The sequence below is a fragment of the Cyprinodon tularosa genome, unplaced genomic scaffold (genome assembly GCF_016077235.1).
Source record: "Cyprinodon tularosa strain WSP-4 unplaced genomic scaffold, ASM1607723v1 ctg272, whole genome shotgun sequence".
Lineage (NCBI taxonomy): Eukaryota > Metazoa > Chordata > Actinopteri > Cyprinodontiformes > Cyprinodontidae > Cyprinodon > Cyprinodon tularosa.
Genome location: NW_024038977.1, coordinates 859,603 through 1,436,318, shown reverse-complemented (window position 1 = coordinate 1,436,318; position 576,716 = coordinate 859,603). Strand labels below are relative to the sequence as shown.

Here is a 576,716-nt window from a genome sequence, read left to right as displayed (position 1 = left end):
GTGGCTGTCTCTCCTCCTGCCTTGGTGGGGTCTGATTTCCGGGGCTGGCCCCGCCTTGGTGCCTTCGCTTCTGGGGTCCCCTTGGGCGCCTGGGGCTTTGGGTCTCCCGGCGCTGGACTCAGTGCTCTGGGGGGTGTGCCTCTCCGGCTCTCCACAACCACTATTGAGCATTTTTTTCTATGGTTAAAACTTTACATGCACAAGTTCACCCTCACAAACAACTACAGGTGCTAGGCTTCAGGTACTTAGAGATTCACTTCCAAACAGAAACCCCACATTCATATCTTCAGGTAACACAGAGTACATGTCAGACTTAATAATATTACTTTAGTGATAGTTTCAAGGTGTTTGCTTTATTGTATATCTCGTACCATGTTTTTTGGTTGTGCTGTTCTTTTTTCTTTTTTTTTTTTTTTTTTCTCCATCTCATTACAGGTGTTGAAGCAGACTGAAAATGTTTTGTCATTGTCTCCTTCCTATCTCCTCTTTCTTTCATCTTTTGTCCTGTTTTTTTCTTTTTCTTTTTCCTTCTTCTTCTTCTGTTTTTCTGCTCTACTTACATTGCAGTGTCCATATGAACTGTAAAACTCCCTGCATAATTATAATAAAGCAATTTATATACATGAAACAAGTGGAGCGGTATGGCAATTGCGATACCGCTACACTTGTGATATATATATATATATATATATATATATATATATATATATATATATATATATATATATATATATATATATATTTTGTGTTCAGTCAAAGGCTTTTACCTCGCAATGTTAAAAGTGATAACTTTACTGGAAATGATACTGTTCAGACTGTGTTGTTCTCTGTAAAAACATCTCAATGTTAGGTTTGCCTCTTGAAGGCAAAAAGGAACTAAAAAATGTGTATACCTTTGTGGGGGAAAAAAGCACAAAAGCACCTTGCAAAATGCCCTATATAGTCTACTAAAATTACCACGGATGCATGAAGCCTTTTCCACTCCACCAACCATCTTAGCAGTGTGGCAGGAGCAGAAATACCTTAGGGGATGAGGCTTTGACAGGAGAGACGCTCATTTAAAGCACCTTAAGGTGAGGTTGAATGTGAGGGCAGCCAGAGAGAAATGGCTGTGAGGTGCTGCAGTTGTACATGTGTAACAACTTTATACCCCAACTGGCTGCATTGGCAACATGTGGTGGTAAGAACTAGGATAGTCAATGCTTAAATGTGAATGACAGACTAAAGGAATTAGCAGTAGGATAGCTGGGGGAGGAAAACAGCCACTTACTAAACCCAAATTTAGTAAGTTATTGTTCTACGTCATTAACCTTCTATGTTCTGCATCTTGTTTTTTCTTATTTTAAATGTAAATTGTCTTGTTCCATTGGCAAAGTGTCTCATTTACCTCCTCAATTTAAGAAAAATATACTTATTTAGATTTCCATTTTTGCAGTGTAATTAACGTGTACCCTCTAGTATTCCTTGCAAAGTTATTCACAACTATGAACCTCTTAGACATTACATTTTACAGTTACAAATTTCAAAGAGTTTTACTTAAATACACATATAAAATTGTGCCAGCATATGTTTCCAGTCCACTTCAGTCCAACATCCCTAAATTCAGATCAGGTAATTGTCTTCTGAAATCATATAAATTCATTAGTAAATAGGGCTCAACCTGTATATATACCTGTATATAAAATGCATTATAAAAGTTGTATACTTTTGTGAGAGAATATAATAAACCGCATCCTGATAACCAAGGGAGTTGTGGAGAAATTTAAATCAGGGTTAGGTTATAAAACAATATTTGGTACCCTCTCATTTAGGAAATTACAGTCATTGTATGAAAATGAAACCGCCACCACTGACAGGTCAAAGGCAGCTTTATTCAGAGTTACGTTGGAAGAGCTACCATTAGCTAAAGCTGAAGTAGGGAATCTGAAAACACAACTATTAGTTGAGGACTTCACAAATATGCATGTGATGGAAGAGCAGAAAAAAAAACAGTTGAAAGAAGAAGAAATTCAAGTTGTAGTTTTGCATATAGATACTGTGGTGGAAAAAACTGCATATCAACATTCTGACATTTAAACATGGTGGCTGTAATATTAACCTGTCTGAGTGCTTTTCTTGATGAGACAGAGGCTATTCAAAATGGATGGGAATATGGATGAAGCTAAACACAAGGCAATTCTGAAACAAACAGGTTATTTCTGGTTGAAATAGGCTTCAGATACGGTTCAACGTTTACCTTCCAGAACTTTAATATCCATTTTGACAGTAAGAGCTGCACCTGGATGCTTTCTAAGTATATCAATGTAGTACAATAGCTCAGCCACAATTCAAACCAAGACTCACTTCCTACTGTAATATGCGACCGAACGTTGAAATTACTCCTCATAAACGTGTTACATAAAAAATGACTGAACTTTAGCTGAAGTCTCAGAGTTAACACTTAAAAACCTGAAAGTGAAATACCACAGAGACTTTAACACTACAAAAACTTTCTATCTAAGTAAGTCAATTTTTCTTCAACTAAGTGATTTTTTCTTGAATTGAGCAGGTAAGTGAGACACTTTGCCAATGAAACAAAATAATTTATATTTGAAATAAGAAAAAACAATTGCAGCCTCTTATTTCAAGTGCCTGTTATATAATTATCTTATTGTAGGCATAAAAATACTCATTCCATTGGCAAATCATCTCATTTACTTACTCAAATTAAGGGTAAAAGGTTATTTTAAGAAGTCTTTGCTTATTTCTAGATAATTTTTGGAGTGAAGCTAGGGGTCACCATGTCCAAAAAGTGGACACTTTGCCCAGCCTCGAGACAGGCCTTCAGACAGGCTTCTCAGAGGTTAACAAACATGCTTTATTATACCTAAATTGTACATAAATAACTTCTGTAGTGAAACAAAATCTGTAACAAATAAGAGATGTTTATTATTCCAGTTGAAGTATAAATCCTGCTGTTAAAAAACACTTTTGTAGAAGTTAGAGTATAAACTTAAGCTTTTTACGCAAGTAAAAGTGTAAAAGTTTAATTAAATTAGCTTAAATAACCCTATTAAACCCTATGAAATTAACATTTTTCTACACTTCTGGATAACTTTCTTATGCTTAATTTTCTTAGTTCTGTAACTAATGGTAAAGTGTCAAATTTAAGTTTTTCATCATCTTATAAAAACTGTTTATTTTGGTATGTGGTAAAAAAAAAAAACAAGTTGGTGCAACAGAGTCCAACCAGAAAGAAATTAATTGTCTGGATAAAACAAGTTATTTAGATGTTTTTTACTTTTTTAAATAGGCCATAACGAAAATGAGCTAAAATTAAACAAACTAACGGGTATATTTTTAAAATGTAGGGAGTAGAAAGTAGAGATAATTGCAAAAACATTTAAGGAGTAGATGTTAAAAGTGATATAAAAATAATCACACCAGTAAAGTAGAGATTAGAGAAAGTTCTACTTAGGTAAGGTAACAAAGTATTTCTACTTTGTTTCTTGACACCTCTGAAAATGTATCTTTTAAAATACATAAACAATAACAAATAATGTTCTAAATATGACCTCTTCTGTATTAAAAAATACAGCTTCAACAAATTACAGCATCCTGTGTTTTCCTGGGGGGGATTTGCCCCAAGGCCTAGGGCCCCATAAAACTCTGTCTACACGTATGATTAATATAACTATTCCTTACTTTTTCACATTCATTATGTTTTTGATAAAAATCCTTTCGCTAAAATGCCATCAAAAGGCTTGTAATATTAAGTGTGTCTCAGACAACTTTTTTTCAGTGTCCATGTGAGCTTTGAGATCTCCAGAACCTTTATTAGACACTGAAACATATGTGCCAGCTTTGCACACGGTGCACTCAGCCTCCCACTTGTCATGACCAGGAAGGAATGTGCATACTTTTTTGAGGTTCATCTGTGAAGCTGCACTTTCGTTTTGGTATTTTGTATCCAATGCTGGTTGATCTACTCCCTGTGTGTGTGAATATCTCGCTAGACCCTCTCACAAGGCAACCCCTCGAGATTATGTAGAGCAACAAAGTACCATAGTATTCTGTGCAAAGCGCCAGTCGGTTTAAGCATATGATTAGGTCCCATGAAAACAGTGAAACATGGACATTTTCATTCATTTATAATCCCCCTCCGGAGGCCACGGACAGAATGTAAAAAGTGGACATGAAAAAGAGGACGTTTGGTCACCCTACTTTAAGCTGCATTTGCAGCCGAAAAGGCTTCTACACCTAGGGTACTGAATACAATTGCAGGCCATACCTTTCAGATTGTAATTCAGAAATATGTCTCTGACATCCAAACATCTATATATGTATTCAACTTCACATGTGTTTAGTTTTTAATTAAACAAATGTGAAAATGATCTATTACATGACATCCAAACAGAAAATAAACCGATTTTGCATTTGCACAATGGCAAAAGGTTAAATAAAAAAAAAAAGCCATTGGGCATGAGTGGTTTTTCAAAGAACTGTATGTATATAATTATGGTTCAGTTAATTATTTTAAACCACACACACATTAAACCATTTTGCAAAAAGTCTTTACATTTTATAGCTCCAAGATTTTTACAGCATTTTGTTTTTTTTTTTCATTCTTTTTAAAACCAGCTCTTGATAAGACATAGTGTTTTGCTCTTTTAAGCTCTTTTTACCGAAGGGTTAACCTCTGTGAAAACATGTGTGCCCCATTGTTAAAAATCCCACAGGGGGAAACACAGATGAGATATTTTACTCACACCGAAGGAAAATGTTCCCATGTCAATTCTGCATGATCCCAAGAGAAAGTTTGATTAAATCACATGCTTGTCTGAATGTAAAAAGAGTTGAGAAGAGATGGATGACTGACTTTGGATAGGCCAGTGGAGGCATGCATTAGAAACACAGCCTACTCTACATAGCTATTATATAAAGATGTCAACAGTGAAGGATGAAGGAGGTAATAGAATATTTAAGAGAACAGTGCCATGCTGGTGCTCCTACACACACTGACACTGACTCTGGTAAAAGCTGTAATACCACAAGCTGCTCTGCTCAGTTATGATACACATTCTAGTGCTCCACATTGATTATGACAGGGAAGAAAAATGACTTACCCACTTCTCCACGTTTACTGACCTTTCTACCCTCCCTATCCAGTCACAGTGAAGAGAGAGTCAACTTCAATCTGGTTAGACCCAAAAATACCATTAAAAGATAAGACAACCACAATTAGTTTGCACATCCTTGTTTGCTTCCCCCACAAGAGCTTTGGATGTGTGTATAGCTGCCCTGTTTTGAGCCTCTTTCCCATCCATTTTCCAACACTATCTCTCCATCAGGGGTATAATAGTCTGCATGATTTGTAAAGAAGTGTTCAGATTTGTGACTGAAAAAGCTGTAAGACCCCAGAAGCATTGCTAGCAGGGGACAAAAAAAGATTTAACATTTCAATAAGGCAGGCAGTGGATGACCACATAATGAATCCCGCCTTCAGTGTCCGGGCTGCCGGCGAGAGAATCAGCACCTCATCCAGTTCACTGAAGAAGAGGGCCCAACCCTCCGAGGCCCATGCCGGTGGGAAGAACTGCATTATATTTCTCTCTTTCCATTTCATTTGATTTTATATGTTCCATGCAGCTATTTACTCTTTCTCTGAGTCTGTGTCACTTCCATATTTATTTTTAAACCTCTGAAGCCCTGTTGCAGACTCTGGCTGACCTTTATTTAAATGTCTCCTCCACTATGAACAGAACTCATTACACCAGAGCTGGTGGCTTTGTGGTATCTATCTCATTTCAAAACTTTTTTTCCTTTTGCACTTGCGGGGACACTCAGCCATTCTGCGATGCTAATTACTGGACCCGAATAATGATGTTCCTCCCTGTCACAGATATGTGTCCCACCATTTGCGATCCTGCTATATGCATTAAGCAAAGCTCCCTCTGGATTCTCAAAGTTCGTTGAGCGGTTAACATCTCATCATCACTTTCAGCTCCATCTTGCTTTAGAGTCATTCTTCCTCCTACACCAACGCTGCAACATTTGTATGCATTGTTGGCAAGTTATTGGAGAAGTTTAAGGTATGTTTCATTTAACCCATGGCCGGAGAACATCATAGGTTAAAACAGGTGATTTACAGTGTAACTCAACAGTCCAAAAAAAAAAATTGTCTGCTTTTGTTCTAACTTATTTGCTACAAACATAAATGTTTGCAGGGTTTTTTGTCTCAAAAAACAAAACAAAAATGTAACTTATTAGCATATGTGAAATACAAATTGTTCATGAAACTCCAGTTTACACCAAACGTATGTGAACTCCTAAATCTTCAGAGTGCAAGTCTTGAGTCTCTTCCCCACTGCTTACAATCGACATTTGGCTTCCTTACCACCAGCAAGAAAAGCTGGCTCTAAGCCCTCGCTGGCAATCTGCGTAGCCTCTGTCCCCCGGGGCATCACGCTGGGTTAGCGCCGATTCTGTCACCAGTGTGACAGAAATCAGAAACGTAAACAATGGAGAGGAACATGTGAGGCAAGGGTGTAATACGTGTGCTTTATTGTTTCACTCTATTATCTGTCCAAATTCCTCTTACCCGATCTGCTGCGTGTAGATTTCCATACGTTACGTTCAATGGAATCACGTAATTTAGCTGGTTAAACCGGGTCTAATGTTTTCACTGCATGCCAATCAGAACCGACGAGATTTTAACGCGGGTCGCTTCCAGAATCGTTTGACCTGGTTAGACACGTATCAGTGAGCTGTTCCAGCTGCTACTAAAAGCCGATTGTTCCAGGCTTTAAACTGGGTTTTGTGCGATATATTATACATATATGAATATATATATAAATATTCATTATATTGTTTACACAAAAAGTGATGTGTCATAAGTAAGGTGGGAACAATAAGACAAAAAACCATCAAATTATGAGAAAATAGTTATTTTGGTTTTATTGCAAAATGTACAAGTTATAAAACTCACCCAGCTACATTTACATATTGAGAAAGGGCTAAAACCCACCACTAATTTCTAGAGCGTCATACATTGGCTCAGTGCAGGCTTTTGAAATGCATGATGGCTATTAAGCTGCTTATTGTAAGGACATGCCTACTAATAAATGGGATTGGATGAGATGCGATTCTTTCGGTGCATTTGCACTCACATGCTGTGCCATAGTGACACCAAAAGCAAACATGAAGGAGCAGCATATAGTTCCTATGGTTCACTTATCTGGAAAAAACTTCCAGAAGACTGTAGAAGTGCTGAAAGCCAGAGATCTTTTCAGTCAACCAACCAATCCAACTGATTTATTTGTTTATTTCTGTGTAACACACTTATTATACTTCAATAATCATAAATTATTAAAGCTACAGTGTGTAATTTTCAGCGACATCTAACTTCCAGACCGCAGCAACATGAACATCTCCCCCCCACCGCTTCTCCCCCCCAACAGTACGGCGAGCATTACGGGACAAAATGTCTTCCACGACGTCCGCATCACCTACCTTCTCAAGTGATGAGGTTTGTTTACATAGATAATTTTACAGATAGTATTTCATTAGTCTGTGTAGGGTATAGATTTCATGTAGACTTAAGATAATAAATATACCCGTTATTTTTTCTACATCGTTGTGACGTTTTGGTGAGCTGCTTTGCATGGTGATATAAACAGACGAAGTAATTGTAGTCATTAGTTTAACAGCGAGATTGTGTTCGCTGGAAGAATATATGTTCCCCATTTACAGAGTCCAAGTCTTGTTTGTGGCACAGGGGTTACAAGGCGAGGAAGAGGGCAGAGAGGCCGGGGTGGGCGTGCAGCCAGGGCCAGGCGAGGGAGAGGTGCCAGCGGGGTGACTAGAGCAGAGGAGGAAAGGCTTGAAGATCTCCAAAGGAGCTGGAGAGAAGTAACCGAGGTATATATCTAGAAAATTATTTTACAGAAAATTACTGAATCATTACCTGTGAAACGTCAGGGACGTTGCTGAATAAGTATACTGGAGAGTAACACACATCATCACGCAGCATGTTATTGTAATGGGCGATCTCGCAATCGCTAGATGGTTGGCTCTGCGCTGCCGTAGCGCAAAGATGTCTGCCTCCATGGCTGCGAGACTCGCTCCTATGTAATTATAAATAACGAATTCTAAGGCAACGCAAATATTAAGGTTAAGAGGCTGAGCTCGTAGATGATGATAAATAACATAGTTATGTATAATATATTACCTTTCTGACTGTATATCCCTGTAATTATTACACACTGTAGCTTTAAATAAACAATACTGTGTTCTACTATGTTGGAAGTGCGATGTCAACAGTTGTTTTTTTCTCTTTTTTTGCTGCCTTTCCACATGTTATCTTGATCACTGCCCCTCTGTGGTTTTCACAAGTACTGCACCTTCATCCGCGCCAACTATAAAAGTGTAGTATGGGCTTGCACATGGCACACACAGATTGGGTGGACAACGCAATGTGATTATATTTCAGCCTTAACTGTATTTTACATATTAAGGGGGGGATTTGATGAAGACATCTTATTTTAAGAGGAATTAAAATGAGGAAACAAATAACAAACAGGACTCCTCCTTTAAGTGCTATTGCAATAAAGATGTTAAAATAAAGCTCTTTTAACTCAAAATGACCCCAGAAAGACTTTTCATGAATTTGCCACGGTCTGTCACAAATCATTCACAGATAATGAGGTTTCACTTCCAAAGTTATGCCTATCTTGATTTCCTTTCACTGCAAAACATTACATCTAGGTTAGTCATTTTTGTCTGAAAAAAATTTGAATTTTTTACTTTTAAAATGATTTAAAAAAAAAATGGTAGATCATCTTATTTTCCTGCTAAAGGGTATTCCTGCTATTAAGGGTATATACACTTATTTTTAGAATTTTTTACTTATTTTTAGAACTTTTTTGCAGTATTCCAAATTGTCTGTTTCAGCGTTCAGGGCTTTTTCATTTCTGTATCAAAAAACAGCTGGATATTTTAGCATTTAGACTTTCTAAAAACAAAAGAGACTGCAACGGAAGAACATCATTATATATATACATTATATCATGATAGGTCTCCTTTAAATCATAGCAACTCCTAAGTAGTTGTTTTCCGGGTACCTTTTCAGACTGAATACCTCCTTCCAACGGTGTATTCCACAATAAATAGCAAAAATAGAAAGACTTAAAGCATAACTTCTTTTTCCCTGTTACCTTCTCTCCTGGCCTCCTCACAGCTTTCCTTGATCTTCCTGCGGCAGACAGCAGCCAATGCAATGAGTAGACCCAGCAGACACACAGCCAGGCCTACAGTAACCCAGAGAGCCACTGGAGGGAATGAAATGTTCTGACCTAAACCAAAGAAGACAGAGGGGGAGAAATAGGTAAAAAAGTTAGAACCTATTAGCTCCTGCAGAGCTAAAATAAGAGCAGAACTACCACAACATCTATCACCATTAGTTTGCTATTTGGCAGGGAGTTTTTTGTAGAGGCAGTCAAGGCTTTTATAAATATTCCATGGTGCAAAAATAGCTAAACACAACATGATATAAATAATGGCTTTGGGTCAAGATTGCCATTTCCATGCCAATGTAGACCAAAAGGTTGTCTCATGTTCCCTTCAAAAACAATGTAGAAGCAAAAAACAAAAAAACACAAATAGGTTGATACCTTTTATTAATGTGGACAGAGAAAGAGCTACTAATTAGGACTTTTGAATCCTGAAACTGTGACCAGATGGTAGATAGTTTACCAATGGCACAAGGCTGTGTTGTCATTTCACTCAGAAAGCACTGGCAAGGCATTTTACATGATGTTGGCACTACCATACCCCCTGCCTTCTGCTACACACTGCTCACATGTCACAGTTTTGATGTTGCTGCTTTAATATGCTCTCGTTTTTTAATACTTTATCCCCAAGATAGTTCTGTAAAGTAATACCTGGGTATTTTCTACAAAGAGTATTTAGAATATTTTGTGATGCTTGTAAAGGTTGTCAAGTTGCTTTATATGTAGTTAATGTCTTCAGGGAGAAACCTAAAAACTTAATCTAGCCATGAAAAACTGTCTTCACACACGTGTTTTCAAACATACCACATTGTGATAACTGTCAGCAATACAGAGTTATGGAAAATAATCTGTTTTGCAGACAATTAGCTGTCCAAGTTAGTAGGAATACCATGGCAAATTGCAAACTGGTAAGGAAAAATAAAAGCTGGTCAGCAAGACTAAAAAGATTTCCGACAAAGCCAAATTTCCCAGGGGTATAAACTGAAAAGAGAAGGAAGAAGGGAAGAAAACAGCACAGCCACTTACTAGCTGTGAGCTTGAATGTAATGCATACAGTCCTTTCTGCTATGTTACTTTACAGTTACTTTCTGCTATGAGCAGAAGAATAAAAAATCTAAAAAACTGAGTAGCGTTGGAGAGACATAATGATAAGGCATTTGTCAGATCTTGCTCATCATCTGTGATTGTGGACAGAATGCTCTGCCACATAAATAAGAAAAAGATCCCCACAGTCCATTTTTGTTATGCTGCGAAGGCACCTGATATAGCATAAAAGGACAAATGCAAATACTTTTGAGGGAGGCAACATCATTTGTTCAGCCCTTTGGTCCTCTTTTCAGAAACTATTAGATGGACTGCCCTGACATTTCTGATTCCCTGCAATGAATCCTAATGACTTTGGGGAGTCTGTGGATTGCCCCAGACGTTTCTCAGAACCCATTAAATAAAAGCTATGAAATTCACTGTGTTAATTCTTTAACTTCCTGAAATGTTCTATTTGTGCAACTGTGGTAGGTGGGCATGCACTTGCAAAAACTACAATTACTCCAACTCTTAGGGTGGGGTTATATTTATTTGTACGTTCCATGTGGAGATGAGACAAAACGAACACAGAAGTTGCAGTATTTATACTCCGTGCAGCATTTCCCCCATACATAATATTGTGGCCCACTCTAGAGGGGCGTGTAACACACAGACAGCAAGAACAAATAGAAACCACAGTTATTTCAAACATTTTAAAATCCTCTTTGTGTTATCCAAAAGAGGTTGTAATTTCATTCTAAGAGTTATTCAGAATCTTTTGAACATAGCTGTATTTATAGGCCAAATCATAATATCCCTGTTTCAGAAAGTGGGATTAACATAATTTGAGTAGAGCAGTTATCAGGAGTCAGTTTATTTGGCTCTGTGATATTCAGGACTTTTGGTTTCAGAACATGTGACATATATCCGCAAACTCGACTGAGTTAAGCAAGCCCAGAGTTCGGGTTAAAGGTATAGAGGACGATCTTTTATTTCTGGGTGGATCATCTAAAAAAGTGGTCCTCCTAATTGTCAATCATTCTGGTGATATGTTTAAGGTAAGGTTGTCTTACGTGCTTTTTGAGCATGCGTGCCTATATCTGTGGTGAGCTACGGTTTCAGACAGTCATTAAAGCTCACTTTTCTCACCGCTGCTCTTTGAAAATGGCCGAGGTTCGTAAGTGAAAATGTGTCTACGAAGTGTATGAGAAGAAAAGAAAGGCCTCAGAAGAGGCAGATATATCCCAGAATGCTTTGCGCAGAGCTCTCCTCGCAAGGCATTATGGGATTTGCTGTCACAGCAGCCCGCTGTCACCATAGGCTGCCGCTAACCGACAGCAGTGACTAATACCAAAGATGGCGCAGGCATTGTGCAGTGGACCAACAGGGAAGGTTTCATCTGTCTTAACGGTAAGTTAACTGAGTTCACTATAAAGTCCCCACTCTGCAGCGATTGAGGGATTTAGGGGTTAGGGCGGACCTTCAGGCACAGTAAGCTTGTTTGAGCTATGAGAACAGCAACTATTAAACAGAGCGTGCACAAGGAGAAATGGTCATATGCATGCTCTTGGACATGAAAAAAATCAAGAAAATCCTCCACAATAGCTTTAAGCACAATGATAATATGAAGCCCTCACAAATGGAACACAGAAAACACCAATCAACTACGGCAACAGGAAGAAATAAGCTTCAAAGTGCAAATTTCTTACCAATAGAATTTGAAACACAGTATTAGTAATGCCTAAAGGAGCAAAGATCAAAACTTTCCTGCTGTAAAATATTATTTAACAAAGCAGATGCCAGTCAATGCATGAGTGGGATATGATAGAGATTTAAAATTGCATTCTCAACACTACATTTATTTCACAAAGTATTTTATTCATTCATGATTATTTGTTCCACTGGTTAGTTATACCTAAATAACTAATCAGTTAACCAGAACGAAGGGGTGCAAAAACAAACAGCTTTGTTAGCTAAGAACAGAAAACAGGGGAAAGATCAGAAATAGCTACCTGATCCAAAGATTCTTAATTCCACCTGCAAGATTCAAATGGAAGTGTCCAAATATGGCATAAAAATGAAAGCATGACTCCATCTGTCTTTTTATCAACCTGGCATGCAGGTGGTTATTTTAAGGGGAGTATTTTCAACAGATATATCTAAATATATACTGTACATGAATGCATGACGCTTTAAAGCAATCTTTGTTGTTAGTGTTACAAAGCAGAATAAACAACCAAATGTCAAAGAGAGAAGAGAAAATCTGGAAAGTCAATCCTGTCATTTTGATGAAACTGTGCAAGCTTCCCCCGGCGAGCCATGACTGATGAGGCTCTCGTCCAGTGAGTGCTTCACAATGCTATATTTAAAGAATGACCATCTAAGAGCCCACAAGCGGCAAAGCCACAAAACATGTATGGAAGAGGAATAATCATGCTCGTGCTTTCATGTTCCATGAAGAAAGTGAAGTAACAGATGGGTCTGCAATTTTGTGATGAGTAAAGAAGGTGCAGAGCTTTTTCTTTCCACAGTCTTTCTCCTTTTCTCTTCTCTTACACCTTCCCACCACCCTCCCCCTCCCTCAAGGCAGACTGATAAAGACAAATGCCATAGTCCGCTATCATTGCAATGCCTAGGCCCGAAGGGCTGCAGGGTCATATTTTTCTTTTTCTCTTGTTTGATGATGTGATTTTGTTTTCTTCAGAAATAGATTTGTCTCTAATGGCTCTGTTTACCTATCCTTTTTCTACCCTTTTTCCTATTCCCTCTGTGCCAGGAGAAGAATGGAGTCCTTTGGGCTCTAACGTGACTTTATCCAGAGACTGCAGACAAGAGAGCTGCTCCAGAGAAAACTAACTTAACTTTTTTTTCCCATTTATTGATAAATATGCAGCATTGTTTCAAAGCACCTATAAAAAGAATTCCACCTTAATGAAAGTACAATAATTTTAACACCACTAATGTGGTAAAAGGCAACAATTTACTCGTTTTGCACACATTTTGTTGTTATGCTCAAACATGCACTTAGCATGTTTGAGCATAACTAATAAAACAGATGCTCCTACTAAATTAATAAAATATAGTCACTAGTGGCTGAAGTACAAGATGGGTAGACACAAAGAGTAGGTAAATCTTGTGTATATATATATATATATATATATATATATATATATATATATATATATATATATACACCATATATATACACCGTATATATATATATATATATATATACCGTATATATATATACCGGGATGGAACGATTTATGAAAACCGTCCGAACCGTTCGGTTCGACTGTCTCTGTTCGATTCGCGTGTGTTGTGTTCGGTTCATGCGCTGCTCCTTTTTCTCATAGGCGAAGCTTTTCCACTCCAGAGCAGAAGGTGGCGGTGCTGTGACCAAGGCCAACCACCAGTAGTAAACAAGAAGAAGAAGAAGCGAAGCAGTGTAGCCGGGTGTAGCAGAAAAAAATCAGTTGTTATGGAGAATTGTGTGTGTATGGCGAGTGGGAAAGAATAGGAGTTGGAAGATGCGCCAGCAGCACTTTATAGGTCTGCTGTATGGGACCACTTTGCATTTAGAGTGACCTACGATGACGACGGAAAGAAAGTTGTGGATAAAAGTGCAACAGTGTGTAATCATTGTGCAACACCCCTTTTGAACTAAATGATGTCATTTTTTATATGGACCATCTTCCCCAGCCTGTTTCTTATACTATTAATGTCCTCCTGCTGTTTGGTAAATATCATATCCACTGTGCTAAATGGAGAAATTCTAAACCTTCCTTTCATTGGTTTGTGAATGACTTTAAAATCTTTTTTTCTTCACTTAAGAAGATAAAAAATGACAAATATGCCAAAAAATTGAGACTTGATTTCTCCAAACATCTGCTATTTTAAGTGCATTCACCTTTTTGTTTTTATTATTTCTATGGCTCTGTCTATGTTTGTTTTAAATGTTTGCTGAGATAAATCCTGTTAGTTGTTTTACTTCTTTGTTTTTCTTTTATTGTAATTGATCTTTATCTGTTCATGTTAACCTTCGCTATCCTCTCTGAGAGTATTTTTTCATGTAAATATTTGTTGACTTAATAAAAAAAAAAGCATTGTGCAACACGTGTTATACTATACAAGACATAATAGATTTTCCTAGCAATCAACTTATACCGAACCAAACCGAAAACTGTGACCACGAAACCGTGAACCGAACCGAACCGAACCGTGGATTTTGTGAACCGTTCCACCCCTAATACACTATATTGCCAAAAGTATTTGCTCACCCATCCAAATTATTGGAATCAGGTGTTCCAATCACTTCCATGGCCACAGGTGTATAAATTCAAGCACCTAGGCATGCAGACTGTTTTTACAAACATTTGTGAAAGAATGGGTCGCTCTCAGGAGCTCAGTGAATTCCAGCGTGGAACTGTGATAGGATGCCACCTGTGCAACAAATCCAGTCGTGAAATTTCCTCGCTCCTAAATATTCCACAGTCAACTGTCAGCTGTATTATAAGAAAATGGAAGTGTTTGGGAACGACAGCAACTCAGCCACGAAGTGGTAGGCCACGTAAACTGACGGAGCGGGGTCAGCGGATGCTGACGCGCATAGTGCGAAGAGGTCGCCAACTTTCTGCAGAGTCAATCACTACAGACCTCCAAACTTCATGTGGCCTTCAGATTAGCTCAAGAACAGTGCGCAGAGAGCTTCATGGAATGGGTTTCCATGGGCGAGCAGCTGCATCCAAGCCATACATCACCAAGTGCAATGCAAAGCGTCGGATGCGGTGGTGTAAAGCACGCCGCCACTGGACTCTAGAGCAGTGGAGACGCGTTCTCTGGAGTGACGAATCGCGCTTCTCCATCTGGCAATCTGATGGACGGGTCTGGGTTTGGCGGTTGCCAGGAGAACGGTACTTGTCTGACTGCATTGTGCCAAGTGTAAAGTTTGGTGGAGGGGGGATTATGGTGTGGGGTTGTTTTTCAGGAGCTGGGCTTGGCCCCTTAGTTCCAGTGAAAGGAACTCTGAATGCTTCAGCATACCAAGACATTTTGGACAATTCCATGCTCCCAACTTTGTGGGAACAGTTTGGAGCTGGCCCCTTCCTCTTCCAACATGACTGTGCACCAGTGCACAAAGCAAGGTCCATAAAGACATGGATGACAGAGTCTGGTGTGGATGAACTTGACTGGCCTGCACAGAGTCCTGACCTCAACCCGATAGAACACCTTTGGGATGAATTAGAGCGGAGACTGAGAGCCAGGCCTTCTCGTCCAACATCAGTGTGCGACCTCACAAATGCGCTTCTGGAAGAATGGTCAAAAATTCCCATAAACACACTCCTAAACCTTGTGGACAGCCTTCCCAGAAGAGTTGAAGCTGTTCTAGCTGCAAAGGGTGGACCGACGTCATATTGAACCCTATGGATTAGGAACGGGATGTCACTTAAGCTCATATGTGAGTCAAGGCAGGTGAGCAAATACTTTTGGCAATATAGTGTATATATATATATATATATATATATATATATATATATATATATATATATATATATATATATATATATATATATATATATATATATATTAGTGTTGCGCCGATGCCATTTTTTGGCCCCGATACCGATACCCGATACCTGGCTTTGCAGTATCGGCCAATACCGATACCATAATAATGTGAAAAGCTGCTGCCTACCTTTGTGAAGCAGGAAAAAATCTAATACAAAGTGAATCCAGTAGAATTTTTTATTGCCTACCAGGAGTGGGTGACAATAGTTGAATAAACTTATGGCTCTCAAAATGGTATCGGTGCCCTATTTGTTGGTACTCACCGATACCACCATTTTAGGGCAATATCGGGGCCCCGTCCGATACTGGTATCCGTATCGGTGCAACACTAATATATATATATATATATATATATATATATATATATATATATATATATATATATATATATATATATATATATATATATATACTCACCGGCCACTTTATTAGGTACACCTGTCCAACTGCTCGTTAACACTTAATTTCTAAGCAGCCAATCACATGGCGGCAACTCAGTGCATTTAGGCATGTAGGCATGGTCAAGACAATCTCCTGCAGTTCAAACCGAGCATCACTATGGGGAATCAAGGGTATTTGAGTGACTTTGAACGTGGCATGATTGTTGGAGCCAGAAGGGCTGGTCTGAGTATTTCAGAAACTGCTGATCTACTGGGATTTTCACACACAACCATCTCTAGGGTTTACAGAGAATGGTCCGTAAAAGAAAAAACATCCAGTGAGCGGCAGTTCTGTGGGCGGAAATGCCTTGTTGATGCCAGAGGTTAGAGGAGAATGGCCAGACTGGTTCGAGCTGATAGAAGGGCAACAGTGACTCAAATAACCACCCATTATGACCAAGGTGGGCAGAAAAGCATCTCTGAACGCACAGTACGTCGCACTTTGAGGCAGATGGGCTACAGCAGCAGAAGACCACACCGGGTGCCACTCCTTTCAGCTAAGAACAAGAAACTGAGGCTACAATTTGCACAAGCTCATCGAAATTGGACAATAGAAGATTAGAAAAACGTTGCCTGGTCTGATGAGTCTCGATTTCTGCTGCGACATTCGGATGGTAGGGTCAGAATTTGGCATCTACAACATGAAAGCATGGATCCATCCTGCCTTGTATCAACGGTTCAGGCTGGTGGTGGTGGTGTCATGGTGTGGGGAATATTTTCTTGGCCCTCTTTGGGCCCCTTGGTACCAATTGAGCATCGTTGCAACGCCACAGCCTACCTGAATATTGTTGCTGGCCATATCCATCCCTTTATGACCACAATGTACCCAACTTCTGATGGCTACTCTTAGCAGGATAATGCGCCATGTCATAAAGCTGGAATCATCTCAGACTGGTTTCTTGAACATGAAAATGAGTTCACTGTACTCAAATGGCCTCCATAGTCACCAGATCTCAATCCAATAGAGCATCTTTGGGATGTGGTTGAACGGGAGATTCGCATCATGGATGTGCAGCCGACAAATCTGCGGCAACTGTGTGATGCCATCATGTCAATATGGACCAAACTCCCTGAGGAATGCTTCCAGCACCTTGTTGAATCTATGCCACGAAGAATTGAGGCAGTTCTGAAGGCAAAAGGGGGTCCAACCCGTTACTAGCATGGGGTACCTAATAAAGTGGCTGGTGAGTGTATATATATAAAATGTATTAGTTAATTTTTGTTTAAATAATCTAACAGGTAAAATAACGACAGCAGAAGCGTGCCTGATTGGAACTTAGATGAGTTACTGTAGATGAGTTTTATAGATAGCATAACAACAGATGAGAAGGAAAGCTCTTAAGCCCGGCGTACACTGTGCGATTTTCAGGGCAATTTTCCAGTCGTGCGAGAATCTTTCGATCGGGCCGACTTTCAGTCGGATTATGAGTCGTGTAGTGTATAGGGGGTTACGAGGTGGGATAAACACAGCAGCGTGGCAGGGATGCGGTGAGGGAAATGCAGTTCTGTCTGTAAAATTGACAGACCGTAGTAGCCACGTTTGCTCAGCCATGTCTTTTTTCGTGCAACGACTGAAAAAAATCGCACAGTGTACGCCCGGCTTAATAATGAAAGATATTAACCACATTAAATACTAAATTCATTTGAAATAATTAGTCATGTCATAGAAATGTAGCCATAAAATGGTTGGATTTAATAGCATTTGTATGCATGTAAAGACTATCTGACCCTAAGTTTCAGATTTGCGATGACTGCCTATTTTTTAAGATGTCAGTACAAAATACATAAAGATGAGAAAAAGTTAAACCCGCAGAAGTTGTTTCAATGTGAATTACATTATGTGCCAAATTAGGCATGATAATATGACTGACATTCTAAGAGAACAACATTCGTTAACTTATCATTATTTCATCTATTAGTGTGCCCGATATTTTGATTAGCAAATGAATACTTGGTCCTCTAACTTAAAATGTGAATTCCGGAGCAAACCTCTCCACAGTTTTCCTTTGCTAAACATACTTTTGTTAAACCTTGCTCAAACTGAAAGGTGGTTAATATTTGTTTTGATTAAAAGGTGTCTGTATAGTGCCTACAGCTGCATAAACACAGACCTTCATTTAGGAGGATATTATGCCATTCCACAAAGAAAAAAATGGTTTAACCATAGGCTCAGAAGCGAGACTTTTGAGGTTTTGACTCCTTCTTTTAAATTTCTAGATCTCAAACTAAAGCTCATTGCAGACAATTCTTAAATTTTAAAATCTTAACCCGTTTTTAAGACTTTAAGATTGACCGTAATGTTCCAACATAAAATGGCGTTGTGATATGATGCACAGTGAAGGCAGGAGCAGCAGGAATCCTTCTGATCCTAGGAAAATGCTTCACAGCAAAAATGAGGCAGATAAATGTTGAGGATGAGGCACAAGTATGTTTGTACAGAATGTACTGAAATGGCAATGAAGATAAAATTAGCACTGTGTTGATTTCCCACACATCTCATGTATTACCAAACAGGGACTAAATCATTACTATGCAGCTGGACATATTGTTGCACCCAATTAGTGAATGATGTTCATTTATTTAATATAATATCTGTAATATTCATAAGGACATAGGTTTTTTACACTATTGTTGCTTTAATTAAGACATAAAAAATAAACATTTCTAAAGATAAAGTTAACTTACCCTGGGGATTTGCTAAAGGAAAAAAAAAGCCCTGGATTGCTATAGAAAATCTATTTGAACAAGCCAGATTTCTTGGATTTCAAAGGCTGTGAATTTTACAATGCACTTTGGTTTTACAAGAACTGTGTCTGTGAAGGAGGCAGGAAACTGCACTTTCTGAAAATACATAATTGGTGTGGCTCTGTTATTTTATTCTTCTGATGGACATAAAATATGTGTACCCATTCCTTGGAGCTTTTTATCGAGGACTGTCAATTTATTTCAAAGAACAACAAAAAGATTGAATGGTTATTACAAGTCAGTATCTTGAGCCCTTTTTATGTGTTGTATGAACCACCTGGAGCATGTCCTTGATGATTACGTCAGGGCAGTTTTTTTTTGTTCTATAGGAGGCCACAAAAGAACAGGATGGTAAAAATAGACATTTAACAGGGGCAAGCAAGAGAATGATAAAACAAAACCTCCGGATGCAGTCTCTAACGCGGCGCAAAGCCAAAAATGAAGCTTCTTTAGTCCCTGGAAGACACTATAGGGACACAAAAGAGCCCAGTTTTGATATTGTTCGGGCTTCAGCAAATGTAAGAGCCCAGATTTGCAGGCATTTTTACAAGCCTGAGTGTTTTCTCTTGAGCACCTTTGGTGGAATAAAGTGTTTCTAAGGCTCCTTTTCCTGTCATCTTGGTTGTGCGATGTGAAGATGGGAGAGATCAAAGCTGTTTTCTCTCTGTCACCTCAGTTTTACCTGTCTACAAGAAACTCTGCCTCTTAAGCCTGGACCAAAGGAGAATAATGTCCCCTGACAGAAGGATGGCTCCAGGCTAAGAAAGGCCTAAGGGCTCATTGCAGACAGGCTCAAAAGATGAAGAAGAAGGAAAGAAGAGTCAATTAGGTTTTTCTTTCACTGCCGGGGTGAACAACTAGGCTTTATCCTTCCTTGTGTTACAACTGAAGAAAAGAGAAGGTGAACCCAAAATAGAAACAAGTTGATCACAGAAAAGGAAGCCATGCTGTGAGCTGGTCCAGAAGCTGACAAGAACAAGGACCCCATCAACGGTTTGTGCTTCTGAAGCATAGAGCAATTGGAAGATCAGTGCCATCGGTGTCGCCAGACCCCATTTACTGGGGCACATGCTCCAGTATAAATTAGCTGTGCCCCAGTATAAATCTCATGAATATTTGCAACAGTGATACATTTTTTTAATGTATCAATTTAGATAATTCCAACGGGAGGAGACGTATATTTCTACTGAAATGCATAGCAAGTGTGTTGTTAACTCCAAATTGAGGATGTATTAGCGCCCCCACGTCAGCGCATGTCACTGCATGAACTGCAGGTAAATTAACGCGCTGCTCTCAACTGAGTTGGATGGGACACTGTGCGGCTGCAACGCATTTTTTTTCTTAAATTGACAGGTAAGAAATGTTGTTCTGGTAACGTTTCTTACCTGTCAATTTTATTATTTTCCCAGTGAAACCACATGATTTATAGGCTACTAACTGAAAATTACTGCATTGGTTTGTAGATGGATATCAGGAAATTCCTCACACGAAGCAGAGACAGGGAAGCAGTAAAACAAGATGAGAGAGAGGGATGTAAGGTCCCGTAATGAATTAGTGATTTAAGCAAACTAGTTACATTAGGAACGTTACAAGCAATATGATATTTACATAATTATAAATTTAGGTTTTTTTAATGTTTGCTGTAGAGAATGAGAATGAAGGTGCTGGAGTAGGAAAGGGAGGAGGAGGCGAGACTGACAGGCAAGAGACAGGAGAGACAGGACATGAAGGTTATGAGGATGCAACAATCAGCTTCCACAAACAAGAAGGGGACATTAGTGACTTAGGGGGAAAGCATGGTGGTCCTAAACAAGTGAAGTTGTCCCACTATCCCCAGGACAAATTTGGAGTTAAAAAAAACTTTTATTTAATTCAAAATGGTTTGAAAGCTTTTTATGATTGAAAAAGAAAGCCTTGTCATCAAGGATATGCAGTGTGTTTTCAACTTGCTTGATAATACCATTTTCCCAACATTAACGCAGGTCATCCAGAGCTCCCTCACTATCACAATCAACAGCTGGAGTTGTGAAAGGTCATTCAGTGTGTTGAGAAGGCTCCACACTTGGCCGAGGTGCACAATGGGACAAGACAGGCTCCATCATCTTGCTATTTTATCAGTTGAAAAGGAAGAACTTTCTAAGCTGAGTCACAGTCTAGTGATTGACCGCTTTGCAAAAATGAAAAATAGGAGGTACACTTTAATGCTCAAAAAATAAAAGAAAAACTTAGTTCGGGTTGAGTTAAAATTTCCCCTGAACTAAAACTCTGAAACCAAGGAATTAATGATTACTTCAGAATGTGTATAAGGAAACTTTTTATTTTTAAAGTTGGTAATGTCTTATTTTTTATAGCTGCAATGTTGAAAATGTTCATGTTTGTTAAAACAAATATGCTCTTACACTCATTAATATCTCAACTGGTAATTTTGGTTGGAATTTATCAGGGTGGGGCAGTGTGCTTTTCTGTATTTGTGTATGGAAGGAGGGGCATATGCGGTAGGGGGGCCAGTGCCCCAGTAAAGCTTTGTGCCTAGCAACGCCCCTGATCAGTGCTGTTAATCTGTAAACTGAACATTTGTCTTCAGTTACATGGTAGATAAAGGCTTTTTCTTAGACATATTTATAAAAGAGGAAAAAAATATAAAAATTAGACAAACAAAATACATAAAACGTGGCTTTTAATTTTTATAAACATTCCTAAATTATGTAGATAATGGGCTTAGTTTCAGAGAAGATGGAATTGCTAAATTAAAGTCATAACCTTATTATTACACTTAAAAAGTAAATGAGTGTGAATTTCTTTTGCCTTCAGTTCCATTCATGTGTTTTATTGTAAACCTCAGAGCTGTCCATCAAATCCCAGGAATCCTCCCCATTCAGATGCAGTGTGAAAACCTTGTGACCATGCACACCAGCTGTTACGTAATGTCTGGAACACCTCTCCTTGCGCAAAGAGGACATGGAAGTGACTTGTAGAGGGGAAAACTTGGCAAACTAAGATTGATGACGACAGGTTTCCGCCCCGTCAGCATCTTTGCTTCAAGCCTTCACTCTTTTTTGCATTTCAGTAAATAGCTTTTCAGCGAAATGCTACCTCAGTGTCTTATTGACATGCAGAGAGGTAATGCGCTCATCTCTAGGACAACCCACCCCCCTTTTGCTTACACAATTTGTTTGACATTATTGCCCTTCCCTTGAAGCTTTGGGCTTGAGGCAAACACAAGTGTGTGATGTGCAGACTTGCACATTAAAACAGAGTAATGGCTCTGCATTTATAGGAATAAAGTTCTTAACAGCCTTCTTTTTTCTCAGCAGGAGAACTATAAAAGCCATCTGCTGGTGGTGGGGCAAGTGATGGAGGGTACACAAGGGAGTAAGGAGGATGAGTTAGTGATTCCATGAAGGTTGAAGGGACGGGATAAGGGGGTGATAAGGGGGTGAATGACCGAATGACCCCAGTGAATGGAAAACAGAAGTAGAACTGTGTTTGTGCAAGAAAATTGGTAGGAAAATTACTGAATGCTGACATGTGACTCATTAAAAAAGATATTACTCTGCAGTTGACAGCTGGATCACAGTCCAAACGTAGTTTGATTTTAGTGAGAGATAAAAATGTAGAATGATGAGTTGCTGTAGGAAGGCTGCCGGAGCCATAAAGAGAGACAATAGTTAATCTGGCTGGTCAACAGGTGAAGGACGGTGCGGCATTGAGAGATGTCTAAATGGAGATGTGGAGATCGAATTAACTTGACTTAGACTTCCAATCGGCAAGTCAACCCAGACATTAAGAAGAAGGTGACTGCAGGGTGTGCATACAAAACAAGACAATGTGGCTGCAAGAAAATTAAGAGGTGGTGAGGTGAGCACTGTCATTTTATTTCAAGATGGACTCTGGTTTAAATGTAACCTTTTATAGGTTTGTGGAGAGTTTGAACGTTTCTCCCAAAACAAGGGTTGGTTAGTTTTCCTCCCACAGTTAAAAAACACTGAATAAGAGTGGTTTCTTTAAACAGATTTAAGAAGCTGGACTGCACACAAACATGAAATGAAAAGTTTAATGCAATATCTAAAAATTTCTGTTGCAGTGCTTTGAATGGCTTAAACAGAAAATACTGCAAGTTTGATGCAAAGATCATATATGATTCATATTTATTTCTTAGATTTGTGGCATATAGCATTTTGCACAGAATCTTGTAGTTGAAATTTGATCACGTTAAACCAAAACACCTTTTTCCAGAAGTTTACTTTTCTTTCTTTTCTTTTTCTTTTTTTTTTTTTTTACAATGCTTGTGTCAAACTTTAATAGACTTTCCAGTGGCTTTGCTTGAAAGTCTCTTGCTACTCTTCAGCAGAGGACATATTTGTAATGGCTAGTAGTCTCATCAACAGTTTCTGACCTAAGCTGTGGATCTTTACAGATTGTCAATAGTTACTATGGGACTCTCAGCTACTTCCCTAAATAATGCTCTCATTGCCTGGCCTTTCAGTTTTGGTTTTAGACTGTTCATCTATGTTTATAGTTGATGCATACTCCTTTTAGTTAAAAATATTTTATTTAACAGCACTCTGTGAGAACTTTCATGCATGTAATTCTGTTTTGTAACATAATTGCTATAAACTTCTCCACAACTTCCTCCCTAAACTATCTGTGCATTACTTGGCTTTCATTATGTTTTTATTCTCCACAATGTTTTTTTCAATATAATTCCTGAGACCTGCAAGACATGCAGCATTGACACCTAATATATGGACTCCTGGAATGTGTTCAAATTAAAAGTCCGGTCACATTCAGACTACAAACTTCTGAAAGTACTTTAAGTATGAAATGATTGCATACTTTACAATAAATGGTAAGTCTTTTAATTAAGAGTAACTAAATTTTAATGTGCTTTACTGGAGGCATCCATGTTTGTCAAAGAACACTACTGCCACCTACAGGTTTGTGACGTCACGGTGCGGTATCGGCTGTTGATCAAGTGCTGTATCTGGTGTGTGTCATTATCCATGATCACAATGACCAGTGCACTATGCGAAGCAGAGAGTAACGGATTAATGACATGTTTTTTCTCTAGCCAGAGGTTCGATGGCAAATCCACCCTCGTTAATTTGGCAATCAAATGCCAAACCCATCTGTGGAGGATCATGAATCTGAAAGGTGAAATAAATATTGTTTTCACTTTTACCCGATGTATTCCAACATCCAACTGCCATGCACGTGGGCATTGTCAGTTTAACTATAGCTCTGGTGAATTTCAATGGTGAAGTCCTCTGGAAATCTTCAATAATTGTTGTTGATTGCAGATGTGTCTAGTAGTTCTTGTTGATTTTGCTTGTAAAGTGGGGAGAATGGCGCTAGGCTTACCGCACCATGACGTCACTGCCGGAAGACGTCAGAAGTGAGGTGTTACTATTTTTGGGCAACAATGGCTGCTCCTAGACTCAGAGATTGCGACGGGAAAAAAAACTTTTTTTTTTTTTACTGATTAAGTCTAAATTCATTAAATCACTGTGAACGTATTAGTTTTAGGTATAAATAATGAACCATTGGTTATTCCTTGCTGACCGGACTTTTCCTTTAAGGAAGAGAAAAAACATGTCATGGGACAAGTACTTTGTAGTCATGCCTAAATGTTTAAGATCATCAAAAAAAAAGTAATATCAATGGTCATCAACCTTTTTTTTTTTATTATCAATACAAAGTCACACATTGTTATTGACACACTTTGATCTATTCTTTGCACAATAGTCTTAATTTAGCAAATTCCAGAGGTTTTTGATTATTAATTGCTGGTTTAAGGTGATGTATTACAACTGATCCTTTTTTAAGACAGCCTAAAACCCTAAAGTTTGTCACAACCAATTCAGAGATTAACTTTCTGTTGTAGGACACATTCTTGTAGCATTCTGTAACACATTCTTAACTCTCTATAGGTCATGTAGAACATATTTTTTGTGGCAGCAGACAGACAGTGGAGTGACATGAGAATCATCTGACATCTTAAAGCTTACAGGCCTAAAGTAGAATGAAGGAAAACACAAACGGAGATCTTATAGTATAAGAGTGTGATGGAAAACTTTCTGTTTCCTACACTGTGAGTTTGAAAACTTTTTAAAACCTATTATGATGCATCACATTGGAAACAAATTTGTGAAAGCAAAATGCAGCACCGACCTGAATCCATGTCATCCATGTCATGTCATTCATTCAATGGTGTATTTAAATTGAATCCGACAATGACGAAAGTGGGAAACAACTTTTTCGTAATTAGTTTAATCAAATAAAGTAGAAAAATGGAGAGCAGTTCATTTTATCTATTATTTTTTACACTAAATTAGATATGAACAAAATGGATAACGAGAAAACAAATTAATTTTTTCAAATAAAGAACTGGCCGTCTCTTTTGTTTGTTGTGTTTTTTAATAATTTGCTCTAATGCTGTTACTCTAGCACATAATGGCAGAAGCGATCATAGTCTTCATGACAGACTTACAGAAGACACTGAAGGACTTAATCTTCCTTAAACCCTTAAGCCCAGAGAGAAGAAATTTCCACCTGAAATGACATATCTGATTAACTCAAGTGTACCTCCCAAGTCATTAACTGGAAATGTAAAAACAAAAATTTGTTAGACACAGCCATTAAATAATATTTTTTCAATTTGAAGCACTATTGTAAATCTCATTATTTCTGATTCATAGGTGGACAAACAGGGGGGAAAAAAGCAGAATTTTAAATCCTCGCTTAATTTTTCTTGAAACTAAACCCTGCAAAACACCATGAAAACCTCTTTGAAACTTTGGATGAAACCACATACTACATGCTACTTCTGCATATAACAAAGTGTTTTTCTTTTCAAAATATTTACCTGTGTTTCATTAAAATGTAACATTGCACAAAGCAAAACAATAAACTGACTAGAAAATTGGATGTATTGTATATTTTTTTTCTGATTACAAGTAACTATATCAAACTATCCATCCATTCGTTTTCCGAAACGGTTATGAAACTACTACAACGAAAAATATCTACATTTTTAAACGAGTTGATAACAAGATATGGATTTAAAGAATCACAATTAAACACATTTTAACTGAATCTACAAAATAAAACACATTTTCAATTCATGAAAATATTTTTCATATTTATTGTTTAACTGTGGTATTATTTTACCTTTTGGTACTCACGTATTTAAAATAATCTTATGTTTGTCTTTCCCTAATCATTTCATTTTAAGTATGTTTTAACTCTAAATCCACATACAGTAGGGCTATTTAATCAGCCATTAGCATTTTTGTGAATGACAATTTCTTCTATTACTTGAGTAAAGCTATGATAAATTAGAGCTACTCAATACATCTTGACATGTATTGCAGACACTCTAACGCTTATTTTTTTTAAAAGCACCTAGCACCAAATCTAGCTACTTTTTTCTGCAAGTGGGGACTTTGGCAACAACATCTAAAAGCAGAGAACTCTGCTCTCCAGAGCAAGTAGATTGGTAACCCCGCCTCCTGCTCTCCTCTCTCTTGTCTGCTGTCATGATTCATGCAGCTATTATTTCATCCAAATGAAAAATGGAGAACAAATAAGAAGATCATGACTTGTCTACAGTAAAAAGAAGGACTGGGTTATTTACTTTTGCCGTCGCCTTTTTTAGAAACACAGGAAGGAGCAATCACCTAAGTGAGCTTAGTGCTTGGAAAAAATCTTTAATTCATTTTGAGACAGCATGAAAAGTCAGCTGAGTACAAAGAATAGAGAGGAAAACAACAAGAGAAGGGACAAGAAGTGAGGGACAAAATGTTGAACAAATAATGGATGTCTATTCTATTAAAATTTCTGTATCTGTATAATGGGTCTGTTTTATGAGTTGTCTTTTCAATTCAGAGGGCCTCCTGCCTGTCTTTGTCTAAGGCCCCAAATTTCCTAAATCCGCCCCTGACCCAGTCAGTCTGTTGTCAAAGTGAACACTGTGGTATTCATAGCCCTCTACCACCTCCACATTTTCTCCCATCACAGTAAAATCATTAAAACTGTTCCTTTTTCTTCTGAAATGTATAACCATCTCCCTTGTTTTACTCACATTCAGGTTCAGATGACTGTGTCCCCACTCTGCCACAAAGCAGCTCCCTGTACACGGCTTTTGGTCCATCTCTGATATACCAGTCAATTGCAGTTATTCAAGTATTGCTGCAAATAACAGGAATCTGTCTTTTACTGGAAGTCGGAGGAGTACAGAGTATAAAGGAATGGTGGGAGTAGCGTCCCCTCTGTTGGTTCTGTGCTGCTGACTACTTGATTAGATAGCTGACCCTTCAGTATCAAAAACTGTGCACTGTTTGTCAGGTAGTCTTTAAGCCAAGCGATTGTTGAGACTCCCACCTGAGTCTAGGGTTGTCCTGATCAGATATTGATATTGGAAACTGATGCTGGCTAACGATTGAAAATGTCTAAAAGAAAAAGCAGGCTGATAAAAACACTCTGCTTCTTTTTAAAAGTAATGTAACACATTGGTTTATGATAAATTGTTTTCATATTGACTGTTGCTGACTATTGGTCTCTGTTTGAGTAATATCCCTTAATCCAGCCTTTTCTAACATTTCACCCTACAAAATGAGTAATAAAAGTCTGTATGATTGCCTGCCAGTGAAATACATTGAAATTGACAAAAAGTAATAACAAATAAAAATCATAAAAGATGTCCATATCTAAATATATATATAAACAAGCCTGATGACACTCCTGACGTAAAATTATGTTGAGCAGCACTTGGTGTTTTATTCTCCATCTGTTGACATGCATGTAGGGTACTTTCATTTGTCTGTGTCAGGGTTGTTGTTTTTTTTCATAAAAGTAAAAAAAAATCAATTGTTTTATTTAATTAAATTATCATTAAGAATTTTTCTTTTATATTATTACTTTTTTAGTTATCCGAGTGTCTTATCTAAATTACTAGTGTGAATCTACCATTTTCTTTAATGGGAGGGTATGTAAACTATCAAGGACAACTTTAAACAAAAATGAAAACAGTTGTATTGGGACACCCCTGCCGGAGCCCTCTGGAGTTTCTGAAAAAGGAAATCAGACTGAACCATGATTAATCCTAATATTATCCAAGCCCTAGGTTATTGTTAGGGCTTGGAGTTCTTCTAAATAGTTTCTTAAAGATCTCATATCTCCCATAATGAACTATAGAAGAGACAGGTTGAACTTTCTCCTCCTCTGTCTTCCGCTTTAGCTTTGTATCATGGGCATCTCCTTCTCAACTGGGACTTAAGCCGGGCGTACACTGTACGATTTTTTCAATTGTTGCACACAGCTACAGCTCACACTGTACGACAAAACTGCAGGATTTAAAAGTTCTCAGCTCACGATTTATGTTCTCGCACTGTGCGACCCGACACTCCGATGCGATCTACCTGCTCACACTGTATGAAACTGTACTAAAAACCAAGTCAAACTCAGTGCCACAGTGAGATGGAGTAGAAGAGGAATATGAAGATCACTAGTGAGAAACACGCTGCCTTGACAATTTGCGCAATTTTGTGTACTGAAAGCCCTCAAAAGAAAAGGCAATGACGTATTTGGACAAAGACATGGCTTAACAAATGTGGCTACTACAAGCCTGTCAATTTTACAGAAAGAACCCCCGCCATGCTTCTGTGTTTTTGTCTGAGAGGAAGAAGAAGAATCCTTGTTTGTGCATGCACACTAAGCGACTTACCAAGGACCACCTTACGTTGGCCGACTGAATTTCAAACATATTTTTCTGTATACTACACAACGCACAATCAGGCTTAAAGGCGGCCCGACTGAAAAATTCTTGCATGACTGGAGGATTGGCCCAAAAAGGGTAAAAAATCGTACAGTGTATGCCAGGCTTTATAGAAGTATTATTTGAGTTTTTGATATGTTAATGAGCTGATACAGGAGCAAAAATACAACTTACTATGCTTGATACAGTTATACATTATAAAACTAGTGCTGTCAATCGATTAAATTTTTGTAATCGCGATTAATCGCATCAATGCCCAAGTTAACTCGTGATTAATCGCATTTTAATCGCACATTTTTTTCCTGATTGAAAATTATTTAAATACTCTCGATGACATACAAAAAAATACATACAGGCTAGGTTTGTGCCAATGTTCTTTTTTTTAAATGAGAACAGGTCACAGATACTGATTTATGCCATAGAAACATATGGCAAGAAGATGGGGAGGCATGTAGCAAAAAATAACAAATATGTAGGCAAAAAAAAAGGCCCTGAAAACAGGCTGATGTAAAAGACAGTCTTTACAGTTAATACAGTCTTTTGAACAAAGACAAGCATTTTACCCTACTGCTATAAAATGCAGTAGAGTTAACATTAGATGTTAATTAACCAAGATAATAATGAACAATTTTCAATCAATACATCAAAATCAATAGACCGACATCACTAGATGGAGGTAGTCTATGCTCTAGAAAGTTACTTTTCAGACTCTTAACAAAAATGAGAACACACACACAAGCACCCACCCACCCACACACACACACACACACACACACACACCCAGTGTATGAGCGTCTTTTTCCCTTGAGGAGCTCCGCTCTCGAAGCCTATGAGAAATGCATACACTGGGGGAAAATAGCCCCGCCTTCTCGCAGGCTGCAGCGGGATGTACTTGGAAAATTGTACCATAAAACCACATAGCGTTAATCTCACGTTAAAAAAATTATCGCCGTTAAAATGGCCTCGCGTTAACGCGTTAATAATGCGATAATTTTGACAGCACTATAAAAAACATTTGCAACAATAAAAAGACATTATCAAAAATCCTTTATCTACCACTAGCTCTGCATCGATGCCGATACCAATATCGGGAGGGGCCCCAATCCAGCACTAAAATGGTGGTATTGGTGTCGGTGAGTTCCAACAAATAGGGCACCGATACCATTTTGAGAGCCAAAGGTTTATTCAACTATTGTCACCCATTCCAGGTAGTCAATAAAAAGTTCTACTGGATTCACTTTGTATTAGTCTTTTTCTTGCTTTACAAAGGTAGGCAGCAGCTTGACAAAGCCATGATGGCAATTATTTTACATCCCAGTAGTATGTAGTTTTTCATATATACACACACATCAATTTCAAACAGATGGTATCTGTATGGCATCGGAATAGGCCCATACTGCACAGCCAGGTATCGGTATCGGGGCCAAAAAATGGCATCGGCGCAACACTATCCACCACCAGAGGTAAAAGGAACAGTTCTTTAAAAAAGAATATCAACATTAAACAAACAATGCCATCATGCAGCCACTTTGAGCAGCATAATTCAGTTAACAAAAGTTAACTAATTATTAAACAAGAAAGGATACAAATTATTCTCAGATTTATTACTCTTATTAAATAAAATATTTTTCTACAATGGTTATCTTTATCTCATATTACAACCTATTCTCATTATGAGTGCGTATGAAATCGTACGAAAAGTTATGCACCGTAATTTCGTACGTTTTGGACGTTTTTTTCGTCGTATGCGCATGCGCATCTGACGCACCATTCACGAATCTAGAAGATAAATTACAATTAGCCCTAACCCTGACCCTAACCCTAACATATAAAACAGCAAGCAACATAGTTAGAGACATGCATAAGTGATTATTGCACTGTTTTTCCCAGTTTTCCGTCCGTCCGCGGATCTGCTTTTTTTTTTCTGTCTGCCAGCGCATGCGCACTGATGTGGTTTTTTGAGGAAAAAAGTCCAAAACGTACGAAATAGTGTGCATAACTTTTCGTACGATTTCATACGCACTGATAATGAGAATATGTTGCATATTAATAGTAACCTTAATGTTTGACTGAAATTGAGGCTAATGGACAAGTACAACTAATTTGAAAGTAGGACTGATATATCAGTTATCTAAATATATATGTATACATTTTCTAAACTTTGAAGGTAAAAGTTAGCATATAAAAACTGGACTTTCTAAATATCTGAACATAACACTGAAAGCCAACTTGTGTTAGCAGGGAAGAGAGTACATTATAGGGACAGGGCTGTGAAAATGTGTAATGGCTCTACTATGGTATATATACAAACATCAGCCTGGGGTGAAAGTAGGCAGTATAACCAAAATAAACTTAACACTGTTTGAGAAAAAGGCTCTGATCTGAATATGAAAGCACTATTTGTTCTGATACACAATGGATTTTAAATGTCACGTAAAAGTGCACCGTGAGCTTCAACTCACTGGATGTTATCCAATAAGCATACTCCCGAGTTCCTCTCTAAAACAAACATGCATTTATTTATTTGCTTAAAAAAAGGGGAACTAAAGAAATAGAGTCAGACAGCTCAATTGAGAAAAACAAACCACGAGGAAACCTGTCAGCAAGTGAGAGGAATATTTGAAAATCTGCTCCACCTCTGCCACAAGCAATAATGGCATAAAATGTAAAGGAGAAAGTGTGTATTGCTATCAGAGTCTCTGTCCAAATGATAGAGAAACTCACCTTTGAAAGGACATTGCAAAAATAAATTAAGAAAATATATATATTTTATGATACATGAAATAGACTTTTATTAATGGTGAGTAAAACAGCAAAAGACACACATGTATTCACACATATAATGTGTCAGCTTTTGATGAGCTCTTAATTTTTGGCATCGAAACTCTCTGCTTCATTTGCTGTACATAGCAATAGGAGATCATAAGTGATAATAACTAAGAAATTATACAATTAGTTTTGCAGCAGAGCTTGTTTTCCCCTCAACACACTCAAGCATTTGCTTGAGCGTACATGTGAGAAAAATCCACGTTGACATATGCAATTACCATCAGTTTTGAAAATTAATTTCTGTGTAAATTTAGCACTGAACTGTCTATGGATGACTTTATTCTTTCACAAACACCCTACCCAACCTCATTTAACACCAGCCAAGCTAACTGTCTCTCAACATCTCTCTCGTCACATTCTGCCCCGCTGGGGCCTCAATTAAAAACTCTTCTGATGTCAAGTAACTGACAGAGAGTCCATCACTTTTGCACATCCTTCTCCACTGAGAGTGGCATTAAGATGTTGGAGGCAGAGTGGACTATCGATCTTTTTTTTTCTATTTTGGGTTGCTCAATTTCTTTTTACTGAGCCAGCTTTGCAAGACAGGTCGAACATTGGTGTAATAATCTCTTCTCAATATAGTGATGAAAAAAATTTTCATTAGCTTAAAAATAAGAAATGCTTTTAAGGGAGGTATGGACAAAGTGTAGGAGATAATTAGTGATAGCTTTTTGTGCCAAAGCAGAGAGTGTGAATGGTTTATGCTGTCAATTAGGATCCGACGCTAAAGTGGCAAAGACAAAAAGGTACATAAGGATTAAAGTAACACCCCAGACTTGTTAAAGAAGCATCATTCTTTACTTCATTCATGTTTGACGATTGAAACAAATGGTAAACTGTGATTGAAAATAATCTTGTAGTGGTTTTGTCCAAACTGTTTATTGTTGGACTCAACCAGATTTGCATATTTTGGAACATGTGAAAACTATCTATCTATTTTTCACAACATCACAGAGACTACATTGGTTAATTTTTTTTTTGTTTTTGACATATGTTTTGTCTTTCTTTGTTCAACTGGAAATTTTACTTGATAACAATTATTTATTACATAAACAGACTGGAAAGGTTATTTTGAATCTCATACTGTCCTACTGTATATAGAATTAGGTCTTAATTGACAGACTTGATAGTTTCTGTCACTTCAGTTATATTTAAGTTTTGTTTTTGATTTTTTTTTTTTGTCCAATTATTGACGAGTTGATTGTTGCTTTCACCCATGGTCTTTAAAGGTATAATGGAGGATTTTTGCAAAGTTGTACCCGCCCCATAGATAGAACGCCTATTAAAGGCGTGCAAGAGCGTGCACAAGCCCATATCTCCGCCTCCACGCTTTGTTTAAAAGTTGCTGTTTGCATCTCACATACAAGCTTACTTTCCAAAAGAAGATTTGCAATATTTCTACTATGTCAGACTCACCATAGTTAGGTGAAAATGGAGATGAGCACGTAGGACGACCTTACGTAAACATATCACCAGAATGATTGACACTTTGGAGGACCACTTATTTTGATGATCCACCGGGAAATGAAACATCCTCCACTATAACTTATTAGTATTAGTGATGCACAATACCAGAATTTTGGCTGATATCCAATGTACTAATATTTTGCAACTTAACTGCTCAAAATATTACCATCCTGGATGTGCATACCAACGCTTTTCAATAAAATTTGAGGATTTTTTCTTTATCTTGATATCATGTATTGGTCCTCATTATGTATATTTGATTTATTTATCCAAACATAATCCTTAAATTGTACTTCAAAATTTCAGATGTATTTCCCATCTTTCCAAAAAAAAGTTAAAAACAAACCACCGGACTGTTTTCCAAGTTTAAAGACATTTCGCTTCCCATCCAGGAAGCTCTTTCAATTCAAAATGTCTGGAGTAGCGTTGAGTTCCAGGCTTTATAGGGTAGCCCAACAAAGCCTTTTTATGGTTTAGAAAACATACAAATTACTCCTTCCCCATCTTGAAATTACTTGAAATTTCCTCTTTTCCTTTTAGTTTCTTTCAACAAATCTTCATGTGTGAAATACTGCCTGCCTTGCCTACAGCTAATTTTTAATGCATAAAGATTATCTTTTAAAGCTTATTATAATACATTTGTCTTTTTCAAATATCATTAAGATATTAACAACTGGAAAGGCACTCTAACACTTCGGATGGGCCATAACTTCATCAAGCGTATTAAAATGGCCTTTTCGAAGCAGGACGTAACACACTGTGGCTTAGAATTCTCTGCAGGCACTGTCTAATGTGCACACAGTTTGGCTGAAATAACCTTTAAGTTGCATCAGTGTTAAAAACTTGTAAAACCTAACTCTGAATCTAAACTTCCAAAAAATACTGATCAAAACATGCATTTAATTCCAGGCTGGGAAGTTAACTAAAATTTGCATTAGGGTTGTCTTTACATTGCTATGAAGCTGTAAATATCCAACAACATTAGAACAGTAGGATGATTTTATAACATCCTCTATCCCAAATTTATCCAACTTTATGTATAAATTCTTTAAGTTTTTTTTAACTTTAAAATATTTTGATGCATTGGAACATTGATTGTTATTTATGACAAAACAGAAATGTAGCTAAAAGGAATAGTGCCTACATGATATCTCTGAATATAATATAACAAGGATGTAAGCTAAACCCTGTATTAAAGACAGAAGTGTGAGGTATACCCATAACATTAAAGAAATGCATGATCCTCTTTAAGGATCCCAAGTTTTTAGTATGCTTCCCTCACTGCAGTATTACTGGGAGAATATATAATGACAGAATTTTTAAAAAGACGTGCTGCCTAGGGCTCTCATTATAAAACAGCATTTCTCATTTTCCTCAGCTGCAGTCTTTGGTGGATATGGGAGAGACAGATGAATATCCTCAAAGCACTCAAGTTAGGCCATGCTCAGTTTGTGGTGCAGGTCAGATCAGTCTTGTTAGCCGTGCATCTTTGAAACACAACCAAAGCTTCTCACTGTTTGGTGTGTTACTTAGATGGTAGTACAGCCACTCAGATCCATTTAGATTAACAATTCTGATCCTGTACAGAGCTGAAGTTCATGAGATATGAAGAATGATTATGAACTTATTTGCAATAATTTTAAAATCAACCTGATTACACAGTTCACCCTCTATTTTAAAAAAATGCCTGTAGACAGTTTTTGTTTTTGTTGTACTTAGATATTTCTCTGTAAAATGTGTTTGAGTTGAGAGCTATAGACAAGATCCCTGACTAAATATGCTGATAACAACTGTGGTTTTTAAAAGAAAAAAAAAAAAAAAAAAACCAGGGAAAACTGGAATGGTTATACAATGTTTTAAAGCACCAACTCTATGGCCAGTCTTCATCTGCAGAACTATTGCATCATCTACATAAACTATAAGACTTGTAAGATTAACCAACGGCAGTATACATATATATATATATATATATATATATATATATATATATATATATATATATATATATATATATATATATATATATATATATATACATATATATATATATATATATATATATATATATATATATATATATACATATATATATATATATATATATATATATATATATATATATATATATATATATATATATATATATATTAGGGCTGCAACTAACGATTATTTTAAAAATCGATTAATCGGCCGATTATTTTTTCGATTAATCAATGAATCGGACAAAAAATATTTTTTATATTAACCTCTTTATTCCAAAATAAACATTTTAGACAGAACAAACAAGCACACAAGTACAGGTTGCTCATTAACTGTACTGGTGCAATATGAAAAATAAATGTTTGTGTTAAAACTACGCAAACTTACATGAGAAATGTAGCTGTACATCCACAAAATATAGGGTACTTTGTTTCATAAAGTGCAAAAAAAGACATTTTTGTTTTTAAAAGCCCCTAAGGGGTTCAAACAATAGGTCCCCCTATTTCAACAAATGAGGTTTTTTTAGACTAGAAGAGTTCTGCCTTTTAAGACAGGAAAGTATAGCAGTTAAAGTTGCTACTTGAGAAAATACTTAACCATAGAGATAAAAATAGCCCTGTGATTCAAATTATAAATTGTATTTGGAATAAAAATGAGAGAACTAGGGGTGCTAAAAAACACATCCTCCAAAGACAGATATTTACATGGGAATGTGGCATATAATTAATTGACATATTACTGATCTTGCTTGATTTTATTCTGCTTTACTTCCATAAATTGCAGGATCTTCTTTACTTTATCTTTGCCAGAAGATTTAAACTTTAAAAGCCTTGCCCTCATAATTTGCAAGTTAATTTATTTATAAAGAAAATATAAATGCTGCTTAAGCTAATTAAAATAGAATTAAAAGTAAAATAAGTAGCCAACCTTATCACTGTCTGTAACCTACTAACAAGGCAAGGAAAGCATCAGATGAGCTACCTGAGAAACTAACGTTACGTTTCCCCGCTTTAAAACCAAACAAACATGGTGGTTCCGTGCCATGTTCATTTGTTCTGACAAAAGTTGCATGTTACGACTTTTTTCACTTTACAAAGCGCAGGCTATTTTAATTATTGTGATCAATTTGCGCCGTCAATCCCGGCGCATGTGCGCTTCATTTGCAGTCTGGACGCTGAGGGTAAACATCCTGCGGCTCTGACTGCAGCGCTGAGAGGGACTCCTGCGTGAGCGGGACAACGAGGTTGGGATGGGGGAGGCGCCCCACGGCAGAGTAGGAACGATGCATGCTTTGATGTAAGAGTCTCCAAAAGCCGCCACTGACACCGTAAAAAGTCGCCAGATTTGTCGCTAGTCGCTTTTTTGAAAAACAGTCGCTGGAGGGCTCTGAAAAGTCGCTAAATATAGCGACAAAGTCGCTGAGTTGGCAACACTGCACCTGCGGCGCTGCTGTATTTTTTTTTTCTTCCCCCGTTTCAGTCAAGTGGATGTGATGACAATGGCGGCGGATGACGCATTAATCGCGCGACACAACTAATCGATGATGAAATTAGTTGCCAACGCTTTTAAAAGTCGATTTTAATCGATTTTATCGATTCGTTGTTGCAGCTCTAATATATATATATATATATACATACATATCATGACAGACAACTGATTAACATTAATATAAAATACGGCCAATAAAATTGCAAATAATACTGTTGAACCATAACCTGGCGGTAGCCAGATTAATATATGTAGAACAGATGAGTTCTATGTTATCAATCCGGGATGGCTTCCATTCAGTCTGTCTGAAAAGGAGGGATGTTTAGTACAATACTTTGAGCTGATTGGGTGACGTGCCAGGTAGTACTCGCCTTCCATAATACACTTTCAGCCAATCGTAGCAGCGAATCGTGACATTTTAGCCGAGTAAGCTGATAATCAAAACTTTTCCTGTCGGAAGAAGAGCACAGACATCTTTACCATCTACCAACGCACAGAGTTCTTCTCTTTGCTCCTTTTTAAAATGAGAAATTATAACTATTTCAGCTTAAAACGAGTCAATTGCAGTATCGACAGGTGATTTCTCCAGCGTAGCCATGTTTGTTATGCCCCAGCAAGGCCCTTCTGACTGTCATCATTCCTACATGTCCCGCTCCAAAAAACACTGCTGTTAAAACAACAGACAAATTGTTTAAATATTTCAATCAGTTGATCTTTCACTTAAGAGTTAAACAGCTTTTCTTAATGTGAAATATTTATCAACACCGTCTAAGATTACCTGACAAACAGACTTAAACTTAGACAACTTTTATTGTCATTTTGTATACAAAAGGAAATTTGGTTTGGTACAGCTTTCAGACAGTAAATGAGCAGCAGCTTAACAGCGAAATGAACATTTCCATTTCATATCGTGCAGCAGTGATCAAATGTAAACAGTGTGGGAGAAAAAACATTGTGCAAAACGCAATAATATTGGAAGTTCAGAGCATTGCAATGACAAATATATATGGTGCAAAAATGCAGTAGAAAAAAAAACAATATTTTTGTTGTTGTTGTTGACTGAAGAGGCTTCTTTTGATCCAGTGCAAGACAAACCGCAACTGAAGCTTTCCAGGCTCCTAACAACTTGTTGAAAAACTGCCCATGAGTTACTGCACATTTCATTTCCATTTGAGATTGATAAAGTATTTTTAAAGAAAAATAAATAAAAGGAAAAAATCCTATATGAGATCTGTTAGAGCAATGGAGACTGTTTTTTGCTGAAGGAAAGCTTGTTTTGTATACAGGATGTTAATATTCAGAGCTGTACCTTAATGTACATATTCATATATAATTACATACATAGACTAATCTGATGTGTCTAGACTCATTTAAGACTTTTAAGACATACTGCCTCCCTGAGGACAAATACAAGCTTGTTTAGTTACCTGGCTACTACATGATGTGAGTACTGATTTAAATCCAATAGAATCCAATGTTTGCCGTCTCTCATTTTCCTCTTTAACTGATCTCTAGCATGAGAATGACAAAAAACAGAAATGATTTAACTCCAACTGATATATCTCATTTTTATTCCGCTAGAGATATAGTTTCAGTAAAAAATTACTGAGTAAAAATACATAATACAACAACATTTGTTGAGTTATTATATTGGAAAGCATGCCTTCAAACAGACAGTGACACTGCGGACTCACAACTGTCGAAATCTCTGGAGATTTCCATGAATCTCTTGGTACTTTGTGTCAATAGCCGATTCATGTAACATGCATGTTAACACAGGTAGCCTCTCTGAGTCACTCGGTGCACAACCTGGACAGACTTGCTCTGCTAACAGCTAAATATCTGCAGTGCAGAGCTGCCCATCACAGTAACATGTCTATTGTTAACCTAGTTGTTAACAAGTACGCCTACTTTTCTACTGCTGCCCTGTCTGCAGGAGCTGTCTGCCTGTTTGGTGTGAAAACCAGGAGGAGTAAAGCTGGAGCCTGGAGTCTGTTCTTAAAAACATATGTTCCCATATTTCCTTTTTAATCATTGTCAGCAATCCAATCTTTTTTTTAAACAGCAAAGAATGTCACATTTTTTTTGATTCCAGAGACTGGAAAAGGCTCAAGTTTTCTTTACATTATTGTCCATTCAGAACCTTTCTTTAATGTTATGACATAGACTGTAACCTGACAGTTTCTGAGCATTTCTTGAGTTAAACTTAGCAAGCTGCCTCTACAGTTAACATTAAGGAGCTATTTATAAAGAAAAAAATCTGATATATACTTATCAGACACTGACAGACTGTTAAATAAAACAACATTTACATATTTATTACAAGCAATACCTTATTTTTTTACTGTCAGACATTAAATTGCATTAAACTCTTCCTCTCCGGTCAGTAAGAATAAAAAAATAAATATATATTTCTATTCCCTACAACTCACTTGGTCAGTGAAACTGATTCTGATTAAAGGAACTTTTGCTGAAAATAAAATTCACTAAGTCTAAATCATGAAAGAGGTTTTTCATCTCTCTTTTACTAGTTTGGTAAATGATTCTAATAAACTATTACTTAAATTTTTGTAGTAAACTGTGTAACCAAAGGTCCTTAGTCGCTTCAGTGAGAATATCACCATTTATCTAAGTAATTATGGTAAAATACCGAATTTATGGAAGATATATATTCTTGGAATTGCTTGACAAAAGCAAAAAGGTACTTGATGCCATCATTTGACAGCCCCTCTAAGAATCTAACAATCCCTCAAAGCTGTTCTGAAACTCTGCTGCTCATGGTTTATTGCTTAAATATATTTGGTCTCCTTCCAGCACTTAAAATATGATGTCTTGGACGGACTGAAAATGGCTCTGTAAATCTCCCTTAGTGGAACATAGCTAATCGCAGACTTACAACTTGTGTGTAGCTAAGTTATTTAGCTTGAGAAAATGCTCAGCCTTGGGCTGGAGAAGGGATCAAGGATAACATGTTCCCGCCAATGCCCCACATGGATTGCAACTTGTCAACAAAAAAAAGAGAGATGACTTCACGTATTGGTATATGCAGAGGTTAGGACAGTGGCATGAACTGTACATTAGGAAATCTAGAAATGCAAGCGGATGGAACAAGTCCTCCATTTCTTTCATGGTTTAATTTCTGTTCTGTCAATATCTTGTTTATTTTCCAATTTTGAAAAGAAACAAAACAGAAGAAAGAAACTAATGGAAAGGAGAAATGAAAGAAAAACAAGATTTTTTATGATAAAACAAAGGGCTGATTGAGTCATTATGTAGTTTGGCTGCCTTGAGCGAGGCAATGAGCCTGACGTTTGTTGAGAAACAGCAGTAAGACTATTTTTGCGCCTTAGGGTGGAAATACGTCATCCATCCGACGAAAAATGAAGCGAAGCTTAACTCTTTATTAAAGATTAAATATTTATCTTGCACATCTAAAAAATATATATCAATATATTTGGAAATATTTTACAAATTAAATTAAAATTAAATAACTTTTTTTTTTTTTTTTTTTTATGTCATAATCAGGGTCATTGGGTGGGTGGGGCGCCGCCCTAGCGTCCTCTATTGGCCAGCCACCAATGAAAGGGGGTTCACAGGAGAAAACCGTCAGTTCTCCTAAAGACTTCATCCCCATTATAGGGTGAGCAAGAAGGTTAGGAGTGAAGGATCCTCTCTCCATTCACTACCAAAGGTTTGCGACTGCGAACGTTCTCTCTTTTTTTTCTTCTTTTTCTTTTTTTTCTTTTTTGGTGGGCGATAAACAGCAGCCAAGTTAATACTGCAAAAAAATAAATCTTTTTATGCAGACCAGACGCTTCAGAGCGTATCGCTGCAAGGTGTTACAGGGCCTTTATCAACTTTATTTGTAGAGCACTTTAAAAACTCAATATAAGAATAAAAAACAGCAATGAAAAATATTTTTAAAAAGGCTATAATAAGACTTTGTTTAAGCAAAATAAAAAAGGTCGCAAAAACTGCCAGTGTAAAAAGCCAGCAAACAAAAGTATGTTTTGACCAATGCTTTCTCCCAGTGTTTACATTTGATCACAACTGCACCTTATGGAATGGAAAAGTTCATTTACTGTCTGGAAAGCTGTACTAAACGCAACTTTGTTTTGTATACACTCTGTATATAAAAAATGACAATAAAAGTTGTGTAAGTCTAAAAATTGGCAGTGAGGAGTTTAAGGAATGTTATTAACCAATGAAGTAAGCCAAGGCTCAATTTCACTTTTTAAATACTTTTTGATCTATTCTACATAAAGTCAAAAAAAAACATTGCAGATCATTGAAGATCTTTTTTAATCCAAAATGTCAGGAACAGCGTTGAGTTCCAGGCTTTATATAGAGCCCAACAAAGCCTTGTTTTTGTTTATAAAACAGGCAATTTTTTGATGTATGCTGCAACCACTGTTGAGAAACATAATCAGGAGACATGGTATTTATTTTCATAACTATGTTAATGATTTTGGCATACCTACTGGTGATCTTTTTACTTCCATCCTTGAACTTCAATTCAGATTTATTTTTTTTGCTATCGTTCATTCTACTGATTAAATACGACTGCTAAAGATTTCAACGCGAGGGAAACTAAAGCAATCCCGCAAGAGCAAAAGGAGAATGTAGACATTCACACAACAGCAAACTATTCATGGAAGTAATAATGAATTTATCTGTCACTACAAGTGCTCAACAAAGTGTTCTTCTTTGTTGAAGAAAAACATATTAATGGATGCCAGTGTCTCTACTCCATCAGTAAACTGTTAAGGAATGGGAGCAGACAGTATCATGAACACATTATAGAAAGATGAAGGATGGTAAGAAAAACAGAGCACAGCTATCAACAACGGCCTTGAGCGGAGCAGTCAGCGACTACTGCTGCTGCTGCTGCTCTATAGTCGTCTGTATAGATGTGCAGTAGGAGCAAGGACAATGATGTGCAGTCAGATAAAATGCAACAAGACTGAATTGCAGATACTCTGATACTTATCCGATATAGCACCACACATGGAAGCGGCTCAAACCAGATTTTTGTTTAGGTGAAAACGTTTCCTAGGGAGAGAGGGAATTAATGAGGAGCATACAGAAGCAACTTAAAGCAACCAGAATTTCCCCATTGTGGGACAATTAAGGGGTTTTCTATTCTATTCTATTCTAAAGGCAAGTTAGGATAAAACAAGGAGGGATACAAGAAGAAGCGGATGCAGAAAACCAGCTCTTTATCATGAACTCCTCTAGAACCTATTGGGATGATTTTGCAAGAAAGAATCAGTCATAAAATGAAGAGCATTATGGAGAACAGTGAGGATCCGCTTTAGAACACTGTTAAACACCAATAGAGTGCCTTCAGTTAAAGGCTGCTCCAGGTCCGCTGCAAGACAGACCGCAAGCAAAGATCCCTTCTGTCTACAGCTATCCACATCTACAACACTGAAGAATGAGTTTCTTCAATATTTAATTTCCCTTTGGGATTAATAAAAGCATTTTAAACTGAAGTGAATTTAATTGAAAAGATTGGAATCCAACCATTCAGACAGCAACGAAAGTCCAATATGAGTCGCACAGGGGAAAATAGATTGGATTTGGGTTGCATTGACCTGCTGCATGAACATAGGTTTAGTCATTAGAGGAAGAGAATTTTATTCATCTCAGTCAGAGCAGGAATATTGCCAGAGTTTGTTCCTTTCTGACTCAGGCCAGTGCAGAGACATAAGACATTGATAATCATAGTGATTGCAATTCAGATGATGCCAACTGTGAGTTTGCTCCGTCTACACGGAAATGCAAGCCAGTGAAAACAAAGCTCTTAAAAAATTTAAGATGGTTTTTAAAAAAAAAACAGAGAGAAGCACAAAATTATCTGAGTCATTTAAGTGGGCATTTTTCACCTGATGGAAAAACATCTAGGCAAAACCAACATGCTTTTTTTCCCCCATATGAAGTACAGTCAGCAACAGACAAATAGTGAAAGCCTTTCCACAGAAAGTGGAGGAATAATAATGGACATGGTCATTTTAGCTGTGAGTGAAGTTGTGTCTGATGCTTTTTCAGTTATAAAAGAGGCTAAGTTAAAGGAAAAGTCCGCTCATATTCAGAATTCAAACTTCTGAAAGTACTTTAAATATGAAATTATTACATACTGTTCAATAAATTATAAGTGTTTTTAATTAAGAGTAATTTTAGTTTGAATGTGCTTTACTGGAGGCATCCATGTTTGTTAAAGAACACTACTGCCACCGACCGGTTTGTGATGTCACGGTGCGGTATCGGCTGTTGATCAAGTCCCAGTGCTGTATCTGGTGTTTGTCACAACGCACCATAAACCAAGTCATCTTGAAAACATTCTTCTTCCAAATGTTGGCTACATATTAGGTGTTTTTCCTCTGGCCAGACGTTCAATGGCAAATCCTCCCTCTTCAAGTTGGCAATCCAACGACGAACCCGTCCGTGGAGGATCATGAATCAGAAAGGTGAAATAACTTTTTTTTTTTTTTTTACTTTTACCTTTTCTATCATAACATCCAGCTGCCATGCACGTGGACATTATCAGTTTAACTATAGCTCTGGTGAATTTCAATGGTGAAGTCCTCTGGAAATAAAAAAAAAAAGTCAAAAAGTCAAAAAGCCTTTATTGTCATTATATTCTGCAACGGATACAATGAGATTTTGGGACTTCCATATCAGCTACCGTAAAATAAATAAAAATAAAAAATGAAAAATAAAATATATAAATATATTAAAAGGAAAAGGAAATGTAAACAGTACTGGCACAGATTGTGGGGGGGTTGGGAATAGTGCAAAACAGGTGTAAAGTGACCGACAGTGCAGGTCGCAGTTGAGGGGGGCAATGGCTTGGGGAATAATGCAAACCAGGTGAAAAGTGTCCGTCAGTGCAGGTCGGAGTTGGCAATGGCTTGGGGGGAGAAACTGTTCTTGAGTCTGTTTGTCCTGATCCTCATTTGCCTGTAGCGCCTTCCAGAAGGCAACAGGTCAAACAGGGTGGGGCCAGGGTGGGAGCTGTCCTTGGAGATGGCCCTGGCTCTGCTGAGGCACCGGGTGGAGTAAATGTCTGTCAGGGAGGGGAGAGGGCGACCGACAATCCTCTGCGCTGCCTTTATCACCCTCTGCAGCCTCTCCCTGTCGGCAGCAGTGGAGCTGCCGAACCATACTATGATGCAGTAGGTCAGCAAGCTCTCGACGGAGGAGCGGTAGAAGGCCAGCAGCAGATCGGAGTTGAGGTTATACCTTCTGAGGATTCTCAGGAAGTGTAACCTTCTTCAATAATTGTTGTTGATTGCAGATGTGTCTAGTAGTTCCCATTGATTTTGCTTGTAAAGCGGGGAGAATGGCGCTAGGCTTACCGCACCGTGACGTCACTGCTGGAAGATGGCAGGAGTGAGGCGTTACTATATTTAGGCAAAAATGGTCGCTCCCAAGCTCAGTGATTGCAACAAAAAGTATTGTTTCTATTTTTTACTGTTTAACGCTAAATTCATTGAATCACTGTGAACATATTAGTTTTAGGTATAAATGATGATCCATTGGCTAGTCCTTGCTGACTGAACTTTTTCTTTAATACGGTACAGAAAGAAGAGGATGGTGAAAATGAAGCATGTTTTTATCACATGTATGATCATGACGTATATTAATATTTAAAGCCCACGCCGCTCTGGATTCAATTTATTACAACAGATGTTTATGATTGAGTCACACAAGCTTTTTCCAAGCTTAACATGAGCAAACAATCTAATTTTGTCATAAAAAGAAGAATTGTTTGTTCTGTTCGTACAGACAAAGAATCACTAGCTACAATTTAAAACTTTGGTATTAAGCTACTCATGCTGTTGGCAGCCGGCTTTTGTCCATCTTTTACATACAAGTGTTTTTCCCCATATTAATTGGGTTTATTTGAATTGCATGTTACCCATGGACAACATTTAATACATGTTTTTTTAGGAACACTTCCCAGGTCGACTTTGTCATCCTGAAACAAAATCCTGGCAATGTTGTCGGAGTGCCCTCCTGCAAGGAAGGGTCATTTACACACGAGCCTCCAGGACTGATGGACAGCTTGCATCTAATCAGATTTTATTGTAGTCTTAGATTAAATTCAAACTACCGAACGTCACAGTCCACAGTCATAGTACCAAGTCCTTTGGAAAGAGTCCATTGTACATACACTGGATGGATGGATGGATGGATGGATGGATGGATGGATGGATGGATGGATGGATGGATGGATGGATGGATGGATGGATGGATGGATGGATGGATGGATGGATGGATGGATGGATGGATGGATGGATGTTTACACCTTTATTTGCCTGATGGTGACAAACAAAAATGTAATCTTTTCCATTTATTTATATTTTTTTGCTTCGTTGTTTATGGTTTATATTCTAGAACTTTTGTCTCTTCATAATAGTTATATGTTTCTTATTGATTTTCTTAAGAAGTAAATATGTTATTGAGTTTATCATCTTATGCAGCTGTTTAATTTATATGTCAAATAATTCAATATATATTTATTTAATTTCTATTTTTTAAACATGATTGACTGATAAACTGATTTCCCCATGGAATCTCATCATAAAGCAAATGGAAAATAAAACATTTACTCTACAGACCATTAGAGTGATGTAAAAAGTAAAGTGGCTCTTTCCTGTTTTATGGAACCAATTAAGAAATAAAAAATCCTTCGTTTGAGACTTCCTGTGGGCCTTTGAAGAGGAGCCGATGACTCAAATCAAAGATGTTGTCATCAGTCTTTTAGAAATGACAGACAACAGGTGGATAGAAAAACAGCTTACACGTTTTTTAGCAGACGCTTTTGTACACAAAACATTTAATTATGTTTAACTGAATGTCCAAATGTTTTGGATTTGGGTGTTTATAATTTTACATTTAGAAAAGAGACTGTTTTGCAATACCATGTTTGCAGAACTTAACCTTTCAACCACAAGAACCGGAAAACAACCCCACATTTCTAAGCACCGCTGCTCCTCATCTGGTGGAGTAAGTGGGTAGAAGCACTAAGACAGATGCATTATGGATATGACACACTCTTGTGGTGTGGGTCACTGAGCTGTCTGCCACTGAAAGGGAATTGCTCTTACAGCTGCAACACTTATTCATGGGGCTTGTGATGAAATTAAACACACATAACTGTATTATTAAAGTTAAGTAGAGCGGTTTGTCTGTAACGAGTGCTACGTTGTCAGACTCTAGGGGGACGGACGTAGCAATGAAGTTCAAAACAGCCGTAAGATATTAATCCCCCCTGAAGATAAAATAGGCTGCTATATATTCAAACTGGCACCACAAAGCGCACAACCACAGCTTTGCTTACCTACAGTAGTTACCGTATTTAACATCAGAGTTTGAAACTAAGGGTTGTTATGTTGGGATAGTTCCTAGCATCATATATTTGCAGGGAATTGTATGTATTAAGCTGTCAGGCCAGGAGAAGGAGAGCTAGTTAATCAATGAACCTACTGTGCCCTGGAAGATGGCAATAATCCCCCCAACCAAACGTTGTTTTTCACTTCATAATGAATAACCAGTTTCTATAGCTATTACATAAAGAGTCACCTATGATGTAAAAAAGGTAAATCTCCCAAGCCCTCCTAATTAAAACCACATTAAAGCAATGAGCAATGGTCTCTTTGTAGAACCAACCTCTAATTTGATGCACAGAACAAAGCAATTTACCGAGTGTGCAAACAACCTTTGCAAAACAATAATTCATAGTGCTATCTGGGGTAGTTTAAACATCAAATGAATGAGCTGAATAATTAAATAACTGAACTTTGAAGGTGTGCCTAGAGGTTTGTTTGAGGCTATTCTCTTCTTAACTCTAGGAAGCTGCAGCTAATATGATTTCATATTGTGAAGCCAAGACTGATGCCAGACCTCCTGAAACCAATCCTTCTTACAGGATTTAGAGGTAGCTGTGTGAAATGTATGCTGGAGGACCCTGCTGGTCCTGATGATAGTCATTGCTGGGAGTCCAAATCAAAATGAGCCTGATCAGTGACAAAAAGAGGCTTTTGTGTGTTTACTGGCATCATAAATACAGTTTCCTGAAAAGGCAAGCCAGAGAGGACAAAGAGAGGCAGTTTTCCATTAGTCTGGGAACAGACATAAAGATGTCACAAGGCTGTTAGAAGAACTGCAGAGGGTAAGACCTAACTGCGCACAGATTATCCCACAAATGGATACTTCTTTAGTTCCTATTCGCAGGAAATGATGGCACAGAGTAAGAAGCCATGAAGACACTCCAGGAGGAAGAAGAATAGATGAACAATTTTTGCAAATGTTTGCTTCTGCTGTTTGTTTAAGTTTTATGAAGGAGAATGTACTAAAGACATGCTAACATAAATAGGCATCTAAGATCTAGTTTAGGAGAGCAATTTTCACCGCTTTTAGCATAAGGTTGCCTTTCCTCAGTCACAAACACAGCCCATAAAAAAGCAATCAGAGAGACAGAGGAACATGTTTTCTAGGTTTCATCTTAAGAAAGAACTCCGAGTACCTACTTGCAAAGCATTTTTAATCTCTGGAGGAAGTACTACTTTACACAACAAAAACTCATCCTGCAGATTGTAAATATTGTGTAGCCGTGTAACTGACTGACACAGTTAAAGGGATACAAAAAATGCATGTACTGCATGCATATTGTCTCTTGTAAATGTTGGCAAACTGCATGAGCACAAAAAGAGGTCAATAGCATCAGCAGTAGGAACAGATATTCATTTGCATCTAGCTTTGTGAATATGTTCCTTATTGTAAAAAAAAAGAAAAAAGGTCTTTATCCAAACATACCTTTAAAAAGTGGCAAAGAAACACTTTGACATATAGTTATAGCTAAAAGGCTTCCAGACTTGATGTTGAGATGAAAAAAATGGCTGCGGAATAATCAGAGTGTAAATCCCAACCTAAAAGAGAGCTCTTTATCTTTCTGACTGTACGGCTCTGAAACCACAAAATGAATACATTTGAATCAAACCCTGAAGTCCCTCAGAGCTACAAGCAAAAAAACAAACAACTGGGAACATGATAAATAATGTCGCTGTGGCTGTAATATGAGGACAAAACTGTAATGTACGTCCAAAAAAAAAGACGCCCAAACGTTTTGATGTGTTTGAAACCTACAAGTACCCTCACTTCATCCTGATAGGGATTAATGTGCTTACAAAGCAGCCATTGCTGCCGACTTGGATTTGTTTTAGATGGTCCACACCACTTCATCTGCCTATTTGGTTGTTTTCCTAGCTGGCCTCCTGATAAGACAGATCCTGCATTCAGCAGGAGAAAGAAGACCTATTTGTTCACTGGGCACTAATTAATACAGTGCTTAGTTGAGAAAGTTGCCTGCTCGCTGCTCTACTGACAACAGATCCATTTATATTGCTGTTTTCTGTTTCTCTGAAGGCTCCCTTAATTGCATTTAAATTAGTCTCTGTTCAGGGAGAACACGGACCAGTGCAGAAACAAGGAGAAACAACTTTGTATCTAAGACTTTGCAACTGAATAGCCTGTAAGTTGAAGAAAGGCAAAAATATGCTTGTAAAACATTTAATGTTTAAATCTCTGTTCACAAAGAGAATAGTGGAGAGCTCTGCCAAACCATGTCTTGTTCTGTTTGGCCCTTTGGCAAGATTAAACTGGTACCGCACTGTTTGCAAGCCCTATTAATGTTTTAAACTCTACTAGAATATCTGCAGGTTTGAAGGAAGGAGAAACATAATGCATATATGCGTATAGGAATACTCTTAAAACTGGCAGAAACAACATTGGTCAAAGAGTTACATATCAGCCAAAGTAAGAGAGACATGTAGGGATTTAAAAGACAAAGTAATGCAACAACTGACCTCTGACAACACTAAGATTTTTTTAGAAACAAAAATAAAAAGAACGCTGTAAATCTCTATAGTAGAAAAAAAAGAATTTGCTTATAGAGCATTAAACTATCTGCAAGGCAAAGGTCAATGTTCTGAAACCAATTAAGGGTGTTTTTTTTTTTTTTTTTACTTTGATTCATCTAGTGAAGGTTTTTATTTAAATGTAGGTGTTTTATGGAAATATCTACTAATAAATAGGCTCTATATATAAAAAAAAAAAAGAAAACAAACTAATCGAGATATGACTAACCTAAAATATGGTATTTACATTCTGGGATGTTGGTAATAAATCAAAGGGTGTTATTGAAACTGGTTTGAGTGCTATACCAGTAACACTATTTGCTAGGCACCAGTTTTTTTTTTTTTTTTTTTTTTTTTAGCTTGGCCCAATGAAAGAGGAGCTTTCATCAGCACTGGATGGAAGTGTTGTAACATTTTTATTTAAAGCTCAATTGTGAGTCATAATTTGTCTTAATTTAAGGAGGAAACATTTTCACATACCTTACCTTTTTTCATTGTAAATATCAAAAAGGATTTTTTTAGCTGGGGGGGGGCTATAAATTCAAAATCGATGTAAAGCAAACATCAATTAAACACTTACTAAGTTAACACACCAGTATATTTATATGAATGCCAACAACAAAAAAAACATTATAAAAACATTTTATTAAAACAAAACATAATTTCATGTATGGGTTTACTTTGTCTACATAAATCTCGCCCTTCTAAGGCTGGTTTGCATGGTCCAATATTGTGTCACAAACATAAAAAAATAATGTGCCAGTTTAATAATGGAGAAGCTATTAGTCAGCTTTATATTTTTTAATATATAAAAACTATTAATTTTCTGAGAATGTGTTTATTTAAGAGCAACTATGCAAATTATCAAGCATCTGAAAAAAGTCAGTTTTATTATTTTCATGTGAATCCCAGATTGTTCATGCTTCCTTGCCTTTTCTAAAAAGTGCTTTAAATCAGTCCTACCTGTCTTTATGCATGCTGGGTCAGATAATGATGTTTGAAAAGGAGGAAGGCAGTCAAAGCAGCAGAACAAAGCATTAGCCACACTGCATGCAGTCAGCCAAGCCAATTTTGATGTTCGGCTGATCAGGTCCAAATGGTTTCACCTCCAGCTTCTCTTGTTTGCTTCCGTATCGGCCTGTCAATTAACCCCTACTCAACTGTGACGACAGTTCCTGTCACCTCAGGACGTAACTCTCCTATACCTTTGTATTGCAGAGGAGGTACTGCGCATGTGCAACGAGAGTCAATGAGCAAACATTTTTGCGCCCCAGGGTGGAAATACGTCACTCATCTAATGAAAAAACGAAACAGCTTTACTCATCATTAAATATTTATCTTACACATCTAAAAACTATATATCAATATATATAGAAAATTTCAATTTTATAATTTAATTCCAATTTGTTTGGTTTTTTTATGTCTTAAATAAGGTCATTATACGGGTGGGGTTGCACCCTAGCGTCCTCTATTGGCCAACAGCCACTGTCTGTAAAGGCAATTTATATGTATTCTACTCCACATATGCACTACAAGTACAAGCAAAATACAGACTACTACTTTATCACTAATACTTCTGATAATAGCGCGCTGCTTGAACACAAACTGGGGCCTGATCAACCCCGGTTGGGTCGCCCAGACGAGGGTGTCTGAAGATCAAAGACCCGAAACACCCTATGACCCTGGGTCCTTCATTGACGATGTGTTCAAGCTGCACCGGCTAGGTGTTTCAAAATCTTCTCTACTTGTGTTACATCTATATGTAAAAAACACTTAACAAATGACTACAATGGATATTAAAATATTTTTTCCTCAAATCTATATAAATATAAATACCTATAAATAAATGTTGCAGATATTTGGTATGAAAGCCTATACTGTAGTTACTTTAATTAAAAGTAATAGTAATATTTAGAGCTGCCTTTGACTGTTGTAGTTAAACTGTTAACTGAGGTATCATTAGTTTAAAGTTTTGATCCAACTTTGTTTGTTTTACTACCTGCTTTTATCTTCATACGTTTTTATTCTGCTTTCATCTATTTTATTGTTTAATTCATGTAAAGCACTTTGAATTGTCCTTGTTCTGGATTATCCTATACGAATTAACTTGCCCTGCAGAAATGAATGTTACCATGCCTATAATCAGTGTTTTATCACTTTAGTGGCAGAAGAAAAATAGCTTTCTTAAAATAAAGTAATTTTTAAATTTTTGTGTAAATATGTGGTATTTCTACTAAAGGTCATCACAATTAAAGAACTGAATACTGGCACTTCCATTGTTACATCCAGCCACATCCCCGAGGATCTCCTGATATCCTGTAAATGATATTGTAACCCTGCATTACTAACTTAGAATAAATCTTATATGTAACATCTGCTGTGCTGCATAGTAACTGCCTAATGTGACCAAGTTGTAACATGATTTAAGCAGCCACAGTGTGAGATTCAGTAAAAATTCTCCCAGAGAGGGTGGGGTGGTCTTGCTGCTCTTCACTAAATCTATCTGAAGCCAATCAGGACATAATATCACAGCTCTGAGCTCAGCAAATGTCATTGTCTCCATCTTGCTTTCCGGCATCCACTTCTCCTCCTCCTAAACCCCACTCTGTAACCCTCTCTCTCTATCACTCTGGCTCATCTCTGTATCTACTTCCTTTCCTCACTCTATCTCCATCCACACACTTTTCCAGTAAATGCTGTGCCAGCAGAGTGATGCTGGGGAAATGGCGCCATCCTCATTGAGAGAAGAAGCAGACAGAGTGGAGGGGGTTGATGCGAGAGGTGTTCAGTGACAGCCCCTGAAACCCAGCCGTCAGACAGCTCACTGCAGCACTGGCACTGAAGCTGCACATGGAACGCGTAAAGAGTCGCATATAGAAAACAGCCAAAAATGTATAGAATACAGACCTGGGATCTTTAAAGACTTCCAAGGAATTTATGATTTCCAAGCAGAGGAACGTGCTCAGAGCTGGGCTGAAGCCTAAGACGGTGCATGGCAACAAGAGAGGAGTGTGTAGGGAAGGGAGGGGGATCAGCACTCAGACACATTGTCCATGCATGCAGACAGGCCACGGTTCATTTGAAGACTGAAGCAAATCCTTTCCATCATTCGACTGTTCATTAATACAAGCTGTTCCTGTGGGTTTCCCCACATCCAAGCCTCACTTCCCTCTGCAAATCTATCAATATCCCAAACACACAAACACTCCCCATTCCAGACCACTGCTAAAAACCCAACCAGCACTCTGCAGTGTGTTAACAAATGTCTCAGTCTTACAGGTGGCTAAAACTACATGTGGATGTGTTCTGATTCTTCTGTGGACCAGTTTTAATTTGTGCTCCCTCTAAAATAGGGTGACATTAACTTGGGTGACTTGCAGTTGACTCAACTTGCAGACCACACGGTGCCCTGCTCGCTATGGTTAAAGGGTTCATTTTACTCTAAATTAACCTTGTCAAACTCCTGTTCTGCCCAAGGGAGATTGGTATTAGAATTGTAATTTTTCAATCAGAGATTGGAAAGAGTGTGAAATTTTTAACATCCTTGCTCCCTCTCTACATGCCCTTGCCTCTCTCTCTCTCTCTCTTTCTTTTTACAACTCTCCAGTTTCTCACAGTTTCTCTCCTTCTTTCATAGACCTTTCAGAATGCTAAGCAGATTTCATCAACACATATTTGGATTCACTCCTGCCTGGGAAGGGAAAAAGTGTTTGTGTGTTCACTTTATGGTATAAAAGGCAGACAAATTTGCTTTACCAACCAGGCTATTCCAGCAGAAGAGTTTTGCTAGGTCAAAATTCATTACAGAAACTGTTAAGCACACACCAGCTGTTGTAAACAAACCCAAACGTGGGTTCATTTCAAACAGGCCCCCCCTTGTATCTTGCCACGCACGATACCATAAATCTTCTGTGTATTTACAAACAGCTTGGGCCATCATCAAGCTGTGCTGTTGCACTCCAGCTGAGAAATTACTCTTATTCATGTGCACCCAGTTGCAGAAAACCACAGTCACCGACGCTTTAATTACAGGTTTTCCCTAGGTTTATTTGTGGATTTGCTTCCTTTCGATGTTCTTTTTAGAGCTGTGCTACACAATGCTTTAACAGTTTCAGTTCTCATTAGACTTAAACTTTTCTTTCTTTTAGTTGAGTCTTTCAATTAATTAATTTTTTTTGTTAGTTTCATTTTAATGGGGAAAGAAGGCTCTACCAGGCCAAAAGGAAAAAAAAAGGCTAAGCATAAATGGTATGAATCAATTTGCACCTCATTGAGTGAAACTAGAATTTGAAACCCTACCAACAAGAAAGACTCTGGCCATGAAGCATAAAGATCAATAATTCGATCAATTAAAGATACGCCCGATCTCAACTCATTATGTGCATAAAGTACACCTCTCCACATAATCAATTTCTTCCACTCCAGCCTCCCCGACACAATGGGGCAAGGATGTCAGGGACAAGATAGTAGATCTGCAAAAGGCTGGAAAAGGGCTACAACACATTTGCTGTGAGGCTTGGTGATAGGGTGACCGCTGCTAGTTAGTAAAATCACTAAACCCATGCACAGTGTTATCTTAAGGGGTGAGGATGATGATGAGAAGTGTGATGATCAACTAATAACTACACAGAAACGGTTACCAAGAACCCTAAGAGATTAGTGTAAACCAGAGTTGTAGCCAGAACATGTTAATATGGCTAGCCAGGTAATAATCAATATACTCTGAGGTAGGGGCCGAAAGCGGATAGACATCAGAAGCTCAGGGTCCCTCTACACTGCTCTAAAAGAAAATGAACAATCACAACATCTATAATTTCTAAATAAAGACAAATTATACCCTCCGAGAGCCTTTGTTAACAAACAGACGCACATATTTAAACATCCATGCTGTCTAAATAAAAGGTGTAGAGGACAAAATTCTTTCAGGTTTGAGTTCTGGGGCAAACATCTTATTCATTGTCATTATTTATATACTTTATCAATAATCGTTCTGCCTAAAATTTATATTTACATGTACTAATTTCTACATTAAATTATTATCAAAGTATTATTTATCTCTGATTTTACTGACTTGCAGAGACGTAGTTTTCTCTTTACCCCAAAAGACAAAATCTATTTCTGAAAAAAGCATGAATTCTGTATTCATCATCTTTGATGTTATTATATTGATGTGCATGTTGAACCACAGTGTTTTTGTTGTCAAGTAACTGTTAACATATGAAAAATTAAATTGTTAAATAAGTTAGTAAATTTCACTTTAAAGTATTACTGCCGCCACCGTCTGTATTAGAGGGAAACAATAGTAGGAGTGGCCACAGGGGTGGCCAATGATCGGCTAATGGTGGCCATGGCCACCCCAGGCCCAGGCTGTGGTAAACTACTGCAACCTTGCCTACTCTGGTTTAGATGGTACATATATGTCCATCTTTGGTTTCAACGAGAACATATAAATGATTGAACCATTTTTTGAGGAAACGTGTTTGAAACACACCAGAAATTCAGCTCAACCTAACCACCCATGTGTAGAATGAGAGTTTAACTAGAATAACACTATTTGCTCATCCAGATACACAGTTGAAAACAAGGGGTGTAAAACGAATATAACATTCTTCATCATTACCGTGGGTGTTTGTTTTATTTATTCAACATAAGAACCTCCAGTTATCATAACAATGGTATTTACAAATCCCAAAAACTAAAAGTAGTCAACTATATTATTTTGTTCTACTGCAGGTTCCATAAGAGCAGACATAAATATATCATTAGCAATTATCTAAATACAATCTGCCTCCGCTGTTTATTTATTAAACACCGTTTTTCGGAAGGGTGTGATGTCTTAAAGTGGAATATTCAGACATTTAGTAGTTTTTTTTTTGTTGTTTTTCTTTTTTTTAAGGAGCACTATTTGTTTTATGCGATTGCAGTGAATTGCATTCTCATGCTTAGAAAATCTAAATATGGGTCATAAGTTGGTTTCCTCCAGTCAACAATAACATTAAAAAGGATGAAAAGAGTGGCTTAAAAAAAAACACAATAGGTTCAGTGGATTCATGTCAATTAGCAGCAAACATATAAATGATTTGAAAAAGTTAGTCATGGAAAACTTGCCCCCAATTTGATTTAATAAATAATATAAATATAATGTTCTTGGCATTTTTTTTTTTACATCTACTGCACAACTGTTGCGTTCCTGTTTCTGTGTCTAAATTTAGCTGTCTGTTGCATCTAATTTTGAATCAGTATTGGTGCTGGCTCTACCATTATTGTTTCGCTAACCAAGACAGACTGACGGAAGTAGCTCTGCAGCTGTGGGATACCAAACAGGCATAAAATTCTCCATAGTCAGTTGGAGCAAGTCTAGATGTTTTGTAGGTTTTACAGTTTACTAAGGTCTACATATAACCTATTATTTACCCAAACCAGTGGTGGATAACTCAGGTCCAGGAAGTAAAAAGTTTTTTTTTTTATTCTGGAGCTGGATTATCCACCTCTGATACATCCTTTCCGGTCAGGATTTGTCAAAATCATTCTATGGTCACATCGGTCTAGAGGAATTTCTAGAGCCAAAGGCTCAAACAGGTGAAGCTCTTCCATAGACAACCTTTTTTTTCTTTTGTCCAGAACTCGAAGCATTCCCAGTTGCCCTCAATAAGGCACAATTTTTAGATGTGGTGGAGTAAAGATATGGAATAGGGTTGGGGAGTCCTTATAAGCATCTACCTTTAAAAAAAGGTATATCTGCCCCGCTTTAAGCCTTGATTTGCTTGGGGACAAAATAATTATTTCAGTCATTCATCCATCCATTCATTTTCTTCTGCTTATCCATCGGGCTCCCTGTAGGGCTGGTGCTCATCTGCAGCAGTCTATGGCCGAAAGGCAGGGTGCACCCTGGACACGCCACCAGTCACAGGGCTTATTTCATTCAATCATATGAAAATTATTATTTTTACTTTGACCAGTGATGCTTTTTCTGGATTGTTGCTTGATACTCTGTGTCTGTACATTGGAATCAAACTCATAAAAACAGGGTTGCTGTTTTGCTTGTCAATCAGAAGGATTATTTCCGCCAGTATATGTATAGGCCTTTTTATCAAATGTGTTGATATAACAATTCACCAAACAAAACAAAACTCTGCATAAACAAGTTTATCATTGCAACTATGCAGAGTTTGTTATTGCTGTTACAACAGCATAAACATGTTAAGCACAAACAGCTAAAGATGCACCAATCAACCCACCAGAAATTCTAACAGTTTTACTGTGATTAGCTTTGTGTGATTGGCAGATCAAGTACAGAGGATTTTGTATGTATTAAAATGCATCAAAATATCCAACACTTTTGTAGACAGGTTCCAGTGAAAAAATATCTAAAAGCAAATACTTTACTGCACTGTTTTTGGACGGACGGACGGACGGATGGATGGATGGATGGATGGATGGACACAATGCCTTTTCAACCTACTGTATTTTTTATTTTACACATTATTTGATGGCCTTTGTGGCAGATCCATATTTTATGTCACACACAGAGTATACATCTAGATAGATAGATAGATAGATAGATAGATAGATAGATAGATAGATAGATAGATAGATAGATAGATAGATAGATAGATAGATAGATAGATAGATAGATAGATAGATAGATAGATAGATAGATAGATAGATAGATAGATAGATAGATAGATAGATAGATAGATAGATAGATAGATAGATAGATAGATAGATAGATAGATAGATAGATAGATAGATAGATAGATAGATAGATAGATAGATAGATAGATACTACTATTGCTACAAAAAAAAAACTTCCTGCTGACACTTATTGCTTTAGAAGTAAAAGAAAAACAAAGGCCAACAATTCTTAGGATATGATTTGTGATATCTAATTTTTTCACTGACATTTTGAGAACATATCCGCCCAATGAATAAGAAGGCCATGACACTCAGGCGTTAGGTAATGACATTAATTTTCTATATGAGCAGCAGCAGTAATATATTTGATTGAGCATCTGTGTCCTATGATGACACTTCAGTGTCCCATGGCAGTCATACCAAAAAACGAGCAATTTAATTTCAAACCTTTTCTCTCATGCTAATTCTAATGTATAAAGACCTCAAAGCATATCTCTGGGTGCAAATGAATTCCTCTATGTCCATTTCAAAGAACCAAAGGTTTAGTCTCTCTTCTGGGTGCTACTGGATGATTGATTTACCTAATCAACCATTCAAATTTACAATTCAGTTTTTTAATAAAAAACTGCCGATTGAACAAGGGAAATAAATGCCAGTAAAATGCAAAGCACAATAATTATGCAAAGAAGTAGCTTTCAACCACTGTCAAAGTAGAGCATCAATCTAACAGAATAGAGACAGTAAAAGCAGCAACGCTCCACCAAAATGGTTTCTTCAGTTATATTTGTATTGTCATTGTGTGTTCAATAATTCCCCACCTCCCCAATGGTCCCTCTGACTGGTTAACTGTTCTGTTCTGGGGGTAAGCAAACTGTTGGAAAGGCCAACTTCACTCAGCCATCCAGTCCTGCCAGTTGGCCATCCTGTTTCCAGACAGCCCAGTTATTTCCCAGCCCAGTGGAGCAGCACTCAGTGACCTCTGCCTCGACCTCCGTCTCAAAAGGCCGAGCACCAGCACCAGCTACAGCCCAGAGAGCCAGCTCTGGCCATCTCTACTTATTTATGAGCCATTTCACACAGTGCTGCTCCCATTAGAGACCAACCCTTAGCCCACCCTTACATGGCATTCTCGTCACATTTAACACACAGGATATACCATCAGGTCCAGGCAGACACAGCTGGGCAGAGCCTTAAGGTGAGGTTATAAAGACCGTCCTAACACTGATGCTAACAGAAGCATAGTCTAAAGATGTATCAAATGATTTAAGAAAATGAAACACACAACAACAATGCCCAGGTGGCAGGGTACTTGCTGCAGAGAATATCTGGTCATTTTCCTTTTGTGCATTTGTTCATTTTACTGCTTTAATCTTTTGAAATATTTGATAAAAGGCAGGTTGACTGTGCTTAGAGGAAATATCCCCCACTGATCTTACTTAACCATGCAAAAAAAACTAAAAGGTTCTAGCTAGTGAAGTGTATGTGTGCAGTTCTTTAATTCCCAGTGGTTTAACTGCACCTTTGAAAGACACAAACTAGTTAAACTCCACAGAGAGAAACTTGCCAGACACAGCGGTAGACAAAAGGATACATTTTAATGAGAACCTCTGCATGCTTGATGGGAAAACATGCATATTCTGTGATGGTAAAATTCAAATACACCAACAAAACAGTAAAGAGTAGCTAATAAAGAAAAAAAGATCTTTTACCAACCTGTGACTGTGACAAAAATGGAGCGTTCCTCACTAAGCAGTGGGTTGATCAGTCTGCAGTTGAAAGAGCTGTTGGGCTCCAGCACGACGTTGAGCACACTGGTCATGGTGAACAGCCCTTGTTCATTGGCCACCATCGAAGTTGTGATATTTTCTGTCAGGTTGTGTCCGCTACCATCCTGCCAGACCACATCAGCCTTAGGATACCCGCCATATGCCACACAGGTCAGGGCCACCTCATCCCCAGGCCGTAAGTTAGATTCAGGCTCCAAAGTGACCTCAGGCTTGGTGTAGGGAGCTGGGGTAAAGAAGCAGAGAATAGGTATAGGTAAGTCAGCTTGAAGGTGTGATGCATTATTGACATGTGATGGGTAAGACCAGCTGACAGGTTGGCTTAAGGCAAAAAAACACACTTGGACAATAGATAACTAAGTGCACCAAGACAGGACAGGTGGCTGGACTTCAGTTATAGGTAGCTGCAGCTGGATTGTGATTCGGAAGGCTCCTGTCCATCATCCTCCTTTTAGTACAGTGGTACTGGATGGGTGTCCAGTTCAGCCACCATTATAAACTGTCAGAGTATCTCACTTTCCTATTTCCAAGTTCTGCCTTTTTTATTTTTCAAATTAGGTTACAAATTAAAAATAACACTACAGTTTGGAAATTTGTAGATAGACTTAATGTCTGAGCCAAGATATATATATATGTCTCCAACCCCTACATGATTTTTTTTCATGGTGGGGGAGTGGTCGCCTAGTTGTTAGGGCATTGCGCTTGGGTGCCAGAGGTTAGGAAAAGTCTGGTCATAATCAAAATACAAACTTCCGAAAGTACTTTAAATATAAAATTTTACATACTGTTCAATAAATGATAAGTGTTTTTCGTTAAGAGTAATTTTCATTTGAATGTGCTTTAATGGAGGCATCCGTGTTTATCAAAGAACACTACTGCCACCTACTGGTTTGTGACGTCACGGTGCGGTATCTGCTGTTGATCAAGTCCCAGTGCTGTATCTGGTATTTGTCGCAAAGTGCTATTATCCATGATGGTGACGATCAGTGCACTGTTAATGATATAGCTACTGATAATTGAAAACATTCTTCTTCCAAATGTTGGCCACATATAACGTGTTTTTTTCTCTGGCCAGAAGTTCGATGGCAAATCCTCCCTTTTCAAGTTGAACGATGTACCCATCCGTGGAGGATCAGGAATCAGAAAGGTGGAATAACTAATGTTTTTTTTTCACATTTACCAGATGTATTACAACATCCAACTGCCATGCACATGGTATTGTCAGGTTAATTATAGCTCTAGTGAATTTCAATGATGAAGTCCTCTGGAAACCTTGTCAGTAGTCAAGTGTTACTATATTTGGGCCAAGATGTCCGTTCCCGGATTTAGTGATCCTGACGAAAAATAAATTTTGTACTGATTAACACTAAATTCATTAAATGGTTAAATTCCTTGCTGACAGGACTTTTCCTTTAACCCCAGACTGCTCCCCAGGCGACGCACAATGGCAGCCCACTGCTCCCTAAGGGGATGGGTTAAATGCAGAACGTGAATTTTGTGTTTTTATACTTGTGTCAATGTAATGACGATAAAGTTGAATTCTATTCTATTCTATATAAAATATCAATATTTTTGCTTTGCTGAGTTTCACTTTACATCCATATTGGTTTTGGTTCAATTATGAAAGTTTGTTTTTTTTGGATAAGACTGGTAAGATTGATAATATGCCAAAGGCAGCTTGGAGAGAGGATCCTCCTTCCAGCTTCTTTGACTGAACAGTTGCCTAAACGGTTACATTATTGAGACAAAAAGATGGCAGCAAACACTGGGAATTTTCTATTTTTGTGCTTCTGTGCAGTAAGTTTAACCCACCAAAATTGCCTGATATGATTCCAGTAAATGTCCTAATTTTATTCAAGAAGCTTAGTTTATTACATAAGTTGATATCCTGTAGACTGAGATATCCTCTGCTATACTCCCCTACACTCTAAAGATGCTTCCTCTGAGCAAACTCCCACAGAGGGGTTTGGATCTCTAGAGGTGGTGCCATATAACAGCAACAAAGAAGTGAGCAGACAACCCCTGGGAAAACACCAAACAGACAGCTAATCTGGAATCTGAGACTACAGAGCCCATGGCACAAAGAAGGTAGAAGGAGGGAGGTGAAGGATCCGTTGTCAGACTCGTATAGTAACACCTTTTCACAAACCCGCAAGCTAAAACACAAGTAAAAAGGTGGCAGGAGAAGACAATCATTGCACAGAAAACCAAGGGGTAAAAGCTGAACTTGAGTTTAAATAAGTTTGTCATTGCTGCTTTTTATAAAGCAGTATCTCGACACGCAGAAAGAATGGGCACCGACTCCAGCTGTTCATTTGACTTACAGATTCCCACCAGGTCTGCTTTTATTTTCTTCCAGCACAGCATGAAAGTTTGCAGCAGTAAGCACAAACACAGCCTAAAAATAGAGCATCTAATAATGTGCTCCATAAAAATCAAACCAATTTGTCACTGCAGGACACAATGACAGATCAAAAAATGTTAGCTGTCAACACCTCCCAATACACATCCTCTCTGGGAGAATCCGAAGCAATCTCACAACAAATATAGAAACGTGAGAATGAAGGGAAGAAACACAATATCATTATAAATAAATAAAAGACTCTCAGCTGTGAAAGGGGGCAGTGTGATCTCACAGCACAGAAGATGTTAGTGAAGGTTGATTGACTGTGACAACAGCTAATAATCAAAGTCAGCACATATTGACCATGACAAGGACCACAATCAGCGCGTATTGATGAAAAAAAATCCTCTGCAGCCTAGAGGAAGCTGTTTATTACCTGTTTACATCGTATGTGAGATAATTATCCTAAATCAACTATACTATCAGTGTGTATGTGTCTATTTGTGAGAGGGCAGTGGAGGCACAATAAAGAATGACCTTTAAAAATGTATTATTTGTTGTTGTCTAGTGAACACCTTAAAGAAATATCCCCTGTGCTGTAAAGGCTGGGTTTAAGGTGTTTCCAATATTGTATGAAAATGTAATAATATGATTGATTTAAATGTTTATTGTAATGGGAAAATCAAAAAAATTTTCTTTTTTGTTTGGAAATACAACTTATTATTGTTTTTATCATTATTTAAAAAAAACTCATCAGTTCATTAAAGTTCTTGTACTCCAATTAGATATTTTACACACAGAACACAGATTCATTACACTTGTTGTGAATATCTAACAATTACACTGGAGATCAAAATCACAATTTGCTCAATATACAGTTCCACAATGTGGAACTACTAAGAAATATCTAAAACGGAGTATAGTATTACTATATTTATGTAGTATTTTTATGTATATTTGTTGAGTAGCATGCATTGTCAAACATTACACAAATAGCCAAACCCTTAAAAAAACCAAAACACATGGATATTTTGGTAAATATCAGTGGCCATTTCTATCTGTCTCCTACTACAGAATCTCATTATCTCATGTAGATCCCCATTTTTGTAACAATTGATGTGCAACTCCAATCTCCCTTTCCAGTAAGCTAAAAATTGGCGAATGCTGGTGAAGATTCTCAGTCATCCAGATCATAATCATTCCAAAAAAGTAAAAAAAAAAAAAAAAAAAACAATCCACTGGACTATTTTTCCAAATTTGAAGGCGTTTTGTATTTCATGCAGGAAGCTTTTTCAACTCAAAATGTCAGAAATAGCATTGAGTTGGAGGTTTTATACAGTAGCCCAGCAAAGCCTTTGTTTTTGTTTAAAAAACATGCAAATTGAAACAGACGAACGGGTCCGCCCTTTGGAATGGGGGTCATTTGGCTTCTTTTGATAGCCTGCAAAGCCCCATACCTGTCTATGACTCTGAAAGGGGGGTTGTTCAAGGGAATTGTTTGCCTGGCTGAACAGGCAAGGTCTTTTGTTCTTCTGTGAAGGGGTTGGGGTTGCGATGATAGCGGTAAGGGATCAACTCAATTGCAACATTGTAGATTACTGAAAGCTGAAATCTGAGTCCACTCCATCTGTTTAAGGTTGGTTTAACCTTAAGGTTGGTTTAACCTTAAACAGAGGGTCCAAAGGAGTGGACCCATTCATCCATTTCTATTTTTATGTTTTCTAAACAAAAACAAGTCTTTGATGGGCTACTGCATAAAGCCTCGAACTCAACGCTATTTCTAACATTTTGAACTGAAAAAGCTAAACGAAGCTAAACGTCTTCAAACTCAGAAACAAAGTCCAGTGGATTGTTTTTGAACTTTTCTGGAGTAAAAATCTGGAAGCCTGTTAGTATACAAGACCCAATGCATAGCCAAATATAAAAACAGATAATAAATATTGCTGAGAAGCATGTTTTGTAGACAGAGTGGTGTTTTGTATTATACTTTGGTGATGGTTTAATGTTTGGTGGGGTCTCATGGAAGGCATTCTGTTTGCTGTTCCCATGTAAAAAGACTGATCCCCAAAGATAATCAGTAAAGAAGGAGATGATGGATCAGTGCAGCCGGAGTTGAGCCTCGTCCCTTTCTATTGCCAAATCATTGAAAATGTTTATCAGGACTTTCATCCAAAACACAGAATTCCCTCCCTGTGTTCCAAATAAGAGTTCCTTGAAATAGAAAGGAGTAAAAGAATAAAAATGGCAACCCTTGACTAGTGATGTCCTGCATTGCTGCACGCCTTTTGTTACCAGCTAAGTGTAACTGTTCAGAATGCTACAGCCAAAGCTGCATCTGATTTTGGTCAGATACCCACACAGACTAATATCATAGCCTGCGTCTCGATTTTTTTTAATAAATATTTTCTTTAATTTAGATCTCCAGGTTATGTGGAATCAAACTGCCTCTAAAAGAACATGTTTTGTTTTATTTTTCACACCATCTGTGAGTGATCAAACAGGCTGACTTACCGGCCACCTGCAGGAACAAAGCGGCACTGTCGTAATCTTGCACTCTTACAAAACAGGTGTAGCTGCCTTCATCAGCAACCACCACCTTTCGTAGTAGGAGCGAAGCATTGCCCATGGTCATCTGGGCAGGGAACAGGACCGTACGGTTGGCGTAGTTCTCCGCTTGTTCCTTCAGCTGGTCTTGCCCCATCCAGAATGCATGGACGCTGCGTTTGGTGTCTGTCAGCTGCCAGAATATGCTCACATCAGATAAGTTGAAGGGACTTGTGTGGCTGAAGGAGCAGTTAAGGGTAACATCCTCGCCATGCAATGCCACGACTGGTTGGTCTGGCACTTGCAGCTCCAGCTTAGCTGAAAAACAAGATGTGGGACATACAGAGATTTAAACAATTAATGAGCAAATTAAACAGATGGTAAAAAGATGCATGGAAAAAAACAAGTATGAAATCTTACTTCATAAGTTTATTTACACTTCTACCTGAGTTTTTCCTTATGACTTCAAAATAAACACACACAAAAAAAGAAATGTATATTCCCAAATGCTACCATGCCCAGGCATAGTATAAACATACAGTATTCTTTGAATCAAAGCTTTAATCTGGTGTGTAGTTTTCACATTTAACTGCCTGACGCCTACACATATCTGGAAGGCTTTGAAAATAAAATCAGAGTGCCATTTGGAAATATATGCTTTGGCTGCTTTAGAAACGCAGCATTTGTTTGTGCAGCGCAGTAGCATGAACAGGGTAAGCGGAAATGAGTGCGAGCCGCAAGAAGTGAGGGGATCTAAAAGTAAGCATCGGGACTTTTCTTGTGTTCCTGAAAGCTTTGCCTCCTGGTGATGGCTCAGCGCCGTAAAACTCAGTAACAGAGGCAACATCTGTTTGGCTTTACTTTAATCTTTGGTTAAATCTAGCAAAAAAGATGAAAAAAAAGAGACTGGAGCGGTAGAAGAGGAAGAGAAACACAGCAAAAGCATTTTACGTGTTTTATTTCTCTATTCAATTCAGTTTATTAATATAGCAAAAATTTATAACACATGTAATTTTAAGGCACTCTACATAGGCATTATTTTGTGTGCATTTTTTTTTTTTTTGCTTTCTGGCTGATTTTTTCCTCTCATCCATCCATGTGCATGAGCATCCTGTTGTGTGCTGTTCGTCTAGACTGGGCCAAGAGCGCAGTCTACGCTGCATAATCATTGTAGATTAGTAGCCATCTCAAACAGGCTAGAGTACATTCATAGTATTCTCAAGAGTCAGCATTCTCCATTGATCCCTGTCTGCTGTTATACAACTCTGAGACACTCATCAGCATCACAGGGGAGAAAAATTCCACTCAGGCACCCCGGAGCAATGTGGTCTACTTCATCCTCAGCCTCTCTAATTGTTATAATCACGCTGGCATTTTAGCCTCCTCACCCCATTTTGAGCTCTGTCCATCACAGAACCAATGTCAGCGTTGAACTACTTTACTGTGAAGGAGATCCGGCTGCAGCAGAGGTGCAAGAATTACTTCCCCTATTAACAACAAACAGCTCTTTCATCTGAGAGGGTTCATACAGATGGGTATTGCCAAGTCAAGGCAAACCCCTATTTTCAATCACATTCAGCCAATTCCTACATGAGGCTTCTCTCCTCTGATTCACACCCCCACCGGCACCGACCCGTTAGCCTGTGAGAACAGTGCCCCCTCATGTCTCACCTCGCAAGTGCAGAGAGGTGAAATAGAAAAGCACAGATGTCAGTACGATGAAGTATGAGAAGCTCACAGCATGGGTGATACGCTTTCATGGAAAGCAAGAAAACATCTTGTTATCGAAATGTAAAAACAGAGGGGTTACAAAAGAAAAGGCGGATGGAAATAAAACAGTGTGCCACTAGCTTGAAGGTTCAAATGGATGGGTTTTTAACTTCAGTCACAGTTTCTATAGGATCCACGTACAAACTCACAAATCAGTTCACTGACTTCTACAGTAAAAAGAACAGAAGGCTTTCCCTGCCTTTAAACTCCAATTACAAAAGCTCCTCTGCTGCTGAGGGGGTAATCTCCCCATATTGTGCTCACACTCACTCAGCAGGGCTGCACAATATGGAAAGGTTATCGCAGCAAAGCAAAGCAGAAGCAGCATTGTTTCTTCGCTGCAGGGCACATTAAACAAATTTCTCAAGAGCATATTTTCACACTTTCAGGGTGGCCCAACATTTGCTGCGCTAGGGTTTTTGTATGAGCAGAGGGGTCAGTGACAGCCCACTTCGAAGATTGCATGAAAGGAGGAGGGGAGAGAGCAATTAAATCACTCCCCAAGCAGCCCGGGATGACTCACACCACTGACTTCATACACAAAAGGGAGAATGGAAGAGGGAAATGGAAAAAGGGAAGACTGGAGCTGGGCTCACACTTAAAGATAATATCTGGAAACAAGCCAACAAAGGGTGTGATGGAACCTCACACCATAATCCCTCAACCAGGACCAGAGAGCAATAGAAACTTGTCTTTTTGTTCAAAAATATTGCATCTTCCCTCAGCGCTTCCTCCCAGCTTTGCTAACCGTTGACCTTGCTCTCACTCTGTTGCCCTAAGAGGTTGCTCCTCTAAGTAAGGGGCCTTAGCAGACAAACTGACCTGCACTGCAAAAGCAGTGCTAAGTTCATCGGCTAAACAACTCAATTTTTCTTCTTATCAAAACTAGAAAAAATACTCATGTAGTATGACAATGCATGTTTACAGATTACACAATTGTATCTATCTTATCTTATCTCTTAGCTTGACTGCATTTGTTCATCACACAACTATCTGGGTAGTGTTAATGTGTTGTAGCAGTAGTACAAACCTGGTTTAACTAATAGATTTGGTTCAAAGTAAATTATTTCTACATGAATGTTAAAAGTTTTATAATTTTTATTTTGCACACTTTTTCATCTTGCATCTGACACCTTTTGCATAATTTAGTGGTAAAAACCTAAAATCCTATTGTACACAATCAGATATACCTGATAACAGCCAGTATTAGACTACACAAAAAATAATCTTGACTTATCGCATAGTAATAAATTATTAAAATCAAAAAGTTATTTGTGTTTTTCCTTTTTACATATTTTGTTAAAAGGCCAAATAAGGAATTCAAACCAAAAAAAAGTTATTTTCTGTTTTGTTTTATTCTTGGATCAGGCTTTAAAGGGTTAAGCACAATTCCTGGACACATGCAGCAGCCAGTTACATGTCACACTCGGTCCACGGTTGCCTACGTGCTGCTACTTCTATTTTTCCTTGTCTGTCTAAAGCTGAGCACAGAGACACCACACAATAGCTTTAGTGGAAAAGCAAATGCGTGATGGGACCTAAGCTAAATATTCGGTTGTTGTCTATAGTGGTGTCCAGTGCCACTTTGGAGTGGAGTAACAAGCCCCACAACGATGGCGACGGAGAAGCCTTTTGACCGCGCTGGGATTGAGCTGTGACATCACTCTCTTACAGAGCATATGCAAATCGGTCAGGTCTTTTGGGGTATGGTCAAGATCCATGGAGAAGAATACGTTTGATGGCGAACCAACCCAACTGAGTCATAGAACCAGAGGCTATATACACCATAACAAATAGCAGATGGACTATCTGCTGTGGTAGGATTTTACCAAGCAATCTGCATTGATACTTGTTTGAACTCGGAAACATAATTAAGGAGTGCCCTCCATTAGACAGACTTGATCACCAAAAAAAAAGGGAACAAAGCCCTACTGATAAGCAAAGACATTGGGAATTTAAAGGCGCTTTTCTGTTTATTTTTTTATTGTTTTGTACACCACTGTCTGTTGTTATACTTCTACGTCGATAAGCTTCTGACAAAAGTGAAATTCTTATTTGCAACCCTTTTTTGTTTGTTCATTCATTGTGGCAGTTCCAGTTAATTTAATTGAGCTCTGTTTTGACCTAGTTAAATAAATACATGTGATAACTCAGAGGTGGGTTACACATGGTATCAAAACTTAAGTCTGCTGTTTACAAAACTACATTAACAAAACTATCTTGTAGGGCAGGATATTTATTCAGCTACAATGCTTTAAACCCAAAATATAGATTGTCTATGTAGAAAATTAAACATTGAACATTGAAGCAAAACAACTTTGAGTTCATCAAGGCCATTCCCTCATAGGTTAATATATCTTTTACTGTCCAGATGGATTTCCTCAAAAGAACAGTCCTCCCCTTCATGCCATGACCTTATCTCTCATGACCTTCGTTTGGAGCCTGAGAGGCTAAGAACAGACATATCTCAACATGTTTTACTCCACGCTATAATGATATAATAAGGCTCCATGGCATAAAACATACGTAGGACAAACAGCCTTCTCATATTTTGTGTTTCTGATCCCGAGAGCAAAACTCTAACCTGAGACATTGCCACAAAATTTTGCCAGTATTCTCATTTTTGTAATAATACTGTAATTGTAAGGTACTATGATTTATCATTTTTATTTGTAAGACCCAAAGTATTTTATACCTTGTCTGCTTAGTATTTGAACTTGCGTTATATACTATGTGTAACCTCATTCCAACTAGGAAGAGGTATAGCAAATTAGCTTAAGTTATATATTTATGCTTGACAAAAGCCTTTGCACAAATTACATGAATTGACTAGAGAGGTGGCCAAAGTTTAAAAAAATGTTCCAAAAATATGATTTATGGTCCAATTCATCCATCCATTTTCCGTCACGCTTATCCCAAGCGGGGTCGGGAGGTGTGCTGGTGCATATCTTTAGGCGAGAGGCGAGGTACACCCTGGTGAAATCCAAGCATACTTTAGTAGTATGGTAAGACACGCTTGAAAACGAGCCAATGATCACAATCCCTGTGATTCTACATTTCCATGTCTTGGAACAATGTTAGAAGAATCTAACAGAAAATAACAATATGTGACATTTGATGAACAATGGGAGACATGTTACAAATAAGGTGGTGCTATAAGAACTAAGGATAGTACTATACATTCTACTGACATCACTATTTAAAATATCTGTTTTTTCTTCGTCAAAAAAGCAAATCTATATAAATAAACCCAATAACAACCAAACTGACTCTGCATATAGCAAAGTATAAATTTGCTTCACTGCTGCTCCATCTCAATTTGAATAACCCACCAGAGTACAAAGAAATGATTTTTCATTTAAAAGTAAGAGACACTTAAAAGCAAACACTGACTTGAGCATTTCATGCCCCTCAGGCCACATCTGGTCCTTTTGATTTCCTCTAACAGCCTGCATAAGAACTCTGAATCAAACATATATAGGGTAGTGTAAATATTAATCATGTGTGCTAATTCAAATATGCTGCTAAAAGACAGTTGCAGTATTAGTTATAGCTTCAAGGGAAGAAGGAATATTGTTGCCAAAAGGAGATAAGAGTAAAATCATTTTACAACATCTTTACATTACAATCTAAGAGTAACAGTCTTAGCTACTTGTGAGTAGAGATAGACAGATATAGCATTTCTTTTTTGTATCAGTATGGGTCAAAATATGCATGCGTACAACAATTATGTTTACACTGAACGTGGTGCAGGAGCCACACGGAACTTAAATCATTAAAAACTATTTGTACAATGAAATCAGCAAGGGTGCAGTGCAGGTGAGGTTAGTAAAGGTTGGCCTATCAACAAAGGCAAGAAGGAAGTTTGGCTAAATGCTGCAGCGGTCTCCGCAGAAAGTTCCAGGAAATGTCAGGTGTTAGACAGAGAGAATTCACCATTAATTCCAAAATGAAATGAATACACCAACATACTCTAACTGAGTAATATAAATATAACAGCAAAACAGAAACATGAGGAAACAGAGAAGCTACTGGAGGACGGATAACGAGTTTTGTGTTTTTTGTCCAACAACTCCTGGAAAGTGCATGAACCTGTTTGAATTTCTTTTCTCTAATGCTTTATTCACACTGCATGTAGCAGAAGCAGCAAAAATGCTTATGCTGCTTCATTTTTGATGGTTGTACAAGTGTAGTTCTGACGTGCGGCTGCAGCATCTTTGCTGCTCTACTGGCGCGGTCAAAAAGTGAGTCTGATGCGCGTTGGGAGGAGCTACCCTATCCTTTCTTTGCCTGTAACTGGCAGCTAAATGTACTGTTATAAGTGGATAAAAAGTTGTTTTAATATGATTTTTAGTGAGAAAGTCCACCTGAAAACTTCATCTTTGCAGTCAGCTCATCAAGATTACGATACTGCCTTCAAATATTATTTCTCTGTCGGAAACGCTCAGACCCCCCTACACCGGCAGTGCTTTGTCCCTGGGATTACCGTTCAGTTGCAGCCTCTGGCCCGTTCAACTCTTCACGGTTTTCCGCTACTGTTTTGAATGCATGTAATCCAAACTGCAGGCAACAGAATAATAAAATCAAACATATTTTGCCGGCAGGTTTCACATTTTAAGTCAATTTAAGCATTAATAAACTGTTTCAGAGGAGTGATCATAGCGCTCTGCATCAGCAGTGCTGTGTCTGTCTCCCTGCCTGCTCCCAGATCAGCTTCTCTGATTGATAGATGTTGCGCCTCGAGCAGCAAAAGTTAAATTTTTCCAACTCCAAGAGCTGCTGCTTGCGTCAGATGCTCAGAAGCTCATGACGTTCTGCAGAACCTTTTGCTGCGCCTTGATGTGTGTCAACCAATGACTTTCCATGTGAACAAGCTGCTTCTGCTGCCTCTGCAGCATGCGGTCTTAACGTAGCATAAATCTCAATTTCTGCAGCGAGAGCCAAAGCTCTGATCGCAGCATCAGTTATCTTTTGTAGCTGCATGATGATCAGTGTGAGTGTAGTTTCAATGCATACACCAGCCATGCCTTGGGATCATGAGAAATTAATACAATGCCACCCCCTCCTGTTGCTATGACTTCTTTTCTTTAATTTGTCAATAATGTTACTTTTTAGTTAAAATTGAGTCTTGTGTAATATTTGCTATCATGTCATTTTTATAATGTTAATGGAGGAAGATAAAGCAATATCAGTCTCAAAAATCGTCCCCAAGAAATCTGCACCATACACAGTTAGACTGACATCAAAACAATCAGTCAGTGTCTGCCTTAAAAAACATGTATCAGTCGATCTCTACTTGTGAGGCCCTAATTAAAAAAATGAGACCAGCCAGGAAGGTTTTTTCCTTTTAAAAGGGAGTTTTCCTCTCTACTGTCACTCCACGAATGCTCAGTCTGAGGGATAGCTCCAGTGTCTATGTCACAATGAATGTGGCCTTTCACTGCTGTTTTCTTAGAAAGAAAAAGATAACCAATCAGTCTGTATGATTTGATTTGATTGAATTAACACTATTGACGCTACACTGAAAAAAATAATGCAACCGTTTTTGGCATTTACTCAATCATATTTAGTTACTTTAACACAACTGTTTCATGTTAGCAGGGTAGGACATTATACAATTGTGTTAAAGTATCTAAATATGATTAATTATATGCCAAAAGAGGTTGCATTATTTATTTCAGTGTATATAAATGAGGTTTTCTTTAGTCGACTTTGAGTTGAATAAAACTAAAACGGCTGCAGCTTAATAAACTGTATCTAAACCTAAGTCACTGTTTAAACATAAATCTTATTCCTTAACATAAACAACAGGTCAAAACCAACAGTCTTGTAAAGAGAACAAACTGGGGTTATTTGCACAGCATGGAGGATGAAGAGAATGGACAGTAAAGATGCACAAGCCAAGACTACAGACGTCATGGAAAATGCACTTGACGGAGGTGAAACAGCATCCAAAGCAAATCACAGTGTGCTGTTTTTGATCTGCCAATGTTTACAACAAGCACGTTGTGTACAGAAGCTGAGCGATCAGCTCCCCTCAGGTAGCCTAAAAAAACATGCTTTCTCCAAGGAAACAAGCACGAGCTGGAGAGATTAAAGATTACAACACAGGTGGTCTTTAGTGAGAGGCTGTACTGCACCTTGTAGGGAGGCCTATGGAGTCTAGTCAGGGGGCAAGTGAGGATCTTACATCTCTTTTCCTCACCCCAATAAAGAGATGCTCAGAAGTTATAGAGGGCAGGCTGGAAGACGTCAAGGCAGTGGGGATTTACACGCTGCACTTTGTGTTTATGGGCCTCAACTATGTCTGAGTGCCTGTGAGACGGAGACGAGCACTTTCACAGCCGACATGAAATAAACTCATTACAGCCTGTGCAAGAGTTGGCAATGGGCCACACTCACCAGCCAGACATGGGACTGGCTGGAGTAAGGCTGTAAGTGATCTTCACACTGCACTCCACTTGTTCTTTCATAACTACCCACCACCTTGTCAACATCAGCTCCTCCTTCCACCCTGTAAGTGATATGCAAGAAATGGCTGCAGCCAGAGTTGCCCCTACACAGGATTTGTCATTCCCTCTCTTTCCATGAAATGATTATGAAGGCTGAGTGGAACAGAGACAGAGGGGTTCAAGCAAGCCATCACTTATGTGCATCTGAGTTATTAAAGAAAGAGTCTTGCAAGATAATGGACAAGGTTGTTTGTATAGTAAATCCTCTCACATTAACCTTGGAGACAGGTATGTTAGAGCACACGTGTTCTCCCTTGTGCATTTATGTTTACTGTATGTGTACACATCAGATTACTGGAAAGGGATTACAATTGGTTTAACCAACTCAGCAACTATCTTAGTACAGATTTGTAAGCTCTGTTAAAAATCTGTTCAACCAGGTTCATTTCTGAAGTCATATCGTTTAAATTAACCAAGTATAACTACAGTTTCCAGCAATTATATAACTTTTTTTACATTTTGGTCAAATCCAAATACAATATTGTTTTTAAATGTATTCAATATTTATTTTTTTCCATACAATGAGCATTCTAAGAAGTCTGGCTCTTAAGCTTGTTCTGTCCCTCAGGGACAGTACTTTAGAAAAACTTTGCTGTGATTGCACAAGGCTGTCTTTAGGGGATTTTTTTTCCACCAGCTTTGAACATCTGTAGACTTCAATTTTCCTTGTTCTTCTTTGCTAAAATAGTTCCAGCTCAGTCAGACAAGACAGACAGGATCTGGGGAAATTTTTTTTAACATCTTATCAAAATTGAACTGTTTTGGACTTCTGGCCCTTAATTACACAAATGTACTTCAGTGAAACCATTTTATTGTTGCTCTGGCTGTATGTTAAGTCCTTCTGGAAGGTGAACTCCCCCCATCGTAAGTCTTTTTTCAGTCTCTAACGGGTTTTCATTTAGGATTGCCATGCATTAATCTTCATTCATCTTCCTTTCAACTCTGACTAGCTTTCTTGGCCCTGAAAGCTTCCTCACTAGATAATGCTGCCGCCCATCACATGTCACCAGAGGGATGTATGTTCAGATTAATGTCCACACATTACTTGCATTACATTGCGATACTTTTCTAATACAGTGTAGATGCACACAGTAAATGCTCACAGTACATCCTCTTTAAAAGAGTTCAATTCAGGGAAACAGCATAGCTGGGTAACATACTGGGAAATTGGAATATTAATGAAACCAATCATATTTAATAACAATTTACAAAAGACCATTTATTCAGAGGGATTTAATTATACTTACATACTATCTTAGCCACAGGATGAAATCCCTAAAAGGTGCTATCAGTTGGCTAAAGAGAATCATCAGAGTTAACATGGCAGAAACCAATTCGTGATGAATGTTTTTGTTTAATCATATTTTACAGTTATATGCTACTTTTAGTATAACAACTGATAGATGAAGATATATATACCATTTATACAACAAATGTCATTTGCATGCACATAAAATCTAACTCACCCCATGTGAAAACAGACAAACATTGAAAAGTGAAAGTGAAAAGAGAAGCTGAGGGGTTCAGGATAGAAGAAAATGGTAGCTAGCCTCGCCTAGCCTTATAGAAGAATGGATAGTGAGCAGATGGACACTGCTAGTTACATCATTTGAGGAACTTCTGTGATGAAGGATTTTTTTTCAACCCCCGATAACAGAGGTTGAAATTAGGGCTGCAACAACGAATCGATAAAATCGATAAAAATCGACTTTTAAAAGCGTTGGCAAAGAAATTTAATCATCGATTAGTTGTGTCGCGCGATTAATGCGTCATCCGCCGCCGCCGTCATCCCGGGGAAGAAAAAAAAAATATGGCGGAGCGAGTCAGCGCCGCAGTTGCAGTGTTGCCAACTCAGCGACTTTTCAGACCCCTCCAGCGACTATTTTTTTTAAAAGCGACTAGCGACAAATCTGGCGACTTTTTACGGTGTCACTGGCGGCTTTTGGAGACTCTTACGTGAAAGCATGTATCGTTCCTACTCTTGTCCTCCAGCGGCAGCTGCTGCCGTGGGGCGCCTCCCCCATCCCAACCCCGTTCTCCCTCTCCCACAGGAATCCCTCTCAGCGCGGCAGTCAGAGCCGCAGGATTTTAGTGAGGAGTTTACCCTCAGCGTCCAGACTGCAAATGAAGCGCGCATGCCCCGGGATTGACGGCGCAAATTGATCACAATAATTAAAATAGCCTGCGCTTTGTAAAGTGAAAAAAGTCGTAACATGCAACTTTTGTAAAAACAAATGAACATGGCACGGAAGCACCACTGTTATGACGCAGCACCTGAAAAGAAAACACGTTGGAGCCTTCAATGGCAGTGAAGATAGCTGATCAGCAGGATGAGTAACCATGTTTGTTTCATTTTAAAGTGGGGAAACGTAAGTTAGTTTCTCAGGTAGCTCATCTGATGCTTTCCTTAGCTTGTTAGTAGGTTACAGACAGTGATAAGGTTGGCTTCTTATTTTACTTTAAATTTCATTTGAATTAGCTTAAGCAGCGTTTATATTTTCTTTATAAATAAATTAATTTGCAAATTATGAGGGCAAGGCTTTTAAAGTTTAAATCTTCTGGCAAAGATAAAGTAAAGAAGATCCTGCAATTTATGGAATTAAAGCAGAATAAAATCCAGCAAGATCAGTAATATGTCAATTAATTATATGCCACATTCCCATGTAAATATCTGTCTTTGGAGGATGTGTTTTTTTAGCACCCCTAGTTCTCTCATTTTTATTCCAAATACAATTTATAATTTGAATCACAGGGATATTTTTATCTCTATGGTTAAGTATTTTCTCAAGTAGCAACTTTAACTGCTATACTTTCCTGTCTTAAAAGGCAGAACTCTTCTAGTCTAAAAAAACCTCATTTGTTGAAATGGGGGGACCTATTGTTTGAACCCCTTAGGGGCTTTAAAAAACAAAAATGCCTGTCTCTTTTTGCGCTTTATGAAACAAAGTACCCTATATTTTGTGGATGTACAGCTACATTTCTCATGTAAGTTTGCGTAGTTTTAACACAAACATTTATTTTTCATATTGCACCAGTACAGTTAATGAGAAACCTGTACTTGTGTGCTTGTTTGTTCTGTCTAAAATGTTTATTTTGGAATAAAGAGGTTAATATAAAAAAAATATTTTGTGTCCGATTCATCGATTAATCGAAAAAATAATCGGCCGATTCATCGATTTTCAAAATAATCGTTAGTTGCAGCCCTAGTTGAAATTAAGCTTTTTGGAACAGCCGGCAAAAGCCTTAAGGTGCATTTACATCAAATGCATCCAGGGCACCCAAAACGCTTAAAAATGCAAAAACTTGGACGCTGGGCCAAACACTGTTCAAGATTCCTTGACGCTTTAAAGCTCTGGATGCTGGATGCTCCAGTTGTTGAGCTCTGCACAATCTAGATAGCATCTTTATTTGACTTGATGAGTTGAAAAGAAATAGCTTTATTAAGTTTTCGTGCGAGAAAGTCTACCTAAAGTCATCGTATTTGTTCTAATAATGCTCCTGCTTAAATATTCTGTTCTTGTTTGGGTTGGCAGACCCCCAGCATACTGGGAGGCAAGGATTCTCCAATGCTCAAGATGCTCGGATGCACCGCTCCCAACGCTCTGACTCACCAACACATCCTCTCAACACTTCTTGATACCTGCCACCTTTGACTTTGCATGTAAATCAGCTGCTTTAATGCCCAGACCTGTTTGTTTTGAATGCACCATTATGAGTTCTGCTTCAAGGAGCTGACTTAACAATGCAAGGTATGTGTCTGAAAGAGCTGTGCTATGATAATTAAAGCTTGTACCAGTAGTCAAAGCCTGTAACAGCATCTATATTTGAACCAATAGAAAACTCCAATACCTGCATTCAGCCCTAACCCAATAATATGATTTTAAAACAAATATTCTTAAACTAAACAAGCTAACACACACAAAAATAATCCTTCAAGTAAAGTTAAAATAGCACCCTAAAGGCCCAGATCATACAGTTTATCTGCAACTAAAGTTGATTTTGTGGTCAACTGTACTCTAGGGATCATTTATTAGAAAGTAAAATTGTGGGGGGGTTTTGCCATTGTTATAATTTTAAAAGTGAAAGTATATGATGATTTCTTTTTATTTTCTTCACTCTGCCTGGTCTATGTTGCAACATACACCAATAAAGTCATATATTTCTGGTTTTCCTTGACATTTTGCGCTAAGAGCCATGAAAAAACATGAACAATGAAGAATACATGAGGGGTCCAAATTTTTTTTTTTGAGGTAATTGATTGGGAAACAAATTAAAACCTGTGGAGAAGAAACTGATTGTTTTTCCTTAATGCTTTTTTCAGATTAAAACCAGATATGGCAACATAAGAACAAGCCCATACAAAAAGCAGCCATGAAATTTTGAAAAATTATGTGAAACTAGCTGTGAGATTACTTCAAAAGCTTAGGAAGGATCATAAGTACCTTTTTAATTATATTCAGCTGAAAAATTGTACCTGTGTTATTATTGTCATGTTCATTAACTCATGAACCTTGTAGTCACCATCACTTAAAAAAGCTGCCTGTATCTGCATCAGAATATCCAATTGATCCGTTTAGATTTTTTATATTGTTTTATGTCTTCATTAAGTTCCCAACCTATAAACAACTTAATAATCATTCACGTAAATTCTAATTAATTTTGAGATTATTTCTTAACAAAAAACTTTATGTCAATAATAATCCCAAAAATCACCCTGTGTTGAAGTCCAAAGGATTAACCTCTGCATACAGATTCTAAAATAAGATCCTTGTTAGGTTGAAGAATATGGTGGGTCTGGCAAGTCAAATATGATCTAAAACATAGGAAACAAAGAAAATTTGTCCTGTTGGATAACTGACATCAATAAGCTGGCATGACAGACCTGATCTGATTCAAGCACAATAATTCAGGAGAGCGATGGCAGTTCGAGCAAGGAAAACAACAATCACTGCTCCGGGTCTGTTTGCTCTTGTCTTATTTCATACTTGTAGAAAAATCCTTTTAAACTATACTGACTGACTTTCTTTTTTAGTATATATATATGTATAATATAAAATAGTCATAAAAATGCTAAAAATTCAAGTAATAAAATAAATCTATATTCTATTCTTATCGCTATAGTGTCATTTCTTCCCATTCTGACCCACTTATTGCTATTTTTCCCAAATCACTTTTTTTTTTTTTACATATCTAACTTATTATTTCATATAAGTCTTTTCTTTGGGAGCTATAGAAATAAATATTACTCAAAATAGGGTATGTAAAACTCATACACCTAGAGGAAGAAAAATTTATACTTAGTAATAGAAGCATAACTAAAGAATATTTTAACTATTAAATGTTGTAGACTTTTGTAAATGGTTGGTTACATGAGTTGATATAAAAATTTATGCAGACAGAAGGGAACCTAATAATGTTTTAAAAGCTTCAGGTACAAAACATTCACCAGGCAGGTGATGTCGATGAATTTGGTACAAAACTGCAAAAAGTACAAAAGTGAATGGGTGAGATTACCAGCAACCTCGCAAGCAGTGGCAAACAAAACAAAAGAAAGGAAAACCAGTAATAAAAAAAAAAAAAAAGGAAAATGAATATATGAAAGAGTAAAGATTTTTGTCAAAATAATTTTATTTTATTCACAAACACCACAAAAAAACATGTAATGAGCAGTTCCTGGATACCATAAAATATTACTTTACTTTGGCACTTTGGTAATAAAAAAGAAAACAGATTCACATTAAAGTATTCGTATTCATAAAGCGTAAATTGCAGTGGTATCAAGGAAGTGCAAACAAAATTCCGCTTTGGACACAGTCGCACATACTCACAGACACCCAATTTCATGCAGAAACAGACACCCAAAGGCCAGGGAGCACATTGATATTCCACACTAGTATTACTGCTGACAGCTCCACAGCATCACACTGTCTGAGGAATTGGACACGAGGTATCCTGACACTACAATGGAGATGCTGTTACAAAGCTGCTCTGGAGCAGGGAGCTTCCATAATCACAATGAGCAACACCTACATACACACACACACACGTGCATGAGTATACACAGGTGCAGGGGCCCTTGCACTGTCCTTGACACACTAAAACATACACATCACAGGAAACCTCTTTACGCTGTTTAAGTTAGCACTGCGTCTAACCATATTTCCACTGATTACTTTGACAGGGCTTTGATTTATTAAGCAGGTATGTTCCATTTATGTAAGCAATGCATACATTCACCTTTTAGTTGGCAATTTAATACGCATTGACCAAGTCTAAATGCAAACCCTGCTTCTGTCTCAACATCAGCTCAGTAACATTGGATTAAAAAAAAGGACATAAGCGTGGAAGTCTTCATAAATAAAATAATTGGAATAGTTTAATTGCTGAGTGGATCCATTTGCACAGTTAGTGAAGCAATTTGTCTATTATAGAGACTACACACTTAAAGGGAGTATTCTTGATCACAACAGAAATAGCATCTTATGCATTAAGAAAATCCAACATTTGCATTGGAGGGTAAATCAGTGTCAATATCAACAAAGCAAATTAAACGCACATATAATGTGGAAAAACTGAGACTGCAGTGAATGTTTGTTTGAAGGCATGGGAAGAACAAGAGCAAAAAATGCTTTTACAATACTGCCCCCATCTGCCGAGCGATGGAACTGCGGGGCAACACATTGTCATTCTGGGCATTTTACACCGGCTCCACTTCAAAGGAGTGTTCTCAAAAGAACTGTGAGCTCTTTTGTGCCGATAATTCTTATGATATAACCAATGGCTGTATAAATGTAAAGGTAAAGCTGTTTTTTGATTTCATGTTGTCCAGAGTGGCTGTCTATAATGCCAATATTGGAGAGGGAGAGAAAGAGACAGCATCCAGAGCTTATTAAGAGTGAGTGAGCTTAGTTAGAATGAACTGGATCAAAATGATAAATGTGATATTTTTTAGTATCTTCAGCAGGAATGTGTCCTCGGTAATGAGGCACAGTAAGGGTGGGATAACCTTACATTCTAAAGTGTTAAAAATAAATTGGACATGGAGAATACAAAATAATCTTCTCCATTTTGCTGCAAAATTTCATTCTAAAAAATACAGGTAAAGGCTCATAAAACATAAAAGAACAAGCTACTTTTCTATTTTCTGGATTTACTTTTTTATCTCTTTTTCCTTTTTGTTCTCACCCCTAACTGCTGCTTTCCCTGTCTTCCATTCTTCATGGATATAAGCCATCTCGTATCCCGTCAATAACCTGTTAATGGACTCTAGCATTCAGGTACAAGTGTCTGCTGAAGAAAAGTAGGCAGATAAAGGCAAGCCTCTGGCATACAAGCCTGAGGGACAGGGAGCCTTTGATGAGCAGCCGGCAGAGGACGGAATAGAAGAGTGGCCAACATTGGAGCACGCAAATATACCAGCAGAGTCACAGTCAGTCAAAGCCGCGGGCAGCTAATGTTTTACAATGACAAGCCATACATCATTTAAATCAACAGTGGTGTGTGCAAAGTCTGTTTTAACAAACTAAAATATGTAAATGAATTCATTTTCTTCAAACTCAAAGTAGCAGTTGAGATTTGCACTTGATTAACCTGGAAAGACAGATTGATCATTTGAGGGCTCTTGGTTTGGTCCTACACATTATCAGTCTGGGCATCCTCCGGTGGAAAGGAGAGACAATCAGCAGAACTTTCTCAGCAGAATGGGTGAAGCGACACCTAATACTCCTCTATCAAGGTTTGGTTTTAGCCAATCACTGTAACAAATGAAAATGTCTTAAAGGAAAAGTCTGGTCATATTCAGAATTCAAACTTCTAATATTAATTTTAAATATGAAATTAATACATAGTGTTCAATTAATGATAAGTGTTTTTAATCAAGAGTATTTTTCATTTGAATGTGCTTTACTGGAGGCATCCATGTTTGTCAAAGAACACTACTGCCACCTACTGGTTTGTGACGTCATGGAGCGGTATCGGCTGTTGATCAAGTCCCAGTGCTGTATCTGGTGTTTGTCACAACGCGCAATTATCCAAGTCATCTTGAAAACATTCTTCTTCAAAATGTTGGCAACATATTAGGTGTTTTTTCTCTGGCCAGACGTTTAATGGTAAATCCTCCCTCTTCAAGTTGGCAATCCAACGATGAACCCGTCTGTGGAGGATCATGAATCAGAAAGGTGGAATAACAATTTTGTTTTTTACTTCTACCCGGTGTATTACAGCATCCAACTGCCATGCACATGGGCATTGTCAGTTTAACTATAGCTCTGGTGAATTTCAAAGGTTGATTTCAGATGTGTCTAGCAACTCCCATTGATTTTGCTTGTAATGGGGGGAGAATGGCGCTTACTGCACCATGACGTCACTGCCGTAAGATATCAGGAGTGAGGTTTTACTATATTTGGTCAAAAATGGCCGCTCCCAGACTCAGAGATCACGACGAAAATTATTGTTTTTAATTTATAAACGCTAAAGTACCCGGAGAGCACCCATGCACGCTTAAGCCTGGTTTATGCTCAGAAACCAGGTTGTCTGCTTGTGTTAACACAGTTAACACAGATATGCCTCCCCACCTTCCACAGACACCCTGGTGCACCTCCCTAAAAACCACAGACAGTTCCACAGATAGCGTTGCAGGAGGACAGAAAGGAGGCCTCAGACACCATACAGGAAGCTAGTTTGTAGCTCTGAGCAATGGTCTGTTGGTTTGCAGCCAAAGCCAATACACAAAGCGCCACGGCCAGTCTTTCAGGAACACTGTGTGTTGTTAAGCGTTTGATGAGGGTTTGTAGACAGCGAACGAGGTTGTCAAACCGACACACGGACACCCACAATCCTAGCTATTTGCTGATTGCCCCTCTTACATTGTTGGTTGGAATAACAGCGCAGACCAATCTTGAAAATTGATCATCAAAAATATATGCGTCATACTGCTGCAGCAGTAAAACATGCCCTTCAGAGAGAACATGCAAACTCCATGCAGGAAGACCATGGACTGGAACCGAACCCACAACCTTCTTGCTGCAAGACAGCAGTGCTACCCACTGCTCCACTGAGCAGCAGCTAAAAAGAAAACAGGGAAACAAAAAATAAGTGTGTTGCTAATTAAGATATATGTCCTACTATTCCTCTGCTTTGATGTAATTTACTTGAAATGCTAATGGAAACTTTTTCTGGCGTCATGCAGAGGTGCACAGGCCTTCCTCTCTCTGTCACTGCACTCTTCACATGGCTGAATAAAAAGACCATAACATTTTGCTTTCGTTTAAAAAGAATATCCCAAAAATATCCCAAATCCCAAATGTCCTCTCCACCACACCTGAACCCTCTCAGGATGAAGGTTTTCCAGAGTCCTGTGATCATCTAATTTTTTGATTCAGGTGTCTTTAGGAATGGAGATGTTCATCCCTGCACTAGAGGAACACCCCCCATCCCTCTTAGTAGTGTTGTTTACGTCAGGTAACCTTTCTATAGGGAGCAAGCAATGAGTGGTGTATCTGTAAGCAGCCTCAGGTTCTACCTGAACACAAAACTGGGCATACACTGTACGATTTTAATGCACTTTTTGGGGCAAATTTTCCAATCGTGCAAGAATTTTTCGATCGTGCCGACTTTAAGCCTGATCATGCATCGTGTAGTGTACAGGGGGTAACAAGGGGCAATCAGCCTCTCATGAACATCTCCCGATCAGGAATCGTGAGGTCGGGAGAAAATCAAATGTGTGAAATTCGGTTGGCCATAATTGGAAAATCGTTCAGTGTGCACGCGCAAACAAGGATTCTTCTTCTTCTTCTTCCTCTCAGACACAGAAGCATGGCGGGGTGCGAGTGAAATGGAGTTCTTTCTGTAAAATTGACAGACCGTAGTAGCCACGATGGCTCAGCCATGTCTTCTTTGTCTAAATGCGTTGTCGCCTTTTCTTTTTAGGGCTTTCAGCAAACAAAATTGCACAAATTGCCAAGGCAGCGCGTTTCACTCTAGTGAGCTTCATATTCCTCTTCTACTCATTTGGCTTCCAGATAGACGAGTCCGAGTAACGCCGTCTCACTGCGGAGCTGAGTCCGATGTGGTTTTTATTCGTATGTTGTGAGCAGATAGATTGCATCAGAGCGTCGGTCCGCACAGTGTGAGAACATGAATCGTTAGCTGTGAACTTTTAAACGCTGTGGTTTTGTCATACAGTGTGAGCTGTTGCTGCGTGCAATGATTGAAAAAATCATACAGTGTATGCCTGGCTTTACTGATTTACCAGCAAATATCAGCACTTTAAATGGCAGAGCAGAAAAAGGGAATAGTCTTTACAACAAAACAAAATTTGGTGTTGTTATTTTCCTATCCTTTGGCTCAAGTACCTTAATCAAAACCAAAAAAAATTTAAATATAACATATATTGTAATGGTCAATATTTTATACTGCTGTAGCAAGGGTACAATGATTTTTGATCTGCTTTAAATCACGAAGGTTTTAATTATACTAAAACATTTTTGATTTGATATTTTTGTGCAGATACTGTGAGACAGTAGAGCTTTTCTTCCATGGTACAGTTCTGGGTCAAATAACCCTACTTAAGGCTATATACAGCTTGTGTGTAAAGCAATGTGTTTTATACCTGCCTCCTTAAACTGTTTCCATGTAAATATTTGTTACCAAACATTTCCTGAACCTTCAAATCCAAAATAACCAAGATGGAAGTGTTGTCAATCGGGGCTGAACAAACAATTTAATTCTGAATAATCGATTATTGAAATAATGGTAAACTAATTTAATTATCCTCTGACATGGGAGCTGGCTCGGAGCTCGTCTGCCTGGCTGTGTGTTTCCTGGATGGAGCTGCCTTTTACAGTTGCCTTTTATATCTTTGCTTCTGTCTCCTTGAACCCCAGACGGCCTCAGCAGATGGCCGCTCTCACTGAGCCTGATTCTGCTGGAGGTTTCTTCCTGTTAAAAGGGAGTTTTTCCTCCCCATTGTCGCTAAAAGCATGTTTAGTGTGAGGGATCGCCTTCCAGTCAATGAGTATATGCAATCAACTGGTTTTCCTTAGATAGAAAACTTTGAATCAATTTGACTGTATGAACTGGTGGACTGTAAAGTGCCTTGAGATAATGTGTTGTGAATTGGCGCCATATAAATAAACTGAATTGAATTGTATTGTATTCAAATTTAGTCATCGATTATTCGCTAATTGGAGTACAGATACTGTTAAATATGCCTGTAACTGACAGACTTAGAGACTTAGAGCAGTAATTAATACCAAGATTATACCAAGATTGAAAAAAAATATATAAACATTTTACTCTAAGCAGAACTCCACAAGTGGTAAAATTTGAGTTTCACCAGATTACATTTCGAAAAAAGTCTTCTTTAAGGAATCTTGCCTTCCAATTATTAATCGATGAATCTAAAAAATAATCGACAGATTAATCGATTTGCAAATAGGCGTTAGTTACAGCCCTATCGTCAGTGCTTTTTCTCAATCACAGAACTGTAATAAAAGTACCACCAGCAAATGACTATTACATTACTCAGCAAGTAGGAATCTACCTGTGGATGCGGCGCGTCTGCTCTAAAGCACAGAGCAGCATTCATTCAACACATTTTATCACAGCCCACTACACACAAAGAGATCAACATATGGCTGTAGGCCCCCTCTTCACTTCTAGAACAACAATCACAGCATATCGTCTGTATCAATATTTTAACGATCCCACAAGGCAGCCTTTTTAGGACCTGTTGAAATAATCATGAGGTGCTTGTTTGGTAATGCACTTTGCTTCAATGAGTAAGTGAGGAAAAAAAACAAAAGCTGGAAACCAGCTAGACAGAGGCAAGCCAACAGACAGCTCATTATGTATGCACAACAGCGAAGCCAATCTTTGTTGAGCCTGTCCTCGATTGTTTTTAAAGGATACTTTACTGAACGCAATCAAATTAGCAAGAACATCAATGATACAGGGTAATAACCCTAAATTGAATTTTTGCACAGGCAAAAGTGTCCTCTCTCTGCAGAATCAATTGCTGTGAAGAGAAAAGGAGGGCAGTGAGAGGGTATTCATAGTTAGCAGACCTTTAAAAAGCACACCAGAGATGAAGGGATGAGAGGGCTATTTTCACGCACCAGGGCCCTACAATAATGTCTGCCTGCTGACTACTACACCAGATGTAATCTCTTCAATAATGCTAGATCATTTGAATTATCTCCCAGCTCCCCCCGTTTTGTCTAACGCTTCCAATCCAACATTTGCCTGAATACGACTGTCTTTTATTGTTTTTGGTACAATGGGCCGCATACAGCTCGCTTTGGCAGTCTTGTTTCTGTGCTAAGTGAACACACACTATGACAACAACAAGCAATTAGCCAGACAGCCTCCTGTTAGCTGTGCTGCTGGCTGACACCGCTGCATGTTATGCTTGCTGGCTTGAGCCAAGGATATCACTTTACTCAGCAACTGTCGTGGCTCAGTTGTTACTGTGACAAAATGACACCTTGTCGATTTTGGTGACATAATTACTGAGATGTTTGACAAAAACTCACTTAAGGATTTTAACGTCAAAAGGGCCAAAAGGTAAATAACTAAATTGAGTGTGTCCCTATTTTTTAAATTAGTTTAAAATAAAAACAACAAGCCATCACTGGGACGCCTCTGTGTGATGTAAGTACTCGAGTGGTTTTTGGCTGTGAGAAATTAATTGCGGTTTCCAAACTCAGTCTGTAAATTTGTATTTTGAACACAACATGCTTGATTCCAAGCATGTTGAAAATATAAAGTAGGGCTGAAACAATTAATAGGATTAATCGTGATTATTTGATTATTGAAATAATCCTCAACTAATTTAGTAATCAATTAATCGTTACATGGAGTATAGAGACTGAAAAGTGTCGTTAGCTGAAAGAGAAACCCACTTAGAGCAGTAATTATACATAAAATGTTAAAAAATATATATAAACATTTTGTCTTTAGGATAAAACACATTTTCATCTGTCATTATGTTCTATCCAGAACTCCTCAAGTGGAAAATGTTTAGTTCCTCCTGGTTTGATTTAATAAACAATCTTCTTTAAGGAACCTTTTGCTATCCGATTATTAATCGATTAAAAAAAAAAAAACATTTTCAAAAGATTAATAGATTTGCAAAATATTTGTTAGTTGCAGCCCTAATATAAAGGTTAATCATGATGTCATTACTTTGTACCAGGATATCATACCGAATTATTTTGATAAGATGTCTTACAAGTTTAATAGGGCTTCATGTTAAACAGAAGGACATTCCCAATGCTTACTGGTATCATCCTAAACCTCTATGTATGCATTTGGCTCAAGAGTTTAAATAGACAGAGACTTGGCCCATTAGAATTTGAATTGCTAAGACTTAATCAATTAATTATTGTAATTTAAAATTAAATTTATTGGTTAGAAAACAAATGTATCAAATGAATGGACCAAAAATAAATTAATATTCTTTAAAAATGTATTATGCTGTGTTTAAAATTCAGTTTTTATATTCTGAAAGTGAAATTTACTTTATGACATTCATCGCCTAATTTGCATAGTTACCTCTAACAAGGAGATAAGAGTTTTTATGATAGTTTTTAATGTTTGTTTGTCTGTCTGTGTACAGGATAACTTAAAGGAATAGTACACCCAAAACATGATTAGCCTTCATTTTCTACTCACCCCCATGCTGAACAACACTCTGGAGTACTTTTTTGATATCTCAAATGCATCTGGAGATCTGGGAGGCTTCTTGCTGTCTGCTGACATTCAAATAATGGAGGTCTATAGTGACCGAGGCAGAAAGGTCCATAAAAGTCCACAAAAAACGTGTCAATATTCCTCCATACTGCTCGTCCAATGTATTCCAAGTGTCCTGAGTGGGTAGCATCCAGAATTTACTCGAAACGAAGTCATTTAGAATGTTTTTAGAGCATAAACAGTAGTGTATAGGATTTCCTAAAAGCGCGTTCACGAGTCTACGGAAACCGCGGCAGACCAAACCAGATGAAAGTGCGCATTCAGCGTCTGCTCTGCCGATAATGCAAGCGTAGAAGAAGAAGTGTGCTGTTTACCTGTGCAAAGAAAGAAACAACGAAAGAAAAATGTCTGAGGACTTCAGTGTTGAGGAAGAGCATGAGTTCTTTGCCGAGCTGAATGCGCACTTTCATCTGGTTTGGTCTGCCGCGGTTTCCGTAGCCTCGTGAACGCGCTTTTAGGAAATCCTATACACTACTGTTTATTCTCTAAAAACATTCTAAATGACTTCGTTTCGAGTAAATTATGGACGCTACCCACTCAGGACACTTGGAATACATACGAGCAGTATGGAGGAATATTGACACGTTTTTTGTGGACTTTTATGGACCTTTCTGCCTCGGGCACCATAGACCTCCATTATTTGAATGTCAGCAGACAGCAAGAAGCCTCCCAGATCTCCAGATGCATTTGAGATATCAAAAAAGTACTCCAGAGTGTTGTTCAGCATGGGAGTGAGTAGAAAATGAAGGCTAATCATGTTTTGGGTGTACTATTCCTTTAAAAAGCTATGGATGGATTTTAAAGAAATGTTTATCAGAGCAGTCCCTCGTGCCAAGGAACAATCAATTAAATGTTTGGTGATGACACTTATCAAATTCTGGATATAGGATTTTCTTTGAAACATTGTCAGCGTTGGTGGAACAAGCAGTTCCAAACTAAACCAGAAGGTGGCAGCAGTGACCATTGACAGCCGTAGGATCAGACTCAAAAATCCAAAGGTATGTTACTGAAGACAAAAACACAAGAAAATTGAACTTTGTTGGTTTGTTAGGAGGATCAATTGAAAACTTATGAACAAATATTAAGGATTTTTTGACCGAGGTGTCCCTCATGCCAAGGAAGAATGCACTTAAATTAGGTAACAATTCAGGTCATGTGTGAGTTTTAGCTATAGGTGTAAGTCAGAATTTGGGTCTGTGCTCTCTGAGTACTTTAGTAGTTAGTAATACTTTGATCTAGCCTCTAGGAGAGGGGGAAAGATCTATTTTGTTATTCTAATAAATGAAAACTAAAGGCAGACAGCAGAGGGGCACACACTGGATGAGGTGAATATGTGACTAAAGCTGTGTATTAAACAAATGCAGTAAGGGATCTCTTCTAGTGCAGTATTTGCATAAACCCTTAACATTAAAGTTAATTCAATAAATAATAATATGAAAGATACAGAAAAATGTCTCTAATTTGGCAACAGTGTGGAAACGGTTTTCACGAGAACAGAAGTTCTTGTGGTTTCAGGCTCTCTCCAGGAGTTCTAGAGCAAAAATGAAAATCAGGAGTTCAAGACAAATCACCTAACGTCTGCTGTACTTCTAAAAACATTCCTAATTTTTCTTGTGTTTTAGCTATTTGTGGCAGTGTGCATTTTACTGTTGAAAGATGCTACTATGATCAAGATATTTGGGTTCCATGAAAATTATGTGAATTTGATATCCAATAGATCAAGATTTGCAGCAGAACATCGCCCAAACCTTTACCTTTACCAGGTTTGGGTTAATATTACTAATATTACTATTACTAAAAGGTCTACAATCAGAACCTTTATCTCACAATCAGCCTTAATATATTTGGCCACTTAAACTCCATTTACTGATCTGTTTAATCCAATCAGACTAGAAATCATTGATCCCCATCTGCAAACCTCCTCTCCTCAGTATCTCACAAACATCCCTACTGACAATGATATAGACCTCAAGTCCATTTCACTGACTGATCTTGCACAAGCTACACTTTATGTAAACAATACATACTACATTTCCATATATGTATTTTTCTTTCAATGATGCTTTACATCCATAATAAGTATTCTAACTCTGCTTCTAACAAATTATTCTTCTAATTTCTCAAAGGATGTTTAATATTTTATGCTTTTCTGCTTAAAGTGTTTCATATTGCATAAGGGCGTCCTCTAAGGATGCTTATTTTTTCTATTAATGCTTGTTATTTCTGTCTGCATTTTATGTAGGCATTCTAATCTGTGCTTCTCAACAAAATTTCATAATGGTTTTAAGACAAAGGTTGAAAAATGGGCCTTGGTTGCCCATGAAACAACTGGTTTGCTGCTTTCTTAGGTTACTTTGATGGAGAATTCAAGACTGCAGACTGGGAGAAACTCTCACAAGCTGTGGTCTTGAGGACGGGACACATTGCTTGCATCCGGCTCTACAAGCTGCAATTAGATTTTTGTTGCTATGCCGTACTGGCTGCAAAAAAGTTTTTTACTCTGCAGGGGTTGACAAAATATCCTGATTTGTGCAGGGCTGTGCCACATTTTTTACTTCTGTCCCAGTGTCCCAAAAACTGAGTCAGATTAGGAAAAGTAAAAAAACAGGTGCTTTTCTTAAATGTAGAGAGAGCAGAGCAGTTATTACCACAGAGCAGTGCAGCTGTTTATCAGATGTAATGAACACTGTCCCTGATAACCATCTTTTTTGTCCCCTATTTTTCTACTATAAGAAGATCCCTATTTAAATGTATGTTTTCTATACTCCTGAGGTCCTATCATGGGCAAAATACTCTATTTATTGAAATATTTTATCCATTTATATACCTAGTGTTTCCAGATGAACCTATATGGGGACTAACTTTCCGGTTTACCTTTAGATTCAAGGATTTTACTTTGTATTTTTCGCAATTTTCTCCATTTTTAATTTTTCACCATTTCTCTCTCACTCTGACTCATGACATTCCCATCTAACTACTGCAAAAATCCAACCAAACTAGACCAGGGATCTACCTTGGTCAGGCACAACTGCAAAGAATGACGTGTGGTCTGACCAGTCCCATGTATTTCAGTAAGAGCCAGTTGCTAAAACTTCATACGATCTGATTTTCCATCTGTTTCAGTGTTTTCAGGCCTTTAAAGATGCTTTGAAAGAGATAATCTAGTCAAAACAATTCTGCTCTTTTCAAACTTTGCTTAGATAATACATCCCACCCACAAAAACGGTTTCATATTATAACAATTATCAGTGTTATCCACCATTTATTCACCTGTCAATCGTCATATTAGTCATTATTGTTGTAACAGAGGATTTAAATGTTAGCTATCAAAACAAAGGAAGGTCTTTGTGTTGTTTTGCCATGTGTGGTAGAGTATCTTGTCAGCTTCTAATAAGAAGAACAAGGTTCACTATACTTGTACCTTTTGTCTGATTGAACAATGTTACAGGAGAAGACTATAGTATCAAATCTGACTTCACCTAATTCACTTAGTGCTCCAGTTAGCAGCGAGAAAGTGAATCATTGTGTGAGCTACAATAGCCCATTACCTGAGAGTTAAAGAGCTCCATCAGTCCACGACACCTCCTCCCCATCATCCCCCCCGGTGAGGAGAATGGGATTTAGGAACTGAATGCCAGGCAGCAAGTAATGAGCAAGCTGCAAGCCCATTTGCGCTGGGAGAGAATAGGTCCCTAATGAACCACTGAAGACACTTAGGTCCACTGATTCAGGACTGAAATGTGCAGCTGATGGCCAAAAGGAGTTTGTGCCAATCCAACCAGAGAAAAAATAAGAAAAAAAAAAACACATGAATTTAGAAGATAAAACTTTGCCAATGGACTTTGTATGTTTTCATGATGTGTGTGAGCCACAGACCAGCAGGGAAAAATCCTCCTTATCCCAGTGGTGCCATGCTCAATCCCCTTCTTATATTTACTGTGTCGAGAGATGCTATCAAACCAATCCAGGCTATTTATTTTCCCTTTTAATGGAGAGACAAGTTCCTATCCTGAAATAAAATCTTTGGATGTGTAAGAATGAATTCTCAGTTGCAACATAAGCTGCCACCACACCACTTCTATTGCGTTTGAAATATGAGAACTTCCTCACAGCCCTTCCTGAGTCATAACAGAAAAACTGCACTTCTAGCATTTTTCATCTGGGACATCAAGCTCTTCCCACTGCAGCTCGCTGAAAAGGTCAAAGCTTTTGTATTTTAAGAGCTAAATTAAAAATAAAAACAGAAAAAAAAAACATTTATAGCAAATGTTTAAAACACAATTCAAGGAAATGTAACCGCTTTTACAGTCAGAACATCTGTATAAAAAGAAAGATATTCTCTTTAGGCTTGACTGGGTAGAGGGAAAGATTTCAAACCAGGGTTTTTATGGCCTTCAGACAATGGGCATTTTATATTTGGGAGTGCCCTCTTTTAGTTAATGAGGACTTTGTTGGAAAAAGAAAAGAAAAAAAAAGCAAGCTAACAGCTTGGAGACAGAGAGCAGTAATTTCTGCAGCGGTAATGAAAGGAGAAGAGCAGTAGGAATACCCACCCATAGCGTGGACGGCTAGTATCGCAGGCAGCAGGAGGGCAAGCATGATTTCCAGCAAGGATTCAAACAGCAGGTCTCCGTCTTCAGGCACAGCACTGCAGGAGGAAAAAAGAGATTTGATATAAAGAAATCCTAAAATAATATAAAGAAATTAAAAACACAGCATTATGGGGAGAAGCATGTTTCAGAGGGTGATCTGGTGCAAGATTTTCCAATGTTAAAATGTCACTGTTATATATGTGTCATCAAAATAAAGGAGGAAAACCATCCAAATACTGAGTTATTATTGAGATGCTTTACTGTGAAGTCCATTTATTTTTTTCCCGCTTTATCCGGAAGACAGCAGTCTAAGCAGAGATGCCCAGACTTTTTGATCCACCCACACCTCGAAGGGTGCGCCCAGCCACCCTGCAAAGGAAACTCATTATGGCATCATGTATTCGCGATACTGTCCTTTCGGTCATTACTCGGACCTCATGACCATAAGTCTCACTTTACTGTGAAGTGAGATTTCTTGAAGCTTAAGAATGTATTTATGTTTAAAATGCTTATTCTAAAGCAGAGGTCTTCAACGTATTCCAGGCCAAGGACCCCCAAACTTATGGAGAGATGATGCGCGGACCCGATAATTTTATATATTGTTTGAAATTGTGTTATATCAAACTGGTTCTATAGTAGCTCTATTAAAGATGAAGTCATGTAACGAAAGTGATTTCGCCCTGGGATTATTCAAGTATTTCTGATTCTGATTCCTGGTTGATGGGACAGGTGTTGTGAATGAAACTGTGCCCCGATTGAAAGAGCTCCTGTGTGTCGCTGAATGTTTGCATTGATGACGAAAAGACATCTTCTGCCTACATTTATCTGTTTACTACAGTGTGTTGAATTCATGTTAACGTGGATTTAAAAACATTTCAATTAGTGGAAAAAAATTGAAGGGGGAATATAAAAAAAAGTAATCAATCAAACTTTCGCGACCCACATGCAGTACCTCCGTGGAGCCCCTAGGCATCGTGGACCCCCTGTTGAAGATCTCCGTTCTAAAGGATAAAGGAAGTTGATCTTAAGTTGTTTTCCTTATTGTGTTGGCAGAGTTGGCTAATACATAGTTAAAAATATAGTTATACATCAGAAACCAAAAAAAAATTAACACTTTAAAGTTTTTAATCTTCCTGTATTTTGGGCACCTTCTAAAAGAATATCTTGGTAACGATTAGCTGATTACATCTATGATGTGTGCTTTATCGCTTCCTAAAGGTGCTGGATTGAGATGTCTGCAGAGACTTTGACGATATACTGATGGTGCAAAATCTAAAATGCTTAGATTACTAAAAGTCTCTGTCTATGAACTCTGTCTATGAACATTTTAAATAGTATTGAATTATATATAAAAAATTGGGTTATATTGTTTTGTTTTTCAAATGAAACTAAATCCCCATTTAACAATAATGAGTAATAATAAATGGGATAACTCTGTTTGTCCTTATTTCACAGCATGTTACAATATGCTGGTGCAGCTAATAAAAGAAGAAGAATGTAAAAACTCTAAATTTATGTCCCCTTTAGAAACTAATACAGGGAACAAAATTTAAATCAAAAGCTGTTTGTTGGTCACATTTATCATGAGCTGAAGCCAAAGATCTAAGACTTTTTTAATACACCAAAGGCTTGTTTCTCTCAAATCTTGTTCTATTTGCAGAGATAATTCATCCACCTCTCATTTGTAACACATCGAGATGTGAACGAGGTGGTCCCTACCCCTCATTCACATAGACTACATTCAATGTCTTCTCCACAAGCGGATCCTACACACATCTAATACACAGTTGATGCAACAGATCTGCATCCCTTTTCCTGTGTCGTACTTCCTGTCTGGCTACACTACTTTTTGGAAATGTAGTAGGTTTTGCTTCCTCCTCCATCAAAAATGGACTCGATCTGTATTTCTGACGGACAATTGAGGAGGGCTTTCCCTTATGCTGCAGTAGACTAGAATAGCTTTTTAGAGAATAAAAACACGTTTGACGCAGAGATTGTGAATGAGGTTTCAGGCTGACCACGATAAAAGGCCTCTAAAATGTTCAGTTTACCTTTATTCTGGCGATCAGCGGGATAATTACCTTATGCGACACACCTTCTTTGCATAGATTTGATCGGGTTATATGCCTGTATAGATAATGGAACTGAAACTCAACGCAGTATAAACAGTAGTTGACATGTTCAGTGGCCATGCCTGTCATGAAGAACTAGAAATCATGTATAGATCCTTTTGAAATGAAGCATGGATGAACGGCACAACAACGGAACTCAGGATCTAGTCGCAATATCGTTTTTTTTTTTAATACCTATATTAAAATGCACCTGTGGTCCTTACACATGACATGAGGCTATCGATGCTAGAACTTTACTTTAGTCTGAAACCCCCACCCTGAGAAACAGTCCAGCCTCTTTTTTATTTCCCCCTGTAAGATGCTAGTAGCCCATCTGTGAGAATAGTCAGTGCAGTATGCCTCTTCATGTACTCACTACTGCCTGAATCTACTCCTTGTAAAAAAAAACTAAATTCTCTGAAATATTTTCTTTGACAACCCTGTCATGGTTGCGGTTATTCTGCTTGCCACAATTTCTTCTTCGACTCAACTTTGTATAAATATTGTATAAAAAATGTCTTTTTTGTCAATGATCTATCGTGGCTTTTCCTCCTTGTGGAGGAAGTTAGTGGCGATCTTTGGGACATCTGTCAAGTAAGCTGTTTTCTTCAACATTATGTAGACCTGGACTGACCTCCACATTGAGGTGCTCAGAAAGTTAATTAGCTGATTAGGGCGTAAGCAGCCCTTTTAAATTCTCAGCTATTTTACTATGTTTTTATTTGTGATTTTTTTTCTAGGAGTAAAAATCTATATAATACATTGGTTTAAATGTACATACTGAATAGTAGAATATTGAACTATTCTATTTTTATTTTTTATTTTTGCCAAAAAAGCCTTTTTTCATCCTTAGTATCTCAGTAAAAACGAAAGAAAATAAGTCCCCTTCAGAAATAAAGATAAAATTGTCATGATGGGTGTCACAGAGAGTAAGCCCAAGATGCAGAACACACACACGGAGGCACTGGTAAAAGTCCAAAGAGTTTATTTAAGGCACAAGCACAATGAAATGAACAGGTACAGTTCAGTCCGGGGGGGGCTGGTTCACTGGGGTCCGAGCAGGGAAATGGAGATGGTTGGTTTCAGAGTTCATGAGGGGCTAAGCCTCTAGCTGTTAGCTTAGCAAAGCTAACTAAGATCTGAGCTTCCAGCTCAACTCAGAGAACAACAGGGAAGACACGGGAAATCCACATGGGAACCTCTAGGGAAACTCCACATAGGTGTCGTCAGGTTTCAACCACGTAGGAATCTTTGGGAGGATCTGAGCTTCCAGCTCAACTCAGAGAACAACAGGGAAGACACGGGAAATCCACATGGGAACCTCTAGGGAAACTCCACATAGGGGTCGTCAGGTTTCAACCATGTGGGAATCTTCGGGTTGGCTCACCAGGGCAGCTTAGCAGGTTAGGTTTTCCAAGAGCTTCAGGCTTGAGACTGGTTTCCTGTGATGCAGCTCTCCCAGAGCTGCAGACCGGAGACAGGTTGCCAGGGAGACAGCTCTACCAGAGCTTCACGAAGGGACAGGAGGTTAAGCTCTTCCAGAGCTTCACGAGGAGACAGGAGGTTAAGCTCATCCAGAGCTTTCACGAAGAGGCAGGAGGTTAAGCTCATCCAGAGCTTTCACGAAGAGACAGGATCCCTGTGAGGCAGAGATAAGAGATGTTAGAATCTGGTCTCGACCTAGGAACAACCAAGACTCAGTCAATAGCAGAAGGTTCAGGAAGCTAACCAACTAAGATCAACACTGCGGCGTGGAATCAAGGTCTGAAGTCAGCTTATATACTGTGGTCCTCCTAATTAGTAGATCAGCCACAGGTGTGTGGGAGGTTCAGCTCAGGAGGACCCACGGCGCACTCTGCTGGAGGCAGAGGGTAATCTCCAGAACCTTGGGACTCCAGCCCTAAGGGAAAGACAAAGAAAGCAGAAGAGGATCCTCGGCGCCCTCTGGTGGGCAAGCCTGAGGATCCCAACAGAGCCCCCCCCTCAAGGGCGGATTCCAGACGCCCCCTGAAAAAAAAAAAAAAAAGTCCAACAAACAAACAAAAACAACCCACCCAGGGCGGGCGGAGGGGGCACTAGGGCGAGGAGGGCCAGAACCAACAGAAAAAAAGGTCCAACAAACAAAAAACAACCCACCCAGGGTGGGCGAAGGGGGAAACAGGCCAGGAGGGCAGAAAACAAAAACAGAGTCCAGAACAAAAAACGATCCACTTATGGTGGACGAAAACAAAAGAAAACCCAACAACTTTCTTGGGCAAAGTCTCTGGTGGCCGGCCGAGGGACCGGCTGCAGGACACAGTCTCGGGTGGCCGGCCGAGGGGCCGGCTGCAGGACACAGTCTCGGGTGGCCGGCCGTGGGGCCGGCTGCAGGACACAGTCTCGGGTGGCCTGCCGTAGGGCTGGCTGCAGGACACAGTCTCAGGTGGCCTGCCGTGGGACCGGCTGCAGGACACAGTCTCAGGTGGCCTGCCGTGGGGTCGGCAGCGGAGGCGTAGAAGCTGCTCAGGAGGCCGACCACGGGAATGGGAACGAAGCAGCGTCTTAGGAGGACCACCGCCGGGCCGGAGGCATGGCAGAGGTTCAGGAGGCCGGCCTATGATCCGGCAACGGAGCAGAGTCTTAGGTGGCCGGCAGCGGGGTCGAAGGCGACGCTGACACTCTGGGGGTCTGCCACAGGGTCGGCGATGAAGATGTTGTCCCGGGGTCTGCCGCGGGACCGGAGGCGAACCTGACGCTCTGGGGGTCCGCCACGGGGCCGGAGGTGAAGCTGACGCTCTGGAGGTCTGCCGCGAGGCCGGAGGTGAAGCTGACGCTCTGGAGGTCTGCCGCGAGGCCGAAGGCGAAGAACCTTTTCAGGAGGAAGATGCCCAAACTTCAGCAGGTACCCCCACGGGGTACCCCGTCCCCTCCTCGGCAGCTCAGGCTCTGTAGCGACCGCCGACTGCGGCTCAGGAGGAGGCTCTGAAGAGACCGTCGAGTGTGGCTCTGGAGGTGGCTCTGAAGAGACCGTCGAGTGTGGCTCTGGAGGTGGCTCTGAAGAGGCCGCCGACTGCGGCTCCGGAGGAGGCTCTGAAGAGGCCGACGACTGTGGCCCCGGGTCAGGAACTGGAGAGCCCGCCGATTGCGGCTCTGGAGCAGGGGAGCCCGCCGATTGCGGCTCCCGATCAGGAACAGGGGAGCCCGTCAATTGCGGCTCCCGATCAGGAACAGGGGAGCCCGCCGATTTCGGCTCCCAATCAGGAACAGGGGAGCCCGCCGATTGCGGCTCCCGATCAGGAACAGGGGAGCCCGCCGATTGCGGCTCCCGATCAGGAACAGGGGAGACCACCGACAGTGGCTCCAACACAGGAACATGCGAACCCACCGACTGTGGATCCGCCTCAGGAGCAGGGGAGGCCACCGACTGTGGCTCTGTCTCGGGAACAAGGGAAACCACCCATGGAGGCTCATGTTCAGTCTCTGAAGTGGGTTGAAAAGTCTGTAGAGGACTCTTGGCGATTTGTGGTCCCTGTAGAGAGGCTCTTGGAGGCCTATCTCCCTCAACTCCGAATTCTGAAGTCCTTCTAAGCTTTAGCTCAGGGGTCTCTAGACGGCACAGGGCAGGCTCAGGGGTCTCTGGACGGCACAGAACAGGCTCAGGAGTCTCTGGATGACACAGAGCTGACTCAGGGGTCTCTAGACGGCACAGAGCTGACCCAGGGGTCTCTAGACGGCACAGAGCTGACCCAGGGGTCTCTAGACGGCACAGAGCTGACCCAGGGGTCTCTAGACGGCACAGAGCTGGCTTAAGGCGACGCCTTTTCTTACGCCGAGAAGTCTTTGGAGCTAGGCTAACTGGTTTATTGATAGGATCAGACGCTAAATTAACCGGTTGAGAAATAATAATTCCAGAATGGATTACAGGGTCTGGGGCTAACAAATCAGGCATGGGGTCAGGTTCAAAACAAACTGGGTTATTTTCAGGTCTTGGAGCTGGATTTGGCTGGCGAGTAACAGAAAGCGGTGGCTCGAAAGGGCAGATATCATCTCTATCACCATAGAAAAAGTTCCATAAATCAGCTTCATGGATGTGGGGAGCTCGATTAACAGGCGAGGGAACTGGTTTAGAAAACACGGTGACGGGTTCAGGTGTCTGGTCAGGCTGTACTGCTCTGGGTCTAGTTTGCAGTTCAATATCTAACCCGACTGCTAGCTCTATGAGATCCTCAAGGGTATCTGGCTCAACGTAAAAGCTTAGCTCGTTTCTGACCGGTTCATTTAGAGCTTGGAGAAAAGCGGTCATAAGCGCAGACTCGTTCCACCCAGAAACGGCTGCTTTACCCAGGAACTCAGAAGAAAACTCAGCAACGGACCTATTACCCTGTTTAATTTTAAGAAGGTTGCCGGAAACGGAGCACTTAGAGAACTGACTAAAAGTTCTTTCTAACTCTCGGATGAACGTTTCATAATAACAGTTAAATCTAGACTTAGACGGGAATCTGGTCTCTGCCCATTCAAGGGCTTCACCGGACAGAAAAGACACAACAAAAGCTATCCTATCCCTATCATACAGGAAATCAGACTCAAAAATTGAAAAAATAACCGACACTGAAATAGAAAAGACTTGAGCTTACTTGGGTTGCCAGAAAACCTCTCAGGAAGAGAAGGACCGGGTGACGAAAACGACGGGATGAGTTCTGACCAGAAAGGAGGGTTATTATCTTGACTGGAAAGTGACGGACGGACTTCCGGAAGTGACGAAACCGGAACCGGAAGTTGAACTGGCGCCATCTTGTGATTCCCACGAAGCCTGTGGGATCTTGAAACGTGTGTTTTCTTAAAGTCAAAATGGGATTTTAACTCACGGAGGGACTGTGTGTGATCAGGTGTCAGAGCGTCCTGTTTCTCAGATCTACGACGGAGGTGATCTGCTGGGCTTTGTGTTTGGCCGCAGTGTTCTGTCATGATGGGTGTCACAGAGAGTAAGCCCAAGATGCAGAACACACACACGGAGGCACTGGTAAAAGTCCAAAGAGTTTATTTAAGGCACAAGCACAATGAAATGAACAGGTACAGTTCAGTCCGGGGGGGGCTGGTTCACTGGGGTCCGAGCAGGGAAATGGAGATGGTTGGTTTCAGAGTTCATGAGGGGCTAAGCCTCTAGCTGTTAGCTTAGCAAAGCTAACTAAGATCTGAGCTTCCAGCTCAACTCAGAGAACAACAGGGAAGACACGGGAAATCCACATGGGAACCTCTAGGGAAACTCCACATAGGGGTCGTCAGGTTTCAACCACGTAGGAATCTTTGGGAGGATCTGAGCTTCCAGCTCAACTCAGAGAACAACAGGGAAGACACGGGAAATCCACATGGGAACCTCTAGGGAAACTCCACATAGGGGTCGTCAGGTTTCAACCATGTGGGAATCTTCGGGTTGGCTCACCAGGGCAGCTTAGCAGGTTAGGTTTTCCAAGAGCTTCAGGCTTGAGACTGGTTTCCTGTGATGCAGCTCTCCCAGAGCTGCAGACCGGAGACAGGTTGCCAGGGAGACAGCTCTACCAGAGCTTCACGAAGGGACAGGAGGTTAAGCTCTTCCAGAGCTTCACGAGGAGACAGGAGGTTAAGCTCATCCAGAGCTTTCACGAAGAGGCAGGAGGTTAAGCTCATCCAGAGCTTTCACGAAGAGACAGGATCCCTGTGAGGCAGAGATAAGAGATGTTAGAATCTGGTCTCGACCTAGGAACAACCAAGACTCAGTCAATAGCAGAAGGTTCGGGAAGCTAACCAACTAAGATCAACACTGCGGCGTGGAATCAAGGTCTGAAGTCAGCTTATATACTGTGGTCCTCCTAATTAGTAGATCAGCCACAGGTGTGTGGGAGGTTCAGCTCAGGAGGACCCACGGCGCACTCTGCTGGAGGCAGAGGGTAATCTCCAGAACCTTGGGACTCCAGCCCTAAGGGAAAGACAAAGAAAGCAGAAGAGGATCCTCGGCGCCCTCTGGTGGGCAAGCCTGAGGATCCCAACAAAAATCATCTTTGGTATTTACGTCTTTGGACTTTTAATAAAAAAAAACATTTTCATTCAGCCTCGACCACCTGTTTGGCATCATTTGTATAACTGCTGAACTGCAGTCAGAGGCTGCAAAACGACAGCAGCCAGTAACCCCAAGGCCACATTTTAGACAGCCCTAAGAAATAATAAACAATGGAACTATATGCAAATGATTCAGCTTTACTATCAGAGGCAAAATAGACTGAATATAAAAAGAATAATAATTTAAAATCTTTCATCTCAACCAGTTTGGAATGCTGAAAAATAAGGTGGAAGGAGTTAATTGAATTAATCATTATTAGTCAATTATTTAAATATCCGGAATCTAATTTAGTAATCAATTAATAACTGACTGGAGTATAGAGAAAGCAACTTACTCAGAGTGGTAATAATGCCAAAATTGTTTAAAAAAAAATTGTCAAAATGCTTTATCCGGAACTAGTTTTGGCATCACCAGCTTTAAATTTTGCATAAAATCTTTAAGGAAACATTTTCTATCTAATTGATTACTTAATCGACAGATTAATCGATTACCAAATTCATAGTTTGCTGCAGCCCTAGTTAAAACAACTAACATTCCACCTCTTTTACCCTAAAACTTGTCTGTGTCTGGAAAATCCACCAAATAATGGAGCTAAAGTGTAAATGGTGCACAAGTGGGCACTGCTTACACATTCTCAGCGCACAAGAAAATGTATGTAGCACAGAAAATGAAATCCAAAAAGAACTTTAAATCAATTAGACCAATAAAAAAAAAATACTGAATCATTTTGAATTTTGAACAGGAAGAAGAATATGTCCAGAAGGACAAGTCAATATCTCGTTGAGAATTTGTGCCACATTTCAAACATCCAGTGCTGGTAGTGAAAAGATTTATTTAAAAAAAAATCATATCAAAACAGCCTCAAGAAAGCGTCTTGAGGCTGTGATAAATTTGGAAAACCATTAGAGAAGGACAGAACTGGAAAAATAGATAAAATATGAGTCCGATTTGTTGAAATTCTTGTGACATTTATTAAGATTTCTTATTACGGAATACTTTTAATAGTATATAATTAGAGTTAAAAAGTGTAATTAAATAAGGGCTGAAACAATAAATGCAGAGACTAGTGATGAATGATGAGCCTTTAGCTGACAGAGCAACGTATTTAGAGCAGCAATTATACAAAAATTCTAAAAAAAAAAAGGACAATTTTTTTAATTAAGATTTAAAAAAATAAAATAAATTTCGTCTGTCAATATGCTCAACCAGAAGTCCTAAAGTGGAAAAGTTTTTGTTTCATCTGGTTTAATTTCGTAAAAAGTCTTCCTTAAGGAACCTTTGGCTATCCCATTATTAATCAATTAATCGAAAAATTAATTAATTTGCAAAATAATTGTAAGTTGCAGCCCAAATTAAATAATTTACATAGTTTTGGGAATTTATACTTTTATCACAAGCTTCAGGACACATTTAATTGTGCAAAATGTGCATTTTTTTAATGCGAACAAAAACTTAAGTCTGCAAGGTATAACATCTAATTTCTTCCAGAACAGGACCCTCACATACTACACATCTCATGAACAAAACTTTTCTGTTGTTTTTTTTTTCATTACAGGTTTGCAAAATCACTTAAATTAAAAGTAAACTAATTCAAACTGCTGCTTTAATTTCTTTTTCTTTTCATAAACCTTGTAACTTGCTATGATCCTGGGTTAATAACAAGTGTTGTGGTTTAAGCATGCACATCTGATGTTGCTCACAGTTAATCTCAGTGTACTCAGCAGGCTTGTATCTATGCTTAGAAACTCTAATTGACCATTTTCTATTAAAAGCATGGTCAAATGTTTAACGCAATCATAGCAGGAGATGTTTGCTGCCAACAAAAGGCATTTCAATCTGAAAAACTCATACAGAGAGAAAAGATAATTAGAAGAATTTATTGATAAGAAAGTATAGTCTTTGGCGCTCAGACCTCGGCAGGAACATTCATGCTGAATTATGCTTTAACATGCATGAGTAGATGAATGTGAATAGGGATGTTCCCCCCCGGCCTGAAACTGGTGGTGGTTTAATCCGAGCTGGTTGACAAGAAGATCTGCTGGGCAGAATTGTGGGACTAGAAGACTGAGGGAGCTGACGCCGGGGCTTCACTCAGACTCGGGATATAGAGGTCCTGCTTGGGGATGCAGGTACCGTGAACTGTCCATGATGAGCAAGCATGAAGCGACAGTGGAGAGGAAAAACTCCCCTTTGGGAAGAAACCTCTGGCAGAACCAGGCTCAACATGGTGGTCTTCTGCCGGACCAATGCGATGAGACGAGGGATGGTGACAACTGGGATTAATACTCTCTGATGAGGTTGAGGTGGAGTCGTGTCATGAAGGACGATTCAGCTGCGATGGCGTAGAAGGGGATGGAGGTGGGTGAATTGTCGTCTGAATCGAAATCCGACATTGCGATTGCAGGATAGCGGCTGGGGTGAGATTTGAGGGAGTTTATAAAGTGGAAGCAGGACGCGGATTGGACTTCGTGGTGGAGTAGTTCGAAGCTGATTGGCTCGCTTCAGAGACGGATCGGCTTCTGATTGATGGAGGTAAGTCAGTTTCTTCAATTGAACTTCCGCTAGAGCTTCATTTGACTTCATCTGCTACTGATTAAATATTAGTTTGTGCATGTTTGGATATTTTTAAATATGAATGTTGGATTTATAAATAGAATTTATAAATAGAATCGGTTATTTATGTAAAACAAAGTCAGTTAATAATCACTATTAAAGCTGAAGTCTGTAAGTTTTTAAAAATCACTTTTTTGTCATATTGGCTAAAACTGTCCCTATGCCCAGACAGCAGTACATGTGATATGTAACCTGTGAAAAAAACTGCTTCAATTGGTCCCGCATACTGCCTGTATTTCAATCTGGAAAGAATAATTCGGGACGAGTCAAAACAACCAATCACAGCCAGAGGAGCGTCTGATGGAGTGTCAATCACAGCTCACACACGCTGAATCCCGCCCCCCCCCCCCCCCCCCCCCCCCGCCCCCCCCTTCTGGTCGCATGCGGTAGCCGCGCAGATGCTGTGAGAGGGGTGGAGCTTGGAGGTGGGGCATGAGTGAAGCAGAGAGGGTGGGGGAGTGGCGTGAAACCTGTTTTTCTTCAAATTTTCAGTCGAAGTCTGCTCTCTCCTCAATGTTACAGACTGCAGCTTTAAGGTAAAAACAAGTGTCATTAAATGAGGAGCTTCTTAAATTGTTAAACAGGTAAGCTGCCATCTTTGCTTCACTGATTAAAAGATGCATAAGTCGGGCCTTTTTGCTTATTTTTCCTATTTTGGCAAACTCCTCCAATAAGTTTAAATGTTTAAATGTAGGGATATATAAAAATTCCACGCCCAGTCAAAACGTAGGCAACCAGTTGTTGTTTAGAGCCATTAACAAAGTTATTGGTTTTGTAATCATGCCACCCCATAAAACCCTTTTTATTGAGATTTTTTACAATTAGAAAGATATTGTTTTTAACATTAATACTGGTGGGAAAAACAGCATAACCTCTCACTGAATTTCAAAACTTTTGAATTAAAAAAGATAAAATACAAGAATCTCTTGCAATTGAAAAATAAAGGGTAGGGGTTTCTCTTGTGATTAGATAAAAACTAAAAGCAGTCATGCATCTTGACTTACAGCTCAGCTCCATTACTTGTTTTTGCACATAAATAAATACACGTCAGCAATGTGTTAAGCCAATTTTCTTAAAAGATGAGAGCCGCCCAACAGCTGCTATAACTGTTTGGGTGGGATGGTGCCCAGTGGAAATTCAGCTTATCAGCTGTTATGGCTTTTTGGTATGAATCATTTCAGCTCTGTAGCTCCACCCCATGGTTTACCCAAAGGATTTTCCATGCATCTCCTTTTATAGCTTCTGCTGAAAGGATGTGGACTGAAATTGTGGCTCGGTGTTGTTTTCATCACATCTTTGCTCACAGTTCACCCAGAAGGACAAATCAAAATGTTTGTTACATTATGTAAAATTCTCTGAATATTCCACCACAAAGAGAGGGGAAAATATTATTCAGGGAATGAGCTGGGATTCAAAAAGGGGGAAAGAAAATTGAATGACAAAAAAGAGCAGACGAATACCACAGCTATCCTGTTCCAGGATGAGAAGAAATCTGCCATTAGCATAGGCCACAGACTCTGACTCAGGCTGTCCAGACAGCAGGAAGCCATCAAAGGGGTTTTTACTGAATGACTCAAACACTTTACCACCAACTTGCTAGCCTGCGTACTCTTTTCTCCTTTTTATTTTGTGATTCGACTCACAGGAGGTGAATAAAACAAGCTGACCCAACTCAAGTAAAAAAAAAAACTTGTGAAAATCCGGTTAGGATTTAGGAATAAAGAAAATAGAAGCTATAGCTGCAGTAAACTGATGCATCAAAACCTTGACCAGCTCTCAGGGATGTTACAGGCATTAACTTATAATGGTGCCATTTAAAGCCCATTATGTCTGAGAGAGAAAAGTCGCTGAAAGACTGCGTGGCAGCCTGAATGTGTGGCTTCCTTTTAGAGACTAGCTGTCAGCACATGAGTCATAATCACCCATGTATTTCATTTTGTCACAATGTCAGGGACTATTAAACTTCATTTTGAGGTCAAAGAAAAGATAAATGATTTTTTGGGGGGGAGTTTGTACAGATCATTAAGATTTAGTAATGCTGTGGTGCCATCATAGTCTTTAGGGAAATTTCAGTGAGGGTGAGGGTTCTCCAACAGTTTGGCATCTGTACTTATCTTTAGTCCGGTCCTTATTTTCAATACAAACCTAATGAATATGGCTACCCCTCTGGGAAGTGCCATATGGGTAGCTTCAGAAACCATTGACCCTTTGAAGACAGACATTTCTAACCGCAAAACGAGCTCTTCAAACTGGCACAAAAATTTAACGAGCGCTCAAAATGACTGGCCTCCCTTTACTCAGGTCAGTTAATATACTGTATGACTTAGTCAAATTATGCTTAAGATCATCAAACTGAGGAAGAGCTCCATAAACTTCAAAGTAGTATTAAATCTGAGAAGCTGCATAAAAAAGTAAAGGTACCTTTGTTAAATAATGTTGGATGTTAATGATTTATTAACAAATGGATTATTTTTAATTGTGTCTTTCATAGTGATAGCTCTTACTCCAGTTGGGTGGTCAGAAACTAAAGTATTAGATTATTTGGATTTATAGAAATTGCGTTTTCCTTCATTTTTGCCTTCCACAAATCTAGTTGGAGAATCACCGCTGCAAGGCCGATTTATGCTTCTGACGCATAGCCTCTGCATCCGTCAAATTTGTCTCTGTGTGCGACCACGCCCCCCTGCGCAGAGGTTCTGCAACCGTCGTTGTGCACCTTTAAAAAAATCCCGACTATGCGTCGGACGATCGCAAACCAGCGCAGACACAAAGCAGCTGTTATTGGTCCTTGGTATGCCTTTCCGACTGTCTGTGTGGTCGTCCTTCTCGATTCGACGACGAAAGGTTAAAGTGGAACGCCGTTTTTTTTTACATTGGGCCCTTGATTTTACCTTATTACATCATGTTCTACTCACTCATATGAGTTTTGTGTCATTTGGAGCTGTTCTGAAGATATTCCGTTAGGTTATATCCAAGTAACGTCTTCCTATGGGCAACGACTTGAAGGCACAAACTAAACTGTTCATAATGTATTCTTTATGGACCGCCAGCATTCATACCATGTGGGCGAATCACTGTCCCCAAGACATCCTCTGTTATATTTTTAATATTTATATTTTTTTTAAACAAAGCGGAGTGTGTATGACATCATCCGCGCTTATCATTTATTGAACAGTATGTAATAATTTTATATTTAAAATACTTTCAGAAGTTTGTACTCTGAATGTGACCAGACCTTTCCTATAATAATAGAAGGAATTGATCAACTGTAAAACTAAAAAGCTGGACATCTACCATCACTAATCAGCTTAAACAATAAAAACACTGTTTTTAAAGGGAGTAATAAAGGTGTTATAATTAATCTATATGGAACTGAAAGTAAAGAGTAAAGCCTGTTGTGTATTCCACGTTGGACTGAATGTGTAGAGCCATTTTTACAGGGTGATACAGATTAATGTCCCCAGACCTTTTAGAGTAATGAGAACAGCAGGTTGACAAACCCTCCTGGGTTCCTTTTACCAGGGTTAAACAAATGCTTGGGCTTTAAATCATTGGGCTTTCAGTGGAAAAAGGACTATGGTTTAAATTTCTTTCCAGATTAACTAAACTCAAAAGTATGGCCACTATTCATCCTTTCTAATCTAATAACTCTTAATGAAAGCCAACTGCCTCCAGACGTCACAAAAAGGTAAAGAGCCTATTAATAACAAACTTTTTAACAAACCATTGAAGATAGAAACCGAACAAAATAAATCAAACCTCTGAAATGTGTGAGTAGTGGGAGGGCGGGGCTTAATTTCGGTTTTGTTTTGACTACCTTCAAAGGGACAGCGTGTAACAGATTTGGCTTTTTATGAGCAAAAATCCAGTATTGCTAAATAAATACATGTTCTGCGAAAGTCAAATAACATTAAATTAAAAATGAATTTTATTCATTTTAATATTATTCTATATAAAACATAAACCAACAGGTAAGTGTATCGTTCTTTCAGATCAAATCTTTTATTTAGGCTGATTTGACAAGAGTGATGGAGGTTAATGTGTCCACTCCATTTAGAAAAAAAATTTTACTTTAGGGCTTCTGTAGTAGGTCTCACAGGCTTGACAGGAAGGCACTAGTATGTCAATTGTAATTTATTTATTGCACCAATGCCCCTTTAAAATCAATAAGTCAGTCTAACAAAAGCATGTTATTGAAAAAGCCAGCAAAGTTAGCAAAGGTGGGATGGTCCTTTGTTACATACTTGGAGGAAGAGGCTCAAACTTCAACTTAAATCCCAATGGTTTTTCATATTTATGTGATATATTACTACAAGTTATAATTTGCATCCGGGTCAATCAGTCCATGTAATGAACTGGTCTTTTCCTTAGATAGAAAAATTTGAATCAATTTGACTGGATGATCTGGTGTAAAGTGCTTTGAGATGACATGTGTTGTGAATTGGCGCTATATAAATAAATAAATAAAACTACATTCATTATAATAAATGTTTTTTATGATAGTCAAAAACTACAATGTTTCTTGCAAATTTATTTTTGCATGGGCAACCAGACTAGTTCACACTATGTGGGCGGCATATCAGTCTGGAAAGGAGTGAATAGAGCCCAGTTTCAAATGTACGACGGAGTATTAGGGCCATACATGAAGAGAAAAAATATTTTTGCCATGACGAGATTAAACTCGACATGTCAACTTTAAAGTCGACATGTCGACATTAAACTCAACATTTTGAGAATAAAGTTAAAATGTCATGTTGAGTTTAATCTCGCCCTGTCGACTTTAAACTCGCCATTTCGAGAATAAAGTTGAAATGTCATGTTCAGTTTAATCTCGACGTGTCGACAATAAAGTTTAAATTAGTTCAAGAGAGCCAACCGCTGCACAGGATACATGCACAGAATCCTATACAGTTGCAGCACGTCAAAGACTACCTTCACTCTTAAAACGCAGACTGCAGCTGTGGAGCGCGGTTGCTCTTTTCTCCAAACTTTGGAATGTCGAGATTAAAGTCGCCACGATATATCAACTTTATTCTCGAAATGGCGAGTTTAAAGTCGACACGTCGAGATTAAACTCAACATGACATTTCAACTTTATTCTCAAAATGTTGAGTTTAATGTCGACATGTCGACTTTAAAGTCGACATGTCGAGTTTAATCTCGTCATGGCAAAAATATTTTTTCTCTTCATGTGTGGCCCTAATACTCCGTCGTACAAATGCATGACAGCAAGAGTCAGCAGAAAAAGTTTAAAACTTATCAGATAGCTACGGATGTGACGCAAAAAATAAAATAAAAAAATAAATAAAAGCTCTTGAAGCAGCTTGTCATTGAAATTTCAACATTTTAAACAGTTCTTATGTACATAATAAAGGACATTAATAAAACATCACCCCACCGCGGATGCATTTTTGACTGTTGTGGTTACAGAAAAGCACAGATGCATTATGGGCCTGCTCACCCCGCTTGTTTTAGAACAGCATTTTTTTTTTTTTTTCCAATTTTCTGATTCTCCCCTTGTGCCCTGCCACCCCACTTTGAAAACCACTTGACTAGAAGATAAGAAACATTCACTTAAACTGACAGGCTGCACAGGAAGAGCATTATTCCAAGAAGCAGGCAGTAGGACAATGGAAATGCAAGAGGAGCTGAAGGAGCTGCAGCAGCCCCATGCTCAGGTGGGAGAATCTGATAACAGATCTCTTAGTTGTGCAATCTGGAAGAGAAGAAAACTATTGTTCAAAGGAAGCTATATAGAGTCATGTTTACTTCAAGCCATGCAGAGGACACAATAAAATGTGAAGGAAGGTTAGATTCAACTTATGGGCTGATCTACAAACCATTATGTGTTAAGGATGCATCTCTTCAAAAGATACAGGGAAGTTGGTCATAGCAAAGGGGAAGATGGATGAAGATATAGGCGAAATTTATTACGCTCTTTTTCTTTCCTCCTTTCTTTTCTTTCTTTCTTTGTTTCTTCCTTCCTTCTTCTTTTGTTCTTTTCACCAACTTCCATTACTGGTTTGTTGCTTTAAAAACCCCATTACAGTATTAGAGCTCCAAGATAAATTAGTATTTAGTGCACTGGTAGTTGTTATGAAAAGTATGATAACCACAGAGCTGGATGAAGAAATGTTTAAGTATATGATCTGTATATACATATTAACCTGGTGTTAAGTCAAAAGTTCTCTTTCCTAATTCAAAGAGAATCATAAAGTGAAAAATAAATAGTCTTTTCGCTTTTAAAAGTTGAGTTAAAAAGTGACAGTTCAATAACCTTCTCTCCAATAGATACTCTTATATAAAGAAAATAATTAGTTATTACTGAACCCGTGGATTAGTTTATTTTCACGTATTAATTTGACCTTTTTTATCAATCAATATTCCATATTGAAAACCTATCTGCAAGATGTGCAGCATAACACCAACTAATCAATGTTCTGTGATAATGAAGTAAGTTCCTGATTCAAACCGATTGTTTTATGTCCTGACTGCAAAAAAGTAATGCACATCAAATTACATGAAGTGAAGGCCAAAGCAGAATAGGGAATATAAAATAAATTCATGAATTTGCTTAAAGCAGTTGTAAATACTGAGACTAAATTCCTACTTCCAAAGGTGACCCCTGTTACCATCCCTACCCACCCCCACCAACCCCGTGCTTTGGTCGCTAATTTATTCTGTGGTGGAAATGGAAATCCCACAGAGAAATGGAAAAGTGCGTTAAAAAGGCAATGCATCATCATTTTTCTCTGATTACGTGCATCTAACATAACAAGTCTGTGTTTCCCATGTAAACACTCTTCACTCCAACACAAGGTGGTATTTTTATACTTCTCATGTTTTCGGGGGGTTCTAAATATGATCAAATACAAATAAACAACAGCAATCGGCCCTGGATCCAAGAAGACAGTCTTGAAGTGTTTTAAATAAGTAGAAACATGTTTTTTTTGTGCAAGATTGATAACTGCTAACACAGCACATTGGCTTTAGGGATAAATCACATGAGTTTAAGTAATACATGTTACAGCTAATAGAGGAAATGTTGCATTTTTTGGTAGATTATTTTTGGCCACTTGCTGCATCAGATGTAAAGGGATTGTATGACAGAGGAATGACATTATTAGTGATAGTCTGCAAAAAGTGTGGTTCAACCTGAAGAATAGAATAGAATAGAATAGAATAGAATAGAATAGAATAGAATAGAATAGAATAGAATAGAATAGAAAACCCATTATTGTCTATGTTAAAAGAAAGCTCTGTGTTTATTCCTTGAATCTTTCGCTCTCCGGTTCTTTTTCCTGAAAAGAGATCACTCGGAACGAACTCTTTAAATAACACCTACTAACGTATATGTATTAAATAACTATGAGACATGACAAGAGATTTTGATAGAAATTGTGATCTTACTCAGATCAGAGAAGTTGCTTAGAGTTACAGAAAGCAGCTTATCGTGAAGTGGCCCCAATTACCAGTTAAAGAAGCATTTTATACATTTATGTCTGCCACATCATCACATTTTACATCACACGTTTGCAGATGAGGAGACATCCATGGCTCCAGCCTTATCAAGATATTACATTACGGTATGTTCTTAGCTGAAAGACACCGCTCTCATTCCATTCTCAAATCATTGCTACGTACAGAATGAAGATTATAACTGGACCAGACCTAGGAACTGGCCTAATTAGATAAACTACTGGGGAAAACATCAGTTCTGACACACAGCAGGCAGCTAATATTAAGGTGTAATAAACTCACACATCTTAGAATGGGGAAATTCTGGTGTTTACAGTAGTACAAAGATAACAGAAAAAATGGTCACACAAATGTGGACCTTAGAAAAATTTATAAGAATAATTTAATAGTGAAGAGATAAAAGATAAACAATAAAATACTGTAGTGTAAAGTTGTTTATTAATATAAATACTGTGCACCTGAAGAATAAATAAACAATATACAGCTATGGACATTTTTACAATAATGGATATTTGAAAACATCTGAGATGTGCAAAATGACAGCAGCATGTAACTGACTCAAGCCGGACATACACTGTGCGATATTTTCAATCCCTGCAAGCAGCTACAGCTCAAACTGTACGACGAAAGTGCAGAGTTTACAAGTTCACAGCTCACAATGCGTGTCCTCCCACTGTTCGGCCTGTCAAACATGTTTGATTTTCTCCCAACCTTATCATTCCTGATTGGGAGGTGGTCGCCCCTCGTTACCCCTTGTAAACTACACAACGCATTACACATGATCAGGCTGAAAGTCAGCCCGATCCAAACACTGCTAAAAATCGGCCCTGAAAAGGACAAAAAAATCATACAGTGTATACCCGGTCAGACCAGCACACCCAAAGTCAATACCGGTTTATCCCTTTAGTTTATCCCTGTTTATCCTTTTATTGTATCCCTTTAGTTCATCTCTTTAGTTTTGTACGAAAAATAAACTTTAAACTACCTCAACAGGCATGTATCCCTTTAGTCATGTACAAAAAAACAATTTAATGACTTACTTTTTGGTGTTTTTTGAAGCGTATGGCGATGTCACCTTAAATAATTTGACTATGCGTATATTGCTGGTCTGACTCGGTATGCTCATATGACAGAACACTGGCTTAAGGTAGAAACTGAGCAAAATCAGCATGAATGTAACAACTTATTGAGGTTGTTGGGAACAGTGATGGTTATTGAGTCTTCCAGCTGCTGGGAGGAAGGATCTGTGATAACGCTCCCTGGTGCATTTAGGGTGCAGCAGTCTGTCACTGAAGGAGATCTGCAAAAGCTTCATGCATGGGGTGGGAAACATTCTCCAACAGAGATGTTCATTTAATTAAGATCCTTTTTTGTTTTCCATTGATTAAATTTCTGTTTTTTTTTTTCATCTTCTGCACTCCCTAAAGAAAGGAAGGGGTAGCAGCAATTATTTGTCTTTCTGCTCTAGTGTTTACTGGATGTCTAATTTCTTTTTCTTTTTTTAAATAGATCTCTGAGGTATTAGATATCTTTAGCATATGGCTAATAGTGTTTTTTCACATATGAAACATTACTTACATAAATTTTACTACTTACTTTTACTTCTTAATATCATCCCACTCCATCTTTGTTTTAAATAAGCAGATTCGGTGCTGTTGTTTTCTACTTTCTGACTCTTTTTTTTTTTTTTTTTTTTTTAAGAAAATCTTGTTTTAAAAGATAAATTGTTTTGTTTTCCAATGCATTGTGAAGTTTTTGGGGTGGCTGCCTGCTTGTTTTATCCTTACAGCTAATAAGCTGCATCTATTCAGCAGTAAAGTGTGGTTTAAGTGAGAAAGCCAACCAGGCTTTGGAGGAGCGCTACTGAGCTGCTTTTATAGCAAGCTCTACCTTTCTGGAAGTTTACACAGAAGCAGCTGTTGCTGCTGTTTAACTTCCCAAATACCCAACATTGGTGACTTTCTAATGTCAGAGAACAGTAGATGAACTCCTTGGTTCTTCCATTTGAGTGCTTTCTATGTTGGAAAGTTAAAACTCACTGACCGTCCAGCCTTGGTGACTCTCCTCTCTGTCCAGACGGTCTTATTTTCCAGGGCAGGTCATTCCTCTCACAACAAAAACCCGGTTGAAACGCAGCCGCTGCGCTTTAATTAGTCAGTGGAAAATAAACGGGGACTTTCTCCTGCACTGTTAAGGTTGTTTCATTGATTTGGGGGCTTCTCTGGGAAGAAACCACTCCTTGCTGCTTTGTCCTGCGGTGATGTCATGCGTAGAATCCGCTGTACCGACCCTCCTCTGAGCAGTTTAACTGTTTACAGCCTGGCTGATCTGCAGATACACTTCATGCTGGATTTGAGTTATATACAGGTGCTGGTCATAAAATTAGAATATCATGAAAAAGTAGATTGATTTCAGTAATTCCATTTAAAAAGTGAAACTTGTATATTATATTCATACATTACATACAAACTCATATATTTCAGATGTTTATTTTGTTTAATTTTGATGATTACAAATGACAACAAATGAAAATCTCAAATTCATCATATCAGAAAATTAGAATATTGTGAAAAGGTTCAAAATTGATGGCCCCTGGTGCCACACTCTAATCAGCTAATTAACTCAAACCACCTGCAAAAGCCTTTAAATGGTCTTTCAGTCTAGTTCTATAGGCTACACAATCATGGGGAAGACTGCTGACTTGACAGTTGTCCAAAAGACGACCATCGACACCTTGCACAAGGAGGGCAAGACACAAAAGGTCATCGCTAAAGAGGCTGGCTGTTCACAGAGCTCAGTGTCCAAGCACATTAATAGAGAGGCGAAGGGAAGGAAAAGATGTGGTCGAAAAAAGTGTACAAGCAAGAGAGATAACCGCACCCTGGAGAGGATTGTGAAACAAAACCCATTCAAAAATGTGGGGGAGATTCACAAAGAGTGGACTGCAGCTGGAGTGAGTGCTTCAAGAACCACCACACACAGACGTATGAAAGACATGGGTTTCTGCTGTCGCATTCCTTGTGTCAAGCCACTCTTGAACCACAGACAGCGTCAGAAGCGTCTTGCCTGGGCTAAAGAGAAACAGGACTGGACTGCTGGTGAGTGGTCCAAAGTCATGTTCTCTGATGAAAGTAAATTTTGCATTTCCTTTGGAAATCAAGGTCCCAGAGTCTGGAGGAAAAGAAGAGAGGCACTTCATCCACGTTGCTTGAAGTCCAGTGTAAAGTTTCCACAGTCAGTGATGGTTTGGGGTGCCATGTCATCTGCTGGTGTTGGTCCATTGTGTTTTCTGAGGTCCAGGGTCAACGCAGCCACATACCAGGAAGTTTTAGAGCATTTCATGCTTCCTGCAGCTGACCAACTTTTTGGAGATGCAGATTTCATTTTCCAACAGGACTTGGCACCTGCACACAGTGCCAAAGCTACCAGTACCTGGTTGAAGGACCATGGTATCCCTGTTCTTAATTGGCCAGCAAACTCTCCTGACCTTAACCCCATAGAAAATCTATGGGGTATTGTGAAGAAGAAGATGCAATACACCAGACCCAACAATTCAGAAGAGCTAAAAGCCACTATTAGAGCAACCTGGGCTATCATAACACCTGAGCAGTGCCACAGACTGATCGACTCCATGCCACGCCGCATTGCTGCAGTAATACAGGCCAAAGGAGGCCCAACTAATTACTGAGTGCTGTACATGCTCATACTTTTCATGTTCATACTTTTCAGTTGGCCAACATTTCTATAAATCCTTTGTTTTTATTGGTCTTCAGTAATATTCTAATTTTCTAATATGATGAATTTGAGATTTTCATTTGTTGTCATTTGTAATCATCAAAATTAAACAAAATAAACATCTGAAATATATGAGTTTGTATGTAATGTATGAATATAATATACAAGTTTCACTTTTTAAATGGAATTACTGAAATCAATCTATTTTTTCATGATATTCTAATTTTATGACCAGCACCTATATATATATATATATATATATATATATATATATATTGCTATTTCTAAATGAAAAGCCATGCAACACCGGAAATAGAGATACAATTCATGTTGAATTTTATTTATATTTTGGATTTTAAATATATTTTAAAAATTTATTGTATAAATATATATATGTGTATGTATACATACGCTAAGACTTGGAGAGATTTATTTTGTCATTTTGTTTACAAAAGCGTAAACAAAAAGAAATGTATATATATACGTATATACTTTTTTTTTTTTTTTTTGCAAAAGGAAAGCCATGCTACACCAGAAAACAGCCCCCAATTCAAGAATAGTTATTACACTGATCACCACTGTTTTATGTTGTTTAAGAATTTTAGCGTTTTTTCTTTTTTTGTTGTTGTTTTTTTCTTTTTTTGGGGGGGCGGGGGGTTTATTTAGTTTCTTTTATATGACGCCATTTCACAACACATGTCATCTCAAGGCACTCGAATGCAATCCCTCTCACTAAGCATGCTTGTAGCAACAGTGGAGAGGAAAAACTCCCTTTTAAAAGTAAAAAAACCTCCAGCAGAACCAGGCCAGTGTGAGCGGCCATCTGCCGAGGCCGACTGGGGTTCAAGGAGACAGAAGCAGAGATACAAAAGGTAACTGTAAAAGGCGGCCCCGTCCAGGAAACACACAGTCAGGCAGACAAACTCTGAGCCAGCTCCCATGTCAGAGTATGAAGAGAGCACATCCAGCCAGTCACAGTCAGAGAAACAGGACTACACTGGAAAACTAGGCCGATCTCCAAAATCTATAAACCCGTTCCTACTCGTTCTCCCATCATACATTCAACCATTTCCCAGTTTAAATCTTTCACTTCAAGGTATTTTTCTGCAGCTTTAACTATTAATTTTAGATTTTTTTTTTTTTTCAGTTTTCTTTGTCGTCTCATCACTACAATTGATTATCTCCCCCATAAAAAGTAGAAAATCCTTCTTTTTTGGGGAATTCCTCCAGAGGTTTTGAACTTTTTATTTGGGCCACTGTTGGTTTGGGTCGTTCTGACTGGGGTGGGATTCTTCTTGCAGCTTCAGCATAATTTATTCCAAGCTCTAATTTCACTTTTCTAATCTCTTCAGATCTTTTGCTCACTTCCCTACCGCAATAGGCAGCAGTATGTTCTCCGACACAGTTACACTTCTTCTTTCCCACACTTTCCATATTCATGTTTTCCATCACACATTCCACATAGTTGTTTTCCCTTACATACTGCTGCTATATGTCCAAATTTTATCCAATCAGAGACTTCTCGTTCTTCTTCTTCTTTTTCACAACTGTGGGGTTTTAATACTGTTTTGTACACGAGTTCTGATTTGGGAGAGCTAAAATATAACAAGCTGCTAATGTAATAATGTAATGTTGACCTGAGTTTTTAACTGTTTTTTTTGTTAAATTATTGTTCAATAAATATTTTGTTAAAAATCTAAAAATCTTCTTCTTCAGAACAGGGAGGATTATATTCAGTTGTGGGGTTTTAACACATTTTAACAACATTACATGTACTGTGTTAGATGGTAGAGAACTACAATTTAACAAGCTCCTCATTTAATGATTTTATCTGACACTTGTTTTACCTTAATAGTGATTTTTAACTGACACTTGTTTTTCGTCAATTGTTATAAGCTAGAATTGTGTAAATAAAAGAGTTTTTAAAAGACTTCTTCTTCCTCTTGTTCTTCTTCTTCTTGTGAGGTTTTATGGCGGTTGGCAAACTAGTTAAAAGTGCATTACTGCCACCAACTGGTAAGGAGTTAAACAAGGAAACAGGAATCAAGACTCACCCCCAGAAAAAATGTAATTAAATTTAAAAAAAATTTAAAAAACATAATATTTTTCCGAACTGTTTAACTTACCCCAACATAATAAATACTTAATCACATTCGCCCTCATAATTTCGAATTTATCCAATCAGAGTCTCGTTCACGTAGAGGAAGTTGCGTCAATCACGTGACAGGAACCAGGAAGTAAGAGTCTGTCAACAATAAAACGGTGAGTATGCATTGTTTCGCTGTAGTTCACTGTAAACGACTGTGTATGCGCTTTGTATTTTGCTATTTCAACACAGCTGTAAACAAAACATCACCAAGTGAAACCTTTAGTATTTAATTTGCTAGATTGTTTCTTTTAATAGCTGCTTAGCAGCAGCTAACAGTGGCTCAGCTGTTCTGCGAGCCAAACCTTCCCGTTATAAATCAAATTAGTAAATTAATCAAAAAGTCATGCAGAATGGCAACGTTTTACTTAAATCAAACGGACACCGACAGTAAAACATATATAATAGCCCGTATCTTTCTGTCTGCTAAACTGCGCAGTGTTTATGTGTTGTGTTATAGCTGCAAGGGATGACTTCTTCAGAATGGCACCTTTCGTTAAAGCTGGTGGATCAGCCCAAATCCACCTTCCACTTCCCAGAGATGATGCCTGGGGACGTCCCACCAGGAGGATACAGAGTGGCCACGTTAAAGCAGCTTGTTGCAGCTCAGCTTCCAGAACAAATCCCAGATCCTGAGCTAATAGGTCAGTCTGCTTTTTAAAATATACAGAGCTGTCAATTAACAAAGTACAAATACTTTATTACTGTACTTAAGTACTTTTTTTTTTAGGTATCTATACTTTACTCCGTTACTTATTTTTCTTCCCACTTCTGACTTCTATTTATTACATTTTAACACAAGTATCTGTACTTTCTATTCCTTAAAATTTTAAAACAAAAGTTACTCGTTACTCTTGGCTTCAGTTTAATGTTTATAAATATTTATTTCACGTCATGTGCTCCATCCAATGCAGATCATTGGCGCCATCCACATCTAGTGAAAACTAGTGTGATTAGATGAGTCATATAACGCAAACACTCATAGGTTAGCTAAAGGAAATCATCAGAAGCAAGAAGGTGTTCTTCAAACTGAAAACTTGAATTTTCTATGCCATGCTACAATGTTGGATTCAGAAAAAGATGCTGAAAGGTCGTACACAGGCAAGAGCGTGTCGGGAGATGGAGACCAACATTATCTCCCTCGTCCTTGGCCCTTTCTCACAGAATTTTTCAAAATAGTCAAAAAAATTGAGCTTTTAATTCATATAGTGGCATCTGGCTGTTTTTGTAAAGGTTACTTTATACTTTTATACTTTAAGTAGTTTTTGGAGCACATAGTTTTTCACTTTTACTTGAGTAAAGAGGTCAGGTTGATACTTCAACTTTTACCAGAGTGTTTTTAAACTGCAGTATCTATACTTCTGTTTAAGTAACAAATGTCTGTGCTTTTGACACCAATGAAAATAAATATGTTTTTAGGTTTCTATGCTGCTTAAGTATTTAAGATTTACTACGCAATTGCACGTGTAAATAATCCCAAAATGTTCTCCATGTGTTCAGAGCTTGTTCACTGTGGGCGTAGGCTGAAAGATGACCTTACACTGGATGCCTGTGGAGTTCAGCCAGGTTCCACTTTACATATTCTCAAGAAGACATGGCCTGAACCAGAGGGTAATCCAGGTGTGTGTATGCCACTTCAATAATGCATGCTGCTTAGACTGCATTGTAAATAACACAGGAGGTCTAATAATGAGTGTGTCTGTCCTCTCTTGCGTAGAGCCTGTGAACAGAGCCACAGCAGCCAGAGAGTTCAGGGTGTTTCATGCGGCTCTTCATTCACTCAACTCAGCGTATAGAGACTCAGTGAGTAGATTTAAACAAATGCATTACTTCTTTAGATAATGACATATTATTTCTATGCTTTTCACAATTCTTAGATTGATTTTCTTTTATAAAGTTAAAGAAAAATAATTAAAGTTTCTGAAAAGTTTTAATAATAATGGAGCTCTAAGATAAAGTTGTTTAGAAGTAAATAAGAGGTTTGTGTTGAGATTTTTTATTGACATTTGGAAGTTTAAACATTAAGAGAAAAAACGAAAAAGTAAAAAAAAAAAACTCTTGAATTACAGACATATGCAGACAAACAAACAAAAAATGTTTTTAGTTTGAAGTCTGACAAAGTCCAATCAATTTCAAAGTCCTCAGTTTTTCCCTTTACGATATAGGTTCGTCTATTTTTCTCTACGTTAGAGCAATGATTCTTTCACCTGCTAAAGTCTAAAGTCAATTAATTCAGAGGAAGTTAAGCTCTTCAGGTAGATACTAAACAGAAACCTCTATTCCCTACAGTGCTGGAAATGGTGCTTAATAACCATAATCAATATCTTTTAATTTTTGGACTGTTCCATAAACATTAAAATAATAAACGTCTACAATCAGAAAATTAAAAACAAATATCTTGAATACCAGGAGAACATTTATTCAGTTTCCCATGTGAAATATAAGTAAAAGTCTCGTTTAGCTCATTGTTGACTGAGAGAAGTGATCATCTGTCCGAACGGTAGGTCAACTGAGTTCCCTATAAAGTACAATATATAGTACCTGTTCTATATAGTGATTAAGGACATGTTCAGGCACAGTAAAGGGCAGATTATACTTCTGCAACCGCACACATCAAATGTTGCTTGGATTTGGTCGCGAACCAGTTTTGCTGGTATGCTTCTGCACTGACAGTCTGGAATTTCTATGGACACACAGCAGTTTTCCGCCAAAGAGCATGGGGGAGCCTATTCAAGCATTCAATAGGGTAAAGGTGTAGAGGAGAATCCTCCTTTACACCTTTAAGTTTACAATTACCATTTGTCATGTGGTCAGATGAGACCAAAACAGAACATTTCGGCCCTGATTCCTCTGATTGTGTTTGGAGGAGGAAGAATGATGAGTACCATCCTAAAAACACCATCCCTACTGCAAAGCATGGGCATGGTAGCATCATGCTTTAGGGGTATTTTTCTGCACATGGGACAGGGTGACTGCACTGTATTAAGGAGAGGATGACCGGGGCCATGTATTGGGGAACAACCTCCTTCCATCAGTTAGAGCACTGAAGATTGGTCGAGGCTTGGTGTTCCAACATGACAATAACCTGAAGCAAACAGTCAGGATAACTAAGGAGTGGCTCTCTAAGAGTCCATATCACGGTTCTGGCATGCCATAGCCAGTCAGCAGACCAGAAGAGAATCTTTGGAGGGAGCTCAAACGCTGTTTCTCAGCAACATCCCAGAAACCTGACTGATCTAGAGAAGATCTGTGTTGAGGAGTGGGCCCAAATCCCTCCTGCAGTGTGTGCAAACCTGGTGAAAAACTACAGGAAAGGTTTTACCTCTGGAATTGCAAACAAAAGCTACTGTGCCAAATATTAACATTAATTTTCTCAGGCATTCAAATACTTATTTGCAGCTGTATCATACAAATAAAAAGTTAAAATAAATCATACATTGTGATTTCTGCATTTTTTTTAGATTATGTCTCTCACAGTGGACATTCAATAAAAATTCTAGACCCCATTGACTTGCAAATAGCAGGGTGTACAAATACCTATTTTCCTCACTATCAACACAAGAAGGTTTGCTGAGGAGTGAAAATGTGCTGCTATGAATTGGGCCGACCAGTAACACCAAACCGGATTTGGGGTTTTAAGTTAAAAAACAAAATAAGAAAATTCCTGTTAATATTCCATCAAGGCAACGCCAGACGCAACCCTTCACCTAAACTGACGGAGCATTTCTCTAAGAAGCAGCTCAGAGGCCCATAGGGGCAGCACTCTGAGAAAGCTGCAGAAATCCACAACACATTTGGGTGAACCTGTTGACACAACAAGTCCTGCTATATGCCTTTATGCTAAAGTAACAGAAAAAAAAAAAAGGTTTTGTATGCAGTGCATCAAATTGATGAAATAAGATGTTTTGGTGTGGAAGCATATTGCCTTCATCAAAGAAAACAAATCAGACAGCTTATCTCATAATTACGAGATCAGAATCTCATAGCTATGAGATACTGATCTCGTAATTATGAGAAGAGATCTATTTTTAGATCTATATATTTGGTCATGATTACTTAAGCCAGTAATGTAGAATCTCTCAGAAAACTTGTCTTAATGATTGCTTCTTAAGAATTTCTGCATCTGTTCAACTTAACAGTTCTCTGTACCGAGGAGCTGATACACATACGAGCTCTGCTCCTGTTTTTCACTTCATCAATAAAGTACGCAGCTATAACCCTGGGATTAATACTTGTGGCTTAAGCAGCCATATGACCATACACGGAAATCCAACAGCTCCATTAATACAGATTCTGTATTGTTTTAGTTTTACATATGAATTGAAATGCTGCATGAAGTATGGACCTGGTCGTTTTAAACGATTCTGAAGCCTCGGCTGTTCTCCCTAAGGATCTAGGGTTTTTGAGCAGTTACTGGACAGTTCTTTGGGACACTACCAAGCCAGCTGGAATGCAATTCAGACGCATAGATTTATTTCCACAAAGTCTTCCGTGCTGGTCTAAATGCTGCTGCAGGAATAGTGCGACTTCCAGCAAGTCCAATTAGAGAGGGATTTTTCTCCTAAACAATTCAAAGGACTTAACCTACCTGCGCAGTAGAGGTGGGCGATACCGGGAATTTTTAATCGATACGATACCAAGTAAATACAGGCTCAGTATCGCCGATATCCATATGATAACGATACTTTTTAACATTTAAGCTTGATGCATCATGGGACTGCTGACCTTTAAGTGTTTCTGTGATTTTTATTTTATTATTACAATTGAATAATAATAGAATTAATATTGTTCTGTTCATAGTGTAGTTCATATATCTTTCAATCCTTATGTAATTTTTTTTTTATTGTGTGCATTTCTCTGTTGCTTTAATTCTATAAATTTCCACATTGTGGGATAAATAAAGATTTAGCCCTTTTAGATAACATATTTTAATGGGATAAATGTTCTGGAATCTTTTAATTACACTTTCTGAGTAGGCTTCAATAATATATGACATATATTATCTACTTTGAAAGTTCATATGAAGCTGTTATTCTCTAGAGGTCTGAAACGCCTCTGTCAGTGACATCTTTCTGAGGCTCCAGGGTCTATTGGGGCAATGAGCGAAGTTTTGTCTCCTCTCTCTGTTTCTATAGCTCGACGTTTTCTTGCTCATGTTGGTTTTTCATGTGCTTATATAAACTTGTTGTGTTTCCACTTCATTTCATCGGCTTTTTACAAACCATACAGATTATCTTTTGTTTCATTTACGGTATTAAAATATAGTCAAACGGCGCTTCTTTCTCTCTTCTCCATGTTTTTCTGCTCCTCTGCAGAGCAGCAACTCAGTTGTATGTTTGATGAGGGGAGAGTGAGCTGAGCGGGCGGCCAAACTGAGCCTGCGTGCTGAGCCGGTGACGAGAGGGTCACCAGGAATGCGCTGTAACAGGCAGGCTGACTGGTGAATCTGCTGCAGTTAGTGCTTGCGGGAAAGAATAAAACGTATCAGTCTTGTTAAACAAATATTGTTCAATATCAATACCAAAGTTGGTATCGATAGTATTGATCCTACGATCTATCCGCCCATCTCTACTGCGCAATGCTAAAAAACTAAAATTAATTCCATCCACATTGAGGAAACTCAGTATTTCCCAGGTGTTGCACGCATAAAAGGAAATAAAAGCAGATTAAATCTGACAAACCACTCATTGTTCACATTTCATGTAGCGTAGCTGAGCAATGAATGTCCTTCCTGATCTCCTAAATATGACAATATGTCATCTGAGATCACATGATATTGAGATCAGGATAATTATGAGATACTGATCTCGTAATTATGAGATAAGCTGATTTATTTTCTTTGGTGAATGCAATACGCTTCCGTACTTTCCTCATTTGAGAGCAAATTATATATGTTTAATTAGTTTTTTTCCCTGTTTTTTCTAAGAGGGCTAGTATACATTCATAAAAAACATGCCTGTTTGCTGCATGTTGTCCATGTTTCAGGTTTTAGCTTAATGGGTTTTACACCTTTGATCTGTCTTATAAATTCTCAATTAAAAACTTTAAAGTTTCAGTTTCTAACATGAGAAAATGATGACAAGTTAAAGGGTAATCAATATATTTGTATGCATCTGCATGATGTATCCTATAAAAAGTAGTAAATACTACCTGGTTTAAATTCAGGAGATGAATGTTGAACTAAAGGTTGAAGGCACTTTATCCGTCAGAAACATTTCCTCTTGACAGCGATTTCCCTTTGAGACAGCAGAGCTGATATTCAGGCTGTTCTGGCTGTTTAAAACAGGCAGCCTACTTCCTGAAACCTGTCACCAGAGGATCTCTATTTCTTGCACAAGTGTGTTTTGTACAATGTGACCACATGAGACATAGTGCAGCAGCTGGTTATTGTTGGCACTGAGTGGTCGATTTAGCTCCAAGATCCAGGTGAGGTTAGATAAGCTGAAAGGCAAGATGTGAATCAATCTGCTGCTTTGTCATCAGGCTAGACTTGATAAGGGAGAAAAATGACATCAATTAAATAGTCATTTTACTTAAGCAAGTTGTCTTCTAATACCTACGAAAAAATGTAAAGTACTAAACTGACATCCTAAATAATAACGTTTTTTCTTAACCAAACAAGAGACTATGTTTGGATGCACAGAAATATCCTGCTGACTTAAACTTCTTACTTTAGAGACAACGTTTGATTTATATTACTGATCTGATTAACTTTTTTTTAAGTCACCAATCATTGCTTTATCTGTTACTGTTGCCTCTCATATGGAAATTTTTAGGGATGCACGATATAATCGGCCCCCTATCGGTATCGGACTGTATCGGCCATCCCACCGATATTTAACCCGATATTTGATCAGCTTCTGAGTTTCTAAAGTCTAAAAAAAATAAAATAAAATACTACTTCTTCTTCTTCCTCAAAAACTTCTTTTTTACAGACTTAAAAACTTCTAAAGACGAGGGGAAAAATATTAATACATTAAAATATCACAATATCTTCATATGCTGATATATTGCCATTTAAAAACACCATATCAATCTCTTTTACTAATGAAATATTGCTATATGTCATCGTTATGCTACGAAATCCCCCAAAAATCCACGAAATTTTGCCATATTTTTATATGTTGATATATTGACGTGGTATCGATCTATTTTACTGACAAAATCTCACAAGAATTTGCAAAATATCACGAGAGTTTGTAACAGAACGATGACATTTCACAAGATTTTGAAAGTAAAATAGACTGATACCGCGTTTTTAAAAATCAATTTGATATCAGCATATGAAAATATATTTGAGTATATTATTTTTCAAAGTGTCAGAAATGGATAACAAAACTGCTATTTTCAATGACTACTTATTTTTGTCCGGCTTTAACATCGGTATCGATATCGGTTATCGGCTACATGAGTTTTAAAATATCGGCATATCGGATATCGGCCAAAATCCCAATATCGTGCATCCCTAGAAATTTTAATCACACATTTAAACCTTTGGGTTTTTAATGTTGACTGAAAAGTGTTCAGCTATTTTCAATATCTGATATCTGTGCAGATGTTAGCTTTCCTTTTCCTGATCCTAGACTTGTACAATTCCTAAAGCAAAGCTCAGCCATAATTTGACACCACTTGCAAACAAAGCGATTGGATTCTTTGCAAAGCTACCAGATTCAGGTTTGTGATAATGAAGGAACCCATCACTGATAACTAAAGTCTGTTCTTTCCTTCTGCTTTCAGGTTTATAAAATGCTGACAAACAAAGAATCCCTGGATCAGATTATTGTAGCGACTCCTGGGCTCAAATCGGATCCGGTGGCTCTTGGTAAAATCCTGCAGAACTCTACTAACACCTCAGCAACACCATCTTATCTTGAGTTGTAACATTTCTCCTTTTAAACCTTCAGGAGTGCTTCAAGATAAAGATCTCTTTGTGCAGTTCACAGACCCCAACATGCTGGATGTGTGAGTACGGCTCTTAGCTTTTTTCTAGGTGAAATGTGACAAATAATGTGACACTTTCACTGTTGTGTTTTGTTGTTTTGTTTTGCAACAGATTAATCAGTTCACATCCGGCTCTTGTCAACGCCATCATCCTAGTCCTGCACTCAGTGGCAGGCAGCATGCCCGCCCAGTCCAGCGCCAGCTCCTCCCGTAACGTTTCCGCCAGTTCTTACAGTGATATGCCAGGTAAGCAGTGTGGAGTAAACATTTTTCATCTGTTTGAAGTATTCTAAGATTAGTCTTATCCTGTTTCGTGTCAGGAGGCTTCATGTTTGAAGGCATGTCTGATGATGAGGATGATTTCCAGTCTGTAAGTCTTTCCTCACCCGCAGACATCAGAGAAAAGCAGATCATCTGTAAAGGATTGTAATTATCTGAATATTTGTGAACAGGGGAGTCCAGCTGGTCCCTCCAGTCGAGGAGGGCTCCCGGCAGGAATGCGACCCGTCTCTCTGGGCCACAGCGGAGCGACGGGACCTCGGCCTATAACGCAAAGCGAGCTGGCAACTGCTCTGGCCTTGGCCAGCACACCAGACAGTAGCGCTGTTACTCCAACAACTGCAAGTCAGGTTAGGCAGCAAAAACGCAGCTGATTTTCTTATAACCTATTTATCAAGAGAACAATGCTGCTCAGGGCCCCTGGCTGCAGAACCTGGAAACATAACAGTTCTCTTTTATTTTTTTCTTTGATTAAGATGGACCCCTCCAGTGGCGGAGCCCCAATGCCAGCTGGCACACCAGTCAGTAATGATCTCTTCAGCCAAGCTCTACAACAAGCCCTGCAAGCCACCAATATGTCCTCTCTGCAGGTGAACTAACCGACTAAAGCCTCAACAGTGGGCTCATTTCATCTGAGGGGATAATGAGATACAAAATGTAAACCAGGTGGTGTTTGAATAAAAGGTTATTCTTTCTGAACACCTTTTTTTTGTGTTGCCAGGGGCGTTGGCAGTCCCAGCTGCAGCAGCTCAGGGACATGGGGATCCAGGATGAGGAGTTGATGCTGAGGGCGCTGCAGGCCACAGATGGGGACATCCAGGCTGCCCTGGAGCTCATATTTGCTGGAGGCCCTGGACTCTAAGCCTGCTCTCCCATGGACAAACCCCCCTCTGTGGAGGAGAGAGTGGGAAAACATCTGGCTCACCTGACTGCCAACAAATGATGAGGACATTTATGACCTACACTGTCTGGTTGTTGTTGCTGCTGCACCATTCAGTTTTAATTAACGGCTGGAACTGTTGAAATTTACCTCCGGGGGGGGGGGCTAATCTTATGTTGCTCTTGATTTGTTTCATTATTGCTATAAATACGGACAAGTCAGAATAAACCTGTTTTAAAGAAACATGTAGTCTTTGTTAATCACGTCATTTTATAAGATAAGACCCATTCAAAAATACTTTATTGTTTATCACAAAGGGAAATTAAATCTGCAATTAATATATTAATCAGTTGATAAAATGAATCTGCTGTTAAATAAAAATGACAACTCTTGTCACAATTGGTTTAATTCAACTAAGAAGTTTTAATAAGTGGAAAAGAGGGGCCTCTCCCAAAAGAAAAAAGGTTGAAAAATTATCAACAAAAATTGACTTTTATTTTGAAATCATGTTGAAGTTGATTTATACTTTTCTCATTTAACCAATTAGAATCCTTTATTGGCCTTGCAGGAGTCAAACTTTTCTTTTAACTGATCATTGCTGAAAGATTTTTGGATGTCCTCATTGCTATTTACAATTCTTCATCTTCTCTCATAAACTGGACTGGTCAACACACACAGCAGCCACCTGCACAGGAAGACACACTGCAAAAAACATAAATCAAAATAAGTAATTTTTTTCTGAAAATTAGTGCATTTTTTCTTGAATTGAGGAGGTAATTTAGACACTTTGACAATAAAATGAGACCATTTACATTTAAATAAGGAAAAACAAATGTCTTATTTCAAGTACACATTATCTAATTATCTTATTCCAAGAGTAAAAATACTCATTCCATTGGCAAACGATCTTAATTACCTTCTCATATTAAGAGTAAATTCACTTAATTTAAGACATTTTCACTTATTTCTAGATCGTTTCTGTAGTGCAGAGCAGGATGTACTTCCTGAGGAGACTTAGGTGGTTCAACATCTGCAATAAGCTGTTGGAGATGTTCTACCAGTCTGTGGTTGCCAGTGTCCTCTTCTACACCATGATGTGCTGGAGGAGCAGCACATCCAAGGACACCTCCAGACCGGTGAGGCGAGCCAGCTTTTGTGCTTGGCAAGAGGCTGGACCCTCTGGGGAGGGTCGTAGAGACAAGAACACTTAACAAACTGGTGGACATTATGGACAAATTGGAAATAAAATTGATTATGGTTGTATGACGGAAAGGCATTAAGGAGTATTTCTCAGGTTGAACCACTATTCTAAATGTCACCATGTCTGATTTATAGGTGATTAAACAAAAAGTATTTAGCCTTGCAAATTTTTTTTGTTTTTTTCAAAGTAAACACAGCAAAACACCATGAAACCATTTGAAAATCTGGATGAACCCTCAGACTTTATAGATCCACATCTTGACTATAACTTAAGCAAATCTGGACTAAATAACAGAGGTTTCAGTGGGCAGTGTAAGGGGAATCTGTTCAGACAAATATGCTGATTTACATAATTGGAGACCTTCTGCATAATACAAAGCCTTTGCACCTAAGATTTAGCTGTTGTTTCATTGAAATTTACCATTAATATCATCAAACTGAATAGAAAATAAGAATAACAGAGCAAGTTTATGTAACGCACACCGGTTACATCACATGAAATGGTCGCAATATTACCTCTGACCCCTCCTTGGAAAGGTCTGAGCCTCTAGTTTCCAATGATGCCAGTCATTATTAGGTGTGGCTGAAAAGTAATACCTGCTGTTGCATTACTCCCACAGTCACACATGTCAGGTGGAATTCAAAATCTCATTTTATTTGTTTACAGAGCTATAAAACAAAAAGTACTTGTGAAAAAATTATTTTTGAAACATGTTTTAGAAATTTTAAAGCCCCATTTGAAAGGCATGTGGATCAAACACCATGTGACTGTGTTTTTTGTTTATTTCTATAAGTAGATAAACATCAGCAGGTGTCTTATTAAATTCCTTTGTGATTTTACAAAAGGCTGAAGGTTGGAGAGTTTATCTTAGATTGCATTTTCCATAATCAGTAACGTTTTGTTTTTTTCTTTCTGATTAAAAAGAATTTTTTTGTAAATGTTCTGGACTTTTCACCAGGATCTCAACTTCTCTTTTAGAAGAGTCATCTCTGCAATTCTGCAATCTGTCCACTAGATGCCAGTACTGCACTTTATTTAAACAGGTTGATGTTCTCAATGCATCATATTCTTCAGCTCTTTACTTTTGGAAATGTGTGCTTCATATTCCAAAAGGCCAGTTTGCAGGTATATGCTGTAGGATTAAAGCTGCTTCTTCTAACAATGTATCCCAGCCAAGATTCCGGTTTGCTTCCTTGTTCTACACAGACACAAATAATTTGACTTTAATAAATTAAGATTTGAACTTTCAATCCTGTGGGTGGTGTTTTCTTTTTCAAGGCTTAAGGTTATTGTTGCACATTGTATTTAATAATAAGTGTGATGGTCATTCCACTTTATGTTATCAGCGAGAAAAATCCCTGATTAAACATGCATGGCATCTTTTCATTACTTTTTTGCATCTAATGATGATGCAGTAAGCATTTATTGTCATTACACTGTCACAAGTACAGATCAACCAAATTCACTCTTTGCATTTAACCCATCCCCTTAGGGAGCAGTGGGCTGCCATGGTGGGGCGCCCAGGGAGCAATGTGGGGTTGAGAGTCTTGCTTAGGGAGCCAGAGTGGCAGTCTGTGGGAGTGGAGCTCGAACCCAGAACCTCAGGATCCAAGCTCTATGCCCTAACCACTAGGCTGCCACTGTCATCTGTTGAATTAATTTATCTGCATTTTGCCCAAGGTCCAAATACAAAGAGTTGGCAGATCACTGAGAGATGACTGCAAAAATTTTCAGAATTATGATAGCTTTAAAAATATCCCTAGTTAGAAATGAGCCAGTTTAAATGCAAGCTTCCTGATTTCACCTTTTTTTTCTGTCCTGTTCATTGTGTTTGTCTGCCAATGAATAACCCCCCATTAGAGGTGAAAAAAGTAAGCATGTTTTTTTTTTTTTTTTGTTAGGCTCTCAATTCTGGCTTCATAATGACACTATTCCTATATAAGGAACCTAAGCCCACTTCTCAATTTCTTACTTCTTGGAGCATAGGTTATATATCAGTTTGATTCCTGAAGCAAAACAATGGCGCTATTTTTTTATTTAAATTCTACTGCTTTTATGTATTTATTTATTTTATTTTATTTATTTATTTATTTGTTTGTTTATTTGTTTATGTGTGTGTTAATCACATTACAAGCCTTGACCATTAAAAAACATAATGTCAAGTCTGTTGGTGGGATTTTTTTTATTATTATTGAATTTCCCATTTTATTATTAATTATTCATTTATTTACTTTTTTTTGACGAGAACACTGTAGTTTAGGAGTGGAGCTCCAGTTGGTAATGATGTAAAGCCGGATAATTGATCGGTCATCCCGCAGACAGGGGGCGCTAATGAGCAGCGACCTGAGCGCTGCAGGACACCGGCGTCACGGTGAGGAAACAGCAAACTGAAAGTGCTTGTTCTCTGAGCACAAGTACGCCAACTTAGAGGCTTTAACTGAAGGTAAAATCAAGAACATTCCCAGCTTTGTGACTCGATTTGATCATTCTATAAAACACTAATGTCCTTTCTTTATTTATATAACGTTTGAGCTTTTGGCTTTTATGCATTTTAACGCGGTAAGCTAGCTAGCTAGCACATTAGCATGCTGTATAAATGCAGATTCATTCTGCTGCTTAAGTTAGCTACATGGCTATCTGTCAGTAAATATTAGGGGACTTTTTAAGACTATATTAACTAATATACACCAGATTACATAAATGCACATTTAGTGTTTTACTATTTAAAAATGATGGAGTACTACATGTTTGCTATTTCTACATCCGTGGTGTTGAATCATGTTGATGGATTTTTGTTCGTTCTTAAATGTTTTTTGTAGCCGATATCTGCTGCTTAAAGCTTCTCCTCTCCTTTTTCAGAAAACCAACAGTGACCAGGGAAAATGGTTTGTAATTGTCTTGCTTTTACTTTCAGTATTTTGTGTATAAAATATAATTAACCAGCTTTCACTTGTTTGTGTCAATAGTCACGCAGATATGACTCTCGGACAACCATCTTTTCACCTGAGGGTAAGTTCTGTTTCCTTTGAAAGCTTTTATAATGCCTTTAATAAAAGGCTGAGATTGTAACTGTGCTGGATGATATTTTTATAGGTTTTGTTCTAAATCAGCTTAACCAATCAGAACAAATTAAGAAAAGAAAAACTTTCAAATCCAATGGTCATTAATTACCTCTATGTAATGACTGCAACGGTTTATTTTAGGCCCTATTTCTATTTACTCGTATATTTCCATACTAAATAAACTGTAAAATATAGTTATTTTTGCATTTTTTTGTAAGATTTAATAAATATGTCTTAATACTAGGGCTGGGTATTTTCGCCAGTCCTGAATCGATTCGATTTTAATTCATAAAGTTCTAAATCGATTAATTTCGAATCAAACTGTTTTACAATAATGAAAGTGGTTCAACTGTGTTTCAAAAGACTCATGTATTTTGTTTTTTTTTCCTGTCACATTAAACACAAAGTGCAAACTTGTAAATCAGACAGTTTAAGCTTGAGATGTGAACAAAACTGTATCATAAGGGCACAGCAGACATGCATGAGCTGCATTAACTTCAATACACAAACCATATTTGCAGCGTTGTCTGTAACAACTACGGGGTGTTTGCTGGTCAGCCTCCAATTATTTATGTCTTCATTCAACCTATTGGCTATATTTGCAGCTGTCTGGTTTAAAGTAATCTTGAGTGCATCTTTCCAGCTCATTTGAATGTGAACGTCACGCACGTCACTATAAAACTAATCGATCGCATTCACTAGACATCGATTCTGCAAAAATGTAATGGAATCGATTCAAAATCGATTAAATCTATTTTTTTTTTTTTTTTTTTTACTCAGCCCTACTTAATACTAATTTACCCAATCTGATCCAGAAAGCCTTAAAATTACTTTGAGTATTTTTACGATTAAAAAAAATATTTTCTTCAGGGCGTCTGTACCAGGTGGAATATGCAATGGAAGCAATCGGTCACGCTGGAACCTGCCTCGGGATTCTTGCGAACGATGGAGTGCTGTTAGCAGCAGAGAGACGCAATATCCATAAACTTCTAGATGAGGTTTTCTTCTCTGAGAAGATCTACAAGCTCAATGAGTAGGAAAAATACTCTGGTTGCCTTAAAGAAACTTACATAAATCCAAAATTCTGTTCTTTCCATTAGTTGGAAGATTGCTAATTATCTGTTCATTATTTCAGGGATATGGCTTGCAGTGTTGCTGGGATCACTTCAGATGCAAATGTTCTCACAAATGAGCTTCGACTTATTGCACAGAGGTTAGTGTCCACCTAAAAATATACTTTTAAACTGCCAGGGTTTTCAGCAAATCTCCAACAGGGTGATGAGCTGAACTACCACTTTATAACTACTAAGGTTTGCCTAACCTAAATGAATGTTTGAATTATCTTCAGGTATTTATTGCAGTACCAGGAGCCCATTCCATGCGAGCAGCTGGTCACAGCTCTGTGTGACATAAAACAAGCCTACACGCAGTTTGGAGGTAAGATGTGCGCAGCAGCCTGCCTCAGGTTGCTGAAGGAGATATGTTGATCAGAGCTTAGTAATGTTTTTTTATGCAACTGGCAGGATCTCATTTAGGTACTTTAGGGCTGGATGATGAAGTCAAAACTGATAAAAAGTTTTGGTTGATCAAACACAATTTCGATATCAATATAAACTATATAAAAGTGTCTGAAAGGCTGTCAATAAAGCCTCCAATAGAAGCCTGTACACACTTATAAAGATAATTTCTCAATGCCTATGAAACTCTTCCAATAAAACATTTTCAAAATAATGATAAAAACAAGCTGAACGGATGAAATGCATAATTAAGCAGATAATTATCTGTTTCCAACTTATTCTGCAATAAAAAAACAACTCATAGCTACCTCTGAAAAAACTAATTAAACGTCTTAATATCTAACTTTTGATCAACCGTATTGACACTAGTTCACAGCTCCCCCCTCTAGTCTAAGTTATGATAGAATAGAATTCAACTTTATTGTCATTACAGTGTCACAAGTACAAAGCAACGAAATGTAGTTTGCATCTATACTGATGTTCTAGTTATTCAGTTATCTGCACATCACTTGGTGACAAAAGCTGAAACCATACATGTCAGAAGTGAGTGTAGAAGTCATATCACAGTTATTTTTTATAAGGTTATGTAGCTGTACATATTGGTATGGAATATTTGTCCAGCCCTCGTTAGATGTGCTAGACTGAATCTTTTTGCCTCAACAGGTAAGAGGCCATTTGGAGTGTCTCTGCTGTACATGGGCTGGGACAAACACTACGGCTTCCAGTTATACCAGAGCGACCCCAGCGGTAACTATGGAGGCTGGAAGGCAACCTGTATTGGCAACAACAGTGCTGTAAGTCTGAAATGTCTGCAGTGACGTGTCTAGCCTTAATTAGACAGCGCTAATTATCAACGTTAGAGCAGTAGCTGTACATTTTAGAAGTCTGCTGTTTTCTGTTATAGTGTGAAGGTTACAGCAAATACTGCAGCTTTAAATCTTTACAGCTGATCTGTTACCCCAGGTGTTATTTCAATATGTTGATATCTTGGCTTCAGGCTGCTGTGTCCATGCTGAAGCAGGATTACAAAGAAGGAGAAATGACTCTGTCCTCTGCTCTGGCTTTGGCCGTCAAAGTCCTCAACAAAACAATGGATGTCAGCAAGCTTTCAGCAGAGAAAGGTGAGCTACAGAGGACATTTTCTCATAGTCTGTAATGGTTTTATTTTAAAACAAAATGTTGGATGTTTCTGTTTTGTTTGTTTTTTTGTCAGACTTTTCAACAGTAACAAAATTTATTAATTCTAAACCTGAAACTGTTAAATGTAGTGATGTTTTGCCAAGTATGACGTGGTTCTTTGTTGCCCTGACTTTTGCAGTTGAGATTGCCACCCTGACACGAGAAGATGGAAAAACAAAAATCAAGGTTCTGAAACAGAAAGAAGTCGAGGAACTTATCAAAAAACACGAGGCTGAAGAGGCCAAAGCTGAAAAAGACAAAAAGGAGAAGGAGCAGAAGGAGAAAGATAAATAAGAAAGCAAAGAATTTCCCTCGGTCGTTTCATCAAATCCTGTATTTTCTGTCTTTTACAATAAATGCTTGGAAATCAATAGACGTGTTCATCTTTGAGCTGTTTCCACCAGTGCATATGGACCCCCGGCTCACAGTTCAAGTGAACTATTGTGAAAATGTTTTTTGTTTTTATATCAGGATATTGCTTATTCATTAAAAGATTACATAAAAAGTCCAACCGCATTGCCTGAGGTCTTGTAATAAACTGATTTAACATTTTGGCAATTTAACATTTTATATGGTGATTGTCCATCAGTTTTGATTCAAGTTTGATTTCACTGAAGTTAATTTTTAAATGAAATTATATTGGGCTTACATTCTCCCATATTTTTTTTTCAGCAGTGATCTTGTATAAAACAAATTTTGTCCACTTGTTTACCAATTGTAACGGTAGGTGTGAAAGATTTAACGTTCTAACCTGGACATTTACACCCGGTCAGAACAATTAAACAAATATTATCCTTAGGAAAACAACTAGGAAGATCTAGTGAGCATATAACCTTCAAAGTTTTTTTTTAGGACGCGTTGAGAGGAAGATAACAGTGAAACAACAGTTTGGAAGTTTTTGTTTACATCAAGGCTTTCACTAAAGTTCATGCTCAGACTTCCTCTCCTCTAATGCTTTTTGTTGTTTGTGTTTAACACCACTTGGTGGCGATAGTGTTCACATTATACTGCATTTGTGAATTCAAACAAAGACATTGCTTTAGATAACAGGTAAATAACAAATTCCAATATAATCTTGAACAAAAAGCAATATTTCCATAATTTTATCCATAAAACAACATATGTAGGCTGACTAAAAAATCCAAAGAAATGGCATTATTATACCACAGATCAAGAACTTTGAGTTGAGTCCAGAACAGGTGGTAAATGTGACAGCAACTGTCTGTTTTACTGCTAAGTGGCCTCAGCATACAGTTATATACTCCGTAGGTGGTCATGGTTGGACTGAAACCAGCTGCTGAAATGGCTGCACCTCCACACAGCTTTTGTGAAACTGAAATATTAGTTATTTAACCTTCTTTTGTTATTTCACATGTTTAAAGTCACCTAAGCAAATTTTTTATTTGAAAGAAAGCCTTTAGTGCACCTTAGGGGCCCTAACCCAGTCATCCTGGTTTAAACATCCATGATAATAAATTGAATGTGACAAATATGAAAGCTCAAATTTGCTCTTTATATAAATAGAAGTTTTTCTCTATTATTGAATTTTGTATTGAGCAAAAAACATTTTAAAGGTACTGTAAAACAACAGCCTACAGAAGGGTTGGACTTGAACTCTATTCTTGGCATGAGATCCATCCACCATAGGAGCTGTTTCTCATATCAGCTGCTAGAAATCGACTCATAAGCGGAGAAATTATGCTCAACCCTCTTTTTGTTATCTCCCCCTACAAGCAACGCAACAGTAAATATAGATTATTAAGTCAACATGTTCTAATCACAATAAAACTAAAGTTGTTTTGCAACAGAAATAATTTGTGGACAATTCAACACAAATGATTGTAATTATAAGCCAATGAAAAACACGAATGTTTCTCCTAAATTGTTGTAAAATGAGAAGAACTTTAACTGGAAACTTGATAAGTGAAGGAGAACGAAGAAATGTCTTCTTCTTTGCTCCGCTAGAAATCTTTAGCAAACTACTGCCTAAACAATAATGCTAAATCCTAGGCTAGTGACATCCAGCAGTTGCTGATTTTGTTTTTTATATGGGGGGGTTTCTAATGCAATGTACAGTTCACTTTAGACAATACCTGTTAAACTTGCATGGTGATCAAAATCCTTAAAAAAAAAAAAAAAGATATCAAGTATTTAATGATCTTGTAGAAAGGGTAAAGCAAAAAAAAAAAGCAACAACAAATTAACAGTAAATTATGAAATGAGACCAGACTGTAGATTTGAACTTAAATGTTTTAAATTGTTAAATTATTACGGACATTATTATAATTCTATAGTCCCAACCATCTTTTCTGTACCACTAATCCATCCTATTGGTGACAGCATTGCATTTAGATGGTGAGGTTAGGAATAAAAACAAACTAAGTGCTAATAGAAGTAGGTAGATTTGGGAAATTGGTGGTTTTGAGAGAAAGAAAACATACAAACATTCAGGAGGAAAACAATTGGTTCAAGATATAAAGCAAAAGAAGTTCATGGTGGGAAAAAAAAACTAAATTATAACCATTTGTAGTATGTAATAAGAGAATAGAGGACCCTATCTGTACTGTTGGGAATATAGAATTATAATAATGTCGGTAATTTGAAAATTTTAAATATTTAAGGTCAAATCTACAGTCTGGTCTCATTTCATAATTTACTGTTAATTTGTTGTTGATTTTTTTTTTTTTTTTGCTTTACCCTTTCTACAAGATCATTGAATACCATATATCTTCTTTTTTTTTTTTAAAGGATTATTATCACCATGCACGTTTAACAGGTATTGTCTAAAGGGACCTGTACATTGCATTAGAAACTCCCCCATATAAGAAACAAAATCAGCAACTACTGGATGTCACCAGCTGAGGATTTAGCATTTTTGTTTAGGCAGTAGTTTGCTAAAGATTTCTAGCAGAGGCTTTAGTTCCTGACATGAAGCTGCAGTAGATATGTAACAATGTCCAAATACTTTCCTATTTTTAGGTTGGTTTTATATAACAGAGTTTCTTCATGTCATAGTTTTAAGAACTGTTTACATTTTAGGTAAAATGCTTATTGAATAAAACTAAAACCTGTTAACCTGGCGACGTGGATCCTCAGTTTATTTTGACTTGCATCATTTATGTTATTGATTAACAGCGTTGCATTTAGCTATAACTCATATTTATGGAACAACTGCTGGAGAATTAATGGTATTCTAATTAGTGTTGGACTGATGCCATTTTTGGGCCCAGATAACGATACCTGGCTGTGCAGTATTGGCCAATACTGATATCATACCCATACCATCTGTTTGAAATTGATGTGTGTGTATATATATGTAAAAAAGAACTGCATACTGCCTAAATGTAAAATAATTGCCATCATGGCTTCGTCAAGCAGCTGCCTTCCTTTGGGAAGCAGGAAAAAGACTAATAAAAAGTGAATCCAGTAGAACTTTTTATTGGCTACCTAGAATGGGTGACAATAGGTGAATAAACATTTGGCTCTCAAAATGGTATTGGTGCCCTATTTGTTGGTACTCGCCGATACCGATACAACCATTTTAGTGCTGGATCGGGGCCCCGTCCAATACTGGTATCAGTATCGGTGCAACACTAATTGGAACAAATGTAAAACCGGAATAAAGAATTATTCTATGTCAGAAGCGAGGATACCAACTGTTAATTTGTTATGCTCATTTCTGTGCAGGTTCTAACACTAAATATGTAAAAACTTTGGATGCTTTACTGTTTAAATGCAATCAGGTGTTTGTGTGAGAAATGGTGTGGCCTATAAAAGTTAGCATCGCTTTAACTGCAGCTTCTCTTCCTCAGACAAGCTCAACCAAATAAGAGGTTCTACTACCTCACAAAAAAAATCAAAAATATTTCAAAAAGAAGAAGAGCTTTTTTTTATTTAATCATCACAGCCAAGATTACCAATCGTGATCTGCAGGTATTCACTAGGATCAATAGAAACACATAGAGAAACAAAAATGTAGATTAATTTCCAAAGATTAGAGAAGAATCAACACAAAGCTACCAGGAAGCCATTCTCTTTTTCTGTGCTGTCATATTTTAAAACTTCAGCCTATCTGGAGAACCCAGGAGTACAAGTTGTTCAGAGATATGGTCGGGGTGAGGAGGATGGAGACCTGATCACAACTAAACAAGAACACCCATCTAGTTGTAAAAAAAAATATCCTTTGGCATGGTTTTCAAAGATTTTCTTTAAATTGATAAAGGAAAGTGATCTTTTAGTATGAGGAGTAAAATGCCAAACAGCTTCCTAAAGTCATTTTCTGAATATTAAGATGAACATATCCAACTTCCCCTGATATTTATATATAATCATCAAAAATTAAACATCACTGCTCTCTTTTCTTTTTTCATTTTTATTGCTTCTCTGTTATATTCATGTAACAGGAATTAAACCAATCACATTCCCCTCCTCCAGCATTTAACTTTTTACTATAATTGGATAGTTTGTGTTTGCAGATATTTTATTTTACTGCACTGGTAAGATCAGTCTGGATTTTATCAGAATTGTTGAATATCATTCATTATACAAAATCAAGATGAATCCACTGTAATGTGATGAGTGGCTTGCGTCTGCTTTTAAGTTAATTCTTGGTACGAAACATTTAATTGTCTTTCTGTGTAGGTGTAGCTTTAATTGGTTAAAAAAAAAGTGTGCTTCTTCTATTTCATCTTCTATTATTTCTTGCAAAAAATTCAGCAAAATAAATTGTTAATATTAAGCAACTATTCCTGGTAAGTTTTTTTTTTTTTACTTACAGGTTCTAAGATCAACATAAGATGTTTGAGCCATGCTTTAGACTCTTTAAATGTAAAACCTTTTGTCTTCTGATGCCAGCCTCTTGCTGTTTTTGGATTTAAAAGTAAATTATTAGAGTTGGCTCATTAAGGGGCAAACTAAGTGAGGTCACAGTGTTCACATGAGCTCTCACAGCTTTCAGTGGGAGGATTTTGGCATCTGAATGACTGGAGCTGCTCTTGGACCTCCCTTTCTCAAGTAGGAGCCTAAAAACAGTCAAATGGAATTTTTTTACTACTAAACTACGTTGATTTAAATATAATATTTTTAAGGATTCTTTTTTTTTTTTACCCCTTTATAAGAAGCACTTCCTAAACATCCTGTTCACAAATCTTTCTGAACAGAAAGGACATCTTAGGATGAGTCCGTCTGCTGTGATGAAGCGGATAGGAAGAGCAGGGCAATCTGTTGCAGTGTAAACACAGCACCAGAAAAGGCACTGGAATGTCTCTGCAGTGGGAGCTGGAGAACGAGGTCAGCCGGAGGCCAAGGCAGGTGGTATACATCAGAATCCAGGCTGACATCTAAGCATTAACTTATCCAAACAAGAAGCAGTCAGTATGTTACCCTGCGAATGGCGGAGGAGGAGAAAGGAGGAGGAAGGAGGACTTAATATAAAATAAGAGAGTAGATTCTAAGTGGTGAAACTGACAGGAGCAAGGGAGAACATCACTACAGCCCAGTTAACTCTACCCCAGGGGAAACGCTTCAGTATACAGAGAAGGCCCTCATCTTCATCCCAGTCTGATCCTCAAACTTTAGCTGCAAATCTCTGGGAGTCAGTCAGAGCTTATCTGTGTTGAGTTAGAACATCAGTAGCTAATACTTCTACTTTGCAATGAGCTGCAGCTACAGCTTTGAATATTACGTATTAACCATGAATCTTGTAAAGTCCCAATCACTCCTCTTCTTTATTCTGTCATCCCTTTTTAATATGGGCTTTATAAGTCTAAAACATTATTTCCTCTAAATCATTTCAGTTTAGTTGTTTGTCCCTTTTCTCTACTTTTTAACAGTAGTGGACAAACAAGTCAACATTAGTGTTGAATAAAAAAATGTATACTCTTTGATAAATCTTACTCAACCACAAGTAAATAATACTTAGTCAAACATCTAGTTAAGTTAAAGTATTGAAGTACTAACTTTTGAAGATACTTAAGTATTCAAAAATACATCCATTTAAAAGTAATTGAGTATTCAAACATACAAATTAAATTGTATAATATCATTACATTTCTATATTTTTTAAATAATCTTGTAACTTTTCAGAAACCACTAATGTACTGACACATACAACTGTTAGGGTCCTGTTTGTGTTTTTTTGTTTTGTTTTTCTTTTATTTTCTCCTTCCTCCACTAGATGGTCCCCCTTCCCCATTCTGGCCTGGTTTTTTTTTTTCCGGTTTTCCTCCCACACCTGCAGCTTGTTGGGTCATCATCATAGGAGTATTTGAGCAGCGGACTGTCACCACCATTGTGCCTTTGTCTCTCTGAGTCTAAGTTAGCCTTTTTCTCCACTGTGTTCTCCGGTTGGATAACCCTTCTGATCTGCTGGATAAGCCTGGTCCTTCTACCTCCTTGGAAGGAAATATTTGTGGTAAACCTTCACCTGATCTGTTTAAGCCCACCTCTGGAAAATCCTGTGACAGTCCCTCCGTTGCTCCTCTAGACCCATCACTAGTCTGCCTGTCCGCCCTCCAACAAGTACTATCTTCTCTGGACAAAACCCCCACAAACTGGACCCAAGGATCTTCCAAGAACCCCTCAAATGTGAGTCTTTACTGAACCATTAAGCAGCCTCGATCATTTTCCCTACGGCCGTTGAACTCATCCTTGTTTCCTCGTTCCTTGATTTCCCCCCTAGAGTTTACGGTTCCGGTTCACCAGATCGCTGGATCTGAGAAAACCTTTTCAATCCATCTCTCTCTCTGAGCTTGTAACCAGTTATAGATTCTACAGCACCCAGGAAAAGCATAAAAATGCCCCAAAAATAAGGACATCTATTTTGATTTTTTATTTTTTTTTGTATAAAAAAGAAAACAGGAGAGTCTTGATTCTCCTCACACTTTCACTATGGAATATAGGTTTAGATTACCACAAAGAAACCGCAGCACTGATTTGAGAACTCATCCTACTGAAAATCTTGTCACCATGGCAACAGCTAACACTAAAATACAAATAATATCTGTCCTGAGCTTCTCCAAATTTGTGGAACACAATGCAAATCTCTATAACAATGGTGTCCAAATTCAGTACTAAGGACTGGTATCATGCATGTTGAAATTGCATTGCATTGCTGAGCCAAAAGGAACAAGTAGCTAGCAGCTTCCTAAAATATTTGACTTTGAAATGGAGTGGAGTGAAAGTTATAGGTAACTCCCCAAAATCTGACTTTAGTAACCTGTTGCTTTCCACCACTGCTTTTTAAATATCAATTAATTCTAGAATTGGTTATATTTATAATTAGGAAGACTAGACGCACGAAAAGGGAAACATCTGCACCCCAACCATTAAACAAATGTCTCATCTTCACTGTACTTTGCTAAGAGATTATAGTTTATAACATATAAAAACACAATGTTGTTAATAGTTGTTAACATGACTAAAAGATATTTTTGCTTAGCATAAAATTTTGAATAGTGTGTATTCTTTTGTTCTTCTGTTCATTTTGAGTTGCATCTACCTCCAGACCTTGAATAGGCACTTCTAAAACACTAAAATTTTTTATACTGGTGAAGATTTTTAGTCATCCAGGTTATAGTCATTCCAAAAAAATTTTTAAAAAAACAATCCACTGGACTTTGTCTCCAAGTTTCGCTTCCCATCCAGGAAGCTTTATCAGCTTATTGCCTTTTTCAGAGAGATAGACAGGTATCGGGTATTGCAGGCTAACAAAGAAGCTGCCCATTCCTTATGAGAGGACGTGTTCCTCCAGTTTAATTTGCATGTTTTCAAGGCCAGAAGAAGGCTTTGTTTTTGGTCCACTCTATAAAGCCTCAAACTCAACACTATTTCTGACATTTTTAATTAAAAAAGCTTCCTTTTTGGGAAACGAAGCATCTTCAAACTTGGAAACAAAGTCCAGTGGATTGTTTTTTTTAAAAACTTTTTTGGGTTAACATGTTTTATTCTAAACCTACTCATTGCAGTTTTGGCTATCCATCTCTGGTTAATTTTTACATTAGTCTCAACCCTTTTGGACCCTTAAATAAGTTCCCTTTCTTTGTCACCCTGTAGTTTACCTCCATCCAACTGCCCAAGATGAAAAGTTAATTCAATTCAGTTTATTTATATAGCACCAATTCACAACACAAGGCGCTTTACAGTTCACCAGACCATCCAGTTAAATTGATTCAAAGTTTTCTATCTAAGGAAAACCAGTTGATTGTATAGACAGGAAGAACAGGAAGAAACCTCCAGCAGAAGCAGGCTCAGTGTGAGCGGCCATCTGCCGAGGCCGACTGGGGTTCATGGAGACAGAAGCAGAGATACAGTAAGCAAACTGTAAAAGGTGGCCCCATTCAGGAAACACACAGCCAGGCAGATGAGCTCTGAGCCAGCTCCCATGTCGGGGGATTAAGACAGCACATCCAGCCAGTTACAGTCATAGAAACAGAACTACGCTGTCAGAGTCACTTTCCGTGCAGCGCAGCTCCTCAGAAATAATGCCGGCTTTTGCAAAAGCTTGAAGAACAGAGCCAGCAGACACGTTAGTCCAAGCATCTACAATCCATCCGCAAACGGTGGCGTAACTTGCTGCCTTCCACTTATCCTGAAACTGTGGTCTCTGCCGGTCATCCATCGCTCCCACGCCGCTCGCAGCCTTACTTTGAAGGGCCACTTCACACCGATGTCGAGCGGTTGAAGTTCCTTTGTCAGACCTCCCGGGATAACGGCGTGCACAGCGTTCATTTGATTCACCTTTTTTTCACATTGGCTGTGAGATGGGCACGCAGCGATGGTGATGCGTGGAAAAACCTGCCTCAGCCACGCATCCACCCAGCCTTTTTCATTTAATATCATATGTCATCAGAGCGCTGTGTCTGTCTCGCTGTCAGCTCCCAGATCTGCTTCTCTGATTGGTTGATGCGGCGCGTCCAGCAGCAAAACAATTTTTCCATCTCGAGCAGCAACAGCGCGGTGGCGGCGCTTCAGATGCTTAAACGCTCCCGACGTGCTGCACCAAAACGCGCTGCGGGACCTTTTGCTGCACCTATACGCGCGTCAACCATTGACTTTGCATGTAAACTCGCTGCTTCTGCTGCACCTGCTGGGTCCGGTTCACACCGATGTCGAACAGCGAGCACAGCATTCATTTGTTTCCCCATGTTTTTCACATCAGCTGTGAGATGGGCACGCATGGAGTCACATATTAACAGCGATTGTGAGGGGTGGAAAAAAAAACACCTGGTCTCCTTACATTCAGCCACTCTTTCATCATCTCCTCAATGAGGTGGCCTCAAAAGTCGCAGTTAAAACACACATAGGGCGCACCGCACCATAGGGCGCACCGCACATTTTGAGGAAAAAAAAAGACGTTTAAGTGCGCCTTATAGTCATGAAAATACGGTACACTGAAAAACAGGCTTAGCTCCAACATCTATAAACAAAGGTGCTGATGGCAGCAGAACAGCTGATATTTCTCTCCAGGATGGAGTCCCAGCCAAACAGGAACAGACAAGGCGAAGCTACTATGAGGAAAAAGCAGAGAGAGCAGAAGGTTAGAGATTGAACTAACAGATTCTGCAGAATGGGAGAATAGAGATAGAGTGAAGTACAATGATGAAATAGGGGTCCCTATGTCCTCCAGCAGTCTAATCCTATAGCAGCATAACTATATAGATAGCTCAGGATAACCTGAGCCACTATCAGATTTGTCAAAAAGGAAAGTTTTAATATAAGGAACAATCATATCTCTGATATAAGATGGAGCTTGGCCATTTAAGGCTTGATATGTGAGAAGGAGGATTTTAAATTCTATTCTGGATTTAGCATGAAGCCAATGAGGAGAAGCTAGGATAGGAGAGATATGATCTCTCTTTTAAATTTTCATCAGAACTCTGGCTGCAGCATTTTGCATCAGCTGAAGGCTTTTAACCACAGTTTGTGGACTTCCTGATAGTAAAGAATCACAATAGTCCAGCCTTTAAGTAACAAATGCATGGACTAGTTTCTCAGCGTCACCCCTGGACTGGATATTTCTAATTACTGCAGTATTCCACTGATGAAAAAAGGAAATTCTAGAAACATCTTTGATATGGGATTTAAATGACAGGTCCTGATCAAAAATAACACCAAGGACCAGGAACCTGGTTCGCATTGCATTGTTGATAATAAGTCAGACCTATACCCGGTGCATGGTGGACTGCACCAGGGCTGCCCTCTCTCACCTGTTCCTGGTCCTGTTCTTAACCTTTATAGACACAATTTCTAGGAACAGCTAAGAACCGGAGGGGGTCTGTATCGGGGACCAGCACCATCACCCTCCTGCTGTTTGCCGATGATGTGGTTCTACTGGCTCCTTCCTGCCAAGATCTATGCACTGGGGTGGTTTGCAGACCAGTGTGAAGCAGCCAGGATGAGAATCGGCTTCTCCAAGTCCAAGGCCATGGTTCTCCACTGGAAAAGGGTGGCTAGTCGCCTTCAGATCTGGGAGAATGGAGTGGGAGAATGGTAGACGGATCGGTGCGGCGGCTGCAATCATGCGGGTGGTCTATGTTCCTACCCTCACCTATGGTCATGAAATCTGGATCATGGCCGAAAGAAGATGATGAAGTGGCTGAAATTTGCTTTCTTTGCAAGGTGGCTGGGATAGGGTGAGGAGGGAGTCAGAGCAGAGACACTTCTCCTCCACATAGAAAGGAGTCAGCTGAGGTGGCCCAGACATCTTTTACTGATGCCCCTGGACGCCTCCCACTGGAGATGTTCCAAGCAGGTGTTCTTACAGAATAAAGGAAGCAGAAACTGGATTAAGTTTTTACAAAGAAATCTTTGTTCTCAGCCTTTAAAGGACACAAGGACGTTTGCCAGTTATGTTTAGCTCTGAAATCAGCTTTTTGGGATAACTTGTAGTTAATCTGTATTACTATTACCTGGAATTATATATTTACATGGTACAAAAGGAAATGCATAGATCTGAAGTTAACAATAGATTACAGAAACGCTAAATAAGTAAAGAAATGTAAATAATTTCATAGTCTCCAAAGAAACCAGTGTTTACCTTTTATGACATACTCCTTGTCCATCTCCCCATCCTCTAATCTAAAGCCAAGGCCACTCACTGCAATATAAAATCCTGGCCTCACTGAGAATTATATATTAAATGAACTTCTCATCCATGACACTAATTTTGTGAGCAGTCTGAAATCCCGGAGATTGCAGACTCTGTACTCTCCATCAGATCCAGATAGTTCACCATAAATGGAGCCGAGTTGCAGTAAACAGTAATTACAAACCCTGCTGCTGATATGACCTATTATGGAGAGGAGAAAAAGAAGCTTTTGTTGCTGATGGCACGTGATAGTGGGTTTGGTGGAGCTGGGATGGCACTGTCACATCCATGGAGGACTTGATTTGGACAGGTCTACAAACAAAAGTATACAGTTCTTTAAAGTAATCCCATAGTTGCAAAGACTTTTACTCTTTGGAAAAAAGCCAAAATGTGTCATGTTAAATTAAAAGACACAAAAACATATTTTCCCTGTTTTGTTTTTTTTATATATATACTTGTTTGTATATAGAATATGAGTTCTGTTAATTTTTCCATTCAGTTCAGTTCATAAATGTTGTGCCATAAATGTGAAATGTGATCTGGATACACTTTAAAATCAAACACATACTCTGAAACAAAACAGCAGGTAGAAATTCTGTCTGCACAACTGGAAAAACACAGTACCTTAGTAATTATATTCCTCTTTGATCCAATTTTTCAATGTAATATAATCAAATTCATTTTAAAAGTTATTTTTCTATTCAAACCCAGACAGCTGCATAAAGTAATTGGGCTTGCAGAAAGCTCTTAACTTTTGTTAGCATGTAGTGACAGGGCAAAGGAATAATTGTCTTTAACAGGAAAACTGTAAATGAAGCGGACTTCTTTAGGATGGATATACTTTATGCAATTTGAAGTGATATGACAAGAGCAGAGGGGCTTGATTCTTTGGTATTTGCTGAAAACGTTTTAGATGATGGATTTGCTGCTATGAAATAGTTTCGTTCTTCAAAATCTGCCTTAAAAACCTTGTACTACAGCCTTATGTGGTTGAACAGTCGTTATCTGAGTTGACTTTTTCTATTGGCTCATTATAGCCCAATGTCCAGTTATAAATATAACATCATACACATACCTCCATAGTGAGATATTCTGTCTCAGGGCTGCTGGAAGTAATTTTAATCAGCGGGTACTGTGAAAATTATATTTGTTTTTTTGTTTTGGAAAAAATGCCTATGAGCCTATATGTCTATTTAAAATAAAATGAAATAAATAGATTGACATTAACTACTTTATTGTCATATTCACTTCAGTGCATGCAACCAGGGTCTGTATCAGTGAATATATGCGCTATTAATTAAACTTCACTGTAAAAAAGTTTTCAGTGCCTTAAGGCTAATTTGAAAAGCCACCATTGATGAAGGGGTCGCCTTTTTTAAATTTTTCTCTAGGTATGACTTTTTCTGACTGCTTTCTGACAAACGAAACATAAAATATGATCAGTCTCTTCCACATAATGCAGCCACTCCCATCTAGCAAACCAAGCCGGTGCCACAGAAAGTGAGAACGTTTCATTACCACAACACCGTGCGATGTGGTAATGAAACATGCAGTACTAGTACTAGTCTTCTTCTTCACCATGAGTGAAGAAGAAGACTAGTACTGCAACCATGACGTTGCACTACTAGTGTTCTTCTTCACTTGTTGTGGTTTTAATAAAAAAACAGAAATTATTTTCTGTGCTATATTTCCTGTTCAATATCAATTTACTAGTCTGCTGCTTTGAGTGGGATTCCTATACTCAGCAACCACTAGCTTACTAGTTGCCATGGCAACTTAACTTCGGTGAACTTGTGTTGATCGGGCCTCAAAATAATTAATTCAAAATCCAAATACAAATAATAGTAAAATGAAAAAGGCAAAATCATTACCCATGAAATTTATAAATTGTGCAAAGTATTTTTGATGCATTTTTTTTTTAAAATCTCCCTCTCGCCACTAAGGGGAGCTGCTCCGGCCCACTAGACTCCCTCAAGTCCCATTGAAAAATTCTCCACTTCAAATTAACTATGAGTGTCGTAGTCCCGGCTCACCTTCTATGTTTCAACACCCCAACTTAACCTCTTCTCCTTATCCCCAGTCTTAGTTGTGCCCTTCAAGGTCTCATGGAATCTATTTTTCTGGTGGCATTTTTTTTTTTTTACTGGGGTTATTTTGGGGTGAGTTACACTTTAATCTTTTGCTTTCAGTGTGCAAATTCTTTGTCCTTAATAGCATAACCATACATTTTTAAGAGTTGTGCAGGAATCTAAATTATCATATAAATCTTACAGTAAATCAAAGTAATTTTGAAAATTATTATTTTTAAAATTATCTTAGTTCTTCTCCCTCCTGCTTTAGTTGTAGATCTAGACTACAACAAACAAAGGAATTCAAGCTGGATCTGTTTTCACTGATGTTCTTTAAAACAAAATGTGTTTCTTAGCTATCTTTGTGACACAAACATTTAACACGTCACTTCAGAGGACTATTTGGCATGCAAATCCCTTTAGGTCAGATTAACATAGACACAGCAACTAGCTATGGTTAGCAACTGTCCAAAAACATGTTATTTATGCTCTTGCACACCAATTATATTGTATGTTATAAACTGTAGTCTAACTTTGACAAGTGAAGGTGAAGAAAATTCTCAAAAAAATGTAAGCCGTCAAAAGCTTCTTTCAAGTGACAAATGAAATCGCAACTTTAGTCATATAATTTTGCTTATTTACTGTTGCTCCTAAGACAACAGTAAATAAGCAAATTGTTCTTAACCCGTTCTTAAAGGTCACTTAAAGGTTGTGGACATAAGGTATTTATCTAATTCACTAAAATCTAGCAGAAAAACATTTTAGCACTTAATGATGCATGTCACTGTCATGATCTTGGCACTGATGACTGGCTTAATAGTTAATTCCATTCACCCGTGTAGCTGCGCCCAGTTTCTCATCCCATTCATCTGTGGCACCTGCTCCAGTCTCAATTTAACCTGCCAGCTCCCAGTCATCAGTGCTAGATTATTTGAGACTTCGGTGAGAGTTCTCTAGCGTACCTGTTTGTGTTCTGATTACCTTATCATGACCCGTTTTGCCTTCGGACCTTTGAGCTGGCCTGTTCCTATTCTGATCTGTTTGCCTAACCTATCTTCGGACTCCTACTGGTTTTATGCCTGTGGATGGAACCTGGATCTGCCTCCTGACTTCGACCTGGGTTTCCCTTCAGTACCTCTTCAGATCTCTGACTCCTGTGAACCTCTTCAACACCGGCTTTGGCTTCGTCTTCCGGGAAAATACTGCCTTCTTTGTCTGTTTGGCTCTGCTCATCATCCAGATCAGCAGTCTTCTAGGCTTCAGCTCCTGGAACACACTGGGCGGCTGTTCGCCGTGTGATGTTGGCAGCCATTCGGCTGGATTCCACTTTTTCCTCTGGACAAAGACTGAACCCTTAGACCAAGTTAGTGACTCATGAGTTCATAATCGTCCTCCATCAGATTGACGTGGTCACAAACCTAAGTTTTCCCTCTGCAGAGATTCCGGCGTTAGGTGCTCTAAATGCTGAATTACAGATCCGTCATCTCTTAATAAATACTTTTTAAAAGTATGCCTGTCTGTTTGCTTTGCATTCTGGGTCCTCTGTTCTGAGCCTTGACAATTACTGAAAAAGCCTAAAATAAACCGACCCCATGTGATCTCCTATTACCACTCTTTAACACCTTTTTATGACTGTTTGATTTCCATCCATCATGATTCTGACAAAAAACTACCCTTGGCTGAAGTTGGTGAGTTAGTTCTGTTTCAGTGCACTTCAGTGTGAACTATCTATTGCATAATTTTGAGAATCGACCTGCCTTATGGTACGCCCATCCCCATTTGTTTTAAATGGGAACGGGCGTACTGCTGCTCTAAGAGACCGGTCAGGGTTTGTCCACTTTGCTGTCTTTGTAGCTGATCATAACAACTGATTATCAGTAGCATAAACTTACAAAAATGGACGCATTCAAGACATGTCAGCAGATGGAGAGCATCTGAAAGATAAATCTTTAACATCAACACCTGATAATCCAACAGACAATATATCATTTTCATTACTCCAATTCTTTTAACTAATGATTTTATAAATTAGAAGTTAAAATCGTGTTTTGTACAAATTCCTGCCTTTTCCAAAATATTCAACAAAAAATAAATAAAATCTGTATGATTGTTACTAGCCAGTGAAATAGGATAACATTAACAAAAGGGCCAACATAAAGGTATCTCTTAAGCAATTTGTTCCATATATAACTCTTTTTGAACTGGACATATTTTTATGTCTAAATTATTCATAGAATAGAGTTAAGAGGTTTGAGATTTTTCTTTTGGTTAAAGATGGTTTGGTACTCCACTAGATATTTGTAAAAGGGCACCCTTAGTAAAAACTAAATCTGGCTCACAAATATCATTATTATTAATAATTTCGATTTTTGAATAGAGCCAAGTATGTTTCATTAGCTTCATGTTACAGGCCAAAGCTTTTTAGCAAATTCTCAATATCCGTCCCTAGATGAGTCTTTACAATAATACAAAATATGCAATACAACACACAATAAAAGGTACAATATGCAAAATCATTCGGTAATCAGTGACCACATGTCTGACCTCTGAATAAAAAGTCTTGTTTATGTTTAATAAGGACCCAGTTGGTCTCTCCCTTCAGTTCAGTGAGATTAGATTTCCAGGTTTAAGCGCTCCGTATGAAGAAAGATGACTGGCCAAATGTTGTTTCCCGTCTCGGTATTTGACAGTTCCCGCTGCCTGAAAGCAAAATATAAACAGTGAATTCCTGATTTTCTCTTTTGCTGTAACACATGTCAGATAAGCATTGTGTTCATTGTGTTCTTTTTCTTTTTTTCTTCAGTAAAGAGATTTTAATGCAGGTTTTCTATGCCTCCCTGCTTCTTATTTCTTCAGTAAGACCTTGACATACACCGGTGCAGATGTCCAAACCTACCACATGAGACACCTACAATGGGCCCTTTTGTTTCCCACAAGCAGTACTCTGATTTATTAAAATTGTTTCCACCTCATACTTACTGAGATATATCCCTGAATCATTAAGATCACACAAGTACATTGTAAAAATGTTGCATATGTTTGGCCGAAAAGATTTAATGGCTATAGGGGTGGGAGATGAACCTCCTTCAATACCTTTGTGGAAGTCTCTGATGTTAGATTATATTTCTCTCGAAAGACTAAGATTTCATATTAACGGTCAGAATGATCTCTTTAAAGGTAACGTTCAAAAAAGTGTTGAACTACCTGGGAAAATAGAATGTGACTGCCTGAAATGGTAGACCTAACCTACATTCATTTTCAACCCTTTCTATGTATATACGTTTATATATTTCTTATTCTTTCCACGTTACACATCATTTTAGACATGTACAGATTTATAAGATCTATAGAGCAACAATTTAACTATACATTATTTGTTAAAAACTCTGCTTTCAACTTTATATAACTGACAATGAAGAGTTTAATGAAATTCAAAATGTAGAGACTATCTTTCTCTCTCTCACACACACACCCACATACTTGTTCTGCTATATGTAGTGAGGACCATGTGTGTACTCCCATTGACTTCCATTGATTTTTGATAATTTCTAACCCTGTTTATGCCTTAACCCTAAAAAAAAAAAACCCTAAACATAACCATTACCCATGCACACCTCACCCTAACCCTAACCGAATTGACACCTTAGCCCTAAACCTAACCATTATCAAAATACCTTGTGAGGACCAGCAAAATTTCCTCACTTCACAATAATTGGTCCTTATTGTGATGGTGAAATTGGAAAATGGTCCTCACTCTAATGGCTAGATAGGTACATCCACCTACACACACACACACACACACACACACACACACGCACACACCCACATACAGACAAGAAAAATTGCAATTAGATATATTGAGAGATATATTGATGAATCTGACAGTTCTTTGGCACTCTGACCCCGGCAAAAGTCATGGAAGCAGCAAATTGGTATGAGCTTAGCTGATCATTGGTATTATACATAGGATTATACATGTCTTCCCCAGGGATCCGGACACTGGTGGTGGGGTGGAGGCCAGAGGAGAAGGAAGCCAGAAGGAGCTCCAGAGCATGATAAGAGGAGTGAAGTGGAGGTGGGTCAAAGCTCAGCTGAAGACCAGGAGAGTCTATGACTGAAGAGCTTTAAGCAGAACCTTACAAGATGATTGGCTGAAGAGGAATGAGTACTCAATGGTGATTGGCTGGAGCAGAGGCCCATGATGAGGGCCTCTGAGGGCATGAAGGTGAGGCTTGGGAGAGTCTTCCAATTTGAATTTGCTTTTAAATTTCATCACTTTTTTAATGGTAGTCCAATAGATGAGCCAATAAAGGCATTATTTTCTATTATTAGTTCTCAAATATTTCCAAGATGTCACCATTCCACATTTTTATTTTAAAGAAGATGGTAAATTGGGAGAACAAGAGTGACATCATCAAGTTTCACTAAAGTTGTGTAGTAAGTTCGAAAAGTTTTGGCCCATCCCAACATCTATTGTCTCAACTGTAGCTCCTTCCATTGGCCCCTTTAGATAAAACTCCCCCAGAAACTCAGTCTGATACATTTTTGATAAGAGATGAGCTCTGAAAACAGCGGGCGGCATCTAAATTATGCAGCCGCTTGCATCCTCTTAGGGGAAAAAGTGGAGTTGGCTCGAGTTGTCAAATGGAACGAGCTGTGACAGGCCTGTGAGCTGAGGGTGATGACCATGCATTATGAATGGTGCTAAGTATGCCTCAGCTGGAGGAGTTGGAGGGAGGCGATCTAGGCTGATGGGGTGGCGCAAACGTTTTGGTCACTTGTGGTTAATGCACTCGATTTTGCCCCTTAAAACATCCTTTATGATTCGGTTATTCCATTTTAACCCCCCACCTTGCCACGTAGCACTTCAAAATCAACCAACTAGATGCATGCAGTCACTTTCAGCTGGAATAATGCAGACAATGGCTATAAAACACAAACTATTCTCTCTGGAACAGAGAATGATTTTTTAAAAATGAAACTTTTTTAGGTAACTTTCACACACTCAAAAGATCTCACCAAAGAGCTTAAAGGCATCAGATATTTATTCCTGGTCCTCAAGAAAAAGGACTAAGGTACTAAAGTCACCCATTAAAACATGGTTTAGAGCTATATCTTTGAAGCAAATCTTTTTTTCGTTAGTCAGAGGAATATCTTCCTCAGTATCTCAGATCGCTATGCATTAGTGAGATGTAAGAGGCTTTTATGAGCACTGTCCTTAACTAGGGAACATGAGGCTTCATGTGGGACTTCCTGGTTCAGGCGTTGATGCACTCCTGGAATTATTTTGGTTTGTTGGCCACTCTTGGGAAGGTAGATGTTCTTTATAACCCTTTTGAGGATGATAGATGATGAGACTTTGTTTATCATTTGCTCTTTTAGCAGCATGTGCCCTTTTTTTGACATATTTTAACTTTTATCATGTGGCAAATCTATTTAATTTACTTTTTGATGCAAAGTCTGGCTGTGGACATAGATATCAAACACAACATTAGAAAAAGAAAAAACTTATAATAATTGATTCATGATTTAACAAAGTTCAAATTTTACTTTCTGCTGGTTCTCATTTATTTTTCCCTTTACAAATAAATAGCATCTTGATTTTTTTTTTATCTATGCAGGTTATCTGTGCCTGATATTACATCTTTTATGATGGTACTGTTGTAAGTGTGACAAAAAGCACTTAAATTTTAAGCTGCATCTTCTTTCCTTAAAGAAGCAACTAATATGTCCCTATCTTTTCTGTGTTAATGAGATTTGCTAACTAGCATATCTAACATAATCGCAGTTACTAAACTAGTAAAAGCTGGACTCAAATTATTTGATTTATTGTAATTATTCAAAAAATATGTTGATTATACCTAAATTACATTTATATATATATATATATATATATATATATATATATATATATATATATATATATATATATATATATATATATATATATATATATATATAATTTTTATTTTTATTTTTTTTCTCCCTATATGAACATATATTGCTCCCTATATGAACATCTCAGTTTAACCTTAGAGTTTTAAAATGCAAAATGTTGCATTTAATATTTCCCAAAATATTTTCTTTACGGAAAGATTAGTACAAAGAGATAAATAATTCAGAAACAAGATACACTGTAATATGACTGTATTGGATCCATATGTTAATTAATAGATACAGTTCTAAAATGACCATCATGACTAAAAAAGTCTGCATCTTGTCAGCTCAGGAAAATTCTCCTGTAATCTTGTGCAACAGCGAGTCCCAGAACCAGGTTTAATATTTGATGAATTTAGTTCTGCTCGCTGCCTCTGAAATCTTCTGGTTTTTCAGAGCTTTAAACTGCAAACCTCTTTTGTTTTTCCTTTTCAGTAAATCTGTTCATTTATTAGGGACAATCTGAAGGTATGACTGAGGGAAATTCTGCTAAAAAAAACAATAGTTTTTTACAACATATTTCCTGCCAGATTATTTTAAAGTAAAACATGTTTAAAGGTGTAAAAAAAAAATCTACTTGACTTGATAATCTGAATGTATCTTACAAATACAATTTGTATAAAATTCGCTACTATATGCATGGTCAGAGACCAACTTACGGAATAGATCGAGAAAAACACAAATAGAGCATGAATTTGCAAAACTTAAAATAAATGACTGCCAAAGTTACAGCAATGACAATTTTCCAGTCGATCACAGGCCAATATAAGCAATAAACAGGACATATGCTGGTGAAGATTCTCAGTCAACCAGGTCATAGTTATTCCAAAAGAGTAAAAAAACAAGCAGTGGTTGGCTTTAGAAAATGTGCAAACTGAAACTGACCTATTCCAAGGGGTGGACCCTTTTGTCCGTAGTTAGAACACTAAAGGCTAATAGTGAATACAAATATTAAAGGACAGAATATTAATCTCTCTTTTCCCTTTCGCAGCAATAAATCAGATATGTTAGTCTCTAAATTCAGCTGTCAGGGTGAAAATTGTCGCTAAAACCTGATGTTTATTTGGTAGTGACTGATTTAGTGTCTCAGCAGGTCTGAAATAGGTCCTGCCTCTCTTTACTGCTGTGTTATTGTCCAGGTGATGAGAACCATGTCCAGGATCTGCAGAGCAGAGCAGGAACAGGAGAATGTGTGTTTAACATGTGTTTGGATTGGTGAGCAGTGATTTATGCTGCTTGAGATTCTTCTTGCAAGCTTAAAAAAGGACAGGGGAATGTCTCATAAAAATGAAAGTATTTAGTTTCATTTAAAATAAAAAATACTTCAGTTATTTCGAAAAGACCCCTTTGAAAATTAGGGTTGTCGGACTCAGTTTCTCTATAGCTATGAATGATTTAAACATCCAACCATTTATATCAATCATTATGTCAACTTACTTAAATTCTTAGGTTCAATTTCTTTACAAGTTTATGTGAAAATTCACAAAGCTAGATTTTAAAGAAAAAGTGGATGTTTGGAGATTGCATGCGTTTAAACCTGCGCTTCACAGATGAGTTTTTTCTTTTAAAAAAGTCACACACCAAGAACACGACTGATTTTTCTCAGTACGCGACAATCTAAACGTAACACAGGAAGCAGCGCCACGGTTACACATTTTAATGTGAGACCAGGCTGACGTTCAGGGAGCCTCTTTCACAAAAACAGCCCCATAACACCGCTGGCAGCTGAAAATCCCCAGACCCAAAGCCTGTATTGATCTTCTCATCTCACCCTTCAAAAGGAAAGCAAGCATGTTGAACTCCTTTTGTAAGTTTGTTTTTCTCCAGCAGAAATCCACTTATTTATCATTTCTACTTCCTTTTTTTTGGCAGAACAGATTTATTGATAATCCTAAAACTTTAAAGAAACTTTTTTTTCTGAACACAACTGTGAAACCAGAGGAGGGTATGTCAAGATAAGAACTGATACACAACTTTGTTGTGTTTTCTTATGTACGACAACCCATCTCCGGCATAATTATCTTTCATTTCTTTTCTCTTTAGCATAATTTTCTTGTTTTTCCTTCTTTTCCTGCTCTCTGCCTTTTCCCACCCACTCCTCATCCCCCAGAGGAGCTGGTAGATCCCATCAGCGTCTGTTTGCTGGGAATCAGCTGCCCTTTGGTTTAAATAGCAAAACCCTCCATGTTCTATATTGCGTACACAAACAGGAAGTTAGGGCCTCACTTCTCAGGGAGGATGTTACGAAACTGTTTATTCTCCATGAACCTACTGCATTTTGTGAATATTACACGGTGGCTCTAAATCTTGACCCTTCTCAAGTTTCTTTTACATATCTCTACCTCTGGATTTTGCTGTTTCAGACAGGGGGGGTTGCACATTCTTCCAATGTTAAAGAAAATCTCTCTGGACTGGGTTTGCCTACATGAGAAAATTGCTATTTAAACGGTCCCAGTGGGTCTCTTTCAGAGTTTCCTCTGGCAAGGAATGCTTGAACTTAGCCTTTTTCTGTGTCTTTGGAGTGAAGTTTATTCAACACAGATCTCTCGATGGTTCTCCATGTTCTGAAATACGGCTTCTGAGAAAAACAGTGAGTGCCTTCGAGGGAGGGGGGGTCTGACATAAAAACATGTCAGACCTACAAAGTACAACCAGCCTCTGTAGTTGGCAGACCCCTGGGAAAATTTTTTAGCCCATAGTTTTGATTTCTCCTTTGTGTGAAACAACAAATAAAACAGTCACAGCTGGCACAGATTCCTTTGTCATTGTTAAAATGCTAAATAGTTCAGAAATCCTGGTGAGATGGAGCCACGAACTGGGGTGTTTAAACAATTTTTTCTTTGCATATCATTAAAGTTAACCCATCATAGGTCTTTTTTTACTGCAATGAATGGAGAACTCTGACTAAATTTCTGTTAACAGATCTAAACTTCTGGACCAGAAGCAGCCATCAAGGGTTGTGAATCCAAAAGCTCAAATAGAAATTGGGCTTTACTTGAAATAAAAAAAAAGAAAAAACCAAAAATACCAAACATAAGGTTCTGTGTTCTGTTTGCAGCACTGTTGCCTTACAGCAAGAAGTTCCTAGGTTTAACTCCCAGCCCCGGGTCTTTTGCATGTTCCCCCTGTGCTTGCATGGGTTCTCACCCAGTGTTCCACCGACAGTCCAAAAACATGACTGTTAGATTAACTGGCTTCTCTAAATCCTCCTTATATGTCAGTGTTCATGGTTGTCTATGTGTTGCCCTGAAACAGAGTGGTGTAACATGCCTTTTGCCCATCGACTGCTGCCCCATCATGATCCTGTTGAATAATCAAGATAAATAGGTGGAGGGATTTTCTGTGTTCATGCCTGTCATTTTGCACTCTGTAGTCTCTTTTTTTCAGTTGTATATAAGCATTAATTTAAAAGATGTAAAAATGTTATTAAAAAGTGTCAAAGTAAAGTGTGCATACAAAAATATTCTGACAGTATAAAACATTAAATGTTTTCCAGTTTTCCAGTGTGGGGATTTCTGTCCATTTACGAAAAATGTTTTTAAGACAGTTTTCGTAAATGGTAAAGGGCCTGTACTTATATACTGCTTTGGTCAAGCCAGGACACTTGGCCAAAGTGCTGTACACTATATTCACCCATTCATACACTGATGGTGGCAAGTTACACTGTAGCTACAGCTGCCCTGGGGCCCCCTGACAGAAGTGAAGCTGCCGGTGTTCTGTCTGATGATATATCTATAGTCAATAAGCCTGTGCAAGACGTCAGAGTTGCATTTATCACTAGTTTTGTACTAAAAATAGACTTTAAAGTACCTCAACGGCCATGTATCCCTTTAGTCATGTTATTAAATTGTATTTTTTTGTACATGACTAAAGTGATACATGCCCATTGAGGTCGTTTTTGTACAAAATTAAAAAGGGATAAACTAAAGGAATAAACGGGGATTGACTATGGATATGCTGGTCTGATGGGGTATGCTCATCTGACAGAACACCATACAATGGCGCCACCGGGGCCTCTGACCACCACAAGTATGCAATGTGGGTGGAGTGTCTTGCCCAAGGACACTACGACACTGAAACACAGAGCCGGGGCTTCAATCGACAACCCTCTGGTTGCAGGGCAATTCCTACATCCCATATCACTGTTGCAATGAAAAAATGAGAGATTTTTAATTAATTTGGAATGCAATTGCAAATGAAGGAAGAAAAGTATAGATGCCGTTTTAATTCTTTTTTTTTTTATCTTTCTGTTCCGTAAATATTTGGAGCTGATCATATGGTCTCATAGTAGCTTCTTTTGTGACGGCTAATATTGACCCATGGTATATTAGCATTTTCCAAAACCAACAGTGAGAACATGCTAGAAATATTTCCATTAAAAAGGTTTTAGCAAAAGGTCCCTGAGCAAGCCCCTTAACCCCACACTGCTCCCCGGGTACCGCACAATGGCAGCCCACTGCTTCCCAAGGGGATGGGTTAAATTCAGAGTAAATTTCCCCATTCTGGGACAATAAAGGGATTTACATTATTTGCGTTCTCTGAGGGTTACTTCTACTTTTATGGTATATAATATTTTCTGGAAAACAACAAAAACAAAAATTAATAAAACCAGAATAAACAAAACTGCATGCAAAATGTATTTACTACTACAACTTGTCATTTTCTGCTCCTATTGCAGGTGGAATAGGTGCTGCACACGGACTGGTCCACTAATGAGTCTGTCAAAATTCGAAGGAGCAAACGGTAATACTTGTTACCAACTGAGAACAGAGAAAAAAGATGTATTCTTTTACACCAGTGTTCAGCAGGATCCAGTGATATAAAAAAATACTAAAATAATGGGCAATGGCCAATACTGCCTATAAACGCAGTAAATACAACAACAAAGCAGGTAAATTTAACTTTTGTCCTCTTCCATGCATACAATATCCTCTGTTGCCATGGTTAAAACCAAATAACAAAATTATGAACTTTCTTAGCCTTTTTCATAGGAAATTGTAATCTTCTACTTTGATTTTCCACAGCACCTAATTCTACAAGTAATTCAAACAGAGATTTAGCTTCTGATTAAATAATTTGACTTATTGCCTGTATTACATTTTAACGGCTGATAAACATTTTGTTATCATCATACAAAAAAGACAATGTGACATTTTATGCCTAAACCACAAGGCTTATCTTCATTTGAAATATATATTAAAATAATCTTTGTATACATAGAAAGTATCCTGTACATAACACCATAGCGTATGTTTCCTTGTAATCACATTAAAAAACAATTATCTCCTTGTGATGTAACTTAAGATCCCAACCTGTAAGAAAAATACATTTACACACCAAATGTTAATCTTATTGAATGCATTTTTGTTTGGTTTTAAATGCCAATTTATTTCAGCCTAGTGATAATAAAGTAGCAAAGATTTAGTTTTTATTGTATTTCTCTGACAAATATTTTGAAATATTAATAATGAAAAATATTAATAAAATTAATTATAGTATCAACAAATTAAAAAATATTTTATTCATACTTTTTACAATCATGTTCAATTCATTTTCCTGTATGTAAGGAAATTGATTTCAAGAAACTGCTTCTCTCCTTTCAGGCAAACACAGGTGTTCCAATGTCTGACACATGTTAGCAAAGAGGACAAACACAAAGCTTCAACTAAATGGCTAAATGGTGTTATCCCTGTCTAACAGAGAGCTGCAGACAATTATGGGGCTAAATCCTTTTTGAAAGATCCCTCGCTGTAACCAATCCAGCTTTCATGGATTCAGGCTAATGGTCGAGGATGTGTTTGTGGATTTTCATGAGCTTTAATGTATTCATGAAGATGGCTATTTATTGGACAAAGTATTCACAAAACGTCACGAAGACGCCCCGCACCTCCCTCGCTCAGTGAGGGTGAAAAAGCTTCAAAGTTTCCTAGGACCCCCAAATGGATGTTTGGCTGGACCACAGAGGACACGGAGAACACAAGCTAAGTGCTTTAGCAGCGGGTGACGTTAACGCAGGAGGACAGGCTCAGTGTGGCGTGAAGCAGAAGAGTGCTGTGTGAGGTGACTTATGGGACAATGGGGCCGCTTTCTGCAAATAAAACATGAGGCTTATCCAGAGCCTCTGAACTATACAGTCTCAGCTTCTGTCAGGTGTTTTATGGTGGGAAGAACGAGGGAGGGGGGTCAGATTTAGACGCCCTGAAAGAAAAAGAAATCAGTAAAATATCAGTGTTTGCTGTTGCAAACACAGCAAGAACTTACAAACATTTAACTTAAGCATTTAATGTATCCTTTATAATTTTTTATGCGATCCAAATGACTTTATGTAATATAAAACTCAGCATATATATTGTTCATAACCATCTCAGTTAGGCGTCTAAGAAAATATGTCCACAGATCCACAGATTTGAAGTCGCATGAACTGCTAATTTAGACTTGAAACAGAATTTAAAAATTTTGTGCATAAAATTAATGCTTTAATGTTTGTCTTTGGGTTTTTTTCAGAGGTGGGGTGGGCAGTTATTTCACCCACAAGGTTATAGTTTTAATAAACATATATTTGATTTATATCTGAACAAGAAAAAAACAAAATCCAAATTCAGTATTGATCATCTCTAAAATTACATTTATCTATCTCTCTTTTTTAGTTATAAAGGGTTCTGCTACGATAAGCATTGCAAAGAAGGTTACATTGCATGATTAAAAGCTACATTAAAGGTATGGAGGAGGATCTTTTATTTCCAGGTGGATCGTCTAAATAAGTGGTCCTCTTAATTGTCAATCATTCTGGTGATATGTTTACATAAGGCCGTCCTACATGCTTGAACCGTTAGCTATTTTTTTCTGTGCATGCATGCTTTCAGGCGTATATCTGTGATGAGCTACGGTTTCAGACAGTCATTGAAGCTTACCTTCTCACAGCGGTTTTTTGAAAATGGCCGAGGGTCGTAAGAGAAAAAGTGTCTATGAAGTTTATGAGAAGAAAAGAAAGGCCTCAGAAGAGGCAGATATATCCCAGAATGCTTTGCGGGAGAGCTATACTCGTAAAAGCATTATTGGACCTGCTGTCACAGCGGCCCGACTCATAACAAAGATGGCAGAAACCGTGCAGTGGAGGAGTTATGTGACCATCGGAGCAAAAAGCAGTGATCATCTGTTTAAACGGTCAGCAAACTGAGTTTGCTATAATGTCCTCTATAAAGTCCCCGCTCTATATAGTGATTGAGGGATTAGGGGGGATGTTTGAACACAGTAAGCTTGTATGAGCTATGAGAACAATAACTTTTAAACAGAGCGTGCACGAGGACTTGTTCACGCTCTCGCACGCACATTTCTTTTCAAGTGGAGAGGGCGGGACTTAAAAATTTGTGAAAATCCTCCAGAATACCTTTAAGTCTATTCAGAAGTTGGACCCAAAATTGAAATTAAACTTACAAGTGTTGATAGCAACACACCAAAAGTCTATATATAGAAAATAAATTGGCTAAGATTGGAATTAGGTAGCGAAATCTTTCCTCCTCTCCCATGAAATACATATTTTTCACAGTAGATCAACAGTCAGTTGACTCTCTACAAGTTCATCTTCAGGCCATATCTAAGGGTGTGATCACAAGTGATGGCTTCATATTTAACAGACTAATAACTTCTAAATATTATAAAATATGTCTGGATAAAAGATACAAAAAACAAGAGGTATCCAAGCTATCAATGCATTATTATAACATATTTAAGTTCCACATCCACATCAAGTAGTAGATGAACAATATTTATGAAAAACCCCAAATCAGTCATGGCAGGGGATTTTTTCTTCCTGTTTAATTTAGAGCTTTTCTCCCCATTATGAACAGGAGAAAGTTGGAACACCAGTTTGATTAGCAGCAACATACACTATATTGCCAAAAGTATTTGCTCACCCATCCAAATTATTGGAATCAGGTGTTCCAATCACTTCCATGGCCACAGGTGTATAAATTCAAGCACCTAGGCATGCAGACTGTTTTTACAAACATTTGTGAAAGAATGGGTCGCTCTCAGGAGCTCAGTGAATTCCAGCGTGGAACTTTGATAGGATGCCACCTGTGCAACAAATCCAGTCGTGAAATTTCCTCGCTCCTAAATATTCCACAGTCAACTGTCAGCTGTATTATAAGAAAATGGAAGTGTTTGGGAACGACAGCAACTCAGCCACGAAGTGGTAGGCCACGTAAACTGACGGAGCGGGGTCAGCGGATGCTGACGCGCATAGTGCGAAGAGGTCGCCAACTTTCTGCAGAGTCAATCACTACAGACCTCCAAACTTCATGTGGCCTTCAGATTAGCTCAAGAACAGTGCGCAGAGAGCTTCATGGAATGGGTTTCCATGGTCGAGCAGCTGCATCCAAGCCATACATCACCAAGTGCAATGCAAAGCGTCGGATGCGGTGGTGTAAAGCACGCCGCCACTGGACTCTAGAGCAGTGGAGACGCGTTCTCTGGAGTGACGAATCGCGCTTCTCCATCTGGCAATCTGATGGACGGGTCTGGGTTTGGCGGTTGCCAGGAGAACGGTACTTGTCTGACTGCATTGTGCCAAGTGTAAAGTTTGGTGGAGGGGGGATTATGGTGTGGAGTTGTTTTTCAGGAGCTGGGCTTGGCCCCTTAGTTCCAGTGAAAGGAACTCTGAATGCTTCAGCATACCAAGACATTTTGGACAATTCCATGCTCCCAACTTTGTGGGAACAGTTTGGAGCTGGCCCCTTCCTCTTCCAACATGACTGTGCACCAGTGCACAAAGCAAGGTCCATAAAGACATGGATGACAGAGTCTGGTGTGGATGAACTTGACTGGCCTGCACAGAGTCCTGACCTCAACCCGATAGAACACCTTTGGGATGAATTAGAGCGGAGACTGAGAGCCAGGCCTTCTCGTCCAACATCAGTGTGCGACCTCACAAATGCGCTTCTGGAAGAATGGTCAAAAATTCCCATAAACACACTCCTAAACCTTGTGGACAGCCTTCCCAGAAGAGTTGAAGCTGTTCTAGCTGCAAAGGGTGGACCGACGTCATATTGAACCCTATGGATTAGGAACGGGATGTCACTTAAGCTCATATGTGAGTCAAGGCAGGTGAGCAAATACTTTTGGCAATATAGTGTATACTGAGAGGGTGCAAGCAAAAAAAGACACCCCTATTTCATGTCTAACACCTTCAAGTCTTGTCAAAATTTGCAGCTGCCATCACAGACAAACCAACTGCCATCTAGAAAAAAGGTTTTATGGTCAGACAAGATCAGTGCTCCCTAAACTCAAACACAAACAGAATGTTTGGTGGAATCAAGGTGTGTGTTTCAACCCTAAGAGGAAAGTACTGCACCACTGTCAAGCATGGTGTTGGTAGTATCATGCTATGGGGCTGTTTTGTTGCCATTGGGGAAAATCTTCACCTTCACAACAGCTAAATTGAAACTTGCTAAAGATGAATGAACTAAAGAGGAAACAACTAATCTGATCAATCGTGATTAATCAATTATTGAAATAACCGTCAACTAATTTAATAATCGAATAATAGTTAGCTTCGAGTGCAGAGACTTTAAAACATGCCTTTAGCTGACAGAGTGACCCACTTAGAGCAGTAATTATACCAAAATTGTAAAAAAAAAAAATTAAAACAAATTTGCATTTAAGGTGAAAAATCTTTCTGGTGTGTCAATATGTTATATCCAGAAAAATTTTAAGTTTCACCTGGTTTAATTTTGTTAAAAAATATATTTTTTAAGGAGCCTTTGGCTATCTGAATATGAATCGATTAATCGAAAAAATAATCGACAGTTCAATCGATTTGCAAAATAATCGTTAGTTGCAGGCCTAGAATGAACCGAAAACAAAGGCATCTTGAAAGCCTTGAGTGAAACTAAACCAAAAATGGATTGACTGTGATTAAAACCATCCAAAATCGTAAAACCAACCAATTTTAATAACATCTGGATAATCTGAAACTTTCTAATGGAGTTTAAACTACATTCATTTGTATATATGTTTAAAACTGAATGTATAATTCTAACCCTGAGTGGATTAGAGAAAATCTCTTAAAGCTACAGTGTGTAACTTTTAGCAACATCTAGCTGTCACACTGCAGACTGCAACAACATGAACGTCTCCCCCCCACCGCTTCTCCCCCCCAACAGTACGGCGAGCGTTACGGGACAAAATGTCTTCCACGACGTCCGCATCACCTACCTTCTCAAGTGATGAGGTTTGTTTACATAGATAATTTTACAGATAGTATTTCATTAGTCTGTGTAGGGTATAGATTTCATGTAGGCTTAAGATAATAAATATACCCGTTATTTTTTCTACATCGTTGTGACGTTTTTGCGATCTCGCAATCGCTAGTTTGTTGGCTCTGCGCTGCCGTAGCGCAACGATGTCTGCCTCCATGGCTGCGAGACCCGCTCCTATGTAATTATAAATAACGAATTCTAAGGCAACTCAAATATTAAGGTTAAGAGGCCGAGCTCGTAGATGATGATAAATAACATAGTTATGTATAATATACTACATTTCTGACTGTATATCCCTGTAATTATTACACACTGTAGCTTTAAAAAGAAAAAATTGAACTTTTATATTCCTGTCCAAGATGTGTGTTATATCAGCGGTCCATGCTGAAGGTTTTAATTGTCAAAAGCCCAAAAAACACAAAGCTCTTAATGCAACTATAAGGCATTAGAATGATAGTAGAGCTTTAAAAAAAGAGAGATTTTGTCTGATTGGTTGGGAGTGGTGTTCTAGTGGTTAGGGCATTATGCTTGGAATCCAGAGGTTCTCAGACTGCCACTCTGGGTCCCTGAGCAAAAGTTAATTTCTCCAATGTGAGATCAATACATTTAAATTATTACTTAAAAAGAATTCTCAGAAATGTAACCAATATATACGAAGCAGATAAATATCAGAAGACACCTAAAGTCCCAGGAGGCAGCAAGCCTTTAACTTAAACATTACAGGATATATTTTTATCCAGCAGCATCCCAGTTCTTAGTTGTGTGAGAACTGATGGAGCTTCCTTGGTAGCACTCAGGAGAAAGAGGCCAGCAGGTTTATATGGAAACAACTTCTATAAAATTCAACCAAAGGGACGTATAAATAAAAAATACTTTATGGCTTACAGCTAAAAAGAGCTTTGAAAATGGCTTTGACATCCCTGAGCAAAAAAGTTTGGAGCTTTGGTGACTCATTTCTTTGCTCTTTTCTCTAAAAGCTGATTGCTTCCTGTTTTTAAACCAAACTTCTCTAGTAGCGATTTATCAGTATAGTTAGAAAATTCTCTAACAATATATGATTGATCTCACAGAGCATAAACTCTTTCTTTTTTTTTTTTTTTTTTTTAGGTAAGAATAACATAGAGTTAAACCCAAGATGCATCAAAAGTTTGACCACCTGGGGATAAAAACATTCAGCTAAATGATGAATAAATTAACGTTCACTCAACAGCACAGTCAATATTTCATAGCCAGAGAGTGTTGGCTGAAACAGTAAACAGAGCGTAAAATTATGTTGTTCTTCCACATCTTAAAAATAAAGCCCAGATCTGCTCTTTACCATTTAACGTTAAAACTCTTATTCTGTGTAAAGCACGCTGGACCAGTATTGTTGCTTAGTTCATCAGGATAATTCATCAAATGCTTTAACAAAAAAGAAAGGTCAGCTACTCTTTGAGGTGGTTTAGAATAAAAATAAAAAACTGTTGTTAAATAGCTATTATTAAATAAAGAATCTTGATAAATGATTGAGGTCATTTTATCCAAACAGCAGCTCATACTTTACATGTTTCACCTCTGCAGGCTAAAAAGGAAAAGAGGAGGGAAGATTTAAGGAAAGGCTTCTCCTTCTTTCAGAGATATGTCACAGAAAGTGGACCTGTTTTTCTCCATATATGTCTGTACATAGCTGAGTTTCTGAAACATGTGAAACACAGAAGGCTGTATCTATTTTTAGATCAGAATCGAAGAAGAAATACAGTGGGAACATGTCCGTCCACTAGACCTCCCCCTCCTCCTTGTCCCTCTTCGACCTCCTCCCCTTCGCCCAGCAGTTCTGATTGTGTTCCTATACAAAGTCAGGAAACCGTCTGGCCTCTGAGAGCTGCCTTGTTGTGAGGAAACCCGCTGCATGCTGGGCTCACATCCAGGGCCAGCCCTAACTCCCTGCCATTACTCCACCCACACAGCCACTTACATCAACATGGAGGAAGACAATCAAAACATTCACAATTTAAATTATTTTCAACATTATTATGACATTTTCTAGTTTATCTTCAAGCATTCGGTTATCTAAATACATTTATGTCTTTATAAACAAGGCCCCGTCTTTTGAATTACAGATACAATAAATAAATGACAAGTCTTTTTGTTCATTTTTGTTCATTTGTTTTATTTAATTAATTTTTGAATATTTAATGATAAACATTTAGTCAAACATAAAAATGTGCACCATTATCATTTCTTGTAGTGGTAATGAATGCTTTTTTTTTTTAATTAATAATCTTAGAATATTATGTTTACATCTTTAAGCTCATTTGGTAACTGATTAGGTTCAAATTTGTTTTCATTTCCTGCTTAATAACATTAGAAATACATTTTAAAAATGCATTCAAATCTAAACATTGAAACTATCTAAATTTTTATCAAGCAAATTAGTTAAAAAATAAGACAAATCAGACCAAAACTCATTAGAATCAACCTGAATATCATTCAGTAAAGATTTATAAGGGGACTGAATGATGGAATAAATATATCAACTTATTACTGGTCATTATTAAAATGTGATGGAGGAAGTGTCTGCGTTGGGAAACAAATTTCAGCTTGCATCCATCTTTAACTGGCTTAGCTTTAGCAGGTAGGGTGCCAGTAAACAGCACTTATTTGCTGTGCTCGTCGGGTAAAAAGGCTAGATCCTAGATTTTCAGGACAGATTTTAAGAGTTCATTTATATTTCTGTAACATTTTGTGTCTAATTACAAACCAGTTCCTTTTTATTGGAAGGAAAACAATGATTCTCCTTCCGAGGGGGGAGCATGCAGGAGTGCGTGTAGTGATGGAGGAGGATCCTCCGTATCAGAAAAATGTGTTTCTAAGAGACGCGTATTTATTGATCTGGTGTATTTGGAAGTAGTATTGAGGATGATTTCGGGGGCAGATTCTAGAGATATTTCCATTATATATGAAATGTTGTCTGTGTTTTGTGTTAGCTTGATAAATAAAATATAAATGAAGAAATATTGACTGTTGTGTCTGAGCTTTGTAGAAATAAAATATATTGGATGGACACTAATATTATTTTTTTGTGTTTAAATGCATCAGTTTGAGTAGAACAATTACAAAAAGAGATGGTAATAAGTTTTAAATTTCTTTTAGCTTTTACAGCTCACATATCTATACATATTAGAAAAACTAAATGAGGGGTTTCAGGACAAATATGAATAAGATGAAGCGAACAACAATGTTTTTAGAAGGTAAAACAGGGTATAATTAGGGTAGAATTATATTTTTAAAAAAACAAAGACTTATATAATTCGATCTAAAAGCTTAAAAATCTTGAATGCATATAAATATATATATAAGCAAGCATATAGATTAAATTCTGTTTATTTATATAGCACCGATTCACAGCACAAGTCAGCACATGTCACATTTTGATCCCTGATTAGAGAGTGATATAAATTCACAGGTTGGGAGTGATCTGTAAAGCCATATTTCTGTTTTTTAGAGAGCTGGCTTTAAGCCTAAGCATGCTTAGGGGCCCAATGCCAGCAGGGGACCACCAGGAGCCCTTGAGTTTCATGTAGAAAATAATTCAGTAGGTGTTTTCTAATTTTTATTTTATTTGTTATCAAGCTGATAAGAAAAAATACAGTTTTGAATAAGAGTAACTATATTTGACAAAGTGGAAACAAATAAATGGACACTTTACATAATGTCTAAATTATTTCAAGATTTGATTATTTATATATTATTATCATTTATATAACATTATTTTTTTCTGTTTTTGCCTCTGCTTGTTTGAGCTGGGATCATATTTTAATCAGACTGTAACTGCAAACAAATCACAACAAGAAACTATATAAAAGTAGGCCTACGGCAAACAGCATAGTCCATAGTCATAGTCGATGTCTGAAGCTGTATATGAAAGGTTTACACTGAACCTTACAGCAAGCACTGATAAATAACTGAATTCTACTATTTCATTTTCATATTGAGGTCATATTGCCTTCTCTATAGGCAGGCCACTTAGGACCCCATTTACCTTTGGCTCGGCCCTGCTGGACATGGCCACCCTTAGCAGTCATTTTTTTCACCCTCTAATACAGACGATGGCAGCAATAATACTATCAAGACGAATGTTTAAGCTTATTAAACATTTACATTTTTCATATATTAATACTTACTTGACAACTTAAACCCTGTGGTTAATTATGCACATCAAAAATACTAACATTAAGGTTGATATATACAGAATTCATGCACTTTTAAGAGCCTAATTTTGTATTTTAAGGGGTAAAGAGAAAATTATGTGTCTCTGCAAGTCAATAAGGAGTTTTTACTGAAATCATAGATAAATTATTACTTTAATAATAACTTAAAAATCCATTTAATGTAGATATCAGTAAATTTAATATTAATGTTATGCAGAACAATTTTTGATAAAAGTAGGTAAGTAATGACATTGGAAAAGTTGTTTGCCACAGACATTTTGTCCACTATACCCTTTATTTAGACAGCAAGGATGTTTAAATATATGGATCTATTTGTAATTGTTTATTTAGAAAATATGGATGTTGTGCTCGTTCCTGTTGCAACAGCGTAGATGGACCCTGAGGTTCCTCTTTTGGCCCCCTTCAGTTTACATTTAATTTTCTGGCTACGCCTCTGGTGGGGGCTGCTAACGCAACAGCTGAGGCAGATCTGCAGCTTGATTGCAGCACTCAGCAGACCCCAACATAATTGATGACCTAATTGAAAACCAGGAGGAGGAGGAGGACGCAGAGACGGGCTCCAATCAGAAAAGTTTACTTGTTCCTACCAGTCCCCCCCTCATACACACGCACACAGCTGAGGGCATTGATGTGAGCGCTTTCAGTTTTTTACGCGCACTTCTTCCCCCTCATCTCGCACCCTCACACACGGAGCACCTAATCCACCTTCGCACCTTTTGTTTTTACAGCGCGTCTCTTTTCTTTTTCCTTTTTTTCCCTCCCCTCCTGCAAACTTTTTCCTCCGTCTCTTAATGAATGATTCTGTGTAGCTGTAAAACTTCCAAAGCGAACCCGGATTGCTCTTCTACGCGACCTCACCTCCGCACATCTCCGCTCAAGTTCAAACCCCAGCAGGACTTCAGGCGCACTTGGAGTAAAACCCACCCGGCGAGGAAAAACCTGATCCTGTGCGCAGCCACGGCCGAAGCGAGCGTCACCATGAGTCTGAAAGCTGACTCTGAGCCCAACAACAACGTCTCCATCGAGGAGGAGGTGAGTTGACCCTGGATTATCTTTGTTTTTGTCAGTTTATTGGGTTTTTGCAGGACTTGGACCCGGTCATGTTGGAGCTTCCGGCCCCTCTGAAGAGCCTGGGCTCCTCACTGAATGAAAGGAAATTAATATTTGCTGGTTTTTATAGAGGTTAGGAAATATGCAGTTTGAATCGTATATAAACGGTGTAGTAGGCCTATTTATCATTTTATCTATTAATATTTTAAAATGGATTTTAAGTAATAATAAAAATACAATCTTGAATTACCTAGACATCTTTTACACTCTTAGCCTAAAGGGTTTATTTATAATTTTCTATTGTTTTGTTTTTTTTATTTTCCCTTTTTGTGCATTTTTGTTTTACATAAAAGTATGAATTTGTATTATATTTTCTCCCACTAGCCTTGAATACTGTTTCGTTGGGACCAACCACGTATCAATTGCTTTACTGTACATTTTAATCTTTTAAAAATGGCTGCATTTATTTTAACCTTCATTTTAACATTCTTTTACACCCATCTGTCATTTAAAAAAAATAAAGCTTCATTATATAGATGTCTTTCTTTAGTGTAATAAAATATTAGGCAATAATCCTATTTTTATTTTTTTTTACTGAGTGATTAAATGATCTCCCTTACGATAAACCGTTTTAAAAGATACCCGTATTCTCTCTGTGCGGCCAGCTTTATTTCCTCTTTAATGGCTCCTTGTGGAGAAGCTCTAAAGGAAGCAGTGAGTCTTCTGTTGGTCCTCCTTGGTTGCCATTGTCCTATAACAAAGCCTTTTTGGGCCACTTGACTTTTCTTTCTTTTTTTTTTTTCCTTGCTGCTAATTTGCTTTGCATGCATCCTTCCTCATTGTCTTTAGAAGATGAAATGTGTGGTTAAAATGGAGGAAGAGGAAAACATTTTGGAAAAATGCTTTAACATTTTTTTTCCCTGACCATATTAGAATTAAATTATAATTCTAAGTTTACATCATTAGGTTTGCACTTTTAAGGCAGTTAAATTCATAAACTGTAGAATAAATGGAAACATCTACTTCATTGTGTCCTTGTTAATCTGGTATTAATCTTCTGTATACACTGACATGTAAAAGGAGCTGAGAACCGCTGTCGTTTAGCACCTGAAAAATGTTGGACGGACAGGGCAGGGGCGACTGGTCGGAGGAAGGAAATTGTGTCACGCTGTGCACTGTTGTCCAACGCTGTTCCTCTTGCTGCTCCATTGTGCTGAAGGCCTCCCTGCCGACTGAGGACTAATGGGCCTTTATTCTGTCGGCCATGCTGGAATAAGGACGCTTGCTGTCCAGTCAAGGGGGGCCATGGGTCTTTCAAGGGGATCAAAGATTCCACTTTACATATAGGCAGCCTGAGCAAATTTTATCACTGGGGGGGAAAAGGGCAGAAACATTTTAACTCTATTAAATCAAGCTAATGTGTCCTGACAACGTGATTTCTAGTCCAATGCAGAGATGGGATTTGGGTATTAGGGTTTTCTGTTTAACAGGAAGGAGAATATTGAAACTTTTCTAATATCTGATCTTACTTTCTCTGCCTTTGGATGGAGTAAGAAATATTTAAACATTTCTCTGCATTAATGCATCCTTTTGCCATTTATAATTCCAGCTGATGCATGCTTTCCCTTTTGCTGTCCTTTTTTTGCTACTAGAAACAATGTCCTGCTACAATAGTTACATTAATTGGCTATAGTAAAATATTGAAGACCATATTTTTTTGGTATATATGAATTTTTTCTTTTGAGTCTGCTTATACAATTTTCCTGTTGGCCATTTTTTTTTTTTATCTGTCCCCATATCACACAGCGTTTGCCCCGCCTTTGGTTTGTTAACGAGTTAATTGCAAAGAGATGAAGAAAAACCATTGAACTATTATACAGTTCAGTATTTTTTCCTCAATTGTATTAATATCAAACTGAATCTGATATTTAACTGTGGAGGTGGACTATAAACTTGAAGCCTTTTATTTTTAAAACAAATATAAAGGAGATTTAAGGAATGTATAAATGTTGTTCCAAGGTCTTTTGTTTTATATTTCAAGTAAAATTGAGGTTTCACATTTATTCACAAAACTGCATGCATCTGTTTTTGAAACAAGGCTTTAAAATGACCAGTTTCATTATTTTTCCTTATTTGCAGGTTCGAACTCTGTTTGTCAGCGGTCTACCAGTTGACATCAAACCACGGGAACTTTATCTTCTTTTCAGACCTTTTAAGGCAAGTTGCAGCACATTTCTTAGGATAGTCCACTGGTTTTTACTGAAGCTTGCAGCGTTTAAATGGAACAAATTTGTCACCATTTTTCAACAAAAAAAAAAAGCTGCTGTTCACAAGCTTCTGGGGCAAATTCATGGAAAATAGTTATGAAGGGATTATGTGCAGAGGGGCATTCCTGTAATGTTTAGGAACTTTCATCTGAAGTGCAGGTACATTTATTTTTTTAGCCACTAATCATTTCAATCTAGTAAATGACTCGTCTAATGCTAGGCTCCAGAACGAAGGTCTCTCTGTTTAAAGTTTCTCTATTAAAGGAAGTTTACACATTTGCATATATGGAAATCAGGTCACATCATTGTTAAACTATTACGCTTTTTTTTTTTTTTTTTTTCCTTTCCTTTCTCGGCCCAAGTTCCATAAACACCCCACCTCCTCCCACCGTTGTCCTAACGAACCAAATTGGAAGTGTTGTCCCTCGCACATGGATGGTCCTGTGGAATGTGTAAATGAGTAGCTCTTGCGATTGGCCAAGCGATTTTTCTCTGACCCAGCTCACACACAAGCAGGGAAATTTGGACATGCACCTCAAACATTTGCACATTGTGAAACAATTTTTTTTTTTTTAACTACAACTTTTTTTTTTTTTTATTTTGCAATTGTTTAGCTTTTATTTCATCATGAGGCAAACACAGCTCCGTGTTTGGGAGCTGCTTCAAGCAGATCTTGCAGGGAAAAGAAATTGATTTTGAAGACAAGGGTGATTTCCTCCTGATTTATTGAAGCTGTTGCATATTTTTTTTTTTCTTTTTTTGCCATACACCACCATGGGTAAATTACATTTTCTATGCTTATGGGTCTTATTTGGAAGCAAACCACCTTCCTATGGTTATAGAAAAATGCTTTTATATTGAGTTTGTCCTATTATAACCATCCTTAATGCTGTTTTGAATGTTAAACCTATTGTTCTATGTTTTTTTTTCTATGCTCTATGAGCTGCCTTGGAGCTCGTCTGCCTGGCTGTGTGTTTCCTGGACGGGGCCGCCTTTTACAGCTGCTTTTTGTATCTCTGCTTCTGTCTCCTTGAACCCCAGTCGGCCTCTGCAGATGGCCGCTCACACTGAGCCTGGTTCTGCTGGAGGTTTCTTCCTGTTAAAAGGGAGTTTTTCCTCTCCACTGTCGCTACAAGCATGCTTAGTGTGGGGGATTGTATTTGAGTCAATGAGTCAATGCAATCAACTGGTTTTCCTTAGATAGAAAACTTTGTATCAATTTGACTGTATGATCTGGTTGAACTGTAAAGTGCCTTGAGATGACATGTGTTGTGAATTTGGCGCTATATAAATAAACTGAATTGAATTGAATTATGTAGATATTAAGGTTTTGAATACCAATATTTTTTTTCACCAGTTAATCGAATGATGATTTTTGTATTTTTGTTGCTCTTTTGTTACAAATGCAAAAGGAAGTTCTATGATTGATTGACTTGATGGTGCCTTAAGGCAGATTTGGCTTCATATAGTGAGATGTTTTATGCCTGACCTCCTCCATGTGACTTCAGGGTGGATAATTGGCTATCTTTTTCCCCACAGGGTTATGAAGGGTCACTGATTAAGTTAACATCAAAACAGGTGAGGTACTCTCCACCAGCTCTGAAGCTCTTCTGATACCCAGATGGATTTGTCATTTGCTACTTAACTTTTATTTTATTGAGAATTTAATTTATTAAAGTTTGAGGTGAGTTGGCATTTTACAACGCATTTCTTTTGTCTTGCAGCCTGTCGGGTTTGTAACTTTCGACAGTCGCTCTGGAGCTGAAGCTGCAAAAAATGCTCTAAATGTAAGCGGCAAGTTTGAATTCACCCGAGTCAATTTCTTGAAGAGTTTAGAAAATTTCTCCCCTATTTTTTATTTTTTTTTTTCCCATCTTCTAAATCTGTTGTGCTAACCTGTTTGTTTAAACCTCAAAATGATTGGAACTTCATTGTAAGAAACGTCATCTCTCCCTCTGAAATTTCTCAAAGCCGACCCGTTTTGTCTCTTACAACTCAATGGCAGGGCCATTTTTGGAAAGAGGCCAGAATCCTGTAGCCTTACGGTAGTTTACTTTGACCTTGATACACATTCTTCTTAGTCTAATAGCTCTCCTCAGTTTTGCATACCACTGCTTTACTGTAATACCTGTCCTATAGCCACATGTGTAGTTATTTGGACACATCATTAGTAGTGTAACCTCTTATTTTTGTCACCCCATAGCCCACGTTGGCAGTATCTAACACTTCTCTCTCATAGCTTAGCATTCCTTAGGAGCATCACCTCTTAGACACACTAGAAGTCACACACACACACACAAAACACATACACCAAAATACTACTCACCTGCATGTGGGCACAATGCTTAGGGCACAAAACACAAAAGCAGGGTTAAACCACCAAAAATAAATGACAATATCTCGCTGTTGGCCTCCTTTTCCCCTCATCTCCTTCTCCTTGTGGCTCACAAGGAAAACAAGATGGGAGCGTGTGGAAATATCAGAAGTGTATCCTTCAGATCTTTGAAAGATGCACCCTGACTATTGAAACACAGTTTTAGGGAAGGGGGGGCCAGGTGAGACTGCTAAACTTTAACCCTCCCCCCCCAATGAACTCAGCTCGCCTCCCTTACAACCATGTCCTCCTCCCCCTCCTCCGTCTCTCCTCCCAGGGTATCCGTTTTGATCCCGAAAGCCCCCAGACCCTGCGCTTAGAGTTTGCTAAAGCCAACACGAAGATGGCAAAGAGTAAGCTGATGGCCACACCGAACCCCACAAATATCCACCCTGCTCTAGGAGCACACTTCATTGCACGGGACCCATGTAAGTTCTACAGCTGCACTACTCTAGGCTCTCATCCACACTCACCTTGGCAGTGTCAGTGCTCAGTGGCCCTGGTTGCCCTCTTTAAGATCTGAAGATGTTTTGGGATTACTTGGTTTGGGAGGGGAATCAGCAGTTTCTAACAAATTAAAGGACTAACTCACCTTCACATGCATGTGTCATCGCTATTCTTTATTCAGTTGCTTTGCTTCTGTACAGCTGGGGAAATTCCACTTGCAGGTTTTGGTCTGCAGTGACATCTCTGCTCTGTTTGCCTAAACATCTGCTTGATTCATTAGGTTGAGACTGGTGGTGGTTGACAAGTGCTACAGTTAATGTCAGGGTTTCTTTCAGATAAATTTACTGTTGTGGGGTAAAACTAAAGCTGGCTTTAAAGCCGCAGGATTTTAAATTACAGTAAATCTTCTACATTTCCTTCATTTTCTTGATGCATTTTTAAAAAAAAGCCATTTGCTTCTGTTTTTATTTAAATGATGTGGAATGACTATCTTGAAATTATATTTTCAGCTATATAAATTGACAGTGGGATCCACCTGTGGTGGATCCGTAACAAAGTCATCAGACTTTCTGTCATATTTTTATCATGTTTGGTAATCGGCCTCTATTAGAAATATGCGAGTGTGCATCTATTTGAGCAGCTGTAGCAGTGCAGTCAGTTTTTCTATTGCCATTCTTTACATCCTCAGATGATCTGACAGGGGCGGCATTGATCCCAGCATCACCAGATGCCTGGACTCCGTACCCCCTGTACACCACAGAGCTGACCCCAGGCCTCCCCCACGCGGCCTTCACCTACCCGGCAGCTGCTGCTGCCGCTGCAGCCCTCCACGCCCAGGTGAGGGAGCAACCGGTGTGTTTCTCTTCCTAAAGCTTTAATACTCTGGACACTATGGAGTTTTGTATCTGATGTATAAATTAAAAGGGAAGCTGAAATCAAATTGATGATAAAATGTTGTTGTTGTTTTTTTTTTTTTTTTCCTTTACCCAGATATCTGCTGTGCTGGGGTTAAACCTAGTCAAAATATGAATGGAAGTTCAAAGACTAAATGATAGTAACTGGACATGCCTCTATTAATTCTTCATGGTTTAGACTTGATGGTTTTTTAACACTCTAAGGTTTTGGTCTATGTTGACATGACGGCAAACATTTTCTCTAGATTTGCGGCCAATATCGCATCCCAAAGGTGCTCAATAGATTGCAGTCTTAAATGTGGAGCCTGGTGTCTATTAATTTAACGTAATTTATCTTGCGCTACTGGAAGTCGCAGTCAGAAGATGGCTACACTGGACTAAAGGATATGGCCATCGACAGCAATGGTACAAACCATGTTCAGTCAGTGCTAATTTGGACCCTTCAATCTAAATATCACAGCTTATATTGACTGTCCAGTTTCCTGTTCTTGGCAAACATGGAGACCCAGTGTGGTTTTCTGCTGGTTCTCTTCTACTTTAAGGTGTTGTCTTATACCCCATTTACACTACCCTCTAAAAACCTATCCGTGCCGAGCTTGGATCAGTTAACCGTGCCCGGCTCTGTTCCTTACGACCATTTACACACCGTGCTAGCGCGGCTCCTCGCCTCCTAGTGACGATCTACGGTACTACTGCTCTCTAGAGGTAAACAAGCATATCAACTTGGTGGTGCCTGTAACATTCAGGAAGTTATGATGTTGTGATATTTCGTTGTTTGAGGAGAGTCGGGTGAAGAAGGCAGCCTTTGGATTTACTTTTGGGAAGTGGATACGACAAACGATAGTCTAATCAGGGCTTACAGATGCAGGAAACGACAGACGTTGAGGTTCATCACACTGCTTGGCAGAATAATCACTGGAAATCATGTGGCACCATAGGGACGCCAGTATTTTTATGAATGTCTGAAAATTCATGATTATGGAGATGATGCGGTCTGCTCATGCGCTCTTTATCTAAGAACGGTGCCAGAACTGAACTAGTACCATGTTAGCGCAGGTCGGTTGTGTCTGGCACGGTCCGGTTCAGTTGTGCGTACCATTCACACGGCACGGTTTCAAAAGGGTAGTGGAAACTGGGCTTTGAAGTACGTTTTAAAAAAATAAAAAATAAAAATTTCAGTTGGTTATTCTGAACCAGTCTATTCTAACATCAAGACATTTACAGCCACAACTGTCAGACCATTCTGTTAACCTGGGTTGTTTTGTGGAAACGCCTACTAGATAAGCACTTTGACAGGTTCAGATCAACACTTTCTGCAAGTCGTCTTCATAACAGGGTGCCGGTCTCATACTCCAGTCCTTAAGGGCTGCTATCCTGGACTTTTAGATGCATCTGTTTCAACATCCTTCACTCTAATGTGAGCTCATTGGCTGAGCCTGACTGCTGTTAGTGAAGTAGTTTAGCCACTTGTTTCAGGTGTGTAGGAGACGATTGTTTTAATGCATTGAGTTACTGCCCTGTGATTTGCTAGATGGCAAATTAAGTGGCGTTTTGAGTTTTTGCAGCAATAAATGCCTTTATAGGCCTTTGCAAAGGGGTTTCTCACCTGATACCGATTGTTACTTGAATATTTTATTTTTTTAACCTATTGGAAATGGATACAACTTTCTTCCTTTAATGGCACATGGTTCATCCCTTTTTTTTATTATTGGTTGTGGAATGAAAATGTAATCTGTAAGCTGAAGGTATTCTTGGAATACAAAAGACAAGTATTTTACTTGAAGGCACAGTTCTACATTTTAAGCACTATAGTGGCACTTCTCAAGATCTAAGCCTCATTCTTGCAGCAAAAAAGGATCATTGCATGTTCAGATAAACCCACACAGCATTTGCGTCATCCTGACGGCTGTGCTCATGCTACAGCTACAAATAAAGTATTGGACAGGACCTGTAGCAACAATAGCAATGGAAAATATTTCTAACATTGGGTCATTTAAATTTCACTGCCAGCTAACTTCCTCCAGGGTAGTGCTGCTTCAGAGTAGGGTGTCAAAGTCTGACTCCAAAAGCAGAAGAATGTCAGGTATTTACTTGGAGAAATTGTCAGACCTGTTGATCTTCACTTGAGGTGCCAACTAACTGTCCACCTTGTGGTTGGAGCTGCCATAATGGAGGAGGGGAGAGGGAGCACTTTTAATTACGTTCTGATGAAAGATCCTTTAAGGGCCCTGGGCTCTGCAAATGTTCCTCTACTGACGCCTGTAGTGCCATTAGGCAGCAAAGGTAGAAGTCCCTAAAGGTCTCCTAACCGTATATTAAATCTGCTTGGTTGTGCAATTGTAGCATGAAGGGAAACAAGCTCGGGACACATCCTACTGATGAGGTTTATACAAACCCAAATATGCTAGCACTGTGAAAATGCCTGGACATAGCGGTTCAGTTCTGCACGTTAGCTTCTTGTTAATTACTTGGACCATTGTCCTTGTTAAGCAGCTACGTGCCCCACATTCCCATGGCGTTAGTGAGCTGGGCTTAAAGGGACAGTCCCCTAAATATTACCTCTCCAAAGCCAGATTTCAAATGGTTCTGCAACAGTTGGAACTAAATTTTGGTTTTGGTGTGGTGTACATGACTTTGTTTGTGTTTCTTTAGATGCGCTGGTACCCTACCCCTTCTGAGACTTCCCAGCCTGGATGGAAGTCCCGGCAGTTTTGTTAAATATTTAGTGAGTAATGCTCTTCCTCACTTGTAAATCAGTATTCAATGCAAAAAAATTGGTAACCTTGTTTGAAGTGAAAAGAAAAACTTAATTACTTTTTGGCATTGAGGGGGCCTGACTGTTAATAAGATTTTTAGTTAGAAAACCAAACATTTTGTCCAACCTGACCCAAAAATCTGTTAAGAATAAGGGGAAAAAAGACCTCAAAGGGCAGGATGCAGATTCCAGCAATTGACTGATGCTTTAGAATAACTCAATTATCAATGAAAAGGTGACTTATTTCACAAACTGGATTCACAATGTATGTGTGTAATATTTCAATTTGTTCATCTTGATTATGGCTTACAATGAATCAAACCACAAACCAGTCATCTTTAATGTTTACGATTAATAAAAACTCTTAAAGATCTTAACTAGATGTGGATTTGGTGTACAGCACTTGCACTCTGTTTTTCCTGTGCTGGTATTTTGAATTGGGATATAGTGTGAAATGAAGATGTTAAAGGTATAGTCCGGACATATTAAATTGCAGTCCTGGAGGTCTGGTGTCCTGCACGTTTTGGATGTCTCTGCTCACACACGTGGATCTAATCGCAGAGTTACCTTCTCTGTATGCTGTCAAGTTCATCAGTTCTGCTAATGACCTGATTTTTGGGCCCAGGCCTGAATCAGACAGTCATCTTAAAGATGTGAGACACTAATGCTAGAGGACCGTAATAGGAAGCAGGGTGCAGTGGATGATCCTTTGGCTTCGAGTTCCTGGGGAGGATCAGATCATTTGGTTGTCTCACATGCCAGTCTTTGTGCTCCCTAACACCATTGTACATCCTTGTTCGTTGCTAGATTCTTCTTGTTGATCCTCTTTACTGTTTATGTATCCAGTGGATTTTAAAGTTTGCTGATATTGAATTTGACAGTGTAGTGCACATATTATCTTTTGCTAAGTTTTTATCGCCAAGCGACATGGACAGACGGTAAACAGAGCTGTGTTGGGAACAAGCACACACGTTCTAGTTCCCATGAGGAGTTGAAGAGCAGAAAGGGTGGTCTTGTGTTTTGCTGCTATTTGAATGCACTATATTCTCCATGGGTTTTGGGCCAGCTAGCTAGTTGAACAGCAATAGTGGATTGAAGCACACTGATTTTAGGCAGAGTGGACCGTTGCATGAGTATCCTGCAGCAAATGGAAAATTTTAAAATAACAATCCCATTCAAAGTAGATGGCTTTAACTTTAAAAGTAATAAAGTGGCTCCCAGAGTGAATCAGGAAGCTTCACACTGGACACCAAGCAATTTGCATTCAGTAGTCCTGTCAATGACAAAGATGAAATGTGAAACTTCTTCAAATAAAAGGTATTTTAGATCTCTGAACTGCAGTCAAGTTTTCTTAAAGCTGCAGCTACCCCTGATGGCTGTTCGTTAGAAATAATTGCATACAGCAGCCTTTTTGGAGGTTTCCTATGATTTTCAAAATTTTTGCATGATAGTGTAGGCCATTTATGCAGTCTTGGCATGTCGGTACAAAAACCTAACTTTAGTTTTCTGAGAAACTAAATTTTGTGCTTTCATTGGCTTGCAAGCCATAATCGAGTTGACTCAAATATTTAAAACGGATATATTCAGTATTTTAATTAGTAAAGCACCTATATGGAATGGTCTAGTTTACCAAACATGCCTTACTTGTCCTGGAAAATATTGTTGCAGTTGGTTTTGACTTGGTGCAAAAGATTATTTACAGCAGCAGGGGGGAACTGTTCCAGAATATAAGCAGATTATAGCAACCCCTAGTTTTAAAATACCTGTTTTATCATTGGACCTCTTTAGAAACATACCACATGTTGTTGGAGCAGTTTTTAAACTATTAGAACATTTCCAGCAGGCACGTAAGAAACACTGTGGTGCAAGTTGGGATGTGTATAAATCAGTTTAAATCAATTTTAAACTATTTGTTGCAGGTTTTTAGGAAAAATCAAAAGGGTTAAAGTAGCTGGTATCGGTCTCTTTGAAACTAAATGGAACATAGAAAACAGTTTTAAAGTTCCTAATCGGAGCATAACCCACTCATGACAGGCCTTTTCTCCATTTCTAGCAAATGGTAAAGTGGATTTATATCTTTCAAAGACTTTCTTCCCAGTTGAATTAGCAGGATGTTTATAACAAGGAAAAAATGTAATGGTTGAGGAAAAAATTTTCACCTACTTGAGAAATCTGTAACCACTGTAGAATACATGCCAGCCCCAGTGGGGGCGCTGTTACACTCATACATATTGCAAGGTGCAAACAGCAAAATGAAATGGCAGCACAGCAGTTCATGAGTTTTAGAGGATGGAGAGAACTCATCATTTTGACAAAAGGTGTTTTGTGTCCACCAACAAATGCAACACCAGCAGTTAAAATCTGCCCTCTCATGTTCCTGGTTCAAAGATGTGTAACCAGACAAGTGTAGTTTTTTTTTTGTTTTTTTTCACACCAATAATCGTAATAAACTCCTTCATGCATAGACCTATCATCGTGTCAGTGCCAATGGGTCTAACAGGGAAGGTGCCTTTAATAAAAGAAAATAAATGAATAAATAAATGCTCAAATGTACTACGGAATATTAGGGCCAGGCTACAGATTTTATTTTTATTTTGAGAATAAAGTTGGAATATTACAAGAAGTCATCATACCACAACCCATTACAGAAATAAACCTTTTACGGTAGATCCAACCAGCACCCCTGAACATCAACAGTCCACATCCTGTCCAATTTGATGCTGATGTTGCTAAAAGATGTCCTTATTTGTGAAACCGAAGCCAAAGTATAACTTCACATGATGTGCAAAATTCCTGATTTTTAGGGAAAGCGATGCTTCTTGTAAGAGTTGTCATAAAATACAACTTTATTATAATTTTGACTTTTCGTAGTGTTACGACTTTATTCTCGTAATGTTATGACTTTATTCTTGAAATAGAAAAAAATCTGTAGCCTTGCCCTAATACTGTCGTACAAATGAGCTTGACTTGTATAAACTGGGAGAAAAATGAAGAATTATGAACCCATCCAGGTTATCCTTACAATCCGGTATGATATATAAGCTCTATACCACTTCCAGATTTATTCATCCTATTAAGTCCTATGCAGAAGGTGAAGACTAGCTAAATGTAGTTTCTGCTGTAAATGTTCTCATGCATCAAAAATCTAACCTACCAAACTATTTAAAACTGCAACATCCTGATCTCAGTCTCTAGGTTCTTAAACTGGCTTCCATCTTGATATTGTCAGTAATTTTTTCCTGATGCATTGTTACAGTGTCAGCTTTTAGCTGAAGATTTTACGTCTTTAATACTAACCTGTCTTTTCCTGGTGTTCTTTTCAGGCCTCTGGGAACCACACCTTTATCCACCTGAAGTGAGGTTTGCCATGCCCTCGTTAACTTAAACAAGTTTATTTAATGGACAGATGTGCATTGTTATAAACAGTATTTATCTCCTTCCAGTTGTCTCTGGGGGGAGTTGGAGTTAAAACAATCTTGCTGTCGACAATCTGAACTTATCCTTGGCAACTACTGCGGTACCATTAGCACTTCAGATTAAAACTGAATTCATACAAACCCCATGGATCCTGCCTGCTGAGGAAAACTGAAGTCACTGTTTAATATTTCCATGGGTTGCCGCTGCTCCTAGGAGGTTTAGAGGCGTTAAGTCATTGCATGTTAGTCTTTTTGGCATGAATATAGAGCGCAGATTTCTGTGTATCCTAATTTTCTTAGTGTTTGTGTTGCCATTTGGCCTAGACAGCAAAATGTTTTGTTTCTTCCTGTAGCTCCTTTGTCTTTAACCTCTGTGCAAGTTTGGCTGTTGTGTAAATGGCTTATCTTGCATGGACCCTGTGAATGCATCCCTTCGTTTGAACAATCCCAGGCCTCTTTATCAGTGTATGTCATTATTTGAGCAAAGGAGTGCAAATGTTGTACTTTTTGCGTAATGTATATTTATGCATTTTTGTGCAACTAAATAATGAACCTATATAAGTTGGATGTTTAGTCGTCTCTTGTGTTTGGTGTTAATTTTCGATCCTGTATCCTGTTAAAGTAGTTTTAAAGAAAAAGTGCAATTTGTTTAAAGGGGACGTTGGAATTGGCTTGTGCCATTCTGCTAAAAAGAGATTGTTTTACAGCAATCTTTCAGAATGTGAAACTGGACTACAAATGTATAGGGTTGCTTTTTTTGGTGGGAGGGTAGGGATTTTGAAATGGGTAGCAGGATTAGACTGAAAGAATTTAGTTTGTGGTTTTGAAAATGTTTGTCCTTGTATCTGCTGTGCATAAGATGTTAAACACCCATCTTATGAATAAAATAAGTGAATGCATCCTTCTGTTTGTCATCTGTCCTTGCTTTTCACTGACCAAAGCTAATAACATTCAGACTATGGCAAGTCGAAAATGCAACCTGTAATTCTGCAGCGATCAGATGTTTGAATGAATTATTGATTCAAACTTGTCATTTGTAATGCACCACTGCATTAGTGTCTCTTTGCATCATTTGTGGAGCTGACCTCCACACTCTGCCCTCTGCTGTTCTTGGAAGATGCTGTGCTCAACCAACCGTGCTACATCCTCCAGGGACTGGACTGTACCGTGTGACCAGCTGCTATTCCAAACTCAGTTGCTGGTTAATCAAATGTGGCCAAATTTTATTGTACCTGTTTTAGGGATGTTTACTTTTTTGACAGACCCATCAAATTACTTTCAGTTGATCAATTAGCTTCTTGTCAAGAAAGCTCCAACACTCAAAAGTAAAGCTTTGGCATAGAAGGTACATATGTGATTCAATAGTCTTCCATGGAAGGGAAGTTGACTCATTAAAATTAAATGTTCTTGTTCTGGGGTTAAAGTGAATAGATGGTATCCAGCCTCTAAACAAACCTCTTTGAATATTGTCCTAAAACTGGCATGGCTATCTCATGAGGTAAATGATCTGAGGATTTATCCATTTGACCTTTATTAAAAAACAGGTCATTTAACTTCACTTTCAAACAATATTTGAATTGACAGGGAATCAATATGAAGTGTCTGTAGGGTGGGGGGGGGGTCTGATGGACTTGAATCTCTTTCAAGGACAAGAACTGCATGTCACATCTCTATAAAGGTACATATCTTTTCAAGAACCTTAACACGGTCTAGTCTGCTTTAAGAGGAAAACGATCTAGAACTACAAGCTGCTTAAATACACATTTTCACGATGAGCTAAAGAAAAATTGGTTAATGCAAGTGATCTCTTTATGAAATCTTGAATTTTATAAATTCCCTTAGAAAACATGTTTATCATTAACCTCAAATTCCTCTGGGGGGGGTCTTCATTCCCCATTGAATTGGAGACATCTCCAGAGTGTACCCTGCCATATTGTCAAGTGGAAAACTGCATTAGTGCTGCAAAAATTATGCATGCATAGAGTATATATGGTTTGGCATAGACTTCAGAAAACATATATGCATTTCCTATTTTTTGTTTATCCGTATTTATGGAAATTTCTAAGTGTAACTGATAAAAGCTAGATGGGAAGGTTAAAAAGTGCAAAGACTTATTTTTATACAGGACTTTGTTGCCCCCTACGGATCAAAAATGTAAGGTGCAACTGAAAAGAGGCTGTTATAGTATCTGAAAGCCGTTTAATGCCAAAGCAGCTCAAACATTTTGGGGATATTTCTAGGTAACAGCTCTTAGTGCATGAATTCCACAATATATATTTTACAAAAAAATTGAATAGTGATGCATGTCTTACCTACACAAGCAAGTTTGGCTATTTTTTTCAGCAAAGTAGTGCTGATTATGTATTTTTAAATATCTCTATAGTATGCAGAAGTGACTATTTTCCAGACAGCTTTTGTATTCTGATCAGCGGTTACATGTTTAAATATGCTTGGCCTTGCATACCAGTTTTCTATGAATAATGCTTTAGGCTTGATTTTCAGGGAGAAGGTACTTTTATTTTGTCTAGTACCTATTTAGTTTAAGTTAATATAAACATATAAAACACAACATTCTTTTATGTCCAAGTACAATGCAAAAAAAAAAAAAAAAATCCTGTTGTAACAAAAAATGAACCTCAAAATAACCAAAAAGAGCTTTAACAATTAATCAGAACCCCTTTTAAAGTAACTACGGTTTCTTCAGTGGTGTTAATTGATTCATTTTAACGATTGGCTCTTATCAGTGATCAGGGGTAAGACAATAAAAAATGTAGGGTTTTTATTAATGTATCAAAACTAATATTTTGAACTATTTTAAGTCAGAATATAGAGCATATACGGTACTTGACTGCTCTTTAGTGAAAAGAACACATAAGAACTGCAATTTTTTTTTCTGCTTTAACCTGCAGATTTACTAGCAGTTCCTACAGATTCTAATAATAAAGAACTTGCCTCAAATTTGAGATTGTTTTACAGTTTTTAGAATCAAAAACACAAATATGTTAAAATGAGAATGTGTAAAAACCAAGAAACAGCTAATTATTTAATCTACATGGATGCAAAATAAGCAGAAAATAGTCATGTTTACCACTTTTTATTGTGCTCAAGCCTATAAAGTACAGCACATTTTAAAAGTATGATTACATGTTTAACTTTATTACAAACTTTGACATTTAAATGTTTTTAAAAATGTGTTTCTATTTGTAACCCAAGGGTGGGTTTTCTGGCTCAACATTCACAGTGACCGTGACATTGGTGCAGTATTTGTTGCTTTTGGCCGGTTTTGCAGGTTCTAAATCCTGATGGAATATTAACATGACATATCCCTGAATCATGTAAGCAGAGTGAAGCATGAAATGTGTATAGATTTATGGTAGACTGCTAAAAAAAAAAAAAAAAAAAATGCACATTACAGTAGTGTGGCTCTGCAAGCCGGATTCTGCTGATCTTTTTTTGGAGAAGTTTCTTTTGTTGATCCAGAGTTTCCTTTCTATTATTATTTTTTTCTTTTTTGCCTCTGGTGTCTAATACTATGTAATTGGATTTTTGCAGGTTTTTCTATAATCCATCACCATAGCAACCATTGCAGTTTGGCTTTGTTTTACACCCAATAGTAGTTCATCAACATCTCTCAATCTGAAATAATACACTAACTGCTTACTAAAGTATCAACCTAGTTAAAAAGTATGCACTGATACGGGCTAGGAGCAAGGACAAGAGAGAGGAGATGGAAATTCCTGCTGTCTATTCAATAAATCAGAATAGACTGTGTGAAATCTTTAGAAAACAGGTTAAAAGAAATTAAAGCCCAAGCAAGAAACCATTACACCACATTCCATATTGGGAGAGCAGTGTAATGTGTTTCACTGAAACATGGCTTAATGATCATATGCCAGACTTGAGTATTTATTTCTGTCAGGCTTTCTGACCATGTGATGAGACAGAGAAGCATCCTGGGCCTCCATAACACCTCAGCAGTGCTACAGGCTGATTGCCTCCATGCCACGCTGCATTGAAGCAGTCATTTCTGCAAAACGATTCCCGACCAAGTATTGAGTGCATAACTGTACATAATTATTTGAAGGTTGACTTTTTTTGTATTTGTAAGGGCAAACCCTTAATCAACAGTGATATGAAGGTACTGCAAAACAAGAAAAAAGAGCCTTCAGGAAGGGAGAAAGGGAGTTATTGAGGAACATACAGAAGCGACTTGAGGTCATGAAAAAAGAAACTTAGATGGTATATACTGTAGGAAGAAGATGAAACGAAAGCTTTAACAGAACAATATCAGACGTGTAGCGAGGGATGAAGAAGATTGCAGGCTTTAAGTAGAAGGAGGATCAAAGAAGTCTGGACAGAGCAATGAACTAAATATATTTTAAAACGGGTTCATTTCAAGAACAAGCTCAGCATTCTTATCTCCTGCTCACAATCAAATGTAAATCCCGCCCTCTTTCGATCTGAAGTATCTCTGTCACTCCTCAAATATTTCATCTTCCAAAGTGGATCCTCTAGCTTTTATGTATTTGTTCTCTGCCATTCAGTAGACGGTGCTGCTCCCTCCCCACTTATATCTGTCTCTAAAAATCATCTGGAAAAATTAAATCACCATTAGTATCCAAGTCCAGATGGTGTCACCCCGTGAGTCTTGAAGACCTGTGCAGAGGAGCTCTGGGGGGTTCCACAGCTCCTCTTCAACCTTAGCCAAGACCCAATGTTGTGGACGACTTCCTGCGTCATTCCAGCACCAAATAAAACTCAACCAACATTCCTCAATGACAGAGACTGTACTTCTTAAGGAGGCTTAGGTCCTTCAGTATTTGCAGCAAGATGCTGCATATCCTCTGAAAACCTGTTGAGGAGAGGGTGATCTCTTCCGCCATCATCTGGCAGGGTAACCACATCAGAGCAAGTAACTAAAAACAGCCCAACAAGCTGATAAAAAGGGTCTGCTCTGCTCTTGGAAATCCTCTAGAACATCTAGAGGGGATTTCACAAATATGATTTCTTTTTAAAATGAAGAACATTATGGAAAAAATGAGCATCCTCTTAGACAACTTTTATTGTCATTGTGTATACAGAGAGTGTATACAAAATGAAATTTCATTTTGTACAGCTTTCATGACATTTCCATTTTCATTTCTTAAAGTGCAGCAATGATCAAATGTAAACAATGTGGGAGATGGGAGTTGGGGAAGTTCAGAGAATTAAATATTTGTAGTCCAATTATGCAGTGTTTTGGTTTGGTGTTCACTAGAACCTGCCGTGCTGAACATATCCTACACCATGCATGTCTGATCTTACACTCTTTCCAGCTCTTTCCAGCAGACTGAAACACAAACCTTGTAACGGACATTGCAAAAGTTGAAATATAAATAAATGTTTTTCTTAAAATAAGTGCATTTTTTCTTGAATTGAGGAGGTAATTCCATTTGCCAATAGAAAAAGACAATTTACATTTAAAATAAGAAAAAGAAATTGCATTGTCTTATTTCAAGTGCATATTATCTAATTTTTCTATTCTATAGGCAAATCATCTTATTCACTTACTCAAATTAAGGATAAATAATTTTACTTATTTCTAGATAGTTTTTGCAGTGGCAGACAATCTCAACATTGTTAGTGGTGATTTTAACTGTTGAACAGATGGATTCCCAAAAAACAGCATATTAGATCATGCACCAGAAATAAAAACACACTGGACCACTGTGACAGTCTTTAAAGGATCATACCATGCAGCTTCATGACTTGTTGATCTGTCTGCTTCATCCCGTTTCAATTTAAGCCTGAAAACCTCTAAGCCTGAGGTTAGAACTGTGACCAGAGCAGTCAGATTAGAGGTTACAGTCCTGCTTTAGCTGCAAAGACTGAAATGATTAAAAGTTTCACACGCTAAAATAAATTTTCTTTTTTAGTTTTGTAAGGAAATGCATGTGTACAAACAAACCAAGACCATTCCCACACATAACAATAGACAAACATGGTCTTCACACATTAACACCATGCTAGTTAAGATCCACCACAGACTGCTCTTCTTGCTAAACTCAAGATGTAAAAGCCTCTTGAAAAGATGCTGATCATCTCTTTTTTTCGTATCCACCATGGCTGCACCTGAAGACAGAAGGACCATAGAGTACGTTCTGACCAGCTGTCTCACTGTGTGGTGTGGAGGCTGCAGAGCCTCAGACTGGAAAATAGTGGTGAGAACAGCAGAGATCATTGGGGCTCCTCTTCCCTCCATTAAAGACATTTCATCGCAGCGCTCCATATCCTGAGCTCGTAACATCATCAATGACCCCTCACACCCCCACCATGGACTGTTCTCCCTGCTGCCCTCTGAGAAGAGGCTTCACAGCATCCGATGCAGGTCCAGCAGATTCTACAACAGCCTCTTCACCACTGCCATTTGACTGCTGAACTGTTGAAAAAACTCTAAACCATGTCACAGACTCTGCATGACACTGATAACACAAAACCAAAATACTGCATAATTGCACCATACAGTATATATTAATGCCCTGAACTTCCATATTATTGCATTTTTGTACCATGTTTTTCTTTTTCTTTTCTCCTATACTGTTTACATTTGATCACTGCTGCACTCTATGGAATGGAAATGTTCATTTATTGTCTGAAAGCTTTACTAATCAAAATTACTTTTTATATACACTCTTTCTATACAAAATGACAATAAAAGTTGTCTAAGTCTAAAAAAACATTCACTTTTCTGTTTTCAGTTACTCTGCTATGAAACTAATAAAAATAAACACGTTTCCACTCTCTCAACCTGTCTTCTTATAATAAAAAAGAAAAAAAAGTCTTTCGAAAGTTGCAATTATACTTAGGTATTTTGGCTTATGAGACTAATTTGTATTGGTTTGCCCTATTAAAAATAGAGATTGGGTAAAAAAAACACTGCCAAATTAGATAGGTCGGTTTAGCCAAGAGATTGGTTGAACACATAACTTGCAACCCGATTAAAACCAAAAACTGTGGAAAAACTATTATGTTTGAATAAAAATGAATAAAACCTTTCATTTTGCTCATCATTGCCCCATTTGCACAAACACTTTCACTGTCTGCTTGAGTTTATTTCACTAAAATGTCAGAAAAACTGTGCACATTAAATTATTGCTCTCTTCTAAGACATTTTACACACAAAAATTAACTTACAAAAGATTTTATTATACACACCAATCATGAACAATTTCAAAGGAGCTTAAAAGGGGAAGAAATGAGAAAAACATCCATTATCTGACACGCTTTATCCCAAGTGGGTGCTGGTGCCTATCTCCAGCTGTCTACGGGCGAGAGGCAGGGTACACACTGATCAGGTCACCAGTCCATCGCAGTGCAACACAAACAGGAAAAACAACCATTCACACACACACACTTACACCTAAGGAGAATTTAGAGAAGCCAATTAACCTAACAGTCATGTTTTTGGACTGTGGGAGGAAGCCGGAGTACCCGGAGAGAACCCACGCATGCACAGGGAGAACATGCAAACTCCATGTAGAAAGATTCCGGGCCGGGAATCAAACCTGGAACCTTCTTGCTGCAAGGCGGCAGTGCTACCCACTCCACCACTGAGCAGCAAAAGAAAGACAAATGTTAAAAAAAATCTGATTTTATTACAAACTGTAGTTCTACTTTCCACCAGTAGATGGCGACATGTTCACGAGGCTTCATGAACTGTGGGGATTGTTGAAGCAATTTGGCCAAATGGTTCAATGCCTCATAAGGCCTCATTTTACAATCACTAATTCAAGGTTATACTAATTATAACTGGCTGACATACATGCACCAGTAGGTTCATTCAAATAAAAATATAATTACAGATTTTAGATATATATATTTTTTTAGTTCAGTAAAAAATAAAATTAAATAATGAGGTAAAAATAAATTCATTTTTCTATTTTCGTTTCCTGTGATAATTCAACATCCAATATGACCTGGTGATTTCTTTTTTGGCGCTGTGGCCTGTTCACGATGTTGAGTTCGTGGACCTACGGAGGCTCTTGAGGCTCGCTCATTGGTCCCGCACACCTTCAGCAAATTAGGACTAATTAGCTTCTAGCAGATTTCATTAAAACATGGCTCTCTACTTCAGCCCGGGGTCGTTATTGTGACATTTCTTTTAGGCTGTCTGTCCACATCATGGCGTTTTCCCTGGTGAGTTAAAAAAACGGAACTGAAGCAGGTTTCAAATAAATGTATATGCTAAAGTTTCTATGCTAAATAAACATGCTAAAGTTACTAGCTTTGATTTGCCGCCATATTAATTCATGGCGACGGCAATAAATTAACTAAAGACACTTCAGGTTGAGCCTTATTTCTTGTTTTTGAAAAGTTATTAGTGTTTAGCACTGATTCGGGGGTATTTTATTGGCTCTATGTTGCTTGTTCCGTCAGAGAAACGATGCCCGCCGCCCTGAGAGCCCAGACATGGACTCTCCGGCCCTCTCCACCTGCAGCAACGCTGACATCTTCCGGAGGATGAACAACATGCTGGGCAATGCGCTGGACTTCACCGGTGTGTGCACCACACCCAACAGCACCAAACACAAAGACTGTGGTAAAGTCCCCCCCTACTCAAAAACTGCTTTAGTTTTATACTTTTTATTGTTTAGAGTCTAGATGTATTTTTTCTTGTGCAGAAACGAACGAAAAATTATTTTTTTCTTGGACAAATGTTTTTTTTTTTTTTTTTTTTTTTTTTTTTTATATTAAGCTATTAGCATTAACATGAAAAATACTCAGACAAGGGTGTAACTTTGTGATGAAAGTTGGTGGGGACACTAAGGGTGGTTATTATTCATTACATTTTTATTATATTTTCCAAAAAATGAGCTCAAACATGTATTTATTGAATGTTTTCCTATTGTTGAGAACACAAGAGAATCATAATACACTGATATTTATATTTATAGATGTTGGAGAGATGCCCTTTCTGATTCAGATGCCAAAATCGATATATCATGCATCCCTAGAAGTACAATTTCAATTCCATCCTCCAGAAAAATATGGATATGCTTCATTTTAAATATAGCATAGCATTTTTTTTTCTTGTAAACTTTGTGGTAAACTTGGAGATATTTTATTGCATGTGGCATATCTCAGGAAATCTGTTTCACCTTAAAATCTGCAGCTCTCCCCACTTCTCTCTGTCTAAAAAGATCAATTAACCTTTTTACTAATATAATGATGCCAGAGACAAAGTTTGCAGATGTGTAGAAGCTCTGCAGTCTGATTCTGTCTGTACAATAAAGTGTTAATTTTAACCTGTAACTGAGTCATGGTCATCTGAGAAGCTGAGCTTTTTTAACTAGTAAAGAAGAACAAACTATATATTCTCAAGCTTCTTGCGTTATAATAGTAACTTGTATAAATGTACAATCTGTTGCCATATCTAGCTAAAAAAGCTTTGTATGTCAGATATTTCAGTGGTATGATCTTAAGTTTTTTAACCAACTCGTCTCCTAACTCTTAAACATCGAAGGAGTTGCTGGTTGATGTTCACGGAGTGTTGCTGTGTGTTTCTCCAACCATGTAGCTTCTCTGCAGTGAAATGCGAACGCAAAGCAGATGCTTCAAAGCGACAGTTCTGACGATGTTGCACCATGATGAGGGACATGGGAGCAGCGCACAAGGGGGGGGGAAAGCAGACTGAAAACGGATGGCTGCACCCAACCTCTGTTACCTTTGGCTGAAGTAAATGAGCAGAAAGGGGGGGGTGGAGATTATTGGTTTGGACATGTCCACACTAGTCCTTCAGATAAATTAATTGATTAAACCAATGAAAGGAAGGTTTAGCATAGTGGATATATTATTTACCCAATGGAAGGATGATATTAATGGTTTCAGGAACGGGCAAGTCCTCGGGTGCTTTTTCACGGTGAAAAGGAGTTAATTTTATCATTATCTAAAGATGACTAAAGCAGTTTTGTCATCATAACGAGATGATTGGTGTGCATTAAAACTGATTACGTCCTTCAATATGACAAAAGCAGGAGAGGATTTAGAAGTCATGGAAGCCTATATGTAATTCTGTAAATAATCCCATGTTTAATTTTTGGTAATGAGACAATGTTTTTTGATTTGCCTCACACGCGTACCGCAACTGCACAACTACGGACACTGCAGGCATGGATGAACTGGGAATTCAGGGATGTTGGCCAGCCACACTCGTTATTCATACAGTCCAAAAAATTTAAAGTTAAAAAAACAAACCACTGGACTTTGTTTTCCCAAGTTTGAAGACGTTTCACATCCCATCCAGGAAGCTTTTTCAATTCAAAATGTCTGAATTGGCATCGAGTTACAGGCTTTTATGGAGTAGCCCAACAAAGCCTTCTAATGGCTTAGAAAACGTGCACATTGAAACTGGAAAACCAGCTCCACCCTGTAATAACGACCTAACAACTCCCATTATTAAGGGGTGGAGCTTGTTTCCATTCTTCATGTGCATGAACTGCGGAGCTGAGTCTGATGTGGTTTTTAGTCATGTGAGCAGGTAGACTGCATCAGAGCGTCGGGCCGAACATAAATCGTGAGCTGTGAGCAGTAGCTGTGTGCAGCGACTGGGAAAATTGCACAGTGTACACCCAGCTTAAGTGGCCTCCTTTTACTCCCCTGCTCTCCTAAAGACTTATAAGTGTACAGTTAACATGTTGGTTGCCAGTGCGTTCAATTAGGATTTGCAAACACTTGACTTGCCTGTCCAAAAGGATGTGGTAACTTCTCCATTGCTTCTTGAAATCTTTTTGCTTCAAGTTGACACAAACTTTCCAAAGCTGAGCTTGATCTTCACTTTTACTGGCTTCTTAAAAAAGGTAATATTTTATTGTCTCATTGAAAACGTTTAAGCTTTGACCTTTAAATTTGATAACCTTCCAACTACTAAAACAAAAGCAATTGTATATGGATTCAAATTTATTTTCTGAACACTTTCGAATGTAGAATAGCGCCAAACTTAATTATTTTTATTTCATGAGGAGTTGCCTAATTTTTTTTTTTCCCCCAAAGGTTGTTGCTGCCAATACAAAATATAGGATGCATGCATTTTGTAAAAATGTATCCCAATGATTATATTTGATAGTTGCTTACAATTGACTAACAGAAGTTTAAAAGGAAGAATTTAGAATCCGTCATTTGTAACTGAGCACAAACCTAAATTCAGGGATTGCTGTCGAGTCATTGAGTCGACAGCAATCAGCTGGTGTTCATTAGATGGAAAACTTTGGACCAAACTATGATCTGGTTGAATTGTCTCTGTAGCTAAAGTGCCTTGAGATGACGGGTGTTGTGAATTTGTGCTATATAAACTGAATTGAACTATAAACATCAAATGAAAAACTGAATTAAGTTTCACTTTGTCACTTCTAGTGTAAAAACAGATGACGTTGCCAACAGCTGATTCATGCTGAATCACTGATCTGCAGCACTGCAGCAGTATTTTCTCCTCCCATGGAGAAGTATGTGCCAAGCAAGAAGTTTATTGTGGTTCATATTTTATAAACTTAAAAACAGTGTCTGCGCTCAATGCATTGTTACTCTGGTTTTCTAAAGCTTAGAGGGTTGCATGTGTTTTTTTTTTTTTTTTAAGTACCTTATGTGAGTAAATTAGGTTGTGGTGCAAATGGAGCTAAATTCCTTTTATTGGCTCCAGGCCCGTGCATCTGAGCCCTCTTGCTGAATCAGGGGGAGCAACGGGCAGCTGGATGCTTTCCAGTAGTGGGGAGGGAGGGGAGGAGCTGGCAGCGCATGTCTGCACCATCCTGAACATCTGATCAGTCAGCTGCTTCTGATGCAACCAGCCTTTCCATAGCTTTTACTTTTTTCTTTTGCCTCTTATGAGGAAAACTCATTAAACTGATAGAAGGAAGAGAGGGAAAAATCCCTGGGCATCTAGAACGTTTGGTACTTCGGTTCTAAAGTTTGCTGAGTCACTCACTCAGCGCTGCCTCCCTCCCCTCCTGCCTCTGACTAGAACAAGTAAGCGGCAGCAGCGACGGCACTGGCAGCTGTTGCCTTGCCTCCTCCAAGGCGAGTACTTCAATCTACAAACCAATAGCTGTGACTGGGATTTCTAATTACACAGTTGTTAAGCAGGGAAGGTGGAGGAGGGTGAAGCTGATGTCATTAGAAGGGGTGTGCGAGTGCATCAACAGCCATGTCACATGCTGCTAGTGATGCGGATGGAGATGCATGGCATGCACAGAGGCAGCAAGTTAGCTCTGCCACTATCCAGGGTAGGGGAGGCGTGATAAGGGAAGTTTGTTTTTAGTTTCTCTTCTTGATCTGTCCTTTTTTCCTTTCCTTTTTGAAGCAGACTGACCTTTCCGCTAAGGCTTCTTTCTTCTTCTCTTGTTTGCTAACTGGATCTCCGATCTAAAGAGTCGGAGCTGGCTGCTGTGGGCAGCAGGAGGATGCTTTTTCCCAATTGTGGCAGCATACCCAGCTCCCAGGACATCCCCATATCCCGGGGCTCTTCGGATGTCTCAGACCTCGGCCTTGGACTGCAGTCGCTCCGGCTGTCCAGCTGGGATAGACCGTGGAGCAGCCAGGAGGCGGACTCTCATTCTCCATCAGCCCAGGTTCAGAGCAGCTCTAACTCCAGTAAGTGCCCGATGTTTTCCGCAGATTTGGTTTCCTCAAACTTGATGCACATTTTTTTTATTTTGTGCACAGTAATACTTGTCATGGTTCTGTGTGAGGCAGCAAGCTGGGGCATTGCTAAGGATGATGAGGCAGTTTTGCTTTGCTGCGTCTGTAGCAAGCATATTTTCAAACAAGCCCATCAAGCTGTTTTCATTTTGATCACCTCAGTGATGTTAATATATATATATTGAACTTGATTACCTGTTAGCCATACTTAAAATGTGGTGTTTGGATATTTAGTGGACTCTCAAAGTTCTAAGGGTGGATGTTAATGAACGATAAACACCTCTGAGGTAATGATTATCTTTACTTTCATAGCTTCAAGAGCCGGATGTTGAATCAGAGCTGCTTGACCCATTAGAGAGGTCAAACTGGGCCTGTAACGATGAATGGTACCTACAGCTCGGTCTCCTTGGTAACAAGCCATAAAATCAGCTCTGGCCAACTGTGGCACAGGAGCAGTCTCATTTAACTGGTCTGCTGTTGGAAGAAATCTGGCATTTACATTTTTAGCTTTTCTATTTCAGAAATGGACTTGGAAACAAATTGTGAAGTTTTCAGTGTTTAGAACAAAGTGGCTACGATGACGATCTGTAGGTTTATTAGTGCTTTTTAAATGTAGTTCTTAAGTATCTGCTGTTCTAAATCAAAATGGAACTTTGAATTCAGCACACCTGCCTTTTTAATTCATTTGCAAAATACATTAAGGGAGGAAAGATGCAACTTTTGGAAACGACTGCAGCTTGCTTGCTGACGAATCAATACTGCTCTGTAGAGTCAGCATGCATGTCCCATTTTCTTCAGATTGCACTGCTTGCAAATAAATATCTACACACTAGCTTTCTTGGTAACGCTGTAAATGTTTCCTCTACCAGTGCTGGGCATGTTGAACAATCCTTTCAGTAGCATCCTCGGGAAGCCTCCAGGCTATCTGCCCCAAGAGTCCCTGAGCATGACTGCTGACTTTCTGGAGAAGTTCCCGGGAATGGCCCGCATGGCAAACCGACTGGACTCCAGCTCCTTTTTGGACTCTCGCTCCAGCAGTCCCCAAGACTCTGAGACCAGTGGGTTTAGCTCTGGATCAGATCACCTCTGTGACATGCTGGTAAGACCTGGGATTTTTTCGACAGAGTTAAATTTGTTGCTTAAATTTGCTCAAAGGGGTGAAAAAGATTTGATCAGAAAGCGATTTATAGAACAAATGCACAAACAGGATTTAAGGTTTGAAGGAAGCAATTTCCTATATTGTTTTCATGCTGCTGATATTTTCATTTTGGACCTTACGCTTTGTTTTAATGTTGAAGCTTCCTCTTTAAATCTCACCTTCAGTAGTAGAATGAGTGTTCCTGAAAAATATTTTCATGAAGGATTTGGGTTGAAAGACAGACTTGTGTCAATGCTGCAGTTACCTCATTATCTTCCATATTTCATCATTTGAATAAATGAGTCCCTGAGCTTAAACCTTAATGTTCTCAGCAGGAAGGTTGTCCTTCCTTTTTAAACAGCAGAGGTTTGACTTCAGTCTTTGACATATTGGCAGAATAATTGCTGCCAAAGCACAACCAGAATTGCTGACTGCACTCAGGGGACCTCTTCTTTGGAGATTCTTTGGGGGAGGAAATAAGCTTAGCGGTAATTTGACTTTATATAAGAGGTGCGCAATTCCAGCTCCTGAGGGCCGGTATCTTGCATCTTTTTGAGCTGCCTTTAGTTCAACACACCTGAATCAAATAATTAGATGATTGAGAGGACTCTGAAGGAACTGACTACATGGTGAGGAGGTATCTCAGTCATTTGATTTAGGTGTTGGACCAAGGATGAATCTAAAAGTTACAGGGTACCAGCCCCCAGGAACTGGAATGTCCACCCCTGCTTTAAATGAGTCGGAGCCAAGTTTGCATGATGTATAATGGCTTAAATAGTTATAAACTTCAACTGTCAAAGCTTTATAAATTGTTCAGGTTTATAACTGATCCCCTCTGAAATGAAAATCAGTCTAGGTGAAGAAATGAGGTCGGTGCAAAAAAAAATGCTTAAGCTGTCACAATACTTAAGAAATTGATTTTCCTATCATTTTAAAGCTTACAACAAAGCTGTTGAATTAAACTGGATGGCTGTAATTTAGGAAGCCGTTTTCTCACACATCTAAGATGTTAATCTGCCAAATTGATCGATGGCAGTCGTCTAATCTTGATCCGATCGTCTGTAAATGTTCTGGATGTCCTTCTCTGCAGTCAACTTTGCGAATTTCTCCTCCACTGCCTTATGTGACGTCCAACAAGCAGAAGGACCTGCTGCGGCTGGGCTCAAGACTGGAACCCCAGGACACGAGCTCTCCTCTCACTCCACCGCCCAGTGCCAGCCCCTCCTCTTCAACAATTTCCCGCCGCTGGCGCACCGGCTCCCCATGGCCAGGCTCAGACGTACTGGACCAGTCAGATGACACGTTCAGCATCGAGAGGGAGGCCCGTCTGCACCGGCAGGCTGCAGGTTTTTATCACTGCCCTGTGTGCTTTAAATATTCAATCAGACCTTGTTGCATAGCCATATTTCTTTGCACATCAGCTGTGAATGAGGCCACGTTCACCTGGAGTGGTCAGCTGCCTCCCAGAAACAACAAGGATCCCATTTACTCCTGTAAGGTCTTTCTTGGTGGCGTGCCATGGGACATCACTGAAGGTTTGTCTTTACTTGAAAGTTAACCCTTATATTTGCCTATATTTTTCTAAAATTTCCATATTCTGTTGGGGTAACGGCTGCAGTAGGATTGTTAATCTTTGAACAGTTTACAGTAGCCTAACAGAGCTATAGTTGTACTAACATTAAACTAGATGAGCAGTCTGAGTGCCAATTTAATGTGTTCATAATTCACCTAAAACATCTTATTTGCAGGGGCAATTATTATATATAAAGTTTTTATGTACATGATCATTTCGATATTGAGGTGAAACCGGATGTAAATGAGATATTTTGTTCCGCCTCGCACAGTAAAGCATTTTCTCCTTAATGCCGTCTTGCTTTCAGCTGGCCTGATCACCACCTTCAGTGGTTATGGCCCTCTGACTGTGGAGTGGCCAGGTAAGGATGGAAAGCACCCTCGCTGCCCTCCTAAAGGTAATGTGGCTAAAGGTAATGACAGACTGGTAGGCTCATTTTAATTCCTTCTCCTGGTCTTAAGGTGGACACAGGTGGTGAGCGCACTGCATGCTAGTCGGTTTGCTGGTTGGTCTTAAGCCGGGCATACACTGTGCGATATTTTCAATCGTTACGTGCAGTTACAGCTCAAACTGTATGACGAAATGGTTTGGTTTAAAAGTTCACAGCTCACGATGAATATTCTCACACTTTGCGACCCGATGCTATGATACGATCTACCTGCTCACACTGTAGGTCTTAAAAACTGGGTCGGACTGAGCACCGAGAGATGGCGCTGGTTGGACTCTTCTATATGGAAGAGGAACTCCCTTGTTTGACATGCACAGTGCTCGAGGTTCTGGTAAATCAGCTCCTAGCTCTGCTTCAACAGCAGGATTTGTCCACGAACACCTCACGACACCCAACTGAATTTGAAACGTGTTTGATTTTTCTTCAGATTCCTGATCAGGAGGGGGTCGTGAGAGGATGATTGCCCCTCATTGCCCCCTGTAAACTACACTACGTACAATCAGGCTGAAACTCGGCCTGAACGAAAAATTCTGGAGAATCTGCCTGAAAAGGGCAAAATCGTACAGTGTATGCCCGGCTTTAGACACACCTACATGGGTGGTGAGCTGAGTAGGATTCTCATGAAGTTAATCCAGTTGATAAAACCACTTCAGATTATCACAATGGATGGTTATAAAATTGTACCCTTAGCTTTAAATTCTAAGGACTGTTTAAAGGGGCAAAAACGATGGGAGCTCTTTCTGTTTTCTGCTTGGTTTTTTTTTTTTTTTTTTTTTTTCCTAATAAGAATGAGCACAGCTTTTTATTTAACTCTGGATTACAAAATGGGTAGTAAATTTAACTTAACTTTTGTTAAAGTGGTGCTACTAAATACAACCCTTCCTTAAAATTGATTTAGTCATTTATTCACCCCATTCACTGTGGAAGACTCAATAATTGATAAAACAAAATATTCAGTTTGACTTCAGCTAAAAAAATGAAATACTTGAAATGTTTTTTTTACTTTTACCTCTTGTTTTTAATGACTTTGTCTTGCCAATTATCTCTCCTATAAAAGCATAATGCTTTATAAGATGGTGTTTTACCATTTTGCCTATGAATACAGTTTGATTTCTATTCAAGGAACCTTTCTTCCAAATGTTTAAGAAAAGTCTGGCATTGGTCTTATTGTCGTATTGACAGTAATGATAAATCCTTAACATTACTCATCTTTAGAAGACTTTTGTCACCAAGGTTCCTGTTGATGTTGGACAATTTATTGCATCTGCAGGATAAATGCAATTTTGGAAAAAATGCAATTTTCAAATCTGAAAGGGTGTAGTTTTTTCTTTAGCCCTTTAGTTGGCAGTAATCTTGGTCTTATTGTCCCAGCTAGTACATGTGAACTAGAAGTAAACCCTATTCCATCTTACAGTAAAGGAATAAATGTGCTTTTGTTCAAAGCTGATTAACTTGAGGGCATGAAAATGAAAATCCAGCTAAAAATGTATCTCCTAGTGATCCTTTGTGGCATTGATGATGCAGCTTAATTTTAAGAAAAAATAGAATTTTTGCCCCTTTTTTTTAATATTTTTTTTTGTTCAAGATTATGTATCCAATTTTTGTGAAACTTTTTCAGTTAACGTCTAATTTGCTCATTTAGTTTTTGGCCTGCTAAAACCCTGTACACCAGTGGTTCCTAATACCCTTTGTCTTATGCTAATTACAGGAACTATCTTTGTATAGATTTGGCAAAAAAAATTGACTCGGATGGAAGAAATTGGTAATTGTTCGGAAGTGGAAATCTATCCAGTTTAGATGCCAAAGAAGCTACAGCAAATCTAAAATGTTCTAACACTGTTGGGGGGGGTGAACCCAGAGTTTCAGACGTGCAACACTGTTTTAAAAATTCATGACCAAAATGCTTGAAACTAATAGATCAGAAGAAGCGTAGGATCAAAGTGCATCAAATAACATGTTTAATTAAAAAAAAAGTCTGTTTTGTAAAATGGACAACCGTTTCCTTTTTAAAAAGATATAAATCCCCAATTTAGTCAACTAATGCTGCTTTGTCTTCTAGGATACGTTTACCTGGTATTTGAAAACGAGAAGTCTGTGAGGGCTCTGCTGCAGGCCTGCTCCAAGGATCCCTTCCACCCAGAGGACAACCGGGAGTACTACTTCAAGATGTCCAGCCGCAGAATGCGATGCAAAGATGTGAGTAGAGGCACAGCAAGTCATTCTGCTACTTTGGATTGTCGCAGTCTGAGTTAATCCCACTCTTTAAAGAAAAAGGAAGCTTTAACTATTGGCTCTAGCTGGTTGCACCAAAGCTGAATGTTTTATGCAAAGCCCTAATTGAAGAAACCATGCAGATTTTAAGCCTAGTTTGCTCTGGTTTGATGTGTTTGTACAGAAGGTAAATCATGTTTTCCTCGATCTTGACAGGCCTGATGCAACACTTCGAACTTTCTTCCACAGAAGCGCATTTATTAAACCGCTTTAAAGCCTGAATTTTGCTCAGAATCATTAATTGCTCTGCTGTTCAAGAAAGATCGTTTTGACATCTTTCTCACCCAGAGGAAGCCTTAGATCTGGTGGTTTATCAATGTTTAAATGCATGATCCTCTGTAAAGATAATTTAAGTTAAATGTTTTCCTCTGAGTGGGCGCTAAGCTTCTACAGCAGCGAGGCCCTATAATTAAACATCCTGGTGATGAAAAGGATGTATTCATGATTGAAAACTTCTTACCAAATGCTGCATCCAAAGCAATGCTTTATAATTGTGCACACTAGCGTGTCATGGACTAAATATCATCTTCATATTAATAAGTGTAAAGCCCTGATACTTGACTGAGCAGTCAAGTTTTGGAAAAACTGCTAACCTTGGAGGTGGCTGGATTTGGCCCCTCTGCTGAATTAAAGTAATAAACCTTTCATTTGAAAGCTGTTTTGGATTGCCCAAATATATGAAATTTAAAAACTGAAGGCGTTCGTAATTGATTAACTTTAATATTAATAAACATATTCTCAAATTTATTTACAATAGATTGTTCTACTGTGGAATAATGTAGGCATGGGAAAACAAGATTACAACATTACTACCCCCTTTAAAGTACCTCACTCTTAAAACATGTGAAATTGAGCTGCAGGTTATTAAAAAATCCCCTTTTCCATCTGAAGATAAATGGCTAAGATGGCATCAATGTTTATAACACAATTACACTACTAGAAAGCAGATTTATGGATGACTGGTCAGGTCTAATGTTGGCGAGGTCTTCTGTACAATGCTTTTCTAAAATAAGCACGTCTCATTTAGATATAATCCATATTTTACTCTTGACTAATGTTTGATTAAATAAAAGATAAAATCTTGCTTATTGAGAACATGACCATAACTGAAGGCCTCATATGCTGGTCCTCAATTTATTCCAGAAGAATGAAGAAAAATGGCTTTTTATCATTTGGGGGAGCGGGGCAGCCCATCAAAATCTGTAAAACGACAATCAACATGCGCAGTTTTCTGAAGAACACAGCCTTGTTTGTGGAGATCAAAACGCCAAAGTTTACAAAAAGGTACGTTTACCAAAATCCCTAACATAAAGTGAACAAATTTTTGGTGAAATATCGGTAAATTAAACTTTTTGCAAAAGCAGTTGGGAAACATTTCAGAGTGAGACCAGCTTAAAGCCTAAAAGTGAATAAAAGAGTTCTTGCTGCACTGATTCTAGTTAGCATGTTTTTTTCAGTTCCTCCTAAAGGAGATGTCCAGTCGGCAAGGAATAATCAATAGGTCATTATTTATACCTAAAACTAATACGTTCATGGTGATTTAATTAATTTATTGTTAATGATCTGAGAGTGGTCATTTTTGCACAAATATAGTAACACCTCACTCCTGACATCTTCCAGCAGTGACGGTGCGGTAAGCCTAGCGCCATTCTCCCGCTTTACAAGCAAAATCAATGGGAACTACTAGACACATCTGCAATCAACAATTATTGAAGATTTCCAGAGGACTTCACCATTGAAATTCACCAGAGCTATAGTTAAACTGACAATGCCCACGTGCATGGCAGTTGTATGTTGGAATACATCAGGTAGAAGGGGGAAAAAAAGAAGAAAAATGTATTTCACCTTTCCGATTCATGATCCTTCACGGACTGGTTCGTCTTTGCATTGCCAACTTGAAGAGGGAGAATTTGCCATCAAACTTCTGGCCAGAGAAAAAACTCGTAATATGTAGCCAACATTTGGAAGAAGAATGTTTTCAAGATGACTGGAATAAAAGCGCGTTGTGACAAACACCAAATACAGCACTTGAGACTTGATCAACAGCCGATACTGCATCGCACAAACCAGAAGGTGGCAGTAGTGTTCTTTGACAAACATGGATGCCTCCAGTAAAGCACATTCAAATGAAAATGTATCTTAATAAAAACAATGCTTATCATTTATTGACCAGTATGTACTTTCAGAAGTTTGAATTCTAAATATGACCAGTCTCTTCCTCTAAATGTGCACAACTGGGCGTGCAGGTGGGGCAGCGGTTAGTGCGCACGACCCATGTACGGAGGCCTTAGTCGTCGACACAGTCGACCAGGGTTCGAATCCCGCCTGTGGTCCTTTGCAACATGTCTCTCCCCCACTCTCATTTCTCCTTTCCTGTCAGCCTACTGTCAGAAAAACGAGCCTCTGTTGCCGTTATAAACAAGACAAAAAGTTCTTCTAGAAATAAAACTAGCAGTTTTTCTGTAAGGGCAGAAAACATTCTAAAAGATTTAATAAGTTGCAGTGAAGCATTGGGTCTTTAAAAGCTGTGTAGTTTGTCATTCGGTAGTACAAGCAGCATTAGATGGGATGTTTGAATTGTGAAAATACATCAAACTTCTGGTAGAGATCGATAGTGTCTTTAATGTTTATTCCTAATGGTAATTCTAGTGGCTGAGGCTTGTTAAAACAATGGATCGGATATAAATGGTTGAAAAGAGGCAGGAAAGCAGGAGTAATCGCTTGCATTTTTCAGCAGTGGCATCACAAACAATATTCCTGAGATCATAAAGTCACAGTTGTCATGTTATAGTGGCAAATAAGTCTTTCCTGTGCAGTCCCCTTAAAGGACTCTTTGCTGTTTGCTCTGGAATGAGTGTCACAACTTAAACTTAAGGAGGAGGCCATCTTGACTCCTGTCTCTTCTGCTTCAGGTACAAGTGATTCCCTGGGTGATCTCTGACAGTAACTATGTGCGCTGTCCTGCCCAGCGCCTGGACCCCAGTAAAACTGTGTTTGTCGGTGCTCTGCATGGCATGCTGAACGCTGAGGCGCTGGCCAGCATCATGAACGACTTGTTCGGAGGGGTCATGTATGCTGGCATCGACACGGACAAGCACAAGTACCCCATAGGTAACAGAGTGGGAAATCATCTTTCACTGTTTGTCAGCATGTGAGCTGTTAGCTTTGAACTTCTTGGATCTGCTTCTTGCAGGCTCTGGACGTGTCACCTTCAACAACCAGCGCAGTTATCTGAAGGCCGTGTACGCAGCGTTTGTGGAGATCAAAACGCCAAAGTTTACAAAAAAGGTATGTTAACCAAAATCCTGAATGAAGTGAACAATTTTTAGGTGAAGAATTGGTGAAGTAAACTTTTTGCAAAAGCAGTTAAGTGTAGAGTCTTTGTTTAGGTTCAGATTGACCCCTACCTGGAAGACTCCATGTGTCAAGTTTGCCTTCGTCAGCCTGGACCTTTCTTCTGCAGAGATCAGGTCAGTGAAACCAGCCAGCAGCACTTTCTAGATGGAAGTGATGTGGCCTTTTTAGGGAGGCTTCTCCAACCAGATGTCCTGATTCAAATTGAAATGTCCCGATTTGACTGGTCAAAATATTAAATGGCTGCTTTCCCTTAAATGGAAATGGCAGGGGGGTTTTTTCCCTTAAATTTGTCCATTTACAGTCCTTGGGATCGGACTGTAAATGGTTTTTTGTGTTCCTGCCTCAAGTCCTGGATGCTGCCGTCATTCAAACCGAAGCTCATTGACCTTTCCTGGATTCCCATCACCACTTTCTGCCTAGTATCAAATAAACTAAGTAGATCATAGTTGTAGGAGAGTCCTTATATTTTAAGGTAGTAGAATCCCAGATTAGCTGATCTCAGAGGTTAGTTCTGAGGTCAGGCTAGAGACTGAAGTCTAACTTGATCCAGGTCCCACTTAGTCCTCAAAATCTATCATTGTTTTAACACTAATCGTTAAAATCTTATTTTACAGTGTTTTTCCTTCATGCTGCCTGACCAATAGCACAGTTCTCACAAACAACAAAACTTGCAGCCCAACAACATTGAGAAACGAGCAGCAGCAGCAGAATATTCGTTCTTTTTTGCAGCTGTTGTAGCGATAAAGCCGCCTTTTTTTTTTTTTTACTTGGGATGAAAGTTTAATAGAATTATGTGGTGTGAAAGTAGCATTGGTCTATTTTAGATTTGTAGCATTTGGCCAATATTGGCCACAGGCAAACATAAAACCAGCTGTGAGTCAACATCTGAACTAAAGATGAAAACTAATCAGATTGTCTTAAACCAGGAGTCTCAAACTCAGATCCTTGATGGCTGTTGGCTTTTAGATATGCCACTCTACTTAAAAGCCTGAATCAAATGGCTAAACTACTGTTAAGAGGTGCTCATCCCGGAGGAATGTGTTGAAGCAGAGACTAATCTAAAAGTTGCAGTGAAGCAGTCCTCAGATTAAAGGTAATGTGGAGGATTTTTTTTTAAAAATGCACATGTGAGAGCAATTTCTGCTCGTGCACGCCCTGTTTAAAATGTGCTGTTCTCATGGCTCATACAAGCTTACTGTCCACCTAGTACAGCAGGGACTAAATGGTGGTCTTTATAACAAACTGACTGTTCGGACAGATCACTGCTTTTTGTTCTCTGTTGGTCACGAAACTCCTCCTACTACTTAGTCCCTGCGCCATCTTTATTAGTCACCGCCATCGAGTAACAACTGTCTGTGGCGACAGCAAATCTCATAGTACTTTGCGAGGAGAGCTTTCAGTTTCCCAAATAGTTAAAGTATCAGCTCAGCAATAAACACATTTTGACCTTAAAAATACTTCGCATCGATTGCGGTTCAATCGATGCGAAGTATTGCATAGTAATGACTTTTTTTTTGTGCGTACATGAATTGGACAAATGCAGCTCAGTACATGCATCTTGTCCCCAGGCCTGCTTCAAGTACTACTGTCGCTCCTGCTGGCACTGGCAGCACTCCATGGACATCTTGAGCAACCACCGGCCCCTCATGCGCAACCAGAAGAACAGAGATTCCAGCTAAACCAGCGGTCCTGGCACTCTGTGGAGCTGGAGGAAGAGCACCCCTCTGTGGGGTGCAGCTGCCTGCCGAGGAGAGCACGTGTGCTGGATGTCCTTCAGTAGGAGGGCACCACGACACGCCACCAGGGGATATCACTGTAGGAAACGTTCACTTTTGCACTTGCTACATTTTTGCTGTTCACAGTGGCACTATGCACAGCGACCTTGTTAGGAGTAGACAAGGGGCCCTTCACACTTAAAGCATTTTCTCACACTTGTGGCCACACATGATGATAGAGAGTCAGCCTAAAGTTTAGAAGTGAATGAAAATGCCTCCTTTTTTTTTTTTTTCCCTTTGTTTACATGTATTGCATAGTGAAGAGCAATCACGCAAGTCTCATTGCCATTCACTGGCAAATGCCATACAGTGCCTTTAAATTTTTATTTTTCCCCACTCCTCCCTCCCCTTAGCCCAGTTGGCGTCTGTTTTCCTGTGCAAGCCAACCAGTGTTTCTTACTTTTTGGGAGTTGAATGTTGGGCTTCATTTAACCAGTCGCATTTCAGACATTTTTACGCAGTTTTTTACTAGTTTGTAAACAGATGGTTTTAAGTCATGACATGGAAAATTTTTGAACAATTCTACCAGGTTGCTGTTTAAGGGGAAAACACCCCTTTTAGTTTTTTTTTTTCTCATACATTTTCAGTTTTTTTTTTTTTTTTTATTTGCCCTCCCAAATTTCAGCTGAATGGGCACAAAATGTTGGATGACTAACTTGCTTTGTTGACCCGGTTATTCAATGTATTTCGGTATTACTGGATACGTCTCAACATGTGAGCCATCACTTTTAGAACCTTTGATGGATCCAGTTGCGACTGGAGTGATTTAATTGTAAGTTTCTTTTTTTTTTTTGCACTTTTTAATTTCCACGTGTGGAGAGGTGGCAGTGGTTTTTAATCACTTTTGTACATCAGCAGGGGACATGCCTTATGGTTGAACAGCTGCTTGTTTTCCTGTTGAATGTAAGAACTTCCACTAAGGTGCAAGCTTGGAGGTGGCTCTGTCCAGAGCTTGAGTAGACCCCCCCCCCCCCCTTAAATAAATTGTTCCTTTCTTATTCCATTTTGCCTTCCTGTTCCAGTTGGACAAAGATGCAGAAGCCGTGTGCCAAAGACCATGTGTCTTTACTTTATCCATAAGGTTTGTCACGCTGAGCTTGTCCTTTAGCCCAGCTGCTTTTTAGAGTTTTGAAAGTCTACCTCATTGTGGTCTGCCAAGTTTGCTGCTACTTAACAGTTGTGGAGTATGTTCAGATGGGGCACAATAAAGGTGTTTAAGCATTGCTCATTGTCTGTGTTTTGATTTGTTTTTTGTTTTTTTTTGTTTTAAAAAAGGTGTTTGCACCAGTTTAATTGACACTAGAGGTCCACCACAGTAACATTGCTGTCAGAGGCTGGTATTTGGTTTGAAGTAAAACTATCTTGAATGGATACTCGAAATGAAAAAAGAATAGACGGGTCCTCATCAAAAACAAAGATTTTTTTACTTTACAAAAGATCAATTTAAGCCCTTCCAAATGAAGTGACATTTAAATCCCATATCAAAGAGGTTTCTAGAATTTCCTTTAATCTGCAGAATATTGCAGTAATTAGAAATATCCTGTCCAGGGTGATGCTGAGAAACTAGTCCATGCATTTGTTACTTCAAGGCTGGATTATTGTAATTCTTTACTATCAAGTCGACAAACTGTAGTTAAAAGCTTTCAGCTGATGTAAAATGCTGCAGCCAGAGTTCTGATGAAATTAAAGGGATCATATTGCTCCTATCCTCCCATTCATTTTCTTCCTGTTAAATCCAGAATGGAATTTTTAAATTTCTCTTCGCATATAAAGCCTTAAATGGCCAAGCTCCATCTTGTATCCAAGATCTGATCTGTTGTTTTTTTTTTTCCTAATAGAGAACTTTGCTCTCAATCTGCAGGTTTACTAGTGGTTCCTAGAATTTCTAAAAGTAGAATGGGAGGCAGATCTTTTAGTTATCAGGCTCCTCTCCTGTGAAACCAACTATCAGTTTTAGTCTGTGAGGCAGACACCCTGTCTACTTTAAAGACTAGGCTTAAAACTTTCATTTTTGATAAAGCTTATAGTTAGAAGGGCTCAGGATAACCTGAGCTATCTTTATAGTTGTGCTGTTATAGGCTTAGACTGCTGGAGGACATAGGGACCCCTATTTCGTCATTCTGCTTCATTCTATCTCTATTCTCCCACTCTGCAGAATCTGTTAGTTCAATCTCTAACATTATGCTCTCTCTGCTTTTTCTCATAGTAGCTTCATCTGGTCTGTTCCTTTTTGGCTGTGGCTCCATCCTGGAGAGAAATATCAGCTGCTGCCATCAACACCTTTGTTTATAGATGTTCAAGATCGGCCTGTTTTCCAGTGTTGTCCTGTTTCTGACCGTGACTGGCTGGATGTGCTCTCTTCATCCTGTGACATGGGAGCTGGCTCATCTGCCTGCCTGGCTGTGTGTTTCCTGGACGGGGCCGCCTTTTACAGTTGCTTTTTGTATCACTGCTTCTGTTTCCTTAAACCCCAGTCAGTCTCGGCAGATGGCCGCTCACACTGAGCCTGGTTCTGCTGGAGGTTTCTTCCTGATAAAGGAGTTTTTCCTCTCACTGTCGCTACAAGCATGCTTAGTGTGAGGGATTGCCTTGGAGTCAAGAGTCAATGTAATAAACTGGTTTTCCTTGGATAGAAAACTGAATCAATTTGACTGTATGATCTAGTGAACTGTAAACTCCTGTGAGATGATGTGTTCTGAATTGGTGCTATAGAAATAAACTGAATTGAATTCCATTGACCTTAAATGTCTTTAATACTAAAATGTTTCAAGTTTGTGCGTCTATAAAAACTACTCCATTAAGCTAAGGAATCCTAAAACCTAACACTTGTCAAAGTTAACCATTTTTCAGTAACTTGGATATAAATGCCATTTTACAAAAACAAGACAAAATCATGAGGTCCAATACGGTCTGCATGGTCCACCTGTGTAACTGCCTCATAGAGGCAAGCCAAGTTTATTTGTATAGCACAATTCAAAGTGCTTTACATTAATTGGATAATGTAATGGAAGGAAAAAACTGTTGGACCTTAAACTAATAACAGTCCAACTTCAGTTAAAGGGAGCTCTAAACAAATGGGTTTTTAACTTTGACTTAAAATAACTTTTAGAAAAGAGTTTATTCCATATAAGTGGAGTATAGGAACTAAATGCTGCTTCTCCAGGTTTGGTTCTAGTTCTGGGTGGGCTGGAGCTAGAAGACCTGAGTGGTCTGGGAGGTTGATTCACTGACAACAGATCTGTTATGTATTGAGGTGCTGATTTATAGACTAACAGGATTTTATAGTCTATTCTCTGAGCTACAGAGCGCCAGTGGATGAGCTGCAGCTGTCTGGACTTTTCACGCAAACCTATGAAGACACTGTTGCAGTGATCAGTTCTACTAAAGCAAAAGTGTAAGAATGAGCTTTCATAGATCCTGCTTGGACATTAGTCCTTTAATTATTCTTCAGCTGATTAAAGATTGATTTTAGTATTTGCCTTTAGGTGCCTCTGAAGTTTTAAGTCCATCGCACCAAGATTTCAGCCATAATCCACTCAGAGCTACAGCAGCTAGAAGCCACTAACTCTAGATCTCTCCTTTGGTCTGAAGATGTTTTTATTCTGTTGTAGAAAATGATGGTACATCCACATATTGATCTGTTCTAAGCATCTAACCAACACGATGGTTTTATAGGAGGTAAAGCTGTGTGTATCTGCATAGTTATGCAAACTGGTCTGATTGCTATAATCTGAGATAAAAGGAGCAGGTAGATGTTGAATAGGAGGAACACTGAATGTGATGTTTCTGGTCTCTGATTTAAAGTTCCCTAAAATAACATAGGTGGGATTTAAACCAGCCCAGTGCTGTACCAGAATGGTTGACCCGGTTTTTCCAGACACACTAAAATAGTGATCAACCGTATCAAATGTTGCAGAGGTTCTTCCAGAGTCTGAGATGTTATTGAAGGCCTTATAGGGCAGTCTCTGTACTGTGGTTGGCATAGAAACCTGACTGGAAGATATCAAAATAGCTGGTCATTGATAAGAAGGCATTTTACTGTTAAGACCCAACTTTTTCAGTGATCAGAAGCGTGGCTGCAAACAGCCACTGATTTACTGAATTAACATGAGGGACCCATAATCTTCATCCTCATCTGCTACCAGATTTCCCCTAAATAGATACATTGATCCGCTATAATTCAGAGATTAATCCTGTAATATTTTCATGCTCACAACAGTCTGTGGCAAGCTGTTTTGATATGTACTAGTTTTTTCAAAAAAAAAAAAATGTTCTTTGAACATTTCAAACAAAATTACATTCTCTACATCTAGAATAAATATTCTGAAAGTCTGTAAATTATTTCAGATCTCCATATTACTAATATTACTGGTCAGCATTTGTATTATTTTAACTTAAAAAAAATTTATTCCAGATATAAATACATTTACAGTCAAACTGATAAATGTCAGAAAGGCCAATTAAAATCTAACATTTCTAGATGTATAAAACTTAATTCTCACTAGTATAATTTAGTTTTTTACTTTCTAAAATTCAGTTTCTGCTACAGAAAGTTAATTTAGAAAATATATTTACAGGTTAGGTCTAGGAGTTTGATTTTGATGATGAAGAAATTTATTTTAGTGATCTACAAATGAAACAATTGAGAGGAGAGTGCTTTTAATAAATGTAAAAATGGCCTACCATAGCACACTTCATATAAACCTATGCATTAACTCGAGCAATCTTCAACATCCTCCTTCCTTTTTTAAACACATTTTAAATTTTTTTTTTTTTTGCATTTCTGCAATAAAATGCAGTGGGGTGAAATAGGCCCTTCCTGTTATCATGGTGACTCGTCTGGCTTTTCATACTTGTTGCCCTGGTGTTCAACTCTGAGTGGACCTAGTTAAAATTTATTGAATTAATAGCAGCAGTTGTGAAATCAATCACTCAGAGTTCCCAACTTTAGGCTGGATCAATTTAGGGTTGTGGATTTTAATCCAAATTAGTTAAACCTGCTTCATGAAATGGACCCCAGATAGTCAAAAGATTTAATTCAATTCAGTTTATTTCTATAGCGTCATTTCGAGGCACAGTTCCCCAGTTCATCCAATCAAATTGATTCAAAGTTTTCTATCTAAGGAAAACCAGTTGATTGCATCGACTCATTGACTCGAAACCAATCCCTCACACTAAGCATGCTTGTAGCGACAGTGGAGAGGAAAAACTCCCTTTATACAGGAAGAAACCTCCAGCAGAACCAGGCTCAGTGTGAGCGGCCATCTGGGGTTCAAGGAGACGGAAGCAGAGATACAAAAGGCAGCTGTGGACCACAATAAAGCTGCACCTTCAGAGTGGCCTTTTATCGTGGGCAGTCTGAGGCACACTTGTGCAGTAATCATGGTGTCTATTCAGCATCTTAATATGGCACACCTTTGCGGTGAGATGGAATGACTGATCTCTATTTATTCACTGGATTGCTGATATCCCGCTGGTAGAACGGGGTTGAAGTGAAGCCACTGGCCGCCATATTGGTACACCCTAGACCAGTCGTGATATAAACAATAGTAGCCTACAGCATCGAACAACGATGATGTTCTAATTTTCAGAGGGACTTAAGACTTTTAAAATAAAGATAAATTCATCCGTTTGACAGACACTGTTTCATAGGATCAGTAGATTACTTTAACTTGTAATAAAAAAAATTAGCCATGAGTTATATGCACATCACATTGCATAGTCAGTAGTGTATAAATCATGTAATATGACTAACCAAATTTCCTTCACTACAGCTGATAAAATGTAAACATAAGACTGGTATGATTTACAGATTCCAAAATTCTTTTTTTTTTTTTTTTAAAGCCCCATTTTATATTTATTATTCAGCGGTCTAATGGTGGTGGGGAGAAGCTTTTCTGGAATCTGTTGGACCTGCAGTAACATTTACCATGATGGTTTGCTAGAACAGGTAGAGATTAGGGCTGAAACAATAATCTGATTAATCGATTATTGAAATAATCAAATAAATTAGTGATCGATCAATCGTTAACTGGAGTATAGAGACTCTAAATCAAGCCTTCAGCTGACAGAGCGACCGATAGGGCAGTAATTATTTAGATTGTTGCCCTTCACATATTGACTTATTGGGCCGTTTTTTTCATGAAGGAAACGCAGTTTTTTAAATGAAAGAAAAAAAATCATATTGATTTGATACAACTGAATGAGCTTAATTGATTAAGCAGATTATTAGTATTTATCTTATTCAATGCCTTCAATGCCAATTCACAGCAATATTTGACAAATCTATAATTCATAAAAATATTTTAGAAATGTGGTCAAATTAGGTTATTCTTGTTACATAAATTGTTATTTAAGGACCAAGACTGCTGAACCATTGAGCCTTTGGAAATGATTTTGTCAGTACCCAGAGTCCCCCACTAGTCACATGAGGTTAAATGGTCATCAGTTTGGGATCTCATGAGCGAAAAGTCAGTATTAAACCTGAAAAAAAAATGTCTTTATGCACAAAGGGCCAGTTAACACAGGGGTCCTTATGGGTTAAAGGTAAAATGCTGGCATCCTCAAAGTCGGTCCTCAAGGGCCGCTGTCCTGCAGGTTTTAGAGTTTTCCTGCTCCAGCAGAGCTGATTTTAATTGATAGATGATTAACAGGCTTTTGCTGAACCACAATCATTATAATCAGCTGTGCTAAAGCAGGGAAACCTCTAAAACCTGCAGGACAGCGGCCCTCGGGGACCAACTTTGGGGATGCCTGGTATAAAGGAAGATTTTTGCAAAAAAAAAAAAAACAAAAAAACAAAAAAAAAAAAAACACCCTCTATTCTAAGAAAAAAAAGAAAATGCACATGCAGAACCCTGTACCTGCTCCCGAGAGGGAACGCCTAATTAACGCGTGAAGGAGCCTATTTCGCCTGTATAAATGTTGCTGTTTGCATCGCTCAGACAAACTTACTTTTGAAAAGAGGATTTGCAATTTTTCCCCTAGGTCAGTCTCACCCCAGGTAAGTGAAAATGGGGATGAGCACGTAGGACAGCCTTACATAAACATGTGCACAGGAAAGATTGACAATTAGGTGGACTACTTATTTTTATGATCCACCTGTAAAGAGAACATCCTCCACTATAGCTTAACCTACAGGCCCTGCCAATGAAGATATCATTTTCTGCAATGTTCCTACATAAAAAGAAAACCAACATCGTACCAGACCTTACCCACTATTACTCACTCCCTGGATTTGAGGCCTTTACCTGTTTCTTAAAGTTAACCTATTGATTAATCTGCTGATTATTGTATCATTTAAGGGATATCCCTGTAATAAAACCAAGAATCCACTTTTAATTACATCTCTTTATTCAGATATTGCCATTTTACAGTCCTCGTGGCGTTTTAAAGTTCATTCCAACGGGTGGCTGAGTGACCTGAAGCTTAGACAGGCTGCCCAAATCCTAGAGAGAAAATAATAGGAACATAGTTGATTTGTTGTTGAGTTGTTTTAAATATATTTGTATGATCAGCACTCGTCTCCTTTAGCTGAGTTTCACATGAAAGTAACATTTGCGATATTCTGAGTGGTGAAGTTTTCGATTAAAGGCTTACCAGCATCTTGAGCATTTCTTTAGTATCTGGATCCACCTCAATGATCTCCTGGTCCAGAGCTGAAATCTACATGATGAGAAGAAACAGATTTTGTGTTGAAGCATCACAGGAGAAGGCAGAGTAACTTCTGAAATGAGTGATCGGCTCGGCAGAGAAAAAAGTTAGCCTAGGTGAAGAGGCCCTCTCAGCCGAGAACCACAGATTCAAAGATCTTACAGTAAAACACTAGACTGTAAATTCAACACAAAGCAGGAGCAGGAAGAGAAGGACAGACCTCAGGGACGTAGTTGTCCCTCCTCTCCCTCTCCTCCTCCTGCAGCTTGATGGAGATTCCTCTGACAGGGCCGCGCTGGATGCGCTTCATCAAGTGCGTCACATACCTGAGACACAAAGCAAAACAGGATCAGTAAAATGCTCCAGACTTTCAATAAATAAGCCGAATGTCACAGTTTAGAACCTCACCATGACTTAAGTTTAAATGTTTGCTCCAATCCTTGTTCCATGTAAAAAGAGAACTTGAGTTATTACGAATTTGCCAATTTTAACCCAGCTGTAGATTTTAGAACAGCCCCATGATGGGAGTGGGTGTTAAAGCCCCTCTCACACCTTGACGGTTTAGCCAGTGTTTGCCTGTAGTACCAAAGATCTGGCTAAACCGCTGGTATACATTGGCTAAGTTATGGGTACGCCAACATACGCCGAGTAGGTCGAGAAATTTCGAGCATGCTCAAAATATGCCAGCATATGCTGATACATGGGCCATAAGTTACAGGTAAGTTATCTGATTGTTGACGTCCAGCTTATCCAAAACCTGAGTAACTTCTCCTCCAGACTTCATCCACATCATAGGGTGAGCGAGAAGGTGAGTGTGATGGATCCTCCCTGTGTTCACGCCCACAGCTAACAAACTTCCTAACAGACATGAGGCTTAATCTGCTGCCACTGTAAACCTTCTTTCTTTCTTTTAATTTTAATTTATTCTGGGGTTTTTGGGTGCAGCCAAGTGCCTGAGGGGAGCAGCTTTAACTGTTGTTTCATAATCGCTATGAAATTATGCTTGTGCATCAATTCATGGGTATTACAGTGCCGTGTGTTATGCATAAGTAAGGCTATCGTTGGACTTAAGTTCTGGACTCATTCTGAATACGTTATGTATACGCCCAAAATATTTTTTTATATATTTTTTTTATTTTAAATCGAAGTTCAGAGTATGCCAGCATTTTAGGAGATTTTGGGACCCATGTATGCTCAGTGAGAACATGCAAACTCCATGCAGACCCCGGGATGGGAATCGAACCCAGAAGCTTCTTGCTGCAAGGCAGCAGTACCCACTGCAGCAATGAGCAGCACAACTCACTTTAAAGCAAATAACAGGTTTGTGAATAACTCAGGTTTGCATTCTAATTAAGCCATAATAATAATAATGATAATAAAACTGACAAAAATATATCCCTCTGGGAAATCTTTTATTTAAACCAAATTACTAAAATAAATGAAAATTTGAAAAAGATTTTAATTCTTCCTAGATCCAGTTTTAACACAATAAAAAAAATTTCCATTAGTCTGAAAGAAATAATTTCTGGTCCCTGAGGTCAGTTTTAAATTTGAGGTGTTGCAACCTGAAGTTTAAAAGCTTGTAAAATATAAACCTAAACTTCTCACCATTCAGAGTTTATGCTCGTTCAGAACCAACACAGCGAGCAGCGTTCAAGTAGCAAAACACGAAACATTACTCTGCTGCTTCCACACTGATAATATTTACAAACCACATAAAACAAAAACTGCTCTCTCTACATACCCAGCTACTTTGTTGCGCAGAGGCTTGGTGGGGATGATGGCGATCTCCTCACACACCCGCTTGTTGGTGTGGAAGTCATTGCCCAGTCGGGTGTAGTATTTCTCAATGATGACTCTGGCGGCCTTCTTCACGGTTTTGGTTCTGACTCGCCCCTAAGGAGAAAATTCAAAATGGCTAGTACACATAAATACTTGTTTTGGTAGCTAGATATGAGAAAGTAAACCCATGATATAAACCTACTACACAGAAAGGGATATTTGACAACTTTAGATTTCTTTTCTGCAATGTTTGATCCCATCTTTCTCCAGTACTCCAGCTTGTTTATGGGGTTCAAATCAGGCTTGCTTATGTGTATTTTCTATTAGTGTTGCACTGATACCAGTATCAGGCAGGGCCCCGATCAGCACTAAAATGGTCGTATCTGTATCGGTGAGTACCAACAAATAGGGCACTGATACCATTTTGAGAGTCAACCTTTCAATGTAGCCAATAAAAATTTCTACTAGATTCACTTTGTATTAGTATTTTTCCTGCTTCCCAAAGGAAGGCAGCAGCTTGACAAAGCCATGATGGCAATTATTTTTACATCCAAGTAGTATGCAGTTCTTCATATATATGCGCACACACATCAATTTCAACAGATGGTATCATATCTGCCAATACTGCACAGGTATCGGTATCGGGTCCCAAAAATGGCATCAGTGCAACACTATTTTCTATGAGTTTTTTCTTCCACTAAACTTTTTAATATTATGTTTAGAACTTTAACACACTTCATAAGAAATAACCTTTTGCAGCTTCCACAGGATTTCAATCACCTTCTATTAATTCAGTAGTCTTCCAAAAATCTATAAGAAATGTTTGCACTTGGGGAAAAAACATATATACACATATATTGAATTACACATTTGACTAAAAAGAAAGTCAAAGGTGTTATTCATTTTCTCCTTTGCAAAATACTTTTTTATATTATTGTGCTTTTAGCTTTAAATAGGCAGCCCTGGTTAGGTTTTTTAACTTTTTTAAGTTTGAATAAAGTAGACATTTATGCAATCTTCAAACTCACAAAAAAAAAAGAACCATAAAAGAGAAATGACAAACATTTACAGCATGTCTGTTATTTTTGTTTTAAAGAGGGCAAATCCAAGTTGAAAAATCAAGGCAACATTTAACGAGGAACAAATAAACTAGGTGTTTATTAAATAAATTAGTAGATATGCACTATAAATTATACCAGGTTAACTTGTGTACATGGACGTGATAAAAAAAAAATCACATTACTGAACTCAACATACGACTTTATCTTCGTATGTTTTTAATAAAATGTTGAAATTGAAATACTATTATTCGCAAAAAAATGGGGTTTCTTAGTATCCGAATAGAAGTATTTTATAGACTAATAAAATACTTTTATTATTCCTTCAGTTTGCCAATGATTGGAGTAAATGTATAATAGTTTATTTATCGGTTTTCCTTTGTCAAAGTTAGCTCATTTAAATCGTCCGGTGGTCTTTGGAACTTTAAAATACAGAGAGGGGGTTTAAAGTCCTCGGTGAGGGCACAGGGGGAAAGGATTGATAAGGATTGTCAGCGAAGCTGAAACCATAAGCTTTGTGTCGTACCCACCATGTTTGCCCGGACCAGCGGAAAAGAAACACCGCGGCGTCATACCGGATGTTTATAGTGGAAGACAGCGACAGGCGCGACGGTGCTGAGACCATTACCGCCACCTGGTGGCGGGAAGACATAACTACACAGATAATTCAGCAGACTATAAATATCAATCCAGATGTCCTCTGATAAAAAAAAAAAAAACTCATGACCATGTCGATTGTGTTTCTTTTTACATGTTTATTAATGTATTTAAACTTTAAATGGAAAATTTTCAGCGTTTAAGCCACATAAAAGCAAGTTCTTGCAGTGTGTGCAACCATTTAGTTAGTAGATTTTGTTCCCCTTCTGTTCCAGATTTTGCAATCCGAGCATTGCGACATAAGATCTGAATACTAATTATTACACAGAAAAAACTAGGAAAAAATCTTTACAGATAACATTTTCAGAGCTATTTGTATTAGAATTTCAAGCTACTAGACAGACACTAAAATCAAATTCCCAAGAAATGATCACTGAAGGAGCACAGCGGTGTGTACAGTAAACTATATTCTAATTAGGGGCGGATTTAGGAAATTTGGGGCCCTCTGAATTGAGAAAAAACCCATAAAACAGACCCATTATACAGATACAGAAATTTTAACACACATCCATTCTTTGTTCTAGGTTTTGTCCCCTTTCTTGTTTTCCTCTCTAGGTTTTGTACTCAGCTGACTTTTCATGCTGTCTCAAAAGGAATGAAAGATTTTTCTGGAGAGCAGAGTTTGGTTTTTTTATACGTCGTCTCCACTAGCAGAAGTCACTAAATTTGGCACTAGGCGCTTTTCTAAAATACGAGTACAAGAGGTGTCTGAAAAGTCACTAAATACAGCGACAAAAGCGCTAAGTTGGCATGCCTAGTATTTCCTAATGGTAAATCCCCCAATTCTAAACATGTTATAATGCACTCCTTCTGGTAGCAAGTTATATTTACCTGCAGTTTTATTTCCCTCTTGTTCCTACTTTTAATGAATATATATCCAGCTGAATATATCAGCCACACATAACATTACATGGATTTAAGGTAAGCAGAATCTGCTAAACCTTTTTAGACTTTTAACTAGAACCATGGTTTTACATGAGACTTAGCTTTCTGGAGACAGGAGAGTCTTGTGTGAAACAGAGAATGAATGCTTGGAAAAAGCAGTTAATTACAGTAAATTACCTGTGATGCTGTGGGCCTTTTTCTCCTTTAAAGGCCATGGAAGCCTGGATGGGCTGCATAGCTAAGATATCAGGATACTTTTAATAAAAAAATATCATATATGTCATCACTGGGTCTTCCAAGAGCATGCTGATCCAAAATATAGCATCTAATCACACAGAATCAGTTTTTCATGGCCTCATCAGCAAATATATATAATAATATAAGGTTTGCTTTTTCTCTGTACTTTGATTTGCTTGAAAAAATGTCTAAAAATCATCACAAACAGTCCAAAAAATGTGGACAGATCTTTTATTTTACATAAAAAGGGTGCAAATTGGAGTTTCCCCTTAGGTGTGGAGGGAATAAAAAGTGATTATTCAAAAGGTTCGTGTATGAGATGCCGTTTCATATTGATCCAAGAAAGAAAGAAAAACAAAAAACAAATGTCATCTCAGATAAAAAGGCTATTTACCTCTCTGCAACTTAAATATATGAAATCATTAAAAAAGGAGGAAATGTGGGTCCTTCAATACTTGAAGCCCTTGACTAACTCATTCAAATACATTTCTGAAGTGACATTCATAATTCAACACAATAATATTTATTTACAGATTAAGGATTTCTCAAAATCAGCCCAAAAAAATAAAGAAAAATGCAGAGGAAAGGATAGATTATTGGAGCTGTACAATTTGATTTTCCACAGTCTGCGAAAACAAATCAGAGAAACACTGTTTTTAATAGAAATTCCCAACAAAGACTACAATTGTGAAGTCTGTACAATTTACAGTTCAAATAATTAGCACAATATTGCAGTAAATATCACCTCTCCCTCACAGGAAAAAGATATACAGTAAATCAAACAACCCTACAGTACAGCAACAAGGAGAAAAAGTGCCAGAGAACCCAAAAAAGACCAAAGCTGATCATTCATGCGCTCATTTGCTTTGATTTGATTTACACACATACAAATACGCACATAAAAGCCATAAACCCTGACATGACGAACAGAGTCGGAACAAAAAAAAAGGGAAAAAAATGGGTAGCAAAAAGACGCAAGGAGTTAAAGCTGCATCGCTTCACTGGCCCTATGGGTGGGGAGCAACGCAGAAGGGACATCTCGGCCTTCTCTCTGTAAGCCATGCAGAAACAGATCACGTAGATTACTCCTATATCGCTCTGTACGAGTTAAAATACAGCGTAATATAGCTATATATACCAGCTCAGCCAGAAGCTACAGAACTAGAGGTGAAACAGCAGATGGTCCGTCATAAACTCAGCTGGGAAAACCATGAGCTTGGTCCAATAAGTGGGGGGGTGGGGGTGGGTCCACTTCTTTTTTTTTTGTGGGTTCAAGAAAGAACGAGTCGTTAAACACTGCCTGGTATGGCACCGAGCCGCGCTGCGGACACATTCAAGAACACAGGTTGGAGCGAGAAACGAAAACATTCATCGAGAATATTTTCCTGGCACAGATATATAAAAAAAAAAAAGAAAAAAACAAACACAAAAAAAGAGGGGGTAGTAGTAGTCGTCTTAGAAATGGCACTCGGGGAATTCTAAGCAGGGAGCAGAGAAGGCTAAATATTCTGGATAATCCATCTCACTCATCGGAAGCAGCAGCGGCGGCATAAAGCTGGCGGCCAGAAAACATCACGGCTTTGGCGCCTGATTTGGCGTTGGCGAGCATCTCAGAGACTTTAATCTTCAAACCGACAACCTGCAGGACTCTACAGGCGCCCTGCTGGCCTAAAAGAAATGAATATCGGTCATTCATTTAGCTTCTCCTCCCAAAGCTCCCATCAAATCATAAAGTTACTGAGAACAAAGGAAGCAGAAAAGAGTTCAAGTACTTTTTGATAAGACAATAGCTTATGCCCCACAGAAAGCAACGCGTTGGAAGAGGGATTTTAAACAAAAAAATAAACTAGGCTGTACAGTGTAAATACATCTAAGAAGCAGGTTAACATACCGACTCATCTACAACATTCTAATGGAGCTGGTCCAATGAAACGCCCAATCTGATTCATTTAACACCAACAACACTTGTGTGTGTGTGTGTGGAAGCAGTGCTTTTAGGAGGGTTGTCATGGCACCAAATAAGCAGTGGCTGGAGGTTAAAACAAAGAATAATAATAATAATAATAAACTCCCTACACCCTAGAGGGAGATCCCAGCACACGAGGCAGCTACGATTAAAGTAATAAGCATGTTCAAAGTGGATTCTTTTTAAGAAGGCAGGGAAAGATGGGCTCAACAAATGTAGTGCAGTAAATAATCAAGCTTTGTTTTGTTTACCCTCTTTCCCTATAAAATCATGGCTAACTGGAATGAAAACAATTACATTAGACAATTTCACATTAACAAAAAGAAAGGGGATTTCATTTTTCTGCTATGATAGGCAAGGTGAGAAATTGTTTCAAGGCATTCCTCCTCATCCGCGCCGCCGCAGAGTTTATTGTCCATCTCGGCCACGGAGGAGAGGGAGCAGTGATCCCGAACGTTGGAGCATCGTGTTGCAGCACAGGGGCTGTGTGCGGGGGGGGGGGCGCGTCTTCACGTGTAGCAGATGACGCGTCGTCATGCCTTCAGGTTTGGCTCTCCTTCCACGGGGAAATACGTTTCAGTGTTAAGAAAAGAAGCCATGACCAGCCCCAAAACAAGTCTCTGCTTTGGGTTGAATCATCTGGAAAGAACACGGACGTCTCGCAGCCGTGCTGTTAAGTTCCTATCCGGACGATGTGGCGCTCAGTCGGGTTGGTGGATCGAGGTTAAGGCATTAGACAGAACTGTGACTCTCCAGAGCATATCTGCTGTCCTTCCAGAGTAGCATGGCTACCATGGTAACAGAGTGCATGAAAAAACCTTCCTAATCCGAACTGAAGTTTGGTTCTCAGTTGTTTTCCTTTTTCCAAAAACTTAATTTAACTTCCTTCCCATGAACTGGAGAGATAATATAAATCCTCCAGTCATTGACTCACCTGTCAATACATTCAGTGTGCATGTAAGAATTAGTAGGAAAAGTAGTAGCAACGGAGTGATAAATATCATGTTTTTGTCTTTTTTTCCCCCTTCAAGCTGCCATCTAGAAGCGTCAGGTGGATGTTCGTCATCACAGAGTAAAAAGAGGCTGTAGTGTATTTGGACGGAGACGAGGAGCGCTTGGGCTGAAAGAACGTCTCCGAAGGATAGAAAACCAGGAGGCGGCTGCTCTTTCGCTAATACTTCTGCCTTAGTCAGAGACGATCCAAAAAAAAAAAAAAGGAACAAAAAATACGTCACAATGAGTCAGCAAATTAACGAGGGGCGTGGCAGGATGATTTGGGAAGTGAATCACGTCTGGAGCGGAGTAGAAACAACGGGTTCCTAACGAGATGGGGGCAGGATATCACATCCATCTCTTCCTTTACAAACGAACCAAAAAAACTAAAGATTGGAGTAAAACATACGAAGACAGTGATAAGAGAGAACTATTTGGTTGTCATGTAAAATAAAGGGGGAAAAAAACACCTTTGAAAAAAAACTCTTGGTCCACCTGACCTGTAAAACCTCCTGTTTCACTTTGAGGGGGGAGAAAAAAAAAAGAAAAAAGAAAGGAAGCTCCCATCATGAGACACGTTTCCTGTACATCTCCAGGTCAAAGCGGTCCTTCCCGGGAACAAACCAATCAGAATCTATCGGCTGAATCCCTTTTCTGTTCCCAGTGGGACCTTCCAGGTGTCTGAAATCACAACATGAGGAACTTTCCGGTCCGGTTCTGGCTCATCATTTGTGCCTCGGCGTGTTCTTCTTCCGTTTTCGCCTGAAGAAACAGCAGCACCTGCAGACAGACGGAGATTACATCAGTATGTCCACATGACAGGTGCTGATTCCACATCAGGAAGGTTAAAGCGTTGCCATCCACTGGATGCTTATTCATCTCCTTTATTCCTATGAACAGGTGCATCTCAACACATTTGAATATAGAATTTTATCTACTTTAAAAATCAATTTCAAAAGTGAAACTAATAAAAATCCATTACACAATGTAATAATTTGACATTTGTCCTAAAGAATGATGGGGAAGACTGCCGAGTTAACAGGTGTCCAGTCAGCAACACTCACAAAAACCTGCAGCTGAAGTGAATATCAGTTTTATCCAAATATATCAATGGAAAGTTAAGTGGAAGAAACAACTGGGGCATAAAAAGGTATTGCTGCTTTAATGCTACGTTCAGACCACCAGCGCTGGAAGCAGCAAAAAGCTTCTGCTGCTTCATTTTTGATACTTGTTCACATTAAGTGCATTTTTTGACACTCCAGAAGCGTGTCCAGTTAATTGTGTCCAGATGCATCTGATGCTTCTGCTGCTCCTGTGTTCAATGGCAAAGAACGGCTTTGCTATATTTGCTGTTATAAGTGGGTAAAAAGTAGTTTTAATGTTTTAAAGTGAGAAAGTCCACCTGAAAACTTCCTCTGTGCAGTCAGTTATATCCAGATTACCATCCTGCCTTCAAATATTATTTTGTGACAGTGCAGCGTTGCCCCCGTACACCGGCAGTGCTCTGTCACTGGAAAATCCACTTCAGTAATTTCTTCACTGTCAGATTAATAAAGTCAATCAATCAATCAATCAATGCTAGCCTCTGCCCAGTTGCTTCCTGGGGGTTATCCGCTACTGTTGGCGGCGGCTGGAAGGCGTCTTTCATGTACGTAATCCAAACTGCAGGCACCAGATCAATAAAATCGAACATCGGGAGGTTTCAACATTTTAAGTTAATCTATGCTAGCCTGATAAATCAGACTAAATGTGAGATTAAATGTGTAATTTGGTCTGGCCCCGATGAATGAGACATCAGACCATGTCTGTGCCTATTGGCCAACGCTCTGACCAATGAGCGCAACTGATTGTGACGTAGTTAGCTTGTGGGAGAGTGTTAACAAACAGCCTGTCGGTAAAACGGTGAATACGTCCTTCTTAAAAATTAATGAGCGTAGAGCCTCTTCCTGCTCACATTTCAACGAAAACCCCAAGTCTAATGCCTCCAAAACGTATTCCAAAGCTGAGTCAAACAAGAACTGTTCAATAGTTGTTGCCATCTTCCTTGTTGTGCTTTCTCCAGCGTCGCACAGCTTTGTCGTCAAACCCTCAAAATCCCGCCCGCTTTGTATCCAGAAATTCAAAACACATCTCTGTGTTGTGATTGGCCCTGCTCTGGCTGCTCAGGTGCGCCAAGATGCGCTGCTACTGCTGCTCTAGACGCTCTGCCGGACCTACTGATGCGCCTGATGCGCATCAACCATTGACTTTGCATGTAAACTAGCTGCTTCTGCAGCGTGCGGTCTGAACATAGCATAATAACCGCCACATCAACATATTCAAGATTAGGTATTTGTGATTCAGAGCCAGAGAAAACTTATTACACAGAGTTTAACACAGAATTTGCTTCAGGGTTAAGCTACTACACCATAGACAAAAACACAGCTAAAATAAATCCATTTGAAAATACTTCAGTTTTCCTTTTTTTCCAGGAAATGTAATACTTTTTTTTTTTTATAACTGCGAGCCACATGAACAAAAACACATTCTATAAATACCACTCTATGTGTTACACGTCTAAACAAGTTTCACCTTTAAACTGAAACCCATTAGGTCTCCAGAAACATTTCCAATTTAGATGCACCTGTACATGTAAAAAGGAGAGCACAACCACACACTGCTGCTGCAGGGCCTCTGAAGGTGACATTTCCTGTATGCAGCAAAAGAAAAAACACAGGAAAAGCACAAGACAAGAGGAGCCTGAACGCTGAGTAAGAACACACAAAGAAGAGACGTAGGACAGTGACTGGGTTCTTTTACTTTCATTATGCAACCATGAATAATGGTATATTAATGAACAAATATCTAAACCCTAAAATAAAACTACAGAGATTACAGAAGCATAATAAAGACAATCGGCCCCGATTTGTTACCAGTTTGATTGTTAGAATATACGGCATATGAAGCAATTCTAACATTACTGAATTAGTTCAAACTAAAAATAATCTGCAATGTTAATTTATTCTCTTCTAGGTTTAAATCAGTACTGTACCAGTGAGAGTCTGCTTAAATTTAGTGAGTAACTCCACTGGGCCCAGCCTAGGCTGGTCCACTCCCTGTCCCATTGAGTATGATGTGGACAAGCAGAGAGGGACTCACCACAGGTTGAGCATTTTCACGCAGCTACAGAAGAAGAGAGAAGAAAGAGCGTAAAGAGAAAAGAAAGATTAATACAGTACGACTAGGTGGATGGGAGTCGGCGCACAAAACACAACACAAAACAAAAATCACATGAATTTATTTATATAAAGCCAACATCCTTACATCTGAGGTCATGGATAAAGGAAATAGAGAGAGAGGCGGGGAGCGGTCTAAGGGGACAGAGTTAGAGAGAACAACAGGGCTGTAAACTCTGCTTCCCTCAAGGTTAACCCAGAGAGAAAAGAGGGACAGAGATACAAGAGGGTGAAAAACAAACAAAGCTATACTGTTTAGTTTTTACTCTTTAGGTTACAGTTTACGGATTGAAAGTATCAAGAAAACCTAATTCCTAAAATGCTAAGTAAAAAAAAAAAAAACAACAAAACAAAACCAACAGCTAAGATATCGTTGTGTAATTTTCACACCAAGGGTGAGATTGGATCCCATCAGCAAGAACTCACCAGTGGATAAATCAAACCCAAATCAAATTATTTAATAGCCACATATCTTCATTTGCAAATTGTCAATTAAGAAAATAGGAACGGAGAGAGAAAAAAAACGTTGTTTTGGACACGTTTTTTTTTTTTTTTTTTTTTTTTTTTTTTTAGGAAATCCAAACAAAAAACATTGGTTAAAATGTTAAGAACTGAACGGCCCCTCATGAAGTGCCTGGTTGAAGGTTTTTTTTTTTTTTTCTTTTCGGGGGGGGGGGGGGGGCGGTTCTGGTTGGGTGGCCGGCGCGGGATGGGTGGGCCCCGGTCCCGGCTCTTGCGGGGGGTGGTCCGGTCCGTGTGCGGGGTGGGGGGCCGGGCTTGAAGCAGGAAAGAGATGGGTTGGTGTGGCGGTGTCGCCGCTCCCCTCCCCTCACATCCGGATTTTAGGTTCACTTATGGGGTCATCCGATAGTCCCGGGACCGACCACCGGTGTCACCGGGTTTTTGGTCCTGGTATTATTGGATGTGAGTGTTATGTGTGAATGTGTGTCTGCGTTGTTATTTTCTTTATTTATTATTATTATTATTTTATTCAAATTTTTTTTTTTTTTTTTTTTTTTTTTTTTTTTTCCTGTGGTACGAGTGGGGGCACTAGGGAGGGAAGGCATGATTGAGATGGTGTGTTTTTTTTTTTTTTCTTTCCCAGGTTGGGGTCTCAACCGCACCCTCTCCCAAATACATCTCAAGTCTCCGCTAAGTGCGGAGCCCATTCCCCCCGTCCTGCTCTCCCTCCGCTGGCTGGCGTCGGGGCTCACCGGTGCACTGGTGGAGCTGGGGGTGGATGCCCGGGGGACTGCTGGCTCATTCCTGGCGGCCTCTCCACTGGCCCCGGCCGGCCTTGGCTTTGCTGGGGCTCCTGTCTGGGGGTGGGGTGCCCTTGGGGCCTCGGATCCCTGGGGCCTGGGACTGGATCCGCTTCGGGGTGGGGCTGGGTGTTGTTCGGGGATTTTCGGGGTCGGTGCCGGTGCCTTCGCTACGATGCCGGTTCCTGGGCGGTGTTTCTTTCCTATGCCGGTTCTGTGGTATCGGTTCGGGGAGGGGGGGAGCTGCGCGGCATGGTGGGGTGCGGGTCTTGGGTCCTGTTTTGGGCTCCGGTTTTTCCGCTCGCACTTCTCCTCTTGCCTATTTATTTTAATTGTAATTATTAATTAATTTATTTATTTACCTATTTATTTATTTATTTATTTATTTTTTTTTTTTTCTCTTCCTCGGTGGGGGGGAGCGGTTGCGGGCGGGTCGGTGTCTGGTGTCCGCTGTCGCATTGTGGGGGCCCCTTTTTTTTTTTTTTTTTTTTTTCTCTTTTTTTCTTTGGGGGGTTTGGCATGTCTGTTTTCTCGGGGGCAGGCGGGCCTGCTGGGTGGGGGTCCTGCTGGCGGCGCGCCGCTGGTGTGTGGGGGTCCGGGCGGCTCCGGCGGGGGTAGTGTTGGGGGGCCGGTCTGGGCGGGCTGGCTGCGCTGGCTGGGTATTCGGGTGGGTTTTCCCTCCTGGAGGCATGGCGGGGCTGCTCTGTTCCCACTGATCGCGGCGGGTGGGGCTGCGGGGCGGGTGTGGGCCTGGGGTGGCTATGACCGGCGCGTGGTGGGGGGCCGGGGCGGCGGAGCTGCTCTGGCCGCGTGTCGGGGCCTGGTGCGGGCTGCGGGGGGGGTGGCGGACGTGGCTGGGCTGCTTTGGCATCGTCCGGTGGGGGGGGCGGCGCGGTTCGCTCCGCTCTGGCTTTGTGCTGCCCCTCGGGCTGCTGGGGGGGGTGGTTGCGCCGGCTGCGGTCTGCTCCTCTTGCGGTTTTGCGCCGGGCGGCTTTTCTGCTCTCGGGCTGATTCTGTGCGCGGTGTGTTTCGTTGCGCGCTGTTGGCATCGGTCTTGGTGGGGTGGGGCTGCGCTTTTGGCCGGGGGGGCGTTTTGGGGGGGGTCCCGCGGCGCTCGTGGCCGGTTCGCGGCGGATGCGCGTGGGCCCCGGCCGGGGGCGGGGCCGTCTTAGTGTTTTCCTGGGTGGTGCGGTCGCGGTGGGTGTTGCGGCCGGTCGCCGGGGCTTGGTGCTGGGGGGCGGGGCGTGTTTCGGTGCTCTGTGGGGCTGGGGCGTTTCGGTCGGCGCCGTGGGGGGGCTGGTGTTCGGCGCCCGGCCCTACTTCGGGGTGGCCGGCTGCCGGCGGGGCCCGCGGACTCGTCCCCGCGGCTCCCCGGGGCGCCGGCATGGCGGTGGCTGGGGGGCTTCCTCGTGGCTGTCTCTCCTCCTGCCTTGGTGGGGTCTGATTTCCGGGGCTGGCCCCGCCTTGGTGCCTTCGCTTCTGGGGTCCCCTTGGGCGCCTGGGGCTTTGGGTCTCCCGGCGCTGGACTCAGTGCTCTGGGGGGTGTGCCTCTCCGGCTCTCCACAACCACTATTGAGCATTTTTTTCTATGGTTAAAACTTTACATGCACAAGTTCACCCTCACAAACAACTACAGGTGCTAGGCTTCAGGTACTTAGAGATTCACTTCCAAACAGAAACCCCACATTCATATCTTCAGGTAACACAGAGTACATGTCAGACTTAATAATATTACTTTAGTGATAGTTTCAAGGTGTTTGCTTTATTGTATATCTCGTACCATGTTTTTTGGTTGTGCTGTTCTTTTTTTTTTTTTTTTTTTTTTTTTTTCTCCATCTCATTACAGGTGTTGAAGCAGACTGAAAATGTTTTGTCATTGTCTCCTTCCTATCTCCTCTTTCTTTCATCTTTTGTCCTGTTTTTTTCTTTTTCTTTTTCCTTCTTCTTCTTCTGTTTTTCTGCTCTACTTACATTGCAGTGTCCATATGAACTGTAAAACTCCCTGCATAATTATAATAAAGCAATTTATATACATGAAACAAGTGGAGCGGTATGGCAATTGCGATACCGCTACACTTGTGAAAGTAAAATCTGTTGGGCTCCTTTTGGCATCAAGACAATTATTCTTATTGCCACCTTGCCAGACAGGACACTGTAAAAAAAAAAAAAAAAAAAAAAAAAAAAAAAAAAAAAAAAAAAAAAAAAAAAAAAGAACTGAACGGCCCCTCTCTGGTTGTGGAGTAGCATTACTCTATGTAGATTTGTGTTGGAAAACTGCAAATTCTAGAATGTTAATTATTTTTACATTTGTTAGGTGCAGAAGGACTTTTCAGTCATGGTCACATGGAGCTGATGCAGGACGGCAGGATGCTGCCAGTTTTAGGAGTGAGGAGGAAGAACAGACAGATGGGGTTTGAAAAATAGGATGAAAGTGATGGAAGGAGAGGAGGACGAGAAGCAAGAAGGCGGAGCAGGAGCCACCCATAAAAATAAAAATAAAACAAACAGTGCCAGATTAGAAGTTTAGTCAGCAAAGCTAGATGACAGCAGGTGTTTGGATAGAATTATATTAATCTCAAGAGATCCAACCGGCTTTTAATTTCAGGATAGGCCTTTAATTCAGAATGTCATTTTTTTTTTTGGTGTGCTTAGAATTTGTCATAATTTTTGTGATCCAGTAAACTTTTATAAAGTGAAAGGTTTCCAAGGAATCCAAACACAAACAGTTTTGACCTTGGTAAAAAAAAAAAAAAAGTTTTATTATAGCTACGTTCACACTGCTGCCTGAAGTGACCCAAATCTGATTTTTTTTGCCCTTATGGGACCTGTATCGGATCTTTCCATGACAGTCTGAACAACACAGATCCGATTTTTCCAATGCGACCAAGGCCACTTTGCTATGTGATCCCGAATCCGATACGAATCTGATCTTTTCAAAAGTGACCTGTATCAGAACGGCCAGATCGCATTCATCTGACCTGAATGTCATTAATACAAAACAAAGCTCCCTAATATGGGCCTTGCTACGCAGAAGCAGCCAGAAAAACAACAAACATGGTGGATGATAATGCGGAGAATAGTATTTATGTTTAACCATCTTGAATAGATTGTGTTTTTAAGGATGGAAAAAAATCGCTAGATGCGCTCCGGCACTACCATCCATGTTTACTTCTGTAAACACAGAGCATGCTTGCTAGTTACATCATTGCGTCTTCTCCTGCACATGCGGGACACTTAAGCTGTATGAATGCAGTTCACACAGGAGATCACATACAAGTTGCATATATTTGTAAATTTCAACAGCAACGCAAAAAAAAAAAAATGGATTTCACAAAAAAATCAGAATTGAGCATCAAGGCCTGCAGTGTAACATAGCCTATGCTGCAAACAACGCATACGTCTTACGATGGAGGAAGAAAAAAAAAAAAGAGCAAAACTTGACAAAAGCAGGATAAAAATATGCTAGATGAATTTTAAAAAAAGGAAAAGAGAGACAGAATTTAAGATTAAGAAATGAGAGAAATGTATAAATCCATAAAGCACATTACAGAGATGATGAATTTTTTTCAATTATTTTACTTGAGCAACATGGGAGAAAAATATCTAAATTGGCTTAAAACAAAATTGCAGGTCAGACTTCGAAGGAAGACCCTAAAACTATGCAGAAATCGGAACAGGATATGCAGTAAAAGAAACCATGTAAGGGGATTTGAATCAAGTGGCAAATATTTGACAGAGAAACTAGAGTTTGAATAAAGCCAAGCGTCTGGGCTAATTCATTCCCATACTTAAGGAGACACAGAACTAAAGAACGGTGGAAGGAGAAGCACCAAAAGGACATGAAAGAGAATCATACTTAGGCTCGTCGGCCACTTCCACCTCTGCCTGAGTTGTTATTGGCGCATTGGAGTGAGCCAGAGGATCGTCTGCATTAAGCTCCCCATTGCGAGAACTGACCACCTGCAGCAGAGACAAACGTTACTTTAAGTTAACCCTCTGAATAATTCGAAGCAGTTTTACCTGATAATGATGTCAAAAAAAAAAGAAAAAAAAAACACCAGGTCATCGCTAATTCAGAGAGCCCTCAGAGGTCACAAAACCTATTTCTAAGGCACCAAGGTATCAACTGAACCTTTCAAAGTTACAAGTAAAAAAGCAGGAAGACAGAAATAGATTTTTCTTGTTTTTCTCGAGTATCAAACTAATAAACGTTCAAAAAGTTTGTGAAGTAACTTTCAGAAACTACAATTATCTTACAACATTTACGGATGTTTTTCCTTCCACTCAACTTTCTAATAAGGCGCTACGCATAGAGAGCTGGGTGCCTTTTAGTAGCTTATGCTGCTTGGAGTGGGCCCTACTAGGATAACAGGAAAAAAAGGTGTCGTAGCCAAACAATAAAGGAAAGTTGGGTGGAAGGAAAACATTTCGGTAAAAGCTTAACAAGCAAAAGTGCTACAGAAGTCTTTGCTGACCAACACTTGCATATATAAATCTGTTACTTTTTATCCAGTTTAAATATTTATTAGCTGTAAGAAATAGTTAAATTTACAGAAAAAAACATTTTAAGTATAGATCATAGTTTGCAATAAATATAAATATACTACAATCAGGTAGTAATTTGAGTTTATTAAATAAAATATAAATTTTAGAAATTGCCTCCACTTTTATTTCATTGCTTTCAAGATATATTACCAAATGAAGCTGAAATAAATATTATAAAAAAAACTTTATCTCCTGAAGTTTAATCCTATTTAAGTAATTAATGTGGCAAAAACAGTCAAGGTTTTAATCCAATCTTGAAGCTCTAATTGATTTTATGGATGCATATATTTACAGTGGGGCAAAAAAGTATTTAGTCAGCCACCAATAGTGCAAGTTCTCCCACTCAAAAAGATGAGAGAGGCTGGTAATTTTCATCATAGATATACCTCAACTATGAGAGACAAAATGAGAAAGAAAAATCCAGAAAATCACATTGTCTGATTTTTAAAGAATTTATTTGCAAAATATGGTGGAAAATAAGTATTTGGTCAGTTACAAAGAAGCAAGATTCCTGGCTCTCACAGACCTGTAACTTCTTCTGTAAGAGGTTCCTCTGTCCTACACTCGTTACCTTCATTAATGGCACCTGTTTGAACCCGTTATCAGTATAAAAGACACCTGTCCACAACCTCACACAGTCACACTCTAAACTTCACCATGGCCAAAACTAGAGAGCTGTCAAAGGACACCCGAAAAAAAATTATAGACCTGCACCAGGCTGGGAAGTCTGAATCTGCAATAGGTAAACAGCTTGGTGTGAAGAAATCAACTGTGGGATCAATTATTAGAAAATGGAAAACATACAAGACCACTGATAATCTTCCTCGATCTGGGGCTCCACGCAAGATCTCACCCCGTGGGGTCAAAATGATCACAAGAACGGTGAGTAAAAATCCCAGAACCACACGGGGGGACCTAGTGAATGACCTGCAGAGAGCTGGGACCAAAGTAACAAAGGCTACCATCAGTAACACACTACGCCGCCAGGGACTCAAATCCTGCAGTGCCAGATGTGTCCCCCTGCTTAAGCCAGTACATGTCAAGGCCCGTCTCAAGTTTGCTAGAGAGCATTTGGATGATCCAGACGATGACTGGGAGAATATCATATGGTCAGATGTAACCAAAATAGAACTTTTTGGTAAAAACTCTACTCGTCGTGTTTGGAGGAGAGAGAATGCTGAGTTGCATCCAAAGAACACCATACCTACAGTGAAGCATGGGGGTGGAAACATCATGCTTTGGGGCTGTTTTTCTGCTAAGGGACCAGTACGACTGATCCGTGTGAAGGAAAGAATGAATGGGGCCATGTATTGTCAAATTTTGAGTGAAAACCTCCTTCCGTCAGCAAGGGCATTGAAGATGAAACGTGGCTGGGTCTTTCAGCATGACAATGATCCCAAAAACACCGCCCGGGTAACGAAGGAGTGGCTTCGTAAGAAGCATTTCAAGGTCCTGGAGTTGCCTAGCCAGTCTCCAGATCTCAACCCCATAGAAAATCTTTGGAGGGAGTTGAAAGTCCATGTTGCCCAGCGACAGCCCCAGAACATCACTGCTCTAGAGGAGATCTGCATGGAGGAATGGGCCAAAATACCAGCAACAGTGTGTGAAAACCTTGCGAAGACTTACAGAAAACATTTGATCTCTGTCATTGCCAACAAAGGGTATATAACAAAGTATTGAGATGAACTTTTGTTATTGACCAAATACTTATTTTCCACCATATTTTGCAAATAAATTCTTTAAAAATCAGACAATGTGATTTTCTGGATTTTTCTCATTTTGTCTCTCATAGTTGAGGTATATCTATGATGATAATTACCGGCCTCTCTCATCTTTTTAAGTGGGAGAACTTGCACTATTGGTTGCTGACTAAATACTTTTTTGCCCCACTGTATGCAGGAATGCATTGTTTATAATATTCAGTAATAAATCAACCTTTCATTAGTTAGCGTTAAATTCTGTCAGTTGGATTGGAAGACTTGTCGCCAATTTGTTCACAACTCATAAGTTACCATGAAACATACATGAAACCATTTTTTCCGCCAAGATGGCGCCACCTACGGTCGCCCTGGTCCTCTCGTGCGCCCTGTTTTGTCTGTTTTTGTTAGTTTGACTTTAGAAAGGTCACAGCCCCACCGTCCCCCCTTGCCCTCACAGACAGCCCCACCCCCATCTCCAACGTGGAGTCCTTCCGCTTCCTGGGCACCACCATCACCCAGGACCTCAAGTGGGAGCCGACCATCAGCTCCCTCGTCAAGAAGGCCCAGCAGAGGATGTTCTTTCTGCGGCAGCTGAGGAAACTTAAGCTGCCAACCCGGATGTTGGTGCAGTTTTACACCTCCATCATTGAGTCCATCCTCACCTCCTCCATCACCGTGTGGTACACTGGCGCCACCGCCAGGGACAGATACCAACTGCAGCGCATTGTGCGCTCCGCTGAGAAGGTGATCGGCTGTAAGCTGCCATCACTCCAGGACCTGTATGTCTCCAGGACCAGGAGACGTGCAGGTCGCATCACAGCCGACCCTTCTCACACTGGACACAGACTGTTTGAACCTCTCCCCTCAGGGAGGAGGCTACGGTCCATACGGACCAGAACCTCCCGCCATAAAAACAGCTTCTTCCCCTCTGCCATAAGACTCATGAACACATAACTATATGTCAGACTCCATAACCTGCCCATGCCATTCACACTGCTGTATTGCACACTGCTCTATTTGCACTATCTTGTACATTTTACTTTTTATATTTATCCATATTTTTATCTTAAGTGTATATATTAGTATATTTTTTGCATGCCTTATACCCTAGTGTTTTTAGAGATTTTTATAATTTTATTTACTATTTCATATATGTTTCATGTTGCACGACTGTACCACAGAAATTTCCTAGTTGTGAACCTCTTCACTAACAATGGCAATAAACCCGATTCTGATTCTGAAATGTGCTCCCTTGGAAATGACGGCCTTATTGCATCAGAATACCCCTTTAAGCCCAACAAACCATCTCTGCTTTACAAACATGCACTTCCTTAGCAGAGTCAGATCATCCTGCCATGCAATAGGTGCGCGCATTTTGTTAAAAGAAGTGTCTGAGAGGCATGAAGTGCAGGAACCAGGGATCAAAACGTGAAACAGCTTCCAGATGCCAAAAATCACACGTTGAGAATGTGGGGTGGGTGGCACCGGATTACATGCATACGGTGGAGCAGAAAATAACATTTCCCAGCCAGGGGTACAGAAACTGGAGGTGGAGAGTTAAAGCCTGTCGATCTGTCTCACATACAACGCTAACCTACGACAGTCACGACTTACTAAACCGATCAGAATGAAAATTTGCCTCATTGAGGTCCTTTTCAAGAGCAGGCCTTGTGTTGCTGTATCTTGGAGTGGATCTATGAGACAGATCTGACTGAATGGAGACTGGGGGAAGAGGGTGTTGGCTGAGCAGGTAAGGGGTGTGTACCTGGACTGAGCCACCGTGCCTGTCCGCTGCCAGGTGAGAGGTGATATAGGAAGAGTTTGCTTGCCGAGTGGGCTGAACCTCCCATGCTCCTCGTCGGTCTGAAACTGCCGTCTGCTCGGGAGTCGGAGGGGTAGCGATGGGGATGTGAAGGAAAGTGAGGTTGGGAAGGGGAGTGCGATGGGAGAGGGAAGGAGGAGTGAAGGTGATGGAATAATTGCATTAGAAAAATGGCATTTGGTGTGTGGAGCGAGGTACCATGCAACAGCAGCATGAGAGATGAAGAAAACAAAACAGTAAAATAAGCATGAATTTAAAAAAACAAAAACCAAAGCAATGCCAAAGAGCTCAAACAGAAACTGCTGAGCCCCGAAAGCACCAAAAAATTAAACTGAAGCTCTTCCAGCTTAAATGTCCAAGTCATGCTTACAATGCTAAATACTGAAATTAACCAACATGTTGCTAAAAAAAAACTTTTAAAACTTCCTGCCTAAGATACAAAATTTTTTACCCTACAGCAGAGAAGTTAAGAAATTATACACCTGTGAGAGTCCCGTTTAAGGGGATATAATCCACAAATATAAATGGAACTGATAGACCAATGCAACTGAGAGATAACTTGATCAGTTTTTCCAATCAATCCCTAGAACTTGGTTAAGCACATTTGCCGATATCCGATACTGATCGGATTCAACTGTTGAATAAATGAACCATATAGCTTAACCTGTGAGTGAAGGCTTTAGCCTAAATAAAAATAAAAAAGATAAGAAATTAACACGGATGTAAATATACTTTATTAACAAATAAGAATCAAAAAGTAAGAAATAACAGTTCCATGTGAAGTGCACTGGATTGGATCTCTGAGATCCAAAATCACTGATATCGGATCCAAGTATCAGATCTCTAACTAAAACCTATTCATTTTTTGTTTTACAGCTTCTAAAATTGGAGACGTGATGCATACATTTGGATTTACCGCCTATGAGTTAATAATTCGTTAAACAACCTATCAGTGCAATTATTATCTCCACCCCTCCCTTTATTCACATCTAGGCATTTTAATTCCCATCAGTGGAAACTGTGATCGATGTTAGTCCGATTCGCCATCTGGCTAAAGCATCACAACTTAAACTCGCTTTGATGATCTTTTTCTGTGAGGAAAAACACTGCAGAGAAAAAAAATCCATCTTATTTCCTGCTGCCTCATCAAACTAAACACAGAGAAGCAGCTGAGTTATCATTTCCACACTTGCAGGTGAAGATTCTCAGTCATCCAGGTCATGGTCATTCCAAAAAAGAAAAAAAAAAAAAGAAAAAATCCACTGGACGTTTCCAGGTTTGAAGATGTTTTGCTTCCCACCCAGGAAGCTTTTTCAGTTCAAAATGTCAGAGATAGCGCTGAGTTCAAGGCTTTATAGAGTAGGTCAACAAAGCTTTGTTTTTGCTCAGAAAACATGCAAATTGAAACAGACAAACGGCTCCACCCCTTTGAAATGGATGTCATTTGGCTTCTTTTGTCAGCCTTCAATGCCCCATACCCGTCTATCTCTGTTGGCCTGGCTGAACAGGAGAGGTCTTTTGTTCCCCTGTACAGAGGCTGGGGTTGCGATGATAGCGGGAAGGAATCAACTCTATCGCTGCATTTTAGATTTTTGAAAGCTGAAATGAGTCCACTCCCTCTGTTTAAAGTTGTTTTTTCTTTCTTAACATGGATGGCTTCCCTCAAACCACCCATCTTCTTTGTCCAAAATATAAATATTCTGTTCCTCAAAAGAATGTCCTCTGTGTATAAGGTGTAGATCAGGAGTGGGCAACTCCAGTCCTGGAGGGCCTGCATCCTGGAACTTTTAGATATGTCCTTGACTTAACACACCCGAATCAAGTAAATAGATAATTAAAAGGACTCTGGAGAAATTGATTGCATACTGGGGAGGTAATTCAACCTTTTGGTTCAGGTGTGTTGGACCAAGGATGAATCTAAATGTTGCAGGAAACCGGCCTTGAAGGAGTGGAGCTGCTCACCTCTGGTGTAGCTGTACCCCAGAGTCTTGTCCAGGGGAGGTCGCTCTTCTGTGTTGGGCCATGCTTCTATGCAGAGGTTGTTTGGTTTCTCCAATATACAGGGCCTTCTCAAAATATTAGCATATTATGATAAAGTTCATTATTTCCCATAATAATAATGATAAAACTTGTTCATATATTTTAGATTCATTGCACACTATGTTCTAGTTTTATCATTACATTATGGAAAATAATGAACTTTATCACAATATGCTAATATTCTGAGAAGGACCTGTAAAAATCAGAGCATTCCTCACTGCATTGAGGAAGGTTTTATCCAAGACAGTGGATTGTTGTTGTTTAACTTTTTTGGAACTTCCACACTTGCTTCAATCATTTTGTGGAAATCAAAATATCAGATGTGTTTTTATTATTAAAATACCATAAAAAACAGAAACAAATTCACCAAAGGCTGGTAACTATGAGACTGTATGAAAAATGTATGAATATTTGAAAACTTATTTTTTTTTTACTTTCATCTAATGCAGCTCCAACCACACATGGTTTACTAAATTAATGTTATTCATCAAACTGAGGGTCATATTTATAGCATGATGGAAGGTTGAAATGTGAGTGTAAAGTCAATCACATGTCTTTCTTCAGATTTTTTCAATTTAACATTGATTTTCCAAAAACGTAATTTATAATAGATTATTTATGAGAGCAAACCAGGACAGCTTTGGGTGGAAATCTCTTTAAGTTGCTTAACAGCTTCCTTTGTTCTTATTAGAACGGACTCGTTCTCTCCCTGCGCTGAATCCAAACCACAACATACCTGATTTCGGACTGGAGCGTGCTGTGAGGGTCGGTCTCTGTGAGGATGGCTCTCTCTTGTGACTGCAGATGCACCGGATTCTACATGGCCCGATCCCACTAGTGTGGGCTGATGGAAAGGAGAATTAAATCAAACATCTGATTGATTACAAAGAAAAAAACTTTACCACAAAATGTCACTTACTATCTGCCTCCCGACCCAGTCGTAAGTGTAGTCAAATGTGTATCCTTTCCTCTCAAACAGCTCAGTAAACAGAGTCCTCAGATATTCGTAGTCAGGCTTTTCAAAGAAGTCTAACCGCCTCACATAACGCAAATAGGTGGCCATTTCCTCTGGAAAAAAAAGATGGATACACTATGATGTGGATAATGCAACAATGCATAAAATAAAACTTTGGAATCGCCTGGAAATGTTAAAGCTAAGGGGTAAGGATCAACTTTCTAAGATGGAGATAAAAGATGAAATGCTTGGTTGACAAACACCTACTGATGGCGTTTGCTCTCTCACAAACAAACTGATGATTACTCATGGCGGAAAGGTTAGGTAGAATGTTTTTGTTTATAAATATAGCTATAATAAACATCTTCAATTAAACCTATATTAGCAGGTCAAAGCTTTATAAAACCTGGTGATTAGTGAAAAAAAGTCCATATGTGAGATGATCAGAGTGAATCTCCTCACTCATACCTGGGAAGTTCTCACAGAGGACCTCAATGGGAGTGTTTCGTTTTGTATCTCCAATCTTCTGGTATCTTTCCTTCAGTGTGTCGGCCTGAAAAACAAGAGATATGTTACAGGACGCATCCAATAAGAAAATTTAACAAGAATTATTGGATCGTATTCTATGAAATGTAAACATGTAGTATTTAGCTGATGAACAACACTTATTTCAAGGTGCTTTAAGGATTGTTAGAAAATTTTCCATCCGAGGAAACATAAAAGGTTCCAGCAATTCATTTATTTATTTTTTAATCAGCCCGTTGATGCCAGTGACTTAAGGGAGTAGCGGAATTACTCTATCAGGGTTAAAAACCCAACAAATAGATTTTATATCACTAAAACAACATTGTTGTAAAATCTCTTTGTGAGAGGAGAATGACATATTATATAAGCTGGGGTCTTTAAAAGATAAAACAACAGGTCCTGGTCAGACCTGTTCCCATTTAACAAATGTTGAATTCTTGACACATTCTGTTACAGGTTTGTTCTTTTGTCCAATGGTTTACATTATTCTATTACCGTATTTTCACGACTATAAGGCGCACTTAAACGTCTTTTTTTTCCCCTCAAAATGTGCGGTGCGCCCTATGGTGCGGTGCGCCTTATGTGTGTTGTAACTGCGACTTTTGAGACCACCTCATTGAGGAGATGATGAAAGAGTGGCTGAATGTAAGGAGACCAGGTGTTTTTTTTCCCACTCATCACCATCGCTGTTAATATGCAACTCCATGCGTGCCCATCTCACAGCTGATGTGAAAAACATGGGGAAACAAATTAAGGCTGTGCTCGCTGTTCAACCGCTGGACATCGGTGTGAACCGGACCCAGCAGGTGCAGCAGAAGCAGCGAGTTTACATGCAAAGTCAATGGTTGACGCGCGTATAGGCGCAGCAAAAGGTCCCGCAGCGCGTTTTGAGCTGCAGGTGCAGCACGTCGGGAGCGTTTAAGCATCTGACGCACCGCCAACGCGCTGCTGCTGCTCGAGATGGAAAAATTGAAGTTTTGCTGCTGGACGCGCCGCATCAACCAATCAGAGAAGCTGATCTGGGAGCTGACAGCGAGACAGACACAGCGCTCTGATGACATGATATTAACGCAAATGAAAAAGGCTGGATGGATGAGAATATGATGAAAGGCAGGTGTATGTGAGGAGACCAGGTGCTTTTTTCCACGCATCACCATCGCTGCGTGCCCATCTCACAGCCGATGTGAAAAAAAGGTGAATCAAATGAACGCTGTGCTCGCCGTTATCCCGGGGGTCTGACAAAGGAACTTCAACCGTTCGACATCGGTGTGAAGCGGCCGTTCAAAGTAAGGCTGCGAGCGGCGTGGGAGCGGTGGATGACAGACGGAGACCACAGTTTCAGGATAAGTGGAAGGCAGCGCCGGGCAAGTTACGCCACCGTTTGCGGATGGATTGTTGATGCTTGGACTAACGTGTCTGCTGGCTCTGTTGTTCAAGCTTTCACAAAAGCCGGCATTATTTCTGAGGAGCCGCGCTGCACGGAAAGTGACTGACAGCGAAGAAGGGGAAACTGGCATGTCTGATTTAGCGCAGCTGTTTAATTCAGAAACAGAGGAGGATGACTTTGATGGGTTTGATTAATACTTTGTAATAAATACATGAATAAAGCACAATCATACTCAGTTTTGCTCCCGCTCTATTTTTCTACCTGAAAACTTTATTCAACAGCAGCCTCTGGGCGGGTCTCCTCCTCTTCACCGCGGCGGCTGGCAGGTGTTTTTTCATCTAAATAATCTAAATCTTGCAGCTATATTTGCTGTGATCAGGGGGAATAAAGTAGTTTTAATATGTTTTTAAGTGAGAAAGTCCACCTGAAAACTTAATTGCAGTCAGTTCATCCAGATTATCTATTTCTGTCGGAGGCGCTCAGACCCCCACATACCAGCGGTGCACCGACAGCAGAAATCCCTTCAACAGCAGCCTCACCGCGGCGGCTGGCAGGTGTTTTTCATCTAAATAATTTACAGTGCAGGCACCAGGATACCGGCAATAAAAGCGAACATATTCCGTCGGCAGGTTTCAGGATTTTAAGGTAATTTAGGAGTGATCACAGCGCTGTGTCATCTGCGATGTGTCTGTCTCATGGCCAGCTCGCAGGTTTGATTAATACTTTGTAATAAATACATGAATAAAGCACAGTCATACTCAGTTTTGGGCCCGCTGTATTTTTAAAATACGCAGTAGAGCTATTTAAAGGTAGTAGAGGACATGTACCTGTATATAAAAAATGCGCCCTATAGTCCGGTGCGCCTTATGTGTGTGTTAAATATAGAAATGGGACACATAACTGAGACTGCGCCTTTTAGTACGGTGCGCCTTATGGTCGTGAAAATACGGTAAGTAAAGACTTTGCTGATGTCTTTTTTTTATTTAAATAATGATTTATCATTTTAAGCTAAAAAATGAAATGTTTGCACGGCAAAGCGAGTTTTATTAAGACACTGGAAAGGACAAAATATCCCTACCTATACCTGTCGGTATGTAGCATTTTCAGACACTGCATCTTATGAACAAGTCATCCACAATAGATATGGTCAGATTGAGGCGTATCAGAGTACGTGGGAACAGCTCTTAAAACCAGAGAGGTAAGGCTCAAGCAATATTGGTACAGAATAAAAGATGCAGTGCGTATGAACTTTCTATTTACAATCTTTTTTTTTTATACTGTATTTCCTTCCTTTAGCTTCTGGGGTGGGGGTGTACAGGAGGATCAGGAGGGGATGTATAACTGGAAATGTGTACAATACCCATATTGACAACATCGGTTTCACTGTATGTTTAGGTGAAGAAGGATTTAATAAACATTGAAAGTTTGAAAAGAAAGAAAAAAAAACATTGAGTTTTACTGTGATATTATTCTCTACTGGTGAATGTTTTCTTATGAAACTCAGATTCAGAGACCTGGCCTTGTACTCGTCATACCTTTAGTCCTTGCCAAGGTAAACTCCCACGCAGAAAATACATGAACATGTGCCCTAAAGCCTCCAGGTCATCTCGTCGGCTTTGCTCTGGATAAACAGATTTTATTTTTAATTCTCACATTTGTTTCGTTATATTTTATTAATGATATAAACGATATTGACGTAGAAAGCTTAGGAAAGAACTCATTGAACCTTTTTCCATTTTGTCAGGTTAAAATATCAAACTTCAATGTGTTTTATCAGGATTGTATATACAAGGGCAACCAAAACAGTCTAGAATAGGAAAGTAGAAGGAAAAATAATATACAAGTTATTTTTATTCCTATTTTTCCCAACCAACCTCTGAGTGCTTCACTGATCGGCTGTTTATACTGAAAGGCACACAGCTGGACTTTATTTACCAATTAATAAATATCTGATAGTTATTTTAAATATAAATATTGGAAGGTAAGGTCTAATGCGGGGTTCTGGAAAGGAGGGTCCGTCGGATAGTCAAATCTCGGATTCAGGTGGAGCAGTGTGGTTTTCGTCCTGGCCGTGGAACACTGGATCAGCTCTACGCCCTCAGCAGGATTCTGGAGGGTGCATGGGAGTTTGCCCAACCAGTCTACATGTGTTTTGTGGATCTGGAGTAGGCACTAAACCGTGTCTCTTCGAGGCGCAGCCAAGGTGTTGAGGGGATCCGTTTTGGTGGCCTTAGTATGATGTCTCTGTTATTCGCAGATGATGTGCTTCTATTGGCTTCATCAGGGCATGATCTACAGCCCTCACTGGAGCTGATCGCAGCCGAGTGTGAAGCGGCCGGGATGAGGATCGGTGCCTCCAAATCCGAGTCCATGGTCTTGAGCCGGAAAAGGGTAGAGTGCCTTCTCCGGGTAGGGGAGGATGTACTGCCCCTAGTGGAGGAGTTTAAGTATCTTGGGGTCTTGTTCATTAATCAGGGGAAGATGGAGCAGGAGATTGACAGGCGAATTGGTGCGGCATCTGCTGTGAAGCGTGCACTGTACTGGTCTGTTATGGCAAAGAGAGAGCTGAGCCAAAAAGCAAAGCTCTCGATTTACAGACTGACATTCCTACTCATCTATGGTCATGAGCTTTGGGTCATGACCGAAAGAACGAGATCCTGGATACGGGCGGCCAAAATGTGTCTGGGCTCTCCCTTAGAGATAGGGTGAGGAACTCAGTCAGGCAGGGAGGACTCAGAGTAGAGCTGCTGCTCCTCCACATCGAGAGGAGCCAGTTAAGTTGACTCGTGCATCTGATTAGCATGCATCCTGGAAGTCTCCCTGGTGAGGTGTTCCGCTGCAAGAAAGACCGCTACAGAAGATCCTTCCAGCTATAACCCCGAATATGAACCATTTGGGATTAATAAAGTATTTTGAATTGAAAAACATTTTCCTTTCTCTTATCATAAAATACTTTGCTTTACCCTAAAAGTAAGTCCAATAAAATCCATTGAATTTTGTGCTTTTAACAAGACAAAATGGGAACAAGTTTAAGAGGTATGAGAACTTTTGCAAGGCACCGTATACATCTCCAGGAACCCCTTGGAAGTCATCTTACCTTTGCCTAAGTGCGTATTGATGGACATGTATCTGGCAGTACCGGTCAGGCTCTTATGCTCGCGGTATGGAATGTGTTTTTTGGTCTCAGGGTCGATGTACTCTTTGGCCAGGCCGAAGTCGATGATGTGGATGATGTGCTCCTTTTTGTTCCCTTGCCTTCCGATTAGAAAGTTCTCAGGCTTGACGTCTCTGTAGATGAGGTTTTTAGAATGCACGTACTCCATTCGAGAAATCTGGTGGGAAGAAAGGAGATGAATAATCTTAAGGAAATGCACCTCTCCAAAAAAGAAGAAGAAAGAAATCCCTATTCTCCCCATCATTGCTACCCACCAGCTGAAGGGCGATCATCAAGACAGTCTTCAGTGAAAAAGTCCTGTCACAAAGGTCAAAGAGGTCTTCTAGACTCGGCCCCAGCAGCTCCATAACCATGGCGTTATACTTCCCACAGGGCCCGAAGTAAAACACCTGCGGCACTCCCTCTGCTGGAAAAAAAAATTCACAAAGACTAAAAAAAACAACAAACAAACAACAAAAGCCAAACCTGTTTAAAAGCACATCCCGTTCTTCACTCCCTTACTCAACAGTAAACAGAAAAGTGTCTCACCATTGGTTTTGCTGTGAGAGCTTGAGCTAGAGCTGCAATCTAAACTTTTCACAGCCTTTCAGCAAAAAAAAAAAAAAAAAAAAAAAAAACTCATTTCAATCATATCCTCTAAGGCCCACTCAGTCTAACTGCCTCACGTTTTCATGCATTCGTCATCTTGGCTCTTATTTTATTACACATTAGACTGCTGAGTGGGCTGTCTAATGTGACTACAATGGTAGAGATGAGGCCCTTATACTACTCTGTTTGGGTTGTTTTTCATTCTGGTCTTCTGGGTATTAAAGCTCTGTTTTACAGTTGAACATTAAGGGAAAAAAAAGCTGGAGCTGGTTTAATGTGAGGTCCTTAAGAGTCATCATCAGAAAGAAACATGTAGAGCAGGAGATGCTGTACATCTGCTGTCATCCTGACTCCATCCTCTGTGGTGGTTTTAAAGAACAGGAAATCAGGTCAAACTGGTAATTGGCTTCAAGGAAGCATGACTCAAATTTTGCTCCTTTGTACTGCCAGGCAGTCTATTATAAATGCCATTGCATGAGAAAGAAAGCTTTCATCTGGTTTTAAAAGTCTTGTTAACTAAGGTGTGGTCAATTACAGGAAACCGGTATAGAAGCTTATGAATGTTGTTTTTCATACGGAATAAGCTTTATTTGGAGGAATTCTAAGCAGATAATTTGAAATTATAAGCTGCACATAAGGATAAATAAGCACTTTATCTAGGAGTGATTATCTGGCACACATCACAGAAACATACAAAGGACATATGATGAGGGGAGAGAGATCAAACGGCGACTGGTTGGCTTTTAGCTTGGTCAGCAAAGATCGCTGCCTGGCCTGGTGGAAACACATGGGTCTGGTCTTTACTCATGGGTCAAAGCAGTACTCTAGGTGCTAAACCTCCTACTGACAACAACCCAACACGTGCATTTTTTTACTCGCTGAAGAAGACTCAAAGCTGAATTTTGTATGAATCTTTAAGATGATTATAGAGAGAGAACAAGAAATTCAGCTGATAACAGGAAGGACGAATAGAGTACTCTCAGGTCTCTTGCTGCTAAATTTTGAGCCTTCAACCTCTGCTGTTAATGGAACGTTCTTGATTTGGAAGGCAAAGGAAGCCAATATTACAGTAGCAGCCATTCAAAATGGCCCTTCCCAGTCAAAAGCCAGCCCACTTCCTGCAACTCCCAGCAGAATCCCCTCCAACTTCCAGACACTGGCTTTCTCCTGGATGTGCATATTTTTTTACTCTCCACCCTATCACTAGATTACATGGTCTGATTAGGAGATGATGCTTCTCTTTAGATCTTAATGTCCATAAATCATGACAGAAAGAATATTTTAGTACAAAGATTGATGTTTAAAAAGGAATTGAAGGCGGACAAGCCAAAGACCAGTCAAGGGCCCATCTAGGAAAGTGGGGAAATGTTTGATGGCTATTACTGTAAAAGCACCACAGATACACACAGAGTTCAACAGTAGCTGTATCTGAATACCTCGGATTGTAGGCCATAGCTCATATCCCTTCACCTTTCATGGAGTCAACAATTAGAATTCTATCCAGGGAAGGAAAGGGGCTGCTGTGCTGAATCCAGACAGCCCTCAGCCTTAAAGACATTATTAAACGGGGGACACACATAAAGCTGGCAAAATTAGGTTAACAGCCTTTATTAAAAGAACTAAAAAACTCTAAAGTTACACAAATGTTGCGAACGGCTGAAACTCTCCATTAAAATACCCCGAAAATACACAGGTGAGGACATTATCATATGTGAGCATTACATGCTGTTGCTATAAGGTCTGTCATGCAAAGGATTGTGGACAACCAACTAGCAGCAGCTAGGAACATCAGTGCTAACTGCACTGGTGATAGGAAGTATCCTGCTTCCTGGTCCTAGCTCCATCCTAACCTCCTGCACAACTCAGATAGCAATTACTATGGAGATGACGGATGCCCTCCTGCTGATCTGAGGTATTTGGGTCGAGACTGTGTTTCTAAAGCTTCTCGAGTTTTAAGGAGCTTTTACCACAGATATAGAAACAGAGAAACTAAACATGGCTTCTCCTTATTGACTCCGACATTATGGCTGAATGCTGAAACGTCACCTTGGACTTGAAGCAACGCGGATTCAGCACCTTTCCACCTCCCTCCAGACTCTGGGACGTTAAATTATTTCAAACAGAAATTCTAACTTTACTTTTATCTGAAGAGTGGATTTTTGATCGATATGACCAACGACTTTCATGATTTGTGTATAGGATTTGTCTGAGCCTCTGCTCTTCATGTAAATAACTTCTCATGGTAGAAGATCAGCAGAACTCAAGAAGCTGTTAAGCAGTGGCTGATTAAAGCTTTACAAGAGGCATAAATTTAAACTTTGACACAAGATTCTGATTAGAAAATATAATCAAAAGGTAGACATTGTCTTACAGGCATGAATGAAAATTGTCAGATAAGGCAGCAGATAGCCTATGGGAATGTAAGAGCCATGCTGCGCTGCATCCTGTGTTTCTGGACGCCATTATGTAGTTTTGTGGCTTGCTAATTGTACCGCAGGAATGAATGGCTCCAAACCCAGGGTGGCTGTGGGAAACTTTAAAATGGCTCCGGTAAATGATGTGCTATAAATTAGCGGAGAAGGTCCAAACAAGACTGGTCAAGCTTTCGTGAGAAATCGAACATCAGAAATAATTCAGATAAATAATCAACATTTTTAAATGCTAATTGCAACTCTAGTTTATTAAGTAATTAATCTCTGAGGAAACTTTCACAAAGCTTGTAAACTAAAAAAAAACAATTTAAAAAGGTATAGTGGAGGATTTTCGTGAATTTTTGAAAAGACGCTCCCTCTGCACTGCAAAAAAAGGTAAATCTAAGCAAGTCAATTTTTCTTAAAAATGTGCATTTTTTCTTGAATTGAGCAGATAAGAATCATTTTACCAATGGGATAGGACAATTTACATTCAGTCTTAAAAAAACAACTGCAGTCTCTTCTTTCAAGTGCATAATAACTAATCATCTTATTTTAACGGTATAATGCTCATTCCATTGACAGATAATCTTATTTTCCTATTCAAATTAAGGGTAAATACACATATTTTAAGAAATTTTTACTCATTTGCAGAATGTTTTTGAAGTGTCCACTCTAACGCTTATTAAACGTGTGCGAGAGCGTGCACGAGCCCATTTCTCCTTGTGCACGCTCTGTTTCAAAAGTGCTGTTTGCATCGCTCATACAAACTTACTTTCCAAAAAAAAATTTGCAAATTTTCCACTATGACGGACTCACCACCGGTAAGTGAAAATAGGACGTAGGACGGCCTTACGTAAACATATCACCAGAATGATTGACAATTAGGAGAACCACTTATTTTGATGATCCACCCAGAAAAAGAACATCCTCCTCTATAGCTTTAATACACAAGCTCCAAAGAATGAAGGCTGGCTTCAGACTTCAAGACATCAATTTGGTTCAGATTAAAAGCTACAAATTAAAGTTTATGTTCCAGAAACTCTGAACTCTCTACTTTTGCTTGGAAATGACTCGCATTTGTCCTTGAATTTTGAAATTCCAACTTCCAACCCATCAATTTCAACTGGATATAACTGAAGGACAAATGAATGCACCATAAATCCTCACATCAACTTCATTCACAGGTTTCTCTAATCCACCATTTTCTCCTGAAGAACAAATAGTAGAACGAGAGGTTTCATTACAGGAGACGCGGTTTTACATCTACTATTTCCTCATATGACAATAGCTTTAAACACCACCTTAGTCAAACTGCTTTCCTCCCTAAAGTAGAACATCCTAAGAGAAGTAATGATAATTTTGATAGATCCAACCAGCAGCAGACCTCTTCCAGTCTACTTCAAGTTGAATGACTAAGAGAAGACTCTTGTGTCACAATGGAATCATCCTCATTAATATCCAGAGACATTTAGTGCGTCAGAACACCACACCTGCCCGAGGATCTGAATCAAGCCGCATGAGTTCATACAAAAACCCTGCAGCACAGATGCAAACAACCCTGCAGGATGAGAAGAATGTGGTACAGCGAGCAGCCAAGAAGAACTGAGTTCACATTATCCCATCTGGAGGAGAGCACAGAGGTAGGTTAGCGCTAAGCGAAGCAGGCCTGCCTGCTAAATAATTGATGGGTTTCCGCACAGTTGGCCCTTCCCAGTCTTTGCCTTTTGCAAACAATAGCCATTAATATTCCAGTCTGGTTATCATATGGACCTGTGGAGATCCAAAATCTCACCAAAAACCAGAAATGCCAGTAAAGCAGCTTTGGAGCCATGATGTTTGGTAGTTAGCCTTTGATGATCACACTAGATAATGTGTGGGAAATTAAACTGTAGGGATGTCCTGATCCGATTTCAAATATCCGACTGGATTACACTCAGTAACTGATACTTGCCTTTCATTTTTTCCCTTTGAAAGCTTCGAGAAAGTATGATACAGGGATTAAAGCAAAAAAAAAAATTCTGAGCCTTCGACACAGGCAAGAAAGTCTGTGTCGAACTATATATATATATACACTATATTGCCAAAAGTATTTGCTCACCCATCCAAATTATTGGAATCAGGTGTTCCAATCACTTCCATGGCCACAGGTGTATAAATTCAAGCACCTAGGCATGCAGACTGTTTTTACAAACATTTGTGAAAGAATGGGTCGCTCTCAGGAGCTCAGTGAATTCCAGCGTGGAACTGTGATAGGATGCCACCTGTGCAACAAATCCAGTCGTGAAATTTCCTCGCTCCTAAATATTCCACAGTCAACTGTCAGCTGTATTATAAGAAAATGGAAGTGTTTGGGAACGACAGCAACTCAGCCACGAAGTGGTAGGCCACGTAAACTGACGGAGCGGGGTCAGCGGATGCTGAAGCGCATAGTGCGAAGAGGTCGCCAACTTTCTGCAGAGTCAATCACTACAGACCTCCAAACTTCATGTGGCCTTCAGATTAGCTCAAGAACAGTGCGCAGAGAGCTTCATGGAATGGGTTTCCATGGTCGAGCAGCTGCATCCAAGCCATACATCACCAAGTGCAATGCAAAGCGTCGGATGCGGTGGTGTAAAGCACGCCGCCACTGGACTCTAGAGCAGTGGAGACGCGTTCTCTGGAGTGACGAATCGCGCTTCTCCATCTGGCAATCTGATGGACGGGTCTGGGTTTGGCGGTTGCCAGGAGAACGGTACTTGTCTGACTGCATTGTGCCAAGTGTAAAGTTTGGTGGAGGGGGGATTATGGTGTGAGGTTGTTTTTCAGGAGCTGGGCTTGGCCCCTTAGTTCCAGTGAAAGGAACTCTGAATGCTTCAGCATACCAAGACATTTTGGACAATTCCATGCTCCCAACTTTGTGGGAACAGTTTGGAGCTGGCCCCTTCCTCTTCCAACATGACTGTGCACCAGTGCACAAAGCAAGGTCCATAAAGACATGGATGACAGAGTCTGGTGTGGATGAACTTGACTGGCCTGCACAGAGTCCTGACCTCAACCCGATAGAACACCTTTGGGATGAATTAGAGCGGAGACTGAGAGCCAGGCCTTCTCGTCCAACATCAGTGTGCGACCTCACAAATGCGCTTCTGGAAGAATGGTCCAAAATTCCCATAAACACACTCCTAAACCTTGTGGACAGCCTTCCCAGAAGAGTTGAAGCTGTTCTAGCTGCAAAGGGTGGACCGACGTCATATTGAACCCTATGGATTAGGAACGGGATGTCACTTAAGCTCATATGTGAGTCAAGGCAGGTGAGCAAATACTTTTGGCAATATAGTGTATATATATATATATATATATATATATATATATATATATATATATATATATATATATATATATATATATATATATATATATATATATATATATATATATATATATATATATATATTAGGGGTGGAATGGTTCACAAAATCCACGATTCGGTTCGATTCACGGTTTCTGGTCACGGTTTTCGGTTCGGTTCGATACATATTGATTGTTACACCGAAATCCCATAAAAATGTATGGAATTTATGAAAAAATCCCCCCAAAAATAATGGATTGTAATCATTTTAAATGATCCGCGGAAACCCTGGATCATTTCCGTATGTTTTGCTGCTTTGAATTTAATCATCTCGCGCATGTTTTCTACCATCTCCAAGGGAGAGAGAGGGGAGCAGACGAAGCCACAGTGGGGGCTGTAGGCTTTGCTTTGAGCAGCCGGTCTGGAGCGCAGCGGGGGTTGCTGACGGAGTATGTGGGATTTCGGGGTTAGCATGACATGTTGGTCATGTTGCTGTTAGCGTAAACAAAACGTGTTGGACAATGCTTGCACACTGTTGCACTTTTATCCACAACTTTCTTCCCGCCGTCATCGTAGGTCACTCTAAATGCAAAGCGCTCCCATACAGCAGAGCTATAAAGTGCTGCTGGTGCATCTTCCAACTCCTGTTCTTTCCCACTCCCCATTCCGACACAATTCTCCACAACAACTGATTTTTTTCCCTGCTACACCCGGCTACGCTGCTTCGCTTCTTCTTCTTCTTGTTTACTACTGGTGGTTGGCTTTGGTCGCAGTACCGCCACCTTCTGCTCTGGAGTGGAGAAGCTTCGCCTATGAGAAAAAGGAGCAGCGCATGAACCAAACGCAACACACGCGAATCGAACCGAGGCAGTCGAACCGAACGGTTCTGATGGTTTTCATAAATCGTCCCATCCCTAATATATATATATATATATATATATAAACATATATATATATATATATAAACATATATATATATATATAAACATATATATATATATATATATATATATATAAACATATATATATATATAAACATATATATATATATATATATATATATATAAACATATATATATATATATATATATAAACATATATATATATATATATATATATATATATATATATATATATAAACATATATATATATATATATATATATATAAACATATATATATATATATATATAAATATACATATATATACATACATATACACATAGACCCTTATTTCTAACACGCATACACGGTCATTTATTGACGCTGGTACATCAGCTGTAGCCATAGCAGAAGTCCTCTTTTTCCCCAGAGATGTCCTACTTTTCAGACCTAAAAAAAATGGGAATTTCAAAATCGTCCGGGATTTTGGCCGACTACAGTGCAGCACATAGTCGAAACACACCGGGGACTCGAACAGAGCCGTCAGCTTGGGGACCGGTCCGGGAACCCTGACGGATGAGGGTAGGGAGTGACCGAACCCGACCTGGTGACAGTAGCCTGGACACCGGCGGCCCCGTACTTCCCCCCTGCCTTACCGGTCCCTAGGCCCCCTCCTCCTTCTTCTGATTAGCTAACACTGTTAGTTTCAGAGAGCTCCTTTGCTACCATTGGCTGAAAAACACAAGTCAAATGTCTTTTTTCTTTTTTTTTATTTATTGTCAATTTATTTTGGAGAGATTTTTGATTTAACCACGGGCATTCACTACAAGCCGAAAATCCAGAATACTGTAATCCCTGATGATACTTGTCATGAAAAATGTGAGGTCGCAGCATCTGGAATAGCATCTTTAAAAAGGAGCCCCTGTACTGAATAATGCGTTGTTAGATTAATAGTGAAAGCAAACGGGTGTTATTTATAAAGAGAAAACATGCTGAGTTCAAATATAATAAGCTTGAAAAATAAAATTTGCTTGGTGGACAGAAACACATTTGTTTCTTTTGAATCTGCAACTAAGATAAAAGGATGAAGCTCAGAAAGGTTAAGATGAAGGCAGCCGTTTCAAAATTATAGTTCTCCCATCGGCTGAACCCTTGGAAACAAATTAAGCAGGAGACAATATTTTATGGAAGAGAAGATACTGAGAAACGGAGTCAATCTCTGCTGCTTTTGCTGATTTGTCTGACATAAAAACGGCTGTCCTAAATTCCAGTCAACCAGAAAATAAGCTCTATATACATTTTCTAGGTTAATAGGAATCTTAACTTAAACTCCAACAAAAGAAACTGTAACTCAGGAAGTTGTCTCTTCATATATACAGGGAGGTTTTCATACACCTTTCTACAAAACAGCCTGCAGATTAAGGCAAGCTTTTAAACCAGCTCTACATCAGCATGCGCTCTGGGATGACTAATCACTTGTTGTGGAAATGATGAAATCTCTGGACTCATCTTCCCAAACACTGAAACCATCACCATGAAGTCACACATAAACATAGCGGGGAACTAGATCCACATCTTTTCTCTCACCTGTAGTCCCAAGACTTTTGTAAAACCGGTATTCCAAATGTAGCTGCGGGGCCCTCGACTTCACTGGTTCCTACAAGACCAAACACGTAAAAGAAGAAAAGAAACAGAATCAGAAATAACTCTTATAGTAACAATCACAAAAATAAAAAAGGGCTCTTATTTCAGATATATTTCTGGCTTCTTAGGTTTTAACCTTCTAATTACTGTTTTGCTGGAAAAAGTCAAAAGCAAGAGTCATTTTTTTAGAGTTATTAGTTATAATCCATTCAATGAATGGATGAAACAGAGTAAAACTTTATTTTACATAATTTAAATATAGAATAATAATAATCAACCCTATATTTTATTATTAATATATATATAAATAATTATATTTGTTATCCGTTAATTATATACATTAAATTAATCATAAATACAATTCAAATAAAATGTAATCATTTAATTTAATTATATCTACCGGTAATTTCCCTATGGGATTAATAAATTTTTTTATTGAATAAAACCATTAAAAATTTGTCTGATTCCAATCTCCAAAGGATCTCTATGTTAAAACAATTTAGCCATTTTCATCTGTATTCCAGCACAGAAGTAATAAGTTAAAAGCTTAAGATAACTGCAGGGGACTTACCAGTTTAATGGCTACATACTCATTTGTGTAGAGATTCTTACCTGAAACAAGACAGAAAAGTAGGATTAAACGTTCAATCACACCATCTTATCCTGTGTATTCATTTTAAACCTTCACCATCCTGCCTATTTAAGTTGGTTCCGTCTGCCGTAGGATGTTTTCTGCCAACCAGGCCCCTATTCAGACTAACACAGGAACATTTAATACCTACTTTGACAGCCAAACATTTAAACCAATTTATGTTCTACTCAGACAGTCTACAGGAAGGAAATGTGGCCCAGATAAATCATATATCCCATCCTGTCATTAGGCAATTTTGGGTTCTAATCTGTCATAATTTATTTAAGTTAACAGTCCCAAGTGGGATCAGGGAGAAGACATAATTCAAATTGGTCAGCTAAGAATATGCATTTTAGGAAAATCCATCTTCAATATTCATTTAAATATTGAACCACAGGGAAAAAATGGTTATAGTATATGGGGGAAAAGAGCTATGAATGCAAGCACCATTGGAGGTAGTGAGGGACTAAATATGGGTACGAATTAGTAAATGGAAAAACTGAATAGGAAACTTTAAGGCTACATTAACACTGCAGGAAAATGTGACTTAAATCCAATATTTTTGTTCCTATGTGACTCGTAACTGACTTTTTCATGGCAGAACGACCTGATTCCGATCTGTTTACCTCAAACAAAATAAAAAATAAATCCAAATTGTGCCACTTTTATAAGCAGAAATTACAACAAATAAAAAAATAAAGTAAAAATGTCTTAAAATAAGTCTGTTTAACCTGAATTTGAGAAGATAAATAAGAATATTTGCCAATGGAATTAGTATTTGTACCCTTATACTAAGAAAATTGGATATTATGCACTTTAAATGAGACACTGCAGATGATTTTTCTTATTTTAAATGCAAATTGTCTTATTCCATTAGCAAAGTTGTTTAAGAAAAAAACTTTTTTGAAGAAAAATTCACTAACTTAGATTAGATTTTTTTTCGCAGTACACACTGTTCTTTCTACACATGCATGATGCATTGGGGCCATAAAGCATTCAGACTGTTGGCTGAAATGAAGTAGTAGTTTGAATCATCATGCAAAAAATAAAACATTTAAAATTAATAACGAAGATAGCAGTGTGAACGTAGCATTAGTTACAATATTCATCTACAGAGTCATCTAGAGAGAAAAATACACTCTGATTGGTTGAAAGTTTTCTATCAGGGAAAACCATTTGTTTGGATCCAGTCACTGACTTGCTCCTCCTGGATGAGCTTGCAGTGACAATTTTCACTTGCATTTTTAGTGACCAACACCATTAAGTCACCAACAGAGTGTGTCGTCTAATGTGCTACCAGTTCTGACAAGAATTAAACTCCAAACATACCGAGCTTCAATTCCCCGAAGTTTCCACAACCGATCTTCTTCCCCACACGGAAATTAGGTCCCACCATGAGAACGCCAGACGTGCTCGAGGAGCCCGACTGCCGGGTCGAGTGTCCGCTCCGGCTTCCCTGGGAAACTTTGGTGCCTCTAGCCGGCCGCTCGCCATACTTCTCTCTTTGTGGATCCATGGCAGCACTGGTCACAGTAAGGCCTCCTGGGCCGGGCCCACCGCAGCAGCCACAGCTCTGGTTACCAGTGGCACCTGGACTGGACAGCCACTGTCATGGGTCAGAAGCTGGAGCGGTCCACTCCCCCAACCTCACCCTCACCTATATTAGTTGTTGGGCCTCAACATTTGTGGACACCTGTGGGAAAAAAATGAAGTGAGAGAAAACGGGTTAAATCTCTCTTTGTTAGCAGGAGGCTCTTTAAGGGGTGGCCCTGACAAGTAAACTAGATTAATATAAAACACATTAAAATGATAAATCTTTAGACATAACAGTAGAAAAGAAGAAGGCTTTACAATCCTAGCAGGGTAGGTCTTATTCACATGTTGACAGAGCAAACAGTACAATGACCTCTTAACACCAGAATGGCAGACAAAGCAAACACAAAAAAAAGCTTTGTATAAATCCAACTTCACTCTAGGAGTTACTAGAAAACCTGCAAAGCAGGAAAAAGAAATTAGAGCAGAAATCTGCTGGAATGAGGCAGACAGGGAAGCTGTACCAGCTGTAAAATATCTCTAATAAAAAGGTTCCTGGTTTAGCTTAGCTTATAACTTTCCTTTTGGTTTATGTGTTAATAAACAACTGGAGAAACAAGAGCTGTGTTTCTAAGGAGAATTCCTTTAGAGATAAGTCTACCAGCACACAAACAGGCAGCAACTGGGGAGCAGTCACATTGGACTTTAGTACGTGCGTGCAGTGGTTTCAAAAAAGAAAGTACACCCCCCTAACAATGTTCAAAACAACTTGGTTGTAACCAGGCTCTGGATTTATCCAACATGAGGTGACCGCTAACAACAAGCCAACACAGAAAAGCCTGAAGCAATGACCTTAGAAAGGGTTCCAGTATATCAGCAGAACATGTCAGCTGTCATACTAGTTTTAAAATCTATATTGGAAATATGAGAAATGATTAAATCCATATTTTTCATATCAAAGTTGCTTTCTTATGACGTATCCATTTTTCCGTCTGTAGGGTTTTTTATTTCAGTCACTATATTTAAAAATATAATTTTGACACCAGAAATGTAACACTCGTAAATATGGCATCCAAGCAGTCCTCCTGTTGTTGGAATGTTATCATAATCAAGAGTGATTTACTGAATTGTGCAGCTGTAAGCATAAAGAAGCAAATGTGCTGGCCATCAGTCTGGGGGAGGTTATAATCCCATTTCGAAACAATCTGAAGTCCATCTTTCGACAGCCAGTAGGACTGTAAACAAAGAGAAAACATTTAAAGAAACAGACCAACTTCCTGGGAGCGGTATAAACAGTGTTCCTACCCAGTGGTTAGACCATGCAAAACAGGAACACCTGTTCTTTTCTCTTTTTTTCCATATTGGGAGGGGCCCTCATCGCTTCTTCATATACAAAATATCAGCTTGAACCAGTGAGACGTTGAGCAGAGCCTCCTGCATTGGGGGACAGCAACACACTATCTGAAATATGATGGGCGGGGGTTGACGGAGCGGGCCGAGGCGCCCCCCTTGAATAATGGTAGGGGAACATAGAACACTTAAACAAGAGCAAATGTGACTGTCGAACTAAAGGGCTTGTTAAACTCCTGCAGCAGTGTGTCGCAGTGAGCTTGTCGCAGATATTTTTTATATATGCCCAATTTGGAAGCATGGTCTGCGCTATGTTATTCCACGCGAACAACGCAAGAGGGACAATCAAGAACTAGCTGTGGGTCTAGATATGGCCAAGGCGGTGAGAAAGTGGAAAAACATGAGTTCCGTCCAGTGTTCACAGGGATGGACGTCTGTGTCTTCAGCAGGCGTAGAGCTAACAGAACTGGCAGCGTTGCGAGGCAAGGGCTCAAACATGTACGGCTGCAAGCCTTCCACACCAAACCAAGCTTCTGCCGCCATGGCGTCCTCTTCCACAACAACTTCGTCCCCGCTTTCCGGCAGGATTGCGGATGCCAGTTACCATAGGACCCTCCCCTTACTTAAAACATGTGCTGAGAAAACAAACGACAACTAAGGACATTGGAGATGCTGGTGGGCTGCAGAATCTCTAATTTTTCCTGAATTTCTCCTCTAAGGCTACGTTCACACTGCAGCCTTAAGTGAACCAAATCTGATTTTTTTGCGCATATACGACCTGTATCTGATCTTTTCATGGAAGTCTGAACAACAAAGATCTGAATTTTTCCAATAAGACCCAGGCCACTTGGCTATGTGGTCCTGAATCCGATACGATTCTGATCGTTTCAAATGCGACCAAAGATCAGCCAGACCGCTTTCATTCGACCGGAACAACATTAATACTCAACAAAGGTCACTATTCTGCATCTTGCTCACAGAAGCGGGAAGAAAAACAACAACCATGGCGAACGCTAATGCGAAGAGCAGTCTTTTCTTAACCACCTTGGAAAGATTGAGTTTTTAAGGTTGGGAAAGATCGCTAGATGCACTCCAACACTACCATCCATGTTTACTTCTGTAAACACAGAGCATGCTTGCTTGTGACATCATTGCGTCTTCTACTGCGCATGTGGGACACTTAAGCTGTATGAATGCAGTTAACACAGGAAATCACAGAAAAGTCACATCTATTAGGAAATGTAAATGGCGTCGCAAAAAAAATAAATAAATCGTATTTCACAAAAGGAACAGAATTGAGCATTAAGGCCTGCAGTGTGACTGCATCAAACACTTTACTCTCTCCCTGGTTTATTCTGCAACTGCTTCAAAGGCAAGAGCATGTCTCAATATGTTCCTATAGCTAAAAACACTACAATTTAAAGGTCTACTTTTACCATGGCTTCAGTCTAAGGGACTGATATAAATCCAGTTTACATATCTTACATTTAATTAGTTGTGCACATGCGTAGCCTCTGAGGCCCATTGCCCACATTTGAAGACCAAAGTGTTCAGATTTCGGACAGAGAGGACAGTTTGAAAGAGGGGTCAAGGAAGCCATCTTTGTGGGGAAAAAAAAGAAACTATCACTTAACACAGGGCGAGGATTGCGGTTTCAGCTTCCAAGCGTTTACAATTCAGTCATAGAACTGATTCCCAAGAAATTAAATAAGCCCTCCCATTATGAACCAAAAGACCAATCACATAGCTCCAACAATCCAGAAGAACAAAGGGTGGCTATTTGATTAGCATCCGACTTGGAATGTGTACAGAACGATGGACGTCCATGCTGCTTAACTATATCAGAGCTCCAACTACAGATTGCTCTGGTGCGCTCGACAGAATTGACAAAGACTCCTAGAAAGGTGTCGAAACAGCTCAAAAAAGGTTTCAAAAGTCAGGTTACGCCGATTTGTGGTTGCCATGACCTGGATGACTGAGAATTTACAAAGGCACATATCAGAAAGGGTTTCACACAATTAAGATGCCCAAAGTGCATTTATAACCTTTGAAACATGCCCAGAGCATGAAACTAGAAGAGCTGTGGCTCACCCTAAAAGTATGGCTGTCCTTAAGAGATAGTAATCAAGTCCCAGTGGTAACAAAACACTTGGACCAGTTTTAGCATCAACACAAAGCCTAAGCCATAGTATATCATCACAACCGCATCACACCACCCACAGCCACAATCCAGAGGACGATACCAGAGAGTATTATGTAAATGTTTATATAAAGCCACGTCTTCTACTTCTAAGGGCACACGTTTGATTTCTTAACTTCCAAAACGTCTGCAGATATAAAGTCTTTTTTTACTGATAAAATGCATCTCAGTGTTTTGTTTTTTATGTAATAAGAAGAACTAGTGATGTTGTCATTGTTACATCTCTCCTCGTGTTCTGTTTGAATCTACTATAGGAAACTACAAGCTATTCAGATTTTTTTTCTCATCAACAGTTTGGATTTGAAGTGAAAAAAAGAGGAACTCCTCGTGAAAAGCAAAAAAAGAAGAAAAACTGTTTTCATCACAATGGTCTAATTCCTGAGCATGTGAAGCCTGCCGCTGATGGTATTGTGTGTGTGTGGGCTTCTGGATGACTCATGCTCAGTGTTGCCTGCACAGATCTGAGCATCAAAGACAGCGCGTTTGCTCTCAAGGGCAACTGAGCGCCGGTGATATTACATAAAACCAAGAGCCTAACAACACAACAATAAAGGCACGTTTTGGAGCTAAGACCCAGGCTGAGTCGGAACAGCTGCCATTCTGCAAATAATGATTTGTGGGCCATCCTGATCGGAGCGTTTTGATCGGCGGCTGAGGAAGTGCACCCTCCTCAAAATGCATTCAATCAGTTCACACACCATCATAAGCCATTATATCACAGGCACCGCTGTTCACTTTACAGCATGAAGGCTGTTACAGAGATAATTACTCGTGTTCATAAGGAGAGCGCACTACCATGCGCTCTCCTTTTTCTTTGGGGTGTAAAGAACCCCAAAGAAAAAGGTATAACATCAGCCTTCAACCAAGTTTAGAGATTTTATTCTAGATTGGTGCTTGAATATCAAAATGTCATGAATATTACAGATAAATGTAATTAGGTTTGATTTTAGCTGTGTTAGGGAATATATTTGTTGCTTTTAAGTTTTAAACGGATTACATCCTGTTTTACATTCTACCTCAATTTCTTGTGTATATAAAATCACAATACTGTATTATTTCAGTGAGAATTTCTCACCGACCAAAGCTTATGCATAGTTCATCTAACAAGCAGTGCTATGGACAATATAACATGCCCAGACATGCCCAACCTGAAGATTACTATAGAGAGATTAAGATGAAAATCCTCCAATATCCCAAATCTCACAGATCAAAGCATCTAAACCCCACAATAGGTTTTATATTCAGGTTATTTTGTGTTATTTAAACGGACTGATAATTTACTAAGGGAGGTGTGAAACTGAAGGTCCTGTCAATGAGTAAGAGTCTAAAAATAGAGGCAGAACATCCCTTTCAGCTGAAATCGTGTGAAGGGTGTAGCAGCCCAGCCTTATCCCTGCAGCTTTGGGACCTGACATGGGCTGGGGAATCCCCACAGCCTGTGAAAGCACCTTGGATGCAGATTACATGGAGACATTTTTCATGTTTCCCACCCATGCATTCCTCTGACAATTCATTTGTCTTTTTTTTAACAAATAGATTCAATTGTAGATTTTTTTCTTGCTTATTTTTCTTCCACATTCTGTGTGAAACATGGAAATGCCATGTCTCCAGACATTGTTTTCTTCCCATTTAAAACAAAAAAGGAGAAACAATGATGGTTTAAATAGCTTTGTTTCATATTAAAGACATAATTGATCATTTATAATGACAAATGTGGTCATCTGGTCTAAATTTCTTGTTTTTCCATGTCTTTAATCAGAGCTGCATGACGAAAAAGGTTTAAATCAGAACTATGGCTTGAACTTAACATGGAAAAATTGTTATTTACAGAGGACAAGGGTTGTTAGCACGTCTCTGTGCAGGACAACAGTCAAACAGACATTAGTGATCACTGAATGAAATGTTTACATTAGAGGCTCGTCATTATCTTTTGTAAAATCATTCGATATCAGTCCAGGTTTTAGCCTCAGTTTAAAGGTCTTATTTAACTTTTAACTCAATTTGGTTCATCTGTATGGAACGACAATACTGAACATAACTGAACCAATTTTTATCTTAATATATTCAAAGTCCAAACCAGTGCAGTTCAATACATATTCTAATACATTACTGTTTAATTCAGTTCGTCAAATCAATATGCTGACTGATAAAATAGTATTTGTCTAAATACAGAAGAAAACACAGAGGGTGTTTATTTGAAATTATTCCAAAGGGCAAGGATTGTTAGTAAAAATAAAATTAAACATATGATGATGGTATTTAGCAACAACTAAACAAATTTATTGAGAAGTTAAATATTGAAAATATACAATTTTTATAGAAAATAAATTGTTTTATTTGCAGCAGATACTGTATTTGTCTAAAAAATTTCTGTGAAAAAAAAATGTGCCCAAAAGTTTCTTAGCTAAACAAAAAAAAAAAAAAAAAAAGAATGTTGTTTAGCATTTCATGACATTTTTCTTTAATAAAAAGCCTGACGGTTTATAGCGCAGTGATTAACCTTCAGTGAAAAGATCAGCCTTTCAGGGGGGGTCTGTCAACAGAGCAGACTCCCACTGGGTTAGTGCCAGCTACCAGCTGCCTCCCTTATCATAGAAACTACAGCTTCCTCTTTCTTATATATACGTTGGATCTCAAACATCACATTTATGCAACTTGATCAATTAAAACAAAAAAAACTACTTTTTTGTGTTGCTTTTTTTCCCCTTCTGATTGGAAAAACCAGAAGAGTTTAAACTAAAAAAAAGAAAGAAAAAAAAAAGAAAAAAGTACAATGACCATCTGCAAAACCACTAATAAAAAAAAACACAATGGGTATGTTTTTTGTGATCTGGAACTCAGAGCTGCCATTTTTTTTTTTACCTTACTGTTATGATCATGCTGAGCAGATATTGTCAAAACACACAATATTCACCAACTTCTCTATAGAATCACTATATTTAAAACAAAATAAAAACATTTCAGTCCTTTCTACTTCCTGGTTTCTCAGAATGGTTCCGCCCGATTAATTTAATTGTGCGTTTGCTGCATTTCATGTTAATTATCTTGGATGTGCGTTATCTACAGGTTTGACCTGTCTTCTTAAGTGATCAGACTCCACAGTGACTGGCATAACCAGAGTCTTAAACTGTTTTCATTAAATCTGAATCTCCTCACATCTTTGGGATCAGAATACTGATAATTTATAAACTATCTATTACATACCCCTGCAAGCAATTGGATTAAACAACAAGAAGTTAGGCATTACAAAACATTCACATAACTAGTCAGAAAAAAAACAATAAGTTCAAAGGACAATTATCCAAAATACTGAATGCTTTTTAGCTTTTATAAACGATGTTTTCCAAACCTGATAAAAATTAAACACAGACTGGTTACAAGAATCAGGTTTTAAAAAGTTGTGGTGTCAAAAAGCGCTAATGTGTTCCATGACATGGCTTATTTAGTTCAGATTGTTTAAATGAGAAGATTTTTTTCTAGCTTTGAGAATAAAGTCTGTTTTGCTGCACACTGCCGTTCTGCTGGATGAATGAAAGCGACCAGTTTCCTCCCTAGCCAAGGCAAAAGATAAATTAAGCTGTTTGAAGAAAAAATAAATATATCAGTCAGACTTTAAATAGAACACAACTCATTCCTCTACTGCATTTTGCAACATTTATTTATTTTGCACTCCACTGAACCTTCTATATCAATGCATTTTGCACCATGAATGTAAACTTGTTTACCTTTTAGAAAGACCTCCTCTGCTTGGTTTTGATGTGTGTCAAAGCTGAAGGTGAACTCAAACATAAGAAAAACGTATTTTTTGATTAATAAAAGCTTGTTTAATTTTTCAAATTCAAAATATTTTCATGTACCATTACACTTGCGAACCAGTAGGGGTATATATACCCCCGGTTGGGAAACATTGCTGTACACTATAAAGAAATAACATTTCAAATAGACAATTTAAGGATTAGATTGACGTTGGATTATCTTGTCGCCTGAAAAACCTAATAGGTTGGAAAAAAAAAACAAGGCCTCTAAGTGTTGAAATATTTTGGATACATCCTTTTTGATTTGCTTCATTTCTTGTTTTCTAGTTAAACCTTAAAACGACCCTTATCCATTTAGACATATTTCAATCCAACTTCCCTGCAGTGTTGCTTTATAACTTGAGTAAATTGAGGTAAATGTTTTTTGGGGAAAATGTAAATCTTAGTCCAGAAAAATATAGAAGTTGAAATGCTGCTTATATTAGTGTATGCAAAAAAAAAAAAAAAAAAAAAAAAACCTAAAAAAAAAAAAACTGAGCAAAGTTCTGGGTAGAACTACACCGTCCACTGAGGCACTTTATAAATGGTAATGTTCATTTCACTATTGAAAGCTGTATTTATCAAACGACAATTAAGTTTGTCTAAGTCTAAGACCATCTTTGTATGTATAAAAGGAGTGGTACCCAATTTACTAGGATATAGAATAGAATAGTAGCCAGATAAACCAGATTAAATGTGTAATTTAGTCTGGCCCCAATGAATGAGACATCGAAAGATTGTTGATGAGAACAACCCATTGTTTTTCAAACCATGTCTGTGCCTATTGGCCAACGCTCTGACCAATGAGCGCAACTGACTGTGACGTAGTAAGCGCGACAGAAAGCTGATGGGGGAGTGTAAACAAACAGCCTGTCGGTAAAACAGCGAATACGTTCTTCCTAAAACTGAATGAGCGCAGAGCCTCTTCCTGCTCACGTTTCAACGAAAACCCAAAGTCTAATCCTTCCAAAACGGATTTAAAGCTGAGTCAAACGAGAACTGTTCAATAGTTGTTGCCATCTTTCTTGTTGCGCTTTCTCCAGCGTCGCAAAGCTTTGTCGTCACGCCCTCAAAATCCCGCCAAATTTGCATCCAGAAATTCAAAACACATCTCTGCGTTGTGATTGGCCCGCCAGTTCTAAGGCCTGGGGAAATGATCGAGGCTAGACCACTAGCAGGAAAAATGATAGAATAGAAAAGAATAAAATAGAAAATCCCTTTATGGTCCCACAATGGGGAAATTCTGGTGTTTACACCAGCAAAAAGATTACAGAAAAAATGGCAACATAAATGTTGACCTATGAAGGATGTATAATAATGACATACAGGTGAAGAGTTAAAAGATAAGCAATCAAATAATTTACTATAAAGTGTTTTAACAATATAAAACTGTGCACCTGGATCCCCGGATATCTTAGCGAATTTATAATTTCATACATGTAAACAATTCAGGTCTAGTTATAAAACTCATGTTTTAAACCGGTGTAGTTGTGAGAAAATCTTAAGTCCCCCAAAATCTAAATTAGATTCTGACTCAGCTGTTCATAAAAACTCCCAAATTAATTTGATTTGTAGCATTTGAAGCATGATTGATCCTGTGTGTTTATGAAATGATCATATCAGAGTTTGAGACCTAAAACATTGAAAAACCACTGTGTTTCTGTTGGTGTTTTGTTGATTCTGTAGTAAAGTCATCAGTTTAACCACAGAACAACAATGTAGGTCGAGATGCAACGTTTGAGCAGAAGAAAAGGAAATGTGCAGCGCATTTAAACTGAGAAGTCAGGGGGAAAAAAACTTCAATGTCTTCAAAACGAAATGGGGCATTTAAAAAGCTAAGATCTACAGACTGTGTGTCCAAAAATAAACCCAGAAAGAGGAAGCAGCCTCAGATTAACAGCAGCTTCAGTAACAGGGAATATGAGGTTAAAATGAAGCTGATCGATCCGTCTATAGGGAGGCCTGCGGTTGATCCAACAGAAGGAGACGTTTAGCAGCTGTTTACCACCTTGTCCCGGACAAAGCTATCAATGGCAGTCTAAAATAAAAGCTCACATTGCTAAAAAAAACAACGACTTAATTATTGACCGAATGTTCAACATTAAATATAAATAGTAAACCCTGAAGCAAATTTTAGCAAAACAATACTTAGCCAAAGAGGTTGCTATGGTGTAAATATATTCTACTAATTAAAAAATTTTTAAAAAAAGCAGATATATTTTTATGTTTATCATGTGGGGTGAAAAAAAAGTTGTTAAAATTTGCGTATAAATGTATTTCCTTACCTGTCCTTAGCGATAAAACAGCCAAATGATGGCTGGTGACAGTTGGACTGAGCGCAACAAGGAAATTAGCTTCGTTAGCATCGCTCCTATTAGCTGAAAACCTCTCAACAAATGCTCCTTTTACTGGCACGCATCGAGCTAATGCGATGTTCTCACCTCCACGGTGATAAATCCACGCGTCCACGCAGTCCCCCCCCCCCCCCCTCCCGTGTCCCGCTCAGGTCCAGTTTAGCAGGGCGCAGGCGGGATTCATGTGAGGTCTCCTGCGCTCTTCTCGTAGCTGGAGGTTTTCTCAGCCGTTAGCTCGCTAACAACCTTTAGCGTCTCTCTCCATTCTTCGCCTGCCGTGAAAAGGTTCCGACACACCGGATGGAGAAACCACGGCACCGCCCGCTTTAGCGCGCTCACTTCCAGGTCAAACCGAGGCAGCAGATTATTAGCTGACCTGAGGAAGAATTCGTGGATTATATTAAATCCCAAAAAACAAACAAAAAACGTTTAATTGTTAAAGAAATTTTGGTCCAAAATAAAAATTTAAACTTCACTGATTATTAAATGAGAAAATATCAATATTTGCGTTATAAATCTATGGGCGGTTCTAGACAGGGGCCAACAGGCGCCCTTTTAGAACTGCTTCCTGTAATGGCCCCTGTACGGACACAAGAAGTGTTTGAGGCTCGGTGGATGGTCGTTTGGTGCATGGCGCGTGTTTTGAAGCTGCTTATGGAGAAATGTCTTGGGCCGTGAGTAGTGAGGAAACAGGAAGCGATTCTTGTGGGATGGAAGAGGGAAATAGTGACAATGAAGGTTGGAAAATAGCAACATCAAAAAATGAGAAAAAGCGGAAAAAACAGAGATCAGTTCAAGGGGAATCTAGTTCAGAACAATCCAGTGATGATCATTCCATACATTCCACAGCACAACAAAATGAATTCAAAGTCATATTCAAAGTCGTTAATCAGGCAGACTCTTTTACAAATTGGAATCCGGTTCACTTAACAAAAACCATCAATAAACTTGTCGGAGAAGTCAAAGGTGCCAGAATTCTGTACAGTGGAGACCTGCTAATTAACTGCAGAGACAGCGCCCAGCAAGGCAAAGCAATACGTATCAACAAAATTGACGGGATAAGAGTTCAGTGCAGCCTAATGGAGAACAAAAAGATCAGCAGGGGAGTCATTGGAGGAGTTCCTCTAAAAATTTCTGAAAAAGAGATTCTGGAAAACATAAGCGGTGCAAAAGTAAAAGAAGTAAAACGGTTAAAAACAACAAGAAACGGAGAAAGATCTGACAGTTTATCTGTGCTAATTAAATTCGAAGAAGAGCAATTACCAAGCAAAGTATTCATCGGTTACATAAGCTATAATGTCAAAATCTACAATCCTCCACCATTGAGATGTTTCAAATGCCAAAAATTCGGTCACGTTGCAGCAGTTTGTAAAGGGAAACAGAGGTGTGGAAGGTGTGCAGGAGAACATGAGTACGGAAAATGTGGAAAAGAAGCTAAAATAAAATGCTGTAATTGTGGTGGAGAACATACTGCTGCCTATCGCGGCTGTGAAGCAAGCAAAAGGTCTGAGGAAATTAAAAAAATGAAATTTGAGCTCGGAATAACCTACGCTGAAGCTGCAAAAAGGATCCCATCTCAGTCAGAAAAACCCAAACCTACAGTTCAACACACAGCAAATTCCAAACCTCTAGAGAAATCTCCAAAAATTAATGAAGACTCACTTATTGTTAAAAAGACAAATTTTGTTCTTTTCATGGTAGAAGTAATTAATTGTACTGCACAGACAACAAAAAAAACGGAAAAAATCAAAATAATAGTGAAGGCTGCAGAAAAATATCTGGACATTAAAGATTTGAACTGGGAGATGGTTGGAAGTATGATGGGAGGACCGATGGGACCATCAGAAACTGGCAGAGTTAAGATGACCTAGAGTAAATTAAAATTATATGGGCAAATGTGATTTAGTATTATGTTGGTTTAAGTTACACAGGTTTTTTTTTTTTTTTTTTTTTTTTTTTTTTTTTTTTTTTTTTTTTTTTTTTTTTGGGGGGGGGGTGAATCGTTTCCTGTTATCTTGCTTTACTCCATATCAGTTGGTGGCGGTAATGCACAATTCACAAGTCTGCCAACCGCCATAAAATCCCATAAGAAGATGGCCCCTGTACTCAGGGGCGGATTTTGAAATTAGGGGCCCTAGGCAACGACAAGCAGGGGGCCTTCTGAAATGAGAAGACAACACATAAAACAGACCCATTATACAGATACAGAGATTTTAATAGAATAGACATACATTATTTTTTCTACGTATTGTCCCCCTCTTCTGGTTTTCCTGTCTATGTTTTGTACTACACTGACTGTTCAAAAGGAATGAATTAGCTGATTTCTCCTTCCTGTGTTTCCAAAAAGGCGACGGCAAAAGTAAATACCACAGTCCTTCTTTCCACTGTAGACAAGCCATGATCTGCTTCTCTGTTCTCCATTTTACATTTGGATGAAATAATAGCTGCATGAATCACGACAGCAGACAAGAGAGAGGAGAGCAGGAGGCAGGGTTACCAATCTACTTGCTCTGGAGAGCAGAGTTCTCTGCTTTTATATTTTGTTGCCCACGTCTCCACTAGCAGAAAAAGGTCCCTGGATTTGGTGCTAGGCACTTTTTTAAATATAAAAGTGCTGGAGGAGTCTAAAAAGTCGCTAAATATAGAAACAAAAGCCCTAAATTGCCAACACTGCTCTTTGCACCGTTTGTTTTTAAATGTTTTCCTGGTGTAGTGCTGGATTCTGACTTGAACTTCCAAAAGCATTTAAAGACAATTACAAGGTTGGCTTTCTATCACCTGAATAACATTTCCAGGATTAAAGGACTAATGTCTCAGCATGATCTGGAAAAACGTATCCATGCGTTTATTTAACAGTGTTTTCACAGGTCTGCCTAAAAAGTGGATCAGACAGCTGCAGCTGATCCAGAACGCTGCTGCTCGTGTCCTCACTAAGACTAAGAAAGTAGAGCACATCACCCCAGTTCTAAAGTCCTTATACTGGTTCCCTGTATCTCAGAGAATAGACTTTAAAAACTTCTGTACGCCCACGTCTAGGACTAAGGCCTCCATACATGGGTTGTGCGTGCTAAACGCTGCACCACCTGAACACCCTACAAAAGGATTTTTATCAAAAACATCATTAATGTACACAGATAAGGAATAGTTGTATTACCATACATGTAAACAGAGTTTTATGGGGCCCCCAGAAACCTGGGGCCCTAAGCAACTGCCTAGTATTGCCTAATGGTAAATTCTGTTATGCAAAAATAATTTTCCTATGACTGCATGTACTGGGACAGAAGCTGTCATAAAAAGCTTTCTGGGATCTATTTCACATATTTATTTCAACATTAATTTAAAAAATGAAGGTGTTTGCACTTGTAGCTTCAGTTGTATCATCTATAAAAAGCCTGGGTGCCAATTCCAATTTTGACCGTTATTTCTTTATAACAGCTGCTATAGGATCCCAATAAATATTTAATGTTTCAATTTAATATTTTTAAATAAAGGACAATACATACAGTAAAAAAAACTTGTATTAACTGCAAAAATGAATGCTCTCAATTGTAATTGAAATTCTTAGAGCATTAATAATGGATTATTATTAGAATTTTTGTGGCGGTAGATAAGATTGGTGGTTAAAATTAGTTTCAAGTATCAGCCGATTACAGATCTTCCAACATTATTAACTAACAGTGGGCTGATAAATGGGTGCACCCCTACTTTTTTTCTGTTATATTTGGGCTCCCCAGAGACACAATCAGCTATATGCTTCTGAAACTCCCTTAAAATATCATCACTATAACTAATGCCCTGTTTTTGTTTTTGTTTTATACTAATATTGTGAGTCCCTGTGTAAAAACACTGGCCCCCCTGCTAACTATGGTCCAGAATTCCTTTATGTTTTTGATTTATAAAGTTACTGTAAACACCGTTTTTACTTACTGTTAAGTAATAAAAAAAAAGATTTTCCACTATGTTATTTTTGCAGTGTAAAAAACATAAATTTCCAATTATATGAGTACTTTTAAATTAATGATTTTGGCACATCGTTAACATGAGAGCAGATAATTCCCCCACTTCCACTATGCTCTCATACTCCTTAGTGTGGCGTACACCTTTCCTGCTGCCCTTCTGGTTTTCACCATCATAATATTCTGCCTGCTTCAAACTAATAGTATTTGATTGATGTTACCTGGCAGACAAAAGGGCAACACTGTAGAGCTAAGGCGGAGGGGGTTATTTTTAGGTCAACTCTACATAGGAAAATATTTTTACCAATATAACACCAGCAATGTTTGCTGTAAAAGTTACTTAAACTTCTTTAGAAAAAAAAAAGTTATCTACAATTGAATTAATCCACTCAACACATACGTCTAAAGTTCTAAAGATCTATAGAATAAACTGTAGTTTACAGTAATCCCATATCCATCCTCTTTACTCAGTTTACTGCCACCTACTGGCCAAACATTGCTACATGCCAAACTCCATTACTTCCTGAATTTCAGCCAGCTCCTCTGTTTCCTGTCTTTCATTAGAGGACAGGATGATTAATCCAGGTGTGTCTGACCAATGTGGTCATGGTTACTAGGTTCAGGAAGTAGTGGAGCTGGGCATAAAGCCCATCAGTGGAATCAAGCACCTCTAGTTGATCTTTTATTGCTTTTTGAAACTCTTATAGGCAAATTCAAGGATCATTCGACAAAGGCTGGACTTTATTGCCAAAACCTATAGCAGGATACATTTCTTAATTTAGGTCAACTCAATATAATTTTAAAATTTATAAGAATTTGTATAAGAGATGCCTGTGCAGATTTATGACAATTATTTTGCCATGTTGATAAAATTCCTCCATTAAAACATTTTAGAAACATTTGCTTTAAAAAGCAATGCACAGAACTTTATTTTGGAAATATACTGCATCACAGCTACTGAATAAAACAATATAGTGATATATATTGAATTATTACTCAGAACTACAATTAAATAAGGACTAACATATATGTGGCATAAAAGAATAGTAAATTTATGTCTGGGGGAATCTGAAATAATTCAATTCAATTCCCAAACACTTTATTAATCCTTAAGAGAAATTAATCATCCATCCTTTAAAATATATAACATGCATCACTGATAATATAACAATCTTAAAAAAAATACCAAGAGGAGAAATTCAAATCATAATTTGCAAATAATTTCACTATTTAGAGATTGTTTTGTCAGAGATGTGACATGAGAGTGGAACTACAGAAAAAGGGTATGGAGGCAATATTTGGATAAAATGAGTATGAAAGAAATAATTAAAAACATGAGGAGACAAAACAAAAACTGTTGGCTGAGGTAATTTAATGCATTAACCAGTAGACTGGTTGTAAAAAAAAAAAAAAAAAAAAAAAAAAAAAAGAAGAAGGGGGATGGTTGATTCTGATTTTTTTTTTTTGGAAGCATACATAGCCTAATTCATATATTCTATTTACCTAAACCAATATGCATGGTACGGTTGTTCCATGTCAGGTACGCCGGTCATTGACCTTGACCAAGGCTCCTTACAGTAGAACTGCAGTCAGTCCTGGACTGGCATGGCTATCAATGCCCTTATATAGTTGGGGAGTCATTTCCCACTGGGATCAGCTTCATAGTCATAGTAGGACACTTCTTTGAGTTTATTTTGCTCAAAAGCCAAAATAAAGCCAAATGTTGAAAGGGCAATATTATTGCCATTACTGTTAATATATAGTAGAACATTTACACATTCAGTAATAAAATGTCACAGGGAATGGTATGGGGGGGAATGGTCATTTAAGAAGGGGGGTGATTTTAAAGATTTTTTTTTAAGAAGGGGGATGCCTTCCCCCCTCAACTCAAGTACTGGCATTAACCAATTGGGCATAAAAAATGAAATATTCAAGAATATTAAAAAAATTGATACCGACTGTGACCAAGGCAGTTGTACTTTTCCGAATACTGGAAGAAAAAACCCCACTTGCACCCAAATATGTAAAATGTGAAGTATAAAAAAAAGACATAATGCCCAAACCTTAGTCAAACATTTATTATGTACATTTACTTCATTAACATTTTAAAGAAAATGTATGCACTAATGCAAATTGGTTATAAAAATAAAGCACATTCTTGTGTAAAGGACAGGTCTACAATCAGTAAACAGTAAATAAAGAAACCATCTGATGTGGCATCAATTTCTCCCTTACTGTATTACCAGCCACCAATCTAATACCCAGGTGTAATGTCAGTCAGTATCTGTATGATCTAATTCACGTGTTGAACATGAGAGAATGGAAACACTGCAATAGGTCCATATTAGCCCAGATTAGCTTATGACAAAAATAAATGTAACAATATTGAATATATGGACAGAAAAAAAGTCAGTAATACAATAAATATGAGAGAGCAGGCAGAAATAATACAGATTGTATTCTCAGCTTATAACTGTTTAACTGGTTAATAGCCTGTAATGTTAGTTCATAATGCTCAGATTATTCAAAATATGCTGTGTAATAAACCTTAATGGGTTAATTCATTTTATAGTCATTGAAAATGGTGTTTTAGTAAAAAAAAAAAAAAAAAAGCTTTTTGTAACATGTATCTATTCAACAGCGGCTAATGGGGTGGAATGACTTGCATACGCCTGTCGTCCAATGTAAACTACAGGGAAGGATACTCTGGAATATTATGGTATAATGATTTTAATATATTCAATTAAAGGGAAAAGAAACAAAAAAAACAATAACATTTAATAGGAAGAGAGAGTTTTTTTTACACGGTTTAGGCAAGTTCATGTCAGACTCCAAACTTTCTTTCCATCATTCTTTTAACAAAACACACACAAAAATGTCAAAATACATAATGTATTAATGTGGCAGCTTATTATACCAAATATCTATAAGGAAGATTTCATTTAAATCAATAAGAGAGAAAATGGACGGAAGTTTCTTCTGTGTTTCCAAACAGTCCTCTCGACTCCTGGCAAAGAGGTAAACGTGTTCAACAAGGCAGTTGGTTTTTTTTTTATTTAATAAAAAAAACAAAAAAAACAAAAAACAAACAAACGAAAGGAGATCCAATTCATTAAGCTATGGCCTTCGCCTCAGGCAGGAACGCCTCCCAAAACTTGATAAGCTGAAAGAAAATCAGAGCGAGAAGAACAAAGAAACTGTTAAAACATGGATTGGTTAATCACTGGTGAACTTTTAATGTCTTATTAAACATTAACTTATACTGATACTTTGAATAGCCCTCCCCCAAATAAAGATGTATAAAAAGATTTGAATAGATAAATCAATCTGTAAATTCTTATTTCATTTAACAATGGGAATAAACCGTTTAAAATAATCTAAAATTTTTGCATGCATCCATATTCTTCTCTAAACTTTTACAAGCTTAAAGCAAACAGAGGGAGGGATCTTTCTCCTTTTTTCACCTCTGCATAACACAGATTTATTGCCATAATATAAATGTTTGCAGGATCTGTATAAAGAGATCTACTACGGCTACATACTTTATCTACCAGGAGTATATATTTTGTGGTGTTGGATAATGCAGCAGAAAATATTTGAAGTGGTCATTAAGATGTTTCGCTTAAATCGTAAGGTAAAAAATCATTTGGAATTGAAACCCCACTTTCTGATTGCTAGAGGGAAACTTTTCCAGTAAAGCGTGCATGTTCCAAAGATGCAAAGAGTGAGTTAATTTTTTATTCCAGTAAATAGATAAACTAGTCATGAACTGGGATCAGTGAATCCAAAGCAATAGGAACACGGTCTGCGACACGGCCCGAAGATCTTATCTCGATATTTATTGGTACTATAGTGACACCAATAAAACTGAAGATAAAAATACTTTCAGTATTCTTTGAAGTCTGGTGGGGAAGATTCTCAGTCATCCAGGTCAACGTCATTCAAAAAAAAGTAAAAAACAAAAAAAAAAAAACAATCCATTGGACTTTGTTTCCATGTTAGAAGACGTGTCGCTTCCCATCCAGGAAGCTTTTTCCAGTACAAAATGTAAAAAAAATAGCGTTGAGTTTGAGGTTTTATACAGTAGCCCATTAACTCAACACTAATCCTGACATTTTGAATTGAAAAAGCTTCCTGGATGGGAAGCGGAAAGCCCAGTTGATTGTTTTTTTTTTTTAACTTTCTTTTACTGTGACAGTAGCCCAAAGTTAGCCTGGGTGCCATTCCGAACTTAGTCCCGCCCACAACGTTTGAGGTCGGGAAGTTCGGTCTGGCATTGCTCAATAGTAGCGCAAGTATGCTCGCACAATATCTGGCGGGTTGTAGGTCTTATTGGTTGTAGGTCTATCCAATTGAGTGCAGAGGCATTTTTTTTCCTGGTTCGTTCAAAACACGCCCCATAATCACAGCTCTATGGAGCAGTATCAGACTCAATTTCTGACTAGAATTGAGTAGGACTACGTCAGGCTAGCCCAAAGTAGCCTAAAAACTAAAATTTAGAATAAGCTTTTTTTCAGGACAATAGTTATATAAAGAAGTGTGATATATCAATAAACATTCTTTAGTAGCTGCATTTAATCATAAGTGAAAGAATAAAAATATTAGAAATACAAATTCACACATTTTATTATCATCACTAATTCCAATTTATTGTTTATACAATGAATTAAAATTGTTATTAAGACTAGCAATGCACTGGAAAAAAGATCTAGAAATAAGTAAACATTTCTTAAATTGACTGTATTCACCCTTAATTTGAGTAGGTAAATTAGATAGTTTGCCAATGGAATGGGTATTTTTCTTCTTAAAATAAGATAATTAGATATTATGCACTTGAAATAAGACAATGCAATTATGTTTACTTATTTAAAAGTGTAAATTGTCTTGTTCCATTGGCAAAATGTCTCTTTTGCCTCCTCAATCCAAGAAAAATTCACTTATTTTAAGAAAAAATTTCTTATGTAGATTTAGATTTTTTCCAGTGTGTATAATTATAACAACAAACAATATGATAAATGCCCAACCCCAGCCTGGTTATTGTTATTTTATGAGTCATTTAGCTGGAGTCATTTATTATGAATCAGAATCCAGTTAAAACATAGAGTAACGATTTCAGAGTTAAATTGCTGCTCACGCAAGATTTGGTTTTTTTCTGCTCATAGGAGCAAAAAGTGCGGAAATGAATGCTTAATTAAATATGACCCATAAAAACAATCCTGTCAGCATCCAGCATAAATGCAGTTTCTGCCCAAATATTTTCTTTTTGTAGTGGATTTTTGTAACAGGGATAACTAGGATCATACAAAATTCTGTTTTATGAACCGTTTGTTCTCTACTTCCAAACTCAGCATTAGTTTGTTTTGACTGGATTTGATTAAACTTTTAAGCCTCTTAGTATAAAATAAATAATTTGATGGAGATGACAAATTTGCTTCCTGGTTTGTTAAAGTGGTAATAGATTGCATCCAATCATTTAATTAAACGGTCTTAGTTTTTGGGAATATATACAAATTATGCTCTAATTTGTAGTTACCAATCTGTCGTTACAATATTTTAATTTGACAAACCAGATCTTCTCAACGTTTTTTTTCCTGTTTGGTGCGATTAAAACTGCGGATCTTGCCCTGGTCGGACCGGAGCGGAGCGAAAAATAGCTCAGCTACGTATTTTGACGGTGACAGACCGAGAAAATGTACGTGGACGGTGACTTGAGGAGGAGTAGCGATGGATGTGGAATTTGGGGATTATCCTCTACCATGAGGTGCCTTTGAAAATGCATCCTTTATGTTAGGCCACACCCACTGGTTGTGTGTAACGCTGAAAAGTGGAACCTAAGCCTAATTGTACGAAATGCCACGGTTCAATTTAAACTATCAGAATTTTTTCCCCTCCCACATTTATCACTGTAAATCATGGTGGATAAATTACCACCACCATTTCAGATTAGTTAACAATGGCTAAAAGAAATGAGTTTCTTTACGCCAACATATTCATATCTAGGGAAACAGACCATTTACAGCTTCCTACAAACTTAGAAAAAGCCTAAATTGCATTTATTTTGTAGGAATCGTAGAAGATGCCAAAGTTTCTGACTTGAAATGTTTTTTTTCCCCCCATCTAATGAGTGTAAACAAAAGCAACTTTTGATGTTATCATTTAAAGGCACACTATGCAACATTTTTCAGTTAATTAATGTGTTCCATAACGTTATGGATGATTAAATGAGTAATTTCAGGTTGAACAAAGGTATTCTCGGCCGCCCTGGTGGTCTGTGGGGGAAATACTGCACTTGCAACTGCAGGAGCACCGACCCGCACCCACAGGCTCAGAAGTCTCGTGAGAGTCAGTCTTGCTTTACGGCGAGAACTGCTACACCCCCCAGTTAAAAGCATGCTCGTTGCTAGCACAGTGGCGATCTTTGTGCAGTAATGCTACGTTCACGCAGCAAAAGCACGTCTGCTGCTTCATTTTTACTGCTTGTACCAGTTAGTTCTGACGCGAGGCTGAAGCAGCTTTGCTGCTCTGGCTGCACGGTGCAAAAGTGTGTCTGAGGCGCATTGGGCGGAGCTTCACTATCCTTTCTCTGCCTTGCAGCTATATTTGCTGTGATCAGTGGGAATAAAGTAGTTTTAATATGTGTTTAAGTGAGAAAATACACCTGAAAACGTAATCAGTGCAGTCAGTTCATTCAGATTATTATCCTGCCTTCAATATTTTTTCTGTCGGAGCCGCTCAGACCCCCACATACCAGGGATGCGCCGACAGTATGGATCCCTTCATCAGCAGCGGTTCACCGCGGCAGCTGGTAGGTGTTTTTCATCTAAATAATCCAAACTGCATATTCTGCCGGCAGATTTCTGCATTTTAAGTTAATTTAGGCGTCAATAAACTGTTTAAGAGGAGAGATCATCAGCGCTGTGTCTCTCTCCCTGCGTTAAACGCGCCCGATGCGCTGCTTCAGCTGCTCAGACGTGCTGCGCCTGGTGCTCAAAACGCGCCGCTGGACCTTTTGCTGCGCCTTGACGCGCGTCAACCATTGACTTTGCATGTAAACTCGCTGCTTCTGTCGCGCCAGCTACGTCCAGTGTGAACGCAGCATTAGTCATTCGCTGCTAAGCTCAAAACAACCGCGCCTGGCTTGACGGAGAAACCAGGAGAACAGCTGAGCATATTTACGACAGTGCACTTTTACTTTCGCCCTCTGGGGGGAGCCTCGCTGGAAAATCAACACCGGTTGCATAGTGTACCTTTAAGTGTCAGATTCTGCTCCTGCAAATCAGATATTTTCATTTAAAACATATTTTACATCCTCACCAGGGGCCAATAAGTGTTTGAGGTGCTGTTGTAAAATAATACTTTTCAAAAGGCTTTTAATTGAAGTTGTGGAAGCCTAATATAATACTTTATTTATGAATGGTAATTACCCGCTGCTGAGACTGCAGCATTGCCTCTAAGTACTTGATGATCTGGCTCTTGAAGTCCTTGGCCTTTTCTTTCTGCAATGAGAAAAGTCTCGTCACGTCTCAAGATCATTGGCAGTTAAAAAAAAAGAAGAAAAAGACAGCTGCAGGAATTTCCTCTTCTCTTTTTTCCACAGTGCATGCAGAGAAGGGTGTTGTTTAAATAGGTCAAAACCTGCAGAAGTGGTAGTATAACGAAAATCCCATGGAGATTCTTTTTGCTTAACCCCTTGAACCCTACGGACCCGCCGGCGGGTCCAGCTGCTACATGACCTCGTAACTTTACCAAACCCCCAGTATTGATGTAAAAAACATATTTGGCACAGTTTGGTGACATTTATGGATAAATGTGCCAAACTGGCCCCTCCGCCTAAGAAATTTCTCACTAATACCATTCTAAAATAAATATGATTCATCTGATTGAGTCCACATTTTGTATATTTTTACACAACATTTAGATTTAAAAGTCTGTACTACTTTTTTGTGCTATAAATAATATTTTGGTAGTGTTTTGCAATGTTTATTTCAAAGAAAATTTTGGCGAGGTTCAAAAAATGCAAAATATTTTGTATTTTGTCCCTAATATTTCAGGCAGGGTCAAAGCTACAATGGTGCTGACACCAGAAAACCATTCTATGACTTCTTACCTTTACAGACATACCAAAAGTTTCTTCTTAAATCTAATAGCTTTGAGGCTATAAGTTATTTACTTTTGTGGGTTTTTGTCAGGCAGAAATTTATTTATACCCCCTTAGGGTGTAAGAGGTTAAAATCCACAACCTTACAAGAAAATAATGGAATTACAACTTCAGCACCTCTTTATAACTAGAAACCATGTTTTCATGACAAAATAACAGGAATCGGGTCTAAATTAAGAGGAAGACTGAGACTCTGCCATGCTTAAATAAACACACACCCTCTGCAGATGAAGGATGGAAAACAAAGAAAAAAAGACTTGAAGATAAGAAAAGTTTTCAACATACCTCAAATCTGAGAACCTCCCTCCTTACAGTCATCCCAATCCTGTCGAAGTCTCTCTCGTACTGAGTAACCTTTGACTCCCACTGACAACAAAAACATTTAAAAAAAATGGGAGGATTAGATAAAAATCTGAACTATTCCGACCTGAAGCACTCGTAAATTCTTTTAACGGAAACAAAAGCACACCGCCTTTGGTCTTTATAATCCTATAACCAAACAACTGAATCTGCAGCAAGGGTTAAAATGATCAAGGTTTAACCACGACAACCGCTATTAAACCAAATCATTGCTCCATTATATGGTTTATATGGCTTAAAACCCTTTAAAGCATAGAGCATTACACCAATGCGAACCCACATCTCTCTGCTGCACACGGTTACTCAGCTGGCTTATAACAGCTGGCTTATGTTTTCAAGTGAAAGGGTGAGCGTGATTTTATAAGGTTTAACACAGGGGTCGGCGACCAAAACTGCTCACATTGGACCAAAAAAACAAAAAAATAAATCCCTCTGCAGCCGCAAAAATGTAAAAGTCATATATAACCTCGTATGGCAACACAGGCTCTAAGTGTATTATCCCACTATAGAAAAGGACAATGTGGGCTTAAATATATAATCAGCATTCATGATTAACTGTTTATCCTGGAACAAATGTCACATAGCAGCATGAGGTGAGGGAGGAGCAATGAACGCTCTCACCGCAGGGTTTAAGTTTAGTTGTATTGATGAAATTATAGAAACACAATAAAGGAATCTTATATGGTGGACGTGTTTCTGTTGGGAGGAGCTGATTGAGTCGTGAGGAACCCAGCAGGAACTGACTTCCATCAGAGCAGAGCTCTCTAACCTTGAAATCCCATATCCCCCATCACCAGTGTTCCTTGGTGTGATTTATAGTTTTAGGATTTGGGTAAAAAATTGAAGAAAGTTCCCATCGCTGCATCAGAGCGCTACCTGTTTGATCTGTGGACGGTTTTCCATCTTTGCAACAAAACTAGCAGCAGTAGTGGAGTTTGGAGATGCAATCCACTTCTTAAATCTATCTTTGCTCTCCTCTAATTTATCCAGAAGTTCTGCAACCACACTTTTTCTCTCCCTCCCAACTTGGTGGTGGGCTGCATATTTAGCTTGCCTTCCTTGGAAATGCCTTTCCAAATTTTTATTTTTATTTTTTGACAACCTCTCATTACAAAGCAAAAATGCAGGCAATCCTTCTGCATTGATAATGAAAGCAAATGATTCGCTCCATTCTTCTTTGAATCCTCTTTTCTCATCAGCTATCTTCCTTGTTTCCCTTTGGGATCCATGGTTCTGAGAAAAACCTGCAGCTTTGTTTGCCTGGCACCGTGCTGCGCTGGTTGCAAGTTATGATCACTGCTCTCTATGGCTATGGCGCAAATTATTGTTTAAATTTAACCTCCTGTACACCATATTAAAACAAAAGAAATTCGATTTTCATACATTTTTAAAAAAGCTTCAGGAAGCAGCAGGGGGGAGGCTAAAGAGCCGCACGTCGCTACGGGGCCGCGGGTTGCCGACCCCTGGTTTAGCATTATGTTACAGTATAACTAATGCTGGATTATTTTTGCAGTAGTATGGATATAATTGCTTTAAGTTTGAAACCAACACCAAGTACATTTTCAACCTTCATAAAACTAGTTGAATGACACCTGTGTCATGGCCCGAGGGGTTCTATATCACTTTGAGCAACACTAGGAAACTTTGAGGAAAAAAATACAAATGTGCAGATTTTTTGTGCCTGCACACAGCGAGGGAAGAAAGCCTTTGTCTACGCAGCTCCTTGTACTTGAGATGTTTTTACAAACAGACTGGAAGTTGACTGAGTTTTTATCCTTAAATACTTTGAAGTTGAAAATGAAAGAATTTGAAACGGCTCCAATAATCTGTCATTGTTTACTTGATACGTTTTTTAATATAATTGTCATTTTGTTCAATGTATTTCTGTTTAGTATGTACGGTAACTTTGCTTCCTCTCGGCCAGGACTCCCTTCAAAAGGAGGTTTTTAATCTTAACGGGATTTCTCCCTGGTTAAATAAAGTTTAATAAATAAAAATGTGTTATTTCATTGAGAGACTGTAAATTCATGCAAATTGTGTAGGGTTGATATTTAGACAATACGGCACCTTCTAACTGGGATCTATACATGTGTTTACTGTCAAATTATCAAACATAAGGGCCCTTTCACACCTTGCAGATTTAGCCAGCGTATACCGGACATCCCAGAATCTTCTAAAACGCTGGCATACACTGAACTTGATATGTGGTTTTTTTTATTTGTGCATATGCATAGAGTATTCAAAACGAGTCCAGAACTTATTTCCAACGACAGCCTAAGTTATGCATAACGCACAGCAGCGTAATGCCTATGAAATGATGCGAAGCGGCATCACTTTATTCTTTATATGGCATTCAGTGAAATATTTTGAAAATCCACATTTCAAGCCAAATACTGTTATTGGAATCCAGGACAACACCTTATTACCTTTGTAACATTAAAAAAATATTGAAATTTAGATGGCAGAAATTAATGTCAATGTAATAAGAAATGACAACTTGCATGAATATATTAAGAAAAATAACAAAAGTACTTTTATAAGAAATTCATGAAAAACACAGAGTGAAAGAAACACATTTTTTTTTAGTGCAACATAAGCTTAGAGGCATTAATGCTGATACTGGCACTTACATTTTTTAGTTTACAAAACCTAAATATAATTGTTAACTAGGCTTAATAACTTTTTAACTTTTCAGTTAGCTTTTAACCTTTTTTTCCAACTTAATTTACAACAGATAAGAAATCATTCAAGGGCTCATCTATTTGGTCAAATGTCAAAATAAGATGCACAGCCATGTAGCAGGATGTTTGCTTCATGGCTGGATATAGATCTTGTTCTTCTAGATCTCACACAGGGACGGGGGGGGGGGGGGGGGGGGGGTGCTCCAATTTTAAGGGGAATGCATGTGATCAAAAACAGTAACTTGCCCTATAAAGGGTTAAAGCTGCTCCCCTCAGGTGCATCGCTGCTCTTTGATCTCGGTATTAACCTAGCTGCCATTGGCTGTGGATAAAGCCCCTTGTTGCAGCTGAGCCGTGAGGCATTTTCCCTCGTCTTCCATAGCGACATCCAAAACGCCGGTGAAGGAAGAGGTAGAGCCGCTCCCCTTCAGGACCATCATAATGACACTATAATGCCAATAACTTGTGCAATATCTAATGTGCAATTACTATGTGCAATAACCTGTTTCTTATAGTTGATACCCAGTGCAATAACTATATATATATATAATAACCCTATATAAATAACCATTTAATAGCCTGCGAAATAACCTTAAAATAATCCTGTTAAATAGGAGATTTCAATATACGGTATATGTGGACGGACCGTATATACTGTATATACCCAGAGGCACCTTTTTCTCCTTTTGGCACCCTCTTCTTCTTGACTATTGAGCCGATGTAATGAGGAAATTTCTCCATTGTGAGATCAATAAAGTCTATCGATCAATGAGAAGGAAGAAAGGTGTGGATGTGCACAGCTGCTGGACCAGGCAGCCAATAACGAGTCCAAAAATCATCTTAGCTTAAAGCTGTTTTTTCTGAGTTCTAGAAAAAAACAAGTAACTTTAAACTGAATTTATTTGGGGATTGTAAACTTTTTAGTTACTTTTCTATCAATGCTTCAAAAAATAAAAAATAAATAAATTCTCTGTTAAGTGCTCAGAGGTTCAGCTATATTTAAGTAAAGCCAAGCTGTATTGGTCTGGCCTGACTGGGTTCCTTTCAAGCTTTTTATCCCAAAGATTTTCTCTCACTTCTAATATAACTAAAACAATGATAAAAAAATGCAGATAATAACCTTACCGTTTCATACAGGAAGCTCAGAGCATTTTAACTTTAGGGTGTTACTAGAACATAGCCACTTTTGGAGCTAATTTAAAGCCAAATGCAATCATTTTGGCTTAGGTAGCTTTTAGAAGTCAACCAGATAGTTGAAAATTACACATCAGATTGTTTGAACATCCGTCTGTCGCTGTTGACCCTAGCATTACGGTAAGGAATACCTTCCCAGCTGGAGCAATTGAAGTGAACTGAGCCTTTACCTCGGTGATCTCTTCCTTTGCCTGCTGCAGCTTGTCAGGTTTGTTAGCCCACAGCAGCTTGGCTTCAGCTTCTCTCTTCTTCTGTAGCGTGCTCTGGGCCTCTTGCCATCGCTGCCATGCCGTTACACGCTGGTCAAAGCAACTCTGTGCAAATCAAGATTGATCAGTGAAGCTCAGGTCAAAATCAAACCAAATCTTTTTTTTCTGTTTAAGCTGAAAGCTAACAAGCTTTTTTCACTCTTCAAACAAATATTTTCTGAAGTGCATCTTGTGCATCGTGAGATCAGTAAAAATCAGATGAGGAATATCAAAAATCAGGAACAGGAAACTGTAATCACTTATCAAATCCTTGATTTTCTGCAGGAATCCAAGCCATTTATTCTGTGAATTTATGTCGAAATATCTACATGGAAATTAACTTTTTTACCTTTAAGACTTAACAGAAAAACAAAAGAGTGTTATTGTTGAATTATCCAGAACAGACTGAATTAAAATGCTAAATCAGGCTTAAAGAAAACTATTAATCTGTGCCTTGGAGGAAGTCTAATCTGTGTATTTATGGTAATAACAGGACAATAATTATGTAAAAAGGACATAATACTGTAGGTAGTTCATTAACTAGGAGGACAACAATATAAAAAAGAATTATAAATTATAATAATTTTTTAAAGGAAAAGTCCGGTCATATTCAGAATTCAAACTTCTGAAAGTACTTTAAATATGCAATTATTACATACTGTTGAATAAATAAGTGTTTTTAATTAAGAGTAATTTTCATTTGACTGTGCTTTACTGGAGGCATCCATGTTCGTCAAAGAACACTACTGCTACCTACTGGTTCAACATATTCTCATTATCAATTCGTATGAAATCGTACGAAAAGTTATGCACACTATTTCGTACGTTTTGGACTTTTTTCCTCAAAAAACCCTATCAGTGCGCATGCGCTGGCAGACAGAAAAAAAAAAAGCAGATCCGCGGACAGACGGAAAACTGGGAAAAACAGTGCAATAATCACTTCTTCATGTCTAACTACGTTGCTTGCTGTTTTATATCTTAGGGTTAGGGTCAGGGTTAGGGCTAATTGTTTTTTAAATTCTATGTTCTTGAATGGTGCGTCAGATACGCATGCGCATACGACGAAAAAAACGTCCAAAACGTACGAAATTACGGTGCATAATTTTTCTTACGATTTCATACGAACTCATAATGAGAATACCCTGACTGGTTTGTGACGTCACGGTGCGGTATGGGCTGTTGATCAAGTCTCAGTGCTGTATCTGGTGTTTGTCACAACGCGCTATTATCCAAGTAATCTTGAAAACATTCTTCTTCGAAATTTTGGCTGCATATTAGGTGTTTTTTCTCTGGCCAGAAGTTTGATGGCAAATCCTCCCTCTTCAAGTTGGCCATCCAACGACGAACCCGTCCATGGAGGATCAGGAATCAGAAAAATGGAATAACTAATGTTTTTTTTCACTTTTATCCAATGTATTCCAACATCCAACTGCCATACACGTGGGCATTGTCAGTTTAACTATAGCTCTGGTGAATTTCAATGGTGAAGTCCTCTGAAAATCTTCAATAATTGTTGTTGATTGCAGATGTGTCTAGTAGTTCCCATTGATTTTGCTTGTAAAGCGGGGAGAATGGCGCTAGGCTTACCGCACCGTGACGTCAGGAAGATGTCAGGAGTGAGGTGTTACTATATTTGGGCAAAAATGGCTGCTCCCAGACTCAGTGACAGCAACGAAAATTATTGTTTTACTGATTAACACTAAATTCATTAAATCACAGCAAACATGTTAGTTTTAGTTATAAATAATGATCCATTGGTTATTCCTTGCTGACCAAACTTTTTCTTTAACAGAAAAAAAAAAAGAAAAACAAAAAACAGCCATTTTCTGCAGAACTTCCTCTCACATAACGGCGCACCTACCCGCACAGCACCAAGCAGGCGAATGTAGTCAGCAAGCAGCTCTGCGAAGATGAAGAAGTCGCTCCCCGCCTGCTCCTGATGCAGCTGCTCCATCTTGTCCTCCACCTCTGCCAGCTGGGACAGGGCCCGGGACAGGGCCGTGTTATCCTCAGAGTTTCCCAGCATGGCCATGCTTTTGGCAAACATGGCCGTGTTCACACACAGCTCTGGTGTTAAAGGGAAAGAGTAGAAAACTTTGGTCATTTATTGTTCAGAGCTGCATCCCCTCCATCTACTGGAAATCGTTAAATTAACATTTAGCTCACCTTTTCTATGATTGACCAGAGAATCAACGACGGAGAGAAGCTTCCTCAGCTGCTGCTCCTCTGTATCCACCTCCTGGAATTTATCCTCGAACCACTAAGAGACACAAACAAAAGCTACACATTAAACCAAAGAGAGAAAAAAACAAATTTATTAAGTGAAGTACTTTAACTCAATTTCCTATCATTGATATTTTTCTTTATTTACAGCAGCAGCATATCAAAGCTTCTTTGGCTTCATTCTAAAGAGCATCTTTGTTTTTATCCTCAACAAAACATCCAGGAACAGCATCAGTGTCCACAGCATGAATGTGCCACCTCACACACCAGGCGGGGGTCCATGAAACTCAAGCGTTTTACTTTTCTGTGAACAATGAATTCTATATATTATCGATCTACATCTATATATAATGCCACAATGTGTAAAGCATGTTTGTTTTAAACATCAGCAGGTGTTGCAGATGCTTCCTCCCGGCTCTCCTTACCGTGTCAGACTCGTTCATCTTGATGGTCATCTTGCTGACGGCGTCTGAAGCCCTGTTGATCATTTTGAGGAAACCAGCCCCACTGAGCGTCTGGGTGTTCAATGCTCTGGGGAGCTGAAGACAAACAAAGATTTATGACATAGTAATAACTTATTTCAAACAATAAACAGGTTTCCATTATGCTATCAGCAACGTAAATGGCAATGATGTCTGCAGATCAAGGCTCCCTCCTCCTCCTCTTTTGCATCAGAGCTGCTATATAATAGAAAGAGCTGCACCTACAACCACTGGAGGTCCCCCATAGCTTGATCAGCTCTTCATTTCCTGCTGTATGAAATATAGTTGGCACACCTGGCTATTTTGTGTTGCTGTAAGCAAAAGACATTTAGAGCTGGAACACTTAAATAGATTGATCGTGATTAATTGAATATTGAAATAATTGTCAACTAATTCAGTAACTGATTAATCGTTAACTGGAGTATAGAGACTCTAACACATGCCTTTAGCAGAGAGAGCGACCAATAAGAGCAGGCATTAAAACAAAATTGTAAACAAAAAAATATGTTAACATTTTGGATTTAATATCAAAATATCTTTCTCATCTGTCAATCTGCTCAAGTTTCACCTGGTTTCATTTCTCAAAAAATCTTCTTTAAGGAACCTTCTGATATCCGATTATTAATTGATTAATCAAAAAATTATTCATCAGATTAATTGATTTGCAAAATAATGGTAAGTTGCGGCCCTACAAGGATTACCTCTTTTAAATTGAAGCCATGAATGATGCCAAAACTAGTGGAAATCTGTAGGTTTAATATATTTAAAAGAAAAACACCACCTTCCCTGCCTGCAGGTAGCAGGTGTCCAAAGGATTATTTCACAATGGCTTTTCTCTATAAATTATGTAGTAACCCCATTTTTGCATCTCTGATCTTGTTTTATGGCCATAATCTCAGACTCTTCAACAGAAGTAACCTTGTTAATTCAAGTTAAAGTTATAGTGGAGGATGTTCTTTTTCTGGGTGGATCATCAAAATAAGTGGTCCTCCAAAGTGTCAATCATTCTGGTGATATGTTAACATAAGGCCGTCCTACATGCTCGTCCCCATTTTCACTTACCAGTGGTGAGTCTGACGTAGTGGAAAAATTGCAAATCTTCTTTCGGAAAATAAGCTTGTATGACCGATGCAAACAGCAACTTATAAACAGACTGTGCACGAGGAGAAATGGATTTGTGCACGCGCTCGCAGGCATTTAAAAGGTGTTCCTTCTCAGGAGCGGGTACAGGGTTGTGCATGTGCATTTTTTTTTAAAGTGGACAGGGCGGGTCTTTTCAAAACTTTGCAAAAATTCCTCCACCATGCCTTTAAAAATTATTCAAATACTAAGAAAACATGTTCGATAAACAGATATTTATTACAGCGGTAACAAACACCCTGTCTATGTACCTGTCTGTGATTTAATGGAACTATTGCAATGGCCAAAAATTGCATTTTCAAAATTAGCAGAATATCATCCACATTGTGCATATTAGTGATGGAATAGAGCTAGTATGTTATGATGCCAAAGGTAAATGTAGAACCAACACCCAAGCGATTTATCAATTTATCCAATACATGATTTAAATAAATATGTGAATTAATCGTAAAATGTACAACAAAATAATCAAATGTAATTTAAAACTAAGCATTTGTTTAAAAATGAATAGAATTTCTTTACTTTATAGATAATTACAGTGAAATTATTATATGTAATTTTAGAGGGTGACCACTCTGTTGGATTGTCATTTTTTAGGATCAGATGCTGAAATATTTTGAAACGCCTAGTTTATTACTGGATTATAGGGAGAACATTTTGCAGAGATAATTATAACACGCTTCGACAGTAGCAGGTTTAACATAGATTACAGGAAAGACTGACTGAAACTAGACAATAGACAGTTATTTGGTTTCAAGATCCAGTGGTTTAATTACAGCCCCAGAATCTTCCTCTGGAGAAAATTCTCCTGATCCCACAAAATACATTTAACGTTTTTATGACTGCCAAATTAAAAAGTGGATATTAATAGTGTGTCATTTCAAAATCCTCAAGCACTTACATTTTCTCTTTCCAAGAATTCACGGACATCGGGATCTTGTAGTAACAGCGGGTGAGACACTATTCTCTCCAGATACCTACACCAAACAAAGCGAAGACAAGATGAAGTAAGAGCTGCAGACGTGGACAAATAAAACGTCAACACCCAAAGCTGTGTGGAAACCTCTCCAGAGCCGCTCTTCTCTTTTCCACAAACTCCACAGATGACGGGTCATCCATACCCACCTTCACTTTGGTCATTCCTAATGATCCAAAGAGAAGAAACACAAACATTAAAAGAGAAAACATGCAAAGAATGCATGCACATTACAAGCAACAATCCTAATAGTTTATGAGGTTTTTAGTTTTTTGAGACAGAAAGCAGAAAACACCTCAGGTTCGGTAAGATGGGATGAAGATCTTTAGTAAACATCCATTTTTAGTCTGGCCTCCGATTCTCATTAGAGTTACGAGTTTTCGGTCTTTTGCAAACTAACAGGTTTTCTTTCCAGGCTGCGACATTCTTTCCGCCATTTTAATCTTAATCCAACATCCTTTTGAATGCATAATAAAAGCATTCCCACAGCATAATACTGCTCTGACTATGCTTCCCCATCAGGATGCTGTATTTAGGGGATGTGCGGTCCCCCCACACAGGCTGAGATAAGCTAGAATAAGGACTTTTTAACAGCATTTATCTTTCATAATAATGTACAACTTTCTGCTGTTCTGTCATATAATATCCAAATAACATAAATCGTGGTTTTAATGGGACTTCACTTACCCACAACACTTTTCTCAGGTGGAGGAGGTATGATGCAGCCATGCAGCGACTGTTTGGCTGAGAGCTTTTCATAAAGGCCTAAGAAGTCGCTGAAACGCCTCCTGCTGGAGAAGACCTTACTTTTGAACAAAGGCAGAGATGTCTGGAGGAAATCATGGAAAAAGAGGATGAGAGTAGCCGTGTAATAATAAACAAAAAGGCTTTGAACATCAGAGCCTTAACCACTCACCCTGGTGGATACTTTGTAGGCCACATATGCATTCATGCCATCTCCTGGGAGGGATCAAAACAAGAGACAGATTGGAGCTGAGAGTAAACTTTCAGAGTTCTATTTGTGAAAATATCTTTAAAAACAAAATAAACTGACCAACTTTCTCTGGATTAGTGACAGCAACATCCACATCGAAGCTATCCTTGGCCTCGTCCTCTTCCAGCTGCAATGAGCAAGACAACATTTCTACAGTGCAAACTCCGAAAAGCGAACAGATATGGCCGCCACAGAGGCGTTCCTTGGAATATGAAGCACAGACAGTAAGAGGTGGTTGTGTTGGGGGGGTTTAATAAGGCCTGTACCTGTTCCAAGGAGGTGGGCTGCAGAGCAGCAGGGCTTCGAGAAGACGGACGGCCAGAGGAGGTGGAGACATTCTTCTGAGCTGAGCTTTCAGTTGTTTCCGAGTTTAAATCTGCTTGTGCTTCTAGGGACAAAAAACAAAACACATGCTTTTTATTTATGACAAATTCTTTGCATAAAATCAATAAAGTCAAACTGATTTAGACAGTGAAATTAATTGATCAGAAGATTTTGTACTGCAATCGATGGACTGTTTATAAATGCCGCCAATAGATGCCTTAACCCCGAATACAGAAATGTTTCACACCAATGAAACACAGTGACGTGTATGACATCAACCAGACGAGGCAGGCTGAAGAAAAGCAAACATGGCTGAGGCGGTGAAATCAACTTTAAACGTAGCTACTCAGTCTGTTTTAGCACGAAAACCTTCTAGTTCTTTTTTAAAAAACTATTAAGGGAGACGATATATCCCTTTGTGGATGGGTAAGATTGTTGCACGTCTCTCCCGTCCAGATTTGGTAAGTGTTCTGTTAAAGGAAACCTCTGTGTCTACACCTTGAAGCTTTCTCTAAGGTTTGTTTTCCTGAACAGAGATCACTTGGGACCAAATCTTTAAATAACACAAAAAAAAAAAAGAAATATATATATATATATATATATATATATATATATATATATATATATATATATATTAAATTACCATTAGAAAGAAATTGTAATCTTACTGGCAGGTGCGATCCAATCACCTCCTCCTTTTTGCTAAAGGTAGGAAGGAACCTTTCCAGATGCCTTCTGTGTTTAATTCAAATTGGACCACATATATAAATCTGGCTTGGCTAAGAAAATAAACATAAATAAATTTAAAAGGTTTAAAAACGCATTTTTCAGTATAACTACGATTTAATCTTTTTCAAGCACAGTTCTATAAAACCTTTCTTAAGGGAACATGTCGCAACAGTGATTTAAAGTGCACAAGGTTTTTAATGTCTGTTGGGGCTTTATAGGGTTATAACCCTCTTAATTTGCTCTAACTTAAGAAATAATTAAAGCCAACATTTGAAGTACCACTAAAGGCAGTGCATAGAGCACCAGTTGTTAAAGTTCTGCAGTATGAGGTGAATGGATCCATGAGATCTACAAAGTAAGGGTTTGCTACCATATCTGAAAATAATTTAGAGGTGGGTCAGTGAGTATAGCTGTTAGTGCTGGTCTGTTCACCTGCAAACAGGTCATCATCATCATCATCAGAATGAACTCCGTTAGGTTTGGCAGAGGAGGCCTCCTCACTGAACAGGTCCGCGGGCTCCTCTGGCTGAGAAACTCCTCGACTGACGGAAGCCGGGTGGCTCTGCAAAATATGGAGATTTGACTCAGAAACGTCCAACCACGCAAACAGCGAGCATCTATCAGCAGGGGCGGATTTAGGAAATTTGGGGCCCTAGGCAAAGACAGGCAGGGGGCCCTCTGAGAAAACAACACATAAAACAGACCCATTATACAGATATAAGACTTTTAATAGAATAGACATCCATTATTTGTTGGTTTTGTCCCTCTCTTCTCGTCCCTTTTCTTCTTGTTTTCCTCTCTATGTTTTGTACTCAGCTGACTTTTCATGCTGTCTCAAAAGTAATGATTTTTTTCCGATGACTAAGCTCCTTTCTGTGTTTCCAAAAAGGCGACGGCAAAAGTAAATAACACCGTCCTTCTTTTCACTGTAGGCTGATCTGCTTCTCCAGTTTTCATTTGGATGAAATAATAGCTGCAGGCGGGGTTGGCAATCTACTTGCTCTGGAGAGCAGAGTTCGCTCCTTTTATACGTTTTCGCTAAAGTCTCCAGTAGCAGAAAAAAGTAGCTAGATTTGGCGCTTTTTTGAAATAAAAGTGCTGGAGGGGTCTGAAAAGTCGCTAAATATAGCGACTAAAGCGCTAAGTTGGCAACACTGCTCTTCACATAGTTTGTTTTGAAATGATTTGTTGCTATTTGTTTGAACCTTTCTGAACATGTGCAGCAAATGGACTGATCCAATGAGGACACTGAAGGGGGGAGGGCTGAGACACATTTATTATAAGCATTCTGATGGCATTTTAGCAAAAGTATTTTTTATCAAAAACATAATAATGTGCACAAATAAGTAATAGCTTTATTAACCATACATGTAAACAGAGGAACTTGGGGCCCTAGGCAACTGACTAGTATAGCCTAATGGTAAATCCCAGCCCTGATTATATCTGCTAACAACGAAACAAATGTAGAAAAGGGAGAATACTTAACTCATGATTAGCATAAATAAATAAACATTTAAAATAAAAAAAAGGAAAATGTTCACCTAGGCATTAAAACTATAACGCCTTGAAATGTACTGACATAACACAAACACCAATGCAGACCAACTAAAAGCTACCACTGGTGGTTGTAATTCAGTGTTAGCTGATGGTTGAATTACAACCATTCGTTTCTGATGAATAATTCCAAACGCTTTAACCAAAATGCCTCTTTGGCCAATTTTACGACTAAATCTTCTTTTAATTTAAGAACTGTCAAAGGTTTTCAGCTGTTAGAAGCAGCTCAGATCAGATAAAGAGGCTCAACTCTTCCAGCTTCTCTTGTCACAATGCAGATAAACTGACACAGCCGGACACATACGTTGTTAACAAAAATGTCCTCTCCTTCGTCGCTGTCCCCGTCTGCCATGTCACACTGCACAGGCTCTGGCTCCTCTGATGCTGGGAAAGGAGGAGGATTCCGGTCCGAGCTGGACGCCATAGTCCCTGTTGTCAGTTAGAGCGTCCCGACCGGAAGTGACGGTATCAGGTCTGAAGAATGGCTACAGCGCCTCCTGCTGGTGTCCACTCTCTATTACACAACAATGCCAAACAGCACACTGTTTGACTTTACTCTAATAACTTCGTAACAATATCATAGTTTCTAATAGGAATATTAGAATATATTAGTAGTAATGATAGTTTCGACAGCAACAATATAAAAGTTTTTTTTATACTTCATTTAGGGAAACTGTGTTTCTGCATGGAGTTTGCATGTTCTCTCTGAGCATGTGTGGGTTCTCTTCGGTTACTCCTGCTCCCTAACACAGTCCAGAAACATGACTGTTAGGTTAATCTGCTTCTCTAAATTCTCCTTATGTGTTAGTGTGTGCATGAATGGTTGTATATCCTGTTTGTCTCTGTGTTGCCCTGTAATGGACTGGTTACCTGTCCAGGTTGTACCCCGCCTCTCCCCCGTAGATGGCTGAAGATAGGTACCAGCACCCCTCGGCCTGTGGGGTGGACTGGGTCTACCTGCCCTGGCCCTGTGGCCCAAAAAATAACCCAATTTGCACGTCCTAAAATAAACTGAGAAAAGGAGTGTTCATAATGCTCCAAGTGAGGCAATACCCCACTACATCTCCTTTTTTGTTCAATTAAAAGGATATCAAGTATTTCAGATGAGAAATGTCAAAAATAATTCAATCATTAATGATGATGCAGTGCAAGAACTTAATTCAAATTTAGATTTTAATAAAAAATGTAAAATATTTAAGATTATCCTTTTTTTAAACTGTTTAACATTTTATGTTCAGAAAAGTTAACTATATAACTTATAAAAAACTTAACTGATTTATAAATACACCATTCAGTAAAAGAGTAAAGCACTTGAAGAAGATGTAATTAATTTGGCTCCACAAGGCTCCAGTAATTAAGAGAATTCTGGTTGGACTTAAGACTAGTGCTGCGCTAGTTCCTGATATATCACATGTCATTCCTGTGCTTGCAATACCTGAGTGAAGTCCCCCCCCCACCTTCTTCCAATCAGACAAAACTGGTGTCAAACATTTGTGCTGGTTTGTGCAGAAAAAATGTTCGTTTGTGCCTCTATCATTTCAATGATATAAAGAAATGTTTCTAGAGGTCATCAAAGGTCAACCAGCCCCCCCACCTTCTTCAAATCAGACAATTAGCTCGACTCTGTTTTTGCTGCTTTGGCTTTAAAGATATTAATGAAAAGGTAAAGGTCAAAAGGTCAACCTCCTCACTTTTATGAAATCAGACAAAACTGGTGTCAAACGTTTGTACCACATTAGTGCTGGTTTGTGCAGCAAAAATTTTAGTTTGCGCAATGAAAGATTAAAGGTCAAAAGGCCAACCAGCCCCCCATATTTTAAGATATATAACATTGTTATACTGCCATCATTTTATTGATATTAATATTAGTTTGTAGAGGCCAGTGAACATCTGTTCATGCTGAAACTGTGAATTTCATATAAATTATAAGTTGCTAATCTATGAATAATTTAATTTTAACTTGGAAACAATTTATAGTGTTTGCTGCACAAACGTAATACAGGTGATTAACACCAAATTTATTTATTTTTGCAAATGTGACCCCTGGAGAAAAAGAAAAAAAATGTATACACCTTACATTTGATTGAAAAAAATCATTGTTTCAACCTCATAGACACACCAGAAAATAAAAATCTAAACTTTTTAGACCAGAAATATTCTGATGAAAGAGTGAAGGAGCAGCCATGAATGAAGCTTTTGTGCTTGTAGGAAATGTTGACTTCACGCTGAAGGGGCGCTTTGTGTTCTTGACAGGACGATAGCTGTTGCATCTGCAGGCGTGAAGGTTAGGAGGCAGTGGTTTTTGAATCTGGCTTTTTTTAAAATACGTTTATAGCAAATTCTGTGTTGTTTAAAATTCCTAACGGGCTCAATGGTTACTGATAGGTCATTTGAATCTATTTCTTTTTTTTTTTCCTTTACAAATTCTGTTTGACTAATTATTTAAAAATAATAAGGTGAAACCTTCAGTGATATTGAGATAAGATTCTAGTATTCATCTGCTAAATGTAATTTTTGCAGCTGAATTGATCAGTTTTTTTTAGTTCAAATTCTGATTTGATAGAAAATGGTAATTTTAACTTAAATTAAGTTGAAAATCTGTAAAATTCTAAATTATGAAAGTATATTGACCTAAACAGAATTGAATTAAACCTAACTGAATAGAATTTTCACTTCATCAGTCATTGTTTTCTATATGTAAATCCCTTGCCCTGTTTTTTATTTCATGCTTTTCTGTGCCCCCATGAAACCTGCTGACCCCTTCCTGTCCCTGTGGTACATTTGGTGTAGAACTGCCACCAACTGTAATTTAATCAGAAGTACATCAGTAAATAACAACGGTATTAATTTGCCAATGTGTTTCAAAAGTCTAAACAAAAAATTATAACAAAAAGATGATAGTAAAAGTCTGCTTAATACTACTGAGATGATAAAAAACATCAGTATGCATTTAGTGATACCTGCATACATATACTTATGCTTGGTTTGTTCACTGGGATTTTGATTTTAATTGCAGAATGTGCTTTTTTTTTAATGCAAAAAGAGATTTGAACTACACAGCAACTTGTTTCTTCTTTCCAGGTGAGAAAGTTTTCAGTCATCTCAAACTTGCAGCTATACGCATTTTTATGCAACCATTTTTTTTCACCACACTTTTTCCTTCCCCTCAACTTTCCTTGAATGTGCCTTGATAACAGGTAGCTTGTTCAACATTAGCCTTCTATCAGTTGTCTACATTAATGCGGTCTTTAATGTTTTAACCATATTAAGTTGGCTCCAGGTTTGTAGAGAAATTAAATCTTATATTTTAATTAAATGTAAGCCACGGTACAGTAGTTTCAGTTCAGATGATATTCTAGGTTATTTAAATGTGCCTGTAGGCAGAGTGTGATCTCTCATTGACCTTATTTAGTAATGTTACATATAAAAGTAAATCCTCTGTCAGCTCCAACTGAGCTTTTTAACCATTTCAGATGAAAAAGACGAGCACAAACGTTTACTTTGTTAGTATTCTTAATAGCTTGTATACACAATGTATAGGAGCACCAATAAAAAAACATTTTTTTCTCCAAAACTTTTTCAACATTTTTTTAAAAAGCCACAGATTATTTTTCTTCTACAGAAAGCAAAGAAAGCTCTGTACATGAACAAGCGGTACAACATAATTCCTCATCATGAGCCGCCGAGTGAAACAACTCAGTCGCTCTTTTCATATCATCTCTGAAGCAAAAAATAATAAACAGAGAGAGAGAGAAAAAAAAGACCAGCTGCCTGCTGCCTATCTAGGACACTACATTACACAAACAGCTTCTGATATTTAAAACACAAGATATGTAAGAAATGTACTTTCCAAAAATTGTGAAAAAGTGCAATACAGGTTCAACTGTTTACAACTCAACAGATCTGTTTTTTTCCCCCCAAACGGAGTCCGGTTCTTTTTCTCCCAGTTTCCTTCCAAACCGCCTTTCCTTGTTTGTCTCCAATGTTAAAATCTCTTACAGTTATACTGACATTCATGACGATGCACATTTATGCAAAACATGTTATTCACAAAAGTAGAGGAAATTACTATGATTGCAAATGACAAAATTTTCTTTGGGTAAAAGGGCAATGAAAAACTAGTCTCTGAGACGGACCTATTTTTATTTCCTTTTTTTTTGTACAGCAGTTTTGTGTTCAGAACAACGATTTTTTCATACAAAACCAACCATATATATATATAAAGGGAAAAAAAAAAATCCGGGAGTCCCTTTGAAAAGGCAAACATCTTTGCATCTTGTAATGTTTGTAACAGAACCACAGAGTGGCATTCGATGAAGAGATGCAGGCAAAATAAAAACGAAACAAACAGACGTCAAAAAGACTTTGCAGCAGAAAAATGCCCGAGTGTTTCAGCAGATGTCCGAAACCAAAGGTTATTCATTGATTTCTTTTTTTTTTTTTGTAAAACGCACACATACAACCAAACTTGTACAAAAGTTTCATTTGCTGATTGATTGAATGATTGGTTTGTTCTTTCTAGCAGAGCTTTCAGGTGTCGGTCAGCGGCCATGAGTCCCAGGCAGCCCTGACCTGCGTGGAGACGCCGTCAAAGTCCCGCAGAAGGATCCGCAAGCTCTAATGGAGATGAAGGGTGAGTTAACATCGAGTCTTCCAATGGTCCGACGTAGAAACACGTTGGTAAGGCTTTTAAAACGGAGCTCCCACAATCAACAGAAAGACTGAAGAGTATTTTAGTGTAAAAAGTGGACAACAAGACGCCAGGGCAAGAATGGTACTGTAGAAACCATTAGACTTCACTCCTCCGCTGATATGAAAACTGAACTTTAGGACTCAATCTAAATCACAAGTAGTAATAATAATAATAATAATAATAATAAAACAATGGAAAAAAAAGAATGAGGCAGTTAAAAAAAAACATGTATGTACATAAGCATGTAGAAAATAAAATAGCATGGCACAATGTATGACACATGAGGGTAAAAAGCAAATAAAATAAAAGAAATAAAATAATATAGGCATGTAAAAAACTCAAGAACAAACAGTAAGGAGGAGGACATCCCATGCTTACTTCACTGAAACGGTCCAATAGATACAAAACGCACAAAGAAAACACTGGTCAAACACTGTGTTGTAGTCGGCGCTGCACGTGCGCCGCCATCACAAACCAGCATTTTTATGATCCTCACCTTCTGCTGCCAGTTTTTCTCTTTTTGCTGAAGAAAAAATAAAATAAAAGAGTCACAACCGTCAGGCTGAAAGCAGCCAAAGCTTCAAAGTTCAATGTCTCTGAGATTTGTTCTTCATAGGAGCATGAAGTGTCAGTGATCTGCCTCCTGTCCGACACAGAGAGAGGTTGATCCGGGAAGAAGTTCCAACGTTTTTAGTCTCTGTTGGCCCCAAAAAGCTGTTACATGTCCACAGACCTCGGCTCTAGAAGGATTGTGTTTCGAATGTGTTTATCTGCCTGTGAGAGCTGTGTGGCTTCCTTGCATATATGTGTGTGGGTGTGTGTGTGTGTTTGCGTCTGTGGATGAGTGTGCGGTCATGGCGCTGTTGTGATGGCGTTCAGGTCTTTCATCAGGCCCTCGAGGTGCGCCATCTCCTCGGTCAGCTCGTCAGGCTCGTAGCTCTGAGGGAGAGGAACAGGGTTACTGCGAGGGGCTGGGGAGGGGCAGGGGGGGAGGGAGGCAAGCACCTGGAAGTGGGGAAGGAAGAGAGGGAAGGAGAGGAGAGGACAGGAGGGAGAGGAGGTCAGTCAGGGATCCATCAGAGACAGCAGGAGGGAGCTGGATGGGTGGGGTGAGGCGAGCTGGGTCAATGAGACTGAAGCAGATCAAAAATTAAAAATCACAACACGGAGAAAAGAAAAGGAGCAGCAGCCAATCAACCAGAAGCCAAAATGAGGTAATAAAAAAAAATGAAATCATTCCAGTAATGGGTTTAGTTATGACCAGTTGTTAGAACAAATCGTTTGTGTTTCAAAAGGAGCCGACGATGCCAAGAAATTATAAATGAGATCAAAGTTGGAAGAAGAGAGAAAGAAAAAACAGAAAATGTGGTTACAATATGTCCACCAGTAAGTCACCGTATAACCCAGAGCCTAAACAAAAACCTCACATGAATCTGGGAGTGTGATGTGTGAACATATATATTTTTTTGAACACAGCTAAGAAAAACTAAAATGCATCATTGCAACACTACAAAGCTCCATCGGGGGGCGGCATACTCACGCTGTCTACATCCTCCAGCATTTTGCTTGTTTCTGGTACATCAGGGGCGTTGGGTACTGTTACTATCATTGGAGTGCGTGTCCTTCCTAGTGTTCCGATGGAGGCTGTTTTTACAACATGGGGGTGAGAGGGAGGCCCTGGGGGAGGGAGAGGGTTATAAAGGCTCACAGTTAGTAGTGGCTCCGCCCACTTTCAGCCATTCCTTTAGGTCAGGTGTCTGCAACCTTTCATATCCAAAGAGCCATTTCATCCAGAGCCGCAAAACATAACATGACTTTTTCGAAAAAAAACAACCTATTATTAAGTTTTATAATTTCTAAATTAGGAGTTCACCTTAAACAACCAACAATTTATGTATTTTTAGCTTTTAAGATATATTTAAAAAAAAAAACATTATTTCCACCCTTATTAAAAGAAAAATGGCTCCTAAAACATATTTCTGGTTCTTTTAATGTCATTCTTTTCCGTTTTATAAAGAAAACAAAAACTTTTAAGACTTGTGTTTAATATGGTACATTATTGTGTCCTTTATATAAATTTTAGCCACTATTAGGAGCCGCTGTCGAGGGTTCAAAGAGCCACATGTGGCTCTGGAGCCGCAGGTTGCAGACCTCTGCTTGAGGTCAACATTACTTATCCTGCCAGCATCAGTCAGACCTCAGCCCCTCACTCTGTGTTACATCTCTTCATTACACATGGAGCTACGCATTGTAACTATGATGAATCATTCCACTGCAATACCAACAAAATTAGCCTAATCATTACCGTAATACATTTGTACATTTTGTTACAATAATTCAATTCAATTTATTTATATAACACCAATTCACAACACATGTCATCTCAAGGCACTCGACAGTTCACCAGATCATCCAGTCAAATTGATTAAAATTTTCTGTCTAAGGAAAACTAGTTGATTGCATCGACTCGAAGGCAATCTCTCAGCATGCTTAGTGTGAGGGATTGCCTTTGAGTTAATGAGTCGATGCAATTAACCAGTTTTCCTTTGAAAACTTTGAATCAATTTGACTGGATGATCTGGATAAAGTGCCGTGAGATGACATGTATTGTGAATTGGTGCTATATAGATAAACTGAATTTAATTTATCTAATGTAAACAGTGTTGTTTTGGCTTGTTAGATCAGATGTAGCCGCCACAATGTGTTAATGTCCGTACGTTGCATTCAATGGTATCACGTAATTTAGTGGGTCAACCTGGGTCTGGTGTTCCCACAGCATGCAGATCAGAGCTGAGGCGATTTTAATGTAGGTCGCTTGCTGAGATGTTTGACCCGGGTAGACAGGCATAAGTAAGCTGTTCCCACTGCCACCAGAAGCAGATTGAGCCCGGGTTTAAACAGGTTTTTCAGCTAGTGTGAAAGGGGTATAACTCTGCTTAAAACCTCTCCTTCAGTTCTTCTTTGATACGTCTTCTGGCATTCTGGTCTAACCTATGGCATCTAAACCCAAGTCTCCCGGACGTTCCGGGAGTCTCCCTGATATCCATAGTTGTTCATGGATGCCAGCGAGTCGGATAAATGATCCCGGATTTTAGACTATGGGAGGTGGTGTTTTTTAATCCGAGTGAGAGCGAGCAGGCAATGATTCATGCATCATGTGCGGATTAGAACTACTGCGTTTGCGCAGACACAATCAGAGAGCGGGGTGTGGGGAGGAGGTTTCTGGTGAAACCTGTGCAGCGTATCTGTCCAAAGCGATGCTCTGTTCAACCAGCGCACCAGGCGACCGGTTGTCAGAGAGCTGATTGGATTGGACAGAAAAATAAGCCAATAAGTTTCAGTTTACTCTTTTACAGTCACCTCATTTTACAGTAGAATATACTAAAGTGTATCTATGTCTAGTGAAGGTGAAGAATGATGGAATGTGCATGTATGGGACATGGTGCGGCCAGGGGCGTCAGCTGACCCAATACTATACAGGGGCACAATAGGGCACCAGATAAAATGCAACTGCGCAAAGCACGCAGGCAAAAACATTATTTATTTTTAAAAAACATGGGCCAAGATAATTAATATTGTGATGTTTGAAAAAGGATGCAGGGAAAGCAGGATAAATAGCGGATGCGGGGGGTGAGGGGGGATGCTTCAATAAGCATCTCCCTGAAATGAGTTTTTGGAACTTGGGATGTATGCAAACCCTGCCATAATTTTAGCGAGTATAAACACGTATCCTTTTTTTCCCCCTTTGGGCTGTGTAAGATTATTAAAAACCTGCCATTTTTGATGTCATTATAATTCAACTAAACTGATGGATATGCTAATAGGACAGTCAGCACCAAAAACCAAAGTAGTTGCTTTTGTCCATGTTTAGTGATGCTTTTATGTTTAAACGCTTCTTTATTAACATTTATTGTTTAGTTTATTCCTCTAGTTGATCTCGAGACTCCATACTGGTTGATGACGCTTAAATAAGATTGATTTAACAAACTTAGATATCAGATATCAACTAAGGTCAGAGAATGACTCATATATGTGGTAAACAGATTCTGGGTATGTTTGGTGTGAGAGCTCACCAGTCTGAGCAAGCAGGGGCATGCTGGGTAAGGCGGGGGAGTCGTATGAGGGATGGCTGGAGACTGGGATTGCAGGTACAGCAAAGCTCTTGAGGGGGTGGGCAAGGGCATGCGGGTGGGCTGGGCGATGTGGGGGCAGGTTGCTGGAGTAGCTGGGCTCTTCCTCGGTGGTGGTGGAGCCGTGGTAGCTGCCCTCTGGGTCAGCCATGATCTCAGAGGGGCAGGAGACTTGGGAAGATGCTGTAGGTGGAGGGAGGGGCTCCGAGCTGGGGGTGTTCCTCACAGATTCTGGAGAGGCAGAGGAACCATAGATGAAGAGGTTTTAAAACATTTACACAACCTTCTTATCCGTTTGGTGATGAGAATGGGGGTTGTTTTAAATCAAGTATTTAAAGCACGAAGTCACACTTAAACCACTAGTTAATCTAAATCTTCTCTAGGGTATCATTAAATTTCATCAGAAGGTACTGAAGACATTCAGTTCATTTATTTCAGCTCCAACAAACCGAATCAATTACAGATTTGTTTATCTTGTGTGCAATCTTCCTTAATGGGTCTGACTTTTGGCAAAATTTGCAAGCTAAATATATCAACTCAGATTCCACACGAAGCACAATCAGGGACCTAATTAAAATTAGACAATTATGGTGACAAAAATAAACAGCTGCAGATATATTTCATGCTGATATGAACCGTGTCTCCTGACCTTTCTAGTTAGCCTGGTGTGTTTACATGCAAAAAAAAAAAAAATGCAAGTATGAAATCTTTTAGCCATAATTTAACGGTTATGTGCAGCACAACACGACAAGTATTAATGAGTCGCAGCAATGAATTAGTCAGAGATGAGACAATTATGTCTTAATCCAAATGCTGTTCTTCTTATTGAATGCATCAAAACCGAGATTTCCCAGTTTTTGCGTTGTAAAACACATCCATTAACATTTTGCACCAAGATAGACTTCTGTTTGAGTGTAATTAGAATAGGATTAAGGTTAAAGACATGCGGTTCAACCAAGAAATGAGGATAATCTGGTAAGAATATAATTTACTGTGAGAGAAACCTGCATCGCGTTTATGTCTTACAGTGTGGAAGGAGTAAAACAGAATAGGTCAAAGTGGGAGTTTTAGGTCAAACCTAATTGAAAACTGGAAATTGGTATATATCGGGAGATGATGAGTAACACCGGTGGACGTACCATCATGGTCTTATACTAAGAAAGATACAAGTTCGTTTTTGAGCATTAATCTGAACTTCACTTTTCTAACTTTAAAACATTCTCTAAAATATCTTTAATAACAACCTGTACCTTATTTATTCTCTAAATAAGAGGTCTTTAACAGGGGGTCCACGACCCCTAGGGGGTCCACAGAGGTACTGCATGGGAGTCACCAAAATTTTGGTTGATTCCAATTTTTTTTTTTATATTCCCCCCTGCAATTTTTTCCACTAACTGAAATATCTTCAAATTCACATTAACATGAATCCAACACACTAAAGTAAACAGATTAATGGAGGCAGAAGATGTCTTTCAGTCATCAATGCTCACATTCAGCGACACACTGGAGCTCTTTCAATCTGGGAACCGTTTCATTCACAACACCTGTCCCATCAAACAGGAATCAGAATCAGAAATACTTTAATAATCCCAGGGAGAAATTATTTTTGTTACATGACTCCATCTGTAATAGAGTGACTATAGGACCATTTTGATGTAACACAATTTCATACAATATATATAATTAGGGGGTCCCCGCTCCATCTCGCCATCAGTTTGGGGGTCCTTGGCCTGGAAATCGTTAAAGACCTCCGCTCTAAATAATTTAACTACCGTAGCTTTAATCTGAAATATTTGAGTTTAAATTCCATCTGACAAACCCAACATGAACACCCCTTTCCAAATGCTAAATACTTAAATATCCAAAACTCATAAATGTGACAAAATGATGATATAAATCATGAATTTCAGATGTCTTCTCCAAATGCCATGTTATCATTGCTTTTAAACTTGGTCTCCCAGCTTAGATCATGCTGAAGACATCTGTTGTAGCCATTCACTGCTTCCTGGTTCTACAGCTAATAACATTTCGATGTATTAGGTAACCAGTGCGGGTGTGACTACATGATGGTGATGATGATTAACCATTATAATATCTCTACTCTAGAGGAAGTCCATCTTTTGAGTCAATTATGAAGCCAGACTTTGTTTGGATAAATAAATACTGAAGTTTCCCCACAATTTGAGCTGCACACTACATCAAACAGATACTGTTAATCTGTGCAATATATCTCAACTGCAAATGGACTTCCTGGATGTGATATTTAGAAGGCTACAATTATTCAAGATGTATTTAAAACTCCAGTTGCTATATTTGTCTAGTTAGATGGACATTTTCTGATTCTTTATTTAGACTATACTTAGATTCATCACCAAAATGCAAAATTTTAAGGACAGAATTTCATTTCTGATGATGGAAAATTAACACAAAGGGGAGGAATCATGGATATATTAAAATTGAAATAATCACTTTCATCTTAAAAAATCAATGCCCCGTTTCATGTTTTTCATATGACATCCAGCGGTTCCCCCTGTACTTTCAAATGATTCAGATAATAGCTTTTTGGGTACCTTTAGGAAGAAAAGAAAACATAATTTAGAGAAAATACAGTCATGGACTATTGGCAGTAATGGTGTTTAGACGTGTGCTGATAGATTATAATTCCTGTTATTCTGCTTCACAGTTGGTGTCACAAGATGCGGTGGTGTAAAAATCAACAATTTTAAATTGACACAATATTTCTCATGAAAGAGAAATGACACCTGGTATCTTGTTGCCGTCTGTATTTTATTTTATCAGCTGAGTTGAGTTTAAACTATTAATATAAGCCCTGGATATTAAAGTGAGTGCTTTTAATTCTAAACCCTTAACTCACAATGTTTTCGATTAGGACTTTTCATCTGGTGACCTGACTTATTTAAAAAATGAGAAAAATAAATCATATAATCACTCACTAAGATAGTTTAGGGTTAGGTTTTGTTTCTTTTCAAAACTTTAGTCAGATATGGATGCCCTAAATGTGGTACAAAGAGTCTTATTAAGATATATTTGACTGTATTTTACCTTAGCATATCAGCTAGACATGTTTGTATATTAGCTTTGTCGTTATCTCTGTGGTTAGCATTCAGCTAGCTGTTAATGTAAGCTAGGGCTAACTGATATGCTAACAGCCCAAAAAGTTTCTTTTATTGTCTGCATGAACAGAAAACACTAAATTTGCTCTTATTTTGAATGGAAAAATGCCTGCAAAGTGTACAAAAAAATTCTGTACATATTCTCTTATGTTTCCTTTTCAGGTTGACATGAAAGATGAAAGCAATCTAAAAACTAATGGTCCTTTGTTATAGCTGTCCGTCTAACTTGCCTGTATGAAAAATTGACCTGAATGACTGAGAATCTTCACCAGTACCCATTTAATTTGTTTTATCTAAGAAGAAATGCTGACTTGCATTGTTAAATATGGACAGTTTAACAGTTTATAAGCTGATCAAACTTGAACTAATCTAAGCAGAGCTTAGTTTAAAGATAGTTTGAAATTGCTTTTTCTCTATAAAGAGAACACAAAATGGACTATTTAAAATATATTACTACTATTTAGGCCACCCCAGACTCGCCAAACAAGTAATAAAAGAACCAAAAAAATGTATTAGAGATCCTTTGAAAAACAGTTTTTAAGCTGGGAATTGTTCATATGATTTATGAATATAGGAAAAAGTATAGATTCTAGATGTAGGTAGAAATCAAAAGAAGTGGAGCATAGATTGTTTCAACTGTTCTGCATTTGATCAACAAGAGACAAAAATAAATCAATACATATTTCAACTACATTATTATTTGAAAAACTAAAAAATAAACAATTTTTAAAGCACAAAGAACAAGAAAAATCTAGACCACAGTAAAGCTAAATTATAAATGCAACAACAGCTGCCCACATGTGGCCGGCTGAATCTAGCCATGCCCTCATGTGTATTTCTCCTGCTATCCAGCAGGGGGCAGTGTCTCACCTGAGGAGTCCACCCTTTCTAAATGGGAGATGGGGGTGGTGCAGGCGTGCGGGCGAGGGTGCCCGCTGCCTTGATGGTAGAGGTAGCCGCGTGTCGGTGATACCAGGCTGCCCATGTGATAATGGTGATGATGGTTATCGAGGGAATGGATGGGATGAGCACTAATCACAGCTGTGAATGGAAATGGACATGGATACACAAACACACAGGATGAGATGTTTAAGTCGGATCCAATCATAATGAACGGTGAGGACACACACATGCAGTTTCTTTTCAGAAACACTCTGCAAGTCTTTTTCACTCAGAAACTGATCTCAGAAGTAAGCTAATTCACAAAAATAAATAGTAAACATTTTATGAGAAGCATGAAATGGGATTATTTAAGCTTTTGATTTCTAGAGACTTTCTTTTCAAGATCTGACTGTTAACACATGTTTACAGACTTACGCTGAGGTGGCTGTGCGTCAAAAGGCATCATCATTTTAGGCCTCATCCCTCGGCGACCTGCTAGTGTGGACATGCTCTCGTCTGATTCGTGGCCTAAAAGGTATGGTGGAAATCAGCCAATCAGATTGCTATTCTAGCATTTTGTTTGTTGTTAATGATTCCTTGTGATCTTAATCAGGGTGCGATATTTCCAAATGTCACTCGTACTTGAAGGCTATCGTTACAATCAAGCGGGGCTTGTTATGTAATGACAATCATGAGCCATGTATGATAAAGCATGGGATGTTTTGCATGGCAATCACAGACAAAGACACATCCTTGACTTTAATTCTTCGACTCTCCTTCACAGGCTCTGTTGAATTTCCTGCTCAAATAATAAACTCTCTACTTGAAATGCCACTTCCTGTCTGCCAGACAGACTCAGACTAATGCTCAGTGTTATTATGAATATGCACTCAGGCAGCAAGGATGACATTTCAATTGTCTCTTTTTTTATTTCAACATTAACTTATAAGCCTCCCCTTTGGAATAAAAAAAACATACCTCTGTAGGAGTTGCGCCTCTGCTGCAGGTGGGGGTTGCTCTCCATTCCGCTGTCGGCTGGCGTGATGTCCTGTGAGGTGCGAGGGATGGGCGTCTCGGTCATGACGGGGTTGGGATCCGGCGACTTGTCCATAGGTTTCAGTTCCAGCCTCTCGTGGTGAATCCAAAGATCTGGCGGCTTCAGGTCTTTAGAATTTCCTTTGTATTTATGGGAGCTGTTTGATGACTTTGACGCAGCTCGCTTCCTGCAGGAGGGAACGGCACCAATGATTGAGGGAATAACCTGCTTCCACAAGCAGTGGCTGGAGAAAACAAATAGGATCTTACTTCTTCTGCTGGGACGTGCTGCGCCGTGTGCACAGCAAGGCTCCGACCACAACCACTATGATGGTGAAGACTCCTACTGCGATTATGACGACGATGATCAGGATATGATGTTCACCACCCCCGACACCTGTTTTACCTCAAGAGGATAGAAGATGAATTGGCTTAGATTTACTAAATCACATGCTTATCTACAGTCGGAGAGGAAAAAACTTAGTTTAAATGATTGTGGGTACAGTTAAGAGAAAAAATATCCTGAAGTCCTCAGAAGGTTGTGCTGTTTTATGCTTTCTGAATTATTCTGCGTCTTGTGAATGATTTAGGTGTCTGGACGGCTCTAGATGTGTCCCACCACAACATTTCCACCAGAATGGGGTCCAGCCATTGAGTGGGTCATTGCAGAACTGTAATTTGTTTCTTATTAAGCCATTGTCCTGCTGCTGGGCTGGAACTAACCCGTTGACAACCAGATTCTATCAGAGGCCAGTAGTTTCACAGATTACCTCATCATAGGGCGGCTGAAAAGCAGTTCTCTTAGAATCTGGGTGTTGTAGGTTCAGCATCAACTCCTGTTAAATACTCCACGTGTGTAATGGGGTGGGCATTTATCCCATTGTTTGTCATAATAATGATTAGTTCCTCTTTATGATAAGAAATTGGATATATTGTCTAAACTATAGATACGAAGCAATGATGATTAAAAACTCCAGAAACTGGGGGAGTTGTCAGAATTGTGCAATATTTTCAATCGTTGCACGCAGTTACAACTTAAACCGCAGGGTTTAAAAGTTTACAGCTCAAGATGCATGTTTCGCACACTGTGCGGCCTGACGCTCTGCTGCGATCTACCTGCTCTCACTACGTCCAAAAACAACACGTCGGACTCAGCGGCTAGAGATGGCGCTGGTCGGACTCGTCAAACTTGAAGAAGAAGCAGAACTCTCTTGTTTGCACATGTGCAGCGCTCGAGGTTCTGGTAAATCGGCTCGTAGCTCTGTTTCAACAGTTGGATTTGTCCATGAACACCTCACAACAGCCGACTGAATTTCAAACATGTTTGAATTTCTCCCGACCTAACGATTCCTGATTTGGAGGTGGCCGTCATAGGCTGATCGCCCCTCGTTTATACTGTGTATACTACACAACGTAGGATGCACCATAAGGCTGAAAGTTAGCACAACTGAAAAAATTCTCACACGACTGGAGAATCGGCCCGAAAAGGGTAAAAAAAAAAAATCATACAGTGTATGCCCGACTTTATTCTACTATTTTTCTTCTTCATTTTTTCATCAATTTTTCCATTGGGGCATTGACAGATGATTAAATGCTGTTATTATGAGATGCTTAAGGATTTAAATTATATTAATTTATGTCCTGAAAAGGACAAATTTGAATGTCTATATTCTTCAAGAGGATTATTTATGATATGAGGATATGACTCTGGCAGTAAGCAGTCACAGCCACACGGTTGCCTCGTAAAGACTCTAAAAAAAGTCATGCTTTTTATCTTCACTTTTATCATTTTCACAATAATATCATCAAATAAAGTAATAAGATTTAAAGGGCATACTGCCCAGTCCTCTATGTAATGTTTGTTTAATCAACATCATCCGCCAAAGTTCTCGCAAGTTCTCAAATAGGCCCTCTCTTGCGCTTTGGCAGTAAACTACTGTGCGTCCCTAGAAATTTCACGCCGACAGCGCAGAAGCATACCCGCAAAACTGGTTTGCAGCCAGACCCAATAAGACATTTGATGTGTGCGGTTGCAGAAGTATAATCCACCCTGAAGGCATAGACTACATGCCCTACACAGTTTTAAAAAATAATACTATACACATTTCAATTTTAGGAAAGTTTTCCTCTACACCAGCCCACAGAGATACACCTTTTTTAATAATATGCCAGACACATGGGGGCAGTATACCAAAAAACTAAAACATTTCTGCCAATAAGATTCCTTCAAAACAACCATGACTTCCTGTCAGAAATTAATCATGGGTCGACATCATGGATCAGGATTTAAAAAATACAAACAAAGAATGTCTAAAGCAATGTAACAATCGGTACCTGTGACAAAATGAATTTCTATCTCCAACGTACGGCCAAGTGTCTATCCATGTGACGCAACGAAGACATATTTGTCGCAGGAGGCCGGAGATTTTAAAATGCTTCTTTTTTTAAGTGATGTATAACATTTATGTGCATAGCCTAGAGATGAGGAGATCCACTGATTCACATCAGTGGTCCGACACGCATACGTTGGATGTGAGTGCACAGGTAGCCTGAATGGAAGCCTTTGGAACCGACAACAGTTACTTCTATGGTTTTCTCTTTGACTCTATGATATTTAGATAGTTTGTTTTTTTGTAAATCCTTCTCTTCTATAGATCATAAAAAATCCTGGTAATAGATTGCCGTGCATTCATCTTCTCTGATGTTGAAGTGGCACAGCTTCAGCAGCGCTATGAATGTTTTTTTTCTTTTTTATATGTACTGCTTTGCTCTACTGAAACCCTATAGTTTAAGCTAATAAATCCTCAAACCCCAACTTACTATACCAAATGATCATATGAGGTCATATCATGAAATCATTCTTTTAATGACACTGAATTGTGAACATGTGTGATTTGTATCGCATCATATCGATCATTCCCACTTGCTCATTATCAACCGATCATGTACATTAACTTAAGCACCCGGCTGCTTTATGTTTATTATCTGATGGAAGAAGCAGAAGAGGTACGCTTGTTTTGCTTGTGCATGGAAAAAAGACAGTTGACCATTAGGTCACAGCTTGTGGTACCAAAGTTTTTAGAATAATTTTTGAAGTTTTTAGCATCAAATTAGCATTGAAGGCCAATGGAAATCACAGTCCAGATAGCAGGTGGGATGAAGGACTTACCAACTGTACCTCTAGGGTCCTCTGGAAAGATGTTGCTTGGAGATCCAGGCTTTGGTGGCAGATTTGAAGCTGATTCAAACAGAGAAAAGCAAATAAGATTCCCAAGAGCTCCTGGCCATTTCGCCGGTCAACAAACTCTACAAACTAACATTCATGCAGTGCAACTTGTTATCAGCCCAGAAGATGGAGATCCTTTGAAAGAAAAGCATGTGAGATGTAGTTGGCAGTGATAAAGTGAGAAGAGGGAGTTTACCTTGGTCATTAGCCATTTTGTCAGAGGATTCAGCTTAACAGGCCAAAGGAGAGCAGAGAGGAAGAGACAATAAAAAGCAAAACAAAAAACGGTTAGCTGAGAGGAGCGGCAAGGGACGGCGAAATAAAGGGTGGACAGATGGAGGACCGTGGGGAGGAAGAGGGGCAAAACTAGAGGAATGGAAAACTTGTGAGGAAACCAAACGGTTGCTGAACAGACTGTGCAGCAGACAGAGCCGAGCTGATAAAAAGGAGCAAAGCGTCGATACAGAAATGATTAAAACTTCCCACAATAAAGCACCCATTGATTTCCCATACTAAAACGCTTTACAAAAAAATCCAATGGCAACTAAATAAAACGGCCCTGTTAAATAACTGAAATGAAAAACAAAATGAGCTGCGGGTGGCTCCACAGTCCAATTCATCCTAAACTCTTCAATAAAACCTTTGCCGCAGAGCAGACCTCAAACAGAATGACTCATCTATAAGCGATAAAGACGACTCAGGAAAGACTCAGGAAAGAAACAAATGAAAGCGAAGCATATATTTAAGTTAGTATGAGATTTGAACTCATGTCAACGCAAAAAGGGAGACACAGTGAGATTAGCAGCTAATAGGGACACTGACAGGCTAAACCTGCTGCAGGAATGGGGAAAGCTTTCAACCCGAGTTTAAACCGGAACCTTTAAGGCCTCCATGCAATCAGTCAGGTGTAGCAGAAACGTAACACCGAACATCCCGTTACTGCATTCCCAACATGGCTGCAGCATCATGCTATGGGGGATGTCATTCCTCCATTCCTAAAGAGCAGCTTTTCATGAAAGCTATTTCAGTGTCAGCTATTGAGCACAAATATCAGTCTGTAGACATTCAAAGCTGGTGAAGCTTTAACCTCAACAGCCTTTTCACTGAAATTGTACTAAAACTATTTGACTATTTGAACAGCCAATGAGCAGCTCTCATTTCATCTTTACTTCTATTCTATTCTACAACATTAAAAGAAAAAAACATTATTTTACTTCTAATTTTACAAATAAGTCATCTCCTTCATCGTGTCAGTGTTTAACATAAAATCCTGATAAAATACATAAAGGTTAATGCTTGCAACAAAATGTGAAAAGGTTCAAAGATATAATGGGTACTGTACTTTATTGTTGATGTGATTTTCTCTGTGCTAATATGGATATGACAATGAAATGCCTGAACCCCTGAAGGTAAATATTTAAGGAAACTGCATTTATAATCTATACAGCAGAAGTATTTTTGTAAAATCTAAAGGAGTGGAAAAGGTGGGCGAAATATTATTTTCTTTATTAATAAAACCTTGTTCAGATTGAAAATAATTTCTTTTTCAGCAGCTAGGCTTCCAATTAACTGGGCTTATCTCTGAAACAAACTTAAAGCAAAAAGACACAACTAAACTATTTATTCATTGCAAACCACCATCATTATTTAATAATTCCTCAACATCATTAATTGCCTTATTGAACCGCCCTCCCATACCAAAAGAAACTTTTTATAGTTTTTCCAGTCATTTGAATCCTCCCTGTTTTCACTCTCATTGCTGGAACGTTCTCTGGGAGATTTTAGAAACTTACTCTTGGGAGTTCGGAACTGAACGGCCTCCGACATGGGCCCCATTCCTTTGGAGTTCCTGGCCTGGATCTTGAAGTAGTACGTTGTGTCCAGCGTCAGCTCCTGGATCTGGTGCGTGAGGCGGTTCCCCACCACAGGCTCAATGACCCAGTCGTGGACCACTGCGTTTACGTCTGTGCTGTAGTAGATAATGTAACCTAAAAGGACCAGACAGTTTTTATTTGCTATGAGTTACACAAAAGGAAATAACTATTAATCTACTTTTAAAAACCTCCCATTTCATCATGTTTTACTTATTGGTTCAGTCATAATAATGTCCTTATTGATAATAAATAGGTTCACAAAAAGTATTTAGCATGTAGAATTAAGTAACAGTTTTTAAATGAATTGTGGAATTTGGAGGTCTTCTTTAATTTTGCTTTGAGCAACAAATTATTCCTTTAGAAGCACTTTTTTTAGCCTGTAAGTTTAACTTAAAACGTTGCATCAATAATATATTAAATATAGTTAAAAATACACAGACATTTGTCATGTCTCAGGCTGTAAGAATTGTGACTGGATTTAAAGCGTTTAAACTCTTTATTGTGAGATAAAAAATAAGAGCCCTAAATAGTACCTTTACAAGAAACAGGAAAAAATGTTTAGAGAGGCATCGTTTTACAACTTCAAGATATTTCTGATTTAAAAAAATACAAGTTAAAGGGGGTTTAAAAAAGTTTTCTTTCTTTGTTTAATGTTTCTTTCTTTGTATTTAACTAATCAGCTACAGAAAATTATCATCATTTCCCTCTCAACGGTCAATTTCAGATACATATTTAACACACTTTTTTCCCCCATAAAAGCAGTAAATGTGAGATGAATGTTTCGCACAAACCAAGGACTCATCAATAAGCCTGTAAATAACATTATTTCTGCTTCACTGGGATTAAAGACTCACCTGTAATTTTTCCATTAGCTTCAGACGGAGGCTGCCAGTTCACTATTATGGTGCGAGGTTTATTCTCTTTGCTCACGACGGTCACATCTTTTGGAGCAGAGCCGGGGGCTGAGACACAGAGAGATGAAATTTAATTCAGTTTATATTAGAGCTGCAGCTATAAAACCTAAAAATAAATACATTTCAGGAAATTGACATTTATAAATAAATGTTTTCAATTAAATAATAAAACTATTGTACTTTTTCTATATGAAAAATAAATGAAAAGAAACACGTAAAAATGTACAATATATATGTAATGATATACGTATATAAATATATAATACAAAGATTTTTTAATCTTGAATAGAAACGTTTTTTGGTTTTTTTTTGCAGATTTTTATCGTAATTGTTGCTGCAAGTAAAATATTCTTTCAGCAAACGGCAGGTTTTAGAGACTGTTTACCATTAGTTAAAAAGTATTTTGATAATTGTTAGTTTATATATATGGGGAAGTGTTGGCCTAGAGGTTAGAGCAGTGCTCTTGTGCTCTAAGAAGGTTGCAAGTTTGATCCCCATAGCTGCAAAACCTATAACCCCACTCTGCTCCCCGGCGCCGCACAATGGCAGCCCACTGCATCCCCAAGGGGATGGGTTAAATGCAGAATGAATTTCCCCATTGTGGGACAATAAAAGGATTTACTATTTCAATTTATGTACATAAACTAGGGCTGAAAAACTAAAGTGCATCATAGAACCATTTTTTTTTTGCTCACATGTGCTAAACACTTCCACTTAGAAATAAGTTTCATATCCTGTTTGATATTCTCTATCTAATCTGCCACATAGCAGCTTTGTTCTGTTCAAATGTGAAAAATGTGAAGAGCATAATGCATGTTTTCATCATCTTCACTGATTAATTTATGTCTGTATCAACTTTGTATTAAAAAAAATCTTCACGGTTAGTCCAATACATTCTTTTTCAATGGAAATGGGCTCTCTTCTCAATTTAGCTGCAAGTTGCCCCCTTTTACTTGCTCAATACATATTAACCATACAGGCAGCACAGTATCTTTCCCATTTGAGTTATAAAAAGTTCAATTTCCCAAAGCAGCCAATGGGGGTTGTCGTATTGCAAGTTCAGGGATCAACGACGTTTCAGTCTCTGCACATAACAAATGTTTATGTAGGAATATGCGCTCATGTGTCTGTGGTATTTACTGGTTTCAAAGGTGGTTCCTTGAGCTGTCATGCTCCATGTGCTGGAGCGGCGTCCCTTGGTCACCATGACGGAGAACTCGTAGAGCGTGTTCGGCTTCAGACCTGTCACTACGTGGTTCAGGCTGGTGCTGTTAGCCATCTGGAGGGTCAACAAGCAAAAGTCAGACAAAAAGAAAAAAGCAAGAATTTAGTAATACAGAAAGGATGCTGGACAGTCAGAAGAAAAATAATGCACTATTTATGAATAGAGACAAAAAGAAAGGCTTTTTTTTTAAGGAGATTGTAGCGAAAACACTCTAAACCAAAACAATGCAAAATTGTCTATTATTAAATTTAGAAGCTTGAATAATTTACTTTATGATCTGCAGATTGAAAACAGTTTTCTGGTGAAATATGCACACGGCAAAGAGCCAATAAGGTGAAAAGAAATGTACTTTAAAATGCTTGGTGATGCCTTACAAAAGCTGACATATAATCTCATTATTTACTAAAAAAGAAAATCAAAATGTTTAACATTATTCAATATTGGATAAAAGTTTCCTTTCTGAATTGTTCTATGCACAACATAAAAAATCAGCTAAAAAAATAATAAGTTGGTAAGGTTTTCAGAACTAAAATAAATTAACGTTAGTCAAACCACGATCTTTTAGTGTATCTATTAGGTTGATCTATATATATATATATATTTAAAGATTTATTTTGAAACTTATAAGTTGTGGTAACAATAGGGAAGGATGACGTTTACGAAGATATAAAACTCGACTGTTTTCTCTGTTGTTTTGTGCTTTTGTTCCTCTGTATATCAGACAGCAGACGAGCAAAGTGATGGACTGAATACTGAATTGCTCTTTAACGGAACCACAAACACGCTTTGAAAGAATTTCAAACATCCCATAAGAAGTCTAGACACAGAAATACTTCAACGTATAAAAAAACACCTTGTGGATCTGTTTCAGCGGTGTCTTACGCAATCATTTTACTTTTTCTCCACTGAGTTGGTTTGTCGTAAAAAAATTGCCATTAAATATAAGTGGGAGGATGAGGTTTACCAAAGTAGCTAGTTGCCACGGCAGTTCTGCACCGGGGGGGCTGCCAAACAGAGGGCAGTAGGGTAAGACAGCAGACCACTCTTTAGCTGCATGCAGCCGGCATTAAGAGCATTCATCCCCTCAATAATGCACAAGCCTGTCTGGTTAGACAGGATGTAAGAGAGGCATTAAAGTGACAACGCTTCTGTTGTTTCTGGAGAACACCGTAAAAATACAAGGATGTACAGAATGATGTTTAGTAACTTCTTGATATATTGCATTTCATTAACAGGACAGGAACATAATAAGTCTGAGCTGCTCTTTAATTAATATCAGGCTGAGTGATTCAGACCACTTAGAGGAGCCACTTCTAACACAAGCCTGAGCACATGGAACTTGTGTTGCAGATTTACCGTATGGTAAATTCATTGGACAACATTTAAATACTGCTCTCCCTCTGTTTTACTCTGAATAACAATAAACGAATCATAAACCTCTTCACGTTAGCATCAGAGGTGTTTATAAACCATCAGCCCTTTGCAGGCTTTTTAGGCACCGCTTGTTTTTTTTTTTACTTTCTAGCTTGTGTTCATGCGTTTGAGAGAGTCCCATGAGTTGGCTGTATGGGGAATGCATTGTCAGATCTACACCCTCTTTTTCTGCTTCTGTTTGCTTGTCCTTGTTGAATAATTTATGAGTAAACGCAGCCCCTTTATCTGAGCTCTGCTCGGTCACTGGTTCACATGCATGAAACCGGCAGCATGCAGATATAACAGCCCCAAAGTGGAGATGCTAATCAAGTTAGGTTGAGAATTAATTTGCAGTTTATTTTCTTTTTCTTTTAAATATGTTAATCAGCTGTTGCATAAACTAAAACATCCAACTATAAATAAATATCAACCCTCTGCTGTGCTGGGGATCAATATTCATGGTTCTTCTATTTCTATTCAAGGAAAAATCTTCAAAACCCATTTTAATCCTTTATAGAGAAAGTTACCCTTTTTGATCCCTCGCATATCCCTTATAAACGGAGTCGTTGGTCTAGAAGCACAAGATCTATATCCACCCATTCAGAAAAGACACTGCTGCATGGCTGTATATCTTGTTTGGGCATTTAACCAATTAGATGAGCCCTTGAATGATAGATTACCTACTGTAAATTAAGTTGAAAAACGGTTAACAAGTCAAGAAAAAAAAAAGGTAAAAAGCTAATTGAAAGTTCAAATGTTAATAAGCATAGTTAACAATTATATTAAGGTTTAAACTAAAAAATATAAGTGTCAGTATTAGCATTAATGCCTCTAAGGTTATGTTGTACCAAAAAATTTGTTTCTTTCACTCTCAGAGGGTTTTTCATTAATTTCATATAGAAGCACTTTGTTTTATTTTTCTTAATATATTCGGGCAAGATGGTATTCTTGTTATTACATTTACATTCATTTTTGCTATCAAAATATCAATATTTTTTAATGTTACAGAGATAATAATGTCTTTTCTTGGATTCCAATAACACTATTGGCTTGAAATTTAGAGTTTCAAAGTATTTCACTGAGTGCCATATAAAGGGTTAAAAATTAAAAGAGTAATTCTCGCCATTTAAAAATCCTTCTGAGACAACAAATGATTAAAAAAAAGAGTAATCTATTTTCCTCCCATAGGTGCATGCTAAAGATCTCTAATCTGCTTCCATCTGCAGCAGCCAAACACATATGGTCAAAAATATACACAGACAGTAAAAACTCTGGACTTCTGTACACCCCTGCTGTTTTAACATCAGCAAGCAGCACATTCCCCACTGTGTCCCCCGCGAACTTGAAATATGCTGTTTTATTACTTAACCACAACTTTACTTTAAAATAAACATATAATTAAAACACCTGCAGGCTCAAAAACCTATTTTCTGAATATTAAAGATTTCCCAGCTTTATTTTAGAAAGAAAAACACTCCTAAACAACCACTTTCTGAAGTTCACATCCATCGCTCTGACTGCAGGAACCTGTAAGTGTCGTCAAGTGGATATTTCCCTGCAGCCGTTTACCAACTAACTAAGGAACAAACCTCTTTAGTTAAATGGCATGTTCAGATAAAAACCTCAAACACATTGATCATCATCACTGAAAAAATAAATTCATTGTTTTATTGCTTTTTTTAAAAACTGAATCAATTTACTCGAACTGTAGGAATCATGAGCTGCAATAATAGGAATTTATTGAAAGACTTTTTTTTATACATTGGTATGAAGGATGCTAATAAATGTGCAGAAATACAAAACGTATATTTCAATAAGTTATATTACTGTGTTTTATAGCTTCTAGTGAGAAAACATTAAATGAGTTTATCTGGGAACTTGTATGTAGACCTATTTGAAGGAAAATGTACCACGTTATTAAAATACAGAAGCGAGTAAAGCGTCTGTTTCTGGCTTTATTGCTCCGATGGTTGAATGACGCCAGATGTTTTTCTTTCTCACACACGTCAGCATTATTTTGCCCCTGAGGTCCTGAGCAAACCTGAGAATACTAAATCCAGTCATGTAATGTTGTGGCTTTTTGTCTGCAAACCATATAATAGTGTTAGCATGCACCACAAATTAAGGCCAAAGAGAAATCAGAAGCTACTGAAGAATAAAATGGGGTCAGTTTTCTTGAGTTAAATTTGGAATTAAACAAAAATGATTATTTTATGATTTCTAGAAGCAAAAATAAAAACCAAAATCTCTTACCTTTACTTTAGTATTGGCTGGGATGTTGGTCTTCCATCGCACCGTGTAGTGGCGGTTATCTGTGATCTTCTGGTTCTTAGGCAGCGAGTTGTCAGCCCACGTCACCCTGATGGTGTCATGGCTCAGCACGGAGGCCTGCACGCCCACGGGAGGCATCATGGGGCTGGGGTCTGGTGCTGGGGTGTATTGGGCATGGAACAGTTCGTACAAGTCAACATCGGGGTCTATGGGGTCTGCGGGTCAGGCAGTGAAGCCCGCATGCAATGCACACAAATATTAAAAAATGAAAACAAACAAAAACAGGAAGCGTGGTGCGGAGGAAGAGACAATGGAGGCAAAGCAGGGAGGAGAAAAAAAAAAAGGTTAATGAGTTAAAAATGAATGTCGGTGATTAGGAAGGAGGGAAGGGCATATTGGGTAGTAAATGTGCCACAAGGGTGGGATTGGGAAGGTAGAGGAGAAAGAGAGAAGACACTATTAGAAAAACAGACCTCTACAACAGGCAAATCTACAGAAGTGGTTGCTGTGTAAAATCTACTCAACAGTATGTGATGCCTAAGTGACTGCAACATTACAGAAAGAGAGAGAGACATCATCTAATCATGACAGGATCGCTGCAGATGGGAAACCAGAGAGAAAGAGGTTCCTACATGCAACCACTCATGTTCATCACAGTGTATTGACAGTGATTATTTTGACCCGTTTACCTTGTCCAGCTTCACAGAATCGCATTTTTTCATGCAAAGAGGACGAGCAAGAAGGAGCAATGAGTTTGGATCAGTGGGCTTTTTCTGAAGGGCAACACACAGTATGTCCTTCAATACCTCAACGAGGCAATCCACAGTTTAAGAGTTAGTCCAATGGCGGTGTCGGGGTGAAAACAACTGGTCACTCGGACAGGGGGGAATTATGCATTATTGCTGCTTCTGCTCCGCAACTTGAAACCGAGTGAACTACTCTACTGAAAGCTTGCTGGAAGACCTTTCCAGATATAAGCCTGTCCTTATACAAACTGTACTTAAAAACGTATTTCAGCAAGAAACAACATGAAAACGGCATAAAGTTTCATTAGATGCGCAGGTTAGAAATGTCCAGCTTTGCATATTACAGGGATGCCGTGTCATTCAGAAGTAAAATGCACAAGGCTAACACACAGAGCACATTAGGGAGATTGTGGAAGCCTTCTGTGGCTCAGAGCCATATCAGCTCTTATTCATAAGACATCGACTTGCCTGATTTAATATGTATGAATCGCAGCTTAACTCATTAATCTGCGGGGTTCATCCACTATTGTGTCAAGACTTCAAAGGAGTTTCTGTCTTCCTTTTTAAACCATCCACTTTATTATTTCTAGATAGTTTTTTATTGGAGCACACGTTTATGTTTTCAATATAAAAACACAAAGAAAATTAACCTGAATATATTTGGTAAAAGATTTCTTTCATGTGACGATACTTTCGTAGGATGAAGGCTGAAATAATTCAGCTTATAAATTGCCTTTATGATGCCTATCTATACATAAGGCATTGGTTGGTTAATAGCTTAATAACAATAACTCATTTATCAATCGATTAGTAGAGTTAAAGATTTGAAGACATAAAGAAACTTTTCTGCAGATAAAGGTCTCTGGACAACACACAATAGATATGAGAGGCAACAATCAGGCTTTTTATGGCCAATGCAGATTATTTTTTTTTTGTTAAACAACCAGGACCTGTTGCTTTAGCCCTAATGCAAAGATGAAAAGTCTTGATTGGCGAGTGTCCATAAAAACTAGAGCAATGTGAACTGGGTGCTTTGCTTCTCCCCCATTTGATCCCATTCAGCCACAGAGTACGGGTCTAGACGGGACCAGGGGTCAGTAACAGTCAGTTTCTGCAGGATGAGTGCTTTAAAATGGGATTCTGGTTTTATTGCTCTTGTTTCTGTACTTGGTTATATTGTGACTGGAGAGAAAGCTTTGCTTGGCCACCCGTGATGGCAGACCTTCTCTTCATGATCACTCGTTGATCCTCCACAACCCGTCTCACTCCATTTGACAACACTTTGTACAGATGCCCCCATTATATTCCCCAGACAGAATAGTGTGTGTGTGCCCAAGTATTTTTTCACCTTGTAGGGACAGTGGAAGGACAATTCCCCAGGAATATGCTCCTTTGTGGGCCTTAGAGGTACCAGTCGACTGGTTCCCATCAGGAAAAGTTATCAGATATCATGGATGGGGGTTAGGTTTTGGACAATAATATGACTTGAATTTAGGTCAGAGCTAGGTATGCATTAGTAATGCATGGTTTAGGGTGAGGGTCTGGGTTGGGCCAAAGCAATGAATGCAAAATGAATGGAAGTCAATGCAAAGTCCTCATATGGATAGCAAAATGTAATGTGGGTTTATTTGAGCTACAACTGGGGGCAGGGTAGGGATGGGAATCGAAAACCGGTTCCTGTTCAGAACTGGTTCCGTATTTTCCGATTCCATGGCATCGTTTGGCAGCTCGCTGAACGATTCTTTTTTCGATTCCCGCAGCACCAGAGCCTAGAGCGTCGGCTCTGGGGAGCACGACTTACGTCACGTTTTTTACGTAAGTTACGCAAGTTACGTAAGTTACGCAAGTTACGCAAGTTGGAAGAACTATTCGAGGAGGAAGAAAACGAGCTGTGGTCACTTTGTGAATCAAAGCCCCGTCTTTCCTTAGCCCAGAGGGTGGATCAGGAAATCCAGCTCTATAAAAGCTTGCCCTCCATCCCCTGCAGGGATAGCGCCACACTGTGGTGGTGGAACAAGCAAGATACGCTGCCCTTGCTATCTGGACTGGCTGAAAACTACCTCTGTGTGCAGGCTTCCTCCACCCCATCTGAGAGGGTGTTCTCCACGGCTGGAGACACCTTAAGCGCTGAAAGATCCTGTATCCTTCCAGAAAAAGCAGATATGCTCATCTTTCTGCAAAAGAACTGTTAATTTTCCCTACTACTGTTTTATAATTAGTATTTTTGTTATTTAAAATAGGTTATTATCCCATCATTTGTTATTAGACATTGTTGGTTATTAAGTTTGTTCTTGTATTCATTTTTCATTTAAACACAGATGTTACTCCAGTTTCACATTTCCTGTGGACATCTTGATCTTGTTGAGTTTGTAAGATTGTGCAATAGTTAAGTAAACAAAGTTGATGCTGATAATCAAACTGTTTGTTCTCCTTTTTCCCCCAAATTGGAATCGAAAAAAGAATCGATAAAGAATCAAATTGTTTCATAGAATCGAAAAGAGAATCGGAATCGTGAAAATCTATTCAATTCCCAACCCTAGGGCAGGGTATTGTCAAATATTCCCCCATTTCGGGGACCTACAGGTCCAAAGTGGTCCAAATGGGGAAATTCAATTGGTCCCCAATTAATTAGGTTTTCTTTTTTATGTTGGGATTAGGTATATGTTGGTAAGAGTTAAGATTGGGGTAAGGGTCTAGGTTAGGCCATATGATTTGAATGTATGTCAAAAGTAATGAAAACAAAGGATGTGTATGTGTGTGCTTGTTTTTGGCAGCAGAGTGAGGACCAGGGTTAAGGGCTGGTTATAGCAGTGCGTCGCAGTAAGCTTGTCGCAGATATTTTTGATTTATACCCAATATTGAAGCGCGTTCTGTGCTATGTTATTCTACGCCATGACGCAAGAGGGACAATCACGAATTAGCTGTGGGTCTAGATACGGCCGAGGCGGTGAGGAAGTGGGGGCAAATTTGTGTGACCATGGGTACATGAGGCTTAGGGTTAGGTACAGACTGGTAATGGTCAGATTTAGGGTTACTGTAATAGATAAGGTATAGAAAGGGTTTAAAATGACTAAAATCATTGGAAGTCGATGGGAGTTTACATAAGCAGAGAATGTGTGTGTGTGTTTATGCATTTTCCAAATCCAAGCATTCATGTGGTTGTAGACGGGCCCTGAGGTATTAAAATGGCATTTCTTCAGCCAGCTTTGAAGAATTAGCTTTGCAGTATTTACAGTGTGAACACCCTGCAGGACAGAGTGACCTGATGGAAAAAATTGCAACTCTACATGTGAAGGAAAAAACCTCCCTCGCTCCCTGCGTCTCGGTTAAAGACGTCGCCGTCACACAGTATTGAGCACAGCTCCTTCTCAGCCCAAGTTCACCAAGTTTTCCTTCACTTTTTTCCAAAGTGAAGTACTATGTAGGTCAGCCCGTCTTTTTAATTCCGACTTGAACAAACTGGCAGGAAGGGAACGCACCCCCGGAGAATTCGGCAGAAGACGACAGTGGTGGGCTTTGGTTCTGCTCTGGATCTGACGGAGGGGTTGCCAGAGCCACCACGGGGGGTCTGCATGAGTGCAAAGAAGGAGTTACGATGAGAGGGGAGCTTTTTAGAGAGAGGGGTGCGCTCTGACAGTGTGTGGGTTGCCTGCTCATACACATGCTCGCCCCCCTCCGCCTCTGAAAGCGTGTTGATGTGACTCATGTCATCAGGCATCCCGCCCTTCTTGTGTTCCGTGCTGCAATAGCACTGCAGCAGAGACAAACTGCAGCGATCAAGGCTGAGTGGAGAGGCGGGCGCAGACCACATTCTGGGACGCTCCGGGGAGCATGCGCTACTCGCCTTCTTGCACTGTCACACAAACTGCATGAACTCAGCCAACATGTGATCTAACTGGCAGGGTTTGCACTCTCAGGCACTATGGCCTGGGACCCTAACTCTGCCTCTAATTGTTAACTGGGTTGAGATGTGAGGCTTGATGAAGCCGATCAGGACGATCCTTATTATTTGGATAACAAGACTGTGCTTCTCTGAGACACTTGAAAGAGACAAACAAGGCTTTAGAGGCTTTTAAAGAAATTTCTAAACCAATTTTTAACAACAGAATGAGATTAAATAGACTAGAAATATGATTTTAGAGCTATTTTTCTTTCTATTTGTTCAATTGATTTTTTTTTTACATCAAATAATACCCTATAGAAGAAAATCAGTTCTTCGTCTTTATGAATCGTTACTGTTTACGGTAGGTTTTAAAGCTAAAATTAAAAATAAACTGTTGGTGGTTTGAAATTTCCAAAGGCAGATTTTGAACAAAGGTTGTTTTATTATCTTGTCATATTTTTGGCTCTAAATGACTTTAACTCATCAGGACAGATGGCTTTTTGGATCTGAAAGGTTGCAGACCCCTAACCTCTTTAAACCCCCTAACCGGTTTTAAAGCATTTACAAATAATAACTCAGAATGCATGAAATTCACACTGGTAAAATGTTAGACATCGTTGGAAGCTTAGATTCTCCACAATTCAACCACCTAGTTAATTTTATGGACATAGCGAGCACCAAAGCACAATTATAGCAGCATGTCGAACTGTAGCATGACAAAGCAGCCACAACAAGCAAGCATGTCTTTATTACTGCTGTTCAAAAAAGACCTAATATTTTCGAGAATAAAAAACCCCGACTTTGAGTCATGTTTGAACTGATGCAAGTCAGGCTTGATGCAGCTTCTTTGTTTTACCCACCCAATTCTCATGTATATATTCAGAAACTAGAGGCTGTTAGCTTTAAAATAATGTATCACACATATAATTTGGGCATACAGTTCCTCAGTTATTTGCTTTTCCATTTGGGTATGCAAATAGGCGAATTTCCCAGAAATGAGGTGGATATTAGGAGGCTTAACTATGAAAATCTCTTAAATATGTCTATTTACGCTTGATGCGTCCACGAGGCCGCATGGAGCACCTAAGAAAATTTGCAACTACGCGGACTGATCCGTGTGGAAAACATGGCAAGCGTGCGCCAACTCGCAACATCTAGAGGCAGCGAGGTGCACGAGAACGCAGGGACCCTTTTTCCACCTGGATCCCCGCTCTTTTTCGCCCCCATGTCCCTCCGTTGTCGGACAAACTTGCTCCCACTTCCTCACCGCCTATTTTTTAATTTTCCTCTTTTGCGTTGTGGCGTGGAATAGCATAGCGCAGATCACGCTTCAATATTGAGCATAAATCAAAAATATCTGCGTCATACCTGCGACAAGCTCACTGCTATAACCAGCCCTTAAGGCTCACTCACCATGAAGGTTCAACTGCAACAATTTGCCTTCCTTAAATACTGTTTTAGAAACTTACATGTAATAATCATTTTAATCTATTTCTATACCTTTCTGTTGCCGCTCTGGCTGTGAGGTCTTTAGAGCTGCCAATGGATTTTTCTCCCAGGAGTATCTAGCTATAGCCTTTAACCCCTGACCAGCTTATTATTTTCCCTGTTCTCCCACCTGAGCTGTGCAGCTCCTCCAGAGTTCCACATTGCTCCATCTGCTGCATTTCTTGGTCTTTATGATGTGTTTTATTCTAATGTTCTCAGACATTCTTCTATAGAGCAGCTGGTCTGTATTCTGAGCCTAAGCTTTACAAAAGTCAGAATTCTTGGTTATTAAGGTAACATCTAAAGAAAAACTATTGCAATGGATTCTGTTTATTTTAATATTACCAATAGAAACACTGTCTGATTCCTATAAAGCTAATCTCCCTTGCAAAGTAAGCTTTTCTGTAACATTTCTGTCTGCAAATTCAAATCCATATTCCAAAATGTGCTCCCTGTTCTAATAATCAGATCTGCTAACATAGGTGTAGCATCTAAGACCCAGGTCATCTGATTAAAGGGAGACTTGGGTATACTTACTGCCGCTGTGAAGAGAGTTAATTAAAGCAGCAAGACAGACTGATGACCCATTTTCTGCTCAGTAATTTAGAGTCGAGATACACCGAGTCTGATAATGATGTCAGGTTAGCGAGAGGGCAACGAGAAAAATGTCAGCTGAATCCAGAGAAGCGTGAACAGCACTTCTTTTTATCCTCGGTGATCAGGAGCAGGAAGCTGAGCTCCAGAATGAAATTTTCTCTCCACTGTTTTCCTTCTCATTCACAGTTAAGTAATTAAGGGTGTTTTTGTTTTGTTTATTTTGTGTAAAAAGCTGCAGGTGTGTGCAGTTCATACCTGACTGCACCCTGGTGGCTGCGCTCTCGTACACAGGGATCCCCTCCCCCACATTGTTGAAGGCCTTCAGCGTGATCACATAATGGGAACCGGAGTCTGTAGGAGGAGAGACAGAGGTCAGTGAGGGAGACAAACCGATACAGCCAGTCTAATCAAGCCCAACTCCAGAGACTCTCTACTCATTATTGCACAGTTAGCACAAGGAATATTTAAACACACTCGCTCTACTTGCAGTGATTGTCATGACAGCTTTATTATGCATGATGGGATATTTGCAACACTGCTTGTCTACTTTTTTTACCTGCTTCTGGACACTGTCCTAGTTTTTCAAACAATGATCAGATCACTAATGCATATGTCTGAACTCTTTGCTTCCTGTAAAGAGAACATGTAAATCCTGTTGTCTAGTGCATCATTATGACATAAAATAACTAATCTAGAAGGTTCTGAAAGATGAAATCCAACAGCATCTTAATAGATTAGGACTAAATCAATTAAATGTTGTTTAGACTCACTAAACAAAGACTAATATATATAATTAGTGTTTTTCAGGCGTAAAATGAAGGAAATTCCTAAATTAAAGTTCTCCGCAAATCAAAATATTGACTAAAACCAAAAATTTTTTGGTTCTAATAGATTATTTACATCCTGTTTAGTAAAGCTGGGTGGAAAGTTAAGTAGAAGGAAAAAGTGTTCACACAGCAGAGATAATTGCAGCCTGTAGAGGATTGTGAAAGATATTTAATTCAGGAGTTTGAAGGAGATTCACATGGTTTGAATGGAGGCTGGAGTTGGAGCTTCAAGAGCCACCATTGTGGGACATATCCAGGAAAAGATGCAACATTTATATTCTTTCTGTTAAGCTTTTGCTAGAGATAAGGTCAGAATATGAGCCTGGCTGAGCTAAGGAGAAATAAGAGTGGAGTTTTACACAGTGGCCAAACATTCTCTTCTTGAAACAAAGTTACATTTCGCCCTTTATTTAAAAATCCAGGTAAAAGAGTGTTGAGGAAGAAGAAAGGCCCAAAGTAAACATGTTTATAGAGTTTATAGTTAAAGTATAGTACAGTGATGCTGGTATTTTGTCTTTGATCAGTATTTCACAAAAATTACTTTTTAATAATTCAACAATAAAACATTTCTGAATTAAAAAGCCTCGCTTCATCCGTTTCAAATTTTCCCAGAAAATCTAAATTTTGGGGTTTTTACTTTCTGTAAAACATAATCTTTTTAAAATTACAGAAATCAAATTTGAAATTTCAATTACATTTTTGTGTAATTGATACCCCTTTTTGTCCTGGGAGCATTAAACGAGCTGACCTTTAACGAGTGTGTCCCCATCAGTCCAATCAGTGTAATTAGTGGCTCGGTAGTAAGAGAAGATCTAATTCACTCCAAAGAATCCACTACGTAGCAGGAATGAACCGTTTGACAGCATCTGCTTCCTCATTCATTAGTAGATTAAATGCTATGTAACACATCAGACTTGACATGTTTACCTTCCCAGGAACATGTTTGCGGCAAGTATCCATATTCAGCACAAAGACAAAGAGTCCCAAAGGTCTTATCATTATCTTATTAGAGCTTCGTGAATGATCATCAAACCTGATTATGTTTTCAACCAAAAGAAGCATCATTAATTTCTTGGAAGTAAAAAAAATCCAACCAATCTGAGCAATAAGTGGCGTCTCCAGAATGAGAACCATGCAGATAAATGTAGTGTTCATACTGAGGTTCTCAATGGTGTAGTAGCGCTGCTTGTGGTCCACTTTGATGGTCTGAGCGTGGGGACTTCCGATGCCGTAGCTGATGGTGTAGCCCCGCACCACGATGTCCTGGTTCTCTGGTGGCGTCCAGCTCACTACGATGCTGTTGACCAGCGGGCGGACGTGGAGCGAGCTGGGTTGGTCCGGCACACGGGTTTCTGTTGGGAGTAAATGCAGGAAAAGGAGTTTAGGGCAGATCTGAATGTACTCTGATTAGCAGAAGCACACAAAAGGGTTCTGGTTTAGCTGAGACTGGTTACCATCCAGGTCGCTCTCAAACGTCTCTGCTGGGACCCACTCGGTGGCTGGTCCCGTCCCGTTTACAGTCACAGCGGAAACTCGGAAGGAGTACTCGGTCCCAGGCTCCAGACCTAAATAGGAAACTCAGACTTAGCAAAGGTTTGTTTTTTTATGAAAACATTCTGGAAATCTGAGTCAGGCTTTATTAGTGTTTTGTTCCAATAATCGTGAACCAGCAGAACAGTGCAGCTGGCTTTAGGTTCAGCAGAGGGGTAAACAACTTTCTGTTTTAAGCAAAACTATTCTAAAACGGTGAAACTTAGACTTGTCAAATTTGAAATGAGTTTTCCTAAAAAAAAAAAGTCCAAAGTCTTTAAGTCCCAGCTTTTAATGTATGATCAATTTTCTCCAAAATGCACTATAAATGTGGTGTTCAGATTTAAACTCCTTCCCCAAGATAGTGCAAACCGGGCTAAATGATAGTGGGAAAATATAGAACCCTTCAAGATATATTAATAAATGTGAGCGTGCCCAGAGTTTTTTTTACAGCCTGTGTACTTTTTTAAATGTTTTTTTAGTCTGTCTTTTGACTTTGTTTCTGCCATTGTGTTTTTATCTTTTGTACGTTGACCTTGAGTGTCCAGAAATGTGCCTTTGAAATAAAATTTATCATCATTATTTTATATCTATTCATGTTAAAATTAAAATTTGTTTTCATTTAACTGAGCAGTTTGATTTTAAGGAAAAAAGAAACATCTCTCTGAAGTCAACAGAAATTATAAGAAGGATAAGCAATTGAAGAAATATTTGAAAGTTTTAATTTCCATGTAAATAATTATCCATAACCTTCTTTATATTTGATGACCAAATCTACATCTGCGTTTGGAAGACCTCCTCACCATCACCCTAATCTTTAATTCTTTTCACTGTCAGATTTTCTGATAGATTCCATCCTGAAACAAGGGGGAAAAAAATGTATATTTTCTGACTGAACCAAAAGTTACTAAATTCTAACTGAAGTTCTTTCTCTATTGATGTTGATCATATTATTTTTATTAACCAAACATTAATATAACAGCACCTCAGTCTGTTTTTGTATAATTTAGAGAGCTGTGTAAAGGTGTTCAATCAATTAAATAAAACATAATAGGCCTCCTGAAGGGTTTTCTCACTAAATCAGCTAAAAGAAAACCTGATGATTCTCAGCACCATTTATTTTTAGAAGCTGGTTCTGAATAAGCATCAGTGATTTCTTTTCTTCCAGATCATGCGTGGTGCCTGGAGGTCTCCGTAATAAGCCACACTGTTGCCCACGCGATGCTTTTTAACTAGAATTACCAATCCATGAGCTGGCTTGGACTTTTGCTGCCTTAATAAAATCCTTTTTAATTTTATGGTTTAACTGTCAATGATTTTCTTGAAAGCTGAATGCTTTTTTTTTGTTCCCTTAAAGTAACAGAAGACACAGAAGTCCTCTTTCAGCCAGCTGAACGTCAATGTGCAGTAAAGGGGTAAGCAGGGACAGCCTGGTGATCCTGAGCTTCCATCGCCACGGTAACGGGGGCTTCTCAGACTGACAATCGCTGCAGAGGAAAGTAAATATTCTGAAAAATAACAACTTAGCAGGAGGGGTGAGCGTCTCTCAGCTTGTCCCCCCGGATGGATAAAGCTAGATGGGCTCAGGTGCAGGGAATATTCTATGTAAAATGTTTATTTAAAAATAAAAAAAGAGTAAAGGTTGAAATTTCAGCTTTATTCAAAGTTTCAGTGCTTAAAAAAAAAATAAAAATCTAAACCATTAAAATCCAGAGATGAACACGAAAAGGAAAACTGGGCTTCCAGAGAGCATAAAAAAATGTTGCACCTCACATTGATTCATATTTTATAGGGATATCTCCCTTTGAGAGGGCTGCAGGTTTCAGTATTTATACATGTGCCTGTTGACAAATGAGCTGTTTCTGTATCAATTTGCAATAAAATCCGTCATTGTCATCATATTGTGCTATTTGTAGGCTCCATTCTAATTCTCTAGTCATTTCTCTGTGCTAACTGCTTTACTCACTCACCCAACCGCTCCCCCTTGAGGGGGTCTACTAAAGTCCGCCTTACCATATATGCCTCCGAGGCAACAACGCATCTTTCATAACGCTTCTAAACCAACAAACACCACCCTGTTTCACCCCCTGGAGTGTTCTCCAAAATCAACTTTTAAGTGTAAATTCTCTTTGATGCAGCGCACAGCGGGAGGCGGGGCCACTTGAAAGTTGCTGAGACAAAATCTAATATTAATCACTGTTGCTGTGCGCCTCTTTCTGGTGATTTTGTGCAGAATGAGGCTGGTAACAGTGTGTAATCTTTACATAGCAAGGCTTGTAACTCTAATTCAATGCGTTTAGATGAGGCTCAGACATACAATCCAACTGAGTGCGTACATCAGGTTCATCAGGAGTTTGGATTCTAAATATTGCAGCACATCAGCTGCAGCAGACAGTTGTGTTTCGCTGGGAGAAACTAGTGTCTGATAGCATGAAAGATTTAATCATTAGGATATCCAAAGCATCACATGGGGACACAAAAATCTCTCATGATGCAAAAACCTAGATTAGAATTAGGTTACGTTATATAACTTATGTCACATCATAATATTATTTGATCCTGAAACAAGAACAAACTGCAAATCATCCAAGGGATTAAACTGACAAACCCAAAACCGTCAAAAGTTTTAAGTCAAGAGCAAAAATCAATCACTACCTTCACACTGTCCACAGGTGGGAAATACAAACCAAGACAGACAGGAGCTCCTGTGTGCGCAATAGAGCTGGTTTCTTCAAATGGAAAAGTGATTTAGCAGCTGTTTATGTATGAATGAAAAACAAAAGATACGACTGCAAACACCCCCAGGTTGTGTAGATATTTTTTAATTTTAAGTCAGCAATTAAACTACCTGAAATTGTTTGATGATTTCCATTGAAAAAATATTTTTTGCTGCCTCCTTTGCCTTTGACTTTGTCTTTAATTGCATAAAGTCAAAAAGGAACAACAAAGCGGATCATGAAGAGCCGACATGAGAGCAAGCCCTCAAAGGTCTGACTGAAAGTTGTAGAAAACACCCATTATTATTTTAAATATATTCATACATTGGTATGAGACAAAACTGCTTTTGACAAATAATCATGTTTAGCAATAGTTCTTAAAACATTAACTCTTTATATAGAAGTGAATTATCTATGGAAAATTCCCTACTTCTAACTAGGGAGACCAAATCTGAGTGGAGTGGTGTATGCAGTTCAATGCAGGGAGGAATGCTCTGATCTTTATATTGGAGAAACAAAACAACCTCTTCACAGACGCATGGCCCAACACAGACGGGCTACCTCCTCCGGACAAGACTCGGCTGTCCATCTACATCTTAAGGATAAAAGACATCTGTCTGATGACCATAATGTTTACATTTTAGACAAAGAAGACAGGTGGTTTAAAGGGGTGCAAAGGAAGCTGTTTATATTAAGAGAGAAAAGTCCACCTTAAACAGAGGGGGTGGACTCAGGTTTCCGCTCTCTAAAACCTACAACACAGCTATAGAGTTGATTTCTTCCCGCTATCATCTCGACCCCCATTGCAAAACATCTCACCTGGTCAGCCAGGCAAACAACGCCCCTAATGACTCCCCTTTTCTCAGGCACGGGTCAGTATCGGGTATTGCAGGCCAAAAAAAAAACTCAACAACTCTCCAGTACTAAAGGGTGGACATTTTCTTTTAGATCAATTTGCATGTTTTCTAAGCCATTACAAGGCTTTGTTGGTGCACTCTATAAAGCCTGGAGTTTAGCCCTAATCCAGACATTTTGAATTGAAAAAGCTTCCTGGATGGGAAGCAAAATGTCTTTAAACTTGTTATTTTTTTTTACTTTTTTGGAATTTTAGCTAGGAAGGACAAAACTTCCAGTTGAGTAAGTATAAATCAGGCAACAGCAACAATAAATAGTAGTTCACCTAAGGTGACATATCCTGAGTCAGAGAAATAATTAAAATGCTCTAAATAGCTGGAAAACATGGATAAGTCTCCAAAACTATGTTTCCTCCAGAAACAGTTTGGAAGAAAGTAACTAAGGTATACCAACACCCACGACTGGTTCTTTAGGAGGTTTTACAGGGAAACTGTATTTTTACAACGATATGTGAAGTTATAAATATGATCTGGACTTTAACTGGAACTCTGTGCTTTGGTCAGATAAGAGTAAATTGATTATTTCAATGGGGGAAAAAATTTTAATTGGGAGAAGTTTAAAACAAAAGATGAATATATGGTATGGATATATACAGTTGAGGATCAATAATGCTGCTGACCAATTTCCCATCCACAGGCCCTTAGGACCTTGTTAGAGAACATGAACTCTCTACAATCTTAAGAGATTTAAAATAAAAATCTGGTGGCCGTGAACTGTTAACTAAAAATGGATCCTCATTATTTCTTTCAGCAGAATGATTACCAAAAATTACTATATAATTAGATCTAGTCAGAATTTGTTTAATAGACACCAAATTAACCATCCTTTATAGCTATTCTGCATCCTAAACCTAGATCATATAGAGAACCTGCAGAATAAGCTCAGCGTTAGGGGATGCTGTACCTGGTCTGTGTGACCTAATAACACTGTTATAACATCTATTATCAGAGGTGAACAAAGGACTGAAACATTACCATCAATGAGCTTGAAAAGCTCAGTTCCTGCTGTGGTCACAGCTGATTCGCTCCTCCGGGAAACTTTACGGTAGCGGATCTTGTAGCTGGTGATTTCCCCGTTCTGGCCACTGAGCGGAGGAGGCTGCCACCGAACCATGATACTCTGAAAAAGTAAGAGCAGGAAAGAAATGACTCAGAAGCCAAACGTCTTATTTAGTGCATTTAAAGCCTGCATTTACAAAAGGGAACCTCATAGTTTATGCAGGAAGTGTCCCACGTTCAAACGAACGCTGTGGGGTGTTTTTGTGTTAATGCAACTCCCCAGGTTTCCTACTCTGCACCTCCCTTCCTCCTGACAGGGGAGCAAAAACAGCCGGGTCTGACATAAGCAAACACCCCTCTGAGCAGCGGTGTCAACCGATGCATTACGAGTGAAATAAAGATGAATAACCGAAGGGGGAACCCTGATGAGCTAGGTGAGAGCTGGGTTTGAAGATGCTCAGTTGGAGAGTCAGAGATGAATTTGGACCTTTTGTTAGCAGGCTGCGCTGTTGCTGGATGAAGTCATCTTAGTTTCTGTGTGTTTTAAGCGATAGTTGTTGAAGGGGGGGGGGCAGCTCAGCATGGGAGAACAGTTAATTAACACTCTCTCACTGTCACACTGATGCACAAAGAGCCTGAGTACATGCGCAAGCTCCACCCCTGCAGAGTCGAGGGAATCTCACAAATTAAAATTGGGTTAAGTGTGTTCAATTATTTCCATTTTTCTTATTACACTATGGACCACTAAACAGGGATGTGTGTTGCCTTTCTTTCATCTTCGCCTTGATCGTTGAAACACGTTTAATTGACTTTGTGAACTCCCAGGAGGGGGGGTGGGGGTTAACGGCAGATGACAAAAAATAGAAAAGAATACAAACACATTATTCTCACTTTGCCCTACAGGTGACGGAGAAGAACTCCGTCTAGGGATCTATGGAGGATGCATTTACATTCGATTTTCGATGTTTTCACCTATTAAACCCTTTGACGCTCTGAAGGTTTTTTTAAAGAACGTCAGTAAACAACCAACAATCAGCATTGCAAAGTTAGAAGAACACAGGGGGAGGTATATGCTGAAGTTACAGCAGGATTAGGTTTTATTATTACATCCAAAACATCCACCACATTTCTAAAAACTGCACCAACAATCCATCTGGACATGAACAGAGTAGGGTAAAAAAACATGTAAAAACATAACAAGGTGCATAAATTAACTCTAGGTCAGCTGTAGATATCCACAGCTCAGTTAGAAGATCAGTTAATAGTAAATTGCCTTGAGGTGACATGTATTGTGAATTTGTGCTATATAAATAAACTGAAAATCATTGTTGAAAGAAAGTAATCGGACATCTTGTGTGTAATTAAACATGTAATGTTATTCTGCTAGTTATGCGACTATAGCCTTAGAGTGCTGGAGGACATGGGGAACACTTTTCATCATTGTGCTTCATTCTATCTCTTTCTCCCATTCTGCAGTATTTGTTATTTCAACCCCTAACTTTATGTTCTCTCTGCTTTTCCTGTCATAGTAGCTTCATCTGGTCTGCTCCTCTATTGCTGTGACACCATCCTGCAGATAAATATCAGCCGGGCTGCAGCCGACAATGCCTAGATTGTAGATGATAGAGTTCGGACTGTTTTTCAGTGCTTAGTCCTGATTTTGACATAGCTTTGTGCTCAGCTTGTACTGTGACTAACTGTATGTGCTGTTTTTCAGCCCTTTGACATTGCAACTGGCTCAGAGTTCATCTGCTTGCCCTTATTGGAGCTAGCTTACAATTACCTTTTCTAACATAGAGTATTTATAGATCAGTGCTTCTATGTTTGTTTTGTTTGTCTCTTTTCTCACTTAACCCCAGCCGGCCTCAGCATATGGCTGCTCACGCTGAGCCTAGTTCTGCTAGAGGTTTCTTCCTTTTAAAAGGGAGTTTTTCCTCTCCACTGATGCTACATGCATGCTTGATTTGAGGGATTGCTGAAGAGTCAATAAGTCGCTGCAATAAGCTGGTTTTCTTTAGATAGAAAACCAATCTGACTGCAAGATCCAATGAAATTGTCTCTGTGAAGTGCCTTGAAATTATGTGTTGTTAATTGGTGCTATATAAATAAACTGAATTGAATTAAATGTATTTCTGAATGTTTTAGATGTCCCTTTTGACTCTGGAAGTGAATAAATAAATAGGGGCTTCATAGATATGGCAGCTTCCTATAGCATGCTAAGGGGGGGTAATGCAGTCAGTTGAACTGACCTCTACACCCAGACGTAAAGTTTTCATGACGGAAAGAAAGGAGATATCCCACCAGAATATCAATACAGACCAGCAGCTGTTACTGCAGTAAATGGAGGCCCTACTTGGTTTTTCACTCGGTTCAATGCAAGACACACAATTCAGATTTCTAATTTGAAAAAAGTTGAAAATGTTGTGTAATTATTCCTCAATTTCATCACTTTGCAAAACTTTTAGTTGGAATATGAGCTAAAATTTGAAAATGAAAAACAAAAGACGTATGGCCACAACATGCTAGGATGTGAAGAGCCTGGAGAGAAAAAAGAAAACTCTTATTTATCTTTCTATTTTAATGCACAGCTCACTGCTTAGTTCTTAATGGAAAAGCTAAAATGCAGATTCAAAAGAAAAGAAAATAACAATTTAAGTCTGTTTCATATTGGCTTTTTCTAGGCCTTTATTATCCATTCATAAAACTGTTCCCTTGAGTGCTCCCTTTTTTCACTCTTAATTTTGTGCAAGGCTTTTTTCCCACCAAAACACTCAGCCCAGCACGCCTCAGCAGGGGTGGTCAGTTTGCACGCAAGCTGGGAGGCTGCGATAGGATTGTCTGTCAGCACCCCACCCACCCCCCAGTCCGGGCTTTGCATCGACCAGTAGGGCTGAGTGCTGGCTGCTGCTTCAGAAGTCGATCCGTATGCACCCTGAGGTTTTGCCCATCTTTCTTTCTTTTCTGTAGATTCCTTTTTGAGCTCGCTGTCTCACATGTCAGAAGTGAGAAAGCTTTTGTAAATTTTAATCCATCACCCTGGTGGATATGTACAATAAATAGGCCCACAGCTCTCTGTTTGAAGATCAAATGGCTAAAACGGTGGGAGGCCGAGAACTGCGTTGACTTTTAATAGCATCGGCACCCGAAAGCTAGAAGCCACCTCTGGATGCTGTGTCCAATCAAGAACTTCCCACAAAAACTACAGTCTGCCTCAGTGTAATGCAGGAAATTCAGCATCAACACAAGAAAATATTGTGAGTAACCACTGCCATAAATAGTTTATTTTCTTCATTAGAAATTATAAGGAAACTAAATATTAAGGACACCAACATATAGACATTTGCTTTAAATGATACTCAGTAGGGGGAAAAGTAATTATCTCAGAAAATTGCAGCCAAAGCATCACTTTTGCTGTTCTTGTATCAATACAAGGGGGGGCAAAAAGTATTTGGTTGGTCACTGATTGTGCAAGGTCTCCTACGTAGAAGGATGAGAGGTTTGCCATTTTCATTGTGAAAATGCTTTTAAAGGAGTCACTGTTTTGTTGCCCAAGCTGTGTATTTTGGATCATTATCATGATGGAAGACCCAGCCACCTTCAACCTTCAATGCTCTCACAGATGGAAGGAGGTTTTGGATTAAAATCTAAGGAAACATAGCTTTATCATTCTTCGCTTCACATGGATCAGTCATCCTCTCCCCAAGCATGATGTTTACATACCCATGTTTCACAATAAGTTCTTTGGATGCAACTGAGCATTTTTCTTCCTCTAAATATGGAGAGCTGTGTTTGTGTCAAAAAGTTTTGCCTCGGTTTCATCTGACCACATGATATTCTCCCAAACCTCTTTAGGATCATTAAGACTGACCTGGACATGTACTGCCTAAAGCAGGGGGACATGTCTGGCACTGCAGGATCTCAGTCCCTCTCGGTCTAGTGTATTACTGATGGTAGCCTTTGTTCCTTTCATCCTTGCTCTCTTAAGGTCCCTCTTTGTAGTTTTGGGATTTTAGATCAACATTCCCATTATCATTTAGGCTACGTTCACAATGCAGGCCTTGATGCTCAATTCCGATTTTTTTGCGTTGCCGTTCACATTTCCAAATATATGCGACTTGTATGTGATCTCCTGTGTGAACTGCAGTCATACAACGCAAGTGTCCCGCATGCGCAGTAGAGGACGCAATGACATCACATGCCAGTGTGCTCTGTGTTTATGGAAGTAAACATGGATGGTAGTGCCGGAGCGCATCTAGCGATCTTTCCCAACCATAAAAACACAATCTTTTCAAGATGGTTAAACAATAAATACAACTCTCCGCATCATCGTCCGCCATGGTTGTTGTTTTTCTTGGCGCTTCTTAATAGGAAGATGCAGAATAGTGACCTTTGTCGGGTATTAATGGTGTTCAGGTCGGATGAATGCGCCCTCACGGTTCAGACACAGGACGCATTTGAAAAAATCAGCTTTGCATCGGTTTCAGGACCACAGAGCCAAGTGGCCTGGTGCATATTGGGAAAAAAACGGATCTGTGGTGTTCAGACTGCCATGAAAAGATCAGATCCAGGTCGCATATGAGCAGAAAAATCGGATTTGGGTCACTTCAGGCTGCAGTGTGAATATAGCATTTGACCCCAGAGGAATCTTGCATGTGGCCCCAGATCGAGGGATATTATCAATGGTCTTGTATGTCTTCATTTACCTCCAGTCCCTCGACAGCTGTAATTTATTTACCAACTAGCTTGGCTACTGTAGATCAACTCTTCCCAGCCTGTTGCAGGTCCAATTGTTTTCTTGGATTCCTTCAAAAGCTCTTTGGTCTTGGCCACAGTTGAGTGTGAAGTCTGAGGCTCAATATGAATACCTGATCATAGTTCCTATCCCTTTACCTTCCACCAGGTCCACAGTAGGAACACCATCCAGGGTAGGAAAGGAGCTCTGAACAGCTGTGCTGAATCCTGACAGCTTTCAGTCTTACGGGCATCATTACGAATTGGACACGCACATGACTAACGCTTGCCAAATTTCCAAAAAAGAACTACAAAAAAAGTTACACAAATGTAGCGAACAGCTGTAGCTCTATCTTATGAAGCCCAAAACATGGGTTTTATAAAAGGCCCACATGTAAGGAGCCCAACTGCCAGCGCTTTTCAGACAGAAATCATAGTGAATGTTGACTCATGTCCATTGTGGCCTGAGTGTCCTTATCAATTTTAGGTATTTCGATTTTCGGTATTACGTTCAAACATTGGGGCTGCTCAGTAGGGCAGTTAGTAGCACTTCTGCCTTGCAGCAAGAAGTTTCCAGGGCCAATTCCCTGCCCCGCTTCTTCCTACATGGAGTTTGCATGTTCTCCATGAGCATGTGTGGTAGAGACTGACATTTTTTCGGGAATCCCACGGGTCACGGGATTCCAGTGGGATTCCCGTGGGATGGGAGTTGGTATTAATAACGATCACGTGATGGGGACGGTACAGGATTAAACATTAACGGGAGCAGACGGGAGCGGGAGCAAATCAATAGTAACTAAAAAAAACTAGGATTGATGCCAAAAAATTAAATAAAATAGAAAGAAAAAAAATCCAGTACTGGTGCCGCCATTTTGTAGTTTTTTTCCTTGAAACCTACACTATAATGCGAGTCAAAAAAACTACACGACCCAAAAACCAACAGTGTTCCACTCTGAGTTTTTCACCCGCGCTTAAAAACAAGAATGGGAGTGGTGCAGGAGCGGGAGTCATTCTGAATGGGAGCGGGATGGGAGTGGGAGTAATTTCACCAGGAGTGGGACGGGACAGGATTTAGATTTCTTCTCTGGCCCGGGATCGGGACATGACACAATATTTTTCTGTAGGAGGTGGACGGGAGTGAAAATCCACTCCTGTGTAAGCCTCTAATGTGTGTGTTCTCTCCAGGTACTCCGGGTTCCTCCCACAGTCCTTAGGTGTGAATAGTCGTTTGTCCTTTTTATCTCTGCTGCCCTGCGATGGATTGCCGACCTGTCCAGTGACCGACCTGCACCCCCCCATAGACAGCAGGAGATAGGCACCAGCACCTCTCACAACCCCAGCTGGGATAGGCGTGATAGAAGGCTGGATGGATGTTCAAATAGGTGCCATTAATGCAGGTAACCAGTGGAGGACAGAAAAGCTTCTTAAAGATGTTGTTTCAGTACTGATATCTTGCTTACTTGTGGGTTATCGATATCACTTATTTTCCTCTATAATTTACAAATAGATTCTTTAAAAATCCTACAATGTGATTTACTGAATTTTCCACCTCATTTTTTTCTCATTATTGAGGTGTATAAATTATGAAAAATACAGACCTCTCTTGTCTTTTTAAGGACTTGGACAATCAGTGGCTGACTTTTTTCCCCCACTGTACATTTGAGCTGTAGGCTTCTAAGCCTGGTTTCATGTAGCAAGAGTGATACAGGATAAAACCTTCTGACAGACAAATCTCCTGTCAACGAAAGAATCGATCAGGGTCTGCGCACCCGACTGGGGCTGAAGCCTCTGATGTAGCTAATCTCACAGTGTAAAAGGCCGCTGCGGCCTGCAGGCTACAAATCTACTCAGCTGTTTGTGTCTGTTTGCTGCACACCTGGCAGTCAGGCAGGTTTTGGTGGAGACACAAGCTACATAAACAGTCTGGATTCGATTTGTTTGTGTTTAAGGTTATTTGTTTTCATTGTAAATCTTGAGGTTTTGGCATTTGCAACAAATGGTAAAGGTTTACACTTTTTTCTGCAGAAACAGAACTGTAACAGACTGTTTAGCCTGACATATTCCCCTTTATTTACTTAATGTCTTACCTTCGAGTTCTGAACTTCCAATGTGAGGTTTTGGGGAGGGGCGCTTGGAACTGAGAAGAAAAAAAAAACATCATAAAATTAAAGTTTCTAAAGTGAAAGAAATGTTGTTTAAAGCCTGTTCTATTGAGCAATGCTGACTTACAAAAAAAAACATTTAAAAACTGATGAAACAATAAATGTGTCCCAATCTCCTGAATCTTGCCGTCATTATTATTAACCAGTTTTCTGTTTATTTTCTTTTCAAACACTAAAATAATCAGCAGAAAAATCTCCATAAAGGTTGATTTATACAAACATGATAAAAAAAACATTTTCATTGAGTTTTGAACATATTCAAATCTCCCTGTTTTTTTGCATGGCTCTGGTGTCATCTTGCAGGGGATTTCTCTCCCTTCTATTTGTAACCATGATTTAGAACTCTCATTTAAACACGTTAAGCTTCACCAAAATGTTTTTTCCAAAAGGGACGACGGCTTAGTTCATTGAAATTTGCAGACAATAGTTTCAACACAGCTCTCTAAATACTCTGACGTTTTTCCCCCCATTAGGTTGTGCTTCAGATTGACTGAGCCAAAGCAACAGTTTGATTCAGAGTTTGGGCCTGACTTCAGCCATCAGACAGATGGCCTCACAGATGATCCAGCACTGCCTTGATGTGCAGGGAAGCTCATGTTTGACCTTAATGGCTGAAATTCACCCAAAACAACACAATGCTTGAAGACTGATGCTTGTAATCTGGTTTTCTGCAGATATTATGAAGGTCAAAGATCCCTACTTTCTCCTCATCTGCCTAATGGGTGCTGTGTAAATATGTTTAGTTGCAATCATGTAAAATAATATTTTTAGTGAGCCTGTTATCTTAAAACTCTACGAAACAAGCCATACTAACCCTTCTACATAATTTATGGCATGTGTTGTTTTGTCTTTTTGATATTAGTGTCGTGAGCCTGGTTTATGGATTTACGGAAACCAGGTCGTCTACGCAGATAACACAGATAAGCCAAAACACACAGCGCCACGGCCAGTCTTTGGGGAACACTCACGGGTGATCTGTGTGTCGTCCGGCGTTGGATGAGGGGTTGTAGACGGCCAACAAGTTTGTCAAATCGACACACGGACACCCACAATCTTAGCCAGTTCATGATTTCCCTCTTTCTTTGTAGCGTGGAATAATAGCGCAAAACACGCTTCAAAACTGGGCATAAATCAGAAATATCTGCATCATACCTGTGAGAAGCTAACTGCGACACACTGCTGCGGAAGTATAACCAGCCCTTTAGTGTTCATAGCAAACTCAAGACGGTCCTTTGATTAGAGTCTGAGTGAGAAAGGTCAAGAAATATGGTACAAACAGGTTGGCTGATCAATGCAGATGGCTTATAGGGTGTAGGGTCTTTAAGTGCTCTAGTTGTATGCGAGTGCCAGGCTCAGACTGGTAATCTGTGATACTGGGCATTTGCCCGGTGGGCCGGTCCTAATTTCAGGGTGCGAGGGCTGGCCCTCTTTAAATCATACAGGACCTAACCCTTAACCTATGGCCGAAGAACCTACCTGTGACAGTAAATAACTCAAGGAGCTCAAGAAGTAATACAATGTTATACTACCTGAACGATGCATGCAGCATATATAGCCCTAAAGTCTAAATTTTCCATTCAAATGATGAACTGACCATCAGAAAGCGTCCGAACAATGACATCCTCTGTGGAGACCCCGGGACCGTGCTTGTTATTAGCCACCACACGGAAGCTGTACTCTGTGTTCTTCTTCAGTCCAGCCATGGTGTATGACTGACCATCGATGTCAACATCCTGAAACAAAACATGTATAAATAATTATATTAAGTGAGAAATACTGGTTGGATATGGGTGAAAAAATACAGTGATATCGATCAGGCATGCAGGGAAAGTGCTTTATTTATCAAAAAACAGATTCTACCTACACACCAAAAACAAAACCTTAGCGTTCTGACTTTAAATGCAAAACAAGCTTGCTGTAAACAAGACAGTTCCAGCAGCTGTGCGTTCCTGATTTTGTTGCCTCACTTCACTAATTTCTGTTTTCAACTTGGTGTGAAAATGTCGTCATCCGCCGAGATACTAACTCTCCCTTCTGTGATTAGTTTGATTTGCTTCACAAATTGGTTCCACTGCCACATTCCCAATTACTTAAGACGGGGTACAGCCAGCTCTTAAACCGTGACATTTCAAAAATTAAAAGGAGAGAGATTTTTCTTCCAGAGAACTCTAATCACAAACTCAAACCTTGGGGTCAGATCTTCACCTGTGACCACATCGTCCTTCATAGATGATCTCTAACTTCCATTTGCCCTTTAATAATTAATATATTTCAGCCCTGAGTCGTTCTAACTTCATTTCTGTTTCGTTCACCTTTTTTCTCCTCTCTCCTGCTCATCTTCAGCTCTCTTCTCCAGGGAACCGAGGCGTCATTACTCAGCGCAGCGGCTGACGTTTCACCCATTATCATATTAAAGGCTTTTTAATGCATCAATGGCTTGCATCATGCGGCTGCTGGAGCTTATTCGGTATGTGAGCATCCATGTTACACCCTTATGACACTGCTGCAGGAACACTGGGAAATCCTATATGCTTTCTTTCTGTTCAGTTGCATGGTAGATGGCTGAGTCAAGAATGAATGAGTTCCACAGAAAAACAACTAAAAGGAAACCTACTGAATGATGTGTAAGTCTTTACACCATCAAATAGCTGCTAAATGGAAATAAACTAATTGCTACGTTATGGTCCAGCATAAGGTGATCTAACACATCTCCTGTTTTAAAGGAGAAGTCTGGTCATATTCAGAATTCAAACTTCAGAAAGTACTTTAAATATAAAATCATTACATACTGTTCAATAGATTATAAGTGTTTTTAATTAAGAGTAACTTTCATTTGAATGTGCTTTACTTTAGGCATCCATGTTTGTCAAAGAATACTACTGCCACCTACAGGTTTGTGACGTCACGGTGCGGTATCGGCTGTTGAGCAAGTCCCAGTGCTGTACCTGTTGTTTGTGACAACAAGCTATTATCCAAGTCATCTAGAAAACATTCTTCTTCCAAATATAAGCTACATATGACGTGTTTTTTTCTCTGGCCAGAAGTTTGATGGCAAATCCTACCTCTTTCATCCAACGACAAACTCGTCCATGGAGGTTCATGAATCCGAAAGGTGAAATAACCCTTTTGAAACCATGCCGAGAGCAGTCCGAGCACAGTAACCAAGATAATTGTTGAGTGTAAATGGCACACAAACCGAACCGGACCGTGCCAGATGCAACTGCGCTAAACTGGTACTAGTTCAACAGTAGGGCTCGGCGCGGATCAGTTCTGGCTCGCTTCTCAGATAACAAGGAGCACATGAGCAGACTACGTCATCACTTTACAACTTCAAGTAGTTGGTGGAAATGCACATCAGTAAGCTGCCTACCATGTGATGAACCTCAATGCCCTGATTAGAGTATTGTTTGTCCAATCCACTTCTCAAAAGTCGACTCTGTCAAGCAAATTCACCAAAGGCTCCCTTCTTTGCCTGACTCGCCACAAACAACGAAATATCACAAATGTAACCAAACACAACTTCCCCAATGTAAAGGGCCCCACCATTTTGATTTGTGTGGTTCCCTCCTTCAATCCTAGAGAACAGTAGTATCGTAGATTGTCACTAGGAGGCCTCGTGCTATCGAGCTCGGTTACTTGCGACCAAGCTCGCTAGCACGGTTAAGATCCAAACTCTGCACGGAACTTTCAGAGGGTAGTGTAAATGAGTCCTATATTTTCCAAAATTAGAGCAAAATGTTTGTGTTGTGTTATTTTTGTGTTTGTTTAACAAATTTAGCAATTTCTAACCTTATTTTTGGGTTTTATGTTTCTTAGCCTCGTTTTGTGTTTGCTAGTCCAAGTTCTGTAATTGTTCGCCTCATTGCCGTATTTGGTGGTTTTTATTATTGCTAGTTTTATTTTTGTGTTTGCTTGCCAAAATTTTTGTCAGCCATAATGGGGTGTTTGCTAGCCCCAGTTTTATAATTGTTAGCCTCGTTGTGTTTGCTAGCTAAGTTCTATGTCTTTCATTCTAATTTTTGGGTTTACTAACCTCATTTTGGTGTTTTCAAGCATGTTTTCACTTCTCAGCCGCAGTAGTTCATGGACTAAAATCATCTATTGTAACTGAGTTTGGACTATTTTAGGAGAAGTGCAGGCCAAAATGTCTACACAGAAATATAAAACCATAATAGGTTGTTATAAAATATTTTTGAAAACAGTTTTTGGCAACAACCCCTACAAGCAACTATGTATCGCCTTGATTAGTCCAAGAGGTCAGATGAATTAGATGATTTTTCACAATGGACAAAATAACCTGTTTAGTCTGAAAAGACATTCTGAAAGAAATTGAGACCTGTATTGACTGCTATGTGCAGCCAGTCGATGCTCTTACCTCTTCGGTACCGATACTTCTGTCTGTGTAGTAGAGCTTGTATGAGAGGATCTCTCCGTTGCCTGTGAGTGGTTTATCCCAGCTAAGGGAGACGGACGTCGGAGTGTTGGACACTGCCTGCAGGTTGGGAGCTGGACCAGGGACTTGTACTGGTTCAAAAAACAACATGAGGGGAAAAATTTAGACAGACATCATCTTAATGTTTATAGTTCTCATTATACATCCAAGGAAAGCAAATCCACTCTGAAAACAAATACGCTCTAAGCTTTTTAAGCCATGTTGGTGAATCAGGCTCAGACCAGTTACTTTGCTGGCAAAGAGAGAGCGAGGTTCAGCTTTAATTATTGATGCATTTTTAATGTTCCTAAAGATAAAACAAATGTGGGCTTCAAGAAAACCAACAATGTATATTTTTTTCCTTTTTGAAGTATTCCTATTGAGTAATGTTGGGGCTAAGTTTACAAGACAAGTAAACCCTACATAGACGTCATATATGTGTCCACATTTTGAAACAAAGAAAGCTCAGAATGAAAACTGAGACATTTCTCTCCAGAGATACCTTCCATCTTAGACAAGCTTTCAAAGCCAGAAATGAAATATTCTCACACTGCAGAGTTTTAGGTTTGGCTGAATGAGATACTCATGGAAATCTTCCAAAGGGGTTACACAACCAGATGTCCAAACCACATCAGCTGACTAATTTTGATGAAGAGGAGCAACGGTTATACTCTGCAAAAAAGTAATGAAACCCCTCAGACATTTTTTCTTACTTTATTTTTAGCTCTTGGCTGTAGGGTTCTTTTAGCTTTTGGCTGGGGGGGGGCTTGGCTGGAGCCTTCATTTAGTAATTGCTTTCTAGCCTTTAATCATAAAAATCTACAATATGTGTTGCTTCTACAGAGTCCTTCTGGGATTTTTCGAAGGTACAAAGACATAAAGTTTAATATTATGTCCAGGATTCAGCGGTTACTTGCTTATCATTACAAAACATCTTCCACTTGGGACATGACCAGCAGTCATGAAAGCAATCTCCAGGGACGAACCAAAAACTCCCTCCAACGAGAGAAGAGTGCACCAATTGGTGTTGATTTCTGCTTTAGAGTAATACTAAATCTGTTACAGTCTTCCATTCTTAGGAGTTTTTAATAGATAAAGTACTCCTCCAGAGTTGTAACCAAACTTCCTCTGATACATAAGACTGGATTCCTTATTCATAGATGTGAAATGTCTGTAAAGATTGCCAATGATTGCCTTTTTATAACTGCTAGCGCATGCATCCATGAAAATGCCCATTATCCCTGGATTTACCTCCAAGTCAGGGGTCATGACTTGACATTTTCCACATTTTTTCCACAGTAGAGCCACAATCTTCAATGCATTTTATTGGAATTTGATGTAATAGCTCAACACAAAGTAGGGCATGAAAACGAGAAGAAACAAAACACAAAAGCGATGAACAAAAAAAACAGACAAAAACAAAAATGATGCAAGGTTTTAAAACATTTTATAGAGAAAAAAAACGGCAAAGTGAGGAGTTAAATGTATTTTAGCCCGTTTACTCTCCCAAAACACGGTAAACAAGAGTCCTAATGTGTGTGTTTACAACTCATAAATCTAAGCAGAACAGAATAATCAAAGAAAGAAAAATTTTGGAGAAGCTTAAGGAAGGTAGGTTATGAAACAACATCCAAGGACCAACGTAGTCCTGCTCAGCTTTTCATCTGCAAATGGAAACAGTGTGGGAAAACTTCAATCAAATCAAGACATGTGCTTTCTCTTAGCTAACACGCAACACAAGCCTAGGATTAACCAGAAATGACACTTTATTAAATTTAGAGGAGTAGTGATTCACAGCTCAGATAGGAGAGACTACTAGTTATCCACTCCTTTAATCTGACTTAATGGGAAAGTGTCAAAAAAGGAGATCCCACACTTTACACGATAGCAGCAGTATAATACTGTGGGGTTGCTTTTCAATCATCAGCTCATCAGCATGGACACATTTTTAAATTCTTTAGAGTTTTGTTGATATGCTGAGCTGGTGGAGACACATCCTACTGCTGGAACTAGAACAAAATGTGGTTCCACACAACTTGGACTCAGATAGGCTGATAATAAATTCACCCCATGGAAAAAAGAAACAGTGTATCCTTTCCTTCCACCACCCAGTCATCTCCTACTTTCTGTTGGCTGTCAAATAAAAACCCCATGAACTATCCTGAGGCTTGTATCTGTAAGTTGGGAAACTGTGGAAACATTCAGGTATTTTGCATACTCCTCGATGCACCGGGAGGGGCTGAAAACTTTAAAGCCTTTTATGATTCCTGCTTCCTTGTCTTTACAGAAAAAGAAATAAAAACAAAAGCACATTTATGTTTTAGTAAAATGCTTATTTCTCACTATGGACCACAGAGTTATACTTTAATCTAAAAACATGGATGTAAAAGGCTGTCATATTAGAGCTGAAGGAAAGAATGAACAAGAAAATGTTTAAGCTTGTCTAATAATTAAAACCTCCATGTTTGGTGCAGGCATACATGCAGTAAATGTGCTTGTTCCTGTTCTGCTCTGGCACTTTAGATTAAAAGCAAAGCAATAAAGCTGAATAGTTTTCCTTGAGGCAGACTTAAAGCATCTCTGTTCTGTATACAATATGTAACCTTTAGCTGCAGGTTCTGTCGGCGCAAGAAAGACCCCCCCCCCCCGCCATATGTCAGCATGCATAAGTGCTGGAGGTGTTTTGTGTGCATCTGTGTACAAGCGATTTCAACCAGTCCCTGTTGGGAGAAAATGCAGGGCAGTGCTGTGTGCACATACCAGGCTCTCAGATGCAGGTCAACAGTTTAAACTCCAATTCATAGCATGTCCTCAAACTAAAGACACACCACCAAGGTACAGCCCACCCTCGCCGCTGTCCCTGGGGGTCCCCCTGCTCCTGTTGGCAAAGGCATTAAGGTGTAGTGTGAATGTTTGCATATTTGTGTGTGCGGACCCATCTGGCCAGAATCCAATAGGGACACGTAGGAAAACAGAAGCTGACCTACAAAGTGGCAGAGATAGAGCTGGAGCTCATACATGTCCACAGTCTAAGGTGGAGCTGGAGGAATCCCCTCTGCAGAGCTCTGAAATATGGCTGAATTCCAGAAGGCTTTCACACACACACAAAAACCCCAATGTCAAAGTCACTGAGTCTCCTCCTCTCCCCAGTGAATTGCAGATGTCTGCCAGTGGAAACAGTCTAATGAGCCGCTCTGTTGCTCCTCCGTAAAAGATCTGGACATTTGACTTTAACCTTTTCTTTTTGGCTCCCGAACATTTAAAAGCTTTTTTGTTTACACTTTACTTTATATTGGCTCTCTGTTTTTGTGAAACATTTTTAAATAGAAAAGTTATCTCTAAACAAGGACTGAAAGAAGGAAGGATGGATGAAAGGAAGGATGGTGGGTAGGAAGGGAGTAAGGAAGAAAAGATAGATCGAGGGAGGGTACGTAGGGAGTAAGTAAGTACGGAAGGAAGTACAGAAGGAAGGATGGTGGGTAGGAGGAGAGTAAGGAAGAAAGGACGGATGGAAGGAAAGATGGTGGGTAGAAAGGGAGTAAGGAAGAATGGTAGGTGCGGAGTAAGTAAGTAGGGAAGGAAGATAGGAAGCACAAAAGGAAGGAAGGAAGGAAGGAAGGAAGGAAGGAAGGAAGGAAGGAAGGAAGGAAGGAGGCATGGTAGGTAGGGAGTAAGTAAGTACGGAAGGAAGGATAGTGGGTAGGAAGGGAGTAAGGAAGAATGGTAGGTATGCAGTAAGTATGTAGGGAAGGAAGGAAGGAAGGAAGGAAGGAAGGAAGGAAGGAAGGAAGGAAGGAAGGAAGGAAGGAAGGAAGGAAGGAAGGAAGGAAGGAAGGAAGGAAGGAAGGAAGGAAGGAAGGAAGGAAGGAAACTAAAATCTTTTTACTTTCACCTGGACTGCTCAAATGCTTAAAAATGATTAACTTTTCCAGAATGCAAAGGAAGCCTGACTCAGGTATGTTTGTCTAAAACCAAAACACACAGTAAGTTTTTCGGAAATGTTGAGGAGTAAATAGGAACTAGCTCATAGCAGGTTTTCTGTTGGGTGGTCTGCCACGCCACGGAGTCCCTTCCAGCCTCCACTGTATGAATGTGAAGGTGGAGGGTGAGGGGGTGTCTGTCAGGAGCCACCTTATGCTGTATATGAGTAAATATTTACATGCCCACATTTATTTGCACATTTTTGAGGGCATCCTGTTTACCTCAGAGTGTCAGTGTGAGGAAGTTTCCAACAAAGTGCCAGCAGTTTGCCTTCATGTTTGCACACACTGTTTACTGAGAACATATGAATTAACGCTGCAGTGTGTGTCTGTTACCTTCAGCTTGGGTGGCCACTTTGAGCGCTGCTGAGCTCTCGCCCTGCCCGTTGCTGTTGTGTGGCACCACCCTGAAGCGATATTTGGTGTCTGGCATCAGATTCTGGATGGTGACTTGCATCTCTCCTGGTCGGCTGGTGTTCACCATTCGCTCCCTGATTTGGAAAGAGAAAAAAATTACTGAGATTTTAATGAAATTAACAAAACAAAAAAAAACTAAAAACGTTTATTTAATACATTTTTTCATCTTTGAGATGAAATTGATTAATCTTTTAATAATGATGTTGTTCTATAACAACAACATAAATGTTTGAGGCAAAAAGATTCAGGCATCTGTGTTGCCTCAATATAATAACCCGAGGCAACACTGCATCTTTTGCTACCCTTCAAAATAGGAAACATAAGAGATCATATTAATGTAATAGATCTTAATGAATCAAGAAATCTTCTATAAGAGAAAAGTAAAAAAAAAAAAAAAAAAGGTTATTGCCTTAATTTCCTTGCCAACAACAAAAATTTCTAAAACAACTGGAACTGAGATGAGTCTGGTCTAAACCAGGGGTCTGCAGGACTACATGATTTTTTTTATAAAACACAACCTATTTCTGCCATAGGAAATATGTTTTCATTTCAATCAAACAATAATTTATGTGCCTTTTTTGCTGTTTGCATCGCTCATACAAGCTTACTTTCCAAAAGAAGATTTGCTATTTTTCTACTATGTCAGACTCGCCACCAGTAAGTAAACTCGTGGGGACGAGCACATAGGACGTTACGTAAACATATTACCAGAATGATTGACAATTAGGACCACTTATTTAGATGGTCCACCCAGAAAAAAAATCATCCTCTTCTATTGCTTTAAAATGAGGGAAAATATAACATAATTCTTCAGATGAAAAAAGGATTTTCTTTTATAGGATATTATTTAATGTAAAATCATCATAATAAATAAAAAACATAATTCTTTCGTGAGAATTCATTTCAATAAGACTGGTATTTGTTATCATACTGCAGTCGTTTTTTCTTTATATCCTTTTTAGCCACTATTAAGAGCCACTCTATAGGGTCCAAATAGCCACATGTGGGTCCGGAACTGGAAGTTACAAACCCCTGATCTACACAAGACCCATGTTGATCTTTTCAACCGAGATGGAGATAGTAAAGATCATTTTATTATATAAAGAAAATCTAAAACTTACTGTCATTAGCATTTATTTATGTTGTTTTACTTGAAAACTAGCTTCAACATTCCTGGTTTGACACATCTCCTCAATCATCTTATATCCTACTTTGAATACAGGAGCAAAAGAGCATTATTAAAAGGATTTATGTTAAAAACCATCGATAAAACCTCTCATAGCTGACACATCCATCTAAAAAAAAGAGAAAACGATGACTGTACAGATTTCCAGCAGAAAGTCGCTGACACCCTCCACAAAAGGAAACAGTTAAAGAGGCGTGCTGTTTACAGAGTGCTGTATCAGAGCATATCAATGCAACATTGTGTGAAAAAAAAGGTCTATGGGAAACGGGGATTATCACACAGATGTAATCTCACGGATTTGAGGAGAAGAGGAGAAGGACAGAATCCAAGTTGCCTGAGGTGTGTTGTTAAGCTTGATACCTAATACTTGATCTTATGTAGTAGGAGTTTCTGAGAAGCTTATTTTTTCATTAGCTGTAAGCCATAATAATCCAGATAATTAGAAAATAAACTATTTCAGTCTGACAATCTGGGCAATTAATCTAAAGAAGTTTATTATCCTGAATTGGAGGCACTGAAAAAAATTTTACTAAAATCCACCTGTACTTTAATCCCATTAGTGTTCAAAATGCCTCTCATTAAAAGCCTGCTCTTATGGCTGCAGAGCATTAGTCACTGTTGTACCTGCTGGTGCCCTCCTGACTGTAGAACACAGAGTAGGTCAGCTCATCTCCGTGCGGCTCCGCCGGCTGGCGCCAGGTCAGCTTGATGAAGCGGGTGGAGACCAGGGAGGCCACGACGTCTCGCGGCGCAGAGGGGGTGGGCCCCGCTGGGGCGGCTATGCCTCCAGAGCCTGCTGTTACATGGTCAGTAGTGTTAGGAGTCAGTGAAGGGGGAGGGAAGGCGGGCAGGGCTACGTCTTCAGGGTCGGGAGGGGGAGAAGGTCAGAGGGAAGATGGACAGAAATATTGCATCCAAATGGACAGGTTGAAGGAGGAGAGGAGTTGGAATGGAAAATGACAATGACACGAAAGAAAGAAAGGAAGGAAGGAAGGAAACAAAAACAGAAAAAACAAAATAACAACGTAACGAAAAGGACTCTTGGCATGACAAGGAACCACAGAAATAAAACAGTTCTACTGCACTCACAGAGCTGACAAAAGCACAATACAAGGGAGACTAAACATGCAAATCCACACACAGCTCTCTAGTGCAAGGGTAACAGGAGCAAAACACGTCAGAGTGCCAATCATTTGTGTGCTGAAATGATTGGTTTGCATGTTTTTCAACACATTCTCTCAGATAGTAGACTTTCCTCTGAACTAAAGCGTCACGTAAACTCTCCATTCTAGATCTCAACCTAACGTCCCCATTGTGCAATCTGAAAAAACAGATGAGGTACCGTCACGTTCCACAGCCAAAGCCACAGAAATGTTTGTAATTTTATAAGTTTTTTTCTTCTTCCTTTTTTGGAAGAACAAACTGTGGTCATACTCTGCAAGATCTGCTTTCCATTTGCTTGGCAAGTGTGCGAAACAAGACCCTTTAGAGAAAAACGTCAGTCTGTATGACATTTCCATTTGTTTGGAGGTCAGGGAAATCAACCGGAGGGCAGAGCTGGAATAAAGAATCAGAAAGCAGCCAGCGTGGTGTTAAAGCTGTATTATTACTGCTGAAAATGGTGCCGAGATGCAAAGAGGCCGCTGGCGCATTTATTTGTCGCATCATGCTGACAACCCGCTAATTTGGCTTTCACTATTTGTTTACTTTTCAATTTCTCCGAGCTTGCTGCCTCTGTGATTGAACCAATATGAGAGCTTTTCCTTCATGCATGATTTCTGAACATTAAAACTAAAGAAAAAAACCCAGCAAACAATAAGTGAGGGATTGAGTTCCTGCTGCGCGTGTTTTGACACTTTATTTTTGCGCTCCATGTGGAGAATTTCATTGTTAAAAAGGCAGTAGAGCCTTTGCCAACAAAGGTGCAACATAAGCCCAAATCACCACCCCTCCATTACCATGCTTAAAAGCTGATGTGAGATCACAAACCCCAACCATTACTAAGTTTAAGATGAAGCTCCAGGGTTGATTTGTTGGGAATCTAATCCTGGGTAGATTCAGCAGCTGGTTTAGGTACCAGATGTGCACTGGTGGTTAGATCTACTCGGGGGCCCTGTCCTTTCTTTTGACATCATCATACGGCAACTCCACTCGGACAAAATGTATTGCACCCGTTTCTTAAGAATCAGATCTCTTTTAGAATCTAAACATATTATTACCCATATTTGCTATTATTTTATATTTCATTGGTGATCTAAAGTAGACGTAGAAAATAATCATTGTCAGTTTTGAAGGAAATTAATGCCTTCTAAGACAGACTGAGCTCTGCCATTTAATAAGGTGACACAAAAACTCTCATCTTATTTTTATTCTTTTTATTAAGATCTAAGGGGAAGGGAGGGACAAACTGAACATCTTAAGAATGAATTTTGTAAAGATTTTAGATAAAGAAAACAGTTCTTCTACTTGTAGAAAATGAACGGCTGTTGTTGACATGAAGTTATAAGTAGTATAGCTTAATATGGCTAACTGACCTGGATAAAACAGGCTAACCTGTTAACTACTGAGCACAGCTAGCCACAGCGCTAGCCCTTTATATCATGGTCTTGAAGTTACTTTGTTTACTTTGTTCACCATAAAAGATTTTTTCAGTTTTGTTATCCATCAGGTAACAAACTGATCATACTTCAAACTTCATCGGCTATTAGACACGCTAATGTTACAGATGGTCCCAACTCTGCAAACTGACGCTACATTATGTTATTATTGTTGCCTGGACAACCACAACGTTTTAGGTCATGTGCCAATGTTCAGCGATACATATAGGGCAACGTCACTGCATCTGACCACCCAAGCAGATCTGGTACCTACACAGGCATTACCACTCTTCCAAGATTACTAGAAAGCAACCACCACTTCATTATAGACCCTTAGGTGGTCACGCTTTATGATCAATCAAGTGAACATGAGTAGCAGCACATGCCTTTACTTTTATAAACACATATTTTCCATTTTAGTTCTGTTTATTTGACAATAAATGATGTCCAACTTAAGGCAAAATTTAAGAGTTTTTTTGTGTATGTCCTAATATATAATTCCCTAGAACTGTTCATTGGTGTAGTTTCACCATGAGTATTCTTTGAGCTCTAGTCGCTCTGCTGTTTTAGCTTTGCCTAATGACAATAATAAATGCTTAAAAAGCAGCAGGTAGAATATAAGGAAAAAAATAAAATTCAACTTTATTGTCAATACACTGTCAGAAGAACAAAGCAACGAAATGAACTCTGCATTTAACCCATCCCCTTGGGGAACAGTGGGCGGCCATTGTGTGGCGCCTGGGGAGCATTATGGGGTTAAAGGTCTTTGTCAGAGACACAGAGTGACTGACTGTGGGAATGAGTGGGGCTTGAACTCAGAACCTCTGGGACCCAAGCGTAATGCTCTAACCGCTAGGTACTAAGGTTCAACTGCACGGTTCAGGCCAAACAGGAGCAGCTAGCCCATGTTTAAACAGAAGAAAAGACATTCTGCACAATATTTTCCTACATCTCAGTCTATCAAGAATGTCCGAAAAATCCCCCCACAAAAAAAACTGCCTTTAAGGTATAAGACTGCAGCACCCTTCATCCAGCATGGCAGGGAAGGATGACAGCAGTTAACAACCTAAGAGTTCTAAGTCAGCACTCCAGCCTCAGAGCCACTGTTTCATTTCAAATCCTGTTTGCTGGCATTCAGCCAACGACAATGCAAAACACATTTTCAGCCTAATACTTTGTGACTGCGGCGTAAATGACCAGATGCTAAGTAATTATCTTCAACTAGACAGCTTTATACACACACACGCACACTCTCCTACAATAGTACAAAGCGACCTGACCCGAACTGCGCTCATGGCATAAACAAAATCTCACAGCCTGTGTTTGGTGACAGGAAAGCACTTCCTTTATTTGGAAAAATATTACAGCCAGAAATGCAGCTGGTATTTGCTGATTGAAGGAAGAAGTCACAGAAAAGGCCGCCAACACAGGAGAGGAGCTGATGGGGGAGAAACGAAGGTGAACTTCATGGAGCGCTGGGCAACTTCTTAGAAAAACTTCAACCTTTATCACCAACCACTTTTAAAATGCAGTATATATTTGAATGCAATCATAAAAGAATCGGAAGGTGGAAGGATAAAGAGAATTTTAAGTGCAAACGGCGGATGTGGCTTCAAAAATTCAAGCAGCATAAACGAGCTGCAGGCAAGGTTTCTCTGAACACTGTGGGGTTCGGAAAAAAGGCTGGTGGAGAGTTTGAGATGCAGATGACGTTGACAATGAAGACAGTCAGAGTATGCTAATCCTGCTAAGTCCTTGACAGCTACTGTATGAGCTGTGCTTCTGCTAATAAATAAATTAAGAACGGAAGAGAGGGCTGGTAATGAACACATTAAGTGCCTTTGCTAAAATATTCTTAGTCTTGGAAGTCTGTCACTTCTTTTCCACATTGCAGTCACAAGCCTATTTACATCATTGGGATGTTTTTTTTTTTGACATACTAGATAGATTTCTATGCAGAAGAAAGATAAAAAGAAATATAAAAACAAAAACATTTTTTTTTTAGCTTAAAGTCTAAAGCAGGGGTCACCAACCTTTTTAGGAGGGCTACTTCATGGATACAAATACTGACCTCTGACCTGGAGGGATCAGGGTTCGCCTAAATGTCACACATAATAAAACTGATTTTTTATTGTTTCTTTTATTTCTAACCTCCTTTTAGGTATTGTCATTTTAAAATCTATAAATGCCTAAATGCTCTATATGATTAATATGAAGAAATGCTTGATAAATCATTAAAAAAAGAGCAACAGAATAAAATATGCTGGGGAAGATTTCAGTCATCCAGGTCATAGTCATTCCGAAAAAGTTAAAAAACATTCCACTGGACTTTGTATCAATGTTTGAAGACGTTTCGTTTCCCATCCAGGAAGCTTTTTCAATTCAAAACATCAGAAATAGGGTTGTGTTTGAGGTTTTATAGAGTGGATCAAGAACAAAGCCTTGTTTTGGCTTAGAAAAACAGGCAAATTTAACCTGATGAATGGCTCCGCCCCTTTAGGAATAGGGGTCGTTTGGGTTATTTGTTAGCCTGCAATGCCCCAATACCCATTTATGTCTCTGAAAGAGGGGTCATTATTGGGAATTGTTGGCTTGGATGAACAGGCGAGATGTTCTGGTCCTTTGTAAGTGGGTTGGGGTTGTCCACCATACAGGGGGTGAGGGTCTATAAAGCCTGAAACTCAAAGCTGACATTTTGAATTGAAAAAGCTTCCTGGATGGGAAGCAAAACATCTTCAAACTTGGAAAAAAAAGTTCAGTGGATTGTTTTTTAAACTTTGGAACAGAATAAAATAAATCTTGTATTCTTTGTAAATTTTGTTGTAAGTTTTTCTGTTTTCACAAGACCCTGAGGGCACCTCATGTGAACCTTGAGGGCCCCTTGGTGGCTGTTGGCATCACGTTGAAAAAGAGGCTTTGTGCTAAAAAAAAAAAGAGTTCCTATGAAGTTTCTCATCACAGAACAATTAACATAGTTAAGCTAAAATCGCCCTCCTTTAAGCAAATACTGTATAACAAACATTCAAATCAATGTGAGATCAGACAAGATGGCTGAAGGGAACTCTGAAACAGGCAATCCCTCCAAGCAGCTTCCATATTCCTACACCTCGTCACTTGATGGTAATTGACACGCAGTGCTGTTTTTCTGTGTCCTTCCCACAATCTGTCTTGTACATGCACGCCTGGGATTGTTACAGTAAGGAGGTGTCTGCCTCCCGCTGCTGTTACTGAGCTCTGTTCATAGCTGATTAATGGTGTCATTAGTCTCTGTGCCAGAGGTAATGAATTATAGGCATTAAGGCTTAATGAGGAAGGTTACTCTGGATCTGAATACTAAATCTGAAGTACATATAACAGTTGGGACAAAGATGTGCAAAGAAGCATATTTGTTTTGATATTCAATGAAAGTAAAACCAAAAATAAAACCTAAAACTTTAAGGAAAAAGTTCCAATTAGAGTCTGTAGTTTCTAACTTCTGGTAAGGATATCTCATCTACTCATCCACAGATAAAATAGTCACTCCAGGAATCTGGCTTAGATTAAGCACTTCTATCAGGAGAGGATACATTTATAACACACATATGCAATCATGGTAAAATGAAAAAAAAAAAAGTACTTTTAATTAAGTACTGAAAGTATGCATGCATTGTTTAAACTAGAAAATATAAATATTTATAACATTTCGACAGGATCCATAGTTTTGCATTAATTATTAAATTGGTTTGGGATTAATAGGTTAAATATTGGTCATCAGCATCTGAGCTAATGCTAATTCTGATGCTAATTCCTTCGTCTGTACCCAACGACCAGACCTTTATTTTTGCACACAGAAGATCAACCATATAAATTATAAAGAAATGTAGGCCAGCTTTCAAACATGTTAGTGGAAGGATGATGATTTGGGCCTCACAGCCACAGGACCTCAGCATATCGCAGTGTATTGATTGTGACCTACTCTGTATACCACAGTATTCCAAAATACAAATTCAGAGGCGGCTGGTCAAAAGGGGGCGCTAGGGCGCCGCCCACCCACCCGATGACCCTAATTAAAACATTATATAAATATATAAATATTAATATTTTAAAATATATAGATATTTATTTTTTAGATATGCAAGTAATCTTTAATGACAAGTAAAGCATCATTCCATATTTCATTGGATTGGTGACATATTTCTGCCGAAGGGTGCAAAAATGTAAAGTTTGTACATGTGCAGTAGCTCCTCTACAATAATTAGAAGAGAGCTCTAGCTGACAGGAAGTATATTTGGTCATCACCTCCTGCCACAGCAACGAAGTTTTGCGGGTGATTGACAGGTCGAGTCGCAGAAGTGAGAGAAGCATTAGAGAAAGAGAAAAATGGTGCAAGAAACGTCCTTTTCCAGGACCTGGTTTGGCTACAAGCTTGGCTAACTGCATGCAGCAAGGCTAATGCTTTATCTTGCTTTCCCTGACTCCTTTTTCAAGTGTCAGGATCTGACCCAGCATGGATAAAGACAGGTAGGACTGATTTAAAGAACTTTTTAGAAAAGGCAACAAAGCATGATCAATCTGGGATTCACATGGAAAATAACAATATAGTGTACTTTTTCAAGATGTTTGTTAATTTGCACAGTTGCTCTTAAATAAACACATTCTCAGAAAAGAAATAGTTTTTATATATTAAAAAATATATAGCTGACTAGTAGCTTCTCCATTATTAGACTGATACATTATTTTTTCTGGTTTGTGACACCATATTGGACCATGCAAAACACAGATTTACCTTCACAAAGCCTCAGAAGGTCAAGATTTATGTACAAAAAATAAACATGTATATGAAATTTTGTTTTTATAATGCTTTTTGTTGTTGGCATGAAACATGGCTGCACAGCAATTAAGCAACAGTTCATTAAGACAGGTGTGCATCATTTCAAAAGCTATAAAATGTCCGCGAATGTTGTTTTTTAATATAATTAAAACAATTTTGAAACCTGGTAAAGACCAGATCCCTTTTATCATGATCAAAACCATAAAACTGAAGAACATTTTCTGATAAGAGCCTGATCCAGAACTGTATCTACAGATAGTCGTTCCCAGACGATTCAGCAGGCTGTGCCATGCTCTTGCTAAATGGGTTTCTTCTCAGGACTGATTCACTTGTCTAAATGTGGTACGGTAATGAAGATGGTGTCGGAGACAGATGTAGCACAATGCTAATGGTCCATTACTGCGTCAGTACTTTATCCTCCGGAGAAAAGAGGACTGAACAGAGCGAAAGAAAGTGCGTTACACTTTCAAAAGGCCCGGTCCTCGCAGAGTGCTGGAAGAGCCAACACAAAGAAGACGGTCAATTAAAACTGTCAGCCTGCCGTCACATTCGCCTCTCTCTGTCTACAGTAGCTGGTTGGATTTCCACTGGAACATTCAGGAACGGAATAAAAAGCTAAATAAATCAGATGAAAGTGTCAGGCTTTGTCATATTCAGTGCAAACATCTGATAGTTCCATAATGACAAGGCTAATGGTGCTTGTCTGAGCTCGCAAGCAATTACAGGGAAATCCTGGATTTCTGCGAGACAAGAAGAATCAGCTTAGAAAGATTTTTTTTTTTTTTTTTTATCCAAATGTAAATGAATCAGAAACAGGAACTAAGCACTTGGGTTTTTCTTCATCACAGGAATGTGTGGGAGATAATTGTTAGTTTATTATGGAAACTGCACACAACTATGCTTGTCTTATTTCATTCTTTCTCAGCCGTCTTGTTTATCTCCACTCTGTAAAGAAAGGAGAGAAGAGATGGGGAAGTCTGACAGCTATTGACATGAAAGCTGCTGCTTAATGCGCAGACAAACAAAACCAAGTCGGAAAGAGAAGAAAAATGCGTCGAGCAAAGGCGAAACCAGAGGTGAGGAGCAAAATGAGGGACGCCAAGAAAAAGCAAGACGTGGTATGTCTTTTTCCCTGCATCTTTTCTTTGCTGTGACAAAAATCATTTTTAGGCTAAACGTTTGCTTCATGATCAACAAAGTAACACGAAAAACGAAGATGTGATACACCCACCGATAAGGAAAGTTATAATCATCAACTAAAGTTCTCTTTGTATAGGACTAACTAAGGCCTTATTCAGAAATCTTATTAGTGGCAAAAGGGGAACTGACAGAGACTCGGTATCAGATTGCTGAAGGGTGGAGGCATATCAGTAGCTGCACACATTCTCTTTTGTTGTGATAATCACCAACAGTCAAGATAAAAGCGACTCAAGTCTCAGAAAAGCTTAAAGTGACAAGGTAGGCTGACTCGCTGACATAATCCAGCAAGGGAAATAAAAAAATAAAAAATAAATCCTGTGTCACACTGACTCGACCAGAATATCAGACCGCATTGTCTGGGCGCCTCAGACATTTCTAAAATAATTTCTGGGGAGAGACAAAAAGGTATAATTCCTGCAGATTTTTATGATCCAGTACTTCCATACTGACTATTAGTAGAGTTTCCATTTAACTTTTGGTGGAAGAGTTCGGGACGGACGGACTGAAGGGGACAAGAATGAACTAATCAAATCTTTGCCACGTACAAAATGAAGATTATAACTGTACATAGCCGGACTACTGGGGAAAACATTAGTTCTGACACGCAACAAATAATTTTAAGGTGTAATAAACTCACACATCATCAATGATAATTATCCTCACAAAGGAAAAGGTAAAAAGGATCAAATTGGTGTTTATTGGCCACATACAACTAGTCTGAAAAAAGTAGTACTACTACACACTGAGGAATAACAAAACGTAGTATGTAGGCCATAATACTATAAGATGAAGGCAGACCCCAAATGTTTTTTGAACGTCCTGGAGTGGATCAGATGTTTTTATTTGTCGCATGGCCCGGGAGACCAAATGTAGCACGAGGGGACCCATCTGATAGAGTTATGAGGATCCTGTGTGCCATGCGGTTCAGTTCTGAATGCCTCAGTCGCCCGATGTGATTTTATTCTCATAAAATTGTTTATTAAACAACTAAACCCCACAGGCCACTTCGTGTTCCCATTTCTGCTTTTACTGCCTTGCAGCAAATTCCTCTTAAATAGGACACTTTATTCAATTTGACATTTATGCAACTTTGATTTCTTTTCCAGATCCAACTTTCTGAGGATGGGGAATGTTCTACATTTGGTTAAGATAAATATTCTCTCTGATAATTGGCTTATATGAGAATAGGCTCTAATACTTTTGGTGGTTCCAGTATTGACATTGGACGTCACACATATTTAAGTTCTTTTGTTTTAGCCTGTGTGCGAAGAGCCAGTCAGTGGCGGACTTAGTGTGCTAAAAACATGGTTGTCTGTGCTTAGTAAAACACATTGGTACCAATTCTGCTGCAAAAAAAAGAAGAATTATGTTTCAGTGCTTTCAGTGAAACATAAAATGCAAATATTTCACTTTAGTGACATGGCTTTCCGCAGAGAGGGAAAAAAACCCCAGAGGCTCCACATATCCCAACACGGACAAAACAAACACCCGTTTGGAGGCGATGGCTCTAATTGAAAGGGGCCAGACACATCAATAATTAATCATCCTTTGTGTGAACATACATCATCCTTTCACCATCAAACATGTGTACCCCCCTCCAATCCTAGAGCCACTGGTGAGTTCATTTGGGCACGACTGCCTTGTTCTCTTCACACCCTCCTGCAACATCTGCTTGCACAGACTGTATGCAAATTAAGATGCAACATAATTCTCCCCTCCCAAGGTTTCAAATATGCATCAAACAGGTCGCCTGATGGACACGCTGTCTCAGAGAACAGGAATGAGGCTCTTTGGGATCACCTTTCAAGCACATCAAAAAAAGAAAAAAACAAAATCTAGAGGAGCTTCACATCTCCAGAGCCGTTAACCCCCAATGCCCATCACTGGAAACGAGCTCTCTCTGCACAGCCTCCAGCCTTTGTATCTTATTACCTTGGAGGTGCACAAATACAATTCAACCTTTCTGAGGGGAACAGAGCAAGCCTGGAATAAAGTAATTGATTTCCCAGAAAGCACTGGGTAACTGTGGATGTGTGAGTACATATAGCAGCAACAATTCACATATAAAATGAGTGGAGCTGAACGACGTTGAAAAGCCCTGAAAAGGTCAAACAGGATGTTTGCAGATGTGAGAGCAGATTTACCTCCTTCTTTGTGGATTCTGTAACAAACAAACAGTCTCACTAATCAGATTCCCACCAATGAAGCGACCTCCCTGGGTTGGACCTACCTAGAAGCTGTTGTTGCACTACGCTTGCATGCAACGGGGTACCGTATCCCACTGTGATCCTACTTCCTGTTCTACTTTTAGCTCATGGAAAGTAGGAGGTTCGGTTGGGCGAGGGGCAGCTGGTGATAACAGGGATAATAAAAAGCTCCAGCTCTTCTGGTGCTGCTCACAGAGGTCAGCTGCCTGCTGCTAAGGGACGGGCGTGAAGGGAAAGTGATGTTTTCGTACCATTTGCCACTTCCAATTACCACACCCAGAGGACCATCCACCACCAAAAAACAACACACAAACATCCTGGATGAGAGTGTGCTAGAGGTGGGCTGGGTTATGCAGGAAATAAAGGGAGACTGCTCCCACAGGTATGCAAACAGTGAAGCCTGACGCTGGTTCTAAAAATGACAACAGCCTTTTGAAAATAGTAAAAACTATTTAACAAAGAGACGATTCAGGTAGCAAGAGTATAGTTACTGGTTTCACTTTTTAGGAAAAGTATTTTTTTTTTTGTTAAATCTTAGGTTATATAAATTAAGAAAGTTTGGGTTTCTTGAATATAAAAAAACAACACATTGTTGTAGGATGGAAGGAAAAATTTGTTAAGTTTAGTGTGTCAGTCTGATGAGATTTATCTAAACTAGCTTTGCACTATTAGAGAGGCCCTTTTTTTTCTTTAGTTTTTATAGATTTTCCTCCATTAAATCCAGATGTGGGGAGTGTACAGTTAAGTTATCCTGTCAATGGATCTTCAAACATAACCTGTAGCTCCTCCACATTTACTATGAACTTATTGGCAACTTGTTTGATTTATGCTCTTCTGGCCTGAACCATTTGGGTGGAAAGTCATGTCTTACTCTTCCCTGACTGTGACTGGCTGGATGTGCTCTCTTCATCCTCTAACATAGCTGCTGGCTCTGAGCACATCTGCCTGGCTGTGTGTTTCCTGGGCGGGGCCGCCTTTTACTTCTTTTTCTATGTCTGCCTCTGTCTCCTTGAACCCCAGTCGGCCTCTGCAGACGGCCGCTCACACTGAGCCTGGTTCTGCTGGAGGTTTCTTCTTGTTAAAGGGAGTTTTTCCTCTGCACTGTCGCTACAAGCATGCTTAGTGTGAGGGATTACCTTCGATTCAATGAGTTTAGATAGAATCAATTTGACCGTATGATCTGATGAACTGTAAAGTGCCTTGAGATGACACGTGTTGTGAATTGGCGCTATATAAATAAATTGAATTGAACTGAATTACTAGGTTATCCAGTAAAGCCTTCATCCATTGACTCAGATACTTGTGTCTCCTCAGTTGCAGCTACTGTTGTTGCTTTTTGCCAAATCCTTAGGTACCACACTTACTCCTGAATCTAATATAATCATTACAGTTAACAGTGGTTAAAGGTTGTGCTCCCCGTAAAACACAACTTTAAAGCTTACTTTTTTGATTTGTAAATTAAAATGTGAAATAGATATTTTTTCTCTGTGTTGAGTTGTTCTGTGTTGGGAGCTGGAGAAATTCCATGTTTCTCCAGCAGAGTCCGCCGTGGATCCTCCTGAGTGAGCCTTCTGCTCAGCTGCAGCCCATCAGATCATCAGAGGATCCACTACATAAGCTGTCTTCAGACCTTGCCTCAACGCCGCAGTGTTGATCCAGTTGGTCAGCGCCTAAGCCTAGACTCTCAGTGAATCTCTGTGACTTTGAATCCAGCCTGGATTCTAACCATTGTCTCTGTCTTCCAGGAAACCAGTTTCTCCTCAGTGGAGCTCAGGAAGAGCTAACCTGCCGAGCCGACCCTCAGAGCCAAACCTGAAGAACCTCAGTAAACTTCCATGCAGCTCGGGACTAAGAGCTGGAAAACTCAAAGCCAAGGTCTGTTCAAAAATAGAAGTAAGACGCTGAAGCAGCTTGCAGACTCTGCTGATCAACTCCTCTCCAGATCCAACAGTGACCCTCTCAAAGCTAACCTCAAGAACCCTCAAGGTACAATCAGTAACAGTCAAGAAAGCAAGCTCCAAAGTGCAACGCTAACTGAACTGTCTCTCACGCAGACTCCGGTGAACCAGTTTCCAGGCCCGAACCAGAACCAGTCATATCAGTGTGCTTGTGATCAAATAAACTTGTTAAACTTTTACTCCTGTGTCCGTCTAGTGGTGTTCTGCATAATTGGGTCACTCTCCGTGCACCCATCATGACATTCTGGAGATGAAAATACAAAAAAGTTTTAAGCTCTAATTTTTGCAGGGCAATATAAAAGCTTAAATTTTTTCTTGCCAAATTGGATTAATTACTTTTTTTTCTTTTGGTCCTTTAAGGCTCATAAAACATGAAAGATTACATGCATTACCTTCCAAAACTAGCTTTTATTTCAGTTATCTCACCTGGGAGGCAACCTTTACTTAAAGGGCAACGAAACTCAAGCAAAAAATGAAAATATAACACACTAAATGTTTGCAGCTAACAGTATCACACAGTGAGGTAGTCCATCAATTATGAGTAGACATGTCAAATAAAAAAGTGATGAACTGATGTAACTCTGACCTTTGGAAGCCCAAGAACTGCATTGGATGGGAAAAAATCCAGATAAATCTTCATGAACAGAAAAATAGAATAATTCATTATTTGGATAAATCACCCAGGCTAGCTCTAATCAAACTAAAAGTGGGAAAACTCAAGGTTAGAACGCTGAGCCTTTTTCAAGGCCATTCTCGTATGAATTCTGCTTTAATATGTGATTTACAGTTAATAAATATCATAAACATATAGACTTTTCACATTCATTAGTGCATAATCTCTACTCATATTTCTTCATATAGGTATACTCAGTGTTAATCAATGTTCCTGCATTTCCTGGAGGTAAAAGTAGCTCCAAAGGCTCCACTTTATCACGTTACACTGGCTGGTAATGAGAAACTCTTTTTTCCCTTTGAGATTCATTTCTATTTCCTCTCTTAATCTATGTATTTCGATGTTTATCATTATGATCTGAAATAAGGAATCTGGGGAATTGTAGGATTTGACAAAAGAAACCCAGATTAACTCTGGGCAGTTTTAAACCAAGAAAAAAAGATTTATTTCTATATTTTTATTCTTCTATAATCTCTGTGTTTAACATCTAACCTATGGAATGAATTATTCCTGCCACATTGAATGATCAATACATACACATTGATCACTTATGCGCTCGTATTTACATACATTCACATAAGAAAACTGAAGGATAGAAAAAGAAAAACCGTCCTAAGCAATTACAGAATAACTGAAATCCTGGATGTGATTTAAAGCAGTCTGTTCCATGTGGTGAATTTCCACTCGACTGTCTGCTGTTCGGGCCAAGCTGACAGTGCCAGCAGAAAACATGGCAGTGACACATTCACAGGCTCACAACGTTGCACGCTGGCTCCTGCTGGCCTGGTTTTGACCCTGCTAGCAGATGATGGAGCACAGCGTATTCCCAGAAGAAGGTCTGCTCTTTTATTCTATGCCGAGTCTGACAGCAGGGTGGGGTCCTTTAGCAGCATATTCCCACTCCTTGATTTAAACTGGGAATACGAACGGTGCTCTCATGTAGTAGGAAAAAAAAAAAACATCCTCAGTGACTTGTCAGTTACAAATCTAGTTTTTTTTTCTCCTTTCTTTGCCTGCAGAAACTGAAAATATTGGTTCTTTGTTGTTTAATCGTGATCTAGTTACATTTTATATAATCTGAATTTGTATTCTCAAGACTAGCAGGTGGGATAGAACACTGACAGCAGAACAGGGACAAAAGAGTCTTTTAAAAGTCTCTTGTTGTATTCAGACTTCAGCGATCCTTCATCATGTCTGTTTGAGGAACAGCAAAAGGAGAATATGAAACTCAGGCATCAAGACATACTTGTACATTAATCCCTCAATGACTGCATAGTAACAAGGGTTTATTGTGAAATATCTAGGTAGCATCTCCTGTGAGCACAAAGTTAAAACTAAATCAAAAGTGCTTGTGTCAGAAACAATGGGTTGTTAATATTTGATTACACCTTAACAGTACAAATTTACTGCAGATATCATGAAGGAAAAATTACAAGTTAAGAATGTGATAACAAGAGGAGCATTGATGGATGCACGGATGGATGCACGGATGGAGGGATGGATGCACGGATGGATGGATGCATGAATGGATGGATGGATGGATACATGGATGGATGCATAAATAGATGGATGCACGGTTGGATGGATGGATGGATGGATGGATGCATAAATGGATGGATGCATGATTGGAAGAATGGATGGATGGATGCATGGATTGATAGATGGATGGATGGATGCACGGATGGATGCATGAATGGATGGATGGATGGATACATGGATGGATGGATGGATGCATAAATAGATGGATGCATGGTTGGATGGATGGATGGATGGATGGATGCATAAATGGATGGATGCATGATTGGAAGAATGGATGGATGGATGCATGAATTGATAGATGGATGGATGGATGCATGATGGATGGGAGGATGGATGACTTATGTCCTTCTTTACCAGAGATGGCAAAAGTACTCACTTTCCGTACTTGAGTAAAAGTACAGATACTTGTGTTAAAAAATACTCTGGTAAAAGTGGAAGTACTGATTAAACTTTTTTACTCAAGTAAAAGTAACAAAGTACAGGCTTGTAAATTTACTTAAAGTATAAAAGTAAAAGTAGAAACCACTTTTTTCATGCCGTTGCATACATTTTAAATGGATGTCTGCCAATAGGACTAGATCTCCGTTGTGTTCATTTTCAATCATCTCGTCGTCCATACTACTATGCTAACGCCACCGCCACCAAGCTGCAATGATTTGCCGCGAATGAATACCGCCGAATCTGTCGATTCATCTTGTAGTGATGCGTCAAATGCAACGTAGATTCCCATCCAATTAGACTGAATTTGGTATTGATGAAGTGAAAAATAATAACGGTAACTCCATTGAAATGATTCAAAACTAAAGTAATGAGCCAATTTTTTAAAATGTAAGGAGTAGAAAGTACAGATATTTGTGTAAAAATGTGAGTAGAAGTAAAAAGTCGCCATAAAAATAAGTAGTAAAGTAAAGTAAAAATATCAGAAAAATCTACTTGAGTACAGTAACGAAGTATTTGTACTTTGTTACTTCCCATCTCTGTTCTTTACACAGTTGCATCAGTGTTTTAAAGCATCAGCTTGACAGAATTTATTTACCGGAGTTAAAGCAGAAAAATTTAGCATTTTCATGGTGACTGTACTGAAACAGTGTCATGCAAAGTTGAAAAAAATGTCATCATCTCTCAGCCATCCATATCTTTAGACTTACATTTTGTTTTGTCATTTTGTACACACAAGTGTACAGCTCTCTGGACTTTTTCATCTTTTAAAGTGTAGCCTTGATAAAGGTAAGCAGCAGTGATAATAAAAACACTGTGATTAAAAAAACACTGGTGAAAAAAAATGATGTAAAATATTGTCTTTTCCTGTACTACAAAAAAAAAAATTCTAAACGTTCAGGACATTTAGGTTGTTGAAAAACATTATTACATTAGAATTTACAGTAAATGACTAATTTTATCGAGTTATTAAATTAGAGTGTGTGAGGCGCTAAGAGTCTCTAATTAGAACCTCTGATTGGTGAATGGACAAAAATAGCAGGTTTAAAGCAGAAACCTAGTAAAGATGTGATAAAGGTTGAAAATATATATTTTTTTCTATTATAATTGCTGTGCAGTGATTAAAGTAAAAAGGGAATAAACCAAAGTACCGGAGAGTAGTGGAGAAAGGAAATGTGACATGAGCGTGATAAAAAGCAGCAGGACCACAGGCCTGTTAGAGTGAGAAAAAAAAGCTCAAATAAATGCATTTGCATCAGAAATGTGTCATTTTGACCCCTGAATCCTGGCTGAATTTTCGCTCAGAAGATGAAGGATGTAAAATACCTGCTGCACATCCTCAAGCAGCAAACATTTGTTTCAGAAGAATTTATTTCATTCAGTCGATTTTACAAAATACACAAGCAGTAGCTAAAGCTCCTTCAGCTTCTAAAGTTATAATAGAGTTTCTCCAAGTCCAGCATACTGGACAACCCTGCATTGCACTCTCATTATTTAGAAACCACATTTTATATTCCTACAATCTGTTGGAACAGCTTTGACAACACAAAAAAGCAGGTAGTTTCACTCTTTAGCATATGGAAGGACTTTAAAAAAAGATGCAAATTGATGTAGATCATAAAATTTATGCTAAAACGAATAGAGAGTCTGCGCTTTTCTTTCTAAATGCAAATTTGCCCACATTTCCTGAAACATATTAAGACATTTATGAGCTTAAACTTTAAAACAAACACTTTTGATCTCCCGAGCTTCTGTGCAGACTGGTAGCTTTTATTTCTTATACATTTGAATATAAATGTAATTTCAAGTGGGGGGAAACTGTTGTTCTGAATCAAATGTAAAAAATAAATAAATAAAATAAAACGAGCAAAATTGGATATCCTCCCCTGAATATGAATCACAGAATCCTATTTTTTTTTAATTCGCTTGGTTTAGTCTTTGCATATTGTGATGCAAGCTGAAAATCAAGGTTTTTTCATTCAAGGTTAAAAAAATGTGACCGATTTCTCCTTCAAGGAGTAATTACAGCCTCCCTGATTCGGTTTGCACATTTAAAACATGCATCTGGAAAATGCCCTATTGCTCCTGCATACCATCTGGAGATGACATGTGATGATAACTCCTTAAATAGCAAATCTTTCCACAGATGACCAACTTGTTTGTGATGATAAGGTTTCCACGAGGACAGCGAATATCAAACATGAGCACGGGGAATCAGCGCAATGCCCATTAGAGGTTATATTTATAGCTCAGTGAGGAAAAGGATGGGCCGGGGAAAAAAAAAACACGAAGATATCTCACCAGGGGGGAAAACATTCTCTCATTAAACTAGTCAGTTTTTCTATGTACATCAGCTGGGAGTGTGAAAACAAGATAAAAAAAAGGCTGACAAGTCTGGATAGGAGGAAGAAATTCCACTGATTAAAAGAAAAAACATCTAAATGTTAAAGTGTTTGGACATACAGAGGCACCAAATTGGGTTTGCATGACAATGTGCAATTAGGTTGTCTTGAGGTCCTTTTTTCTTAAGAATTTCAGCCTTAGTTTCCCACATCTGTTTGCAGCTACTTGACCCGGGTTACACATGACTGAGGAATGCTCAGGAAAATTGGTCATGACTGCAATCTGAGGTTTGGATTTTAGACCACGAGAGAAATGTGGAGATCAAAGTTTACTTCATTTAACTGTTGCATAAAGCAAATGTGACTTTGACTTTCTCTCTTTTTTTTTTTTTATCTCCAAGGACTTTTATTCTTATTATTTTGCCAAAATGAACCGTTCCTTAAGCCACAACAAATTTCTTCACCAAAAAAACTACCTTTCTCTGACTTTTCCAAACAGTGTGGTGGTCTTTGTTTACATAAAGCGACCTACAGCTATAAAAAACAAGTTTTTTCCATTTTTCTTTTCTTTAATCACAATAATCTAAAACAACTGTGCATAATGTTAATTCTAGATGTTTACTATGCTTATAGTCAAAACATTAAGCACCATCCATCCATCCATCCATCCATCCATCCATCCATCCATCCATCCATCCATCCATCCATCCATCCATCCATCCATCCATCCATCCATCCATCCATCCATCCAGTCTAAGCAGAGATGCCCAGACTTCCCGATCTACACCTCCTCCAGCTGCTCTGGGGGGACCCTAAGGCGACACCAGGCCAGCTCAGAGACACAGTCCCTCCAGCGTGACCTGGGCCTTCCACGAGGCCTCCTCCCAATGGGACATGCCTTGAACACCTCCTGAGGGAGGCGACCAGGAGGCATCCGAAACAGATGCCTGAGCCACTTCAGCTGGCTCCTTTCGACGTGGAGGAGCAACGACTCTACTCCGAGCTCCTACTAGGTAACTGAGCTCCTCACCTAATCTTGAAGGGTGTGCTGAGCCACCTTGTGAAGGAAACTCATTTAGGCCGTTTGTATTCGTGATCTTGTCCTTTCGGTCATTACCCAGATCTCATGACCATAGGTGAGGATTGGAACGTAGATCAATCGGTAAGTCAAGAGCTCCCCCCCACCCCCCCCCACCCCCCCAACTAGGCTCCCTCTTCACCATGACAGTCCAATACAGTGACCGCATCACTGCTGACGCCGCACCGATCCGTCTATCGATCGATTTTTTTAAAACTTTTTTGGTATGGCTATGACCAGGATGACCAGTATCTCTTAAATGATAGGTTAATTGAATTATAAGCATTCTCATTGGCTAGATCACGGGATTAAATGGGCAAAAACTTTGATGCGCTCAGAATTGAACTGAAAAAAAAAAAAAAAATAATAAAAACACAGTAAGACCCAACTAACCCCAAGATTCCACATGCTCCGTCAGCGCTCTGCCCCGCTCACGTACGTTTTGCAGAGTAGTTATTTGTCATGTTAATCAATGAGAGCTGTTCCACATCCACCGGTACTCCTCTGCAAGTCACCGTCCACGTATGTCTTCTCCGTCCTTCACCATCAAAATACGGAGCATTATGGAAATTAGAGCATCAATTCCATAAAACTTACACCATTTAATTATTGGATGCAAAATATTGGCACTTCAACATACCAGAAAGCAGATTTCTCATCTCCATCAAAATATTGATTTCATACCAAAAGGCTTAAAAGTTCAATTTGGGCAGAAAGTGCACATATGCTGGATGCTGATTTTTAAATGCGTCATATTAAATTAAGTGTTTATTTCCGCATGTTTTGCTCTTATGAATTTAACTATAATATCGCGCATGCTCTCCTCCAACTCCAAGGAAGTCGTAGTGGAGCAAGACGGGATGAACAGCGGAGGCTGTTGGCTTTGCTTTGCGCAGGCGGCCTGGAGCGCAGCGGGACAGTCTGGGAGGATATGGCATTCGGGGTAAGTCATCCTGGTATTAATCAGTCGGAATAGAAAAAAATACAGTGACATATTCAAATAATAGATTGGGTTAAAAACAAAGCAAATCTTATTCTGCCAAAACTCTTTGCAGTCTTCAAGAAAACAGAGACATCACAGAGCCTGAATCCATAAAAATAACAGTAAGAATGTTGCACATATGCTAACAGCTCACCTTTTTTCCCCATTGCAAACACCCACAAGTGCTAAACATCACCTGATCCACATTTAACTGCAGCTGGCGGTGTCAAGATGCAAAGATTAAGGTATTAATGAATATTAGCCAACTTGCAGGCTCTGGGTATTTCGATGCAGCTCACGCCCATTGATTTCCCTGCAGGGGTGAAGACAACTTTATCTGTTGCAGCATTATTATCTAAGCAGCGAGTCGCCGGCTTATCTTAGCCGACTGCGAGGCGGCCCGATTTTTCGGACTGCTTTCCTGGACCCGTTTTAGGGTGATTCAGGCCTGGCAGGTGCGAGCGGGGGCACCTGACTGCGACCGTGGAGTGTTTGTGTGTTGGACAAAGACGTCCAGCTGTGATGGGGTGGTCATGTAAGGAGAATATATTAAACAGTGCACAATTAATACAAAGCCCAGCGCGCTGGATTATTGCTGGGAGCAGGTGGCTGTGAAAGGCAGGAAGTTATGAGGGAAAGGTGACAGATGGCTTTAGAACAGTAAGCATTTCTATTCAGGAAAGAAGAGGAGGACATAACAGACACTTTGAGGAGGGAAGATAATATTCAAGAAGCAGACATTTCTGCTTTCTGTTTGGCAATATAGGACCTACAAAGATTTCTATGAACAGAAAAATTGCTATTTGCATTACTATAAACCACTCCACTGTAGCTCTCGCTATGCTTAGGGTATTTGCTCTATTGCAAGGTGAACTTCTGTCTCTTTCAAGATTGCCCTGGATTCAGCTCCATCCATCATCCTTTCACTCTTTGGTTTTTCTGCTGTAGGGAGGCTATGAAGTATGCATGTTCAGGGCGATGTGGAATATTAAGTACTGCACCGTTGCACCTCAACATGGCCACGGCCATTCTTACTTCTTCCTTTCAACAGCTGCTTTCTCATATTCTCTCCTCCACATTGGTCAAATCTATGAAGTTAATGATTAATAGTGTTGATTGTCTCCAATCTCTAATGTAATTTTTTGCAGATTCTCTGGGATGGCAGTGAGCCTCATAGCTGTCTCTCTGATTAACGCATTCCTTGCTTCCACTGTCAGTTTGGCTGGACAGTTATTTCTTCAGAAGTCTGCAGTTTCTTCATGTCATTTCCATTGTGGGACGATGGCTTAAACAATGCCCTGAGAGATGTTCACAGCTTGGCATACTGTTTTATACCTTAATTCTTATTTAAACTAAGCCGTCTGCTGGGTTCTTTAGCCCCATGATGAACTGTAACAACTCTTTGCAGTTTCCAAGAAATAGCTGGATTTATGCAAAGTATAAATAGCGAACATTATAAAATAACAAGTAAATGTTGGGTTATGCTCGACACATCAATGTTACATACAGAAAGGCGTTTGCAGAATATAATCCATGCTACTTTCCCCTGCTTTACCCAATAATCTGGCCGACTCTAGGTGTCTGTGTAGGGCACAGACCGTAAGCTTATAACGCCACGCAACATGTGGAAGCAGAAAATGCAGCTGATTCCAATATTTTCAAGCGGTTCATGTTGTCTGAGGATGACGGTGAGTATTTCTAAGAGTCGTTCACAATCAGTTGATCATAGTGACATTATGGGCCAAATGATAAGGAGCTGTCGCTCATCTAGCTTGCTTTTCTCAGCAGACGTACAGAGGATGTGGAGACTAAAATGACATAATTCGTCCGTGTCATGTCGTTCTCAGACAAGTCCAGCATAAACCAGGCTTAAAATGGCCTGAAAGAAGGTTAATTTAACATTTTATTTTGATTTCACCAAATTTCCTACATTCAATTCAATTCAGTTTATTTATATAGCGCCAATTCATAACACATGTTATCTCAATGTACTTTACAGTTCACCAGATCATCCAGCCAAGTTGATTCAAAGTGTTCTACTTAAGGAAAACAAGTTGATTGATCGACTCATTGACTCAAATGCAATCCCTCACACTAAGCATTCTTGTAGCGACAGTGGAGAGGAAAAACTCCCTTTTAACAGGAAGAAACCTGCAGCAGAACCAGGCTTAGTGTGAGCGGCCATCTGCTGAGGCCGACTGGGGTTCAAGGAGACAGAAGCAGAGATGGAAAAAGCAACTGTAAGGCGACCCTGTCAAGGAAACCCACAGCCAAGCACATCCAGCTAGTCACATTCAGAGAAACAGGACTACACTGAAAAACAGGCAGATCTCCAACATCTATAAGCAAAGGTGTTGATGGCAGCAGCACAGCTAATACTGTATTTCTCTCCAGGATGGAATCACAGCCAAACAACCCTACATGTTCTTCCATATATCAAATCAATTACAATACAATTCCTTGAATCTTAATATTTCAAGGGAAAACCAATGTTAATGCATTAAAGATTAAAAGAATACCAACCTTCTTTTTTATCCAGATCAATCAGTCTCTAATCATAGCTACACAGTAAACTATTGAAAATACTTGGCAGGGTAGGTATGTCTGAACTAGAGGCACAATAACATAAAACAAAGATTCTCTATGATTTCACTGTGGATTAAGCAGAGATTAATTTCTCCAAAGCTTTGCTGAAGGCAGACCTCAGCGTACAAGGCCAGCTGCTTTTGTAATTCAGCCCATCTATCTAGAGCTCAAACAAAAGAAGAAAAAAGACTCAGGGCCATGTAAAGTAGCCAGACCCTTATCAATAGTGTCAAACACAAAAACACAATGAGCTGCGGGTTCTCATTATTTCTGACTTAATGTCTTCCAATCAGCGGGGACGACACAGCCGGGGGTGGCACCAGTGGGTCATTCATTTACCATCTGCTTCAAGTGGGCAAAGGGTGGGGTGGGGGGGGTCACACTTGATTAAACTTTCTTATTGTGCTCGACAGAATATCACTGTACCGCTGATTCCCACTTTAAAGGGTTTGCTTTATCTTAACCAAATTTATTATCAATATAAATTCAAGCTTCTTTTATTCAGATCCTGTAACTCAGAGAAACATTTTCTTTATCTGGGTTTTTATAAGCATGGTCTTAAATTCAAGGTGTTTATATTTTCTCTCCAGCGATAAAGAGTAAAATAAACGTGCTAGGCTTTGCTTCATCTCCAATACCTGTCCTGATTTAGTCTTAAAATGTCTTAAAATGTCTTTTGCTTTCAATGGGGAATGCTAATCTATGGCTACCAGGTTTCCTTTACTTTACTAAAACCTAATAACCTAAAAACATAATGAATAATGACTAAAAAAAGGGGATTCAATTTTATCAAGATGCTGTATTGGTTTCAATTTTACTTGGCAAGTTAGACCTACTTTGCTTCATATGACTATTGCAGATATAGGAACGAAGACTGCATTAGGTATTCCTCATGACTTCATTCTCGGGTCACTTTTATTCAAAAAGATATGTTGCCCTCAATATATGTTGCCATCTCTAGGATAACAAGTTAATATAGCGTTTCCTTTCCTATCTTAAGTCAAAAACAATTAGCTTTACACTGGAAAAAATCTACATCTAGATAAGTCATTTTTTCTAAAAATAAATGTATTTCTCATTGGATTAAGGAGGTAAAAGAGATATTTTGCAAATGGACCAAAACAATTTTCATTTAAAATAAAAAACACAATTGCATTGTCTTATTTCAAGTGCATTTTATCTAATTATCCCATTTTAAGAGTAAAAATACTATCTCACTTACCTACTCAAATTAAGGGTGAATACAGTTAATTTAAGAAATTTTTAGATTATTTCACCAGTGTATGCTTCTACGTTACCATGTGGCCACAATTACCCATACTTTAACTTGGCAGAAGTTAAGAATTTGTTTTACAGAAAGGCTGTTGTCTAATTTCTTAAGTGCATTATGGAGCACAAGAGAAGAAGCTATGACAGTTGCATGGATGATCCAGGTCCAGGCTCTGTTAGACATTTATGCTGAGGCAGACTTTTAGCGGGAGTTTAAGTCTGCGAGGCGCAATGATCGTATCTAGGCCACAATTGCATCCAGACTGCCTGAAATAAATGTTCTGCAAACCACAAAGCAGGACCGGGACAAGCTAAAGAAAATCAGCAGGACACTGCAAAAAATCTAAATCTAGATAAGTCATTTTTTTCTTAAAATAAGTGCATTTGTTCTTGAATTGAGGAGGTAAAAGAGACATTCCCCCAATGGAACAAGACAATTTACACTTAAAATAAGAAAACACAATTGCATTGCCTTATTTCAAGTGCATATTATCTAATTATCTTATCTCATTCCATTGGCAAACTATCTCATTTACCTACTCAAATTAAGGGTGAATACACTTAATTTAGGAGATTTTTATTTATTTCTAGATCGTTTTTGAAGTGTACAAGAGGCTAAAGGACCACAACAATCGCAGCAGATAAGACTGCTGGGGAAAAAAAACATTGCTATGACCAGCTGGATGTGACCCTGGAACACGGGTCTGCATAAAAAAGTCACCAGAGGCAAAAGGACTCAGTGCCGTCGGTGCTGGAGGCGGTTAGCTAAGAGGAGCTCTTGGACATAAAGTCGGGAGTAAGTGGCCTGTTCTTACATGCAGGACGAGGGAAAGTCTGTACAAAAACATGTGTAAAAAAAAAAAAAAGAACTTGGCTTAGAAGAACAGCTGAGAAATCAACAAGTTTGAACTTTTTATGTCTTTGGGTTTAAGTGGCACAAACATTTCTGTATCTGTGGATGTGGAAAGGGCCGTGTGCAAAACGGAGCATCCGTTTGGCTGAGATTCAGTTCTCTTCCATTGTTAGTCACCTGCTTTCTAACAAAACCCTAGAGGTTGCATGTGAGTGTTTTCATTTTTTATGCATCTTTTTTTATTTCTACAGGTGCACACAGTCCTGGCAATCTATTAACACATCTCTAAAAAGGAGAAACCGCTCAAAGAGCAGATCACTCAGCGTTTCATGTCTGCAAAGGTTTGTGACGAGTATTTCTGTTACAGTGAGAGGACGCTTTTTTTCTTTATCATGAAAAGTATTTCCTCAAAGCCGTCAGAAATAAGCAGCCACAGCTCCCTGGATGAAAACTCAGATGTTACAAGCCAAGAGATAATCAAGGGAATCAGCGCTGATTTCCAGCCTGCTGTGAACAGATGCCTGCATCTCGAAATAACACCATGTAGCTGCGCAAGAACAGATCAGACCTGGGCTGTGATATTGATTATATTGTAGCAATTTTGCAGCTTTGTCATCTTCTCGTGGAGGAGCTGATTCATTTTTCCAGGTTAATAAATGTGATTTGCACACCATTTGTCTTGGTGAGTGGCATACCGTGATCCAAGATGATGAGCTGCGCGCTCGACTGGATGTTGCCGGCATCGTTCTCTGCCAGACACTGGTAGAAACCTTCATCGGACTTGACCAGACCCAGAACCTGCAGGTTGTGCTCCTTCTGCAGAATAAGATAAGAGGCAGAAAATAGAAATACAAATAATGGATTTAGCAGTTTTTAATCCCAATCTGTACAGTATAAAGCAAAACTTGTGTCATTAATAACAGAGGATGTTTGGTTGGTTTTGAAGAGTTGTTGCATTTACTGGTTTCAGATTTCAGTTTTTTCTTTTTTTTTTTTACTTTTTTGTCACATTTAAATGTTCCAGCTGAAACAAATCTTAATATGGGATAAAAAAAAAACTCTTTTTAAGTTATCCCAAGCAGCCTAACTTCATCATAAACCCCTGTTATAAACCACCTGTTGAGGAAAGCAGAGTTCACAAGCCACAGCAAAATGTGATGGAGCTGTAAAAGTCTTAACAATTAGCCATCTTCTTACCAATCTAGTTAGAAGTAAGCTGAAAGAGCCTAAAAGCAGCACATGTTGCCTTGACTTTAATAAATTTAGAGTCAGGCGAAAGAGATATTTCTTTTTATCTATTAGATGAAAAGTAGGAAACGCTGGAAAGTATATTAATACCATTTATAAATTACATGTCTACTCTCTCCCAGAGCTCTAAGAACAAACTAACATCACTGTGTTTTGCTGTGTTTCAGCATTAGAGACCTAATAAGACTTCCTTGGAGCTCTGAGCTTGGATTCTTGCATATTATGAAATGGTTGAGCCAAAAAGAACATTGTTCTTGTTTCTGCAGCTTAAAGAACCATAAAGAGGTTCTATGGTCCTGCAGTATAAACAGAGGCCTTTTAAAATTTGCTCAAGTGATTTACAAGGAGAACAATTATCCACAATAATTTAATAAAGAACTGCAGGTCACACTTGGCTCATTTAAGGTCAACTATGTGCAGGAAAATGGAAAATGATTACATCTGTAGGAGAGTTTTAAATACCCTTATGATCCTTTTCTACAAGATGTATAATTAACTAACAGGTTTTCAGAAACAGAACATCTTCCTGATAATCAAACATGTTGAGGTTGTCCGTGACAATTCACAAAAACTGATGGATTTACAAACAGTAATTTAAATGGAAAAAAGTAAAAAAAAAAAAAAAATCTAATGGAAGTTTGAAGACGTTTCGCTTCCCATTCAGGAATAGCGTTACATTAGCCCAGCAAAGCCTTGTTTGTGTTCAGAAAACATGCAAATTAAAACGGATGAACGGGTCCACCCCTTTGGAATGGGGGTCGTTTGGCTTCTTTTCTTAGCCAAGGTTTGGATGGGCTAATGTATAAACCTCAAAGGCAATGCTGTTTAAATAATAAAGTGTTAGGTCTAAGTTGCCAATTCTGAATTGAAAAAGCTTCCTGAATGGGAAGTGAAACATCTTCAAACTTGGAAACAAAGTCCAGTGGATTGTTTTTTAACTTTTTTGTCATGACTATGACCTGGATGACTGAGAATTTTCACCAGCATAAAACTCTTAAGTGAAATATCCAAAAGGTTTGTACTAAAAGTGTTAAGATTTATGCTACGTAAGAATAATGCAACGCACACCAGCAATCTGATCAATGAATAATAATAGAGAAAGGATGTATTGGTCCTGAAGTGGCCTAGTCTAAGTTCTGGGTTAAATCTAATTGAAATTCATGACCTGAAACAATCTGTTGATTCTCAAATGTGGTTAAATGTCTGATGTTTAAAAAACCTAACAGCAGTTATTACCATTAAAGCTTGAACAACTAGTTATTAGACTATTGCGTTTACCGGACTGAGGTGCTTTTGATGGCTTGATTCTCTTCAGAGGGAATTGCTACTTGAGAAGTTATTTTGTGTTTACTAAGGCTACCCTCGTTATATTTCAATTAAAGTTTGATGAAATATCAAAGTGTGAGACTGAAAGTACAAACAGAAGAAGGCAAATGCTTTTACTTTAGGAGAGAATGAACTCACAATTATTTTGAAGTAGTCACTGGGGATGACGGCGTCTCCATTCTTGACCCATTTGACGGTGGGAGCGGGCGAACCGGAAACCTTACACTCAAAGATGATGTCCATGGACTCATGGGCGTAAATGTTGGCCGGCCGTTTGACAAACTGAGGAGGAACTGTGGAATCCAGAGGAGAGGGCGCGGCCGGGTTAGTTCTAATTTTCTCAATCAGAGCAACAAACAGGATTCATCAGTTCTTTGTAAACAGCCTCTACTTCGTCAACACAAACCAGGAACATCAAAATCTGTTTCTGTGGTCCCTGCTTCAGAATGCTCCACATCAAACGATCCCATTCACCCCCCCTCTAATTACCTGATCAAAACAAAGTCAAACAAGATGATTAGAAAAAAAGAGCTAATTATTCCCTGCTTCATCTGCACAGCTGTGTCTGTTTTAGCACATGGATGAAAGGTTCAGTGACCTCTGGTTGTATTTATGCAGAAATGGATGAAAAATAACTGCTGCTTTGCTACCAGAACAGCATGACAGACAGGCTGAGCAGAGCACTTGCAGATCTCTCCAAGACCTAGTAATGAGGGCCAGAAAGGAGATATTTGATCTGCTGGGGCGATGTGGTGCCTCATCAATCTGTCCTGGAACAAGGTCAGAAGGAGCGCCGGGCCCAGGCATCGTCCTCTCTCTGTAATTGGACTATGCATGTTGTGGAGCATGTGTGTTTTCTGCACGCGTGTATTTACGGGCTCTGTGCATTCTGTGATAAGCTGCGACCTCGCTGACCACAATTTAAATGAGTGTTTTGTTGCCGTGTTGCAGCATCTAAAGCTTTCCCATCACCCTCCTTCTCTCTCTGATAGGGAGTTATTAGCATTTAATTTGCTGTAATTTACCCAAGATGATTGGTTATTAGTAGCAGTGGGAGGATAAGATCCATTTTTGGTTTAATACAGTGTAGCAGCAGGTCATGAGGTCAAGTCTTCATCCCTCTGCTTGATTTAGCGACGACTAATTTACTCTGACGTACGAGCATTATTGGATACAGTGACTCTTTATCTGCTTAACACCAACAAATCTGGTTCCAAAATTTGAAGAAAGGGACGATTCCTTCGGTTTCAGGACTGCTGGACTCAAAAACAAGCTTAATTCAGTCTGAACTGAGGACGCACTCTGCACATCTGTTGTTTATTTTCTTGCTCTACTAGCAGCACATGGAGCAAAGCTGGAGGGAAAGAAGCAACTTAATAGAACTAGAACAACAAACAAGAGCAGAATGTTCCCCCGGTTCCACGTATTTAACACCAGATATGGAAGCGAGGGATGGGGTGTGGCGTTCCAACTCAGCTCCGTTCTGCTCATTTAAAATGTGCCAACTCATAATAGAAGGCATTCATTTATAGCACACCAGCTATTCATATCAATATAACTCAACCCCAATGAATGATTCAGGGTTTAAACCAAAGCAGGGTTAAAGGAAGGTAAATTCAGGAACTTGTGAAGCTCCTGCATTTACACTCTCCAGCAGCTCTCAGCAGTGGCAAACAGTGCAGAATTTATAACATGTGAGTTAATTTTTGCATAATTTGCTTTATATACACACATATACGTATATATATATATATATATATATATATATATATATATATATATATATATATATATATATATATATATATATATACAGGTGTATATATATATATATATACACATATATACATATATATATATACACATATATACATATACACTCACTGGCCACTTTATTAGGTACACCTGTCCAACTGCTCGTTAACACTTAATTTCTAAGCAGCCGATCACATGGCGGCAACTCAGTGCATTTAGGCATGTAGACATGGTCAAGACAATCTCCTGCAGTTCAAACCGAGCCTCAGTATGGGAAAGAAAGGTGATTTGAGTGACTTTGAACGTGGCATGATTGTTGGTGCCAGAAGGGCTGGTCTGAGTATTTCAGAAACTGCTGATCTACTGGGATTTTCACGCACAACCATCTCTAGGGTTTACAGAGAATGGTCCGAAAAAGAAAAAACATCCAGTGAGCGGCAGTTCTGTGGGCGGAAATGCCTTGTTGATGCCAGAGGTCAGAGGAGAATGGCCAGACTGGTTGGAGCTGATAGAAGGGCAACAGTGACTCAAATAACCACCCGTTACAACCAAGGTGGGCAGAAGAGCATCTGTGAACGCACAGTACGTCGAACTTTGAGGCAGATGGGCTACAGCAGCAGAAGACCACACCGGATGCCACTCCTTTCAGCTAAGAACAGGAAACTGAGGCTACAATTTGCACAAGCTCATCGAAATTGGACAATAGAAGATTGGAAAATGTTGCCTGATCTGATGAGTCTCGATTTCTGCTGCGACATTCGGATGGTAGGGTCAGAATTTGGCGTCTACAACATGAAAGCATGGATCCATCCTGCCTTGTATCGACGGTTCAGGCTGGTGGTGGTGGTGTCATGGGGTGGGGAATATTTTCTTGGCACTCTTTGGGCCCCTTGGCACCAATTGAGCATCGTTGCAACGCCACAGCCTACCTGAGTATTGTTGCTGACCATGTCCATCCCTTTATGACCACAATGTACCCAACTTCTGATGGCTACTTTCAGCAGGATAATGCGCCATGTCATAAAGCTTGAATCATCTAAGACTGGTTTCTTGAACATGACAATGAGTTCACTGTACTCAAATGGCCTCCACAGTCACCAGATCTCAATCCAATAGAGCATCTTTGGGATGTGGTGGAACGGGAGATTCGCATCATGGATGTGCAGCCGACAAATCTGCGGCAACTGTGTGATGCCATCATGTCAATATGGACCAAACTCCCTGAGGAATGCTTCCAGCACCTTGTTGAATCTATGCCACCAAGAATTGAGGCAGTTCTGAAGGCAAAAGGGGGTCCAACCCGTTACTAGCATGGGGTACCTAATAAAGTGGCCGGTGAGTGTATATATATATATACATACATATACACATATACATATACATATATACATATACACAAATACATATACACATATATATATATACATATATATATATATACACATATATATATATACATATATATACATATATATACATATATATATATATACACATATATATATATACATATATATACATATATATACATACATATATATACATATATACATACATATACACATATATATACATATATATACATATATATACACATATATATATATATATACATATACATATATATATACATATACATTAGGGGTGGGTATTGCCAAAGAAGTCATGATTCGATTCGAATCACGATTCACAAGCCACGATGCGATTCTATCACGATGCATCACGATACTTGAATTATTGCGATGCATTGTAATATTTTCTCCTCCATGTTTTGTTTTTGAATGACTCGGCGCAGTATCCCACGGCCGGAAATGCTTGTGACACAAGGCAGCGTGCGTCAAAACATTTGCAGCAACATTTACTGGACTGCAAGTTGTATTACACTTGTTTTTGGCTGATGTTCGCCAACCATTCATGCAATTTTATTTATTCATTTTTTAAATTTAATAATCGATACTTGGCGTCAAGAATCGATGCAGTAGATCATGAAAATTAGAATCACGATGCATCGTCATGATGATTATTTTGCACACCCCTAATATACATATACATATATACATATACATATATACATATATATACATATATATATATATATATATATATATACATACATATACATACATATACATATATATATACATACATATATATATATATATATATATATATATATATATATATATATATATATATATATATATATATATATATACACACGTATAGGATCTGATTATGCAGCAAATGCAGATCACTATCATTGTGATGAAATGAGTTCAAATTTTCTTTTTTTCAGACACATAATTAAATATACTAGTTGTACTCTTATATTTTCAAATTTATATTCAACTTTATTATTATCAAACAAGGTATAAAACATTTCTGTGGATACTAATATTTGCTGTTACATTATAATCCATTGTAATCCAAGGCAACTAATAAGGCACATTGTTGTTATGAAATTAGTTAAATATGAAGTTCTGCGATTCATAAATGTGATGAAGCTAAATGTTAAATATAATAAAATGTATTTCTAGTCAAATCTTTTATGCTATAAAAGCAATTTAAGCAACACTTTAACTTTTAGACACCAGTGAACGCTCGACCTGTAACTTCCAGGTTTATTTAACCAGGTTTTGGACTAGCCAATGAAAAGTCATGGAGTTTTAAATTTAACTGCATATTTACGCCTCTAAATTAAATCCTAAATCGTCGAACTAAAGTGTGTGTTTTTTTCCTACTTGCTTTGATTCAGTTTTATTTTCCTATATTTTAATTATGTAAAGCACTTTGTATTGTCTTTGTACTGAATTGTGCTATACAAATAAATTTGCCTTGCCAGGTGAGTAACCGATCCGACTGACTCACTATAGAGTAGTTTTTAGAAGAGAAGCCCTCATGGAGCATAAAGTGTTTATATATAATTTTAATCCTATATAATTAATCCTAAATCCTAAGATTAATCCTGTATAAGTTGGGGTTTCAAGGACCATTGTTACTTCTGCCACCTGTGTTATCAGTTTTACTATACTATACTATCAGCTATGGATCATTTCCTAAAAAAAAATCCCTTCTTTGCAAAGAAACAAACGGTCTGCTTGTCTTTTTAGGAAAATAAAGATGTATTGATAATTGCAAATGTACATCTGTCCCTCCTCCTGTTATTTCCAGCTTAAATAAACTAAGCTAACACAAACCCATGGCAGACTAGTATTATTTATAATTATTTCCTATCAGCAGATACTTTAAATGATCATGAGTATCGATCGAACAAAGAAAAACCTCACATTTTCAGGTTAATTTGAAGATGTTTATTCTCTGTTTTTGCTGTGATGTAATGCCGATAACTTGATGCAAAGAATTCAAATAAAAAAACAATTTCTGCAAAAACAAATTCTCTATCTGATTTCAGGACAACATATTTCGTTTGATATAGGTAAAAACCCAGCTAATCCAAAAAGATGGCTGGGAAATAATGAAGTCAATAAACAATGATGTCATTAATCTCAATTATTTGAATGAGAATGAGGCACTTTTTATCATTTCCGGCCTCTGACTTTGTGATTCCAAGAAAATTAATAGCCGCTCCAAATGGATGAATTATATCCCGGGAATTCTCCAAATGAAGAGGAGATGTTTGCGAAATAAGTGGTTATCTCAGGATGGTACAGATTATCATTATTCTTTATTTTAACCATAAATATCTAAATTAACCTCTGGCCTTCTGTATAGTATCTTGCATTTTGCATGAGGCTTCCAGCAGCAGCTGAACACCACCCCAGCAGATAGAAGTTTCCTTCTCCATGATTAATAAGTGACTGGATGGTTCTGTGAGCTGCTGTGATGAATTCTGAAGACTGACAGAGGAATGGTAATGAGGACTGTGACGCTTCAGGACCGCCATGACAGCCGTCTCCCCGCTGCGTTGTCTGCGTATGTGTGAGGTTTGCCGTTCCCAGCAGAAGTGTGTTTGAGGTGTGAATAATGTGCTTCGCAGTGTTGCGTCCTCTGGATATTTGCCTTAAGTAGCTGTGCAGCAGAGACAGGTGGAATGGCTGATTTCCTTTGGTGTGTCAGGAACACGCCTCTGAAAGCAGCCTTTGTGTGACTGACTGAGGGTTTTTTTTCACTATGGACACTTGTTTTTTACTGATGCCGCTGTGGGCTGTGAGTGTTAAAGTAGCTGCTGATGCATCTGAACATGTGTTCCTCTACATCCATGCTCACAGGGGGCATTTGCTTTACATTCCTTTGTGTCAGTATTTGTGTCTGTGCAGATTTATATACCTGTGCATAGTCTGAGCGCCACCCCTCCCCAATTGACGACTGCCTGTGACAGATTCTGATGGCAAGTGATACCCACAGCCTCCCTTTATCTACACCTTCTCTCTCAGACTCACCACTCTGTCTTAACTTCCCCGCCCCCACCTACTCTTAATCTTCCCATAACTCGCCGTCTATCTCTCAGTCTTCAGCCCTCGCCTCTCTCTCTCTCTCCATCTAAGCAGCCATGGACCATTTTCTCTAAATGGAGTTCAGACATTTGGAACCTATTGGACTGAGTAATGAGGAGGAACGTCTAAATATACCAATATAGCTTTTAAGGGGGGGTTGCAGGAAACATTCAGGGCTCAGCAGAGGGAAATGTGTTGGTCTGTGTGCCTCTTAGTGCAACAACCTGCATAATCGGCATCTTTAAATAGTCATTTGCTTTTCTACTTATTGTGCCTGTGACAGAAATTACCTTTCGAAGGGGCTGAAGTTCTTCCCATTTTCTCACGCTATCGACCAATATAAAGGAGTGTATAACTCTGAACTGGAAGGACATTGAGAAAACCTTTTCAAAACGTTTTAAAACGTTGACAGTCTAAACATTATGGGCTGTTCCATACATCATCTAGGGAAAGAAATACTGAGGCTAAAAAAACCAAACCTTCCTACCCGATTGAGCGAGATAAGCATTAAACTGAAAAAGCAGCCAACAGGATCTTGGTTATTCTGCAAAAGCTGCAAAGATCGTCAACTAAAGTAGAAGAATTTGTTGACTGGATGGTTATTAGTCATGAAGTCTTTATTTTATGCATTTTATGGAAGAGCTATTGTTTACATCTAGAAGGTCCTGTCTGAGTCACAAAAAACTGTATAAGCAGTGAAACGCAGACTGCAAAAAAACCTTAAACAAACCATCACTACAGTGGTGGCTGCATCATGCTGTGGGGATGATGTTTTTCTGCACAGATAGAGTATCTAGGCAAAAGTGATGGGAAGATGGGTATACAGAGACAGGCCGTCAATGTCAATGTCAAATTTATGTATATAGCACTTTAAAAAAAGGTATAAAACTGCACCAAATTGCTTTACAGGAAAGACAAGAACATCAATTAATTGCATCAATTAAAAGCCGAAGAATAAAAATAAGTTTTAAGAAGCGATTTAAAATGATCCAGGCTGTGGGCGGATTTAATTTGAAGAGGTAAATCGTTCCACAGAATTGGAACGATAAGAAAGCAAAAGACTTGTGGTGGAGGTTGACGTTCCAGAAGGAGGAGAGCTACACTGAAATGCTTCTGATCGGAGAATAAAGATGTGAAAACAGGAGGAACTAGAAGAAAAAAAACAATCTGCAGATGTGGAAAGTTATCAGATACCAATATTCCAGCTCTAATCACAGCCAAAGGTAGAACTACTAAGTTAATCGATACAATGCAAGAACTAGAAGCAATGCATGTCAGACTCTTCACATCCTTAAAGAAAAAAAATATTTTTCCATCAAGGAAACAATGTCTCCCTTTTTTCACCTCAAAATTATCTAATAATCTACCTTGTTTCTACCACAGAAAATTCCTACAAACTGCGACGTCTGTGTTTGTTCTCAGGAAACTTAATAATTAGACAATCCAATCAAATCCCCCACAGCATGGAATAATCTTCAGAAAGACTGGAAGTTGAAGGATTTGATTCCAATCGGACATTTTAAACGATTGCTCAAAGGTTTGGAAATGAGATCTATGGTTTGTAACTGTTTTATGAATTTCTAATATAGATAGATGTAACTGTAAACTGTAATGTAAATTGTAATGTAATCTTTTGCCACTGTCTTGGCCAGGACTCCCTTGAAAAAGAGATTGTTAATCTCAATGGGACTTTTCTTGGTTAAATAAAGGAATAAAGAAAAAAAAAATCCAATCAAATCGAACAGAGAATCTAATAGATGCACATTCTTTCCAAACTGATCCTAGTTCTCAAATAGAAGTAAATGTTTTATTAAAACTGCATAAAATCCATTGGGCATATTTGATCAACTGACAGCCATCTGCAACCATTACTCTCTATTTTATTACACTGGATCATGTAATTGGCAGTAATGTGGCACATCAGGAATGCAGTACGCTCTCTAATAAATACAAGCAGAGTCTGTTTCTTTTCTGTCTCCCTGATTCAGAGGCTATGTAACACCAGGGGTGTGAATCCCTATTAAACAAGCAAACCTGTTTAGTAATTGAAGAAGAAATCTTGACAATCAGAATAAAACAAAAACAAAGGAAATTGTGATCTAGAAGAAGCGGAAAAGCAGGAAAAAAAACATCAATAAGAATCGGAGGGAGGGAGGGCAGCTGAAAGGACTCCAGAAGCAGTACTACAGGGCTTGTATTATCTCCCAAGCCTGTAGCTTAGTAAAAGAAGCTTTAATGCAGACTGACTCCAGCGAACTACTGAGAGAGGACCACTAAAAGGTCACGCCTGTGTCTTACTGTGAGCTTGTTAAAACAAAACCCTGCAGGATTCCACTAAAGGGATTCTGGGCAGATTATTTTACTTAAAGCTTCACTGGCATTTAGAAGCAAACTTAACATAGACAGAGAAAAGGTCCTGTCACGAATAATTGGCTGCTAATAAAAATATCAGAGTGAGAAACTGATGAAAGATGACGTTTGTTGGGCTGTATAATAAGATTCTAAGAAAAAACCTCTGGTAGTCATAATGCAAAGAGTTTATGAACCTTTGTGTATGATTCTGAAAACTGCCTTGAGTCATACTTAATAAGTTCTGTGCTTTTTTTTTGTCTCGGCCAAAAACAAGCAGCTTGGGCAGTAAAGCTCTAAACCCGACCTTTTATGTTTGCATTCCTGCTCAATGAGCAGATGATGCCAGAGGCAGAGAAAAACACTTCACTCTCTCTCCTCTGGATGCCTTCATGGACTCCCGACGCTTCAAAAAATTACAAGAACTGAGTGAAAGCAGATGGATGAGGTTATTTGGAGACGTGCTGAGACAACGCTGGCAAATGCTTGGCAGAGAGAGGGGTTTGATGCGATTTCAGAGCAGCACATCATGGCGCAGGTCAGTGGGGACAGCACTGAAAGTATGACAAACTAGGAAAAACTTCAGTGATCATCCTGTGAAGATGAGTTTGCATCAGTTCTTTTAAAATATGACACCACAGGCAGGAAGAAGAGAGAATCCCTGGTAATCCGGCGCCTTCAGTGGAATTTTCACCAGCTTACCTTTTAGTTTCTCAGCTGTGAATGTTCAGGTGAGCCACAGCAGGGAGGGGAAGTGCTGAACGGGTTTGAATATGAGCAGCTTGGATCCATTCCGTCACACTTTGACGATTCAGCCAGCATATGCCCAATATCCCAGAATCTCCTAAAACGCTGGCATACCCTGAACTTTCTATTTTATTTTTATTTTTTTCAATTTTCGGCGTATACATAGCGTACTCATAACGAGTCCAGAACTTATGTCCAACATAATCACAGCATCAGAAATTATGCACAGGCATCCTTTCATGGGGATTACGCAGCATCAGTTAAAGCTGCACCCTTCAGGCGCATCCCTCAGGAGGATACCGCCCACCCCCAAAAAAAGAATAAATAAAAACAAAAAGGTTTGCAGTGATAGCAGATTCAACATGATGTCTGCTAGGAAGCTTGTTGGTCGAGGCCGTGAACGCAGGGAGGATCCATCACACTCACCTTCACACTCACCGTATAATGAGGATGAAGTCTGGAGAAGTTACTCATAGGTTTTGGATAAGCTGGACACTAACTAACCTGTAACTTAAAGCCCATGCATGGCATACACCAAACTTGCCATATGTCTACGTCTGCCGTCTACGTCTTTTCTAACGTATGCTTTTTTGACAGATTTTTCGTCAGCAGGCATACGCTGGTCTAAATCGTCAAGCTTTGACAGTGGTTTGAGATACCTCTTTTAGCATTGATCAGAATATTCATTATTTTGATAACCCTGAGATCACCAGTCATTTGTGTGAAGGGAAGCTAAGAATGGGCTTCAAAAACATCAGATGTGGGTGGAGGTTAAATGGCCTAGTCAAAGCCCAAACCTACAGTAAAAGTAATGGATACTCTGCAAAGACAGATCTAAAAGTAGTACGAAAAAATCTCTAGATAAGTGTATTTAGCCTTACTTTGAGCAGGTTAATTTAATAGAATGATCTTTAAATTTCTAATAATCAGATATTAGACACTTAAAGTAAAATAACATTTTTTTCTTATTTTAAACCTAAATCATCTTATTCCATAGGCTAATTGTGTAACTTATTTTCAGGATTATAGAGCGCACCATACTATAAGCTGCAGCAACTAAAGTTTTTTGAAAAAGCAAGAAATGTACATGGAAATATGCCACACCGGGCTATAAGCATCTGATATCTACTCAACTGTCTCCCACCAAACCTGTAGGGGGAGCTCTAAATTACTCTCTAAATTACAGAAAAGCTTATTATTCTGAAAATAAAGTTGATATTTTTTGCAGTGAAGCCTTTAGCAGGACTTGAACATTCATGTGAACAGAAAACCTCCTTCCGGTCTGTCTAAGATTAAAACATTTTAAAGAAGAGGTAAAAATATTTGGCTTCTGCACTCTAAAGAGACATGCACCAAAAATCATCTAATTTATACTACCAACAAAATGTGGTTCAACAGAGAACTGGCTAATGGTTTGCCCCGTTTGCCCATTCTTATAGACAGTTTATTAAAGAACTGAAAACCATGCATCCGTTTCCTTTTGATTCAGATAAAATCCATTGTAGTTTGTTATTCAATGCAAAGAGTGTTAATACTCCAGGATTTTAAGGAGACTTATCCCCCAAAAAACCCTAAAAGTAGCTTTAAAAATAGAGATAAGAGCATTTTTCAATCAGAGTGGCATTCAAGCAGATAAGAAGGGCTGGATTAGGAACCACACAGCACCTGATGAGGAGGCACACCAACATAAACGCTCCAGAGAAACAGAGCTAAGGAGTTATTAGAACAAGGCAGTAAATACAGTGTTATATATGCCGGTGTCAGAAGAAAACAAAACAAACATGAGTTGCAGTGACAGAAAGCACAGAGACCGGCAATCAGACACCAACACCTGGCTGAGATCAACACCCTCCCTGTGAGACGGAAAAAGGTGTGTGTGTGTGCCAGGTTGATCAGATTAGATCGCTTTCAACAGCAGAATGGAAAGTTTATTCCAGACAAAATTAGATCGCTACATGACACAAGTAAAGGGGGAGAGAGAGGGAGGGAGGGGTGTAAGGCAAAAATATCCACTAGATTATTATCGAATCCTCACCTCAAACGCACATTTTCTACAGGAAACAGTTTCTGTTGTTTGATGCAGGAAATAAAACCACCTCTAGAGAGGAATATGAACCCACCACTACACTGATAAGAAGAGGAAACACTTTGATGGCCAACTTATTTCTACTGTTCTTGAGTTTACCTGCTTCTTATCAGACGAATTTTAAAACAAAAATAGCAAAGCTAAAATAAAACCTGATCTTTAAATTAGTATTTGTTTTGTTAAGAAGAAAAAGCTAATAAACCAGTCCAGCTGTGGGTGAAAAAAACATCAATAAACCTCATTTTTAGGAAAACTGAGTTTATTTTCACTGGTCGTATCCATATCTGATTACTGGGAAACCAGTAAAACCAAGAGAAAAGAACCTGTCTGGCAACATGAAGTAGGCTACCCCATCCCCACCCCATCAAAGAAGAACAAAGTACCTCCTCTCTTCAGCCAGGGGAACAATTCCCCCCTTTAACGACCAACCTTTTTACATTACGCCTTAGGCCCTGTCCACACGAAGACGAACCCTGGCCTAAACGCACAAATTTTTCACCAAACCAGCCTCTCATCCACACGGAGCCGGCGTTTCGGGGGTCTGTAAACGATCTTTTTTTTATTCAGCCTTCAGAGTGGGAAGATTTCGAAACGCCGTTTTCGCGTTTCCATCTTTACGCTCTAACCGCATATTTTTTTTTACACGCATGCGTCATAGCGTCGCCTCTAAACACGCATGCGCGACCAGTATCACAACAACAATGGCGCCGTTGCTGCTAATGCTACTCACCCTGCTGTTGGGCTTACAACAGAATCTTCTTCTTCTGGAATATCTCCAGGAAGAACAGAGCAATATCGACGACATAGTTCAGCACCTGAATTTGACTTAACCACGAAAATGGACCCGCAGGGCAACCATGTATAAATATTAGTGCGCATGCCCAACATTTCGTCGCTTATTTTTGCTTTGGCACCACAGCGCCACTTACAGGCCTGGCATACATTTTGCAGCGTTTTCATGCATTCGTGTGGACGCTCACATTTATTTTACGTCTCCGTCTTTAGGGCAAACGTTTTGGAAAATATCAGCGTTTCGTGTTCGTTTTGACTTCGTGTGGACGGGGCCTTAATCTAGAAAAATCCAGACAAGGTGAGTAATGAAACTATAGACACAATGATTTTCTAAAGCTGCAAGAATAAAATGAATACTCTGAGTTTTTTTTCAGTGTTTTTTTTTTTTTTATCTTTTTCTTGCTTCATATTCTGTGGAGCCATTTTTTCTTGTTTGGTCTCTGAAAAATATAAAGAGGGGAAGGAAAAGAGTCCTTGTAAAGTATGAAATGTCCTGGCCAGAAAGAACTTTGTTCTTGCAGCCTTGAGTAAAAAAAGAAACAAATTTCTCTGTTCATGCAGGCCTTAATGCTGTAGGACTCAGATGAATTATAGTGATAATGCTTATTCAGCTATAATAGAAGAGTGATGAGCCTTCCCAGGAGGGGCCAGCCATCCATTACTACACCAAGAATGAATCAACAACTCTTCAAAAAATGTTATTTGGACTGAAGAATGGAACTTTTACAAAAGCTGTCCTTTAACACCTGCATTTAGAGCAATATTAGATGCTGTTCATGCCTAAAAACCCTACATTGTGTCTGAAAAAACCTTTTTCTGATACTAAATTTGTGTGATTAACTCATTCCCTTAGGTGTGACAAAATAAAATAAAACAGAGGACATCTGTATCCTTTCACAGCACAGTTTCTCCCCATGTTCCCCCAAATGCTGCCATGCTTGACGTTGTTCTGCCTTTGTTCTTCTCCAAAACAGAGTAAAAACACTGGTAATGAGCCTGGCTGCGGGTCCAGATTTCACAGCTTAAATGAGAGACGTTTATTGGGGGTGGGGGGCGACAACTTCCTGCATGGCAGCCCAGCACATGGAAAGAACAATTAAGTTGATGACCTGATAGCAGGAGGGCATGATCGATGCGGACCACTGACTTGGAACCCCATAAAACTGGTAACAGGTCATAGACTATTTTTGCACAAACACCCCCCCACACCCACACACACACCAGGTCTGGGTGGTTACCAAATCACACACGACCGTAATCAAAAGCTGCTGCCTCCTCTGGCCTCATTTATTTCCTTCCCAGCTTTAATAGTGGGTGAGAAGTCAAAGCAAAGTCATCCAACACACACACACTCCCACACAGACCCATCACAGAAACACATAAGAGTGTGTCGACACCACACATGGAGCCCTCGGACATGGCTGGAGAGGTGGAAATATTACCGTTAGCACACGTTTATAGCATCTCCCTCTTATGAAGCCTCCTGTCCTCTCCTGGTTCTGCTGCAGGATAATTACCCGGTTTTTATTAGCAGAACAGAACGAGTCAAATCCTCTTAAACACACTTACAACATGATTGTAATTATTAGACACTGTGGGTACAGCCCTGTTTAATCATTATTGCATATTTGGGGAATATCCAGGGAGCTAAAAGTCTCTGAAGTGTCTCTATTAGCTTGTTGTTTTGTAGCTAGACATGTGATTTATAGCGAATAAAAACAGGTTTTAATTGTTTTAGATGGTCCGATTCAATGTCTGTAAAATCCTCAATTAGCTTTGGCTCCAGAGACTCGAAATGAGTCTTCTTCAATAGATTGCATTACCTTACAGATCAGGGTAATTATGTCTTATTGTTGATTTTTTCCAACAGTGGTACAATTCTCTGTAATATTGCTGAATGGTCTAAAGAATCTTTTTCTTATGGTTCTTATACAGGATTTGTTTTTTATCCTCCTTTTCTTCTCTTGATTTACAGTCATCTCCTCTTCCTCCCATCTCAGACAGGCTCAAATTAGACCCTAAATACTTGGTTCATATTCAGACAGAGGAGTCTGTTGTCAGCTAAATGACTGCAATCTCCTCTAGCTGCAAAAGAAGCCTAGATGATGAACCCTCCACCACTGTGCTTAGGAGTTTGTATTACCTAATATTGGACTCTATTTTAGACTTATTTGAAGTGGACGGTTACAGCCACACATCATCATGGTGAGTTTGCTTTTGCCGTTATTGCCCTTCCAAAGGCCTCTTGTTTTACAGCCTTAACTCTATTCATAGATGGAAAAATGAAACTGATTTTAAAGGTCCCATATTATGCAAAATTCACTGTATAAACATTTTGTAACAGTCACGTGTCCTGGAGCTTTTGTACAAAGCTCACACATAAAAAAAAACTTTTATCTCTATTACTGCCTTTCTCCAGCTCTTAGCTACTGTGTGCTAAAAATGCTCTGTTTGAAAAACATTCCCCTTATGATGTCATCAGGGGAAATCAGCAGTGTGTAGCAGCCCATCAGTCAAGCTACGGCCTTCATCTAATGTATTTCTCCTGCCCCTAGGCTATCTTTACGAACTTGTTGTCATGGTTTCTGGTTGTGGAAGCGCAACCTTCGGGAGGACTGAAGCGTGGAAGGTCAAAAAAACTCATCCACAGGAGGGCCTAATAAGGAGATTATTGGTAAAGGCTGTCTGCTTAGTTTGAGAAAAAAAACTTAATCTGAGGGCATCATTTTTTAATATTTCTTATTTTCAAATGTAGAATAATAAGGGACCTTCAAAATTCTCCAAAAAAAATCACTTCTAAACCTTGAACTGTGCAGTAATCAGTGAAATATTTCCATGTGGTATACTCTTTTTCTATTTCGTTGTGATCATTTTCAGATTGATTCCCATTAAAAGTTGGGATATTGTTTTAGAAACCAACTCTGCTTCCTATTCCTCAGTCTCCAAGTTGCTATATGTTTCCCAATACCTCCAACCTCTGAGGCCTTAACAGGACAGCTGGATTTATACAGTGATTAAGTGACTCACAGATCTAATCTACTTCACAGGCTTCTGCAAATGACTAGTTGCACAGGGGCTGAATATGTATGCAGTGGATCTTTTTCTGATGTTGAATTAGTTTATTTTAACAAAAAAAAAACATCAAAAACCTAATCCATCATACAGATTTGCTCCTTTGTTAAGGTTTTCATATAAAACTCTTATCAAAACACACAGATTGTGATCGCTACGTGAGAAAATGTGAAAAAGCTTGAAGGATATGAATTTGTCTTGCAAGGCCTTGTTAGTAAACACACATTCGAGCCAAATTTCCGGCAATCCTGCGTTTGTGTATCTGTGTTTAAAAGCATCTCTGTGTATTTCCACCTCCAAATGTATGCAGCAGCTCCACTACAGACCCTGCAGGTATCTGCAGGCAGAAGTGACTAGTCCTTGAGCAGCTGGCTTCCTGTACCTTTTCCTCTACTTACTGTCCAGTGTTTTAAAAAAAAGCAGTAAACACACAATTTCCTGTCATTCCTCCAGAGAAAAATCCCTTAAGAGGTTTCAGTGGAAGTCAATCAAAAAAGAAAATTGTTTGCTGATGGTATAGATTGAGGACACGTTTATTTGATTGTCCTTTACAGGCATTGCTATTTATTTGTTGACATCTCTAGTCTCACTCTGGTTGTCAAAAGAGCAAATCGATGCACCAATTTGGATTCCTTTTCAATGCGATTGTAACAAAAGCAATTAACCATGAGTGTACAACATGGGAGCTAATCCAAACATCACTCAAAAAAAAATGGAGACAATGTCCTTCAGCAGTTATTCCAGGCATGCTGATCCATCCTCGGCCCTTTTGTGCCAGGGGTCGGGCTGGAGACATGGACAATTTAAGAGGGAATTCGGTAAGCAGAATTGAAAAGCGAAAACGAATGAAGTCAGGTGTCCTCCTGTGACCTGATCCCATTTTCCATTACTGCCTCCTTTAATCACGGCAAGTGACGGGAAGTGATGAAAGAAGGGCGAGGGGTGACAGGGAGATGAAGGGATTTGGGAAGTAAAGGTTGGAGTCATGGCACGCTGGGTGTGTGTGCGAAATGTAATAAAGCTTCGGAATGAGCCTCAGGGTGTTTCCCTGTTTCTAAGTTATTTCAAGCCAAGTCCCGTCGACTTGGAGCAGAGGGAAACCCATCCAGTTACGCACCAGGCGCCTGTGTTTGTGTGTTTTCGCAAGGTCTGCTGTGAAGTTCTTCAGGTTTTGTTTGGTTCGCTCATATGTATAACACCTGGATGTTTGGTTCTGCACGGCCTCAGAGTGGCTTTGCTGCAAGAAATGCGTCTTGTTTCATTTCCTTTCCAACTAAACTCTCTCTGGTTTTTGTTTTATGTCTGAGATATGAGTCCAGGGGGCTTTTAATAACCTCATGCCCAAACATAATAAGACGAAATGAGATTGTTTTTGATGATGGAGGGATGATCTGAGAATCGGATAGACCTGCAGAGACTCCGCTCTTTTCTGCTGCACTCTCCTCAGCAGCTAATGCTACCCGACTCAGCCGCCTCTCACTAAATTCCAATTTGTGCCTTTGTTAAAGCAGTTCTGTCACTTTGTATCTAATGTATCCCTAATGATAAAGCTACTATGCCGGGTTATTGGGTGATTTGCAACAATGACAGCGCTGATTACATGCATAATTACTGCTCTAAATGCAGACGCACAGACATTAACTTTTACTGTTGGAGGTTGGTGATTTTGTGCCAACTTTTTAATCTTTTGTTTCCTCTTTAGTTTCTGAATCCCCCCTAAAATTAGAGGAAAAGGAGTATAAAACAGTAGTCTTTGGAGCTCAATAGTTCAGATGTTGTTAACCCGAAAATAAAAGTTTGAATATTAGAAATAAATTGATGGGTTTTCATTTCCTTTCAGTTTATGCTGAATTTTAAAAAGTACAATGAAAACAGCCAGATGGATCAAGAAGGTACAGCACAGACGTACAAAACCAACAAATCGAAGAGGTGCAACCTGCATGCTGCCCATGTAACTAAGTCATTACTTGAAAGGAGATGTTAATTCAAGAACAGAAGTAGTAAATATTGCACATCTTAGAATGGATTCCTCTTTTCAGAAGAACAGCAAAGTTTGGTTAAAAGGTTGATTGGAGAGGAATTCAAATGGATGCTGATTAGCAGTCTGGCTAAAATTATCCTAACTGCTTTAAAATGGAGATGGAGAGCAGAACGAAGTGGAGGAAAATGGACAACTAGCCAAGGATAACCTGAAGGGGATCAAAGGTCTGCCAAAAATAAAATAATTCAACATTTTATCCAGTGATTTTGTAAAAAAGAAAAAAAAACTGAGCCTCTCTGCTTGCAAGTCAACTTCCAAACATGTAATTCAAACCACCGAACACTGTGGAGTATCGTGGTGTCAGGATAATTTATTAAATACTAGAAAATACTCTGAATACTTTAACATCTCTTCAAGTATTTTATAGAAGTAATAAGTGCTTCAAGAAGATAATTGGAGCAGAAAAGCCAAATAGTTTGTGCCTCAAATTTCCGTAGATTAACTGTGAATTTGACTTTTTTCACATTTTAAATTGAAACAGAATATTAAATACTTCAAATGCATTCATATTAATCTAAAAAAATTATTATTATATTTTTTTTGTCACGCAGTTAAGATTTAAACATTTCTTTGGAATCAAATCATTTTCATGCTCTCAGTTTCTCCTCCACACATTACGTTTCTACATTTAAATGAGGGAAATTTTGCTACTTCACTCAGTGTGTCAGTCACTGCAGTGAAAATTACAGCATTCATTAAAATAACCCAAATAAATTGGTTCTTAATCTTCTACTAGAGGTGAAATATTTTCTTTAAACTCACATATCTACCAGATAAAATGCTGCAGGCTGAAAACATTCAGATGATGCTGACCGCTCATCGGTTTGGATTTCTTAGTCTGTTAGGAAATTGAATTGAGACATTTTTTGGTGTTTGAGGCCTAAAATAAAGCAGCAAACAGTTATTTAGATTTTTGCATTCCTCAGTGGCTCTGTCGTTTATTTATCATATCAGTCCATCATTATGGTTTTTTTTCTTACTCTTAATAGAAAAATAGAAAAAAGTTGATAATTTCTTCGATTTAAAGGCAGAAATCTTTTAAACTTTCGTTTTTTAAATTTTTTTTGTTCAGAAATGTGATGTTTTTCTTTTATGTCGAAGCTTTTCTGTTTAGCCGCTGGAGATTTCTTCCAGTTGAAACAACAGAAATCAGACCAAATGCATTTGCCTGTTGCTAAACACCAAATTTAAAAGTTCTTCAGATAATTTCCAAAAATGAAAATAATTGCTCATAGCAACTCTTCATATAAACTAAAGGGATGGAAGACATTAAACATGTTTTTTACAGTTTTAGAGGCTACTTGTGTTGACTTTATAATGTAATGTTTAGCTGGTTTCTCAGTATTCACCAGCCTCATTCTGGCTCCTAAAGGTCAGATTACCTTGAACTGTGAGCTGTGCCTGGGCTTCGACGGTGGCGTTGGAGTTCTCGGCCAAGCAGGTGTAAATTCCGGCATCTTCCTCCGTGACGTTGGAAATCTGGAGGCTCCCACCTGCCACCATTTCTACACGACCATCGCTGCAAACAGAGAGACAAGAAATATCAGACCAAAACTTAGACACAACCACAAACCAACTTTATCAAACCATCGGCACCAAATACAAGAAGTCTGTGATGAGCAGTAACACCTTTTATTTCACTCGCTATACCTATAGATGAGATGCATTCCTCATTTTTTTTTTTTTTTTCGAGCAGAAATAAGAATATTCTCTTGAGATCAACCCTCCCCTACTGACCCGAGTTTGACTCCGAATTCTGGCCTCATTTCTTTTGCGCCGTCACAACAGCCATAAATAAATGAAAGATGCTGAAAGCAGAGCCAGCTGAAGGAAAAGCAAATAAATTTGAAACTCCTCTCCAACGTCATTCAGAATATATTTTAGGAAAGCTTCCAGCAGTGCTCTGCAAATAAAAACGGGAACGAATGAGAAAGTAATGCTTTGTCATTTTTAGTATAGGGGTAGTATAGAGCTTTGAAAAAAATAAATGTACTGGAACCGACGTCTACGTGTTTTATTTTTGCATTCATCCCTCAAGATCCCATGTGAAACTCACCATCTGGGATGACTCCAGCACAGGCAAGTTTTACACAGTCTATGTTTGGTTTTGCTTTTTTAACAGTGGACATGTTTGGGCAGTTTCATCATCTTGACATATGTTTGCATCAGTCCATCAATATCTACCGGTGGCACCCATGTGCAAACCAGCCCAGTTAAAACTAGGGAACCTTTTTTATGCTCTACAAGCATAAGATGAAAACCAACATAATCACACATAGTTACATATAGAAGCACGTTTTCCTGTTTTAACAGCGACTCTTTACACTTTTCTTCTCTAATTTCCTGTTTCCTAAATTAGAGTTTCAGTTTTGTTTTTCTAGTGTCTTGATAACATTTATACAAATATATTTATATAAAAATATAGTGTATAAATAAATATTTTAGAGGTTTCTTAGGCACTAAACACTGAAAACTGATGATAGATGAATAAATAAGGGGTTAAGTTTATTTAGATAATGTAAGGAATAAAAAAAAAAAATCCTTCTTAGTATTTTGACATTTTTTCATACATATATCATATAAATCACATGTCAGAACTTTACTAACAGTATAGGACCCATGTTTATGAAGCCATTATATTCACAAATAAATACTCGGGCGTTTATTCTTCTAGACCTAAATAAACCACCCAGCTATTTGTGTATCTTTCCTCCGCACCAGTGAGAGCCCCAGTTTAGACAGTTCTGTTCCCAATTGGCCCAGTGGGATTCAGACTGTGGCTGAGTTCAGGCTCTATTCAACAATCACTGGAGCATTGGAGAAGGAGGAGGCAGCAGAGAGGGAGGAGACCTGCAATCGATAGCCTACAGGGAGAAGTCTGCTTCACACAAGGAGATGAGGAGCAGAGAGGAGTAAAACCAGCAGGTCAGCTGAGCATGCATCCTGAGGGGGCAACAGTAGAAACAAACTGAAGAGCTGGTAGTTAGTTAACTGGTAACTTTGGCAGCACAGACCTTGTTCCAGATGACATCACTGCTCAGTGTTACTGAGGGGGTTTGAATAGATCAACATCTGCCACAGTTTATTACCACTTTAAGCAGCTATGACTTCCCTCAGGTAAAGACAGGTAAAAAGTGAAATCCTTTTTAATCAAAAACCTCAGTCACATATTGAGGAACATATGTTTGCTGTAAAACTCACCAGCGCCGCTCTGAGCTTTAACAATTTTCAAACAAATGCATGCATAGGGCATGATGAGGCATCTAAATAAAAAAAAGAACACGCTCTTATGTCCTAGAGATGCAGTCTGCAAAAGAACAGAGCGGTTCTGTGATGCTGTGGGCCTGTTTCAACACACTGGGAACATTGGTTAGAGAAAATAAAACCATAACATTTCTTTATAAAACGAGAACACATGCCCTGTGGGAGAAGGGAAAAACAAGTTCCTCACTGGACTATAAAATCCTCCTTCTCACATATAAAGCCTTAAATGGCCAGGCTCCATTTGATATCAGAGATCTGATTGTTCCTTATGTTCCTAACAGAGCACTTCGCTCTCAATCTGCAGGTTTGCAGATCTCCTGTGGAACCAACTACCAGTTTTAGTCTGTGAGGCAGACACCCTGTCTACTTTTAAGACTAGGCTTAAAACTTTCCTTTCTGATAAAGCTTATAGTTAGAGTGGCTCAGGTTATCCTGAGCGATTTCTATAGTTATGCTGCTATAGGCTTAGACTGCTGGAGGACATAAGGATCCCTTTGGTTGTTTTCTTTTGTTTACCTGCTTTGAAAAACATCTATTGCTTTGCCTGAGGGGTCGGCCATCCGTAACAGAGAATAAAAACACCGTTGGTGATGGTTCAAGGTGGAGGCACGGCGGTGTGCTATCACAGAGCAATCAGACATGCTGTGACAGTAGTTCCACAGAGGTTGATCTTTCTGAAGCACTACCGTCAGAGTGGTAACAGCGGAAGAATTCCCTACAATTCTGTTAAGTTGATGATTTAGGGTCTGGATCACAAAAATGATCTCTCTCCTTTTCCAAAGTAGGTTTTGCTTAACTGGAGACCAATCATTTTCCAGGTGATGCCCCCCTTAAATAACTAGATCCATGAATGGGAATAATTTTCAGGGTTTGTGGAAAACGATTTCAATTTGGTGAAAATAAATCTATTTTCTGGTCCTGAAAGGTTCAAATACGATTTTTAGCTGTGTTTTGCTAAAATTATTTGGTAATTTTGGATTTTTAGAATATTTGGTTAGGTGTTTGGAAAAAAATATTTTCCAAAAACAGCCAGTGTATAAAATTTTTTATTGGTTTTACTTATCAAGCAAAAGGTGTTTGTGTGGACAGTACTGTAATATAATCACACCTTATGCTGCTTTTTATTGGGCTGTGCGATTAAGCCAAAATCAAAATGAAATTCTTTCTATTTGTTTGTTTCTTCTCTGCTTTTACTACAAACATATACATGTTTGGCTCCTGAGTTATATTGTTTTTATGGACTTATATTCTCTGTTGTCCAGATTCTAATGTTGTGAGACCTCTTATATGAAAGCATGGATGGATCTTTAAACTAGCTGCAAATCTGTCCAGCCATTTGTGAGACAGTAAACCCCCTTTAAGCTCATTATCGCCCCCTAAACAGATGGAGTGGAAAAGTTAGTCTAAAGCGTCTTTCCCATTGAAATAAGCGGGCTAACACAGGTTTTTTCAAATACAGGTCAACCCGCTAACAATCAGAATTTACTCTTACTTACTCTTTGAATTAGCTGAAGGAGTCAAAAGTAAATAAACTTGTGTCTTTTTATTTTTTTTATTGTGAAACATTTGGAAAGAAATGTTTTGAATAATGATTTTGCTAATATTTCAATTCTGATTTATCTTTCTTTTGCTAATGACGTTTACTCTATGAATTGCAATGCATGAGTTACACTTTAGCTTTGTTTTTTTAACTGCTAGAACTATGGAGAACACTTGAAATCTCAGAATTACTTAATTAGTTAAGAAAGATAAAACTGAAGAAGGATACAATGCTGGCCAAACAAATGGTGAGGGAATAGTGAAGATAAGAAGTCTGATCTGCTAAAGACAGGAATTATTGAATTACCAAACAGAATATATATGAGGAAACAATAAAAAAACAACCTGGTGCCAAAAGAACAAGCTGGGACTTCTCAAGTGACTCTGCCAAGGCAACATTTCTTAATCTCCTCGGGATTCTAATAAAGAGCTGCAGGGGCCCTTGAGACGAAAACATTCCCGCATACCTGACTTTATTTGCCATTTTGCTTACCTTACTGGGGATCCTAAGGATAAACTGATGGTTTGATTACTGCAAGTTATAATAAAGCCTGAAGCTCAGAACCCGCATAAAATCCATTTAAATGGCTCTGGTGGATCCTGCAGGACTCTAAAAGCTAAGCAGACCCTATATGCCTAATAGTGTGTTACGTCTAGATAGGCTCCAAAAACAAATAAAAACTTTTAAATAGGCCAGAATCAGACATTTTGTCAACTAAAGATAAGGAAACCTTAGAATACTTTTCCAAAAACTGAGCTCCTCAGGGAGCTCCTTCTGACACTCAGGGATATCTGGCTAAAATGACTTCATAATGTCTGCAGTAACAGCTCAACATGCTTATGCTTGTTTGCCTTGTCTACTTTTAAGACTAGGCTTAAAACGTTCTTTTTTGATAAAGCTTATAGTTAGAGTAGCTCAGGTTATCCTGCGCTATCTCTATAGTTATGCTTCTGTAGGCTTAGACTGCTGGAGGACATAGGGACCCCTATTTCATCATTCTGCTTCATTCTATCTCTATTATCCCACAATGCAGAATCTATTAGTTCAATCTCTAATGTTCAGCTCTCTCTGCTTTTTCTCATAGTAGCTTTGCCTCGTCTGTTCCTGTTTGGCTGTGACATCATCTTAGAGAGAAATATCAGCTGTGCTGCTGCCATCAACACCTTTGTTTATAGATGCTGGAGATCGGCCTGTTTTTTGGACAGAGCCGCCTTTTACAGTTGCCTTTTGTATCTCTGCTTCTGTCTCCTTGAACCCCAGTCGGCCTCAGCAGACGCTGAGCCTGGTTTTGCTGGAGGTTTCTTCTTGTTAAAGGGGAGTTTTCCCTCTCCACTGTCGCTACAAGCATGCCTAGTGTGAGGGATTGCCTTCAAGTCAATTCAATCAACAGGTTTTCCTTAGATAGAAAACTTTGAATCAATTTGACTGGATGCTCTGGTGAACTGTAAAGTGCCTTGAGATGACATGTGTTGTGAATTGGCGCTATAGAAATAAACTGAATTGAATTTTTACCAAAAGTAGTTTTCGTTTAGACCAAACCTCCATCCCAAAGTCTGCTAACTGCACTCTAATAATGTTCTTCTAGTTAAAATAAGAAAAATGCCTTTGAATGCACAGAGCAAAGAAGAGGCTGTATAAAATGTATTATACACCAAGCCAACTATTCTATATACTAAGCAAAACTGACATCAATTTGGAACTAAATGAGTTGCGATTTCATTACAAGCCCACTCCACAGAGCTTCATTTTGTAGATCCATCATGCAAAGCTCTCCTAGAGAAGGAAAAATACAGAGATAATATATAAAAAAGCAGATTTGATTTAAGCTTCTGTAGGAGATATAAAATCAGGAGCCCTATATCAAAAAAACTAAACAAAAACAAAAAAGACGTGCGGCAAAGCTAGATAAATCAGATTCTGTAAGTGGTAATAAATTTACCTACAGTGTTGCTTACAGACAAAATAAAAAAATGATTTATGTTTCCCTCCTCCGATGTGATGTCGGCTGGCGATTTATGTGTTCAGATGGTATTCTAGTGTCAGGAAGCGGAATCTGATATTTCTAAGGACATCTGAAGACCCACTGCAGCTTTATGATGTTTAGATGCGTCAGGATGTAAAAAAGAAGCCCAGCAGAAGGTATCCTCCAACCTCAACGACAATGCCAGGAAAACAGCAAGTGAATTCAGAAAAAAAATAGATAAAACAAACTCAAATAACACAGATCCCACACTGCTTCTCACTAGAAAGGAAGAAAAAATGTGTGGTTTTCAACCACAATAGCCATTTTTCTAAGCAAAGGTTTTTTGAAAAATGTCTTTGGAAACAACCAAAGCATTTAAATACAGAAAACCTCAATGACAACATTGGACAGCGTGGGTGTTAACAATTCACTTGCGGTACAAAGAGCAGAGTCCCTTTATGAGCAAACAATTATGGGTGATTATGGGTAACAGAAAGAAATGTTAGTTACTTTTTCTCAGCCTTTTATTCTTCTAAGAGGCATTTTTTTTTCTGTGTTTGAATCTGTAAACAAAATCTCTAAGAAAATACTGTGGCATTATTTCTACTTTTACAGCAAAATAATTCAATACATGAATTTGAAATGTTTGCCGTTTCTGTAAATCAAATGTTTCTTTTTGAAAGAATAGAAATGCAGAGTCAACAAAGTAAGTAGAGCTGAACAAATGAATCAGACATCAAAATCAGATTTCCTTCAGATGAGCTGTATTTGCATCAAAGACCTCAATCTCATTCACTAAAAGAATAAAACTAGAAAGCCTTATTGGCGCTCTGGGTTCCTGAGTGACACCGTTAACCAAGATTGATCCCTGTGAGCTACTCTGTGTTTCAGCACGCTGCTCACTGAGGGAGGGGTCAAACGCAGTGGACACATTCCCTGACGGTCGGACAATAAAAGGATATGTCGGTAATGATTTCTTTCGCAGTACATCAATAACCATGTAATAAAATAGTAATAACATGACAAGTTACACTATATTACTAGATAACAAGAAACACTTCATGGAGAATTTTGGTACGTGCTGTTCCTCAAATTTTAGGCAGACAAGGTAAAGTCAGACTTTTTAGATGTAAAACCGTTATTACCAAGTAACTCAGTCATTTCACCACCAGCAATAAATTAATGAGTTATTATCTAGTAAAATGCAGTTTATTAGTTGGCATATAACAGAAAAACACACCTAGAATACAGCAAACCACTTTACTTAACTAAACTCTTAATATATGTAACTTGAGTCCAGTTTTATAATACTTTTTTTACCCGATCACAAATTACAATTTACTTTGTAAGCTGTTGGCCGGTGGTGACCAATAATAGAAACTGTTAAGTGGTAAACTGATGGTAATTACCCACCAAAAGTCTCCATTGTTACACAGTAACGCACAATTGTAATAATTACATGCAGGTAATTACCTGCATATATACCTTAATTTTTCCTTTAATTTTTCCTGTTACCAAGTAAGTAATTAAGTAAAATTTATTTGTATAGCAAGTTTCACAGATAAAAATCACAGAGTGCTTCACAGTAAAAATGTAATACAATGAAACAATGTAGAATACAATGCATATCCACATTTTAAAAACACATGGAAACATAAGCCATAAAAAACACACCTCTAATTAAAAGCCTGCTTAAATAGCAGTGTCTTCATTTACTTTTAAAATAATCAGAAGGATCAAGAATGAAATATAGTGCGACTTGCTATGTTATTACTATGTTATTACATGGTTATTGATGTACTGTAAAAGAAAGGGTTACCATTATTTCCTTTCCAATATAAAACGGCTAATATAATTATAAGCAATATAATCGGCTAACCCCATGCACCTTAATGCATGTATGTGTTTATACATTTATTATAACAAATCTTAAAAACCATCTACTATCCTAGATTGTGTGCAAATAATTTTTAAGTTAAGTTTTCTAGTAACCAATTATTGACTTTTGTAGCTGAGGGCTGGTTTGAGTTTAGTGCTTCTAATGTTTTTTTAATGAAACGGGGAACAAAAGGAACACTACCTCCCCTTTAAAGTAGTGCTTTGTAAATGAAGCTAATTCTAATTTTACTCATCACTACCTCTTTGAAACTATTTAAAAACACTTAATAAGCTTTTATGGGCACAGAGATCTGCCTCCACCTTCCTATTCTGCCAAAACACACAAAAAACTAAAACAAAAAACAAACAAACCTTAATTCGATTTCCAGCAGCGAGCAAAGCCAACAAAGTTCTGCTCTCTGCTTTGAGCTGCTGTTGTATTTGTAACCTGAATCCAATCTTTCCAAGAACGCCTGAAAACCCACTGATGCTGATAGAGAAGGTGAGCAAAGAAAAGGCGCTGAGAACGTGTAGCCACTAAGGAAAGTTTTACACCTGATTATTATTTCAAGAAAACATTCTTTACCGAAATTTGTGCCAGCAATAGGTCATAAGAGTTTATATATATATATATATATATATATATTTTTTTTTTTTTTTGGTTTTTATGGCACTAGTGGCTCGCTTTTCTGACAGTAGGCTGACAGGAAAGGGGGTATGAGAGAGAGCAAGAGACATGGACCACCGGTTGGATTCGAAGCTGGTACATGGGTCATGCGCACTAACCACTGCACCACATGCACGCCCACAGAGTATATTTCTAATAGAATTTTTCTTTTAAAAACAAAAAACAAAAGTTAGAACTAGATAGATAGATATTTTTCCTTCTCATGTCGCTCTTCTCTCTGAAGACGCCCCCCTAAAATAAACATAAAGGGCAAAGTCCAACTGGTTACTTGTATACATAGGTTCTTGTATAAAGAAGGAAAGCAAGCAGGGTGGGAGATTTGTGATCGCATGTTAGACATATGAGAGGTTTGCGGTGAAGCCCAATTGCAAACAATTCCTGCCCGCCCAGATCCTCTGCTCTACACACGAGCAAATCTAATACTCGCAATCTTATTCAAATCAGCACCAGGAGAGGAAAAGGAGCAGAGATGGGCGACTCGGAGGCTTCGGATGAGCCTCGATTTGCATGCCCCGCCAATCCCCCCGCCATGCATAATTCATCCATTTTTATTGACTGCATGGGAAATCTGTTAGGTGATGGAGTGATGCTCCCCAGAACAAAAGATGACTGTCCTTTTCATGAGTGTCATCGGAACTGGTGCGTAAGAGACATTCGAAGGCTCTCTTAATCTTTGCATACTGATATCTAGAGGCGCCATCAATGACGTAGAGGACATTTACTTTGAATAAATGTTGACTGAACGGCTTACAGCGTAGTGTAATCAGTCAAAGAGTGGCAGCGCCTAATCTGAATAAATGGCGAGATTTCGTGTCCTTGGTAACGGACTTGCTCAGAGCCTGATGCATCCTTCCTGATGGGAAGGATGGAGCAGAAAGATTTATTATTGTCATGTTTCACGTAACACAACCGTCTCTTGACAGGACAAAGATCATCAGTTGGTGAAATACCTATGTAAGATCTACAAAGACAGTAACTAATGACAGCGTCCAAGAGGAATTAGTATAATTCTAAAAACTAATTAAATGCTTAAATACTCTCCAAGGAATGTCTTTTTTGAAATTATTCTGAACAGAATACTGACAAGAGCCGGTAAGGCTGGTGTATCAAAGACATCCTCTGCAGTGTGGCAGCATTTAATATTAATAAAATTCTTAAATACTACTTTTTCTTGTGGCATTATAAGACTTAATGACAAAATAATATTAAAAAAATTATCATGCAACAGAACATCAGTGCAAAAGAACTTTGGAAGTTGTATCATATAAAGGAAGAGTTAACAATAAATGATTCAGAAATATGTTATTCTAATATATATTTGGACTTTGTGAGAAACTCAAGAAGACTCAGGTGCAGGCATCAACAGCCGCCAAGATCCAATGTTTTCCAGGCCAAGGACGCCCAAACTCATGGTTAGATGGAGCCTCCTAATTATATATATGGTATGAAATTGTGTTATATCAAACTGTTCCTATTTCAGATAGGGTAATGTAACGAAAGTAATTTCTCCCTGGGATTATTAAAGTATTTCTGATTGTGATTCCTGGTTGATGGGACAGGTGTTGTGAATAAAACAATGCCCAGCTTGAAAGAGCTCCTGTGTGTCGCTGAATGTGTGCATTGATGACTGAAAGACATCTTCTGCCTCCATTTATCTGTTTACTACAGTGTGTTGAATTCATGTTAATGTGGATTTAAAGACATTTCAATTAGTGGAAAAATATTGCAGGGGGGAATATAAAAAAAGTCTAATCAACCAAAACCTTTGTGACCACCATGCAGCACCCCCGTGGACCCCCTGTTGAAGACCTCCGGCCTAGATCAAAGACTAACTGACAAACAGATAACAGTTTGTTAGACTGAAGGGTCAGCTGTCTAATCAAGTAGTCAGCAGCGAAGGAGAATCACAGGGGACGGTACTCTCTCCATTCTTTTATACTCTGTACACCGCTGACTTCCAGTCCCAGACAGAGTCCTGTTATCTGCAGAAATACTCAGATGACTCTGCAATAATTTGGTGCATGGAAAATGTACAAGAAGCAGAGTACAGGGAGCTGGTTAACCACTTTGTTAAAATGGTGATGAAATCATTTAATTGCGAATGTTAACAAAACAGGGGAGACGATTGTAGATTTCAGAAGAAACAAGAGCCCATGAGGACCGACTTAGGGGATGCCTGCTCTAGATGATTGATTGACTGACTTTAACTTTAATTCTTCATAAACTAAGAATAATTCTTGATAAAGTGAAGAACATTATGGACAACAGTGAGCATCCTCCAGAAGATTTTTAAACAACAATAATGTCTTCAGTGAGAGGCTTCTAAAGATCCAGTACAAGACAGATCACTACAGAAGATCCTTCCTGCATACAGCTATCAACACCTACAACAACTGGTTGAAAATAATGCCAACGAGGTACTGCAACATTTAATTTCCCTTTGGAATTAATAAAGCATTTTTGAATTGTAATGCATTATGTTGAATAAACTGTCCCTTTATAGGAAACGGGTCGGTTAGTAGAACCAACATATGCCAGAGTGTCAAACCACACTTGTTTCCCAACCATAAGACTTTTAATTTAGGTTGAAGTTTAGCTAGGTTTGAGTTTAACTTTACCTGAAGGTTTAAGTACTTAACAGCATTATAAATAGTATCTCTCTTGTGCTTTCAGGGCGTTATTAAAATAAAATCTTTTATTATTTCTCTCTACTTATAAGACAGATCGTTTTGGCTGTTTGGTCATATATTTACATTCACTTAAAACTTTAACATTCATTGTTTGAAAAGTAGAGGGTGCCACCAAAGACTCATTAGAAGGTGAAATAAAGCAAATCTTACCGTGACATGTTAAAGCTCAACTAAAACGTTTGTTTCTCAGAGAGTATTAGCTAAACAATGCAGTAATATGTAAGTTTCCTTATTGTTAGTTCATAAAAGGCTTATTTTCAATAGAGAAAATGCCTTATTTGTAATGCTTGTAGACATAAACCCAACTGTAGGCTAAACAGCTAAACTGGTGTCTTAAATCTACCTCCATTCATTTTCTTGGGCTGTGAACCAGTGGGTTGGTCTGTATGTCAATTTCAGGGTGTGACAAAAGTACAGGCCAGAACCAAATAAGGCAACATCCCCGAGTTTACGTCAACTCGGGGCTTTGTTTGGATTCGCCCATTTTATGGTGGAAGCTTAGAATTGTGAGATTTGCATAGAAAGAAGGTGTCGATGGGGTTTGAACTTCTCTGTACGTCCATTTCACCCACTGAACTATCGTTATTTATCCATGACAATGTGAACTTGGTTTTGAATTCTATGTCCCCCTTAAAAGAAAAACAGACAAAGCATTACTCCAAAGGAAACCCTCTAAATGGTAGAACCCAGCAAGGTAATCAATGACATCATCTAGCCAATTTTGCAGGAAATACTGGGACAAACAATGGTGAGTAAATAGAAAAAACAAATACCATGGATATGCTTTGAAAACAAAAAATGCAATTTCAACCAATAATCCAGAAGTAATAGCTTTAACCTAAACATATAAATAGATGGAAACTGCAACATAATGCTAACACAAACAAATCCAGGATAGCAAGTGAAGCAAAGCTGCAAACTAATGTTTAAATTTAAGCATTACGAATCAGAAAAAAGAATAGATGGTGAACACAAACTGAACCACTTTGTCACCACCCCCATCTAGCTCCACCCCTGTTCAAGAGCTCTCAACTTTGTGGCTGCCTTAGGTTCCTCTATTAGTCAGTTAAACCTATTTTTCTTTTATCTCCATTTATCACATGGCTACATCTCAACTACTTCAAGGTTGGTGCAGCAAATACCAATAAATCCACTGAAGCCCCCCCTCCTGTGCCTCCAGTTCCCTCTACAACCCAGCAATGTTTCAAGTGATTGCATCTTCTCCCTCAGAAGAAAAGGGAAATGCAAAGAGAACAAAAAGTAAATCCTGTGATATTCTTCTTAATAGTCATTACTGCATTAAAAAAACAAAGAAAACTCTTGGATATCTGTTTCCCCTTCCACTATCTCTTTGAAAGCAGGAGGCTTTTTGTCCCCTTCAATATCACCAAGGCTTCCCAGAGAGTTCAGTGTGCTTGCTAATTACTTCTACAGACACCCAAGAGTGGAGATGTATTCACACCGGATGTTATTTTCTAATTAATACAAGATAGATTAATAAGGGCCATTTTAGCCAGCTCCCTTTGGAGGTCAGAACACTTGCAGACAATCAGAGTCATTAAAGACGTTTAACTTACGAGGCGCTGTGCTTTGAACCATCAGCTCGTCGGGCTAATGACATTCTCCCTCACAACACACAGGAGCGTTGTGGTTAACAACATGGCAACCTTACATTTAATTTCACTTATGGTGGAAATCCCATACAAAGCTGCATTTAGATAAATGGGCCTCATTTCAACACTTTCTTTTATTTATTTTATTGATCCCGCCGAGTTGCAGAGTTATTATGCAGCAGAACTGGCACAATGGGGGGTTAGGTAAACAGAGTGCCTTTTTTTAATTGGTGAGAATCAAATTTCCCACGTTCGGTCCTGTTCTCTCTGCAGATGTTGAGTCACAATGCCTGAGCTAATGAGAGCCAAAGGAGTGAGAGCACAGGCGCTCTGAAACTTCCCCTCTGCAGGCGACCCCGGCAGCCCTCTTCTCCCAGATGAAGTGGCTCTGTTTACAAATCTGACTCTCCCCCATGAAGCTCTTGGGGCAGCAGTGGCAGAAAAGCATTAACACCTCAGATGCAGGCGGCAGGATAAACAGTTTAGCTTTTTGGAGGCCAGAAGCAATGGGAGCAATTTGTTACAGCTGTAGATGCTTCTCAAAAAGTAGATTGAATAAAAGAAGGGGAAATGACAGATTCAGGTTTAGGACTAAATATCGGCTAGTCCTTGTATTGGGGACGATACACAGTAATCCCATTTACACTACCTTCTGAGAACAGATCCGTGCCGAGCTTCGGTCAGTTAACCGAATCAAGACACACCACACTAGTGATGATCTACGGCACTACTGCTTTCTAGAGGTAAATAAGCAAACCAACATGGCAGCATCCGTAACATTCAGAAGTTTGCAGAGAATCAGGCGAAGACGGCAGCCTATGGTGAATTTACTTGACAGAGTCTGCTTTTGGGGAGTGGGTATGACAAATGCTAGTCTAATCAGGGCTTAGAGATGCAGGAAACAACGACAGGAGTTGAGATTCATCACACTGTTAAGCAGAATCATCACTGGAAATCATGTTGCAAACTTCATGATTACGGTAGCTGACTGTAAGGAGATGACACGGTCTGCTCATGCGCTCTTTGTTATCCTAGAACAGAGCCAGAACTGAACGGTGCCAAGCCCTCCTAATGAACTAGTACCATGTTAGCGCGGTTCCATTGTGTCTGGCACAATCTGGTTCAGTTCTGCACACCATTTACACTCAACAGTTATCTCGGTTACCATACTCAGAACGATCTCGGCACGGTTTTAAAAGGGTGGTACAAATGTGGCTATACTACTGCAGATATACAGTAGCAGCCATTCAAAATGGCCCTTTCAAGTCAAACGTCAGCCGAATGGCAGCCCACTTCCCTGCAACCCCCAGCGAAATCCCGTCCAACTTCCAGCCTTTACTCTGAATTACAGAGTCTGACCAGGAGATGAGGCTTCTCTATAGATCTTAATGTCTACAAATCATGACAGAAAGATTATTTTAGTACAAAGATTGATGTTTAAAAAGGAATTGTAGGGGACCAGCAAAGGACCAGCCAAGTAGCTTAGATAAATTATTAGATAAATGAAACAAAATATCTTTACCAGGCTGGATTAGAAGCTACAGCAAAACTCAGCGCTGGTTTCTGTAACCCTTATTCTACTTGGCTTAGAATAAAACAAGTTAAAGTTTAGTTTCATCTGAGAGTTGTCCGTTTAAGAGACATTTTTTTATTACTGTGGATTGAAAAGTCCAGTCTTTAAATAAACATCACTCTCCTTGAACTTTAGGAGCTCAGTTAATAAATATATCTAATTTTAAATGTTTACTTTAGGGCAGTGTAAGACTAAAAAAACCAGAGACATTACCACCATTTGTGGTACTTGAAATATTACTTCGTGTCTGCTGAGGTAGTGCTTGGTAACTGTGTTGTTGCTTACATGAATATGTGACGATGAATTATTAATATTAATATTCTAGTCTTTGGGGGAAGAGTAGCAAAATCAGACAACGTCTAGAGAAGGAACTTCTAATTAAACCCACTGAAGAAATCTGAGCTCTTAATAATATCATGTAAATAAAAAAGTTATTTAAAACCGTTTTGATAATAAAATGCTGTTATTAATGCAGGCTCATACCTTTCCTCCAGCACTTTGTCTCCAAGCATCCAGCGGATGTGAGGTACAGGATAACCTGAGACCACACATGGCAGCAGCACATTGGCACCCAGCAGCTTGGTCACAGAGGCAGGCTGTACCAGAAACTCCAGCTTCCTCTCTCCTCCGGTTTCTTGAAAAACAATTAAAAAGAGTCAGGGTTAACAGGAAACCAAAACTAAAGATCAAGTGACTATTATGAGTGTAACATTTGATAAAAGTAGGGAAAGCAAAACCAAAAGCATCAGCTAAAATCTAGGCAATATAAACATTCACAATACAGACTCATCAATCCTAAACAGGAAATGTGGCTTCCTTCAATATGGATTTTATTCCAAAATCTATTTTTGTAGCCCCATACCTTTTAATGCATTAAATTCTCATTTATTGCCTCTCATCGGAAGCCTCTCAGCTACCCCAATGGGAGGCTGCTTTGTCTGCATCTTTAGCCGCTCTGATAAACGAACTATTGAGAAAATGTAACGAGAGTTCATCTTCCAGGCTCTAAAATATCTGCCAAGTCAGCAAGCATCCTCAGAGCAGGTTAACTGAGGACAAAGAAGCCCATAGAGGTCTTATTGAAGTCTGAATTACTGTCTCCAATATCGTCTGTGAGCCAGCAGAAGTTTGGTATTTACCAATCAGTACAGGTGCTGGTCATAAAATTAGAATATCATGAAAAAGTAGATTGATTTCAGTAATTCCATTTAAAAAGTGAAACTTGTATATTATATTCATACATTACATACAAACTCATATATTTCAGATGTTTATTTTGTTTAATTTTGATGATTACAAATGACAACAAATGAAAATCTCAAATTCATCATATCAGAAAATTAGAATATTACTGAAGACCAATAAAAACAAAGGATTTATAGAAATGTTGGCCAACTGAAAAGTATGAACATGAAAAGTATGAGCATGTACAGCACTCAGTATTTAGTTGGGCCTCCTTTGGCCTGTATTACTGCAGCAATGCGGCGTGGCATGGAGTCGATCAGTCTGTGGCACTGCTCAGGTGTTATGATAGCCCAGGTTGCTCTAATAGTGGCTTTTAGCTCTTCTGAATTGTTGGGTCTGGTGTATTGCATCTTCTTCTTCACAATACCCCATAGATTTTCTATGGGGTTAAGGTCAGGAGAGTTTGCTGGCCAATTAAGAACAGGGATACCATGGTCCTTCAACCAGGTACTGGTAGCTTTGGCACTGTGTGCAGGTGCCAAGTCCTGTTGGAAAATGAAATCTGCATCTCCAAAAAGTTGGTCAGCTGCAGGAAGCATGAAGTGCTCTAAAACTTCCTGGTATGTGGCTGCGTTGACCCTGGACCTCAGAAAACACAATGGACCAACACCAGCAGATGACATGGCACCCCAAACCATCACTGACTGTGGAAACTTTACACTGGACTTCAAGCAACGTGGATGAAGTGCCTCTCTTCTTTTCCTCCAGACTCTGGGACCTTGATTTCCAAAGGAAATGCAAAATTTACTTTCATCAGAGAACATGACTTTGGACCACTCACCAGCAGTCCAGTCCTGTTTCTCTTTAGCCCAGGCAAGACGCTTCTGACGCTGTCTGTGGTTCAAGAGTGGCTTGACACAAGGAATGCGACAGCAGAAACCCATGTCTTTCATACGTCTGTGTGTGGTGGTTCTTGAAGCACTCACTCCAGCTGCAGTCCACTCTTTGTGAATCTCCCCCACATTTTTGAATGGGTTTTGTTTCACAATCCTCTCCAGGGTGCGGTTATCTCTCTTGCTTGTACACTTTTTTCGACCACATCTTTTCCTTCCCTTCGCCTCTCTATTAATGTGCTTGGACACTGAGCTCTGTGAACAGCCAGCCTCTTTAGCGATGACCTTTTGTGTCTTGCCCTCCTTGTGCAAGGTGTCGATGGTCGTCTTTTGGACAACTGTCAAGTCAGCAGTCTTCCCCATGATTGTGTAGCCTATAGAACTAGACTGAAAGACCATTTAAAGGCTTTTGCAGGTGGTTTGAGTTAATTAGCTGATTAGAGTGTGGCACCAGGGGCCATCAATTTTGAACCTTTTCACAATATTCTAATTTTCTGATATGATGAATTTGAGATTTTCATTTGTTGTCATTTGTAATCATCAAAATTAAACAAAATAAACATCTGAAATATATGAGTTTGTATGTAATGTATGAATATAATATACAAGTTTCACTTTTTAAATGGAATTACTGAAATCAATCTACTTTTTCATGATATTCTAATTTTATGACCAGCACCTGTATATCAAATGTCCATAGGGGCAGAGTGAGACCCTTCTAGGCTGGACTTCCACCCCGCTTTCTGCTATAGGTGAGTTACTATAATATCACTTAACAAGCAATCGCAAAGAGAAAACAACAAACTAATGTCATTAAATGCAATAGAAAGTGAAGTCAATTCCCTTGGCTACTTAAATAACTAAATAAATAACAGAACAACATCCTAGACAATGTAATTAGATAAAGGACAGGGAAGAATATCAGCATCACCCTAACTTGGATAGCAACCTAGATCCATCAGCCTGCATTACCTGGTATCGTCTGGAGCAGGGCCTCCTCACTGGACTTGGAGGAACCCACGTTTTCCACAACACAGCGATACAGGCCGGCATCGGCCTCCGAGGCGTTGCTGATAACGAGAGCCCCGCTGGGCAGCTGGATCAATCTGTCGCTCATTTCCAACGCTTCCTTGTCCTTCTCCCAGCGGGTGAAAGGCACCAGGTCTGAGTTTACCTCACACGCCACCACTTGGCTGTCCCCGATATGCACGGAGGCTGGAGACGGCTGACTGGCGAACCTTGGAATCCCTGAAAGGCAAGGGGAAAAAAAGACAAACAGAGCGGAAATAAATTAGTGAATGACAGTTACTGTGCACCAAGGAGATCCCAACAGATGTCATTTATCAATGTTATACTGGAAAAATTATCTAGAAATAAGTAAAATTTTCTTAAATTAAGTCTAATTACCCTCAATTTGAGAAGGTAAATGAGATAGTTTGCCAATGGGATGAGTGTTTTCAGTCTTAAAGTAGGATAATTAGATGATATGCACTTGAAATAAGACAATTCTTTAGTTTTTTCTTATTTCAAATGTAAATTGTCTCATTCCATTGGCAAAATGTGTGACTTTCCTCCTCAATTCAAGAAAAAATGCACTTATTTAAAGAAAAAAATGACTTGATTTAAATTATTTTGCAGTTTGCTCCAGCACTACTGGGTCTGCTGGTCGGACGGACATCAAGAAACTGATGGTTCGGCAGATGGCCAGATTGAAGGATGGATAAAGAGATAACTTTGTTAAAGATGGAATCATGGAGTTATTTTTATAATCTTTTTTTTAAAATTGCAGTTGAGTAAACAGATGGATCCTTGAACCCGACAGCTTTCCACTCGGGTGGAAATTACTTTTAATTAAAAACATAAACATGCTTAAAAACTAAAACTAAATCCTCACATTAATATTCCGGACTCCTTCCCCAAAATCCAAAGGTCGAGAAGTCCATGCTGACCCACAGCAGCCTCGTTTAAACACACAGACCCTCAATAAAAACCAGCAGCAATGCTGGATGTTAATTAGCAGTGCAGAGAGATAGATATACAGCTGTAATTAATAAAAAACTCCATTCACAGGCTTTAAATGGTGCCTTATGCCAACTTTTATTGCAACACAACATCATTACTTAGTGAGGGCAGCAGCCTATAACCAACACTTAAGGGGCCACCTCTCGAACAATCTCTCTAACAGCGTCTTATATCGAAGACACCAGTTTTCTTAGACCGAAAACTGCCGTCTTCGCTTTATTAGTGAAGCAGGAAAACAAAGAAAAAGAGTTGTTTCAACAAGTAAGCAGGCCTCTCAATCAAGCATGAAAAGAAAATCATGCTGCTTTATTACGAAGGAGAGGCTCTCCAGCATTTCAGCCAACTGTGCTCGTCTCCTTGGTAACGTGCGTGTGAGAAATGGCGGGACTGAGCCGTGTGTGTGCAGATGAAAGAAGCACGCTGCTTTCGGAGAATGCTCATCTGTTTGCAAATGCAACTTTGTCTCCTGAAACATTGTTTTTTCTGCAGGAAGTGATGCGGAGCACGTGCTGAGTGATGATTCGGTGTCTGCACCCCTCTGGAACAGACATCACCCTAAATCCCTGCCAAGTGTGGCTCCAGGGTAAATTATACTTTTAGATAACGCCCCAACAGCTCGTCGGTCTCCTCTGGCTCTGCAGGAAGTGCACAGCTTCTCTGGGTATATCTCAGCACAGCAGCTCAGCTAATATGGGCTTTGCTGATGCTAGGGCCGATTATTTGGTGTCAGAGCTGCCAATCACCTGCTCCATAATCAAGCCAGCGGAGGATGATCTGAATTATTTAGATTGGAGACATTCACGTTCGTCACTGGATCAAGTAATTGTTTTTAATAAATGGGTGCTGTGAGATCTGTTTATACAAGGATTTATTAGCAAAGAGATTAACCCTGAAATGATAATCTTATCTGGTAGGTCTGTATCTGATTAAATAAACAAACTGACAGAGTGCCAGGGAAAAGTTTTTTTATTTATTTATAATATCCTGTGTTTTTTTATTTGAAGCTATTATGGGATAGACCAACAGGTTTATTAGACGGGTAGTATTGTAAAACACAGTGAAGACAAAGGAAAACCAAAAGGTTTTCTAGAATCTGAAAAGTGTGGCGTGCAAGCCAAAATAGAAATGTTTAAATCTGAACTCAGTTTCTAACACTTCTCAAGTCTAGCAACAAACTCTCGATTGGATTCAAGTCTGGACTTTGACTAGACCATTTTAATGGTTCAAGTAAAAACTCACAATTTTAGATCCAGCTTAAAAGTCTTTTTGATCTTGTTTTGATGTTAATATTCTAAGCAAGAGCTAATCCTGTTAGATTATTAAGATACTTGTGAAAATAGTCAAAGTAAGTACGGTAGATTGTTAGTTCACTGCCACGTATAATGCTTTGGTTGTAAACCGAGAAGATTTCATATGCCTCTCTTTCAATCACGGATTTCTTTTTGAAGCTCTTTAGTAGAAGAGAGACTTGTTTTTAAAAGTGCATAGCTAATAGTTATCCTGTCAATAGTTCTTCCACCTGAGCCGAGGATCTCGCAGCTCCTCCAGAGTTAATGCAGACCTCATGGCTACCGCATTAATATCCTCTTGCGGGGGCATCAGCATGTCTAAGCATCTTTCCATTTGCACTTTAAACTTTCTATATTTTTTCAGGTTTAATTGAACTACTTCCAGTTGCATGTAAGTTGGGAAATCTATTCATAAACTAACCCTACTTTGATGTCCTCATATCATTCTCCCTGACCTGTTTGTACCTTGGTCTCAATTTTTATATTTTTTCTCTAGACTCTAAACTTTTGTTGTATACAAAACAAAGTTTCGTTTAGTAAAGCTTTTCAGACAGTAAATGAAAAAATTTTATTCCCTACAGTGAAGCAGACTAACTCATTCTTCCTCAGAGGCCTTCAAAGAATATCTGCAGATAACTTTATTTATCTATTTGGTTTGTCTTGAAGGCAACAGCTGGAACTGGATTCTACTCTTAAGGTCAGCTTAAAAAGGTTTAAGATTCTACTATGAATCCAATGCCTTTCAGGTTTCCATGAACCTTTCTTCTACTTCTTCATGGTTATGAGGCACTATGTTAGTCTGACAAAAATAAAAATAAAAAATCAACCTGTGGTCTTAAAGCTGCAGTCTGTAACATTGAGGAGAGAGCAGACTTCGACTGAAAATTTGAAGAAAAACAGGTTTCACGCCACTCCCCCACCCTCTCTGCTTCACTCATGCCCCACCTCCAAGCTCCACCCCTCTCACAGCATCTGCGCGGCTACCGCATGCGACCAGAAGGGGGGGGGCGGGATTCAGCGTGTGTGAGCTGTGATTGACACTCCATCAGACGCTCCTCTGGCTGTGATTGGTTGTTTTGACTCGTCCCGAATTATTCTTTCCAGATTGAAATACAGGCAGTAGGCGGGACCAATTGAAGCAGTTTTTTTCACAGGTTACATATCACATGTACTGCTGTCTGGGCATAGGGACAGTTTTAGCCAATATGACAAAAAAGTGATTTTTAAAAACTTACAGACTTCAGCTTTAATGAAAAAATATGGTAGTACAAAGTATTAATGGTATTAAATTTAAGTCATTTAGACATGTTCAGACACTAGTATAACAAATAGGATGTTTCAAATTATTTTTTGAATTATTCAGTCACTTATTCATACTTTGGCACACATGCAAAATGTTTTTAGCTCTTATTACTGGATATACAGATAAAGCTCTTTTTAGCTCATCAGAATGGGACTGTTGGTGTGTGGATGTGTGCTAAACTTGGCTTTTACCATTCAGCAACAATCAGGGTTTGCTAAAGCGGATGGTTACCAAGTTATAAATGAGCGTGTATCAGTATGCCTCTGTGCTAAACTGTACATTAGCACTTTGAGCTGAGGTCAAGACAGAGAAGAAGAAGAGAGGTAGTGGAGAGCGTTCGAAGCCAAAGCCATCGATTCCAATTAATCACAATTCTCCATTTGAATCGACTGGATGGGAGCTTCATTTTCCACGTCCTTGCTCAGCACATCTATTGAGAAAAAGTGCTGTGCTGCTAATCTCAACTCCTAATACCAGAGTGTGAAGAAGGCAGGCAACTCTAGGAGAGCAGGGATGTCTCTGTGGTCAGGAAGGCAAGGAGAAGAAGGTTTATCCACATAGACAGCTGGGTCCTTTGTTAATCTAAAAGCGATGAGATAAAAGCATCATTAGACGCCACTGATGTCCATGTGGCTGAGGACGGTCATTTCTATAGGATAGAAGGCGATTAGTCCAGTAAGGATGGAAACAGATTATTTGAAATCAGTTGTTAGTTTGACATCTTCCGCTTAGCTTTGTGTGTAAAGCTGATAATCATAATCATATGCTAATGAACCTGTGCATCCATCAATGGGAGATTTACAGAAAGGAACTACGCTAAAAAGAGCAACCAACCAACCAGCGTAACTCCTTTAAACCGTGCCTCAGCGCAAGCAGGGATACACTAACACACACAGACAGAAGCACACAGTTGGGCTCCCACTGTTCTTAATTAAAATCAGGTATAGAATAAAAATGAGCAGATTAAAAGAATGAGCAAGAGGCTTTAGGGATTTCCCCTGAGATCCTTCTACACTAGTAACGGAGTGTGTAACGGCTTCCTTTCACCTTGGATCAAAAACACAACGGTGCTCTATGTTTGCTATATTACTGCCACAGTCAGAGAGGAGGAATAAAAAAAAAAAAATCAAGCCTCCTTTTCATTCTGGTCCAAAAATACATATAGACAGATACATAATCCTGCAGAGCCAAGAAATATCTTCTGAACCATCCAGGCGACAGAGAGATAATCCAGAGATACAAACTGAAAGGTGTCGCCTGAAAGGAGCACTCAGTCTGTTTTACCAATTTATTCAACATTTTCCATTAACATATATATTACCCTCTGGGACTAATTAGGAGGAAATTAGCCATGCATATTTTTTCCCTCCTTTTAAAAATTAATTTGTGGATAGATTGTATGGAAATATTTACTGTCACATGTGCTGCCGATATCTATAGCTGGATTAAGATTTAAAAGCATTAAAAGTCGGCAACAAATCACTTTGAATTTATTCATTTGTTGAACAAATTTTAGTTTCTACACCCAACCTAATGGAGCACTGTTGGGGGACACATGGGTGGCTAAAAGCTGCTAATATAAGTAGGGATGCACGATATTGGGATTTTGGCCGATATCCGATATGCCGATATTTTAAAACTCATGTAGCCGATAACCGATATCGATGTTAAAGCTGGACAAAAATAAGTAGTCATTGAAAATAGCAGTTTTGTTATCCATTTCTGACACTTTGAAAAATAATATACTCAAATATATTTTCATATGCTGATATCAAATTGATTTTTAAAAACGCGGTATTGATCTATTTTACTTTCAAAATCTCGTGAAATTTCATCTTTCTGTTACAAACTCTCGTGATATTTTGCAAATTCTTGTGAGATTTTGTTAGTAAAATAGATCGATACCGCGTCAATATATCAACATATAAAAATATGGCAAAATTTCGTGCATTTTCGGGGGATTTCGTAGCATAACGATGACATATAGCAATATTTCATTAGTAGAGATTGATATGGTGTTTTTAAATGGCAATATATCAGCATATGAAGATATTGTGATATTTTAATGTATCAATATTTTTTCCCTCGTCTTTAGAAGTTTTTAAGTCTGTAAAAAAGAAGTTTTTGAGGAAGAATAAGAAGTAGTATATATTTTTTTTTTAGACTTTAGAAACTCAGAAGCTGATCAAATATCGGGTTAAATATCGGTGGGGTGGCCGATGTCCGATATTCAGTTTTAAGGCCGATACAGGTCGATATCAATAGGGGGCCGATTATATCGTGCATCCCTAAATATAAGCCTTTTAAGAGTTACTTAATTTGGGAAAAAGTCAAAAAATTCATATTAAATCTGACAGAGGACTTGAGATATGATTAAAAAAAAAGAAAGTAAATGCTTGGACATTAGAGAATAGGGGTGTAAATAATAATCCTTTTGTATCGATGCATCGATCCAACAGCCGGCGATCCGGTGCATCGACATGTCTGCAAGAGTATTGATTTTTTTCATCCATTTGCTTCTGAACATGATTCTGACTCCTATGCTGCGGTGGCGCTAAACCTATTTTGCCCTCCTACCTTGGTTCCTTTAGCCATTACGCTCCTTCCACTTGCAGTATTTTATGATGCAAGGCCTTTCAGACTGTATGACACAGAGGCATTATTATTTTTCAGTGATAGGGTTTTCATAGGCCTAGGTGGAGTACAACTTTACTACTTCTGGTATATCGTGTTGTTTCTCAAATAAAATGCATAACAATATTACAGCTTTCATTGATTTATTTCAAATTTGAAACATTGTCTAGCCTGTAAGAAAAAAAAATTACCTATTAATCGAATGAAGTATCTAGAATAATCAAATCGTTGGGTCAGGAAATTGATACTGAATTGTATCGCCATTATGGGTGTGATTTACACCCCTATTAGGGAATAAACTAGCCACTAGACCGTTCATTTCCTAATATTGCTTAAAAAAAAAAAAAAAAAAGAGGACATTTTTACCTACCTAAAAACAATGAGGAAAAATATCTTATGTCTGTACCGCTACTCTGCAGCGCAGCACCACATCTATAGTTAAGGCAGTCACAGTGGAAGATGTGGACTGACTAAAACCCCAAAGAACATTGATACCAAAATAACTGAATGTTTAATATCTTCTGATGAATTTATATAGAACCTGCTTCTTCTTCATCTAATAATATCTAATAAATATGTAAAAAAGGATGATAGTATCACTGTCCCCGTTTGTTGTCTGTCCTAATTTCATCACTGTCGTAATTTAATTTTGATGATGAAATCTGGTCACCTTATTTTAAAGCAACATGTTAAAGCAGGGAAGCCAACATTAAATAGCTAGCAGAGTTAGTGACACTCTGATCTATATTCCCTTTAAGACAGAAAAACTTGCCACCTAAAAATGATTTCCAATAATAAACGATAACTTGATGATACAGAGACATTTCTCAGTCCTTTTCTATTAATAAAAAAGGTCTCGTCTCTAGATTTGACATTTACCGCTCCTGAACTGATGAAGAAACAAAATCCCAGAGGAGACGGGCCTACCAGAAAGGCCCTTCTGTCACACTTCCATTTATTTCTCCCTTTCTCAAGCCTTCTCAATCCAACAAATTCACGCTCATTCTCTGGGGACTATTGAAAGTCGTTCAGAGAAATGTGGGAAATCAATACCTGAAATTGAAGTACACAAGCCAGGCTTAAAAATAAAAAGTGGCTACTCTTGGACAAGTAAATTAAAACCCTTCTTGTCAGAATAATTCCTGGAAGCACTGACTGTTACAAATGTGTTGAGAGTGTTTACGCGTTCTACAGGCAAGCAAAGGTGATGATAATAACACTCTGTTTGTCCTCCATTATCAACACATCTCTCGGAGTTTGGCGACATGTCCGACCAAAGATGGATAATGGGAGTCGTGTTGAGGGAGAATTTATGACACTCCCAATGGACCAATCTAAATGCAAGCTGCTCAGCCAAAACAAACACCCAACTCAGCCAAGGATTAGATAAATGTGAAGCTGAGAGAAGGAGAAGCAAAGTTAAAACATAAAAACAAACCAAAAAAGAAATGTTGTTTTTGGGTCTTATGCTATCCACTGTTCTCTTCAGCCTTTAAGTTTTCTATTCATTTACTTCAGGCTGAAATAAAGTGGGAAGATGTTGACCTCTGTGCCGATTTGTTCAGGTCTTTTGTTTTATTACACCACTGTCTCTTTTTCAGCCTTTAAGTAGAGGCCATTAGACGCTTAACAAAAAAAAAACAAAAAAAAAATGTTGTATTTTAAGGATCGACACCATTCACTTTAGCTAGGATAAAAAGGCCCACAGCATCACGGATCCTCCACTGTTCTAAACATCAGGCATGCGGTGCTATTCAACGTTTTCGTGCTTTAATGTTTGTTGCCAAAAAGCTCAGCCTTATCAACCCAAAGCACATAATTCCAATCAATGTCTTTAACTATTCACATTCATACTTGTGATGTGAGAAAAGATGAAACATCCCAAACAACCACTTATCATGTAGAAAGCATCTCATGGTTGCTATGGATATTTGGTGACCCCTGATAGCCGCTCCGTGGTACAGTTCAGAGACGGAGAGCTTTGGAGAGTCTCCTTTACCTTCAATCATCCTCCTGCTCACTGTGTGTGTTGATGAGATTAAAGCTGGTTCTCCTCCAGCCAAGCAGCCGATGGCCCACAGTAACGAGACTGTGTGTCACATCCAATCTATGCCCTTCAAAATAAAGGTTGCGGTATAAATCTGAAATTGTTTAGTTATTTTAAGCCTTTTGTCTTTAAGAGAAAATGAATTTATTCAGCCAACACGCCCATGGACATTGATCGATTAAAAGAACCTCAGGGCAAAGAGCTGCATCAGTTGCAAAGCTGCAATGTGAATTACTATTCCTTTCTCCCAAATAAAAACAAAAAAGCAGCTGCAGGTAAAACAACTTTTTTTGGGGGGGGGGTCTGTCTGTGAATCTTCATCAGAACGGCTGACTCAGCCGCCCACATCTGTGATTGAATGTCGTGGTACTGACATCAGCAGTAGGTGAGGTTCTATTGCATTCAGGATAGCGTCGACAGCAATGAGGTTTCATTTTTTAGATCCATATTTATGAGGGTAAACTCTACAACAGTCTCATCTTTGGCCTTTATGCTACTTTTCACAGTCATTGAAGATGAGTTTAGCAATATAACTATTTGACTTAATGTATCTAATGACTCACTGTAAAGTTCCTAACATACTAGACTTTTTTTTTAAATTTGTTTCATATCTAATCTTCATGCAACAAATTACAAACAAACCAAAAAAACATTAACATGCTTTGTTCCAACGTGGACTCATTTAATGATGTCTAAATGTTCCCTAGATATCCATGTAAGTCTGTATCAAAAGAAATGGATATCAGTAGGGAGTTAAATAAATATGCAGAAAAAAGTCCTGTTTTTCCTTAAATTCCCTCCTCTGCTACGTCTGCTATCAAAACTATAATTAAACTGTATTTGAAAAAAACCCTCTGATATCCAAACAATCATTTCCTCCAAACAAGCCCCAATAGTCTTGTTCCCTTAATCAGTAGCAATGGTTGCCTTTCTTACAGACTTTTTTTCTGTAATGCAGCCTTTTCGGCTCCGATTGTTGGTGTTTAGGTGACGTTCCTGGTGGCTAAAATGACTCTGCAGCATCAGATCATCTGTGCAAGAAGCAAGTCTGCCGTTTCTGCTGTTCTTGTGGATGAGCTCCTAAATAGGTGGACTCGGCCCTTTTTAGAAAGAAAAAACCTCAATGTTTACCTGCCAAGTCTGAATGCCATAAACAGCAAGAACGACAAGATGTTAAGATCGTCTCTTAAGAAACACTGTGGCTGTTTCCTATAAATACACACGCAAATGGGACTTCGCTGCTTTCTTGTTTCAAGTCATAATAAATGTTTGCAGATGTTGTAAAAAGCACCAGCAGCCTTCATCCTGTCAGGAGGCGTTAGGTGGGAGGTCTCCCAAGAATGACGCAAAGCAAAACAGGATTAATTAATGAATGCTGGGTTGGCATCCATTAATGGAGTTACAGAGGTGCTCATCATGTGTGACGCCTGACAGGCCTGACATCCTGACGAAATAAAGTCATGCATAGGCCTGATTGTGTCATCTCAAGCAGCAGGACGGGTGAAGAAGAGTGACTGCAAGAAGTGGCTAAAGCAATTTGAGGGTACCGAATTTTCATAATGCTCTAGTTTCAAGCACAAACTCATGTATTCTGTTGTTTTTTGTGTGAAAGCATTCCAATGCACACTGTAAGTTAATCTTCTAGATCCAAACATCGAAGCATGTAGACTCTCTTAATGTAGACCAGCTTGTGATCTCTGCACACATCAAAGAAACAAACACTAGATGGATAAACAGTGCTCCAAAGCAGTCACACAGGGAAGCAAGTTTTAACCACTGGGCTGTATAAATGGCTCTTGGGTGCAGGAGATGACAGGGGGAAAAAAAGCATGCCCTGACCTCAAACCGTGTCTGTAAAGGGAAAAAGTAAAAAGCATCAGAGGCCAGCTGGTGTCCAAGAATGACACACCATGTTGGGGTGTATGAAACAAACATTCCCTGTTGAATACAAAGCTCCAAACAGAAGCTTACTGAAGTAGCAGTGGCGTGATCAAAGGATTGATCCGCAGCCAGCTGACTCCTTTAAGAGTGCTTGGCTAACTCTGCTGGCCTGAACCTCTGTGCAGGCTTGTGGGAATGGGGAGGGAGGTTTGGAAGTGCTGAACCGCGCTGTGTGCAGGCCAGATGTTGAACAAAGAGCAACCTTCAAAACATTTATGACAATCAGGGGATTTGCTGTGGGGCACAGCTGCAGTTTCGAGAACAGCTGAGGTTTGTTTTCTTTACAACTCAAATCAGGCCGACTGACAGGCAGAGAGCGTAAAAAGAAATGTCACCAAACAGCCCCTTTGTTGCACTTTGACAAGAGTAGAATTCAATGAATTGAATTTTTGACTTGATTTCAGAAGCTGGAGAGAGACAAAGAGAGAAACAATAATCCAAAGAAAACAATGGAAAACAACACTTCAGGACGAAGATTGGTAGCAGCTGCCGATCATCTGTTTCCAGAGCAGGCACAGGTGCTAAATTTCTATAAAGGCTGATCGACACATACAGCCATAAAACAGGTAATGACCACACACCTTTTCATCTTGTTTCAATTCAATAACTTGTTTTCATTAGCAGATCAGGAAAAGCACATTGGAGCACTGCTCTCTATATCTCTATAGTTATGCTGCTATAGGCTTAGGCTTCTGGAGGACATAGGGCCCCCTTTTTTATCATTCTGTTTCATTCTATCTTGATTCTCCGATTCTGCAGAATCTGTTAGCTCAATCTCTAACATTATGCTCTTTCTGGTTTTTCTCATAGCTTCATCTGGTCGCATACTGGCACTACTGGTTTGGTCCAGGGCTCAGTTTTTCCTCCTCTACTCAAAAACGCTGCGTATGGATAAACAACGTGAAAACTAGCTGTTGTAGCTCTGCGACGGTACAGTTCCTGAGTTCTAGGATTGGTAAAAGCGTTTCAACGTCAATCAGATTAGGCTGATTGTTATTCCCTTTAGTTTAAAAATCTAAAGTCCTTAGACAGGTCCTACTGAAACAGATCAAGCTACGCTTTATGTATCAGATCACACTTGGAGAAAAAGACAAAAATTTATCCTTTTAATGATTTTACATATATATGCATTCAAAGCTTCATTTTCTGACCAGTTAAACCTACTGTTGAGGGAAATTGTCAGCAATAATTTAAACTTCTTTAAAAGTAATTATGATTTTGGTACCTTCACTCAATCTGCATTTTGAGTTCTCAGTTAAACATTGCTATAATAAAGGTTTTTGCATAATTCTACTAGAGGTTACAGTATATCATCTATGTTTTTGTCTTAGGAGACATAGAGTAGATATTCTCAGAAGTAATCATTCATGGATGATCCAGTTATATTTTCCCCAAGCAGCAATGTTGGAAGTGTTTCAAAAGGTTCCTGACATGGTGGATCACAGACATCGGACATGTCAGCCATTGAACAAGGAGAGCGGGAGGGATGTTTGCAAGTTCTCCACTGCGGCCTCTGGAAGTAAACTCTTTAACACCCCACAGTATCAAACGGAGGAGCCCCTTTCATTAAAGCTAACTGAGCTGTAGCTGAAACACCACTGATTGCATTAGGACCTTTATTCGTGTTAAAGTGTCTTATTTTATCAAAGGGACTTTGGCTCAATCTTGGCCCATTTTCAAGCCAATCTTCATCAAAGGTCGTTGCCAGGAGATACCGAGTGAGCGGGTGTGTCCATTCACCCTCTCACAGATAAACAAGTGTAACCCTTCAGGCTTTCCGTCTTTCCTCCTCTCTATTCCTTATCAGCTGGAGGAGGAAGGGGAAGAATGATCAACTGAGCATGCTCCAACATCAGATGACTCGCTAATGGGATTACAAACCTGCAGTCAATCATCCCAATATTTTAAATCTCGTTTCCTACAGGTTAAAATAGACGTCCTAAACTCCAACAAAGAAGCTCACCAGGTCAACCAGATAAACAAAACAAACGCACCCTGTCCTGTTTTTGATGTGACGGAGAGAAATACCTCATGGTAACTTTCCCTCAGTCTCCTGTCCCTTTCTAATTCCCAGCATGAAGGACTCACTTTCGTCCTGCTCTATCACTCTAGCCTTCTGCTTTCCATCTTGCACATTTTCAGGGAGCTCAGGTGGCTAAAGAGGGAGATGAGGCTGCTGGGTCCTATCTGGCCATGTTGCTGGAGCATTCTGATGATGCTATCAGAGTCGGCCCCATTGCTCTGTTTATGCTCAAGCCCAGGCAAGTGCAGCTTGACAGGAAATGAGATGGATGGAGAACGGCGGGAGGAGAAATGGGAACATCTTCCTCAGCAGAAATGATGGAGTGAGGAGCAGACAGGAGAGACAGGCCTGATAAACATGTAAAGGCAAGGCTTGTCCAAAGCTAAAAAAGAAGGGCACTTATTTAGGGTGACCAAACGTCCGTATTTCCCGGGACATATCCGTATTTCACGTCCTGTCCCGGGCGTCCCGGGTTTTTTTTAGAAAGTGAGGAAATGTCCTGATTTCACTGCGCACGACGCTCCGTGTGATGTAATCCCTGAGCCGCGTCAGTGCGGGCAGCCCTGTTCTTAATCAGAGGCTCTGTTCGAAATCCTGGGCTGCATCCTCCAAGGACGCAGTCTACCTAGACTGGATCCTTCGAAGTCCTTGAAAATAAGGAGGCCGGAAGAGTTTTGGCTGTAAATTCGAACAGGTCTACCCTTCGGCGGGTTTTACCGCCGTATGCTCTGTTGCTTAGCAACCGTGAAAGTTGCCACACAAAGCAGGAAAAGAATGAATACCGAGGTTTTCAAAACTGTTTGTTTATTTATTTATTTTTTTTAAAGTTAAAGTGAACAAAGACTACACTCACAAGAATCCAGAGTGGAATAAAGATTCCAACCACCGGGAGCAGGAACAAATAAAATCAAATGTAATGATAGAAAAATTTTAGTCATTTAAATAACCTGCTGCTGCCATTCTGCACATCTCTGATGTTGCTGCTATTTTCAAATATCCATTACTGTAAAAATGTCCATAGCTGCATATTGGTTATTTATTCTCCAGTTTTATATTGTTAAAACACTTTACAGAATTTTATTTTTTATATTTTAACTCTTCCCTATCATGTTATTCTTATACATTTTTCTAAGGTCCTCATTTGTGTGACCATTTTCAATAATCTTTCTGCTGCTGTAAATTTGGGGGATTTTCTATTCTATTCTATAAAAGGGGTAGAAATATATAAGTAAATCTAAACAATGTATGTATAAAAAAATATCTGCAAAATCTCTAATATTCAACAACAAAAAATACTTAGTTAAGCATATTGTGCAAAACAACAATAAAAAAATTAAACTCCTATCAGATTTATAGTTCCCACTCTGCAGATCTATTAGAATCTGTCCTTAAATTACAGCCAAACTCAACATTACCGCCAAATATCTGTCTCAATAACCATTAAAACAACTATTTTCATTCATTTCAGACGGAACTATTCACAGAGTTGTATTATATTAAACTGAACCTCCAATTTTCACCACTGTTCTGCGCCAAGCAACATTTCCTTTGATGTATCCTTTGAAATATGGTCACCCTAACTTATTTACTTTGCGGTAATCTGTTAAGTCATAGCAGCCAGTTTTAGTGTGTGTTTTTTAAGGGATTGCAAGTTTCAGACAAAACAAAAAATCTACGGGATACCTATGAAATTTTGTATCTGGACGTGAACGCCCTGCAAAGTTTTACGGTGTTATATCCCTCGCAAATGGGCCAAAAGTTGGCTTAGTCCTCATGGTTATACATATATAAAATATCTACAACTCGGCAGAATTTAAGAGATTCAATCTCTAACTCTATGCTGTGTCTGCTTTTTCCTCATAGTAGCTTCATCTGATGAGAGAAACATCATCTGTGCTGCTGCCGTCAACACCTTTGTTTATAGATGTTCAATATCTGCCTGTTTTTCAGTGTAGTCCTGTTTCTCTGACTGTGACTGTCTGGATGTGCTCTCTTCTCATCTGATGTGGGAGATGTCTCGGAGCTCATCTGCCTGGCTGTGTGTTGCCTGGATGGGGCCACCTGTGGAGCTTAATGCCTTTAGTATCTCTGCTCCTTTTTGTATCTCTGTATCTGTTTCCTTAAATCCCCAGTCGGCCTCAGCAGATGGCCGCTCACACTGAGCCTGGTTCTGCTGGAGGTTACTTTCTGTTAAAAGAGAGTTTTTCCTCTCCACTGTCGCTACAAGCGACAGTGGAGGGATCGCCTTCAAGTCAATGAGTCGATGCAATCAACTGGTTTGTCGTCAGATAGAAAACTTTGAATCAATTTGACTGGATGATCTGGTGAACTGTAAAGTGCCTTGAGGTGATATGTGTTGTGATTTGGCGCTATATAAACTGAAGTGAACTGAATTAATATCACAGAGTTAATAACTTGGTTATAAGTCCTTTTTTCGATAGAAAACCCAGTGTTTGGTGTGTTTGAAGCATTTCTTCCACTCTTACTAGTTTTAAACAGGTTATGTGTCGCCTGCTCCCTATGGTAAACAATCCTGTACCAGAGTCAGCATCAGGTGTAAACTCCTGCAGTGCTTGTTTAGGCTTGCATCTGAAGGGATAAGGAAGCTACTTAGAGTTGATGGGAAGATATATTGAACCATCAGCGCTGAAAGAGTCTAACCTGGTAAGGATTTTCACCTTCTAGCAGAACAGCCACCCTAAACACAGCAGAGTTAGAAAGGGAAGGAAACGGCGTATTTTGGTGCTAAGATTGTCTAGTCCAGATCCAGGAAAACAGGCCAATATGCCATCTACTAGATGGGGAAATAAGTTAAGAGCATGTGTCCTTTCTTTAACTAACAATTACTCTTCTCCCTCTGGTGGTTTATCATATAGAATTCCAAATATATTTCTTAAAGTTTGTGAGTGTAATGCATAAAATGTTAAAGCTTATGGAGCTTTATTACCTTTTTAGAGACTCTAAAAACAATTGGGTTCCAAACTAAATAGATACATCAGGCTTGTTGCAAGTTCTCTATAACAAACTCTTTTTTAATCAGCAGATGAGCTACCCTGTGTCTGTGGGTGTTCTCTCCTGTCTGCACCGTGGAGCGGCAGCTTGAGAGCAGCAGATGTTTCTGAAGACCCAGCTGCAGACTGAGGCAGCGGAGGAGGCGGACGCAGCCAGGAGCATTCGTCATCGTTTACCTCTTCGAAAGGTGTGATGATGTGACACATCAACGTCAGTTAACAACCCCTCCGCCTCCTACTCCACAAACATCTATGATCCGTTTCAAATTACAGATCAAACCTCCATCATTAGTATAAATAAGACAAATAGGTGTGACTGATGCCGAAACATGCCGGTTTATTTTGTTGTACCAGTTTCAGTCAGTACAGATATAAAGTGTAACAGTATTCTGAAATGTTGAATTATACTGTATCCTAGGTGTTGTTTAAGAACTAGGATGACAGATTGTCACTTCTCAAACAGAACAGGAAACCAGTGCAGATTCAGATTTTTTTTAGCCTTCATATTTGCCACAAGTTATAAACCTTAAAGTTCCATTATTTTCCTTAAAAATCAGTAAACTGGCATTTCTACATTTAGATAAATCCACTTTCTAGATGCTCCAGTGAACCTCTGTAGCAGACGAACCACCAGCTTTCACACTCTGATGTGGTGAAGAGTATGGTGCAATGAATGTGACAAATTTGCCTGCTTAGGCGTGAAACGCAACACGCCTTAAAAGTTCATTAGATCCGTCTGGAGCAGAGACAGATGCCGTGGATAACACAGACTAAACACTCTGCAGCAAACAAAGACATCAACAGAGAGTGCAGGCCAGGCTGAATGAGCTGCAGGAGGGCAGGGTTTGCATCTGATTCTTCATCACAGGCTAGGAAGAGACGACACACTTCTGTAACTTCACCTCCCTCTGCAGACTTTCAAGTTTTTTTCATTTAATGTTGATCTATTTCTGAAATACATGTTTTTTTGTGTGTAAAACTACAAAAAAGGTGTAGGTCTTCTGAAACGACCTCCTCAAGGGTAGAGAAGAGGAACACTGACGCTGAAGGCGTCCTTTTCAAAACGTTCATCTCTAATGGATAAGAACAACATGGATCTCCAGAACACCTGGATGGCCTGAAAGAATGGCATCACCAATTACCTTGTTCCATCTGCGACCCAGAGCCTTCACTCAGAGCAGGTGCTATAGTGAACATCACTGAACAGAGTCTGATTTGCTCTAAACAGCCAAAACAGATCAGCTGCAACACTAGAAAACACAGAGACAGAAAGATGAATACTTATCTTCCTACTGTGCATCAGTGAACTGGGAAACCTGCTGCTTCATGGAGATGCTGGGGGCTGATATATCTTATCATCAGTGAGGCACAGACAGGTAAACAAAGAGCTTTGCTTTAATGCTCAGCTCTTTCTATGCCATGATGGACCAAAAGAATACCTGCTTCAGAGAAAATGAATCCCCAAACAATCTATACGTCACCTGTATCTATACTACTATTACTCGGGGGGAAAAAAAGCTTAAACCCTTCTGACTCCCAGCCTGCAATAAGTGGTCTTTATCCCTCAGTTTAGAACCATGGCCTCAAACGTAAAGGAACAGTCTGTTCTTTCAGTATGGCCTGAAGATGCACAATCATCTGCAAGAGCAAACTTTTAAGAATCGTGTACAAAGCATGAATTACCTGAAACTGGGATGGGAAGAGAAGAGAAGAGAAGAGAAGAGAAGAGAAGAGAAGAGAAGAGAAGAGAAGAGAAGAGAAGAGAAGAGAAGAGAAGAGAAGAGATCTCACTGCCCAGGCTCTTTCAATGTCCGCCTCTATGCTACAAGAGCTCCATCATCTTGCTTTAAAAATGAACTTCCCTTAAACTCTGTCTTGCTGCTAATATGTCCAATCAGCTGCACCATGTCTTACACAGATGTGAACCTTCATTGATAAAGCTGCCATCAAGAGCATGAGAGGAAAACAAGAAAATGAATATCTATTTTTATGACTGTTATTCTTAGGAATGTCTCTTCAGATATTGGGGAGATCGAGAATTGGTGCAATATCATCCAAAGAACGAGTGGCCTAATAAAAGCATTAGGGGAATGGTGGGAGCTAATCAATTCTTCCAAGCATGCCTCACAGCGATAATAATGGATGATTTTGATAGACATCAGTATGACTCGTTCAATGTGTGTTAGTGGTGAAACCTGATTACCAGTAACTGAAGCCTCATACCATCCTCTTGACGGGTTTATGATGTTATTGCCCCAATAACTCACAGCTCATTGGTTTGTTGTATCAGAGATTAGAAATTCAAATTAAGCTTAACTTGGGTTGCCTTCGATGGTACTGTTACCTCCCAGCTCACCTGAAAACTTAATCTGTGCAGTCAGTTCATCAAGATTACAATCCTGCCTTCAAATATTATTTTGCTGTCAAAGCCGCTCAGACCCCCATACACTGGTGGTGCTCTGTCACTGGGAATCCAGTGCAACAGCAGCCTCTGGCTGTTCACGACAGCTGGAAGCAGTTTATCACGTACGTAATCCAAACTGCAGGCACCAGAACTATAGAATCAAACATATTTTGCTGAAAGGTTTCTACATTTTAAGTTAATTTAGGTGTTAAACTGTTTCAGAGGAGTGATCATAGTGATCTGCATCAGCAGTGCTGTGTCCGTCTCCCTGCCAGCTCCCAGATTAGATCCTCTGATTGGTTGATGTGGCACGTCGAGTAGCAAAACTAAAATTTTTCCAACGCTGCTACAGCTGCTCAGACGTGCTGCTCAAAACGCAATGCGGCACCTTTTTCTTCACCTTGATGCATGTCAACCATTGACTTTGCTTCTGCTTCTGCAGTCTCTGCTGCTTGTGTAGCATTACACCTCAGGTACCACCTATATGACCACAACTTTGCATCTAATATTCAATCTAAAGAAGATCTGGATAATTTTACTAAGGTGACTAGTAAAAGATCAAAAATGATGCAAACTCTCCAAAACTAAAATAAATAAATCAAATTTGTTGAAGCTCCAACATTCTGCTGCCTAGATAGACCACAGTTGGCACTTTTACCATTTCATTGTCTTTATCATTGGTAGATTCAAGTAATTTCTTGGGTATGCACATTGATGTTTACCGTCATCATTTGTCTTCTAATGGTAATCCCACTAAGGCTGATCCAAATCTGAGCTGCCAAAGAAGAAATAACAAATACCAAAGATCTTTAAAAGCTGCTCTTTGAATTTGAAGAGCGGAATGCTTGGATTAAGAGACTGATGCCCAAAACTTCAAATGAAAACTCAACAAACAAGGAAATGTTATTTCCCCCATAATGTTTAGGTGTTGGACAACACCACAGCTCAAAGGAATATGTGAAGGCTTTTAATTATAGCTAAACATTTGTCATGTGTTCATAATTACAGCAATTAGGCAAGAAATTGTGAATAATTCCTTTTAAATAACGAGCAACTTGATTTTCATCAGTAATGACTTCAAAGACTTGTGTTCATGCAGCTAATTACTAAGTGCTAATTAATATTTGATGGCAGAGCAGAAGTTGATTTGCTCACGTCGGTTCTGCTCATTAATGATCTTTTAATTCTTTTGTTGTCGTTGGGCCAAACAGTGTAAAGTCGAGAGGCCCAGGCCTGGAGCACTGTAATATATTCAGTAGGTGACTTAATAAACGCAGAAGCAAAAAGGTGTGTTTTTTTTTTTTAACCAAAACTAAGTGTAATCATCCAGATCCCTGACTGGGATCCAAACTCTGACAGTCATTGTTTATCTCAGTGATACAAAACATCAGGAATCATTTCAGGTATTAAAAAGCTCAGAGTCTAATATCAGCATGATTGTTCCAGTGGTGTTGTAGTACTTGAGATCGATCTTGGTCTTGAGGCAATATTCTTAGGTTATGGTCGAGGTCTTGGTACTGACAGCATGTTTTACTCATTCTTGTCTTGGTCTCAGATAGAGCAGTGTCGGTTTTTGGAACGAGACGGGTTGTGACTATTGCTGATAGGCTTTTTGTTTACATGAAGTTTTTCAAGAAATGAAACACTGTGATTCTTTTCAATGATTTGAAATTTGTTGCTTTGAGAAAAAGTTGCAAAGATTGTTTTGTGTATTTTAAGGTTGTCGGATGGATGGATGGATGGAAGGATGGATGGAAGGAAGGAAGGAAGGAAGGAAGGAAGGAAGGAGGAAGGAAGGAAGGAAGGAAGGAAGGAAGGAAGGAAGGAAGGAAGGAAGGAAGGAAACAAAACCCTGAGGTGGAAGTTGAACGGAAAAAGGAAAGAGGCACTGGATTACAGGGAAGACAGGAACTATTTGAAAAGAAGAGGCGTTTTCAGTCTCACTGTGTGAGAAAAGGAAAGATGCAGATCGTTGACCTCTGAACAGCTTCAGAGTGAAATCTACTGTAAGAAAAGCTATTCCCATAATACTACAAATCAATATGATCAGCAGGGGGGCTTCCACTTCACCACCACAAGCTTTTATTCTCTATTAATCATCCATCAACCCCCATCAGGCTCAGCTCAGTGGGTCGAAAACCTCGGGAATCCTACGTCAGCATCCACACAATAAAAACCCCTGAATTTAATACCACAACAGCTTTCAGCCGCCAATCAACAAGCCCATGAAGACGGTGGAAGAAGAAGCAGTCTGCAACCCGTTCCCTGAGGCCATCACATGCAGAGTTCAGGGCCAGGGAAAGGAAGAAGCACACACACAAGCACACACTGCTTAAGTCTGAACTGCTCATGCAAACAACCTATCACTTCCTTGCTTTCACACTCCTTTTTTTTTTCTTCACACATCGTCTACCTTCCTACAACTCCTGTCTGCACCACACACGTCATGCCTGTATGCATTAAGACAGAGTTTGTGTAGGAGCAAGCCTGAACAGGAACCGACAGCTTCCAAAACAACCTTTATTCCAGAAGAAGGGCGCGTTGGGGCGGCTTTTGGTCTCACCTGTTCCATAGCCCTCTTTCTCTGCACACTATGCACAGTAATACCTAACGGCTATGCATCTCTCAATTCATTCTTTCCTCTTTTATATCAGTGAAACGCGATGTCGGGGAATAATGAACATGGAATCAAATGAGTTTTTATAAATCATGCAAATCCTTAAACTAACTTCAGTCATTTTAAAGGTTGAAAAACAATCTTTTAAATGAAGTGAAATCCAGTAAAGCCGAGGACACGTAGAGAAGCAAAACACCCTTTAAGGTGTTGCCTCAGACGAAAGCCGGACCTCTCCTCAGCGATTGCAGGAAAGCTGCAGAATAAGTCAATCCAAAAATAATGTTGGCCTCCGAAGCATAAGAATCCAAGATGCTCACCAGCTGAGCACTTCACACTTTGCTTTCTCCGGAGCTCTCCATCTGCGAGGAAGCGAGGAGTTTTCTGTGGCTGCAGAGCACGCACTGAAACGCACCATATTTCTGCCCCCTCAGCACAGGCCAAGGGAAGGCAAATAGGCACTTCAAACATGTTTTATTTACACGGAGAAGCTAAAAGAATCTACCCACAGACAGACGCTTTCTGCACATATTACAGTTCACACTCTGTGGAAGCAGTATTCATCGACTTTTCCACATTTTTTGTGACAAACAGCAGTGAAGTAGAAGGAAAACGAAACGAGAATTTTAGTTTTTTCTTCTACAAAGCTTGGTGTCCTCCTGCATTCATCCCTCAGTTAAACCACCTTAACCTCGAGTTACAGCTGCAGCTTTTAGGGGATATGTCTTGCAGCAGATAAAACTGAAAATTTTTCCCATTTTTCTTGATAGAACAGGTCAAAAGGTCACATAAGAGTGTAAAGTGTCTCTTAAAGGTAATTTTGAAGCCAGGATTTGTGTTGCAGAAGGCTAATAGCTATCCTGTCAAACTGATTCTGGAACCTGAGATATGGATTCCTGCACCGTCTCCAAAGCTATGGTGAGCTTTTTGGCTGCATCTGTGACTAATACTCCTCCATCTTTTATTGTGGACGATGTCTTTGTAGGTCCACAGTTCTGCTGTATTCTCCTCACTTTGAAAAGCACTAAGTGAGCTGTCTAAAACTTGAGATATTGTTTTACAACCCAACTCTAGTTTAAACCTCTCACACCCTTTATATTGCGGCCGATTAACTTCACCAGGCTAGTTGTTCTCTACGGTTCGCTCTGACAAACATTTAAGGCTTTAACAGAACAGCAGGATTAAATCACACAGTGTTGGGTTCAATAAAGGAGGCAGATGGTTGCCCTTTATTTTAATTTAGGCTAATAGAATAAAAGGGGGGCTGAAATTAAAAAATGTCCATTGGAGTTGTAGCTGTGCATACTCCCACAGGAGTGTGTCGCAGTGATGCAGATATTTTTGATTTATGCCTAGTTTTGAAGCGTGATCTGCGCTGTTATTCCATGCCACAACACAAGAGGGACAATGAGGAACTAGCTTTGGGTCAAGATATGGCAGAGGCGGGGAGGAAGTGGAAAAACGCAAGGGGCAAGTTTGTGCGACAACGGAGGGACATGAGGGCGAAAAAGAGCAGGGATCTGGGTGGAAAAAGATTCCAAGCGTTCTCCCGCACCTCGCTCTTCTAGCTGGTCCAACTTCACGAGTCGTTTTCCACAATGGCGGTCATACAAACAAAACAAGCCGGTAAGGTACCAAACAGGAGATACGGATGAGTAGAGTGGATGTAGATTTGACCAATCAGAGGCCTCCTGTCTGCGGCACTGTCTGCGCTCACCTACAATTTTGGGGAGGTGCAGCAGAGTGTCTGGAGAAGGGGTGGGTGGCATATCTGCGTTAACTGCAACACACACGTAGACCACCAGGTTTCTGAGTATAAATCAGCCTAAAATCCCTTTAAATTACCCTGCAGCGAGTGCTTGTAAAGCTATTTAAATGTAAATTGTGCATGCTTTTCGAATGGTCCTTTAGTGAGAGAAAGTAAGGTATGAGTGAAAAAATAGATCTAAACTGGATCCATGACAAAAAAAAGATTAAGTACTTTCAAGGACAGGTCACAAGAGGAGTGACCTTGAATGTGAAACCTCAGTGAGCGCCAGCAGCACTGTGTCAGTCTGGGATAAAAAAGAAACTTTTCTCACTGGGTCTCACTTTTTCGGCCGACTCTGTGTCTGATGAATTAAGGTGTGTTTCAAAGGTTTCCCTGGAGGCGGCAAGTGGAAGAAGAGAGAGAAAAAAAAGGAGGATCTGTGAAAGTCAACTCTCTTCTGGGGTTGAAAGCGCTGTGAAGCTCAATTTAAACTTTGAGAGATGGGGGTGTTTTATTATGAAAACCTGGAACTAGCTCCAGACCTGGATGAGCGCTCGTGGATGAGGGTGGTTGTCGCTTCTTGTACGGAGGGATCATATTCTTGTTTTGGTTTAAAAAGTTACACCATTTTACCTCCTATTAAATATCACGTCATCTTGTCATCGGTTACAGCATTTTCCTGCCTTAAAAATCTAGCTTTTTATAAATAGAAAACACACAAAAAGAACTCAACAGGCTTATAAAAAACAGATATATAGTGTCAAGTATGATGAAAATAACATGATGGATTTTAGATTTGGTCGTATTGCAATAATTTGGTGAATCTATGTCTGATTTAAAAGCAATGTATTTTCTCCTGGAAAGGCATCATATATCCAACCTGATGGGTGTCTAAAGTGTATCTTTAAGTATGCATTCCTGGATTTACCCCATCCCATTAAATCTGAGAAATATGTCAGAGACGCTCAGCGTGGCTGACACATGATCCTAGGTTTCCCTCTGGTGTAAAAGGCTTGACATCCCCATATGATGCTAATCACGTACAGACAGACATCTTCAGAGCAGATGGTTGCAAAACAAAAAATTTCCAGTCTGATTAGTACGTCATGCCAGCAGCCAAACACTTAGCGACAGGGAAAACTCAGTCTTTAAGGTCAAGAATAATAATGTGACTATTTAATGTAAATTCCCAATGATGTGTATGAAGAATGCGCAGTGAGCTCCAGAGTAGGTTGGGGACAGGCGGTGCACTGCGTGCAGCTGGGAGATGATGTTCAGCTCCGCAAACGGAGTGTTGGGAAGTCATTAGGAAAGTTTATCTTCATTTGCTGACTGCAGCAGTCAATAATAACTCTCATTAGCACACAGTGACTGCAGAAGCGCGCCACAGAAAGGGCTGGAAACGCTCGGAGCTTGATTGCATTTTCCTCTGAAATTCGAGATTCTGCTCCTCTGTGTTGAGGATCTTTGACTGTGGATCCTGGTAGGCATTTCAGGAAACTCTACTAACACTGAAAACCTCTCTGAAGACATGTTTTGTTCTTTTGGGATGTAAAACAAGCAAATATCTGATCACAGTCAGAAGCTGGCTGGATGGGATGAAGTTGGATCCGGATGGAATGAATGGATTGTGTTTTCAGTCAAAGTAACATCCATCTATTGTCTACACCAGGGGTGTGAAACTGGTTCCACAAAGGGCCGTGTGGCTGCAGGTTTTCTTTCCAACCAATCAATAGCACACCAGACTCCATTCATCTCATCAAGTGAGTCCAATCTGAACATGATGACTTGATGAGATGACTGGGGTCTGGTGTGCCATTGCTTGGTTGGAAAGAAAACCTGCAGCCACACGGCCCTTTCTGGAACCAGTTTGACACCCCTGGTCTACACCCTCTGGTTCTAGAGGGACGCATAGAAGCTGGTGCTTTTTCTCCAACCAGTCACTGGGAGAGATGCGTAGAACAGGAAGACACATGACGGACTTAATGATGGCAAGTGTTCCGGTTTCTTTGGCTGCCATGCAAGCAGGCCATCGTCTTTCCACCATTGTGCTTGAGGTGTATCAAAACACTGCATTCAGATTCCTCCAAACATGGTCCTGTGCTTTTTGTCCAAACATCTCCAAGTAGATCACATCTGTCTTTGGTATACTCCAGCCTATTTTATTATCATTACACTGTCACAAGTACAGAGCAACGAAATGAATGAAATTAACTAAATAAGTTCAACCCCATGGAGAGGCATCCCCCTGGGGTTGGGTGGCCTGCCATTGTTCGGCCCCCGGGGAGCACTGAGGAGTTAATGGTCTTTGCTCAGGGTGCCAGGGTAGCAGTCTGTGGGAGTGGGGCTTCAACTTGGAACCTCAGGATTCCAAGCCAATGCCCTAAACCAGTGGTCTCCATCTCTGGTCCTCAAGATTCACTGTCCTACAGATTTTAGATGCATCCCTGCTTCAACACAGCTGAATCAAATTATTGATTACCTTTTCAAGCCATTCATTTGATTCAGCTGTGTTGAAGCAGGGATGCATCTAAAATCTGTAGGACAGTAGATCTTGAGGACCAGGGTTGGAGACCACTGCCCTAAACACTAGGCCACCATACTTCTGGAGTATACCATTCCAGAAGTATTGGCCTATTTAGTTAGCCTCGTGAGACCATCCTGATCTCGCGAGCTTTCAAGGTTTCACTCGCAGATCAGTCTGGCTACTTTCCGTTAAAGAAAATTCTGAGCCGTTCACCAAACGAACGTCCAATCAGCGTTGGCTTTGAGGCGGGTTGAGGTGTGACGCAACGAGAAGCGCAACAGTTCAGTCTAAAGAACATGGCGGCTTCAGCCGATGAAACTAGCGTTAGCATGGCTATCGAGCAAGTTTTATCGGAATTACAGAGTATTTCTTCACTGAAAGAAGAGCAAAACACTGCTCTGGAGGCTTTTCTCAGAGGAAAAGATGTTTTTGCTCTTCTCCCGACTAGTTTCGCCAAGAGTTTGATCTATCAATTGGCTCCTCTTCGTCGTCGCTCTGTTAGTACGTCATATGCTTCGTTGATCTGATTGGTTTATTCGGCCCGTCTATCACCAACATAGGCCAATCAGCTAACCAGTATTTTCGCAGCTTCCCAAAATTACTGCAACGGAAGGTTTCCAGATGGATATGCGGCGCAAATCCATCTGGCGGAGTCAGGTTACTATTTAGCAACAATACCAAAGAATAAAGCTACTTCCTTTAGTTATAATTCCTTTTAGACACTTTAATGTGGAAACCCTTCCTAACAAACCATACCTGTCTAATGAAGGCAAGTCGATTTAATATTGTTTTTGCAAACTCTCTGAAAATCCAAACTTGGATTGTAGCATTATCCAAAAGAAAAACCTCTACATGTTTATAAAATGTTTCAGCAAATGCTTCAAGGAAGTCATTACTGATCCGTTTCACTAATGGATTAAAAGCAAACACATACTTGTACGCAGTTATAGATGTCACGCTCAGATGATCAGTTAATATAGGGGATGGTATCAGCAGCAGTGAATCCATCTTCCTTTTTAGTGGGAAAGAAGCAGTAATGATGAACAAAGGACTAAATGTTTAGGAGAACAATAAGTAGCGTTATCTGTTGAAATGCATGTCCTTTCTGCATAGTGGCTGTCCAAAAAAGGAAATAAAGATCTGCATTGACCAACAAATAAGGTTTACTTGCAGTGGGAACAGAACCATGGGATATATCTGACGGGAAAAACAAAACAAAAACAAGAGGTGCAGAGCACAATTCAAACATGCAACCATATATCTACAGCTAGGGTAAGATAAAGAAATATTCATTTGCACAGGACCATCCATCACAATGAATATTGATCATATAAAACATTTTATAGAGTAAAATCACAATTTACCAGAGACTGATTGTGTTTTAAGAACAACATCCGTTGTCACTGCGAAGATAAAACCACCTCTGCTTCTGGCAAAGCTTGAAACTTTGCAGTTATCTTAACAGCTCAGATATTGACAGACAACAAGCAACAAACACGATTAAAAATCTATTAAAACAAAGGCAATTAATTTGCATGGGAGTAAACCCCCCTTGCACAAAGAAACACTCATCAGGGATTGAGGCGTCTGGGGAGAAGAGATAGGGCCGTCTCCACCAGCCTCTCCACCTACCTGGAGGACCTAATCAGTCGGTGAATACTCGGAAAATGGAAGCTGTCATCTACCTCCACCCTGATGGGCTCCCTGACGACACCCTCTTCCTACTGCCATCCACCGGGAGAAGAAAATAGGATGGATTTTTACATAAAGTCTCACTTTAGACCTGCTATTCCTCCATCATACTTCAACAACGGATGCATTTCTTTCAATCTCTCTCACCGTGCCCTCTGCAGACACGTCTATACAGCTGAATACGCAGCTTTTGATGCTTGGTGTACTCCTAAAGCCTGTGCTGCAGTGTCATATCAGAATAGCTAAGATTTATTTCAGGTCTAGACTCCAAGTATTCTGGAAAAACAGTCAGCATGGGAAACCAGGTCCATGGTTTCCAATCATGTCTACCAGCTGATTATTTCCATCCCTAAGGCATGAGGCAACACCTAATTGGTCATCAGAGGTTAGTTTTTTCACCTGAAAGTTGTGCAGAGGAGCAAGATTCACTGCTCTGCAAAAACAGTCTTGAAATACTTCTTAAAGTTACTGTATTTACCCTTAATTTGAGTAAGTAAATAAGATGATTTGCCAATTGAATTAGCATTTTTACACCTCAAAGAAAATAATTAGATAATATGCACTTGAAATAAGAGACTGCAATTGTTTTTTTTCTTATTTTAAATGTAAATTGTTTTGTCCCATTGGCAGTGTCTCAATTGAAGAAAAAATGCATTTATTTGAAGAAAGATGGACTTACTTAGATAAAAAGTTTTTGCAATGTGAAGCAATGTTTGCATCAAGGCACCTACATGTAGTTAAGAAGCCACCATAGATTATCACAGCATGTTAAGATCCTATGATCGATTCAAAGGACACCATCTACAGTGAGACACAGAACACTCCATGGCCACTTTATTACAGTAGGTATTCTGAAAGTACACCTTGCTGCAGAACAGTTTGAACAGAACAGTTCCTGTTTGGGACTAATATGTATACAAAAAATGCAATAAATTGTGGGGTTTTTATGCATTTAAATGTTTGTAATTAATTAAAAAAATTTACATGTTAAAGCACCGGTTGTAATCCTGATTTTTACATTTTTTATGGCAGATTTTTAGATGATTTTCTGATAACAGCATCAGACGTCCTAGTGATTAAGCCAATGAAAATACATCCTTACCTGAATGGGGAAAGAAGATTTGCCAAAACTTCAAACCAAGCATCAGAATGGATAAAAATAGGAAAGATTTACACAATTTATATGATGCAATGATCACCACAACCTGATGGGCTGTTCATAATATTTCAGATCATTCTGATCTACTGAGGTTTTCGAATGCATCTCTTGGGGTTACAGAGAACAATAATTTCAGGGGAGAATGAGTAGACTGCTTGGAGATGGTAGAAAGTAATCGGCAGCAAAAAAAATAATCATCCTTTACAGCAGAATTCCTGTGCCTCTTCTGTCAAAAAGGGAACGGGAAGCAGAAATCTCCATGGCTCAATGATAAACTCCTTCCTGAATAACATGAAGCTATTGATCCAGTATTTGCTTTGTTGATGCTTCAGGCTGCTGCTGGTGTAATGGTGACAAGATTATTTGATTCCATACTAGCACCATCTACCTCTTTACGCAGGACTGGGTCAGTCACAGAGGCGGGAGTCACAGTAGAGAGTGTCAGACTTAGCTCTCCACAGACACCTCCTCCAGTTCCTCTAGAGGACACCCGAGGCATTCTAAGGCCAACTGAGACTAAGTCCCATTAGACAACCCTGTGCTTTCCCTTGAGCAGCCTTCAGGTGGGACCTACCTTAAAACACACCCAGGGGAGATGTGGAAAAGATGTCTGACTCATCTCACTGAGCCATCTCTATAATGGTTTGCAGGTTTACTGTGAACCACTGGTCAAAACTCTGAGAAAAAACATCCAATCAAAACCCTTTTTTTTTTAGGTTTTTTCAGCACTAGTGGCTCATTTATTGCACAGTAGTCTGACAGGAGAAGGAGTGCAAGAAAGATGGAGAGACATGCAGCAAAAGACCACAGGGTGGATTCAAACCTGGGTCGGCAACGACGAGGACCACCGCTCCACCGAAGCATGCCCCATCCAACCAACACCCTTTAGGATGTGGCAAAATGGGACATTCGAGTCATGGTTATGTAACAACGCCATGAAGCAATATGGACCTAAATGTTTCGACTTTTTCTTTAAATTATACCAAAAAATACATAAATAAACAGCATAATTAATGTCGGCCAGTGAGAATATGTGCATGTAGGGACAACAGCAGTGAGAAAAGCTACAGCGGAAACTCTTTATGAAGTTCAGCTACTTTACACAGGCTCTGATCCTCTTTTCCATAATCACTCAAATTGAGCATGATTATGGCAGCCTATTATGGGAGTTATTTCTGTTTCCACACATCTTAACAAGTATAATGCATTGATTTGTGCACAGCTGAGCAATGGGATTGTATATTTCACTCAAGTAATAGTTCCAGTAATGCAGTAACTCAGCAAGTATGTGCTTCTAATGATAGTTGTTTCCAAATAGATCAATGCCACTAAGTGAGTAAAGCAATATCCTCTCCGCACTTTTTAGAGAAATATCTTTACCCCACAAAACAACAATAACTTGATTTGTAATCTATGGTAGTAAGAGTTATTGGATATTTGCCTTTCCTTTTAGTTTATGCCCACTTACTTAATGATTGCTGTGGGTGGGGTGGAGTCCCCAGCAGAGAGGTGGAGGGTGGAAAGCATGACACAGGGGTAATGGAGGCCTGGGGAGGTTTTAAGGCCGAGGCATCCAAACTATAACAGCTTTCACCTCTGGTTGTGGATTTTTTTTATGAGGACTTCTAGATATTTTTAGTGAAGTCCCAAAAAAAGAAAATAACACGCCACATTGTAATTAGAACCATCTTAAATCACATGTTGGGGGGTGGTGGCCTAGTGTTTATAGCATTGCGCTTGGAACCTAGAGGTTCTGCGTTCGAGCCCCACTCCCACGGACTGACACTCTGGGTCCCTGAGCAAGACCCTTAACCCCACACTGCTGCCCAGGTGCTGCACAATGGCAGCCCACTGCTCCCCAAAGGGATGGGTTAAATGCAGAGAGTTCATTTTGCTGCTTTGTACTTGTGACAATGTAATGAAAATAAAGTTAAATTCTATTTTATGGTAAAAGTGAAGGGACCAGTTCATATCAGTGGAATAAAACAACAATGTTTAATAGATAAATGTTATGCTATTATTTAAGAGATGTAATTCACCAGAAAAACAATACAACTTTAAAGAATATACTTAATATTCAATGGATGCTGCAACACAATAGAAATAACATAAAAAAAAATACTTGGCATAGTTGGTGGAGTCCATGACAGCAGAATTTATTACCCTGAGATAATACAGTGTTTGCTGTAGTTTTTCAGATAAGGGATGCAGTTCTCATTGGTCTCCTTTATAAAAGCCAGTGTCTGCTTCAGCTTGAGAAAAAACACAGGCTCCTCAGCTGCTTAAAATGCTGCTCTACTCAAGCCATATTTTAATAACACCTTCCCAGTACTTCTAGGTGTTGCATATTAAACTAAACTCTCTTTGTATAAACGATGTTGGAGAGATTGGCAGAAAAACAATATGGATGCAAAATTACTCTTGCTGATGCGCTACTCTGATGCTTCCTTACCTATATTTAGCTCAACATTCAGCAGCAGCCTTATTGTGGGGATGAACTGACTGACAGAGGTTTAGCCCATACAGGAACTTTAATTTTTCAAATACAAAAATAACCAATCTGTTTTCTATCAGGGTGTAAACAAGTTAATATCTTCCCTCAACATATTTCTAACTTATTAAGTGGCTTAACTCCTTGGCTACCTTCATTAGCATTTCAGTGGGTGGCCGACTTTAGTCTTTTACCGGGCATACACTGTACGATTTTTTGCCCTTTTCGGCCTGATTCTCCAGTCGTGCGAGAATTTTCTGATCGGGATGAGTTTCAGCCTCATTGCATGCTGTGCGTCATGTAGTGTACAGGGCTAACGATGGGCGATAGGCCTCTCACGACCACCTCCTGATGAGGAATCGTAAGGTTTGAAATTCAGTCGGCCGTCGTAAGGTCACATCAGAGCATCTGGCCGCAAAGGACAGTCTCTTCATGTCACATGAGGGCTTTCATAAATGAAGCTTGGATTGTGGAACCAGTGACAGCATGGAGCATAGAAGGGTTTATGTGGGTGGTTAAATCAAACCTTCCATTTAGTTCTCTAGGTAGTTTTATTGTGGTCATAAAACCATCCAGAAATTTGATGGTGAAGCTTCTCAGTCATCCAGGTCACAGTTATTCCAAAAAAGTAAAAAAAAAAACAATCCACTGGACTTTGTTTTCAAGTTTGAAGACGTTTTGTTTTCCATCAAGGAAGCTTTTTTAATTCAAAATGTCAGGAATAGGGTTGAGTTCAAGGTTTTATAGAGTGGACCACAAAACAAAGCCTTGTTTTGGCTTAGAAACATGCAAATTTAACCTGGCGAGCGGGTCCCTTCCTTTGGAATGGGGGTCGTTTTGTTTCTTTGTTAGCCTGTAATACCTGAAACCCATCTATATCTCTGAAAAGGGGGTCGTTAAAGGGAATTGTTGGTCCGGCTGAAGAGGCAAGATGCTCTGGTCGCCTGTAATGGGGTGGGGGTTGCGATGATAGCAGGAGGGAAACAAACTCAAAGCTATTTCTGACATTTGAATTGAAAAAGCTTCCTGGATGGGAAGCAAAACGCCTTCAAACTTGGAAACAAAGTCCAATGGAATGTTTTTTTTTTTTTACTATTTTGGAACATCCAGAAATTTGTTTTTAGAACCACCATGTTGATTTTATTTGAATTATCTCATTCATTGTATCATTTTTAGATTTTTTAAAATCTTATTTCTACCCGTCTTAAATTTTATTGTATTTAGGTTTTTCCCTTGTAAAGCACCGTCTAATTTGCTTTTCTTTTTTTGGTCATTATATAGTTCTCTTAAATGTTGTATAATATTTTAATGGAAACCAGGCTAATGATGCTCCTCTTTTACAAATCATGAATCCACCACGTTCTATACTTTAGAATGGGAGATATGGAATGCACATTTTATGCATAATACTTTAAATTAGCCCTGCTGGGTTCCACTTCATGTGTCCTTGATTGACAAGACTACCTTAAACTATGATCTAGGGCTGTAACTAACGATCATTTTGCAAGTCACTTAATCTGTTGATTATTTATTCCATTAATAAAGTTCCTTAAAGAAGACTTTTAACAAAATTAAACCAGGTGAAATTCAAACTTTTACACTTGAGGAGTTCTGGATAGAGCATAGTGACATTAGAAAAATATTGTTTTATCTGAAATGCAAAATGTTTACATATTTTGTTTACAATTTTGGTATAATTTCTGCTCAAGGTGGGTTCCTCTGTCAACTAAAGGCAAATTTTAAAGTCTCTATACTCAAGGTAACGACTCATTGATGACTAAATTAGATGTCGATTATTTTCAATCAATTAATCAAGATTAATCCAATTGTTTCAGCTCTACTATGACCAGTTATAGCTCAAAAAAACATTTCTTCTTTGCAAGACAGCTGAGGATGCTAATAAGTTAAATAGGCATAAAATATCTGCCTTTAAATCCACCTATAAACTGACTAAAATGATATTAGAACTCAACGTTCAGCTGATAATAAGGCCTCAAGACTGGATACCACCCAAACCTACGATATGGTACTGAATTAAAAGTGTTTAAATACTGTGCAAATTCATGAGCACAAACATGAAAACGGCATCCTTTGTCTGACATCAAACACCAAACTGAGAACGCACCTGATTCCATTTCTACACAAAAATGCCGACTGAGTAAATCCGTAGGACAACAACAACAACAACAACAACAAAAAAACCTAAATAGAACAATGTACAAAAATCCTACAGCATGTTTTTGTTTATTACCTTCTACAACAAGCCTGACGTCTTATTATTTAGAAAATGTCCACTCTGGGTTTAATATATCTCCTCTTGTTCGAACAGAGTGTTTGGAACAACACCACAAAAGGGCTTTCATACAACAGCAATGCAATCACTATTTCAAACCAGCATGTCTGTGGAGTGATAATGTCCCCCCCCACATTCAAAGGCGGATTAAAATACATCAAAAAAGGGATTAATGAATCTGCCGACACCCCTAAATCCCCCAAAGAGCATCCTACTGCTCAAAGGATGAGCATCCTTAAATATAAGGTGACATATATGACACATGAAGAGTATGGTGACCAGTTTACTACTCTATATCTACAACCGCGGAGAGGGAGAAATTAGATCTCAGTCAACATTATATTACAGAGAAATGACCTGTGGCTTTTGTTGTCTTTTTATGCCTCAGCGCTTTTGGAGGACAGAGGGAAGGGGAAGGGAAGCGACAATAAAACAGGCTGATTTATTGGAGAGAATACTGAAAGGTCAGAAGGAAATCAAAATGAAGACTTAGAGATAAGTGGAAGAAAAAATTCATCCTCCATTTTTTTTTTTTTTGTCACTTAGGTCGGGTTTCCCAGTTAAGCGGCGGCGAGATGGGGCTGACCTCGAGCGATTCTCAAAGCACGTCGTTGGCAGGACGTAACGGCGAACGGCAGGCCGTTAGGACGGGGATTCTCATTACTCCCGTCTCGCTCCGTGTCCCTGTGAACCGGTCGCACACAACTCTTCATCCTCTGCCCTGTAATTTCCCTTTTCCCTCGCACGGGGACACAAACTGAATACATAAGACTGTGCACCAATAGGCCACACTCCCTTTCTCTTTCATCTTAACCTCCCTGTGTTTCCACGGTATCTGACTGTGCACACGGCCTAAAAGACGTAGGCTGGACACCCAGAGCACAAAGCAAAGACGTTTAGTACGCACACGAGACTGACTTCAAAGCAATTTGGAGAAAAAGAAATGTCCCAATTATCAATATTTACCTTGTTTCTACTAAAAAGCAGATTGAAAATGCAAAAGCATTAATAATGCCAATAATTTTAAAATAACAGGTCATTGTCTGAATTTTATCATTGATAATCATCATTAGACAAGTGAAGAAAGGTAATTTAGCAGATGCATCCCACTGGCTGAATGTGAGCATAGTGACAACTACATATTTTTCTAACATTTTTTTACTGGTGCAGGTTTCTACAGCCAGATGAGCTGATTGGAGCCAAAATATTAAAATCATAATAAAACTTTCCGTTCATATTATTATCTATAGGAAGAAATTTGATAATATTGGGTAGCTGAACATCAGGGTTCACGGACAACTTTGTACGTTGATTACCTGTAACTCTTATCTCTGATCTGCATTTACACACAGCACTGCAGACCAATGACACACAAGCAAGACATGCAAATATCAGTTGGGAATTTTGAGTAACGGATTGTGGAATTCTTATGGAAGCAGATGTGGAAGCAGCAGAGGGAGCGTTCCTGCTGCATGGATTTCAGCCATTTAGTGTCATGACTCTGATGATCCATGACGCATGATGGATGTAGGAGCTGGAACAAGTAGTCATGACGATGATAATGATCATATCCATAACTCCAACATAGAGGAATTACTTTTTTTCATATATATTCCTTTGAAGATTTCCATTTGATTGGTTGCGGTGTGCGTTCACCCCTCATAAAGGTCTTTTTATGCTGCCGCCGCCTCAATTCAATGACTGCACAGCAGTCATACAGCAAACACGCAAATCCAATCTTTTAGACATCAAACGTTCTTCGAAAAAAGAGCATAAACAGCAGAGGACTTCATTCTGAGATTAGAGCGGAACCCAACTCGGGCGCGTGTGCTTTATTGTTCGCTTTGCACGCTGTAATTAACGACATTCCAGGGATTATTCTGATTCATGCAGTCACGGTGGAGCTACCAGGTTCCTTTGGACCCTTCTTGATCATTCTTGGTAGATGATGTGATTGTTTTGCAGATCCCAGCAGGATATGGAGTCCATATTTTAAATAAAGCTATCTGCATCCCTTTCTGCCTCGGTACTCCTACATGATTGGCTTCTATTGGTTTTTATTGTGATTTTATCAAGAGATCTATGCAGGGTATCCAACATAAAGTACAAGTGGGTTTCTGAGGCCTTAAAGCAAATAATGATAACTCATCTGAAGGGCAGATGTGAATTAAAAAGAATAAAAAGTAGTTATAATAAGCAAAACCGGCAGATTTTTTTAAATTCTTTACTTATTTTTTCATTGTTATTGTAAGCTATCACCTACTGGCTCCTCATGGGGAGAACTTGATCCCATTAGATCTAAATGCAGAATGACATGAAAGTACTATTTTTAAAAATGCCAGACATTATGTTTTATAAAGGGCTAACAATATATGACCCAAGTTGGATCTTCTCTCATTCTTAGCCTGGTTAGTATGGCTTTTTTACAAATAAAAGGACACAAAGTCAGAATTAACAGGTAAGAGCTACAAGCTAAAGATTTCAAAGTGTCCCAGTGCTCCATCGGGGCTCATGTGTGGAAGTAGAAGTGGAAAAAGCAGCACGTCTACCAGCAATCAATCCCAGGTATTTGTCAGATTTGCTCCATGCCACGCCAACCATCCGTGACTCCCTCTGTCATTACATCCCATAGGTCACGCCCACTCTTCCCCAGCCTCTGCCATCAGCCCAGGCTCTGATGGTGGCCTAATGGCCTGCTTTCTCTACACTGCAATTAACCTTTTTTATTGGTGACATGCCAGCACACTGGAGATACATCGGTGTCTGAGCGCATATGTGGGTAAGAACCATGAAGAGAACAGCCTTGAGTGTGCTCCAACACCTGATGTGCTTGTGCATAGAGGCTGACGGCTTTAGGTTTATGAAATGTTATGGTAAATGAAAGCCAGCGTAAATATAAGCATGCCTATAATAGCTTACAGACTTCACCTGCTGCGCAGTTTAACAGAAATTGCTTTAAATCCAACCAGCCATCATCTCCAACCCAGACAGAACCCAAATGGCTGGAAGGTTGTGTGATAGCAGAGCGCGTCTCAGAATAGGAACAGAACAAATCTCCTTTTCACGGCATGTCAGCTTAAAAAAAACAGGTAGACCAAACAAATGCATCCTGCTGCTGTAAGAATAAGCAAAGGCAGACTTCATCTGAAGTCTCTCATGAATGTTAAAGGCATCTAACCTTCAAATTAGGCCCTTAAATTCTACATTTAAGTCTAGTAGTTGCTGGCGAAGTCTAGGAAATAAGGAATTTCAGGATTTTGTTTGTGCACAAGGTCATGCAAGCACAACCCTGTGGATAAGTGTCATTAAGATCTAAGAAAGGACAAACATTGGTTAAAACGGGGTTGCAGTTTTAGTCAATGTTTTCTGAGACTCAAATGTCCAGGCTCTATATTTATCTTTACTTTTATCTTCTTTCTTTTAGTTTTAGTCAAAATTTTCACAGCAGTTTAAATGCATTGGCTTGAATAAATGCTGCTGCGTGAGCAGACAGGTGTTTATAGAGATGGATAGATGGATCATATAGAGGGGTGACTAATTAAAAACCAGCAGGGTCCGTAGAAAGAAAATCAACAACGAGTAAAAGTCCGGAGACATATTACATTATAATCTGTTACTTTAAACAGAATTTGACACTGAGTTAAAATGAGGTATTTATGTATCCATGTTATATATTGACTTTCTAAATAAAAAAATAGAAAAAATATACATATAAAGTGTTTCCATTTTAAAAGGGAAAGTGTTTTTTGAAGTAGTGTTTTTTCTTTCTTTTTTCTGGCATAATGAGAGCAGTGGGCTTTAGGCTGCCCTGCAAGGTTTAAACCTGGGTTTAAATGGAAACAAAGCCATTCTCAATTAAATATGAAGGTGCTCATTTTGAGCCTGGATCTATATTTATTTTTGATTCTGTTAATGGTGGAGAATCCTGCTTCACAGCAGAAGGTTGAGCCAAACATACTCTAAATGTTCAGGGTCATCTTTGAGCACCATTTCACTTTTCTGTCACCAGTTCACCGCAGTTCTTCCAGCAGTCCACACTTTCTCCGCTCTCTTTTGCTCATCATCTTCTCCTTCTTTCCCATCGCCTGGCTTGCTACAGGTTTGCCTGCTGTGTCTAAAAGTAGAAGCAGCAGCAACCCAGACTGACAGCAGCTCATTGGCTAATTTGTATCACGTATATCCTGGTGCCGGACGCTCCGGAGGGCTTTACCGTATTAACAGGAGAAGCTGCACAAGTGAAGTTAGACACTGTCGTCAGACAACATGCGGTAATTTATAAATGTTTTAAATCAGGTTGGGTCTGGATTATCCAGCAGGTGGAACCAGACCGCGGCTCACTAATCTGTGACCTCTGATATATTGGGTGAATAGTTAATGACAGGCTGAAAAAAGGAGTGACTGATAGATGGAAGTCTGATCGGTTGGGTTTCTCAAACTTCTAGCCACCAACGTACTCCTCCAGAAACACAAATTAACTTACAACACACACCAACACCGTGACAGCAGCTTCTGCAGCGATCGATGATGTAATTCAAGATTCCTCTTGATGTAAAATTTGTCAACTTTATGCATAGCAAATGAAAAAAAAGGAGTGGGATTTGTTTTCAAGCGAGACACGAATGTGGGTATTCACGGTTCTAATTCATTATTTATACAGACAACAACACACAGATGGAGTGAAACTCGGAGTGATAAAATCGTTGAAATGCTGCTGCATCCACCCTCTGTGCTTGGCGAGGGAAAACTGGAAATAGATTATTCAGTGGAACCTGGCATACCTAGGAAACTAATCACTACAGTCACCATGCAAAAGCATCACCTGCAACAAACTGCTGCACTTCTCTACTAAGCCTCAACTATAGGAAAAAAACTCAGTTTGTCTGGGCTAATGTCTATATCTACTTGTTTTCGTATTTACAGTAGGGGCTTTTAAAAATCTGCTAAGGAATCTAGTTTTATTTTTCCCAGCTATATAATTCACATGAACCATCCCTGTCTATCACAGTGGTGCAATAAACCAGCTAAATTAGCAGACGCAGAGCTGAAAAACCAAACATTCACATTTAAGGAAAACACAGCAAATAGTGAAAACTTGAACCTTTGAAATTAGTGGAATATCAACATAGTTTTGTGCACATTTATAATGGAAACTCAACTAGTTGGTCTAGATTAAACTGAAAAGATAATGACCACAGAACTCCTAAGTTTGGCTTTGAGATGGATGGAGAGGAGCTTACATCAAACCTACAAAGCTAATATGGAGTTATAGTGGCTCATACTAGATCAAGTTAAAATAAAGTTAGATTAACACTACATAGGTGTAATTAAACACTTATCAGGTTTGAATGTATCTAACACTAAAGTATAATGTCAAGTAGGGCTGCAACTAACAATTATTTTGCAAATCGATTAATCTGTTGATTATTTTTTTGATTAATTGATTAATATTCAGATAGCCAAAGGTTCCTTAAAGAAGAATTTTATGAAATTAAACCAGGTAACTAAAACTTTTTCACTTGAGGAGTTCTGGATAGAGCAGATTGACAGATGAAAATGTTTTTTTGAACCAAAATGCAAAATGTTTATATAATTTTTTTTACAGTTTTGATATAATTACTGCTCTAAGTGGGACGCTCTGTCTGCAAAAGGCATGTTTTAGAGTCTCAATACTCCAGTTAAAGATTAATCAGATTGTAGATTAGTTGACAATTATTTCAACAATCGATTAATCATGACTAATCGGAATACTTTTTTCACCCCTATTGTCCAGTACTAACACCTAACACCTGCTCACGCATTCATTCTGGTGAGCAACCTTGTAACAACAGCTGCCGTGGGGCACACTGAGAAGCTGCCGTACAGAGACGCCACTCTGACCACCATCAGTAAGTGGGCACAATGACGGAGCTGGGACTCAGAATATATATATATATATATATATATATATATATATATATATATATATATATATATATATATATATATATATATATATATATATATATATATATATAGTTGTCATTAACACATGCATTTTAAAAGATAAGAGCTCACAGATAGGTTGGAAATCTAATATCAAAATCAACTCATTGTAAGAACTAATTGACCCATAGTTAAACGTACACTAAACAAGTGCTGAATTAAAGGTATAGTGGAGGGTTTTCGTGAATTTATGAAAAGACCCGCCCTCTTCTCTTTAAAAAATAAGTACATGCACAACCTTGTACTCACTCCCTTGAGGGAACGCCTATTAAACACGTGCGATAGCGTGCATGAGCCCATTTCTCCACGTGCACACTGTTTAAAATTTGCTGTTTGTATCGCTAATACAAGCTTACTTTCCAAAAGAAGATTTGCAATTTTTCCACTATGTTAGACTCACCGCCGGTAAGTGAAAATAGAGACGAGCATGTAGGACGGCCTTATGTAAACATATCACCAGAATGATTGACAATTAGGAGGACCACTTATTTGGATGATCCACCTCGAAATAGATTTAACGCTGTACTTTCAACATAAAACACCGACACCAGAAATTTAACACGTTAAATATCAAAACAGTTTTTTAAAAAGCTTATTGAAGGCCAATGAGCGCAACTTGCAAACAGACATAGCACCAAATATAAGTGGGTATTTATGAACCTTTTAGAGCCTGTGTTTAATGTTGACTCTGACTGAATGAGGGGAAATTCACCATTCATTTAGGATTAAGCATCCTCTATAACCTGGTTTCTAAAAATCCAGCAGTTTTATGCTTCTAGTAGAAAATTGATAGCATTTATACCCAGGACAACTAGCAGTGCTCTAGCAGTAAAAAGAACTGTAGTGTAACGAAATGAAGAAAACCTGAAATAAGATTTAAACAACTGAAGTAATAAAAGAAACCCCCTTTGTTTCAATGTTTGCAGTTCTAACATAGAGTCTTATTGAGTTACAATTCAAACAGCCGTAAAAAGACGATGAATCAGAGTCGATACAAAAACTTCTCACAGGGATTCGGTGTCTGAGAAGCCTATAATATACAACCTCACTGTCAACAAGAGGCCTCTCTCGGGTGTCTTAAACCTGCTGGAGCAGGAAGCTCACAGTAAACGCATTCTGGGCCTTCTCCAGCTCCAAATTGAATTTCAGGGCATGAGTTGACTCGAAACACCTAATAATCCCAACGTCACCGGCTGGCTGTCTCCAAGCTGAGCGAGGTCACAGTGTGGGAGAAGCAATGAGAAAAACAGAGCCTTTGACAAGCTTTTATCCAGTGAGGAAATACATTCCAGCTCCGGCAAGGTGAGGGAATTTATTAAAGATAAAATAAATGGTTTGAAGGAAGAAAAAAAAAAAAGAAAACACAAGAAAAGCCCCAGTTTTCTATTTAGAGCTGCTATGTGAGGCTGCATTCATCCCCTAGATGTGCAGTAGTAAACACTTTAGAGATTATTTCAGAATGTTTGTAAAGCTGCAGCATGACTATGATTTTTCTTTACAAAGTTCTCTTCTAACTTAAAAGTTTACTTTATTCCTATTCTCTTTAACATCCATCTATGAAGAAAAAATAATATGAAAAGCATTTAAATTACACATATTCTACAATTGTTACACTTACTATATATAAAACAGCTTAAAGATATGGTTCCTGTTTTTTTTATTCCAATAAAGAAGCCAGAAAAACCCAAATTGTAAAAACTGCAGCTTAAAAATTGTCTTTACATGCAGACAACAGAGTCATTATCCAGCAGATTATTTAGCCTGGGTGCCATTCCGAACTTAGTCCCGCCCACTAAGTTTGAGTTCGGGGAAGTTCGGTCTGGCTCTGCTCCATAGTAGCGCGAGTATTATCGCCCACTGTCAGGCGATCCAATCAAATTGTCAGGGCGGGCTTTATACGATGATGGACAGATGACAAACAGTCACGTAATCAACCACGTGACCAATGCGCGCTTGGGTGACAACAATAATGGCTGCCGCTGGAGAGTTTAGGTGTGTAGATTCCGCTATTAGGTCTGTTCTAGAAGATATCGACAGCAAATTAATTTTAAAAGAGGAACAGAGAAACGCGATCAAGTCTCATATTCTTATTATAGGCGTGCAACTGCACGCTTTGATTTTTGTGGACAACAACTATGCCTCGCTTAACATACGTCACGCACTCCGTTGCTCTTATTGGTTGTAGATTTATCCAATTGAGTGCAGAGGCATTTTTTTTCCTGGTTCGTTCGAAACACGCCCCATAATCACAGCTCTATGGAGCAGACTCATATTCTGCCTAGAATTGAGTCGGACTACGTCAGGCTACAGATTATTATGAATGAAGTGCAAATCAGTTAAGTGTTAGCAGAGATAGACTGATATTCGCCATTACTGGCCAATATTTGCGTTTTTTCCTTCTATCAGTATCAGCCGATGCACGCATGGATGCATTGGCCGATTCATTAGTGCATTCAGCAGTTCCCTGCTTTAGGTATCCATCTTTAACGTTTTGTTTGATTTTAAATGAATCTTTCACTTTTGCTTAATCTGAGACTTGTGTGACACTTATCATTTTGTTATTTTTTATCGTGTCTATAGAGGAATAAAGGCCCAGAAATATTGGCAGCATTAGGTAAAGTGCTGTCAAAATAATCTGTATCGGGCTGAAAATATCCTGAGGGATCAGTCTTTAGTCGCTATGCCTCATAGTCGCAAGGGTTCATGCATTAATGTTCCCTTTATTTGCTGTCCATTGTTATTGTTTTGTTTGATTTGTTAATGAATGTTTATTTTGATTTGTGTAGATTTAGATTCATTTTGGCATTTTTATTGTAGAAATTGAGGAAGTAGAACCAAAAATCAGCCTCCCTCAAATAAGCATGTCGGGGATCGGCTAAACGGATGGAAAAATAATCAGAATAAGCTTTAAAAATCCTATATGAGTTCATTTCTAGATGTTAGGGACTGATGCTTTGATGCATTTATGGAGACAATTCTTATTAACTTGCCTCTACCATCACTATAACCTCAAAGAATGTAAGGTTGATTTTTTTCCTCCTAAATGTGTTTGTGTAAGTCAGAAACTTCCCATGAGAACAGCATTATATGAACCCTTTACAGAATAGGACTGAATAGGATTTGAATGTTTTACCACTGGGCCACTTTGTAGCTACAAAGCTGCATAAAGTTGTTTTCTGCAATAGCATTAGGACTTTTTCCTCCTCAGTGATCTATAATGCTCAGTCAGTATTAGCATGAAACCATCTGATGGTCTGTTTCTGCTCTGATTCACCTCTAATATAAATATAGTGAATTGATAGATGGAGAAAAAGTTTGAGAATTTGATCAGAATTCACGCTGATGAGTTTATATTAGCAAACCTTCCTAAGGCAACCGGATTTCATCACCCCCTTACCTGCTACTTCGAGGCGTGACGTGCGGCTGGAAATGGATCCCAGGTTCTCGATGGTTGCCACGCACTGGTAGGTGCCCTCATCGGGCTTGTTGTGCTTCGAGTGGACGACGTGCGTGAAGAACAGCGAGCCGTCCGGGAGGATGCGCCGCCTCTCGTCTGAAACCAGGCTCATGAAGGTGCCGTCCTTCTTCCACTCGATGCGCGCCGGCGTGTCCTCGTCGCTGTGTGCCGAGCAGTTGAGCAGCGCCGAGTTCCCCCGGATGGCCAGCGTGTCCTGGGGCTCCACCGTGAACCTGAAGGGGACGAAGGGCTGGGCTGCTGAGCCTGGAGGAGAAGAGAGGAAGAGGAGTTTTTAAAAGGACAAAACAGGAAGTAAACATTTCATGAAATAGTGGCTGGATAAAAGGTTGTTCTGATTATTCGCTGGTTGATACCGATTTCTGATTTACTGCAATATCTGACTTCAGAGAAGAGGAAATAGACTAATTATGTTTTTTTTTTTGTTTTACCTCCAAGAACTATCACATAAACACTTTTTAAAAACAAAAGGTTATTTTCTAGAAGTTTTAAAAGGACTCTAAACATAAGAGGTTTTAATTTTTTTTTTTTTTACATTCATTGGATAAAGAAAAACATATACTGAAGTATTTAACTATATTTGACTAATGATCCCAGATCTGAGGTAAATGAGGGAAAGTTGTCTGATCGACTGCTGTATCTCTGCTTAAAATCTTATAATAGCCAATTTAAATTTCCCCAACCTTCCTGCCACTGAATAAGATGTTTAAAAAGCTCCAACATGTCCACTTTATGACAGAACCCCCAAAAAGTAAAGAGCTCCAACTCTAAAAAACTCTTATTTCCAGTCTGAACCAAAACACATTAAAACCCAAAACGTCATCGACTCCAACCGGATATTTTGGAGCGCACTCTGGAAATAAATCAGTATTTCTGGACTCTAAATGATCCGAGCACTCAACCAAATGTTCCCGAAGCAAAACATCATTTTGTTCATTGCATCTTTTAGGCAGTGAAGTCTGTTCCATCCCAGAGCCTCCATGAGGCTTTTTATTATGGAAACCACAAGCCCCAGTGGAATCTGGTAAAAGGAGCTGACAAATTTAACCCAGGCGAGCCTTCCTGGCAAGTTAATGTCACGTCTTGCTTTATTATAAGTACAGAGTAGAGCGACGGGGTAAACACTCTCAAACGTGCTCAAAATTCCCCCCCCCCCCCAGCATAAATGAAAACACCGCACCAAAGCGGATCGCACCAAAGACACAGGAAGTGCAATTCCTTTGCATTTGTCCTCATCCATTATTCAAGTTCTCCCACCCTAAAAGTCCCCCTAAAGTGGTATTGTTTAGATAAATAACACCAATTATCAGTTCTGCAGAGACTGGGTGGAGCTGGGAAAAAAAAAAAAACATTACAAGGTTTATGAAGATATTTTAATAATGCAAAGCATGGAGCGTAATAGGTGGCTCAGTGTTTAAGGCAGTTAAAAATATGCCTTCACTTCTCTAAGAAAATGTCACGTCTCTGAGGGGGAAGAGAAACCAGGAGGAGTGTGAAAGCGATGAGCAATACTAAGGCAATTGTTCGCCTTTCAAACGACTCGTGATCATTTCCCTACATTGAGTCCCCTGGTGTGGGTTCTAGAGAGAGGGGGGGGGGGGGGGGGGGGGGGGATAATGCACAGACCGTTACCGTGACGATATGGTATGAAAGTGGACGGAAAATTATTTTCTTTTTATCACCCACACTTGATCTACAGTTGAATTTCTATTAGAAAAAAGTAAAAAAGGACTTCTATTTTAGCAGCTTAATCTCAGGCTCATATAGATTCTTAAACAGAGATTTCAGGAAGATATTCGGGTTAATTTTGAAGATATAAAAGCCGATAAAAAGCGCTATATATTTTATTTATTTCCCTAAACTTTTGACACCCCCACAACCCTCTACTGTCTCACTGTTACATGCCCCAAATCTGTTCATATTGCTCCATTATATTTATCCAAAGTTAACATGGCTGTCTAACGGAGCATTTTACAGCTGCTGATTCCATTTTCTAGTAGAACATGCTGAATTCCACTTAATTACCAAAAAAAGGTTTAATAACCAAGGATATTACTGTGCCTGATAGGGCTGAGTAAAAAAATCGATTTAATCGATTTTAAATCGATTCCTTTACATTTTTGCAAAATGGATGTGTAGGGTATGAGATCGATTAGTTTTATAGTGACGTGCATGACGTTCACATTCAAATGAGCAGGCGTGTGCAAATGCTGACCCACGACCCAACTGAAGTCTGGAACCATTTTGGATTTAAAACAGCTAAAGATAATGTGTTGGATATGTGAAATTATGCTGACTTCCCACTACATTGATAACGAGTGGCGCCTCGCATCTCGTGCTATGAGATGCGAGGATTATTCAAGCCAGACAGCTGCAAATATAGCCAATAGGTTGAGTGAAGACATTAACAAATGGGGGCTGACCAGCAAACAAAAATAAAATACATAAGCATTTTGAAACACAGTTGAAAAACTTTCATTATTGTAAAAACAGATTGAATCGAAATTAATCAATTTAGAACTCTATGAATCAAAATCGAATGGATTCAGGACTTTGGTGAAATTACCCTGCCCTATTGCCTGATTGGTCATCAAACCCTCCTGAGCTACAGTGTGTTGTTCTGCTTTTCTGCCTCAACAAATCTGACCTTAATAAATAGGTGATTGACAGAACTGTGGAGCTCTTGGTGGTTGCTACAATCATTTGATTCAGGCCTGGTGGAACGGTCACACATTTAAAACGCAGGAAAATGGAACCTGAGGGCCTGAATTTAAGACCTTTTTGTCACTACCCAGTCTGTTCAATCAGCTAATTTGAGCATATGCAAACAGAGATTCATCCAGGTCATCATAAATAATGTAATTATGGTACCAAAAGTACTAATTTCTATCCTTAATTCACTAAAGAATACTAATACAAATATAAAAAAAAAAAATTATGACTTTTTTTGAGACAATTTTGATGCTTGACAGCTTCTCTGACATCATCATTGGTCCGGCAAGATATGATTAAACCATGTTTATCTGCATTTGACTTGTTTCTTTCTTTAGATTACGCACTATATACCACAATGTTAACACAAAAGGAAATCATCAAACTAAAAAAGACTCGATTTATGTTTAAATCCAAAGCCAAAAAAATTAGCTCCTGGAAATAGCGTAGGATCTATTTGCATCTATTTTCTCATGAAATACATTATTGACCTTTAACATATATTTTAGCACGTTTTTCAAGGAGGGAAAAACACTATTTAGGTCTTTTTAACAAGGCGATCTGGATGTATATCTGGTTGCACATGTGGAAATGAGCCGATGGTACGGATCGTGCTACCGGTTTGTATCTGGTATTAAAACCTCTGCTTCACCACATTATCAAGTGGAAGATGAGAGACATCAGAGCCAATGAGCCGAGCTTTTGTAATGAATCTACAGGATAAACAGGTTTACTGGATTAAATGATCATTTCCAACCCTTTTCTGATTTACTGAGAAGCTCCTGCATTAACATTTTACTTTTGCAGGAGAAGCGAAATTTCAGCCAGGGTTACTTTATTAAATCTGTTCATGCAATAAATGTGGATGCAGAGCAGCAAAGATTGTAGTTCAGCACGCCCAGGAGTAGCTCAACATATATTTAGCTGCAGCTCCCTGCAGTAATTGAGCAGTTTTAAATTATAATGAGGCAAGCAGCTGATTCCAGGAGATCAATAGACCCGGAGCAGGCGCTCCTCTGTACACACAGAGCTGGGAATCTATTATAGTGATGGCGAGCCTAGCAGATGGAGATAGACTCTAGCAACAGCGAGAGGGGTTCTTCACTTGTGCAAACCAGAGGGAGGGTGGCATCCTTCATCATCTCTGCTTCATGCTGCGGAGGCTGTGGGTGTGTTAGATGGGAAGAGCCTCTCCGCCCACGCTTGGCTCTTTTTCAGTCTGGAAGGAAACTTAAAGGCCTCCAAGTTTCCTGCAGTACCCCAGTTTCTTACACACTGATCATGTCAAAGTTATATACTTTACCGCACTCTGGTTTACAGAGTTTGTTGTTGAATTATTTTAAATTTTAAAATATTTGCAACATATTTTCAAATGAATTTCACCCCAAATTTCACTGACAGATTAAAGGACGAGTGGCTAAATTAGTTTGAAACTTTCCCAGACTGCATTAAACTGGTGCAACCCGGACCATCCAACCAGAGGGGAAATAACCACCTTTAACTCCCTTTTATACTCATCATAAAACCACCGACTGAGCTTTACCTCGACTTTTGGACGGAAACAGAAAACACTGGACTCCAATTTGCAGACAAAACATCCACTGTCATGAGATCAGGGCAGTAAAACGCAGGAGTGAGGAAAGGATAATGGCAGGCTACCTGCCTTCGCACAACATCCCCATTATCTCCCTCTTAGATCTATTTCCCACAAAAATGTTATCAATTTCACAAACCAGAGACAGAAGGCAAACACGCCGACACACAGGAACCCCAAACTGTGAATGTTGTCAGGAGTGATCGAAGTCCAGATGTCTAAACATGGGAAGTTTAATCAATGATGGACCCACAACTCAAAGACTGAACAAATATTTTGTTGAAATGTTTCATCAGCTGGGAGAAAAAAAAAAAAAAAAAAACACTAAACAGAACCTCCCCAAATATCTCCAGCAGGAAACCAAAGGAAACCTACTCAATAAAATTATGTCTTCTTTTACGCTGCTTCAAATTATTTAGAGAAAAAAAATGTCAAGTTTAGATTTCCCCTCTCTCTTCAACTTTAACCGAACGCAGTTTCATTAAGGCCAGGGGAAGCCTGAGCCTTTGGCTAATATCAAAAGGTTAACTAGCCTGAACTGTCACTAAATGAGCCAGAACGGGCCAACATCACAATGGGAGAGCGGCTCGTCTTTGACTGACAGCATTATTGTGATAGACTTAAGTTAGAGTTCAACTTTTATCTCAATGTGAGGAAAAAAGTTAGGCTTCTGCTACTAACGACGTTCGGAATTGTGGGTCTTGAAAATGTATTTCTAATGAACACCTAGAGAAGAAATGAGTGACAGCTCAAACGGGGCGGAGGCTCACGTACATCTAAAAGCAGAAGGAAAATCAACATCTGCAGCAGAAGACGGAAGAAAACATAAAACCAGTTTAAACTTACAGATATGTGCCGTTCTGGGTGGTAGGAATAAAAACGTACCATCATAATAGATCAACGATACACAAGGGATATACTTTGCACTGGAGAATGAAAACCAAACCCCACATCATTAGTTTCCCTTTTCGTTTAGTCAGTTTTCTTCATAGTAAAGATACATCCATCAGCATGTTAGGTTTTAAAAGTGGTAGAGAGGCACCAGTTAGGGTCACATTGGCAGACGCAAGATTTTCAGTTCAAATATAACCTGCTAAGTCCAGTTTTTTTTCTATCTAAATATAATTTGAGCAGAAGAGGGACAGACCTCTCTCTATACAGCTGCTTAGTCCAACTTATTTTGGAAGTTCTCAAGGTGTGCCCAAGTAAGAAGGTTTATAAAACTCCCTGAGCAGTTATTGGCTCCCCTACCCAGAGGGATATGACCATAACGAAGGAAGGCATTCCACCATCCTTATCCGTCTCCTTTTTATCCTTACAAGTGTTTCCTTCCTAATGGACTGGTCATTCTCCCACAGCAGCGTGTCGCAGTGACCTTGTCGCAGGTATGACGCAGATATTTTTTTATTTATGCCCAATTTTGAAGCGTAGTCTGTGCTGTGTTATTCCATGCCACAACGCAAGACAGACAATCACAAACTAGCTAGGATTGTGGGTGTCAGTGTGTCGGTTGGACGAGCTTCTTCCCCATCTACAACCCCTCATCCAATGCCAGACGACACAGTTTTACTTGTGAGTGTTCCCTAAAGACTGGCCGTGGCGCAGCATGTTTTGGCTTTGGGTGCAAAACAACAGACCGTCGCACAGAGCTAAAAACTTGCATCCTGCACGGTTACGGGGATAGAGTCCGAGGTGTGCCAGGCGTTGTGGACGGCACTACAGCCAGAGTTTCTGCCGTTAGGTACCAAACAGGAAATAAGCATAGTGAAGAGTGGGTGTAGAATTGACCAATCGGAAGCCTCCTTTCTGTCCTCCTGCAACGCCATCTGCAGCACTGTCTGCCGTCTCTACAGCCTTTGAATTGGAGGAGACGCCTCACATCCCAGCTGACTGATGCTACACAAAGACATATGGGATATGATTATAAGCCTTCTTTAGATCCAAAAAAACTCACCTAAACTGGACAAGCTAATTCATAATGACTCCTAAATAAGAGTAAAGATCTAGTTTGCTGCTCCTGGACCTCAATGGAAACAAAACCAGTCTTAATCCGAGGGTTACCAGCCAGTAAGAAGAACAACCTTCTATCCCAGATAGGCAGATTTTTTCAATAATTTACGCTAAAATTAGGCTGCTAAGGATTATTTAATCAATTATGTTTACCTTTTTCTGAATAATATGAAAGGTCACTAATTGGAGATTTATTTATTTAGTTACAGAATCAGATATAGGTAAAAAAAAATACCTACATGAGGAGGTCTGGATGGAGAATATTTATTTATTTTACAGTTTTTGCTTATCTACTTCTTCATAAAAAGGCTTCCTGCAGCAAAACGAATAAATCAGTTGATAGATCTTTTCAAAAATCTATTAATAATCACTTATCCATTTTATTTAAAATGATCTCTGTTAAAAAGGTAGACACTACACTTTTGAACTTCCGTGATATTGTGTAGTCATTTATCAATTTATGTTTTTTTGTTTTTGTTTTTTTTTCTAGGGGGGGACATTGAGCACAGAACAAAAACCTAAACATTATAGAAAAAATGACACCCACCCCCACAAAAAAGATAAAGAGGAGACCAAGAAGTTACACCTGAACCAAAACACAAACATTATCTGATATTCAAAATGAAATAAAAGGAGCATGTTTATATCAAAAGCATACCGGGTTATCTCAAGTTGTGTATATATATATATATATATTTATGTGATGAAATTAGCCCATATATTATAACGTTTGTGTTTTTGGATGCTTATGGAGTACAGTTAATCCGACTAATTGTTTCAGCCGACTATAACACGCAGAATAATGAAGTGCAGCAAATAACCTGATAGAAATGGTAGATCTGAATTAAAAATAAGGAATTTATTATGCATCATAGCCTGTGTACCTAACCTTTATCTACTTTCTCCTGAAGGCTAATCGAAGCGAATCAAAGAGAAAAGATCAGATTTTTCATTTTGACCATATAATCATCCCGTCAATGCCGATTAGAGGGAAAACTTTCCATTTCCAAAGAACAGCGATTCTATGATTAGAGAAAATGGGAGAAAAAAAATGAAATCAGCTCAGTAAATTGCAATAGGTACATCTCTGGCTAACAACAGTACTTTGTTTTACTGCATGGTTGCAGGCTTTATGAGGAGTATTATTAAAGGAGGAAGTAAGGAGTCTGAAACCACATAACAGTGTGAGAGGTCTAATCTATTCAGGCGTGCCGGTGTTGCAGCCGCCCAGTTGTGCTTGAAAAATAGGAACCCCCACACCGAGGCACCAGCGAGAAAATGAGGTTGTCGGTTTGATAAGTATGGGCCGTTACCTGTGTCCCAAATCCACATCTCCCAGCAGCCATGAAAGGTTTGGGAGTACAGAGCATAATGGCTCCAGATATGCTGCCTTGCACTCTCTTTTTCTTTCTCTCGCTTTCTCCTTTCACCACGAGTCGAGCGAGACAGATTGGAAAACTGGGAGCTGTTGGTGGATTTCCCATCTTTAGCCATTTCTTGGTTTGAAAAAAAAGCACCTTTCCCAACACTACATTGCCTTCCATCATTTATTGTGAATTTCTGCAACATGGGACCAGGGAATACCGATCTACTGGAATGGCTGGAATGCTGGGAAAAAAGGAGGTTTCCTCAATCCTTAACAGCCAGGAGCCAAAAAGTCGATCGTTTTTTCTGACATGTAATCTACAAAAAGGATCGATTTCTTCTCCGTTCAGGCCAAGTCTGGATACAGTTTATGATTTCTGCATATTACAAAGCACCCCTCTCAGCTTTGAGTATAATTTCAGAGTAGTGGGTGAGGTTTCCCTCTCCACACAAAGACCCCCTGTTCTCTCCTGTTCTGAGCCTGGCTCAGCAGGAAGCTTCCTCCCTCATCGAGGCGCTGGTTGAGAGCAGCCGTATTGACAGCCCTCCTTAACTCAGCCGCTCTTGACACAGACCAGGCCTCTCTCAGATCCAGCAACAGAGGCCCTTCTGTGGATAGGGAATCCTGGATCTAAAAAAGCAAAACACACAGCAAAAAATTGTTCTCCAAGCTGAAGAAGTGACGCATAATTATATAGGAAGACTTCTTTGCACTCAGTGCTCTATATTACCGATTTATAGCATTGAGGAGATTCCCAAGGCAGCAGACCTGAGCAATGACTCAAAGGGAAAAAAGTCATTAATAGCACATCAAAGATGAATAGAGATAAAAAGAGAGGAGGCTTGCAGGCACTTTGTAATAAAGCTCAGCACTTCATTCGCACAGCTCCTGCCTCTCCTATTTCTATCGCTCCACCATTCGTCCTTCTACCCTCAGCATCAAGGGCTGCTTTAATGACAATAATGAGAATGGCCGTCTGCATCCATCCCCCCCCCCACAATATCCCTCATCTTTCTACCTCTATTCTGTGTCACGTTTTCTGCCAATTATTTCATCCATCTCTCCAAACTCTTTCAAACAGCCAATCAGTCTCTGAAAAAAATAATAGCCCTCTTCCATGGGTCCTATACAGCAGAGACCATGGATTAGCAGACCGGGGTCTGCATCCGGACCCACCTGCTGGCTAATCCGGACCCAACCTGATTTAAAACATTTATAAATTACAGCAACAGTGTCTAAACGTCACTTGCGCAGCTTCTCCTGTTAATATGGTAAAGCCCTCCGGAGCGGCTCCACGTGATACAAATGAGCCAATGAGCTGCTGTCAGTCTGGGTTGCTGCTGCTGCTGCTACTTTCAGACACAGCAGGCAAACCTGGCGATGGGAAAGAAGGAGAAGATGATGAGAAATGGCGTGCTCAAAGATGACCCTGCACTGTTTGAGTATGTTTGCTGTGAAGCAGGATTCCCCACCATGACCATAATATCGATGCACACTCACAAATGAGCACCTTGAAATGTGCTTGAGAAGGTTTAAACCCTTGCAGGGCAGCGTACAGCCCCCTTCTCTCATTAAGCCATAACAAAAACAAACGGTCAGTTCAGGTGTTTCAGAAAAACAAGTGAGTCATGAAATTGTCTATATACTAAACTGAAAGATTGTTGTTCTCTACTTCAAAAACTATTTAGTTTTTAAAATGGAAAAAACTTTTTTTTGTTTAGTATTTTTTTATTTAAAAATTCAATGTATAACATGGATGCATAAGCACCTGCCTTTTTTCAGTGTTAAATTCTGTTTAAAGTAAAGGATTATAATTAAAAATGTCTCTGGACCTTTACTGGTTGATGATTTTCTTTATTTGGACCCTGCTGATTTTTCATTGGTTACCACTGCTGCATGTCTAAAGACAGAATATGTGGTTGGTGTTGATTCATTAAAAATAATTTTTGGTAGGTATTAAAAGAAAAAGGGGACAATATAGAAAGAACATACAAGCATATCTGGGAAATAAGTTTCTTTTCACAATCAGACTAAAAATTCTTGAACAAATTTTAAGTCGGATCTCCAGCAAAAAGCTCTCAGCTGTAGTGTCAATAAACACCCGTCAAGCCTGTAGCTCCTGACTGCGATCAGAAACACAACCCATTCCTTCTGGTTCTGCTCAGCATTTCCCACAGCAGGAGATGAGACATGGAGTAGAAGCCAAGTCATAAAGGAGGAGACAAAGTGACTCGGGAATCAGCTGCAGGCTGCCTGTCCTGAACTGGCACCCAGTCAATTGGCAACATTAGAACAGCAGACTATGCTGTTTTCTTCTTCCGCCTTACTGACAGTGAATGTTTCTAGGTTGTGTTCTCTGCCACCGTGAGACTCTGGAGGTCGACTGACAGGATGACAGGGAGAGCTGGGTCACTGCAAAAATATCAGAGCTGCTTTCACAGAAATGTCAATCCTGTGAATGTGATAAAGAATAGAGAAATAATCCAGCACAGTTTGGTATGAAGCTGCACCATCTTTAGTATCAATGATTATCTCGACCTGTTAGACGCTCCATGAATAAAACGCATCTAAATCATTGATTTTTTGACAATCACTGTTAATAAAATTGTGTCAGCATTGTCAGCGTCAAATAAGCTAGAAATGCTGACCCCGCTATCGCTGTTTTTAAGGGCAGATATCTTATTTTCTGTCAAAAAACAAAGCCCATTTGTGACGTAGAGTACGAACGCCATGAAAGAAACCTTCCAGCTATTTTGATGTATAAAATTTACAATCTAGCTGTTAACCTGTAGGGGTTTATGTTTGTAATAAAGCTACCAGGGAACAGAATATACTGGCCATGCTGAGCATCAGACGCATGTTTGTAAGCAGCTCCAGCTGGGTTTGATAGCAGGGCTGCAACTAATGCTTATTTTAAAACTTGATTAATCTGTCAATTATGTTTTTGATTAATAAATGGAAAGCCAAAGGTTCCTTGAAGAAATTTTACTAAATTAAACCAGGTGAAACTCAAACTTTTCCACTTAAGATGAAAAAGATTTTCATCTTAAATGCAAAATGTTTTTTTATATATATATATATATATATATATATATATATACTATTTATTTATTTTTTTACAATTTTGGTATAAGTGCTGCTCAAGGGTGTGTTGCTCTGTCAGCTTAAGACAAGTTTTAGAGTTTCTACACTCCGGTTAAGAATGAATCTAGTAATAAATTAGTTGACGATTATTTCAATTATTAAATTAATTCTATAAATTTTTTTAGCCCTATTTGATAATGACTAAACTCCGCCCAGCTGTTATCGATGAGAAGCTGCAAGCTAAGAGAAAAGCATCCAATGGATGTTTGAAACTTTCTTGTAATTGAAAATTGAAGCATTTTCACTTCTAGTCCACTGTAGAATACTGCAGCGTTAACTATTAACCTTCATTATATAACTTTATAATACTGTTCCATGGGATGTAGGATATTAAATAAGGAGGTTTATCTAAACTCAGTGCGGGTAGGGGGGAAGTTGGGTGTTCCAGTTGCACAACCAGACATAGAACCACTGATTCTGCCAGAGTGTTGAAACTTTACAACTTATCCCAAGTCACTTTCATCAAAGCGAAAATCTTGCGAAAGATCTTGCTGATGCAGACTTTTATGTTTATTGCAGTAATCCTGACGGGACAAAAGGTTCTTATAGATTTACGGGGCAGTTTTCTAAAGTCTGCGGTTATTTCCCAGTGATAACGCTCTGAGACAGAACAGGGTAAACCCAATAATGTTTATAACAGTCTATGATATGTATATTTATTTATAATCTAAGCCCTTCTTTTCAAATATAGAGATTATGATAATAAAAAAACATGAGCTGTAAAGGGGCTTAAACTAAGATGGTTCAAAATATGAGGAAAATGTTAAACAAATCTTAATTGTTTTGCACTTTCCTTCGAAAAACGTAATCAAACAGACAAGGATAAAAAATTTTTTTCCTAAATGAACATTTATAAACTAGTAATCTGGATTGACTCCAGTAAATGCAGTGGAAATAGAGGCAAATAATGGCACTGATCAACTCCACTTGATCCAGAAAAGGCTAAAAGAGTTAAAGATGGGATTCATGCTGAGGAGACATAGTGCAGACAGGGAACGCTCTCTAACCTCATCTGGTTTTGATAATTAACCCCCCAATCTTATCTTGCTCCCCCATGTGTTGAAGACAAAGGATCGGCCCACTGAGACCACAGCAACAGAGACTGTGAGATCTGCTGCAGTTATGGTGTGAGACTACGGAGCAAAAGTAAAAAAAGAAACCCTCACAGTGGATAATTGGAAAAAAGTCATAAGACTCTGTATGTTTCTCCAGTTAGACAGCGACCGAAAGGAGAATTGGGTTTAAAGGTTAAAACCAATGCCTGCTGTCACGGTGTGAGAATGGGGTTAACCTTTTGTAAGCGTGGGCTATAATCCCCACCGTAGCTGCAGGTGACAGCCTGCGCTGTTTTTATGCTAAATTCTCTTTAAAAAGCTTCTCTTTGGAAATGAAAAAAGGGAGATGTTTCAACCTACAACATATAAATCCCAACATCATGTGCATAAAATGGAAAATGATGTAAAAGAGCACAGCTGAGTAGTTTTTAAGTAAAAAGTAAAAGCTAAAGTTTGCTCTAAATCGTGGCGTTTTGGAAGTTTTTCACCTTCCATTTGCGGAGCTATCTGATCAGGCCCTAAACTCAGCAGGCGGCAGGTACACATGAAAATAGTAGAGTTTCTCCTTTCCTCCGTGAACAACTACAGCATGAGATGGTTATCTGAGACAGGAAAGAACATTCATCATACCACCCAGCAGCTTCGCTTCTGCTCCACTAACCCCGATGCCAAAGAAAATCATAAGACTGTAACGAGATATCATATAGATTTTTAAACGAAACACAATATTGCTTTCTCTCCCTCCCTCTCTCGTTTCTTTTTTGACCATCATACTCGTTCACGTAAACATATATACACACGGAGGAAAGGAAATCAATACAATCCTCTATGCCTGGCACAGTCAAACACCCAGCAATTTATCAGCATTGGATTTCAAAGCCTTCTCCTTCGCCCATTTCGACCTTCACTGCTCTGACTGTTCTTTATTCAAATCGGGGTTCCCACATATTTTCAGGTCTAAATTCCAGACTGAAATTAGAAGAGTTGTAAGTCTACTTCTGAACGAAAATAGGTCAAATGCAGTATTATCACAAACATGCTGAATATTTAGTTTAAATGTTGAGAGTCTGTTGTAAATAAAATAATCATAAACTCCTCCATCAGTGAGCAGGTTGATGGGTGAACAAACAAACTAATATATGACAGAGAGACGCATGGATGGATAGGAGAATGGCAGAATGATTGGACTAATGAACAGCTGAATGAATGATGGGCATAAAGGATGGAAAGTCGAGCAAACAGAGAGAAAAAATGTGAGTGGAGAGACGGACATATGTGATACCTACTCAACCACACAGTTTCATCTGTGAATACTAACATTTCTCCTCCTCTTTTCTTTTTCTTGCATTATCCAGCCCTCAAAACTTTTCCAGAAAGCATAGAGAGAAAAGTCAAAAGAAGAAAGGCATTGCTTGAAGCACAGCTACCCGCAGAGGTTTAACTGTTTGTTCGGTCGGATGAGTCCGAGATAAAAGTGCAGTTCGCGTCAGACGAGTCTGCTAGAGGTCGCATCAAGCTGCAGCTTTTCTTCATCAGCAGTCTTTGGTTACCGACTCCTTTGAGCGGTCAAGTGTGACCAATCGGAGCCTGATAAGCTTCGTGCCAATTACCGGTCCAAAAAACAAACAAGCTCAAAACAATTACAAAGAATCTTAACCTTCTATCCACGTTTAGATAGGAATCATCATGTGACTATAAACTAATTACACTAAAGCTGAGTCACAGTCTTTGCTTTCAAACTCTTAGTAAACAAGTAAAGTGAACAACTGGCCAATTAGTGGCACAACAAAGGATGAAGGGGTTTAAAGGACGCAAAGGATTTAAAGGGATTTCTTGGTGACCACTTTGTGTTTTTAAAAAGAGAACCTTTTCATCTTCAAATAAAATTCACTAAATTTAAAAAAAAAAAAAAACATGCACAAATAGGCAGAATGTTTATGGCACCCATGCTGGATTTTTTTTACATTTTGCTCCTCTTCTCAGGGTTAGTTTCTTGTGGCATGAAAGCGCCGTTAGTGGGCTGTGGATAAAAGAAAAGCCGGTCGCTATGTGTTCACTGCAAACCAGAGGAAACCGTTTAAAAGCGCAGGATGAGAAAGACTTCAAGTCTGCTCAGGGAGGGAGAGTAAATTACTGATTTATCTTTTTAACCGGATAGCACTCTCCAAAGTTTTATATATATATATATATATAGGCCTAAAATAACTCCATAAAAAAGCGAGTGCAGCCTGGAGAAGACAGGTCAACTGGGCAGCCAGCACAGTAATGATGCTGCTGTTAGGTGTGGTCACAGAGGTTAAGTGTCGGCACCAGGGGCATTGTTAAATCACAAAATGAAGAGGCTAAGTGGAAGCTAAAGTCTTAGAGTAGTCATCGTGGTCAAACAGAAGACACTTTAAACTCCAGAAGCCATATTTCTTCAGAGGTGAACCACAGGAACATTCAACACCGAAGATGAGAACTTTCATGCCTGCAGACCTGCACAGGGAGAATTCCTATTTTCAACATGACCACGAATGTAACTATTAAGTTAGTGAATACTATAGCAATGGAATCCATGAGAAAAAGATCCAGTCTTAGTTTGGATAAACAGTTCAGCTCAAAATGATTCATACTAGGGGAAGATTAAGCCATGAATAAAAAAACGAGTTAGTTTATGATGAGGAAATATGCACAATAACGATCAAAGCTGGAAGACTTGTTCACTTAAAAGGCAACGGGTAGGAATGTTCCTCAATAATTAATACAAAGATATCTGACGTCATTAAAAGCAATATAACCCAGTTTTTAATTGGTTCTCAGCGTTCTGCATGCTTCCTCTGTCATTTCTGTGAATTATTTTGTGAATTATTTCTGATGTTACGTTGGAAGGCCTCTTTACCATCACCCTAATATTTCCTCTCTTTTAGAGATTGTCCATCAGATTTAACTGAGTAAACCAAGCATTATATTACTTCAATGAAGAAAAAAAGTATGATTGGAATTAGGGGTGGGTATTGCCAAAGAAGTCACGATTCGATTCGAATCACGATTCACAGGCCACGATGCGATTCTATCACGATGCATCACGATACTTGAATTATTGCGATGCATTGCAATATTTTTTCCTCCATGTTTTGTTTTTGAATGACTCGGCACAGTATCCCACAGCCGGAAATGCTTGTGACACAAGGCAGCGTGCGTCAACACATTTGCAGCGACATCGACTGGACTGGAAGTTGTATTACACTTGTTTTTGGCTGATGTTCGCCAACCATTCATGCAATTTTATTTATTCATTTTTTAAAATTAATAATCGATTCTTGGCATCAAGAATCGATGCAGTAGATCACGAAAATTAGAATCACGATGCATCATCATCACGATTATTTTGCACACCCCTAATTGGAATCCAAACCTGTCAGGAATATGTATAATATTTTTTATATATGTGTTTGCTAACAAATGGTCTGCATGGTGCACCACTAAGTTAAGTTGGCCCTAAATTAATCAAACTATTAGATTTAGGATCAGAGGAACAGTTACTCTGGACAAATCAAAATCCCCTCATTAATAGGGCTGGGTAAAAAAAACGATTTAATCGATTTTGAATCGATTCCTTTACATTTTTGCCAAATCAATGTCTAGGGAATGAGATCGATTAGATTTATAGCGACGCGCGTGACGTTCACATTCAACTGAGCAGGAAAGATCGCTTAAAATACTTCACGACAGACAGCTGCAAATATAGCCAATAGGTTGACTGAAGACATTAACAAATGGGGGCTGAACAGCAAACACCCTGTAGTTGTTACAGACAACGCTGCAAATATGGTTTGTGCAGTGAAGATAATGCAGCTCATGCATGTCTGCTGTGTCCCCACTGTGTCACGTCTTCTTGCTGGAGTGAGGCTTCACTTTTTCACTTTTCACAAACAAGTTTGCACTTTTGAGACAGTTTTGTTCACATCTCAAGTTTAAACTGTCTGTATTTTTGAAACACAGTTGAACCACTTTCATGATTGTAAAAACAGATCAAATCGAAATAATTCGATTTAGAACTGTATTAATCAAACTCAAATCAATTCAGGACCGTAAATACCCAGCCTTACTCATTAATACTGAAAAATCACACATTTTTCAAGTGCATTCTCACAATTTATAAAGGTTTATATATTTTGTTAATCTGTTCATGTGATCCTTAAAGTTGGATCAGATAGTAACATATATTTTCTGTTGAGCTAATCATTATTAACTCTTTTTAGCAAAGCCTTTTTTTCCCTAAATATTATTTAAACTGGTTATAAGTAAATAAATTACTGTCATGGCTACAACGAGATCCTTTTGAATTTAACACGTGAGTAAGGTCAAAGTTACTTCCACCCACTGAAATAGTGTAGGCGTTTTTTTCTCCCATCACCTATAGATTAAAACATACATTTATAGATGCCGGGGAATATTCGTGATTTAAAACATAAAAGGACAAAAACTCTAAATCTCTTCTTTATAAAAAATAACAATATCTGTAGATGGGTTGTTACAGAATGGAGGATTAAAAGCAGAAGGCAAAAAATATATATATTTCAGAGCTGTGTGGTATGTATGCTGTTGCCATATCTTCTGGTGAAGGTATAGCAACAGCAATAGAGTTTAGAAGAAGCAGAAAAACGACAGAAGGCATATAGGTTATAGCTGAATAGGGTTTATTGCTTAGAAAGGTTTCTCATTGAGTGAAACGACCTGGTAGTATCTCAATCGCTAAGATAAGAGCGGGTCCAATTCTCTTAAAGGCAGGTGCTTCAGGAGCTTCTTTTTATCTCTCTTGGAAAAAGATACTCTCCATTAAGTCATTCACAGAGCGAGATTATTGTCCCACAATTCATTTAGGCAGAAATATTCAAGAGGATTGTTGTTAATTTCCACCTGTGAACTCAAAATGGTGCCAACATGTTTAAATATGACCGCAAACAACAGCAGGTCAGGTGTTTTTTAGTGCAAATTTGTTTTTCATGTATTCAAAATGAAGTCTGGCAAAATGTCCCTAAGGTGATAAAAAAAAGGCAACTCCTCAATCTAAAATCAGAAACCCGTTATGTTCCTTGAATTTATGCTCTGCAGTGTTGATCCTGGGGGTGCAGCCTTCTGTGTGCTGATATCAGCATGTTATCCTATTGGCTGACTCTAACCCTGATATAAAAGGCATCGTCGTAGCGACAAAGCGGGGGTTACAACAACACCAGCAGGTCACAGGCGCCCAAAGCATGCATGAGTCTGCAGCAGGAGATGCTGAAGTGAAAATATTGGTGTCTTTTAAAGTTTCAGAAACAGATAAACTAACATCAGTAATGAGAGAACATTTGGAAGTAGGTGTATGTGGAAAAAAAATATCTGCAAATACAGTTACAAATTATCGTCCAAAATTCCAGTATCATTTATCCCTACTTTAGATGTTAAAGAGCTTTTTGAGCCTTATAACTCTTACAAATCTTATTTTGAAGTAAAAAAGGAAGTAGCTCCTGAGTTGTTCTGCTATGTGGATGGAGCAAACTAAAGGTCCTATCATCTCAATCTTCATCGCCATGCAGCGGATCAAAATATCTCGCCTCTTTAGCCCGTCCAACAACGATCTCGACGACTCCCCATTATTAAGACATGGACCTGTTTTTTCGGTTCAATTTGCATGTTTTCTAAGGCATAACAAGGCTTTTGTTTGGGCCACTCTATAAAAGACATTTTGAATTGAGAAAACTTCCTGGATGGGAAGCGAAATGTTTTCAGCCTTGGAAAACAAAGTCCAGTGTTTTTTTTTCTTTTTCCTTTTTTTTGAATTTTCCAGCTCAGCTAACTTTTAGAGTATTCCATTAAAATTTGCTGCTTGTAAATGGCCCTTTTTAATACCTTCTTCTATAAGGCTCCAAACGGACCAGAACATGCTCCATCACTATTTGGGTAAGGGGTGTGTCCCTGAAAACACACCCACCGGCACTGAAATAGGAAAAACTTCCCAAAGTGACTGAGCATGTTCTGGTATACTAAGAAAATGGAAGCAACTTGGTAAAACGGTAAGGAGCAGACATTATTTTTTCTTGGTGGATGATGAGGAAAAACATCGAACTGGAAGGATCAATCAATAAGGCTTCTAAACTGAAATGCTGAAACCAAATGCTTGGGTTTATTGGAGCTCCCAACACCTTCAAATGTCTTGGGGAGCTTTTCAGCTACATTACATGGTTTAAAAAAAATGTAAACCACATTTGGTGATCTTCAGGAAATCTTATTAAACCAAAAAGCTTTTAGGTTGTCTTCTTTCAATATAATATATTGAATTTGATTGCTATTTATATTAGGGACCTGATTCAATATCAAGCAAAAAAACTAGTTTTGAAATAAATTTGCATGCATCTAAAATCACTGATCTAAACATGCCGATAGTTCATGCAGCCGATCGGTACATAAACGGGTCAGTTGATCTCATACATTAATGTTGTTACCCATCGATCACTGTTTGAGTAACATGACTTCATCGAGCCTTTTCTATTATGTCACACTACAAAATATGGTATTAGTCAATAATCAAAGCTGTAATATTGGTATTGTATCGGAAATAGAAAATATATTGAGACTCTGCTGATTTATTATTTTCACATCTAAAATAATTCAGTTGTTCTGAGATTTAGGATTATTTGACACTAAACATTGTTTCTCCAGAATGCAGTGTGTGATTAAATAAAGCTTTTACTCTGACTGGAAAAAAAGATTTAACCAATTTCACAAATTAATTTAAAAAATGATGATTGCTAGTTTGCTCAGAAATATTTTCAAACCTCGTCTCTTTTTGGGAAACCAAATTCTTGCTGAAGGTATCTTTGCATAGCAGTAAAACGGTTGTTAACACCATGTGCAGTTTCATTTTAATTTCCATTTCTGAAGAAAAAACCCCAATTACCAATAGAATATCATTATTATTCTAAAGACCTTAAGGGGATCATTTAGGAACTATTTTTGGAACCTTCATTGTATTGTAAATATATACCTACGTTTCTTTGTTTGCACCTTTATTCCTCTGCAGCCAGAACTTTTCTTTCACACTCCACCCTAAAAGCCAGTGCCAGTCTCTGAGGGTGGACTACAACATAAAGGGCTTGGAGGAGGCTGTGGCAGTAGGGGCACAATGTGAGGTGAAGTGTAGCATAAATATTAGCCATCAGGAAGCCATCACATCGCTACAACAGTGCTGGTCACAGCGGCTGAGTTTCTGAATAATACATGCTTATGACCTGTTTTGCTACCAATTTCACACTGCAGCCCTGAAGGGCCTTTCTCTCCTTTTTTCCTGCCCAACAGAGGCTGAACACTCATTACAGAGTGAGCTTATCTCTGCGCTCAGTCCTCTCTGCCCAGACAGCAGGAGTTTCCCAGGCTGTTGTGGATGCTAATGTGGATCGCATTACAGGTGCGGAAGAGGGGCAGTGAAGTGGCAACAAGACAGTCTACTGTTCTTTTGGGTTGGCCAGCGGAGAAATCAGGAAAATAAAACCTCGAGGATGCATCGGTGTGAATGTCTCACTATGAATGCAAGGCAGACGAGCGGGAGAACATGGAAGCTTATTTGTTTACAAAGGAAATTATGGCTCCATGGCCTCAATCAGTCTGCTTTAGATCAGAGCTGAATGAAAAGAAGGGATGGTTTCCCAGCAGCTACAAAAGCCCAGCTAGACTCAAATCACAGCAGGAATCTTTTTCAATGTCAGTTCAGTTTGGTGACAACATGGCGGAATGCTCCATGCATATTTATTAAAGATAGCACGCCATGCATATTCACAGAAAAATGTGTCACACATTTCGATTTTAGATTCAAAGGTGCTACGGCGGCGGATAAAAATGCTATTTTGTAAAGGTTAATGATCATATTAGACAAATGGGTCCTTCTCTATATGATTAAGCACTTTTAAAATGAGTAAAACATTTTAAAAAAGTTGTTAAGATTCAACCTTTTTGCTACAGATCTGTCCCTGAGCTCTCAAAGCTCTTGAAACTTGGAGCTATTTGCCATCTAGAAAATACACACCAGAGACATGGTTTATGATGCAACACCACTAACAATTTTAATATATGTTAAAGACAGCTAAAAATGCCAGAGCTGTAATTGCTTTTCTTCTCATTTGAATAAAATAAAATCCTATTTGACGGCAGCTGCGTTTTGCTGTTTGGTTTTATGGGTCCCAATGCAAAAACCAAAACAAAATAAACCAATCAGGCTTTAACAGGTTTTTAGGTTTCATTTTCAGTCTGAGCTACAAGTGTCACAACCTATCAGTAAATTGATGTGCAAAAACTACCATTTAATTTAACAACTTTAGGTTTTTTAATTGCTCAGCACTGCTGGGTTCTTGGTTGGGGGTAGTGCATGGTTGTAACCACAGAAAATGATCCCTCACTAACCTTTATCAGAGCAAAGAGTTTTGAATCACATGCTGATTTTGTTGGCATGTTTTCTTTTAATAAACAGAAAAGAGAAAAATCTCATTATTTCAGGTTTCCACCTGCTGATCAAAGGAAAAATTGATGCCTTAGATCAGAGCAAAGCTAACAAAACCATGTCAAATAACAGCAAACACATCATTCAACAAGGATATCTATCAAAAATATCTAACTTGGTGGAAATATTTGACAAACATTTTATTGTAAACTGGATATTTTTTTTATCATTTAGTTAGAAATCCAAAAAAAATAAAAATAATTTTGTTAATAAAGCTTTTAAATATAGGGTAACCACAATTGATAAATCAGGGTCTAATACATTACTGGTGAGGCTTTTCCTTAAGGGTCTGACCAGATACCAGCTTTGACCACTTTAGTGGTTTATTGTTAACTTTGCAGATTCTTTGATAGAAGCAGTGGCTTTAAATCCAACTGGAAATACAGAAATAAAAAGATTTTCTGTATTTCTCCATGGAAAGAGCAGAACATTTAATAAGACAAAGTAAAGTACATGTTTTTGGCAGCAAATGATAGGTGTTCATAGCTTTAATATATATTATCAAAAAGAAACAACAATAAAATCTGATTTTTTTAAGGTATCTGAGCTGAAAATCAGTGGATTTCAAGTGTAGACTGATTGATTGGTGCATTTACGAGCAGAATAAAGAACAAACTAAAGCACTTAGTGATATGAGCTGATAATTAGCCTCATGCTGCCTTTAAAGGAAAAAAGAAAGCTTTTGTATATACTCCTGTTTGGGAGATCAGTGGGTAATTTTTCATGCAGTGGGATAAACTCCAACTGCAGCAGATTAAGATGCATATTCAGTCTAACAACAGCACACTGGTTTTAGCTGATCCTCTGTTTGTGTTTTAGGAGTTTCTAAATGAAAATAACAGGATGGAAGACCTCCCCTGCACTGGCTCATTTGTCTGCTGTAATTACAACATATAATCAGAATCAATTTGGCGGGGCGAGGCTCACAAAGGAGGCCTATCGGAGCAGTGGCTGCGACATCTCAGTCCTATGTGGTGGTAGAGGTAGATGAATCCTATTTCCTGCACACTGATGGACTCTATCGGGGCTCTATTGTCTTGTTCGATCGCATGCATGTGCGCTGGTGCGTGTACAGCGCAGGAGACGGAGCCAATCAAAGGGAGACACCCCGCCTTTTCTCCGTGTCTGTCGACATCTATTTGCAGCTCTCAAAATAAAAACACAGGAAGCAGAGAGCACTTGACACAGACTTGTCCTTTTGCAGATTTGATCAGAGTGAAGCTGAAATTCTCTCTTATCTGTTAGGCGAAGCATGTAAACTGTCAACTACCAAGCGCTGTGAGTGTGTGTGCAGGCATGTACTGTACGTCATACGCAGACGTAACCCTTCACAGAGCAATCTAAATCGAGTTACCCTGCCATCCGCCCATTGCTCTTCTACAAGAAACTGATGATCAATAAGGGTTAGACCAAGTTTCATCGCTGCAGACCCCACGTTCTGCCCCACTTAAGCTCAGTTACTAATATTATGAGTGAGGCTGGTATCAAAAGACCATTAATAAAAGATGAGAGGATTATATATTTAATATGCTACATACCGCTCGTATGATATAGCAGTCGTATATAATTCAGCGTTACGTGTTAGACAGAGGCCTGCGGACTGCTGAAGCAACACTTCTTTGCGACGTTGAGGCTCGTCCCCGGCAGCCTTCTGCCAAATGAAAAATGCACACAACTTGTCTGAGAACAGCCTCTGAAGTTATGATGAATTGTGCACATGGTGCTTGAGGCAGAGCAGACAAATGAAGACCCGTTGCTCCTGAAACAACAGGTGCTTCTCACTGATCTTCTGCTTCCCTTCCTCATTTATAACGAGCTGTGTCTCTTTAAGCCGAGTGCGTCTGCATAAGCACATCTGAGTGTCAGCAGCTGATGAGCGGTAATGATTTGTGTGCCCCCCCCTGCACCCCTGAGGGTTTCATGCCCACCCAAACAAGGATGCAGCAGTAACATGGGGGTCTCTCTTTGGCCCTAACTATAAAGTCTCCAGTGGGGGAGTGCTTCCCCACCCCCCAACATGAGTCAGATAGGAGCACGCTGTGAATGTTTAAATGTACAAGTAGCTGTTTGAGCCAGTTAATCCCTGTATTAATGTGTGCATGAGCAGATCACAGAAAGATAGAGGTCGACAAAGATGATCTGAAGCTTCACAATAGCTGAAAATTAACAGTAAACTTTAAGATGCTCCGTTTAGAGCCAGAATTGGGTGATATCTAGAGGCCGGTGTAGGTACCAGATCTGCTCGGGGCCCTGCCCCTTTCTTATGACATCATTATTTGGCAACTCTACTCGGACAAACAGTATTGCCCAGGTGTCTTAAGGATCTAACCTCTTTTGGAGTCTCAACATGGCTGGAAGTAGAAAACAATCATTGTCAGTCTTGACGTCCCCGCCCCTCCGCAGACACTCTGCTGCACCTCTCCCAAATTGTAGATGACCGCAGACGGTGCCGCAAACAGGAGGCCGGCTTGTTTTGTTTTTATGACAGCAATTGCAGAAAACAACTCGTGAAGTTTGACCAGCTAGAAGAGCGAGGGGCGCGAGAACGCTGGGACCCTTTTTCCATCTGGATCCACGCTCTTTTTCACCCTCATTTCCTTCCGTTGTCAGACAAACTCACCCCCCACCTCGGCCGTATCTAGACCCACAGCATATAGCGCAGACCACTCTCAAAATTGAGCATAAATCAAAAGTGTCTGCATCAAGCTCACTGCGACACAATGCTGCGGGGACTGAAGACTGAACTTTGCCATTTACCTTGGTAACAAAAAACAAGTCTTTTCTAATTTTAACTCTTTTTATTAAGATCTGAGGGCAGGGGAGGATGAATGGGACATCTTAAAAAAAGACTTTCGTGGAGATTTTAGACAAATAAAACAGTTATTCTACTTGTAGAAAACAAACTGTTGTTGTTGACACAAAGCTAAAAGTTGTGTAGCTTAATACGGCTACCCAGCTCTCCCCCTTTATATCATAGTCTAACAGTTACTTTGTTCACTATAAACAGATTTTTCAGTTTTGTTAAACTTCATCAGTCATTAGACAGGCTAACACTACTAATGCTCCCGACACTCGGCACATCGAAGCTGTGTGATGTTATTATCGTTGTCTGGGCAACCACAATCTTTTACATCATGTGGCAACATTCAGCCAATCATGTAGCATAACTAGGGTTGCCAACTCCCTGAAAAAAAAAGTGTGTGAAATTATTTTTTAAAGAAATTTGACTCAAATCTGCATTGAATTAGATGCATATTTGTGGGCTACAGAAACAGCGCCGGCACGCCATGCAGTTTGCTTTATATTCATTATCCACACAGATATTTGTCTTTTTCCCATTTCTCCCTATATTTTTGCAGCCTTTTTTTCCGGAGGAGGAACATCGCTATGCGAAGGTGCACCGCACCCAAAAGCAGCATCAGAATTTAAATGACTCCGTTCATCCCCCATCCTGCTCTTTTGTCTCCCGCTATCTTCTCCGTGAGCAACACTTGGCTCGACCAATGGGATGAGGGGATTCTGGATCCTTACATATATGTTGTCAGCTCATTGGTCACAACGCAGGACAGGGCCAGGGAACAAGTTTACCGTAAGTTTTGTATCTAACGTGCCCTTGCTCTTCATTTTCCATTAGCTTTTTAATGACTATTTTTTCACTTTCACAGTAATACGGGACAAAGTGCGTTCCTTTTCCACTAAATAAGGGACAGGTACTTCTATTTCTAAATACGGAATGATTCCTTTTTTCAAGGGATGGTTGGCAACCCTAAACATAATGTCACTAACATGTGCAGGGCCCGAGCAGATCTGGCTGGTTGGAAACTCACTTTATATCTAGAGAAATAGCAGGTTATAGCTGCATAGATGCTTCATCACAGGAAGTATCACTGAGCCTCTTTAAAATTAAGTCTAAGTAGCTATTCAAAGGGAAACTGCATTTTCAATGCTTCTCATTCTGGCTTCTGCAACATCTGGCTGGATTTCAATGGATGATGGTCATTTTGCCTCTTCAGTGTTTAGTACTTCTGCAATTATGGTGTTTTTATAACATTAAAAGGAGCAGGAGTAAGCAGACAAAAAAAGGCTGCTCTGTTTGATTCAGCCACTTTGTATCACGGAACATTCTGGATTTGGAGATGATGACAGTCATTTGGGAAATCTTAGCCTTGAGGTAATGGTCTACATTAACTGGGAAAACATGCAAACCACGCTAATCCTACTGAAGCCTGATTCACAGTGACAGAGGGTGACGTACTGCAGCAAACTGTGGCTCAGGCTCCATAAAAAACAAGAAATATGTTCATTTTGTTTTAAATGGAAAGGGATTCATCCTGTTGCCTTTGGGTTGTGGGTTCAAGCCCCTGCTCTGTCCACCTCTTGTCTCTGAGTATTAATGTTCAGCATCAACGTTGCACGTCAAGTAATAGTTTTTAAACTGGAAAAACTTTTCTAAACCAATAACTATGGAAACCAAAAGTGACCTCCCATTTTAAAGCTTTACAATCAACTCAGCTGACTCCATGAAGAATCCACACAGGCTGAGCTTTGATTGGTTCGTCCCTAAAACAGACACACCTGGTCAGATATGCTTTGAATAAAAAGCCCCTCAATGTAGAGGAACAATCTTATTGGTTGGTTTGATTCTCATGTATGAATGACCGCCTCATGAACAGAACAGAACAAATTCTGATAGGAGGAAAAGTGGCAAAGAAAAATGCTCAACCTCATATTTTTTGAGTTGTTGGTTAACTTCTTTATAAATCTATACAATTATGAGGATAATTTTCAAATATTTTTTCCTATGCGCTCAGAAAGAGAACATTCATGTAGAATTTAAAGAGAAATTAAAAGCAACAAAGTTCCTACTAGCATGTCACAAATGTTTATCAATCAGAAATGAAATAAATCGGCTAAAATGACTGACGAGAGCATTTCCAAGTTAGTCAAAATGAAATATCACACCAGCAACTATGACTTTGTTTAACATTTAGGACTTGTATGAGCAGTTCAGAAACGATACACCAAGACCACAAAAAAAAATGACCTGCAAGCTCTGGAAAATTCAAAAATTACACTTTTCATATTTAATAACCGCTCCCAACATTTGTGTTTCCCCCAAGGTTTTCCCAGGCTGCTCCATCATATTTGTATGTTATGCTTAATTATTAATGTTGGCCTTGTAAGGTGCAGGTTAACCAGAAGGCAGGGTGGCTGCACGCATCACGTATGGCTGCCTCACTTCTTGTTTACATCCTCTTCAGGGATCCTGATTGAGCGCTCGCCTGTTAATCAGCCCTGGTCGCATCGGCTGCATTGACATGGATTTTCTTCTACACCTTCGGGATTCAATATAATAATATATATAGTTTCAAAAACAATACAGGGCGTGAATCCACGTGGTTTGGAAAATTCGAGGCAGTACTTCCCAAAGCGAACTTTGGGATTAATCAGAGTTCTGCAGGGGAGTGGCCCGGCGTGCACGTGGCAAGACCAGCTGTGCAGCAGCGATATGACTTGTTCTACACTCGTCAAAATTGGCTCGCAACACAGAACGTAATCAACACAGGGAGGCAACGGTTCTGCTTTCTGTCACAAGTTCATGTTGGAAAAAAATTAAAGGCATAAAAACCAAGGGAGTTTGTGAGGTAACGCATCCAATTGTACTCCTGTCAAAGGCTACGGTTATTCTATAAATTGTGTTCTTGTCTACTGAATCTCAGATAGACGGGGCTACATCTTGTATTTTCAAAATTGCAAGACAGCAGAGTTGAAATTGAAGTCGTTATTGGGTGCACGACATGTATAAATCAGCGCTGATATTTTAAAGAGGCCTCATTGAGTTCAGAGGAGATTTATACTCCTTGTGGAAGAGGAGCTCCATGCTACACACAAAGGAATAAGTGAGTGTCAGAGCTTTGCAACAGGAGGATTTTAATCACTTCATTTGACTCCTGACAGGATTCTGGGCTGACTCCAGTTCCACCTTTGATGGGTGGTGGGGGTCCAAAGGGCTCCTTTGTTCTCGAGCTCAGGCTCTGGCACACTGGAGAAAAAAAGTGAAACTATGACAGTAATTTAGCAAAAGCAATGTGTGTGTCTGTGTGTGTTTTGCATGTAAGTATTGTTAGATGTGCGGGTTGCAAGCAGGGGGACCACTTTTATCCATTTGATTTCTTGTCATGAGCTCAGACTACACAAAGGGGTAATGGAAATCCCATCCTGAGGGGGATTATGGTAATAAGGACCAAAAGGAAATAAAAGTCTTTCTTTTTCCATCTCCCACTGCACTAAACTTGTGCAAACTAACTAAAATGAGAAGACAAACATGATCAAACATCAGTGAAAGGCATAAAGTGCTAATTTTTAAGCCTAACCTCCCTAAAATACACCACATATTCCATCAGATGAACCTTTCTGCCCCTAGGACTGAAATAATTAGCTCTGAAGCTCACTCGATTGTAGAGACTAGCCAAAGCACCGACCAGTGTGCATCATCATAGCCTCATACTGTACATGAAAGGCCAGAATGAATGATGAATCCATCCATTAGCGCCGAGCTCCTGGAGTGTTGCGAGGGGCCAGGGCTCGGCCCCGTCCTTTCTTCTCATGTCTTTTTTCTGTTTTTTTTTAAAGGAGGGGGGTTGAAGGAGCGGCTGTCTCGTTGGAAGGCGGGGGTGATAATTGGTCCTGGCTCCTTTGATGTGCAGACAACGGCATAATCCGACATAATCATATTAAAGGGGACCCGATATGGCCAGCAAGGGCCATCAAGCAATAGCCAGGATATAGGCAATACTTGTTGGCTTGAGTCAAGAGAAGAAGCAACACATGTTCAACTTGCTGCCATTAGAAAAATGAAGCTTTCTCCAAGCATCTGGTTGCATCAGTGCTGATTGTGGATGTAGATTTCCTTCTCTTTATTTAAGATACTCATTCAGATCTGAAACGTTGATTTCAAATGCTGAGCTGGCGCTAAGAGGCGTGTCGTTTGTCACAGCAGCAGGAGGACAAAGAACCAGGATGACGGTCCAGGACCATGTGTCCAAACCTTAGGGGTCCAACCGATGATCTCACCGTCCTTGGACGCCAATATGGTGCTTCCTTTCCACACCCCAGAGCTCGGCACAGAGCCCGCTATAGGATGCGTTTCTGACATATGGCAGTGGTGTTTTCTTTTAAACCAATGTATCGTTCCTTCTTTTCCTTGTTTCCTTTGCAGACCAGTCGACATCAATTTCTCATTAACATCTTTGCTTTTGAAAAATAAGGAACTTTAATTAATCATCTTTTATTATTAATAAATTATTTAGCAAAAGCGGCAACACTGTCCTCCTGCATGAACAATCTGTTGCCTTAAATTAAATTAAATACTAGTTATGCTAGCATTTTAAAACCAGTAGCCTTACCATCATGTTGATGGGCTCTTCTTAAATATAACTTTATACAGATCATGGAACCCAAATACTTTACACCACATTCCCTTTTCTATTTATTGACAGCAATGTGGAATTCTTCTGCAGCCTAAAAAAACACTTAAAAGTTTAGAAAATAACAATTTAATGGTGGTGGCTAAGCAATTAATATGATACTGTATCTTCATTTTATTGCAGCTTTCTGCTGTTAACCTATTTGTTTAATTGCTAAATTAGGTTGAGATGGAGCTAGGGTTGTCAAAAGTATCGATACTCAAGAAAGTATCAATACTGAAACGTTGTATCTGGATACAATACTCGTTTTTAAAAGTATCGATACAGTGCCACCACCACCAGTGGCACCTAAACACCCATTCATCTAAAGTGCAGAATAGAGGATAATGCACTTTCTGAACACTGTGTGATTGAATAATTCTGTGCACTTTTTAGTTTCAGACTTTTTTTTTGTAAGAGGTGCAGCTGCTGAGAAATATTTTTGTTTCTCAACCGGTTTGGCGAGTGTCATTGTTATGTGTGCAAAGCATAGCCAAGGAAGGAACACTTAATTTTAATTTTATAAGTTTTTTTTATCAAGCTTGCTTAATATTGTGCACAGCATACAACCTCAAAATATTGTTCTTATTGTTTATTGTATTTATTTATTGTATTTTATTTATTAATGAAAATATTTCTGTAGAATTTTGGAGTCTTTGTTTTTATCCTTGTGGTATCAAAAATGGTATCGAGTATCGAATATTTTCCTTAATATCGGTATCGAGTTGAGGAGTCTAGTATCGTGACAACCCTAGATGGAGCATGTTAGAGATTGAAGAGGTGGGCGATGAGGGACATGAAAAAGTTCTCATCAGCAATGGTGGGGCAAGAAACATTGGGGGAACATCCGTTATGGAGAATGCATCTTTATGAAAAACTGGAATTAATTAAAATAGCACAAAGGAATTGCTCATTTTCTCTCCTTGATCTAAGCTTCCCATTATCTGCTGGCAGAATAAATGCACCACAGATAAGACTCAACAGGTCATAGAAAATTAAGTTTATTTCCAGAAGTTTTCTGCAACTTTTGTGCCAACAACTTAATTTCTAATCATGTAACCAGCTCTAAAACAGCTTCGTTTGAGTACTTCTCCCTCAGTGACGTAGTTTATGTGTAGTTAAATAACGTAGATCCCAACTTAGTGAAAGATTAGACTTTATCGGGGCTGATACAGCTGAAAATTGTCCCAAGTTCTCTGCCAATAACTCAATGCATCTCTTTGAGACATCTGTTCAGTATTTTGAGAGCAAATAGTCATAAATATGCCTGATCAGGTCATAAGGAGTACAAACATATGAAGTGATGCGATTTCACATGTCATGCAAATCAGTTTGGGCACCTGCTAGGGATCTAGTCCTCTCTAAAGCTGCTTTATCAGCTGTACCTGGATAACAATTAAATTGTTATACAAGCAGTTGGTGCTCGTCAATGTAAAGTGCTGCAGTAGAAGATGGAGCTTTTATTGAGTGAGGCATGCAAGTAACAGCCTATTTCTAAACACACATTAGAACAAACACAGTGCTTTCGATAAAAAAAGAACATAATAGATCCCTCAAGATGTCTTAAAAAATTGAAATAAAGTCTATTTTTTCCGCTGTTCTTTCCTCTGGGATGCACCCAAAGAGAGAACACAATCTTCCAGATATAAAGACTTCTAGTTATGTTTCCACCAGCTGCATTACCTGTGCCTTAAAAACATATACTCTTACAGTCACTGAATGCATTATACAGAAAATGCTCTCTTTTCCTGTAATTTGTATTAAGGGTTATGCATAAATGAAAATATTGATACTACTGCTTCTCTTTAAGGGCTTGGCATGATTGATCACAGAACTAGACTAAAATAAGCAAGATAAGAGTTAATAATATATATTGTGCTTCAAATAAAAAAACACATACAATAAATAATTATAAAAGTAAATGCATTTAGGAAGCACACTGAAATGGCGTGCTCTGTTTAAAATCTAGGTGATCTCTCACCACAAAACTCTATCCAGGTTTTAAGTGGGAATAATTACAATAATTTCTTTAAAAATAACATTTGTGTTCATATAGTTTAAAAAAATAAAACATAAAACACTATTAATAAAAGCAATAAAAACTGTAACTCAGTGCTAGTGGAATACATCAACAGTTTGTTTACCAAACCAAAACCTGACTGATTCCCTTGAGCCGTTTTATTTCTGATGGTTCCAGTATTTAAGCACCAATGTTCTCTGCATTTTTTTTTCTTCCATGGTGCATTCCCACATTATCTTAATAATGGGATTCCGGATTGATAGTGGTGTAATTACGAGATTTAAATCAACTTGGGACGGCATTTTAATTTCATGAGCCTGAGCTCTAATCCACATGGGCCTCGCCAGCCTCTTTTAAAATCATGATCCCCAATGTAATCGGACCATCACATGGGCCTCGTTTGGAAGTTTGCACAACTGTGTGTGCATGTGAATGTGGAGCTCAAAGACGGAAGGCTGGAGGTTGGGGGGGGGGCAGTGCTCTTGCATTGTTGTAGGAATCAAACAGGGTTGCCATGGAAACGTTCTGGCAGTGGCAGCCTCTTTGCAGTAACCAGAGAGTAAAGACCCCCAGGGACCCCCTTCACCCCCTCCCCTCACCTCTCTAAGCCTCCGGCACGTTTTTGGAGAGGTAGCTCAGCTCCAACCGGAGGTGTCCCGACAACACACAAGCTTACGCCACTGATGGTCCCCCTGTCCATTTGTCGATAACTCTTCAGCTTTGATTTTCATCTCAGAGTTTGCCGTCAAACATCAAGGTCCAACACAATCAGCAAAAACAAGAGCTGGAGCCTGTTGATAGGCGTGAGGAGAGCTACAGGACAGAGAGTGGGGGATGAAAGAGAGGAGGAGCCATACCCTGCCTGTTTGAGCGCAAAATAACTGGCTTGGTGTGTGTGTACCTTCAGTCAGTCACTCACTCACTCACTACAACACCAACCCCCATTTCAGTCTAACACAGGTGGGTATTGTCTGCAGCATGGGGAGCTCCTGGCAGCCGGCCCGCTGGGCCAAGTCACTGGGCTAGTCCTGTTTCAGTCGACTGGCTTTGCAGGTCCAACATGCCAAACTAAAAGCTTTGCCCAGAAGCTGCTTTTAACCATTTCCTTTCCATTAGTGGTCCAGTTACAACATTTCTGGCCCGTTCAAAAGTAGAACAGGGAAATCTACAATGCTTTCTGCAGGTAATTTCTAAATGTCAAAAAGTAATCCATGGATTTCACAGGCTATTAGGTATTTTTACTAAATGTTGAACAGTTTCACCAGTTTGATATGCTGCTTTACTCCTTTCTCTAAATAAGCCACTAGGCATTTTTGATATACATCAGAGTTCAATTGTCTCATAGCTCCATAAACCATTAGAGACACTATTTTGCTGCTTTTTCCAAGCACTGGCTGCTGCTTCACTCTCACGGTACAGACACCTTGTGTCAAAATAACTAAACATCATAATACTTTCAAGAAGCTTTTTGTTATTTTACATCTTTAAAAACACCTACAATAAAAGTTTATTGCAATTTCTTTCTGGAGGATTATCAATAAAAGAGGCAGAAGAAATAAGCAAGAGTGGTAGTTTTTTTTGTTGTTGTTCAAACTATTCGACAAGAGCTTTCTGCTCTAGTAGCTAACCAGCAGGCAGCTGATAGGCACCTGCATAAGTTTGTGTGTGTATGTACCTGTCTAGCCATCAGAGTGAGGACCATTTTCACCATGAAATTGAGGACCAGTTGTTGCAAAGTGAGGACATTTTGCCAGTGCTCACATGCTATTCTGCTAATGGTTAGGTTTAGGGCTATGGTGTCAATGGGTTATGGTTAAGGTTAAGGTGAGCTATGCATTGGTAATGGTTAGGTTTAAGGTTAGTTTTAGCAAGGGTTGAAAATGACTAAAGAATCAATGGAAGTCAATGGGAGTCAACACATGGTCCTCACTACGATGGCAGAATGAGTATGTGTGTGCATTTATTTATATTTACAAACAGACACACCATATTGGTTTTGCATTGGTGGTTTTATACGTCTAAAAACCACACGTCGGACTCAGCGCTGAGTGACGGCGCTGGTCGGACTCGTCAATGTGGAAGAAAAACAACTCCCTTGTTTGCGTATGCTCAGTGCTCGAGGTTCTGGTAAATCGGCCCATAGCTCTGCTTCAACAGCAACGATTTATCCATGACCACCTTACGACTGTCGACTGAATTTCATACATGTTTGATTTTCTCCCAACCGTACGATTCCTGATCGGGAGGTGATTGCCCCTGTATACTACACGAAGCAGGACGCACGATCAGGCTGAAACTCGGCTCGATGGAAAAATTCTTGCACGACTGGAGAATCGGCCGGAAACGGGCAAAAAAAAAAATTGTACAGTGTAAGCCGGCTTTATCTGTACCATTGTCTGTTTGGCATATCTTAGAATTTGATCAGAGCTCTTCACTGTAAGAAATCCTATTTAATATTCACATTGGTGTTCTGTATCATCAAGTACTAAAATGTAAATTTTGCAAACAGCTGACATCATGTTAACTGAGCAAAGAACAAGCCCAGCCTACAGGCAGAGCACAGCACTGTCTCAGGGAGGGGCAGCGCTATGTTTCCCTGGTTATACCACAGCACTTTCTCCAACATTTCCTTAGGATGCCTTTCAATCATAAAAACAGTCGGAAGAAGATATTGAGCCGTTTGAAACCATAATGACCCAAATCTACACTGTAGATTCCAAGTCATGAAGATTCTAAGTCATCCAGGTCATAGTCATTCCATAAAAGTAAAAAAAAAAAAAAAAAAACAATCCACTGGACTTTCCAAGTTTGAAGACATACCCGTTTGTCGGTTTCAATTTACATCATTCTAAACAAAAATAAGGCCTTGCTGAGCTCTGTATAAAACCTCGAATTCAATGCTATGACACTTTGAATGGAAAAAGCTTCCTGGATGGGAAGCGAAACATCTTCAAACTTGGAAACAAAGTCCAGTGGATTGTTTTTTAACTTAAGTAATGCACATCAAGAAAGGCAGAACATGTCAAGGTTCAGGACACCATTGATGGACAGTCAGCTGGATTGAAAGAAAAATGGATGGACAAACGCCATGATCAGACAAAAGAGTATGGGTATAGTAGGAAGATGTATATATTTTTCAGTTTACTCACCGAGACTTAGAGAATATTCAAACTAAATCCACACTTTGTCAGATTGTTTAGGTATCCTTATACATCAGGATGCGTGTTAAACTAATAGATTGTGTTTTTTTATTGTGAGTTCAAACATTTGTACAAATTCGTCCTGATGGTGATTTTGATGAAGGACGATGTCTGAACATGTCAAGATTATAAAATTAGAGTTGAAGAGTAAGTTGTCTCCATTGGCTATGAAGAAGTAAAGAGCAGTTCAGGGAAATATAAATGGGCATTAGGGGAGCCAGTTATTGATTTATTTCTGAACCAAAAGACCTTAAAGCTGTTGCCCAGGAGCCTCAGGGTTTTTTTGTACAGAGAGATTATTGAAGGAGACATTGATTACTTGTCAAATGTAAACATAAAAGGCAGTGAGGCCATCACTGCAGATCAATCAACGGGGCGCAGTCTCTGTCTATAATGTGTAATGGTATGTGACCAAAATAGTGATGATGCGAGTCGCTACAAGAGAGTTTGAGTCGCCCTGGGCTGAAGCCAGTATTGGGGGAGAAACCATGATCCTCTTCACAAAGGGCATCACAGCATGAAATACACTTCAACAAAGGTCCCGTGCAGTGACAGGGAAGAGCAGTACACAAGGAGATGGACCACCTTTGTATTAACTCAAGATTTTCTATCTACAAAAATTAACAGAAAAAAAGAGGAGATATATACTCTGAACCTTTCAATACAGGCTTCTCTTCAGTGAGATCTCTCTCCACAGGCCGTACACTTAAAAAAGGTTAGAATATAGCCTATGTAAATCTGTCTCACTCAGTCTCTTTTACTTTTCCTCTCAAACAAGTCAAAACAGGTAGGAAAGCCACAGATATGGATGATTCTCATGCGCAAAGATTGCAAGTATCAACAGGTGCAAACAAAACCAATGCAAAAACGGCATAATAGAGCAGCTGAAAAAAGACCCCAGAATCAATACGGTCCTTAAGCTGGTACTGGGTGAAATCTAGAATCAAATCTCTGTGACAGATTGAGCAAAGTGTCCAAAGCAGCCCAAGGTGCTCTGCGGAGCTGAATTCATTGTGATTGAGGAGGGAGGTGTTACTATATTTGGGCAAAAATGGCCGCTCCCGGACTCAGTGATGATGACGAAAATGATTATTTTTTTACTGATTAATGCTAAATTCTAAGGTATAGATAATGATCTATTGACTATTCCTTGCTGACCGAACTTTTCCTTTAAACATGGGAGATGATTGGGTGCAATAATCACAGCAGATCAGCTGTTTCTAAAGTACATACACAAGCCAGGCCCGGATGAACAAGAATTAAAAATTACAAAAATTAAAAAATAAAAATTCTACCCCTATTTTGATGCAGTCCTGATATCAACTGTTGCAACATCTTCAACTGATCCATTTGTTTTCACAGATGATTAGGTGTTCCTAATAAAGTGGCCAGTCATTACATTTCCAATAACATGCAATTGAGAAACCATAAAAACTCAAACCCTACGGTGTCGTTTAGGGACAAATGACCAAACTCACATGCACGATTTGGCCCTGGGGACCCTCTGAAGTCTTCTCTTTATCAAATAAGGCTCTGAAATGAATAACAATCCACCCCCAGCCGCAGTTCTGTGACTCCATGATTTATGACCCCACAATAGAGCCACGCTGAATTGTTAAATTTTCAATTACCTAAGAGATATAAGAGAGGTCTGACAATTTTCCGCCCGCTACATGTAGCCGCTGACATCTTCTGTGCATAAATGTGACTGATATTAAGGTCAATATGAAGAGGCAGCTTTAATGGTAAAAGAGGACATAAATTTTATAAATTCCACTGCTAAGACAGGGAATGAATTTAAAAAAGGACCAACCCAATACAGGAACATTGATTTTGAAATTGTTTAAGCCGGTGACTTAAACCAAAGACCAAAAGGACTTCTAAAGGAACATAATGTGATTAGGCAGTCCAAATTATTTAAAGCTGTTTAGCGGTTCCTATGCAGAGAGAGTGGCACATGTCTGCCAAGCTGTTGAGGGGCATTTTTTCAAGCCCTTGATGAGATTGTGGAGGGGAGAGCATGCCATCATCCCACCATCATGCCCATCTTCATGTAGGAACTGTCTGGTGCTGCAATAGATCCCACAGCGTAGCGCTGCCAGTTTCTGTGCATCAAACAAGATGGGCGACACTGAAAGCCAAAGGCCATGTTGCACCATTTACAGTCACTGTTTGGGAGATTAAATGAAGCTAACATGTTATCCGTGATAGCCAAAAACTGGAACGTCAAACTCTGTGATGAGATGTTTTTCAGTGAAAAAACGGTCTGACTGTAAAGCTAAAGGCCTTTGAAAGAATTCCTCCTATATAATTTATATACAAATAGGTGGCGAAATCATGTCTATCCAAATGTTGATTGGTACGTGACAGAGTTGTACCTTGACTTCAATATGTTTATCGTTTTTATATCCTCTACCATTACTGTCTTCTTTGGAAGAAATCAGGCACCTAATCTCAGATAATTTAAAGGTTCTATTGGTAGTGATGGATTATCTGATCAAAGTAAGGTTAATATTCTTTCAATCAGCTCTAAAAATGATCAAGAAATCTTAGGAAACGATCATGGTCATTATGGCTCATTTAATGCAGGAAAATAACAATTTCTGCTTCTTATGGTTCCCATTTATGTACCAAACAGCACACCCTTTGATGCTCAGATCTACAGACTCTTTTAAGGAACTTCTAAGCGCTTTCTAGGATCAATGTGTGCTATATTTAACTACTAAAATAAATGTAGGCCAATAAGCTTGCATTTGTTACAGTCCATAGAAAGAAGCCTGAGGACTTTCTGCAGATCTTAACCAGAGGGAGACAAAAAATAGATCACCTGCAAAGAGCAGAGAGAAAATCTACTAACTAAACTAGATCTCTCCCTTTGTCGTTCCTAGAAATCCAGGCAGTAAAATAAGTGATTTATGAGACTTTTAACAGAGGGCAGCCATGCCAGAGTCCCTTCACCAAGAACAGTTCTGACTTGACGCCAGCAATGCGAACCCGATCCCTGCTGAACAGAGACCCTACTCCTACTAATCAGTGTTGACCATTAAAATCTGGATTGGTGCCCCTCTACTGTTGGTATAATAAAACTAAGCTGGAAAATCAAGTTTTACAGGTAAGAGACAAACCTATTTATTAAAAAGAATGTCAACTAATTACAGAGTTAACATTTGGACCTGGAGTTTGGTGCCTCAGAAACATTTTCCAAAACGGAAAATATATCTGACTTGAGATTCAAAAATCAAACCTAATTCTATGCAAATGACAGTCTGCTTTAAGTCTGTTTTATACTAAGAAACCAGGTCATCTGTCAATTGTGGGTGACCGCAGACAGTGCTGCAGACAGGAGGGCTCTGATTGGTCAATTCTATATCCCCTCTACACTATGCTTATTTCCTGTTTGGTACCTAATGGCAGAAACTCTTCCTGTAGTGCTGTCCACAATGCCTGGCACACCTCGGACGCTATCCCAGACACCATGCGGGACGCAAGTTTGTCTGTTGGTTTGTGTCCAACGCCAAAACACGCAGCGCCACGGCCAGTCTTTCAGGAACATTCACGGGTGAACTGTGTGTCGTCCAGCATTGGATAAGGGGTTGTAGACGGAGAACAAGTTTGTCAAACCACCACACGGACACCCACAATCCTAGCTAGTTCATGATTGTTCCTTTTTGCGTTGTGGCATGGAATAACATAGTGCAGACCGCACTTTAAAATTGGGCATAAATGAAAAATATCTTCATCATACCTAGATAAGCAAGTATAAACAGCCCTTTAGAGTCACTGAAAAGAACATTTTGAATTAGCCACAGTTGTAGACGGCATGTCAGAACCCCTTGACCCCTCCACAAATAAGAAATTGGTTTTTACTAGTGAAATGAAGATCAGCATATCTCCCTTCAATTTGTCTTTAATAGAGTACTTGATCTCACAGCACTAGTTTCTTCCCTTTCTTTTATAACCTCACCACACTGTAAGTCAATCACTACTAGTCAATTTTAACACCTCAACCTAAAAATGAAGACAGATAAGCATATCATTCTAGCTATTAAACTGGTAATATAGTCACAACCACAAAAGCTATACATTTGTTACAAATCTATGACAAAAAAAAACTAAAATGATCCTATTAAGAAGAGCCTAATGGATCAAACATACTTTTTTTTTAATCCCAAGGCTTTCAACTATTTCTTTAAATCTCTTAGCAATCTGTTGCATCCTCCAAACCATTGAAGACAAAAAACTAGTGCATTCTACTGCTGTTAGGTGCTGAAGATTCAGGGCGCCATTCTGCATCTCATTTTGCCTCTAGTACACTGCGGTGGGATCCCATTTTGGCATGACACCTTTGACACACCATGTTGCTCCCTCCCGTGAAATTTGCTTGTCTGCCCGGTTTAACTAAGAATGCCCAACCATGCAAAACACATGTGTCACATCCCTTCCCCCTGCATCCTCTCCTGGGGTCCCTCAATTCCCGGTGCATGATTATTTGCATCTCATTACCCGGGGGGTATGACAAACAGTGTGTGTGGCGTTCAAGCCTAATTTCGGTGTCCGAAAGTATCATGTCTGATAGCAAATTGTATTTTGGCGTGCGTGCCGTCTTTTCTACCTGTGTCAGTGAGGGCCGAGGCACCTGCTGCGCAGCTGATTGTAATAGCCAACTGCCACTCAGCAGGACATAATCAGGACAGTGGCCTTTCTTTGCTTTTGTCACCTACTCTTTAAAAATGTATCTTCTCACCACATAGAGCTCTTTGTCTTCCCACAGCTGGAGCGATCCCTTTGACAACGCCACGTCCGACTGTGAGGCTCCACCATGCATCCAAAAAAAGTAGACAGAAATAACTAAAGCAGTTGAATTCAGAACACGTGTTGAGACACACGGACGGGGACCAGTCATAGAAAATATGAACCCTGCTCTATAAAAACAAACATATATTAATATTTCTGCATGGATGACAGAATTTACAATACAGTCACCTTACAAAAGCATCTACCGAGACATCCTGATCGATTGAGCTTCCTAACAGGAAGCTCAATCAACAAAATGTTTTTGGACGTCCAACAGCTTAGTTGTGGATAAAAGGTTAGAAGATGAACATGCTTAGGGACAAAAGCCATAGCATTAACTACTTTTATCAAAGTGAGTTTAAAGAGATGCACCAATCAGAATTGGTTCTTATATCTGATCTCGCCATCATTGGGGGCCTGTATGCCACAACCTGGACTTAGTTTAAAGCTAGGAAGTGGCTTGGGTATAAGCATATGGCAGGCCTTTTTTTTTATAACTAGTATTTTGATCTGAAATTCTTGCAAGGTTTTCAATGTTAACATTTTTTACATTTCAGAATTCCACATATGCACCAATCCAAATAGTTTGGATCTGTTTTTACAATGACTTAACTCACTAAAATTGATATTTGCTGCTTCCGATTTCTCTTTCAGAACCAAATAATTATATAAAATTAGCACTGAAAACATCTACTATTGACCTCCCAACATAACTGAGCATCAATTTCGGTGATATTCTTATTCTAAAATGCACAATGTATAAATTTCCGTATGATGTAAATTCGTATCATTAGTCATAATCATGAAAAATTCTAACCAATGGGATTTTACGTGTCAATTATGCAGATCATTAAATTGATGGTTTTATTGGTGCAAATAAAGTTTAACTGCATTTGAAACACACTTTTTAACATAAAAATCCCAACAAGACATTGTTCCCACTGCAACAGATGGTGTGCAGCTCAGTTCTTCCAATAAAAGCTTTGTTATGCACGGTACAAATAATAATGTCTAAGGTGCTATGAAAACAGAAGCATGTTAAGGTTTTTCTTAGTGTCAAATGGCTGACCCATTTTATTTGTAGAACTGAGATAATGAGAAGTTTAAGTGAGCATTCACTGTATAAACAGGTTTCTGGTATTAAATTTCAAACAAAAGAATAATGTTTTTTACGTCTAACTTCTATACTTTGTAGGATATTATAAGAACTTATGTTCATCGACAGACTCACAGAAAGGTGAAAGAGAAAATGAATCAACTTTGCTGCACTGTTTTGCCTTCCTGTTATCTGCTGAAAGTCCTAACTCTCTTTTAAAGCCTTATTAAGCCAAAGGAAAGGCTCTAGATGTCCTTGGCAGTACGTTCTTACACGTTTTGATGTCTTCTAGTTTGAAACACTGATAATGAAACTACTGTCCAACCAATGATGGGTACTGTGTTCTGTGCTGTTACTGCATTGAGATTCATTCGCTGACCAGGAAAGATAGAGAATCTTTCAGTTTCCAGTTGGCTGATTGCCATTTAGGACCAAGTTTAGTAAAGCTTAGCTGAGACCTTGGCTTTGAATGCCATGAAAGAGAGAGCCATCCTGCATAGGTTTGCTGGAAACACCAGGCGATGAGGAAAAAAACAAAAAAACAACAGCTTGTATGTGCGGGGAGAGGTGGGTTAATCCACCCCCTCACACAAACAGTATTGCCCCTCTAGCTTCCGGGCCCTTTCTTTTGTTGACAGGGGCCACAATGTCGCTCAATATTCGACCTGACAAGCACAGAAAATCACCACAACGAAGCCGGGTGTCAAGAGGAAATGGGTTTGTTTGCTTATTGATATACAGCAAGAAAGGTGGGGAACGTGAGAACAGCAAAGAGGGGAGCAAGGGATTGTAGCAGGAGCCGATACTAGGAGTATCCAAATGGAATAAATACAGTCACTGACAAGCAAATAGAGAACAAAGAGGAACTGGATTTGCAGGATCGCAGGGCGGGGTGCTCTGCAGCTCTAGAGGACAGTCTGAGATACAGACAATCTACAAATGTTCATGATGAGGTGTGGATGATCAGAGGAGGAGCCGTGTGTGGAGGCGGCAGTTCCTGGAGAGCCTTTTCCAGTACCAAGGGAGACGCCTTACTCACTGTTTGTTCAAGCTGTCTGTGCACGAGTGGGCGTACATGTGCCCGCAAACAGGGCCCATGGATTTCTTTATCACTGTGCGGCTGGGAGCTGCACAGTGCCTTTCATGTGAAGTGAAAACTACAATTATTTCGAGAGCGCTTCCATTCTCGCCTGGAACAAGAAAAAAAAAAAGTAAAACTACAGAAAGGAAGAGCATTCTCTGGAAGCTCTGTCGCTGTTTGTGAAGGTTCTTTTCCTTCAAGCATCATACAGCTGTCAGTTCAAACCTCTGAAGGAGTGAGGGGCCACATGAAGCCCAAAGGGACCCCATTAAACTCCCGGCAAAGAGGCTAATTACTTTACAAGGGTGTCAAGCTCTCCCAATGCCTCTGATCGGGCCATTATGGCTTCCACAGTCATAATCCTTTCCTGCTTACAATAATTTGATGAAACAGCACTAAGACCAGAATCAATAAATCAGTGACGTAATCAGTGAAGTGCTGGTTGGATCCTGCTGCTTTTAAACGCTTCTCTGTTGCGACTCCCCTTCCACAGTCAATTAACCACATTCATTAACCAGCCAGTGCATCTCGTTCAAAATCAATTTGGCCATCATCTCCCTCTTTGCCTGTTTCAAGCCAAATAAAACCAGCAGAGACAAAAAAAAAAAAGAGGAAGAGGTGACACTAATCACTCGTGGACAAATTGCATGCATTAGATGCACATTTCATGGTCTGAGAAAATCGGCTCAGCCTTCTATTTCCTTGGTAGCTTCATAGACCAAAAAAAGGAGCAGGGGCAGTCCAAGTATTTACCCTATTAATGATGGCATTAAAAAAAGTAAAAACCAGGGATGCATCAATCAGTCAGAAAAAGATATAAATCATAAAATTATTAGCTCTGCCTGGTGTTCATCAGGACAAGTAAGAACCATTCAGCTAATTCATTGCTTTAATGCGTTCTAAACAGAGTCAGCCAAAACTGAAAGAGGCAGCCCAGATCTCTCAGTAAACTAGATGTGGGTATTGATCCTTAAAAGCCCCTCTGCCATTTTTGGATTTACATCCAAGCTGAAGAAAACCTTATACTTCCAACAGTTCAATTCCAAGTAATTTCAGAACATTTTCTGGCACATATTCATACCCCCAACAATAGAAACCAGAATTTATGTATGTCTGCTACCTCAGCAGATGGCCACTCACACTAAGCTGCTGGAGATTTCTTCCTGTTAAAAGGGAGTTTTTCCTCTCCACTGTCGCTACAAGCATGCTTACTGTGAGGGATTGCCTTTGAGTCAATGAGTCGATGCAATCAACTGGTTTTGCTTAGATGGAAAACTTTGAATCAATTTGACTATGATCTGATGAACTTTAAAGTGCCTTGAGATGACATGTGTTGTGAATTGGCGCTATAGAAATAAACTGAAATGAACTGAATTTCTATGAAGCTTAGCATGGTTTGTCTGTCAATGGCACTCTATAAACAACTGCTATGACCCATCCACACTTAGTAACAGAGACCTTGCTGATGGACGCTCTTCAGGCAGTAATGAGATGGTCAGGGACAGCTCCAATTAAAGATGCATTTATCACCCTTCATCTCTCTCGTCACACTGTAAGTTATTAGTAATTGAACAATGTTAAAGGGGAAGAAAATCTACTCATGTCAGCCAAACAGTAGTAAAGTCTGTAGACTTGTGAATGTTAAAGGATAATGTGCTAATGCCATAACACCCAGATTTGGAGTCATATTACAGTAACTACGACTGCAATCTGTTTAGCTCCTATTACCTTGTCAAGGCTTACAACAATCCTTTTTGAGGACTAAGCGGAAGCGCTCAGAAAAGCATTAATCTGACCTACAAGATCTTGGCTCCACATGGCGAGCGAGCGGCACCGCAAGGATGATTAGAAGTAACTCGCGTTAACTAATTTCCCAGAACTTTGGGCTTGAGGCAGATTTCTGAGGTTATGATGCGGATTGAATAAAATAAAGCCTCCAGCTTAGCAGATTTTGAACACATATGGTCCCCGCTGGTGCAAAATACAATTGGCCTACATGGGCAAGAGGAGCAAGAGGAGCCAGCATGCTCAGGTTTTCCTCTGAATAGTAACAGGGTGACCTAGACAGCCCTTCACCACCAGCATCCTATATTTAACCTCCTGCTGTCTGGTAGCCAATAACATATTAATATAGCTCTGTTGAAAGCTGATTTGCTTAGGTGTTAAACTGATCCTCTGAGGGACTGCTGCGTTACACTGACAGCAGCCGACTTACTGGCTTCCATTGAAGTTTAGCTAAAGGCCAGGTTAAGGGATAAAAAACCCCAGAAAAGCCAGTATAAAAAAGATCCCCTTATTTCGATTTGACAATATAGTAAATATGACAAAAACACTTTGGAAAAACTGAGTTCTGCATCATCTGCAGCAATGTCATTTGGACAGAAGAGTACATTATACAGATGTTTAGCAATAATGAACGACAGCATGTTTGTAGAAATCAAGTCAAATTTCAGCAGATGCACATTGTACCAACTGGTGGCAGTAGAATAACAGCTTTGTCCCTTTTTTTCAACCTCAATGCCATAAACCTATGGATCACTGAGTAAATCAGGACTTTCCCTGTATGTAAAGTGTTATCAAGTCAAATGTCAATAGTGTGTCTGTACGAAACTTAATGCTTTATCAACACAACATGTTTGTTTCAGCTTCTTCTTTCAAACAAAGCAAAAAGGACACAAACCAAGCATCATAAAAATGCACTCAAAGTGGCAGAGAAGGGGTTGATTTAAGCAGCACTTGTGGAAGTTATTCTTTAACTTTTGATCTTAATTTTTTTTTTTAAATAGTTGTCAAAGAGAGGAAACATTTTTTTTCCCCAATATCGTTATTTGAAAATAAGTTAAGGAAAAAGTGAAACTTTCTAGGCATTGTACAAAGCAGAAACATATTTGCTGCATAAGAAAAAATGAATCCAGTGGAAGTAGTGGCCTAGTCAAAGTCAAGACAATGGCCAAAATCAAGGTTACCTAATACCCCTGTCAAAACTTGACGATTTAGCCAGCATATGCCTGACATATGGAAAATCTTGCAAAAACACTGACATACATTGTATAAGTTATGGCGAGTATGTCGTATGCCAGCGTATGCCATACGTGGGGCATAAGTTACACTTAAGTTATTTGATTGTTGACTTATGTTAAGTGTAAGTTACTCATAAGTCGTAAAGTCTAGCTTATCCAAAACCTATGTGTAACATGTGCATAACCTATGCGTAAGTTATCAAGAACTTATCTCTAACGCATATCAACGTATCGGATGTGTTCCAGACAACCGTTGAACGTGTTTCTAATTTACAGCTAGTGTATAATGGTGCATTGGCAGCGTTTTTGGCATAAAAGGAGGTTCACAGGAGGAAACTATCAGTTCTCCTCCAGACGTCATCCCATCATAGGGTGAATGAAACGGTGAGAGTGATGGATCCTCCCTACGTTCACGACCTCGACCAACAAACTGCCTAGCAGACATGACGCTGAATCTGCTGCATGTGCAAACCTTCTTTCTTTTTTTTTTTTATTTATTCTTTTTTGTTGGGCGGGCGGTAAACAGCAGCCAGGATAATACCGCAATTAAAGAAATCTTTTTGTGCAGACTGGGCACATCGCTGCTCCCCTCAGGACAATGGCTTGTGAGATATCATGGGCATTACGCTGCCTTGCATTAGACTGTCGCTCGACATAAGTTCTGGACGCATTATGAATACGCTATGTATGCGCCAAAAATTGAAAAAAATACATAAGTTCAGCATATGCCAGCATTTTAGAAGATTCTGGGACGTCAAGTATACGCTTGCTAAATCATCAGGGTGTGACTGGGCTCTAAGAAAACGAGTTCAAAACAACAATAACTATTAATAGCAAACAGAGGGGACAAACTCCCTTACAATGACTTACGGGACTATTATTCTGTCCTTTTTTTCTGTCCCAATATGCAATATCCGCGAACTGAAAAAGGATGCAATGTGTTTTATCCATAACGGGGGGGAAAAAAAACGATCTAAAAACTGCCTTCAAACAAAAGTGGCAAAGAAATTAAGCAGTAGTCTCCAACCATCCAATCAAGCCTTCCTCTTTCCACCACTTGGAGCCCATAATCAAGATTTTCTGCCCATGCTTCAATATCAAAAGCAAAGCCAAGACACCACTTTAAAGAGCATAATAAACTATATGAGAGACTCCTCTGCTCTGGTTAGAAAGCATTTCTTGTCCTGCTGGTGTTAAAATGTGTGGTTTTTTGATAAGGAATGAAAAAGTAAACCTAAAAACCCAGAGATTTAAGTTTTTTTTTACCATATTTAGACATAAGCTTTTAACAAGCTTGCTTAGCTAAGGGATCAAAGGGGAAGCACTCAAGCAGTCTAGCAGTGACTATATATAATTTTCTGTCTAAATCAACTCTAGGGGTTGGCAAGAATATGTTCCTTCTGCAAAAAAATTCAACAAGGGACATACACATGTTAGATGGCTATAGAAAAAAAAATTTAATTGCTAAACAGCAGATACGATGGTGTTACATGTCAAATGTAGAGAAGGAACCAGACATTTAACACGACCAATGTCCAGTGTTATTATAGCTGTTAACAATCGAAAGCCCTGCAGGGAGGATGCATCATGCCCTTTATCCTGTCCTATGAAAAGGACAATAGTGGAAGACAGGGGAGCAAGGATCTTATTTTCTGTCAGTTGTTTACAATGCACTGAGCTTCTTGATGAATAAATCATTTCAATATGGCTTTGGTGGTAGGGGCAATTAGATGCTGCAGCTTTAGGCTAATCAAATCCAAGACTGCTTCCCTGGCATCCATTAAAAACGGATGGAGGGTGACTAATCTTAGTCTCTACTGCCTTCCTTCTACCACTGCCTTCATCAGATCAAAAAATATTGTTACCTGGACATCTTCCTTGGAATCTAACTAAAAGCTCTTTAAACAATTGACACAGTCTGATGCTAAATTTGAGCGATTTTATAAGCATATTAGTTTAAAACTCTGCCTTACCTTCTTTATATTACCTGTAAATTAAACATACTGGTCCCTAAAACCTAAAAATATACCTTACATGTAAGTCACTTAAAAAAATTATTTTTTTTTAAAACCAGGCTGGCTTTAAAAAAAAAAATTTTTAAAAAGCCAGCCGAAATTTAGCATTAAAGGAAAAGTCCGGTCACATTCAGAATACAAAGTTCTGAAAGTCCTTGTTGTGGCCCAGAGTTGATGAAAGAAAAAAGTGGAAATCCGCAAAGGCCACAGAAGCACCATGGACTTTTTTTACGCAGGCAAAAGAAAAAATGTTAGAGGTAAACACCTTTAGTTTTCCCAGTTTATTTTTCCTCAGGCAAGCAAACAAAAAAAAGACAAACATTTCCTCCATGTTTCTCTTGCGCTGGTAAAAAAAAAAAAAAAAAACATACGCCCACCCAGATGCATGCTGGTCCTACCATTGACTGCTTATTTATAGAACCTGTCTGTGGTGAATTTCAATGGTGAAGTCCTCTGGAAATCTTCAATAATTGTTGTTGATTGCAGATGTGTCTAGTAGATCCCATTGATTTTGCTTGTAAAGCGAGGAGAATGGAGCTAGGCTTACCGCACCGTGACATCACTGCTGGAAGATGCCAGGAGTGAGGTGTTACTATATGTGGACAAAAATGGCCGCTCCCAGACTCAGTGATCGTGACGTATTAGTTACAGGTATAGATACTGATCCATTGATTATTTCTTGCTTATCAGACTTTTCCTTTTAGATGAAAAAATGAAATTAGGTAGATTTGTTGACTGTTGTCAATCATTAGGCTAGGTACATTTAGCAAAACTCTACATCATAAAGCAAACAACTGCAGCAACACTAGGAATTGAATATATATTATTTTGCTTTCTTTAAACCAGGCAGCCATACTGGACCTTAAGGTTGGGGTTGGTAGGAAAGTTTATTTTTCCTAGTTGCATTCCTTCCTTTCTTAACTGAATGAATTATAAAAGGGCTTTGCATTTTCAGCCAAGGAACACAAAGAAGAAACCGGAAAGCTAAATATCCTTTGAATATTCAATTAAATCTTTCTTCCATATTAATCCAGTCTTTTGTATGGCTTAGCAGCATGCATAAAAATAGGTAAAAGCAGTAGTTTTAAGGTGTTTGTTTCCTTCCCTGATGGTTTGTACCATGCCATCAGGGAACCATGCCATGGCACACTAAAAGGAAACGGAAAACAAAGCAGTTAATAACTCATCCTTAAAACTGTACATAAAAACCCTCAAGTGAAAATATGCAATAAATGCATTTGAAAAAAAAAGAAAAAAAAAAGCTTTTTAGCAAAAAACCTAAATCCCAAGTCACCTCTGTGTGAGGAGAGGAGGTGGGCAGAGTTACTAACAGCAACCATCATCAATAAACCAGTGAGAAAGCTCTCAAAGCCGGCAGGTGATGCTCCATACTTAGAAAAATAATAAATCATCTAATTCTGCGCACTGTAAGCGATGCAGAAACTTCTGGATGCTGGAAGGTCGCTGTCCAGCATACAAAGTAAAAAAACCTGGACTTTGCAGTTTTACACATCCAAAGGAAGTCATTTTGGTCTGTTTTTGTCAGCCCACAGTGAAGGCATCTTCTCTACTAATGGAGTCTGGATTTCACATGAAGCCATTTCGGTACTTTATAAAGTGAATCTCGTTTCAGTCTGGAGTGTATCTTAACTTTTTATGGGTGTGGGTATGGCCACCCTCCTTTCACCAGATCCCACAGACACAAGCCCCTCCACTCTAATGTACACACACTCATGCTGAATCCCTGAGCAGGGGAGTCTGCTGGCCCAGCACCGGGGGAGTGAATTATTTATCGCAGACCCTTTGCAGCGTGTCAGCGGCTCCACAGGATGAAATGATATTTATGGAGTCCCCTGGGCAAGGGTGGGAAGGACGGAGCAAGACCGAATTAGGGGGTCGGGGGTGGAGGAGAGACAAGCCGGAGGTTTTTAAAGCACACATATATGTATAAACATATACCGCACAGAGGATGAATGGATTGATGCTATTGGGCTGAAGCTTAATGACGGCTTTCAAACGTTGTCTTCCATATGAATTTAAAAGAAGCTCTACATGTGGGAAACGTCTGCTTGTTATTTCTTTCCTTTCAGTCTCTTTGGGGATTTTGAAATGTATACAATCCGAACGAACCAATAACCTAAAAAAATAAAGCGTGAAAAAAAGGAAGCAGACAAAGCAAATAAACAAAGGATCCACTGATAAAGAATATAAAACTAAGTCATGTGGTTCCTGCATACAAATCTGTTTTCTGAATTGTAAAAGAAAATACAAAACAATTAGCATAGAGTTCCCACCAGGTGCTGAGCACTTCAGGCCAGCTGGCTCGAACACACCAGCTTTATTCCCCCCTTAATTACAAAAAAGGGATCCATTTCTTCCCCCCTAATCAATCACTTCATGCTCACCTTAAAATAACTGCATATCAACTTTGTTAACACATTTAATTTTTATCCTAACTTATATGCTAAGTATTCTAAATATGTTCTGGACAATAAATGCGAGAAATCACCATCATGCAATAAGCAGAAGCCAGCTTCTTCTACTGTATAAACATCAGAATGGATCAAGAGGTTTATTATTGGAGCAAACACTGGATTTTTACTTTAAAACTGGTTCTACCTTTTCAATTTTGCTTAATATTCTAAATTAAACTAGTAAATATTAAGATATTTTATAAATATGCTGGATTATTCTAGCCACGGTAGGAATAATTGATGCTTTTTTATTTTGTTCTAAATACATTAAATTTATTCATATATCTGTGTTTCAAATGTTTGTTCCCTCATATTATTCCTGGTGTTTTTACTCAGCATTATCCAACCAGCCTACCGTATATGTAGCACAATAAATACACAAAACTGAACTGTAGAATCGCTTTATTGCGGAATATGTATTTTAGTCCAGGGAAGTCTGAATGGGTTTGCACATTTCTTCTATAGGTGCCGTTCTCCATATGTCAGAAAGTCAGAACGATGCCTTTTAGGATTCAAAATGGAGTCAGGTCACCCTGCGTCCAAAGAGATCACTGTGATGCCAGATTGAGAGGGACTTGTAGTGAAAGACAGCGAGCAGCAGGAGGGAAATCAGTATCAGACGCAGCACACAAGTGATTCCCCGGAAAGGAAATGAGCCGTCAAGTCAGGGAAACAGCTTTTCCAACAGCCCCAGCGAAGCCCAGGGGCTTCAGCCGCACATCGGATGCCGAGCGGGTGGGAGCTGGAGAAAGGGGCAGAAAGAACAAGTGAGGACCACGGCTCCATTTGTTTCACCTCTCTGGTATGCATCTCCTTATCACTTAATAACCCCGCTGCTCCTCCTGTTTCTCCTCACCGTGCTCGCCTGCTTTTCCATCCATCACCCCTCTGCTCTCTTTGCTGTCATTTTAAAGAACAAACAGGCTGCACAGACCTGCGTCCAAAGGAGGGGTGAAAGGTCATGTGACAGTACATGGAGCGAGGTCTATTGTTAAAATGTAAATGGCTTTAAGAGGAAGAAAACTGACATCCATGTGTGAGAAAATATAATATATATGCGTGTGTCCTGGCCTACAGGACGAGTCGTCATGGCAGTGGTAGTAATGGGATTCAGTTAATGACAAAATTAATTGAGTAGCGGACACCAGCAAGTGCTGACAATCTTCTACTGTCTCGCTCTCCATTTACTGTATGTTCTTTTAGTGTTAAGTCCCAGTAAATGTGAGCGGTCAGGCCGCACTGAGCTCCTCGGTGATAATGCTCTCCTCTGCCTTTGATAACACGGACGGCAGAAAGGAGAGAGGAGGGGGGGCCGGCAATGGTAAACCAAAAGGAGATAAATAAGAGGTGCAGGCAGGAGGGAACGCCAGGCAGAAGGAGAGGGAGGAAAAGGCAAAGAGATGGATTAAGAGAGAGCCAGACCGTGTGTACATGCATGCCTGCGAGAGCCTGAGCACTGATAGCGCCCTTGGGATGAGTCAGTGGGTGACAGACATGCTAGAATTCACTGCCGGGCTTCAGAGGGGAATGCATCCCTCAGCAGGAATGTCTGGAATAATAACACCCAGCACTGCCAGAGTCACTGACTGGACATACTGCATGGAGCAGTGATGGCCTGCAAGTGTTTGGATAAGGAACTGACCGAGGACAAAGACAGAAAGCCTTTTATTTCTTGCTGATTTCTGAAGCCTTCCTTAAATGCTCCAAAACACACTCAGATTACAAATAAATAGGTATCTATTACTGGGTTATCAGATCTGACAGTGTGGTCTTTCACATTTCCATCTAATTAGTCCATAAACTGTAAATATGTAAGGTATATAGGCCGTAATGTGTGGATTGCTAATGATAGTGTGCTTGAAAGTTTACATTCCCTTCAGTTACAGACAGAAAAAAGAAAAAGTAAAATTTAAAATACATAAATAAAATAATGCAAAATATTTTAATCCTGAATACATATTTTCTGGAATATATATGTATACATACATATGTATATATCAATTAAAAAGAAACTTGATGCTCCTCTGGCTGTGATTGGTTGTTTTGACTCGTCCCGAATTATTCTTTCCAGATTGAAATACAGGCAGTATGCGGGACCAATTGAAGCAGTTTTTTTTTACAGGTTACATATCACATGTACTGCTGTCTGGACATAGGGACAGTTTTAGCCAATATGCCAAAAAATGATTTTTAAAAACTTACAGACTTCAGCTTTAATACTGTCTAGAAAAAAACGCATATATGCCAGTAACCTGATGCAGTTATGCTTTAATTGAATACACCTTATCTGCATGTCAAACCCATAAATTAATTCTCAGGAGTCTAGTGAGCATGAATAAAAGACAGACTAAAGTGTGGACTATGCATCCAAACTGTAGGAGCAGACAGAGAAATACAGGCCCATGCTAAATGTAGGAACAATTGCCATGCATATTCCATCATGTCCCACTCTATCCCCATTAGCATGCTCAAACACAGGCATCTGCGTGGCATTTGTTTGCATTTTCATTTGCCCACAGAATTGCTTTTGTGTCTGAGTGTATGCACATTTGATTATGCAGCATGTAGAGGAGCCCTGGCTTAGAGGATACAAAAGGGGGGAGGAAGATGGGCAGTTTGGTTTGCCGGCACTTCAAAAGCCGTTGTGGCGGGCTGATTGGCTGCCTGTCTTGACGGCTGACTAAAATAAAATAAAAAATCCTTAAGGGCTCGCAGGCCTCAAATTTGATTACGAACCCAATAATAACAAGCTTCATATCTGGGAGGTGAACATTCTTCATAACTCGATTAGACAACTGATTATTATAGCCCACTCCAACAGACATCAAAAATGTTGAGTGAGCAAAAGGGAGAAAACGGGAAGTTTTGTAGGTTTTAGTTAGCAATTATTCTACCCTGAAGTAGCATGACTGCACTGGAATGCTAATGCATATCTAATACGAGTGATTCCTTTAACAATTTTCTCAACAAATCATTATTTTTGCTTTTGTGCTCAATCACCACATCATGACATGATTTTCCGAGATGAAAATAAGGAAAAAGATCCCTCACTTCGCCTCTCTAGTTCACAGATGCATTACTTCCCACTCCACCACTCGCTCTCAGAGAGCAACACTTGTTTTTCCTCCAGGCCCTGATTCTGAGCCAGAGGCACCATCATTAATTACCATGGAATGGGCTGCTAATGGTTGTCTGCACCACTCTCCTGCCCCCAAAAACCCGTCCCCTCCCCCCAACCCAATCCCACTCTCGACTCGACCATGGGTCTCCATGGAGACCTGTGGGTGAGTGGCTATGGGCCTTTAACAAGGAAGTATATGGGGTGTAATGATTGGGAGGCGGGCCTGACCCTTATGCTTCCTGTGCCACTTGAATAGGCAATGCGTCTATTAATAGACAATTTATCTGGCTTCTTACAAAGGCCTTCATCTAATAGCAACTTGGTGAAAGTAAGACTTGCGGAACAATTTCAGAGAATAAAAGCTATGCCTTAAGTTGCTGCCCTTGTGCCATTGCTGTTGAGTTGATACTCTACATCAGTCTTTACCACCAAAAATGCTTTTCTCTGCTACAGCTTTGACAAGTTCAAAGATTGATAAAACATTAAAGAAAGAGGGCATTCTGAACACAACTGCTTCCTTCAACAGTAGAGCATCTCCTACTTGAAAAGACTAGATTGAGATGGTACTGGCATCTAATTGGGATGTCTCTAGGGTGCATCCCATTCGAAACCTTGCACTGCAAGCTGGATTTTCATGAGATCTGAGTTTTCAGTCTCACCATGAATTCATCTTGAAAGACTCCTGGTAATATGTAAGCAGTTGTTTTTTTTTTTAGTGGGACATGTAGGAATGACGACAGTCAGAAGGGCCAAGCAGGGGCATAACAAACATGGCGACGCTGAAGGACTTGCCTCTCTATACCGCATTTGACTTGGTATTAGCTAAAATAGTGAACATTTCTCGTTTAAAAAGGAGCAAATAGAAGCACTTTGTGCATTGTAGATGGGAAAAATGTCTGCGCTTTTCCAGATCGATAACGTAGTTTTACATATATCAACCTGGCTACTTCCAGGTTATCACTTTCAGAGTTCTTTCAAGTCTGTCTAAAACAAAAGGAAACCCTGTAGCTGACCCAGAGCTTATTGCGAGGACTAGACATCCCTACTAGGACAACTATGCACTAGAAACACCTGATTGAGCAGGAGAGAGGCTAGGAAGGGAGATTTATTTAACAAAATATGTCTGTTATATGCCTGTAAACCTCTGGCAGCTAATAGATCATAAGTTGTCCACCTTGACCAGGAAAAATTTACATTTCCCAAAAAGGAGCCACTAAGTCCAAGACATCAGTAGGTGTTGTTTGGTATAAATGTCACCAATATGCATTGGCCTGCCTATAGATGTTGTTTTCACAATATTACTGACAGATCAACTTGGTATAGTGGTCCAGCTGTTGGCTGAGATATGGTACTATTTAAAGCACAAATTTCCACTTCAAACTCAATATGAATGTAAATGAAGTGCAAATTAAACTACAACACTGGATGGGAAAAATAAAGAGCACATAAAAAAAAACAGAATCCGTTGAAACATTTAATTTTTATCTATCTGTGCAAATGAAAACACATTTGCCATCGAATGTAGTTTATCTAAAGCAAACTGCAGAGGTAGAGTGTCAGCAGGTAGACGGCGAGATGACATTCACTCAAGTGATTCTATGCTGCCTTCAGCTCAGCAAGGCCACTTGATGGTAAGAGATTAAAATCCCTTGTTTTTATGCTTTCTCTGCTAGAAAGAGGTTCTGTCATCAGTGCGCACAAGGCCAAAGATCTCCAACACGGCTTGCCACTGCCAGCAGTGAAAAGATATTGAGGTTTTTATTTACATGCAACTCGAGTGCAGGGCTCTCATAAAAGCCCTCCCTATCGGAGCCGAAAATTTTAAGGTGTAGATGGAAAGTATCCTGGCTTTAGAAAAATAATCATCCCTCTCGTTTCATTTGCACACCTTCTCAGTATCAAACAGCGGTGGCTAGGCTCCCACCTCAGGGCTCGATGGCCCTTTTCCCATTTTAATGAGCATTGGAGGGGATCAATAGGATGACAGGAAGACAGATCGCCTCGGGTGGGAGGAGGAGGATGGTCCCGTGAGGCAAAAAGAAAGCAAATTCCATCAGGCAATGATGCTCCTCTCTTCTTAGTCTGCAACCTCCACCTGCCATGTTCTATCTCTGCAGCGTCTTTCTCCGCGGTGTTGACTCATTGAAGCACGCAGACACACATGTGGGTTAATCTTAGAGATACTGAGGATTTGTCTCCACTGCACTACTGTGAACCGCAATTAAGAAAAGGTCACCATTTATTCACCAGCAGTTGAGGCGCTGATTGTTCCACGAATGTTTGACCGATGGCGTTTCATACCGTCGCAGAGAGGCTGATCGCATGTTTGTTCAATTGTAGGACCTTAGAATGAACCGACACAATTAGTGTCAAAACTCGGTTCCCTTCTCTGCATATTCAGCATGAGCAATGAGGCTAAGGCACAAAGTGGGGTACTCATTCTACTATAGGACTAATGTGGTAAAAGAAGATGAGGATAATCCCTCCCACAGTATGCTTGTATGTATGGTTGTAAACCTGCCCTTAATCTGTTACCTAGAAGCTGCATATTCACTCTTTGCAGTGAGTTTGTCCTACTGTCCTCCGATTTGGTCACCACAAAGCATGACAGGTTCCAACCAGGCCTGTGAGAGCCTCATGGAGTATTTCAAAGATAATATTCAGTCTGCCATGGAGGGACATTCCACATCCTGTTTGCTTTGGAGATCCACCAGAATCCCAGAGAGTCAGAACTGCTGCCACATCATGGAAGCAGGCTGCTATCAGAAGGTCACAATAATGCTTGTTGAATTGCCATAAGATTAGGACACACCCACAATGGCCTTATGAATTTAGTCAGTGCTTCTTGGAAACAAGCATGTTCAGGTTACAGCAGTAGCCATTCAAAATTTCCCCACTTTCCTTGATGTGCCCTTGGCTGGTCCCCTTCAATTCCTCTTCAAACATCAATCTTTGTATTAAAATATTCTTTCTGTCATGATTTGTGGAAATTAAGATCTAAAGAGAAGCATCATCTCCTGGTCAGACCCTGTAATTCAGTGAAAGGGTGGAGTCAGATTTAAAAAATATGCACGCCCATGAGAAAGCCAGTGACTGGAAGTTGGAGGGGATTTTGCTGCCATTCAGCTGGCTTTTGTCTCCTTGAACCCCAGTCAGCCTCAGCAGATGGCCGCTCACACTGAGTCTGGTTCTGCTGGAGGTTTCTTCCTGTTAAAAGGAAGTTTTTCCTCTCCACTGTCGCCACAAGCATGTTTGGTTTGAGGGATTGCATTCGAGTCAATGAGTCGTTGCAATCAACTGGTTTGCCTTAGATAGAAAACTTTCAATCTATTTGACTGGATTATCTGGTGAACTGTAAATTGCCTTGAGATGACATGCGTTGTAAATTGGTGCTATATAAATAAACTGAATTAACATTGGATTAAAGGTGGTGCTTTAATCTGTCAAATCCCAACAAGTTGTATTGATACCTATAATCCACCTATATATATTTATATTGTATATATTTGAACCTCACATGTATCACTTTTATATACACCACTAGGAAATTGTTTGAGCTATCTGATGAGTCAGATATAGTAGCTGTTAAAGGAATAGTACACCCAAAACATGATTAGCCTTCATTTTCTACTCACCCCCATGCTGAACAACACTCTGGAGTACTTTTTTGATATCTCAAATGCATCTGGAGATCTGGGAGGCTTCTTGCTGTCTGCTGACATTCAAATAATGGAGGTCTATGGTGACCGAGACAGAAAGGTCCATAAAAGTCCACAAAAAACGTGTCAATATTCCTCCATACTGCTCGTCCAATGTATTCCAAGTGTCCTGAGTGGGTAGCATCCAGAATTTACTCGAAACGAAGTCATTTAGAATGTTTTTAGAGCATAAACAGTAGTTTATAGGATTTCCTGAAAGCGCACACATGCGCGCTCACGACGCTACGGAAGCCGGCAGACCAAACCAGATGAAAGTGCGCATTCAGCGTCTGCTCTGCCAATAATGCAAGCGTAGAAGAAGAAATGTGCTGTTTACCTGTGCAAAGAAAGAAACAACGAAAGAAAAATGTCTGAGGACTTCAGTGTTGAGGAAGAGCATGAGTTCTTTGCCGAGCTGAATGCGCTGGTTTGGTCTGCCGGCTTCCGTAGCGTCGTGAGCGCGCATGTGCGCGCTTTCAGGAAATCCTATACACTACGGTTTATGCTCTAAAAACATTCTAAATGACTTCGTTTCGAGTAAATTCTGGATGCTACCCACTCAGGACACTTGGAATACATTGGACGAGCAGTATGGAGGAATATTGACACGTTTTTTGTGGACTTTTATGGACCTTTCTGTCTCGGTCACCATAGACCTCCATTATTTGAATGTCAGCAGACAGCAAGAAGCCTCCCAGATCTCCAGATGCATTTGAGATATCAAAAAAGTACTCGAGAGTGTTGTTCAGCATGGGGGTGAGTAGAAAATGAAGGCTAATCATGTTTTGGGTGTACTATTCCTTTAAACCCATGTTTAATGTCAAGCTAAAGTTAGAAATTGGGACATAAGTTTATTGTTCCACCATGTTTATTGCATTCAGTTTATACAGCTCTCTAAACAGGCCTGCTTTCCCTTCTGCGTAGTTGTAAAAGTTGAGACAGTTAAATAGACCAAGAAGAATAGCGTGATGACTCAATAGAATATTGTTCACTAGGATAATTTCCACTGAGATTGCTTAGATTTTGTCTAGGGTTTGACCATGTGACACCTATGGGCTTTTATTTTGAAGGTTTCCTAGCACTCCTTCCTAAAACCCCCAGCAGTTTGTAGTATAATGGTAGCCATGTAGATAGCTATTTGCATCAGAGTTCCCATTCGATATTGGCCAGTTGCTCCTACTTTTCAGTTTATTGAAACTTAAAGGATTGTATTACTTTCATATTTGATAAATGCACCAATACTTAAAGAAAATCATGTTATTTGATTTAAATACCATACTCGCTGAAAAGGTTGTACTTTTATTAAAAATCATTGCTTAGTTATGCATGTTTTGACTTCTAAATGGGGATAATTGTGTCAAAATGACTGTCTCTATAGAGCCACCCGAAGCTTAGATGGACTACCTAACTTAGAAAATTGGACTCTGCAGGAGGCACCCCAAAGGAAATCGAAAATTGATATTATCTGCACCTACCCGCAGTGTGTTATCCCTTCTGACAGGGAATAACTCAATGAGATTCCTGTCCATCAAAGGGATAACATACTGTAGAGTGACAGGCCAATTTAAACCCCTCTATTATGGAGAACATTCATTTTGGTAGAAAATTAACATGTGTATATGGAGAACACGCAAACTCCACACAAATGCCTATCCATCTGTGATTTTCATGCCCACTTAACCTGCGCAGCATCACTCAAGCGGTGAGGAAGAACATGAACAGTACAGGAAGAGAATGAAAACTAGATAACTTTTGATTGACACATCAGAAACAGATCTTTTCTGTTCATTAAATGTATAGTATCTAAAACCTCTAATAAGTTTTGGTTGAATCATCTTTTTAATCTAATTCAAATAATCCATAAATTATGGGAATGTGTTCTCAAGAATGAAAGGAAACTGTTTGGTAAATCCATCATTTTCTAAAAGATTCTCATAAATTAGCAGCTTTATTTTCTGCTCCATGCGTTATATGCCCTTAAACAACCTCCAATCAGCAGGTCACACCTGAAAGAAAACCAGAGATTAGTATCCTCTGATTTGAATCTGCCAACTGCAGCTCAATGAACACAATTCTTCTTTTGTGAGGACAGTTTCTTTTTGCCAAATAATTCAAAACGCCAAAGATTTCCCACAGGTCATTATTATTCTTTGTTTTCTGGCTGCAGCTAATTTATTTTGTGTTGTATCTATTATTTCTTCCACAGTTAAAGGTCTGAGGTGATTACATTGAAGAGTTGAAGTTTCTGTTTATGCATCAAATGATGCTCGCAATGCTGAAGTGACAAGCAAACATGAATTAAATATCAATAAAACAAGGCTTTTCCCCCTCTGCGCATGCAGATGAGGGCGTCAACAATAACTTGTTTGCACTCTAGTTCTTCTCAATGTCTCCACTGAAGGAGTATGTCATTCATTTGTCATCATCTGTAGGTTTCTGTCAGGAGAGATGTAACAAACGTGCATCCTCATCTACACCAAGACAAGACTGAGAGGTAACTAAGACACTTTCAGCTGCTCTGCTTCTGCAGGCAGGTGGGTGGGTCCGTCTGATGATGGGGGCTACAGGCTGTGCGACCATCACCATAATGATGTATGCACACCTGCCATAGCTCCTGGCTAGCAGTCACACAGCTGAAACAAAGTGGAAAAGGGGGGGCAGGATGGAGGTAGGAGGAACAGGCAAAAAAAGCGGGGGGGCTCAAGGGGTAAATCCAGAGGGAGGGGAGGAAAGAGGAGACGAGCTTTGAAAGATGTATCCATTATTAATGAAAGTTTGGTGTACAGAGAAAGAGATCTAATGTGGACGTCAAGGTTGTGGTGCGTGTGTAATGGACAAGGACGGATTCTCTCATTCTCCCTTTAAGATGTTTCCTCTCTTCCCTAGTCTCTTGCACATGCTTTTTTTTTAATGTATTATTCTATATCCCACTTTATCTAAAAAAAACAAGGTGTGGACCATTCAGAGGGAATCTTCTCGCCTCCCATCTAGCAGAATATCCCGAGAAGGAATGACAGCATTAGCTGAAGGAGGGTGTTTGATGAGGGGATTAGACGAGACGAAGATAAACAAAGCCAAGGGCTTCACGCAACACTTTAGCAATCAAACCGATTCCAGTGTGTAAACACTCACAGCCTCAAGATTATTACATTAATAATCCTTTCTAACAATTGAATCATGTTATATTTGCCAAGGTGTGAATTAAACGTTTCAGTCTAACAAACGAAGTGATTTGTGCTAATATTCAAAGTGAAAATGAGCAACGCTTCTGTTTATAGAACCAGAAAGATCTGTTACTATCTGTGCAATGGCTGGTGTGGTGCTAATGAATGCAAATGGCTTGGAAATTATTTAGGACAATGTGTTAGAATACAGACTGAACATTAACTCAGGTTGGACATGGCAGGACATTATTTTTAACAGTCAGCTTTGACATTAGAAATATCATATTTAGGTTGATAAACATGGATTTATGATCAAACATGAGCTTTATTCTTATGTAGGAACTGTGATTTGAAGTGACCTCGGTAAAGAAATGAATTCATTGGTTTTTAAGTTGGTAGGGCAAAAAAAAAGAAGAAACGTTATGTGTTAAACTGCACACTACCTATCAGTTTCTTTCAAATTTTTTAACACAATTCATTACAATATCATTTTCTATACAGTAAAAAATAACATCTTTTTATGCTTAAGATATTTTCATTCTTCATATTTTTGTGCTGATATGGTGAAGGATTGATACTGGCCCATGCTTAGAGATCTACTCCATACAAGCTCTAGTTAGACAGACTTTAAGTCTAAAGCTTGGTTTATGCTCAGAAACCAGGTCATCTGTGTGTATCGCAGTTAACGCAGATATGCCCCCCAAAATTGGGCATAAATCAGAAATATCTGCATTATACCTGCAACAATCTAACTGCGACACACTGTTGCTGGAGTATACACAGCCCTTACTTCTAACTAGAGCTTGTATGGCTGTAGAGCTTATGTAGCTCTCTAGGTATGTATGAATCCTTCACCATATCATCACATAAATGTGAAGCAAAAGCTTTTTTCTTAGTTATAGTTGTGGACTAGAGATGAAAATAATAGCCAACAGTTGGCCATCTTCTTATCTTGTGGTTACGGTATAACTTCGGGAAATTCTCTGCATCTAAAGAATTAAAACTGCATATATGAAAAACAGCATCTTATACTTTGCACTTTTTGGCTCTATATATTTAGGATTACTGAGTATTTAATTGCATAGGGCATAAAGGAGTTTAAGAAACATTTTTTTTTCTTAGAAGTATTTTGTCCACGTTTCAGACTTTTAGTTGTTGGTTTCTCCAACACATGGCTGTTTTATCAAGACCTGAGCTCAAATGGGAAGCTGACTAACTGGAAGATAACATCCTTATTAAAATCTGCTCAGACGTAAATGCAGCTCCTCTGTGAAAAGCTCAAGCTTTCTATCACCTTCACTCATCCCCTACAAATAACCTGCATTGGGATTTGAGATGTCATGATCACTGACTCCATGCTTCACTGTCTCGCAACTATGAGAAGGATGTGGCTAATAATTGAAATTGGAAAAAAAAAAGCTAGGGTTATTAAAAGACTTAATGTGTTTATGGAACAAAGGAAAGCCATTAAACCAGACAACAGCCACATAAACTAATGTCAGGTTTCCAGACAAACAAAATAAAGGCTTTTGGCCCAAAGCCAGTGGGGGCAGGCTAAATCACTACACAACCATGACAAATCTAACACAATTACACACACTATGGTGTTGAGGGGGCTGACGGAGAGTGATGAAGCCAACATCAAACACCGTGCTGATTAATGGAGAGCAGGAAGGGCCTGACCAAAGGAGGTGTTGAGGCGGGGGAGGGTGGTGGAAGAAGAAAGAGGGTAAGGCATTTATTGATTGTACCTCCTGTGTTCACATTGTGAGGAAGATGATGACTGGAGAGGGTGGTGGGTGGGGAGAGGAGGGCAGGCCTCTCCTTGCGGGCAGCACTTAAAACCCAGTGCCCCTTGGAGAGCATCTCCAAAATAGCCACCTTCTGATTGGTCGCGCTGCATATTTGATTGACGTTTACAACCACCTACTGCTACTAACACCCAGCTCCACCCATCCCCCTCAGACAAACAATGTAACACATCCAGGGCCGATTGAAATTCAAAAACCTGTGTCAAAGCCAGAGGCATGGACGATGCAATGGACAGCAGAGGGGGTGGTTGGTTGTGGCTCACTGGGGTGCTATAAACGACAGATGTGAAATCACTTAACAGCCCCTAAATTAGTTGCTTGGGAATCTGCTGGGATGTGGGGAGAATCAGTCAATGGAGAAGATGTAAATAGGAAGCAGGCTGAAAATACAATCGGTGTGAAGTGCAATGTTTCATTTAAGGTTGGGTGCAGGTCCTTATGCCCTTCCAACAATTTCACAAATGACTTTTTATTTTTCTTACTGATGCTATAAAGCAGTTCTGTTTGCTGCAGCATGTAACCACTAAGGGGTTAACTCAAAGCTCCAGCTCATCTCACCATCTTTACAACCCCATTTTTAGACAAGTGCATTATTATTTAGTCCCTTCCTACATGCACTTATAATAGCTCAGTCTTTTAATGATTATTACCATGTATAATCATTTTCAAATCTCATCATTAACTGAAACTGTATAATGTTATCTACACTCTATTTTCATTTGTTCTGGTATTGTTCCCTGTATTTTTGTATTTTTTTTTTTTCAAAAAGGGCTAACTGGTTGACCTTCCTCTGGTCAACCAGTCTGTCTGGTCTGTCATATTTGGGAGGCTTAAAACCAATCTACTTTACAGCAGAGAACAGACATGACTTAAGGCAGAATTCAGTACTTAAAGTTGTTGGTTGTCAAAGCTTGTAAGAAACATCCCCCTTGGGGATATAAATTGAAACCTGATCTGTGAGAGGCGTCCTGCGGTAGACTGCACCATTGTGTACCAGGAAATAAGGGGGACTACTAATAGTGTACTGTAAAGAGATGTTTAATGGTATCATCAAATATTGACGAACAATATAAACAGTTATTTTTGGCTTGATCTGGGGCCATAATCATATTTTCCAAAAGTCTTCTGGGGATAAGAAGAAAAACAGCTGCCTTTAGACTTTACGATATATAGTTAAATACAGCAAAAAAAAGGTGTTTCTCACTGTTTATTTTGATAAAACAAATACATGAGTGTAAAATATAGAATGGTTTAGGAAGAAAAACGTCTTACAGGTTCAGAAGGAATGGAAAAAATATCAGTGTAAATGTACATATCTAGAATTTGATACTACTAGTAACAAAAAAGTTAAGGTTGCATTAAATAACATAAAAAGTAATAAAGCCAATGGAGAGGAAGAGCAGATACCCCAAACTGACCCAAATCCAGAGGACATTTTGTCCTCTTATCACCTGAACAGCCTAAATCAATTTAGGAGGAATGAGGGCATGAGCAGCTGGTGAATGACAATGCCATGCGTGCATCTAATTTTCTCCGGGGAAAGGCTTTATGCTGGGATTTATAATCACCTCTGATCTCATTTCCCTTTCATATGCCAGCAAATCCCAGGTAAGGCGCCTGGACACTGGGGACGAAACAGGGAGCACGGCCAGACCACTCAGATTGGACTCTTAGAATTAATCTGGGAAAATCCTCAATGCTAACCTACTTAACTGTGACTTAATCTGGGGGGACTAAACCGAATATCCATTACACCACTGAGTACTAAATGTAGATCAGATAATTACTGATCCTGCACTGGGCTAGGAAACCAAAGTGGCCATTTAGAAATTGGTTCTTCTGAATGTTAGTAAATAAAGCAACAAGCATGGTAATCTTAAACTGCACTTAAGACTGGTAAAAGTCCAACACCTCTGTCCTCACTGTTACCAAACTGCAGTAGGCTTAACCCAAGGACAACAACTTTCCCCTTGAGGCCTTCTCAGGCGACAGCTCGCATAATACTGTCTGGCTTTGAGTCCCGTTTGCACGCCAGAGAAAACTGAGAACGTCCCAAACCGGTCGGCTAAGTGCGAAGATTGCCCCGAACATAATCTGCCACTGGGCGACATCTTTCGTTTCCCCTCCTGCCCTAATTTTTCCCATGACGCACTTGCATGTTTTTGATAACCTTAAGCAATGCAGTTAAGCTCCAACTCTAAATGGTATTTCGCGAAACACGATTGAAAAATAATGCTAAAGAAAAAAAGCACCTTGTTAGCTGACATTTGACCACACCTTCTGTGTTTTGAGCTATTTTTGTCAAACCCAAAGGGGGGCCAAAATTGTCTATTTTTATTTCCCCAACCTAGTTTTGTCAATTAGGAAGACAATGAGCATGCTTCTGTGTGAGTACAGTTCATTTCCTGCCTTTATTGTTACAAGTGCTGGGCTCATTCAAAAGTGGATGAAATGGGGTGAGGCCCAGACACTATTTACTCAGCAGGGAGAGACACGAGTCCTGCTTTCCTAATGGCTTCCTGCATTTCACACAATTGTTTCCCCTCAGGAAATCTTATCTACACAGACTGCAGACACAGTGACCAGAAAACCCACAACACTTGGATACTATCCATTAATTAAGTATGTTGGAAAGGAAATAGGACTTTTTTGGTTTCTTTAACTAAAATGTATTTAAATCTGATTAAAGATCCATTATAATTTCATTTAAAATCAGGTAAGTCTCTAAGGCAAGCATAACTTGATAGTGTTTTTCATAACTCAATACAAAAATCCCTCTCAAAAATCAAACCAGCACCATTGGAGTAAAAGTACCAAATGAGCTGTAAAACTTGTCCAGAATCAGCTCAACTAATCTGTTAAGGAAGACTGTACTTTTGAGAGAGTTTGTGTGTAAAGCACATTGAATAACAAAGGGAACAAAGCCAGCAATAAAATGTCAAATGGAATTGAATATTCAAATTAAGTATCTTGCAATTAACCCCAAAAATTACTGAAATACATGAAGTTAATTGAGCTAAAATGATTGAAACACGTGTTAAGTGGCTCGGTAAACATTGGCAAAGCTGTTTATTTCTCAGCATCTAGTAAAGATATTTGCTTGGTGACTAATGTGACTTTAAAAAACAGCTAAATGGAGGGTTGTTATCTACGTTTGTTCGCTTGTAGCTGAGGACTGATTTTTAACCGATGACGGATTAAAGACATTGTTCTCAATGGATTTAGGCCAGAAAAACGGCTTCTAAAGGTGGTGGGATTAATTTAAACAAAATATAATCTACAAGGGGGAGTGTTGGCCTAGTGGTTATAGAGCAGTGAGATCTCTGAGAAGGTTGCAAGTACCTGGATTGATCCCCACAGCCTCCACTCTGGGTCCCTGAACATGACCCTTAACCCCACACTGCTCCTCGGGCGCCGCACAATGGCAGCCCACTGCTCCCCAAATGCAGAGGTAAATTTCTCCATTGTGAGATCGATAAAGTTCAATTATTTTTTTTAAAAACAAATGAAGTCTGTATGTCTAATTTCCTCTGTCTGCTTCATAGTAATGCCATTTATAAAAACATGACCTTACTTGCTTAGATCAGTCATCACAGCTCAGATTTATAATAGTGAGGTATAACATCTGAGGGTTTTTTAAATGACTCAAGTTTCAAACCCAACTATAGCCTACAGCAATTTATTAAGATGCCAGGTAACAGAATTTCTATTATCTGCATGGGATGATCCAATGCTGCTCCTCCCCCACCCGTTGCCATACGCTGCTATAATATTTCCAGTCTGGCTATAAATGAACACATCGTGATCAGATATTGCTAATTAATATTTTACAAAAAGGAATAATACTGTTTTTTATCTCTTAATCTTTAGGACTGAAATATTTTCTTATTTTTTTATATATATATTTTATATTTGTATTATATTTTTGGAGAGGTCGCTGTTGTTACTTTCCCTTTATTTCACTTGTTTTCATGCTTTAAACACGTTCCTCTAAATTATGGTCATCTCCCAATTCCAAACTGATTTGTTCAATGTTCCTCAGCTGGGATATTTCATCTCAACTTTGATTATTCCACATGATTGTTCCCCCTTCACTCATCTTTGATTGGTCCAATTGGCTTGTACACTGTATATATTTTTAACTCGTTTAGTTGTGTCTTTCTTGCTCATAATATAGAAGAAAAATGAGTCACACAGGATGTGCTGCCTCATAATATGCTATGTTCTTTATAATGTCAGACATTTTGGAGCTGTGCATAATTATGGCCTCCATGAAAACATATGAAAAATGTTTTGGGATCTAAACTGTTGGCCGACTCCAAGCCTCATGAAGTTGGTTTGTTTACCTCTGGTTGTGAGGTTTGGAGTGTTCTATGATTATATGCTTTACATTTGAATAGAAAACAGCTACAGCATTTTATGGTCTGTTTTAGGGCTGAACAATTTTGCCAAAAATCAAAACTGTGATTATTTTCAACCAATATTGCAAATTTATTTCAATTTCCCTGCACTAACCACAATCATGTGGATGTTTTATTGCAGGGTTTCAGTTTTTTTCAGTGCCTTGATAGCTTGCTTGTCCTATGTCCATTGTTGTAGGACTTTGCTGTAACTCTTGTTTGAAAAAGTGCTTATTTCTACTGGAATGCACAGATTTGAGTGCTAGCAGGTAGTTTATTTAAAGGAAAAGTCCGGTGATATTCAGAATTCAAACTTCTGAAAGTACTTAAAGCTACAGTGTGTAATAATTACAGGCATATAAATTCAGAAATTTAATATATTATACATAACTATGTTATTTATCATCACCTATGAGCTCAGCCTTTTAACCATAACATTTGCGTTGCCTTAGAATTCGTTATTTATAATTACATAGGAGCGGGTCTCGCAGCCATGGAGGCTGACATCTTTGCGCTACGGCAGCGCAGAGGCAACAAACTAGCGATTGCGAGATCTCCCATGACGCTCGAAAATAACTACGGCAAGTTGAGAGAGATGAACTGAGACGGTACTGAACAGTAGATGGCAGTATTATGCCTGAGAAGCGTTTAGTCTGCCTGAAACCAAAGAAGAAGACGAAGCAGGTATACTGCGCCTCGGTAACAAGAAAGGTAAACAAGGCGGCAGGCGTGAGTGACTTTGCAAACTGTTTGGCACTGTGTGGCCAAACATCAGACGAATGGAGGATCATGCCTACTCTGTATCACAACGAAAAGCGGCGGACACCGAACCCCCGTCATCTAAGAAGCGGAAACACGACGAGAATAAACGCAAGAGTGACAAGAAACGACAAAAAACACGGATCAACATTGGCACGGCATTTACACCATGGAAGTCACTGATGGAGGAAAAAGGTTTTCAAAGTGACGCTCAAGTTGCCAGTTTTCTCTTGGACAGGTAATTAATCCTATACACACAATTGTCTAATATCACTGCAGTTTTTGGAGTACAGGATGCTCAGACCTGTCTAAAACAATAACATGCTGCGTGATGATGCTGTTACTCTCCAGTATACTTATTCAGCAACGTCCCTGACGTTTCACAGGTAATGATTCAGTAATTTTCTGTAAAATAATTTTCTGGATATATACCTCGGTTACTTCTCTCCGGCTCCTTTGGAGATCTTCAAGCCTTTCCTCCTCTGCTCTAGTCACCCCGCTGGCACCTCTCCCTCGCCTGGCCCCAGCTGCACGCTCACCCCGGCCTCTCTGCCCTCTTCCTTTCCCTCTTCCTTGCCTTGTAACCCCCGTGCCACAAACAAGACTTGGACTCTGTAAACGGGGAATATATATTCTTCCAGCGAACACAATCTCGCTGTTAAACTAATGACTACAATTACTTCGTCTGTTTATATCACCATGCAAAGCAGCTCACCAAAACGTCACAACGACGTAGAAAAAATAACGGGTATATTTATTATCTTAAGTCTACATGAAATCTATACCCTACACAGACTAATGAAATACTATCTGTAAAATTATCTATGTAAACAAACCTCATCACTTGAGAAGGTAGGTGATGCGGACGTCGTGGAAGACATTTTGTCCCGTAACGCTCGCCGTACTGTTGGGGGGGAGAAGCGGTGGGGGGGAGACGTTCATGTTGCTGCAGTCTGCAGTCTGACCGCTAGATGTCGCTGAAAATTACACACTGTAGCTTTAAAATATGAAATTATTACATACTGTTCAACACAGTAAAGTAATTTAATTTGAATGTGCTTTACTGGAGGCATCCATGTTTGTCAGAAAACACTACTGCCACCTACAGGTTTGTCACAATGCGCTATTATATTAGTCATCTTGAAAACATTCTTCTTCCAAATGTTGGCTACATATTATGTGTTTTTTCTCTGGCCAGAAGTTCGAGGGTAAATCCTTCCTCTTCAAGTTGGCAATCCAACGACAAACCCGTCCGTGGAGGATCAGGAATCAGAAAGTGAAATAACTAATGATTTTTTCACTTTTACCCGATGTATTCCAACATCCAACTGCCATGCATGAGGACATTTTCAGTTTAACTATAGCTCAGGTGAATTTCAATGGTGAAGTCCTCTGGAAATCTTCAATAATTGTTGTTGATTGCAGATGTGTCTAGTAGTTCCCATTGATTTTGCTTGTAAAGCGCGGAGAATGGCGCTAGGCTTACCGCACCGTGACGTCACTGCCGGATGATGTCAGGAGTAAGGTGTTACTATATTTGGGCAAAAATGGCCGCTCCCATACTTGGTGAATGCGCCGAAAATTATTACTGTTATTTTTGTACTGATTAATGCTAAATTCGTTAAATCTCAGCCAACGTTTTAGCTTTAGGTATAGATAATGATCCATTGATTATACCTTGCTGACCAGGACCCTCCTTTAATTTTTCCTCAAAGCTTATTGCTACTTAAAGGACTGCAGTGAAAAAAAAAATGAAGTAATGAAGTGTCTCTGCCATTAAGCCCTAGTGTGTTTGAAGATTTATCTAAAATGCTGCTGATCATTCTGCACTGGAGGAGGATTCAACGTTTAGAGCTTTTTTTTCTTCTTCCTAAATGAAGCCATTCAGTGTTTTCATCTTGCGTCATAGTTGCCTCCGGCCTTAGTCTGTGAGAATAAGACGCTTTAGTTTATATAAATAATAATGAGTATTCAATAAAGCGAATGCATTCGTACACACAAATGTGTTCATTTAGCTACAGCCTGACTGAAGGGCTCCACATCGAAACGTTAAACTTTATAGTCATTTTAACAACTTTAGTCTCATCTGACCACAGATGTTGTTCCAACTGCTTTTCGCTTGTGTGGCAACAGAAGTTCAGGGTTATTTCCATACTAACTGCAGAAAAATGAAATGGTTATTGATCTTGGTACAACGCCATATAAATTCATTTTCTGAAAATGTCAGGGGATGCTTTAAGGGGCAATTAAATGAGCTTGTAAATCAGTTGAGACATGAGCCCCTGAATGATAAATAGAAGCAACCCTTGCAGTAAATTCACCTAGGACTTCCTAAGCATGGGTATCTATGGCAGCCCTTAATAGCTTTAGAACCAGCGGTTGTATTTCAGATGTCACACATGAGGGGGTTAAGCTTCTACAGCATGCACATGAACCATAGGTATGTGAGGGACAAGCAGGAACACAGCCCATAAAAATCTCCATTCAACCGCTGTCTAGCATGCAAGGAATGTTCTCCAACCGTTCTGCTGTCAGGAGGGGCTCCTCTGGCTCCAGCTCTGCACTGTCTAAGAAGGAAATAGTAAAAATGTACTTAATGAAGGAAGAAGTACTGCAATGTTGTGTTTTTTTTTTCTTCTCATTAGAAACAAACTGCTGACGTGGCCAGTGTGGGGGTGGAAACACCACATCAACAGGCATTCTGTGCATCCACCCTGCAGGAGGCACTTAAACCTCTGACCTAACCACTCTCCGATTGGTTTAAAGAGCTTTATTATTGGATCCCAAGTCACTCTGCAACAAAAAGCACCAATCCTTTAAGACTTAAAGCCACCTCTGACATCTCCTTTTTGGGAAGAAATTAAAAACTGTGAAAGCTGGTGCCCAAATTAATAACCATCCACTCTTGGTGCTTGAGGTGAACATAAACTACAGTCCTGCATTAAGCAGCCTTCACACCTGTTTCATTAAATTATGTTGTGAGAATTTTTCATTTAGATCTGCTACGCTTCACTACAATATCATTTGCCATATGGCATAGACAGACTACACAAAATATTTCAGGGTATACTGTGGATAATGCGTGTGTGTGTGGGAAGTTTTGGAGTGAATTTATTCCACAGGTGGCCAGAAAGTCTGAATGACATGCTAATGCACTCCGACTAATTCAGAACACTCCAGGTAAATTAGGGATAAAAGCAGAAAAGACATTTTGCTTTCTGCTAATTTGAGCACTATTGGTTGCTAAGGGACAGATTAGATGAGTCTTCGCTGCCCTTTCCACAGAAAACATGCATGATTGGAACTGTTAAAAACTGGTACAGTTTATTGATTGTTTGTTCAGACGAATAATCTCAGATCAAACATGGAAGATTCCAGAGCTAATTAGGAGACTAGTCCTCAAAATCATGCAGATCTTCTCCCCAAATAATGATTTATTATTGTGATTAAATAGGAATAGAGACATTCTTTTAGTTTAACCTCAGAAACAATGTCTGCATCAATGTTAACCTAATTTCCCGTGGCTGTAATTTGGCTCAGCACCTAATGCATATGAACTTCTAAAGCAAAAAGCTTGATTTCTTCCCAGTTAATCTTTTTGTATGGTAATCCTGACTTAATAATACTGGAGGTTTACCTTTTGCTGCAGCTTAGAAATTGATCTCTGGAATGGCCGCTGCTTTGAATGTTAATGGATTATGAGAGCGTCACACACAGACTTCCTAAGTGTTTCACGTACCTGCTTGGTCACATGAAGCCAGACGCACACAGAGCTGCAACTGGCTGATAGGATCTGAACAGCATGAGGGGGTCAATATTGTGAACTTTTGAATGTTTTGCAATTTCAGTCGAATAGTTAAAGGATGTTGAAGTGTATTCTGGACGAGTACACAAAGTAGGTAAACATGGTGGGAATCCTTAGACACACTGAGCACACAGGAGAATGATGTGAGGTCACTCCCCTTAGCTTCAGGATCTTGCCAGATGAACCCGAATGGCGTGGTGTGACAACAGGAATGATATCAGGCTGTTTTTCAGTGTAGTCCTGTTTCTCTGACTGTAACTGGCTGGATGTGCTCTCTTCATCCTCTGACATGGGAGCTGGCTCGGAGCTCGTCTGCCTGGCTGTGTTTCCTGGACGGGGTCGCCTTTTACAGCTGCTTTTTGGATCTCTGCTTTTGTATCTCCACAATGCTCTGAAACTGTTAAAATGCAGAGTTATGATGAAAATATTCCTCTTTATTCCTGTTTATTCTTTAGTTGTGTTACATTACCACTCCTACTGACAAAATGCATAAGATGAATAGCATGTTTAATATAAAATTATATCTCTGCTTCAGTCTCCTTGAACCCCAGTCGGCCTCAGCAGATGGCTGCTCACAATAAGCCTGGTTCTGCTGGAGGTTTCGACCTGTTAAAACGGAGTTTTTCCTCTCCACTGTCGCTACAAGCATGCTTAGTGTGAGGGATTGCTGAAGAGTCAATGAGTCGATGCAATTAACTGGTTTTCCTTAAATAGAAAACTTTGAATCAATTTGACTGGATGATCTGGTGAACTGTAAAGTGCCTTGAGATGATATTTGTTGTGAAGACTATAGAAATAAACTGAATTGAATATAATATAGGGTTGCATTTGTGTTTTGGAGGCTTTTCATTTTGTTAGCAACATGTTTTCCTCCTCTGCAGAGTTTGTATGGATCGTCTCATTGTTGGATGATTAAAAATTCCTGGTTTTGTAGCTTCCTCCTCTTCTACCTCCCTTGTTCTTTTTTGTTTTTTCTCCTTTCTTCTTCTGCTGTATTAGCATGCCACTCTAGGTTTTCAAACGTTTCAAAACACCTATTGAGCTGCTCTTGCTTAGGTGATTACAGGTGCTGGTCATAAAATTAGAATATCATGAAAAAGTAGATTGATTTCAGTAATTCCATTTAAAAAGTGAAACTTGTATATTATATTCATACATTACATACAAACTCATATATTTCAGATGTTTATTTTGTTTAATTTTGATGATTACAAATGACAACAAATGAAAATCTCAAATTCATCATATCAGAAAATTAGAATATTGTGAAAAGGTTCAAAATTGATGGCCCCTGGTGCCACACTCTAATCAGCTAATTAACTCAAACCACCTGCAAAAGCCTTTAAATGGTCTTTTAGTCTAGTTCTATAGGCTACACAATCATGGGGAAGACTGCTGACTTGACAGTTGTCCAAAAGACGACCATCGACACCTTGCACAAGGAGGGCAAGACACAAAAGGTCATCGCTAAAGAGGCTGGCTGTTCACAGAGCTCAGTGTCCAAGCACATTAATAGAGAGGCGAAGGGAAGGAAAAGATGTGGTCGAAAAAAGTGTACAAGCAAGAGAGATAACCGCACCCTGGAGAGGATTGTGAAACAAAACCCATTCAAAAATGTGGGGGAGATTCAGAAAGAGTGGACTGCAGCTGGAGTGAGTGCTTCAAGAACCACCACACACAGACGTATGAAAGACATGGGTTTCTGCTGTCGCATTCCTTGTGTCAAGCCACTCTTGAACCACAGACAGCGTCAGAAGCGTCTTGCCTGGGCTAAAGAGAAACAGGACTGGACTGCTGGTGAGTGGTCCAAAGTCATGTTCTCTGATGAAAGTAAATTTTGCATTTCCTTTGGAAATCAAGGTCCCAGAGTCTGGAGGAAAAGAAGAGAGGCACTTCCACCACGTTGCTTGAAGTCCAGTGTAAAGTTTCCACAGTCAGTGATGGTTTGGGGTGCCATGTCATCTGCTGGTGTTGGTCCATTGTGTTTTCTGAGGTCCAGGGTCAACGCAGCCACATACCAGGAAGTTTTAGAGCACTTCATGCTTCCTGCAGCTGACCAACTTTTTGGAGATGCAGATTTCATTTTCCAACAGGACTTGGCACCTGCACACAGTGCCAAAGCTACCAGTACCTGGTTGAAGGACCATGGTATCCCTGTTCTTAATTGGCCAGCAAACTCTCCTGACCTTAACCCCATAGAAAATCTATGGGGTATTGTGAAGAAGAAGATGCAATACACCAGACCCAACAATTCAGAAGAGCTAAAAGCCACTATTAGAGCAACCTGGGCTATCATAACACCTGAGCAGTGCCACAGACTGATCGACTCCATGCCACGCCGCATTGCTGCAGTAATACAGGCCAAAGGAGGCCCAACTAAATACTGAGTGCTGTACATGCTCATACTTTTCATGTTCATACTTTTCAGTTGGCCAACATTTCTATAAATCCTTTGTTTTTATTGGTCTTCAGTAATATTCTAATTTTCTGATATGATGAATTTGAGATTTTCATTTGTTGTCATTTGTAATCATCAAAATTAAACAAAATAAACATCTGAAATATATGAGTTTGTATGTAATGTATGAATATAATATACAAGTTTCACTTTTTAAATGGAATTACTGAAATCAATCTACTTTTTCATGATATTCTAATTTTATGACCAGCACCTGTATATTTACAATTAATTTTCTGTCCGTAAACCTCCTTCAGCCCCACTTTGTTACTGCCTCATTTTGGTGGCAACTTCCAATGGATCTACACTGATCCTATTGGAAACATACTTTAAAGGTACACTATGCAACCGGTGTTGATTTTCCAGTTGATTTTCCAGTGCACTTTTACTTTCGCCCCCCAGAGGGCGAAAGTAAAAGTGCACTGTCGTAAATATGCACAGCTGTTCTCCTGGTTTCTCCGTCAAGCCAGGCGCGGTTGTTTTGAGCTTAGCAGCGAATGACTAACGCTGCGTTCACACTGGACGTAGCTGGCGCGACAGAAGCAGCGAGTTTACATGCAAAGTCAATGGTTGACGCGCGTCAAGGCGCAGCAAAAGGTCCAGCGGCGCGTTTTGAGCACCAGGCGCAGCACGTCTGAGCAGCTGAAGCAGCGCGTCGGGTGCGTTTAACGCAGGGAGAGAGACACAGCGCTGATGATCACTCCTCTTAAACAGTTTATTGACGCCTAAATTAACTTAAAATGCAGAAATCTGCCGGCAGAATATGCAGTTTGGATTATTTAGATGAAAAACACCTACCAGCTGCCGCGGTGAACCGCTGCTGATGAAGGGATCCATACTGTCGGCGCATCCCTGGTATGTGGGGGTCTGAGCGGCTCCGACAGAAAAAATATTGAAGGCAGGATAATAATCTGAATGAACTGACGGCACTGATTACGTTTTCAGGTGTATTTTCTCACTTAAACACATATTAAAACTACTTTATTCCCACTGATCACAGCAAATATAGCTGCAAGGCAGAGAAAGGATAGTGAAGCTCCGCCCAATGCGCCTCAGACACACTTTTGCACCCCGCAGCCAGAGCAGCAAAGCTGCTTCAGCCTCGCGTCAGAACTAACTGGTACAAGCAGCAAAAAGGAAGCAGCAGACGCGATTTTGCTGCTTTTGCTGCGTGAACGTAGCATAACTGCACAAAGATTGCCACTGTGCTAGCAACGAGAATGCTTTTAACTGGGGGCGTGTAGCAGTTCTCGCCGTAAAGCAAGACTGACTCTCACGAGACTTCTGAGCCTGTGGGTGCGGGTCGGTGCTCCTGCAGTTGCAAGTGCAGTATTTCCCCCACAGACCACCAGGGCGGCCGAGAATACCTTTGTTCAACCTGAAATGACTCATTTAGTCATCCATAACGTTATGGAACACATTAATTAACTGAAAAATGTTGCATAGTGTCCCTTTAAAATAATTTGCAACATCTATTACGATTTCATGTTTTGACCCTTAAGTTTTTCCATAAACCTTTATGAGCAAAAAATGATAAATCAACCCTTCGAACAAAGATTGAGACATCAGTGAGAATTATTGATGTACTGTCTGCAAACCATTTCAAGTAAAATGTGGTGTGGAATAATACAAAATAAATAATTAACGTTGGGACAAATATGTCAGGGAGCTGATCTTAGCATGATTGAAAGTGGGCCAATAAATGAACAGACAGGTTTAACTGTAGTCATTAATGTTCATCTCCCTGCGTTCCTGATGGGAAACCTCATTAGGAATCTGTTGGTAGCAGCTGGCCTGCTATCCAACCCCATTACTGTTCCACTATGCCAAAACCTCTGCCCCCTCCCACTCTCCATCCTCCTCCCCCGTGTCTCATATGACATCTGTGTCTCAGGGTCCTGTGATGGAATGCTGCTCGCCTGCTATTTCTCTGCAGGTGCTCTTTGTTGGCTGCCGTCTATTTCGCAGCAGCACCGCCGCTGTGGCTGAGTGACCTGTTAAAGGCTGGGGCGGGGACGGGAGGCGGCGGTGGAGTCCTGGGTGAGGGACAGATGCTAAGGGGACGAAAAGAAAAAGGAATGCAGATGCTTCCCGTCAACCTGGAGAAATATCTACCCCTCTGAGCTTACCTGCTCTGCCTCCTTAGCCTAACCGTTTCTGTTCTTGGTAACAGATGAACACCTCCATCCCTCTTTAGGCTGCCTATTGGTGATTTTAATGCCAACAGTTTTTCTGTTTAGTTTCTAAAAAAAAAAAATAATAATCTGTTTTGCATTCGGTGCCACTCCCAGGTTCGAACCACTATTATCTAATACACAAAATATCGGGCTGCACCTCAAGTGGACTGCAGTGGATGGGTACAGATGAGGACATTTGTGGTCGAGCAGAAACTTGAGCAAGCTAGGACATAACTTCTATCACCTGAAGAGTTCACCTTTAATATAATATTTAATATATTCTTTTAAAAGAATGCCTAAAAATGCAATCACCAACTGCATATGATCTAGAATGCTGCTGCCAGCATCCTCACTAGAACAAAGAATATGGAGCACATCACCCCAGTGTTAACGTCGTTACACTACCTCCCCTTATCTCAGAGAATAGACACATAAAAATACTTCTGTTAGTCTATAAATCATTGATTGGCTGAGCACCAAAACACATAGTAGACAGGGCCCAGATCTTTAATAACTTTGATTATTACTTTTTAATCATTTTATCAAATTATGATCCTTTTTTATTTCCTTTAATAGTTTTTTCTGTCCTACTATGGAACTGCAATGGAGTCTTTGAGATTTTTACTCTCCTGTTTTTGTTGTGCACAGCACTTTGAATTGTCTTGCTACTGAAATCTGCCATATAAATAAACTAGTGTGCTTTGTATGAGTTTGTCCTTCATAAAGAGCTAAAAGCAAAAAAGTATAATATGAGTACCAATAAGACTGAAATATGAGGTAAATTGAAAAGGTTTTGAACTTAGTTCAAATGAATGTGATAGAGTAATATTTCAGCAGTAAGATTAATAATTTTGTGTTTGTACATGAAGGCAAATCACATAAAACAGATTTATATTTCAGCAAGAATCCATAATGACCGATATAATCATAATGTTGATGAATAGATTGTTTTTTTCTATTAAGTCTGAGACACGCTGGGGTTCCAACGCCACCACTACCAGGAGAGATATAATCTGGAATGGATCTGCATCTTTACCGCTTCCTTTAAAATATGATTTTAGATTAAAAAGATAAAAAAAATTTCTTCCAAAACCTGACTTAATTGTTTTTTATCAATTTCAAAACGAGGTCTGTGAAACCAAGGCAGCTAGAAGGCATGGTGGGCCGAAAAGCTGTTATACTTTTCATCCTAGGTTTCCTATCCCAGCTTTTCTTCTCTACCACCGTAAAACAGACTTCTCTGTAGGCAATCATCTCTCCAAAGGGTCAAAGACAAAATTTACAGCTACGGAAACAAAGGACACGCATGAGCAGTGAAAACAACAGGCCTCTTATTCTGTTTTCAGTATAACCAGCCTTTAGTTGCTTATCTTCATGCACGAAATAAGTAGAACAATGAGACAAACTCTCCTTACATGTCAAATTTCACGCTGCTGTAATCTGGTTTATATAGTGCAAAGACTTGCATCTTGCAAGTGAAAGCACAAGAAACCTAATTGATGCGATGCAGCCAATTCCATTACATCACTGCTATTTATTTAGGCCGGATTTTGCGCTGACCTCGCTTAGCTGTGGATGAGCTCAGAGCTGATGAGGCCCTGGCTCCAAAAACACGGTAAGCAAAGTCAAAGCAGTTAGAACGGTCCCCTCCCTCCCAAAAGGGAGCTCCCCTTCGAACAGGAGAGCCTTTATCTGACCGGGAACATTTCAAAGAGTCGTTTCAAGCTTGGCTTTAGAAGCAGAAATGCTGGTTTTAACGTCACCATGGCAGCAGGTAAAAAAAATCTAAATAAAAACTATGAGGCTGAGCGGAGGGGTTGAGTAAGACTGACTATAAACCTACAAATGTTTAAAGTAAACGTCTGAGACGGACGCTGCTCTAGGAACGAAGGCAGCAGCATGGAAAAGTACAGGCAGCAGGAAACGGCTCCCTCAGTTTGCTGACGCTGTGACTCGCTGTGTGCCAAGTGTGCTGGAAAACTTCTGTGGCTTCTGTTGGATGCTCCGAATCCTGGAAACAAGTTTCCAACAGTCCACGAACATTATGGGGAGAGAACAAAACAGCAGCTTCAAACAGATTTGTTCTGCCACGACTCAACAAATCCACAGCGGATCATTCCAAACCCAGAGCACCTCGGCTGGATGAAGGAAGCAGACTGGGGAAGGGGGGAGCAGAGTCGGTGAAACATCAAAGTTTCATATCCAACCATCCTTCTGAACATTTTTCAAGGTTTTTTTCTTTTGAGAAACCAAATAACTACATTTCACAAGTCAGAGCTCATTTGAAAGACAATAAACATAATTAAGCAGTTTATAAGATGGATCCATCATGAACAAAATAAGTTCATTCAAAACTGGAAAAACTGAACTTAAGGAGTAAAACATCTGTTTGTCCCCCAGTTAGGTGGCATACAACTAAAAATACCCGCCCATCGATACACACACACAAACACACAGCATCCAGCCGTGCGTGACGCTGCCAAGAGCCACAGCCGGTTTCAAGACGATTGCAGCAAACTCAACCGAGCAGCGCTCAGTCGTCCCTCTGTCGCTGCCTGCTCTCCACACCCTCTCAGCAAATAGGAAGTTCCTCTGTCTGCATGTTTGGGGGATGGGGGGGGGGGGGGGGGGGTGAGGATCATGAAGGCTGAAGAATCAGAGACTAGTACTTGGATAGAAAGGAGCAACACAGGATCTAAAGCAGCATCTGATTGAATTGGAATCACTTCAAAAATCATTTATAATTGGAAACTTTGTACAAATATTGCAAAGTCATTTTATAGACTCATGACAGGCAGAGCGATTCATTCCAAGCAGGGTCTTTTTTATTGTTCATTTAGACTGTTTTGATCCACTAAGGATCTGGTTTAAATGGCCCCAGACCAATTAAACCACATCAGGGCTGGGTGGTATGCAATTAAAATCTTACCACCCTATTGACTGATATTATTGTGAGAGCGATAAACATGATGATTCAAAACAACCCATTACTTCTTGGCAGTCTTTCCTAGGTAAGCGTGTGGCTCTGAGGGCTTACAGCAGCCCTACAACCACAAACAATGCTCTTGAAGAATATATATAAATGTACTTCTTCGGGACAGCAGTTACATATACATATATATATATATATATATATATATATATATATATATATATATATATATATATATATATATATATATATATATATATATATATATATATATATATATATATATAAAAGAGTATGATCTACATCCCTACATGTTATAGTTACCACATTTAAACATTTTATTCTAAATGTTCAATGCCCCATATGGAAGAAAAGAAGGGGAAAAAAGGAAAATTTAAGATTCAAATAACCCAGTTTCTGGAGTTTTCAATCAGAAAGACCACAAAACTAAATTCTTATTCTGACTAAACCCTTACTTAAGATCAATGCCCACCTCCATCATCCAATAATATATTTTTAAAGCCTCTTTAAGCATTAGAAACCTGCAAGGCCCCTAAGACATGACGACATCATATAGCATCATATATCCCAGATCAAAACCCAAAAATAACTTTTCAGCAAAATAAACATGCAATTTTTGAAAAGTAACTGACATGCTAATGACCATGTTATAAACTTCAACAAAGATGTCTGTTTATGTGGTTGCTCTCCAGCAGCACTATTAAAGTAGAGAAAGCCCCAAAAAGAAGCTTTCGGGTCTCAGAGCTGCAGACTTAGAAGGAAAATGAAGCGCAAATCAGCAGCATAGATATGAGGAGCCATCACAGTATTTTAAGAGGAATCCAAGTTGCAGTTTTCATTGTTGGGAATGATTCAAACTGCAGCGTTTCCAGTGATTGTTCATGTACCAGGTCATGCCTTAATTTGCTGAGAAGCTTTAAGGCCCTAACACTCCTCCTCCCTAATGGGTGAACCTGAATTACCAGCTGTGAGTTCAGCGACAGGAAAACACCTATAGATTATATACTATTTTTAGCTCAGCTGAACTTCAGCTTTACATTCAGGTACAAGTTTTTCCCCGCAGCCTCAGATGATGATCACGGCCGACTTGGAGCAAACAGAAAAGAAAATTCAATACATTGAAAAATGCTTTAGAATAGAAAAGTTACTTTTCTACAAGATATTGATACAGTTCTGGTTACTAATATATCAAACTATCCAGTAGATCCAACTATAATGTAATTATATATATAAAAAAAAACACAAATAAACTAATACTGAAGAGGGCTTCATGAGCCCCTCTGCAGAGCCTTCCAATCATCTCCATGCAGCGCTGCATCAATACAACAACATAGTACCTACATACTCTGTACACTGCATGGACATGTTTAAGCAGCCTCAAATTTCTGCACTAAAAGACTCTATTTTGGTTCTTTCTAATATTCTAAAAAGCTCTATCTAAAATTTTAAATACCTCAATGCCATAATGATAAAAAAACTCAGCAATCTGAGTAACTAATAGAAATAACAGATAACTTCCAGATGCAGGCTGCATTTGGTTCTATAAATATCATCAAACAAAATCCACTTTCCCCTGAACTCCCCTCCAGAAAAGACTTGTGGGAAAAATCATCACCGCTTGGATGTCCTCCAGAAAAACAGCAGAGAATAAATTCATGTCTGTGAGCCACAGGGTGCTGGACATCCAGCAGCGACGCTGCATTCAAATGAGGGTTATTAATCCATGTTCCTGAAGAACAGTATCAATCTTTCTAAGGTTGTAAGTAGGGTTTGATGTTTATTGGACCAATCATATTCAGGACTGCAGAGATTTATGATAGTCTGCAGGATAATCGACATCTCTGCATAGTTTAAGGTGAAAAGATAAAAGTTATAGTCCTTATCTTAGTTTTCTATCCAACATTGTGTAAAGATTGCATCCTTCCTTCTCCCGCTATGTAAAACATTTTCTGTTTGCCTGCATTACTTTGAAATGCATAACCTGCTTTAACCTTTAAGACTAATTTTTAGGGACACTTCAAGCTGAAATTTGCTCTTAAAACTAAATGAGCTTCTAAAGCTCCTTCAAATCTTTCACTCTAATGCAAGAACAAGAAGAGATAGTGTTTTTTTTTTCTCTGCAGCAAGAGAAGACGTGCTCCTTGACCCTGGAATGTTTCTGTATGCGACCAACAACTGGACAATGCCAAGCTGCTTACAAGAGCATGAGAAACTGGGACTGCAGCGTAGCAGAACATAAATATTACAGGACATATTTCAGCAGAAGATGACAGCTCGCTGTCCAAGCAGGATGCGCTGACAGGCCTGCATAGGGCTCCAACTGCACTCCTGTGTCAGAGGAATCCTCCTTTTCTATGTAAACAGTTTAAACTTGGAGTTAAAAAGGAAAAGCGTGCCACTAACATTTAGCCAAAACAAAGAAGATTTGATCCAGATGTCTTTGTAGATTATGGAGGTATGTTTCCAGATCCAACTCTTGACATTTTTAGGAAGCATCTATCAAAGTCTCAGGTATCCATCTAAAGCACTGCGCTTAACATCATTGTAAACCTTTACCAGCTGAGATTGAGCAGTTTATGTCTCTATGGGATTCCTACACGGGTTGTTTTTTATATCCTAGTTCTAGATTCAAATATACTAAGTTCTCAAACTTTTTTAACCAGTTTTAAAATTCTGAATAAATAAGAAAATTCTGTTCAATTTATGTATATAGCACCAATTCACAACACATTTCATCTGAAGGCACTTTACAATTCAACCAAATCATGCATTCAAATTGATTCATAGATTTCTATCTAAGGAAAACCAGCTGATTGCATCGAGTCGAATGCAATCCCTCACACTAAGCATGCTTGTAGCGACAGTGGAGAGGAAAAACTCCCTTTTAACAGGAAGAAACATCCAGCAGAACCTCATCAAGAAGGAGATCAAATACTGGCACAGCAAAGGTTTTTCTATAGCAACCTGTTACCTCACGGGTATCCAGAGCTGACAATTCCTTAAATTACATCCCAAACTTCTCCAGAATGCATGGGATCCCTTCTGCAGCAGTGGCTTCTCTATTTTAAATCAGAAACTGGGGATTGGGCCACCGGAGCGCTGCAATCTGTATGTCACCCAGCAGGAAGATAAAGGAGCTCCTGCAGAGCTCATTAGGCCCAAGCATGAATCTATCCCAGCAGAACAGGGCAGCGCTGAGAGCCAAAAACCACCACATTCTCATTTGGACTTTCATTCTGTTTTTACACGTATGAGAAAACAAAAAAACTGAGATATGAAGATTTTTTTTAGCTCCATTTATCCTGTAGCAGATGAAGCTGTTTTAATGTCTCACAGGTAACCAACCCACCAAGGAAACACTCCCAACATTCAGCACGGAAACATTCCTGGTCTCCAGACGATATTCCACACATCCTTTGTTTTGTTTCTTTTTTTACATGAAAAGGTCAGACAGACATCCAGACAGCAGCAAAAGAAAACCGGTGCTTCTGATATCTTCTTTTAGCTCAGCAGGAGATTCCCCAAAGAGGAGCTGAAGTTCAGCTTTTAGGAGGAAATCACAGCCGAAGAGAGAGAGCAGCTCTCTGACCAATCACAACCAGGCGGCCTGCTGATTGAGCGCCTCTTTGTTAGTTACGATTAAAGAAGGTTACTTTTGCTAACTTTTATTGCTCAGAGAGCGATCTTTCTGTTATTTTTTTATCCATCTAATGTTTTTCGATAAATTAGGATATAATGAATCTAGTGGGTCAGCAAATGGAGTGGATGGAATATGACCATAATAGATATAATCAGAGATGGATCAAGATGAAAACATTGAAAAAGTAGGAATTACTCCTTGTTTTGGGATGAAACAAGCTGAGAAGTTGAAGATTTATGGGAGAAATTAAAGCGACCAGCTGGCCTCGGAGTGCCAGGGGATGCTCACGGAAAAACTGGTGGAAACGGGTAGGCGGAGGCTGGGACAGATGGACGCCTCAGTCGAGGAGCAACAGATTTCCGTCGTCTCTTGTTGCTTTTCTATCTTTCATAAGAGGCAGTTTAATGGACTAGCTCACGACACTAGCGTCCAAAACAGGATAGACGCTTTTATTCAGACAGAAATCTGTCATCTTTTCACACCCTGAGTATCACCTGGATGGACCACACCTGTCCTTAAATCCCTCACCTGGAGCATATTTCACTCAATCAGACCCTGAAGGCAGGTGCATTGTAGAAATTCAGCAAAGGAAACAATGATTTTTAGCAATATAAGGAAGCACCAATTTGGATTTTTTTTGGGGGGCAATATATCAATATCTGATTGTAGTTATATTCAATGAATAAACAAAATCATAGTACTGCCACTGCTTCTCTGCTTCTGTTACAGACAGACGGCAACAAGACAGAAATCATTAATTTAATCATCAATTTACTTATGGGACTGATACAGATATTGAAAACGACCAACATTAGCTGTTTATCTTCAGCAGAGGAAGCATTTGGATGAGCTCATTAGGAAGGCTGCTCTGACCCAGGATGCAGCTGAACACAGCAGAGGAGGCAGGAGACAGAATCAAATCTCTGTTGGACAATGTCTCTTAACCCATGCATGGAAGTGCTGCAGGACTGGAGCAGACTGCTGCACCCTGAGGGTCCTAACAAGGACGGTTGAAACCATGCTAAAATTTCTAACTGGGTTTTGACACCCAGAAAAATATTTGGTACTTGATACAATGGGGATATTAGCCTTCACATGTGAAAAAACAATCGGGAATTTAAAATGAACAAAAGCAAAGATATGCAAACAGCATGTTTTTAGTATCCGTACCGAGTCAAATCAGTACCGTATCTGGATACAGTGATTGGGTATGATTGACAAGCCTACTCAGGAGTAGGGCTGAACGATTTAGCCAAAAATCTAAATTACTTTCAGCCAAAATTACCATTTTATGAAAAATAACAAATTGTTTCACTCCAGGGTATCAGTGTTTTCATGACCTTGAAAGCTTATTTGTCCAGAGTCCATTGTTGGTGGAAATGTTCACTTCTAATTAGGGATGCACGATATAATCGGCCCCCTATCGGTATCGGCCTTAAAACTGAATATCGGACATCGGCCACCCCACCGATATTTAACCCGATATTTGATCAGCTTCTGAGTTTCTAAAGTCTAAAAAAAATACTACTACTTCTTCCTCAAAAACTTCTTTTTTACAGACTTAAAACTTCTAAAGACGAGGGAAAAAATATTGATACATTAAAATATCACAATATCTTCATATGCTGATATATTGCCATTTAAAAACACCATATCAATCTCTTTTACTAATGAAATATTGCTATATGTCATCGTTATGCTACGAAATCCCCCGAAAATTCACGAAATTTTGCCATATTTTTATATGTTGATATATTGACGCGGTATCGATCTATTTTACTAACAAAATCTCACAAGAATTTGCAAAATATCACGGGAGTTTGTAACAGAACGATGGAATTTCACGAGATTTTGAAAGTAAAATAGATCGATACCGCGTTTTTAAAAATCAATTTGATATCAGCATATGAAAATATAATTGAGTATATTATTTTTCAAAGTGTCACAAATGGATAACAAAACTGCTATTTTCAATGACTATTTATTTTTGTCCAGCTTTAACATCGGTATCGATATCGGTTATCGGCTACATAAGTTTTAAAATATCGGCATATCGGATATCGGCCAAAATCCCAATATCGTGCATCCCTACTTCTAATTGAACTGATCTGTATGTCACTGATCAGGTCGATTGGAACCGGTAGCCTGATCCGTACCATCAGCTCAGTTGCGCAACCAGAATACATCCGGGTCACCCTTAATTGTGCTTTATAGAAAGACTGAAAATATCCCAAATTATAATAGGCGTACTAAACTACAATGTGTAAAAGGTTAATAATAAATTTAGTAAGACAATAAATGTGTGTTTTTATCAGTCATCTGTGCCCGATCTGTGCCGGAAATTGGATCCTACCCTATTCCCAGCAGCCTTTTTTTTTATATCAATGTCATTTTGAGTTTTATACTTGCCTTTCTTTGTACTTTCATTGTATATTGTGCATAATCTAAAGAAAGTCAAGTAAAATGACGATAAACGTGATGTATCATGTTTTTCATCCAGTTCTAAGAAAATTAGTTAAATAGTTTTTATAGGATGTAGTTTAGCAATTTTATGATGATTTAATAATTGAAAAATCAGTACTTTTAATATTGTATTTATATTATTTATGGCGACCTGGATGAATGGCATGCACTCATGAGCCGATTGTGCTTCCATTACAGATCGGGTCATGACCGGATCCTACCTGCAACTATCTTTTCCCCTCTGTGTGGCGGCAGACCCACTTTAAGCACATTACTGTCACCTATAGGGCTGGAGTGAGAAAGTGAGGGTCTTACTTTTGTTCAATTTAATGAGACCAAGTCCGAGGGCCTCTTTAATTGAAAATATTAATCTAGTTAAACTGGGATTCTACTGCAAGTGGAATTCATTGCTCGGCCCTAGTCTGGAGCCTTTTACAGGTTCTTCCTCCCAGCAGTTAGACTATATAATCATCACTACTTCTAAGAAACACAAAGTGTTTCGTACTTCTGCTAAAGCTCTTCTTGAAACAACCAAATCCTTCAATACAATGTATGCAGAGCAGCCAAAAGGTCTATACTATACAAATAATGGTTATAAATAGAAAAACTACTAACAAAATGTCCTATTTTTCAGCAACTTAGATTAATACCAGAGAAATCAGATGTTCTTTACTGAATATAAATCAAATCATAAGACTCCATGCATGCAGCCTCAACTGTAACCTGCAGGGTTCAGATGGCAGGTGAACCCTGTCAGCAGAACATAGCTGACCCCCATCCCATGAGGACCAACACGGCCCACAGACAGATGTCAAGCCATCTATCCTGCAGATATTGATCCCTCTTTCACACTTTCAATTACGAGTGATTAACTGCGGCGACACTTTGCCCCAAACTGCCTCAGTAACTGCTTTCCCTTAAGCCTCCACTAATCTAGATTTAGAAAAGCAAAATAAGGCTAGGGCTTCACCTTGCTATGGAAACAGAGCATCAACCAAAAGAACCCCCCCTCGCCCAGTTTAGCACAAGCTGCACCAAATCCAAAAGGGGTAGCTTCATTAGTGAGGCAGAGGAGTCGAACAGTTTGCCAAGTGTACAATTATCCATCCCTCATGGACAGGGGTCATTATGAGCGATTGGAAGCCATAAATAAATGATCAGTAAACAGCTCCCTCTGCCCAGAAGAGACTGCCTCAGTCTGCATGATGCCCCCCTCCCATCCTCAACTAACAGCTGAGACCAACACGTGCAAAAGATTCCTCCATTTGAGCTAAAAAAGAAACGGAGTCAGAGGTTAAAGAAGAGCTTAATAAGCCACGGTTACAAATTAGATTACGAGTCTTCCCGCTTTTCTCCTGGAAGGCTGGAATGCAGGACCACCAGAGCTTCCCAAACAACACTGCAAAAGGTGCTAAATTATGTTCTTAGAGGCGAATTCCACCGGGAAGACCCTACACGCTGCAGAGAAAACAAGAGGTTGTTTGGAAAGCCTCTGCAGAGTTGCATTCAAGGTGGTCTGTGAGGATAAGATCCCAGAGAGGGAGAGCGAGCACTGTAAGTGCGGAGGATTGGCGAATGTTTGCACATTTCAGCAAGTTGTTTGCACTGTCCACAGGGAGACAATCAGCACACAACTCCCTCCCAGGAGGCCTACGGAGATAAGATAGTGTCTAAATGGATTTTATACTCTTCTGACTGGGGCTTGTTTACAAAAGCCTAACTTATTAAAGCTTTCAAAAAATCCAAACAACTCCTCCAAAGCTGCAGAGGAGGGAAAAGAGCAGCAGGTTGGCTCAGATTTGGTGGCTTATATCAGAGAAGAGGATAAAAAACTGGGTCTTAAACTGAAGAGAAGGTTAAACTTTTCAAGTTTGAGCCACAGATCTGCCAACTTTGACAGAGATAAGTTCAGGCCTCAGTCAGGACCTCAAAAAATGAGTTTTAAATAGACAGAAACTTTCAGAAGAGCGGAGCGGAAGGGGGGGGGGGGGGGGGGGGGGACCCCACAATTAGTAACATGAGACTCTCTGCGTGTGGGTCCCGGCCCAATTCTCTGGAATCAATCAAAGCTCCCAGAGGAACTCCCCGGACCCCTTAATCTCCTGGTTTTATTACTTTCCAGACAGTCAGCCTGTTTCAACCCTACCCCCATCTCTCTTTTGTACTAAACTCCACCAAAGCAAAGGAGGGGCTTTTTTTCCCGTCTTTTTCCCTCCTCTCTCTCTCTTTTTCTCTTCCTTCTCTTCCACTGCTGCAGAGCGATTTTCATTTAGCAGAGGGTTTTTCATCAGCCTCCACATGCAAGCGTGTCCAACAGCTAGCACAGGCCCATCACTTTCCGTTTATTCATCCTTTCAAACAACAGAAGATGCTTTCAGAGACGACTTCTTCTCACTACGACACATGAGCTATTTTGCATATCACAAGAATTAAGGGAGAGAAAGTGGGGCATGTTGCACAACAGTCGGAAATGTTCAACTTTTCCTGATGGCATGCTGTTGAGCTTCACTGTGCCTTCAAGCTTTGAGATAAATTAATGATATGACCAAAAAAACAAAAAGATTATAATCAGCTAATTTTCCTCTGATTCGCTCTTAATGGGCTAAAAGCAGGTCAGAACTACATGATGCTGAAAATCGGTATTAGGAGAAGCCTGATCTGTGCACATTGGGTGAAATCATGTCAACGTTTCTGCATGCTTTAAGAACTGCTGGGTAATCATGAGTGTCCCTTTAATCTAGAGGCTTCCCAAAATGCTGCAGAAACACATCTTTACTTTCACGCCAACAACTCGACTGCTCGTAACTTTAGAAAATAAGGAAGAAGCTAAAAACTTTCCTCCTGATTATCTATCCTCTAAGCATGTATTGATGCCGGAGTAATGAGTTCTCTGTTGGACTGATGATGTGCAATGATTAGCTCACAGGTATCACTAATGAATATTTGCTTTAGAAATGTGTCAATCAGTTCTAATCTGCTATATTCAACTTGATCAATTACGAATAAAATAAAAAGAACTTCAACTATTTGGATTAATAAGCCAGAAGTTTTTTTATTAGACTTTATATAATCGATATCCAGGTTCCCTTAGAGGACTGATCCATTCATCAAAACTTTAATCTTTACCAGAGGTTTACTAAAATCTAAAAAACATTGCATCAGTATCAAGTTTTAAAACACATGCAGACTAAGAATGGTGAGAAGTCTTTGTTTTGCTCCACTGGCAGTTCTAGACAGGGGCCCGACCAGGGCCAGTGCTCCTGTTGAACTGGCCCTGTGTTAAAGACATAATACAAAATGAATTAAAGTTAAATATTTGAAAATATGCTCTCGAACCGAAACTGCAACTGATAGGTCTGAACAAATTTCATTTTTTTTTTTTTTTTTTTACAGTTTTATATATAGTTGTACTTTTAGCTTCAGGTTTCTAGAGCTGCAAATGACTCTTTTAATTCACTTAATACGTCAAAAGATTAACCTTTTCCCTATTTTTGCTTAACGCTTTTGCTTGATGCTTCCATAAAACAGCACTAGTCCCACCCTGGTCCCCCTGGTAAATCTGGCATAGAACCACCCCTGTTTGGATGTATTTAAGGAATTGAGAAAGAAAGGAAAATATGCTTTGATGCTGAAATGGTTCTAATCATATAATTATCTCCTACTCTGCTAGATCCCAAACCACTAAACCAAATAACCCGCAACTGATTTTTTTCTTTCATATATCCATTTATAAGCATTTAGATGAAAGAAAATGAGCCAAATAAAAAAAAATAAAAAATAGCACATCACACCAAGATAATCTAAAATAGTTATTGGTCAGGAAAAGGCAGATCAGTGCATGATTGCTTATTTGGCAGAAAGCATCACAGATACATGCAGACATTTTTCACAAATAAATAAATAAACACCTACAGATGTGTTTTAGGAGCGACAGTGTTGGAGGGGAAGCGGCTACACCGCATGTCTGCATGTTTCAGCCCTGGTAGAAGGAGACAAAAGGAGGTAAGGGGTTGGTTGGCAGCATGTTGAGCTGATCTGGCTGTGGAGAAGTAGCCTACTTTCAAAGTTAATGGGCGGCTGACCTAAGCGCAGCTCAGAGAGCGCCTCCAACATGGCTCATTTTCAGAGAACCTTTCCTTTCCTTTCCTTTCCTTTCCATGCGTAAGAGTTTGGTTTCAGAGCCAAAGCCGCGATCCACCTATGCGTGGAGGAAGAAAGCAAAGCAGCTCAGGGATGGCTTTACCTTTATCGACATGCTTTGCCGCGGTGGTCTGCGTGAAGAGAAAGGTGAGACAGAGGAGAGAGAGGAGCGGCACGGCTCCCCGCTCGGCCATCACTTTTCACCAACAAATCTCTGCAGGCTTCAGGAACCACGGAGATGATGATGATGTTCAAAAGCTTCCCCCTAAAATAAAATATATATCCTTAGAATCCCAGGCAAACCTCCGGCAAATGCACCATGGAGGGTTTAAAAAAAAAAAAAAAGTTCAAAGTCCTAAAATGTGCAAAAACATCCAGATCCAGGTGGTTTCAGAGGTCCTCTGGTGAAACATGCAGCTGGAAGGAGAGAGCCGCAGGTTAGAGACTCTTTTCTCAACTTGGTCGGAGCACAGGTCGTAAAAAAAAAAAAAAAAAAGAAAGAGAAAAAGAAAAAACATTGAGATCAATCCATTGCTGGCGGAGGCGCAGCCTCGCAATGGTTATAACGCGCGCTATTACGCACGGAACGGATCGCTGGACTCCAATGCCAGGAACACAAAACAACAAGGAGAAGAAAGAGCTCCGGTGGAGTAAAGATAAGATCCGAGCAGAGGAGAGGAGAAATGTGTGCGGTGGGCAGTTCACTGCTCAGGGACGGGACGTAGTGAGCGGCGCACTGAAGGGCTGGATCTGCGGCTCCCCGGAAAACAGGGCGCGGAGCGCGACTGAAGCAGGGATCCTCCTCACTGCCTAGGAGCGCAGGGAGGAACTAAAATCTGGTGTGGGACTGCAGACAGACAGCAGGAAAACAACCCAACCTATATGTAGGAAAAACTGCCATATTGAAAAATAAATACATAAATAAATAAATGCTCAATAAATAAATAAGCATATAATTAATTGCACCGAAAATACAATAAACTAATAAATGTAGGTAGAAAATAAATTATACAGTGAGGCAGAAATGTATGAATCTCTTTTAATTAGCTTCTTTATCTATTTGCCTTTGTAATAATTATTTCTTTTTTGTCCCTTATAATCTTCAACTTTATTTATATATTACTTATTTTTAAGTATTTATTTTTTTGCATGTGACAATATATTTGTCTATTCTTCCTTTGTATTTTTTACCGCATTTATCTCTTCCATGCTAGTTATTTCTGCCTGTCGTTTTTACTTTTCTGTCTGCATTTCTGCCTCGTTATGCAAATGAGGAAGGCTGTGTCTTAAAGGGTCAACTCCTGCCCATTGGTTGGTGGCCCATCTTTTTAACTCACAGAGCTCAGAATATTAAGTTAAAAGTTCTCTTTTCTGTTTCATTTATTCATATCTGTATTTTTTTATTAAATATGGCAAAGTTGGTCCTCCATAAACCTGAGCCTGCTGGGTGACTTCACCATATTACCAACCTTTGAACAGCAATCAGCTTTCTTTTGCTTTTGCTTTTAAGGTGAGGCGTCACTGCAAATGTTTTAAAGTTTTGTTTATTTCTAACACAATGTAAATGATATCATGAAATGGGTCATGAAATTAAAAACCAATAAGCATTTCTGAAAATGGTTCCTGCAGGGGCGTAGCCAGAAAATCTTCGCAAGGGTGACCAGGCAATAACCAATGTAGACTGAGGGGGGGCCAAAGGTTGATAGGAGCCATAACCTCAGGGTCAATCTACACCAGGCCAAGGACCCCCAAACTGATGGCGAGATGGAGCGAGAAACCCACTAACTATATATATTGTATGAAATTGTGTTATATCAAAGTGGTTCTATAGTCACTCTATTAAAGATGGAGTAATTTCACCCTGGGATTATTAAAGTATTTCTGATTCCTGATTGATGGGACAGGTGTTGTGAATGAAATGGTGCCCAGCTTGAAAGAGCTCCTGTGTGTCGATGAATGTGTGCATTAATGACTGAAAGACATCTTCTGCCTCCATTTATCTGTTTACTACAGTGTGTTGAATTCATGTTAATGTGTATTTAAAGACATTTCAATTAGTGGAAAAAATTGCAGGGGGGAATATAAAAAAAAGACTAATCAACCAAAAGTTTCACGACCCCCATGCAGTACCTCCGTGGACCCCCTAGGGGTCGCAGACCCCCTGTTGAAGACCTCTGATCTACACTGTTCCAACAGGAAAATGAATGAGCACAACATCCATATTTCTAAATAAAGACAAAATATCCTTTCCTACTCCCTCTGCTAAAAAATAGATACATATATTTAAACATCTTCCTAGATAAAAGGTACAGTGGATACAATTCTTTCAGGTTTGAGTTCTGGGGCGTAAATATTTTGCTTTGTTATTAGTTACTTTGATCAATAATAATTCTGCAAAAACAATAATATTTACAAGTACTAATATCTACATAAATTGATTATTTAATACGTCTCTATTAAAATAGTTATCTATGATTTCACTGGATATTCCTATATGACTTGCAGAGAGAGATCATTTTCTCTTTACCCCATATAACACAAAATCTAGTTCTGAAAAGAGCATGAATTCTGTATTTATCATCTTTAATGTTAGTATATTGATGTGCACAATTAACCACAGGGTTTTTGTTGTCAAGTAAATGTTATTTAGGAAAAATTAAAATGTTTTGAATATTCCACTTGAGAGTATTACTGCTGCCGCCGTCTGTATTTCAGTGAAAAAAATGGTACGGGTGGCCAATGATAGGCTAAGGGTGGCCATGGCCCCCCATCTAGCTCCGCCCCTGGGTTCCTTGACATTTAGGTTAAATGTGCTCTACGTCTGATTAAAATTCAACCTACTGCTAATATTAAAAACATTTTGAAGTGAGATTGACTTGCATAAAATAATACTAATCTTAGTAATTGGGATCTTATCTAGTCTCAAATGAAGATTCTGCAATCACTATTTCATTGCTGCATCAATTAATCTCAACACCCTTTACCTCCATTATTTATGCCTTTTATATAGTAATACTGAGGACTTTTTATGCAAAATAAACCCCTTGAGTGTCTGGGTATGGGACATTCTGCATGAACTAAATTATATTTAAACATATACATATTTAACACCCCTTTCTGAACAAAAGGTGCTCTAGGTAGTATAATTACATCAATAAAATAACAGGAGAGACCTTTTAAAACATTTTGTAAAGTGGAATAAAATCCATTCCTGGTTGTATTACATTAAGACACGCCCACATTTATTCCCAGCCAAAGCAGACCCAATCACAAAGCTATATCAAATCAAATGCTCATGATTAGAACATGATTACTCAGCATTTTGAAGGAATCATTAAACCTTGTAAAAGAAAGCTCTGTGTTTCTCTCCCTTCTCTCTTTCTTTCTCTATTCTTTCCTTAGAAGAAATCACTCGGAACAAACAATTTAAATCAGCTCTTTATAAGGTTTATGTATTAAATTACTATGAGACATGACAACAGATTTGGACGGAAGGTGTAATCGTACTCAGACCAGACAAATGGCCCAGGTTACATATGGCAGAGCTTACCACCGGGCTCGGTTCTTCAGAAAGTCGGCCCAGATTAACAGTTAAAGAGGCATTTTATACACATAGTCTTACATCATTACATCATACACGCTTGTTCATGAGGAGACTTTATTGTGTCCAGCTATATCAAAATAATACAGTGTTCTAGATCAAGGACAGTCCGAATGCACAGTGAGAGAAATTATTGATATAATGAAGATGATAACTTTCTGTCCTGACAGAAGAACTGTCCTATTTAGAATATTAGCCTTAACACGTAACAGGCAGGTATTGTTAGGGTTAAACAAGCACATACATGAATGATAGCAAATAAACCTAACAGCTTTAGATATTTAGGTTGGTGCACTCCCAACTGTGAAATTAAATGTGAACCACATGGTGAGATTAAAGGTATAATGGAGGATTTTCGCGAAATTTTGAAAAGACCTGCCCTCTCCACTAAAAAAAAAAATGCACATGCACAACCCTGTACCCGCTCCCGTTAGAGAATGCCTATTAAGCGCATGCAGGAGCATGCATGAGCCCATTTCTCCTCGTGAACGCTTTGTTTAAAAGTTGCTGTTTGCATCCCTCATATAAGCTTACTTTCCAAAAGAAGATTTGCAATTTTTCCACTATGTCAGACTCACCAGCGGTAAGTGAAAATGGGATTGAGCTCTTAGGACGGCATTATGTAAACATATCACCAGAATGATTGACATTTATGGAGGACCACTTATTTAGATGATCCACCTGGAAAAAGAAGATCCTCCACTATAACTTTAAACATAGCTTTCTGAGGCCCTTAGAAGGAAGACTGTAAATATGAGTGTGATAAGGCATTTAAACAGATCTCAGCAAATCAAATCAGCAGTTTCACTGCACAGAAAACCATCTACATGACTACTGTGAAAGTAAAATAAAGTCCAGGCAACCTGAACAAGGTTTGTCCAATTGCAGTTTCCAAGAGAGAATGTAAACAAAGACCAGAACTTCTGAACTGAACTTCTTCAGACAGATGAGTCTAAATTGATTTATTTAAACACAGAAACAGAAGACGTAAATAGACCAAAGAAACCTCAAACCAGATGTGAAACATGGGGGTGGAAGTGTCATGGTTTGAGTCTGCTTAGCTGCAGCGGGAGCTGGTAATCTCACCATCACAGAATCCATGAGTTTTTTTAGATTGTTTTTTAGATAAGAGAAAATTAGAATGAGAAAATTTCAAGTCAAAGCAGACGTTGCATGGAAACTTTGAGAGATGAGAATAGTTTGGTATTTTTATATTAGTATAAATGGAGCTGGTAAGGTGGCATTTCTGTATTCTGCGCCCACATGCCTCAATTTATGAAAGGTCCTGGAGGTTAAAGGAACTTGTTTCATTAAATCAATTTAAACCCTTGCTCAAAGGTTTGGATATGTTTTTAAATAGGCTTATGAACTTGTCATGAAATTGTCTATAATATACTGAACTACTGAGATATGTGTTACTGTCTTGGAAAAGGAGATCGCTGATCTAAATGGGACTTTCCTGGTTAAATTAAAACATTTATTATTATTATTCACCATTCTTGTCTCCTCATTTTTATAAAAAAGGGAAAATAAAAGTCAACCAGTGTGCCAATAATCTGCTATAACATAAATCTTAAAGCTACCTTATGAATAAAAAAAACAGAAATATGATGTTAATGTCAGTTTTAACAAGTTTTCATGTTATTATGGAAAATGACTGTTTGGGATCCAATAAAAACACAGCTAGGGAAAGAAGTATAAATAGATTCTCAGTGATCCAGAAAGTTCAACAACAGGGAGTTTCCATTATGTTCCCATTGTGAGCAGCAGGTCTTCCCTTTAAGTAGCTGTACAGATGATGGCTGGAAGTCATGAGATGGGATTAAGTTCCTTTGGTTTTAGATAAAATTGCTAAAAAGGTATCCCAGTTATTTGTGTAGTTTTAGGACAAGGAAATAAAAATAAAGATCTAGGACATTTTCTGATCAGCTGATTGTGTTGTTAGCAGTTAAATGGATCAGAACTCAGAAAGCCCCATGAACAGTTGCTGTATTCTCCTTCAGCTTGTGACTTGGCTTTAGGGAGAATCAAAAAGTGCACTGATGAGTTTGTTGAGCCGTCACTGTTGTATCTTCCCTTTACTCACTGAACAGCGCCCCCCGCTGGTTTAAGACTTTCATGACAAGTGAATTATGAACACATCAGCTCCTTGGTCATTACAGAGACTCTTATTTGACTGCTTAATGCCCCGGAAATACTCCTATTTGATATATCAAACATAGCATACTTATTTTCCCTGATAAAGATAATGTTTTGATGTTCAGTGATGACATGGTGTGCCTCCAGGCCCACCTCCTGGACTAACCATGTTTTCTTTGTGCCTCTGTCGTAATATTTTATATAATTTACATTCTCATGCAAACAGCTGCTAATCTGTCTGAGGGGATCTCTTCTTATTATTAGACAAGTAGACGCTAAATCCAGGACTTACAGGTTTTATTGTAAAACACTGACAATATTTCTATGGATTAAAGAAGTGAAATAAGGTTGATTAAAATGTCAGAAAACGGAAGAGTTTATAAATAACCTATTTTTAATATTGAAATTTATTTTAGAGCATTTACAAACTAGAATAGTCAGTCACATTCACTTGAATTACTTTAGCAAGAAAATGTAATTTTAGGATTTTAGAAATTTTTTGTTTTGCTTGACTGTACTTTTTACTTTTACTTAAAGGTATAATGGAGGAGTCTCACAAATTTTTGAAAGGACCTGCTTTACCACAACTTTAAAACAAAAATGCACATGCACATCCCTCGACCCGCTCCCTTTAGCTGGGTGGGCAATTCCAGTTCCTGGAGGTTGTTATCCTGCAACTTTTAGATCCATCCTTGTTCCAACACACCTGAATCAAATGGCTGAGTTACCTTCTCAGTATGCATTCAGTTCCTCTAGAGTCCTCCTAATCATTTCATTACTTGATTCAGGTGTGTTAAACCACATCTAAAAGTTGCAGGATAGCGGCCCTCAGGAACTCGAATTGCCCACCTCTGCCCTAGAGGGAAAATGTGCTAGAGCATGCACAAGCCCATTTCTCCTCGTGCACGTTCTATTTAAAAAGTGCTGTTCGCTCATACAAGCTTACTTTCCAAAATAAGATTTGCAATTTTTCCAATATGTCAGCTTCACCACCGGTAAGTTAAAATGGGAACGAGCACGTAGGACGGCCTTACGTAAACATATCACCAGGATGATTGACAATTAGGAGGACCACTTATTTTGATGATCCACCTGGAAAAAGAACATCCTCCAATATAGCTTTTAAGTAATAACCTTGGTTACTCTACCCACTGAGTTTACCTTGAACTACAGTATTAGGTCAGGTGAAAATATTTTAAATAGTAGATATTGTAGCCAGAATTTTTTTATTGCTCAGGCTGCAAATTATATTCTGCACAGTTCTAGACTGAAGATTGGTTTTATTAGTTAATGTTGAGAAAAATGTTTTTGAAAAATGTTTCTTTTGCTCAAAGTAGTTATTCAGCAATCATGTCATCTTTATCGTGTTTTTTATTTCAATTTATAATTTGGAATACCAGGATTTGCACACAATTCTGTCTGATTACATAATGGATTTTTTTTTTATGAGCCAGAAATTACTATATACTTGGGGAGCAATTTTAGTATCTTTTTTTCACTCCTGAGTACTTTTTGTGTGATAGCAGGTAGCATCTGTTTGGTTTAGCTCCTGCTCCCATATCACACATACAAATGACCTGGTTGTTTAAGCAAATGTACCCTATAAAAGGACCGCAAGATGCTAAAATAGTTTTCCAAACCATTAAAATCAGAAGTTTTTCCCTTTATTTTAGAAAGTGTCAAGCAGGTTTGACTTCCATTTGATGTGCATGAAGAGAAAACTTTCCTCTATAAGAAAAGTAAAGGCCAGACTCAGAGTGAACACAGATGGAGAGGAATAATTCTTGATCACTGTTCTTAGTTGTATTTTTTTTTCTGCAAATAAGTCTAGAATTAATTTTTTGGGTCAATTGTAGCATAGAGGTGGACATGTCATAGTTTTAGGGCAGTTTTCCTGCAGCTGGACAGGAAAACCAATCATCAAACTTTACCACTGATTTCAGAATATATGAGCAGATACTTAAGAAACAAACCTCTTTTATGCTTTGCTGCCATAAAGTCAATCCATAAACTTTATTGAAATAGAATGACAGAACTAAAAGAAGAAAAAAGACAAAGAGATAAATAAAAGCAAACTAATCCAGTTTCAAAACATTATATTTAGTTTAAATTGCAGTAAAAATCATTTTCAAACTAATGCATGTAAGTTTAAATGAAATAAATACGATTTAAGGCAGATTTTTAATGTAGTCTCTGACTCCAAAAATGTGGACATTCTGTGTGTGGAATTAGAACCAGATAGCTGTTTCTACACCGGCCCTCTTTCCTGTAGATTGATTTAACACAGCTGGTCAGTCCCACTGCTGCTGCATGTCTGCCAATTTAACCATTATGATCAGGTCTTGCTCTTGTTTTCATGGATTTGCAGACATTCCAGTGTGAACAGCAGGAAGTGAACAGGGGAGGGATCCAGTGCTCAGTGCAAAGACTTGGAGGGTTAGTTGAGCTCCATAGATTTGGCTTCATCTAGATCCATCTCAAGTTTGTTAAAAACAGCGATGATCCGCCATTTGTTTACAGCTTTTTAAACAGCTGGGTATATATACATATATATACATGTATAGGAGATAGAGGTGTGTGCTATTTTTTGTGATATTTAAATTCATTAATTCTAGTGACATTGAGGAGAAGATAATAGTTTTTCCGTCGCCATGCAAAGTGGGCAACAGGATCTTCATAGTGTGTAACAGAAAACACGATCAGAGCAACAATAGCAGAGTCATCTGAATATCTGAAGGACCTAATGATGGGAGATGGGCTGAGGAAGTCATTTATATAGAGAGCATACATGAAGGGACTCAGAATAAAGCCTTTTGCTGCATCCGTATTGACGGTGATGAAAGACACCGTAGAGCCGAGCCTCACAGCTTTGTGTTGTTTTTTTGACTTCATGTTAACCCGCTGTATCGTTGCAGAGAGAAGATCCCCGTCTACCTGTCACACTGATGTGCTTTTTTTAAAGGACATTCTCCCTAAAACACAGCAATTAGAATGATAACCTTTATAAAAATAAGTTAGAAAGTTAAAGGTTTGCTTGTCAGCATTATAAAACTTTCTGCACGAATGTCTGTGTGAATAGATGTAAGAAGGACATAAAGCATAACAGGTGCTTTTTTATATAAAATGTTTAAAAATGCCTTTAAGCATGGATTTACCTTTTAACTCAATGAAACTGAACCATTTTGAAGCCGAGAATGTAAGATATATGTGTACATCGTTTTAATTACTGTCGAAGACCTTTTTTAAGGCTCATTGTGTAGTTTGCCAATACTTTCTTTCTTTACTGCAGTGGATCTTTAGTCAATGCCCTCATTTTTTGAATCATCATTGAAAGCCTGCACTGAAGTTTTACCACCATCGTCTCCTGTATTTACAAAGCAAAAACAAATAACAGGTATCAGCATGATCACTTTATCATGAGACTTCCAATCCTGACAGATTAAGTCATCTCTATTTTTTAAAGGCTCTAAAAGTGTCACGGTTTTTGTTTGGGCAAAATATGCACATTGTAATTTCAACTGCTGGGATAACTCATCTACTGTCCCCTTTATCTCGCTAACAACCAAAAACAGTTCTTAAAATAGCAAATACTAGATTCCCACAAGTAAAAAAGTCCAAGTTCAGATCTTTTGTAGCTCTTTAAACAACGCTTGTTGTGCTGATGCCGTGGGTATTTACCACATTAGTTTTTAGGACGCTTTGTTTACATCATAAACTGTGGTGGTTATTGGTTTGGCTCAGGCACTGAATAAATAAGGTGGAGTCGTATTTTATCTAAAAGGGGGGTTAACTGAGTTCTGTTAAATGATGCTGACATGAATACAAAATTGGTTCAAAACATCTAAAACCAACTGAATCTCACAATCCTGGAGTAATTATCTGTGTATTTTCCCGCATGATGGAGCTCTGCGTCACAAGCTAAATGTGTTAAAATATGTTCTACCTCTGTTTTTTCGCTGACGGCAGATTTAAAACTTGCAGCAAAAACAGTAAACAGAGCTTTCTGTCGGATTAACGTGGCTTCTGCTAGTAGCTGGGTTCCCGTAAGCTGTTATTACGCCGTAATGATCAACATTTGTTCTTCTGCAACACACCTAAGAAACAGAAACATATATTCAGAGAACAAGAAACAGCACCTCAGCTTTTCACATACGCTCTGCTCTTCATAATGAGGCAATATATCCCACAGCCACGCTGCCTGTTAAACTCAGTGCACATCCACAGGCCAATTATATTATTGTACAGGCGCACAGCTGGGCTCAAACTCAACTCATATATCTAACAACAATTCCTCCCTTCACCACAGCTTGTTGCTTTGTATTCTGGGAGAATATGTCCTCCAGATTAAGGAATAAGGTCATCTGGATTCCAGGTTTGCGACCTCTGCAGAGATATTTGAGTTATAAATTTCCTCACGTCAGCTGAGCGGTTATGGCAGTGGCCTACAGATTATGCAGAATGGAAGGGATGATGGATTATCTTGCACTTCGAGCAGATGTTAAGTGCAATAATTTAGTATTTTCAATTAAAGCAGTAGCCATATGTACAGTAAGTGTGTGTTGGTAAGTTGCAGAAATGTGAGGGTTTAGAATTAAAAGGATGCACAAGATGGCGGAAAATACACTCCCTCCATGTACTCTCTTTATTCACTGCTAAAATAATAATACAGTGGATCAGACCTTCTCTTTGTTTGATCATAGATGATTGCTGGTGTTGGTATTGAGTGGAATATGATCCTGATCTTTTCTGGAGACAGATTAAGAGACGCAAGCCTCAGCTCCACCGAAGGATCAGAAGAACCGTCTTCAGCATGGTCTTTGGCACATCCTCAGGATTTCTTACATTATGAATGAAATGTCACCTCATCCAATGACCAGAGCAGCCGCGATGATGGGAAATTACATCTCTGTTCACTGACCCATTAACTAAATACAGTGGACAGTTATTGTCATTTAATAGGTTTGTGTGAAAAAGTGCAATGTGTGTGTAAATTGGCTGGCCTTGAGGCAGAGAATATCTTGCAAAAACTGAGAGGATTGACTTGCACTGGGGGATGTTAGTGCATTTGTTTTCGCAGAGTGCAAACAGCTGTTGTGCACCTGGTCCAAAGCCGACGATGAGGATGGCAGCAGCATAGGCTTCCCACCTGTCACCACAGAGCCGACAACTTGCTTCTGCAGGAGGCTGCTGGTACACATGGAGAGACAGCCATTGTCCATGTGCTTGCCTTGGCACAGTTTTATACCTTGGCACTGATTGATTCTAAAAAGTCAGCACTTTTTTCCCTCCTCTATCTTTGCCGGGATTCTGGTAAACACCTTTCCTAATGACCTCTCATTGTGCAGCAGAAAAGTTTCAGCCTGATCTCACCAGTAATTTCGTGGATGTGATGGAATCCTTTTCATACTCGTGGCAGTGAGTTCTATGTGTGTTTGCATGTGTATGTATGTATAAAGCACATCCCACTGATGCCAAAAGCCAATCAAACTTCTATTACTGATTGTCAATTAAACATCTATGAGCGAAAAAGTTCTCTTTTAGATATGCACGGGGCACAGGTTCCAATGCAAACCTAACAGTGGACTTCACTATAAGCATCAAAACTGGTCATAAGTCAGTGGTGGTTCAAGATCAGATTCACCACGGGGGCAGGGCAGGGACTTTTTTTTTTTTTTGCTATTGGGCGCATAGAGAAAAGCATGAATCAAAAACAAGGCTCTTGTTCATTGTTTTGACATATGAAGTGTGACGCAGAACTAATGAAACACTTGTGGCTCTGAGCTGAAAGAATGGAAATGTCCATGTCATTGTTCCAAATGGAAATTTGTATTTCTTCATAAAGCTTATAGATAGAGTGGCTCAGGTTAACTTGAGCTATCACTATGGCAATGCTGCTATAGGCTTAGGCTGCTGGAGGACATAGTAATGACTTTTCATCACTCTCCTTCATTCTACCTCTACTCTTCAGTTCTGTATTTTATTGTTACTTCAACTTCTATCTTTATGCTCTCTTCCCTTTTTTGTGTTATAGTAGCTTTATCTGGCCATGGATTCTGTTTTGCTGTGAGACTATCCAAGATGGAGGAATCAGCTGGGCTGCTACTATCCATTACTTACATTATACATCATTAAGAAGAGTCTGTTTCCATTTTAGTTTTGTTTCTCTCCTCGACATATCTATGGGCGCATTTTTTACTGTGAATGATTCATCTTTTTTGGGGTGAAAACTGGCCCAGAGCATTTATGCTTAATTGTTTCATTCCTATACAAAGCCACCTATTGAGTTAATTTTACTCTTATGTAATGTAGCAATTAGTGTTGCGCCAATGCCATTTTTTGGCCCCGATACCGATACCCGATACCTGGCTGTGCAGTATCGGCCGATACCGATACCATAATAATGTAAAATAATTGCCATCAAGGCTTTGTCAAGCTGCTGCCTACCTTTGTGAAGCAGGAAAAAATCTAATACAAAGTGAATCCAGTAGAACTTTTTATTGCCTACCAGGAGTGGGTGACAATAGTTGAATAAACTTATAGCTCTCAAAATGGTATCTGCACCCTATTTGTTGGTACTCGCCGATACCGATACCACCATTTTAGGGCAATATCGGGGCCCCGTCCTATACTGGTATCGTTATCGGTGCAACACTAATAGAAATCGATTGCGGATCACTGCTTCTATATTCCTTTTGTGTGTCTACTTTTGTCTCCTTGAACCCACAGGTGGCCTGGGTGAGTGATCTTGTCAGAAAGCTGAGCTTAGTTCTGCTGGATGAGCGAATCCAGCCAAGTCATTGACTCCATAAAATCAGCTGGGTTACAAAACTTTTGAACCAACCTGTCTTTATGATTTGTTAGTATTTTCTTTGTAATAAGCTGACAATACTTGTGAATTGGTGCTATATGTCGTGACTCGCTGACTATGAGCAGAGTACCCAGTATTTAAGGCAAGACAGATAGTGAAATTACTCAAAAGCATTTATTTAAAACACATATCTGCAGTTCTGCAGTAGCAGCAGCTAGATTGTCTAACGCAGGATCTCTGCAGGAGAGAAACACAGGTTAGTGACCACGATAATCTGATGGAGGATGATTATGAACGTGTAAGTCACTAACCTGGTTTCAGTCCGTTCAGTCCGTGTCCAGAGAAGGAAGGATCGAGTAGATTAGCTGCCAACAAGATGGGGCAGACGCTGCCCAGAGTGTTCAATCAGGAGTATGAAGCCATGTCTCCATATAGATCAGAACAGGAACAGGCAGGCTCAGAGGTCCAGGAGTCCGAATACAGGTCAGGCAAAACGTTAAGACGGGAACTGGCAGGCTCAGTGGTTGATAAGCAAAAGAGGTCAGGATCAGGCAATCAGAAACACCAAGGAACTCTAAAAACACTCTCACCACTGGCTAGAGTGAACAAGATATTCTGCCACAGATGTCTGGATACAAGCACCTTAAATAGAGGCAGGAGCAGGTGGATCAGATGAGCAGTGGTTAGAAACCAGACAGGGTTGGACAGGTGAATGAAATTAGCAATCAAGCCAGTTATCAGTATTAAAGTTGTGACAGTATATAAATAAAGTGAATTGAACTGATACTAAACTGAACTTAACCCAGGTTAATATTACATTGTCGTCTGTTTTATTTCTTTTTTTAAAATCATATCATCTGTTATCTATTATAGTAAGTGGAGAGCTTGCTTCAAGGTTCTGAGCTTGTTCAGTGCGGCAGTCTCCCTCTCTTCCAAATAGAACTGAAAAACAAAAAACATTCAGCAATCTCATAAATGTTTAGACAAAACTGAGCAGTATCACAGCAACTTTTTGACCTCTTTTAAACAGTCTACAGCACTTATATAGGGAATCACTTCCCATACTTTCTGGATTTATCAGGATATGTATACACATATTCTGTACTAAACAGAATATTTTATTAATTTTCCAATTTTGACATGTGGTTAGGAGTCTGTAACGTGTTAAGTCATGTTTATACACAGGCAATTATTATTATAGTTCTCAGTTAATTGGCAAGAGTGTATTGGCAAGAGATTGATGGATACTATTTTTTTAAGGCAGATGGTGATCGTGATTATTTTGGTTTTCAATCCAGTCGATCTGTTGACTTTTGGGCCAATGCTTTTTCCCCCTTCATTTAGATAATAAAAATGAGTCTGAATGGTTGCTGAATGCACTCAGTGATCACCAAAGGCATGCACATATCAGCCGATGCTGTTGTATCTGCTTACCTCTACTCTAAGCCAATTCTGAATCTCATATGCTTTTTTTGCATAGGGATCCATTTAACAAGGGGAGCAATAAGTGTGTTCCTGAAGGTTTTGTTTTCCTTTTTCCTAGTTTGTTTAACCTTGCAGCTCCTTCAGAGGCCACAGTACCCCTCATTTAGCCATCTGTGTTTCAGCAGTGGTGGTTATGGATCCAGAAACTAACTACACTCATTGCATCAGTAAGTGGGGGGCTGGATGACAGGAAACTGAGTTTAATGCTTAGAAATTACAGTTATTTGCAGATAATGATCCCAAAACACATTTGTTTGCACAGGAGGGCATATATTTTACCTGTTATTTAAAATTCTTATTGCAGAGCTAAAAGTCCTCTTAAACTGGTCTGCTTAAAGCATGTAGCTAAAAACATATTTTTAGAGTGTGGGGACGTTAAAGGCCCAATCAGAGGTTAAAAATTTGATCCTTTTGCGGTGATTGAACAGTATAATAATTAACATCTCCATGAAGTCATGAATTAAACATTTCCCTATTAAGATTAATGGGTTCCAAAACACTCACTGATTTTTTTGTCCTCTTTTGTGAAGTTGTTTAGCTGTTTTAGCTTCAAACTTGAGAAAATCATTTCTCAAATTGACCCTTTTCTTCCGGAGCTTTGTCTCGTCAGGAAAGAGACATCCCTCTTCTTTTCAAAGGTTAGTCAGCGATAATGGCTCTTGGACTTCCCTGGAAATGTCAACGCTTTCCAACGAAAGAAACAGAAATTCAAATGAAAGCCATTAAAACCAGGCAGCTCTTTGTTAGCAGAATCTCTTCAACCAGACACAATCCTATACACCCGAGTCCATTTCACAGCAGGACATAAATGATTGTAACTCGAGGGTCATTTCACAAATATGGACAGCTTCAACACTCCAGAGTACATATGAACATAATACTTGGAAAAAGAAAAGGCATCTGTGGCAGCCGTCTGTCCATCCTACAGCAGCTCTGTCTCTGTTAGACTCCATCTTGTAAAGGCACATGCTTCCCTATCATCCCAGCAGGATGTTCCTACTCGGGGACGCCACGCTAACAAACGGAATAGCATAAACACAAACTTCAAAACGAATCCTTAATGCTGTATGGATCCTGCCATGGTGCCCAGCTTTGAGTTACAGCTACTGATTCGTGTTTAAAGAGACCAACTGGGGAGGCCCTTTGTTGCTCTGTTTTTTGGGGATAAATATTTAGAGATTTCGTAAGAAGCTTGTTGATGCACGAAAGCTTTAAACATGCTGTGGCTATAGTGTGAACAAGGACGGAAGGCAACAGTTTACAGTAATGCAGGAATCCTAATCAGTTTTGCAGGAACATGCTGGCCCCCCATGTGCTCTTTCCAGATGGAGTCAGGCTGTTTAATGCTCCCTGACTGAATAGATGGCATTCTTTCCAAGATGATGAGCAACATTGAGAGGGGGTGAAGTCACTTAAGGGGTTGTCTGGCCAACTCATGCAGCTATCCTGAGATGAAACTGCTTTTCCTCCCTCCAGTGTCCCCCTCCAGGCTGAGCTCTTGAGGTTAAGAGGCTTTCTTCCCGCCAGTTGGTCTGCTGTTTTTCGTTAAACTGTCACAGCCACTTTAAAAGGCTCTTTTTCTCTCAAACAACAGGAATCGAGGCTCCTTAAACAGGAAGCAACACCCAATTTTGCAAGCTCTGCGCCGTGGAGGCTCAGAAAATACACTCAATTTACCCAACAAATAGGGCAGATGCAACTTTAAGTGTTTCATTTGGGTGCCAGGTGGCTAGATTTTATTTGACTATTCTCTGTGCTCATCCCTCGTTTGTAAAAGCAAAGCAGGAAACAGTTGGCGTACAGGTGTTGTGTAATATTTTACGCAGCGTGGATGATGAGACACTTTTATCGAGGCGGTTATCGAGGAGCTGAGTGCACTCTACCACAGTCCGCCAGAAACAAACAACGAAATGGGCAGTGCTAAGCTGTCCAGCATGGGAGTAAAACATGGCAATCTGTTCTGGCAAAAGAGTCTGAAAACACAAGGAACTGACAATATTCACTTTAGGGTTTTTTTTTTCTTCTCCCCCTAATGTCCTCTTTAATGTGACCAAGGAAAGAAATGTGGAGATTAATTGGCAGAAAAAACCCTTTAACACAATCAGTCAGAAGCTGTGCCTGCCTGTTACATTACCGCCATAAACTTCACTGTAGTTATTTGATACTTGAAGTTATAGCTCAACTTGGAAGGGAAATAATGAATAGTTTTCAAATTAAAAAAGAGAGGAAAACCTATGGTTTAAACTTATGCTCATCTCCATTTACTCCAATACCTCTATATAAAATCTGGTGCCTCCAGAATTCATCTAATTAGTATATGGAGTCCACTTGTAGGAAATTTTCCCTTAGTATAACTAGAGTTATTCTTCCTGTAGTTGATGAAGTCATGGATTTTTTTCTCTGTACCAGAATATCCTGAAGGAAAACAATAGTAATCAGTCATTAATTTAGGCCTATTTGGCATTTGCTGTACAACAGTGATCCAAGGAAACAAAATACCAGCAGGTTCGCCTCTATATGGCTTTAAATGAACCAAAATGGTTTTAGGATGGCCTGATTAATGTCAAAATATCTAAAACTTTTTTAGCTTATACAACCAGTTCTTGTTACGAAATGCTCCAGTGTGGCTGAATTAAAAGAATTCAATAAAGAGGAAAGGGCCGGTATTCCTCCAAAGATTCAAACAAACAAATTGATGGTAGGTTTGGAAGCAACTGAGATTTCAATTACAGTTTAAGTTGGCTTGGGTGGTTTTCTGTCTCCTAAATGAATAAGATTATATTTTAAATATTAATTTTTTTTCTTATTGGATTTTGTTTGAGAATCTAAAAAAAGGATCAATTAAAAAAACAAACAAACAAAAAAACCAGTTGAAGCTATAGTGGATGATTTTTTTTTTTTTCTGGGTGGATTTTTAAAATAAGTGTTCCACCTAATTGTCAATCATTCTGGTGATGTGTTTACGTAATCCTATGTGCTCATCCTCATTTTCACTTACCAGCGGTGAGTTTGACATAGTAGAAAAATTGCAAATCTTCTTTTAGAAAGTAAGCTTGTATGAACGATGCAAACAGCAACTTTTAAACAGAGCGTGCATAATGAGAAATGGACTCCTGCAGGCTCTTGGATGTGTTTATTAGGCGTTCCCTCTTGGGAGCAGGTACAGGGTTGTGCGTGTGCATTTTTTTAATATAAAGTGCTGTTTGAGTTTCTTTTTCAAGTTTTCCATTCCACTTTAATTTATGTTATTCTGTGTTTCCTTGTTCATTGGTTTATTTCCCATTTTGTGTTGTTTTTCTGCAGTTTTGTATTTCTTGATTCACTCTCTGTTGCCCCCTTTTGCCTGTTTCCTTTCCCCTTTGCTTCCTTCTAGTTAGTTCTGTTCTCACCTACTCCATATCAGCACATTAGCGTTTCCTTTGTTCTGTTCACTCTATATACACCACCTCTACATTTCCTCAATGCTGGTTTCCTGTTGTTTTGTTGCGTTGTTGTTACTTGGCTCCCTGCATGTTTTCCCCTGGCTCTTCCTGGAGTTTTTGGTTTTCAAAATGTTTTTTTTTTGGACTCCGGATTGGCTTCCGTTGCCTTTGGGAATAACATTAAATCTGCAAACTCACCTCTGCCTCTTCATCTCTGCATTTCAGTCCTTTAAAAACCTCCACTCAACCTTGACAAGTGGAGTAGGCGGGTCTTTTTAAAAATTTGCAAAAATCAACCACTATACCTTTTAAGAAGATAAAAAAAAACTTTATTGTTCAACAACAGTGGGAAAATTTGTATCTGAATGTGACAGAAACAACTAAAAAGAAGACATAAGACTACATAATAAGAACAGCTTAACAATGAAAATAATCCAAAAAGAACTTACAGTAAGCTTCTGATCAGATTCTCCTCCGGACTGATGACACCTCCAAATCACAAAAATGTGTTATAAGGCAGAGAAACATTTTTTATTGACAAGTCAAAATAATTTTTTCAGTAAATATGGCAATAAAATAGAAGAAAAATGTTTGACAGGAGAATGGTAGCACTGCAAAAAGCGTTTAAGTTGAAACATATCTGCTGTTGTTTCATGATACGCTATCATTTAGTGTGAGACAAACAGTTCAGATGGGGAAGTTTTAGGTCTGTTGTAAAGTGGAAAGAAAATCAAAAGCAATTTGTCAAAGGGCTTCCATTTGTCAACTGTAGCCAGATGATATAGAGTCGATACTAGGATAAAAGCAGAAACGATAGAAATTTGACTTTTATGAGACAAAACCAGAGGTTGTAATTCAGACCAGACAAGCAGTGCCAGGCAGGAGATAAAACCATGATGCAAAGATTGATCATAGATTTTCATTAGTTCTGAAACAATTAATCAGATTAATTGTGATTAATGGATTATTGAAATAATTGTCAACTAATTTGGTAATCGATTAATCGTTGACTGGAGTATAAAGACTCTAAAACATGTATTTAGCTGGTAGAAAAACCCATTTAGAGCAGCAATTATACCAAATAATCATCCAAAAATGTAAACATTTTTCAATCAAGATAAAAAAACAACTTTTTCCTCTTTCAGTGCACTATCCAGAACTCCTCAAGTGGAAATGTTTTAGTTTCATCTGGTTCAATTTAGTAAAAAGTCTTTTTTAAGGAACATTTAACTATCCGATTATTAAAGGATTAATCTAAAATATAATCAGCAGATTATTCGATTTTCAAAATTATCTTTTGTTGCGGCCCTTGTTTTAATATTTTGATCTGCTGTGTCATTTCTTTTTTTTTCCAGGAGAAACTGTTATATATTTTTGCTTCACCCATTATACAAATACAGCCGCATTACGTGTAAAATGTAAACTTTTAATAAACAACAATAAAACAAGTGGTATACACCAAACAGGCATAACATTATGACCACTGTCAGTAAAGTCAATCACACTGCTAGAATGGACTTCAGCACACTTTTAGACAGCTAATTATATCATTGTGCCTTATTGCTGTATTTTTTTGTTGTTGTTCTGTTCTAATAAAGGGATGTAAAATGCTTACAGTAATTCTCAGTGGGAATGTATGGACGCACTTAATGAAACGCTGTAAGCATGGCAGAGCTTGCTGCATCGCCTGTCACAGCTGCATGCCACTACAGCTCAGCGTCTCTGTGATTACAGCACATCAGTAGGAACCAAACATGCCACAGCAACATGTCCCGCAGAAAAATGATGCTTTAATTTCCCCATAGCACATTACAATGCATTACACTGACATTTCTGCCTTCTCTCTCATAGTTATTTATTCCTAGCTTGTAATTAGACCTGCCTGGAAAAAAAAAAGAAAAGAAAGCAAATCTGTTTACTTCAACGTTTCTCTCTCATTATGTCTGGAGTTCCTCCCCCAGAGAATCACTCTGCATGTAGCTGATGGAGCACTGGGGGGGTCAGGGCTGTTTTCCCCAATGATGGATAGTTCTTTTGTTCTTTTATGGAAACAATCTTCTTTGTTTCCCTGTGGGTGTAAGTCATGTAACTAAGGCTTGGTCATATAGTCTTCAGCTTGAGGTGCGTCAGCTGTATGTGAACTCTTAAGATCACAGTTAACAATGGAGAGGGGATTTCCTTGGCTTTCAAACTGTTGAACTTGTTCTAAAACATTACATTATTATCTTTGAACTTTAGCAGTTTTATTTCTAACTGTCAGCTAATTTTATGATGGCTTTTCGGAACAATCAGGGAGTGTTTTTTGTTAAGAAACATAATCATTAATCAAGAATTATTCTGTCATGAATGTATGAGTAAGAGAGAGTGGGCTGATCTTGGGCCTGGATGAGAGGGTGTGAGAGAATGAAGGAGGGTTCTTCTGTCTGATTATATATTTATCATTTTTATTATTTCATTCAATTTCTTTCTTTCAAGTTTGTAAAATAAACAAGAGAAGAAACTGCATGACGATGACACATATGAAAACTTTTAGCAGTTTAAATTTGATCTGCAGGAACCACAACCTGGGCTGCTCAGCGGAACAGTGGGTAGCGCTACCTTCAAGAAGGTTATCGGTTCAATTCCCGGCCCGGGGTTTTTCTGCATGGAGTTTGCATGATCTCCCTGAGCATGTGTGGGTTCTCTCCAGGTACTCTGGCTTCCTCCCACAGTCCAAAAACATGATTGTTAGGTTGATTGGCTTCTCTAAATTCTCCTTAGGTGTGAGTGTGTGTGAATGGTTGTCACTGTGTTGCCCTGAGGTGGACTGTGACCTGTTCAGGATGAACCCCGCCTCTCGCCATTAGACGGCTGGAGATAGGCAGCACCCCTCATGACCCCGCTTGGGATAAGTGTGACAGAAAATGGATGGATGGATGGCTGGAACCAAAACCTACCATCAAGACGCAAAGTATCCCCATCTGCCATCCGGGGTGATGTGGATGCAGGAGTTTGTGTTGCAACAGGAGGGTTGTTGATTCTAAACCCCAGCTTCAGCTTTCTCTGTATTTGTCTCCTTGGGAAATCCCATTGCCAGTTTACGGCAGCATTGCTTCTGTCAGTGTGTCCCAGGGCAGCTGTGGCTACAACGTAGCTTGCCACCATCTGTGTATGTGTGTAAATAACTGAATGCATTGTAAAACTATTTGCATCCCCTGACTTACAAAGGCAGGCACTTAATATTACACCGGCAGTAAACCAGCCAATCCAACTAGCAGACTTCAAGCATAAAGAACTCAATTAGAAAACTTTCAAGAATTTAGTATAGTTGATTAGTGGAATCAATTTAAATTCAGTTCAGTTTATTTATACGGCCTCAATTCATTGGACATATTAGCTAAAGGCTCTTTACTGGGTCAGTGCAATCAAACCATGCAGACAGATTACTATGGAAGTCTGATATCTGTGTCTGCTTTGTGTTTTCAAGAACAGGATCAACTGATGTGACATAAATGGAAGCACGGTTTCTGCTCTAAGCCCCCGAAGGAGAAGTTCCAGCAATCAGCTGGTGAACGTCAGCTAAAAGGCTCTTCTTTATTCAGCAGGACAATAATATAAAACACAGCAGAAATGTCATCTCTGATAAGCTAAAAGAAAAAAAGTCATATAAATGTCATAATCAAGTATAATGCTGGACTCCAGGAAGCCAGAAAACAAAAACAAAACCAGGTTGTTGTTTTCTTTCCAGCAAATCCAGGTAGATGCTCTAACTGAGAAGCATCACTCTCGCCATCCAGCAGTAATGTTCAATAACACAAAGCGGTGACACGCAGATCTCCAACTGCCTGGCACAAACAGTCCTTGCTTGATATCACACGTCTCAGAGCGGTGTTTGCTCACAGCTTGTCTCAGCAGGCGCCTTGTTAACAGGATAGCGCCTCCAAATCTGCTCCTGTAACACCTCCCAGCACGGTCATTACCGCAGAGAAGACTCCTGACGCCCAATCAGATCATGACACTAAAGCATTTCCTCCAATCAGCCACAGACACAAAAGAGACATGCAGCATGAGCGGCCATAGAATGGACATAAAAAAAGCAACAATAAGCCTAAGGATGAGAGAGAGACAGTTATGTGAGGCTAGAGCCTCCTCATCACACGGACTGCAGATAGATAGATCTGGTGTGATGCTACGAGCATACCCCGATCCATGTGTGACTGTGCAATTACAGCACATTTACAGCACCAGCTGCTGCAAGGGGCTTGAGCAACATGGTGTGACAGAAGCTACCAAGAGACAGAGGAGTCGGTGGCTTTGAAGGTGAAAAAATGCTCACATGTGGAGATCCTCTGAGAGTACATTAGATTCCTGGTGCAATTGGAGGTTAAAGGAATATCATACTGTAAAAAGAAAAACACTAAATTTCCAGTCCTGACTTTAAAGAGGTAACAGGTAGCACCTTGTCAACAGCCAAGGACAGAGATACAAAAAAAATAGATTAGGAAGAAGTAGTTAAGTGGCTATAAACAAATTAGCTGAAAAGGCTTAAGAGGAAAATTGTTTTTTTTCTGGGTTGAGATTTGTTGGGTTGCAAAGCATTCTAAATTTCCCAAATAATTCCTGTATTTAAGGATAGCATGGCCCTGTTTACTTCTGGTTTTCCAACATTAAAATTCTGAGCTTAAGGGGTTATTGTAATCCCTCCAAAAAAACTCAAGTGGTTTAATACTTTCCAAACTTGGCGATTAATAGCAGTAAAATGCTAATTTAGTCAAGGGGAAAAACAAATGAATATGCATACAGCTGAGCTCAGTTTGGAGGTCTTTTCTTTGAGCCAAAGCCTTAGTGGGATATCACTTCTATTTTCCTTATTTATCAAATTGTGCAGCATTTTGTGGTAACTGCAGAAATAAGTCTTAAGTGACCTAGAAAGTTATATTTCGACATCGTTGTTGTCTTCTAACTAATGGTATAGAAGCAAATTGTGTTGCCTTATGTTATTGTGACCTTAAGCTCACTTGGTAACACAGAGTAAGCAGGCTGGAAGTCACGTACAAATCTTGGCAAAACAGGGTGTTTACAGGATGGAAGTCACGTACAAATCTTGGCAAAAACACGGTCTTAAAGGCCGACTCGCACGTAATCGGGTCACAGGCCAAGAAGCTTCCAGGAAGTTCTCGAGAGCGTCCAGTCATGCACGTGCATCCACACAGTGCAATGTTGAAACTGTATTAACGCCCAGATTGGAATGAGAGTTCGGAAATAGCCAGATATGTTGTGTTAGAATGTTCAGCGCTTGATAAGTGGACAGCATGTCAATTTGATCTTTTAAATAAATGCTTTTTCTCCCCTCCTGGGGCAATCAGATGATCGACTGAAGGTGTCCTGATTTTTGAGATTCTACCATTGAAAGCCATCACCACATTGGAAAACTCTTTCACCGCCAGTGTCATGTTGTCTTCTGCTGCCTGTTAAGATCATGTCAAAACAAAGCCTTAACACATGTTTTACATTTACATAAAATTAGGAAAACAATTTTTTTCACAAACAAAAATGAATAAAAAAAGGTTAAACTTAATAAATGTGGAGTAAATGAATAATTAAATCAGTAGTTTTGCACATCTCAAACTTTGTTGGCGGTATTTACATAAAAAGGTTTTTGCATCAGAATTTTTTACGTTTTTTTATTTAAAAAACATAATTCAGATAAACAAACGAATGAAAAAGAAACAGATAGAAAATGCCCTCCTCTGTATTCCTGACCTCTAACGTATATCAGTTTTGCTATGGCTACCATTTGACTAAAACCTGTTTTATTTGCAGTTCTGTCCATTTTTCTTCTTTAGCATCAGTTTAAAAAAATCTGACTACTGTACTGCCTGTGGTGGTCGCAGTTTTACTACAGCACTTAGATGAATAAAAAGCCATGTCATTACCCCGGGGTGCTTTTTCCTCCTCTCTTCATCCTCCTTCTCTCTCCCCATCCTCTATGTGCTGCTCTTGATGAAAACTGTGCTTGTAGCCAACTCCTCATTCTAAAGGCTTCTCATCTGAACTCATCAATTCTGTGTATTCAAAAAGACGTGCATGACTTACCTTCTACAGTACGCCAGATAATACCCTCTTCTATCAGCTTGCAAGACACCTTCCAAAAGACAATGGACCTGGAAACCAAAAGAGCGCCTTGTTTGTGGTCTCTGCTGTAATTGTATTCATCCGGGTTTACCTGCCTGAGAATCTGCAACATTTCGGTGCAGAAATCCTTCATCCACACTTGAGGTGATATAAGAGGAGATGAGATCAAATTTTATTCACCCATCAAGAGGAAAATTTAATTGTCATTGCAGCAAGATGGAATAAAAAATAATGATGAAAAGCAAATAGTGCAAGCAAAACTAAAAATAAACACTATTATCTTTAATAGTTACTACATATATAATAAATATAAATCATAGAAAACTAAATATATAAATAATGTGAAACATGTACACTATATAACGTAGTATTTGTATATTTTTATATCAACATGAACTTTGATGAAATCCTATTCTGTTTGATAGCTCCTGATCTTCAGCTGTAATTCATCCCAACGCTGTTTTGTAAGGTTGAGGTCGGGACCCTGTGTTGGTCTGTCAAATTTCTCCACACCAAACTTAATACACATACCAAATGACCAACTGATATATGTGGTAATATGGATGTGCAGTATTTAGAGGTACAATATTATTGTCAGGACTCCTGTTTTGTGTCTGTGTTCCTGTGTTTGTCTCCCTTCATCCACCAGGAGGCGCCTGGTCCGCCTCCTCACACACCTGTGGATGGATTCCTCATTAAGCGGAGTGTTCTTAAGCCGCTGACTGCCACAATTTCAACGCCAGAGTGTTTGCCAGTTTAGGGTACTCTAGCCAAGCTGTGTTTGCTGAGTCAAGCTGAGTTTTTGGTCTACCTGAGTTTAACTTTGTTTTTTCTTTGCCTCTTGGCAGGAAGTCGTCCTGCTAACTGGATCTCTCGAACCTTCACAGCCTTGGCTGCTGGGGTTCAAACAGGAGGTTTGGATCCACTTTCCCCAAGAGATCGTTTGAGCTTTCCACTGAGAAAGGGATTATTCTCCACCACGACCCGTTCAAGTACCGCAGGAAATCTGAGTGGCAGTCAGCTTCTCCGTTCACCAACTATCAACCGCATTCTGGGTAAACCCTGTTCCGCCCTCCACCGAATCAGATAAACACTGGAACCTCAGCACACAGACAGGAGTCAAGGACACAACAACTTCTCTGGAAACGTGAGTCTGCAACCAAATCCTCTTCTCCAAGTTTCAAGAGTCAAATTACCAATTCTGTTCGGTTGTCTGCATTTTGGGTCAGAACTTTGTAACACCATGACAATTATAGATTTTATTGTAGAGTCTTTTGGTTATCAGCCTCTTCTCCCATGGAACTAACAACCAGTAGGCATAAAAACTTTCCTTTTTGATAAAGCTTATAGTTAGAGTGGCTCAGGTTATCCTGAGCTTTCTCTGTAGTTATGCTGCTATAGGCTTAAACTGCTGGATGACATGGGATCCACTTTTCATCATTCTGCTTCATTCTATCTTTATTCTCCCATTCTGCGGAATCTGTTAGTTAGGTCTCTGACATTATGCTCTCTCTGCTTTTTCTCATAGTAGCTTCATCTGGTCTGTTACTGTTTGGCTGTGACTCCATCTTGGAGAGAAATATCTGATGTTGAAGCTTGGCCTGTTTTTCAGTGTAGTCCTGTTTCTCTGACTGTGATTAACTGGATGTGCTCTCTTCATCCGTCAGCCTGCCTGTGTGTTTCCTTTATGGGGCCGCCTATGGAGCTGGTTGACAGTTGCCTTTTGTATCTCTGCTTCTTTTTCTATATTTACTTTTGTCTCCTTAAACCTAAGTTGCCCTCTGCAGATGGGCACTCAAACTAAGCCTGGTTCCACTGGAGATTTCTTCCTGTTTAAAGGGAGTTTTCCTCTCCACTACTTGGTGTGACGGAACTGCCTTCGGTTTTCCTTAGATAGAAAACGTTGAATCAGTTTGACTTAAATATCTGTATGAATTGTCTCTATAAAATGTCTTAAGATGATATGTGTTGTGAATTGGTGCTTTAAAAATAAGCTGAATTGAAATTTAATTATTGTTGATTGGAGGAAGGACCCTCTGAAGGATTCCTTCCTGCTCCATGACAGCTACATCCCGCTGGCTAAAGGAGCTGCTGGGTGCATCCACTGTGGTAGATTAAAACAAATTTCCATCTTAAACAAATAGAATGAGGCAACCGGTGCAAATATTACATTTTTTTTATATTGAACTGAGGGAATAGATTTTATAGCCTCTATTTTTATTTCACTATCCAGAGATTTCCTGTAATTTCTTGCTACAAAAATTGCTGTCTCCAGCAGCTGTTGATGAGTCTGCTTTGGGCAATCTCAGTCAATTTCTCTGCAGAAAATGGCAATAATTGAGGGATGTCATTGGGTTTAGTCAGATGCACTGCTCTCTTTACATCTGTCCACAGCATTTAATCTCAATTCAAAGCAGGACTATTCAGGAAATTTCCAACTCTACAAAGGCCCACCATCCCGTGTGTCCTCTCTGCATCCCCAGCAGTTAAACAGCTGAAAGCTTTGAAATGAACCAGAGCAAAATTGCATTAAAATAGTCATAATGAATTGGAATAAAATGACCTAAGCTGTATTTAACTGGAATGAATGAATACATAATTCATGTTATGATAGAATATATAAGAGCATTATCATTACTTTATGTTAACAATCAAGTATCTTATCCAAGGATAAAAACAGCTGAGCCAATGGCTTTTTTACATTTTGTTCCTCCAAGTTCTTTGAGGATACAGCAAAAACAAAATTCTTTAACAAAAGATTTTCTTTCTTTTTATTCCACAGCAAACCCTAATTACTTGTCTGCATTGACAGTGAATCATCTCTGACTGCTTTCTGAACTTAGAGCACCTTAAGAACCTCTTTCTTGACATTGTCGCCTCTCCAGGGAGTTTTCTTCCTCAAACCCTACCTTCATGGCTGACATTTCATGTGACACTTGCCACCACCAATTAAGCTCCTCACCACCCAAAGCTACTCTAAAAGTTAGGTTTCAGAACACATTTCTATTGTTTGGATGTCCTCTGGGAACTTTCAGATTACTTCTGTTCAACATTAAAGTGATCAGAGCAGCAGATAAGCCTTCAGACTAAAAACTTCCCCTCATATGCCAAAGAGAAATGATCAAAGTACATGTATTTTTAAGATAATTTGGATAATTTATGCTCTGCAAAGGTTCGATAATTGATATCACTTTCAGGGACGATTATAAAAACTAGTCATAGAGAGTGAGAATATCCTCCTTCAGCTCAGAAATAAAAAGAATAACTCAATCCGTTGATATGATGTTAAAATGCCAGGCACTGCTGTTCTCAAATGCACAGTGGGGTTTTAAATCTTGCACTGGAGAAGTACTGACAACTGCCATCGTGCTTTGTCACTGCGCCTGGGATGGATGGAGGGAAGGTGACATCCCAGCTTATTGATATGCAGTCACTTTTGTGCTTCTTGTTTTTACAGAGAAGGATCTCTGGTCATACTGTTTCCTTCCAGCGAGAACATCTTTAGTTTGAGTCCCAGCATGGAGCCTGCATGTGTGAGTTCTGTCCAGGTGCCTCCCAGAGTCAAAAAACAAACAAAACATGATGGCTAAGTTAATTGGTTTAAACATGGGTTTTCTGAAGTACCCTGGATATGTGTGTGTGTATCTCTTTGTTTCTCGAAATCTCCACTTGTCACTTATCAAACCCTCTCATTGCCTTGCTTTTGTTCATACATCAGCCATATGCAACTGCCAGTTATAAGTAATCTGCTGCAACACTGGAGAACCATAAAGATTTATGACTTTTTAATATAATTGCAAAAAATCGTTTACCATTACTTAAGAAATCAGAGCAAATACATCAATATTTTGATAGAACCCTTAAGGCTGGTTTATACTCAGAAACCAGGTTGTTTGTGTGTACAGTGCTACAGACAGGAGGCCTCTGATTGGTCAATTCTACATCCGCTCTACACTATGCGTATTTCCTGTTTGGTACCTAACTGGCTTGTTTTGTTTGCATGACCTCCATTGTGGAAAACGACTCGTGAAGATGGACCAGCTAGAAGACCGAGGTGCGCGAGAACGCTGGGACCCTTTTTCCACCTGGATCCCCGCTCGTTTTCGCCCTCATGTCCCTCCGTTGTCTCACAAACTTGCCCCTCGCGTTTTTCTATTTACTCACCGCCTCGGCCGTATCTAGACCCACAGCTAGTTCCTCATTGTCCCTCTTACGTTGTGGCGTGGAATAACATAGTGCAGACTTCAAAGTTGGGCATAAATCAAAATATCTGCGACAAACTCACTGCGACACACTGCTAACCAGCTCTTTACTCCTCATTTGACAAAACATTTTTAATTCACCAAACCAAAACACATGAAATCTCTCTGTATGAGACCGTTGCTCCAAACATAAACTCGTGTTGCATTTACAAAACGAATCATTAAGCACCAACCTTTAAACCACAAACCACTGTGTACAGTAAGCAATATAACATTTCAGGGTTTTTCCAGGAGTCTGGATAGGTGGGGTTGGTGGTTAACATCTGGATTATTGAAAAAAATATTTTCCTATTGCCAGTCGAAGAAAATCAGGGAATAGGAGAAAAGCCTTATAAACAAAGAAGTCATGAAAAGAAAAGAGGGTTTCAAATGAATGTGGAAAAATTTAACAGAAGAGGAGGGGGAATAGAAAGAAAATGCTGTTACTAATCTGTGTGGTCATTAGAGATAGACTACAGCTGTCATTAATACTGTATCTGATGCTCACTAAATTAATACAGTGGAAATTAAAGAGCTGGTATCCATAGCATCAGGATGAGTCACGTAGTTGTGTGGTTGATGATCAGACTTTGTACCCCAAGGCTTTCTTAGACACTTCTTTGTGTTCCTCCACTTCCCTCCATACCCATTCCTTCCACAGGTCTCCTTACTCTCGCCCAGCCAACATTTTCTCTCACTCATCTTGACAAAATTGTTCCTAAAATAATTCTGTCTATTTTTTTATTCAATTGAAAGAACTTCAATACCTACCTAGTGTTGTGCCGATGCCAATTTTTGGACCCGATACCGATACCTGACTTTGCAGTATCGGCCGATAACGATACCATACTAATACAAACAGTTTGAAATTGATGTGTGTGTATATATGAACAACTGCATACTACATGGATGTAAAATAATTGCCATCATGGATTTGTCAAGCTGCGGCCAACCTTTGGGAAGCAGGAAAAATACTGATACAAAGTGAATCCAGTAGAACTTTTTCTTGCCTACCTGGAATGGGTGACAATAGTTGAATAAACTCCTGGCTCTCAAAATGGTATCGGTGCCCTATTTGTTGGTACTTGCTGACACCGATACCACCATTTTAGTGCTGGATTGGGGACCCGCCCGATACTGATATCGGTATTGATGCAACACTACTATTTATCCACCTATCTTGAGTTTTATCATCAGAAGGAAAATTGTTAAAGGAAAAGTGCGGTCACATTCAGAATACAAACTTCTGAAAGTACTTTAAGTATGAAATTATTGTATACTGTTCAATGAATGATAAGTGTTTTATATCAAGAGTAATTTTCATTTGAATGTACTTTACTGGAGACATCCATGTTTGTCAAAGAACCCTACTGCCACCTACCGGTTTGTAACGTCACGGTGGGGTATCGGATGTTGATCAAGTCCCAGTGCTGTATCTGGAGTCTGTCACAACACACTGATATGCATGATGGTGACGAAGCAGAGTAACAGATTAATGACGTTTTTTTTCCTCGGCCAGAAGTTTGATGGCAAATTCTCCCTCTTCAAGTTTGCAATTAAACAAACCCGTCCTTGGTGGATCATGAATCGGAAAGGTGAAATAAGAAATTTTCTTTAACTTTTACTCAAAGTATTACAACATCCAACTGCCATGCACGTGGGCATTGTCAGTTTAACTATAGCTCTAGTGAATTTCAGTTGTGAAGTCTTCTGAAAATCTTCAATAATTGTTGTTGATGGCAGATAACTCTAGTAGTTTCCATTGATTTTGCTTGTAAAGCGGGGAGAATGGCGCTAGGCTTACTGCACCGTGAAATCACTGCCGAAAGAAGTTAGGAGTGAGGTGTTACTATATTTAGGAATAAATGGCCGCTCTCAGACTCAGTGATCGCAATGAAAGTTATTGTTTTTATTTTTGTACTGATTAATTCTAAATTCATTAAATCACCGCGAACGTATTAGTTTTAGGTATAAATAATGACCCACTGGTTATTACTTGCTGACCGGAGTTTTCCTTTAAAGCTACAGTGTTTAATTTTCAGCGACATCTAACGTCCAGACTGCAGACCGCAGCAACATGAACATCTCCCCCCACCGCTTCTCCCCCCCAACAGTACGGCGAGCGTTATGGGACAAAATGTCTTCCACGACGTCCGCATCACCTACCTTCTCAAGTGATGAGGTTTGTTTACATAGATAATTTTACAAATAGTATTTCATTAGTCTGTTTGTTCAGTACCGTCTCAGTTCATCTCTCTCAACTTGCCGTAGTTACTTTCGAGCGTAATGGGCGATCTCGCAATCGCTAGTTTGTTGGCTCTGCGCTGCTGTAGAGCAAAGATATCTGCCTCCATGGCTGCGAGACCCGCTCCTATGTAATTATAAATAACGAATTCTAAGGCAACGCAAATATTAAGGTTAAGAGGCTGAGCTCATAGATTATGATAAATAACATAGTTATGTATAATATATTACATTTCTGACTGTATATCCCTGTAATTATTACACACTGTAGCTTTAAAGGGAACTTATGTAAGAATTTCTGCCATCTAGTGGGAAAATTGGGTATTTCACTCAAACAAACACTATACCCTTGAACATCACTTCCTCAAACACGTATTGTGGTAATGGTAGCTGCCATATGTCAAAAAGACATATGTAGACATGAACTGAATTGAAATCTTTACAAGCTTGCATTTACTGTGACAAAAAGCCAGCATTGACCACAACTGTAAAAGCTACTAAGCCGACGATTCTGTATCAGTAAGACTAATATATGTTTGCAGGATCTAGCGTTACACTTTTCATGGTAACAAGAGATACTGTCTAATATAACCGCATGGAAAAAAGTTATCTTTATGCAGATTTAGGCAGTGTATTTCCCTTACTTGTCAAGGAGAAACAGGGTAACTTCAGTTTCCATTTTAAACTCTTTCTCCTTCATCAGCTCCTCCAGCCTGGAGAAAACTTCATTAATGTTTATCTTTGTTTTTTAAATTTCTCCAGTTTTTTTTGGTCTTTTAAGTTATTTTTGTTTTGGTGAAACTGTTTCTTGTGTTGCTAATACATATGCATGGTTCTGTATTATGCTGCCTGATTGTTGGTTTAGCGTCTCAAAATGATCTTCACAGACAACTCTCAATAACACTGAACTGGGCAAAAATGTTATTCTGTGTGTTAGTGCTATTTTATCCCTCCCAGCTCAGGGGTGCTGTATGAGCCGGAAAAGTTAGGAAGATTCCAAGGGCCCTTAACTGAAGGGGGCCCCAAAAGAAGAAGAAAAGATATGTCCAGCTATACATTTCAAATATAAAAAGAAAATCCAGCAGTAAAATAATTTATCTTTGTGTTCTCCCTCATTTTCCAGCAGTATACAGAAAAATAATGCATAAATACATTGTATTCGAATCTGTATCAATAATAAAATAGTTTAGTTAGATTTTTATATTCAGATTAAGTTGCAACCATTAAAAGACATTATAAATCTTCGTCATTCTCATGAGCAGCGTGAAGCAGCCACACCAAAAATACATGTTTTGTCATTACACGTATAGATGAATGAAAAATAATGTTAGGAATCCAGTTTGTGTGGGTTGTTTTGTGTTTTTCTCTCTCCAGTGCCCTGTTCCTCGTTGGGCCTCCCTGCACACCTGCGGCTCGTTGGATAATTACCGGAGGAGTATTTGAGCAGCGGGCTGTCACTACCTCGACGCCAGAGTGTTTGCCAGTTTTGGGTACTCTAGCCAGGCTGAGATTAGCTGAGTCTAACCGAAGCTTTGTTTCTCTGAGTCTAATCTTGTTTTTGTCTTTGCTCTTCAGCAGGAAGCCTTTCCTGTGTAACTGGATAACCTGGACCTTCTCCCCCTGGAAGGATTACTGAGTACACACTGAGCAGGGGTAAACCTCCACATGATCCGTTCAAGTCCTCATCGGAAAACCAACTGACAGTCCGCTCCTTTACTCCTCTGGCTGCAGCGTATGTCTACCTGTCTGCTCTCCAACAAGTTCCCTCTCCTCTGGATTAATTCCCCACAGACTGGATTCAAGGATTAACAAGAGCCCCCTTGAATGTGAGTTTCTCTCCAACTATATTCAAGCCTCAGTCAATTTTCCTACGGTCCCTGAACTGATCACTGTGACCTCAGACTTTCCAGCTCCGGTTCACCAGTCCACTGAGTTCCAGCTCCTACTTCTGTGTTTCATCAACATTCAATAAACCTGTTAAACTTTTTCCCTTGGTCTCTGAGTGGTTCTCTGCATGTGGGTCAGATTGCTTAAGCCAATTATGACAAATAAATTCTTAGGGCCAGCATAAAAATAATCTGTCCTTTAATAAAGTTATAGTGAAACCTTACAGGACAATAGAGTATTTTCACAGTCCTAATCCTATTTCTTTTCATTTCTACATACAGTAGATACAGCTATGTATTTTATTTTAAGCTGTTTTTATTTTGGGACAATGATTTTTAATGTAAGGTTTAAAGATAATGTACATTTAACTTTTTCGAGTTACGATTACTTTCATTTGTACAAATTTTACTATAAAAGTTTGATTTAAAACTGTAAATGATACTCTTCAGTGCATCTTTATAGTAGTTTAAAAAAGTATTTCACGGGGCCACAAAATCCTGGCAGCGCCCCTGACCCGGCTTCTGTACTTTCAAGATGGTTGACTGTTGACCAGCTTAATGTATAAAAAATATAAAACTCTTTGCTTATGAAAACATATCTAATTAGTCGAGGTAAAACTACACCGATGATAACATATGTAAATGTAGTCATCAAATGCAGGCAGTAAAAAAAGAGAAATTCTTTCACGATATCCCTTTAAAGTGTGTGTGTGTGTGTTTTTTGTTTTGTTTTTTTTACCATACAGTTCTTGCTGTTCTTCCTGTAGGATATCAAGATGTTGACATCTGACTTGTGAATTTTTTCTTTTGTAAACAAGTGAAAACTGCCCTTTTAACATTTAATTGTTAAAAGAAATCCTGCAGGTTTAGGGAAAGCAAGCATATTGATCTTTTAAATTCTGGATTGTTTAAAGTTTTTGCACAAAGTGACGGCGTATTTTGTTTTTTTCCCTCTTTCTTGTAACTGGTCTCAACATTGTTTCATGAAAATAATATGAAATGTATGGGGTTAGATTTGAATGGAGTCAGGACAGGGTAAAAACCAGATCATTTACTCATCTAAACTCCATAATTGACAGAGGGTGTACTTTCATTACTTTGCTACTTTAATGACTTTCCTTATTGTTGGTAACTTATTTGGGTTTAATAAATTTTGATGTAATTCAAACATATTTTTAAGCTTTAAAAAGTTTTTTTTTTTTTTTTTGCAATTTATGTTCCTGCAGTTTGAGGTTTCAAAGCACCAAAGGACCCACCGGAGCTCTATAGCAACAGAATAATCTGAGCCAAAATTCCTAGAGCCAAACTTAAAAACTGCAAAATACCAAGCATCTTCTAGGGAAATAGGAAAGTCATCATACCATTTATGCCAAACCCTGTCACGGTTCTGTGGAGAGGGTCTCAGGAGTGGCTTGTAGAGGAGACGGAAAAACAGAAAAACAAAGAAGAGCTTCTAACCTCAGAGGATCCAAGAAAGCAATTCCAGGTTTCTAAACCATTTTAAATTGGCATCCCAAGATGAAAATGTGTAAAAAGCCAGATAACTATCCACAAACACACACTAGCAGAAATGAACAAGGTGATAAATAGAGACAAGCTAATGACGGGGATGAGGAAGAGGTCAGGGTACGGCCATAAAATATGAAACAAACAACTGATCAGCAAAAAACTGAATGGGATTAAATCCAAACATCTAAAAGAAATTTAAAACATCTGTAGTGTTCAAATTAGATCTGTGTATTAAATGTCCAACTGACAGTTTTAAACAAGTGCGGTTAATTATTAAATTATTAGTGTGACTTAGTATTGACATGTATCATTAATGTCCAGTTTAGTGTGATAAGAAAGATATAATAAAGTCCCAGCGATGTGGTGACATATGGGGAAGGGGCGCCTCAGGTTCCATCTGGACAGGTAGAAAAGCCAGCCTGTGGGGGTCCTAGTGTCCAAAGGGTGGACTCCCACAGTGATCAGAGATGCCCCGATTGGCACAAACCCCTCTCCCTCTCCCACAGCCTCAGGATGTGCCAGAGAAGAGCAGGTTGCATGCCAGGGCACAGAGACATGCCTCTGACAACTGCCAGGTTGGCCTAGTCGGGGGCCCGGATTCAAAGAAGCAGCTGCGTGTTTGATCTGTCTCAGGGCAAAATGTTCCAAAGAACAACCTCATAATAATTTTTTCATTACGTTCATATTAATAAGTCACTTAAATACATTTAAATAAACACAAGGGTAGCACATTTCTAATTAGCAAAAATCATCTAACAAAATACACTTATATTAAATTAGTTACCATCTAAGATAATGATTCAGCCCAATCACAGCTACCAACAGGCTGTCATTCATCAATCCTTAGTCATTATTGCAGATTCAACACTCAGCAAAAACCTTCAGAAAGATGATTTATTATTACTGAGAAACTACAAAATGTCAGAGAGGGAAAAGTTGCTTGAATCTGGGCCCTGTGGTGACATAGCAGCAGCCATCAATCAAGAGCCAGAGTGTGAAGAGCCCACATCAGCCCCCAGCATCAAACTCAATCTTTTAACTTGACTTCATATTGGCTGATTTGAGAGACAATCCTGACTTACTGACACAAGAAAATTAATAAAACAATTGTTTTTCAATATTAACCTTTGGCAAAAGATTCATAAACTTTACAGTCATCTGGAAAAAAGCCAAGCTATCTCTCTCAGGCTTGTGTTTGCAACATAAGAAAAAATAGGAGGGTGAGAATACTGTACTTACATTAGCATCAGTTTTAATAAATGTGAATTATTAGTGAATGAATTACTTTTAAATCTTGCTGTTATTATATCAATGGTATTTTATCCATCAGTATTTATCTCCAGGGTCAGTGCTGCTTATTTTTAGCTTCTTAACATCAAATTAAAGGTAGCTTGGCCAATAAACAAATTCAGGGTAGAACCATAAGCAGAATCGTTTTCTTTCACCAAACTGTTTTCTGCTCAGATGCTGATAAAGCAGAATGACTGAGCTAGGTTCTGCTTGCTTCAGTCTTTTTTTAAACTTGTGAATTACAGATTACTTGGACATACAGATAAAATACATTTAGTGAACACCTTTAGTTCTGTATATTCATTCTCTTGGAGTTTTTTTTTTGTTTTACGGCACTAGTGGCTGGTTTTTCTGACAGTAGGCTGACAGGAGAGGGGGTATTAGAGAGGGGGAAAGACATGCGGGAAAGAACCAAAGTTCGGATTCGAACCCGGGTCAGCCGCGTCAAGGACTGAAGGGCAGATTATACTTCTGCAGCCACACACATCAAATGTCGCTTGGGTCTGGTCACGAACCAGTTTTGCTGGTATGCTTCTGCACCGTCGGTCTGGAATTTCTATGGACGCACAGCAGCTTCCCGTCAAAGCGCAAGGGGGAGCCTATTTGAGAGCTTGCCAGAACTTCGGAGGCGCCGGCAGGGGTGTTTATCTTCCAAAACAACAATGGCGCATCTGCAAGATGTCACAAAGATGGATCTTAAGTTGCTAGACATCGAAGACGATATATTTAGTTACCGTATTTTCACGACCATAAGGCGCACCGTACTATAGGCGCAGTCTCAGTTATGTGTGCCATTTCTGTATTTAACACACAAATAAGGCGCACCGGACTATAGGGCGCGTTTTTTATATATGGTACATGTCCTCTACTACGTTTAAATACCTCTACTGCGTATTCAAAAATAGAGCGGGAGCAAAACTGAGTATGACTGTGCTTTATTCATGTATTTATTAAAAAAGTATTAATCAAACCTGGGAGCTGGCCGTGAGACAGACACATCACAGATGAAAAAGCGCTGTGATCACTCCTAAATTAACTTAAAATCCTGAAACCTGCCGACGGAATATGTTCACTTTTATTACCGGTATCCTGGTGCCTGCAGTTTAAATTATTTAGATGAAAAACACCTGCCAGCCGCCGCGGTGAACCCGGAGACTACCCGGCCTAGAGGTTGCTGTTGAAGGGATTTCTACTGTCTGTGCACCGCTGGTATGTGGGGGTCTGAGCGGCTCCGACAGAAATAGTATAGGCAGGATTATAATCTGGATGAACTGACTGCAATTATTAAATTTTCAGGTGGACTTTCTCACTTAAAAAACAAATTAAAACTACTTTATTCCCACTGATCACAGCAAATATAGCTGCAAGATTTAGATTATTTAGATAAAAAAACACCTGCCAGCCGCCGCGGTGAACCCGGAGGCGACCCAGCCCAGAGGCTGCTGTTGAATAAAGTTTTCAGGCAGAAAAATAGAGCGGGAGCAAAACTGAGTATGTTTTTGCTTTATTAATGTATTTATTACAAAGTATTAATCAAACCCATCAAAGTCATCATCCTCTGTTTCTGAATTAAACAGCTGCGCTAAATCAGACATGCCAATTTCCCCTTCTTCGCTGTCAGAGTCACTTTCCGTGCAGCGCGGCTCCTCAGAAATAATGCCGGCTTTTGCGAAAGCTTGAACAACAGAGCCAGCAGACACGTTAGTCCAAGCATCTACAATCCATCCGCAAACGGTGGCGTAACTTGCCCGGCGCTGCCTTCCACTTATCCTGAAACTGTGGTCTCCGTCTGTCATCCATCGCTCCCACGCCGCTCGCAGCCTTACTTTGAACGGCCGGTTCACACCGATGTCGAGCGGTTGAAGTTCCTTTGTCAGACCCCCGAGATAACGGCGAGCACAGCGTTCATTTGTTTCACCTTTTTTTTTCTCATCAGCTGTGAGATGGGCACGCATGGAGTCACAGATTAACAGCGATGGTGATGCGTGGAAAAAAAACACCTGGTCTCCTCACATACACCTCCCTCAGCCACTCTTTCATCATCTCCTCAATGAGGTGGTCCAAAAGTCGCAGTTACAACACACATAGGGCGTACCGCACCAAAGGGCGCACCGCATATTTTGAGGGAAAAAAAAAGATGATTATGTGCGCCTTATAGTCGTGAAAATACGGTATATAATTTGTCTGAGGCATCATACAAGTGGTTGTACTTCCGAACCTTCTCGATTAACCTTCATAACCTTCGTCATAGTTGTCCATTGTAGTTGTTCCTCGGTTTATAAAAATGGCGCGCCCCGGCACCGAATCGATGGAAAGGCATACCAAGGACCAATCGCAGCTATTTTTTGTCTGCGCACTTCCGCTTGAGGTCTGCACAGGTTTGCGACCGTCCGACACGTAGTCAGGATTTTTTTGAGGTGCATGACCACGCCCCCTGCTCAGAGGGTCTAGAACCGTCGTCACAGAGACAGATTTGATGGTTGCAGAGGCTATGCGTCAGAAGCATAAATTGGCTTTAGGCCTCTGTACATGGGTCGTGCGCACTAACCACTGTGCCACCTGCACGCCCGTAAGATATTTAGTCACTAGGAAACAAACCAGAATGAATCTTTCTACCTGCATGGATAAAGTAAAGACAGGTTGTAGATCTGCCTCCTTGGGCCATTTAGAAAGGAGGTTTAGTTAGAATAGTGCCAAACCAATGGTTTTCAGTATTATGTTTAAATACAAACATAGACTCTATGTGAATTTTCTTTATTAATCAATTTGTCCAAACTGGATCCTTCAGTTGTTGTCAGTGAAAGTCATTAATTTAACCAAGAAGCCTGCAGTACTTGACATGCTTCATACATATTTGCAAAATGACATGCAAATATGCACTCTGTTTATTCCAATAGCCTGGGTTATTTCATTACTACACTGAGAATGTAGATGCAAAAATACAATACGATTCACCTCTGATATGCTGTTAGAAACATACTCACAAATCAGCTCTTAGTAATCCATCCTTTACTGAGTTTATTTCTGTGTTTTAGCCTCTTACTGATCACTTCCAGAATCTCGTCTGCACAAAAACACTCCACATCCAATTTGAAGGATTATCCCAGACCTTCATTGCAGTTTAAAAGCTGCTAAAATAGCTCCACTCAGTAACAACACCTCCTGAGAGGTGATGATTAGCTGTCCAAATCAGCTAAAGTGAATCCTTTTAGTGTGAAGGAGCAGCAGATTCACAGGGATGACAGAGCTCCTTTGCATTTCTGTAAGTTTCGTTCCAGACTCCAGAAAGCTAATTTCCTCCACTATGACCAACAAGTTCTCGACCTAAAATGCCTGTTGGTCCAGCATTGGCTCCCCGCAGTGGTGGAAGAAGTAATCAACAGTAGTACTTGAGTAAAAGTATTGATACTCATAGTCAAATGTTACTCAACTACAAACAAAAGTTACTCAAACATCTACTCAATTTTTGAAGTATTCAAAAGTACATGAGTTTAAAAGTACTTAAGCATTAAAAAATACAAATGAAATTTTCTAATATCAGTACATTTCTGTGTAATTTTTAGTATAATCTTCAGTTTAATTTTACAGAACTTTGTAACTTTCAGAAACCACCTGATGTATTGAAGCATAGAACCTCTTCTACAGATTCTACATCAGTATAAAAATGCAACAAAAAAATAAGGAGATCTATTTAGATTATTGTTACCTATTTAAAAACAAAGCAGAAAGAAAACAGGATTCACTTTTTCTCCTCACACCTTGGAATAGAGGTTTAAGGTTAAATCTATTGCCACAAAGAAACCTCAACTCATCCTACTGCACAGCTTGGCCACATCGCAAAAACTAACACCTTAATTAAATATATAAGCTACTAATATCTGCCCTAAGTTTCTCACATTTGTGGAATGTCATGCAAATCTCTAAAACAGTGGTGTCCAAATTAAGTCCTTATACTACGTTCAGACCGAAGCAGCAGAGGCAGCAGAAGCAGCTAGTTTACATGCAAAGTCAATGGTTGACGTGCATCAAGGCGCAGCAAAAGGTCCTGCAGCATGCTTTGAGCAGCAGGAGCAGCGCCTCATGAGTTTCAGAGCATCTGACACACGGAGTGGCTTCAGAAGCAGCAGCTGCTGGAGCTGGAAAAATTGAACTTTTGCTGCTCAGTGTGAGACTCAAACAATCCTTCCAGGGGAAGAAGGCCAAACATCCAGCTTGCAGAAAGGCTTCCTGCCAAAAATACAAAGACAAAAACAAGGTTATGCTGAGTGAAAACAAAGATTCAGTTAGACTCAGCTTAGCTAGAGTACCCCAAACTGGCAAACACTCTAGCCTCGATGGCTCAAATATTTCTCAGTAATGAGCCAACCAGCTGCAGGTGTGTGGGAGGACCAATGAGAACAGGGCGCCACCTGGTGGTGGAGGGAGAAAACAACACAAAAACACAACCCACACAAACTGGATTCCTAACAATAACGTTATTAACGTTAACTTAAAATGTTGAAACCTGTCGGCAAAATATGTTCGCTTGTATTATTCTGGTGCCTGCCGTTTGGATTATGTACATGAAAAACGCCTTCCAGCTGCTGTGAACATTGGCGGATAACCCAAAAGAGGCGACCGGGCATGAGGCTGCTGTTGAAGGGGATTTCCAGTGACATAGCACTGCTCACCTACTGTGGTCTGAGTGGCTCGGACAGTTAAATAACATTTGAAGGCAGGAGCATAATCTTGATGAACTGACTGCACATATGAAGTTTTCAGGTGGACTTTCTCTCTAAAAATCATATTAAAACTACTTTTTACCCACTGTTCGCAGCAAATATAACAAAGCTGCTCTCTGCAACTGAACACAGGAGCAGCAGGGTATCAGACGCATCAAAAATGCACTTGACCTTAATTAATGTGTAAAAGCATCAAAAATGAAGCAGCAGAAGCTTTTTTGCTGCTTCCAGCGCTTGTGATCTTTACGTAGCATAAGGGATGCTATCTTCCATGTTGAAATTGCATTTCAAAAGTGACAAGTAATTTCTTGAAATGTAGTCAAGTAGAAAGTGCAATATTTGACTCTGATAAATAGTGGAGTGAATGTTAGAAGCAGAACCTCCGAAAAAAGTGAAGTAAAGATACTACAAAAAATTACTTAAGTGCAGTAATCAATTAAATGTATGTTGTTACTTTCCACCACTGGCTTCTGGAACACATCCCATCCAGGAGGGCTGTGGCTCAGTGCCTTCAACTGACTACAGGGCAAAGTTCAAACACTGATAAATGTTTGTTTTTAACATTAGGAATTTAATCAATGACGAAAGGAAAAACATGAATAGAAGTTAATCAAGTTTTTCTGTTGTAATTTCTCATTAAATGTCCTGTTTTAATAAACTGAATTATAATAGATAATAACTAACAAGTAGGGGCTTTATTTCCTAACTTAAAAAAAGAGTAAATGTTGCTGCTTCTGAAGTACAAATGTATTAAGATTGAAAGATGTCATCCTAAATCTTAACTGCAATGAAAACCTTTGCATGGCTCAAGCTTTTTTGTTTATAGTGACTTCAGCCACCAGAACTACTTTTCTGTTTCAGCATGATGTCCATTTTTATTTCTGGGAGAACTGTAACAAATGAGATTTGCAAGCTGTGCGTTTTCCACAAAAAACCTCTGATGTTTCTTTAATATGGTAACTCTGTTGTCGACTGGGGTAGTTGTTCTGGTCTTTTTTCATATCAGACTTGTCAAATAAAGAATAATTATAAAAGTCTTCCCAGGCTGCAGAGCTGCTAGATGGATATGTTTTCACCCAGCTTGTAAAAGAGCAGCCGCTGGTTGCCTCTTTGCAAAAGTAATGAAAACGTCTTCCTGATGTTTTGGTCCGATCTGCTGTAGTTTTAGATGCAGACAAGAGTGCCACAATCTTGTCTTTTGTTCTTCTGCCTTTTGCTTCCTTTGTAACTGTCTTTTCTGCTGCTTCAGATAATAACAGGCCTGAGCCAAGCTTAATTAGACCACTCTTCTCTCTCTTTGCTTTGGCCGGTCAGTATCTGCTTTTACTGCAGACAGAGAGGGATAGAAAGAGTGAGACTGAGCTGCCGGCCCATGAAACGCAGCAGAGGGCTGCATGCAGAGATAAGAGGTCTTCAGCAAGCCGTCAGGATGCAGCAGGTGGGGAGTGAGTCAGAGAAGTTGGTTGGCGATGATGATGAAGGTCTTGATAAACATAGTGGGAAGGACAGGGACCCGGAAGAGGAGGTGAGAAAGTGAGAAAGGAGCAGAAATAAGAGACACTTTGAAAGACAGAAAAAATAAAAATAAATGAAAGAGGTTGTGCACTTTGAGTAGAATCACAGAGGACCACTCCAGGAAGATTTGAAAAGAAAACCACATAAGAACCGCAGCTTTGAGATGAGAGAAGGAAAGAACAGATGAAAGTGAAAGGAAACAGAGATGATGTCTAGACTGAGTGCTGCAGCGGACCGTTGCGTCTGCCATTGGATTGGTGTTAAACCTTAAAACACACAGAACCTTTACCTGTAGAACCTTTACTACAGTCAACAAGGAGACACAGCTAGAATAACAAGGACAAATCCAATTAATAATGATGCCTTGTGGGATTAATTAAACATAGCCTTAATATAGGCAGATCTATGTAGAGAAAATGTCTTCCACCCTCCAGCAAACACAGTAGGTAATGCAACGTGACATTAAAACCCACAACCCAGGTACAACGCTATGCTTCCACTTCTAGGAACAGATAGGACTGATTGAAAAAGAAAAAACAAAGAAAATGTCCATTTGTGTGGATAGTTATGGGTCCAACAGATGAGCAGTTCAACATTACAACAACACACTTCCATCGCTTTAAGTCAGATTTTCTATAATTTCACTTCACAGACCTCACTTTGTGTTGGACTATGACATCAAATCCTGAAAGAACACCCAAAGCTGGTAGCTGCAATGTGACATAAAGAACTGCGATGGTTCAACTTTAAATGGCGCCTCTTTAAGAGATTCTATAAATATTTCTACAGAGTTATAATGCAGGTATTTCAAGGCCGATAAAACAGGACTCGGTACAAGTAGAGAAAACAAAGAGAAGAATGAAGGTAAAAATGAAAGCAGGACTAATCAGTGAGCACAAGCTATAACAGAGGGAGGACAGGTTTATTGTACAATTGTAAGATTTGTCAGGATTGTAAAGAAGCTCACTGCTCCATGGTAACGGCATCCAGTAATCCCTTCATGTAGATAAAATCAGCATCACCCAGGGAAAATATAAGAGATACACAGACCTTTTTCTCTTTGGTTCAAAAGAGAACACAAGTGTTGATTGTAAGCCAAATAAATTAAGCCTCTTTACTTTGCATACAGTAACGAAATTCCTACCTCATAAACCTTTGATGTGTAAAGTCTTTTAATCTTATTATTTACTTGTTTATCTATATATATATATATATATATATATATATATATATATATATATATATTTTTTTTTTTTTTTTACCTTTATGTGCATTTTCATGCTTCCATTTGTCTTTCACTTTGCTCCGAGTACATCTGAAGTCCACCAATGTTTTACAAAAAAAGGATATTGCTATTCTCTTCTGATCTATTTTTGTACTTTAGTTCTATGTAAGGGAAATCATTAAACCAGCAAATTTCTATTTATTTATTCTGTGGTTAAAAAACCTTTTTCTTTCTCGTTTTCCACATTCATTTACATCTGTCAGCTTCCTACAGTAAGCTTGGGGATCATATGCAGGTTAATTTATTCCATAAAGTTTTATTTCTGAAAAAAAATTACACTAAAGAAATCATCAAGGCAAGGCAGGGCAAGTTTATTGCAAAACAGAGGTATGGTAATTCAAAGGGCTGTACATGAGAAGAAAAAACAAAATTAGATTGTACAGAAATAAATACAAGACAAATAATTAAAGAAAAAAGTATAGTAAAAATAATATTTAAATAAAAAGTTTAAATGATTGATGAAAAATTACAGGAACATTGGACTGAACATGTAAATAATTATGTTCAAAGAGCACTGTTAAAAAACTACTCTTAATTAAGTATCTCATCTCTAGTTAAAGCAGTTCTAAAGAATTATAAGTTTTGGTCAATTTTGGCTCTGCCCAGTGGACAGAAGATGTATTGTTTTGCCTGAAGGAAGACATCATTTCCCATGAGGACTAGCATATAATGTGGTAAAATCCGGATCTCTCAGTCACCTGCATGGATTGAACTGCACGGAAACTATATGTTTCCGGTGACTGTGTGAAAGATGATTAGCGATGTGGCAATGAATCTAACTGTGGTGAAACAATTTCATATGACGATATGGTGACACATTTGTAGTCGTTTGTGTGGCACGGTTACTGCCAGCCTCCTCAAAGTTGCTTAGAGCTGATGAGAGCCATACAGCCCCCCTCGGCACTGACAGAGGTGTCACGCAACTAGTTGTAAATCAACGTACAGTATAATCACAGAAGTTCTGAAAATACTCAATGAAGGTTGGAAAGTTTCATAGAGTTGATTTAAAGTAACTTGAGATTTCAGCAGTTTTACAGTTTTCTGGGAGATTATTCCAGACTGGTTCTGGGTATGTAGAGAAGATTTTAACCAGAAGACCTGAGAGGTCTGGATGATTACAGTAAGACCAAGTCTTTAATGTATTTTGGAACGAAGCCATTAAGTGATATAAATATATATAGACTATCAGAAGTATTTTAAAGTGTACTATCTGAAAGACAAGGATCCGTAACAATTTTAGCACTGGGCTGATGTGCTCCACCTTCTTAGTTCTAGTGAGGACGCGTGCAACAGCATTTTGGATCAACTGCAGCCAAAACAGACATAGTTATGGTAACTTATGTTGTTGTTTATCAAGATCAGAGGTAAGGGGGCATGTAGGTATTCAAAAAAAGGGGCCCTAAGATAGACCCTTGGGCAACAGCACATGTGATGTCTCTGATATGAAGCTACCGAATAACACACATTATGCCCTGTTTTTAAACTAGGATTTAAACCAGTCCAGTGCTGCACCACTCTAATAAAATTGAGTGATCAACAGTATTGAATGTTTCCCAGAAGCAATGGCTCTCTAAAAAAACAAAGTGTTCCTATCAAGTAATTGCATCAAAAAGCCCTCAGAGAAAATTATTGCTATGAATATCAGCTTTCTGTATAATCAAAAGCTTCAGAAAAGCCTTCTGAGGAGTCATCAGGACAATCAGAACATGGAGCAAGGGACAGAACTGTCTGGTCCTGAGGAGTAAAGGCGGATTTATACTCAGATCCCAGGTTGTCTGCATGTGTGTCACAGTGAACACAGATATTCTGCAGACGCTCTGCTGCACCTCTCCAAAATTGTAGGTGACTGCAGACAGTGCCTGCAGACAGGAGGCCTCTGATTGGTCAGTTCTACATCCGCTCTACACTATTCGTATTTGGTACTTTTGCTTGTTTTGTTTGTATGACCGCCATTATGGCAAACGACTCGTAAAGTTGGACCAGCTAGATAAACAAGGTGCGCGAGAACGCTGGGACCCTTTTTCCTTCTGGATCGCGTCTCTGTTTCGCCCTCATGTCCCTCCGTTGTCGCACAAACTTGCCCGCACTTCCTCTCTGCCTCGGCCGTATCTAGACCCACAGCTAGTGTGTGATTGTCCCTCTTGCGTTGTGCCATGAAATAACACGCTTCAATATTGAGCATAAATCAAAAATATCTGTGTCATACCTGCGACAAGTTCACTGTGACACACTGCTGCAGGAGTATAACCAGCCCTTAGGCTTACATTAAGAGGCTGTGTTGCCAGCATAGCAGAGCTTGCACAAATACTGGCAGTACGTGGATGTGAGCATCTGCACTTATAGCCAGGGAAATATTTTTGTAATAAGTCAGATTCATGCTACAGATCTCATAAATTGAGGCTTGACTTGGTTATAAAAGTGACAACCTGTCAATTAAATTGAATTTGAGCATCTTACCTAAAGTGATTTGATTGCCCACTGAAAAGAACAATAACAAAATTATAAAAGTAAAACAAATATTGTAATCAATAACAGTTTCCTCTTGTCATTATTGAAATAGGGGTGGGGGTGGGGGGTGATTATGATTTGTTAATGCAAATTAAGAGTCTCGGACTCAGTCTTGAATTGTGACTTTATCTGAGACTTGACTGCAAAGATCTGAGACCTATTTATGATGGGAACTGATTACTTGGCCCCCCTTGGCTTCCCCCACTAGGCTTCTAGTGTAGAACGAGACAATATAAGACTATTTACTCTGATAAATTCTCCTTTAACAGGGAAAGAGCTGATTTCCTGTAGTTCCAAAACAAAGATTGGGATCTAAATTTCCTCTGAGTAACTTTTTCCAATAATCAATGGACAAATTAGTGATAATTTTTGGCTTTTCTCGTATAATGAAGAACATATCACAAGGCAGAAGGAATAAAACAGCTCAGAGTTTAAAAGGTTGATTTTTTTTTTTTTTTACAATAAATAGATAAGAGTACCATTTTTCACCAGATCTAAACTGCTTTTCTACAATCCTTTCTTATGACAACACATTCAAGCTGCATCTCAGATTCTCGTTCATCCTCACACTGGTCTTTAGCTGAGAGGAACAAGATGAACAGCTTCACTGGATATCTTTCATCCCATCTCTCTCTTCCTCGATCTCGACCCTCAGCCTCTCAGCGCTGCTGGAAGAAGTCTCTGATGCCTCTCCAACTTCAAGCTTTTAGCCTTAAGCATGTCTTATTGTTGCCTCAGGATTAATGTTGATGGCCAGTAAGTTTCTTCAAGCACAGATTAAAGAGACATTGCCGCACTTCTATTTTTAAAAGCAACCCTTTCAACGCAGCAGAAAGAGCAGTGTTTCTTTTGAAATCCATGAAATATGAAACATGCTGACTTCACTCTGCCCGTATCACCATCACACCATGTTTTTCTTGCATATGAAGACAGCATCTTCAACATTTTTAATTTCCCTAAAAAGAAAGGGAAGCATTTCTAAAGCATTTTCAGTAATCCAATTGTTACTTGCACTTCATCAATGTAATCTAGACTCAGTAGGAAAAAAAACAACACCAGCAAATGTAGATAAGACGCCACTGTCTTGTTTTGTAGATACATTTCTTGCTCCACTGATGTTTTGTTGGGTTTATAACGATAGGCTCAAGGTTAAATTCTCTCCTTTATATGAAGAAAATCTATTCCAATCACATGCAGCCCTGCAGAGAGAATCCCTGCGGAGATGTCTGATAGTCCTGAAATCACTCGGCCTCATAATAAAACAGACTCCGAATGGAATTATCTGCAGTATAAGATAAATGAGGACCCCCTCCCACACTCATGCAGCTATGCAGCTCTGCCTAAATCTGGACCTATATCAGGAGACTATGACGCTAACTGCTGCCCAGAAAATATATGAGTTCAAAGGATTCCTAAAAATATTTTACAGCTTTTTATTAAGCGATTTAAATACCACTGACAGAGGGAGATTTTTAAAGTATTTACAATTACCGGCCTTATTAGATAACTTAACTTATATAAAAACATATGATATATGACCTGACATGACATGGCATATGGCAACCTTGAATGTAAATATAGACATGTTAGATTAACAAAAGGTAGTGCAGATGAGAGGTGAAAGTAGAGGGTTTGCAGGATTTTAAAAATACAAATCTGAGGAGCGTGTATGCTGTCAGGCTCAAAACAAAAGGACCCAGTGCTCGAGGCGGAATAGTAAGGTTTAACATAACGTTATTTCACGACAAACTGTAGAGAACAGTGCTAAGGCAGAAACCTGTGTAGGGATAGAACACAGTTTGTGACCACGTCCATCTGATGAAGGATGATTATGAACATGTGATTTACTAACCTGGTCTTAAAGTTCAGTCCATGCCCAGAGGACAAGGTTGGTTCCAGCCTGTCGGCTACCAAGAGAGTGGGTGCAGCCCAGTGATTACCAGATGCTGAAGTCCCAGAGGTCAGGGGACAGACAGGAGATCCAAACGCAGCAGGCAAAGGAAGGCAGGATAAATTCAGAGCACAAAGCCAAAACTGGTGTCAAAGACGTGCTCAGGAGTCAGAGCCAGGAGATCAGAGGTCCGAAGAGGTACAGAAGGGAAATGCAGGATGATGTCAGGAATCAGTTCCAGGTTCGGTTCAAAGACAGGCAGGGATCCAGCAGGAGTCCGAAGACAGTTCAGGCAAACAGATCAGTATGGGAACAGGCAGGCTCGAAGGTCCAGAGGCAGAACAGGTCAGGATCGGCAATCAGAAATATTCAGGTTTGCTAGAGAACTCTCAGCAAAGGCTCGAATAATCTGGCACAGATGACTGGTTGAAGGCTGGTTAGATAGAGAATGAAGCAGGTGGATCAGATGATCGTTAATGAGAACTGGGTGGAGATAAGCAGGTGAGTGAAGTAAGAAAGCACAAGCTCTGCAAGCGCCAAGATCATGACACATGCACTTATAACTTACAGGCAGAGGTTGGTAGAGTACCCCCAAGTTGTAGTGTACTCAAGTAAGCATTACACTACTTCCTCGTATTTTTACTCAAGCAACCTAAACATTGTCAACCAAGAATTTACTAAAGTAAAATAGTATCTAATAAAAAGGCTACTCCAGCACTGAATAACTGATTATAATATCCTGTATTTAATATCAAAAACAGACAAAACTGTGAAGATATATGCAATTTATGGATTTTAAAGACTATAGTAAAACAATAAAAACAAAAAATGTAATTGAAAATAACAATTCCAGGCAGAAAAAACACTTCCAAATATACTTTGTTTTTAACATATAACTTATGAAATCAGCATTTTCAGCTTGACCTCTTTATAACATGGTAAGCTCAAGTAAGCTTGTGTACAACAAAGAACACTCATGTTGAACTAAACTTTAATTATGCGTCTTTCTGTGGATCATTTAAAAAAGAAACAAGATTATTTGTTATTCAGTGATGAATAATCTTGTTGCATATCAAGTGGAATCAAAATCTGCGTCGACCGAGCTCCTCTGGGGGGTTCTGGTCTTGGATGGCTTCTCCTGGTCTGGTTTGGTAGAGAAGGACTCCTCAGTTTTACTCACAATGGATTGAGTTTTCAAACATTTTACTCAAGTAGGAGCTGCAATATGTTATTAAGATGCTTGAGTAACAGTTAAAAGTATTGTGCAGTTAAGCTACTCCTGAAAGCATGTTTTTTGATGAAACATTACTAAAGTAACTGAGTAAACGTAACTATTTACTACCCTCCTCTGCCTGTGGGTTTTATGTTTTGCTGCAGCCTCAGTATTAAGTGTTTGAAGTTTGTCTCTACTAGCTTATGCACATCTAAAGAGCATGGCTAATTGTGAAAAATAGTGATATTACAATCTGAAAGAGTGATTTATCCTCAGAGAATCTCATACGGACCAATTCCGAAAATGAAGAAGGTCTTTCAAAAAAAAGCTTCTTTTCTTCTAGGAGGGCAAAAAGTTAATCACATCTTGAGTTAATATTTAAGAGTTTATTCCTGGTATCTGGGATGATTTGATGGTGCTTTAGTTCAAACAAAAAGCATATGGAAACATTCAGTCAGTGTTTAGAGATATAGCACATGATCAGCTACATGTCAGCTTGTTCTTAATTGACTCTGTACCGGCCCGGTGTCTGATTGCCTTGCAGGCAAAACCACATCTCATGTGGTCCAGAAAGCCATCTGTGGTGGGATGCGAAACGGTTTGGATGAAACAAACCAGGGAACATTTCTCCGACCTTGGGTCATTATATAAAACAATGCAGAAAATCCATAAGTGTCAGCAGCAATAGATTTGCTTTGATGCTTTCTTGAGCTGAAACATTTAGGTTGTCATTTGAACCCGATGGCCGTTTCCAAATCGAAACCACAACCGGCCAAGAAGGAACCTGACTTACACCATCAAATAAGCCATCTGGATGTAACTCTAGACGAAGCACAGAGCCAGATCCAAACTATTGCTCCTCTGTGCTTTTGGGCTGACTGATGAGGTGCTACACAGCAGCCCTGACCCTGCTCGGCTTTCTGTTTCTTTTCTAACAACAGCATGCTCTCACAGTGGCAAATTCATTCTGCAAATGAGCCTAACCCATGATGCAACTGTCTCCGGTACAGCACGTTCATCTAAGGCTGAGCGAGCACATACAGAGCCAGGAGGGTCTCATGGTGCATTCCACAGTGAGGCCTATTGAAAAGAAACCACAGGGCCCATAATAAAACCTGGCAGTCGTAAAACATGACAGATGACAGTAGCTGAGTAACCTGAGCGATTTGACTGCAGATCTCCTGGCTAACATAGCTGGAAGTAACGGCTGTGTGTTAATGACTGCTGCTGTTTATTTAAGCCGTTTTAAAGTGGGAAAACAAACATTTAACCACTGTCCCTCATGGTTACTTTAAACCTAGAACAAGCACTAATAGCAGCTTATGTTATTCACTCTGAGAGCTGGTCTATGTAAACGGTTGCCACAGCATCTCTGCTGGATTTGACTTCCGCTCCCAGGCTTGACCTGTTGACCTGTGCATGTCCCTGTGCCTCCATTTAGCCATGACCTGGAATCCTGCACACCTAAATCTGGCTTAAATTTAGCCCACATGGCTTAATAAAAGCAACAGAACATTTTTCCTGCGAGAGAAAACGGAGCCCTATAACCCTATAACCCTATAGCCAATTTGAAAAGAAAATAGAACTCTTTTCAGTTCAGGAGCTGTTTTAAGGAAACAGTGAAAATGTGCTTAATTCTCAGCTGGATTTAAACTTTTTACACTCATACTAT

The 576,716-nt window shown here is 39.2% G+C and overlaps 9 protein-coding genes and 1 long non-coding RNA gene across 43 annotated transcripts in view; 5 read left to right on the top strand and 5 right to left on the bottom strand.

Moving 5' to 3' along the window:
• The window catches only part of cd276 (CD276 molecule), a 163,972-nt gene extending 53,973 nt beyond the window's left edge, over positions 1 to 109,999 (bottom strand). The window contains exons 1-5 of the mRNA XM_038289826.1: positions 109,761 to 109,999; positions 89,403 to 89,497; positions 62,783 to 63,133; positions 57,857 to 58,153; positions 9,195 to 9,332 (exon numbers count right to left, since the gene is read on the bottom strand). Of these exons, the coding sequence (XP_038145754.1) occupies positions 9,195 to 9,332; positions 57,857 to 58,153; positions 62,783 to 63,133; positions 89,403 to 89,448 (832 nt within the window). The 5' untranslated portion in view covers positions 89,449 to 89,497; positions 109,761 to 109,999. The remainder of the gene's footprint in view (positions 1 to 9,194; positions 9,333 to 57,856; positions 58,154 to 62,782; positions 63,134 to 89,402; positions 89,498 to 109,760) is intronic.
• Positions 110,000 to 113,640: 3,641 nt separating this feature from the next.
• LOC119786441 (ubiquitin-like protein 7) lies at positions 113,641 to 122,941 on the top strand. The gene is made up of 11 exons (XM_038289784.1): positions 113,641 to 113,714; positions 114,059 to 114,242; positions 115,099 to 115,218; positions 115,316 to 115,401; positions 121,336 to 121,420; positions 121,503 to 121,560; positions 121,652 to 121,785; positions 121,860 to 121,909; positions 121,992 to 122,168; positions 122,295 to 122,408; positions 122,540 to 122,941. The coding sequence occupies exons 2-11, from the start codon at positions 114,068 to 114,070 to the stop codon at positions 122,678 to 122,680; spliced, it is 1,140 nt and encodes a 379-aa protein (XP_038145712.1). The 5' UTR covers positions 113,641 to 113,714; positions 114,059 to 114,067; the 3' UTR covers positions 122,681 to 122,941.
• Positions 122,942 to 126,271: 3,330 nt separating this feature from the next.
• On the top strand, positions 126,272 to 130,165 carry psma4 (proteasome 20S subunit alpha 4). Of its 2 annotated transcripts, XM_038289857.1 has the most exons (9): positions 126,272 to 126,342; positions 126,759 to 126,784; positions 126,866 to 126,908; positions 127,832 to 127,994; positions 128,097 to 128,174; positions 128,310 to 128,398; positions 129,142 to 129,272; positions 129,476 to 129,599; positions 129,797 to 130,165. In XM_038289857.1, the coding sequence occupies exons 2-9, from the start codon at positions 126,782 to 126,784 to the stop codon at positions 129,949 to 129,951; spliced, it is 786 nt and encodes a 261-aa protein (XP_038145785.1). In that variant the 5' UTR covers positions 126,272 to 126,342; positions 126,759 to 126,781; the 3' UTR covers positions 129,952 to 130,165. The 2 variants fall into 2 exon arrangements, with proteins under 2 accessions (XP_038145785.1, XP_038145786.1); XM_038289858.1 differs by lacking the exon at positions 126,272 to 126,342 and having other exon boundaries at positions 126,735 to 126,784.
• Positions 130,166 to 150,419: 20,254 nt separating this feature from the next.
• On the top strand, positions 150,420 to 154,878 carry LOC119786445. Its single transcript, XR_005281183.1, has 3 exons — positions 150,420 to 150,556; positions 153,428 to 153,640; positions 154,353 to 154,878. It is a non-coding gene; the product is annotated as an uncharacterized LOC119786445 (long non-coding RNA).
• Positions 154,879 to 163,806: 8,928 nt separating this feature from the next.
• LOC119786460 (RNA-binding protein with multiple splicing 2) lies at positions 163,807 to 177,342 on the top strand. 12 transcript variants are annotated; one of them, XM_038289835.1, is made up of 9 exons: positions 163,815 to 164,251; positions 166,409 to 166,486; positions 168,076 to 168,114; positions 168,261 to 168,323; positions 169,188 to 169,338; positions 170,046 to 170,209; positions 172,924 to 172,996; positions 176,350 to 176,381; positions 176,470 to 176,575. In XM_038289835.1, the coding sequence occupies exons 1-7, from the start codon at positions 164,015 to 164,017 to the stop codon at positions 172,987 to 172,989; spliced, it is 798 nt and encodes a 265-aa protein (XP_038145763.1). In that variant the 5' UTR covers positions 163,815 to 164,014; the 3' UTR covers positions 172,990 to 172,996; positions 176,350 to 176,381; positions 176,470 to 176,575. The 12 variants fall into 12 exon arrangements, with proteins under 12 accessions (XP_038145759.1, XP_038145758.1, XP_038145763.1 ...); XM_038289834.1 differs by having other exon boundaries at positions 176,350 to 176,386; positions 176,470 to 176,571; XM_038289838.1 differs by having other exon boundaries at positions 163,818 to 164,251; positions 170,046 to 170,194.
• A 7,144-nt stretch (positions 177,343 to 184,486) lies between these two features.
• LOC119786453 (cytoplasmic polyadenylation element-binding protein 1-like) lies at positions 184,487 to 200,887 on the top strand. Its single transcript, XM_038289809.1, has 12 exons — positions 184,487 to 184,617; positions 184,858 to 185,020; positions 188,842 to 189,063; positions 189,981 to 190,210; positions 191,340 to 191,595; positions 191,671 to 191,784; positions 192,130 to 192,234; positions 194,330 to 194,466; positions 197,454 to 197,652; positions 197,735 to 197,829; positions 197,931 to 198,011; positions 199,467 to 200,887. Exons 1-12 carry the CDS (start codon positions 184,603 to 184,605, stop codon positions 199,575 to 199,577), a joined length of 1,728 nt encoding a protein of 575 aa, XP_038145737.1. The 5' UTR covers positions 184,487 to 184,602; the 3' UTR covers positions 199,578 to 200,887.
• Positions 200,888 to 207,008: 6,121 nt separating this feature from the next.
• LOC119786446 (40S ribosomal protein S17-like) lies at positions 207,009 to 210,776 on the bottom strand. Its single transcript, XM_038289791.1, has 5 exons — positions 210,697 to 210,776; positions 209,071 to 209,222; positions 207,547 to 207,652; positions 207,273 to 207,338; positions 207,009 to 207,121 (listed from the first exon to the last, which is right to left on the bottom strand). The coding sequence occupies exons 1-5, from the start codon at positions 210,697 to 210,699 to the stop codon at positions 207,044 to 207,046; spliced, it is 405 nt and encodes a 134-aa protein (XP_038145719.1). The 5' UTR covers positions 210,700 to 210,776; the 3' UTR covers positions 207,009 to 207,043.
• A 4,211-nt stretch (positions 210,777 to 214,987) lies between these two features.
• On the bottom strand, positions 214,988 to 256,562 carry csnk1g1 (casein kinase 1, gamma 1). 9 transcript variants are annotated; one of them, XM_038289817.1, is made up of 14 exons: positions 256,335 to 256,561; positions 246,346 to 246,709; positions 244,957 to 244,997; positions 244,329 to 244,398; positions 235,785 to 235,933; positions 235,453 to 235,687; positions 233,891 to 233,976; positions 230,912 to 230,996; positions 230,408 to 230,556; positions 230,225 to 230,332; positions 227,392 to 227,502; positions 223,238 to 223,341; positions 218,043 to 218,066; positions 214,988 to 215,684 (listed from the first exon to the last, which is right to left on the bottom strand). In XM_038289817.1, the coding sequence occupies exons 2-14, from the start codon at positions 246,530 to 246,532 to the stop codon at positions 215,630 to 215,632; spliced, it is 1,404 nt and encodes a 467-aa protein (XP_038145745.1). In that variant the 5' UTR covers positions 246,533 to 246,709; positions 256,335 to 256,561; the 3' UTR covers positions 214,988 to 215,629. The 9 variants fall into 9 exon arrangements, with proteins under 9 accessions (XP_038145745.1, XP_038145743.1, XP_038145744.1 ...); XM_038289815.1 differs by having other exon boundaries at positions 235,785 to 235,936; positions 256,335 to 256,560; XM_038289816.1 differs by lacking the exon at positions 256,335 to 256,561 and adding an exon at positions 256,179 to 256,328 and having other exon boundaries at positions 235,785 to 235,936.
• A 6,710-nt stretch (positions 256,563 to 263,272) lies between these two features.
• On the bottom strand, positions 263,273 to 281,728 carry LOC119786466 (sorting nexin-1-like). Of its 2 annotated transcripts, none has more exons than XM_038289848.1 (15): positions 281,571 to 281,728; positions 280,145 to 280,274; positions 278,926 to 279,047; positions 278,720 to 278,786; positions 278,582 to 278,625; positions 278,353 to 278,494; positions 277,753 to 277,831; positions 277,591 to 277,666; positions 275,493 to 275,606; positions 275,011 to 275,104; positions 274,706 to 274,911; positions 272,767 to 272,910; positions 268,647 to 268,727; positions 267,628 to 267,699; positions 263,273 to 263,366 (listed from the first exon to the last, which is right to left on the bottom strand). In XM_038289848.1, the coding sequence occupies exons 1-15, from the start codon at positions 281,688 to 281,690 to the stop codon at positions 263,316 to 263,318; spliced, it is 1,542 nt and encodes a 513-aa protein (XP_038145776.1). In that variant the 5' UTR covers positions 281,691 to 281,728; the 3' UTR covers positions 263,273 to 263,315. The 2 variants fall into 2 exon arrangements, with proteins under 2 accessions (XP_038145776.1, XP_038145777.1); XM_038289849.1 differs by having other exon boundaries at positions 278,926 to 279,044.
• Positions 281,729 to 286,128: 4,400 nt separating this feature from the next.
• On the bottom strand, positions 286,129 to 527,889 carry neo1a (neogenin 1a). 13 transcript variants are annotated; one of them, XM_038289794.1, is made up of 29 exons: positions 527,276 to 527,888; positions 440,941 to 441,264; positions 399,334 to 399,609; positions 396,767 to 396,917; positions 382,457 to 382,593; positions 363,917 to 364,071; positions 361,900 to 362,020; positions 337,297 to 337,531; positions 335,406 to 335,560; positions 331,033 to 331,181; positions 328,252 to 328,390; positions 326,583 to 326,632; positions 319,741 to 319,885; positions 315,059 to 315,169; positions 314,762 to 314,956; positions 313,033 to 313,128; positions 306,046 to 306,278; positions 302,295 to 302,433; positions 301,095 to 301,202; positions 300,160 to 300,354; positions 298,563 to 298,595; positions 298,310 to 298,378; positions 295,411 to 295,546; positions 295,084 to 295,328; positions 294,541 to 294,633; positions 294,094 to 294,264; positions 290,033 to 290,320; positions 287,500 to 287,636; positions 286,129 to 286,964 (listed from the first exon to the last, which is right to left on the bottom strand). In XM_038289794.1, exons 1-29 carry the CDS (start codon positions 527,364 to 527,366, stop codon positions 286,812 to 286,814), a joined length of 4,530 nt encoding a protein of 1,509 aa, XP_038145722.1. In that variant the 5' UTR covers positions 527,367 to 527,888; the 3' UTR covers positions 286,129 to 286,811. The 13 variants fall into 13 exon arrangements, with proteins under 13 accessions (XP_038145722.1, XP_038145723.1, XP_038145727.1 ...); XM_038289795.1 differs by having other exon boundaries at positions 295,411 to 295,537; XM_038289799.1 differs by having other exon boundaries at positions 306,046 to 306,221.
• Positions 527,890 to 576,716: the final 48,827 nt, after the last annotated feature.

Bases quoted from the DNA above. Each gene is read 5' to 3' on its own strand.
- LOC119786441 (XM_038289784.1), top strand. From the start codon at position 114,068: ATGACTTCTTCAGAATGGCACCTTTCGTTAAAGCTGGTGGATCAGCCC. The intron at 115,219-115,315 runs GTGTGTGTATGC...TCTCTTGCGTAG, and splicing joins TGAACCAGAGGGTAATCCAG to AGCCTGTGAACAGAGCCACA. The intron at 121,561-121,651 runs GTGAGTACGGCT...GTTTTGCAACAG, and splicing joins GACCCCAACATGCTGGATGT to ATTAATCAGTTCACATCCGG.
- psma4 (XM_038289857.1), top strand. The intron at 127,995-128,096 runs GTAGGAAAAATA...TCATTATTTCAG, and splicing joins AAGATCTACAAGCTCAATGA to GGATATGGCTTGCAGTGTTG. The intron at 129,600-129,796 runs GTGAGCTACAGA...TGACTTTTGCAG, and splicing joins CAAGCTTTCAGCAGAGAAAG to TTGAGATTGCCACCCTGACA.
- LOC119786460 (XM_038289830.1), top strand. From the start codon at position 164,015: ATGATTCTGTGTAGCTGTAAAACTTCCAAAGCGAACCCGGATTGCTCT. The intron at 166,487-168,075 runs GCAAGTTGCAGC...TTTTCCCCACAG, and splicing joins TTCTTTTCAGACCTTTTAAG to GGTTATGAAGGGTCACTGAT. The intron at 176,382-176,469 runs GTGAGGTTTGCC...ATCTCCTTCCAG, and splicing joins CACACCTTTATCCACCTGAA to TTGTCTCTGGGGGGAGTTGG.
- LOC119786453 (XM_038289809.1), top strand. The intron at 191,596-191,670 runs GTTTTTATCACT...TTTGCACATCAG, and splicing joins TCTGCACCGGCAGGCTGCAG to CTGTGAATGAGGCCACGTTC. The intron at 194,467-197,453 runs GTGAGTAGAGGC...CTTCTGCTTCAG, and splicing joins GCAGAATGCGATGCAAAGAT to GTACAAGTGATTCCCTGGGT.
- LOC119786446 (XM_038289791.1), bottom strand. The intron at 207,339-207,546 runs GTCTGTCCTTCT...CTCATCATGTAG, and splicing joins GGGACAACTACGTCCCTGAG to ATTTCAGCTCTGGACCAGGA. The intron at 207,122-207,272 runs GTAAGCCTTTAA...TTTTCTCTCTAG, and splicing joins AAGAAATGCTCAAGATGCTG to GATTTGGGCAGCCTGTCTAA.
- csnk1g1 (XM_038289815.1), bottom strand. From the start codon at position 246,532: ATGGATCCACAAAGAGAGAAGTATGGCGAGCGGCCGGCTAGAGGCACC. The intron at 233,977-235,452 runs GTAAGATGACTT...CTGTTTATCCAG, and splicing joins CAATACGCACTTAGGCAAAG to AGCAAAGCCGACGAGATGAC. The intron at 218,067-223,237 runs GTATGATTCTCT...CTTCTTCTGTAG, and splicing joins GAAGTGGCCGACGAGCCTAA to CTGCGTGAAAATGCTCAACC.
- LOC119786466 (XM_038289848.1), bottom strand. From the start codon at position 281,690: ATGGCGTCCAGCTCGGACCGGAATCCTCCTCCTTTCCCAGCATCAGAG. The intron at 280,275-281,570 runs GTATGTGTCCGG...CATATTTTGCAG, and splicing joins AGGACATTTTTGTTAACAAC to AGCCACCCGGCTTCCGTCAG. The intron at 274,912-275,010 runs GTGAGCTAAATG...CTTTAACACCAG, and splicing joins TCTGGTCAATCATAGAAAAG to AGCTGTGTGTGAACACGGCC.
- neo1a (XM_038289794.1), bottom strand. From the start codon at position 527,366: ATGGCCGAGCGGGGAGCCGTGCCGCTCCTCTCTCTCCTCTGTCTCACC. The intron at 315,170-319,740 runs GTAATGTTTCAG...TTTCCTATTTAG, and splicing joins GCTTTTCAAGCTCATTGATG to GTCTGGAGCCTGGGACCGAG. The intron at 294,265-294,540 runs GTAAGTCTGTAA...TTCCATTCACAG, and splicing joins TGACGCACAGCCACCTCAGC to CTGTGATTAGTGCTCATCCC.